This window comes from Hirundo rustica, chromosome 6 (assembly GCF_015227805.2).
Source record: "Hirundo rustica isolate bHirRus1 chromosome 6, bHirRus1.pri.v3, whole genome shotgun sequence".
NCBI classification, from domain to species: domain Eukaryota; kingdom Metazoa; phylum Chordata; class Aves; order Passeriformes; family Hirundinidae; genus Hirundo; species Hirundo rustica.
The window spans coordinates 56959092-57463386 of NC_053455.1; the positions used below are offsets into that span (position 1 = coordinate 56959092).

At 41.2% G+C, this 504295-nt stretch overlaps 3 protein-coding genes and 1 long non-coding RNA gene across 15 annotated transcripts; 2 read left to right on the plus strand and 2 right to left on the minus strand.

Moving 5' to 3' along the window:
- Positions 1-92601: 92601 nt before the first annotated feature.
- GALNT18 (polypeptide N-acetylgalactosaminyltransferase 18) lies at positions 92602-326130 on the minus strand. Of its 7 annotated transcripts, XM_058421081.1 has the most exons (13): positions 325944-326041; positions 254074-254170; positions 207894-207957; positions 207421-207613; positions 196555-196721; positions 166377-166560; positions 165244-165441; positions 162330-162444; positions 147031-147216; positions 142741-142878; positions 138494-138589; positions 110654-110818; positions 92602-93079 (listed from the first exon to the last, which is right to left on the minus strand). In XM_058421081.1, the coding sequence occupies exons 2-13, from the start codon at positions 254074-254076 to the stop codon at positions 92933-92935; spliced, it is 1656 nt and encodes a 551-aa protein (XP_058277064.1). In that variant the 5' UTR covers positions 254077-254170; positions 325944-326041; the 3' UTR covers positions 92602-92932. The 7 variants fall into 7 exon arrangements, with proteins under 7 accessions (XP_058277064.1, XP_058277062.1, XP_039923666.1 ...); XM_058421079.1 differs by lacking the exon at positions 254074-254170 and having other exon boundaries at positions 325944-326130; XM_040067732.1 differs by lacking the exons at positions 207894-207957; positions 254074-254170 and adding an exon at positions 298653-298920 and having other exon boundaries at positions 325944-326130.
- A 62082-nt stretch (positions 326131-388212) lies between these two features.
- On the plus strand, positions 388213-438516 carry USP47 (ubiquitin specific peptidase 47). Of its 5 annotated transcripts, none has more exons than XM_040066114.2 (29): positions 388304-388472; positions 402923-402982; positions 406068-406271; positions 407134-407250; positions 408398-408536; positions 410053-410149; positions 410654-410799; positions 411590-411669; positions 412432-412581; positions 418620-418715; positions 418806-418958; positions 420307-420474; positions 422181-422312; positions 423019-423095; positions 423407-423462; positions 423977-424089; positions 424971-425075; positions 426093-426300; positions 426696-426811; positions 427718-427837; positions 429046-429829; positions 431474-431649; positions 431810-431890; positions 432918-433033; positions 433747-433865; positions 434438-434568; positions 435878-435925; positions 436017-436147; positions 437096-438516. In XM_040066114.2, the coding sequence occupies exons 1-29, from the start codon at positions 388434-388436 to the stop codon at positions 437268-437270; spliced, it is 4137 nt and encodes a 1378-aa protein (XP_039922048.1). In that variant the 5' UTR covers positions 388304-388433; the 3' UTR covers positions 437271-438516. The 5 variants fall into 5 exon arrangements, with proteins under 5 accessions (XP_039922047.1, XP_039922051.1, XP_039922048.1 ...); XM_040066116.2 differs by having other exon boundaries at positions 420310-420474; XM_040066115.2 differs by having other exon boundaries at positions 407137-407250.
- A 1486-nt stretch (positions 438517-440002) lies between these two features.
- Positions 440003-466695, minus strand: DKK3 (dickkopf WNT signaling pathway inhibitor 3). Its single transcript, XM_040067277.2, has 7 exons — positions 466471-466695; positions 464864-465001; positions 464275-464358; positions 445970-446062; positions 444487-444631; positions 441707-441863; positions 440003-440570 (listed from the first exon to the last, which is right to left on the minus strand). Exons 1-7 carry the CDS (start codon positions 466618-466620, stop codon positions 440327-440329), a joined length of 1011 nt encoding a protein of 336 aa, XP_039923211.1. The 5' UTR covers positions 466621-466695; the 3' UTR covers positions 440003-440326.
- Positions 466696-475933: 9238 nt separating this feature from the next.
- Positions 475934-483481, plus strand: LOC120754268 (uncharacterized). Of its 2 annotated transcripts, XR_005701362.1 has the most exons (4): positions 475934-476024; positions 477663-477774; positions 480431-483188; positions 483309-483481. It is a non-coding gene; the product is annotated as an uncharacterized LOC120754268 (long non-coding RNA). The 2 variants fall into 2 exon arrangements; XR_005701361.1 differs by having other exon boundaries at positions 480431-483481.
- The last annotated feature ends 20814 nt before the right edge of the window (positions 483482-504295 follow it).

The following is a 504295-nucleotide window of genomic DNA, read 5'->3' on the forward strand; positions in this document are numbered from 1 at the left end:
TGAGCTCTCATAAGGCAGCCTTTCTTCATGATTTTCTTTATGAAACAGATTGTTTCAGCATGTGTTTATTCTTCAGGTATGGAAAAAGAGAAGTGTCTTGTATTGAAGCAGAATCAGGTAACAGCATCAGTTAATGTCTGATCAGCAAAGGACTTGTTGGACTTTTCCTTTTTTTACAATGCAGACCCAAGCCTGTCCATAGAGTTGCAAAACTTTTACAGACCACACACCCATCCATGGTTGCTTGTCAAGTTTCTCCTCACCTTTGTTCTGTCTTCTGAGCTAAGAGACATCCCTGAGTTTGGTGTATCTTCAAGATTGCAGTCATGCTGCCTTACTGAATAGGCAAAATTCTAAGAAGGTGTTACCAGGGTTAACAATTAACTAAGTAGTTATTTAAAGTCATGTAAAACCACCCATTTATCCCGTTCATCCCTTTTGCAGAGGAACTGCAATGCTGATTTTTTGCTGCTTGTTGCGAGTGCTGTGGAGGCCTTTTATTTTAAGGGGTTTTTTTGTGTTTATTTCATCCCTGCATTAACAAAGTGAAGCAGGTGGTTGTCTATCATCTTCCTTTTTAATATAATTTTTGCACACATCTATGCCAGCTTCAGAGAGATAATTGTGAAAAAGCTTTGTCTTGCAAAGCAAGTCTTTTCCAGTATAAATTGATTTTGAATATACTCAGGTGACACAGTCGCAGATGGCACTTTCTTGAAGGGATCAAGGCAGCTTTTAACCATCAATGAGGGAAATGGAGTTTTTAAGTGAATCTTGAGTAGTGAAAGCTAGCGTATCTTTTGAAAACTAAGTGACTGAAATAGATTTTGCTTCTGTGATGTGATTTATGATTTTTCAGGGCTTCTATATTAAGAACAAAACAAACAAACAAACGCCCGCCAAAAAAACCAACCAGAAAGCCCAAAAGAGCAAAGACTGTCAAATCCCTGCTGCCAAGAATAACTAAGGCCCAAACTCCCACCTTTTCTCTAATGCTCCTTAATTATTGGTATTCCACTAAAGAAACATTGCCTGAATGAAATTTAAATAAGCTCTTGCCCCCAAATAAATGTTCTGTGAATGTTAATTACTAAACTTCATCCTCCTTTAATCTACAGTGTTTTTATTTACTTATTATTAAATTGATTTTTTACTTAATGTGAAGGATATGTGAGCCTAAAATATTTTTTTCCAGCTGCATTAGTTGGCTTAATGAAAGACAGTCTGTTTTTCTGCATCCATCACTCCTCATTAAAGTTACTTGTTTTGTTCAGTTAGCTGAGAGGTGCCTAGAGAGAATAATCAGTCCTAGCCAAAGAGAAATCTGAATCTGTGACCCTGAATTTGGGAGACGGGGATCTCCCCGAAGTGTTACGTAAATCAAGCCTCTCTATAGAGTGGTCATTTTGGAGGCAGAACAAATTTGAAACATTTTTGACTTTCCCCCCCCACCCCAGAAATGACTGGTTTTTCTAGTGTGTGATTGTTTATGTTAAAAAGGAAAAAAAAAAAAAAAAAAAAAAAAAAAAGGGACAGTGATTGCTCTTAGAAACCATTGAGCATCTACTTTGTTCCCCTTTATTTCCTTTTGGAAGGAGAGGTGAGAAGGAAATCAAAGGCTCTAAAAGGTATTTCAGATTAGACATCCAAAATCAAGAATTGTTGCAGAAAAGGATATGTTCTGTTGCCATGTTTTGCTTCAGTTATTCGCATTTACACGTTGAATCCCAGATATCCCCATGTCCCCATGTACCTAGGGACTGCTCCTACTAGTTTCTATTTCCACATAGTAGTAGAAAGAGAGGGCAGAGTTTCTCTTTCAACTGGAAATACCCTAAAGTAACAGAAATAAAGATAGTGTTGAGAATACTAGATGGGAGAATTTAATGAAGTCTAGATTTTTAGAGCAGACATTCATTTATTTGCCGCATAGTTGTAAGAGCTTCTGAGTTATCAGCAAGTTAAATTGTGGCACATTTCTTTTGGTATCATATCACTGTCTACACATGCTAAAGCATTTCAGACTTTGGCTTGGTGTTCCTAAATACAGAATTGTATTAAACTACAGTGTTTGAAGTACAGCGGACATCAAATTAATCAAGAGTTCTCTCTCCCACTTGTTATCAAATTTCAGTGATCACATATAAGTATTTAAATAGGTTAAATTATGCAAGGCCTGAATCAAATTAGAATGTTGATTAATACATCATATTTCCTAATCTCTAGGTATTCTGTAAATCAATATGACTATTGATTTACAGAACACCTAGAGATATTTAATATCTGAGAAGCACCTTAGCTCATAGGGTCATATCTCTACAGAGACAGTCTTACTTTTCGTAATTCAGAGTAATCTCAGTGGAATATGATGTCAAATAGAATCTCATTCTTTATTTAAAGTATCTAAACTTTTAAATACATCCATGAGCAAAGCAAAAGCAATGTACACCACATGAAAGATTTCTTCAGACAGTTCTGTGCCAGCATTATACAAAACTCTCTTAACATATTCATGAAGTCTGAATACCACAGTATTCTTACCTCGTGTTACTGGTTTAATAACAGTATTCACTTTAAAAGTTAATTTTACTTTAACCTTTCTTTTTTATTATTCAATAGAGTGTTTCCAGCCAGCCTGTGAAAATAATAGTGTATGTGTATTTCTGGCATATCTTATTTGCATAGTAATAAAAGATTAGACAGAACTAACTATTAGTTGCATATCTTGAGTGTGGTGGTTGGTGCTACAGCAGAGGAAATTGCCATCCCATTGTATGGCAAGGTGCTTTGTGCCTTTCAGATGTTAGTCTTCTGTCTTGAAATCTATCTAAACAAATGGGAAATAAAACAAGATGGGTGAAACCCTGAATATAGTTACACAGAAGGTCAGGGAAGGATAGACAGCTCTTTACAAGAGAGAACATTTTTCACAAGTACCAAATCTCAGACCTCCTTAAATCTAACCCTTAGTCTTCAAGGGAGATCTACGAAATGCTTTTAAAGTCCAGGATGTAAAATCTGTAACTGCTCCTTAGTAAAAAACTAGGGGAGCAACAGAAGCATCACTAAAACCAACTGATCCTTCTCTGTTGCAAAGGTGTGGTTAATTCTGTCCTTTAGTTCCTGTCCTATCTTCTCTTGCTGACGCAAAGGGCTGCTCTGAGCACTACCTGTGCTTGCCTGGTCTTTCTGAGTAACCTCAGATATCAGAGTAATTCCTCCTGTTAGTCGTACCAGTTCCACTAACAGCTTGTTCTTCACATGAAGAGGGAAGGGCTTTTTCATCCATGGTCTATTTCCCCCCTTAATACCCCCATTTCTCATTTCATGCTCCTAGCATTTACCTTCTGTTGGTTCTGGAGTTCAGGGACCCACTTAGGGTAGATGTAACTCACAAAGGGATTCTGTTGTATTTGCTGGACATGCTTTTAAAAAACAAACTGGATGTGACTCTTCAAATTGTCTTTTGATATTTGCACTGCCTGATGTTTTGTGTTATGTGGGATGGTATTTCTTAATACAGATTATTTTGGCTGTATGAGCTTTATTGCTTTATAGAAGAACATTAACTTCTTTCTAATGTTTAACATTTTGTATTAAGAATCTCTTTCAAAGCAAAGTTCATATTTAATCACCAGCAGATTGTAAAGATAATTTCCTGTCAAATCCTCTTCCCACATAACATGGTTTAGCTCTTCCTATGTTTTTAACATTCAGAGGTCCACTTCGTTTTGAAAAGAGGTTAGACTTTGATTATTAGTGCACACTTACGAGGCTGAAATTAATACCAGAGCATTTCTACCAGCCTGAACAATATGAGTGGAAGCAAACAATCAAATCCACTGTGGATATTTTAGTTACGTGTGCATAAGGAAAAGCAATTTCACACTGGGCTGTGCATATCACCCTCCTTTATGGAATCCACCCCGTATCCAGCTCAGGAACTCAGTCACCATTTAGAGAACATCCTGCAGGTTGTCTTGTGCATCTTCCATTGCTGGTGTTCAGCTCTTGAATCTTGTATTGCATTTGCATGAGCCCGATTTCTTTTCCCTTGTTCGAACTTAAAAATAAAACGTCTGAACTTTTGAAATGCTGCCTCTGCTTTCTCAGTTGCCATTTATATGCAGAAGGTATGTATGTGGTTAATACGCAGAGTATTTCTAGAGTACCAAGCAAATTAGGAGCTGGTTCTACTGAGGAAAAGATGAAGAGGTTTGATACAAAATCATCAGCAGAGTAGAGCATTTATTGTGAGCATGTTTTTAAAGAGTTTATTTCCCTGGATGCATGTCTATAACTGTGGAGGTGAATTTTGGTTTGAATACAAGATAAATTTTGGGTTAAAATAATCATATTTCCCAATGTTAATTGCTAAGCATTCATTAATTTCTCAGCTATCAACCAAAATAATTTTCTGATTTGCAGCAGTCTTTCACCTACATATGAACAGACTGCAGAGCATGCCAGAAAGAGGTAGCAAGGTTTCAGAGGAATAAGGAATGAAATTTATCCCAGATATAAGAAAATAGACAAAAATACAACTAAAACATTTTCTGTTCCACTCTGAGAATTTTTATATCTTTTCTATTCACATGTCTATTTTTAAAGTGTATTAATGCTCAGGGAGAAAAGACAGTTCTTCACCAAAGCTATATAGGATACATTCCAACACTTTTGATTACTACTGCTTTTATCCCCACATAAAAGCAACAACGAAGAAAAAACCCTGAGCAAATAAGTAGAGATTTCAAATGTTAGTAAAAAACCCAAAACTACAGGGAAATCTGTGGAATTTGGTGGCCTATGAAGCTGCAGTCATGTTTTGTTTCTGATTCCTATCCTGCCTCTCAAAAAAAACCCAACCAAAAAATCCCCCACCCCAAACCAAAAACCCAGCCTCAAAACCCTCCCTCCCACCCACCCTCCCGAAAAAACCCACACCAAAACCACAGCTCTACACACAAGAACATACCAAACTGGGACAGGAAAGAGCAGAACCTTATGGAGGAGTGCAAGGCTAGAAGTTCTGTGCCCTAGAAGTCCCAATATTCAAACTTTTAAAAAAAGAGTGGAGCTCAAACCACAGCTGAAGAGCCTCAAATCGAATTCTTGGCAAGTTCAGTTCCACATTTGAGTTTGTATCTGTCAGATGTGTTCATCTCTATAAAAAGACCAAAATGAAACCTGGAATTGAATGTCCAGGATGTCTGTAAGGCTTCATCCAGATCAAGTTCTGAGGGTTTTTTCTCCTCTTATGATTTTCAAGCTTCCTTAACCATTTACTGTACCTAGAATTTCCCCAAGAGAAAGGGAAATTTTTATTTCTAGTGGGCCAATCATTTTCTGCTTTAAAAGATTTATTGAGTGGAATGTAAGCAAAGTTTAACATTAAGTTTTAAGCCCTAAAAATGAAGTCTGCACTTACGTCCTTTAATGAGTAAAAATGCTTTTCTAATGAAGAAATAAACACATAATTAAGGCACAAGAAGTGATCTGGGATTGACTGAAGAACATTGCTATTACTGTGAATAGAAGTAATAACACTAGTAATTATTGAATAATGTATAGTGCTCCGCATGGCATAAATGCTCTAATTCGACTATGTAGATTTTTCTAGGGAGATGTAATAATTTTTTTTGTTGTTATTATTTTTCCTTTAGTCTCTCCATGTCTCAAGGACATTTCTTCCTCTCCTTTCCATCCCCTCCCTGCCCAGCCCCTGGTTTATTGATATTGTATGTGGCAGTACTTTTCCTTTTCTGCAAATGACATCCTTTTTTCTAATAAATCACTGCAGGAAATATGTAGCTCCTATTAGAGGTTTTATTTTCCTGGTATTTCGGTTAGGTGCAGAATACAGAGCAGAACTTCAGCTATTCATACAGACTTGAAGAAGCTTTCCAATGCTCCTGCAATTGTTTTAGCACTTTAAATGTTTAGTATTCTACAGTATTTTATCAGAATATGAAGACTATATGAAATTCAAGAGAAAAGCAAGATTCACAGTGAAAGACAATATGCTTTAAAAGATAATTCTGAAGCAGGAAAATGAGTTTCCATTTCAGATTCTGTGAGGTTTGGTTGCTATGACCCGGTTATTTAATGCCTCAAAGGAAATCTGTGTGGATCGTTCTTGCTCGGAATTGAAGGAGAAGTCGGCTGTCTAAGCTCTAACCCACAGAAACTCCTACACGTTGTTGGAAAGCCCCAGGGAGGGGATTTTTGTGTGGGATCAATGCAGTTTGTCTTCACAAATACCATACAGACTGTGACAGAAATTGAATCTTTGACTGCAGTATGACACTGCCAAGCTGTTTGGTCTGTATTTGTATCTTTTTGTACAGTTTTGCTGACCATGAGAATCCTCCAAAATACCACAGAAATGCATTTTGTTAAGTTTGTAACTACAGCAGCTTTTGATTAGAGACCAATGTGATTATTACATCAAGTTATTATTATTGCCATATAAAAACAGGTAAATTGGGGTAGTTATGCAAATTATGTTATTTCCTATTTGTAAGCCAGCTACTGGCAGTTTTAAATTGTTACAATTTATATGTGATAGGCCAGTGAAATATTGTGCTATGGTAAGAAAGATACACATAGGGCTCTGAAAGCAGTTTCTCGATAACTGTATTTTCAATCTGAGAGTTCAATAATGGGACTTAGAGGTTTTGTGAAGATATTCTTGCATGGTAAATGTGTTCCGGTATTACATACAGCAGGTACAAGAGGACCTTTCACTGTGTTCCAAGTTAGGTTTTACCATCTGTTTCCTTTTGCTACCTCATTATCTGTTATTATATTTAATTCTGCGGTGGTAGAAATCTTTATATCCGGCTTTATTGTATTTTATTGTATTACATAAAATACTATTTTATACTTTAAAGATTTCTAGCTACTTTCTTTAGCATCAGAATAAAATATAGTGTTGGAAAGATCTGTGGTGTTGTTAGAAGACATTTTCTTTGAATCATTATTAAAATTAATTTTAAGAGCTCTTCCTTGAGACTAGGTTATGAGAACAGAAGATATTCTGGAAAGAAAGTCATGCTAGCATGAAGGCTTTAGTTACGTGAACCTAAAACCACTGGAAGTATCATTAGGAGTTTACTTTTTCAACAATCAAGAACTGTTTTCTTCAGATTATTTCACCTGAAAGGTGAAAAAACCACAAATGCCTACAAATCCATTCAGGTTAATTTTGAACCATTCCCAAAATGGCCTTTTAATTACAGTTTTCAGTAGAAATGAGAGCCAGCTGGAGATATCCTTGGAAATAGAATGCATTGGAGAGGTAAAGGTCCTGATTCTGTTTGCCACCACCCAGAATGGCAGGGTATTTAACTTCGCTGGTATTGCCAACTCAGCAGTGAGTTCCAACAAATGCTCAGACTTCTCCTTTGCTGGGTGACTGGTGCTGCTTAGTCTGAGTAGAATTCATTTTGGAACTCCTTGTATCAAAGAGTTTTGGCTTCCTTAAGCTGTATGTCAGGACAGAGTGTTTTGACCATAAGTATCTTGCCTAGAATTTAAAAGTAAATTTCCAGTAGTTTTTGAGACTAAAAGCAACGTGCTTTTCAGCAACCTAAGTTTTTGAGGTCCTTATTCCCTCAGATGGTTCTGGGTGTCTCACTGCCTGGATACAAGGTTTGGCTTGTCTTTGCCCTTATATTTTTGCACTGGCAGCCATTGCTTCTGTTGGAGAAGTTGGCAGTTGAAGTGTTGATTAATTTACTTCAAGTGGAGTAGAGAGATAAAGAGGATGAACGTGAGGCTTAGTTTAGACCCTGGAGAACACACATAAAATCCCGGAAGGCTAAAATGTCATGGTATTTAGCCAATTAACAGCATGTCAAATTAAACACTTTACTATTAAATCTACAGCAAGTTCTTTCATTGGAAGAATTCAAGACCAGGCATTTAATGTAACTGAAACTATCTTTCTGCAAGAGCTGGGAACAAATGTCTGGAATCTTTAAAGGTTGTTCATTATTTTTGGATTATAAAAATGGTAGTTCCCTTTTTAATAATTATTTTCTTTACTTATGCTAGAAAAGAGTAGGATCAAAACCAATCTGTGTCAGTGGCTGCACACACAGTCTTTACCCAGAAGAGGTTATCAGTAAATGTACAAGACAAACTGAAGCTGAGAAAAGGGAGAAACAGTATTTTTGTTTTAAGGTAAAAAAAAAAAAAAAAAAAAAAAAAAAAAAAAAAAAAAAAAAAAAAAAAAAACCACCCACAAATGGGAAATAATCTGCACTTTAGATTATTAGGGCTCAGTAATGGCAGTGAGGTGATTTGCTTGTGATGAATATCAAGGGTTAACTGCCTTGTCCAGTAGACTTTTCAGAGTCACTGACCACCTGGAGAGCTTGGGGTATAACTGAGATCTGTTACCTACCCCAGTGCTTCCCTAAGCTGTGAAACCACCCAGCTGTGAGACGTGCTTTCTGTCCATAAAGCAGAGCACAGCATGGAGCTGTTCAGGGCTCCAGCACCACGAAAACTCAGCAAAGAATTGCTGGCGGGAGGGGGGGTGGGGGGGGGGGTGGTGCTGAGCATCTTCAGCAGGGAAATAATCCAGCTTCTGTGACTTTACAATCAAGTGTTCATAGCAAGGTCAAGAAGAAGTCAAGGTCTGTTGTTGGCAGAAAGAGAAAAGAAACCTCTGACCATGTGAATTCTTTCCCAGGGGTATGTTCAAATTTGGGGTTTAAATTGGAGAAAATGAAAGGCAGAATGTACTGAAGGATGTACTTTTGTACTTCAGAGCTTTTTTGGAGAAATTCTTGCATTTGATATTTTAAATCAGTTTTCCAAGGAGCAATAAACTGAACTAAACTAAAAGCTAAGTGAAACAGAATTTTTAATTTGATTAACTATTGTTCCTTCTCTCATGCTCACCATCAACCTCCCTCAGGTACTCTCTGTGCTGCACAGTACATTCTGTACTACTGCAAAATATGTTGTCCTAAACAACATATATTGAAAAGCATCTTAAATATGTGGGTACATTATCTTGAACTTGTTGCCAATGCAGTAGGAATACTAATATTTCCAATGATCTATCATTTGAGCTTCTCATTATTGCTCCACATTTAAGTTACAAGCTCACATGTGAATGCTAAAAAACCATTCAGAGCTTTTTTCCACCTAAATCACAAGTATTTGCAAACCTTTCAAGGAATTGCAGTGACAAAAAACCTGAAGTGCAGGTTGCAGGATCCAGTGCTAATAAATGGCTGTTTCCTCAAAGCTACACACAAAATGAATATTTGCAATCTGCATTGCAGGCTTTTGAGAAGATTATTGCAGCCTGACAGCAATAGTCACACACTGTGATTTGCAATTTGCATTTTAATAAATGAGTAATTGATTTTAAATATCTGTAAAAAATCTTCTCTTCTAAAAATTTGACCATTGCTTATCTAGTGATAAGCAACAGTAGCATTTTAACTAGTTTGCACTCACCAGCTCTGAGGCCTGCTGATTTCTGTGGGTTCCACTGATGGAGGGTTTGTCTCCAGGATGTAGCACATATTCAAAATCACTTCCACAGGAAGTCATCAGCAGAGGAATAATAGAGTATGGCTGGGTGGTTGGTCCAAAAGGGAATGAAGCTTATGTTCTGCAAGGCAAGACATTTTCAGGGCTTGCACCACATCTGTTCTTCCTGGCGTTTTTGTCAAGTAGATAATGTAGTATTGATGTTTTCTCGATTAAGCAGCTTGTTTTCTGGTAGAAAACAAGGAGAAAGGAAACTTGTGTCCCTTTCTTTGTAATTTCATTCTATTGAACCAAGGGAGTTTAAGGGGAAAAAGTCATGAGCTGTGCCTCATAATCTAAAATCACTGATGGCCAGCAGTTTACAAATCATTGCTCTGATTGTGGTTTAGTTAAATATGTAGGTTATTTGACTTCATGTGTAGAGAAGCATTGCATGGCAAGGTAGCAAGCGAAGAAATTAGAATTATTATCTCCAGCTCCTTTCTGCATTTTGTTGTTATAATTAAATCACTAGAGCACATTATTTGGAGTGTATTTCTAATAGACTGTAGTGTCTGTTTCTGTTTCTCTCACTGCATACCTGTCTTGTAAAGCATTCTGAGGGCTGCTCATGTGTTACTGTTACTTATTATTATCTCTAAATTGTTCCCAGTGAATTATACCTGGATGTTTTCAGTCAGTTTTCCACAGAGTTTGGCCAGTGCACAGTGCCAGTGGGAATGTACTGGAGGATTTTCCTTCTATTCACACAGTCCTGATAACAGATGGTTCAGTGCTCTTGGTGCAACCAGATATCCATTGCCTTTCCTCAGGAATGGACTGTGGGATCTTGGATCGAAAATGGTTGTTAGTATTGTGATGCATGCAGGCCTTAAGCTGTTATAGCGCAACAAGTCCACTGGATTATTATCTGTGTTGTATTCGTATAACAGCGCCTAAAGTCCTACCCTTTGCTGAAATATCAACCCTGACATAAGTTTCTGTTGTAAAGATTCACAGATGTTCATTTGTTTACCTGTTCTAAATAATGTAATTTTTTTCTGTTCTAAGCTGGGAATAAAACAGTAAGTCTCGAAGAACAGTTACTGAACATGTTTTTAATTATTATTATTTAGGCCCAGGTTATCCTTCAAAAAGGGCTTAAGCTGAATTAACCTTCTCTACCAACAGTAACTCAAGCAATTTGAATAATTGCATAGATGCTTTTCACAGTCATCCACTCCAAGGTGAAAGGGTTTAGCCTTCTCCGTATGAGGTCTGTATCAGCCATCTGATACAGAAATGAGTCTCTCTGAACCACACAGTTTCAATCTGAGTGTGCTGTCCTTGGAGAAAATGGGAGCTTTGGATCAGAATGGCCACACTCTGCAAAAGTGAGAAAAACCCCCAAACTCTGTGTGTGCTGAACGTGCTGGGTAGAAAAGGTGGATGTGCAGTGGTAGCTGCTGCTGAAGCAAAGGTTCTCTTCATTGCTACTGCTGACCTCTTGTATGGCAACCTCCCCCTACAAAAAAACCCCTGTGTCCATTAGCCCATTTTACAATCTGAATGGCAGCCTTGGAACTCGAAATCTGTCTCTGTTTAAATACTCCTGCCAGGCAGAAGAAAAGAAACCCACGTTTGGTCACACTTCCCTTTGTAATTTGGTGTCCTAAAATGTCTTTTGTGTGATCTTAGGATGGTATAGGCTATCCTGCTAATGATAATGTGCAGAGAGAATAGAAGACAGTATTAAAAAACAAATAGAAGATAATATTAAAAAACAGCAGCAACAAAACCCAAACAAACAAAACATAACTTTCTCCCTTCCCTTTAAAAAAGCCTGCATAGTTGAAAGGAGAAAATTTTTTGGCTGACTGTAATGGAATCAAATGGTGATGAGTATTGACTGAGCAACCAAGCTCTGTACCTCACTGCAGATTTGTCTTTGGCAGGCAGTAGGCTGGCAAACTAACCCTGTCATGTTATTATCCTGAGAGGTACATGACTTCTTGCTTCAGTAAGCTCTGATAAAGTAAAAGGATCCAGAATATCATTGGAGAAGGCCTGTATGTTATATTTGACCACACGTAAAATGTACATGGATTTCATATGGAAATAAAATTTCCTAAATGGGCCTCTTTCTAAAGGGTTTAACGCAGAAAATTTTAAGTAAAATGTAACTGTATAGTTATTTTGCAAATTTTCTGGAGTTCTACTCTTTTGTTTCTTCCCTCCTACCCTTTTGACCATGCTTATCCCACAGAAATCCTATGCTGTGAAAAACAGCTTTTCATGATCTTGTTGTGTGGAAGTTGTTTCATGGAAATGGATGGAGCATAAGTGCTGCTATTGAATTTCCTCTCATCTGAGTGGAAAGCTTGGGTCAAAAACTAAAGGGAAGGTTGCTGGATGCATAATAAAGGAAAGAATTGGTTTGATGTGAGAAACATCTCACACTGGACTTGAGAAGTGACAAGCAGTTGACTGCAAATATCCAGAGAATCAAGTGGAGAACATTCTCAGGAAGGTGATGGCCCAGCATCCTCTCCACATCAAAGACGAGTGCAGGCCCCAGGCTTCCATGACTCCAGGAGTGCACCAGCCTAGAACTCTTAAGATTCCATGGCTCTGTGACACCAGGGATGGGCTGGAGGACTGTCTCCAGGCCAACGAGGGAACGTTGGTGCCAGCGGGAGGGGCTGCAGTGCAGTTGCACCGACAGCTGAGAGCCTGCTGCTGCTGCTCTTGTGGTGGTGCTGCTGGCGCTGGCGGTGTTCTGCTGTGGCTGAGCGTTGGCATCTGCACCTGGCAGCTCCTGGCAGCTCAGGGCAGAGCCCACGGACCCAGTTTGGCACTGCACTTGAGGAGAGACACAGAGAGCTGAGAGTGTGCCCACGGGGGGATTCAGAGCAGGTCTGTGGCAAGGAGGGAGGGAGGGAGGGCAGATGAATCCCCTGCCCAAGGCTGCCAAGGGAAGGCCTCTGGGAGGGCAAGGAAGCCTCGAGCTGACACTAAGCCCTTCAAGGGTCCAGCTGCCCATGCTGAGCAGGATTTCATCAGGCTTTGTCTCAAGACAGTGGCAGGGTCAGAAGTGGTGGGAGCACCTGGAATGCAGGGCTGTGCGTTCCCTCTCCCCAGCCCATCTGGCAACATCTGGGCAAGGTCTCCATTGTCTGTCTGCAGCCAGCTTGGGGGGCCCTTCCTCTCCTCTCCTCTCCCTGTTTGGGGGACTGGGCTTGGTTTCTTTGTCCTCCTCTATGCTGAACGTCTCTCTCCTCAAACCTCTCTTTTCAGGCTCTGTGTCCACTTTGTCTCACACCTTCCTCCCCTTCCTCCCTCCCACCTGCTCACGGAGCATCTTTGGGCAGCTGGCTTTGGAACTTGCAGCAGCAGCTGTGCCCTGAGCAGCCCCTCTGGCCTCCAGCCTTTCTGCAGGGCTAGCAAGGGCACCAGAGCTTTTCTTGCAGTGTCCATCCTCTTTCCTTTCCCTTCCTGAGACAATGCCCTCTGAATCTTGGCTCTTCCCTCCTTTCTTCCTCTTGCAAGGAAGGATCAGCCATGGTTGGAGTCATCTTCCATGTGTACCTGCTCCTGATGGCCGCTCTCAGCATCAACCAGCCCGCTGGAAAGAACAGAGTCTCTCCCGAGGACGACCAAGAAATTGTCCGGCGGATGAAGGAGAGGGAGGTGTTCCTTGAGCAGCACCAGAGGCGCTTGGAGCAGGAAATTGCAGAGCTGCAAGCCAGACAGGAGCCTGTGGCATGGTCTCTGTGGGAACTGGAGAGAAAGATGGACTGGCAGACATGCATAGGGCTTGCCTTGCTTGTCCCTGTGGTGTTGGTGGTCTGGATGCAGCACAGGAATGAACGCAGATGGGAGCACAGAGACCAAGAGAATGAGCCAGGCTTCCTGGGAGAAAGTCTGCAAAGGAGTGGCCTTCCTGACCAAGCCCTTGGTGCTGCTCAGGGCCATTTGCACCTCCACGGGCAGAACCGTAGGATGTCTCCCATTCCTCGCAGAGGCAGTTGTTGAATTACCTCTTCAGTTCCTTCATGGTGTTAAGAAATCCGTAGTGCTTGAAGTTCCTTAAGTTTCTTAGGTTAAGATTTTCTTCCTTTGTCTATATAGATTGTTAGAAATAAACTTTATTCACTGATATACTGCCTGGATTGATTGCTAGAAATACTCTGTATTGATTCTCAAAAGTACTCTGTGTTGTTCTGTATTGATAGCTCTAATCTCTATATTGATTGTTAGAATTCTCTGTATTGTTAGAAGTACTTTTCTTGGGTGTTACAGAAAGTGTCTACTGATTGTCAGAAATACTCTCTGTTGATTGTTTGAATTACTGTTTGTATTTATTGTTAGAAATACTCTATATTCCTTGTTACACAGACTATCTGTATGATAGAAATACTCTGTATTGATTGTTTTACTGTGTATTTATTGTTAGAAATACTCTCTTGATTTTTATGTTGTCTGTATTGATCATTTGAAATACACTGTATTGATTAAAAAACTCTATTGACTGCTATATTCTTTCTATTGATTTGTAAAAATACTCTATATTCTTAGAAATACTTCATTGATTGTTAGAAATACTGAATGTATTGATTGTTAGAAGTAGTCTGTATTGATCCTTAGAGTGTATATTGATTGTTAGAAATACTATCTATATTGATTGTTTGGAATGCTCTCTGTATTGACTGTATTTATTGTTAGAAATAGTTTCTCTGTTGATGATTAGTAATAGCCTCTGTAGTCAGACATAAATACTAGGCTTCCATTAAGAAGATAGATTGAAGCAAAGTAATAAACTCATCAGCATTTACTTGCAACTACATGACTTCCTCTTGTCTTTGGCCTCTGACATAGTTCTTGCCCCATGCCTTGCTCTCCTGGGCCCAAATACAAACAGCAGACAAGCAGAGACCCCGTGTGCAAAGCACAGCTGGGGCTGTGTGCTCCTCTCCATGGGCAGAAATTGAGGGGAGGTGTCACTGAGACACACAGCGCAATCACACAGACAAGAGATTTTCGCAGAGGTTCTTTTGATCCAGCTCCTTGCTGAAAGAGCCAAGAGAAGAAGAGAGCCCTTTTGTTTATTTTTTTAATTTTATACATTTTTAGGTCTAGCAGAAGATTGGCTTTTTGGGGTTTCCACCCCTCAGCCTCAGTGGCCAGACCAATTGTCAGTTACAATTGTTTTCAGGTTAGAAATATGCAAACAAAAGACAAAGAATGAAAAACAAAGGATTTGTTTATGTTACATCTGTGGGAAAGGTAGAAAACTGCTCTTAATATGGTACAATGACTAAAAAGAACTGACTCCATTTAAGAAAATCAAAAGGCTCAGAAAAACCAGGGTAACAGGGAGGGTCTTTTGGGAAGAGGCTGTGCACATTGTGACTGCAAAGCAGGGAGGGAAGGGTGCAGCGCAAGGTTTCCTTCAGCAGGAGGGGAAGCACACGGAGGAGTTTGTTTCACCTGAACTCTCATCCAGTGCTGGCAATAAAGGTAGAGCAGGGAAGCCGAGAAAAGGGCCTCAGGATGTTTAGTGGTGATGGCTGGACTTGAGTGATGAGGGCAAAACCTTCCTCAACTGAACGTTCCGTCTCAAAGCCCTCAGATTTTGGGAAGGAATGCTCCTTTCTTCACTGGTACCAATCTAGTTTCCCACCCTTTTCAGGTAAGAACGGATTTCGCTCCTTGGCTGCTTTCATGGATGCTGGAAAGAACAGTGCTCCCTGGGAACTTGCAGGGATTGGAGGGTGCACTGCAGGCTGCCAGGAAACACGGGTTCCCAGGCACAGCAGAGGCTGTACATCTGTTCAAACTCACGGGAACTGCGGAGCATCCTTCCCAAGTCCCACTCCATCCCATTCCACAGGCACTGCTCCTGCCAGCATTCAGAGGTCAGCAACAGGTGCAGTGCCTGTGACAGGGGAGCTGGGCAAGCAGAGAGGGCTGTAGCAGCACGGCCAGAATGGTGCAAGAGGCAGCGCCACGGCCTTGGGGGTTTAGTATTTCTTATCTATTCACAGACCCGTGAGCTGTGAGCTCTAACTGGCAAGCCAGAGAAAGGAGGTGAAATGGAGCGCCTCTCTAGCTCTAGAAAGTCTTGTCAAGGAAACTCTAGCCATTTATGAAATGCCACCTGAATTTTTTTTAACTGTGAACGCAGTAACTCCCTACTTGAAGTCCACAATGCAGACTCCATTAAGCAGTTACAGAAAACCATCTAAACCCATGGAAAAGAAGGAGGAAGAAGGACCTAGACAACACCTCAAATCCTCCATATTGCTTCACACACATTACTCTATACTAAAATCTTAAAATCTAAGTTTCCAGAATTCCAACAGCTTCTGCATATCTCTGGGTTACGACTGTCACCTTCCTGCTTTCTGTCACAGCAGAAATGGAAATTTTTGTCTCCTTTTGCCCACTGATCTATGCAGATGTGATGGGAGGCCATCTCTCCATTTGTGTAGGTGTGTAACCTGAGCAAGACAGTCTGTAGTATCAGTTGGATACCTGAGGGTTGGAAGATAAGCAAGAAGTGTGAACCGTCCATGTCAATAATGATCAAGAATGCAGTATTTTCCAATCCTTCTTCAAATTACAAGACCGCACCACCCGTGTCTCCACTTTCTCTAGCAACTACTCTTTTGTTTCTTCCCTCCTACCCTTTTGACCATGCTTATCCCACAGAAATACTATGCTGTGAAAAATAACTTTTCATGATCTTGTTGTGTGGAAGTTGTTTCTTGGAAATGGATGGAGCATAAGTGCTGCTATTGAATTTCCTCTCATCTGAGTGGAAAACTTGGGTCAAAAAGTAAAGGGAAGGTTGCTGGATGCATAATAAAGGAAAGAATTGGTTTGATGAGAGAAACATCTCACAGCAGACTTGAGAGGAGACAAGCAGTTGACTGCAAATATCCAGAGAATCAAGTGGAGAACATTCTCAGGAAGGTGATGGCCCAGCATCCTCTCCACATCAAAGATGAGTGCAGCTCCCAGGCTTCCATGACTCTAGGAGTGCACCACCCTAGAACTCTTAGGATTCCGTGGCTCTGTGACACCAGGGATGGGCTGGAGGACTGTCTCCAGGCCAACGAGGGAACGTTGGTGCCAGCGGGAGGGGCTGCAGTGCAGTTGCACCGACAGCTGAGAGCCTGCTGCTGCTGCTCTTGTGGTGGTGCTGCTGGCGCTGGCGGTGTCGTGCTGTGGCTGAGCGTTGGCATCTGCACCTGGCAGCTCCTGGCAGCTCAGGGCAGAGCCCACTGACCCAGTTTGGCACTGCACTTGAGGAGAGACAAAGAGAGCTGAGAGTGTGCCCACGGGGTGACTCAGAGCAGGTCTGTGGCAAGGAGGGAGGGAGGGAGGGAGGGAGGGAGGGCAGATGAATCCCCTGCCCAAGGCTGCCAAGGGAAGGCCTCTGGGACGCCAAGGAAGCCTCGAGCTGACACTAAGCCCTTCAAGGTCCCAGCTGCCCATGCTGAGCAGGATTTCATCAGGCTTTGTCTCAAGACAGTGGCAGGGTCAGAAGTGGTGGGAGCACCTGGAATGCAGGGCTGTGCGTTCCCTCTCCCCAGCCCATCTGGCAACATCTGGGAGAGGTCTCCATTGTCTGTCTGCAGCCAGCTTGGGGGGCCCTTCCTTTGCTCTCTTCTCCCTGTTTGGGGGACTGGGCTTGGTTTCTTTGTCCTCCTCTATGCTGAACGTCTCTCTCCTCAAACCTCACTTTTCAGGCTCTGTGTCCACTTTGTCTCACACCTTCCTCCCCTTCCTCCCTCCCACCTGCTCACGGAGCATCTTTGGGCAGCTGCCTTTGGAACTTGCAGCAGCAGCTGTGCCCTGAGCAGCCCCTCTGGCCTCCAGCCTTTCTGCAGGGCTAGCAAGGACACCAGAGCTTTCCTTGCAGTGTCCATCCTCTTTCCTTTCCCTTCCTGAGACAATGCCCTCTGAATCTTGGCTCTTCCCTCCTTTCTTCCTCTTGCAAGGAAGGATCAGCCATGGTTGGCGTCATCTTCCATGTGTACCTGCTCCTGATGGCCGCTCTCACCATCAACCAGCCCGCTGAAAAGAACGGAGTCTCTCCCGAGGACGACCAAGAAATTGTCCAGCGGATGAAGGAGAGGGAGGTGTTCCTTGAGCAGCACCAGAGGCGCTTGGAGCAGGAAATTGCAGATCTGCAAGCCAGACAGGAGCCTGTGGCATGGTCTCTGTGGGAACTGGAAAGACAGATGGACTGGCAGACATGCATAGGGCTTGCCTTGCTTGTCCCTGTGGTGTTGGTGGTCTGGATGCAGCACAGGAATGAACGCAGATGGGAGCACAGAGACCAAGAGAATGAGCCAGGCTTCCTGGGGGAAAGTCAGCAAAGGAGTGGCCTTCCTGACCAAGCCCTTGGTGCTGCTCAGGGCCATTTGCACCTCCATGGGGAGAACCGTAGGATGTCTCCCATTCCTCGCAGAGGCAGTTGTTGAATTACCTCTTCAGTTCCTTCATAGCGTTAAGAAATCCGTAGTGCTTGAAGTTCCTTAAGTTTCTTAGGTTAAGATTTTCCTCCTTTGTCTATATAGATTGTTAGAAATAAACTTTATTCACTGATATACTGCCTGGATTGATTGCTAGAAATACTCTATATTGATTCTCAAAAGTACTCTGTGTTGTACTGCATTGATAGCTCTAATCTCTATATTGATTGTTAGAATTCTCTGTATTGTTAGAAGTACTTTTCTTGGGTGTTACAGAAAGTGTCTACTGATTGTCAGAAATCCTCTCTGTTGATTGTTTGAATTACTGTTTGTATTTATTTTTAGAAATACTCTATATTCCTTGTTACACAGACTATCTGTATGATAGAAATACTCTGTATTGATTGTTTTACTGTGTATTTATTGTTAGAAATACTCTCTTGATTTTTATGTTGTCTGTATTGATCATTTGAAATACACTGTATTGATTTAAAAACTCTATTGACTGCTATATTCTTTCTATTGATTTGTAAAAATACTCTATATTCTTAGAAATACTTCATTGATTGTTAGAAATACTGAATGTATTGATTGTTAGAAGTAGTCTCTATTGATCCTTAGAGTGTATATTGATTGTTAGAAATACTGTCTATATTGATTGTTTGGAATGCTCTCTGTATTGACTGTATTGATTGTTAGAAATAGTTTCTCTATTGATGATTAGTAATAGCCTCTGTACTCAGACATAAATACTAGGTTTCCATTAATAAGATAGATTGAAGCAAAGTAATAAACTCATCAGCGTTTACTTGCAACCACACGACTTCCTCTTCTCTGTGGCCTCTGACATAGTTCTTGCCCCACGCCTTGCTCTCCTGGGCCCAAATACAAAGAGCAGACAAGCAGAGACCCCGTGTGCAAAGCACAGCTGGGGCAGTGTGCTCCTGTCCATGGACAGAAATTGAGGGGAGGGTCTTTCGGGAAGAGGCTGTGCACATTGTGACTGCAAAGCAGGGAGGGAAGGGTGCAGCGCAAGGTTTCCTTCAGCAGGAGGGGAAGCACACGGAGGAGTTTGTTTCACGTGAACTCTCATCCAGTGCTGGCAATAAAGGCAGAGCAGGGAAGCCGAGAAAAGGGCCTCAGGATGTTTACTGGTGATGGATGGCTGGACTTGAGTGATGAGGACAAAACCGTCCTCAACTGAACGTTCAGTCTCAAAGCCCTCAGATTTTGGGAAGGAGTGCTACTTTCTTCACTGGTACCAATCTAGTTTCCCACCCTTTTCAGGTAAGAACGGATTTCGCTCCTTGGCTGCTTTCATGGATGCTGGAAAGAACAGTGCTCCCTGGGAAGTTGCAGGGATTGGAGGGTGCACTGCAGGCTGCCAGGAAACACGGGTTCCCAGGCACGGCAGAGGTTGTACATCTGTTCAAACTCACGGGAACTGCGGAGCATCCTTCCCAAGTCCCACTCCATCCCATTCCACAGGCACTGCTCCTGCCAGCATTCAGAGGTCAGCAACAGGTGCAGTGCCTGCGACAGGGGAGCTGGGCAAGCAGAGAGGGCTGTAGCAGCACGGCCAGAATGGTGCAAGAGGCAGCGCCACGGCCTTGGGGGTTTAGTATTTCTTATCTATTCACAGACCAGTGAGCTGTGAGCTCTAACTGGCAAGCCAGAGAAAGGAGGTGAAATGGAGCACCTCTCCAGCTCTAGAAAGTCTTGTCAAGGACACTCTAACCATTTATGAAATGCCACCTGAATTATTTTTACTTTTAAGCGCAATAACTCACTACTTGAAGTCCGCAATGCAGACTCCATTAAGCAGTTACAGAAAACCATCTAAACCCATGGAGAAGAAGGAGGAAGAAGGACCTAGACAACACCTCAAATCCTCCATATTGCTTCACACACATTACTCAATACTAAAATCATAAAGTTTCCAGAATTCCAACAGCTTCTGCATATCTCTGGGTTACGACTGGCACCTTCCTGCTTTCTGTCACAGCAGGAATGGAAATTTTTCTCTCCTTTTGCCCACTGATCTATGCAGATGTGATGGGAGGCCATCTCTCCATTTGTGTAGGTGTTGAACCCTGAGCAAGACAGTCTGTAGTATCAGCTGGATACCTGAGGGTTGGAAGATAAGCAAGAAGTGTGAACTGTCCATGGAAATAATGATCAAGAATGCAGTATGTTCCAATCCTCCTTCCAAATTACAAGTGAGCGCCACCTGTGTCTCCATTTTCTCTAGAGACTACTCTTTTGTTTCTTCCCTCCTACCCTTTTGACCATGCTTATCCCACAGAAATCCTATGCTGTGAAAAACAGCTTTTCATGATCTGGTTGTGTGGAAGTTGTTCCTTGGAAATGGATGGGGCATAAGTGCTGCTATTGAATTTCCTCTCATCTGAGTGGAAAACTTGGGTCAAAAACTAAAGCGGAGGTTGCTGGATGCATAATATAGGAAAGAATTGGTTTGATGTGAGAAACATCTCACACTGGACTTGAGAAGTGACAAGCAGTTGACTGCAAATATCCAGAGAATCAAGTGGAGAACATTCTCAGGAAGGCGATGGCCCAGCATCCTCTCCACATCAAAGACGAGTGCAGCTCCCAGGCTTCCATGACTCCAGGAGTGCACCAGCCTAGAACTCTTAAGATTCCATGGCTCTGTGACACCAGGGATGGGCTGGAGGACTGTCTCCAGGCCAACGAGGGAACGTTGGTGCCAGCGGGAGGGGCTGCAGTGCAGTTGCACCGACAGCTGAGAGCCTGCTGCTGCTGCTCTTGTGGTGGTGCTGCTGGCGCTGGCGGTGTTCTGCTGTGGCTGAGCGTTGGCATCTGCACCTGGCAGCTCCTGGCAGCTCAGGGCAGAGCCCACTGACCCAGTTTGGCACTGCTCTTGAGGAGAGACACAGAGAGCTGAGAGTGTGCCCACGGGGTGACTCAGAGCAGGTCTGTGGCAAGGAGGGAGGGAGGGAGGGAGGGAGGGCAGATGAATCCCCTGCCCAAGGCTGCCAAGGGAAGGCCTCTGGGAGGGCAAGGAAGCCTCGAGCTGACACTAAGCCCTTCAAGGTCCCAGCTGCCCATGCTGAGCAGGATTTCATCAGGCTTTGTCTCAAGACAGTGGCAGGGTCAGAAGTGGTGGGAGCACCTGGAATGCAGGGCTGTGCGTTCCCTCTCCCCAGCCCATCTGGCAACATCTGGGCAAGGTCTCCATTGTCTGTCTGCAGCCAGCTTGGGGGGCCCTTCCTCTCCTCTCCTCTCCCTGTTTGGGGGACTGGGCTTGGTTTCTTTGTCCTCCTCTATGCTGAACGTCTCTCTCCTCAAACCTCTCTTTTCAGGCTCTGTGTCCACTTTGTCTCACACATTCCTCCCCTTCCTCCCTCCCACCTGCTCACGGAGCATCTTTGGGCAGCTGGCTTTGGAACTTGCAGCAGCAGCTGTGCCCTGAGCAGCCCCTCTGGCCTCCAGCCTTTCTGCAGGGCTAGCAAGGGCACCAGAGCTTTTCTTGCAGTGTCCATCCTCTTTCCTTTCCCTTCCTGAGACAATGCCCTCTGAATCTTGGCTCTTCCCTCCTTTCTTCCTCTTGCAAGGAAGGATCAGCCATGGTTGGAGTCATCTTCCATGTGTACCTGCTCCTGATGGCCGCTCTCACCATCAACCAGCCCGCTGGAAAGAACGGAGTCTCTCCTGAGGAAGACCAAGAAATTGTCCAGCGGATGAAGGAGAGGGAGGTGTTCCTTGAGCAGCACCAGAGGCGCTTGGAGCAGGAAATTGCAGAGCTGCAAGCCAGACAGGAGCCTGTGGCATGGTCTCTGTGGGAACTGGAAAGACAGATGGACTGGCAGACATGCATAGGGCTTGCCTTGCTTGTCCCTGTGGTGTTGGTGGTCTGGATGCAGCGCAGGAATGAATGCAGATGGGAGCACAGAGACCAAGAGAATGAGCCAGGCTTCCTGGGAGAAAGTCAGCAAAGGAGTGGCCTTCCTGACCAAGCCCTTGGTGCTGCTCAGGGCCATTTGCATCTCCACGGGCAGAACTCTAGGATATCTGCGGCCAATTGCAAGTAGACTGCTCCGATTGCTCTTGAAATTTCTTCGTTCCATCACCAAAGTCTTTGTGCTTTATGAGGTTAAGAATTTCCTTTTTGTATTGATAGTTAGAAATAGCCTCTGTATTGATAGTTAGAAATACACTGTATCAATTGCTAGAAATAGTCTATGTATTGGTTAAGTAGTGTCTGTAGTGAATCTTAGAAGTAATCGGTATAATTTTTATACTCTGTGTTGATGGTTAGAAATACTCTATATTGGATATTAGGAGTACTCTGTATTACTTGCTAGAAATAGTTTATGTATCAGTTAAAAAGTCTCTGTAATGAATCTTACAAATAATCTGTATAATTTTTATGCTCTCTCTTGATCATTAGAAATACTCTGTATTGATTGTTGTACTATGTATTGATTGTTAGAAGTAGTCTCTATTGATTCTTACAGTGTATATTGTTAGAAATACTGTCTCTATTGATTGTTGGGAATGCTCTCTGTATTAACTGTTAAGAAAAAGTTTCTGTATTGATTATTAGAAATAGTTTCTCTCTTGATTATTAGACATAGGTTCTGTAGTCAGACATAAATTCTAGGCTTCCATTATTAAGATAGATTGAAGCAAAGTAATAAATTTATCAATGTTTACTTGCAACCACACGACTTCCTCTTCTCTGTGGCCTCTGACATGGTTCTTGCCCCATGCCTTCCTCTCCTGGGCCCAAATACAAACAGCAGACAAGCAGAGACCCCGTGTGCAAAGCACAGCTGGGGCTGTGTGCTCCTCTCCATGGACAGAAACTGAGGGGAGGTGTCACTGAGACACACAAAGCAATCACACACAGAGAAGAGATTTTTGCAGAGGTTCTTTTGATCCAGCTCCTTGCTGAAAGAGCCAAGAGAAGAAGAGAGCCCTTTTGTTGTTTTTTTTTTTTTTTACTTTTTTATACATTTTTAGGTCTAGCAGAAGATTGGCTTTTTGGGGTTTCCACCCCTCAGCCTCAGTGGCCAGACCAGTTGTCAGTTACAATTGTTTTCAGGTTAGAAATATGCAAACAAAAGACAAAGAATGAAAAACAAAGGATTTGTTTATGTTACATCTGTGGGAAAGGTAGAAAACTGCTCTTAACATTGTACAATTACTAAAAAGATCTGACTCCATTTAAGAAAATCAAAAGGCTCAGAAAAACCAGGGTAACAGGGAGGGTCTTTCGGGAAGAGGCTGTGCACATTGTGACTGCAAAGCAGGGAGGGAAGGGTGCAGCGCAAGGTTTCCTTCAGCAGGAGGGGAAGCACACGGAGGAGTTTGTTTCATGCGAACCCTCATCCAGTGCTGGCAATAAAGGTAGAGCAGGGAAGCCGAGAAAAGGGCCTCAGGATGTTTAGTGGTGATGGCTGGACTTGAGTGATGAGGACAAAACCTTCCTCAACTGAACGTTCAGTCTCAGAGCCCTCAGATTTTGGGAAGGAATGCTCCTTTCTTCACTGGTACCAATCTAGTTTCCCACCCTTTTCAGGTAAGAACGGATTTCGCTCCTTGGCTGCTTTCATGGATGCTGGAAAGAACAGTGCTCCCTGGGAACTTGCAGGGATTGGAGGGTGCACTGCAGGCTGCCAGGAAACACGGGTTCCCAGGCACGGCAGAGGTTGTACATCTGTTCAAACTCACGGGAACTGCGGAGCATCCTTCCCAAGTCCCACTCCATCCCATTCCACAGGCACTGCTCCTGCCAGCATTCAGAGGTCAGCAACAGGTGCAGTGCCTGTGACAGGGGAGCTGGGCAAGCAGAGAGGGCTGTAGCAGCACGGCCAGAATGGTGCAAGAGGCAGCGCCACGGCCTTGGGGGTTTAGTATTTCTTATCTATTCACAGACCCGTGAGCTGTGAGCTCTAACTGGCAAGCCAGAGAAAGGAGGTGAAATGGAGCGCCTCTCTAGCTCTAGAAAGTCTTGTCAAGGACACTCTAACCATTTATGAAATGCCACCTGAATTATTTTTACTTTTAAGCGCAATAACTCACTACTTGAAGTCCGCAACGCAGACTCCATTAAGCAATTACAGAAAACCATCTGAACCCATGAAGAAGGAGGAGGAAGAAGGACCTAGACAACGCCTCAAATCCTCCATATTGCTTCACAGACATTACTCTATACTAAAATCTTAAAATCTAAGTTTCCAGAATTCCAACAGCCCCTGCATAACTCTGGGTTACGACGGGCACCTTCCTGCTTTCTGTCACAGCAGAAATGGAAATTTTTGTCTCCTTTTGCCCACTGATGTATGCAGATGTGATGGGAGGCCATCTCTCCATTTGTGTAGGTGTGTAACATGAGCAAGACAGTCTGTAGTATCAGTTGGATACCTGAGGGTTGGAAGATAAGCAAGAAGTGTGAACCGTCCATGTCAATAATGATCAAGAATGCAGTATTTTCCAATCCTCCTTCAAATTACAAGACCGCACCACCCGTGTCTCCACTTTCTCTAGCAACTACTCTTTTGTTTCTTCCCTCCTACCCTTTTGACCATGCTTATCCCACAGAAATCCTATGCTGTGAAAAATAGCTTTTCATGATCTTGTTGTGTGGAAGTTGTTTCTTGGAAATGGATGGAGCATAAGTGCTGCTATTGAATTTCCTCTCATCTGAGTGGAAAACTTGGGTCAAAAACTAAAGGGAAGGTTGCTGGATGCATAATAAAGGAAAGGAAAGAATTGGTTTGATGAGAGAAACATCTCACAGCAGACTTGAGAGGAGACAAGCAGTTGACTGCAAATATCCAGAGAATCAAGTGGAGAACATTCTCAGGAAGGTGATGGCCCAGCATCCTCTCCACATCAAAGACGAGTGCAGCTCCCAGGCTTCCATGACTCCAGGAGTGCACCAGCCTAGAACTCTTAGGATTCCATGGCTCTGTGACACCAGGGATGGGCTGGAGGACTGTCTCCAGGCCAACGAGGGAACGTTGGTGCCAGCGGGAGGGGCTGCAGTGCAGTTGCACCGACAGCTGAGAGCCTGCTGCTGCTGCTCTTGTGGTGGTGCTGCTGGCGCTGGCGGTGTTCTGCTGTGGCTGAGCGTTGGCATCTGCACCTGGCAGCTCCTGGCAGCTCAGGGCAGAGCCCACGGACCCAGTTTGGCACTGCACTTGAGGAGAGACACAGAGAGCTGAGAGTGTGCCCACGGGGTGACTCAGAGCAGGTCTGTGGCAAGGAGGGAGGGAGGGAGGGAGGGCAGATGAATCCCCTGCCCAAGGCTGCCAAGGGAAGGCCTCTGGGAGGGCAAGGAAGCCTCGAGCTGACACTAAGCCCTTCAAGGTCCCAGCTGCCCATGCTGAGCAGGATTTCATCAGGCTTTGTCTCAAGACAGTGGCAGGGTCAGAAGTGGTGGGAGCACCTGGAATGCAGGGCTGTGCGTTCCCTCTCCCCAGCCCATCTGGCAACATCTGGGCAAGGTCTCCATTGTCTGTCTGCAGCCAGCTTGGGGGGCCCTTCCTCTCCTCTCCTCTCCCTGTTTGGGGGACTGGGCTTGGTTTCTTTGTCCTCCTCTATGCTGAACGTCTCTCTCCTCAAACCTCTCTTTTCAGGCTCTGTGTCCACTTTGTCTCACACCTTCCTCCCCTTCCTCCCTCCCACCTGCTCACGGAGCATCTTTGGGCAGCTGGCTTTGGAACTTGCAGCAGCAGCTGTGCCCTGAGCAGCCCCTCTGGCCTCCAGCCTTTCTGCAGGGCTAGCAAGGACACCAGAGCTTTTCTTGCAGTGTCCATCCTCTTTCCTTTCTCTTCCTGAGACAATGCCCTCTGAATCTTGGCTCTTCCCTCCTTTCTTCCTCTTGCAAGGAAGGATCAGCCATGGTTGGAGTCATCTTCCATGTGTACCTGCTCCTGATGGCCGCTCTCACCATCAACCAGCCCGCTGGAAAGAACGGAGTCTCTCCCGAGGAAGACCAAGAAATTGTCCGGCGGATGAAGGAGAGGGAGGTGTTCCTTGAGCAGCACCAGAGGCGCTTGGAGCAGGAAATTGCAGATCTGCAAGCCAGACAGGAGCCTGTGGCATGGTCTCTGTGGGAACTGGAAAGACAGATGGACTGGCAGACATGCATAGGGCTTGCCTTGCTTGTCCCTGTGGTGTTGGTGGTCTGGATGCAGCACAGGAATGAACGCAGATGGGAGCACAGAGACCAAGAGAATGAGCCAGGCTTCCTGGGGGAAAGTCAGCAAAGGAGTGGCCTTCCTGACCAAGCCCTTGGTGCTGCTCAGGGCCATTTGCACCTCCACGGGGAGAACCGTAGGATGTCTCCCATTCCTCGCAGAGGCAGTTGTTGAATTACCTCTTCAGTTCCTTCATAGCGTTAAGAAATCCGTAGTGCTTGAAGTTCCTTAAGTTCCTTAGGTTAAGATTTTCCTTCTTTGTCTCTATAGATTGTTAGAAATAAACTTTATTCACTGATATACTGCCTGGATTGATTGCTAGAAATACTCTGTATTGATTCTCAAAAGTACTCTGTGTTGTACTGCATTGATAGCTCTAATCTCTATATTGATTGTTAGAATTCTCAGTATTGTTAGAAGTACTTTTCTTGGGTGTTACAGAAAGTGTCTACTGATTGTCAGAAATACTCTCTGTTGATTGTTTGAATTACTGTTTGTATTTATTGTTAGAAATACTCTATATTCCTTGTTACACAGACTGTCTCTATGATAGAAATACTCTGTATTGATTGTTTTACTGTGTATTTATTGTTAGAAATACTCTCTTGATTTTTATGTTGTCTGTATTGATCATTTGAAATACTCTGTATTGATTAAAAAACTCTATTGACTGCTATATTCTTTCTATTGATTTGTAAAAATACTCTATATTCTTAGAAATACTTCATTGATTGTTAGAAATACTGAATGTATTGATTGTTAGAAGTAGTCTGTATTGATCCTTAGAGTGTATATTGATTGTTAGAAATACTGTCTATATTGATTGTTTGGAATGCTCTCTGTATTGACTGTATTGATTGTTAGAAATAGTTTCTCTATTGATGATTAGTAATAGCCTCTGTAGTCAGACATAAATACTAGGTTTCCATTAAGAAGATAGATTGAAGCAAAGTAATAAGCTCATCAGCGTTTACTTGCAACCACACGACTTCCTCTTCTCTGTGGCCTCTGACATGGTTCTTGCCCCATGCCTTCCTCTCCTGGGCCCAAATACAAACAGCAGACAAGCAGAGACCCCGTGTGCAAAGCGCAGCTGGGGCAGTGTGCTCCTCTCTGTGGACAGAAATTGAGGGGAGGTGTCACTGAGACACACAAAGCAATCACACACAGAGAAGAGATTTTCGCAGAGGTTCTTTTGATCCAGCTCCTTGCTGAAAGAGCCAAGAGAAGAAGAGAGCCCTTTTGTTTATTTTTTTACTTCTTATACATTTCTAGGTCTAGCAGAAGGTTGGCTTTTTGGGGTTTCCACCCCTCAGCCTCAGTGGCCAGACCAATTGTCAGTTACAATTGTTTTCAGGTTAGAAAGGGAGGGTCTTTCAGGAAGAGGCTGTGCACATTGTGACTGCAAAGCAGGGAGGGAAGGGTGCAGCGCAAGGTTTCCTTCAGCAGGAGGGGAAGCACACAGAGGAGTTTGTTTCACGTGAGCTCTCATCCAGTGCTGGCAATAAAGGTAGAGCAGGGAAGCCGAGAAAAGGGCCTCAGGATGTTTAGTGGTGATGGCTGGACTTGAGTGATGAGGACAAAACCTTCCTCAACTGAACATTCAGTCTCAAAGCCCTCAGATTTTGGGAAGGAATGCTCCTTTCTTCACTGGTACCAATCTAGTTTCCCACCCTTTTCAGGTAAGAACGGATTTCGCTCCTTGGCTGCTTTCATGGATGCTGGAAAGAACAGTGCTCCCTGGGAACTTGCAGGGATTGGAGGGTGCACTGCAGGCTGCCAGGAAACACGGGTTCCCAGGCACGGCAGAGGCTGTACATCTGTTCAAACTCACGGGAACTGCGGAGCATCCTTCCCAAGTCCCACTCCATCCCATTCCACAGGCACTGCTCCTGCCAGCATTCAGAGGTCAGCAACAGGTGCAGTGCCTGTGACAGGGGAGCTGGGCAAGCAGAGAGGGCTGTAGCAGCACGGCCAGAATGGTGCAAGAGGCAGCGCCACGGCCTTGGGGGTTTAGTATTTCTTATCTATTCACAGACCCGTGAGCTGTGAGCTCTAACTGGCAAGCCAGAGAAAGGAGGTGAAATGGAGCGCCTCTCCAGCTCTAGAAAGTCTTGTCAAGGACACTCTAACCATTTATGAAATGCCACCTGAATTATTTTTACTTTTAAGCGCAATAACTCACTACTTGAAGTCCACAACGCAGACTCCATTAAGCAGTTACAGAAAACCATCTAAACCCATGAAGAAGAAGGAGGAAGAAGGACCTAGACAACGCCTCAAATCCTCCATATTGCTTCACACACATTACTCTATACTAAAATCTTAAAATCTAAGTTTCCAGAATTCCAACAGCTTCTGCATATCTCTGGGTTACGACTGGCACCTTCCTGCTTTCTGTCACAGCAGAAATGGAAATTTTTCTCTCCTTTTGCCCACTGATCTATGCAGATGTGATGGGAGGCCATCTCTCCATTTGTGTAGGTGTGTAACCTGAGCAAGACAGTCTGTAGTATCAGCTGGATACCTGAGGGTTGGAAGATAAGCAAGAAGTGTGAACCGTCCATGGAAATAATGATCAAGAATGCAGTATGTTCCAGTCCTCCTTCAAATTACAAGTCAGCGCCACCTGTGTCCCCATTTTCTCTAGAGACTACTCTTTTGTTTCTTCCCTCCTACCCTTTTGACCATGCTTATCCCACAGAAATCCTATGCTGTGAAAAACAGCTTTTCATGATCTTGTTGTGTGGAAGTTGTTTCTTGGAAATGGATGGAGCATAAGTGCTGCTATTGAATTTCCTCTCATCTGAGTGGAAAACTTGGGTCAAAAACTAAAGGGAAGGTTGCTGGATGCATAATAAAGGAAAGGAAAGAATTGGTTTGATGTGAGAAACATCTCACACTGGACTTGAGAGGAGACAAGCAGTTGACTGCAAATATCCAGAGAATCAAGTGGAGAACATTCTCAGGAAGGTGATGGCCCAGCATCCTCTCCACATCAAAGACGAGTGCAGCTCCCAGGCTTCCATGACTCTAGGAGTGCACCAGCCTAGAACTCTTAAGATTCCATGGCTCTGTGACACCAGGGATGGGCTGGAGGACTGTCTCCAGGCCAACGAGGGAACGTTGGTGCCAGCGGGAGGGGCTGCAGTGCAGTTGCACCGACAGCTGAGAGCCTGCTGCTGCTGCTCTTGTGGTGGTGCTGCTGGCGCTGGCGGTGTCGTGCTGTGGCTGAGCGTTGGCATCTGCACCTGGCAGCTCCTGGCAGCTCAGGGCAGAGCCCACTGACCCAGTTTGGCACTGCACTTGAGAACAGACACAGAGAGCTGAGAGTGTGCCCACGGGGTGACTCAGAGCAGGTCTGTGGCAAGGAGGGAGGGAGGGAGGGAGGGAGGGCAGATGAATCCCCTGCCCAAGGCTGCCAAGGGAAGGCCTCTGGGAGGCCAAGGAAGCCTCGAGCTGACACTAAGCCCTTCAAGGTCCCAGCTGCCCATGCTGAGCAGGATTTCATCAGGCTTTGTCTCAAGACAGTGGCAGGGTCAGAAGTGGTGGGAGCACCTGGAATGCAGGGCTGTGCGTTCCCTCTCCCCAGCCCATCTGGCAACATCTGGGCAAGGTCTCCATTGTCTGTCTGCAGCCAGCTTGGGGGGCCCTTCCTCTCCTCTCCTCTCCTCTCCCTGTTTGGGGGACTGGGCTTGGTTTCTTTGTCCTCCTCTATGCTGAACGTCTCTCTCCTCAAACCTCTCTTTTCAGGCTCTGTGTCCACTTTGTCTCACACCTTCCTCCCCTTCCTCCCTCCCACCTGCTCACGGAGCATCTTTGGGCAGCTGGCTTTGGAACTTGCAGCAGCAGCTGTGCCCTGAGCAGCCCCTCTGGCCTCCAGCCTTTCTGCAGGGCTAGCAAGGACACCAGAGCTTTTCTTGCAGTGTCCATCCTCTTTCCTTTCTCTTCCTGAGACAATGCCCTCTGAATCTTGGCTCTTCCCTCCTTTCTTCCTCTTGCAAGGAAGGATCAGCCATGGTTGGAGTCATCTTCCATGTGTACCTGCTCCTGATGGCCGCTCTCACCATCAACCAGCCCGCTGAAAAGAACGGAGTCTCTCCCGAGGAAGACCAAGAAATTGTCCGGCGGATGAAGGAGAGGGAGGTGTTCCTTGAGCAGCACCAGAGGCGCTTGGAGCAGGAAATTGCAGATCTGCAAGCCAGACAGGAGCCTGTGGCATGGTCTCTGTGGGAACTGGAGAGAAAGATGGACTGGCAGACATGCATAGGGCTTGCCTTGCTTGTCCCTGTGGTGTTGGTGGTCTGGATGCAGCACAGGAATGAACGCAGATGGGAGCACAGAGACCAAGAGAATGAGCCAGGCTTCCTGGGGGAAAGTCAGCAAAGGAGTGGCCTTCCTGACCAAGCCCTTGGTGCTGCTCAGGGCCATTTGCACCTCCATGGGGAGAACCGTAGGATGTCTCCCATTCCTCGCAGAGGCAGTTGTTGAATTACCTCTTCAGTTCCTTCATAGTGTTAAGAAATCCATAGTGCTTGAAGTTCCTTAAGTTCCTTAGGTTAAGATTTTCCTTCTTTGTCTATATAGATTGTTAGAAATAAACTTTATTCACTGATATACTGCCTGGATTGATTGCTAGAAATACTCTATATTGATTCTCAAAAGTACTCTGTGTTGTACTGCATTGATAGCTCTAATCTCTATATTGATTGTTAGAATTCTCAGTATTGTTAGAAGTACTTTTCTTGGGTGTTACAGAAAGTGTCTACTGATTGTCAGAAATACTCTCTGTTGATTGTTTGAATTACTGTTTGTATTTATTGTTAGAAATACTCTATATTCCTTGTTACACAGACTATCTGTATGATAGAAATACTCTGTATTGATTGTTTTACTGTGTATTTATTGTTAGAAATACTCTCTTGATTTTTATGTTGTCTGTATTGATCATTTGAAATACTCTGTATTGATTAAAAAACTCTATTGACTGCTATATTCTTTCTATTGATTTGTAAAAATACTCTATATTCTTAGAAATACTTCATTGATTGTTAGAAATACTGAATGTATTGATTGTTAGAAGTAGTCTGTATTGATCCTTAGAGTGTATATTGATTGTTAGAAATACTGTCTATATTGATTGTTTGGAATGCTCTCTGTATTGACTGTATTGATTGTTAGAAATAGTTTCTCTATTGATGATTAGTAATAGCCTCTGTAGTCAGACATAAATACTAGGTTTCCATTAAGAAGATAGATTGAAGCAAAGTAATAAACTCATCAGCATTTACTTGCAACCACACGACTTCCTCTTCTCTTTGGCCTCTGACATGGTTCTTGCCCCATGCCTTGCTCTCCTGGGCCCAAATACAAACAGCAGACAAGCAGAGACCCCGTGTGCAAAGCACAGCTGGGGCTGTGTGCTCCTCTCCATGGACAGAAATTGAGGGGAGGGTCTTTCAGGAAGAGGCTGTGCACATTGTGACTGCAAAGCAGGGAGGGAAGGGTGCAGCGCAAGGTTTCCTTCAGCAGGAGGGGAAGCACACAGAGGAGTTTGTTTCACGTGAGCTCTCATCCAGTGCTGGCAATAAAGGTAGAGCAGGGAAGCCGAGAAAAGGGGCCTCAGGATGTTTAGTGGTGATGGCTGGACTTGAGTGATGAGGACAAAACCGTCCTCAACTGAATGTTCAGTCTCAAAGCCCTCAGATTTTGGGAAGGAATGCTCCTTTCTTCACTGGTACCAATCTAGTTTCCCACCCTTTTCAGGTAAGAACGGATTTCGCTCCTTGGCTGCTTTCATGGATGCTGGAAAGAACAGTGCTCCCTGGGAACTTGCAGGGATTGGAGGGTGCACTGCAGGCTGCCAGGAAACACGGGTTCCCAGGCACGGCAGAGGCTGTACATCTGTTCAAACTCACGGGAACTGCGGAGCATCCTTCCCAAGTCCCACTCCATCCCATTCCACAGGCACTGCTCCTGCCAGCATTCAGAGGTCAGCAACAGGTGCAGTGCCTGTGACAGGGGAGCTGGGCAAGCAGAGAGGGCTGTAGCAGCACGGCCAGAATGGTGCAAGAGGCAGCGCCACGGCCTTGGGGGTTTAGTATTTCTTATCTATTCACAGACCCGTGAGCTGTGAGCTCTAACTGGCAAGCCAGAGAAAGGAGGTGAAATGGAGCGCCTCTCTAGCTCTAGAAAGTCTTGTCAAGGACACTCTAACCATTTATGAAATGCCACCTGAATTATTTTTACTTTTAAGCACAATAACTCACTACTTGAAGTCCGCAATGCAGACTCCATTAAGAAATTACAGAAAACCATCTAAACCCATGAAGAAGAAGGAGGAAGAAGGACCTAGACAACACCTCAAATCCTCCATATTGCTTCACACACATTACTCTATACTAAAATCATAAAGTTTCCAGAATTCCAACAGCTTCTGCATATCTCTGGGTTACGACTGGCACCTTCCTGCTTTCTGTCACAGCAGAAATGGAAATTTTTCTCTCCTTTTGCCCACTGATCTATGCAGATGTGATGGGAGGCCATCTCTCCATTTGTGTAGGTGTGTAACCTGAGCAAGACAGTCTGTAGTATCAGCTGGATACCTGAGGGTTGGAAGATAAGCAAGAAGTGTGAACTGTCCATGGAAATAATGATCAAGAATGCAGTATGTTCCAGTCCTCCTTCAAATTACAACTCAGCGCCACCTGTGTCTCCATTTTCTCTAGAGACTACTCTTTTGTTTCTTCCCTCCTACCCTTTTGACCATGCTTATCCCACAGAAATCCTATGCTGTGAAAAACAGCTTTTCATGATCTTGTTGTGTGGAAGTTGTTTCTTGGAAAGGGATGGAGCATAAGTGCTGCTATTGAATTTCCTCTCATCTGAGTGGAAAATTTAGGTGAGAAACTAAAGGGAAGGTTGCTGGATGCATAAAAAAGGAAAGGAAAGAATTGGTTTGATGTGAGAAACATCTCACACTGGACTTGAGAAGAGACAAGCAGTTGACTGCAAATATCCAGAGAATCAAGTGGAGAACATTCTCAGGAAGGTGATGGCCCAGCATCCTCTCCACATCAAAGACGAGTGCAGCTCCCAGGCTTCCATGACTCCAGGAGTGCACCAGCCTAGAACTCTTAGGATTCCATGGCTCTGTGACACCAGGGATGGGCTGGAGGACTGTCTCCAGGCCAACGAGGGAACGTTGGTGCCAGCGGGAGGGGCTGCAGTGCAGTTGCACCGACAGCTGAGAGCCTGCTGCTGCTGCTCTTGTGGTGGTGCTGCTGGCGCTGGCGGTGTCGTGCTGTGGCTGAGCGTTGGCATCTGCACCTGGCAGCTCCTGGCAGCTCAGGGCAGAGCCCACTGACCCAGTTTGGCACTGCACTTGAGGAGAGACAAAGAGAGCTGAGAGTGTGCCCACGGGGTGACTCAGAGCAGGTCTGTGGCAAGGAGGGAGGGAGGGAGGGCAGATGAATCCCCTGCCCAAGGCTGCCAAGGGAAGGCCTCTGGGAGGGCAAGGAAGCCTCGAGCTGACACTAAGCCCTTCAAGGTCCCAGCTGCCCATGCTGAGCAGGATTTCATCAGGCTTTGTCTCAAGACAGTGGCAGGGTCAGAAGTGGTGGGAGCACCTGGAATGCAGGGCTGTGCGTTCCCTCTCCCCAGCCCATCTGGCAACATCTGGGCAAGGTCTCCATTGTCTGTCTGCAGCCAGCTTGGGGGGCCCTTCCTCTCCTCTCCTCTCCCTGTTTGGGGGACTGGGCTTGGTTTCTTTGTCCTCCTCTATGCTGAACGTCTCTCTCCTCAAACCTCTCTTTTCAGGCTCTGTGTCCACTTTGTCTCACACCTTCCTCCCCTTCCTCCCTCCCACCTGCTCACGGAGCATCTTTGGGCAGCTGGCTTTGGAACTTGCAGCAGCAGCTGTGCCCTGAGCAGCCCCTCTGGCCTCCAGCCTTTCTGCAGGGCTAGCAAGGACACCAGAGCTTTCCTTGCAGTGTCCATCCTCTTTCCTTTCTCTTCCTGAGACAATGCCCTCTGAATCTTGGCTCTTCCCTCCTTTCTTCCTCTTGCAAGGAAGGATCAGCCATGGTTGGAGTCATCTTCCATGTGTACCTGCTCCTGATGGCCGCTCTCACCATCAACCAGCCCGCTGAAAAGAACGGAGTCTCTCCTGAGGAAGACCAAGAAATTGTCCAGCGGATGAAGGAGAGGGAGGTGTTCCTTGAGCAGCACCAGAGGCGCTTGGAGCAGGAAATTGCAGATCTGCAAGCCAGACAGGAGCCTGTGGCATGGTCTCTGTGGGAACTGGAGAGACAGATGGACTGGCAGACATGCATAGGGCTTGCCTTGCTTGTCCCTGTGGTGTTGGTGGTCTGGATGCAGCACAGGAATGAACGCAGATGGGAGCACAGAGACCAAGAGAATGAGCCAGGCTTCCTGGGGGAAAGTCTGCAAAGGAGTGGCCTTCCTGACCAAGGCCTTGGTGCTGCTCAGGGCCATTTGCATCTCCACGGGCAGAACCGTAGGATGTCTTCCATTCCTCGCAGAGGCAGTTGTTGAATTACCTCTTCAGTTCTTTCATAGTGTTAAGAAATCCGTAGTGCTTGAAGTTCCTTAAGTTCCTTAGGTTAAGATTTTCCTTCTTTGTCTCTCTAGATTGTTAGAAATAAACTTTATTCACTGATATACTGCCTGGATTGATTGCTAGAAATACTCTATATTGATTCTCAAAAGTACTCTGTGTTGTACTGCATTGATAGCTCTAATCTCTGTATTGATTGTTAGAATTCTCAGTATTGTTAGAAGTACTTTTCTAGGGTGTTACAGAAAGTGTCTACTGATTGTCAGAAATACTCTCTGTTGATTGTTTGAATTACTGTTTGTATTTATTGTTAGAAATAGTCTATATTCCTTGTTACACAGACTATCTGTATGATAGAAATACTCTGTATTGATTGTTTTACTGTGTATTTATTGTTAGAAATACTCTATTGATTTTTATGTTGTCTGTATTGATCATTTGAAATACACTGTATTGATTAAAAAACTCTATTGACTGCTATATTCTTTCTATTGATTTGTAAAAATACTCTATATTCTTAGAAATACTTCATTGATTGTTAGAAATACTGAATGTATTGATTGTTAGAAGTAGTCTGTATTGATCCTTAGAGTGTATATTGATTGTTAGAAATACTGTCTATATTGATTGTTCGGAATGCTCTCTGTATTGACTGTATTGATTGTTAGAAATAGTTCCTCTATTGATGATTAGTAATAGCCTCTGTAGTCAGACATAAATACTAGGTTTCCATTAAGAAGATAGATTGAAGCAAAGTAATAAACTCATCAGCATTTACTTGCAACCACACGACTTCCTCTTGTCTTTAGCCTCTGACATAGTTCTTGCCCCATGCCTTGATCTCCTGGGCCCAAATACAAAGAGCAGACAAGCAGAGACCCCGTGTGCAAAGCACAGCTGGGGCTGTGTGCTCCTCTCCATGGACAGAAATTGAGGGGAGGGTCTTTTGGGAAGAGGCTGTGCACATTGTGACTGCAAAGCAGGGAGGGAAGGGTGCAGCGCAAGGTTTCCTTCAGCAGGAGGGGAAGCACACAGAGGAGTTTGTTTCACGTGAACTCTCATCCAGTGCTGGCAATAAAGGTAGAGCAGGGAAGCCGAGAAAAGGGCCTCAGGATGTTTAGTGGTGATGGCTGGACTTGAGTGATGAGGACAAAACCTTCCTCAACTGAACGTTCAGTCTCAAAGCCCTCAGATTTTGGGAAGGAATGCTCCTTTCTTCACTGGTACCAATCTAGTTTCCCACCCTTTTCAGGTAAGAACGGATTTCGCTCCTTGGCTGCTTTCATGGAGGCTGGAAAGAACAGTGCTCCCTGGGAACTTGCAGGGATTGGAGGGTGCACTGCAGGCTGCCAGGAAACACGGGTTCCCAGGCAGGGCAGAGGCTGTACATCTGTTCAAACTCACGGGAACTGCGGAGCATCCTTCCCAAGTCCCACTCCATCCCATTCCACGGGCACTGCTCCTGCCAGCATTCAGAGGTCAGCAACAGGTGCAGTGCCTGTGACAGGGGAGCTGGGCAAGCAGAGAGGGCTGTAGCAGCACGGCCAGAATGGTGCAAGAGGCAGCGCCATGGCCTTGGGGGTTTAGTATTTCTTATGTATTCACAGACCCGTGAGCTGTGAGCTCTAACTGGCAAGCCAGAGAAAGGAGGTGAAATGGAGCGCCTCTCTAGCTCTAGAAAGTCTTGTCAAGGACACTCTAACCATTTATGAAATGCCACCTGAATTATTTTTACTTTTAAGGGTAATAACTCATTACTTGAAGTCCGCAGTGCAGACTCCATTAATCAATTACAGAAAACCATCTAAACCCATGAAGACGGAGGAGGAAGAAGGACCTGGACAATGCCTCAAATCCTCCATATTGCTTCACACACATTACTCTATACTAAAATCTTAAAATCTAAGTTTCCAGTATTTCAACAGCTTCTGCATATCTCTGGGTTACGACTGTCGCCTTCCTGCTTTCTGTCACAGCAGAAATGGAAATTTTTCTCTCCTTTTGCCCACTGATCTATGCAGATGTGATGGGAAGCCATCTCTCCATTTGTGTAGGTGTTGAACCTGAGCAAGACAATCTGCAGTATCAGCTGGATACCTGAGGGTTGGAAGATAAGCAAGAAGTGTGAACTGTCCATGGAAATAATGATCAAGAACGCAGTATGTTCCAGTCCTCCTTCAAATTACAAGCCAACCCCACCTGTGGCTCCAGCAGGCTGGGATTTTTTCATGTGTCTTTACCTACATTTTGCTTATTATAGTACTTTTCACTTGGGATTGGGTCCTAAAGCAGGAGGATCTCGGTGGTATATTCTTATTCATTCTCATCATTACAACTAATTAATGAGTTTTATTGAATAAACACACATGTACAAATGTGCCAGCAGTTAGTGTCATTGGTTACAAATTCAGTTTTTCCAAGCAGAGTCTGTTTGGCCTGATGGTAACTGGTGTGTGATGTGTCCCTGTCCTTACTTCAGCTCATGAATCTTTCATTATATTCTCCCTCCCCTGTCCGGTTGTGGAGGAGAGTGATGGAACACCTTTACTGGGTGTCTGGAATCCCGCCAGGGTCAACGCATCACAGAAAACTACTTGACCTTAAAGATTCATTTTATGCCAGGGCCATATATTTCTGTTATGCATAACTTAATAAATGCATTAACATAGAGATCAAAGTTTAGATCAATAAAAATTAAGGGGTTTGGGGCAGAATTGCCCCTGAACATAAAATGATAGCCTTTCTTGAAAAATCTTAAGTGACCTAGTGGATTTACAGTCCAATGTCTCAGTATTTCACACCCTGTTTGTTCAGAAACATTTTGGTGCTTGTGCTGCCCAAGATATTCCCAACTTTCATTCTCAGTGCTGATATTTTACACATGTGAACAGAATATAGCTGGTCTCTTCAGTGCATTACTTCTAGGTTTAGTAGAGGAAAACCGGCTCTCAGTGTAGTGCTGCAGCTCTCCTTTACTGTGGTGAAAAATGTAAATATGAATCCCCCTCGACTGCTTTCTGTCAGTGTTGCTACACAGAAGGCAAACTTGGCAGCTGTATGACCCAGATACCATGCTCTGGAATACTTTCCACTTGTAGATCTGCTTGTTGGTTGCTCATTTAAGCAATGATATTTTCTGTTGCCTGAATTTTAATTGAACAGTTCTCTGCGAGCTTGTAATTACAATCATCCAATGCTTTTCTTTAGCAATGGGTGCAGCCATAAATTAGTATTCTGAGGGAGGAATTTCCTAATGACTCACAAACCTTCTCAGTAAACAGGTAATACTATAGACTGATATTATGCAAGAATTCTTGCAGAATGTTCTTTCAGTTTCAGTCAAAATACATAAAGGGTTATGAGGTAGCCTCACTATCTTTTTTAAATGGTATCTTGAATGGTTTTTGGCATCCATGATGAAGGCCCTACTGTGCAGTGCTCTGGGACTGAGTAGAGTAATCGGATGATCTGCAGTATTCATAAACCAGACCTGATGGCACTCTTAAATCTCTAAGTTTTAAAATATGCATGGATAGTGAACTGAGTCTTGTTTCTTGTTTAAACCCATACCTTATGTGGAGCACTTTTCTTGCTGTCTACTTTCATGCCAGGAAGAATTTCCCTCTCAGTACATATATAAACGAGTTATGGGAAGGTCACTCCTTTCATTAATTATTTGCTGTGGCAAACAAAGTGGTTTAAAGTCTGTGTAATGTTTTTTCCTAGCAGGTTTCTTGCGTTGTTAAGCAGAAAAGAAGAGGGAGGATAAAAAGTGAGTCAATAGGTGTAAATTGGTGGCTCACAGATACATTCTGCTGGCAGTTCTGATGGTAAAAGGCAGTAAGCATGATACACTTCATGTAGATAAAGCAGGCTATAACTGAGTGAAATCTTTATCCATATCTTTTAGTTAATGTACTTTGTTGAAGATACAGTGTTTTATCTTAGAGTGCCTAACTTTTTCTAAAAATGGTCAAATGTTGCCTAATCTTTACTGGCAGGAAATGTGAGATTGAACCATTCGTAAGCTCAGGGCAATTCTTATTCAGTACAAATTGCTCTCCGTATTTGAGCAAACAACACGTGACCATCTCATTAAGATCACACTTCTGTTCTGCTTCCACAGCTTTACTTAGATGCTTTGTGTTTCCTTTCATGTAAAAGATCCCTTATTTATTAATAATTCTGTCGATGTAACAGTTCTTGTGGTTCAGGTGAATCCCATGAGATGACAGGAGAGTGCAGTTTATGAAAAGCAGAGTAAACCTTGCTGTGAAGTAGGTCAGGCTATAGCAAGGTGAAATTGGGACAAAGTAAAAGGAGATTGGAGAACAATGTCTGTTTCAAAATAAAGCAAGGTTTCATATTAGAGACCTCTTTGACATGCCTAGACCTAGAGTTTAATTTAGATTTAAATATGGTAATAAAATGAAAAAAAAATTGGTTATGGATACATTGTGGCCAATGTCTTTTTCAGAACTTGTTTTAGTAAAAAAAAGTTCTTTATTCTTAGAATATAAGTGAGGTGTTCTAGGTCAGGTCTGTAATTTAAAATGGGCAGGGACAGCAGACATTATTCATTTGGACTTCATTAGTAAATGACAACAGCAGTGTCTGATCTGTAACAGCGGTGAAATAAATCAGTGCATTGGGACCAGCACTGAGCACTGGAAAAATGGAGTGTAGGTTTCTCTCTATGAGAACTGTTATCCTGATAATGGATAGTGGTGGACAGAGAAAGGTTGAGAGAATCCCTTCCACCAAGAAGCTTTGGCATTGTCTGAACTTAAAACAGGTGAGAGTAAGGATGAATGCGTGTGGCACAGGACCACCTTTGACAGAAAATCTCTGAGCCTGATAATGAACTTAAAACAGTTTTGGCAGTGCTGAGACAGGTCAAAATTGTTGTACCAGCAGTGAGTGGAGAAAATGCCAGAGGTAACCACATTTAAAAAATATTGCGTATAAAATATTCTACATATCAGAACCCAATGGCTCCTCTGCCTCTAGCCACATTACCTTTGTCCCTGCAAGTCAGGTCAGACATTTCAGACATTTAGTGATGTAAAACCATTCTGACTCTGCAGCTGAACTTGCCAGCACAAGATCTGCCAGTAGAACACTCAATGCAAAGCAGCTGGAAAGAGTTCACATTGTTTCTGGGGATCCCACTTGCAAGAGGCCCACTGCAGTATAATTTCAAAAACCAGTGGTAATGCAGGTTGCTGAAGTGTTCAGAGAAGCTGAAGGCAGCTCTGAACCATTCTTTCTCTAGAGATGTTTATCTTCTGTAGATTGGCATGTTCTCTAGACTGAAAGACTCATTCAGATATGGATAACCAGTAAGCCTTTATCACCTTTTGCTGGCAATAATAATGAACTAAAAGAAAATAACCAAAGCATCTAAGTTTTGAGACTAAATTGTATTAAAGGGTTTTGATTTGTGTTTCTAGGACGAATCTGGTGTTTAGCTCCATCTTTCTCATCCATTCTCCTTTTTCATTCTTCCTCTCTTCCCATCCCCAGGAAGGAAAAGAAACAACAGAACTGTGCTACCAAGCCAACTAATTTTCAACCATCCAAGAACCAGGCTGCACTACCCTGTAATAGTCACATACCATTATAAAGTGGCTGCACTGATGCAAGCGTAATTTTACTTTGCTAACTCACTCGTTTATCCTTTGAGTGTTAATTTTTATAGCACTCTGAAATGTGCAGGATACTTCACAGATATGTATATGAATAAATGGCAGTGTAGATAACCTGACGCACTTAGGTATAAACAACTATGCTATGTACACACAAAATTCAAAGGAGCAGGTCCTGTGATTAACAGAAAAGGAGAAAAACAAATTATTTTACCTTGTAGTGTTTCATTTTTGCCAATTAGTAAAGTTCAGATTATTCCTTCTGGGGAAAACAACCTAAATTAATGATTTTTTTTTTTTTGGCTACTAAACTGTGACATTTCATATTTTCTGTTTATTAGTCCTTAAAGTAACAAATTTACTTGAATTTAATAAAAATTAATGACGTTATGCTATTAAACACAGGAATATTACAAACCCTACCACTAGCAGAGCCCTGCTGCTAACCACACCAAAGAACAAGGTCCTGTGATGCCTCTTTTCTCCTCTGAAGCCACCTGTGTAACCTTAAATTCTAACTTCTGTAGTCAGAATGTTCAAATGCTCCTGTGAAGCTGTGTGTGGACAGCTTGGGAAGTGGCTCATTCATCAACACTGACAAATGGAGGTGTCCTAAGCAGCATCAAGGACTTTTCATATGCTTGATGTTTCTTTGTCCCCCACAGGAACGAAGCTAGGAATGCTCGTTTCCCATTGAGCTGACAAGCAACACAACACTTCGGCTCGGTCAGCAGTTTTTTTGTTTATTCCATTTGAATTTAAGTGTCAGGCAAGGGTTTGTCTCTGTTATTCTGTGTAGGCTTGGAGTTGCTTACACCCAACATGGCAGCATCACTTTGCCCTCAGTGCACTCTTTGTTGCTATTTTAGAGACATCTAATTTTGTCTCTGGGAACATCGGTGTGCCTTTTGCTATTAAGAAGGTCACAGTGTTTGGCGTCATTAATTCAGCTGCATCACTGCTAGTAACAGGGTATCGTTCACACACATCTGGGATAATACATTATTAGTAGGACCCATTAATTAAGCATGCCAATTTGTTTATAATTAACTGAAGAAAGTTATGGCATTAGAAAAATTATTAACGTAGCTGACATGAACATATTTGGTAATGATAACAATGCCAAATGTAAAAGCTTCCAAGAGGAATTAGTGATATTAATACAATAATCACTATTCATGTTTGACAGCGCTGTGTAGATGTGGCAGTGATTGGCTTTAAGTTCTTTTAAGTCCCCTTTAAATATCAACTTGCAAGCTATTAGTATCTTTTTAGAAGTGTTGCAGAAAGCCCTTCCAAGGCTCTCAAACTTTTTAGCACAAAATATGCATTCTGCATAATAAAGAAAATCTCTGAAATCTCAATACACTCAAATCAAAGAAAAACACTTGGATTTATCTTGCCTGTGCCCTTTCTGACATCATTGTGCACTTAAAGATAAGGTGGGGAATTGTGCTTGAGAAATAACTCATCCTATTAAATGCTGAAAATGAGAAAAAAAAATCTCGGTTAGAAAGTGTGAAAAATTGCTCTTGCGTTTGAAGGTCGTATAGACTGGATTTTTTTTTTATAAGTTGCCCATTAGCCAAGTATTTCTGTTTTATCTCTATGCTGGCAAGAAAGTGATCTTTCATTTTGTGGCTGCAAAAAAGCAGACATTTCAGAAAAGAAAATTACTGCTTTGTCTTAGCTATACTAGAAATTTGATGATAAAATTGTCCTTAATTCTAGGAATACTGTGACTGAGGTGGGGAAAATCAGAATATAAAGTAGCAAGATGTCTGCTCCATTGGTCTTAGATGGGAGAAGTCCATAATTTTGGTCTGAATTTCTCAGAGATCTATGTGCTCCTAATCCCACTGCTATTGAAGGAATCACTTAATAATCCACAGTTTTAATGTCAGATCATTTGAATCTAAAAAGAAGCACAGTCAACACCACCTACAGGAAAAGCTGAGGGGTTTTTTTGGTGATTAGGCACTGTGGATTTTCTAGTGTTACGAGCCAAACACTGTTAGACACCGTTTTTAAACAAAATACTTTTAGGGAAAAAAATCCTTCCAGCAAATCAGTACTAAATGGAGAGCATACATCTAAACTTTCAGAATATATTTTGGCTTTTATGATTGCATGGATAAGACTAATTATGCCTGGTATACAGAGACAAAAATACTATCTGTCTATATGCAACTTCAGTGTTTCAGTTTGGAATTCTGTTTACAAAAAAAAAGTGAAAAGTAAATCCCTAAAAATATGACAATAATTAAACCTCAAGGTTAAGCAATAATTGCTTTCTCCTATGTGCAGAGGCAGTGAGGAAAAAGAGAAACCTCCTGGTATTTCTAATACAGAATAATTTGGCTGTGACTTTTTTTTTTATTATTATTATAAAATGAAGCCCATGTTCACTGCCTGGAAAAGTGATTCTTGGATGCAGTAGTGACTGCACTCAAAAGCAAAAAAAAACCAAAAAACAAGCAGAATCACTCCCTGTTTTTTCTGGTTTTCCACTACCTAAGAGTAATAGTAGCCATTTCTTAGAGGGACACATTAAAGAGTATAGCAAAATGTACAGAAAAGAGTACAGAAAAATGGTAAAAGGGAAAAAAAAAAAAAGTATGCATGAGAGAAACTCAAGTAAAAATGCATTGAGGTGTTGTGAAATGGAGAAATAAATTATGGAAATTACAAACTTAGAATTAAATTATTTTTATTTCCTCATGTGTTCCATAGTTACAGGAGATTGTTACTGGTTGTCCAGTTGAAAAAGTCAAAATCAGTCTTTCAGATGACCTCAGAAGGAAGCATTTGTTGTTTTTTTCAATGATGCATTTGGGGCGTTTTTAGCTCTTGCTCAGCTGCATGAAAAGAAAGCTTTTGAAGCCAAAATAAAAGAAAATTTTTACATCTCAAGATATTTCTCATCTGCTTTGCCAATGTGACTGTGCAACTTGAACCTAGGATCTAGGGACTCAGCTGAGGAATCAGAGTTCACTTCACCAAAGAGGTTTCTGGAAAATGTCATTAAATTACAGTGAATCCCAGAGGTGAAGGCATCTCTGTTCCTAGACCTGGGAATATCTGGACTCTAAAACCTCATAGACCGGTGGCAAGAAATCAAAACTGTGCTGTACCTCACTGAGACCAAGTAAATCTTCAATTCAGATGGTTCACAGGCTTTTAGGTATTATTACAGGTCCTCTGTTTTCTTACTCAGAACCGTTAAGGACTGTCACTGCTGTTGGATGTCCCCAGATGAAGTTTTAGACCATCAAGGCATTCAGAAGCTGGATGAACTCAATTTCTCTTGGATTACAGTCACACACTTTGTAGTCTCATGCTTATGATGAAGAAGAGGGCAGGTTTTAGTCAGTAGTTCCCACCTTTTTCTCCATCTTCCTTCAGTGCTTCCCTTTCCCTGAGGGGATATGCTGATGTAATTTTCCAGCCTCTTTGCAGTGATTCAACAGCTCACAACCTGAAGAAAATCTAAGGACACATCATCTCCCAGGGATGTCCCCGAAGTAACAACTTGAGGGCACACTGCCTTTATGGCCACATCTTCGTGTGACCACATGCTGATGGAGAGGCTCCTTAACAACTCTCCCTCTGTTAAGATTTTTGCTGTGTGCCAAAGGCTAAAGGCAGAAAGAGAGAGCATTTTTATTCTCTAGAGTGCCATTAGGGAATAGACTGTGATCAAAGACCTTCCAGAGCTGCACAAAAGGCTTCAGAAGAAATTTCATTTTGTGTCCTCAATGTGGTAACAGAGGACATTTTCAATATTGTGCTGTGGACAAGTGTCACACCTTCTTGCTGTCTCCCTCAACATCTTCAAACTAAATCTGGTGGACTCAAATTTCTGTGCCACTTCTGAAAATCAGTGAAGAGGGAAGATTTATTTCCATAGGAATACGCATTCTGGAACTGCTGTGCAGCTGTCTGCAAACCAGTGTGAGATCTGACTTTGTCTCTTCTCCAGATGTCTGACAGAAAGATTTTGTTTGCTTTAGTTTCTGAAGCAAGAAGTTTCACCAGATGTTTAGAATTTCTACTCTCTTATTCTGGTATCCTATTGTCATTCTAGGGATTGACTGTTGATGTAGCAAGCTGTCCTCTAATTCTTAAGGGAAAAGATCAATCATCTACAATTAAGAACACAAAGCATTATGATAGATAAAGTATTTCATTTAGTTTAGTATATAAATTCTGAGATATAATGCAATTTAGTATTTATTTACAAGTAGTGCATAACACCACACAGAGATAAGTGGCTAAGCAGGTTTTTTCAAGGTCTGGAAGCTCAAGTCAATTCTCATCTTTGAAGCTGATTGTCATTGCTGCTATCTTTAAGCAAGGCCTAATATCTGACATCACTTATCCTACCTAAATAAACAAATCACAAAGGAATTTCAAGGGGGAACATCAATATTACAGTCATAGAGAAGCTGAATACGTACTGGAGCAGTAGTGGGGGATTCTTATTTACACCACCCTGCCAGTGGAGATAAACACATTGTGAATAAAGCTGTTTATGTTTAGCAGCTACAGATATTTTATTGCTGCAATCGCTGGATGTTGTTACACAACCACCGAGAAAGCTTCTGTCGGTGGAAATCAAATGAATCAACCAGTTAGCATCAACTTCACTTTGCCAAACTGGTACTGGATTAACTTTATAGGGAAGTTCTGTGTGAAAGGCTATAGAATCATAGAGCCACGGAGTCATTTATATTGAAAAAGATCTCCCAAGATGATTGAGTCCAGCTGTTAGCCCAGCACTGCCAACTCCACCATTACACCATGTCCCTAAGTGCCACATCTACACAGCTTTTAAATGCCTCCAGGAGCGGTGACTCAAACACGTCCCTGGGCAGTCTGATCCACTGCTCGACAACCCCTTCAGCGAATATCGTTGTCCTGATATCCAGACTTCCCTTGGTGTAACCCACTGCCATTTCTTCTCATCCCATCACTTGATACTTGGGGAACCAACCCCACCAGGCTACAATCTCCTCTCATGTTCAGTTGTAAAGAGTCATTAAACTCCTTGTCCACTTTGTTTCCTCAGCCAAATGCTTCTAATTTAAAATCCTAAGCCCACAGCCTTGGAAACATATCCATGGCACCAACTGCTCTAGAAAAACCTCTGTGCATGTTAGTGGGATATCCTTGTGAGGAAATAAGTCATCTTGTTTACTTAGCTCTTTACCACTCACACTTAAAATTGCATGCTGTTGAGATACAAGGTTAAATCTGAGTTAAATCCCTTGTAAAGAGACATTATTTTCACAGTAAACAAAATCCCACACCAGTTTGGGTTCATAGGTTAAGGTGATAACAAACAATACATACATTATCTACCATTTCCTATGTTTCATGTGGAAGTACAATCATTTCCTTTTAAGGATGCAGTCAGAGCAATATGATCATCATTGTTATTACATAAACCAGCAAAATGGCAATTTGGATGTAGTATCCATAGCAGTACTTTTTGCAAAGTGAAAGAAACACATTAACCAGCGTTACAATTTCCAGAGAAAAACAGGATTGTGAATGTATAAAAGTAGGCATCTTAATTGCTGGGAAAACATCTTGATTTTTCTTTGAAACTGGATAAAATACTTTTAAAAACTCACCAAGGAAAAAAAAGAAAGGAAAAAAAAAAAGAAAAAAAAGAAGCCTGTGGGTACTACTCTACAAATAATACAATTCTGAGGAGTCCAATAATTTGAGAGTAAAATTAACTACAAAGGCAGCAACCATTTACATTCAGGTTTGAAGTAATACCATTTTTAGTACTGGGCCACAAATTGCTTGTGCATATATTGTTTTTCATAACATAGAACAGCCTTAAAGTTCCTTGCAATTTCATAGGTTTTTAATGGCTTTATACACTTCCCAAACTTACTGAAAGGGGAAAGAAGTTAAAGTGCTGATACACTGTCAGCTCTATATTGTCCATGTAATGGAATATAATGGAATATTTAAAAAAAATAACCTTAATTATGAAAGCCAGGGACAAATACATTGGTATTTGCAACATGTCCAGTTAGGCTGTGCTTCCAGTCCCTGTGTCTGATTCCCAATGAACCCAACCAGCAGCGGGTCCCATGTGTGCCTGAATATAATCCAGCAGCTATGCTCAATTTTTGGTATTGTTGTTGTTTTGTTTTGTTTGCTTCAGTCCCCTGGAAGTCTGCTGCAGTGCAAGTCTCAGAACAGAATCCAGCATCAGGCTCTTCACAGGCTGCTGTGGTTTTTGCTTGGTTTTATTTCAAAAGGAGTTTTCAAAAGGGACGAGCACCTAAATTGTTAGAATCTTTGCCCAGGATGCCTGATATCTTAAGCTAGGTCCCAGTGAATGTGCTTTCTTACATACTAATATTGACTGTGCTCTTTGTAAGTAAGAAGTGAGGGGAAAAAAACCCCAACAATCCAAATTAAAGTTGTTCCACACCTGAGGAAGAATAGTGCTCTTACAGTCTACATAGATTTTAGATGGAATGTGTTTTCTATACTTTAGTTCATTTATACGAAGCATTTAAGCTCTGAATGACACTCAGCTTGAAAACCCATATAAATATTGCCAAGGATTTAATTTGTCGGAGCATGCAATAAAAAGACATCATGGCAACAGAACGTCAAAATGCCATGAAACATGAAGATTTTTGAGTCTTTACTGTAGCCTCAAAATGATAGCAATACTGAATTCACTGCCAAAATTGTCATCATTTTCCCCACCCATAGTTCTTTATGCTTCCGTGATTCCATGTGGTGCACTCAGTCTTGAAAGGAAAAAAATTAAACAGTACAGGCTTGATGATTTTCTATCAGAGCAAAGCTTATCTAAGCTAGCAGTTCTATAGTCAGAGGCAGTGGTGTGATGCTTTCTTGCTTGTGGACAACTTTATCTCATGGGAAAATAGCCTGAGGAAGAAAATGCTTCATTGTAAACATCTTATTACCAGATGAAAGGAAGAACATAAGGATCTAAATGTAATATCTAAACAACTGCCCCAAAGCCAGCGGCGGTGTCTAACAGGTCTGTCTTGTCTATCATCTCACATGATCGTTCTGAGACATTTTAAAAGCATGATAAACTGAAAAGAAATGAAAAGCACCTGCAGTCAGCATTCTTAGAAAGCAATGTGCTTTTCTGCCCACCAGGATGGTAAAGAATATTGGGTAACAAGCTTAGCGCTTGGGTAATTTCCCTGACATGACCAGAATTTTATTTGCTTATAATTGGGTTGATTTTGGTCCTCTGGTATAAACACAGATTAACTGCAAATGGAGAACTTACTGCTGCATTGCACACGAAAAAGGTGGTTCAGGACCTTACATTCAGCAAAAGAATTCACAGTGAATGGTGAATCTTTTCAGCTTCTACAATGAATAAATTGTGCTATATCAACATGTTCAGCATGCTCTTAATTCTTCCCGAACAGGTTAGTCACAAAGAAGTACTGAAATGGATGGTTCAGGTTTATTTTTTTCCCCCCTACATTTACAAAAAAAGTTAGGTCAATTAGAAGCAGTGTAGCAGGGGGGCTGATACTGGATTCTTCCTGCAAAACGTATTTCACACAGATGAAATGAACACTTCTGTTCATACAAACAACAGACAGAAACATTTTCCCAAAATACTGGAAGATCACAAAGATATAACAGTAAAAAACCACAATAAACTGGGTTTTAGTTTTTGCTCTTCAGCACTATCCATCCCTCTTTCTCAGGGAACCTTACAGTTTAATAATGATGTTTGACCCATTACCTACCCTGTCAGTGAACATTTGTATTCTATTAACATTGGTTTTCCAGGTGATTTTTTTTTTTGCACCCTAGAATGCACATTCCCTCCTTGCCTTGTTTTTCATGCACCCTTTGAGCTCAGAAATATATGCACATAAAGTTAGGCCCAACACAACTGAGGGGGTCGTACAGAAGCTTTAGCCCCCCACATTAATTTATTGTCATGTCAACAGAATGAACAGGGAGAAAATATATATTCACTCAGGAAGTAAGTCATTAATGCTGAATGTATCTCCTCTTATTTACTGTATTAAAAGATTTAAGAGTTAATCTTTGTATTCCCTTATTTTTCTTTACTTTTCAAGTTTCTCTTCAACCAAGATTAAAAAATTCATCCTATGAATTTCTAATAAAAACCAGATGACAGATATATAATGTTTTCATCTGGAAAATCACGGCTCAGACTTAGAGTGACAAACAGCAAATGTCTCTCTAAATGCTGTTACACATCAATCTTGCCTCAATCTTACATCTCACCGATTTTTTGTGGACCTGCACACTCCATTCACGCCAAGAGACCATAATCTGGTCATTTTGTCAGCTGAACAGGGCTTTGTCCCTTCCTCCCTGGTCGGCCTGAGAGTTAATCACACAACTGTAGCATCCTGCTACATTTTTTGGGGGTTCGAGTCTTGGAAAAACTCAGAGGCAAAAGCAGAGCAGCAGTTTCCATTTAGGAAAAAAAAAAAAAAAAACCACCCACACTTCACAGATTTAACCACACTGAAGGAATTTCATTCTTGGCAGTCCTGACATGACTAACACTTGTAACCAGGGCAGGTGCTTGAACAAGAAAGGCAGGGGAGTGCCCACCAAAGCCGCTCTGTCACTTCCCCTCTTCCGCCAGACTCGACACTCACTCCACCCCTCCCTTTTTCTGGATTCAGCTTCACCCCCAATTTCTCTCCCTCCCTCCCCACACAGGGCAAAGAATATGGAATGTGTGTTGTAGACAGTTCATCACAGTTACTTTTTTAACTGTGGGTATCAGAAAATACTAATAACCTTGAAAAACTATTTTTTCCGTGAAAAATCATCAGAGGAGAGGCTCCATTTGGTTGTGTTCATAGACAATTTTGCCATTATCTTTGGACTACAGACCTAAATTAAATTCTTTGCAAAAAATCCCTGGAGTTTTCAGCATCATATGATTTTTAAAAGGGTTTCAGGAAAAGCTGTAGTTAATTACTTTAAGAGTCCAAACGATTCTATCTTTACATCTTGCTTTACATCTCCCTGTAGCTTTAGACTCTAATGAATCTGTCCCTCATACTTAAAGTTTTTCTCCTCTGTAGAGTCTAGGAGAAGTGAACATAAATCACCAGTGGTTTGCTTGTACTGACCTACCCACTTAAATCCAGAAATTGTCAGATCCTTAAAAAACAGTGAGCTCTTTGTTAGAGCAAACATAAAAAAACCCCACCAGATCAGTCTTACATCCCTCCAAAGCTTTGTGAGACCTCGCACTACGGTGTCTGCAAACAGGAGAAGAGCCCTGTGCACCAGTGCTGCTGCAGGGGAACAATTTGGGTGGACAGCACAGATTGCAGCCTGCTGAGAGCTGCAGAGGGAACGTCTGGGGCAGAGAGCTGGGAGTGCCCAGGTGCAGGCAGTCAGATGGGATGGCACACACCTGCAGCCCTTAACTGCACCAGATTCCCACCCCCAACCCTCACTCCTGCAAGCCGAGATGTTGCAGAGCTCCTGAGAAGGTTTTGTTTTCTGAGGGAATTGGAGAGAGAATGATAAGGTTAGTGACTTTGATTAATATCTCTTTTTGTGCCCATGGTTGAGTGTGTTCTTCAGGTATTGCTTTTATAATCCTGGGAGTTTCAGAGTGCACAACGACTGGAGTTTGTTTTGTGAGTAATGTCATAACAGATATTACCTAAAAACATGATGGAGTAACACAGAAAACTTTAGAAACTTAGAAACCTTTGAAAACCAGTGGATAAAGTAGCCGCTGTATAAAACTTTATAAAGCTTGTCTATAACGTGTACAAGAAAAATCCAAATAACACAGGTCTCCATGTCTTTTTTTTTTTAATTTCTAAATTTGTATTCATTTACATCAAAATGAACTTGTAAGTAAACTTCTGAAACTCTAATTTACTGAATTACTGCCCTATACAGGAAGCTGTACAGAGGTGTGCTGCTAGTTTTAACAGGGTGATGACCCCCTTATTTGTGCTTCTAATTGTCCCATCCTAGGAAAGTAAAATAGGAGATGTTGGCCCAGACTTTCTTTAGACTTTTCTTCTGAGTTTCTGATGAAGACAGACGTACAAGATTAATTTAAGTCTTTAAGTACTTGAAGATAAGTATGTACATCCAATTTTCTATCCTATTGTGAGAGAGAGCCTTATCTTTTCCTGTGGTTTTTTTCTCCCCCAAGGGCTTTCTTTTTCTCTTTTTCTTTTTAAGCTCTCTGGAGTCATTGTATTTGTCTTCAAAGTCTGTGAATATTGCTTCTTCCAGGGAAAAGGCTCAAGGAAGGTTCAGATTCTTTAATCTTTGCAGATGCACAGCTGCTTGTCATTAGTGGGCTTGAAGTGGTGAAACTGTTACTTTGTACTACTGATGAAACCTTAGTTTAGGATCTATGACTTCCTGGTTGGACAGTTAATTTGGAAGTAATGAAATACTGCTGCAGTACAACATAGAGTTCTAAGCTGTGTAAACTTTTAATACATGTATAAAACTATATCACAGTTCTCTACTGCTGCTTTTATGATATAATAAATTGTGAAATCAGAGCCACTATTCTAGTGAAATGAGTAAGATAGGAACAGGGTTGTTTTGAGATAGTGACTTAATACTGGTGCTGCATTTAAAACTAGCCATTTATTAGCTCGCCCTGGGATACCTGCTTCAGGTTTTCCTGTGCCAAAAGACTGTCTCAATATGTGAGGTCTTTTTATGGACATGTACATGACTCAATCAGCTGAATCAAAATGTAGAAGAGAGAAGTTAAAGTTGTCACTAGCCTGTGCTGTAATTAAGCCTTTGTTGCTCTGGTGTGGTCCAAAGGGTCGGATACAGAGGTGATAACAGGTGTGGACTGGACAAACATCTCATGCTTTGGTCTCCTGTTGTCACAGCTTATGAAGCTGTTCCTTGGCTTCCCATTGACTGGTCACAGATGAAGGTGCAGCTTTCAATAATCGTTTTTGTCTGATCAGGCAGTCATTGCTTTCTGGAGACAGAGGCTGTGAACTCGGCAGCCTCTCTCTCTGGGGGTTTTATGAGGTGTGTGATTCACTGTTCACTGGTGGTCTCAGTGTGTCCCTTCTACCTCCTTCCTTCTCTCTTTTCAAAGGCTTCCCTTGTCTTTTCTACACTGGAACATCCATGTTTTCTGTGCAGTATAAAGTATGCAGCTCTGTAATGAAATGAGTAATACTGAAGTGTATGAGAATTTTAATTTCATTCTTGAGTACCTATTCCACATGACCCTAAAAGGTTACTTGCTGCAATTACTAGAAGATGAAGTTACAGTAAAACACTGTGAATGCTGAGTCAGGGTTTCTAATTATTTTCTGTATCAGAGTTAAAGAATGTAAAAACATTTCTCTAGACATCTAGGCTTCCTCATGAGACAAGAGCTGTATTCCGCACTACGTAGTATTTAAATGCCGTAAGAGATGTCCTTGTGTTATTTAAGGCATAAATCCATTTTCGGATAATTTCTTATAATGCTGGTCAGCTGTGAGGCACAGTTCTTTGTCTGCCAGTTCCTGGGGAGCCATTTGGCCTGACCAAGTAATGCAGGACGTGGCCCAGAACCTCTGCCAAATTAGTGTGTAGAATGCAAAGAACAGATGTAAAATTCCAAGCTCAGCAGACTTACACTATCTTCTCAGATTTTGTAAACCTCAAGGGCAAAATTATTAATAAGTGTATTGGATTTTTCTATTGCATCTTGTTTCAGTTACAGATTTTTGCATGTGTAATTCTTAAATCTAGCTGTTGTCATTCTAAAAGCTGGGCAAGAAGGAAATGATCATGTGCTCCAATTCGGAAAGCTACTCAGTCTCCTCATGTGTTTTTTTTCCTCAATCAGGGATCACGTTATGTTCTGACAGTGAATGTGTTTGGGGTTTTTTTGTTTGTTTTGTTTTGTTTGCTTGTTTTTGTTTGTTTTTAATAGATATAAACATTAATTGATACTAAATGGTAACACTTTAAAACAAACTCTGAGCAAATCATTAAACAAATCAACATAAAATGCATGAGCATTATTCCAGATTCACAAATAATTTAATTTAAATTTTAAAAAATCCCCTCTCTTCCAGTATAGGATGATACCGATTTCCTTTTTTAAATTCACTGTTATCTCAGTAAAGTCTTTCAAAGGCTGCCTGAGACAGACACTGTATGGAATCTCACTCCAAGTTTAAAAAAATTAGATTAATTTTTGGGCTGAAAACTCAATAATTTTACTTGTGAACTCAAAACATTTCTACTAAACCTGGAATGTATTTTCTAAAACAATAACAAAAGAAGTCTTATTGCTGGGATGGCTCCCACTGCTGGAAATACTGTTGTTTATGCAGTACTTAGAAGTGTTTGCAAAGCTCATTTTACTTAGTATAAGTTACAGTTACATATGTAATTGTGAGAAAGCTTCAATAATTGCATCTCATGTGACTTCAGTTCTCTTTCCCTGGACAATTCTGTCTGTGATTTTTCTCTGGGATGTCCATGAGGGACATGCTTTGGGGGATACCTCATCATCCTTGTATCTGAAAGCAAGAAGTTATATAAGCCTGCAGAGCAGAGTTCAAGCAGGCTGCTGGGAAATAGTGACTGTCTCAGTTTCTTTTAAATTCTTGATTTATCTCTTTAAGTGCCTGGAAAAATAATTCAGATACAAATTCTGCTTCCCTTGAGAGATGTGGAGTTTTTGATGGGTTTTCAAGTGAATTAGGAAGGCAGAAAATGGCTCATGCAAGTCAGTAACTCATTGCAGACTGGCATTGCGTTTTTTTCTTAAGATTACAAAAATGCAGTTTTCTGGACGACAAGCTTTTGTTTGCCTAAAAGTTATGGATTGGATACGAGAATCATTTGAAGAAACTCTACATCCTGCTTAGCAGAACAGCTACTTAAACCCTTTTTTGGCATCAAAGTCTGAATTTGTGTTGCTGTGAAGAGGATTAAATCTTTCAAAGGGGAAAGCAAAATCTCTAAAGAAGAAATACTGATATATCAACTTAAAATAACTTCCAGATATTTCTTCAGCAGTTCTATATAGCAGAGCATAAAGAATGTCATTAGCAATGGTATGTAACTGCAAATGGAAATACTTTTGCAGTAGCACGGTAATGGGGAAGTAATAGGAATTAATGTGGGAGAAGAAATAAGATTAGTCCTCCTAGAAAAATAAGGAAAAACAAATTGATCCATTCAAAGCTGTGACGAGACTATGGGAAAAGTACTGTGATTCACCTGGGGTGCTACTCCTGGAGGAAAAGCTTCCCAAAAGAAGTGTAATTTCAGCATAACTTCTGAGCCCTCTGAGTCACGTGTTTGACACCCCCCCCCCCCCCCCCCCCCCCCATGCTCGTACAGCTCTGGAAATCTCTTTGTATATGCAAGTCTGAGGCCATGAAATAGCTGCATAAAATGTACCTGTTTAGTATCAGTAAGTGGCAATGAAGGAATAACACAAGAAGAAGGTGTATCTCTCAGCTGAATTAAGCTCTGGATCTAAATTTGGAGGGTGGCTTGCTTGTTTCAATGGAGAAATGGGCATTCCGTGCCAAATTGTCTTTGAACTCCAGGGAAATGTAGATATTCCTCTCCTTTTAGTCATACAGTTGTAAAATTTTATGAGTAATAATAGAAGAAGAATGAATAGTATAAGAATATGGAGCTTACAAGAACTATATAAGATGATATCCTTGCCTCTAAAAGTTGACAATCCAAATTAAACAGACACAACTCATGGATAAATGTCTTCAGTTGAGATTTAAGCACAGAAGTGGTTGATGGAGGGGTGTGTGTGTGTTTGTTGCATTGGGGTTTATTTAATTTTGCTTTGTATGTTTGTTTTGTGCGTTTTGTTTTTACATAGCTGGGGAAAAAGTGAAGGTAAAAAAAGATGGTGGGAAAAACACTCTGGACTAATCAATTTAGTAAGTGATTGAGAAGAAGCCCAGCTTTTTTTCTTTCTCTGATTGTGGATTTTTGTGGGGTTTTGGGTTTTATTGTTGTTGTTGGGGTAGAAGATGAGCTGTGATCCTTCGGTGAAGGAAAAAAAGTGAAGAGCAGAAGTATCAGAAAAAAATAAGGTTGCTGGATAACCGAAAGAAACACTATAAATGCTATAGAAAGAGTTAAAACTATAACATCTCTACTTCAGCTCATCAGAAGAATGGACCTCTTTACAAAAAAGAGATGAAAGAAATTAATCAGATTGCTGTGCATTTTTGTTGTTCATCTCTGTCTAGCATTGATTTTGATTCAGATTGTTTCTGCTGTTTGGAGAGAACATTATAAGATAAAGCTTAAATCTTGGGTGGAATATTTTCAGTGCTGAATTCAGTGGATGACCATTTGCTGTTCTCTCATTCTGTTCAGAGCTGTAGCAGGTTACTAAGGTGATTCTCTATTAAAAGTGTGTAAAATGTCTGAGAATAAGAGTAGTTGTTAATGGGCAATGCAGGCAGATGTAAGACTGGCAAAGCTGGAGTCAGGAAGAGCAGGCTGATTGCTCTCTTCATTTTTTTCCCTATTTTGACCCAAAATCGATTATACCCACAAAGTAGCTTGCATTTCCCTAGAATCCTTAATAACTCAATTGAGTATCAGCAGTGACATTGTTACAGTAATGATGAAAAGAATTATAGCTCTGTACAGGCTGCCAAATAAATGAAACATCGTGAAAAGTAGCAGGAACAGTGGTTGATCTATGCTTAAAAACTTCAGTTGTCCAGTAGAAGTACCTGGGGAGCACTCTATTCCTATATATTTCCTGCTTCCAAAATCTGGCATCTGTATAACTTTTTTCCTTGTGTGTGTCCTTGTGGTTTTTATTGCACGGAGATCTGTGTAAAAGGAAGACTTGCATTTTTGAATTAATGTCTTCCCTTTTCCTTCAAAATTCTTGCTATTTTGAGTGTCTTGAAGTGATTAAAAAATTGTTTTAGATAGAAACATAACTACCCAGTGACTCAGCTACCATGACTCAGTGGTATCTCTTAATTCAGTGAGTCAGACTCTTCATCCTGCAGAGCAGCATTTCAGGTGATTTCTGAAAGGACATTTGCAAAGGCAACTGTTCAGAACGTAGCTTAAAATGTTTTAGTTAATGTGTGCAGATACTACACAAAGCCTTATTCAAACAAGACTTACTGCTTTAATTTTGTACTCATATTCTTGTTTTAAAGAGTACCGAGGAGATTTTATTTTCCCCTTGGTACAATTTTATATTAGAAGCTTTTAGAGCTGAAATGGTGGCAAGAGTCTGAGTTTCTCTTTGCTGCTTTTCAAATAAGAACTTTCAGGATTTGAATGGTCAAATAGGCTTTTCTCAGGTAAATGGAGTTGTCAAATTGACTCAGGGCTGTTGAAGAGTCTGTTGACAGTCTGATAGATTCTTCAGTAGTCCACAGAAATTCTTGTGCTTATTTGCAAACATATTGAAGCTGAAATGATCCTGGAAGCAGTTACAATATATATTTTTTATCCGGTGATTTTGTTGTTTAGATTAATTTATGCTTTAGATTAATTTGTTTCAGTTTTAAGTTTTTCACTGCTTTTAGTAACAGGAAATACCTCATATCTGAGTTTTCTTTAGCATCAGACTGGACAAATATTTTGTGATGAGTTCCCCAGTCAGCAGGAAAATGCATTGGTTTATTTTTTAGGGTTTTTTTTTCTTTCTCCTCCACATGAATGATTCAACAGAGAGAAAGCACAACTTTGCACCTCTCCATCTGATGGGTATCAAGTAGTACCACTGACTCATGTTATCACTTACAAGTGTCTTGTTAAGGTCTAGAGAATACTGTGCTCCGTGCTTCCCATTCACAGAAAACAAGCAACACATTCTTGGTCCCAAAAGCATCCTTTGGAGTAAGAGATACAAATAGGAAATGAAATAGGGAATAGTACATTCAGGTTGCACAAGAGAAGCTGGTGACTGCTACTCACTCTGGCAGGAATCTGGAAATAAACTCTTCAGCTGGCAAGCCCTATTGCTGGTAAAAGGATGATCTTGTAATCCTCTAAGATTATGGCTCAGAGAATATGCTTAGAATTCTATACATCACAGACTTCTCTAAACAGATCAAAATTCTTTAAAAGTTGTTTGGGTGTTTTTAGATGCCTCTGTCTAAAGGTTAGTTTTGCACAAGACATGCAGTTTAAAACAACATTCTCCTGTTATTCCTAAAGGTAAAGCTTGGCTTAATTAGGCAAGAACATGCACTCAGTCTCTTCAGCTTTCCATCTTTCATTGAGGACTGGGATTTAAGGAGCAGAGCATCTTTTTCAATCTTCATTTTTAAAAAGCTTTTCTGAGCTTTGGTAGACCTGTCTTTAAAATTCTGTCAAAGACCTGAGGCTTGTGAGGTTTTCAGTGTAAACCAGCCTAGTTTAACCCCTTGTGAGACTGTGCAAGGAGTAATTAAACGTAAAGAAAAAGATGCTGAGGGAATCATCTTTCTTTTCAGATTGATTGACAGTGTAGGTACTGGGACCTGACTTTGCTCAGTTTCCCATTGAGAGATCATAAGAGAAGCCTTAAAAAACAAACAAACAAACAAAAACCCAAACCAACCAAAAAACAACCACAGTATGAGAATTTTTGCTCCAAGCAGCTAGGAGATGGGTTTTGTCAGACATGAGAACATAAAAAGGAATCTTCTTTTTCAGTATTTCCAGGTAGTGCCTATAGTAGAGTTTCTGAGTTACTTAAAGGTACAGCCTGAATTACACTGAAAGTGAATTGGTCCAAGGCTCCAACTTACTAGTTTCTCCATTTCCTCTAGATGTGACTGACTCAGTCCTTAAATTTTAGTGCTGCCACAGGGGTTTTATTTTTATGTTGGCTATAGCCAGCTCTTCTGTCTTTTGCTGTTCTGAACTTGGCAGTTTATTCAGTGGAGCAAATGATGCTCCCACTGTCATCAGAAACAGGTTCTTTCAGGTCAGTAGAAACAAAAACTGCTCAAGGTAGTGTTAAACTTGAGTTTTTCTCCTTGTAGCCTAGGAGTTCCAGCAGTGCTCTAAGCCTTCCTAGCAGATCTAAATTGCTAAGCAAGGCCCAGGAGAGGCAGGTGTTTTCTTTTAGTCAGAGCTTCTAGAAACATTAAGCTTCTCCTGAAGCAACTGGGGTTTTTTTTGGTTTTTTTGGTTTTTTTTTGTTTTGTTTTGGGTTTTTTTGTTTTGTTTTGTTTTGGGTTTTTTTTTGTTTTGTTTTGTTTTTGTTGGTTTTTTTTGTTGTTGTTTTTTTTTTTTTTTTTTTTTTTTTTTTTTTTTTTGAGCATGTCATTTTGGGAGGTGGAGACTTGAGAAAATGTTCTGGGGTGCCTTTGAGCAGCAATAAACTACTTATCCCTGAGTCCTGGTGGCCTGACTAGAAAGAGTTGGTCTGTCTAATCTGCAGCTCTCCTGACAGACAGAAAGAAGAGGAAATATATTACAGGAATCACTGTTTTACAAGAAAAAAACCAGTAATTGTGACTACAGCATAGCACTTCTAAAATGCACATCTTTTAAAATCTAGGTATCTGTTTTCTTGGTAATTTCTGAGTTTAGTTGAGTGTGTGTTGGTATTTGCAAAGACAGCACAAATTCTTCTCACTTCATCTCTTCCCTTTGCGGTGTCATGCATTTAAATAAAATCCATTTCAGTCATGATCTCTCAGGGATGCCAGCAAGAGATCATCAAACACTGCTGCTTATATGGCTGGTGCTTTGGATCCCATTTGAGGAGTTAGAAGAAGGGGGAAGGAAGTGGATTTTTGAGAGCAAGAACTCTTAACTCCTGCTTTTCTGCTAGAAATGAACCCTTTTTAGCCAGAGGTTTTCTGTTTACTGTTTAACTTGAAGGAGTTAAATTTTCATGCACTTCTAAACTCTGCGTGCAGTCCCACTGACTTGCTGACACATGTAGTTGTGGCTACGAATGAAAAAGCTTAAAGATACGAACCTGCAACAGACTAAAAGCTTTTTAACAACATAAGGCCTGTCCTGATAAGGGGAAAAGTAATTTGTAGTTTCTTTACACTCAGTCTGAATTAATATTTTTACGGCTGGAGAATTAATTATTTTTTTTAATTATCTGGAATTTATTTTTTTTTTTATTTTTTAATTCCCTGGAATATTATTTAGGCTTTAATAGTGTTAAGGTGATAATTTTTGTCATTTGGTTAATTATTAGATAGAATGGTTTTGATCCAATTGTAGTTAAAGATGGTAGAAGCCAATGTGGAATGCGCTCTGAGAAGACATGCTCAGACTGTGGGTTAAAGAAAAAAAAAAAAAGAAGGGTTGATTTGTTAGTTGTTTTGTTTGTTTCTCTGTTAACTTCCTTTTTCTAAACACAAGAGAGGGTGTGTGAGAAGTGCAACTAAGAGCAACTCCCTCTGGCTTGAGAAAATCTTTACATTTCCAGAGCTCAGCAGGCTTCAGGAAGGAACACGCTGCAAGGATTGCTAGGGAGAGCAAACTGGAAAGCAGTGCAAATGAAGTACCAGCTCCACTTAAAAGAATGTCAGGGTTGTATCACATCTTACTAAAGGTAGCACCTGTTGTCAAAATAGCAGGGTAGTAGGTCAGAAAGAGGAAATGAAATGTATAAAGATGTGGGGCAGAACCACATGGGTGAAATAGTCTTTTCCCTCCCTTCCAGATTGTGGCATGAAGATTTTTCTGATCCATCTGTCATAGGATCAGTAGTGGAATGTAACTGGGTGTTAATTATTGATTGTTGCTATTTGCATTCCAAAAGCACAGCTGGGATCTACCTCTTCTTTCTCAACTTCGTGTTTTGGAAGTCTAGCAGGAAAACATAATTAAATATGCATTATAATAGGAATCAGAGTACTGTGGGAAGAGTTGGGGGGGGTTGTTTGTTTTAAAAGAAAAAATTGAACCATGGAGGTGATGTAGTCCAGTAAGCTGTAAAAGTTGGAATGAGAAGACAGTAGTTAGAGGCAAGAAAGAATATGTGCTCACTAATTTGATAGTCAGTGTGACAGGAATTTGTTCTAGTACCCAGAGGGTAGGCTGGCACTTCCCAAGTTCATCAGTGACTTTTCTCTGAACTGCCTTGCACGGCATTTCTTAACAGATTACTATTCTGCATATTTAGCCCCAGCCAAAAATACTACAATGACTTTACTGCTCTTAAATAGACGGAAATAAACTGCTGATGTATAGCCCTTGTAACATTCTATAGGAGCATTTGCTATCCATAGTGAGAAACTGCATTTGAAGTAATATGTGCTTAAAATCAAATATAGTAGGAATTCAAATGAATGAAGGCAACAGCTGAGAATGATATGTAGCTCAGCATGAGCATGTTCTCTAATTTGAAAATGTTTTATTAGAAATAGTGGGAGAGTAAAACCCTGTGTGGGATGTGGCATATGTCTTTTTTGAGATTCAGTCCTGTTAAATTAAGTTGTCAGGACTGTGAAATAACATAGTTCCCCTAGATAGGTGTAAGTGGATGTGTGTCTAGAATTTAAGCTCAGCTGGTGATTTGCTCAGTGGGGACCTTCACCCTCTGCACAGTGCAGTGAGAGCACCTTTTTGTGGAGGCTGCCTTTATCTCCAGAGGGAGGTAGCTGGCTGCACAGAGGAGGTTGAGGAGAAAGGTCCTTGCATTTAGGTCATCGTACCCTGGGGTGCAGAGCTGCAGTTCAGGGAAGGGAAGCAGGGTCAGCTGGACAGAATCCTGAGGGGTCTAAGGAAATGCTGATGCTGTGTAGACAGCCGATCATTTTTAAGTGCCCTGAGTTTGGAGGATCTCAGCATTTTTGTACTTAACGAATGGAATTAAAATGAAAAAGAAAAACATAACAAAAAACCCCAACAAAAACACTCCTAAAATGTCACGTTAGTTCAAATATGGTTTTGGGCTGAGGCAGCTCAGAACTGTAGGCTAACTCTAGTGCTATCTGCATTAAGAATTGAGTCATCTTTTCTCTGGGCTGGCACGTGACTGGAATGAGACTCCCTTTCCTTCTACAGTGGTGTCTTTTGCCCCAGAGTCCCCCTGCCCAGAACTGCAGAGTTAGGCCCAGCTATCAGCGTGATTGATCAAAATGTGGAACTGATTTCTCAGAACCCCTCATCTCCTCAGTTTACCTGAGAAATTGGTTTAACTAATGGTACGTCAGCAGTGCAGAACCGAGGGCTGGTCTAAGGCACTGCCAAGAGGCATCTGTGCATGTGCTCAGCATGTCCTGGGAACAAACTCAGTTTGGGAAATCTCAGTTTATGTAATGGAGATCACTATTATGATTTTGGGGTGATGTTACTCATTTGGGACTCATCAAACCTACACTGATCAGAACAGCTCTGTTTCATGTGATTGAGACTAATTTTGTTTTGGTTTATATTGTCAAAATGACGGCAAGTGCGCTCGGTGGGTCAAAAAGCTGCCCCCGATGTGATGTGAGAGGTTGAAATTATAATTTCCTCAAAGTGGAAGAGAGGAAAATTAAACTGTCAGTGGAACTGAGATCCACTGCTTGTTTATGTTTTAGACTGAAACTCCTGACAGATTATAATGCTGTCTTTTATATGTGGTCTTTTCTTGTGCTGTGCAGAATTAGTAAAGGAAAAGCTGTGTTTTAGAAATGGTCTACCACAGTGGTAGCAATGAGTGGTGTTCCTTTGGTTCACACATAGGCACTTAACTCGTTTGCTTTGCTCCCTTGCTTACATCTACTTTTCTTTATTGACTGCAAAGTACAATTCATTTCACTCTAAGGTGTGCTTATAAAATACAGCAGATGGGTTCCCCTCTAGAAGTGCATGCAGAAAGCTAAATTAAATTATTAATGTCCTGTTTATAAATTGTTAAAATACGCATCATTTTCACCTTGGCCAGGGTACATTTGCTTTTTGTTAGACTGGCTTGTTTTTTCGTTCTTCAGTGGAAGCACAATCAGGTCAACAAAAACAAGTCTCTAGATCTCAACTGCTTTTAGTGAATTTTGGTTCCAATTTGGTTCTCCCTGAGAAGCAAGCTTTTTAGGTTCCTTAAAGACATGCAGCAACATCCAGTGAGAGAGTTTGGTCTTATGTTGATGCTGTTATACAGTGTTGCAGCAGTTTGATTTATTAACTTCATTGGTTACTGAGTTGAGATCCGGATTTTATTTCATTCTTGCAGTGAGCTGTGAGTAACAATTCCTGAAGCATTAAAAAAAAAAAAAAAAAACACCCCAACCAAAACAACACATTTTTGTTTGGAGATATTAGCGTTCCAAGCTACTTCAGAAGGAAGTGGCAGGTTTCCTTCTGTGGTGCTGATGGTGTGAGGCACATCCAGCAGCAGAAGCAGCTCAGGTCCCTCCTGAAATGCCCAGCTGCGTGATACAGGGTTCTGTTGGTGATGGTGAAGATTAAACAAGCAGTGTGAGTTGTCACGTTCTGGTAGAACACAGCTCCTGCCAAGCTGGCTTTCAGTTACAGCTTGGGAAAACAGCTTGGTGCCTGTTCTGTTTTTACAGCTCTGAAACTCTGCCTTGGTTTGTGTGGCAGTGTACAATTAAGGGGTTTCTTTGCTATGTAATTTTATTTTAAAATAATAACAACAAAAGTTACAGTGTGACCTAAGAAAATATTCTGGAGATGCTTTTGATTCCCCATACTAATGTAGCCTCTAGTTTTAGTATGACAGAGCACTGTTTAAATATCCTGTGATGGTATCACAGAACTGTGGCATTGTCTAGAAACTTCAGAAATGAAGAAGACAGAGAAAGCTGTGGTGGAAACCATCAGGGGAGAAATAGTGCCTAAATATATGGCAAAGGGCTGGTTTTTTTCCTGAAGCATAGGATCAATTTCAACAAATACACTAAAATAGGTTTTACACCTTGATGTAGCAATAGTGATTTCATTTTTCTTCATAACTTAATAGAATATGAGAAGTTAGTTTTATAAAACATGAGCAATATATGTTGGGTTTTTTGGAACCAGATATTCTTCTACATTCCCATATCCATACTGATGGTGACTACTTAAACATCTTGGAAAAGGCTGGGATTTCAAGCACTGAGTTTTCTAAGCCACTTTAGAGTTTGACTACTGAGATTTGTAATCAAGGGAACAGTTTGTTTTATATTTTTTTTAAAAAATATTCTTTTTAATGGAGCAATAGATATCATATCCAACAGGATGAAAAATTAGGTCAAACAACAAAAAACTTGAGCTAGGTGTAACCTTGGCACAGGAATATTCAGATTAGTCTGTGGATTCTTCAGTCTGACTTCAAATAGTATAGAAACTTTGGCATTGCCAATGTTCTTCATTTTTCTTGTAACACCATACTCTATAAGCCAAAATTCCTGCCTTCATCTATGTACTGGATCTCCATTAGTACACGTGGTGAGCCTAAGGGCCGCATTCCTGTGCAATGTGTGTCCTTCCATCCCAATGTAGTGTGTATTTCTTTGGATGTGACAGAGGAAAGCTCACTTTCTGTGGAGCATCTCTAATGAGGAAATGAGGTGCTGAAGTGGATGGAAGTATTGACTGACTTACTCTGCTGTAGCACATGAGCAATGAATTTCAATTTTTAGAGCTGGAACAGCTCCAGCAGCTAAGGCTTGTAGAACTGTAACAACTGAGCCTTGACCGAAGATTTTGACAGGCCCATCATCCAGAGGAAGAAAATGGACACTTGCTGGCTTTGGCTGGGATAGAATTACTTCTCTTCACAGCAGCGGGCACTGGGCTGCATTTTGGATTTGCAGTGAAAACAGAGTTGGTAGCACAGGGGTATTTTGGTTGCTGCCGAGCAGTACCAAGGCTTTTTGTGCCTCTCACCCCACCCACACCATGTGAGGTCATACTCAGTGTGTAAAGCTGAGGGTGATGCCTTAAGTTTTAGCTTTCATGTCTTTCAGCTCCCGTGCTGCCCAGGGGTGCAGTTCTGAGCCTCATATTGACTGTAAGTAAGCTCTCTTCACAGAGTAGGTAGACAAAACAAATCCTTTTCCTGCTGAAGACCAGGGACAACTTTCGGGGCCAAAAGCACAAAGAACGGTGGGCTGAAGGGAGGAACAAGAAGGATGGGACCTCACAACCTGAAGATGTAATTGGGCAATTAAACCCCAATATGGAAATGGACTAAAAGTTATAAAAGTGTAAGACCTTGTGATCGGTCATCCATTTTTGTGATCATTTTGGGTCCACCTTGGGTGTAGCCCGGGCCAGGCTCTTGTTGTGCCCAAGGTGTATCCTAGAGGCCTTTCAATAAATACCTACTTTATTCTCTAGCTGTGTTCAGTCTCTGTTCCAGGTCAGCCTTCCCAAGGCATCGGGGAAGAGGGAGGAGGGCGGGCAGGGGACGCTCAGAGTGATGGTGTTTGATTTACCAAGTCACTGCTGTGTGATGGAGCCCTGCTTTCCTGGAGATGGCTGCCCATGAGAGGCCAGGAATGAATTCCTTGTTTTGCTTTGCTCAAGTGCGCTGCTTTTTCCTTCCTTATTAAATCATCTTTGCCTCAACCCATGAGTTCACCCACTTTTGATTCTCTCTCCTGTCCCAGCATGGTGGAGTGACTGAGTGGCTGTGTGGGGCTTGGTTTCCAGCTGGAATTAAACCATGGAAACACACTTTAAATTCTGACACTGCAATAAAACTGCCAACTTAAGTAATGACTTAAGTCATGCCTTGTCAATATTGTAGTAACATTCACTCTGGTAGACAAATCGGTGGCTATGGTAGGTTGGATACAGTTTTCTTATGGAGTTTTGGGGTTTTGTTGTTCAATTTTATGACACTTAAAAGGGAAATGAGGACAATAAGAAGGTCATTCAGTATGTAAGAAAGGGAAACGGGCTTATCTTGATTTTCTTGGGCCAGTGCCAGCTCTCCCAGAAACTACATTCAGGTAAAGAGCACAAAACATCTCTAACCTATTTATCCCCTCACACATATAGCTGGGAAAGAAATGGCCTTCCCACTTCAGGAGGCAAGATTGAAACTTCTTTTCTTTCACCTTTTGTCCTTCCCCCCTCCTAAAAACACTGACCGTGCTGGAAGCTTAAAAATTCACAGCTGAGATCCACAGTATTTCTTTTCAAATTTGAAAGGCTTTTCAGTTAATAATTTCTGTCAGGCACTAAGAGCCGTACAGAGCTCAGCAGCGACAGACAGAAGTAACTATAGTTCATGTTTCTTTTGTACTTCCTTATCTCTGAATATGAGTAGAATAGAGGAGCAGTTTCTTGGGGAGTTAAAACTGGACTTTTTGTGCTACTGTTATTCAGAAATGGGCAACCACAAAAACCTGTCCATTTTTGGTCTCCGAGACAAGGGTGTCCACAGTTGCTGCCTCTGACGGGGGTAGGTTTTAGGACAAGAGAAATTCTTCTCAGCCCCTTGTCTCTGAAATATATTTAACCCCACAGTTTCTCATTTTCTCTATCTAAGGAACATGCAGTATTATAAAATGATTTAAAAATCCCTGTACCTCCATGTGTGATGCAGAGGGTTTTGCAGTGACTGCACTTGTCTGTACACTTCATACTCTTTCTGTGTTCTGTATATTCTCTTTTTGATTGCAGTATTGATTGCCACCTGATCAAAGCCTCAGTCACGCTGTTAGTTAACCCCATCACCTGTGAAACACTAAATTAAATAGAAAATCTGCCAACTGCTTACAAAAGCCTTTACTACTCTTCTCAAGAAAAGTACCTGAATGTGCAGGTCCATTTGTCAGCTTATCGTATGCACTGAATTTGCTTATGCCATTTCCTACATACTCTTAGTCTCTTGAAAGATGAGGAATACTTTCTCCCAGTTGGTGTGAGGATGTGTTATTTAGCTTAAATCTTTATAGAGTGTGGTCGTGCCTTTCTGCAAAAAGAGAGGGACTGTCAGGAAAATTCAGTGATGGGGTATATTTGATTTTTATCTGTTTCTGAAATTAACGTAGAAAATAATCCTCAGTGAATTGCTGCAATCATAACATCCCTCTGTAGACCTGTCTGAAACAAAATTTTATTGAGAGTTTGGTGAAAGATGAAAATAGAGAGGAGGAAAGTCTGACTGGCTGGGCAGATCAAAGTGTATCTGTTCATAAATAAGGAATGTAACAGGTTTTGAAGATCTGAGCTCGTAGCTCAAGCCCCTGGGAAGACTGGGCTGCCGTGACTGGCACATCTCAGATAATAAAGCTGGCATGGCAAGGGCCCTGTTTTACAACAAATTAAATACTTGCAGCAGAATAAAGTTCTCTATTTTGGGACTTAATTTTGAAAGATACATTAGCTGTCACGTGTCTTTGCCTATCAGCCTTCTGGCATATACATTCAGTCTCTGAGTGTTTTCTCCTTTTCTAATACAGAAAGGAAGATACGGAACAAAATTCTGTACTGCCTCAGTGATTATGTATTTTTTGTTCTTGTTAATACAAGAGCAGTGATGTTATGTCAGACTCTTAAGTCTGTTGTGCAGGTGCTAATATTTTTCTTTTCATGCAGCTCAGAATCAATCACCATACCCTTTTGTCCTACCTCTTTCTTAAGCCACATTCTGTGTTAAAATTCTATCCTTGTCACCAGAATGTGTTCATAGGCTTTCCATCTGTCATTGAGCATGAAAATTCAGAACTGGGAGGTTTGATTTGCGTTAAATTTTTGGGTTTTGTTGGGGTTTTTTTTGTTTGGTTTTTGTTTTCTTGGTACTGTTGACTTGCGTTCTGCTCTTCCAAATAAAGCACAAGCAGTGTTATTAGAGACTTAATGGCTGAGAACAAAATGGTTGCTCTTTCTGAGTACTGGAAGAGAGCTAAAATGTGGAGATACTGCACAGAGAAATAAGAGATTTAAAATAATATTTGTTCAGCTAGTGCATTTCAAGGAGTTCAGGAGGTGAGAGAGAAGGGTGAAGAAAAGGGCTACATCTATTATCATTTTAGCAAACTGTAATTGAGTGCCCTAAAGGGGTCATCTATTTATTTAAAGCTGTGGTTAAAATTTTCAGCAATTGCTAATGACTTCAGATTTTCCTTTGAAAATTTGGTCACTTCGATTTCCATGTTTGAGGTAGGTGATAAATGCTGGTGTTTTATGGAAGGTTTGAGAATGAAGAAATGCTTAAAAGGTGTTCTGTGACAGCCTGGTGCAGACTGTCCTGAGTTTTTCTCAAATCCAGGATAGTTTTCAATATTGGTAGTGACATAGAGAGTTACTAGTATTTTTCTTATTTTTGTTGTTTTCAAAATGAAGCAATTTTAGAGCCTTAACTTCATTTACATCAAGGAAGAAGTACTGAAGAGTTTTCCTCAATTTGTACTTAATCTGTCTGACTTCTGGAGCTTTTTGGAATGTTGATAACCCCGCTCAGCAGCACACTGTAAATATCAATTAGTGCTTGCTGAAAATGGCACAGGTTTCCCCAGAACTCTTCAAAAGTTTGCATTAGTTTAGAGCACAGAATCATACTGAAAAGTAGCTTTCCATTAAGATGAGTTTTCTTCTTATTTCTATATGGAGTTCCAAAGTTCAAACTATTCTTTTCTAATTTCCTAAAGGACTATGCATGACTGACTTCAGCTATAGGATTTTGCAGTTCATCAGAAAGAATAGTTGAATTGCTTTCAGTTAAAGATCAAAAAAAAAAAAAAAAAAAAAATCCAAAAAACCAAAAAAAATCTGCTTCAAAGATGATGAGGATTTTCCTTTAGATTTTAATATTCTGTAGCAAGTTATTTTCTTCCAGCACTGGAGATATTTGAGTTCCTTGGTACTGCTTTTATCTGTGTGTGTGCTTTTTAGAATCTTTATTGTTTTCACTATAAAATACTTCTGCTTCTCAAGCTTTCGGGAGGAAGTATGACTGTTTATACACTGAAAAATGTAAACATTAATAAGGCAGGCTGGCCTGTAGCATGTAGAGGATCTTGATTATTAATTGACAAAAAAAAAGCTGTTAATCAACAGAATTCCCTGAATACCACTATAAAGCTTTGCTTTGGGATTACATAGCCACTGGTATGACATCAATGTCTGAGGACAGTGGACTCTCATAAAGTTCTAAGAATAAAAATGTACGCACCAAACCTAAGTTCAATATTTTAAAATATTCATATGAATTCAGGGAATGAATTAGACCGAAAATCCAACATAAAAAAATGAGTTGTATGTCTAGCAGAAATATTCCTGTAAGATGCAGGTTTTCTAAAACATGATCAGCAACTTTGTAGGCTGATGCACAATCCAAATGCAGTTATCAACCAAAAGCCTTAAAACTCTAAATACTTTCTAGAATCTGTGTTTATTCAGAGCAGGAAGAGATTGACTGCTGGACCAAGCATTTGTAGCCTCACCTAGGTGGGTATGGGATTGATTTAGGGCTCACAGAAAGGTGTTGAGTGTTTTAATTCACTGTTCAAACAATCTGCAGCACTGAACAGGGAAAAAAATACTTGTTGCATTCTGAAACAGATGGGGAAAGTGATATCTTTGAATATCTGAACTCTGAAGTTTATGCCCTGTGTGGTTTCAAGTTTATCCACTGTGTTGAGGGACCTGGGATTGTTCAGTGTGTTGGTCTCCCATCTGTGACACGGTGCAAAGAGCAGCAGTGGCTTCTCAAACCAATTAATGGATCCTCTGAACTAAATGCATGAGGAAAGGAACTTTTGTGTCTGTCTGGAGTTCAGGTTGAGTCTGACTCTGTTACTATCTCTGACAAACTTGATGAGTGACCTTGGGCAAGGTGTTTTCATAATCATCCTTTTGGGGGGTTTTGGTGGGTTGTTTTTGTTTTTGTTTTTTTTTTTTTTAATTTGTTTTGTTTTTGTTTTTTTTAGTTAGTTGAATTTTTGGGTTTGTGGGTTTTTTGGATATTTGTCAAGCTGATCCTTGTCAATTATATTGATGATTAGGTCATAGAGGAAAAGAAAATCTTCTAGGCGAAGGCACCACAGGAGCACAGAACTAGATCCTCACATGTAATGCTGCAGGGCAGGGTTATCATCATCGTTATTTGTGGGTGTTTTGCTGAGGGCCTGGTACTCAGAGCAGTACACAGAGTAAAATAGGTATTCTTTTTGCACTGGGTGTTGCAAACTGTTATCTCCGCTTCCTCGAAGGTGCCTCTCTCTCCTGCCTTTCGAAAGCTGTCAAAAAAGAAAATGAAACTCCTCGCCTGAAGAAAGAGAAATGCTGAAGGAAAGCAAAGTGTTTATTCTGCATATCAAATTGTGTCTTATCACAGGTAGGCCCAGAGCTGTCTGCAGCCATCAGCAGTGAGGTTCTTTTGCAGCAAGCTCTGGCAGACACCAAACTGCCAAAGGCTCCAGAGCTGAACTGATATTTTACAGCTCTTCAGGGAGGCAGGAGATTCTCAGGACCTTTAGTTTAGAAGTCACAGCCCTCGTACAGTTTCCATTGTTGGTATTAAATTGTCCCTTGAGTATAATATAATGAATTTCCCTTTAACTGTGCTGCGCCTTGGATGGAGAAAGGTTTTCCCACAGGGTTGTTGGGTTTTGGCTGTTTTTTTTTTCTTCTTTCCCTTATTTTCTTCCTCTTATTAATGTACAGTCCACCCACATGGCTTAGAATTTATTCACAAAAAAAAGAGTTCTCATATTCTTTTGTTGCAACTGTACCTGTCTTATATACTTCAGGGACATTTTTTGGAATAAATGGTGAAAATGTGCCTCAGGAAGACAAGGGAAGCAAGCTGACACCTTCACTTAGTGTTGTAGGGAGTGTGACTGTTTTCAAATGCAGTCCTGTTGGCCTCCCTTGGAGCATTTCTCACTTCAAATCAGAAAAGTTGTACTTACATCTGGCTTTAATAGCAAAGGTAATTAAACCCCTACATTTCTAGCCTGTCCTGTTCATATCCCATTAATTTAGGGAATGAGTTGCATAGAAAATCCATCATAAACTTTCAGTGGTTAAAAAAAGGAGGCGGGGGCACTGTTTATTAAAAAAGTAAATTGGAGGGGAATAGGCTATTTGTTTTGATCCATATGTTAGATGAAAATAATTGCCTCATTAATCATAATATCAGCTTGGTCATTTTAGGAAGGTCAGGCTAAAGTATGAACAGAAACAAAGCAAATGATTTTAAAATTTAAGAAACAAACATTAAGAATGCCAGTGAAGGAAACTTCAGTAAATAAACCCTTGACATCTTGTCACTTTATATAAGCAAACATTTTGGACTAAATGTATTTCACGTGTCTTTGTCCCCCAGTTATTTTAGAATTCCACACTGAAAACATGTATGTATTTATATATGCACACATATATTCACACAGTAGCATGAAAGTTGAGGTTGATTTATTTCATTCAGATTTTCCTGGATAAGAGCTCTTTTGGCTTTGCTAGCTTTCCATGTATCCTCCGTTTCTTTCCCAAACTGCCCTCCACTACCTTTGAACGCCATTAGGTAGTTACTGCTAAAGCATGGAGAAGACCCAACAGAAACCCTGGGATCCTTCCACTCTGCAGGGTCCCTCGATGCTTCAGATGTCATAATTCCCTGTGGTAAGAAGGGTTTTATTTTAGTCTCAGCTTTGAAATGGCAAATTTTCATTTTGTTGTCTCGTTATTTTTTAATTTATTATTAAATAACAAATACTTGGGGAAATCTCATCTGAATATATAGAAGCCAGAGAAGTTATACCAATGAATAGCTTTCCATATCATGTTTAAAAATAATGTTTTAAATTTAGAAGGCTGGGGATTGCAGTGTCATCTGTCTCTTTGTTGCTGGATCTCATCTTTCTGTATTTTCTCCCCTGAATATCCACCACAGTATTATCTTCTGATATGGTCTCCAGAGCAACATAAACCCCAGGACTGCAGTGCCACAGATCCCTAACTACAGCATATCTCACGATGGCTCACTTTTGCTTGCTGCTTTTTTGGGGGGAAGCTCAGTACCTTTCTATCCAGTGGCATTTATTTTCAAAGGATGGCTGCAGACATGCACACTGTGTTAACATGCACTAAGCCAGGATGATATCCTAGTTCTGCTTAAAACTGTAGGATTTTTGGTAGACGGATTTTTCCAGTACAGAGTGGAAGCGGTTTTTACCTTTTGTACTAACTTAGGTGTTCTGTAAACCCTCATGCCACAACACAACCAAACATTGCATTGAGGTGTAAACAAAAAAGGGTGTTTCTCACTTGACACTCCTTTCCTCGGGGAGGATGGGAAATGCCAGAAGTAGGGCATGTGGCACGAATTACTCCCTACAGGTGCACACACTGAGGAGTTTTTCCTGGAAAAGGGCAAGAACTGGGTTGATCCTCTGTCAGCTGCAGGAAGCAACTCCAGGAAAGAGCTGACTTCTCTGTTGTGTGTCTCTTTTCTCTCTTCTTCCACTAGATTCCAGAAGTTTATTTCTGATGTGGGAAATGCTCTTCACTAGTTGGAATGTCAGGCTTCAGTTCTTTGTTCTTTCAGTTCTCTTCAGTTCTCCTGAATGAACCAGACTTTAATGTGTGATAGGGCAAATCAGCTACCAAGGGATTCTTTTTACATCTGGAAGGACAATAATTTGTTTGCCGTACTCCTCTCTTCCTTTCATCTTTGTTCTCATGTTTTCCACTTTCCTATTATCTTTTCTCTCAAACACACCTGGTGAGGGCCTTGCATGTCTTAAAGTTCATCTGCTCTTGCCTATGGCATGTTTTAGTCAAGGAAACATTGCTTCTTCCTTTACTAATCTTGCTTGAAATAAAACTCAGAGACAGAACTGGGTCTAGTGTACCATTTACTCAGAAAAAAATCCAAACCAAAAAGGAGACAGGAGATGAGAGCCAAGAAATCAGGACAATTTACCCTTCACTTGAGAAAGGCAAATTAGAAGCCTGTTTTTGGAATTGCTTGGTACCTATTGCCTCCTGTCTAGCGATTGCTAGGACTCTAAATGTCCTACTATGAAGGAAGATTTTTTTTTTTTTTTTTTTTTTTTTTTTTTTTTTTTTTTTTTTAATATAAGTGTGAATTTCACTTATAGTGAAATCTTCAAAGTTTGCTGACTGTTTTGGAAGTCATTGCAGTGGATTTCCAGTCTTGTGGAGAGGAGGAATATGCAGCCTCCTCAAGTAAAATACATGTGAAATCAACATAAACTCTGCTCAAGTTGAGCTTGTAAGAGGATTTTCCAGTTCAGCTATGACAAGGCTGGCAAAATTGGGTCAGGCCAAAGCTTATATTATATTGTTAATTATCCATGGTGTTTCTTTTTTGGTTTTTTTAATGCTTCCATCTCTGTTACTTAGAACACTGAATTCTGCTCTTCAAATTAGAATCTAAATAAGGATAAAATTCTGCATGGTAGAAAAGTACTGGTTTTGTTTTCCTCCTCTCTTCTCTTTTCTAAAAACAACTTGAAGGTCAGGTAATTTGAGATATTCAGAGCACATGGATGAAGGCCAGGGAGTTTTGATTATTCCCTTTGCAGGTCCCCTACCAGCACATTGTGTTTGACAAATGACTCTAAGATGGGAGAGCCTGCTTTTTATTTTATGCTTAAGGTTCACCACTGTACTAAAATCTAAATTTACTAAATGTAAATCTGACCTGAAGAACTCTGGTTTTGAGAATTAGCTCTTAGACACGTAAGTAATAAATTGCTAGATTTAATTGAAAACCTTCCCTATCACATTCCATTTGCCTGGATGGAACACAAGCCAACTGAAAAGATTGGAAAAAAAAAAAAAAAAAGCCACATATATCATGTATGTCATATATATATATATATATATATAGTGGGAACAAGCTCACTACAGTAAAGACTCTGGAAGTACCTTTCAATTCTTTATTAGTAATGGCTGTTACTTCTGCTGAAGGAAATCCTGTCTGATGACAAGAGGCTTCATATTAACCCAACCATTTTCTACTTTCTTATTTTCATTGAAGAAGACTGTGGAGGACAAGCCTGTATTTAGCAGGAGATATTTATGTGCACAAATCATTCTGACAAACATCTGAATGTTTTAAGATCAAAGCATTCCAGCAATTATTTAGCTAGTTTCCATGTAAACATGATAATGGTGCATTTTGCCGTGGGTTTTTACAATGGAAAGAAGAGGAAGTTATTAGAAAAATATTTAAATTTTAGTATTAATTCTGAATTGTGTTTATACTTAATTGTTTTATATTAATTCTGAATTGCATTTGTCTCTTCCACTGGTTAACTAATCAAAGCTGGGTCCTCAAGACCAATTTCCAGGTTGTTTTCCTGAGCCTCCAATCTGACAAATGAAATCTGATCCTTTCTTTGGTGACACCCATGAGAATACACAGCTGATTCTGATTGTCACCTTAGGCACAAAAGCCTGTTTGTACTTAAAAATTTGGTGACAAATAGCTCATCTGCATCAGTGTGTGTCATGTTGCCAGCAATTTCCCTAACACAAGGCAACTAGGAATGTTTTCTCTCCAAATTGCTATTGGTTTTTAATGAGGTTCGCTTTTCATTTAGTAGGTATTTGTGTTGATTAGGTTTGTATTGTTCCACTTTTTATGATTTTTCTTGTTAGTAAAATTACCCAAATAGTACATATTAACATGAAAGCTATTTCTGAAGTGGAATTGGGAAGTTCAGTCTTTCATGTGGCAGCGCTGTATTGCCGTCAGTGCATCTCAAAGGGAAAAGAAGTTTGATTATTTCTCTCTGTAGAAGTAATAGCTTTCAAAGAACTGTTAATGCTGATGAGTTCATCAAGCATTTATCATGCCCAAATCATTCCTTTCTGAAACTTCACTTAGAGGGGGGGAAGAAAAAAAAAAAATCAGTCACTGGTATTTGTGTTTAAAAAGAAGATGAAAGTGCTACTGGAGATAATACTCCAAGTGCACAGCTATAAATGGAGAAAGTATCTTTGAAGAATGATGCTCTGTACTTCAAATACAAGTGTTTTATGAGCTTCATTACAATGGAATGCCCAGAACTGGCACTTAGCTTTCATCCCATCCTTCAGTTTGCTCATCCCTAGAATATTCAAATGGCTTCTTGTGAACTCTGAAATCACAGATGGAGTTCTACAGCGCTTCCAGTCCATGGCATCATTTAAATGTGTTGTGTGAAGAAAGAGGCTTTCTCAAGAGGGGGTAAATAGGATGAATCCTAGAGGGAAAAGGTAACGAAACCCTGAGCTTTTGAAGATCTTTCTCTCTAGCTGGTAGTGTCAGCAAGGCTAGCAGGAGCCAACAAAAAGAACAAGTTCATCCCGAGCTTCTGTGGGCAGATGAATAATCCTGTAGACACCAGTCGGATGCATCCAGCTCCCCTTCTGTCCTGACTACGTCTGAGATTCCAGAGATGTTTCTTGGCTGCAGTGTGCCAGATTTCCCTGTCTATAGTAAATTCTCAGGGAAAATACCTTGCTAGAACACTTGGCAGGCCATTTCAGTGAACTGAAGTAAGACACAAAGTTCATTAACGTGCCATTAGTCGAAAGCAGAATATGTCCGCATATTTCAGTGGGTTTCACTGGTACCAAAAAAAGGAGAACAAATTTTAAGATCTGTTTTCCTTTAGAGGAGTGATACAAACCACAAATTCTGTTTTAACAGCAGTATTTGTCCTCTTACCCCTCGGGCATGTGTTTTAGATTTTATCAGAAGCATAGCTACTCCTTGGCAGTAAAAGGGCCATGGTAAAATGTGCGGGTAAAAAACCTTCAGTGTGCTGGGAAATCTAACTCAGGACACTTGGATGAGTTTTGGGATGCTTTATCCATGCCTCATCAAAATATGACAGCTGGTACCTTACAGTAAGCACCAGATTTTCCTAAAGAGTTTTCAACATTTAGTTTGTGTTCTGTGTTCCATATCCGTATTTGAACATCAAGTTTTTAAGGGAGGCAACTGTAAAATCTTTATTTACATGAGTATTCTCTGCCTGGGATTAAATAAGGTAAATAAAGTCTACCTGTGCCAAAATCTGACTCAACTCTTTCCTCAAAATGTGTAAATCTCTCTGTACTGTGCCACAGCTGATGTATCCAGCGGGCATTTTAAGACTTGTAAATTTCTGGGGTTTAATTGCTCCATTTCTGAACCTTTGTTCTGCCTTTTTTTTTTTTTTTTTTTTTTTTTTTTTTTCCCCCCCTTGAAACATTAAATGGAGGGGCCTTGGTAAAGGTCTGACTACAAATATAAAACTACTTCTATCATTGCAGTAGATAATGTTTGCTTTTAAGATGTCTGTTTGTATGCATGATCTGGTGTTTTGTTTTGGAAAAAACTGTGATTTGTCAGATATAGGCAAGCTTTATGGTATCCAGAGCCACGTGCATTGCCTGTATAATACACTGTAGTTCTGAGAGGTTTGTCTTTGGCCCCTTTCAGTCAGGGAGTTTGATGGCTAGTATAATCTCTAACTAGTAGATAGACAGGAGATAATATCCAAGTAAAACTTGCATTCCATTTTCAAGTTTGGGTTTGCCTAAATAGTAAATGCAGTATTATAGTTTCACTATCTGCCTTTTGATTCTGCCCTGTCTCCCTTCATCCCTGCAATTACCTTTTCTAAGTAAAACAAGAGCTGTCTGATGCCAAATTATTCACTATACAAAAACTGGGAGGCGAAAGTTGCTCTTCCACCTTGGTTTTCTGGAGCTGGAATTCCTGTTGGGCATGCTGTGTTAGAGACAATCCTGGAAAGTGGGCACAGTCCAACAAACACACTGAGCTGGCTGAGTGAGCTTCTGTCCTGGCACCACCCCTGGATCCCTGCTAGAGAACTCCAGGGAGTTGTCTATGGACAGTCACGGATTAAAACAGGGCAATTCCCACGTGTCACACCTGTAAGTCACACATGCTGCTTTCCTGGAGCTTTGTAATGCTTTACAGGTTTGTGTTGTTGATGCTTGTCCTAGTTAGGATTGCACTGAGTGACAGAAGTTGAGCTCTTCTGGGGCAGGAGGAAGCATTTGGCTTATCTTCTGAGTCCAGGGAGCTGTGAAAAGCTGCAGTTCAAAGATCAGTACCTCTAATTATGAATGAGAATCCCATTTCCCTTAACAGCTGAGGGAAGCAAGAGTAAATATTTGCTTCTTGTTCCTTGTAAATCCAGACAGACCAAGTCAGGTTTGAATGGACTGAGTCAGACTGACAAGTGCTGATAACGATGACTCTTTGAAGACTTTAGATTTTTCAGATAGAGAGGAATGGGTATTTCTACACACGAAAAAGAACACTTTGAAGTAGCCAGTACCAGTGGTAACTGGAAGATCACACTGCTCCGGAGATGGCAAACACAGCAGAAGACGGAATTCATTCCACAGGCAGAGTGTCATCATCCCATAACAATGAATAAAAAACAATCAGATGGTGCATACTGACTACCAGGTTTTCTGTCCTTGCCTTGCTTATGTTCCTCTGCAGTTACTAGCCAGAATAAAGCACAAGAGGTGCACTTTGCAATGATACATGGACCCATAATGGGTCATGGATTATGGATCAACTGATGACTCTAGTAATAGAAGCTATTCCTGAGTTCAGGTGGTAAATCTGCAGTCCGCCCTGAAGGTTGCCAGTTTAATCCCTGGAGGCGTTTCAAAACGTGGCGATCAGTCGTCCACCAGCCCTATGGGAATTGTAATGGATTAATTTTTGAAGCAGTGAGAGAGGTCTTTTAAATCTCACTTTCGAGACATGGGAGCTGAGGGTAAGATCAGGCTTGCACCATGTTTGAGGTTACATACAGTATTGGGTAAAAACTGTGGCTGTGTATTTGCTCCTGTTCCTGACGTTAGATGGCACCTGTACCACCACTGCAGTTTGGAGGGGTTGTGGTGGAGTGTGAGCAATACAGTAATTTTGGCAAAAGTCTGGAAAATTACTGAGTTTTCTGTTTAATCTCCGCACTCTCCCATCCGTCTTCTAATGGTACCATTTTGATCCCAGAGGAAAACCTTTCCAAAATGAAAGAAAAAGGCCATTTACTGACAGTACAATTTGAATGTGGAATTCCTGTCTTGTAGCTGTTTCATGGCTGTGTAGAAGAGCATAACAAATGAGAATGTGTGGTACTTGTAAACTCTGCTTCTCTGGCTTCCTGGGGCAGGCAGCAACAGAAAACATGAAAAAGAATATTTAAACCCATTTTAGCTTTGTATTTTCTAATTATTAGTGCTGGGATTCAGCATTCTCCTTATGGGAATTAAACTGCGTGAAACTAGTTTTTATAACAGAGTTCAGATTGTGTACCCCAGTCACTGTTTATTGTATCACCCCAGGGGGAAAAAAATCCATCAGGAAAAAAAAAAAATCAGTGTGTTTGTACTAATTCTCATTGGACTCCCATTGATATTGTATGATTTGGGAATCTGCAGTTGTATATTTTTATGTCAGCAGACATTTGATGGCGCCTGGGACATTGTATTGTGCCATGCTACATTTATGTGTCAGAATGTACTGTTGCTTAGTTGTACCTGCATTTATTACTATTCAGGATAATTGCTTTCAAGACATAGTAAAGCACAACATTTAAGCTTGTAGGTGAATAGGTTTTCAAATTCTGTGTGCTTGCTTTTTGTCATAGTGACTTAATAAGATCTGTGCATATGGGAAAATGAGGGATGAGTGGGACCACTGTGGTTATGCTCTTATTTTTTGTGGTTTATTTTTTTCCCCCTTCAGTCCTATCATATCTTTGCATGTTAGTAATTGTTTATAGGGGGAAAAAAAAGATATTTCATTTTGTTTGGGAAGCACAAAGTTATCTCTTAGAAAGTTCTCTCTTAGGACTGTGCAAAGTGATACACAGCAGATTTTGAACGACATTTATTTGTAACTTATTTTCTTTTGAACATTTAAAAATCTTGTTTATAATGTTTCCTTTAGCCTGGACATCTTGAAACAATAGGGGGACATTCTCTCTCTCTCAGAACCTTGCTCTTTTCTCATAGGTGAAGACCACCAGATCTCACAGACTTCTGTGCCCAATCCCTCACCTTGAGCTCCTGCCTCACTTGTCCTTTGGGACAAACAGCTCATGTGTTCCTGTAGTTGCTCCATGCTTTACTTCCCCTTTACTCACCTCCAGCTCCATTTCATTTTATTTCCATTTTTTTCCCATCAGTTTTGTGCATTCTTGGCCAGCGTCCTTCACATTGCTGTTCCACTCTTCAGCTGGTTATTGAGCCCGGTACAAACGCAAGTACATGAACTGGGGCCAGAAGCCCAGAATTGGGGTACTCTTGGGGCAGGTTTGGAATTTTTAAACATAAAGGAACTTGAAGGCAGGCTTTAAACAGAGGGGAAAAGAAAGCTTTTATTTTAAGAACCAGTGGCATCTTGTCAGTTTTAAATCTTTTTAAAAACCTAACCCCAAAAAACCTATAACAAACAACAACAAAAGCAGCCTTGGAACTAAGGAATTATCTCCCTCTGATTTTCAGCTTTTTATTCTCCTGTCTTTTTCCTGTACCCCTAGAAACCAGAGAACTTTAATCTAAGCTCTCTTTCACTTCATCCTCTGGCCTGTCACCCCATTGCAGCAGACACAAATAACCTTCTCTTCCAAAGTCCTGCTCTGAGAAAAATAATTTCCTTTTGATCATGCCAGCACCTGAATTGTTCTTCCTGGTTTAATGCTGTTGGTGTCTTTGTATTCCAGCCTGACTTTCTGAGGATAAAGACTTGTTAATGCACAAGTGCCTCTAGACTCTGTCAGGCTGGTGCTGTCAGATTTATCTCTGCTAGTCCTCCTTGCATTCAGTAGAACCACTTCTGTTTTCTTGGCAGGCTGCTGCAATCATAATTTGCTTTCTTTTTGGACCTGAAACGTCTTCCCAAAGGTTCATTTTTTTTGTTACTGTCTTGGCTGGATATATTCTTCTGGTTTTATTCCATTTCCCAGGTGATAAAAGTTATTTAGAAGTGTAAGTGCAGGGATGATTTTTGCCTGTGCATGTGTTTGCCTTCCTGCGTGCAGAGAACTCCTGAGACCAGCCAGTGCCCTTCATTCTTTGTGCCTGTGCTATTCTTTCCCTCTGCTTTTTTATGTGCCTTACAAATTCTGAATTCCTCAGAGCAAGGATGATGACTCCTTATGTGTTTGCACAAGAGTGGGTGTTCTGTGAGTCGTATTGCAACAATATTTATTAGAAGTGTTTCTCCTCGGGCTGAATGCCCTGAAAAGACCAAATTCAAGGAATAACACACCGCTGTCACTTCTGGAAAGTACCAGAACTCCCCAGATGTGTGTTTCTCGCGTAAATCCCACTGTCCCAGCAGGGCTCCTCTCTCAGTTCTACACAGTCTCCCTGTGACAAAGCAGTGCTGGCTCACAGTGCCAGGAGGGCATGGGATGAGTGGGAGCTGCCCAGAACTCGAGTTGTCTGCAGTGCAAATCCAGCTGTCATGAGCTTCTTATATAATTTAAAAGCTTTTATCCGTTGTGTTAGCTCTAGGAGAGAAAAAAAATGAAAAGGCTATATTAAAAAATAATAATTAAAAAAAAAAAAATCCCCCAAAACATATAAGCATGCAGCTTTGTTTCTTTATTCTTTCTGCTGCCTTATTCCCAGGCCTGCCACACCCCCATCTCCCCCAAAAAGCAAAAAACCTGTTTGGGGTACATATTCCTATATTCTCCAGGAGAAACTTGTTAAATTTTAGTGCTCTGATTCTAATTCCCGTTAACAGCAAAGTATAAAATCATTCTGTACTGCTTCACTTTTTCCCAGTGCTATGGATTTTGATGAATCTCTCTTTCTCTTCTCCTAGCAAAGTATAATTTCATTAATGTTTCTAAGTCCATAATACAGTATGCATGCATTTTAGTAGTCAGATGGATTACCCTGATGACTTTTTTTTTCCTTAAAATCCTGTTTCACTGCTTATAGCTGTAACTCAGCACCTGTATGTTTGGAGAGTATTAAAATGGTAGGGTAGGGTGTTCATGGTGATTTAAAATGAACATACAGTTCAAAAATCATTGTCTAGTCATTTCTTATACTGGACTAGTTCATAGATTGCTGGACTTCTGTATGCCTCGTTTTAACTTGTTGTACAATAGAAATAAATTAGTTACTTATTTCATGGGAATGTTATGAAGGCTAATAAATTATTTAGGCAGGTTTTTAAAGTAGTGGTGTAAGTAGGTGGCGAGTACTACTGGGGAGGATACTCAGATGCAGAAATGGTATTTGGACACAGCAGCCATTTCGGCCTCTGAAAATGTTCCACTGGCTGCTGGTGGTAGAGATTTGCTGTTGCATGTGACCTGGGGGAAGCTGCTTAATTCTTCTGCCAAAATGCAAAACTAATGATGTACCTCAAAGGCATTTAATCTGCAAAGATCTCTGAAATCCTCTGACAAGAGGGGCCCTAAGTGTGCTTATTCAAGCTGTAGGTCAACCACCAGTTGTAGTTGATGGTTTTTGAAGGTGTTTCTGCCTGTGCTTCTTCTCATGTGATAAGGATGCAGGATGCTTTCTATTTCGAATATCAATTTTGCTCATTAATTATTATATCCTTTGCTATACTTAAGTTGCTTTACAGGGAATTGGATGTGTGCTGAGGATACGATCCACACTTGCCTTAGGAGTGATATTGATTTATTCTGTGTTATTTATTTTTATGTGACAACTACCCACTGCACTGTAAAGAAACAGCAAAGTCTGCAATTTCAGTGCTGTTGTTTCAAGATGTTCAGCTAGAAATCCAAGCCAAACACCTAACTGGAACGGGAGGGGAAAAGAATTCATCAAAAGCTCACTCAAAAGGCATTGTATGCACAGCATAGTAGCCACTCCAGTCATGACTGAGGTTAAATACGATGACTGACAAGCACTGTGAGGTCAGTTGTTCAAAGAAGATGTCCAGGTGGTCAGAGCTGAGAATACCCAGAGTCAATAGAAAGGGAGCAGATCAGACATAGTGTAAGTGAGAGGGAAATCTCCCTCAGCACAGATTTTTGTTTCTCTGCCTTTGTAAAAAGACCATCTGAGAAGTTTCCTCATCTCTAGCACAGCACTCCACCTGCCAACGCCACAGGATCTGTCATCTAGCTGGTGTTGCTTGCAGGATATCAGCAACTTTGATGAACAGATGTTTTGGCATGGTAACAACAGGAACATGCTGCTGGTGTGTTTAAAGTGAGTCCCCTGAAACCTGGGACTCGTGATAAAGTGCTGCACCAAGCTCCTGTGGGTTAGCAGGGGTGGTGGCAGCAGTAGCTCCAATTTTTCTTCATGAAGTATGGTTCCACTGCAATAACTCAGAAACACTGTGACAAAGTACACTGAAGAGAGGAAAACCCTTGCCAGAATACTTTAAAAAGGTGTTGTTTAGGAGAGTCACTCCCCTGAAAGTTGGGGGGGAAAAATGGGCTTTTATTCCTGGGGAAAAAAGGTTATTTAATGTAACTGCCACTTTAGTGTGAGTGGAGTTAACTGCTGACAAAAGGGAAAACCTTCTCATCCTGCTAGTTTTGAGTAGTGACTGAACTCACATGAAGGTTCAGAGAACACAACCAATCAGATCTTCAGGAATTACATCCTATTCTCCTGTACCTAATAATATTTTGGTGAAGTTGAAGCTTATAAAAGGAGCCAGTTGCAGCAGAGACTTAGAAGTGTTAATAAGACTTTATTCTTTCTACGAAGATGAGCATGTCCTAAGCAAAATCTGGGTTTTAATCCACTAATCACTGAAATTAAACATTTCAAAATGTCCAAAAATTTGGACAGTCCAAATTTTTCTTTTCCTAAAAAGTGTACTATCATAACTTTTACTGAGTTTTTCACTACAATTTCCCTGAAACTCCTCGTAGACTAACAATTTCCATATACCAACATCTGCAAGTGTCAGCAGTTTGTTTCACTGAAAGCCTGCAAAGCAATGTTGGCCAGTAGAAAAGAGTGTCTAAAAAATCAGGGAGAAAATATTTCCCTCAGGCTTGAGCACCTGTCAAGGTCTGAGAAGGAATTTAACACAATGAGCTTGATACTGTATTGTACATTTATTTATTTCTTTTTAAACAGTGAGACCTAATTAGTGCTTCTCCAGAAATACTTCAAACCATTAAAAAATGATTTTTTTGCCTTTTGTTGTTGTTGTTGTTTTCTTTCCCCTGCCTAATTATATCCAGTCTCTTGATTCCAAGGTTGAAATGTTGACATGTGCCCCTTTTGTTTACTAAGTGGTGATTTATTTTTTATTTTTATGGCAAATGTAAATACTTCATTATAATAGTATAAAATTAAGTCCAGTGTTTTGGTGAAATTGCTGCTGTGACAAGATGATCAGTAATTACAAGGTATTGGTTCTGAAAAAGGTAAATGATTGCCAAGTTCAAATTGTTATTATGCTTCATCTTATAATTTTATAACATCATTAGAGATATAATTATGTAATATCATTAGAGGTGGAATCCTCGTGTCCAGCCTGGGTTCTTGCCCAGTTTTGTCTTTAGGAAAACCCAGAACAACAGTTTGTGTCTTGCTCTTTCGTACGAGTGTGATGAGAGAGCTGGAAATAGCTATGTTGGCTTCGCTGGTCTGAATGCATTGCTACAGAGCAGTCTTCAGAAGCAGATAATTTTGGATGCTCAGTGGCTAGAGCTCACAGAAATGCATTTATGCAGTGCTCTTGCTGTAGCAGGCAGTGGCACAAGCCACCTGGCCTGTGAATGCACCTTGGGCAGCAGCCAGACAAAATCCAGACAAGCTGAGGAACCTTTTACCAGTTCTGGGTGTCCATCAGATTGGCTGCTGGGAACAGGGGTTTGTAGGAAATGATGGCTCACACAGGCTGCAGTGCTGTCTCTTCACACACATTTGCAAATGATTCCCTGGATACAGCTTTATGTAAATATATACAGTGATAAGTTATAGTATATCCCATAAAACAATTCCTTGGGGTGAACTGTTGGGCAATTTCTCCTGCAGGAAGTTATACTTGAAAGCATAGGCTGTGGAAAAATCACCAGTTATCAGAAAATATTATAAAATGAAAACGGTGTTCCACTGTGTGAGGAATGGCAGCACTGGTGCAAAGTTATCTGAGCATCTGTGGGAGTGGGGGAGCAGGGCTGGCCCCAAATTACTGAGCTGTCAGAATGGATATTTGCAGAACTGTGACATTTGCTATTTCCAGTAACAGCTGGAAAAACCAGCTGGATCCCCGCTGTGCATAGCCAGTGGCTGTGGTGCTTGCAGTTTCTAGGGGACATGGAATTACTCGTTTCCTAAGATGCTATGAATAGACAGAGTGCAGAGCTAAAAATATCTGCCAGATAATTACAGAAAATTGCATTTGGGACTTAAAACAACCTAATAAATTTACCAGAACGCTGTGCTAGCTTGATTTCTCTGTGACCAGCTATTAAACGTATGACGTCCTTCCAAGGCTTTGCAAACATCTGCGTGCAGTTCTTCTCTCCACCACCATATACTGGAAGTTTTTCAGTCACCTTAAAGTGGACTTCCTGTCTTATGCTGTCTGTACCCTCCTTGCTAGTCAGGAGGTAAGGCTGAACAACTGGAGAATCCCTCCTACCTTAAGAATTGTAAATTATTTTCCGACCTATGAGTCTGTCATGGAGATGTACCTCACGCAAGGTGCTGCACTTTGAAGCACAGATTTGTCACCCCTGTGAGTCTTGCACCCTTTGCCAACAACCCTTTTTCTCTTCTCTGTTCTCTCCCTGGCCCTTTACGAGCTTCTGCAGCCACAGCTGTACGTGGTGCTCCCTTCCCGGTCTCCAGCAGGAGTTTCAGGCCAAACCAGCTGCTGTGGTAGCTTTCCCTGTTTGTGGAGAGTGGATTGGAAACAAGTGAATCTCTGAAAAGTGCAGTCTTCAATAATGACAACTTACATAGAACTCGGCCCCTCTCCCCTTTTCATAGACTGGGACCTGTTTTATAATGAGACAAAAATCTCTGCGGTCACTGTTGCCTTGTCCTGTTACTCATCCTAACTAGAACTTATCTTTAAGAGAGACATGGACTCAAACTACCAGTGAAGTACAGGTGATGTTTTCTACAAACAAGCTGATGTTATCTCTGTTTCAGTAATTTTGTTGAAAAAAAAAATCTTGGGCTTTATATGTGGGCAGGAAGTTGGAGAAGCATATACCAGACCCTAAGGTATTAATTAGAATTATTATTCTGATGGGTAAAAGGCAAATCTAAAATACGCCCTCAAGGGTAACAACTTTAAAAGAATTCAGCTCTTTACAAGGGTCTGCTTAGAAATAATGAACACATTGCTAGCTTGTGGACAAAAAGAAATTGTATTCCTTACTCCTATTCCAGTTAAAAGCAGTTGTTATGGCAACTATTGCAGCATCTTTAGTGGTATTTCTATTGTACTGCTTGGGAGAGGCATAAATCTCTTTTGCTCAGCTGCATGTTGCTGAAGGAATGGGAGACTGAGATGTCCCATTGCCAAGGAGTAGGATGAGGATTTGTGGTAATGTGTTTTAGGTCAACCTCACCCTTTCCTAGGGAGGAGGGAAGCAAGGGCTGCCCACAAATGTGGACAGATTGCACAGGCAGACAGAGCACCAGGACAATTTTCCAAAGCTGTGGGTACCAGGGAGGCCTGGCTGCAAGCACTACCAGCTGCTTTACACGTCACTCCTGGTAGCCAAATCTGTGTGCTGCTCCCAGGGAAGGGTGATGGCTGTCATCTGTTGAGTGTCTGGCCGTCCTACCCCAATACCTGACAGGAGGCACGCAGAAGCTGCTGCCTCTGTGCTCAACGAGTAACATAAGAATACTCTGCAGCAAGGTTTGGTTTATCTCTTTGAGTAGTCCCTCAAGTCCCAGACCTTCCCATCTTCCAGTTGTGAAATCAGGGTTTCGTTTGGATGCTTGTCTGCAGCTTGCCTGCAAACTTGTGTGTGTTTGGCCTCAAGCCAAACTTCGACTTGAACTCATTTTTGCTCAATGTGTTTGTACCAGTTCATTGTTTCCTTCTGTAGTTGTCAACTTCGTTTTAAACTGGTTTTGTGGCAGTTATTTCTCCAACCGTGGAGCACCAGGAGGAGTCAGAAAGGTGTTGTATAAACCATTGTCATCTCACAGGAGGCTGTTGGTAGTATCACTCATGCCACAGGGATTTCTGCTCAGTTTTTTAAAAAGCAAGAGTAATACAGGTGCTATTTCTGGCTAAAACACTGGCCACAGCAATATCTGGTGGAAAACTCAATTTTTCTGTACCTCTGACTCATGTAGTAATCTTTAACAATCTCTTGATTCTACTGTGCCCTAAATAGTGCAAAGCATTATGCTGGGGTAAAAGAGCAGCATGGATCAGTGGGCCACAGTGGGATTAAAAAACATGGGGGAGGTTTTTATAACCATGTTCCTCCTGGAAAGTGTGTCACTGAAATTAATACACAAGAGGAGATGATGGCTCTCATGCTGATTTGACTCAGGTAATATTCATCTTCCACAAACGTTTTCCATAAAGTAGATGACCACTTTTGCAGAAAATCTAAAGTCTAAGTGAACAGACAGGCTTCTGAAACTGCAGTAAACTTTGACTTGTGGGAGATTATATAAGATACACAGTATTCTTTTCAGATCTTTCTAGATGATGAAAGCTCTATGGGAGTCAATCTCTCAAAGGAAAATTCGGCCAAGGATTTAATACCTGAAAGCTTTACTTTCAAGAATTATTATTTAAGTTGGCCATCCTTGACAGGAGTTATTGATTGTGAGGCCCAGTAGAGGAAGTCATGCTATGGAACAATAAAATGGTTTAAATATGAACTGGTTCAAGTCTGAACAGACACTTTGAATACTTCTCTCTCTTGGTTAAAAAACTGGGTGTAAGAGTGGCCTTTTCTTTGACTTTGTTGACTGCTAAGTACACAGAAATCTAACATTTAAGTCCCTAAGCATAATACACACAGGTTAGAAAAACAGAGGTGGCACACACTGCATTCCGGATTAGGTATCCCACACATAGTCAGCCAGCGTGGCTTCCAAGTAATTCAAGTGAAGTTTGGACCCTGTTTTCTGAGAATAGGAAAGTAAGGCAGATTACAAAAGCAATACTTGCCAGAAATTTACAGTTATCTTTGAAACAAGTTTTGTGTTTTGGTGGTATTTTTTTTTTCCCTTGTGTATTGCGTACCCAGGTAAAAAGTGCTCAGTAGCAAAGCATGTGAGGAACAGTAAAAATCAAGGTTATTCACTTCTCTAGTGTGATGATCTTTCTTCATCTCTTAATAAAAGAAGCTCTCCCTGAATGGCTGCCAGATCTGATGAGATACGGTCAGCAAAGATGCCTAAGGTACAAGACCTGTTTTGAAAAGTACTGTCCATACGATAACTTTTAATTCTTGTCTTTGCAGTGCTTGTGTTGTACTTTTTCTACTGTTTAGAAAGGTCTCAGCATCCAATTTTGCTGGCAAGATCCTTTTTTGTGCACAGGGTCCTTTTTGTGGTTGTCACTGCTTGTTCAAGGTGACCTGTCGACATGTTTGAGACATATTTTTAGAATCTCCTCTTTAATTGTGAGCATTTCCAGAGCATTTAACTCAAGTGATACTTCTTGTTACATAGCTGAACAATGTCTAGGAGAATATAGAAAACTATAAAATAACAGTAAATCACAAAAATGTGATGCACAGAAAACCCTTACTAACAGATGCTGAAAATAAGAATGTAGCCTTTGGTGGTTTGTTTTGAATTGGAATGAGTGCACTTGTCATCTGCAGCAAAATATTCACAACTGGTACGAGAATAATTGGCACTTAAATATAGGTATTTCCTATCTGCGTTTGCAGAAAATGGGCAGATCTTCCTGAGGTTAGCTGTTGGTATGCCAGTTCTAGAGCAGGTGTTACAGATGGGGAAATAAAACACTGAAATACAAGTGATTTTAGTAATGACAGAAGGCAAGGGAATACCAGTCCAAATGACAAGCTGAGGCTCGTAACATTCTTTGTGTGTGCTGACAGGAGCTTTGGCTATCTAGGAGTAAAAAAGGGTCAGTATTTTGAAACTTTTGCCTGTTATTGTTTATTAACAAAAAAGAAACAAAAAAAACCTACCACCCACACAGACTTCTGATCAAGAATGTCAGCAGTTTAAAGGCTGAACTTAACTCTTAATAGTTTTAGATCTGAGCAGTCACCACCTTCTAAATTGTGGTTGAATTTACTTAGAATACTCAGTCTCCTTCATTTTAAAAGCTGAATTAAAATTTCATGCACCTTTGGCCTTTTGCAAATAATATATATTTGTTGTTTTCATATATAAGATGATATTCTTGTAACTGAAAAATTCTTTCCTATCATATATGCACCTCAAATGAGGCTGCTTCACTGGAATAATATATTATCATGAAAGGTGTGTTCTTGTAGTGCTGAAAAAAGGTTTCAGATGGTTTATCACAAAAATCTCCTCAGATTATCCAAAACAAGACAGAATTCGGGTAAAATAATCACTTCCACCTGACAGTGCAAATCTAATGTTAGTCAGTAAATAGAAATACATTGCTTTGCTGTTTTAGAATACAGCAATGAATGACATAGAAGTGAGACAATTTCTGCACTTTTAAGTATTTTTAAAGCAAGGTATGTAGCGGGGGGGAATTTAGAAAAACAGTAGAGAACACACTGTTAGATAAAATCATTGATAATTGGCTCCTGAGCCTCTGTGTTAGCACAGCTGTTTTGTATTCTGCTTGGAGAAGATATTGGGGAAAACGTAACATTCACTTGAACAAATGTTGCAATAAGATGATGTGTTCTGCTTTTTAATCAGCTTTAAAAACAGATGTAGTGCTGAGGGTGTTCTGTGTAGCAGTGATGTAATTGTGAACCAAACCTGACAGTTTGGTGTCTCATCTGCATGTCTTGAAGACTGTAGTTGGATAAAGTGCACTTTAATGTGATTTTCCTTCTGTTGTGGTTGGCCAGTAAACAGTCTGTGTACACGCATGCTTATGTTTTTTATATAAATTTACATGTATTTGATGATGTAGACATATATACACACAAATACACATAATTTAAGTCTGCAAGCAAAACTGTGGTACAATCTATTTAAGTATGACCTTATGAAATCTGTTTCCTTTTTTATCTCCAGCTAAGTAAGTACTCAGTGCTACCCACTATAAAATTACATATGACAGCTAATCAGCATTTTTGCAACTACCTCTTGATTAACATACATAAAAAGGCTCAGTGATTAGTTTTGACTGGATAACTTCTGTTTATAAAAGGCACAGGAGGCATGATGTTGGAGGGTGAAATTTTGGTCTTTCAGAATGACAAAACCAAAAAAAAACCCTGCCTCTTCCACAGCAAAAGAGGACAATCCTAAACCCTACCCTGCACAGTCACTCCCAGCAGATGTTGGTAAGCCTGGAAAGATCAGGCAGGCAAGGATAACCTTGAATCCTCCTGTCAGAGTTCCAGTTGGGAATGAACAGGTATGGTGCTGGTAATCCATGTGCCTGAATACCTGTAGCTTTGTTAAAATAAATATATAAACATATAAATGAATAAATTCCTAGAACCTGGATCTCTTCTGAAGACTGTACAGCCCATCTCCACAAATACTGCTGTTATAGTTTTAATTTCAAACTGGGCAGAAACACTAATTAATGTAGTGGTTTCACGTTTACTAAATTTTGGTCTTGGTACTTACTCTTTTTGTGAGAGAGAGACTAGGAGAAAAACAAAGCAGGCTCAACTTTAAAATTAACAAATAGTTTATTAACATGCACTACAAGAATAGAAAAACAGAAAGTTGGAAAAAAAACTAAAATGGAATGAAACTTTAAAAACACTTTTCCCTCCCCTTACTTTACTTTCTTACAAAACAACATAAAGAGACAAAACTTGTAATTTTTAGTCAGTTTTACTATCTGACAATAGTCTTTTATTAATTTGTTAGGGGAAGAGTATCTTTTTGAGTCATGGATTTCACTGACAACTTAGAACAGTTTTCTTGTGGGTTTTAAACTGTCACAAAAACAACCGCCCGGAGAAACCTGCCTTTGTGACCCTCCCAGGTGCAGTTTCCCAAGCTGCTTATGGGTCATTGGTCCTAGACTTTTGCATACTGGGGTATCACCTTTTAAAGATGAATAATTCTAAAGCAAAGTTTCTTCACTTTAAGGTACAGAAATATCTTCTCACTTCTTCACTGGCACAGGGGCCTTCTCATCTTTATTTCTGTTCAAGCATCTTATAGGATATTACTTAGTTTATCACAAACACTTTTGCTTAAATCTACACACAATTTAAAACAATTATCTCCCCAAATGCATATCTTTCCCATGATTTAAAGGAATGACCTAAATATAGAGTTCATTTCCATGGCTTAACTAAGAATAGAACAACCAACTCTTCAACCCTCTGTCTTAATAGTCTTTTCACTCTTGCTCTACTGACTTCATCCTGTTGTTCTTTATGTTCACTCTGTCCTTCCTTACTCTCTCAGAGAAGGGCCAAGCTCTGGAAGCTTCATGTTGCTAAGAAAGAGTTAAATCTGCCCAGAGTCTTTGTGTCTCTCTCTGTGGCTCCTGGTGTTAAATGTTCAAGGCCGAGCTGATGAGGGAGGAAGAACTCCCGCAGAAACATCAGAGATCGGAGCACCCTGGCAGTCCAGAATCACAAAAGAACCCCAGTCAGGATCATAAATGCCTTCTCAGCCCACCCCTCGGTGTAAATCGGGGTGGCCTCAGCCTAAATGGTGCCCATAGCTCTTATCAGGGCCCAGCAGAGATCTCCCTGCTCCAGGGAAGTCTGAAGAAAGCCGTTGTTGTAAAGCAGCAACTTCTCCTTCCCCCCTTCACCCGGGAGCCGATGGAATCCGGCCAGGCCTCAGGCCAGATCCCATTCCCCAAAAGGGAGGAGCAGCAGGCCCAACTCGGTGTTACCCATCTCTCTCTGGCCAAAGGAAAGAAGGAAAAGGCCCCACCTACAGGAAATCAAGGGTTTTATATGGTACTTCCCAAAGTCTCAGCTAACAATTTCAGTGGTCAGAATAGATGTCAATATTCCAACTAACCCTCTGATAGGTCCCTGTCTCTTCTAAAGCAATTCCCAGGTCCTGACCTGGAGAATTATTTTACATTTTTCTGTAACTAAAAAACCAAACTGTACTAACCCATGACAATTGCCTAGGGACCTCTGGTGCAAGCCAAACCCAAGCCATGCCTAAGGATGTGGAACTGCTCTTTTCTGCATGTTGTCCTCATGTCACCAGCACAGCTTCTTCCCTCCTTTGTGCTAGTACCTTGCCCCATGTGCTGATGTGGGGAGAGAGCACACATTGGGAAAACTTACAGCCTTGGGAAACCCCTGTAGGTGATACCCTGGTATGAGTGATACCTGGGAAGATATTTTCTGTCCATAAATATTTAAGCAAGGAGGGAGGAAGGCTTAGGGTTTCTTGAAATGTGATGTTTCCTTTAATTGTCAGTCTGTCCTTATCAGTTGGTAGATGTTGTACTGTTGTTATTTTTCAAGAAAAACTGATCAGAATATATGGGAATAGTTGTCAAGCAGTAGGAGGAGGAAGAGGGAGGTGACTGGATCTTTCTGGTCATCTTCATCTCTGACCAGACTCAGTTTGAGGAGTTATATGACTTCTGGAATGGTATTCTTTGCTAGCTTTTCTTCTTTAAAACAATCACACACACACCCCCACACACACCCCAAATACAAACAACCGTTGTTAGGGAATATCTTTTACCTTTTGAGGCTACTGATGGTTGAATAAGATTCTGTAGTTTCCCAGAAAATGAAGATGAGTTTTGTTTTCCACCTGGTACTTTTGATTATTTGTCTTTTACAGTGTGAGGCAGTGCTCCATTTATCTGTGTAATTTCTGTGCAGCTGCAAAAGACAGTAGTGATGAGGCAGTTCATGACTAAGAGTGCCCAACGAAATGTGGCCACGTCCTTCAGTTCTGCTTGTGCTGTCGTGTTTTTCTGAGAGGCTTGTCAAAGAGAGTCTGTTCAGAGAGACCTGAGGCCTCAGAGCACAACAATATAAATGCTTATGTACATTTATTTTTTTACTGTACCCATTTTTGTAGGCTTACCCACAGATTTAAACCCCTTTTCCCTTTATGTTTGTTCCATGAGAAAAAACCAAAGGGAAAAGTGTATTCTAAAACATGCATTTTACCTATAGCCAAATTGCTGCAGTACGAAGTGATGTTTCAAGTCGAGATTTATGGGGTTTCCCACCACGAATTTTTACTCTGGTAATTCTTCTGCAGTAAATAGAATTACAGTGTGCTCAGATTTAAACCCAGTCACCACAGAGGGATTCCCTGTAGGGTTGTTGAAGGAAAGTGTTCCTGAGTGCAGACCCCATGGGAATCAAGGGAGGCAGCAGCCCTGGAGCTGGTGTGTAGCAAGGAAGCTCGGCTGGATAGCACAGAACACGGGTGCTAGGACAGGGAGTAATGGGTTCAGACTGAAAGAGGGGAAACTTAGGTTGGATAAACGGAGGAATTTTCTTACTGTGAGGGTGCTGAGGCACAGGCTGTCCAGAGAACGTGGAATGCCTGGGAGCGTTCAAGGCCAGGCTGGATGGGGCTTCAGCGATCTGGGTGAGTGGAAGGAAGCCAGGGGTGTTCTAGAGATCTTTAAGGCCTCTTCCAACCCAAACCACTCTATGACTCTCTGGTTTGGCACCGTGATGTGGTTCGCTTAAGTGGGGTGTGGCTTTTTGTTGGGTTTGTTTGTTTGTTTTTCCACTTGGCAGCGGGCATCAGCATGCTACTGCAATGTGATCAGGAGTAACTCCAGTCTTCTCTGGGTAGATTCTAGACACAGGATACTCATTTTGGTATGAAAAATAGCAGTACAGAGCTCAGCACCTTTCTTTCAAGTCTTTGCCCTCTAGTGCTCATAAATAAAAACATCCCCAGAACAAAAAGTAAAGCCCTACAGCAGCAAGCCTGGAGAAATCAAGAGGAGACTGATTTGAACCACAGCATTTATTTTTTCCTTATGGCTGCATCTCCATGCACCGAAGCCTCAGTATCTTTGCTGGAAGGAAGCTCAGTTTGTCTCCTGCTCCTCTGCATGTGTTCTATGCTTTTTCCATCTGAACATGTGGGTTCTTCCCCATTCATCTGGGATGGCTGGATTAGGGACTGCTCAAAATGCCTCTGCATTCTAATTCCAATTTTAATGTGTGAAGCCAGTCAAAGGTCAGGTGCTCAGCCCAAAACCACCTCTACGACTTTCCTCCTGTTGTTGGCTCAGGGTTTTCCTCTTTGAGAAGCAGATGTATGGTAACGACACATCTGTGTGTATGACAAATACACACAGCAGAAATTACAACACCTATAATTAATTAGTGTCCCAAGGCTTATTGAACAGGCCCAGGAAGCAATGCTGCAAGCTGATGCTGAACGTGAAGCCGGTCTGTAAAAGACAGTCTGGAACATAACCAGCTCCAAAACAGGTCAGGACTGTTGCTTAAGGTAGCAAACAGAATAGAAAGAACACATAGAGTAATAAAAGAGAAAGGAATTTACATACAAATAAAAGCAGCTGGAAATAGACTCTAGTAATCCCAGTGTTCTGGTTTACCTCATCAAATTTTCTCTCCTCCCAGTCTTAGATTAAGTGATATGGAATTGCATTCACACCTCCTTCAATGCAGGGAGAAAGGCAGAGTGAATTCATACCTTCTTCTCTTGGATGGAGCCATTTTTACCCGAGTTTGCAGTACCCAGGGAACCAAGTGCATTTAAAAAAAGGAGTTGTAAGAACAATGAAGAATTGGAAGGAAAGTTCAGTCACTGAAATGGAAGCCAACCCACTGTGAAATGTCAGGGTTTATATTTTAGCTTTCTTCCAGTAGCTGCTGCTTTTCTCTCGTAGCTTTTTTCCCCTTCTTTCTTAACAAATTCTCTTCCCTGCCTCAATTGAGCCCTGGGGTTCTCTCTGGGGTTTTATTAAGTGATACTGGAGAGGAAAAATACTTGGGGGCACATTGTACCCCTCCAGACACCATACCTTCCCCCTGTATTTGTACACCAGTGGCTACAGTGGCCTAGACAGATCTCTGGAGAGGGAGAATGGAGAAAATCCTCCCTCACTGTAGCTACTGGTGTGCAGGTAGAGCTTTTTATCACAATTCTGGAGAATTCTGATGCTCTGCAGCAACATGCTGAGATCAGGCTCGGGTTAACGAAAGCAATGAAACCAGCACTTAACTTCCAAATGGATTTCCACCAAGACAGCTAGGCAGTAATAGTGTTTGTACTTTTTTATTCAATAAAAGTTTGAGTTATAAATATTCTCCATTTGCCTTCTATTTACAGTTGTAAAATATTTTAGGATAGCCTACCCGTCACCTGTCATTCAGCATCTCTATAAATGTCGTGAAAACATCATTGTGAAATAAAAACGTCTTATTTCCAGCCCACAAACCCTATTTCCACACACTCACAAAATCAAACCAGAGACGAAAAAGGGTTGAGAAGGAACTGGGGGGACGGGAAGCGGGAGGAATACAGTACAGCAGGCGACAATGCAGTACTTGCTACACGGTAGCAAAAGAAATGGGTACAAAATTTAATCTGCTATGATGACAAGCTCCTCAGGACATTTGTTATGGACCAGCGCTGTCCAGTGCACTTCTGAAGGACCAGTTGAAATCCAAATTCGTTTTCGTTGTTTTCCTGCAATTCCAGGCAGCGCTTGGATTTTCGGTTCTGGATAGGACCTCCCTGTAAAAAGATGGGGGGGTGGGGGGGGAGGAAAAGAAAAAGAAGTGTTTGTGTTAAACACTGACCTTGTTGCATTGTTGCTGTGGGGTAATGTAAGTTATAGAACATTGCAGTGTCTGTCTACTGTGAAAAACTTTCCCGCTATAGACAAGATAAGCCTTGGATTTGGAATGAAGGTTCCTTTGTCACAGGCTTGGTTTAATCTCTGACGCAGTTTGCAATAGTCTCAATTGCCTGGTTTCCACTTCAGCAAATGGGATTTCTGGAATTGAGCTGTGTTTCTAGCCATGCATTTTAACCACAAGCGGAAGCTTTCCTGTTTGCTTCAGTTCCCTGATTTTGTGGCTCTGCTGCATTTCTGAACACCAAAATAAGGCGAAAGACAGCCAGGGTATGCTATATAAAGGATAAAATGCAAAAAATTTGTTTATTCCTTGAATAGTGAAATGTCTTTTATAATCTTTTGTTGCTAATCTTCAGTATTGATTCTGTTCAATTCCCAGCTTAATGTTGCCTTATTAAAGCTCTGCTTTCACTTTTGAGTTATGTCAAGCTTTAAATCACTGCTATCACACAGATAGCTGTAGACCTCAGTTACAACTAAACTGTCATGCAGGTGACATGAATTACATTTTCCCCCCTTTAAATCTGTTTTCAGTTGGTTCTTTCCTCCTCTCTCCTGTCTAAGGAAAGCAATGGATAACTTGTACACATCAGTGTCCAGGAGGTTTCTTCCAAGACACACAGAGTAGACTAATGGCACAGAGGTCTGAAAGTGGCTTTCTCTAAAGTGTCTTGGACTTGTGTGGAGAATTACTGGCTTAATATGCAAATCAAAGAATTAGAGTAGTACATCTGAACTATGGAAAGAGCAAAAGCATTTAAATCACTTATATATACCAGGGGAAAATATAGTTGCTATAAAAAACCCAAAGATCCAATTCCATACAAAAACCCCACCACTTTATAGTTTTGTTCAATTCTGTGCAATACCTTGCATTACAGAGTCGTAACTGGGAAGGATTTCTGTTATAATCACGGGATATTGGCATAAACCCCAGAGAAAGGCCGTGTGCTGTTTCAGAGCAGGCTGCTGCCCAGACAGGGGCAGCTGGTGCCTTTCAGCCCAGGCTCTGCTTCATTCAGAAGAGCTTCTTCGTTCATTACAGCTGGCTGCGGGTCCTCTCCTATCCCACCAGTCATGCTCAGCAAGAACCTTCTCTAAGATGTGACTTCTAAAATAATACCTTGGGCCTGGCTAATGAAATACAGAATTAGGTTTGAAAGCTGCACATTTTAAATACAGCTTTGCGTTAGAGGGACTATTTCTAGAATAATCCACAGTACTCCAAAACTGTGGCTCCCATGAATCCTCCTGGTAGGTCTATGTGCAGCCTTGACACAATTTCCACTGATTACTTTACTAGACAGATAGGCTTGCAGAGGCATTTTACTATGCCTCCATAATGAAATGCTGAGTGAACTGTATTTTCCCGCTGCTGTAAAACTGTTATTGACATTTCTATTAATAACAGTAGTTAAATTTGGCTGTCTGGTGGGAGCAAAAACTCCAAACTATCCAAAAGCAATAACACTCCATGACATACAAGAAATTTGAAGAAACTAGGATGAAAAATTTGCCAAAGCTTTATTATATGCCATTTCTTCTCTTATCCTAGACACTCACCCTACACCCCCACCCCACAATTCTCATTTTCCCCACTCCCTTGGTTACTTTGGCTTTCTGGAGATCATTGTAATGAGGTTGATTTTTCTTTTCTTTTTCTTTTTCTTTTTTTTTTTTTTTTCTCCAAGTTAATTTAATGAGCTCTGAGCTAGGTTATTCACTTGTAAAACTCTGAGGTAAATGGGTATTTTCTCATTGTGAAAGGAACAGTTGCCTTGTTTTCTTCTAGAATAACATGACATTCTTATTCTTGATGAAGGCTGTGCAGTGTGGTTTTCTACTGCACAGACTCAGTGTTTCGTGGCACACAGGGTCAGCTCTCTTGGCTTAAACTGGGAATTGGGAATTACACCTTACAAGTGTTTCTGCCTAAACCCAAAATTGAGATTAATTTCCTTGTTTTTTCAACTGATGCTGGAGGTGCTGTGTGTTGCTGTTAGTTATGTAAACTAGTTTTGTATCTTTCATTTCCTGGATGTCAGCTCGGATCCTGCACTGGAAGCTGAGGAAAGCTGTACCACTTTGTCTTGTTAGAAAACTAACTTGGTTGGGTCCATTACTTGCCCGATTTCTGGACATGGGGTATGACTGTGCATGGTACTCTCAGGCTTCTCCTGTTGTTTCTAACTTACTGGCATACGGAAAGGAACAGAATTCCCTCTCTCTATTTCTCTGTGAAGTATGGCACTTGGAACTCTGTCAGGTAGAGGAAGGGACAGCGTTTAAAACTCAGAGACTGCCATGTGGAGTTGGAATTTTTCTGCTTAATTCCCACTTGTTTCAGTGGTCAAGGGTTTCTGTCACTTGAATGGATCCAAAATGCCCTGTGGATCTGGGGGTAGAAGAAGGAGGATGCTCACAGTGGAGACATTTTTTCCTTTTTTTCTAAATTTTCTAGAGCAGACCTAGGAGTTACAGTAAATGTATTCATGAGAAACACTTTAATACAGGCAGCTACACAAACAAAGTGTACTCCTAAGGAAAAACAAAACAAGCAAGCAACCCAAAAAGCATATATAGAGCCCCCTCACACTCCTTCACTCTTTCTGATGTGCCCTCATGTGAAATCTGGCTTTTACTCGCCAGAAACAAGTGAATTGGGAGATAAAAAGCCAAGGAAGCTCTTTTTGATGTGTGGGAAGTGCTCTGCATTGGGTACTGAAAACCACCCTGCCGAGTACATTGGAGCTGCTGTATGGAATAGAAAAAGAGACACCAAAGTTAAGTAGTAGCTAATATGCGTGAATTCAGTGTTGTAGAGAGCACAGATGCTTCTAGCAAGACGTGCTCTTTTTAACCACAAGAGAGGAACGGGAAGGCTCAAGCCCTTTTAAGAGCTAAGCTGTTCTGTTTCTAAGAGATGCGAGGCCTGTGCAGAGCCACTGCTTCAGCCCTCAGAGAGGACGCAGCGTACACAGCTTTAGATCCTTTCAGCAGCCATATAAATGAAAGAACTGAAGTACAGGGAGGAAGGTTTGTATGGCACTTACTTAAAATCTCCTGTTATTTTTTGACTTAACTGCATTGTTTTCACCCCTTCATATGCCCAACACAAGCCTGGGACAGTGGGATTGTCCCGTCAGTTCTGGGTTGCTGACAGGGCACCTAATGCAGGTTGCAAGGCCTGAACTAGTGAGCTGTGTAAGCATTAAAGCACACGAAGTGAGTAACTCCAGTGAAAGAACTGAGCAAGCAGGACTGAGGCACCAAAAGCTGACACTATATTTTGCTCCTCCGAATTACAGCATTCCTGAATGGTTTTGGCAGTCTGTCGTTATCATTAGCATTTGGAACCCTAAAGCCAAATGCAGGCAAAGGTGTCCTTTGAGTTAATTATCTTTTGCCCTTTTTTTTTTTTTTTTTTTTAGTAAGCAGTTACCCAAACTTGTATAAAACTCTCATAATTGGGTTTACTGCATGCTTGGCAAAATGGTTTATTGTGTTACTACACTTCAGGCTCAGTGAAAGGCGAATTGTCCATCTGGGTTCCTTTCCCCATTCTAGGCAAAATCTCTGCTTTCCGATTTAAAAGCAAAAATTGATAGCCTAGGGCAATCTCTTTAATCATGAGACACTAAACACAATTCTGTAGGCTGAAACAAGTTTCAAGAAGAATTCTGCGCAATTGAACAGAATTAGGATTAAGATCACTGACGGTGAGAGGCAGCTCAATGGGAGAAGTCTCAAGAGGATAAATAAGCATCCAGGTCAACTATTCTGTAAAAAGCAGACTGAACATGTCAGCACTAACAAGTCTGTCTGAGAACCGCATGGGTTTTGCGACGCAAATTGAAGCAATTCCTGTGAGAAGCACAAATGTTCTCAGCTCCTGCTGGTGCTCAGACACACAGAAAACCAACTGAGTGCTCTGTAAGTGTACTTTTAATGTTAACACTGTCTCGAGTCAACATTCTGGTATGCAGTGGCAAGCAATGCTCCTGACTTCCTTTCCTTCCCAGTCTTCCAGTAAGGCAGAATTTATCCAATAATATGGCACTCGAGAACACCGTTTGATGTGCCTGCAAACCCTTGCAGTACCAAGCTGTGCAAAGTAATCAGTTTTTGGTGAACTCTTCTGTGGGATTTGTTTTGGTTTACTGGGGGTGGTGGATGCACAGTTACCAGACCCGATCACTTTAAAATACCTGATCAGTTGTAGAGAGGAGGGATGGTAAATGAGTGCTGCAGGTTTTCAGCATTACCTAAAGTCAGACTGATGGTTATTTTTAAGGAGTTGCTCCAAAGTGAACACTTTTCCTTTTCGGAGTTTAAACCTGTTTTTTGCTCATCACATTAAAGCTCATGTTATTCTGCCTGAAAGACATGCTCTTACCTGCTTGCCTAAACACGGCTATTTCAGAAAAAGTTCTTGAAAGGTTAATAAGTATATCCAGCCTCCTATCACATACGCTGGAGAGATCATTGCATTCTCTAGTCTATTAATTTTCTATTTGGACCTCAATCAGTGACCTCAAATATTTACATGTTCGCTCTGCCTTTGAGGCAGAAACTCTAATCTTTGCTGTTGCTTTGATACATTTGAATCAAAGAATTATGGTGAGGTGTATGAGGCAGAGATATTCTCCACTCCAGACAGAACACTTGATCTCCTTGTGCATTTCCCCAGAATACTGGGGTACATTTTCAGTGACTGTTAGTACACCAAATTTAATCCTAAAGAAAATTACTCAAATTTTAAAAGGCATTTTTTTCCTCTGTGTGATTCACTTTTGTTATGGATGTTGAAGCAGTAAGAAAATGTTCACAGGAAGAAGGGAATAATTTATCCCATCCAGTAATTAATGCATTTTCAGTATTGCCCGCTTCTTGGAAATACTGCATTATATTATTCAGTTTAGATTTACTGCTTTTTAGCTTATAAAGGATATAGATATATGTAATATAGAGGTAACTGAATAACTCCTTGAATCCAAAGAAGTATGACCAATTTTCCAACTCTTTGTCTAACAGGTGTGCTTTAAGTAAAGCAGGCTCTACAACATATCATTTGCTGTTCAAATTTTTCATCAATTAATTTGAACTATTTTAATTGAAATATTTCTCACTGAAGTATATTGTTACCTGCTTTTACTCAAAGACATGCTTCCTGATATATTTTATTTAAGTAATGTGATAATAAGGTGCATTCAAATGCTTTTATGTATATGAAGTATCATATACAGCAGGTTCATATATTAAAAATGTATTGTTATCTGTTCAGCTATTTATATCTTTACTTACAGAGTAGATAAGCAAATGAGATTTTTTTTACAAGACACACTTAAAATGCAAATTTATTTGTCCAATAATAAACAAAACTAATTACTATGTACAATGTAATTTTTAGTAGTTATAAGAGGGATCAGCCAAACCATTTCTTAAGGAAAAAGTAAATTTCTTCCCTCTGTTGTCAGGTACCCACCCAAGCACTTAAATCCACTTGCTGGTACTCAGTGTGTAAATACTGTGAAACATCCTCTGACAGTGGCATTAGACACATCATCCAACAGTTACACCCTTTTAAGGTCTACATCACAATTTTGTCTCATTCCTCTCCAAGACATCTGAGTGTTCAGGTTGTACGTGATCATAAATGCTGAATTTTCATAATGCTGCACCAAATTTTTAATACTGCAGCTGTGACAAATCAAATGAAGCAGCCTCATCTGTATGTCCAGAGCAGGTTTTAGTAACTAGTAGTCTGTGCAATCACTTTCTGTTTTGTTTACTCTAGATTGGATTGTCTGGTTTGCTTATTCTCTCCAGGATGTAGAAACACAAGATACTGTTAATTAAGGTATTAAAATAAAAGCAATTAAACCTGGTACAAGGAAATGCAGATTCATACAGAGAATGTAACTGTATGGAATAGAAAACAAATTACAGTGATACAGCAAAAAAAAAAAAAAATCAGAAACGGAGCATGTGGATATATAGCTATCACTAACATTTCTCCACACAGATTAAAAAAAATAGTTTTATAACAGGTTGCAGTCCTGTTAATAGCAAGATTAAGAAAATAATTACTTGAAAATAATTAAATTCAAGCCTTCACTGAAATACCAATAAGCTCTTTAGGATATGATAGCTGGAAATGTGTTTTACTACAGAAAATTGGGACAAGACTAAGAAAATGGAAGTTTTGGAGTACAATACATTAGCCAGACTAAGGTATTTTTTAGAAAGTAAACATGAATTATTACTTTATCAGCAGTAGCCAGGAAATTTACCCCACATGCTAGAAGAACATCTGCAGAAACAAGCATTGTTTATGATAATAAAATTATAATATGATGTGATTTTTGGAATTAATATTGAACACTGTCTTGGGGTGGGGGGTGGCTGTGGTAGAGTGGAAGGCAGATTGAAAAGGGAATCCTTTATCCAGACACAGCCCTGATAACTATGGCTAAATGCAGAATTTACAGCTGAAGGCATTGTTTGGGTTTTATTTGGCGGCAGATGCAGATGATGGTGTGTTATGATGAGAGCCAGGCTTACCCAGCAAGTCCTTTGTGGAAAAGGAAAAACTGCTTTTGACCCTTGGCAGAGGATGATGTGCTTAGTTTTTTCTGGTCACAGCTGTCCTGAGTAACCAGTATCAGGACAGGTCACTCAGAAACAAACTGCCTTTTTGGGAACTTAAAGGAGTAAGCTGCAGAGATGCACGTTGGTGTAGGATGATCCACAGACTGATATTTCTGATTTTATTTTCCTCAGCACTAAAAGGGATGATGTTCCCACTTGTCTCCCATGTCTTCCTTTGCCCTAATCTGCCTGCTGTCCTACTTGGTAGCATTCAGAGAACTGCATGTGCAGAACCCACCACATGTCGTGCTCACAGGCTACTCCGTGCTCCAACTTTGATACCCAAGTTCTAAATTAGAACTTAAGACGTGTTTATAAACTCCGTCAGTTCACAGCAACAACTACAACTGCTGCATTTTATACTCCCTCTAGTAGGAGAAGAGTTGGATATAGGTAAATCCTGTGTTAGAAACGCCTCTGGAGTCTTGTGAGGCTTGACCTATAGAAAATATCCAAAGTTAATGCTTTGCCCAGTGTTTTCTGCAAAGTACTTTTTCTCTAACTAAAATCCAGAATTTTTTACAATCTTTCTTTTCACTGATTGTGCCATGCAGCAGCTGTCTGTGTAGTGTGACAGTATCTCAATACAAGCAAGAAAAAGACAGGAGTGCTGGAGACATTCGCTTTATTTGCATGTTTTAATAATGCATTTTGTGAAAAAACTCAAAAAAGTTACCTTTTTGTCTTTCATTCTGAGATTACATATAAATGATTTCTGCAAACGGCTCAAGCGTGATTCATCTCCTGTGATCTAGGCTTGCTTCAATATGTTTAAAGTGTAAGTCAGAAAAAAGCAACAAAGATGTTTTGAAGTGTGATAGAAATATTCAGGACGGTGGGGAAATTACAAAATATAGTAACATGAAATAAAAACAGGACTTTGTTCAGCAGGGGGATGAAAATTAGTTCCTTTACTGTTCAAAAGTATGAATACCTGTGAATAGCAGTGAGGAACTGGTAAACAAAGTTTCTAAGGAAAAAAGGAGTTATAGGAAAGAGTATAGGAAACCTGTTGAATTAGTTGAACATCAATGTTCAGATGTAGATGTTTTTGATGGGCCGAGCTAATTTTAAGAGTAATAGCTTCTAAAATTAGCTGATAACTCTTTTTAGACAGGCTGAGATGATCATTCAGACAAATCCAGCCTCAATCTTCTCAAAGAGAGCACATCAGGGGTCAAGAAGGGAACCCTCCTCCTGGACTTAGCGTGAACTGCTGGCTCACAACAGAGCTCATTTCTGTGAAACAGTAAGCACTGACCATTGCCTGGGGCAGTCTTCTGGATGAGGTAATTAATCTAGTTAATTAATTTTGTGCTCTGTGATGCAGCCAATTGTGTACTCCTAGATTTTGCCTTCCCATTGAAGTAATATCATTGTGGTATACGGAATTACGGGAAGTGTTTTGGTGGTGAAAGACCTTTTAGATCATTGAATTCAACCATTAATTGAACACTACTTGTTCTGTAACCAAACCAAACTGTGTCCCCAGGTGCCACTTCTACGTGTCCTTTAAATATCTCTAGGAATAAGGACTCCACCACTTCCCTGGACAGCCTATTCCCCTGCTTGACAACCCTCCCAGTGAAGAAATTTTTCCTGATATCCAATCTACCCCTCCCCTGGCACAGCTCCAGGCCATGTCCTCTCATCCATCCTCTCACAGGGAAAAGAGACCAACCCTCACCTGGTCACAACCTCCTTTCCCACAGAGCAGTAAGGCACCCAGGAGCCTCCTTTTCTCCCAGCTAAACACCTCCTTCTCCTCAGCCTTGTGCTCCACACCCATCACCAGCTCTGTTGCCCTTCTCTGGACACACTCCAGCATCTCAATGTCTTGCTGATAGTGACGGGTCCAAACCCATCCACCTCTCAAAGCTGTAGCTCGTGCCCAGGAGCACCTCACTGCCTTATTCTTCCTCTTTTTCTCCCTACGGATGAAAATACTGTTCTAACGTTGCTCAGATGGACATGATGTGAAGAACACAACTTCACACTGCTATTTACCAGCCTTAGCACAGGCTATACCGAGTTACTCTTCTCCAGCCAGCCAAAGGAGAAACTCCTTTCAGCACAACTAGGAAACGGAAGATTTTTTATATTTTTCCCAAGCATGTTAACAGATTTCCAAAGGTTTATGGGGTTTAGATGAGATTATATGTGAGAAATAACTCCCTTGGAAAACAAAAATACTGTATGATGACTTTATTTCTTTTGTGTGTTGCATTTAATTAATCTAAGTTTTCTAATCTGAATGCTCCATAAGAAGGAGGCTTAATGCATTTTAACCCAGAACCTGAACTACTTGCATTATCATTATATGCTTATGATTAAACCAGTCTCTAGAGCCTAAGAAATAAATTGAGTGCCAAGTGAAGAAAATTAGGAAATGAATTTGCACCACTATTTCAATTGATCTGCATATTCTAACATGGGAATTTAGGCTGGGCTCTTTGGGATTCTGATCATAGTGTCTAGTTATTGAAAATGACTTTTTCCCCACTAACCACACAAATCTGATTATAACTGATATTGGGAAAGGAATGTCCTTGCTGCTGCAGCACAAACCTTGTGCAGTTTTAGTCAGAGAGTAATGAAAATAATCTATTTTTTTTTGTCTGATATACTGAGTGTCACCACTCTTGGCTTCACGATATTGTGCTTGATGGCCTGATCATTTCACTGAATAACAAACACTCTTTTCTTGTCAATTTTTTCATCCTGACATATTTGACTTCCAAGGGAACATTTTTCTCATCTTCTTCTCTCAGGCTGTAGACGATTATTTGGTAGCCAAATCTTGCTAACATACATACTGCTTTTAACTCCATTGGGATTAAAGTGCAGGTTTTACTCACTTGATAGGGACAGCATTTTGTTTTCAAATGGGAATTCAGAAATAATAACAGCAAAACTCCTTCCATCCCTCCCACAGGTGGGGAATGCAGAACCCAAGCAGAGACTGGTGCAGTAAGGCAAAGGAGGAACCAAAAGCAGAGCTGGGATCTCCTGAAACTCAGGCCCTTCACTTGGTAAGTGCTGGTTATCACTCAGGTTGTAGGAAACATTCTGGATTTGGTTTTGCCTGCCTGACATGACAATGCCATGCAGCGCCTTGGCAGCAGCTGCCATCTGCCATTGCTGGGTGCAGCCTACCCGGGCAGATGAAAGGAGGAAAGATCATCTGCAACTCCAACAAATAATTTCTTTGTAAATAAATGTGACATTTAAAATTAGATGCTAAAATATGCAAATAGGGTATCTGTTTTGAAGGAAAAACATGGGTATGTGTTAACTTACTTCTGAATTAATTCAGCACAAGTGTCTTTGGAGCTTAAATGTAGTTCTCAGGAGAGTAAATACTGCATAATGTGATATGCTAGAAAAGATTTGAAATGCACCCACTAAAAGCTCGTTTTACTGCTGTATTTCACACAGACTTTCTAGCTGGCAAGTTCTCCATCAATTTGCAAAGATTAAGACTTGCTACTAGAAAATTACTCCAAACAGAAAACTAAACCGATACAATGAAATTTTGGTTACCACTAGCTACAGCAATAATTAACAAGTAAATTTAACAAAAGTTAGCGATAATTGCCAAACAAATCTAATATGAGTTGTTAAAACACAATATTTTATAGTAACATTTCTATTCCATATTTTTATGCATTTTTTTGCATATACATTTTCATATTTAAGTTGCAGTCAAGTATTCAAAATGGAGAAAGCCTGTCAGCATTCAGATTTTTGTACTTATCAATTCCATTCTGCATAAATGGTACTAAAATGTTTATGGGCTTATAAGATGCAGCTCATGGTGAATAAAAAAGCAATATTTTAATACACCTTTTTTAAAATTAATATTGTCACATTAAATATGACAAGAATATTAAGTTATACATGTCTTAGGGACAAATTTACTAGAGCAAAATGAAAATTGAAACATTAACTATCGTTTCCTCATGTCTGAGCAGAACAATGGTTCAGCTTCCTCATCCTCCAGCTGTAACACTTTGTGCTGTTATCCAGTTAGCTCAAATATTAAGTACAGGCAAGCTGGGGTAATCTTTGATAAAAAATGGGCAAAAAAGTAACTAAATATAGAAATACTGCTAATGTATTGGACCCCTACACCAAAAAACTGGGCCTTTGGGGTTTGTGGAAGTGCTCTTTTGTGTCTGAGGTTCAAAATTCCACACTTGGCAACACTGACTACTTAAAAATCAGATTGCCTCACTAAAAATACAGGGCTTAACCTAATCTATTTGCTCATTTAACTGAGTAATTAGGTTCTGTTTTTCTTTCTATTCCTCCTGCAGGATCAAAGACTGTATCTGTTTTAACAGGATCACCATCCCTTTCTGTTCTGAGTTGCCAGGCAAACAGCACTGCCTAATTACACAGTTTTAAAGCAGTACAGCACGTCTTGAACTACAGAGACTTATTGAGTATTTGCATCCTTTGTGGTTAGAAATAACACATAAATCCAAACTCTTGATAAATCCACGACGCTGCTTTGCCAGCCTGTGGCTCCCCTAATGGGGGAATCTGATGAAGAGGAGGGAGGTCACTGTTCCCTTAGGCACGCACAGCTCTACTGAGATGAATCCTTCTTGTAGGCCGATGTCCTTGGCTAACGGGTGGGATGAAATCAGGAGTGGACACTGGAATTAGGCTGCTGTGTAATGGTGTTGGGCTCTGCTTCTGCACTCTGTGTGCTCAGCAAGGGGGCATCTGAAATCGGTACGGAGATTCTCTGCTTGTTTCCCAGCCCAGCAGTTTAATCCTGCCATGCAGCTGCGTTCCTGTGCTTCTCTGGGATGTAGTGGTGAGTAACCTAGTACTGCATAACCTTTATTTTCATGAGATAAAGGTGGGTAAGAGTAATTGAAAGGCCAAAGTCTGCAGGAGAAACATAATGTAAATTCTTGTAATTTTAAGGTCTATTTTTTCTTTATACAGGTAAACAGAAGAGCTCCTTATCTATTACATAATACCTATTTAAATAAGACCTCTAAATCATCATATATATCTGAGGAGTACCTGTAACAACTCAGTAATTAATATGCTTGTCTGTCTTCCCTTTTCCCTCTCAAGCAATTCCTACTAGGACATTTAGGAAATACATACTGTAACTACAGCTGTCAGCAACAAATTTTATTTACAAATTTTATTTCTGGCCATAGCATAAACCATTCCCTCCAAACATTTATGAATGGGAAGACATCCTGTGGAAACCTCCAGCAGCAACTAGAATCACAATTCCCCACACCATGCACAAGGAATGTTATCAGAAGATATGGGAACAGCACAGTGCTGAGAGCAGGCCCTGCACATCTTCTCCCTCCAACAAAGGATGTGGTGAGTGTCCATCCCTATACATGCAGATTCTTCCTATCTTTCTAGGGCAATCACACTGGAAGCTGAGTAACTTAATTTAACTGAGTATGAAACAGCTGTAAATGATTAATCCCAAGTTTTTAGCTCAGCCTGGCGTCATTTCTTTTGCCTCTTTTTACACAGAGCTCTCCCTTGTTGCATTTTTCCCAACAGCAGAAAGTGAGAGCGTGGCTCATCTGGTTAGAATGGAATAATCACATCCCTGTCCAACTGAACAGAAGCAGGAAGATCGTTCACAATAAAGAGTAATTACAGAAAAACTTCCTCCTTTTGCCTTTGCTGTGCCTCTGCAGGAGCCCTAACGAGGTAAGTGAACTTTTTAACTGCTCTGCTGCCACCCAGGTGAGGGACGTAGAGAGAAATTTCACTTGTAGGGCAGGCACCTGGCTCTGCATCAGCAATAAACCTGAGAAATCAGACTTGCTACACGTTCTAACTTTGTTCTGATTAAATGAAAAAGCGGTGAGACAGACTGAACTGGGTGAGCTGTCAAACATCTAGAAACCATTCCAGTACAACAGTATTTCCAAAACAAACATTTCCCTAAGAGAAGACATGACAGCCTGAACAATAAAATTCTTGAACACCACCCAGTTGATGGGAGTCTTTTCTGGGCTAATTTACATAATTTGACATAATTACTGTAATAAACACTTGAAGAAGTTTTGGAAGCAAGAATGCCACCAAAGCCTGCATTTTATCGGGTCTCATTGCATTTGGCAGCTGTCCAAAACTGTGGAGCATGGAAATGTGCTCAGATAGATCCTGATTATACAAACACATACTACAGGCTTTGAATGCTCAAGGCAAGTCTCTGTACAGGACAAAGATACCAGAGGTAGTGATTCCATCCAAGTGCCTGTCCCTCAAACCACAATTTTGTCCACAAGGTAGCAGTGGACAGCTGGGTGCCTGTCTCCAGTTGCCTGCAACTGAAGAGACCCAGGGAATTTAAAATTTTAAGACCATAGTAAAAGATAAATGAAAATTTTAAAAAAAATCAAGTTTGATATATGTGCACAAATGCATGTAAGTGCTTCTGATCTAAAATATGTGACTTAATAATTAATAATTAATTAATAATGAAATCATTCTTTAACAGATCTACAGAAGCAAGGAGTCCCCCTAACTAACATGACCTTACTTTGGTCATGTGGAATTCACTCATCATTACACAATACAAAGGAGGAGGAAAATGCTACCTGAGTACTTTTTTTTTTTTTTTTTTTTAAAGCCATTCAGTTTTTGTTGTGACAGGTAGAAAAATTATAAAATAAAGGCCTCATAAAATCGGGCTTGCTCTATTAAATTAATACTTAGCCTGTCATCTAAGTGTAGAGAAGCAATTTGCAAGCTCCCATACAAACATAATCTTGGTAAGAAAGGTTCCTTAACTCAACAACCTAGTCTTGGGTTGAAAAATAAATATATCTGTGGGAACAATAAGATCTGGTCCATGAGAACCCAGAAAGGAAAAATGTAAACGACCTGAATCTTAGCAACAACGTGAGAGCAGATGTACAAAATGCTCTTTCTGTCGAAAGGCGGGACGAGTTGGGGCAGTTTTTGCGGGCAGCGGCTATAGGGGAAGATACGGTAGCCACAGAATCGCTACCTACATGGTATTTTATTAGAAATTCGTTAAAAAAAATTACAATCAGCTGCTGCGGAACCGCCCCTCGCCCTCGGGCTCCAAAGACCTCTCGGTCAGCACGTCCTGTGTCTGCAGCTCCCTTTCTCTTGCCTCTACCTACGAACTTTGGAAAAGCTACCTTTCAATTCCGTTTTTCACTTTGAAAAGACTATGAAAAAAAAAAATGTTATGGCCACTTTGAAACTGCTCTCAGCCTCAGCCGTGCGAAGACGCCGGCCGCAGCCGGAACCTGTGTGCGGACGCCTGTCTAAGATGGTTCCGGCGGGACAGAGCCTCCTCAGGCGGCGCGGGGTGGATCCCGCTTCCCGGGAAGCCGCGGTGGCCGCAGCAGCTCCCCACGGCTGAGTTTTATCCTCCAGAAAAGCCCCGAGCCCCGGTCAGCTCGCAGCTCCACACGGAAGGGGCGAGCTCTGCGGACGGCAGGAACCGGAGCACATTTCCTGCTCCCAGCTCTGCCCCAGAGCTGAGGGCTCCAATGCCGTTCCCTCACGGTCTCTGCGCGGGGTTTTCAACAGCCTCGGGCCGAACGCTCTGTGCCTTTTTTAACCCTTTCTCTATTTCTTTTCTGCGTTTTCCCCCTTTTGCTACATGCGGCCTTTAGAGGTGTGTTTTTTTTTTTTTTTTTGTGTTGCTTTTCCCCCGCGGGGGGAAGACAGGGGCAGACAGGGATGCGGCGGCGCCGGGAGGGCTGCGGCCATCGCTGCCCGGGCCTTCCAAAGCTAAGATTCCAACCCCTACGGGTGTTTTTCCCTTTCCCCCGCAGCAGCTGCGAGGTGGCAGCGCCCGGAGTTTTCTTTCTCCTTCCCCTCCCTCTCCTTTTTTTTCCCTGTTCTGACTGCCTCTGTTCAATGGAACTTCACGTACTGTGTTTGTACGCCGTCCAAACGCCTCAAAGCTTTTTGAAGTTACATCTGTTTAAATTAATAGCTAGCCTGTCATCTCTTCTAAGTGTAGTTAAGCCATTTGCAAGTCCCCATGGGAAAACAATCTTGGTATGAAAGGTTCCTTAACAACCTATTTTTGGGTTGAAAAAATAAGTGCATCTGTGGAAACAGTAAGATCTGTTCCATGAGAACCCAGAAAGGAAAAATGTAAACAACCTGAATCTTAGCACCTCCACACAACTCACCTTTTGACCAAAAAAGTGAAATAGTAAGAAAACTACCAGCCACCAGTGTTGCACACGAGGTCTGTGAAAACTGTATAAAAGAAGTGATGTGAATAAAGAATTAGCTTTTCCTGCATTAAGAAAATGGAGTCTCAGCTAACTTATTACAATAAGTTTTCTATCAACCAGACTGCTGTCCGTGTCCCACCACAGACAACTGTGAGGCCTCTCTGATTATCGTATTCCCTCATCCAAACTAATTTAACATTAATGTCTGTAAAGAAGGGAAAATAGAGATTTTTTTCTGCTGGTCAGGGAAATCTAGTTCAATTGGTTTATCCTACTTTGGGTGGTCATTCTGTTTCCTGTTCCCTTTCTGAGACAATTCTCCACTTGCACTGCTGTATTTTTACTTACCTGTACCATCAGACATTCTCATGGAATGGCTCAAGAACACAGAGAAGTCAAAGAGTACCTGCAGCTAAAGGAAAGTGCTACAACCAGCATCTACATTTTAATTAATAGTTCACAAATTTCAAGACTATATAAGCATCAATGCTTACACTCCTGATACAGTAGTCCTGCTCACTGCACAATATGGAAAAGAAATACCAGAGCTTTAAAAAAGTAGTAAAAAAAGAGAGAGAAAGTTTCTAGGCACACAAACACATCTTTTCACCACCCTAAAAGGGAGCACTTCAAACAGAGTTCCATCAGTTGATCTTGGCAAGCCTTGATTGCATTAATTAACTTTCTTCTAACTTACAAAACGTACCCAGGCCTGGGTACCAGGCAGTATGTTGAGCAATAATGACATTTTAATTGTACTGGGTATCAGCAAAATCCTTTCTGAACAGAAAACTTTTAATTATTTCATCTGCCTCTTAATTTATCATGAAGAAACAACTAATTAGCTTTCACTCTCTCAGGGAGAAGTTCCTTTGCAGAAGGACTGCACCTTACCAGGACTTACCAGCACTGCACCTTCATTGAGAGACTGTAGCTGGAACATGGAATTGCAACAAACCTAATACTGCTAAATCCCATTTCTAAAGATTTTAATAGCTATATTATCAAGGCCCTCTACTGCTGTCCCCTCCCCCCCCCCCCCCCCCAAAATATAATCTAACATAATCAGTATTATGAAATAGTGCCAGTATCCTGGAGTAGAAACCATTAATTGTCACCAAAACTTCGGAGTATACAGTGCAATCACCAGATAGGTGGACCATGGTAAAATGTTACTGAAATACTCTTTAATGTTAATCATACTTTTTAGAAATGGTATTAAAAAATCAAGAACAGAGATGGATACAGTGAGGCTCACCTCATGAGAAGACTAGTGTTAACATTTGTGAAAAGATAAAATTAAAACTTTGCCCTTGAGGGGCCAATTTAGGGATTTAAGAGCTGTTGCTCAGGAAATACCTCTTAAAGACCTAGATGATTTCCAAGTATAAATACAAAATAAACTAGTATTATGCTTTACTGATTAATGTCCAGATTCTGTCTGCACCAAGATTGATACCAACTGTATTGACAAGGTCCTAAAGTATATGGATAATGGATGTTACAGAAATTATTGAGTTGACAGAAAAGGTATTTGCAAACCCAGATGGATGTTACAGAAAAATTAAATGCAGGAAAAAAAAAATTTGTTTTTAATGGTGATTCTCAGCCTGTGGGCTGGAGTACCCAACTAGATTTGTTGACTCAACTGCAGAGGAGCAGCTGTGACACCAGGAAAACTCACACTAGACAGAATCTAAATCATGCACTTGTTTTAGAAAGTAATGTAGTTTCATTTCATTGATACACCAGCACGCCAGTACCCGACGTGGCAAAGTTCCATTGTGTTGAACTTACCTTAGGAAAAACTCATCTTTCTTTGAGAAACAGAATTTGACTGTCTTTAGCTTCCCAACGACTGGAACCTGTTTTGTCTTCAGGATAACCTGTATCCCTCTGTGGAAACACTGAGATGCCTTGAGTGACTCTGCCATTTCCTCTTGGCTAAACCAGAGTGATCTCCAGAACTGTTATGTGGCAGAGCAGCTTTTCTAGCCCCAGAACTTCTGTGGCTTCTTTACTCTCCCTTACGTTTCTAAATCAGTTATGAATGAGAACACCAGGCCTGGCCTTGGTGTCCCATCAGCATTCCCATCACTATGAAAGCACCTCTCAGCCTTTCCTTGAGCCTCTTTCTGCCTCTCTCACACTCATGTGCAAAAGCAAGAGCCTTTTTAAGAAAGAACATTATGAGACTGTTAAAACCAATGATCCACTACCCCCATTTCTGAGTTGCTACTTCTAAAAAAAACCAAAAAAATATTTCTTTTCCTCATTCCTAAAGAGGTTACTTTGCATTTGACTCCACTGAAATAACCATTTTCCCCCCTTAACAGTACTCTTCCTTAGAAACAAGTTATTCATGATGAACTCAGAAAATACAATACAAATTTTGTACCCTACTGAGGTAGCTGACATTAGGATCAAAACTAAACACCGTTTTCCTGGCTCTGTGCAAAGAGAGCAAGGATAAATGAGGTTCTGTTCTGTTAATAAACGGATTATTCACACTCCAACACAGAAACAGAGCTTTAAAACTTTCTGAAATGGCTGCTGGGTAAGAATTACCTGAGTAAATTGCCAGTAAAGCTTCATTCTCTTGGCTTTGGCATAATTGCATTCAATGAGCCTGGGCCTGCTGTTCACATCCACCAGGCATCTGTTGTCATCATCGTCGATCGTGGGGCTCAGAACACCCACGTGGAGCTGCTGACTGCTTGTGTAATAAACATTCTGCAACAGGAAGCACAAACAAGATTTGTGGCCTCTACACAGAAGCAGCACTTTTACCCAAAAGCTAATGGCAAAGATAAATATGCTGAATGGCGGTAGGCTGACCCCATGGTGGCTTTTAAATTATTTCCCTTCATGCAGGAAGCAACACGACATTTTAAAAGTTGGTCTAAATTGACAATTAATTGCTTAAATGCTGGTTAAGTATTTAAGAGGAAATATGCAAATACAACTGATTATTGTCTCATCATGTGCCTTTTTACTTCTGTTTTCTATGGTCATACTGAGGGTCTTCAAAGAGGAAGACTGCCACCCTGGGATTGTCTTGAACATGGCCATCAGCTCTGATTAGACTGTTTCATCTGAGGTAACACCTCACTGGAGAGGTAAAAACAGAGAACAGCAGCACAGGAGTTCAGAGCATCTCAATCTTTTAAAAGACAGATAAAATAAAGGAAGGTTTTCTACAAATAAATGCTAAAATTCACATGTGAAGCAGCTATTATATACAAAAAAAAAAGTTATTAGCAACTGGTGACAGATATATGCAGGAGAGAGAACAAAATGGCCACGTTTCAGGGCATTTGTTCTGATTTTACTTTTTATATGTCAATACACACAGACACAAGAGACTGGAAAAGGGACAGACACTGGCTGCTCTGTATTTCTAGCAAAGAAGGGCCTTCAAAGGCCTCAGGGATTACACCTGGGACCAAAGACATTAATTTATTATGTTACACAAATTCCTTCTACTCTGTTTGACTGCAAAGATATGTGGAGGTTTCTCTAGAAGAAATAAAAAGAAGGGGAAGGATGGAGCAGATGTGTCCTCTTTCAGACTGACAGGTTACATGTAAGCCCAGGAAGGTAACAGAGCTATGCCAGGATTGCCTATTTGCTAACCACAAATGGAATTTGTTTTGCTAAAATCAGACCTTTTTCTTGGAAGGACCGTGAGAAAGATGAAATGGAAACGTCATGCTGTAGGTGTCAAGTCTTTGATAATTCAGGGGTGGCAGAGTCACAACAGAAAAGAGTGGACAGAAGCACTAAATTAATCCCCCTGTCATTCACTGTAGTTATTCTATTTGTCTGGAACAAAAGGGAAACTGGAAATTATGCTGGGTGTTATTCTGGGAATCTTTGGTGCTCAGAATTTCCCGGTACTTGTTCGTTGTTGATGTTGTAAATTGTTTTATGTGTGAGCGTTCTCATTTGTGAAAACACTGGTAAAATATGAGAGAAAGCAGAAAGGCAGAACAAACCAGGTCTGCCAAAAGATTTAGGAGCTTCATGTAATAAACAAATAAACAAACAAGTAAATAAAAGGAATGCTGGAAGCAGTCAATGCAGGGGTTGAATACAATCACAACAAACGGTGGTGATTTGGACAAGACTGTGTCCCCTGTCCACCCTCCTGTAACACTGCCAGGGCAGCTGTAACCTGACAGAGCTGCACTAACGTTAATTAAGTTACATTAAAGTACATTTATGGTTTAGACTAATCCAAGGTTTTGTCCCCCTTAATGATGTTTCATTGTCTTCACCCCACAGAAATGATAACAAGCCTGAGCTGGCTGAGGTGAAATGAGTGAAAGTTTTAAGAGGTTGAACAGAGAAAAGTTGAATAGTTCAGTCATGCCCTACAGGAGAGAGCAGGGTAATAAAAGGTCCTGGCAGAGCACATCTCCAGAATGGATGGTTATGATTGAAGAAAGGATTGAAGTAGACCGCAAGAACTACGGGCACGCTAACAAGATCACGCTGCATCCACAACTCGGGTTATTAACATTCCTGCAAACAAAACTGATGCCTTAGAAAACAAATAAACATTTAGAATGTACTTTCTGGACAGACAAGAACAGCTATTTTAGACATCTTTATGATCTATTTAAATGTTTGGGGGTTTTTTGAGAGAGAGAGACTGAGGTAGTGACAGAGCAAGGCTATAAGATCAAGATGATCTTAAAAGGGGATTCTTAGGACACCCTACAGATGAACTTTTTTGCTGCAGCTTGTTTACCTCTTACCTGATATTACTGCTAGAAAACATAAAGGGAAATTGTCAGTTATTTAAATTTTTAGCTAACAGGAAGGGACATTTCACTTCAGCACATTGTCACTACAGAAAACATGATACAAGAAAATAAAGGGGAGTTAGTTGTTTTTTTTTTTTCCCTTAATGATATGTGTCAGTCACTGGAAACAAACGAGCAGGCTTAGCTGTAACTGCGAGAAGTGCATTTTATGGGTCAAGGTCTGCACAAAGAAAGCAGGGTGCCTGCAAACCCTCGGGGCTGAGCTGTTTTTATTAGCTCAGGCACCTCAGCCTTTTGCAGCATGGCCCAAAAGCTGCAGGTAATTGTTTCAGCTTCTGGATGGACAGAGCAAACCCAGTTCACGCTCCAGCTCCACCAGCTTTCTCTGGTGTCAAAGCAGCAATGGTTCAGTCTGAGCCTCTTCCTGGGCAGCAGCAGAACCGTGGCTCTGCTCGTTGGCAAAATTGTACAGAAGCAGAACAATCAAATACAGTTATGCTTAACAGATTTAATTAGCAGGCTGCTAATTAAGAAAGCCCACCTGCTAATATCACTTCATTTTTTCATTGTGGGCCAGTTAGAAAAAGAGGTGAGAAATCTTAAATTCTCACCTAGTGTTGAGAAAGGCATCTTTCAGCTCAGTCAGTGGCATGTAAAAATAGGCTCAAACTAAAACAGAACGTGGTAGGGTGGCAGCCTGTCCAGCAAGGCTCTTTCAAGATGTCACTTTGCTTATCCAGTAATGTGGACAACATTTAACTGTTCTTTATATCATTGCAAACATTTTAGTCTCTTATACAATAAACCCATTTCTTATTTCACTTCAGAATTGAAAACACTGCACAACCTTGCAGCTTGACTGGTGTGTTTTTCTACTGGAGGAACCACATCAAAAGCACACAACCTCTAAAAATTCGATTTGAGCCGTGGTACCAGGGAGCTACTGGTCTGTGCTGCACTTGGCCAGAAAACTTTTCTTAAAACCTGCTGACAGTCCCTGGTTCCTCTCTCCCACCCTGAGAAAGAAACAGTCCCTGAGACTGAGAGAACAGTAATAACTCTGTTGGGATGAAGGGAGGAGACCCATTTGGTAAAAGAGAATTAACTACTGACACTACTGATTACTGTTCTAGCCTGAAACCTAAAGCTACTAAACATGAAACCATGGTAAAGCCTCCCTTTAAATAATTTAATATATTAAAAAAACTTTAACTGCTTTCATATCAGACCTTCCTGTTTCTGTTTGCTTACTTGCATTTTCCAAAACACTTTTAAGTTTTTCTTTTTGTTTGTTTTACCTTTGGGGTTTGGTTATTTTTGTGGCTTATAGTTTGGGGCTTTTTGTTTAAGGATGGTACACAAATTAGTTTTCTGGAGCAGGCTGTAGGAGATTACCTGAGTTACATGAACTGAATTACCCTCTCAAAATGTACATGTTTAGCTATGCACATCTATGCCTTTTTATTGAACGTATTTTAAACTGACCTTCATGCAAAGTATGGCCTTGCAGATTAAAACCGTGCTCATGCTGTAACATCCTGTAGCCCTGTAAACACACAGCTTGCACTTGTGATTTAAACAAGCTGTTGAATAGATAAATGGTCACAGCAGTCCTTCTTGAGGAGGATGCTTTTAACAAGCATCAACAAGCACACGAGCTGTTTTGCAGTCCACTTCAGCACAAAATGAGCGATTGAGGCACTTTTGTTTAAAACACTTAAAAAGATACGGGAGAAATGCATTTTACCAGCACATTTTTTCTACAATATTGCAAACATCACCATCAACTAACACAACAGGACAGAAATTCTGCAGTAATTCAGGGCAGTGATTTGTTGAACAATCACTCCAGTACTGTCCTGGAAGTCCGAATGACTGAACACTAAATATGAATTGCTAACTTGTTGGGGTAACTTTGAAAATTTTACTTAGAACCTCAACTTTCATTTGAGCTACCACAGCAAAGGTCACAGCGGTGTTTGTTCAAGGGATTAGACCTTGGACAAAAAATTGTTTAGTTCCACTGAAATCAAGACACATGCTCTGTGCTGAATTACAGCATTCATTCCAAGTTCCTTAGCAAAACAAGCACATGTTTTCACATCACCATCACACACATACTCCTGGAGGAGCTATTTAATTTCCACAGGAAGAATCTTGCTTGGATATTGGTACCAAAGCACCAGGTAACAACTCCCTTCATTTGCAACAAAATAAGCCTCCTTACGTTTCATTAGTCTGCTCTAGCCCACAGCATTTTACCGTCTCATTTTTTTCACTACAGCAGCACGGGTGTACAACTATGTCTCCTGGGCACGTGGCAGGGAGTACCTTTGTTCAGGAAATCAGTTAGGTTTGACAAAAAGCACTTAGCTCCTCAAAAAGTGACTCTGCAAGGATTCAGCATTACTGTCAGTGAGAAACTCTGTAAAAACCTGGGCAGGATTTGTGATCCGCAAAGTCTCAGAGTCAATCCGCGCCCTGAGCCTTTGGCACTGCCACCTCTCCTTCAAGCACTCTCCCACCAGGTGGGACAGGCTGCCTGCTTTCCCTGCAGGTCCAGCTGCGTTCAGGAAATTTCCCCTGGAAGCCTGGGGCTCACAGCAAATTAAAGTGATGGGAAAGAAATTCTTCAAAACAAAACCCAGTGTTATCAATATCATGGTTTGCAGCAAGCAAATGATTAAGGAACACAGGTCTCTTACCTGGGTCTGAAGAGAAGCACATTGGTTGCCTTCAAAGCATGACAGAGGTGTCTGCCACAAGGCTTCTCTGCCAGTCTCTTTTGTGGTCTCAAAGACCAGCCTCATAACTGAACTCTTCACAGCTAATCTTCCCCCAGACTGTAAAATGTGGGGATTTCTTGCAAACAGTTTTTAGTATTTTTAATATCTGCTGAGAAACTTGGCCTGCAAATACCCTTATGCCTGAAACTGGCACCTTCTAACTAAAGGACCAATTATTTTGTAGCTTTCTTGAATTTATTTTCCTGGAAGGGTCCTATCTAAAGCCATCGCTTCATTTCCGTTTGCTCTACCCAATAATCTGTCTATTCACACTGAGACAAGAAAACTGAGATGGATATCACATAATTAAAGCTAATAAAATTTGGTTCCCCAAATCCTCGTATGACGTGAAGGTGTGAGGTTTGGTCAAGGCATACTTATTTTTGTTAAAAAATTTATCTTTTATTCTTAAGAAAAACACTTATTTGTCCTGAAAAAAGGTATCTAAAAGATGAGAACATGAATGAGTAGTAGTTGAGTGCTGCATAGGATTCTCAGGAAATCATAATAATAACTAGGAACTATTAGAGACAATTAGGTGTTTGAAATGTTCTCTTGCACACCTGCATTTCAGGTGAACTAGTTTGCTCAATGGGGTTTTTTTCCTATTTAATATTCTAAGCTTAACATTTTCTAAAAATTTGCTTGACTATCAAGAAAACTTACAATATTGCAATGCAAACAAAAGCTGTATTCAGTACTGCTACTCAGACCCACTCCAGAAATCAGGAGAAGCAGCTTCACCCTTTATTTGTCATTGGATCAAGCAATTCCCTTGCTCATTTTTGGGGAATGCCAGGACCCTCCCTCTCTCCTGATGCAATCTCATGTGGCAAATCAGCAGGGAAGAGAAAACGGAGAGCTTATGCTTGGAGTCACAATCTCCCCCAGGTTTCAGTTGTTACATTCAGAAAAAAGAGTCTTTTGGCCCTTCTATTCCACCCATCTCCTCCAAGACAAATTCTGCTTTAAGCTGTAATCTTGAACTATCACTTTCACAGCCCTCTGATGGCCAAAGAATTCATCCTCTGATCAGGTAGTGCTCCCTGAAAAGCCTTGCACAGCACACAGCCGTGCCAGGGGCATGGAGGGAGCACAGCACAAAGCAGAGCTGACCAAGAATGATCAAAATTGGAAAACAAGAGTTTGTGATTTTATAAAGGGGTTAGAGCTGAGATGATGTATGTGGAATCTAGCACATGCATGTAGAATACGTCTTTGCTGATGTTAAAGATCCTCTGACAAGCTTTGGCTGCTTCTGTTTTACAGAGGGGGATGATGCTAAGCATGGTCCACAGAATCCCCTTTTGTACTTCAGCTCTCCCCGAGCCTGGCCAGACAGAGCCAGACCAAAAGGCTGGAACAGACCTCCCTGGAATAGATCAGCCACTCAGTCAGCGCCTGGCAAACTGAAAGATGCTGCTGCTCTTTCTGAAAATCACCAACTTGAATGCCACGGCAGGTTTCCTGGCGGGCTGAAAGGATAATTTTGGTGCAGCACTCACATCTCCTGTGCTGTGTTGCAGCGGTGCAGTGCAGAACACACCTATCTGCCATGGGAGAAATGAAAGCCACGTAATTCAACCAACATTTTTTTGCCCCATGAAAATATTACACCTACAAAAGATAAAATCTGCACAGCCCCCGCATGACACTGTAGAGTACAGGGGAAGGTAAATGAGCTCTGCTTTCTAGGACACAAATGCACAGCTTTGGCTTTTCAACGATGTCCTGCAGAGCTTCTGTTCTGGAGAAGTTTGCCCTAAAAGGTCAAATTGTGATTCCCATTTGCAATTAACACTGAAGTTCCACTGACTTTGAGTGCAATCGGATTTTAGGCTCCAAGTTTGTTACAAAACTTTGAAAAGCCACCAGACTTTATAAAAACTTCAGAGCTGAAGTAGGTCGCCAGTTGCAGTAAACTATTCATAGGAGCTGGTTTATCATGTAGCAAAAAGTTACGCTGAGATGTTCAACTTAACAGAAGATGATTATCTGAAGGATAAATTGCTAACACCCCACTGGAAGTCTGGAGCAGCACATACCAATTTTCAGGCTGAAAGCCATTTGTAATTCTTATGGCGGAGTTCCCAGATGAAATCACACTGGAGACTGGTACAGGACTCTGCATTTATAATGAGCAAACTTAATGCTCACCACCAGCACTATTTATTTGCTATCCTGCCTTTGGCATAATAACTATGAGGGATAAGAAGCCTGATTCACCACCACTTTATTCCATCTTTGAAGCATATTTTTCTCCAGATGAATCCATGAAGTCATTTACTGTCAGGAGTAATCTATTACCATACTAGGTCCAAAATCTCATAGATTCATGCTCGACTGTAACTCCAGCTAAAGAGCAGTCTGGTGGATTCCAGTAAATCCAGACTTAGCTCCCGTTACCTTTACTTGTCTATTTGTATTGTTCCTGATTCCTGTTCTGGCATTTCTTGTTACATAAGCACACCTGAAAGAAAGAGCTTTCCAACCCAGATAAAAGAATGCCCAACACGATCCAAGTTCATTCTGAGCAACACAAACATATACATCACTAAGATAAAAATCAAGTGTTTTCTCATTTACTATTCATGTAGCAAGTGGCAGAGGAGAGAGGCTGTGCTGTCCTGTACAACAGCATCTCTGTGTCTTGTGCTGCCCTGAAACACTGCTGAGGAAGGAAATACATGAGAACATGGGCTGAGAATTACAGAAAGTTACCCCTAAGCCACAGGTCACCCCTCAGAAGATTCATGCTAATTTTGGAGGGAGGTTTTCAGCCTGATGATTCAACTTTAAAATCACTATGATGATTATCCATGTTGGGAATCTATTAACTATGAATCTCGCCTTAGTGAAGAGCTGACAAACAGCTCTGGTACACCAAGTGCAGCAACACCTTAACTTATATTTTAATTGTATTAAAGTGTGTAAGAAAGACCCACGATTTCACTTCAGTGTTCAGATTTGCATCTGCTGAATTAAGGCACCGGCATACTGATTATCTGACCTACTTGCTCTCCACCATGTCCATGCACTAATTAAGACCTGAACTCTGAGCAACAATGTTTGATAATAATAAAACCAAGGTGCTCAGAAACTTTAAATAATACAGTGTGGTGCTATAAATGCATGCTTAAAGACACAGAAATGTTAACGTTTTAATAGAAAATAGACAGGTACTAAATGCCAGACCTTTTCTTTTTAATTTAAATTCATCAACTTATATTGCAGTGGAATACCTAATTCTGGTGTTGCCCACTTTGGTATTCTGCTTTGGTTTTATTTAAAACAAGCAAACAAAAATCCTATTACTTAAGCTCCACTTTTTAAATTGAATAAAACTGTCAATCATGCTCTCAGTATTTACCGCCATAGTTCTCCTAATTCTGGTAAGTACATAATTAACAGGTCCTGGATAAATTAAAATTTTACTTGATTTGCTTCCTAATGCTTCTCCAGGTTTTGCTCTTTTCTCTGCACAAGTTCTCTACATCTCTTCCACAAGAAAAAAAAATTTTAAAAGGCAGTAAAAAAATCTGGAATCATTCTGGCATCTGCGTCCTGGTTTGTTTTTTTTTTAAAAAAAAACACATTGTCTTAGGGCTCCTGTGACTTGGATCTATGTGCAGTTTCCTTCATCCTTTCCCACCAATCTCTCTTTAACCTTCACAGATTTCCTTGTGGATTCCTAAAGAATCCCATGTCTTTCTTACCCTGTTTTCTTTTCCTTCAATACATATTCACCGGGAAACAAACAGCCTTCATTTCCATATGCTGATGCACTGGTCCATCCCTTACAGCAGAGCTGACTTCTAGGTAAATTAAAATCTGAGCTAGTTTACTGCCATCTGTGTAAAAGCATTTGGTAGCTCAGCATCAATAACTTTAAAAGCAGATTTTTTTTTTACCTTTTCATAGCTAGGTCTCCAGATTACTATGGGCACAGTCACATTCAGATAACTGTGTGTTTACAAAATGCACATCTATACCTTGAACCTCTTCCAAGACATCAAGTCTTGCCAAGCAGCCTATTTTTCCTGCAATAAAATACAACTTTTCCACTTAAAATTGACCCTTGCTGCTTTCCTCATTGATGTCAAGACTCATGCCCACTTCAAATCCCTCCCAAATGCTTCTGGAAACTCATTTTTCAGGCTGCCTTTCAGGAAGACAACATCCTGCTTCTTGTTCTGTTTTCCACACTGCTTAAACTGCTTGTCTTCGTTTTCAAAGCCCTTCTGAACCCTTCTTTTGTTACTTATCAGCCAAGCAAGTATCACTAGCTTATCCTCCAGCTCCTAATTGCCAGCCTTCACTGTTCTCTCTGCCCATTCCACAGAATTCCCCAAATATCCGGAAAGAAAAAAAAAATAAATCGGTAACTTTAATTCTGCTGATGAATCCAAAGCATTACTCAAGAATGCTCTGTCACCTCCTCCTAGCATTCCCTTCTCCTCCCTCCCAGAATCTCCTGTTTCTAACACTCTATTTGTAGGCTTCAGCTCTTCAAGTTTTATTCTGGGGTTGTAGAGCACTTGATACAAAAAACATCTGGGTCATTATTGGAATGCCCAGAACTGCAATAATAAGCATAACAATTAAAAAGATGCAGTGCCAGGGATGAATCAGGTAGCTCACCACACCTCAGGAAGTGGTTCTTCTAGTGGCATAACCTTCTGAGAGTTTTCTAAAATAAATGGTGTTATTTCTACCACTATTATGTTTTCTAAACGAAATCTGATGACATTTTTTGTCTACAAGGGGTAAGTTAAGGCAAATTACAACCAAGTGCCACACCCTCTTAAGATGCTCTACAGTAAACACCTTGATCTCAAGGGTTTTGAGGTTCTTGATTGTTTGTTTGATGTTTTCAGTTTGTAGATTCATTTAGTTTTGCTTTGTAATCCAACCCTGTCATGTTTAATTTTGTATGGCAGTGAGCAATGACTGTGAATACAGAGGTCCTTTAACTACTCTTGTGTTCCACAAGTGCTGTAATTTTTCATCATTTTGTGAACAGGAACAAAGTTAAGGCAGTTCCTCTACAGCTCTGGAAGAATCCCCAGCTCCCTACAGGTATTTCTTAACACCTAAGCCTACTCTTTCTCCTGGCTTCACTGAAAGGAATCAAAATCTCTTTCTAAGATCAGATGAGCCAGTCTCACCCACTCTTAGAATCATGTGGGCATTTGATGTCAGTTTTCCACAGACACCATACTGACACCAACACATGCGAATTCAAGAAAAAAATTACCTAAAATGTAGTTACTTTTTGTGCTAAAGACAATAAAACTTCTACATGGAAGCAAGGCAACACATTTTAACCTAAGCTGGTTAGTGACATTCTTTCTTTTGTTTTTTTTTAACTACTAACAAGGACATATTTATTTCCACCCCCCCAGAGAAAACCCCAAAGAACAATACACCCACAAGAGTTCATCAGCCAGAGTTAAGTTTCTAAAGTCACTTTCATGCAAGCACCTTTGGAAGGACAAACTGAAATGGCAAACCACCTGCAGCCAAAGAATCTGCTTAGAGACTTCAGTTATAATGGAAATCCCAAAAAATAATATGCAAATTAAAACTAAAATAATAACTTAGAGCACACCAGAGTGTCGGAGCACTTTGACAAAAGGGAAGCTCCGAAGTTTTCACCTACTCCTATTAGCAGTGTTTCCTTCAGCAGCAGTTTTAACCTCCCACTTGATCTCCTAACCTCTCTGAAATAATAATACCCTGAAAGTCTTATTCTGGATATTATGAAAGTTGGGAATTAGTTAGGAACACAACCCATCTGGAGACGCACAGGATGAGCAGCACCGGTGGTCTGGAGCACTACCAGTGTTCCAACACGGTGAGGAGGGACAAAACCTTCTGCAGTGCAGCAGAGGGCCTCAAACACCAAAACAAGAAGAACTTCACTTTGTTCAAACACAGGAATGCGAGAGAAACTCAGCACAGATGCACAGCATTCACACAGACAATTTGCTTCAGTGTTTTGTCTCTCACACAGCTTCAGGAATTGTCTTACAGCTGAGATATTGCTATCTGGGAACACCATCTTAAAAGCTTATTACTTGCAGGAACATTGGCATTTCCATGCACAGAACATTCAGTGCTGCAGTTTCAGTGACAAACAGCAGTTCTTGTATCAAGCTCCACCACTTGAGCTGCTCAGTGGGTACTTCTGCAGTCTTTTCCCAGGTTAGAATTAGTCACTTTTGAGAGTAAAACCTGACACTATTTCCCTCAGATTACCATGTCATAGATGCCTACACTGACAGAAAAGACAAATACTATAGGTAGCCTAGTTTCATGCTCAGTAACATTATTTTTAATAAACTATATGAAAAGAAATCTCTGTCAGGTTTAGCTGCCTGCTTTGTCATAATATGAATAAAATGTCTGTGCTGTGATGTCCTTTTCTTTAAATGACTTACATGACTTCACAGCCAACTTCACCACAGAGTATTAATGGATGAGACTGCTTGAATTCTGATGTTGCAGACATGACTGATAACCACCAAAGCAAATAGTACATTTACCTTCTTTTGTTGACTATCTCTGTCATCATCAGCTAAACTTTTTTTTATAAAAGAGCAAAGGCCATCTGCACTTCCCTTTGGGTTTGTGCTGATGGGGGCCTGTGGTGTGGCTGTTCAGAGGGGGCAGGGGTGAGAGCTGCAGCTTGGTGCAGCCTCCCTTCCATGAAAACAAAGGAAAATTACTCTGCTCCCACCTGGGCACACTCAGGAGTATTTTTTCCTCTTAAAACAAGTTAAGCCCATTAAACTGAACAAAATAATTTCTCATCTTTAAATCGACAGTATCAAAATCTGAGCTAATCCTTAGTCACAGTAGCCTACAAAAAGTAAAAATATTATGCCTTAGCTCTAGATAATGTATTTCAAGTAATAAAGCCTATCACTTCAACTGATTTGTTTCAATCTTTACTGTTGGTCTCTCTCTGTAGAGACTGACAGGAGCTCCTAAGTTTTATCCATCCCAACTGTATCCTAAAAGAAAATACCTTCCATGAAATACTTCTAAGCTCTCCAAGGAAAGTGGAGAAATATATCTGCCTGAATAGAATAGGCTCTTTCCCTGCCTGCCAAGTGTCTTGAAGGAGTGGATCCTGTTTTCAGGGTGACAGCAAATGACACTCAGTGAGAGAAGTCACATCTAGCATTTAAATGAAGATCCTGCACACGATGACCTCATGCAGAAGCTGGAGCTTCGATCCTGCTTGTGTTCAGGAATAAATTGCAAAGTTCACGAAGCTCTGCAAGTAAGACTGAGATGTGATTCTCAGGCTGCAATACTCATGTGCTCATATCCCAGAGATTCCACTTGTCTTCTGCTCCTCTGGCCCCCAAAAGAAGGGCAAAGAAAAACATCACCTCATACATTTCTATCCCTAAATGTACTTTTAGTGCTAATAGCATTTTTTAACGGAAAGATGGGAAAAGAGGAACGCCATTAGAAGCAACCATACACCAAGATTTCTTACAGTGAGTATTTAAGCCTTAAAAGATTTTCTAAACTAGGAACAAATAAACAAATAAAGCAGTTCAAAAAGCAGAAAACTGCTTTGATGTCAAGGAGGACATTAATTCAACTGCCCTAGCTGTGAGGAAGCCTTACTGTGCTTGGCTGAGCGAGCTTCACTTCTCCTATGACTACCAACGCTGCCAACCCTGTGTTGTGCCCCTCGCACGAATCAGGCTGTAAACCTTGGCAAGAAACGAAACTGCAAATACTGTGGCGTGCAAAGGCATGTTGCTTAATCATGCACATGGTATGAGATCTCCCTCTCTCACACCACCCCCATTTTCATTCATTTATTTAATTTCATTTCTAGGCCATACAATCATACAGTGAAGGTTCAATATAAACTCAGGCCCTTCACAGGCCAAGCAGAAGAAGATCAGATTTCTGAGTAGCAGCTTATCAGATGGATGAGGCAGCAAAATAAAACCAACAACTCTAAACCCAAGCTGTTTAAATGACCTTCAAGTACAACACTGAATAGCTAAAATAGCTCTGCTAAGCTCCAGGCTGCTGAGGTACCACTGGGCTGTGACGCTGAGCTGCCTTCAGCACCAAAGACAGATTATGTCAGATTTTTCCCTGCATTTTCTGCCTATCTTAGGAGGCTTTATTTTAATATCTGAAGTAGATTATCCCATAACAGTATCTGCAGGACACATACTTAAAGAATAGAAAAATCCTGCCGTCTTGCTGTTTAGAATTAATACAAAAACCAGGCACATCAGTCACTCATAATTAAAAGTCACTAAATATTCACAATATAAACAACAGTTCTTTCAGGACTCTTTTAAGTAAATTAATTTTACAATATCCTTTTGATTGTTCTAAACCAACAACAATGACTACTGTTAGCTTCTTAATTTGCATATGAATAGAAACACTAGTAAGGATTATTACAATTGTCTATTGCACAATAAACTATTTAGTGATTTGCATTGTTTTGTGCAGATTATCCCTAAAGCACAAATCCGTGGCCCTACACAGGCCCCCTAGGGCTAGATGCTCCCTCACAGGGCAGGGGCGGCAGAGCCATGCACTGGAGAAATCGTGGTTTGGGAATTAATTAATAATTAGTGGAATGGAATTCTCCCCTCCTTCCAAGGGCACATGGACCCATGTCCACGACAGAGGGAATGCTGTGCTAGGGCATGGCCAAGGGGAGACACCACTGCAGTCCTGACCCCTGGATCCACCCCAAACTGTCTCGAGGGAGGGCAGTGACCTTCTCAATCGCTAGAGACAGCTCCAAGGCCCAGACAGCCCATGCAGGAGCTCAGGAAAGAGGCAGCTCACAGCCTGTCCTGGTCCCAGCTGCGCTGTCGTGAGCTGCGACATGAATCAAGCGTGGCAAAACCCCAGAAGAGCAGAGATAAGTTTGACCCACATTAATTGTACTTAGCTTTCCCCCCAACTAAACCAAACTGAAGTAAAGCATCAGATTTTCAGTCAACAAAGTGCTGGTCCAGATCTTCCCCTGGTACACACCTGGAGGACACAACTACAGCCAGCTACAAGTTATTCCTTCAGCATGTTCCTTTCCAAACCCACTCTTGTCAGCCTCTTTAAGCAGAATCTCAGGACAGCAATTTGTCAGTCTCCAGTACAACTCACTCTGTGACTTGCACCTGTCAGATTCACTGCAGGAAGACAGTGGAACAGTTAAAATCACACTACCCACAGTAGTTTCATAATTCCATATGAAATCTCTTGGTGTGCTTCAAGCCAACAGAGCCCTTTCCTTGCGAACTGAAATGCATCAGCCTGAAAAGGAGGTGCCAGAAAACTTTGTTCCTGCAACAGTCATGGAACAATTTGGGAGCTGAATGGGAAGCTGAGGTGACAGGCTACATCCTCATGAGATGCTGAATCACACTGACGTACCTGATGCTGCTATGATGTTGAGCACTCTCTAAATAAAACTAACTTTACATTCTCTGTGGCACACGGGGCACCAGATTTACTCTCCTGTTGCACAGAGTATCTCTCTGACTTGTTCAAAGCTGCTCTGCATTTAAAGCCTGATATAATCATTATTTAATTAAAGCCATTTCCTGGCTGTTACCCAGAAGGCATTTCTTTAGGCACTGACTGAAATCCTTGGGCCAGCCTAGTTGAATTTAGAGCTTTAGCCACTGCCCTGTTCTCCCAAAGAACCCAGAATTTATCCTTCACAATCAGCTGGCTCCATCCTCACCGTTATTTACACTATTGACTCCCAGCTGCCACTGTTTCATACTGAACATGAAACATTTTCATGGGTTACTCTATTTGGTTATAGTTACCTTATATCTTTAATGCTTGGTTTGATCCTTTAAAGAAGAGGTCTCAGAAATATTAGAGTTTCTTTTGTATCTATCTCAAGTATTGGAGAGCTTTTTGCGTTTTGGGGAAGCAATGGTCCAGACAACATATTTGTCTAGGAGCTGGCAGATTTGGGAAGAGATGGAATTATTTCAATGCCATTTATTTTCCCACACAGAGGCCTCTTCTCTTTCCCAAGATGAACGGGGCTTCATCTGCTTTTATGGACAGAATAGGAAAATAAAGTATCATGAGATATTTTCCTTGCTCTAGCTGGTCCTGCTTAAGCAGTGGGGTTGGACTAGATGATCTCCAGTGGTGTCTCCAACATTCTGTGACTGTGGGGAACAGTTTCCCATAAGAACAAGGCTGAAAACTGCTGGAGAGCAACAAAGTTGGAGGGGCAGGAAGAATCCTAAGAGGTAAATGTTTAATTAATAAAAAAGTTAATCAGTATTGATGCTTAGAAGTCTAAACAGTGCCGAAGAAGCTGAAGTAAACACCAAACCTGACACGGTATTTGGAGGTGGTGTTATTTCTTCTCAGTGCCCTTACCTACAGTGCTATCTCAGGGAATATTGATCATATTACAGAATTCCTTCAAATTTATGCGCAGCAAGTAGAGTCTGCCCAGAAATGGGCGCTCTGCAGCATACACTTAATCCATAATCATTCAGCGTGGCTCCTGCTGGAAGTGGGGAAATGAGGTACCTCAGAGTGCTAACCATGCATGTCACACATCTGGCAGAATGACATGCAGCTCACTTGACAGCTCATATTTAAATGTGCCTTGAGTGCTCAAGAAGGTCCCAAGACTCTCAGTCTACCTTTATGCAAACACTCACAGTCACTTATCATACTGAATTCAAAAATGCCATCTGGGGAAAAAAAACCACCTGCTCTAGAAATGCTTACACCCCTCCCAAAATTCATAGCTGCTAACAATAAAGAGCTTAAACTTGATGTTTAAATCAATCCAGTAGGTGAAAGGACTCAGTGTTGTGACTGCACCGGACACAAATAAATTGAATTATGATTAGTCAGTCATTGCCATAATTTGACCCAGCTGTGCTGACAGCTCACAACCCTGAGGCCAGCTGGTACCCAAAATATGCCCCATCTAATGAAACCCTGTGCAGGCACAATTTAACAAAGGAAATCTTTTTAGCACACTGAATCCCACTAATGCAGTGGTATTTGATGATAATTTCTGTTCGAACAATTGAAGATTTCCTCATGTAAACACATTTAAGGACAAGTAAAAAAATGTAAGGATTTGGTTCTGCGTTAATATAAAATAGAAGATCAAATTAAAACCCCAAACCAACATGAAATTTACAGCTCTGATTTACCGTGATCTACTTCTGCCACACTGAGATCTGTCCCCACCCTTTTGGTCAGAGACCTCCATCCCAAAGGCAAAGCAGGATGATCTAAAAAATTCCAGATTTAATGTAAAAATGTAGTAACTTCAGGTTTATCCTTTTTTTTTTTTTTTTAATTTTTATTTAAACCTCGTGTTGTTTTAGCAAAACCATGAGCTGTGTTGCTATTTTTAACTTCCCAAGCTGCCATTTGTGACTCAGTCAATGCAGACATCACAGTTCTAAGCCTAATTTGAGAGCTTGAAAGCACCAAAAATAACCGCTGAAATGGAATATGCACGCTGAACAAATCACTACATCTTTAACACAGCAAGAGCACAAAGCTCCAATGTCCACAATCCGTGCAGTTCCCTGCCAAAAAAACCCCGAAGTTAATTCTGTAGTAACATCAGACTGACTTAAATGCATTCCTCAGCTTTTCCCCTCGATTGCTCTGAGCCTTTATGGACAGCCAGCTGAGCAGACAGGCGTGGCACAACACAGCTATCACTGTATAATTTGTGCAATCACACTTCGGGAGATACAAAAGAAAAACCAAACCAAAAAACAACAACAACAAAAAGGAAAATTAATTCAAGAAATTTAACAACTAATTTTACAGCTATACATGAACACATTAACCTTCCCCCCCAAAAAAAATTTCTTTAAAGTCATACCATTATTCATTCACTGTTTACAATCAAGTGTTATTTCTGAGCCCTCTCAACTGAACTGAAATTCCAAGAAGTCCTAGCTGTGACTGTCACTTGGCTCACATGTGAGTAGATCCTTGAGCCAAAAAGGATCACCAGTTTTTCACTCTGCTCCCCTGTATGCCATGGCCCCCATATTTCCTGCTTACCTCTAAGTGCAGTGATTTGTACTGCATTAAATTATAGTTTCCAGAGTCGTGTCAGCTTTGATAACCTCAGCAATTACTTACTGTGATGGCCACTGATCTGCTCTGATAGGAATATGCACCTTATTCCTCATGGGCATCCAACTGGCTTCATTTCTAGCCACTGGCTCTTGAAACCACCCTAGATTAAAATCTCTAGAATCCCATATTTTCTTTGGGAAAAATACATCCACTTTGTAAATATATTCAGGTTGAGACTGAATTCAACTCTTGCTAAGAGCTAGTTTGATTGCTGATTTTAAATAAATTATCTGACAAACATAGCTCTTTCCTTGGCTTCCAAATCAATGCAGGTTGGGGTTTTTTTTTCAGTTACTCATAACTATTCAATCAACATTTTATGCGAACAAATCATTTCTGGCATTCTCTGTGCTTCCCAATTGGACAAACGATGGTTAATGAGCAGGACAAAAAAAAAAAAATCCCCTGTTCACAGAAACACACTGTGGATACAATCATTCCATAAACATTTCTGCAAGTGCTGAACAATACCAGAGAAAAAACTAAGCTGAGGCTGAATTGCTGATCAGAATCTGAATGAAGACTGTGGAAGTAACACGGCTCATGTAATTACAGAGGGAGTTAAATATGCTTTCATGGGGATTGAATTTGGTCCATGAATTCTAAATGAGCCAGTGGATGACTTCAATTAATGGGATGACATAATAAAATTATCAATAAAACTAAAGTAACTATAAAGTGAGTTTTCCATCTACCATATTAACTGCCTTCTCTAATAGGTAATAACATACTGTTAAGAATTTGAGAAACAAAAATCTGACCTTCAGAACTTCTGTGTCTGATGAAGTAACGAGAGACAGTGTAGTATTAATCAAAAGAATGTTTAAATTGACAACCATTCCACAATTACTACATCATCCATCTCCAAGTGCTCTGCATGTGCTCCAATAACTGTTAGTTTTATGCTGAATTTAGATTGTAAGTGACAATTGGTTTTAAAAACTGCTGATTGAACTGCCAATTTGCAATGATAAGAGACACCTTTAAAATACGGATAACTCTAGTAAGAGCTACATAACATCCAACTCTGATCTATTTCAAATTAATGCACTTAAAAGTGTGAAATGCTCCCACAGCATTAGACTGTGAGACCAGACTGCAGGTACCCAACACAGCTGCTCTGTTTCTCCAAGGGTGTGAACTAAACCCACTCTCAAACCAGCAGAGGAAAGCCCTGCCCTTCTTCAGTGGTTGTACTACGTCATCTCACACAAGTGCTCGTTTGCAGAGTGAGAGCTCGGAGGGGGCAGCTTTGGGCCCCAAGATCAGGGCAATAAAAGAGGCAGCAGCAGCCCAAAACCATCACACCCTGAGTAATCTGGGGGTGTCGGCTCCAAAGCCCTTCAGCACCAGCCCACAGCTCTCGATCCAAATCAAAAACCTAGCGTCAGGTTTATCGTCTAGAAGCCCAGCAATGTTTCACCTCCACATTTTTAAATGTTTTGGTATTTTAACCTGCGGAAATCGATTTCACCAAAACTAGCCTTACCAAAAGAAAAAAAAAAGAAAGAAAAAAAAAATCACTTATTATAGCATAGCACAAGGGAAAAAAAGAAGAAAAAGCCTGGAAATGTATGTGCATTTTGATTTCTTAGATGAGAACAGTTCTGAACTGTTGTATAATATTCAGGATAACAACTCTAATCTTTTCTGAATTAAAAAAGTACATGAGAGCTTGGAATGCTCTGCTAATTTTAAATTCTTAGGCACTGCAGTTGCTCTCAACAGTTTCAATTACATTTTCAATGCAGGGTTTTTTTATTACAGATATCCTGGGCAAATTGCCTTAAAAATGTAAACTAGGGAAGAAAGCTCTCACAGTGACCATGAGAATCTCAGTAATAATTATTTGAATCTTATAAAATTTACAAAAAGAAATAAAATCAAAAGATGATATTACAAAGCCTGGAAATCAATTAGTTTAATATTCCACTTGCCTTCTTTCTGCATCAGCCCCACTTATTTAACAAAATGCTGCATAAATTGTTTTTGGTCAAGCTATAAAGACAGGAGATATGTGCTCCTCTCCCTCCATATCAATAGCAGACATATCAACTGTGGACAAGATAACCAGAAAAAATTATTAAAGATGGATTTAGTGATGCAGAAAGGCAATAGAATTCAGGATGAAGAGAATAACCCAAAGGCTGAGAGGCAAATGCAACACCTAAAGCAATACAGAAAACAGGCAAGGTAATGATAACATGACGCAAAAGAACACAAAGTGAAAATACCTCATAAATTATTAAAACAAAATCTGTGAGGAACCTTCTGTGATGTACAGCATCGTCAACTAACCAGTTTTTCTTAAAAGCAGCAAATAAAAACCCTCCCAAAGAAATCACAAAGTGAGAAAGCCCTCAGTCTAAACTGTGCGGTCCAATAGAGGGGAACAGAGGTGTTAATTGATTAATTAATTAATCCCACTGTCTCTCCACAGGAGCATCCTCTGTGGCCTGAGGGTGCTGCTCTGAGCCCTCCACAGGCTCCCCCACTTCTATTTTTCGCTGATACAATGCATTATTCTTTTCTGCAGTAATATGATGAAAGCTGAGTTTATCAAGTCTAGGTGAATTACATCAGATTTTTTGCCAGTTGAAGTTTCTATAATCTCTATGGAAATCCTGCTTTGCTAGGCAAAAGCTGAGGAACGGAATGTCTTTGATAGCATTTTCTGAGTACCCTTCTGACATTGCTTCTGATCAGCATTTGCAATCTTTCCTCCCATTAAAGGTTGACTTATGCTTGTCTATCTTTTCAGCACATCTTCTAATATATGGAAAATTGCACCGGCACCTCTACTGTAAAATATTAAATAGTTCTGCTATCATAAAAGAGCTCTTATCCATTCTCTGAGATGAGCATTTCCCTCTTATTTAGAAGAATGGATGAGTGAACAGATACAGCATATTACAGACAACTGCTTTTATTCCTGTTAACGTTTTGTGGTTAGGGGTTTTATTTGCTTTTTCAAACACGTGTCTTCTGTGGCACTGGTCTATTTATATTTGACTGTCCTGCTGCATCTACTTGCTTGAAGGAGCAGTCATTTCTCTATCAGAAAAATGCTTGGCTATTTTTTTTCTTTGAGCCTTCTTGGCTCTAAGTTTTGAAGTAATTCAAGTTATTAATAGTCTTCCTCGCAGCACTTAAAAGAATAGAATTACTGTTTGAATTCTTGCTTTTTAACTTCAGTTCAGGTCCTGAAACCTGGATGCCAATATTAGGGCTTCAGCCAGATCACTAATTTCAGCTTACAGTAGTAACTTCCTTTTTCATTCATGCTCACCCTTCAGCAGTGATCCTGTACACTAGGGAAGAATACAGATTTCAGAAGACATTTTAAAGTTCTTTTTCATTCTAGACCATTCTATTGAAACAAGGATAAAATTTCTTCAAAACAAAACCATTTCTCCAAGAATACAAAAATCCTATGCGCTTCCAAATGAGAAAATCAATGTTACTCTTCGGGAAAAAAAAGATTATTTTTCAACTCTCTCATTTCGCCATGGCTGGAGTTTCAATTCCAAGTGATCAGTTCTCTCAATTCTCACAGGCACACGCAATGTTTTCACACTACACGGTTTCAAACACAAAAACAAATAAGCAGAAATATCCATTCCATTATTTCCAAATTGAGGGAAGTAAAAGATATTCCCTCTGATCCAGAATAATAAAGTTCTACAGCTTTTTTCCTCTGCTTTTGTTTTCAGCCAGTGAAGTGTAACATACAAAAGACCTATCCCAAGTCTGAAACCTGAAGAAGGACCTCTTGTGCTGATTCTTTTAAATTCCAGTGCCTTTTACCCTCTGAACAGAGAATGAGATTCATTCTGTCTGATACTTTCGTAAAATGAAGAGACAGGTTGGTCTCTGTCCTATTATTATAAAGACCTCGTAGTCAGTTGCAAAAATAGATGTGCAAATCCCTCAGACCCATCAGATCCACACTCAGAAGCTAAAAAATCAACACCATGGATCCTCACCTGCAATGAAAAACTCTCTTATTCAGGTTGGAAAAGACTTTTAAGATTGAGTCCAACTGCAAACTTAATGCTGCCACAGCAAGTACAGAAATAATTCACTCATGGCAAATGGCTCAGTATGAAACTGCTCCAAACCCAGGAATCAGATTAGCAGATTCTCCCTCTGAAACTTTGCACTGAAGGAAATAATGAGAATTTATTATATATGGCCAGAATCAAACTTAAGGAAAAAGATTAAGAAAATGAAAATACTGTACAATGTGAAATGTCTTCATCCACAACACATCCCCAAGAAGAAAGCATTGCACTGTCTGTGCTAGGCCAAGAAGGACTGGTTGGTTTTGGAAGCCTTTGAAACATCTCTGTAGCTCCCAGATGTACCTGTCATGTATTCTAAAGAGGCTGCAGCTTTGAATTCATCTGCTCAGGTATACACAGAAAAACTCGACTTTGAAAAGGATTGCAAAAAACTAACACCAGGTTTTGCTTCCCTTGCAAACAAGATCACAATTCCTATTAACTTCACTGTGATCAAAATCAGGATTTATGCACTGAAAGAAATCAGCAGAAATATAAATAGCCTTAATAAACTACTCAGCAGGAATGTCTTATGTAAGACATTAATTGCCACAGCAATTTACAGAATATGTTTAAAGTAAAAAATATAACTTATTAATGCTGATTAACCATGCTTGCCAGACAGTTTCACTGAGTCTCTACTTTATCTTCTATTGCTGAGCAGCTTAGACTGGGGGGAAGAAAAAAAAAAAAAAAAAAAAAAAAGAAAAAAAAAAGGCTATTTATTGTGGAAAAATATCCTTGCTCACAGAAATCAAGCAAGTAAATAAAAATTTAAGTTAGGCCCAGTGGTTAGACCATTCCACAAGAGTTCATGAAGATGGCAAAGGACAACAATGAGCTGGCAGGGCTGTCAGATGCAGCCCCTGGAAGAAGAGGAGCACATACCCTGGGGTCAGACTGCCCAGCCTGGCTGCCTCTCTGCATGGGAATAGTGACAGACTCACTTGGGCTGGGCAAAGAGAGGAGATCCACACTCACAAGCTAAAAGCTCAACCCCACTGATCTTCAGCTGCCATGAAGAACTCTCTAACTCAGGCTGGGAAAGAGTGTTACGACCATCCAGTCCAGCTGCAAACCTGAGGGAGCCGCACCTAAGCGAGCGCCGGCTCCGTTCACGATGTGACTGCTCACGGCCAAGTACCTGCACCAGGACAGAACTGGGCGTTTTGTGCAGCCCTCTGTGTGTCTGCACACATGAAAGGATCATCCTCAAGCAGGTGATTGCCCAGTTCAGCCCACGTTATAAAGAACTGGTGCTGCCAGATCAGGCTGCCCTGTACACAGCTGCTGAACGTGTCTAACATTTGCCTCCAAGACAAACGCGAACACCGACGCTGAGCTTTCATGTAACTGAGAGCTGCTAAACAGCTGCTCTGCTCCCTTTCACTGCCTAAAAAAAGGCTCCCTGAAATGTTTTTATTGCAGACACTTCATCTTCAGGGCAGTGATTTTTCAACTCTGAGGGGCCAGTCATTGATCCATCTGCAGGTTTTGTTTTCTTCCTTATTCCCTGACAGTCAGCATCTGCTGCACGTGGGGCCTTCTGTCGAACTATTTTCTTGCACAGCGTCTCAGTTTGCAATTCTTATGTGTTTTACGCACACACTTAAACTTCTAAATAACAGAAGACATTTTCTGAAAAGCATGAAAAATATCTGTGTATGAACAATCACCATGCTAAGAGATTTGATCAAGAAAACACAGCTTTTATAAAAACACATATGATAAACACTTGAAAAGAAGCATTCATGAGCCATACAAAGGGTTCTTAGAAGTGTAGAAGTTTCTGGGAGTTTTTGCAACTGCTCCAAGTACTTCGGGCACTGTGCTTAGAATATACATTATGCTTTCAGGTCAGAGTCCTGTGCAGTGTGAAGTGGCACAACTTTATGTGTTGGCAGGACTCCCACTGCCTTCAGTGGAGATGCAATAATTCATAGCAGGCAGGGCTGTAGTCACTGGTGTCAGTTCTGCAACCTCTGGCAAGAATGTGAAAATTATATAAATGGGTGTCCCTTCTCACATGGATTTCTTTTCTAGTGATTCTCCCCATTTAGTCTTCCGACCCTCGTCCTCAACTTGAATTCCTCAAAATCTAACTGGTTTCCTCTGACTTTCACATCACTGGATGAGCTTTGGGGCTTAACTGCTTATAAATTGAGAATTATATGAGCCAGAAACTATTGAACAAAGGAACAGAACTGCTCATTATTCCCTCAGTCACAAGCAATTTTCAAGGTAAATCTGCACTTAAAATACCACTTCATTGATTGATGCTACTTATTTATTATATAATAACATCTCTAATAACGTGGTATTTCATTCTCATAAAAGAATCTTCTATACTATTGCTCAGGAGCAGTTTTAATGCAAATGATATGCTGTCATCAGCCTGCCTTCAAGATTACAGGCCTGGTTAAACAGCAGCCTTAAACAACAACAAAGATCCCAGAATTAGGAAGGGAACGCAGTCAAGCCTGGGCCATGTACTTACTGCAACTACAACAACCATCTTTTCCACGCAGAACAGGGGCACAGCAGGAAATAGACCTTCTAAGGCCTATATGTATGACTGAATTGTTGCTTTATTTTAACAAGTCCAGGAATTAGAACAGTACCTTTATCCTTTTCTACATGAACCACTTTTAAAAAAAACCCAGCAATACCCCCAGAGCCTCACATAAACTTTAAGTTTTAGGTACTGTTTTGCCAGAACTGTTCCTCTGCCTCCACATTTATCTTCTCTCACAGCAAAGCCACCTCATCTCCCAGTTTTCCTGACTCCTTGTATCATCTCTCTGATGGGGAGCTGTTGTGTTTTGCATCTGAACTGATCTTATGTGGTGATTAAAGCAACACAATTTCTACCACCACTAAACAGTGCAGTAGGAGCCTGGTTTAACTCCTGTAGTTAACTGTTAATATGCTGCATTTACTTTTTTGGCTGTTTCAGCAGTTGCTGAAGCCAGGTTTTGTCCAGCTGTGCTAAGCAGCTGCACAGCAGGAGAGGCTTGATGTGACAGGCAAACACAGACACTGGAAGTCCCTTACAAACAGAGGTACCAAAGCCACCTGATGGCCCTGGTCTGTGCACATCTAACAGCTGCCTGCTACCACGGTGGCTGGAGAAGCAGCAGCAGATGCTCGGGTGTGATGGGGATATTCCTGCAGATGAGTCTGGGGAATTAAGCCAAAACTCTGCATGTGGCTGCACAGGTGGAGCAGAAATGACAGTGCTGGTTTGGGCAGAGAGAGTCTAAAGGCAGGAATGGAAAGATTTGATGCAACAGGATCAGGGGAGGGTGAGCTATGTAGGCAGCCATGCCGTTCAGATGCCGCCACTTAGACAAGGAAGCTCTCGACAGAAACTCTAATTATCTGGGCAGCATTTTGTAATGAATTCATTCTTACTAAAGGTAAAGAAAGGATTAGCAATTCTTCCCTTAAGTTCATGGAGGTGCATTGTAGGATCATCACCCTTTTTGGTTTTTCCCCACTCGTCGAACATTCAAGGTGCTCTACTCAGTGAATGATAACTCCTGAAATTTCCAGGCTCCTGGGGACCAGGACAAAATACAGCTGCCCTGGAAGGCACCCTCTGAAGATGGAGGGTAGGAAACACATCTAATCACAGATTGTAGTTTTTCAAGAGCCTTTTTAGGCCAAGCCAAATACCCTGCTGTGAGGAATTCTTTCACATTAGCAGTATCAGAGGACTACGGAAATGGGCAGATTAGTATTTTGATTTTCCACTCCATCTTAGTATTTAACCACACACAAGATTTGCATCAGTTTCTCTATCTGAAACACAGTTATAAAGCACTCCAAGATACTTGTAGGAACGAACTGTGAATATGCCAATGTTTGTTACAGCAGACACAGAGTGGATTGCAGAAATGTTGGGAAATCTGAATCACAGAAGTCTTACCATCACTAATCCTGATTCTATTTAAAATGAAACACCATGGGAAAATATATTGCTGATCATTTCATTGCAATATGTTAGGATATTTTCTTGCCATTTTCTACTGCTTTTAATTATGAAGCTACATATGATATTTTGGATACTGTCTAAAAAAAAAAAAAACAACAGAGCATGGAATTTTAATGCCAGGTATGCAGTTCCCTTTCTGTTGACTTTGATGATTTGTTTCCTATATGAAGCACATTAAAAGGAAACAGCAGCTGTACATCAGCTATGATTGTAAAACAATTCCTTGATGTCAAACACCTTATCTAAGCCTCTTCTCATGCAAAAAAATGAAAATTCAAAAACATCTGAAAGCAGTTAGTGGGGGAAAAAAAAGAAGTTATCCAGTTTAGAAGAGGGGCTGTAGTAGTAACTAATAATAAGAACTTAACTGCATATGAGGGAGTGGTTTCTAGCAGTCAGATATATTACTGCACATCTAGATGCAAGCGTGCCAAGTGGTGGCAGCAATAAAACTATAAATGGATTAGCTACAACAGAAAAACTTTGCATCCAAGCTAAGAATGGCATCACCCACCTGAATCAGGGCACTAATCTGTTTTGGTAAGGACTGCCAAGTGGGAAAAACATCCCCTCTCACCACTACTAGAATAAAATTAACATCTTGCTAGTATCTTTTGTGGCTACTGGCAAGACCACTAAGACTAAAAGGAATATTTATTCAAATATTTCCAACATGCAAGAGAAGAAGTACTTGGGTAAGCTGCAGCTCTGCTTAAGCAAGAGATGCAACACTGCAATGGAAATATCAGAGAAGTACGCTGAGTGATATTTCTTAGTTCTTTCCCTCTTAATACCATAAATCCCTAACACAGAAAAAGTCTAATTCTCTTTTGAAAAAGTTCTCAGTCATTACTGGGATCTTACCCAAATTTGGATGTTGTTTTTAACATTAGTTACAAAATTAAATACACAGTTAATGGGGAGGAGACACAACATTTTAATTATGAAGGAGCAGAGACTTCTCAAGAAAAGTTTCCCTTGCCTCTGTCCCCTCTGTCCTTTGTTTGCTGCTATCTCATTTGTACAGAACTTGAGCTGACATTCAAAGGTAGTTCTTTATCTGGTGAACACCGAACTGCGCTAATTGAAGTGACTTTTGCTATTGCTGTTTGCCTCTCAACTATAATTAAAGTCCCTAATTGGAATTTACAGGCACGCCTGCAGTGTGCTGCTCTCACAGATGATGTGCCAGGAGAGTTATGGTGCCCTCCCAGGCGCTGGCTCAGGGCTGAATTGAACAGTTCCTCTGCAAACACTGAGGACTGCCTTGCAAACCTCCTGCGGGCAAACAGCGGTTCCCACATCATTATGTGACAAACAAGGCACAGCCCATGCAGTGAGTGAGTCTGATGGATGGGATTTTCAGATGTTTCTGGCTTCATCATTCATAATGTACTCAAGCACGATGCCACTAGTGATCAATGGAAAGGTTCTCGGCGGAGGAAGCCAGTGCAGAGCAGAGCTGCAGCCCGTGCAGCCTGGCAGGGAAGTAGAGAATCGTATCTGCAGCTCACCAAACTCCTGCTTCCACATCACTATGAGGTCCAGGCACAGGGGACAAGACCAGCCTGCTGCTCTGTGGTTACTGCTGAGATACTCTGAGGATTCATCTGCTCTACAGTCAAATCAGGTAACTGACAACTCCCGGCTAAAACCACATTCCATAACTCCATAGGGTGGAGTGTTACAGGGTCCTTTTGAGAAAGCAAGTATCAAACTTGGGTAAAAATAATCATTCAAACTGGAGGGATTTTTCAGTTTCTGCAGTCACTCCCACAAGTATATCCATTTCCTTTATGTCATTTTTGCATCTGTTCTTTTTAAGGTTAAATAATCTGCACATCTGTCTTCTGCAGATTTTTGCACATGTTCTTTTTAAGGTTAAATAATCTGCACAAGCGTCTTCTAGGCCATGCAACATTATTTTTCCTGTCAAGAGTTGCCTCAAAACCCTTTCACTTAAGCCCATGTTCTTAGCTGGGGAGACACAAGTCCTAAGCCTCTTGTCTGCCAACTTAGTAAATCCAGCAGTTATGTAGGAAAACGGAAAGGTTTTGGTAATTTGGGTCCTTGGCACATACTAGAGTAACAGGACAACAGCAGAGAAAGAGGAAAAAAAGGAGATTTAGAGGAGGGGTTTTCACAAGAACAGGGTCTGGAATTTGACACAGCTGTATGGTGTGAAGAAGGTGGCTGTAGATTTCAGATTTGTGGAAATGACACAGTAAGTATATAAAGTAAAAAACCACGCTGCTTTCAGATAATGCATAAGTAAGCTGTGAGTATACCTATATGTGTATGCAAAATGTTTCAGAATGCATTGCTTCATTCATATGACATGCACAGTTAAGGATCAGAAATGAAAGCTTCTATCAGCAAATCTGGGTCAGTGCTGACTCTCATATTCCTTAAATTCTCTCCAGATGAATAAATCAAACTTTCTTGTCAAAGCATTATTATACCAGTGCTTCTCAATTTACAGCAGAAATAACCTCGTCTCTCTATAAAAGAGCTACTAAGCATCTTACCAAGGGGACTGTTGCAGGAAAACAATGACAGGTACAAGATGGTTCCTCCCACACAATCTGCCAACAGCAGCAGCAAAATCAGAGATCATTAGACAAACTAACCTGTGGTGTCATTCCGTGGCAGATATACATGATTGGGATATTCTCTGTGTCTGGCCCTTGATCAAGGCACAAATCGCTTTTCAGGGAATTCTGCAGCTAAAATAAACAGAGAGAAAAAGAAATCAAGCAAGTTTTACATGAGAAAAAGATGGTGCGATTACTTTCTTTTCTTTGAAAAAATAAATCATACTTAGTTGAGGAAAGAAATACACAAAATTAAAATATGTTGCTGCAAAGATCTTGAAGAGAAAGCATCTGGACCAAATTCTTCCTTGCAGATAATCTACCACCATATTGATTTCAATAACGTTGCACAAAGTTTCAGGCAGGGTATATTTCAAAAAGCCTTCAGAGATAGCAATAGTTTTTTGATATATGTTTTAAAAGTATTTAGTCTCTGGTACACACTGTATACAGAACCTGAACGTATCCTGCTGAGCAAGATAGATGAGGTATTAAACAGCTTTTAAGAATCACTCTGGAGAGTCTTCTGATTTCCAGAAATAACTCAAAAAACTGCTTTCAGCTGACACCTGGAGACTTCAGGGCAATTGTTATACACCAGCTCCCCTGATTATTCTGGGCTAGCCCACACACAGCAATGAACAGACTGCAAAGTACTTGGCCCTGGTCAGCACAAAGCCCTGTGAAAAACCTGAGCAACGCTGAGACAGAGTTTCCTGAAAGTGCAGTGCTAAATTAATGAGCACAGATAGCTGGGAGGTCTGTTCCGAGTGGGAGGACAAAGATGTGGACTGCATACCCAGGGACGTGCATAAAGGTGTTCAGTGGTGTAAGACTGGCTCAGGCAAGAGGAGGCAACTGCCTGATGGAAGGGAGATGTTGTTTGCAGCCACCTGTGATTAACTGGGTAGTTCTGTCAGCTGTGCACTGGGGCCTCCTGTGAGGAAACAAACTCCTATCTTCAGAAAGGAAGCCTAGAACTGCACTAGCACGTAAGAAGAGTGGACAAGCCAGAGGGTGAAGCCTGGCAGTGAATGAAATTGAAACCATCAACTCATCTCTACAAGACTTCCAACTCCAAACCTATCTAAATCCAATAATGGACAGGATGCATCTCAACATTAAAGAGAAAACAGCCATTAGGTATCAACACTGGCATTACTCTCAAGAATTAAAGCCTTGAGAATAACATAAAATCTTCTCTCTCAAAGCTTTCTATTTCTTATCCATAACGTAACCATAGCCATGGCTCTAATCACAAACAGATGTCAAAGCACCCCTCTCTATCCAAACCAATGATAAATATCAGCCTTATTAATTCATGCCTGGTTCTATCACCACCTTTGTGTTTTCCAAACTTCTTCCATAAACTCCAATCCCAATGCTTGTCCTAGTGCTAATATTATAAACTTTTCCACAAGAATCTTCACTTATAAAGGAAGCAAAAAAAAAAAAAACAGAAAAAAACCCAGTCTCTGACCTGTTACCTAATAATGCTGTTTCAAAATCTGAGGCCCAGATTCTCAGGAACAATCACTTTACAAAATCTAGTGGCTTTCTGGCAACCAGCAATTAACCTGAGTAATGCAATTTTAGCCTACCAAGACTTAATCTCAAGAAAATCCAAAATATAGCAGACAATCCCTGTGCTCAAACCCAGAAATAATTATCATTACACCGAATACAACAGCTTTTGGCCCAGTGACATTGCTTTCTTCTAAATAGGAGGGTACTGCACAATTCAGAAAGAAATTTTCTTCTCAAATATTTACTCTGTCACCAGCCCCAACCCTAGCTATATGCCACAGCAGAAGCCAAACCTGAATGATGCAACTATTTCCCTAACTCTCACAGAACAGGAGGAAATGTAGGATTCAGGAAATAAATATGTGGGTTGTCTCTGTAGCTGCCTATATCCTAATCTGTGCCCCCATTCAGACAGCTTTTTCAATTACTCAGGATTTTTTTTTTTTATTTATGATAATGCTATAGCAGCAGTATCTCTATTTTCTACAAAAAATAAAATGAAGCCAGCTGATGAATGGAAGCATTTAGAGAATCAGAAAGCAGCTGACTTGCTTTGAAATATCACACCTTTCTCTGCCTTAAGATGTGCAAGCAAACAGCAAAGCAGACACTAGAGAAGATTACACATCCAGGTGATTCTTTTACTAAAAGGAGAGGGGCACTTCATCTCGTGTCACCCAACAGTATTTCATAAAACAGTGAGCTGTGTATTTCACAAAACACTCCCTCTTTATCTGTTGTCATAGTTGTCCACTACTTTGTGAAGGTACAAACAGAGCTTGCTCCTCACATCTCTCTCAGCTGATGATAATCATGTGCAGCACCTAAATCACAGGATCACAGACAGAATGGCTTGGGTTGGAAGTCACATTAAAGATTATCTCATTCCAACCCCCCTGCCAGGGCTAGGACACTTTCCACTACATCAGGTTACTCAAGGACCCATCCAGCCTGGTCTCGAACACCTCCAGGTGGACAAAGAGACCAAGATCTCTCTGGGCAACTTCTTCCAGTGCCTCACCACCCTTAAAGAATTTCTTCCAAATATCTAACTCAATCCTGCCTTTCTTCAGTTTAAAGCCATTCTCTCTTGTTCTATCACTATACATGCTCACGAAAAGCCCCTCTCCAGGTCTCTTTAGCCCTCTTTAGGTACTAGGAGGTTATTCTAAGGTCTCCCTGAAGCCTTCTCTTCCCCAGGCTGACCACTGTGTTCAGTTTTTCTGTAAAAAACTCTTCTTACTCTTTTTGGTGGATGAAAATCTCTCAGCAGAGTATAAAATCACTGTTGCTGATTTTCATTTGGACTTGCACAATGTGGAGTTGATCCCCAGACGAGTACTTTAGCTCTTCCACTGCCCTCCCTTTGTTTATATAGTTATCGCTTCTACCTGAAAAGACTTCTTTATCCAGGGCCACCTACAAGCAGAACCGTGCACTAGTGAGCTGCTCTGCCTCCTTCTCCTCAGGGAACCCCACACTTTTTGAGATCACAGCATCACTGAGGGCAAGTCCATGGTGTGCGGCAGAGGTTCCTCGCACACAGGTGTGATTTTGGCATTGCTCTGAACTAGTTTGGAAGGTAACCATTATCTCATGCCTAAACCTTTGCTGGAAGAGCTTTTCTTGTATAATTGCATGAAAAGCCAGCACGGTTGTTTTAACTCGCCATCACAGGGGCCACAGAACTTTGCAGGATGTACGATCCCTGCATTTGCCAAAACACAGCAGCTGCTCTGTGGCACCCTCAGGGCTCTTCTAGAGCCATACTGGCTGACTGCACAGCTCGGTTTTCTCTCTGAGGAGGAATGTCTGAAGACAAATCTTTCATCTGTATGACCTGCTCTTGCATTTTCTAATTAGGATTGTCATGCAGAAAGAAAAATTTAATTCACAGGAATCAATTTTTTTTGTGAAAATGATGGTGGAAGGACATCCTAGGTCTACTAGCTTATTGTGGGCCTGTGTTAATTTACTCTGCTCATCTTCCATGCCATGCACACCTGCTCTCTCTGACTGGGGCCCTGCCAGTTTCTGAGGGGCAAGAATTGCTTCTGCCTTAATTAGCACCGTGCAACTCAAGCGTGATTGCAACACAGACAAGGGCACTACTGTCCCACAAGTAATGATGAGCCCAAAATGCACGGATTTAGCTGCCCTCTCTGTTGGATGCAATGTAATCCTTGAACCTCTCTAGTGGTGTTTCACGCGTGGGTTAGCTGTGTGAGATTTGGTTAGCTTGGAATGTTAGTCTTTGACTGTGATACCTGTTCTAGGGTGGGTCAGGATTTCCCCCAAATGGCTACAAGTTTAATAGGGGAAAGCATCAGCCTTTAACAGTTGGATTTGATGATATTAAAGGTCTTGCCATCCTAAATGACTCCATGATTCTAAATTAAGACCTGGCTACAGTCTTAAGAAGGTTGCAGTTGAAATACTGAGTCTATTTTGTAAATTCCCCTGCTGCCACAACCCTGTCAGCTCCAACGTGCCTGCAAAGTCACACCTTGAGTAATTCTGTGAAGCCATGAAGCAAACTACAAATAATCAGGGAGGAAGTTAACATTCAGGATACCTCCGCACAAAAGACAGCAGAGCAGCTGTCTCTGTCAACTAACCAGTCTAACATATCACTTAACTAGTGACTCCAAAGTGATCTGATTCTTTGAGTCAGGCATTGTCTTCATGAATTAATTCCACTGTTCTACCTTTCTCCCCCAGGTTTGTGCAATGGGAAATATAAACGAGATCCTTACCACCCCGTAGGCGACGGTATCTGAGTACATTCTCATTTCTGGATACACGCTGACAAGATACCACCTGAAGGTCTTGCACTGGAGCTTTTTCCTTAGAGCCTTCCTCTCTGAAATATCACCAATATCAATTCCGGAGTCCTGCACATGAAACAAAGGGCAGAAAAAGCCGGAGAGACATCAGTGATACACTTCTGTATAAACTGAACACCCAGAATCTCCATCCTTGCAGAATCGCAGGATAAACTGAGTTGGCAGGGACCTGTCAGGATCACCAAGCCCAACTCCTGGCCCTGCACAGCACCATCCCCAAGAGTCAGAAATGGTTTTGGCCTATGACAATAACGAGGTTTTGGCTGTGAAGTGAGTCTGCTACCCACACACACCCCAGAAGTGCCCCAGTTAAATACGATACAGGTCACCATGGCAGAGTCTCTTCCACAGTCTGCTCTGGTGAATGGGACTACTCCTGTTGACTCCAGTGGGGTTTAGAATATCATTGCTGATCTCTCATTTCCTGGCACTTCCCAAATCCAAAAGGAACTGGCAGGAAGCAGCAAGTTGTCCTAGAAAAATGGGCATTGCTGGTGTCCCACTGTGGCCTAATCATTAGTGTATGGCACTTCCTGGCCATTTCTGAAGTCTGGGTTACTGCTTGACTGTAAAGAGCAGAAGCTCTGCTCACCTCTCTGAAGCAGCACTTATTAAAGTTCTTTTGTAATGTAAAAAGAGAAGCTTGTTATTTTTTGTTAAAAGCAATTGCTGAATATTCTCTCCCATAATTTCTATTCTCCTTTACGTTTCTGGCTAACCTAGTTTCTACTTTCCATAAGAGCAGATCACAAAGTATGACTTTCATAAAGGGCCTGTATATAAAAATCAATAATTTATCACATCAAAATCACACAGCAGAAATTTTAGAGAGGGATCTAAGTGCAAATATGTGGCTGCTCTTGACAGGAAGTAAAATGAGACATTTTGCTCCACACGGTGCTCCACGACTTCTGCCTCAGAGAAAAATACAGGATAAATACATTTTCATAGGGAAATCTTATAATCTATCTCCTTAAACAGCAGCCTTTGCAGGGCCAAAAACACCCCAAAGATTTTGTCAGCCAGGAGACAAGATTTAAAAAAAAACATTGAAAGCACTGAGTTTTCTTAGTTGCACTACAAAAAGCTATCTGTAGAAGTATCTACATTTCTGAGCTGCTGAAGCAACCACTGCATCCCAAGGCACTGAACTAATGCTAATCTGGACCAAGTATATTTTATTATGGAAGCGTTTTCTAACAAAAGCAAAATTGACTTCCACATTGGCAAAGTACGCTAAAAAGCAGGAAACTGTGATCTGGCACGCACAGATCAGACATAACAATTTTAAAATTGGTGACTTCCCTTCTCAAGTCCTACATCATTCGTAGAACTTTATGTGGAACTACTCCTTAATTGGCATTTTTTTTCCTGAATTTTGCAGCGAGCGACTAAATAAAGAGGCTGTAGGGAGCTGAAAGACAAAGAATGGATCTCGTGAGCAGATCCTGCTCGTGCACCACGCTGGTTGCACTTGCCAGTGTTATCTGCCACTTGTGTGAAGGAAAAGGAGGGTGCCAGCACACAGGCATTCCACTCCAAGCAATAACAAGGGATCAGGTGCTAAATTGGTCCACTGCCTCCCAAATCCTTTCTCATGCAATCCTGAAGGCACCAGCGCCTGTTCTCTCACAGCATAAGAAAGAGCTTCAATAATCACATCCTCCTGTGTAGCTGGAGAAGGAAAATTGCTCACATGTAGCACACCAGCTTTATCACCACCAATATGAGTGTGTGTTCCTCAAAGCTGAGAATATGATAGGAAAAAAGAAAAAGCCCAACAAATAAAACCAGAGGAATGGGCAGAACATACGGAAAGGACAGTTCTTGACTCTGGGATTTGAAGAGATCTTCCCCCTGAATTTCAGGTGCTTTTCTGAATTGATTTATGATACAGAAGTCACCATGGCAGCAGAGGTCTCCATTTGAAGCCCTAAATCTTCAGAGAAGTCCACAGAGATGCCACAAGGGCAGTCACAGCACACTGCAAAATGAGTGTGATTCCTTTTTATTATCCTTATTAGCTCCCAAACACTCAGAGCTTTGGCAACATCTGACTTCTCAGAGATCTGGGAATTCTTCCATGGAAAAAGTCAGGTCCCGTGTTTAACATTTTGGAACCACATATTTCCTGCAAAGTCCTGACTGTTATAACTAAATACATTTCTTTTACCTACACAGTCAATTACCAATATTCATCAGCTTCCAGAGAGAGAATTACTCCTTTAGCTGTCCAGTTGCAATTTATCTTTGCATTCTCTATGAATTTGATCTCAAATTGCATTCAGATCTCAAATTTCCACAAGATTAAGCAACACTACACCATCATATCTGGATGAACATGATGCAAATCAGTGTACAGCACTGCACATCTTTGTTAGCAAAAGGAATTTCTAAGTTTTGTGTGAACGTTATGTTTGCAAGTCAAAAAACTAAAACTTGGCTCAAAGAAGACCAACCAATCTTCAAAAAAATAATTAACAATATGAAAAAGAAACTGAAATTTAAATCTATCAGGGTAATGGCAAATAAAATTCATTTGGAATTGCTTTGACATAAAATAAGTAACCCTATCCAGGGCAGAAATGTCTTTATTCTTGTATGGACTGCTGTGCAACTACTCAAAACAGGGACACGTAGAGGGCAGCTTGGATTCTATGAACATGGGACTTTCAGAAAAGTCTTCTCCTATATCAGGTTAAAAAGGATTTTTTTCATGGTCCTAGCAAATTATGTGGCTAATGCTGCAAACTAAAAATAGGACAATGACTTCACCACTTTGCCAAAATTATCTAGTTTTCATTTAGGTATTATTACCTAACCTACTATTCCAGTTTATCTAATCACTAAATTTATCTAATCACTCAAAATCCATCCATAAGAACATACAACAATTTTGAAAAGTGTGTCAAAAATTAAAGTTATTAATAAAACCTAGTTAAATAACGTATTTAACGAATAAAATTTAACATCATGAACAAAAAAAAAAAGAACTTTAAAAAGTAAGTTTTTACATTTTAATCATCATAACAGTTATACTAATAGTTGTACCTTATTTGCTCCAATACATTCAACAAATAATCAATAAAGCAATCAAAGAAGTCCATATAACTCAAAGAGCGGGGGGGGGGGGGATATTAAAATCACAAGAGATGCAAGAAACTACTGAGAGCAGCTGAACCAACATCAGCATTCATGCATTTAGCTGATTTCTTTTTTCTAATGTTTTCTTCAAATTAAACTAAAGGAGAAGGTACAGCATTTTATTTCTTAACACAGAAATTGTAGCAAAACCAGAGTCTCTGAACTGTTGTCAAATCAGAGAGATTTTATTAAAGAAAAACTAATCTGCCCTTTAATTTAAGTCATGACTGTTTGCTCTTGCTGTAATGATGAGAGCTGTACTCTGAGTTAAACTCCAAATTCAACAGAGCCACTCTCCCCAGCTTCTAGGTGGAAACAATCTATTCACACAGATCCTCTCTAAGTACAGTGCCCTTGCTTTGGCTCTGAGCCCTTTAGCTCACAGATTAAATACCATTGACTACAGAAATGAAGAACAGCTAAAATCAAACTCTGCTCTGACGTTGGCCACCTGACATTACCTGTTATACAATACAATGGACAAAGCAGTGTTCATCCATGGAAATCAGGACAAGAAGTCCAGTGGGGAGTTGCAGCAAGATTCTGCAACGTGTCATGACACCCACCAGCCACCCCCACTCTGACGGGAAATACTTATCAGACACCCCACACTTTCATCAATAGATGTCAACACCCCCTGGCAGATGTCTCCTCACAAACCTGGTGGAATTATTGCTCTCTGTGATGGTAAATAGGAGACTCAGATTCAGATGTGCAGTGTAAATTCCATGGTTTTTTCCCCATATTTCTGCAGCTACTAGTTTAAAATATCGATGAAGAGTCATCAGTGAAGAAAATAACAAGACAAGAAATTAAATTTTTAAGGAACCTAAAGACAAAAGAAAGAGATATTCTAGAATAAGACACAACTACATATGTATGTTTATATGCAATTGTGTATGTATATACATATACCTTATGTGAGACATAAATACATTCAAATAAAATCCTACCAGAAAAATCAAAATTCAGGGTAGGAACCAAAACCCAAGGTGAGTTTTGGTAGGAACCAAAACCAAAAGCCAAAGCTTGGAAGCGCTGGTCTCCGTGACTCACCTCCTGGGGTATGTTCCAGGCCATGTAGACGTGGCTCTTGAACTCATCCATCCAGACCTCGGCCACCCTCAGAGCGTTTCTCCGGACGTGAGCGGTCAGATCCTCCGTGTACGGTTTGTGCGCCCGTTCGATGTGGGCGATCCGGGAGCAAGGCAGCACCTCAACGCTTCCTCCGCACTGCCACACCTAGCAGGGGAAGATAAAAGGACAGGCTGCTGGTGGCAGCTCCCCACACCACTGCTGGCCTCCAGCAAGCACACTGGAATTGTCACAAAGGACTCAAGACTTGTTGGACTATACAGAAGTTGTGGGTGGAGAGCTATCCTGCCTTAGCATTAATCATTATTGCTACTTAAGGTTATATCATGGGTTAACACAGTTTGGTTCTTAGTTAAAGAAGAATACTGCTCTGTAAGGACCTGCTAAATTTTTGTAGAAGAGACAAGCACATATTAGAGGCTAATTTTTAGATACTGGCATATTGTTTAACCACTGAGGAAGCTGAATGTGACTTTGGGAATACTTTATATAAAGTCCTGATAGTGTCCAAGCTGAAAGGTCTTCTGTAAACAATAGTAATAGACTGTAATATACTAAAATATCCCTTTAAATCATAGAAATAAAACTTGGGGAGACAATTCAGATTTTTAAATTTAAGCAAAGCTATCTGTAACTAAGTAAATATTAAATTAGGAGCTGTGATCCTGTGATCCCGTAAGATGTTTAAACAGAACGACATAAAATAAGATGCTCCCTACACCAATAAAGAAGTGAAAAGACACCTCTCTTCCTTAAGATGAAAAATCCTTTGCCTTTAAAGTTGTTTATCTTTAAAATAACACCCCAGTATGCATAAATCCATAGCCCCTATGCAGCCACGTGGGAAAGGCTACGTAATATAACAAGTCCACAACTACAAAAATTCCCAAGCAGATGCTTTTATAAAAGTTAAAAGTCACAAGTAGACCGTTCTTTCTTATAAAAAGTTACCACAAGAAATCAGGAGAAACTTCTCTCTCTAAAAAGACTAAATGAAAAACTATTTTATAAGTAGTGATAGCCTAAAGTTCTAAGTTTTGTCTCTTTACTTTGTTTGTAAGAAAGTAAACACTTGGGGAGAGGAGGCGGACTGTTTTAGAAGTTTAATTTTAATTCGCATTTTCTTCTTTTAGTGTGTGTTAATAAATCTATCTTTATAACCTTTAAGCTCAGGCCTGCTTTGCTTCTCTCCTGATCCTATCTCACAGCAAAAAAAAAAAGAAAAAACAAAAAACAAACAAAAAAAAACCCTACTCAAACCACTGCACTAAATTTAGCAAATAAAATTAAGCAAACATGAAACCATTACACCTTACTACGGAGTTTTTACATTACCAGTAGTCTCTCATCACAGTCTTCCTGGATCAATTCAGTTGTTCTCAAGATTATTAATAAAATTATTTATAGGACATTCAAAACAGTAACACCTGGTTCAAGCTTTAAGCCTTGCAAGACTTTTTCTCTGAGGTTCTGCACCGTCCATGGCAGACCATACATGCACTACCTGGAATCTCAAACTAGGCAGCTTGTCATAACAGGGAAACTAAGCCAGCCAGCTTTTTCAGGTTCTATGAGGATGAGGAATATAAATGCATCTTACACTTCACTTTGAACACAGTTGAGAAAGGACCATGAAAGGACTTCCTTTTGAGGAGTGAAGACCGAGACTGCCTAATGAAAATTGCTGTGTGAACAATTTCACCAGAAACTACTCTTATAATAAGGGGGTTTTTTATGTCGGTTACTCTACACCTGCTTAAATAGATTTTAGTTTTGCTCACTACAACAACTGAGCTAGAGTACACAACATTAGTCATAATTATTGCTTTCATTTCTCATTTCCTCTTTCTGCTGTCAACGAAAGAGAAAACCACTTTGGCAATCTTAAGAGTCAGTGAACTACGGGAGTTATTTTACACAGCAGCTCTTTTTCTGTGTATCTTGTATTATGTAAGCTTGCTAACAAGATCAAGGCAGCCCATTCATAATGGTTGAGTGGATGGTGCTCAGGTGAAAGCCCAGATGTACCCAAACTGTTTGATCCTGCTGAACAAGTACCTGGGTGTCCCAGAGGCAGGTGTACTCACTGAGCAGTGACAGAGTTTGCCTTGTGATACTGCCAGCACAGACTCCAGAGGCTTGGTACCTCATACTAAGAGAGAAAAAAATGAGAGCGAGGGTGCTCCTTCCCTGGTACACTCATCCAGGGGATCATATTCTGGTCTCCCTCCTGGTGGCCAGGGATGTGGGCTGGCAGAACATCCTGTTCTGGATCTGATCTCAGGCCCCTCAGATCTGTCCACCCTATAGGCATATGCTCTACTAAGGAAGCACTTTGTTCAGTCATTCATTTTATATATTTAGACATCTGGCTTGAATACAGCATTTAGGCATTTGGCAGCTCCTGAGACCAGAAAATGTGGCATGAATTCAGAGTGTTTACAAAGCTTTTTCTGAACTGGCGCCTAATTGCATTCAGCATATGCTGGGAGAAGAGACAGAGCCCTGGTTTGCAGAGCTCTGTGGAAAGGGAGCTAGCCCGTGAACCTGCTGTACAGTCAAAAAGGGAGCTGAAAGGACTTCAGCACATCTCTGTGTCCAGAACTTGAAAGACCATTAGAGTAAATAAACATAACCATTATCAAAATCAGGGCAAAACTGAGATGGTCATAAATATTAAAAAATAAATATGCAATTGATCTGGCACAAGAATAAATAATCTGGAAACAACACTTGTGTCCTTTCTTTCTAAATAACATATTAAGTGGGCAATCCAGTTTAATGATCTAACAAAAATAACAGTTTGTCAAAGTTTTAATTATAAATGGTCCAGCTACATCTCCTAAGAAAGATTAAACGCGAAGCACCACAAGGCTGTGCTCACAGAACGCCTGCTTTCAGTCCAAGCCATTTCTCAGTACAGCATGGACATCCAGCTATAAATTGTTTCAGAGTTACTCACTGTACACTGCCTAAATTAGTATCATAAAAGACAAGGAAGACGTAGAGATGGCCATAACTTAGCCCAGGATAGGGCAATTCCCAATACACATGCACTGTGTGCTCTGCTCAGCCTCTGCTCATTCCAGCCAGGGATGGCCTTGAGCCAAGGCCAGCAAGTGAACGCCACATCTTTTGTGGAATTTTCAGAGCTAGGTCTCAATGCCATCTTGACAAGAAATTCAGCCAAAAAATTCACAGTCCACAATAAGCTCAATTTCCGAGCGAATTTCTAGGAACTGAAATTCGGAAGAGCAGAGTCATCTATAATTTTAGCATTGATTCAGTTTATCAGGAAACTCTGATTTGACTTTATAATGAAGTAAGATGTTTTCAAAAAACGACCTGAGATGACCAAGTCTTTAACAAAGTTTGCAAATAAGAATTACCCATTACCTGACTAAGCACCAATTAATCAATTCCAGTGGCCATTCCTTTCCCCCAGACACTGTCAGCCTTTGTTCTATTTTCAAAGACTAATTAATTTCTATCAATTAATTAGCTATCAATACAGAACTAATAAGTTGCATTAAACGGTGTCAAAACCATATTATTTCCAAGCAGAAAACTCCTAAAATCCACAAAAATTAGCTGCAGCACTCAACAAGGAGCATGACCTTAGATACAGGCTATGAAACCTTGACGTGTGTAAGCAGAGGCAATGCTTTTAAGAGGCAGAAAGTACAATCCTGACGTGCTCAGCTAGTCACATCTGGGACAAGCCAATGCCCCTTCTCCCTCCCAGTGGTCTTTGCCAGTGGGATTACAGTCTGGCATGAAATCTCTTCTATCCAAACATTTCATTGCATTTAGGAAGCGGTAAATCGCTAAAACAAACAAACAAACATAAATTTAGATAGCAGGCATTAAAGTGGGACTGTTAAATTATATGAAGGACTTCTGGAATCTCATGGAAGTCTGGATTCCCAGCTCCCTAAAATATGCAAAATCTCCAGCCGAGGAATGAAGGGCTTTGCTATTCATACACTAAACACTACCCTGAACCACATGCATGAATGCTAAATAATAAACATAATCAACTCCTACAAAAAGCATCAGGGCTTTTTTTTAATTCTTCCATGATTACATTTTAAATGATGGGATTTCTTGCAGTTTCTTTCCCTTCTAGACCAACTGTCCACTTGAACCTGACCAGTGTCACCTCCCCCCATCTCTTTTGCTCACGTACACTAATCCCTGGTGCTCTAACCATTGTGTTGGAGCTATTGTGGATAGCTGGATGGTTTTTCAAGAGAAAAAACTTGAGATGGTGTAAATCTCACATCTGAAGTGCACAGGAAAGACTAATTAATTACTCTGAACAAATACCTTTCAGTCAGATAAACTTTTAGGGTTTTTTTTTAAATTAATATTTTAATACTAAGCAATATACTTTCTCAAATACTCTACTCAGAGGGAAGTTGAGAAGCCTTTTAGAGTGGCCTGTTCTTCATCTAATAAAATTCCTGTAGACAAGAAGGAATAGCAATTGAGGGGTTAGTTCCTCGCAGCTTCACACATTTCCCCTGTGGATTTTGCAGCTATTTTTTGCTGTCATTAGCAATCTTTATTCAGGCTTTAACCACACTGAATAGCACCCTTCTAGTTTTCCAGCACTGCTATTCTATGTGACGGCTATAAATACATACAAGAGTTAAAAATCAGTAGAGCTTTTTCAAATTATCACCCGTGGCTTTAGCAAGAAGTCTAAAGATAAAAGAGCTTCAAAGACTTCTTTCAACCGCATGGAATGGTTTGAAGTAAAATGTTATATCTCTGAGCATACTGTGGCTGCAATCAGTAATACTTAATGATTAACCTGCTTGTACAAATTGCAAGGAAAAAACCTGATTAATTTCCTAAACCATGCTTAAAATTCAGCAACTTTTCCTGTCGTCCGTGAAGATAATCTACCTATGATAGGCAAGTGCTGGAAATTACCAGCAATTATCTCAATTTCCAGCCAAATCTCAAAATATACGTATGCGGTTGTAAAAAATAACATACGCTTCCATCACTGTGACAGAATAAATAGCAATTCGCAGGTCACTCTGCAAAAGCATCAATTGCCAAACTGTACCAACTGGTCTCAGACTTTGCCTTAGGAAGTTCTGAAGTGTGAGGGTCTACATATCTTCGGGAGCACTTTCCACGATTGCTGGAGTCTCAACAAGGCAAAAGGTTTGCTTTGCTCTGGAGGAATTTCTTGAGGTTCTGGTCCTGCTGGTTGACTTTGCAAAAACAGTCTTTCAGGAAAATAACACAGTAACTGGAGTTTCCCTTCCAAAGAGCTCTGAACCCACGTCAGTATGTTTTCAATGCTCCCTTCCAAGACAGCCTGAGAAAGAGCTCTTTATTCTTGAATTTCCCGAGGAGGTTCATGGGCTTGGTACAGCCCCAAGAAGAGCTTAGAGGGATTCCTCTTCCTGAAAGGGTTCCTTGTTCCTTCACCACTACCAAAAGTAGTAGAATTCCATAAAAAAATTCAAGGTCCAAAGGGACAGTAGCAGTGCCAAGGCGAACACTTACAGAGCAGAAAGACTAAAATCAGCACACCCCATGACCTCAACTAAACAAATCAAAGGAGAGATGACAGGAACATTAAATGAATGCAGAGAATCTACTGGGGGAGTGAGGGGGAAAGGAGGGAAAACTCCCTTTTAAATCTTCAGTTGTTGTGGCTTACGTGGAAAATGTGTCTGAGCTCTCAGCACTTCACACGGTTAATTTACTGAATGTTTATTTGCACATTGTTATAATTGTGGCCCTAAATCTGTGAGAATTTATGTCCACCAAGGTTGAAGGGGTGCCACAGAGCGAACAGAAAACAGGCTCACCAAGCTGGGAGAGCAACTTAAAACCACGGAGAGGACACAGGTGGTGGCACAACAGCTCAGCTGTGACTCCCCCTGTGGAAGGGGTACAGGACCTGAGCACGGGGCAGTCCAGGGGGATGGCACAGGTGAGGCAGCTACAGGAGCAGGAACACACCAAGTGGCTTCTTAGAGCAATCTGCCAAGTCCTGAAACCCCTGTCACCCCTCGCTCAGCGCCACCAGGCATGCCACAGCGCTCATGGAGCCGTGTGCCACTCACACCTCCTTAGAAATACCCAAACCAATCTGGTTACAAGTTTGTTTTAAAGCAAATTCCATTCACACCTGGAAAATCTCTTTCACAACATTATTTAATAAATCCTCCCCAATTTCACTTAAATTCATTTGAATTTGCATATTTAATCAAAACAATCACAACTCTAAAGCTGATCCCCCTCTCGAATATTTAATTTATACTTCATTATAAAATGATATAACACTTCTTCATTAGAAGTTTCTTTTTATCTCTTTAATCACTGAGTGCTCTTCTTATGTTATAGAACCTAAATCTAATAAAAAAATAAACCCTACAAGTCACTGAGCGGTTTATTAGCATGTACTGCATTCATTAAATTTACACAGTTCATGCAGTTTCTCCAAGAGCTGATGTGACCTTGTGTGATACCATCACTTCATTTGGACTGCAAACAAAAACCTTTTAATAATTAAGTGATTTCTCAAAAAGCTGAAGTAATTTCTAGCTTCTGTGAAGGTTGCAAATTACAAAATTAGAAGTACTCATTAAGGATGCTGTGAAGTTAACAAAACACAGTCAGTGTAAATTAATTACTACTGTGGATACAAACTAATGAGTTACCAGTATCTTTGAAATATGTTTTTGAGAACAATTTATTGTAAAAAGTACTTGTGAATCGTGTCAGCCTTTGTCATTACCATTAATTGTTTACTGATAACTGCTAATGAGCTTGATGTTTTACAGACAAGTATGAATAAGATATTTTCATTCAATACCATAATCATTTTGAATCTGCATTTGTATTCTGGTAACTTGACAGGTGACTGCAGAAAGCACAGAGAGAGTTGTCAGACACAAAGGTGACTGAAATCAGTGCCCATGTTTCTAGTTGCTATCAGTGGGTTTTCAAAGACTCCCTGGAAGTTTTTGGATTGTTGTGCTCATTTGTGGGGTATCTGTCTCTGTAGAGCTAGAAACTATACCCACTGGATGAAATATGCTAATATTTATTTAGGTCATATCTCCACTGAATTCAGATAACCTTCACTAAATATTTCTGATCATCACACAATCCTGTCATACTTTCAGGTAAACTTATTTATTTGTATGTAAGAACAGCCTTTTTTTAGTAAACAATCTGATATTTTAATGTGAAACTTTCAGTAACCTACAAAAACATACCCCTCACAGTCTAAAAGGCTGTGGAAAATAAAAACTTTAAAATAACTAGAGCCCACTTCATTTTTAGAATGTAAATTATCCCTTAAATCTAACTTTTGATGTCGTCATTAATTCTCTCACAGGCCTCATTTTACATTAATTGTGCCTTCATAAAAAACACTCTCATTGAAAACCTAATACATGTAAAGATTCTTCCCAAATTAAATTGTCATTACTTTTCTTCCTCTTCCAGCTAATTGCTTCATTATGTACTTTTAAAATTGTTTTGTTCTGCAGGGATTAATTTTACAAGTATCTTCATGAGCTGTGAAACGTTTACAGTGTACCATTAAACTCCACATGGTGCGCTGCTGGTTTAAACTGCAGGAACCATTCTCCACCTGTGTCACTTGCAGATAACACATGTCACTGAAGGGTCACTGAAGGTTTATGGCTCTGTTCTCTTCCAAATGTGTCCATGTCGTTTCCAGGCACATTAAATAACCCACACATCAATGACTGCATTGCCAGGTTTAAGTTATGAATAGAAAATAAAAGAAACCACTTTTTGCCTTAAAAAGAACAAAAGCAGGAGACTGAAGAACAGGATCACCACTGGTTTAGTATTCATGGAGCAATGTCCTGTGCTGGCCATCTCTTATGGTTTTACCTTTCTCTCCCTTACCACAGCTACACTCAGCTTGAGCAGTCTTGTTAGTCTTGCACTGTGCCTGAAGACTTGGCCATAGAATACAACATGCTGAGCTGGGAGGGACCCACAAGGATCATCAAAGTCCAACTCCTGGCCCTGCACAGACACCACAAGAGTCACACCATGTGTCTGAGAGCATTGTCCAAACAATTCCTGAACTCTGTCAGGCTTGGTGCTGTGACCATTTCCCCGGGGAGCCTGTTCCATCATCCAGCCACCCTCTGGGTGAAGAACCTTCTCCCGATATCCAACCTAAACCTCCCCTGACACAACTTCAGGCCATTCCGTTGGGTCCTGTCACTGTCACCAGAGAGCAGAGATCAGTGCCTGCCCCTCCTCTTCCCCTCACAAGGAATTTGTAACTGCAGTGAGGTCTGACCTCAGTCCCCTCCAGGCTGAAAAGACCCAGTGCCCTCAGTCCCTTCATCATCTTCACTGCCCTCCTTTGGATGCTCTCTAACAGTTTAATGTCTCTTTTATACTGTGGCACCCAAAACTGTCCCAGCACTCGAGGTGAGGCTGCCCCAACCCAGAGCAGAGCAGGACAATCCCTCCCTTGCCTGGCTGGTGATGCTCTGCCTGATGCCCCCAGGACAGAAATGTCCCTCCTGGCTCCAGGGCACTGCTGGCTCATATTCAGCTTGCCATCAACCAGCACCCCCAGGTCCCTTTCCACAGGGCTGTAGCCCAAATTCTCTCAGTATTATTAAAGACTGAGGCAAGAACTCCTGAAGAATTCCTTGTGCAGCCAGGCTGGTCTTTGCCTCGATCACTTGACTTACATCACAAGGCGCTGTCACACACCTAAAGGTATCTGCTCTTCACACCTGTGACCTGAACATGCTGGATTCATCCTGGTGAACCCATCTCAGTCATCTACTCACTTCTGTACTACCACAACAACCCCTTCCCCTCCCACACTGGTCTTCCTCTAATCTTTGCTATGTTACTAAATCAGTCTTGCAATATTAAAATCACTCAATGAAATTAAATTCTAGAGATAAGCCACAAATATGGAATCTTCCCAGCTTAGGCATGAAGACTTGGAACACAAGAAGGTACAATGGCAACTACACTATGCCATGACTTGAAAGTGCAGGAAGGCATTAAACATGAGGCTAACAATGCACTAATTAATTTGCATCTCACCTGAGTCCATTGATTTGTAAGCATATATTGAGTTAAACTGTTTTACTTCTTCCCATACCACTATAAATAACAACTTCCTTTCATAAAACATCAAGATATCTATGTTCTATACTTCCCAGTTGGTAATGTGCAACCACACATGCACAACTGGTGAAAAAACATTTGTGAGAAATTTCCAAGTGCTTCCTCATCCTCCCTTGTAGGTTATAGAGATGCCTCGTGTTAGCTGCTGCTGTAATACTTTCCTTTCCTGTGGGAGCAGCTAATAAAATGTTCTCTCCCCAGAAATAGCAAAACCACAAAACTGATTCCTTGGTAGTGTATAATTACACGTGCTGTAGCTGCAGGTTACCTGCTGAGGTATTCATGGGCAGAACAGGGGGAAAAAACAATTATTCCAATGTAGGAGTGACTGAAACCAGAATAAGCCAAAAATAGCCAGTTCCTGGTAATGTCATGACTGTCAGAATTTGGAGGGATGACAATTCCTTATTTTATTCTCAACAGAGCCTTTCTTTTTTTAACCTGTTGGAATTACAACCCTGTAAATAGAGAATTTTGGTCTGTGCCATCTTGGGATTCAGATTGCTAACACAGTGAGTACTTTGCAAAACAAAACTAACCTCAGGAATAATCCTGTGCACATTGATAAGCCACTGCTGGTTACACAGGGTGCTAGGCAAGTGCTTATGCCATACCTGCACTGCTCAGGAATTATTTTTGTCCTGGTGAAAGCATGGGCTATGAAAAGTGGTGGCTACATCTTGTAAGAAGCACCATTCAGTCAATCTTTACAATTTTTTCTTTCAGGCTTCAATCTAGAAATAGTGTCCTCTTAAATCACAAAACAGATAAAAGCAAAAGAAACTTCTCTTTATTGAAAGCTTTAATGCGAAGTTAAAGAGAAATCATTATCTGAAAAAGCAGTATTTAAAAGTTATCTCCGAGTAACAACTAAGGATATTCCTATTTTCAGACTTCTCAGCCCTTTACCTTTACGCATCACCAAGCTCGTATTGTTGAGCAGCACTTGTGATCACGTACTAAGGATGTTTTCTGTACACCAAATCATTCCCTAGTGGCAAAGGATATTGGCCTTCTTACTGAAAACAAGCTAAAAACATGCCTTTAAGACTACAACAAGTGATGATAGCTGCAAGTGCAAGAGTGGCAAACGTCTTGATTCATTTTCCTGAGGCGTATTCAGGGAAGATCTACATTGTTCAGTGGAGTGCCATGAAGGGAGGCCCAGCAGCAAGGACAGAAAGGGACACCAGACACACATGACACACCCCACTGCTCTCTCTCCACGCAGACACTTCCACAACACAGCAGCTTGGTGAAAAACCCCGTCGCCTTCTTTGTTTGTTCCCAGACATCTCTACCTCTTGGCACACCAGCCTGTCAATCTGCCTAGCAAAACAGTTTGTGAGGCAGCACGACGTCAATCACAAAGTGCTTAACATTAAAATAACCCTGCATTCAAAAGAAAATAGAAGTTTACTGAAGCAGAGGCATTCAGAGGCAGCAGGTGTGGGGCAGACCACGGTGCTGGCAGTGCCAAAGCACTGCAGGAATGAGAACAAGAGCAGGGAAAGGAGAAGGAGAAAATGTAACCCAGTGTAGCCTATGTGCTCTGGAACGACACTCGAGCTAGAAACACTGCTGGTGTGGTTTAACATTATTCTGATCCTAAACCCAAAACACAGCACTGCACCAGCTGCTAGGAACAAAATTATCTCCACCCCAGCCATGCCCAGGACAACTCTGCAAAGGCTTTCCTTGAAAAAAATCAGACGTCTATTTACATGCAATATAATCACAGTTTCACGTAACTTATGGCCTGTGTTAGGAATACTGACAGGTAAAATTGCTGGAAACTCCCAGGGAAAAAGGAAAAAGAGCAAAATGTTTCCAGACAAATATGGAGATTTGGGGGCAAGTGTTAATATCTTCATTTGCTCGTGATCTACAAAAAGAACACTACCCCAAGGGCAACATTATAAGAAAGATCTCAGGTGAGAAACAATCAGCATACACAGACACTGTGGATTGGAAATGGCTGGAACATGTAAGCAGCCATCAGTATCTATGCACCAAATGGGAGAGACTCTCTCAACCAACAGGCAATGAAAAATCATGATCCCAGAAGTACATGGGGGGGAGGTTAAAATAAAACAAGGTCGGTAAGACCCAAAAATACATTAAAAAAACCCAAACAGACAGCAAAACAAGACTCACACCAAAACAAACAAACAAATAAATAATGGAAGTAACTTCTGGAATTTAAAAAGCAATAGATCAGAGAGAGAGGCATGACAGACTTCACATCTGCTTGCTTTGTCACAGAGGGACCCTAATGTATGGAAAATACCCTTCTGAACACTGGGACTGTTTTCTGCTCAAATAACTCATTTCTCCATCCCTATTCATTAACCACATTCCTCGAGTTCTCCACCAACAGCAAGAACATCAGCTTCACAAAAGGTCTGCAGACAAACCACCAGACTAGCAAGAAATGAAGCAATAATTACACTAGAGCAATACACAGTACAAAAGTAGCATGCCATACTCAGTCTAACTATAAATGCAATTTTCATCCTGGGTCAGCTGATGTAAAGTCCTGATATACCATTCACTGGGAACAAGACCCAATCCTTTTGCCTTAAAGAGCTCTTACTTTCTAATAAAATTTCCTCTTACCCACTTAATAGGGCCATTATATCCTTGTGAACATGAATTCATCTGCAAGCACTAAGTCTTTGTGACAGACAGAATTACTCTAAGTCAAAGCCTGGGCTTGAATTTCCTTGATTCTAATGATGACTTAGTCTGGAACCCGGGGCAAATCACTGAGTATTTGTTAAGGCCTCCCTAAAAGTGGCAGAAATAACTTCTTGTAACAGATATTTGGAAGCCTTATCAAGCAAGCAGGCTGCTTTAAAAGACAAAAGGATTGCTACAGGGTTGCTTTTGATAGAAAAATCTTCTTCTGACTTCAGTAGGAATTGGAAGAGGACTTTAAGAAGCCTACTGCAAACTAGACTTGAACCATCCAAAGCAGAAACTGACTGCATCCAGTTGATTGCAGAGGATGTGTAGGGTCTTCCATGGCCATAAGAACTGCTTGTGCAGGCACAGCCCACAAGCTGAGCCCAAAAGACACCGAGAAACACCAGCCTCATAGTCTTTTTCCGCTTTTAAGGCAGTTACCAACACAGTTCCTGCTTGGTCACATGGATAAGAATGTGATTCCAATTTGCCCTCCAACTGTAATCCGGCAATTTAAAAGCACACTTAAGTCCATTCAACTGGAAATGACTGAACATAAGCCAAAAAGAAGCACCAGTCATCCTCAGTTGAATTTACAAATATGATGCTGCTTCACAGTAAATGAATCTTTAAAAAATCCCAGTTAAAGTGATTGAACTGCTGAAAGAGGATTCTATCAAGTCTTGCATCAACCAGCCTGCCTTTTTTGTCTTACAGGGCAAATAAATAGCTTTACAAGAAAATGTTTGCTCGAGGAGTAAATAAAGTGTTTCTCCTAAGAATCAAATGCATTCGTGCTTTGAACTCATCTGTCAGCTTCTAGCTCAAGGCAAAAGATCTCTATTAATATTTATTTAATAATATATGTTTAGTATTTTACAAATGCTGTTACAAAGCCACAGACAAGGGTAAAAATCTTAGAAGTTAAAATAGTATTCCAAATCAGAGACCAACAGAGCTGAGCAAAACAAATTCTTCGAAATCAAGAGAATAATCCTCCAAAGTCTTATTTTCTGTGGCTTGTTATGGTTCACCAACAATGGATACTGCAAATAGAGTTTCCAACAGCTGGGGATTTTCTTGCACTCATATAATACAAATAACCAGATATTTATGCAGATGATGAGGTGACAAAAATAACTGCTGGGTGAGGATAGTGGGAAAAATCTCCATTTTATCAGGGTCTAAATCCTCACAGTAGTTTTACATCCTCTGGAACAAACCCAGTAATATAAGGACACAGGACCATGTTCTATTTACCATGTTAGATAAACAGGTAGCTCAAATGATCCTGACACCTGCTGCTATTTCTGCAGTCAAAAATAAACTCTCCAGCTCCTCTAGATGTTTGCTCTAACCAGCTTATGGAAAAAAATTTCCCCAGCAGGCCATTTTGGACAGACAGTGTCTGCTTGTCTGTTATCCTGAATGGTAATGCTCATCACACAGCAGAATACTAGGAAAATCTAGATACTACTTAAAAAAAAAAAAAAAAAAAGGAAAAACAGCAATGAAAGATGAGGTACAGTGAGTAATTCATAGTCATAGACTGGAGAGCAGCATTTTAAAATGGAAACATCATTTATTGCACTCGTATTGTAATTACAATGTAGTTTTTTGTAGAACAACTATTTTGATTAAGTGATTAGTCATTGGCCCTGCAGTTGGAAGCAACACAAGTAATCTAGAGATGTTCCAGTGCCCAAGCACCCTCTGGGTGAAAAACTTTTTCCTGATCTCCAACCTAAAGCTCCTGTGACACAACTTCAGGCCATTCCCTCGGGTCCTGTCACTGGTCACCAAAGAGATCAGTGCCTGCACCTCTACCTCCCCTCGTGAGGATGCTGAAGAACACAATGAGGTCTCCCCTCATGGAGTCTCGTCCTTGTATGATCCTGGACACCCTGAGGATTGTGAGAAGAGCTGCTAATAAACTGCATATAATAAAAAAAAGTTTGTTTATTACAGCTCTGTAATTTGTTTTCATATAGCCAGGAACACAGATCCAAGCCAGCATAAACTCAGCATACACTATACTATCTTGTGCACTAAAATCTGTTACAGATGAAAGTATCTTATGTAGGTCAGGCACTGCTTCCCTGGAGACAGACAAAAAGCCATAAGGAAATCGGTGTCAGGCCTTATTCCAGTGATCCAGCCTGCTCCAAAACGCCAATTATGCAGAGATTGTGTCTCTCTGGTCTTGTCTATCAACATACCAACAGTCAGCTCCTCCAAGGCTAAGTATTGCAGATCAGACAGGGTACATCTCGTGAGGCAAACCAAGAGAAAACTCCTCACGAGGAAACAATAGTTTTTTGTCAGTTGTAAAAAGAACAGAAAAATCAAAGGGACGTTCATTTTCAGCTCATCGCAACACTGAGCTGCAAAATAAGTTTTTGGGAACAGAAGGCAGCTCTCTGGCCCTCATAGTGAGAAGAATGGTGTTATTAAAAGAAGCAGTCTTGCATTTCTCTCTCCCTTTCCTTAAAAAAGGAAAGGGAGAGAGAGCTCTAGTGTAGCTGGAAGGAGGTCTGTGCTTGAATGGAGCTGAAATAGCTCTCTCGCTGACAGGCGGAAGAAAAAGAATTTCAAGAAACCAGAAGTAAAACTGAGAATTTTTTGTTATATCTTGCTGTCTCAGGAGATAATTCTATATTCTCACACTTTTTTTTGCTGTTGTACAACAGTATGCTTTTATTCTGACAACTAAAAGGCTCCAAACACAACGTTAATTTCCCCTTATATTTCATAGCAGAGTTCAGACTTCAGTTTTATAACACACCACACCATTTTTCATTACCATTATCTACCTAAGAATTCCGCTCTTGTCAAAAACCTGAGAGAGTCTCAAAGAGAACAGAAAGGTATTTAGCTGGGAAGAGATACAGAAAGAGGTTCACAAATCACACACAATACTGCATTATAGCAAACAGGTGAAGAGTGTACAATGGGAAAAGAAAATATATGCACTTTATGAATATCTTAATTCCCTTCCCCATCAATGCCTCTATATTCCACTTTGCTCCACAGTGATTTTCCTAATTTAAATAAACCACACAATTGAGAAAGGTTTTTCCTATCACATCTGTGAGAAACTATTCTCCTTACTGAGTCTGGGATCACAGGTAAGCAGGGAGTTTTAGGTACCAACTCTGCAAAACTCTGTCACTGTTGAAAGAACAGTCCTAAATTCTGTACTTTTACCCTTGTCCCAGATTAAGTTCTGTATAGAGAGCTTTTGCTCTTTTTGCTCCTCTCTCTCCTCAAATGAATTTACATGTCTGAGAGCTGTGGACCTCCTTTTCATGCCATCATCCATGTTCTGGACTGCAATAAGAAGCAAGCTGTATTTTAAATGTAAGCCATCAGCATGGGCTAATTATTTTCCTTACCCTGATTCCGAGTTCCACATTCTCTCCTCCATATACTTCCATGCCTTCATCCAGTAATCCAATCTCTTGGAAGTATTCTCTATCTACTATGAAGCATCCAATCAATGCAGGACTTCTGGAAGAATAAACCAGCAGCAAACAAAATTAGCAGATAAATTATGAAGAACTTTGTTATTCAGACACAGATTGTATTTATCATTGCTAGGTAAAATGATGCAGCAAAACAGATTCTTAAGAAAGTATTTCTCAAAGAGTTTTACTGAGCCTTGCCTTCTAATATTCTTAGTTCCAAAGTGAAATGAACACCACTGAAGGAAATTAGAGTCAAATTATCGGACATAAATATTCACCAGAGCAGTTAGGATTTCAGTGCTAACAGAGCAAGGCCCAGGAGCCCCAATTTTGTTTCTGAGGCACCAGCCAGTGCAGTCGCTGTCCTTGCCAAGTCCTCAAGTCTCTTGTTTGTGCCAGTTGCAAATGATACCCCACTGATGCACAGTTCTGTGTGTTTAGTCAGAAGCCAGGTTCAGCCACAAAAAACTTGTGTCTGTAAGCTTACGTAAAAAAAAAGAGGTCATTTCTTGAATAGGACCATCCAGATAAGGCTTTTTAATGCAGAATCAAGAAAAGTCTGCCTTCACCAGCATAGTGCAACATTAGTCCATTGTCCTGAGCAAATTTAAATACACCACACAGCTTTAGGGGATCAGTAAGCTCTATCTTTGTCATGGTCTGAACCAACCGATTTTTACTACACAGAACAAATTTTAATCAGATAAGAGCTCAGCCACAGAGGTACAATTTTACCTTTATGAGATGCAGTGGAAAAGGATACAGAGTCATTTAGCCTTTTCATTTTTCTCCTACCTTATAATCCACAACTCCAATAAATAAATACGTCTTTTCAGATTATTATGCTCGTATTAGGCACTCTGGTAATGACAGGTTATTAATAAGCAGTACAGGGGAAATCACTGCTTTTATTGAGAACACTCAAGCTACAGGTATTGGACACATGTTGCCTCCACAGACACATCTGCTTTCAAACAGATCACAGGCTGTCTTAATCACAAATTGTACAGTTCTACAGAAATCTATATGTTAGTGCCTCTAAGTGCTATAGTACCCGCTTTATAACAATGGAAGACTGTTTCTGATGTATTTATTAACGAAAAAAATAGCAGTTAACGTCAATACAAAAGCTATGCTTCTTTTATGATAAGGTACTTTTGCTTTTGTTGTTGTTTTTAAGTATATCTCAGAGTACCTGCTTCCCTTTGCTGCAATTCTAAAAGCATAATGGATAGAAACCACCCATCAATACACATGGCTTTCTTTGTTGGTGTGTTTCTTTTCATTATCCAACACACACATGCAGCATATTGCACTGAATTAAAAAAAATGTGCCAGGGAAAGGGTTAGTGAACAAACCTGAAATTCATAAAGAACATTCACTCCCCAGTCCTCATATAGAACAGAGTTTGGGGGTAAAATGGAAAAGTACATTTGCTCATTACTCTGTGTTTCAACATTTTCAATTTTAACAATCATAATAATTATTCTATATAATTAATCACTGGATCATAGAATGGCTTGGGCTCATTTCAAACCCTGGCCATGAGCAGGGACATCTTCATATTGATCAGGTTCCTCAGGGCCCCATTCAGCCTGGCCTTGAACACTTCCATGGATGGGGCATCCACAACTTCCCTGGGTAACCTGTTCCAATGTCTCGCCATCCTCACAGTAAAGAATTTCGTCCTAATATCTAACATAACCCAGCCCTCTGCCAGTTTAAGGCCATTCCCTCTTGTCCTGTCGCTACTTACTTTTATCCCTTACCAGCTTTCTTGGAACCACCCTTTAGGTACTGCAAGGTGCTGTAAATCTCCCTGGAGTCTTTTTTTCTCCAGGCTGAACAACCCCAACTCTCTAAACCTATTTTCAGAGGTTTTTACAGCATTAACAGAATTCATTAAGAGCAATAACCATTTCTAATGATGTGGAAATTATCACCCTTTTTTACATTTATCTGTGGCAAACCTTTCAATTTTTATCTCCTGCTTTCCAATTCTAGGTCCTGTTCACGGGTCAGTGAAGTTAAGAGTGTTAAACTGACAGAACCTGAGAAAAGTGCCTGCCTGTAAAGGCAGAGCTACTGGATGAAAAAGAGCTGCCAGTGCTATTTGAGGTTCTGCTCTTTAGGTGGTGAGAACAGTGTTGACTCTTTCTGCAGGGAGCTAGAGCACAGGTACCACTGGCCTCCTTGGAATGAATGTGTATCTACAAGAAAGCCCTGCAATCTCAGCAGAGCTGCACAGTGGGTTCAGAGGCTACTACTCTCCCTCCTTGAGACAAAGGTTTTGCTCTGTACCAGCCTAACAACACTCTGGACATGAGAAGAAAGTAGAGCCCTAGTCTGTCCCAAAGCAAGGACCCAATACAGCCTTTCTCCACAGTGTCAGTGACCAACCATGAGCTGCTAGGACACAGCACAGCTGTACATCTATGTGACAGCATTATAAAGAATACAGTTGTCAGATCAGCTCTGCTTAGACTGGAAAGAAAACTCCATTTCTGGCCCATGAGCACTAATTTAGCAGGCAAGACATTTGGAGAAAGCAGTGCTGCTGAGCAGCCCTGCCCACCATTCCACTTTGGCAGGAAACCTATTTAAAAAGATCTACTGAAAACAAGAGTTTCCTTTAAAAACCTTTAAAAAGATCTACTGAAAACAAAGAGTTTTCTTGATCACTGTGCATGCATCAAGGACAAAGCTGAAGAGGACAACTCGGGGACATTTAAGTATTTGAGCTTTACAGCCAGTAAAACCTATTACATGGCTGAGCCCCCTTGCCCTGTGCCATACCTAGGAGAGCATTGCCAGTGACACTGTAATTTAGGGCACTGTTACCTTATTGGAGCAGTTGTGTTCTCCAGTTTCCACCAGGACTTAGGAGGGTTCAGATACCGGCACCACAGCTCCCAGTCAAACCCCTGTGCTGAGAGGGGATACTCCTCTATTTCAAAATTATCATACTTAATGTTATCGAATGATGGAGAAATTACTCTCTTTCTGTTTTCTTTTATCCTGGTGAGCACTGGTTCAGCCCTTAAAAAAAAAAAAAAAAAAAAAAAGTTAAATACAGTGTTAAGATTACACCCATACAGCACTGATGGAAATCATAGAATAGTTTGGTTTGGAAGGAGACTTTAAAGATTATTTAGTCCACTACCAAATAAACAATACAGCAGCTTATGCCTTATTTTTCAGAAAGAGCAAAGTCTAAAGCTGTTACCCATTCAGAGCCCTCTCTGCTTTGAGATGGAGTTTTGACAGTGCAGGATTTGCCCCAAAATAACACACTACAAACACTTTCTCTAGGATGCCCTGTTGTTAACCTTGATTTGAGCTTGTGGATGGAAGAAATGAGTATCTGCATATCATAGAGCATTTATACCCTTGCTACCAAGTAACAGTAACTTCAGGCTCTCAACTTTTTTTTTTTTTAATCAAGGACATCAGGATCAGAGTTAATAATAGATCTATCCTAGGGACAGAAGCTCCTGCCTTTCTACCATAATTTTTACTTAAGGAGCAAGGGAGATATTAAATCCAGACTGAAGAAGTTAAAGTACATTATTTTAGCTATGTTTACTTTTGCAGAGTGGCCAAAATAATGCCTCTTTGTTTACACTGCAGAACATAAAGGAAACAAAACGTTTTTAATGAAAAGAAGATACATTCACCCTCGTGGGCAAAGGGCTACATTACTGAAGGAGATTTTTGATGTGCAGTTTTCCAAGATGATTTAAATACACTGTAATTAGATCAGCAGATAACTCAAACCATAAAAAATGGATCTAGACCGTATTACACAGCACAAACACATTTTTCCTGCTTGCGCCCATGATTACGTCTGAATCTCCACTAAAAAGCTAGGAATTCTAACTCGCCCTCTAAATGCAAGAGGAATGCCAGTCAGTAATTTAACAGCAGTGCTTGGAAAAGGCCCCTGGGTCAGAGAAACTGAAGGAGACACATACCAACCCACGTTGAACTCCACGTGGGCATCGAAGAGAGCGACGACGGGCGCTGTGGCTGCCCTCCAGCCGCTGACCCGGGAGCGGATCAGCCCCTCCTGCTTGCTGTGCCGGACAACCTTGATGAAACCAGGCTTGTGGGCATTCACTTCATCCACATACTTCTGCAGCTTCTCCTTGAGCTCCTCTGCAGGAGGGAAGGAGCCAGGTGTTAGCCTGACAAGATGTAAGAACGTCTTCTTTCGGCAAAACAGGAGTAGCCTCCACACAGTACGCAAAATGCTCAGTCAGTCCCAAAGGAGTTAAACAAAAAGGAGAAGGACTGTGAATTATATAGCCATAAAAAAAATCAGATGTAACTATTTAGCCTACATGACTGCCATCAGAATCCTGGCACTCCTTAACAATAACATGCCACAAAATGAAGTGTCATAGGTACATAAGATAACAATAAACAAGGCACCTGTCCTGTATTTTCCACAGGAAAAAGAAAAAAAAAAAAAAAAAAAAAGCCCAAGTGTTTTCCATGAATTTTCTCTACTAATATTTCAAAAAAAAAAAAAAAGAGAAGTAAGAATAAAATGCATTCTTTTTTCCATTTTTCTTCCCCGACTTTGACAACTGGTTTCTGTCTCGACTAAAAAGTTCAACAACTTTTGCTCTTAGAACAAAGACCAGTAAAAGCTTTAGAGGAGAATCATTCCTAATTAAAATATAATAACTCTTAGACCAACAGTTATTATATCTCTGGTTTAAAAACCAGTGTATGAGAAAATACAGTATGTGGAGTATGAATATAGTGTTCACAGTTATTATTAACTGAAAGCACTGTTCACTTTATTCTTTATTGGCACTCCTATGTTCTATTTACATTATGGTATCACTCAGAATTCCCTTTGGGACAATAAATTCCTTTTATCCTGAATCTCTCCACAAATCCAGGAAAGTCTTTGCTGTGATGCAGAATAATGCTATAACGCTGTACTGGGCATTATCAAATCTGTGTGAAAGCTCAATGCTGACCAATCCTTTCTGTGAAAACTTGAGCAAGCCACCGAACTTCTCCTGAGGAACAGGCTCCCCAGGGAAGCAGCCACAGCACCAAACATGCCTGAGTTCAGGGAGTGTTTGGACAACCCTCTCAGGCACACTCTCATGTGAATTTGGGGTGTCCTGCATCCAGCCCAGGCAGCCTCTCAAACCATCAGCCCTCCACTCCCGGACCTGGTCACCTCAAACAGATCTGGACAACAGGCACACTAGAATGGTTAATGGCACAGAAAATTAAAGGCAAGCACGCTTTATGAGCCACATTAAATGTTCATCCTTGGAGAGGAGGTGGGTGTGACCTCTCTTGAGCTGACAGAGGGACAGAGCTCATCAAGTACAAATACTCCTTAAATTCATCCCTGTTTGTAAAGACTCTTGGACAGCCACCAGGTGTGACGCAGCTGGTTCCTCAGGCCTTGCAGGACTGTGCATGCCACGTCCCTCTGTGTCAATGAACTCTGCATGAAATGAGAGGATACCACAGGAAAGTCCTGATACTTCCAGGTTTTCATAAAAACAAGAATTAAAAAGAAATAGTCTGCTGATCATGTCCACCAGAACATTTAAACTGCAGCAGTATTTCAGGAATTGATTGGATATATTCCCAGAATTTTCGACATTACATTGCCAATATCTATTCAATTTTTCTGTCTGTGACTGCATCACCTGGAATAAAAAATATGAGCCACTTACATAGCATAGAGCACTCTTCTATTTTGTATTAGGCTTGCTGCTTATTGATCAGTACGCTTTTCCTCCTTTATGAAGTAAAAAAAACCCAACCCACATTAATTTCTATCATGCTTGTTGCCAAACCACTTGTTCCTACTGCTCACCCCCTAACACACAGAGATTTGTAGCAAGCCCAGAATCATCAATCCAACCACCAGCTAACAGCACCTTACACGGAAAAGAAGACATTTATGTTACTGTAATTCTGTGCACCTAAAAATAGTGCAAACCCATTCTCTATTCCCAAAATGCAACGCTGCGGAGGGTGAACATCAAAAAAGGAGATCAAAGCTTTGTTCCTGGTGTAAGCGGCTGCTCCCAGCTTTGCAATAGCAGGGAGCTTTGCCACAACAATGCACCATCACCCCTGAGGGTAAAACGTGTGAAAGGAAAGCAGGCTCTAATTGGGGACTGGAAAATCAGTAGCCTTGACAGAATCACTGTTCCCTCAGTCACACCATTTCAGTAAGTGGGCTATTCTTACTCCTGCCTTATACTTGTCCTAGTGTGGACTGACTCTAAAAGCTTGAGTAAACTCAAAATCTATTTCATAGCTTGGTGTAGAATGGAAAAGGATGGAAGCGGAACAGATCCCAAACCTTGGCTTGCCACCAGCAACACTTCAGCTGCACGCTGGAGCCGTGACATCTCCTCGGCAGCGCACGCTTCTGATCTCCTGGTTACACTGCGGCTCTTTGCAAATGGCCTGAGAGCACCGCAGGGGAGCCTTGGAGACTCAGCCAGGGTCAGTCAGCATGGAGCAACCATCCCCTGGGCTTCAGGATCACCTCAGGTGGTTGAGGAGACTGCTGCTTTTTCCTTAATTTTCAACAGAGGCCCACAACCAGTGACTTACTCTGTGGCATGTGCACAGGAGACAGAGCAATATTTTGTAGTCAGGCACTTTCTTGCCTATGTTATTTAAAACAGATCAGCTTTGCCCTGAAAAGGCCGAGTGTTGAGCAGAGCATTATGTGCACCCTCTGTCTTACAAGACCTATTGGGCAGATTCTCCCAGAAGAAAAGATAAAGCTGTGAAAAAACCGGATCATTTTCACTCAGCCACGAGACAGGGAAGACATATTAATGAAGTTTAGGAAGTCACAATTTTGGAAAACCTTTAAAGATGCTCTAGCAAAAGAGTTGACTCAGTTTTTCCCCCATGCATTCCATTCTTTCTGAGTTTTACATGAGAAATCTGAGTTTGATTGTATTTGACAGTTTTAGAGCACCCAGCCCAACTGGCCTGAATGATGGGACTCTCCCACCAGACCTATTCATACACTTTGCTATGGCACTGATGGTCTTCAGCAGTACCATTTTAACCCATCTCCTCTTTTTTTTTTTTTCCCCCACTTCAAGATATATTGCCTGAATAACAGGTTTTTTTCTCATTAATTATTGTGCTTCACAGCTTTATGCCACCACAGGGAGAAGACAGAGGATAAGCAAATGTGTCATCTTCAATACACTGTTGATTCAGTGTCTAATTATGGAAACAAACAGGCTTATAAAGATGGATGCATTTGCCTTTCAGCACAGACTCTCTCAAATAAGGCCTCAATTTGACTAAGCTGAATGAGGCTCTGCAGTTGGAATGAAAGAGCAGCCATATATGGAGTGGGAAAATGGCACTTGGAAATGTTGCACTCTACCACCTGTCTCTATATGGTACAGATGTCTGGAGAGTACAGCACAACTCTCTTCACAAATGTAGAAAACATAATTAGCATGCCATAATTATGTTTAATATTAACATAATTAAGTTCAAACTCTTCTAAGAGGTTGTTTGTTTATTTTTAACAAATTGACAAAGATTTTGTTTGTCAAGTTCCCCTACTCAGTAAGACAAAGCACTGCTAAAGGATTCACACAACTTCGCCTTCTTAGGAAACATCAGAAGCTGGACAGGGTGTAGCAAGGAAAATGAGGAGTCAAGAAGGCATCCGCCACCCCATTTTCTCAAAAGGAAAACCATCTACAGACCATGCTTTTCATCCAGCTGCATGAAGTGGGCTACCTTTTGTAAGCCTCTGTCCCTCTAAATTGAGAAGTGAGCAGGTTCAATGCTGTCAGGTCCTACAGCAGCCATGGGTCTGCCCCCAGGCTGCAAATGTCAAGGTAATTGATACAAACAACCTTGCCATAAATAACAAATCACTGCCTCACAGCCCCATGGAGAAGGAGCTTAAAGAACAGCCAATCAAGGCTGACTGTAAGTAACTTTCTTTAACATACTCCCACTCTGAGTGCTTGAATGAGCCTGCATCTCTCAGAACCACATTTATGAAGCCCCACACGATGCTTGGCTGAGACATGCATTTTACTCACCTTTTTTCTCAGCTTTAAGTTTGCCAACAGAGCTAAAATAACAAATATATAAATAAAATAACACTCATAACACTCTGCATTTTCTAAAGCCTAGGAGTCCTGCTGACTTTGGCCCAGCAATGAATGCTGCATGTTACTGCATCTCTGCAAACCTCGTGCTTTTCCTTTAGGGAAATATTTACTTCCATGTCAAAGGCCTGGGAATTACCATGCCCGTCTTTACCAAAGGAGCCTTGCCACAAACATGGCTCCTCTTATCGGGAAGGGAAAGAATCACTTTTCAGTACAGAACTAGGTTTAAATTAACAATTGGCCTCCTTGTGCCAAAAACGGTGGATTGACACATTATATGAAAGGGGTAACAACCTGCCAATTCATATTTTATCTCTGTGTGTTCACTGAACTGCCTAGAAGGCAAACTCTGGTCCTCCAGCTAAAAAAAAGTGTTGGATATTTCCTTGGATCATAAAGGACACTTTTAAAGGCAAATCATTACGGCACCTGCAAGAATACAGCCGGAGCTTATGCCTGCATTTGGAGCCAAGAGACCACTGGTCAGCTTGCTTCTGGCAAGGATCCCAGAGCCTTCCTGAATTCCCTGTGCAGCAGGTCAGAACAGGACCCACTGCCCTGCAGGAAGGGAAAACAGCCACCTGGCACAGCCCAAGAAGTCATTTCACCACAAGGGAGGGCTGCTGCCACACTGGGAACATCTGTCTCATCAAGTACATCTTACTGCTGCATGAAAGACCAGCAAATCGGCAAAAACACAGAATCCGCACAAGCCAATTAATTCTAAACCAAGACTTTTCCATCTTCTTTACCCAATTATTTTCGGCTCCAGGTCCTAGGAACAGGAAGAGCTGCTTTTCCAACTTCAATGTGTATTAACATAGCTAACTTTCTGGAAAATAAAGAAAGTCTATTATAACAGGTTTGCTGCAAAACCCCTCCTCTCTTCCCCCTAAGTTCCTCTGTAGGCAACCAACCTGAATTCATGTAATAACTTGAATTCATGTAATAACTTGAATTCATGGCAGCAGCTAGGCATATAAGAGAACCCGTTTTGCTGCACTTTATCTAATAGGGTATGTGGATTATGTCACTTATTTCGTATGCAGCTCAGTGCTTCATCACTATTATTTTTCTCAACCTTTGGTCCCTTATCTTTCATGCTCAAGTGATCAACTCTCATCTCTGTAGCAGAAGCAGATAATTCCAAATGGAAAATATTTATAACCAGACAGAGGCATGTCATTTGTAATGCACATGTGTACAGAGAATGTCTGCAGCAGAGGGTAACAATGCTCAAGCAGATAAGGAGGGCCTGCTGTGCACACGTATTTAATAACCCGGTGTTATCTGGTAATAGATAAACCACCCAGGGGAAATTACCAACGTGATGCAAGGCATTGATCTGGACAGACATCAGAAACAAAAAAGCAGTGGAATCCTTCTCCTCCACTCCCATACCTAACTAGTACTCTTGACAGAGATGCATAGTCTAATCTCAGAAGTTCAGGCGATCCACATGTAAAGATAGAGAGCATAATGAACTTTCACAACCTTTGCATTCAGCAAGCCAAAGTCCCAGCTGCTGTGAGACCCCCTCAGGTCTAGTAAGATAAATTGCCTACAACAATCTATTCCAGCTCACATCTTGGATTACAAGCCAGGGGTTTCTTTAGCACAGGAACAGCACCCGTCTCCCACACTAAGGGCAGGGCAAAGAAATGCATTTCCCCTCTTACTCCTTCACACACACACACACATTCTTTTGATTGCCCAGGAGAATCTATACAGAGGAATGGGGAGTTTTGCAAGGGGTCTAACAGGGGCTGCTTTGATCCATTCTCAGCTCCTTCACGAACGTGTTCTCTCTGCAGGGAAGGAGCTCAGGTGGGCATTTCACTAAATCCTTGTGTAAGGTCCTGGGAATCCTACAGCAAAAGGACAACATACAGCAAATAAATCCACTTCAAAACAGCAACTAAACAGCTTCCAGCAAAAAACAGAAGACATCTGTGCCAGCAGCTCTTCCTTAGCCATCTAGCAGACACGTTCACTACTTAGGTTCATTTTGGGTTTTTTTCCTAAATGATGTACATTTCCAATCCCAGCCATGAAAATGGGATTCCACACTTCAGATCATTAAGTCCTACACAGAAATATTGCCGTGTCTTAATAAATCCCAAAAGTATGGAAAGAACTACAAAAATCATCTTTTGGAAATACTGACAGGTCAACACTGTGTTATGGAGGAGGGGGATACAGAAGAAATAAATATTACAGCTGTTATTTTTTCTTACTACTAATCTTCTGGGGTAGTGTCTTTATTACAAGGGCTGTAAGTCCCTTTTACTTCCCTTCTATTATTTTTTGAGTATTGTTTGGAGACAGCACTTGAGTCATGTAAGGTGCATCCCATCTTAAGGATCACCGAGCCCACATTCTAGCAGCAGTCACCCAACACTGAGATAAATAAACTGAGATGCCAGGTGAATCTCCAAGGCGACACAAGAAGTTGCAAAAGGGGAGGAATAGAACCTGGATCTCCCAAATCCCAGGGCTGCACATTATCACCACACACTTTCCCTAAGGCTGCGATCTGGCATTTTGAGCCACGGTCCAAATGGAGCCCTGAGAACTCCAAATCAGAGCAGATTCAAGGGCTCTTCCACATCCCTGTGCAAGGATTAAGAGGCAGCTGATATCTGGGACCTTGCTAATATCAACAGAAATGCACTGCACCAAAGGAACTGAACACTGCCCTTCTAATCCCACCAACAACAGGAGACTCACATGCTTATCTCTGGTTACAGAGCAGAGCTTACTAAAGGGAAGTGTTAGCATTCAGAGAGGAAAAGAAAACAAATTTCCTCTCAAGTGAACATTCCAGCTCTTTAAGAGGCAAGGCAGCACAAATAAAAAAGCCCAAAATGTCTTTTCTTAGACTGCCAGTCAGGTGTGCACGTGTGGAACATGCAAACACAGCTGAACACAGAACGGGGGCTTGCCAAGTGCTGCCACCAGCCACACAGACACCAGAGGCTGCCATGTGTCTCTTCAGGGCCACACCTAGATTGGGGCTTAAATTTCAAAGTTACCTTTAAATACAGAGCTAATTATATAAACTTAATGGTTCCATTCGATGTACAGCATGCCGGCTGCTGGAATTAATCTCAGCAGAACACTGTCCTGCTCCAGCTTTCAGTGCATGACTGCTCCTGTACAGCGGCTGTCCCTGGATGGATCACGGCTACAATAACGTGATCACAGCGCGGAGGGCAGGAATAAGCACTACTGCTGAAATCAGATACTCATATCCCCTCTGATGCAAGAATCACTTCTGCTGTTTATTTGGATACAATGGTGTTAGAAAGGGGCTGCAGAGTGAGAGGCATAACAAGCACCAGGAGCGTGCCTTAGAGCTGACACATTGATATAATACTCTGCTGGAATAACCTCAGCCAAAATTCTGACTTCATCATTTCATTCCTTGGTGTTCCTAGATTCATCTGTAAAATGACCTTTAAATGCTAAAAGAAGTGCTTGAGAAATGTGTTCTAGTTCCAGCTGTTTCCAGTAATCCAAATAGCACCTTGGGTTTTTTTTTTTCTTTTTTCCCCAAAATATATACAGCATTTAATTCTAATCTATTTCTTGGACATGTGTGGAAAACCACTATTCAGGAAAGGAACTAAATGCCTGAACAGAGCCAGATCAGACTGTATAAATCAAGAAAAATACAATCTAAAGAGCACATTAGAAACCTCCGTACTTTCATAACCATAAGATGCAGCAAGCTGCTCACTCTACTGTAAACTTGATAAATAATTATGACTCAAAGACACAGTGTGGCACTTCATGTTGTGATAACAGATTCATAAGGAAAAAACACCCTACCAATTAAAACACACTAGTCCAAGTGTAACTACTTTATTTCTGGAGCGGACTCTGAGGAAAGTAGTCACATAAGTTGCATTGAAAATGGAATATGCAAATACTCAGAACTGGATGAAACAGAGTTGCTAATATTCCTCACTGATCAAATCTCTTCTACAATCCTCTGAGAACAGGACTATAAAAGGGAAGAGGAATCAGAAAGCAATCTCCTGTTTGTTGGACCTGTGCAATCTAATCCTTTACTCAAAATAGGTCCAAGTAAAGAACATGAAGTAATATTTTCTGTTAAATAGTTATTTAAAAGAATGACACAAAGCATTAAAAGGTTCTGATTTGAATAAATAGGACTGTTGATTTTTAAAATGCTGATTTTTATTAAAATCGTACTTGATATCAGAAATTATAATCTAACTTTATATTTGTTGCATAGAATCCCTTCCCTGGGAGCAAGCCAACATGCACAAAACCTGATGACACTACAAAAGCATCCTTGAGGGTCAGGACAGCAATAACACTATTTCACAGTGCCTTTTTCTCTTTCTTTAACCTTGCCCAAACGCAGAGTTACATTTGGTAACATTTTATTTTGACTGAATGACTCCTACTGTACCAGACAATTCCTGCACATCAGATGCAAACATCTGTCCATATTCCAAGCCAGAAAGGTTGATTTCTTGGCTGCCTATGACCTGCTATTACCTTCTCCTTTCAAAGGCTGCTTGCAGAAGGATGCAATTCACACAGCAACGGCAATACAGCACCCAACCCATCAGGGAGAAATACAGGAGAGCTCTTTTCAGCAGATGGGATTAGTCCACTGAAAGGACCTGGTTTCATATGAGCAGAGCTGCAGTCACACAAGATGTTTCTCGGAACAAAAATAAAGCCAAATTTTCCCAACATGAGCAAATTTGGTTGATATTCTAATGTATCTCTGGCAATACAGACAGGGTAGGTCAGGTAATACCCCTTGCAGGTTAAAATTTTACATGGGAATCACTGGAGCCACTGAAGTCAATGAGAACTTCTCAGGAAACACTGTTATATGCCCAGGGCCCAAATGCAACATCACACATGATGTCACTGGAAGTGCAAGTTAAAAACACACCTCTTAAGAGTCAGCTCTCACATATCCTCTTATTTTATCACACAGTCTGGAAACATTCTGCCATGCACAATTTATTACCTGCAAAGCCATCAAATCCTGCTCACCTGGCATAAAGGGAAGAAGCAGGACCTAGCCCATCACCGTCCAGGAAAGCAAAGAGCTGCCTTCAGAGTGCTCCCACTACAGCCCTTCCAGGAACGTCACCTCAGCAACACTGCCAAGTTCATTTGGGACAACCTGGGAGGCAGCCACCGTGCTATGTAAGTCATGGCTTTTCATTCATGGCATTCTGAAGAACTTGGAAGTTACAACTGCTCATTTTTGAAACTTCCTAAAGCGTGGATAAAGTCCAAGTAGTTCTTGTGCCTGTAAATCCCCCATTCAAATCAGAAATTATTTGGTTTGAATACCTTAAGAACCACAGGTTTTGTTTCCATCTAAAGATAGAAACTGGTTTTTTGGAAGAATCATCTATGAACACTTTCAAATTAAAGCAACAAATTCTGGCTTGCTTCTTTCCTAGCATATTTGCTTATTCCTTAGGAGTAACACAGTGCTGGGATGGTGCCATTTGGTAGCCGTGGAAAATCTCTAAATCCAGCACATATGATCTCCAAGAAAACGGCTTATTACACTACTGTATCATCCACTGCTTCCTAAAAATCCTGAACTCCAAGTCTTAAAAGAACACAATACCACAGAATTTGTATCTTTAAATATATCACCATGTAGCAAATTATTCCAAGCCTTTCATCAGCTATTAGAGAAAACTTCTCTGTAGGCACCTAATGATAATCAATCCATTATGTCTAAAGACATGTTTGGGAGTTAATTGTTGTATTACAACTGCTGGTTTTGCATCAGAAACACGGGAGGGACAGCAGCAGAAACCCTTATTTTTCAGGGGAAAAAAAAAAAAAAAAAAAAAAAAAAAAAAAAAAAAAAAGAAAGCTAAAAATTAAAAATATTAAAAATACTAAAAATATTTAAAATAACCCAGGTAGTAACTTGAACTAAAATTCTACATACTTTTTTCAATTCACAACACTGGAACAGAACTGATGTTAGCATCTTATTGCAGTCTGGGAAAGATTTGGTTAAATCCTGCTTAATTGGGAGTATGTTATTTTAAAACTAAATATGTTAATCTGGCTGTTAGTATGCCTCCCAGCACGATGGAAACCTTGCCTGCATAAAAGATGCATACACAAGAGCACACACCAGCTTTGCCTTTCCTGCTCCCGAGGAGCAATTGGCAGTACTCTCTTTTTTTTTTTTTTTTTTTTTTTTTTTTTTTTTTTTTTTTTGGCATTTAATTTTAGCCCTTTACTTCAAAATTTACCTTCTGAAGCAAGGCTTGAACACCTGTGGTCAAAGCAGAGACACTCTTGGGACCCACCAGTCACTGCCCATTAAGGACAACTCAGGATGTGTGAAACTGATTATTCATGTGGAAAACTACGCACGTGGCCACTTCTATCCAGGCCCTCCCCTACCACATTTTTCAAATAGCTTAATTTTCTAATAAATGCAGCAAATTCCATAAGAGCTCCCAGCTTAATTTTTACCAACATTATTATTTTTAAACACATTAAATTCTGAATCCTGACATTTACATAAAATACCGCTCGGGAATTTTAAGTTGTTTTTTTCCAGGACATCTTCCTAGTAAGAACTGCTAGCATTAAGTACTGCTTGAATCCCATTTAGCCAGCCGTGCTATAGTCTGTAGATTTGCAGAAAACCCATTTATTATAGATATCCAAAGGCTTAAAGCTACCTCCAATCCAATTCTTCCAGTATCCTGTTTGACCTTTCACTGTGAATAATGATTTTGCACCAATAAAGGCTAATTTCCTTGGACTGGATTTTTATTTGCTATGATTTGCAATCTGATTTGCAGTATATCCACATTTTTCAGAATAGTTACTGCCTGACTTCTCAGATTTAAACCCTTCAGCATCTTCAAAAGAATGCTTCCTGAACAGTTAAATTTGTAATGAAATTCCACGATTAAATTCTCTCCATCTCTGTGCATTAAATTTCTATCTTGTCTGCATACTGCAATATGTTGGGTTGAAGACAACTTTGGACTGGGTAATGATCTCATTTTCCTACACAGCATTCATCAGAGGGTCCTCACAGCTATATTTTTATGTCACAGGAGGAGGTTGCTTCCATGGGTACTAAACTGAGAGTTACAATTAATATCCAAACCTTAAAAGTCCTGAGCAGCATTTATTCCACAGAGCAACAGCAAGAAGCTTCTTGAGGTGTGTGGCTCTTCCAGCTCCAAGGCTCTCACATCCTCCCCACTTCCTAAACCTTCCCTATGTTAAGCTAAAAATGTGTAAATTGTACCCTACACAACAAACACAGAGATCCTACACACACTGGAAGTGTTAAGTGGCCTATACAAAGGGTAATTAATTTCTTCCTTATATATTCTATATATAATATGCAGTACGCTTAAAGCAAGGTTCTGCTCATGGAAACAAAACAAATTAATGTTATTTTAATAAATTATGTTAAGCGTTAACTTTTTTGGTTTCATAGCAATACCACATGGATAATCCAGCATTTTCCACAGAGGAGTCTGACATAAACAAAAAAAATCAAATGCAGCCACTTGCATCCTGCGCAGTATTTCTACCTGAGAGGTTTATAGATTCCTGAGAAGAGCTGCTTGCAAAGCTGTTGTCAAAGGAACTGGCAGGCTTTGCTACCTGAGCAACAGCAGCTGGTGTGAAGAACCCAAACCACATGCTGCAATTCCAATTAGGGAACTCAAATCAGGAAAGTAACTCCAGTAAATGCCATAAACATAAAGAAGACAAAAGGCCTGAAGTGGCAAACAAAAAGTGGTCACATTTCAAATACTACAAATTGGAGACTAGTCAATGTTCCTGTCATTCACCACAGACAAGTCAGGGCGATTGAAACACGGAGAACCAGAAGGTTTCCTAACATCTGTTTGAAAAACATGGCAAGTGAATTTTTTTTTCTTTTTTTTCTGGTTTTTCTATTACCATCCAGAAGAACATAAAGCTCAAACCTACAGCAAAAGCAAATAACTTTCTGAAAAGCAAAAAGACTACCAGCTCCTAACAAGGAGTTATTCTCAGTCTCTTCTCTAAGCTGCACATGAAAGCTTATGTCAAGATTCCATTTTTTATTTGCTATGTGAGCGAATCTTCTCGGTAGCTAAAAAGCAAACACTGTATGTGTTAATTGGAAGCATTTGTGAAAACTAATTAAAATTGCTGTGCTGCAAACGTGCTTCGCAAAAGGTTTTTTGTATCAAATCCTAATAAAGATTTGTTCTTCTTGTACATGCCTTGTTTAATCCCTTCAGGGGGATAAACAGAATGTATCAGTCGTATCTTAGTAAACGGAGTCTAGCTAAAGACATTAATTAGGGAGCATGGTACTAGTTATCCCTGGATAAAACTCAACGGGATGCATGTCCCTTCAATACTAAACCATGCCACCACTGTTTCCATGTGTCCATTCCCTAATGAATTTGTCTCCCCCATCCTTTTACTCTCATCAAGACTGTCCTTCCCTAATGATGTGAAATGGACCTGACACTTGATATGCACTAGCACTCACAAATCCCTCTGAAAGCAGGTGGGATCAAACGCGTGTAAAATTCATGAGGAGCTGGATGAGCTACATCTCCATTTCCTCTTGGCTGTATCCACACATAACACCTATCCTTATCAAGCAACACCTTCTTTTTCTCCACCCATCTGCTACTTCGATTTTGGAACCCATTGGATCCCACTGGATTGACTTGCACTGTAATGAACAAAACCAGCAGGAGAAAGAGGGCACCTCTTGAAGGTTTTCCACTGAAATCCCGCCATTCTCCTTGCTGAAATCCAGTCACTTCATCCTCTTCACAAACCCTTTGTGTTTCGCTAGCGCATGACCCACCGCCATTAAACCTCTCTGAAAGCCTGAAATATCCAGGATCTCAGTGTTACCAGGCATACATGACTGGGATTTGCCACTCAGCAAGTAAAGACTCTCCTGTGAGGACAGGCCACCACAGCCTCCCAGGGCAGAGCCACGGCAGCTCCCAGCACGTGGAGCACTGCGGAGATGTGTCACCTCCAGCTCTGGGAGAGCAGCCTGGCTGAGCTCCCTGGAGCATGGTACCCAGCCCCCTGAGCTGGTTCATGCACCTCTGGTCTGCTGTCTTGCAAGTGCAGTTCAATGCCAATATTGCATTCTTAAAATACTAATGCTAACCGTTCTCTTTGAATCTGCATTTCGATAACCACGGTCTTTGAGTCATACGAGAGGTTGCTCTGAAGCTCAATCCTTTTAATTGTTGAAGAGAAGGCACTTTTACAACTCCTTAGCATCTGGCCATCAGAAATAATTCTGCGAATTAAGATGACAAGAGCAGCTTTGGTGAGAACTATTCAGCATCTGAATTTAACAAATACAGTAAGTGAGGCTCAGCTGGGCTCATAAATCAAAAGTGATTATGTTCACATGCCAAAGCACAGTCAACTCTTTTTTTTTTAAGTTTTAAACTTATATTTCTGGCTTAAATTTCCAGTCACCTTAAACCTAGTTTAACTAGTGTAACAAAGATATGACTGAGGTTGGAGATTTTGAAACCTAGCTGGATGTGCTCTTGGGCAACTTGTTCTGGCTGGCCCGGCTTTGAGCAGGTGGGTGGGACTTGAAGGACTCCAGGGGTCACTCCTCACCTCAGCCACGCTGTGACTCTGTGACAGAGTTCACATCCGCCTTGGAGAGGATGCATTTGCTTCTTTTGATGCGCACCCATCTTCGGAGAAAATAAACAGGCAGACACAGAACAAATCACAACACGGAGTAGATGCTTTGAGAGCAATACAGGAACTGGGATGTGAGTGATTCGGCCCTTCTGTGAGCTTGCAACATCCAGTCATAATTTTACAGAATCCGATTTGAACAACAATATTTTTTTTTTTTCAATTTCACAGATAAAATAAAACCCTGCCAAGAAACTAAGCACATGTTTCTGGCACTGTAAAGTCAAGGTTTTTTAAACAGATGTCTGAAGCTTGATTCCTTAGCCCTTGCTTAGGTCACTGAGTAGAAGTTTCCTGATTTTCACAGACCCGCAGAGACTAAACACTACAGCATCCAGCTGAACAAATGGGCTCACCAGTAGTGAAATAAGGGGACCGAGCCTGCGCTTCATTGTTTATGAAGCTCTGCCTATCAGTGACTAAGTTACAAAACACTTCCACTTCAAATCTATGTAACACCAGTTAATAAACACCAACCGAACTGTATCTGCTCTGTGTCACAAGTCTTCCAATAGCAACAGTAGGCTAAAGAAATTGAGCCTTGCAATGACTCGCTTGCAGATGGTAAATGAGAAAGCACTAATGCAAAGGAATCTGGTGATCTTACGCACCACAGGCTGTTATGCAAAGAACAAGCTGTGAGCCTTTTCATGCGTATTCTCCATACATAATTCAAACAGATTGCAGAGCCTGAAGGGGTTTTTCCTCATATACAGGGATCTCTGTTTAAGAGTACATCTCAAAAACATTTTTTCCAGTGAATGGTGACCAACTACTTTGAATATTACAACATGAGAGATACTAAAGGTAACTCTAGCTCTGCCTGTTGGCAAAAGAGCATTCACAGAACTGTTAAGGGCTTTCAGAGAACCTAATCTTTTGCTATTTGTCCAGGCGCCACAAAACGTTGAGGTCAGAAATTACTTACAGTTGAATGAAAATAAATCAACCAGATACAGAGAGAACTTTCTGGTTGCAACTCTGCCACCTTCCCTTCAACAGGAAAACAGCTTCTGAAATATTTGTTATGGCAGGTCAGAAACTGTAAGAGGTTTCTTTGAATATTAATTCCCTGCCTGAAAATCCACATGCTGAGTAATCAATGAATGCTTATGAACTTCACCTTAGTGCTCTTCTGCTAAAAGAACAAAAATAGTTTTATAAATATACCATCAAACTGCGGCTCTAAATGGACTTTGAGAGATCATCTGGGCCTTCTGCTTGCCCCAACACAGATAGACACTTGTTCCAATTAATCCTGACTGAAGTTTCTCTCATCTCCTTCTAACTTTACTCAGCAAATATTGTCCCATGCTCTTTATAGATGGATAAAATGAAACACACTGTAAAGACAAACACATTAACAGCATACCTAACTCTGTTGTCTGACACAGTTAAAAAGCACAGACCCCAAACCTGCAGTGATTAAGTCTAGACATTTGCATTTGAAATCATAAAAATAACTTTCTTCAGGCTAACCACCTACAAAAGCCATGAGCCATAAAACAAAACAAAAACAAAACAAAACAAAACAAAACAAAACAAAAACAAACAACAAAAAAAAAGACTGGCATAAAAGACCTGAAACTCTTTCTGCAACTCTCCACTGACAAGAACACCTTCTCCTCATAAATCTGAAGACCAAGAGCTACTCTTGACTAACAAGCCCCTTTGAAGATTCATAAATATTAACGTATTTCTGATGGCAAATTCATTGTAGCAACTTTACTTTTCAGGCTGGTATTTCAGGATGCCCCTGGGAAAGGGGAAATGGAATGACAGCACTATCTCCCATCGCCAAGCTGCAAGAGAATCCTCCCACAAGCAATGCTGGATAGTCACACCAGCAGCCTGTGGGGGGACGATAGCTTTTACAACTTGGCAAGACACATAGCTGGCACTAACCCCTACACAGTCATCAGTAACATTTGAAAACCAGCTCTTATACAGAACACGGAAAAACCATCCAAAGTTGCTCTCTGCCAAATCACTTGAACACAATCAAAAAAAAAGAGCAAAGAACTAATTTGAGAAAAAACACCTCAAGTACGAAATTGCAGGAGGAATACAGGGAAGGTGTTAGGATATAAAGCTGTCAATTTCAGTAAAACAAGGAAAAATAAGTAATTTAAGTCTTAAAAGCTAAACCAGGAAAACATCAAATATATCAAATCCCACCAAGGACATAACCAATTCAAGGAAAAGTATTTTACAGCACTTTAAAAAATTTAGAAAAAAAAATTAAAATTTACTCAAGCCAGCTGATTAAGAATGAAACTCATCTATCATTCAGACAAAAAGTCTACAACTGTCTTGTGATTTGCACTGAACTCCCTTCAGGAAGAAATTAATTTGGTTATGTAGCGTATTCTCGATGTTAAAAGGAATAATAAGATGACAGGAATTTGTAAATTGTCTAATAAATATTCCAGACAGTTGTCGCAGTACATACAGTTCCCTCAATTTCAATTTTTTCTTTTTTTTCCATGCGTGTATCAAATCTGTGATGAATTATCACTCTGTTAATGGAAGCCAAGAGACTGAAAGCATTGTTCATGAGTTCTGGTACCATATGATACAAATAATTTCACTGAATGTAATGGCATCAAGGAGGATGGGATCCATTATGCATCTAATTGCTGAACAGCACCTAAACCAAGGAATACCTCTCTGTTTCCACATGGGACCTTACAAAAATAAGTCACACAAGTAATCAGGCTTTCAATATACACAACTGGCTGCATGGTTAGGTGTTCAGTCCATAATGCACAAAACAGGAGAGTTACAAGGGTTAGATACTTTTCAAAAGGGGACTAAATTTTAAGTGAGATTTTCTTGAGCAGACTTGTTCCCATTTTAGGATCTGTGCCAGAAACAGCACATTAGCAAAGGAGTCTGCTGAAAGAAATGCCAAGGAAACATGTTGAGAAGCCTGGAATCTGATGCCAGGGACAGACCTGAGCAAGCAGTGTAATTCCTCAAGTCTTCCCCAGTGGAGCCTTGACTTGGCACACATTGGAGAGGCGTTTATTTCCTACAGAGAGAGGCAGAAACATCCTGCACGGCCACACCACCAACCTGCTGTCACTCCTGCCTGTCCTGGGAAGACTCAAGCAGATCCAGCCCTAGCACTCCTGGGTCCTGCTCTGCAGGCGCCTCTGTGCACTTCACTCACAGAAACCAAGTTTTGTCTCCTGGGGGAGATGAAACTGTTGGAATCAGAATTGTGTTAAAGTATGTCTTGCAGGATATTTACAGAGAAATCTGGCTAATTTTTTCCAGAAGAATGCCAGACGGGGCATTGGTGGTGCTTCACCCTACCAAAGAGACGGGGAACTATCAAGCAGCTATGCAGGTTGTCTCAGAATTACTGCACAGTACCTACAGTGACAGGGCAAAGGTCTGTTCACTACTCCCTTCAAAACTGGCTATTTATTCTCTATAATTTGTGTATTTCTCAGCTGTCACTAGTCAAGCCCCTTTTGGGATGTTACTGAGCCCCTGGGCTGAAGCTTAGTCAGTATGGGTTCTGCTGGTAATAGGATAATGCAGGCAGTTTACTCCTCAACTTCAGAAGTATCTTTAATCAAATTATCCAAAACTCACAGAGAATGACCTTCCATTTTTAAAAGGACCCATTAAAAAATAGAAAGATATTTATTTTATATTTACTGGTGCTTTTATAGGTCTTTCTCAGTCAGGAAACCACTGAATGAGTAACTGATTACACAGGTAACTGCAAGTGGCATCTCATTTTAAAAATACAGTACAAAGGCAGAGAAAATGCTTTTCCCCTGCCACAGCCAGTTATATAAATCACAGGAATTCCTGCTGTAATGGGTATGTATGGCACAGACAGAAATGCAGTTTCACACTGATAGGAACTTTTAAAAATGACCAGAATCAGAAATCCCCCTTAGTCCAGCTGGAGATGGATAGGTAGGGGAAGTTAAGCCTGCAGAAAGCCTGGATCTGATAACCAGAGGAACCTGCTGCGATTAAAAGTTTCTGAGTGTGAAAACTTAATTGAAACAAAATCCATCTCCAGCACACAGATTTGCTAACTCAGGTTGCATCTGGTCTAAGCTAAGTGATCATTGTTCTGTATTAAATCCATCACCCCACTGCTGCTCTATTAGGATGGGGAAAGACAGCCAGAGTAGCAGTGGAGCAGAATCCAACCAAAGAGTTCAGCATTTTCTAGAAAATACTCTACATGAACCTGAAACCACAGTGTGCACACAACACTGTGCAACACCATAAAAAATGCATGCAATTTTTTGAAATATGTTTTGTCACACATCAGAGCCAAGTCTTGATGCATAAGATCCTGAGGGAGATAAATCACCCACTACAGTTTTTCATGTTACTTTGATAACTTTGACAATCCAAACCCAGGAAGTCAAGCAAACTATTCAACGTGCACCTTCTTTTATAGTTTTACTAATAAAATTCCTCTACTTTCTTTCTTGCTGACCTGAAGTTGATTGAGCTGTTATGCAGTAATCCACAGTTGATTAAACTCAGTTTGATATACTCTGAAGCACCAGGCACACTATTCTAGGGTACTGTCCTGTATAAGGAAAGTGATCAGACCCCTTTGTTTTTCCATTTTACTGCATCTAAGTAATATTTCTCTCAGTGTTTCAAGTTCAGGGCCATAAAGTGATGGTTAGCTTAACAGACCATTTTATTAATTCACCTTCTCTAAGGCTTTTCTTTTTAGATATTTTAAAAGACCCGTAGACTTCCTAATTTGCGTGTCATCGAAAGAGTGGTAAAAAGAACAAATATTGGACATGGCTAGCCTGTGCAGAGGTTCCAGTATGAATTACAGGTCTCTGAAAGTGACTCAGGCTCAGTTTTGCAATCCTCTTTCTGGTAAGACTCTGTTGACTCTCAGACTCAAAGGAGCTGAAACTCCTGGTGAGAGCTGACAGGATCACAGAGGCTCCACCTCCACATCCATTTGGGAAGACAACACTCTATTTCAGCGATGAACCACACCTAATTTGAGGAGATGGGCTATGTGAGCTGACCTAACACCACTGAAGGACTAGATTTTCTTCATTTGGTGGTAACTGTCTCTGGACCAATCATCCAGCTTTATGGATGATATTTTTCTATGTCACAAAAACGAACTACGCCACACTGTAGAACACAGCCTGCTAATGAAAAGTTAAATCCTAGGAGTCAGCACCTTTCAAGACTGGTCCACAAATTAGAAACAAATCCTACAGGTTTTAAACATTTTGTAAAGATGGAGTACTGACATAAGGATACAACAAGCTATAGAAAAATAAAACAAACCCTAAAACTTTAAGTAGCTGAATAACCCCCTTTCCCCCCTTTTGTTTTTAAAAACAATTTTCAACTGAGAGCTTTCATGTATCTAATCTTCTTTAGATTTAGTATATCATGCTTAGTCTAATCTCAGCATCATTTTGAGAAAGGCAGCACACCAGCACCAAGAGCTGCCTGTGATGGAAACTTGAACACTAGAATTACTGTACCATTCTCACCTCAGGGACTTTGACTGCACATCTGCAAAACCAACAGAAAATCCCATTCTACAGCATGCAGTAAAACAGTAATTTTGACTGCTTTAAACTGGATTTACTGATCTGTCTCCTGCAGAAGTGCTCCTGCCCACATGACGTCTGAAGCTTTGCAGAGTATTCCGGGCTGCGGAATTTCCATCTGAGAGAGAAACACCGAGCAGCTCCCATGCTCAATGTGTTCTCAAGGATATGAACTACCAACATTCCCTGCCATCAAACTCTTCCCAGAGCTCCTACTAGGGCATACAGCTATAGAGGCACTTACTCAGATTTTAGGAGAAGAGTACATCAGTGAAAGTTTAGTTGGAGTTACATAAAATACTGCTCAGGATCAACTGAATATCAGGCAACCTGTAAAGTATTTCTGTATCACTGCGTAACAACTGATCTTTCCAGGCTTGTAGGGTAAAATTAGAGTACAAATTCTCTTATTTCATCTGAAATGTCTCTTCCTGTGATCTGTGTGATCATTCTGTGTCCACATGTGATGATGTTCCTTTTAAAAAGGTACTGAGGTTTCCTGTAACTTCATTATTTTGTGATGTTCTTCTCCTCTGGGTGGCATAATTGCTGAAGCAAGGAGACAGACTAAATGAAAATTTCCAAAGTCAGACTCTGCTTACCTCAGATACCTCTAGCAGTGTGCAGATCTAGGAAAAGAAAAAAAAAAAAAAAAGGCAAAATAACCTTGACTGTTACTCTTGACCTTAGTCAGTCTTTGACCTCCCCAGGAGAAGGGAATTCTGGACAAAGTCTTTGCTTCTCAGTCAAAAAAAATCTCCCTTTCTTTTAACCAACCTAACTTTCTTTTATTTTTTTTCCCTTGGCTGCGCTATAGCTGAATTCTTCTGGTGAAGAAGCTTCCCTAAAGTCTCTTTTCTCACATTGGACTAATGCTCCAAGCTCAGATGCCGTAAGATTTATTTCTAGAAGAACAGGAACCTTCAGTCTCGCAGGTCCTGCTCCTGCACACAAGGCATTCCAGAGGTTGTCATGGCACAGCTTCATTCAGTTCTTGCCCTTTCATAGAACACTGTGCAGCACAAATAGCATTAATAAAATTTGAAGCTAATTGTGGAATACATTTTGTCTTTGCCCCTGAGAGATTAACCAGACAGTCACACAGCTTTTGCCTCAGTATTCCTTGAATTTTAACAATTTGGGAGGGGGAACTGGTAAAGAGAAAAACCATTTATTTGGGAACAGAGATACCTGATGAGAGAACACAGAAAACCAGAGCCCAGTGCTACCCAGTTTCACTTGCATGTTCCAAACTGGTTGTCAAAGCCTATGAATTATCAACAAAGAAGTTCCAAGGGCACAAATACCACTGAAATGTAATCCTAGACATTTCATATAAGAAGCAGACCAGGGGGAGATGTTTCAAACTTGTTGCCCATACAGTAATAATAACACTACAAGGCAGGGAATCACAGTCACTTATTTGACACGGGAATGTAAATACATTTTTCAAGTACTGACACTGCAGTCATTCATGGTAATAAAAAACAGAAATCATTGTTTATTTGCTGGCAGAGAAGTTGTCAACTTGTTTATTTGCTGGCAAATGAGTTGCAACTTGTTTCTCATTTTAGAAGACCTTGTTGTTCTCTTTCCATTTCGTGTACGTGAGCAAAGCTTGAGATTAGGAGCAATAGGTCAGGAGGAATAATTATTTCATAGCCTGTAAGACTGACAGACCATCTATTTAGCCACAGAAATATCTCTAGGCTTCCTTAAATTTCACCATCATTTGATTAGCTATGCAGAATTTTTTTTTCCACCTTCATAAAATATTAATGCTGTTAACATCTCTTTTTTTTTAAAACTTTATTTTTCCAATTATTTCTATTTCTACTGTATGCAAATCTGCTGGTATTTGTACTGCTTGAAAAGACTGCTTCAAATAGAAGGTGGCAGCTTTTGAAACATTAAACAATGATTAGACAGGCACTGGGCCAAAGGAGTGTGTCAGTGAGGAGCAGAGGAACAATGCAGCAGCCGACACTGAGCTATCTGGAGAGAACTGAAAGCACTTAGCAATTCCATCAAGGTTTTCCCTGCTGCCAAACGAAAACAACAATGATTCATGCTGCCATCTTATTCAGCATTCATCATGATTCTGAATTACCCAGTGGAAAGTTCACACTGCAGTGCAGACAAACCCCTTTAAATTTAATGAAAGGCAAATCATCCTTTGAGTTGGTACCAAAAAGCATCTACCATTGATCTCAGATTCTGCTTGAAAGGAAACTAATACAAAAAAATAAAAATAAAATCATCAGTTTGTTCACAAACTTCATTGCAAAATGCCACAGGGATATGGCAGGAGAATTCAGCTCCATGCAGGTCCCCAGTCAGAAGATGTCCCCCATCAGACTGCCAGGAGAGCAGGATTTGCCCAGTCCTGTAGGAAACTGGCTGGAGAGCTTACCCAAAACCTAACAGACTCCCAGACACTTGTGAAAAATCAAAAAGAACATGAAGGATATTTATATTTTCAGCACATAACCTGTATCTCCATCCATACGGACTGACGAGCCCTCAGAGACTCTCACAACAGGAGCTCTACAACACTAAGTGGTGTTAACAACTCTTGTCATGGAGGCCCAGTGAAAACAAAACTTTCTTTTTCCAAATACACCAGGTGAGGAAAAACAAGTGGGAATTCTCACTCTCTCACAGCCTAACCCCAAGTCCTCATTTTCCCCTTGTTAATTGCATCACCGTAAATGAAAATGTTAGCTTTTAGTCACCTTCATCACATTTTCCAAAGATTTAAATTGAGCTTCCCCAAAGTTTTCCCAGGCTGCTAGTTGAAGCACACTGCCTTAAACAGTTTGCTTTTCCAGGTTGAAAGGAAGGAACACCGTTTTAATAACATCCCCAGAAATCACTAGCAGTGAACAAGCGAAGTCGAGCAATTTAAAATATGGCCACTGAAAATATTTTGAGAACACTTTCAAAGAACTCAATGCCAAGCATATCTACATAAAAGCAGGCCAAAAGAAAAGCCAACATGAATTATTATTTTTAGAATTCACGTGTCCTTTGTTAAAATGTTCTGCACTTGAACTTTAGACTCACAGTCTAGGTTCCACAATGCCTTTAAAATACCTAGCAATGCCTGTAAATGTGCCTTTGTGTGGCGACCAAAGACTAATCTCTAATTTATTCATATATTTTGCTAACTGATTGTTATCATTTAGTGACATGCTTGAACATTCTCAAATACTTTCTTAGGCAAATCTCTTATCACGCCTTGGACCCTTCAGCACATCAAGAATTTTGAGGTTCTACCACAAAGAAATTAAAGAGTTTGAAATTATCATCTCTGGCAGGAAGTTTTGCCACTACTTAAAGTTAAGAACTCAGTATTCATTTTATGAAAGGTATCTTTTTAGTAATTTTTCTTTTTAAGAAAAGTAAGCTGGGGCTGAGAAGAAAAGGTAAATTTTAATGAAGTTCATTTAAAAGACAATTTTCATTTCTTAACTTTCTGTAGGACAAAATCCTTTAACTCCTTTGTCTGACATTACAGAGTATTTTCCCACACCCCGTCAAACTCTTTCAATTATAAGTACCATACTTTTGATAAGGAAAGAGAAAGAAATCCTTTAAGAATTCATTCAGGCTCATAGGAGCTTACATTACTAGAATATTTCAAATACAATTTCTGCCAAAGACTTCATGGGAAAAGACGTCAAAAGGAAATAATCTGATCAAAGCACAGTATCTTACTGACATCAACAGATATTGGCACTTTTCTCATGAGCCCTACATGAATGTTTGTCACTGCACCAAATCTAAACCAGTGGCTGCTACTTGAATTTAGTGACACATGCTTGAAAACATTATCAACAGAAACCACTCAAGAACTTTTCAAGTAAAAATAATCTGACAAATGTGAGAGGGGAAAAAATGGGGAGAGAAAAGGGTTTTTTCAACCAAGCAATTTCTCAGAGCTCCCTAGAGATTAATTTTGATGCTAAAATCACAGTGACGGTACTGAGAAGTGCACCAAGGCAGTATTTACGTGCTGGCATCCCCAGAGCCAGGATGCCAGCAGCCTAGAGCACCTCCAAAGCACACAGGGTGAATCCCTCATTGCTACCAGAAGAGCTTAAACCAAGCCTGTTCTCAGTGAACGTGACTGCAGCCTTTAAGTGTGGCCACATTTGGCCTCTGAATCACACCTGACACAGGTGATGCTATTTTCTGTAAGCTGACCCAAATCATTCCTCCAGAACACCCCAAAAGTGCCAGTGTGCAGCTATTTATCGTCACCTAAACCTGTAATTTCTTCATCCATTTCAGGCTTTGCTGTGGCCAGGCACGTGAGGGCACACATGACTGTGCTCACACTAAGAGCTGTGTCACAAGAGGGTGGCAGGACAGGTGTGGGGAGGAAGGGCAAGAACACCCTGACTGTGCACTGCGCCCCTTCTCATTCAGGGGACACGGCAGATGTGGAACAGAAGCACAGCATCAACTGGCACACTGGGATCCAAGGTAAAACAGAGCCACCAGGAAACAAGGCCAGGCCTCTGAGACTTGGTGTGCTGAATCTGACACAGGAAAAGGCATTTATCAGACTGCAACACTGCAAGTGGGTCAGGACTGAACGAGCTAAATTACCTGAGGGATGGAATAAAAGATAAGATGGCCATACATTAACTTTTGGGCACTGCTGGCTAGGGAAGATTCAATTCATAGCATTATCTGAATGCCTGAGTCATAAAGTCTGATGTCAGGAGACTGCAATAAAAGCTCTGCCCTGCCCAGCTGGCCCCTGATGTGGACAGAGGTTCTGCTATCAGCTGGCACACACACTGAAATGTCGCTTTTCCAGCCGTACCGACAGACTGAACCACGGTGTATTGCAGGTGATTAAAGTAACTGCTCTGCTGAAAGGCCGCTTTGTCACTGCCCACACCTCTGGAGCACACAGAGCTTCCACAGAGGCAAATGGTCCCGCAGCACTGGAACTCTCCTGCTTGCCCAGAAAAGCACGGCTAAGGACCTTCCACCGGAATTACAAAGAAAGGAGACTGTGACAGCTCCCAATACAAAACTCCACATTGGTTATGGAACAGCTTTCACATAACTATAATTATGAGGCCACAAAAACCAGAGCCTTGCCTCCAGCAAGGGATGCTATCCCTGCCCCCTTGTGTGATGGAATTCGAGTCCTGGAGTCTGGTGGACTATGGAGTTCAGGCACGGGGGAGTTGGAAAGCTGGATGAAAAGGATACTTCATAACTATCCTTAAACGAAAGCAAAAAAGGATGGAAAAACACGCACAAAAAGGAGGCAACGGAGAGAAAAAGGAAGAAAGGAAATGATAAAAATATGCCCAAAAAAAGGAAGGAACAGACTGTTACTGGGAGGTGGAGGAAGGCAGGAAGGGATGATTCAGGCAGGAGTTTCATTACTGAGACTAAAAGCAAGGGAAAGCTGAACAGTGAGATGGGGGAGATGGAGGAATGCAGTTTGTGAGAAAGTGCAGCAAATAGTGGGATGGAGGAGATAAGAGGAACAGGTGCCCTGGAATTTGAGAACGTGCGAAATGGAGACCCCAGCTGAAGGACTAAGCTCACAAAGAAGGATGAGTTGCAGGGAATGGGGGTGAGGGAGTGAGCATTCACAAAGGGCAGACTGCCAGGGCAGAAGGAAGCCAAGTCAAGTGGACTGAGACAATAAAGGGGCTAGGCCACCCCTGATGAAAAGAAGGAATGAACAAAGGAGGAAAAAAAAGTGTGAAGAGTGCTAAACAAAAAACAACAACAAAAAAACTGGAAGAAATGGCCTTGTTCATCAGGAGCGTGCTCCTCTTTGCTCTGCTCCTCACTTCATTTTGATATCCCACTCCACAACCTCTCCCCTTCAAAGCAGGAATCAAATTCATTCACAAGGACTGACAAGTAAGGAGAGACAACAGTCTACAGCCAGTCTAGGACATCATTTTCAGGACTCAGTGCCCTCACAAAAATCTCACAGTCTATTTTCATTAGTAGTCCATATCTTTTTTTTTTCCACCGGAGTTCTGCACTGCATGGCCAGGACAGTCTCTCACAGCCCTCAATAAGAAGAACATTATGCTCTCACTTTTGGTGGTGGCTGGAACAGATGGCCAGAGGACAAGGGCTTGCCTCTGGTTATTTCCTTCTTCTGCCTTTTCAGATGCATCCACAGTAGCTGGCACACCTCGCTGCAGTCCCAGCAGAGGCACACAACATGTAGCAGCAGACATATGTTCAAAGAATTGCCTTCACTAATTCAAGCTGCAGCGCTAAACGTTACTAAAGTAAAATGCAGTTTGTAACAACAGCCAGCATTGTTCTCAAATCCACAATGGGAAGAGATTTCCTACTCTATACATAAATATTTGCTTTTTAGCACCTGATTCCTAACCAGCACTGTACAGCCTTCTTTTCATGTCAATCCCTGTCAACTCTTCTAAGAGCTTGCTTGTGTAAAGACTCTGCAAGAATTACTTCAGCATCAAGACCTTTAATGCAGAGAATCAATCTAGGCAGATAAAGTAAAGCCTCCCCTATGCATAAACCACAGCCCAAAAATGAATGCAGGCTCAGATAAAATTGGCCTATTTCCTTGCTTTCAGATGTTTCTGTTTGTCTTGGAACTTTCCTGACATTCAGGTGAGGGAAGAACAAGCATCCAAACAGAAAGAATGCAAGACAAAAGGTTTTCCCCAGAAGATTGCTATCAATAGGTTTTTCATAGTTGTATGATCTACAGGTAAGCCATTACGCTGTGCTATGAAATCTAGCATTCATTTGAACAGCAGTCTTGAGGTTTATTCATCATTGCTCTTGTAAAGAAAAAAAAAAAAAAAATCCAACAATCTTCTATTCCCAACTATGTCCTAAGAATTACCAAAGAAATAAACCTTTTTAATGAAAAGCTCTGGAGGCTTTTTGAAAAGTTTCTTTTCTGTCACTGTTTCGAGGACAACCTCTCACAGGTGAAATGACTGCACCTGACCCACTTTTTTTACTAATTCTCAAGACATAAAAGTCACGTCCTGTGACACCCAGCATTATTACTGCAGCTCAGCAGCTGTACTCCTGTAAATCTCAGGAGAAAATGAGAATCATTACACTGAACATGTAGGAATACTTCATTCATAAGTAATGCTTCAAGGAAAAGGAAGGAACCTTGCAAAATCTGAGCCTCTACTACAATATTATTAACTGTAATGTGAAATAAAAATGTCCTGGAGGATGATAATTACTGCAACAGCACTCAATTTTGCAAGGCATACTCTGGACACGCTAATGCCCACTGCCTCCCCATGAAGCTGGCTCACAAGAAGCTTTTTTAGAGAGATTTCAAGTCATCTGAAAACACCTTCGAGAGGTAATGCAGTGGTGGTCAATGCCAGCAAAAAGACTCAAAAGCCAAGCCAGGGCTCCAGGGGCAAATGAACCACAATGCCAGTAATCTCCAGCTCAGGCAATGCTTCTAAATATGTTTCTGAGGTCTAATTAACCACCAGCAGTCATGGGTGTGGTCACTTAAAATTTTTTAAGCTTCTTCTCTGAAAATAAAGATAAAATTCTGCTGCTTTTGAAGGAAAAAATAAATTAATAATTATATTGCCAAATTGTAAAATTATACATACATTATCTCTGCAAAATAAGGCGAAGGGGAAAGATTCTGACCCGACACTTAAAAAATACAGTAAAAAATCTGAAATCTGTGCAGCTGCTTTGTCACCAACGTGACTAAGACCCAAATGAGACACAAATAAACAACACTGATACTTGGCTTGTTTTAATAAAACTTTTGCTCTCATTACACAGTACACAGGTAGTCACTGAAATGCGCCTTTTTTTAATGCTTCAATTAAATTAAATTCTACTACTAATGTACCTATCAGCATATATGAAACAATTCAGAGCAATCTTCATCAAAATTCCACCAGAAAAGATGGAATGGTGAAATACACACATTAAGCCAGGCAAATGGCTTTATTAACTAAAGGATCAAAATTTCAGGACCTGCAAAAATCTGTTGTCTGCTTTTACATGGCACACACAGGCATTTTCACAGTTTTCTAACTCCAAATATTTATTTTAAAAATAGGGAAATTTCACAAAGAGAGCAATTTGGATCTCCCGAAACATAATTAGGAACTTGAAAAACTGCACCGAGATTATGGGGAAGTCAGAGATAATTTGCTTGACATACCTTGAAGTACATGAAATGAAATACCACAGCACATATTGTTCAAGACAAATGTACCAACTTTGGCCCTTTACTTGAATTAATGGTTTCTGAAATCAGCCTTCTGGAATTTTTTTTAAAAAAACATCTAGTTCTTGCGCTGCTCTTTTCCAATATACAGGTCTACAGAAATTTGGGATGCATTAAAACATGCCCATTTAGACTCTGCCAGATCTCTGGTGTCACTTTTTCTTTCTAGTCACTTCCCACAGCGTGATGTTTCCTGCCCGTGAAGCCCATGGCTGCGGCACCACAGAAAGAAATCTTGCATCAAGTTAAGAGAAGCTGCCATCCCTGGAAAAAGCCTGAGAGTAAAAATACCACTTATAATTAGGATTCTGACAGGTCCCTGTGAGAAGCAGAGCTGGAGCCCACTGCAAGCACAAACCAAGTGTTTGCCCCCTCAGGTAACATTACAGGGAAACCCGGAGTAACCCGCTGATCTAACTAGCAGCAACACTTGCAGGCTAAAGAGCGAATAAGAAAAACACAGAATGACACTAAATATAAAGGATTCTTCTCAGCAATGCTAGAAGGGAGAAAAAACTGAAAATAGAATATTGTAAAAGGAAAAGTAAGTCGCAAAATAAATATTTCAAGATTTAAACTAATAGTAGGAAAGGCCATAAATCATCTTTACAATCGCTCCCGTTCCAAACATCCATCTGCTCCGAATATATGCCTATTACCAGGTCTTCAGCATACATTATGGGATAAAGAGGACTGTAGAAATCTAATTTACTACTGCAGGAAAGAGATGCCAGAGAAAGGGTTAGAGGAGTAGCATAAAACCCTGTAGAGGGCTGAATTTTTCTGCGAGACTAACTATAGCCCTGCACAGTGTGATTTCGTATAAAATGACATGTAACACCAAGCCAAGGCAGCCAAACCAAAGGTTACCTTCCTCTCAATTTCTGTCTCCCTGCTTGGGGCCAGGAACCCAAGGATTTAAGGCACTGAAGGGTAAGAAAGGCGAGCCTGAATAAAAGGCACAGCAAATCATAAAAATATTACAGAGTACAGTACCGATACCGGTACTAACAAAAAACGTGGCTGGACAGGTTTTCCTGAAAGATAAAGTAGTTCCTGTGATTGCTGATCTATTTCAGGTATGAAATAATAAAAAAGAATAATTTTGACAAGTCTGTAGAGCACAGCGCAAAGAGCTCATGGCAGTGATGACAGGCTCTCAGAAGCACTGGTATTTCTGACATTGCTCTGCAATGTGCACACTGCAATAACTGCCTGTAAACTACACAGTATCAGAAACTCTAGAAAACACTTTTTTTTTTTTTTCACCAGGCCATTTCTCTCCTTTTATGTCTGCTTTGTGGCCAGTTTATCAATGTCCAGAGACCTCAAGCAAGCAATCGCAGCCAAGTCCACCAGCCAAAGCTGTATTTCAATGTTGTTTTCCTTCCTACCAAATTGCCAGGTGTTGCATTAAGAAAGAGGACAAAACTTAAGGCATAGGCCTACTCCAAGTTGTTGAGTTTTGTACTCTAAAGAGTCAGGATTGCAGTTTTTCCTTCATTTATAGTCAGAAGAAGAGGATATGATGACATGAATAGCCTGGGGTAGGGAACATATTTACTTGCTTCCCAGTAAGTTTCTTTTCTATAAAAATCTGAGACACGTCAGCAGCAGGATTTAGTTACAGTGATATAGCCAGGTAACAGCAGTTGTGATGGCAAGGATAAGAGAAGCCCTTTGTTCAGCTTTTTCCTTCAACAGGATAAATTCAGATTCCCCTTGTATTTCAGCAGTTCAGAATTAACGCCCCCAGCACAGCAGAATTTTTCTTTAAGTTCAGCATTCTGTGGTTATTAAAATGTCATTACTGAAGTTGCTAGAAAATAAGACTTGTAAACAGTGTCCAGCACAGCCTCACTGACAAACACCCTGGCAAGCACCGAACCATCAGAGACGGGCAGCGCAATCCTTCAGATCACGGAGAGCAACATCTGAGCGCAGACAGCAGAGAGGCAGCAAGGTAAGTGCTGCTAATGAGGAGAGGAGAACAGGAAATCTAAAGGAGAAGTCTAAGAAACACAGAAAGGCACTTCATACAAAACAAAGAGTACACATGCGGAATCATACAGTGGAAACAGGAGAAGCGCAGAAACCATACAAGCTTGAAAACACTCAGAAGCACTAAGAGTAAAACTTGCTAGATCTAACCTATTGCTACATTCAAAATTCTGCCTGCCAGACACCTCAAACATTCCACCTTTTGTACACACTTTTAAACATGCCCCACTTGTGCAGAGTTCAAGGCAGCCCAGCAGGAGTGTGGGATGAAGAAGGGCAAAAGTACACCAGTAACATCTGAAAGGTCTAAAGGATGAGCAAGAGCCAGAATTCAAAGTTTCTCTTGTATGATACAGCCTCAGGGAAGGGAGGGGGAAGAACCAAAATGTCTTACCATTGTTACTGTTATCATCAACCAGGATGATCTCCTTGAGCAGGTGAGCTGGAGTGCGGTCGATGGCGGAGTGGATGGAGCGCAGGATCACCGAGAGCGCCTCGTTCACAAATATGAACACAACGCTGACCTCGGGAAGACTCTCAGGAAACGTCAGGTTTCTGCACCTGAAGGGAAAGGTTGAGGAAAAGATGTAAACTGTTGGCAGTCACAACGCAAACAAGAAAACATTTCAGAGAAATCTACCCCCAGCTGTAAGAACGCATTAAAAGACAGCTCCAAAGAACATCCTGCTACTAAAGCTAAGACAGATGGTGCAGCCAGAAAAAACATACATACTACAGTGGAAAACTTACCTGTATGCACAGTCAAGGGGCTTAGTCAGAAAGAGGAATACTCTCATAACCTGGTGCATTTTTCTTCCCTTTTTCAAAAACACGTTTCAGCCACATTCCAACTCGCTTATGGAAACAGCAGAATGGAAGTACTGCCCACAGCTTTAAAGCTCCTTAGTGTTTTATTGTGGGGTTTTGGGCTTTTTTTCACCTCCTGTTTCCCAAAGAGGATTCACAACTTTCAATCATATGAGTAGAAAGCTCTTTTACCACTTTACTTTTTTTTTTAAACTGTCAGCAAAATATTTGCTTTTTTAATAAAGCCACAACTTAATTGAGTAAAAGGAATTAACTATTTTTCTGTGAAACTTTTAGTATTTTAATGCAATGTTTCTGAACAACAATTAATTCTACCTTTTTCTCTGATCTGAAACTGTTTACTAGGATGAAATTAGGCACAGGCTGACTCAGGCATCATTTCTAGATAGACTTTGTAGATGGAAATGATTGATGTTAATGGTTTTCTCTAACTCCTTACAACACTGAGTGGCTATCCCCTCAGGATGCCAGCGATCACTACATCCAGGAACCCCTGGAAACTGTGGAAAGAATAACTAACAGCCAATGTATTGCATACAGAAGCATGGATGGATCCACTGTTTCTACATCGTGCTTGAATACAACTCCTTAGCTAAATCTGTTCTTCAGTTCAAAGAGAAAAATCCTTTTAGGATTTTTTATTTTAATTTGTGCAGCAAATAAATACAGAGAAGTACCACAAAAGCATTCCCCTTCATGTGCTGGATGCTGTACAAAAATTACATTCAATCAAGGTGATTAATTTATTTCTATGCTTTTACGGGTTCTGAAAAAAGTCTAGGACACACAACACCAAACTGAGATAGCATAATAATCAGAATTCAGCTGGTCAACCACTTTTATAAATTCAGGCATTGGTTTGAAATTGATGGAAATCACATTAAAGAAGCTATTTAATATTTTAGGTTACTTTTGCCTCACTCACCATGCGAAAATATTATAAGGACATAGAAAACAGTCTGGAAAAAGTAGTAACAGTTCAAGTCTTAAAAAGTGTACAGTCTATTTTTTAATAACCTGGTTCATACAACTTTTAGAAACAAATATGAAATATTTCACGGAGATGCACAACTTTTTGTTCCATGGCATCAATACCAGAGGGAAATAATCGGATTTACTGATTCCCACTTGTGGCTTGATCTTCTGCAACGTAACAAACTAAAACTTTATTTCCCAAATCAGTTTGTATTTCTACTGGTGCGTTAATCCTCTATTCACTGGTAAGACAGCTTGCAGCATCAGAATGAGAAGTTTTCTTTAAAGCATCCAGAAGCTGATTTTATGCAAAATAAAGCATTACAATAAGAGGCAAGGGGAACTGCCTTTTCTTCCAGAATGGAATTAGTGCAAGACAGCACTGTTTTCCCCTTTTACCCAGTACTGCAAGAGTTAAACCTTCAGCCAGGACAGAGGGAGCATGAGTTCAATTTTCCCTGACCTCCCCAGAGAGCCAACTACTAGGCAGCTTGGTGTGATTATTTTCAGTCCCCCTTTTCAGGGTCATTCCACCTTCTGTGGAGCAATTAAACTAAGTTGGAATGATACCAGCTCTCTCTCTAATCTCATGTTTAGGGTAAATCCTCTGGAGGAAGAACCTGCAGCACACGTTCAGATGGAATTTCGTGCATTTTAAACCCTCAACTCTGCTCTTCGTGGCTACATCCAGCCTTCTAGATTATAATACCACAAAAATTCTTGTGATCACTTTTTTCTTTCTTTTACAAGCTGGTATTTATTATTTCCTTTTTACTAGTGACAATTTGGCTGAAGAAACAAAGGCATTTCCACAGAGCCTGCAAGTCAGGTGTCAGGGCTCTTTACTGGGATGCCATACAGTCACAGGATGGATGAGGTTGGAATGGGCCTTGAGAAGTCATCCTGTCCAGCCCCTTCCTCAAGCAGAGTCCCCTAGAGCCAGCTGCCCAGGAACAGCATTTTCCCTATCCAGACAGGGTTGGGATGCCTCCAATAGTGGAGACTCTACAACCTGTGTTCAGTTTGTGCTCACTGCCTCTGGTCCTGCCACTGGGCAGCACTGAGAAGAGCCTGGCTCTGCCCTCTTTGCAGCCTCCCTTCAGATATTTACCTTGATGATATTCCCTCTAAGCTTCCCCTTCTCTGGGAAAAACAATCCCAACCCTAGAGACACACACTGGTTTCACATCTTAAGGAGAAAAGGTAGTTCCCACACCTGCCTCCTGTACCCTAGAGTGAGTATTTTAACCTCTGAAATAATTCCTTAAAAAAAAGATCACCTTTGGTGGTGAACAATCTCTAAAAGTCCTGCCCAGATGATGGAGTAGTTGAAGCAGGCATAAATTTACTTGGGCTGAGCACTGTCAAAGCTGAGGCGAATCTTTGACAAATATGAGTTTTAGGGACCATCAGGTTTAAGTGACATCTTGACAGAAGGATTTCCAATGTGCATATTTCAGGCTCAAAAGTGGCTGGGAGGCCTCTGTACTTATAATCACATCAGAGTTCTTAAATACTAACACCCAAATTTTTCTAAAAGGTGCTAAAACCATTACAGTTCCAGGTCCTTGAAGAACAGACATGCTCATGCCAAACGGCGTGTATGCATCCAAGTCTTGAAAATTTGTCCCCAAATAGACTACGAAGTAGTTAACAGGTAACAGGCTTAAACCTACTAAAACAATCTTCAGTATTACCCTTTAAAGAATTTACAGTGCTCGTTATTTTAGTGATGTGCTTGCAGCCAAAATGAACAGATATCTCCAGCAAACAAATCTACAGCAAACCTGTATTTTAGCTGTCTACCTTAGGCACGGTAACATTTGTTATCTTCAGCTGTAACAATGTACAAAGAAGATAAAATGAAACTATCTGGTAAGATATGGTGCCTATTAAATTAAGAAAAATGGAGGGATTTTTGAAAATGCTTTGAATGGCAATAAAAATATACTGAAAATAGTTCAAAGAAGTTGCTTCCTTAAATACTGGTGGATTTTTTTCTCCTCTGTCAAATAAGCTAAGCTTGAGATAAATGTAAAGTATACTGTTGCAAGGAACTAGTGGCAAATTATATTCCAAAAAGGTTCTAGATGACAAAACAGCCCCCAATACACTGCTGGCCTGCCATAAATCCATGCATAAATTGAAATGCTCAAACAAAATTTCTGCTTCTGATGAGTCTTCCATCCATTTAAAAGAAACTCTTGGTACTGGTTTTCCCATCTGCATTCATTTACATCTTACTTATTTGCAATTTTTATCACTCTGGACAAATTTTTTCGTGGTGGGCAACTTGTACAGACAAGAGCAAAGCACTTAATCCTGTCAATATAATTTGATTCCCTTTTCGCACCACCATGCAAAACTACAGATGACACGAGAGAATTGAATTAGACTTTTCAAGAAGACTAATTTTCAATGAGGGTACATTCCTGAACTAAGTTCAAGTTTTCTTTTTTTTTTTTTTTTTCCATTCAGACTCATTCATTATCCTTAATTCCAGCTCAAATTCAGTGTTTTCAGTGTTAGTCTACAGTTTTGAAAAAACACTTTTTCCTCTCTACATTGCTTCTCATATCAGCTGATGACAACAGAAATGACCTACTTTTTTTTTTAATTTAAACATTGACCCAGCCCCAGATCCTGCACAGAATGCAGAGCACTTGTGCGTTTTCACGCGTATGTCTGTTATCATTTTTATGCCAAGTTTTACGCGGAACAAAATTCCACAATGAACAAAAAATAGCTACAGAGAGAGAGGGGGCGTGTGTCTAAGTGTCTAAAACATGCGAAGGAGGGGGAAGATGAGAGGAAACGGTATGGATGGAAATCTCAGCTCCATGGAGCTGGGAGAAGGGAGCGGTTGCGTGGCAACCACAAGGCGCAAGTGTCAGTGGCAGCCCCGCCAAGGGCTCATCCTGGCTGGGAGCGGCTCCAGACCCGCCCCTCGCACCCCTGTGGGATGCTCCCCCCAAACAAACGTCCCACGAGGCACACAGCGCGCTCCAGGGTGACACTCAGTCTCGGATACGGATCCCAAACGGCATTTGGAGCAGCGATGGCGAGCATCACTCCAACAAAGCTAAAAATTACCGCGAGCAACCCACTCGGCTCAATTACATTGGGCTAATAGCACTAAAGTAGCAGTTGTCATGGTTACCAGAAATTTAGAGAAACTCCTGGTGTTCTAATTCAAGCACAGCTCTGGTAAATGGAGGGCAGCATACATGATGAGGCTTCTTTCAAATACTTGTCCACAAGACAACTCTATTCCTCTACGCATTGTGATAATTCAATTTAGCCAGTCATTAGCCATTAAAATTAGTTTAGCGCAACTATGCATTAAAGCAGCAAACCAAAAATTATTTCCTGTATTAATAACTTATCTCTGAGACCTTCTACAAATATGTACATAAATTACGAACACAAATTATTTTCTGCAAGCTTTAAAAAACTTCCACCAAGAGCATCACATCAAGCAGTAGCAAACCCCCATGTTTTTGTTTAGAAAAAAATGATAACATATATTTCACTTTTTTGTTTGTTTTGTTTAACATGAGATGCAATAAGGATTCATAAAAACTTTTGGGATTCATGTGTTGTTTTAGGAACATACATGGGAGCAAGTTTTAGTTCCAACAGGATAAGAATTTCTGAGAAGCACAAGCAGAAACAGGAGTGTACTGTCTTTAAAAACTGGTAACATTTTGTCCCATCCAACATGTCAAACAGGAGTTTGAAATATATGGGGGAAAAAGTAAACAGATTCTGGTGTAAATTAAATAAGTAATACTAAAACTCTGGCAAAAGAGCTGAGTATTGCAAGAATTCCTGCACAACTATTTATGTATTTATGTTTATAATTTCTTTATGTGACCATACATCATTTTTCCTTTTGCTATTATCAGTATTTTAAGTGCTTAGACATGTTAACCAGGTTGGCGTTGAATAGCATATAAAAAGATCTTTTTTTTTTCCCTGTACAAGTGTACATCATCATTAACTTGGGCTATTAGAGCAGCCAGAAATAAGAAGAATCAGAGCTAGAGAGATAAGTAAAGGAGAGAATGAAATATGACAGAATTAAACACTAACAAGAATGCTGAATACTTTGGTAATTTTAGGACTTCTGTCCAAAACAACACATTACAGGCTTTTGTGCTCTTCTCAAATTACTCCTTTGAAACATCAAAACCAACAAGCAGTATCAATGCTCTCTTTTACCAGTGGCAACAAAAGAACTTGGTCAGAAATTAACAAGGGGCCATATCCATCACTAACATAAATCCTGCAGAACAGAACTCTTTCACAGGGACATGTGGGGGCAAAGATTTATGAAATGCAAGTCTGGAGGGGCTGGCTTTGGGGATAAGCTGGGAAATGCCCAGCCTGAATCTCACTAGTTGAAATCATATGTTTTTCTTATAACAGTTTTAATAAAGGAAAAAAAAATTATACATGTCTGATGCGTGCTACATCCAGGATTGTGTTTACCGCCATAAGACTGATGGACATTTTGGACAGGTGTACACACATAAACAACTTTTGTCCCAAACCACATCACTCTCCTCAACCAGCCAAGGCTTGATTTTTCTTCCTTGTAGTCCCATCTGCATTCAGGGGACCTCTTGCCTGCTCTGTTTGTGCCCACTTTATCACAAACCTAATTTTGCTGTCTTCAAGGTTTCTACCATTGTCCTTTGCCAAACTGAGCCTCTAAATAATCAGTTTGGGAGTGGTGAATTGTTTGAAAGAAGAAGTGCTTACAAAAGAGCCAAAGCCCTTCTCTGCACAGGAAACAGGACCTCTCCTATGCACTTTTCTTAGATGCCAAACTTTCAGCCAGGAAAAGGGCGAACCTGCTGCAAGCCACATGCTACACCATGCTATTTGACAGTCTCCAAAGAATTAAAACATCAGAGCTTTAAATGCTTCTTTTGCCTTCCACCTTTCCGGCCTTTGCTCCTTTATTTCGCTTCTTTGCTTTCTTACACTCAGTTTCACTGAGAAGGTTGGTTTGCATTTACTGGCCAAGTTTCTTTGTATCAGTCTGAGCAGGAGCCAAACCCTTTGAAAAGCTCCTTTGCTGGGATCCTGCTGCAAACCTCCTTTCCTGCTACGCCTCCCTCACTCATCACATAATCAAAGAAGAGTATTACCTCCCTCTCCCACGTGTGCTTCAGCACAGTGGATCAGGCAACAAAAATTTACAAGCCAACAAAGTAGAATCTTAAGTGCATCCATTCAAAAGGAGTTTGGGAGACAGCTTCAGGACCCCTAAACAACTGTTATAATGAATTTCTGCATGAGCTTGTTTCATTCACATTTCACTCATAACAAGCTTTGTGGGTACTGCCTGTCCTACTAAAAGTAATGAGCACAACGGAATTACAACACAGAACTATTATCCTCTGTTCCTTCATGCAGCAAGGGCAACACTGCCTTCCTCAGTGCTTCCAAGCTCATTAGAGCCAGAAGCTATTTGTCAGTCTGTGCTGCAGATAGGTTATGGGCTAACAGATGCTCAGAAGGGTGGGGAACGGCACAGCACCCAGCTTCAGCAGCACAAAATCACAAAAATCAGGCCCTGACAGAGCAACAGTACTCCATAATAAACCCTGCACCCTCTACCGAATACTGCAAAAAGTGAGCCCACTTCAGGGTGTGATGATTACTTCAGGAGGCTAAAGCATCCAGGGCACTTAATCTCTTATTGACTTATGAGAGATCATTTTGGACTGTGTTGGGGACTCTCTGTGCTAGCACAAGTGAAAAGGAACCAAATTCAGAATGCAACAGGAGCCTCATGGCTGTACAGGGGGTAAGAAACCACTCTGCAGTACCTAAATCATGAAAAGGTCCTTCTGAAAGGTGGGACAACTGCCACAGCTTGACCCAACTGTGATCTTTTTCTAGAGAGGCCAGAGTTCAGATGCTTGGGCAGAGTGCACTGCCCTAGTTGCTAAATGTGTTCTACTGCCTCTTCATGCCACCCACGCTGAAGGGCTGGGCAAGGCTGGATTTTTGCCCTCTCCTCCAGCTGTGGCTCAGCAATCTCTGATTGTCCTCTGTTTCTCTCATGGAATTTAATGTCGACAATCTACTAAATGCTGCATGTTTTAATTTGGTGTTACTACACATGTGGAATGGCATTTCTCTCTGCAGAACCTTGTAAAGACACGCTGAGCTCCCCTGCTAAGACAGGCTGATGTGAATTCTCAGAGCACTGCAGGCAGAAAGGTCAAAGCTGAGTCATACCAGTATGATATAAAAGGGGTAATATCACAATTTTGGCAGATCGCTTAATTTTCCTGCTCTCAGCTGGGGCTAACAGTGTCTGAATTTCCTTAGGTTTCAGTTGCAAATATTGTTGTCTTCCCAAATTCCTGTACTTCATTCGATAGGTTCTGAATAGAGATGACAGACTACCACTGGGCCCAGACAAAACCATGTGAGCTCTATCTACTCCTTTATCTAACTGTCAAAAGCCTTTGCTGGGATTCCACTGTCATGCTGATTCTTGCAGCATCACTGCTAAATCCAGGCTAATGAGCTTGGGTAACTCTCCAGAGTTACTGTGGTACCTCCTCTATCTGTGCTCTCACGCATTTCTAGTCAGGACAGAAGCACCACAACTGACTCGGGTCCAGCAAAGTTGACCAACTTGGTCTCCATATCACTTGCTGCATGCTCTCTTCACACCACACTGTCCCTGGCTTTCAGGCTGTGCTGCTTGAGCCCAGGAGCTGCCCAATGATAATTTAAATACAGCTATACACACTCAGGAAAGTGACTTCTGCACTTGGCTCAAAAACCAGGTGCTAGAAATCCCCAAATCGATTATTACGGTAGAAACACACTCTCACAGGGTAGACTTATTTCCCCCCACAACATTCATGCATGTGCTCTCACACAAATGAGAGTTTGCCTGTCAGGAGCAGGAATTCTTTTTCCAACAACAGGACTTTCAGAAGAGCTGTAGCTCTGCACTCCAGGCGCTGTAGATACAGCAAACAGTTTGCATACTGCAAGATAGCTCATTCCCCTCAGGGTCAGAACTTAGTACAGCCCAGTGTCAGAGCCCCTGCCTGCTCCCCAGCCTAAGGGAGGTGTGGGGAGCCTGCCTGAGCTACCATTACTAAGCCATTATTTTGTATGTATGTGCCCCTAAACATACTGTGATGTCTGTCATGTTTCCAGCAGACAGTCAGCAAAGGATCAAAACTTTCACAGGAATTAGGATCATGATTCATTTCTAACTAGAGTTTCTTTTAAAGTCCTAACCTTAATTTGTTTTCAGCTACAGTAACACTAGTTTTCTCCATGTTTTTAATCTTTAAAACACAAAGTTATGAAAAATTTATACTGAAATCATTCAGGAGAGTAATTTCAAAAGAGCTATAAGAACAGAAACATTTCTATCACTGAAGTCTAGTTAAAAAGATTTCTTTTTCCTCTGGATTAGTTTACAATAAAAAAACAAAAAAGAGACTGTCCCTGCAGGCACTGCTAAACTGATTTAATTAAAACACAAATACAAGTGCATGGACTTTGATTCCCTTAATGTCAGTATTTCAGCAAATCTGCAACAAAAATATTTCTACAATGCAATATATAGCAATATATAGCATAGATACTGCTAAAGTTCTGCCTGGGATGGTGTTCATGTATTTTTGCCATCATCAACTTAATGTGCAGCATCAACCATGTGCAGCAAAACGCACTACTGCTTTAGTTATTAAAATATTTGTTTAGAATAATAAGATCACGTTTGATTCACTAAGTACCCAGCACACTTATTTTAATGATTTCTTTTTCTAATGAGCGGCAACAAAAGCAGCTTTCCCTCCACCCGTTTCTCCACCTCCAGAGCTGCTGTTTGTTCAAAGCATCAGATGTATCACCAAGGCCTCAAAAAAGCTGAGCATTAACTCTCTCTGTGAACGGTCCTGCCCAAAGAGGCCTCAGATGCACTGAAGGGGAGGTTGCTCCCTCCCTTGATCCCATCCACCTCCCCAAGCCATTGTGGAATAACCCGGGATGCGCTCACCCTGCCTTGCATGCGCGATCCCGAGCCTGGGGAAGGAGGATCCCTGGGCTCTCAGTGCTTGGCTAAAAGGTGCCTTTCACCACTAAAACTCACCAGCTTCACCTGCCGACTGACCTTCATCAGGCAGTTCTGTGCTTTCAATGAAAGCAGCTCTTGTTTAGCCAGATTATCTGATAAAACCAAAAATTAGCATTGAAAGGTTCTTCTTTTAGCAGAAAAGAACACACCTGCTATCTGATGTAAATTGTAGGTGAGATGAAGCTTCCTGAAGAAATTTTAAAATGAATACTTAGTGGGACTTTATCAGGACTGACCTCGGGCACAGCAGTGCTTCAGAGGACAACTGAAACTTACAGACTCCATCTATTTGGTGGAATTTGTTCATTCTGGCTGCCCTCTGTGTTACACTGCACACCCACAAACGAGTGGATGTTTCCATAATAGGAAAACAGTTTCAGTTACACCCCAGGACTTTTAAGGGAGAAGAACCAGAAATTTCTGTGCTTCGCTCATTGTAATTGGCCCGGTGCCAGCAAAAAGGCACCCACTGGATCTCTGTAATGTACCTCAAAACCCGTTTCTATTGGGCAGCTTGCAAAAAAAAAAAAAAAAAAAAAAACCCTCCTACACCGTTTAGTACAAAAAAAAAGAGCACAAAGCTTCTCAACACATTTTCAATGTGTCTTAGCAGGTGCTAGGGGCTTCCCTGCACTGTGCTCGGCTTTTGCTTTTTGTTTTGCGCTGTTTGATATTTTCTCTTTAATTAAAACCTTTTTGCTTCTTCAAAACACATCCAATCCTGCTGTCTCACTCATTACTTTAAGCCATTTCTGGGAGGTCGCTGGACACCCTCGGAGTGCACTGAACCCTTGTGGGGCTCACAACACGCTGGCCCCACGAAGAATTTCAACGCATCTGTACCCGACCTAGGAGACCAGCCTTGCAGGTGGAGAGGAGCTGCAGGCTGCCCAGAGGGTGCCCCAGCACTTCTTGGAACCTTGGTCACAGACAATTTTAGACTTTCTGTGCTGACCCCTAAGAAAGCACTGCATTTGACCTGAGGCCGTGGAGAAGACTTCCAAAATTGAATGACAGCACTGAGATTATAGGTGTGTAAATAGAAGTGTGTAATATCACATGGTAGAAAACCTAAGAGTTAAAATTTTAGAATACAGTAATATATATAAAGCAAGACAAATGTCTTAGGGCGTAGGCTAGTCCTTCTTTTTCACCTTCTTCTTCACGGGTTTAAGTAGTATCTTGTAATTAGATAGAAAAGTCCACGTGGCAGGTCACGGGTGGCTAGTTATTAGGTTAAAAGTAAAAATAATTTAAGCATCATTTCCTAATCAGACAGCTTATCCTTAAAAGGCCCCGTAAAGAAAAGAGAAGGCAGCGAGCGCTCACCCGCTGGGCCGCAGGTCGGGCAGCGCCCTGTCCAGGGGCAGGCGGTCGCTCAGGTAGGCGTTGTAGCCGTAGTACTGGAACTGCTTCAGGGCGATGCGCCGGTGCTCGGGGCTCAGCTCCTGCCCCCAGTGAGCAAACAGGGACGAGTCCGTGAACGCTTCCGCAGGGCTGTCCTCCAGTTTTGGTGGGGCTTCTACGAGAGGCGAAGGTAAAAGGAAACAATTAGGTCCTGCTGTTTTAAAAAGCGTTAACTTCAGCTCTGCTTGCTGCCTGTAAGTTCTTACCATGACACAAACTCTCATACTCTCATGTGAGTATACATGAGTCAAAGGCTCAAAATTTAATACTCAAAGTTAGGTAGAAACAGTTCTTTTTTATCACAATCTGACTAAATAAACCAGGACTGATAAACCCAAATGAATTAAATTTCAGAAGGAGCCTCATCACAAAAGAATGTTATTTTGCTTTTATACTTTGCAAACAGGGATGAGTCCATGAACGCTTCCGCAGGACTGTCTTCCAGTTTTGGTGGAACTCCTAAGAGAGGCAAAGGCAAAAGGAAACAATAAGGTCCTGCTGTTTTAAAAAGCATTAACTTTAGCTCTGCTTGCTACCTGTAAGTCTTCCCATGACACGCCCTCACATACCCTTGTGTCGGTGTAACTATTAGCACGTAAGGCTCAAAATTTAATACTCAAAGTTAGGTAGAAACAATTTTTTTTTTTTTTAATCACAATCTGACTAAAGGCCAGGACTGATAAACTCAAATGAATTAAATTTCAGAAGGAGCCTTATCAGAAAAGAATGCTATTTTGCTTTTATATACTAAGATGAAATATTTAATTTCAGCCTGGATTATCTGGCTAGGAAGAGACTGAAGTTCTGAAGGGGGGAAACAAAGCATCTGTACATAACACACAAAATGGCTGCAAAAGTCCATGTGTAAAATAAATTCTTTAAAACTACATATTCAACACAGAGAAAATTCACTGTACTAGGCATCCATGTTTAAATAGCAAATCATTTCAGGCATGCAATAACTTTATAATCCAGTTTACCAATCCAGCCTATTTGAAATTTTATTCCATATTGAGGTGCATGTGATGATGCTACTGGGATCATCACTTTTGAGTATTCGTGTGTTGGAAAAGGTTTTCATTTCACAAGGCCACATCTCCGGCTGCTACGCCAAACTGAGAGGAGGGGGAAAGATACACCTAGAAGTCAATTTAAGAGGAGCTCCAGTACAATGAAATCACAGCATTCATTCTCAATGTTTAATTGCACAGAAAGTCTGCTCAAGGTGACTTGCGAGTTCTATGTGACTGACACATCACGTTTGACCACTTAGTCAAACAGAGAGAACCCCTTGTTTCTCTAAACACTTTACAACCCACAGCACACCAGTAAAGCAAGATCAAATACCTTACTTGACTCCAATTTGCCAACATAAATGAGAGCCACACAAATAAAAAATATCTTCTTTTTCTGGAAGCTATTATTATTTATCAACAGTCACATTAACAGTGACCCAACCAAATGAAGAACTCTCCTTTCTAAAGGGCTGTACTTACAAACACATGACTTACGAAAATTGAAGTGAATCTTTGGAAAATCTGTCAATTGTCCCCAAAGTCCTCCTCAGCACCCAGAGTCACCTGCAGGCCTGAGAGCTGACTTAACCTTCATGGAGGCACGTAAAGACAACACATACTAGCAGAACAGTAGTTTATGTACTAGCAGAATATTCCATCAGAATCCTGGCTCCCAAAGAATGCCAGGAAGCATCCTTTGATCTCCCACTAAAAAGAACCCAAATTGCAAAAACATAAATTGAGAAGACTAGGTTATTTGATTTGTTCAAGATGTTTTCCTTTTTTTCCCTGACAACACTGACAGGAAACTAATGGTGCTTGCTTCCTACACTATGTTCCAACCTCTGTAAATATGAAATGTTTCTTTACTCGTCAAAGAACTGTCTCCCAGCCTGATTTCAGGAATCAGCTCTAACTCTTCAAAGATGAAAGACAAACTAAACCCTCAGTCAAAGGAGGAAACTGCTCTGACAGGCTCTGCTACCACACAAATAAATGTCTGAGAGAGGAGCTTGGCAACTCTGCGAGCTGGATAAACTCAGGCCATTTCAGAGGGTCCTAACTTGAAAAATGCAGAAAAGCATTTGAATACCAGTTCAAAAATCACAGCAGCATGGAAGGTCATAGATGTCTCTGTCTTTCCATGAATGAAGAGCCATCCCAGAAACAACTGCCTTCACAGACTCACACAGGTATACACTGAATTTTATCTAATGATTTTGTGGGCAAGAGCACTTCCTGAAGTGATCTGTGAATCTTTTGCTGTTTTCTGATTGAAAAAGTGCTCAGCAATACAAGCTGTATCTCAGTTTAAGATTTTCCAGTAATGGATTTCTGTGAATCTAGTTCACAAGCTCTACTAAACCACTTACCAAATGCAGTAATTTTTTTGTATGCTAAGCAAACATGTTATTTCAATACATTGCTCTACAGGAGGAAAAAAAAAAAAAAACAACAAAACAAAAACACCACATTAGCAGGAACTTTCAATAACTGTTCCAATCACTGGAATTAAACATGTATCTCTGATGACAAAGCCTTCCTTCCTTTTTTTGGCTGGAAATCTTTGGGGGAAGAAACTTTCTTCAGCCAGTCTCTCACAAGAAATAATGATTATGGACCATAATCAGCTGCCTTTTGACTAGTCAACAAGTCCATTTGATGCCTTGGTCATGGCCTGAGGTCCCACAGCCAGGCCTCCTTCCCCCTTGCTCCTGCAGTCACAGAAGGATGCTGGGGAGCAAACGCTCAAAGGTGAGCAGTACTGCCTGAAGCAATACAAAGGCAGGCACGTTCATCTGCTCAGCAGCACATCACTGCAAATGTTACCAGGAGTTCCTCCCGACATTAACTTCACACACCATGCAAAGCTGTACCCAGACACGAGCCTGGTATTAACTCCTGGCAGACTGGCACCTTGCAGTTAAATCAATTTAGTAGCAGAGCTTTATCACGCAGGTGTCAGCTGGCTGCACATCTGGGCCAAAGAAGTCTGCTTCCAGAAGACTGGCTGGTCATGGCATCAGCCTGGACTAGTCACACACCGCTAACCCCAGCCAAAAAACTCCACAGTTTGTTTTCTAAAGTTATCTCTGTCTCTTTAGCACATACCCACATTTCCTAGTTATGCAATTAATGTTTATATAAATCTATTGCTTCAGCTGATCTCACTGACCAGCCTCCAGGACAGAAATTCACTCTCCTCTTCCTACTGCTCACTGTATAAAATAAGTCAAAGACACCAAATCAAAAGACATCACTGAGATAATAAGGGATACACATTTTGTTGTCTGCTGCTTTGTTCTATGACCTCTGAAGAAAGCAAATATTTTATTTATTACCAATTAACACAATCATTTAATTCATAACTTTGAGTTAATCTCCATGAAAGCCTTTGAAGCTCATTAAGAGAGACTCATTTTTTTCAGCCCCATTCAGGTTTTAACATTTACTTCCTAAGAAAAGTTACCATGAACAAGTTCACAATTAAGAGAAAGGATCAAGTCAGAAAAGGGCTGCAAAAGTAGCTGCAGAGACAGATTCAGACACGCTGTTTGTTCTCACAAGTACCTAAGTTTCATTTCGGTTCTACCCCTTATTTGACTGCAGGTCTATTCACAAAAGCAGCAGCGTTTCACACCAAAGCTTTGCCATCGTGAAAATGCCTTCCATGGAAACAGAACTGCTCTACAAAGCCTGCAGTGTAACCTTATCTGCTGGTTTAATCAAGTGCCAGTAACGACAAGGCAGATGCAGTAAGTCAGCAAAAACACCCCTGTGTCAGCTAAAGACATGCAGAAGGCATCAATGCCTGCACTGAGTGGGACACGCCCAGGTGGAACAGGCGGCTCACAAAAAGAAGAACGAGTTGGAGATGATGCCAGAGAGTAGAAGGCTTTGATCACGTGCTCCCCCAAGTTCTCCAGTTTGATTTCCCAGCCCAGAGAGGAAGGAACAGGCCACGATTGCAGAGGTGATGCCACAGCTGTGCCTTGCCTCAGCGTCCAAGGAGGACTCACGATGTGCATCTAAGCAGACTACCATTAAAGGCAAAACAAAGCTCAGCTCTCTCATGAGGCTAATATCCTCAAACTCTGGCTCCCAGCACTCAAAAAAATCTATATTCTATTTCCTGCAGGCAGTAGCCTTTCAGCTTTCTATGGAAGGGAGGATCTTTTCATCCTTTTCCTCTACAGTTACCCTTCATCTGCTAGGCAATCCATACCCTCTCCACCCTCTTGCCAGAGGCTATTCGGTGTGACAGGTAAAAATCCCAGACTGGCATTGGGTCACAGAGCCATGATACACTGCTTAGAAGTGTGAAAACTTCACCTAAACTTTGTCACACAGAGGGAAATCCCTCTCCCAAAATCTATTGTAATTCATGAAAACACCTTATCAGCATTCTCAAAAATTGCAGTTTGACAATTCCTGCCTTGCAAGGCTGCTCCCATGCAGGAGCCTGCTATAAATCCTGTATCAGATGAGTGAACCTCTAAATTAAAACATCCTTGTTGGCATGGCGTGGTGAAACAACTACAAGCAATAGCAGAAGCAGCTCGCCAAGATGCACCACTGCCTCAGCCATGGAGAAAAGGATACTCAGAAGACAAAAACTGAAAGTTACAGTAACAGGTCTTCCCTCAAAAAAGTTGTTTTACTTATTCTCTCGCCTCCCCCCAAAAAATCACAATACTGCTGGCAAGGTGTCAACATTAATACAGCTTTGTGCTGAAAAGTGAACTTCACTGTTTTGAATACCCAAGTTAAGTTAATTCCTCTTGGCATTCTGGTCTTGTTCCCAAAGAAATTACTTCAGCAGAAGTGCTCCTAAGAAAAAAAGCAGTATCCAAGTGGGTTAAATTCTGCTACCACTGCTTACTTATAGCTTAATAAGTCATACTGAAGTTGCCAGGGATCCTCAGAGAGACTGACAGAGCCCGTCAGACCCTGTCTGCACAGACGACAGAGCAGCAGAGCCCTAATCTTAAGAAAAGATAAACCTGATCTGAACTACATGCAAAACACACAACCATCCTGAGAGGATTCAGCTCCACATCCAGTCTGCACACTCTGTCGTTAGTGTCAATACCAGACAGATCAAACAGACAGGGAATGGAAAAAAAAGCCCAAAAAAGAAAGGTGATCCTCTCCTCAAGAGCTGTCAAGAAGTCATGGTAACACTATGAACAGTACACAGTCACACAAAACTTTAAAGATTGCACTGCGTATGACAGCACATATAGAAGGAAATGTTAAAACTCTCTCAATTTTTAGATTTTTTGGAACTTGAAACACAATTTATATGCTATAAATTTAGATGTTACCTTTACTGCATTTAAGCAGCCAATGCACATACATAACGGTATAAGCTATTAGCATGCTACAAACATGTATTTTCATTTGTTTCTGTCTGGAGTTTTTGCTGATAAATAATCCTACGCTTACTGTGCATATTAGGGTGGAAATTCATCCTAGCACCCAACAAGGACAGACCTTCATGTAGAGAAGGTGGATGTTCCCTGCCCTGGCAGAGCCTGATAACCCAACAGCTCCTAAAAAGTCGTGGCACAGAAAATCCTTTACGCCGAAGATGTCTGGAGACGACTCCCAAAAGGCGCTCAGCGCTAGAGGGCAGTGTAAGAAACAGGAAAATTAACAGGGTCTTAAGAGAAATCTGAGGGTTCTGAGACTTCTTCACAACTTGTTAAAGAGCTCTCAGAACCACAAGCACCAAATCTATCAACTGCTAATTAACCCAGCAAATTCCGTGATAGCGGCTATTTCCTATGGGTAAGAAAATGCATAGGAGTAAAATGAAATGTTTATTATGTTATGAAGTTATGTTATCAAGTCAATGACTAAATGTATGGTGTGGTGCACACAAACAACATTTTTATAGAAACAAGACGTTGGTAAGGGCTCTGTATTTCTGTATGCACTCCATCTGGCTTGTTCTGATCTGAAAACACTATAAATCCTGGCCACTGTTGCTCCTACTAGATATGTTCCCACTACCAGCCTATTAAATTCCCCTTCAGCCATAACTGTGCCACCGATATGAATCAAGCCAGACAGGTCCATGCATCATTCTGGCAAAGTTAACATAAAGTTACAACAAGCCTGGGCAACTTGAAAACAGGGTGAAAGCTTCTAATTTACTGGAATGGGGCTATCTAAGGAAACATAAATTTGCAAGTATGACACATTTCCCCTCAGATGAAGACACAGAACTCTCTGACAGGTACCAACACTGCACTTTTAAGGCTTTCTGTATCCATTGATATCAGTATTTTGTCAGGGACCAATTTTGTTTTCTCCAATGTGTAAAAGGCGTATTTTCAAAAAACACACTATGAGGCTATTAAGGACTAAGGAGTACCAAGTTCCAAGTCTTCAGACTTTCTAAAACAGAATTTTTAGCTTGTCCTAAGCAATGTCTCTCTACATTACTTCTACCTGGAGACCAGATTTTAAGACAGCATCAATTCATTTAAAGCAACTCATAATTTTGTAACTAGACCTCCAAGATAAAGGGTGGTCAGAATAATTATTTATTGACTATAATTTAAAGGATTAATAGTTTGATTAAAATAAGTACGATTTTACTGGCAAAGCTATTTTTCTCATTTCAAATAATTCTGTACTTAAGGCATTATCTCAAACCTAATCAGTAGGCAAACATACCACAATTTTTGGAGTAACAGGCTAAAAATGCAATAATAATCTGCCAGAAACTGCCTGAAAATTGAACTTATTCAGTAGTGATACACAAATCTCAGTATCACAAACTGCAGTGTGAGTGCCCTGAACCAGCAGTGGTACCCATAATGGAAAGAAAAGTATGAGATGGGTACAATTACCTCCCCAATTTTTCAGACAAGCAGACAGCCTAGTTTCAAGGCTTGGTTCTGGTCAGGAGGAATAAACCCCCCTGCCATGCAGATTAGATCAGACTGTCAAGGAAAATACTAGACCATAATACCTGTTTCATGCAATTTTGTGAGAATTATTGCACTGGCCTAACCATGTTTCCTGTCTCGGATGAAAAAGACATCATGTTATCATCACACGTACCTGCCATTCTTTAAATTATTTGTGATAATATTTTCAAGATGCCCAGGAAATTTTATGGTAGTGAGCCCTGCACAAATGAAAAGAAGGTACAAATTAAACCCCAATTTTGCCAAACCAACAGTTTTTTCATTAGGTTAGTTGGTTACACTGGTTATTTTTTACAGGTAAGAGCAGAAGACAACAGAAATTCACAGATGAGAGACCAGTTTGCATCCTGGAAAAAGAGCTGTGCCATAAACTGAGATTGCTTATACATGATGCTCAGGCACAAAGCTGAATTTCTAATGACAACTTTCCTTGCTTCCTTATCACCATGAAAGAAGTAAGAGGAAACAAAGGAGATTTATATATATAAAGGCAACAGAATAAACCAGGCTCCACATTAGGGGTTGGAGTCTGAGACCTCCCAAAGACACAGCACAGCAAGTTTCTGTGCAAGAAAGAAGATTAAAAGGTTCAGAATATTCCACTGATTGTAACTGCATGTGCTCCTAAATTTAGGCATCTGCTAATGGGCTTACTAAAAAAGGAAACTCATCTGCATTTAATGAATAGCAGACCACATTTTTCTTTGGGATTAGTGGAGTTTGCATCTGTGCAGCTGAGAGGCTTTAAAAGCTCAGTGTGTTTTATATCATAAACCCAAATCTATGTCACCTGGAGTAAACATGAAAGGCACTTAACTATTCTGAAAACTATTTTGCCAGGAGCTGTCAGGCTGTGACACAGCTAATTAGTTATATACATACAGCTTTCCCTTTTACACAGAGCTGAGTAGTCACACCAAAAGTAAAGCCGACACAAGGAAACAGAACTAACTCCCTTCTACAGTCACCCAACTCAAAGCACCCAAAATAGGCTTCCTCTTTCAGTAATCACACAAAATGAGATTTTTCTCAGTTTGCCAGGCTGTAATGAGCTCCTTCGGATTAGTTCTACTTCGACAACTTCCATTCAGTTCTTTCAGTGCTCTCAGGAATTTCGTTTTGGCCACTTCTTTGCAAACACAAGTTTTAGAGAGCAACAGCTCCCTCACTCAAGACATCCTCTTCTCTTTTCCAAAGTGCTTCCAACATTGGACACTGTGAGCTGCTCCACCCCTTCCACCACCAGCAGGTCTCACCAGCACCTCAGCACACAAACACTTGGCTAAGTGGTCCTCTGCGTGACTTTTTAAGTAGGGCTCTTACTTAAAAAGCACTTCCCAAACACCTGCAGGCATTACTGCACAGTGGAGCCACTCCACACTTCCAGGAACTTTCCTAAGCTACCCCAAGAGACAGAGATGAGTCTCAGTTTTAAAAGGAACCTGAAGAATGATGAAGAACTTTGCTTTGAAGAGCAGCGTGCTCCTCTGTGAGAGCATCTCCTATTCTCAGCTGCCACTGTCCTTGTCACGCTTACAGCACTGCATGGGGACAAACGCAGCAGCAAGGAGCAGGTAACGTTTTAAAGGTTTCCAAAGAACACTTCAATATTAAAAAAAAAAAAAAAAAAAAAAAAAAAAAAAAAAAATCTAAGCATAACAGCTTCTCCTCTTGGCACAAAAACATGAATGACAAATTAAAAGCACTCCCCCACCTTTGATACCAAGTAGCTGATTTGTGCAAATGTTAACATCAGTAATGCACTGAGACCATCACGATGCCAGGAACTCTCCTTGAAACATTGAAGGAAAAATTCAGGAAAATGCAATCAAATTAAGTTCTCTGGTTTCACAGGTATTTGGGTAAATGATGTGAAATGGTATTTTAGCTTAATTTTGGAAATAGGACAGTAAGTCAAAAACATGCTGAGAGGAGACAACAAATCATGTGGACAAGCAGCAGTCTGCATCAACAGAAGGCAAAGAGGAATTTCTAGACTGCACCCAGCAAAGACCTTGGTTTGCTACTATTCTCAGCTCCCTCTCTATTCTACAACTAGGAACTTGGAGAAATATCTATTACCTGAGAATTTTCCTGTCTTATTCCTGTATTCCTGTATTATATTTCCTGTATTAATTTAAGAACTGCAGAAAAAATAGCTTCAAACTCAGATAATTTTGCATTTCCTTTGCAATTTTAAAAAACAGACTAACTTTAAAAATTCATTTTGAAATTGCATTAAGTTGACTGTTCCCCTGCTTCGGTTGTGTGAGGAATGGGAACATCTGGCTAGCTGGTTGTTTCTGCTTTGGTTTGGGGTGGGGGGGCTGTCTGTTGTTGTGGGGTTTTCTGGGTTTTTTTTAGTTGTTTGCTTGTTTTTGTTTTTTTTTTTAAGTCATCGCAGACCTGTCAGATCTTAATAAAAACAAAGAAACAAGAAAACCCCCCCAAAAACAAGACAAACCCCAAAACACAGTTAGATTAGAGAATAAAATAAACTTATAGCTAAAAATAGAGTTTCAAACAGAAATAAGAAGCAAGAGGAAAAATGAGGAAGCCAAGAAAAACTGGCATTACTGCCAAAATAGGAAACTAAATTAAAATATTGGAAAATTCAATCTATTATGCTAGATAAAATAGGCAATTTAGTTGGTAGTTTCTCATCATAACACTACAGATTTCCCTGTAGATCTCTGTGGTTTCAGAGTGAGAAGCATCATTGAAAAGGTCCGAGATTAACAAATCAACCTCTTGCAAATGTGCTAAATCAACACAGAAGAAGAAAAGTAGAAACATCTATGTTTTTTAATTTATTACCTTTCCTGCAATATAAACCAAAGTTATACTTTGGTAAAATTCAGACATCTTTTTTCTTCCTGTCCTTACCCCACACCTGATAATGAGCTTCTGGTAAGCTCACAAAGCAAAAAAAAAAGGATGAGGGGGAAAAAAGCTCCATCCCTTACTGGCACATATTTTAGAATAGTGCAAAAATTTTCTTCTATTTCTCTTTTTAAATAACCCTGCGTATCACACATCCCAAAGAGAAAATCAACTTGTTCATTTTGTCTTAAGATAAAAATCAAGACTCTTGGTTAAGAATGGTTCCAGCCCTCAGCAGCACAGCACCCCAATTTAATCCAGGTCAAAGGAGCACTGTGCCTCCTGCACTGCACCCACAGAAACATCCACATCTCACTGAGTTCCCACAGAGTCACGGTGTGCAGCGCTAACAGGTCCATCGAGGATGCACTGGCGAAGCTGCTTAACTGAGTGGGAACAAAGGAGCTCCTACCGATTTCTACCAGGTGAAGATGTAGAAGAGCATTTAAAATATTCTACTATCAGTAAAATTCTCATGTAAGCGATACTAAAATGGGCAGGAGTAGAGGTTGCTTTTTGTTTTTAAAAGCTGCTTTTAAAGGATACCACAATTACATTTCATGTGCATTAAATAGAGGAGAGCACTTAGGAGATATCTCATGTACGCATAATCCCAGAGAGGCGCTTACTAATCCTAGCTGCTCTAAACTGAAACAGAATTTTCCAGGAGCATTAGCAAACATCAGCAAAACGCCTAAAAAATACAGGTAATTAAAACAGACTTTCATCGGTTTTGCAGAGTTATATTTAGTACTAAACAATCAGAGACTTTATTATTTATTGTCATTATTTGCAGTAGACACTTTTTAGGATAGAAGAATATATTCTGATAAATCAGCTGAGAGCTGAATAGCTGAGCTATTCAATTTTGAATGTATAGAATGCTTTTAGGGACTGTTAAGCATGACAACAGATTTCATTAATCCCGAAGTTATGTCCAAAATGAGCAGCGTTTTTTTCATTTGCTCCACCTGCCCTGCAGGTGTTTGAAATCCGCAGGGCTTGAGAATTAATTACTGATCAGTCACTGAGGTGGGATGGGCCAATTAAAGCCTATTTGAAAAAGAAAAGAATGAAAAAATCACTTTACCATAAGAGTCAGGATATTAACTGCACAGTACTAGTGAAGGAAGAAGTTCTAGAAGCAGCCATCTCTGAACAGAAGACTAGGGAGAAGCTGATGTCCCTATGGAATAACTGTTCATCAATAAAATCGATGTTTTTCTATATTCAAATGCAAATGATTTTCTCTAACAGCAAATGAAGTTTCTTAACAGTTTGTTTCCAATTAATCTTCACTCCTGGAGAAAAGCTGCCCTTTAATACTTTGACACTTAAACACAGTTGGCAGTCAAGTAAAGGTAACAGCATTAAAGGCTCCAGGAATTTTGTAAACAAATCCTAGCTTGAGGCAATGCCAAAGAATTAAATGTTTTACCTGAAAAATGGATTATGGAGTATTTTCATCCCGTAAAAAGAAATAATTATGAGATTAATTGAAGCAAGTTAGGAAGCAGGAAGACTAAGGCTCATTGCCTTAGTCCTACAACTCCAAACCCTTGCCAGAAAAATTTTCCCAACCCTCCCCCAGTGTTTCTTCGTGTCCCTGGTGAGGAGGATTTGGTAAACCTGCTGAGGGGGCACAGCTTTTTCCATGAGCAGAGCCACAGTCTGGCTGGACCACCTGACTAAAATGCACCCATGCAATCTCTCTCCATGTTTAGCCAGTGCTCCTTGTGTGAAAGAGGCCAGCAGGCGCACAGGAGTTGGAGATTTAACTTTGATTGCTTTGCATGTTAAGTTCACCCACCAGAAAAATATATAATTTGCATTTTAAGAGCTTAATGCTCCCAGATACAAAGTTTTGGGTGGGCTACCCAAGGCCAGAAAACTTGTCAATGCTTATCCAAACGCTCCTGAAAGAAACAGACAGTGATACCAAGGGAACTCCTACACTAGTTTGGCTCCATCCTAGCTTTGGAAGAGTGGCCTGCTAAAAGGTTCAGCAGAGCAATGTTTCTGACTGTTATTAGCATCTCTCTGCAGCTGCATCTCTGCCAATGCAGGAGTCTAAAAAAACCATGCAAGGAAATACTGATGAGATCTTGCTCATCCCGTATGATTTACATAAGAGTAGGATGATCAGAAGCAGAATCTTGTATGGTTTCTTCTACAAAAAATGTTGTTACAGAAGGTTCTGTCCCTTCAGGCATTTGCACTGATAACACTTCTTTATTTATGCACTTTCCTGCCAAAGAGCTAGCAAGCTGCGAAGGAAGGGGTGTCTGTTTTCCCCATCACCATTTTTTATTTTTGCTTCATTTACCACCAGGTTCTCCAACACTCCAAGAAGTGGAACCACAGATACCAGACTTCCACTTATTTAGGTCCTCAGCACTACCTAGAGTGCTGAGGAAGATTTGTCATTGATATTCTCCCATATACTCTCCATTCTAATTTTACACCATCTTCATAAGCCAAACTGTCCACAGCCAGCAGCACACCCTTCGGCCTCCTGTCGAGGACGATGCTTGAATTGGGAACTCAGACTAAGACTTAGACAACTTTTCTCCACTTGCTGCTCACAGCACCCTTCGACAGTGGTAAAGGAAAGAGAGGATTTAGTTTTCTTCCTAAAATAATTCCTTGATTATCTCTGTACAGCTGAGCTCTCGCAGAAAAGCCAGAATGTTTTCCCCGTGGATCTCATTCTGCCATTGTAAAACAGGAACAGCAGCGCATCCCCTGCCTCGCAGGAGTATTAAAACAAAGCTACACTTCAGAGCTGCTCAGTACCAGCCATCACTGAAATGCTTACAAAACCAATAAAATTCTTCTTTCTTCTCATTAGCAGAGACGTTAAGATCAGCCACTTTTCACCAATTCCTCTGCATCAGCAGACAGGCTGCACCACCCCTGATCTTCAATCGCTCGCTGTCCCCGTCCCACAAGAACTTAATCCTGACAACGTTGGTTTGGCTGTTTCCAAGCCACCAGGCTCCAACACTCTCTGCATTACAAGGAGCAGATGTTTATGTTACAATTCCATTTCCTTAACTAGTATCAGAGGATTTGTTTTGTGTGTAAGGAGATTTACTAGATTTTTCCAGCCTCTTTAGAGCGTGGCTTGTGAGGAATATTAGATATTTCAGTAGCACCATTTTCCCTGCAAAGAGCCACGTGGACTCAGATATCCGTTGCCTTACAGCCTGGTAAAAATTTGGTTCTGTGAACAACAATTGTTACCAAGAGGGTTTCCATTCCCAACTGACCTAATCGTACAGCAGGTTAGAATGTACTGCAGGCAAATAATTTTGTTCAGGCAAAACCCCTTCTTTAAACTGTATCTTTCAGCCCTAACAACATGTGCACTTGCTTAATTACACTGCCTGCTTTACCCCTCTCTCTTCCCAGTCCCATTTTTGTTTTTTCTTGCTCAGAGGTATGCAAACCATCTGTGCAGTTAACGTGGTCTAATAACTGTCTGCAAATCTGTTCCCTGAAAGTGACACTACCGAAGCTGGGAGGCCAAACAGTGCCAGCTACTAAGTGTTATGATTTATTCTTATGATTCTAGAGCATTCAAAACTTATCTGAAGCCTTCCTGAAAAGATACTTAAATTTTATTCTCATAACACTTGCACAGTGTAGAAGCATATGCTTATTTTATCACCTTTTTTTTTTTTTTTTTTTAAATAAAATTTAAGTGTTTGGGATAATTAAAGAAACTCCAGGGAATTTACATGCTCCATTTACATGTAGAGGAAGATTCCAGAGTCAAAAGATACATCCTTGGCCCACAAAACAGCAAAGCATGCCTACAGAGTCTCTGAAAGTGTCTGCCTTCAAATTCTCACACTATTTTCTGTCAGACTGTATTTTGGGAATCTGGTTTAGAGATTTACATGAAATTCTTCATGTTATTTTTTAAAATTACATTAGTAAATGTACAAGGGTATACCTACACAGTCATACCACCAGTCAGAACTTTAGTAAACAGCACTGTGATGCTATAGGAGAAACACTGACATAATCTGACTTGGAATACTACTGATGTAAAGAACACGTGCAGCTTTTCAAACACAAACTAGTGTTGCAACTGGAGCAAAGACAGACTTTTGACCAAAACTAAAACCTGTCTCACAAAAAGAGACCCCTTTTCCATGTTTTGTGGGAAAACCCCTAATTTAAATACACTCAACAGACTCATAGGAGTTTCTCATTAATGGTATTTTCTTCTGGTAGCTCTCACACACAGATGCTCACAGCTTCCAGCATCTAAAAAAAGCCATGCTCTATAAATCTTTAAACTTCTTTAAAACTTCTATTTCCGATTATTAACATTAATCTCAGCATAGCTCTAAGTATTAGGGTATCTCTTAATGTATTTCCTACAATATACTTCTTGCCATTGTAGGGAACGGTAGAAGAAGAGGATGGGTAAGAGCAAGAAGAGGAAGCACTTTCATTACATTCCCTCCAACCAGCAGTGCAGAGCTGCTGTGTGGAAAGCAGTAAATTATGCAGGGGGAAGAAAGTCAATGTAAATCTCTTTTCTCTTGGAGTGAAGGGACACTTTACATACCACAGTGTTACTTCTTGTGTTTTCTGCAATGATTACTCAGATCTTCCTACTGGGGACCAACTCAGCCCTTGCTAATGCTTAATTTACATACTAATTCCTAAACCACACTTTTGAAGCAAAAGGTCCTTAATGGAGAAGATAAAGCATAAAGGGACATTGAAACAGTAATTCCAATATTATTTTAACATTTAAGGAAATAGTGTTATTCTTTCATGAGTATCAGTTAAATGAAAAGCTTCACATAAAGTATATTCAAACTATAGCACTTACAAAATTATAACGTAGCTTTCCAAGAGATAACAAGACATACTGACAGAAGAATACAGCACTGCAAACTAAGGAGGGATAACCCAAAACTTTGTTTCACCTGTGACTGGCTGATGGATGATCGTGTCTCTCCAATGCTTAACAGGACTTCTAAGTCTACCTTTTAACACCATCATCTGTTCATCTCTTAGCCATATTTGACAAATAAAATTAATTTGTTTGGATTTATGCAAGCTTCTTCACAGAATTTCAACGTATAAACATAGAATTCTATTTTTTAATTTGATATTTCCCATTAGAAAAGAACAGAAGAGTGAGGAATGAGATTTTGTTGTATTTGTCACATAATTCCATTTGATGTCATTCCTCTTTCAGTGATTTCCATCTGCATAATTTAATAGTTCATTAACATATTACAACCACTGAATCTCAAACAGCCGGTAACGATCATATTTCAGAATCTCTTAACATCCACTTGCTATGATCTTGTTCTTCCCATCTTCCACCTGAACCACTTCCAGCATATCAGTGGGGGGGAAAAGTGTGATTAAAATTAAAACAGCAGGGCAGAAGACTTGCACTGTGAAAAGCAACACCCCAAATTTTCAGGAGGATGTTGCCAACCAACATAAACAGGTTTCTGTGCAGCTTTTAGTAATATTTTACACGCGCATTATTTAAAAACAACCATACAGGTTAAGTTGTTGGGGCTTTTTGCTTCTCAGCTTTTCAAATATTTAAATGAATGCCTTCTCCTGTAAGGGACTTAGCTCTGCCTTTGCATCTAAAATCATCTCAGATGCTGCTCAGATCATACTCTAAATATTAAATAAAAACAGTCTTTATGTTAGAGTCAAGAGTATAAGCACAGTTAACCAAACAGGAAAACACATATGGATACCTCAGCCAGGAAACCAAGCTGCATTTTCTGCCCTCCCCGTATCATTTTTCCCCTCTTCTTCCTCAGAGCAGCTTCCAAACAAGTCAGTGTAAGAAGCTGAAATATTTATCGTGTAAGACTGTGAAAAACTAGCTCTGGAGGACTGAAGCCCCCACGAGGACGTCTGCAATCTCTTTGTAATTGCTGTTGACTCTCCATAATAAATCCAGGCAAAGTCAGGACTCTTTCCAAGGTCACGGAGGCCACTGTACATTATTATTAAGATTAATGCCTATTTACACAAAATCGTATCTGATAACTTATTCCCTCAGATCAAGAAAGCAAATGACTCTGTAGCTGATAAAACCCCTCCAAAACTGTCTGCAATTTCTGTTTTCACAAAGAACAGTCTGACACCCAGTCTTCATCTTAGCAACAAAAAACAAAATCACAAGGGCTTCGTGAATCTCCAGTTTCCATTTAAATAAAAAGTCTTTGATACCCAAACTTACAGTTTTCACTGCTTATTTTTTATTCAGTGCTAAATGAAAAATTGACTCAGATACATTTTCCCATAGCAGTCGTAGCATATTTGGGGTTTTTTTTGGTTAAAAACTGTTTCTCAGAATCATAGAACATTTCATCTCGCATCAGAAGAGACCCCTAAGGATCACCAAGTCCAACTCCCTGCTCCTGGCAGGACTATTTAAACCAAACCCTATGACTGAGAGCATTGTCCAGCTGCTCCCTGAGCTGTGGCAGGCTTGGTGCCGTGACCACTTCCCTGGGATGCCTGTCCCAGTGCCCAGCCAGATCTGTCCTGAGCTTACAGAAGGTGACACTGCAAACGTGCAGCTTGTCATTCTTCGTATGTCTGAGTCTGTGATGTGCAGAGAAATGCGGCTATCAGGCTGCTTTTCCTACGTCCTGCCATGACCTACTGAATGTCAGCTTCTGGGTGATTCATGTTTCCATCAACACTGAGCATCAGCTAGCTCTGAATGCGTAAAAAAAGGAACATCCAGTAGGAAGGTATCAGGGAGCTTGCTCTGAGCAAAGAAACTATTGCAACAAAGATACTGAAGAAAAAAGATGAGACATGCAAGAAATACTGAGTTTTTTATGGGGGAAAAGAAGAAAAATCTCCATTTTTAAGGATACAGGTCTATTATGCACCAATTTAAACACATATTAATTTATGCTTTACTGATTAGGTATATCATGATCTGTCATGATATTCTAACACGTCAGAAAATTTTGCTAGCTGCACTTTAAAAACACTATTTGGAATAGTAGAAGGTAGATACAGCAGAGCATTCCCACAATTTCTACAATGAAAACATTTTTCTAATCAGTTAAAATTCATTGAAGCAAATATATTCATGCAAGCTTTTAGCTTATACGTAGATGAGATTAATTACTTGGATGAAAATTCAAAAACTTCTAGAAAGACCATTACTCTTTCTGTGGAATTAAATACCAAACCGTTCTCTTAATAAATGAAAGTCTTCACGAAAAGCCAATGAGCAACTATTGAATGAGAATTTAGATTAGCCTTGAGAATTCTATCTTCAAGTTAGGGAAGCCGTTTGCATTCCTAACAGCCAGCAGCACTATCAAGCTCATTACTTAACGAGGGCAATCCAGCCTGGAAAACCAACTGGCAACTCAGAAGAAACAGCTTTTAAGTCAAGAATGCTCTCTGGTGACACACTGCTGACAATGGTTTTTATGTCAATGGCTACAAGAGATGCAAAACATGCAAAAGCCACAGATTGTTTATCTGCAAGGTCAGACTATCAGATGTGCACGGTACTCCCCAGAACACAAAGGGAAACATCATTTCATTTTAGTAGCCACCGAGTGCAATTATCTATCCTCTACCTTGCAAAAATTAAAGTGATCTATTAAAAAAAAAAAAAAAAAAAAAAAAAAAAAAGTATTAAAAGCATTTTCCATGGGTTTGACTATTCTATTTATGCTTCTTTTTAACAGCCCATAAAGCAACTTGTGAAACTATGGTCCCTCATACTGAGCAACTTGGTGATGGTGCTGACACAACAGCTTACTAATTAGCACATACACTCCAATTGCAGCTATGCTTTGCCTCTTTTTAAAAGCCTTTGTCAATAGAAACCTCTCTATAGCTCTATGATGTTCTTAATGTGCAGTTAAACCCTTCACCATATTTATTACCTATCCTGAAGGCAATTCATGACAACTGCTTTCCAAAGTGAATGAATGTTAATTTATATTGCTCAAGCCCAACTCCGACCAGAAAATTGATGGACATTAAAAAAGAAAGTTTCATACTATTTTAAAGCTTTGACATGGTAATAAGTAAGCTAAGCTCCACCACAAAAATGTATGTTGTTACTTTCCTGTAGAGTTTCAAATAAATATGTTTCCTTTTCAAAAGCAGAATAGCCGCTTTTGTTCTCCAGACATTTCAGCAAAAAGTTCCCCCTTTTTCTCCCCAGCTCTGATTATGTTAGTAGGAAGCCTATTCTCCCAGATGTGCTACAAAAACCTCACCCCACTGATCCCCCAGCTACTCTTCAGTTTGCAGATATGCTTTACAGTCACAATGTTTGTGTTTAAACTTTCTTCTCTTCCCATCTGAACTTCTGTCCTCCACCTGAAGCTCTGCTCTTTACAAACCCTGCTCTGCAACAGTCCTCTCTGGGGCACACATCACTATTTAGACTGGCTTTTTCATGGTTCTTTTCCTGTCAGGTTTCCAGCCTTCCTTGGAATGATGCCTGCTCTCCCCTGAAGAGATCAGGATCTCATTTTGGTACCTGTATTTACTTTGTGCATCACTCAAAACCAGCAGATGTAATTTATCTCAAAAGAATCAGAGGAGATTTCACAAAAACAATACAGGAAGATCATAAATCCTTTGTTCCCAGGACAAAGGGATTCTGAGACTAATCCAGCTTAAAGAGATCATTTTAGGTCAAAGAGAAGCCAAGACTCAGTGTGTAAATTAAGGCAAAGAGACACATTGGATTCTCTTCCCCTCCGGGCCGTCTCCTTGCAAGTGCCGTATCCCGCAAAGGAACCACCAGAGAAAACAGCTCTGCTGGGGGGGTTCAGTTCTTGTGCACATTCCTGCCATCTGCAGCTCCTCCTTCCACGAACAAGAGTGCCTTAATTTTCACTGTACCATGAGGACAAGGACAGGTGTGCCAATGTGATGCCAGGGTACCAGTTCTGCCCAGCTTACCCCAGAACACTGCACTTTCACACGTGGACACAGTTTCCAGGGAACCATTCTGAAAACAGCGCAGCTTGTAAAAATTCTCTGCCAAATCCCACAGGACACGCTGAACAAGACCCAGTATTGAATAAAAAGCAGTGTTAAGAACACTTGGTTGCATTTTATGGGACCGGCTATCGATTGTGCTTACTTGCAAAAAGTTTTAAAATTTACTTCTTTTACTGATTCAGAAAATGGGAAATGATCCATATTTTATTATCTGCTTACAATTTTGCATAGCCATCACTCTGGCTAGCAAACAAAAGCTTTCAAGAAGATACTATCCAACTAAAAAAAGACCAAGAAGCTGAGAAAAAGCGACAGCAGAATGAAGTTATTTTCCATGAGACACACCTGGCTCATGAAGCTGATCACATCAGTTTGGCAGATGGGTGGAAAAAGCAGCCAATGCAGACAGATAACCTATTACCTCTTCCAGAGAATCCTGAAGGTGAACCAAATATTCACAGTGATTTTGAGGTGTTGTGATAGCTGGGTAATCCTCCTCCAGGGAGCCACAGCAGTGAGCACAGCAGCAGGAGGTCCTGACACAAGTGTTTATTTACAACAAGCAGCCTTGTCTTCAGAGATCACTAATTGACATGAGCATGACCTGTGTAAGTCAGATTTGCTGGGTTGCATTCAGTTTGTAATCCTTTCAAGCATTATTATTATGGATTATCATTAAAGTTCAGTGCTTTACCAAAACGTTTCCACTTCCACACACAAAGCTGAAAGCACTCATTACCTGCAGCATTATTAAATCCTCGCCGTTCGGCGACTTGGTCAGGAATGCACCTTGGCAAGTGCTTTAAGGAACAACAGATTCCACTGCTCTCATATAGTCTCAAGTATCAGGACAGATGTTCTTAGTTTCTCTTTATCAGATGTACACGCCTGCTACCTCTGTACAGCTGAGCTGTACTTGTGCTCCTAATGACACCCACTGGGAGCTGGGAACACACAGCCTCAGCCAGTATTCCCCACAGCAAAACAAAGACATTGATTTTCCAGCTGCAATAGCAGCAGGTTGCCTCAGCTTTTTGCCCTGTTTCATCTCCAGCAAGATATTTGCATCTTTACAGATATTAACCTCATCACTCCACGGTATAAAATACCATTTTATTTTTCATTTGTAATACAAAGGTCTCTCTTTGTGTCTAATACTTAACTTGTGGTTCTTTAGTGGTTAAAGCATCATCTACCAGGTGCTCAGATAAAGAAAAAGAGCTCTTTATTCTGTTCAAGATTTATTGTTCAAAACTACAGGTACGTTTGGCACATGCATCTCACACTCCAAGTGATCAAAACACAGAAGTGTCATCAGCCTCAAGCAGTAGACAAAGTCCTCCAAAAAAATGAAGTCTGCAGTTGCTGCTGAACTGACTCATAACTAGCATGTGGCATTGGCATTACAGCAATAAATTTAATGCCTTTAAATAAATAATGCCTTTAATATGGTCTAGAAGAGGGAATTTTTGGAATTAATTTCTTTCTTGCTCCCAGTATTTATGATGAAACACTAGCCTGGGACCAGAAATAGAGAAAAAATGCTGAAAGAGTGAAGGAGATACAGCCACTGAAATGAAAGAGCCTCAAGCATAATGTACCTATCCAAAAGCTCTCTTCTCAACCTGTTGCACTCTGCAAGGCTGTCAAAGCAAAATTTAACACCTTTAAGAAAAATCCAGGAGAACCCACCATACTCGATAATCAGGTTTTTTCAGTTGAGACAATGTGCATTTTTACATTTTTTGTAAATGCTGGATTTGTTTAAAGCATTGTGAGCTGCAGTTTTCAGAAAATCAGATGGAAAAATTTAAAAAATAACAAGCCTCAAGAAATACTACCATCATCACAGAGAGTTTGCAAAATGGAAAGAGGGCAGTGAGTAGAGGAGGTTATAAATTTTACAGTGCTTTTTTGATTTTACACACCGAAGAACAACCTCAATCAGATTCCTTGCCTGTGAGGAACAGAAACTCTGGCTCTGCCTCTTGACAGCCACAGATGGTAACAGGCAGCCTCAGCTCAGCAAGCCTTCCCACAAACAGATTCCTGCAATATTGACCCAGCCATGGCACCTATGAGCTGCATCCTGTCCCAGATTCCCTGGCCTTGAGCAGCAAATGCTGAGCTTGGTCTGAGACCGCTGAAAATCCATATGCAGTCAGCCTCAGAGACAGCAGGGTGCTGTTCGTCACACTGAGTGGGATTCCAGTCCCACTCACGGCATAGCTCAGCACTCCCCACGCTCACTCCTCAAAATACCTTCCTAGCTATGACATACACACCTTTTTAAACTTCTCAGGATCCAAAGCATAACACTTAGATAACTTTCCACCACCCCCAGGAGAACCCGTGGTATTTTTTGCCGTGATTTTTTTAGACTGTACCACAGGAACAGTGCTTCGAGCACACCTCAATCTGTGCCTAATAAGGAGCACATTATACACATAACCTTGCATTCTGCTCCGGCTGTGCTTCACCCAGGACTCTCCGGTCAGGGAAAGGAACACCTGTGAAGCATGACAGATTTAAGATATGCCCCTTCCCCAAGCAGTTCATTATCAAAACAGATCAACATTCCGAAATAAGAAATGCAGGACTAAGCTTGCAGAAATGCCTCTGAAAGCTGAGCAGCTCAGAAGGTGCTTCCATTCTCTCCACCTGTCTTTTTTTTGATTTTCTCTTTTTGGTTTTTAATAACAATTCACAACTCCAGACAGGTTGACAACTTATTGAAAAGGATTTTTCTTCAGAAAAGTTCTCATCACTGACTGTGTACCATCTTTATTACATTGGTACTGACATTTAATGCTCAATAAATCTGCAGCCCTTCAGTGGAGCTCTGCCTCACTGTTAAACTCAGACTTCTCCTTTTCCTTTGATACTTGAGGTTTTCCAGCGACCAGGAGTTAGTTCCAGATCTGGCACTGAATTATCATGCATGCCACTTGCTTATGCTCCATCCCACTGGCAAAATGAACCAAGAAAAAAGGGCAGGATAAAAGATTCCTAAGGGCCTTTCACAAAATTTCACAGCTGTTTTTCTCTCGACACACAAAATCAAACTGTGTCATTCCACTGAGCTGCAGTTTGTAACTTCCCCAAGAATAATCACAGTAGAGTGAGTGAGTAGTGACAGCTCTCGCAGCTGTATCTTCTGGCACAAGTTCATCATGAGACTCGATGGGGAAGGGTCAGGGGATGCTGCTGATTGACACTGTCTGTCTCAAAATGGGCTGATGTCAGAACTCCTCAGTTAAAAATTCCTGCACAGAAGCAACCCAGTGAGGTGGGAAAGGCAAAGCACCGGTGCACAATGGCTAGGAGGGTTCTGAGAGAAAGGACTTCTACACTCCAGCTCAGAAACCTTTTACCCCAGGGGAGCTGTTCAGATGATTTTCAACTGGCAGCAGAACTCCCTCAAGTAGAGCACTTCACAGGGGTTTGCAGCAGGGCTCAAGTGCCAGGCACTTTGAATTCACTGAGCTATGACAAAAAAAGAGAATTTGGTTGACTTACCTGAACTGGGAGCACACAACTGATTCCAGAATACTTTTTTTATTCATGTTATTGGTACCAGCTGACAGAATTAAGCCCCAGAAGCTATTCCGTTCAACTGTTTTTATTTTCTAAGTGTCAAAAATTAACTACAACCAAGTAATTTGATCTACAGCAGATTTCCAGGAAAAGCCAAAGAGCACAGATGCCTGAAACAAGGATCTGACCCCTTCAGAGGGCTGTCAAAGCGCCCCATCTCTACAGGCAACCCTTTGTTAACACAGGCATACAAAAGGACTGGAAAACCACACCCGTGGCTTCTCATCTGCTGGAAGCTGCTGCTTCTCCAGCACCAGAGACAGCCTAGTTTCCAATCATTCTACAGATAATGTGACCCCTTCACATCACAGATGACAGTGAATGAAGAGTGCAATGTGACAGCCCACGTATTCCTTGGGGTTAGCTTCCACTCCAAGCTGGAAGTGGAGCATATGGAATGCTTCACACACGTGCAATGTAGGATACATGGCAAAACCCATTCTTTGCTGGTTTTAGCTTCCTGTTTCTTACCACTGTTTCTTTTAGCCACCAACACTTATATTGACAACTCCAGCTTTCCTTAAGAAAATAAAATTTCAACCAATCTGACTGTGGAACAAGTCTGCAGGTCCTGAAATGAGGTTTAAAAAACTGAAATGCATCATGGAAACTGAATGTTTTTACATCATAATTTTCTTGGTCAATTTTGTGATTCAGGTATTTGAGTTTAAAATGCAAAGACTTGATAATGCTGTATTTCTTAATTACAGTATTTAGTTTTTGCATACAACGTGCTTACACCTCAATATCAAATTTTACTCTAGGCTGTAAAGAAATTAAATTGAACAATACTCCTTCCAGAAGCCACTTTTAGCATAGTACTCAGCATCAATGTGCCATTACTGGGATGTGAAGCAGTCCCTTTCCTCCTTGCAGAGACTGCAATTCATTTTCTGAAACAAGAGCATGAATGTAACAAACAAGCTTTACATACGGCATACGTTACATGTTGTCATTTTCACTATTTACTCATCCGTCCATGACGGGTCAGCTTCAAAGAAATGTTCCCAAATTTCACTATGCCTCCATAATTGCCTCATTCTCCCCTGCCCCTCCACAGCAGTGCCAGCCCTCTCTTTAGCCACATCTCCTACCTCAGAGGACATTCTGTGGCATGATCAAGACTGCAATAACCTTTTTCTTCTCTCTGCCAGTCCCCATTTCATTTTAGTCAATACCTCTGTGCTCACAAAGCGTTTGACAAGAACACGGCGATTTTCCACCCGGTTCTTTGTCATTTGTGGTGCAGTAGGACAAACAGTTCTAGACAGACAGGACAGACTGTCTTTGAGGAGATAACATTCTATTAGTGACTCATACACCATCCTGGCAAGTAAACAAAAGGTATCTCACTGGATTTTAGTTTTGTACCAGATTCTCCACAGCTTTCTGGTTTAAAGAGTTCTTGCACTTGCGTACCGTGGTGTGATACAGAGTCACCAGAGGCCAGGACTGACGAGAGCAAATGGTCTCAAGTTGGGCTACAGGAGATTCAGGCTGGATATGAGGAAAAACTACTTCACTCAAAGAATGGCTGAGCATTGGAGCAAGCTCCCCAGGAAAGTGGGGGAGGCACCATCCCTGGAAGTGTTCGACAAATGAGCGGACTTGGCCCTTCACGATGTGGTTTAGTGGGCACAGTGCTGCACTGTCCAAGGTTGGACATGATACTTACTCTTGGATGCCTTTTCCAACCTCAATGATTCTCCGACTCCCAAATTCAAACAGCCCCAAGAAAAGAACAGGATGTTTCACAGCGTTCCAATCTGAGCAATGGGAGCAAATAACACCTGGCCCAAAATGCAGAGAGCGGCACTAGAGGCTACCCAAGCCTTTAGGAATGTCTTTTTGATAGCAGCAATGCAAGTGGTCCACCAGAGACACCGGGCCTGGAAACAAGGCAGCATTTCACCTGGCACTTCTTCTGATTCATATCCATAAGCTTGCTCAACAGCTTCAGAGTTTTCTCTGGGGGTCTGCACAATATGCTTTTTTTTTTTTTTTTTTTCCTTCTGGACTAGATACACTGGGAAAAAAAGGTGGCCATTCATCCAGATTCACCCACCATTACACAACTTAGCTCAAGATACGATAAAATGCTTCACTTTGTTCATTTTCAGAGACAGAACTCACCCTAAAACACAAGAGAAGATACCAAAGCACTGTGATGGCATACTGCCAATAAAGTGTTCATTTTAATTACTTTTTGTTTTCCCTTATAAATGACCAGCAGATATATCTTTTGACAAAATAATTCTTCATTAAAAAAGTCTTCCATGGATTGTTTTCCAGCATATATAACAAGGCATTGTTGTAGATTTATATTTGAAGCATGATAATCATAGAGATGAGGAGTACAAATAGATATTTATTGACATTCCTCAGGGGTAATAACATTACTTATTTTACTGATTTGTCTTGCTATCATGCAAGGGGATTTCTTAATGCTAAAATTCAACGTTTTATCAAAAGACGAAGATACTTGCTATAGTCAAGTAATCAAAAAGTTTCCCTATAAAAGCCTAGAATTTTAACTAGATACCTGGCAGTTTAGATTTAATTTTAACTCTGTTTTGATGCTCACCACAGAATCATAGCCAAGTGCAAAACTTCATATTGCACACCCAGTTTTGGGAGGCAGACTTCATAGGGAAATCCAGGTTTCCTCCATTTTTTAATTTTATAAATTGTTACGGACTATGCAGCTTGGATTGGTTTTCCTGATTTCACTATCCTCCCCAAGGACTACATAACTGAAACAAACCTCCAGGCTACATTTATGTTGCCTCCGTTTTCCTTTTCTAAATGCCAAGTGCCTGATTAATTTGATCCTATCCAAAATGTGAACATGAAACACAAAGACTGTTTAATCCACCACACACACACACAAAAAGTTTAAATAAAAAAAAAAAAAAAAAAAAAGAAATGTAAGCCATTAATATTCCTGAAGTGAAAGGCACATCTGTGGAGTTTCTTTTGTCATGCAATATTTAAAGCAGTGTAACAAATAAATAAGCTCCTATTCTACCTATAACTCCGGCCTATTCAGAAAATTTTAAATTATTGTAAGACAACGAGTCCCCAAAAAGAACTAAACCTCTTGCTGAAATACATTCAGTCATGTCACTCTGTCAATGGTGAATCCTGAGCTCTAGAAGTTACATTTTCAACTGTGCCAAAAAGATATTTCAACTGAAAGAATTGAAAAAGAAAGATCAGAGATTCAAAGTCTCATCCCCCATGAGCACCTTGACTACTGATTGGTTACCCCTGGAAGAATAACCTATTCTCAAGTCCCTTTTTAATGATAAATGGCAAAAACGCTTTGGAAGTCGTTAAATTAAAAACTTTAAAAAACCTGAAAGTGTCTGATAATGACAAAATTGACTTCTTGAGAGCTCTGCTCATACAATTAACAATATTCAGAGGGAGGTGTGTTAGCAGATGACTCTATATCCAGTTTAAAATAATGTTTAGCTCAGTAAAATAAATCTCTTTTTAATCAGCAATGCTTTAAAAGCTAAATTACAGCTAGAGTATGTAATGAAGAGATAAAACTCTCTGAATAAGAATCAAAATTAATATAAAGAAATTAAGTTATAATTGCTCGAGGAGAGGGAACTAACTATCTAACTTTATGAGATAGTTACAAAAGGCAAATCACAGTAGTTACACAGAACTCTTGCTCAGAGCCTGCTTTTCTTCTAATCTCAAATTTTCTGAGGACCCAAAGCAGAATTTCTGTAAATTTTAGGGCAACACATAAAACCTGATCCCCCCCGGTCAGATTTGATAGAATTACTTAATTTTGAAATTATTACCTACCTTCCAAAGCATTGAAAACACTGCTACAGGGTGCTCATGAGTAGCATAAATCAATTTAGGGAGTCTGTTAAACACCAACACCTTTCCAACTACCCAGGAGAAGCAGCAAGGCTCTCCACTTTTATGGATGGTATTTTAGAGGTCCAGCTTAACCTATTTTACAGAATTTTCAAGGTAATGAAGCTCAAAGAAAATTATCCTTTTTATTAACTCAACACTTCTGCTCCTCATAAATGCAGCCAACTGCTAAAGAGATAAACAGAGCAAGCTCTGCAAAAGATTCTTGAGATTTGGATGCTACATAGTTCTCCATTACTGACAGAGCACTAATGCCACATCCTCCAGTTCAAATTCAATCAGGAACCTTTAGACAAGAGCCGTAAGGGAAAAGCAATTTGCAAATTTTCAGCTTACTGAATGCCAGCACCTGCCAGTTGGCGTTAACATCAGACCATGAGCACAATACAGGATGTATTAATTGTATAATTTAGGACATGCTCCTCCTTGAAAGGTACACAAATATTCATCTAAGCATACCACAACAGGTTAATTCTTTATAATACGGCTCTAATGTAGATCTATGGATGGCTGCTTACAATTTGTACTGGATATGTACTGTCTTAGTCCTTTGTCTTACCAAGAGTTTGTAGAGATCAAAAAGTCCCTGAGCTAAACATCATAGTGTGTTAAATCACAGAGGAAGACTGGATCCAAATGCCACTGACTGCATCAGGAAATTTCTCAGTAAGTTCTGGAACCCTGGTCACTGAGAATTTTCGACTTTCTGTGCTGACGACCACTGACCCCCGAGAAAACTCTGCGTTTGACCTGAGGCCATGGAGAAGGCTTCCAAAACTGAATGACAGAACTGGGATGATGGGTGTGTGGGTTGAATAGAAGTGTGCCATATCACACGGTGGAAAACTTAAGAGTTTCAGGTTTTAGTATATAGTAATATATATGTGGCAAGATGCAGGTTTTAGGACAGAGACTAGTCCCTCTTTTTCACCTTCTTCATAGGTCTAGGTGGTATTTTATAATTGGATAGAAAAGTCCGCATTGCAGGACACAGGTGGTTGGTTATTGGGTTAGAAGTAAAAATAATTTAGGTGCCATTTCATTATGGGACAGTTTATCCTTAAAAGTCTTTGTAGAGAGAGAGACAGGGGTCATTTTTTTAGTTTGTTAGCTAGAAGTGCTGTGGAACTCACGGTTTGTGAGACTGTAATGTAGATAAGAACTAATAAACATCTGAGTCCGAACAAGAAATACCGCCGTGCACATTTAATCCCGACCCTGGCAAAAAGAAGATCAAACACAAGAAGGTGTTGAGTCCTGAGAGCAATGCAAGGTGTGTATGCATGAGCTCTCTGCAGATACAAACCCAGCAGATACCACCTCTGGATGCTCTGAATCACCGGCTGACACCTTGTTGACACTTCAAGGCAGGATTTGTCACCACAGTCAGGCCCTACAAAGCTCGGCTCCTCAGGCAAATTCTGAGTTGCACATTCCAGCCCAGCTGTGAACCAGCACCCTGAACTTAAGATTCCATTCAATGCAGGCTTTACTTCCATTTGAGAAGACAAATTTCCATTCAGGCAGCCTGGCTGCTGCTTTTGCAGCTTAATACTACAGCTCTCCTTCTGCTTTCTGAACGCAGAGTCTTGTTCTACCAGCAGCTTCACAGTTGCATGATCAAAGAAATCCATCCAGACCACACTGTCATTTTTCAGAGCCACAACTCCCACAGCCTTCTTACCAGCAGGGCAACATTTCAGCCTCACAGCTCTGACCACGATCACAAGCCAGCCCCTCTCAGCTGATTTGCCAAAGCAATTCCCAATTGCACTGGGTTAGACACCAAACCCATTGCCAGCAGTCTGTGAACATCCCCACACAGAGCCAAAATTAAATTCTGGAGAACAGCAGCTGGGAGAGAACAAATGGGATTTCACTGTCATTGCAAAAACTTAAGACTGTGCTATACCCCAGGAACGAGCTGGACCTTAAATCCCAGCTAGAAAGATGGGAGGAAGAAAGACACCTACAGTGAATGTTTACGTGAATCAAGTGTCTGCATTCAGTTTTTCTAAAATTTGACTATTTTACTTCAAAAGAAATCTGTAATCCAAAGAAATCAGAATAGAAAGTGTTCTCAAAATATTTCAGATTAAAAAAAAAACCTCATTTTCAGTCAGCATGAGGAGTACAGATAGATTCATGTGGATTAACCTTGAAGTATCTACAGAATGAGAAAAGGGGAACAGATTTTCAAAAAACTGCTTCTGTGATAAAGTAGATATTTATAAATTTATACCTGCAGAGACAGGTACTTTCACAAATTAATTTCTTTTCTATAGCTTTTGTTTCTCTGTATAACCACATATTTCTTTCATTAGTGTTTGTTCCTTTTCTCAATTTGAATCTTTTTTCTTTCTTCCTCCTCTTTCCCAAATGTCTAAACAAAAAGGGGGATTTCTCTATCATTTGAGAAAGAGACAACACTGGAATAAACTCCTGACAACATGAATTAAACTCATAGGTTTTCTTTGACATATTTTAGATAAAATATTAAAATGGACAAGAAGAGTATCTGTGAGCTGAAAACACTAGAACTAAAATAAAGCGAAAACATGAGTCCCTCATTTTCTTTTCACATAACCTCAGCAGATAATTGATATCACCAATTTAAAAGCTTAAAATTGTACATTTTCCTCTGTTTAAAACTGCAGTAATCCATTTGAAGGAGTCTGCCTAATTCCAAACAAAACGTACACAGTCTTGCCTTGTTTTCTGCTTGGAATTGGAGATATCTATTAAAGTAGCCTGAGGATTCTGTAACTTTCACTCAAATATATTTCTGCCCAAAATCTAAATCCATGTGAGGAAGACCCTAAGGGACCCTAACAATGGGCAGCATGCCTGCCACATGAAATACACTTCTCACTACTTGGTACAGTATGACAGTCTACTGGAAAGGTTATTTATTTCAATTTCAAAACTGCAACTCAAAACTTGACGAGAAAACTTCCAAAGCTGCTTGCTTGCTTTCTTCCTCTATAATTTTGAAGAAGTTTATTTGCACGAGTTCAAGATTCTTGACAATGCTGACCAAAATACTCCATGTGATACAAAGCACGTGCTGAAAGTGTGCCATGATAACACTGTCCTGTGGGATCATTCAGGAAAGGAACGAGTGCCTCTGCTTCACCTATCTATTGCTATTTTCCTGCCCAGTGCCAGGGAAGTGTAACCTGTGTCCCACAGCTCATTTCACAGGCTGTTTTAGACACACAGTAGACATGGATTCACCAGCAGCAGAGACTTCCAGGTTACTGAAGGATTATTTTCACTACGGAGTGGTAACCACCTCCACAATTCCCTGAAGTACTAATTGCTGAAAGCCAGGAGAATATTTCAGGGAAGCTGATGTGCAACACATTTTTTTTGTGTTGAACATATGCTTTCCTCCATATGCACTGGCTGCTGGCAGGGACAGGACAACATAGCAGAAAAACCTTCCTATGAGTAGCTCCACACTCATTATATAATACACAAGTTACACCATGCATTAAGCACTATAGGGTGCAGCGCTCATTGCACAACATGGGTATTATGTAACACACTGACAGCATCTGAAGCAGGTAATTGTGCAGTGTAAATTATTAACCCAAATCCATGCAGCAAACCCTGATCCGGTGAAATACGTGCGAACAGGCATTTTTAACGTGAGAATAAGAAGAGAAATTTGATCTGCTTCTCCAAGGTAATTGAGATTTCTTTGACTCCAAGGGTCAGATAGGCAAAAGCCGTAGCTCAAGTCCCAGAACAATATTTCCATCAAGAGCAGGTTTGGATAGAGAAACACAAGCACCTTTGTTTCTCATGTCACGCTGGTCATGCAGAAACTAAACACATCAGTTGTAGGTATTTGCAGGACTTAATTCAGAAAAGCAACCTTCTAGTTTTGTGCAGTGACCTGAAAGAGGCTAAATAAAAATGCACGTGCTTTCACCACTTTATCTGAAATGGGAGAGCTATTGCTGTGGAATTTTGGAGAAATGAGTTACTACGTTGAATTAAATGCAGTAGTACCGCTGTTATTCTGAATTTTATTGAGAGGGAAAAGATTAACTACTCATAAGAGTAAGATACTATTGATGGGAGCCTTAGTAACAAAGCCAAACAAGCAGATCTCTTTCCACATGATCTCTTTCCAGTTTTACACAAGACACCCTTTCGGATCTCTCTCATGGTGAGCCTCTGCCAAAAGGGGAAAGCATGACAGGCATTAAAGAGTGTAATTAATACAACACTTGCTTGTACCTCACATTCTTTGTAAGGTGAAGTGTAAGGGCATGTCAGAAAAAGAGGTCAGCTGCAATCAGGGAGTGAGGAACTAATCTGCAGTATGAGCTGCGGTGTTTGAGATCAACACAGATTACATTAATCTGAGTGACCCGCCTGCAGCGACTCCGGCCACGTCAGAACAGTCCTGGTGGGGCTCCTGCGGATTCATGCTTCCACAGGAGGCAGGGGAGGGGCACTCAGCACCGCTCATCACCTCACAAGGAGTGCCACTGGCAGCATCAATAAGACACATTTCCAAGCCAAGTACATCTCACTGAACTTCTGTGTCCCTTTGGTGTGCTGGCATTCAGCACCAGCCAGCAGCGACTCGCTTCTATGCCACACAGCGCTCCGTGGTTCCAAAGATAACTTTAGTAACAACCTCTCAAGGATGCAAATGTGGGATACCTCTTGTTGTCCGAGGGAACTCTCACCTCCTACTTGAATGCTGAGGACTCTCATGAATAAATCTCATTGTGGAAATCCCAAGGCCGATGCTGAATGAACAGCAGCACCTTTCAGAGGTGGCGTGTCAGTGAACCCTTCCTTGCCTCCGTGAGCTAAGAAACACAGCCAAAAACTGCAAGGAAGGGCAGTCACACACACAAAAGTGCTGCTTGAGTTGTATAAATAGCTTTCCATTAAGTGCCATTAAAAACAGTCATAAAACCCAGTTTATATTCCTGCAATATGCTTCACTTCCCAGTTCAGGCTTGGTTTATACATTAAAGGTTAGTTTTCTCTTAGGCAAACAGAGAAGGGACTCCACATGCCAAACTCTTTATAGCCCAGGGACTTTATTACACACATCTTCCTGCCAGAATGTGAAATTACTGATCTGAGCTTTCTTCTTTTTTTTCTGCACTAACAAACCTCCATCTGAAAGAAATCCAACTACATAGTGCTTTTCTATATTCAGTTCTCTCTAGGATCCAAGTTCCTTGGATCTCATATTCCAGCTGGGGTTTGTTTTTAGTCCAGATGACGTTTGTTGTAAGAGTCACAATTTGCAAAGAGACCTGGATCTAGTGTTTTCTGTGGTCGGCATTCATTTCTCAGTGCAGCTGACAGTCCAGAATTTTGAGTGGTACAACACCACTCCTGAGGACAATGGAGGATTGTATTAATTGATGAGAACAGACACCTGATGAAGCACTGGGGTTAAAAGGGCTGAAATTCATTCATATTCTGTTCAGGTTCAAACCTTCCACTTCCACACTTCCCAGCAAAACAGCATAGTGGAATCTTCCCTGCTAGCCTAGTTTCCCATTATTGCATTTTTCAAAACTTGCTCTTTACCTCTCACTGCAGAGACAACCAGAAAGGTTTGGGGGTTTTTTTTCTGTGAAAGATGAGCATGAATTTTTCTCTTCAAAACAGAAGATGTAAATTGATAGAACTGTCAGCTTCAAAGGACAGATGAATCCTATACTGCCCCCAGACAGACTACCTGGGGCCAAGACTCAGGTGATTTCCCTTTAAAATACCTTTATATCTGAATGCGATTTTGAAAACACTTTGATAAGCAGAGGAGAGTGAGGATACAACGCAAATTTCCTCTCCTGGGTTTTGAGGACTCATCTTGCCCGCTAATATCTCAAAGAAAGCAACTTTTCAGACCTAATTTTAACCATTACAGAGCAAAGAAGCTCAGGTGAACACAAGGCCAGCTTGCTTGACTGCCTCTGAGGCACAGAAGAACTCGTATTCCTTTTGAAACTCATAAAATCAGCTTTGCCCTGGTGTTGCCAAGCGGGCTGCAAAACAATTATAAGACATACCCACGATTCAGAAGAAGCCATCAAGGTCTGGAAAGCCCCAAGAACGTACTCAATAAACTGGATTACTCAACAGCTTCTTATATTCCCATGCAACACTTCTCCACAAGCATAATGGGAGATAAGGTCAGCTTCCACCAGTGCTCTCAGAGGCCTGGATTCCTGGGGAACAACCCTTCTCTCTGAACTGTGTGGCTGCTGTGAGTGCAGATCCTTAGCTGGCACAGAGCAGAACCCAATTCTGGAAAACTACACAGAGCATGGTGAGAATCCATCCTAAGTGAGCAGCAAATAACTGTGTAGTGAAAGGCTTTTAATGTATTTACCCGAACTGAGCCTGTAACTGACTCTTGCTACATAAATCCACCAAGTGAGCAGCACGTCAAAAATTCATCAAAAACATGACCCTGTTAACTTTTTTAAGAAATATTTATCTTGTACACAAAAATCTATGTGACAGTAGTAAAATACACTGGTTGAAATTAATTAAAAACAATACCTGTTGATTAGATTATTTTATCTATGCCAGTTAAGGATTTTTATATTATCCATTTTACTACAGACATGTGGATTTAACAAAGCCATTGTCAGAGGTGTTAAAATACCTTTCACAAAAACATGCTTTAATAATAAATCAGACTCAAGAATACAAAGAGTACACATGGAATAAAGCCTTTTGCTTCCATGGAACTGTCCTGTGACCACCTGTTCAAAACACTGATGTTGCTCTGGAAAAAAAAAAAACCCAACCAATAAAGCTCATATCTTTTTCAGTCTACACCTATTTTAACTCTTTTTACAGAGCACAAAAAAACAGGGTGAACATTTTGTGTCTGAACTGATAGGTCAGAGCAGTGGTTGGTATCCAACTAAATGGCAAAGGAAATGATGCATAAAGAAGAAAATTGTAATACAGCCATGGATCACTTCTGACACTTTCAATTAAGGCTTTGTTTAGTTAAGCACTTCCCAGTTTTAATGAGCATTTTTGCAAAAAATTAATTACAAGATTTCCGCTTTTCTTAAGTTGCCTGACTTCGCAAAAAAAACCCCCAACCCCTAAAACATTGTATTTGTATTTGATTGTTTTCATACATTTTACTTTCAGATAACTGCACTCCAGAGCAATACTAAACTCTGATGCTGAATTCTTTGCAAACTAAGCACTCTGTACACAGAGTTTGCTCTTCTTTTTATTAGGAACATTTGCATATCAAGATTCTTAAATTTGCATTATTAACACAGTCTTTTTTTTAATAATTCTAATTCATGAAGGAAGGATTATTCCATCCACAGAAACACATCTAAGTAAGAATTGAAAATCAACTTCAAAACTGAAAATCTCTCCATAATAAAAGCATAATGTAAGTAATCCCCTAGGGAGAACTTTAGCATGGTAGTTTTGTCTGGTAATGCTCTCCTTCCTCATATTTACTGAGAATGTGTATTGCTAAGAGAGGAAAAAAAAAAAAAAAATCAAGGTATTTGTTCGTACTCATTTTACAGCAGTGCTCATAAAAACACTGCACCTCTGAACCCACTACTGTGAAAACTTTTGTCATTCCTTCCAAAATAATTTTAATTCCTGCTACTCTTGAATTTATCCATTACCTTCCAGTGACACTCCAGCTGGTGGAGGGAGTGGAAAGGTAAAACATATTTTTATTTATTCTTGGATGCATCAGACAGGTAGAATCCTTTCAAAATCAAAGACTAGTTTGATGAGAGCCACCAGGAATGAGAATCAGCACAAATTACAGAGCTTGAGATAACTTTGCTTCAGAAAAGAAAAACAAATCAATCCAAAACCCCCTACAAACAGTAGGTCTGACAATCCAATATTATAGTGCATACCCCAATTCATTTCCACGCTTTGGAACCCACAAGTATTTGCAGTATTAGCCAAAACACCGGGGAAAACGCTATAATTCAAAACGTGCAATTGCTGTACTTCAATGGCAGTTTTTACATGAAAGAAAACACAAGTTGCAGACAACCACTCCTAGGCATTTCACAATTTCAGTGTTTACAAACATCATTTCTTTCAACAAAGTTTAATGTCCCTTTGAAATTTGCCCAAGTTTCACTCCCCTCAGCACACAGGAGAGTTGAGTCATAACAAGAACATTCCAATAGGAAGTTTTGCACTTCCTATTAAGCAGCAATACATTTCTACATCATCCAAAACAAAAGTAATGGAGTATCTATTCTCACAAAAAATGAAGTATGCTTTAAAAAACAATGACTTTGCTTTTATCCATTACAATAAAAACTTCAAAATAGTTTAGAGACCTACATTGTCATGCTTTCAGATTTAACTTAATATTTCTCAAACACAGACTGGAGAATGTGCTTGTTGAAAAAGCAGGGGTGTGCAGTTTATGAGTTACATCCCATTGATAAATCTCAGTCAGAGAAATTTGCAAAATCATAGATGTTAATATCAACTGGGCAATAAATCTGGTTTCTCAAGAAGCCTGTGCCCTGACTAAATTCATGTGCATGCATTTATGGCGTGTTGGGCATTACTTCAGTCTATCCTCTAAATCAGAATTAAAAACAGGAGTTAAGAGCCAAGGAGAAAAGGAGAAAAGGAGAAAAGGAGAAAAGGAGAAAAGGCCCTCTCTCCCCCTGTTTAAAAGCTTGATGCTAGTGGCATCAAATAGCATGATTCATATTCCAGAGACTTGGATTATTTTGGGGGAAAAGAGAGAACAGTATCAGGAATAAAAAAATAAATAAAAATTTAAAAAAGAAAAAAAAGCCTCAAAAGGTTTGCAGCTTTCACTTTGGAAAACAAAAGGTTTTCACAGGAGATAGAGCCACTTTCTCTGTTCCTATTTTTTTTTCTTAGGAACCAATATTACAGAATTAATTCCTCCCCTAACTTTCGGCCTCCTGCTTCCAGCAAGGTTGATTCTGACAAGACATCCATGCTTGCTTGGAAAGTAGTCAGACGCAGTGGAAATCGTCTTTTAAGTCTACAAAATTTTTACAACCATGTCCAAGAACTTCCAACCGTTTGATGCTCTCTCTCTTGAAAACAGCCTTCCAAATCTGCCACCACTGTTACTACCTTTGTGCTGCTAGAGAATGATTTCATCTCTGTAACAGTGCCTTCACTCAGCTTTGAAAGGTCATTAATGAAGGCAGCTATTACAACATCAACCTCAGAAATGCCATTAAAACATACTAAGCATTTATTCATGCATAAAGGTTGACATTGCAACTCTCACTACCACAGTGTGCTGTCTTGCTAGTCAATTGTTCTTAGAAATATTTAAAATCTTACTTGCTTAACAGCTGTCTATGGAGAGAGTTCACAATCACTTTCTATTCACTTCCCAATACAGTCCAAAATTCCAACTATACGGTATCGTTTTTGTGTCCTTTTTTCCTCCATTTAAGATAGGTTCCCAGACTGAAATATCACAGAATATTTCCTGTTTCTGGGACGTGCATTTAAAAGAGCTTATTCACCATCAGTGCCAACATGCTGACATGCCACAATATTTTTTGCATGCAAAACACTGCTTTGTCCCTTGCGTTTATGCAACTAAGCAAGTTTAGGGTTTTTTTTTTTTCCTAAAAGCAGAATTTTTCTTCCTTCCTATTTCTCACAGAAATCTATTCTAGAGCTTACCCAGCACAGCAATTCTATTTTAGTTGATGCTACTCAGAGATCACCAGGCTAAGCAATGCCAAGCTTCAGGCAAGTGAAGAACAGCTAACAGCAGCAGTACGGGCTGGAGCCCTTGAAGACTGCTTTCTGATAAGCCCCGTGTGCACAAATACAGCCACACCTTAATTATCTCCACTTTTTTTAATAGAGGAGCTTAAACAGAACTCCATCTATCATCATAGCTGCTTCTTATACCCGTTTCTACTTGCTGAAATCCCCACGGCGACATCGAGCTCTGCTCTAAGCTGGGCTGCTGCTCATGTTTGAAGAGGGCTCCCGGGTGGCCACGTGGGAACGGTCTCCTTTTGGAAAGATCACTGGGGTGAGGCAGCAGCCACAGCTTCAAAGCCAGCTGTGTCCATCTCCCGGTTATCCCAGGCTGCTGTGTGTCAGGGTTTCTGGCAGGGATTCAGCCACGCTTTTGTCTGTAATCCTGAGCCACCACAACCACATTAGCGAGGTGGCAGCGCCTCATCGGTTCTGGAAGTGGCACAGAGCTCCAGGAAGAGCAGCCTGGCTGCTGACACCCCGGACAGAGTCCATCCAAAATAGGTATGCAGCTCACTGAACTAAGGGAATCAAAACTTTCTATGGAAATCAGAGGTCTGACACCTCTGAGCTGTTTTCAGATTCACAACAGCCGTTCCACAACAGCTGAATTGCCATTCTGGAGTCACTCAGCGGCAAGCAACCCCGGCAGTCCCCAGCCCACACAAATTTAATGGGAATTTGCATCTTGTCCTGTCAAAGAGGACAGCAAGACTCTGCAACTGACTGGAAACAGGAGTCTCACTTGTCCCCTTCCTCACCCTCCTGAAGAACCACAGCCCTTTGCTTTGGAAAATGAACAGTCCCCACAGAAGCCCTTAACATCGCTCACATGCTCAGCCTCTACCTTTGTTGTAGGGCTTTTTTTCCCACAAAAGAACCACATCTGGAGAAAAAAAGAATCATAAAACTAAAGTGGAACAGAGAGTTGCTTGCTATTGCAAAAATATTAAGAGAAAGTTAATCCACTCAACCAACACTAAGTTGCATATGGATTCTGGGCTGATATAAGGGACAGACAGCAAACAGCTGCCATTTGTTAATGACTTAAATTGTCACTGTAAACTGACACAACTCTCACACAAGTGTTAATATTATTGTTCAATATTACAAACAAAGTCTGAAGGAGTTGCCATGCTCAGATGAGCTCCAGCCACAGCAAAGACACTTAGGAAGAAAATTCGTGTTCATCTGAATGCACCTAGCTGGCCTCCACAGACCCTCATTCCAGTGGGAAAACTCTCCAGTTGCAGTGATTTGGAGAAGGTCTACGGGGCAATGTACAATCATTCCTCACACCAGGGACTGTGGTCCTTCTGCATGCTGGGTATAGGGTGCCCTAAGTCTGAAAGAAAAGGAAAGTGGGCTACGTTATTGCTAAGAGGCTAAAATGCATTCATGTAAACAGCACCTGGAACAAAGCTCATCAACCAGCCCTTCTCAGAGAAAACTTTCATACCTAGTTCAATTCTACTCAGCAAATACTGGCTGACACAAAAAGCCAGGAAAGCATTGCCAAATTATGAGGAAAACTCCCAGTACCCCAAGTGTGGCAAAGGAGATATAACTTTCTTAAAATAACTATTTCCTTTTTAAATAAGGAATACATTAAAGCAATACTTGGCACAGTTTTATTAAAAACATTCATTAGCTTTCTCTGAAACACAGACTTGGGCAAAGCTCATTTTTCCATTTATTAGACCAGCCAAGTTTTCACTTGTTTCATACATTAGATTGTCTAAACACCTCCCTTGATTCGTATAGCTCAAGAGGTCTTTGACATCTGCCCTCTGGACCATAATCCCCTATTCTGCTGCAAAATAAGCAGGTAACAACCCGCAGCTTCACTCTGTGCTGATGTGATGTGTGATTCTGACCAGCACTGCCCTCTGCTTCTAGTAAGATTTTCACTCCCCAGTGCACAGGGCAGCATAAACCAAGTGGCTGATCCAAGTAAGTGCTTTCACTTTGTCAGCTTCAACTGGCCCAGAAAAAGGCAAATTCCTCTACAGCTTTGGCCACAGTGAGCTCCTGAGCTCCTCTGACACAGGCCCCTGGCAGCAGTGCCTCCATTTAAGGGAGCTGGAATGCCTCACTTGACACAGGCAACACAGCAGACACCAGGAGAGATCTAGGACACAGACACATCCACAAAAATATTTGGCTCCAGTAGCTTTTTGATTAAGCAATAATGCAAAAATACACCCATGGAATGTGAATTAAGGCCCGCTGCAATTAAGGGGATGATCTCTTTAGATGGCAACTCGCAATTTCGCTCCTCTGGCTATGCCCTGACGGACGCGGCTGGCTGCACCTTACCGAGCTGAATTAGGCAGCTCATCTGAAAGGAGAGAAAATGAACACTGGCCAGCAGGGATGCTTCTGATGAAAATCACCTCAGTTCTGACGAAAACACACCCCAATTAGACACAAGTATTTCAGATCCTAGCACCAGTGTCTGAAGACGCAGATCTCAGCTAATAAGCGACTCCTGGCAGCTGCGCGGTTTCCTTTGCTCCCACGTCCGAGCACGGGTGCCTGGGTGTCCTCAGGAAAGTTTCTCTTGGAATGTGCAGCCTGCAGGAAGCTGGCTCCCACCCATGGATGGCAGATGGCACCATCAAAGCAGCACAGCTGTACTGTAAGTAACTCCTGCACTAAATGAATTACCGCCTCAGCAATGAAAACACAGCCCAAAGGAGTGGGGGAGGCAGCAGTGGTGGGGACTGCACTGCCTGTTTTCTCTCTGTTGCACATTCCTGGTAAATCCACCAAGTGGTGGCTGTGCTTGGACTGAGAGGACTCACACAACCTGCCTTTCATGCTTTCAATACCTCACGGAGAACCTTCTGCACGCCAGCCCCAAAATCCAGCCCGTGCATTCCACAGGTACAACTGCAATGCCCCATCCTACCCATTCTGTAGGAACCAGCCAAGAAGCCCATTTGCACGGAGGAGAACATTCCTCCAATCACACATGGGGAATTTTCACATACTTTTGCCTGTAAAACAGTGATGCTGTTCAGCATTTGAGCTACACCTGGATAAAACCAGTAAAATACAGCTATCAACAAACAGGCTAAAACCAATTTACTAATATAATAGAAAGTAATCCAAGCTTTTATTTCATGCCACAGAAATGTATGTCAGTATGTAAGAGAAGCAAGGTTGTATCAGTATATTTTCAGAAATCATTAGGTCTGCTCTTTTCAGGGTAACTAAGTATTATTTAATAATGGTTAAACTACAGTGCAAATATCAGTGTTTCAAAATTAAAATAAGCAAAACACAGGGAAAAAAAGAAAAACCCAACCCTGCTTAAGAGACATCTTGTGCTAGATCAAGGCTGAATGAGGCACACAATGCATTATTTCCAAAGAGTATCAGCCTTGAAGCCAGAAGGCAATTTTTATTCTGTCCACCAAGAGGATAGCTGGAGTACGGAAAAAACAGAACCACTAAACTCTGAGTTTGTGCTCAGCTGAAGAAGCCTGTCCACAGAAGAGTTTGGAGGGGGGGAAAATGAGCTGCTGCAGCATTAGTGATAACGGGGGGAATAATTTTGCAGAGGGTTCTGATTGACTTACACTGCTTTTCCAAAGAAGTCAGTCATAGTGAGAGGCCAGGGGCAGGTACACAGGCAAGTCCAACCACACATCCTCACTACATTGCAAAAAGCCAACCAAAACTCAGACCAGCAAAGCACAAGAGAGAAAAGCAAGAGCTTTCCATTCGTTGTCTGCTGCACCTTCTACTGGAATAATAATTTAAAAAGCTATAGAAAGATTCCATGTATTGCAATGGAGGTGGTCCTGCATCTCTATTTACTTCAAATTGCCTAAACATGTCTTACTGTGGGTTTTCAATCCCAAAAAAGCTTTAAAATCTACAAACAGATCACAGAATTCCTTATCCACAGCACAAATTAATTATTCCACTATTTTGCTGGAGTTAAAAACACTTAAGAAATGCATCTTTCCTTCCAAAAATTCCATCATGTCTCTGTATTGTCTGCACACCAAATAAATAAACATTTGTTTTGTTAACATACATATCAGGAAAAAAGACTGTCCTAAGTTTTTGAGTAGTGTGGTTTTAAACGCGACTCTTCACTGGACAGCAAATACATTAAGCGGTTCACAGGCTTTATGAATATAGATTTTTATTTGTTTACACAAAATCTGTTTCTTGCATGGAAAAGAAGAAGTTGTCCTCTTACTGTAAAAGTAGGACTTCAAATCTGAGGTCTGTACACAACTCTGAATGACTTCTGAAAACTGGCTGCAGTGATAATTAATGACCTTATATAACATTGCGACCTACCAAAGTGATGAAAACAGACTGCCCATGCTATGATTTTTTTTTTAATATTTTCATTCATCCAACTCATTATATGGAAACATTGCAAGTTATTCAAGGAAATACTGTCAGTTTGTTCAGTATGAAAAACATGAGAGAACTGTGACTTGTGCATCTACAAAAACAGAATTAATCTCTTGGATTGTCAGAGGCAAGAAAAAAAATTACAATTTCACCAAAGTCACAATAATTTTAAATGTTTACTTGGCCAAAATCTTGCAAAGGCATTCTTGTTGGCATGCCTGGGGGTTACTGGATGCTAAAACACCTCCAGTTATGAACTTACAAAGATTTCAACTTGATGTATTCTCTCATTCAAAGATTAATTACCCTCTCAACTCTAGGAATAACACGCTTTCTCTAAAGTTAAACTCTAGTGCATGTATTCTTCCTAAGTGTGATATTATGTGCCTCACAGAAATGAAATGCTGAATGCTTTTAAATCGTCTTTTCAAGAAAATAAGGGGTCTGGTGGAGGTCACAGCTTAGAGGAATCATGATGTGCTCTAAGAAACACAATCATGAACTGACAGAACTCCATCAAGGTGCTAAAGAAATTTGCTTTTGTTTCCCAACACCAGTGGCCCAAGCAAGAAGCCCCACTGAAAGCCAGTTACTATCCTGAAAAACGGAACAGGTCTAGAAATACAGATTTTGCTGAAGAGCTTTAGCTGCTGGGTGAGCATTTGAGCGTCCCTGTGCCTCTCACAGGGAGCTGCTGTCTCAACAAGGCACTCCTATGGCTGTCCTGTGTCAACATTATTTCAACAGGGGATTTACATACATCTTCCCACATTTAACTTTCCAGCTTCACAGAGAGCGGAAATGGCTTAAAATCAAAAGTTTAAAATTATCAGGTAGGCGGTTAACAATCCTTACACTCCAATAAACTAATTAATACATTTTCCTTGGATTTCACCTCCAAGTTTGAAGACTTCTTTCCCATGTGGACTCAAGAGTGGATTGTAGGGAGATGCATATACATAAAAATGCTCGTATACATTCATCTAGCTCCTTCACATAAATATTACAACAGTCAGCACATAAATGGGTGGGTGATTTGTGGAGTGAGGCCAATTCTCCACACTAATTTCTGCAGCCTATTACCCACCCCTGTTTGTGATTAAAATATCCATGGCTCCCCATAGCAAGCTGAATTTTCTGTTACAAGGAATATAAAGCATGTGCTAATGGCACACAGTGAAAGGTAAGAGGCAGGTCGTGAGAAGGTCACAAGAAAGTAAAAACTGGGCAAAAGATCAGAATGTGCAAGTCCTTTTTGGTCTCAGGTTCCATAATCAGCCTTTTTTGAGAGCACAGGGCTATGTTGCTGTCTACATCATCCAATACCCCTGGAGTATCACATACCACAGCAGGGAATAATCAAACACTAAGAACTGCAGCCTAAAAGTCCTCTAAGAGCAACACGTCTATTTGCTTGGAGACACTTAAGCACATCTAATTGATTTGCCTTTCCCCACTGCCCCTTTCAGCTTCTTAGATTAAATAGCAGCTGTGTGAAAAATCAAGGGTAGCTCTGACTTTGGACATCATGAGCTGTTTAAGACTGCCAGGTGAGTGCAGAAGCAATACCCAGACACGTCTGGCTCAGAGGAATTAGGATCCAGGATCACACAAGGTTTTCAGTGTCACCTGAGGTGATATGACTGGCTAACTTCGGAGTACCACAGCTGGTGAATGTTCTGGGCACCCCATCTTCCAGAGACACTTCACATGTCAGTTGTCTGGACAGTCTTCTCCCAGAAAGAGAGGAAACGCACAATTTAAACTCAGCAAGTGAGATTCAGCGTGTAAGAAAAAGGCAGCAAGAGCCCAGAACCCGGGAAAACACAAGGAGATGGTTAGGAGAATGAGACATAAGCCACACTGCAAAAAGGAAAAGTGAGGGCACACAGGGAAGAAAAAAAAAAAAGCTCATGGAGACCTCAGGCACTGACCTGAGGTGCATCTTTTGCAGCTACAGCTCACTGCACCCAGCTCTGTGAAACAGGATGTGATACCTTTGTACAAAGCCAGTAACAATTTAATGCCTCCCAAAGTGACAAAAGTGGGGGCCCTTCAGCCATAGCAACTGCAAGTAGAGAATGACTTTTATTTAAAATTCTTTTTTTTTTTTTTCCTTCTTTAAATTCTTATATTAAAAAAAGAAGAGGAAAAGAAAAAAAGTCTTTGAGGACATCGTCCCCCCCCCTCTAACAAACATTCTGGCAGTCAAGACCCCTGCTGCTCTGACTGGACACTCATTAATGATTTGCTGGGTTGCAGTAGACAAATTTAAAAAAAAAAAAAAAAAAAAAAAAATTGCAGAAATAACTAACAGACCAATTTAATTCTGTTGGATTAAAAAAAAGTATATATGGATGCAAAGGCATGCCTCCCAAAAAGCTATTATGCCTTCTGTAATTTCCTTCAAGGTTTTTTCTTTCTTTTTTATTTACTTTTCAAGACTATTATGATCTACAAAAGTAATTGTGCTGGAGCCATTCTAATGGCTAGCCAGACATTAAGTTCACCACAAGTGAATTTACTCATTCAGCTTCTTCATAGAAGGACAACAAAGCAGTAACTTTAATTTATTATATTATTCTAACATTTAACTTACTTGGTACACTATAAATGATAACCTTACACTGACCCAAAACCCCCCTATACCTACTATACATTATACTTCAATTTCATGCTCAAGGGAATTTTTTAGGAGTTCTTTGTATTTACAAAGGCTAAGGGCAGAAAGCCCCATTGCTCCTGAGATTGCACCTCCCACACAGGAGCTCTCTAACATCACCCAGTTTTACTCCAGTAACTTGCAGCTAACACCAGTCTTCCCAAAATTTAATCCAGATCAGGTCTGTTAATGCTGTAAATTCTGCATCAAACTCAATGATTCAGCTATGGCAGTCTCTGTTAGAACAGAAAGCACTAAGGACTAAATTTGAACGAAAAAAAACCACTACTGTCATTTACCTTGGTCTTTAAAAATTAGCCATCAATCTGAATTCACTTACTCTAAGGTTCAAACCCTTGCACCTTGTATGCCTTGAACATACAATTACTCCTCACTCATTCAAACACATACAAAGGACAATAAGATCAGCTTTTAACTTGTTGTTTTTTGGTTTTGTTTTTGTTTTTTAAATTTGAAAATGGACTTCAAGTCTTTGACTTCAAGAGACATCGCTAAAAAATCGTTTGACAAAAATCCACCTTGATATCATAGGTTCACCCTGCAGAAAAAAAGCTTCACAAACAATACCTTGCATAGCAAGTACGTGGCTGTTCACGTGCCACTGGCCTGGCAGCAGGGATTAGGAGAAAACAAGATCAGATGAAAAGCTTGACTTGGATTTATTTTTCCCTGCTAGCATTCCAAAGCCAACGCCAGTGTTGCAAAGAGAAAACAAACTGAATTCTCTGCTGAGCAATGTTTCTTCAGTAAAACTGCTAACTAGATTTTGATCACTGAGTGCTTACACTAGGGGGGGACACACAAGCCAGAAATAAAGAACCACCTCACCTGAAACAAATCACACTGGTGGCCTTTGCCAAGAGCCACTCATTAATTTCAATCAAGGAAATCAGCGTTAACAGCTGATGACTTCTCTTCCTAAGAGGAACAACTGAAAACACCTGCAAAGGTATTAACCCAGTACCTGTTTTAATGTCACAGATGTAATGATGCAGAACTAGCCTGACCAAAATTAAAATAAAAAGTAACCCAGTAGCACTAGGTTGCTCTTCAGCTTGCAGGAATGTGGGCATTCCTACTGCACAGTCACCACTGGCAATGAAGCCCACCAAAATCTCTTCCTAATAATTCAAAAATATCCCACTTTGCTTGTAGCATCCTCTCATTCTACGTGTGAGAAAATTAAAGTCAAAACCTAAGGAAAGAGATTAAAAGAATGTTCATTTGCTGTCATTGTTGGTTTTAAGCTGACCTGGGAAACAAACAATCTGTTTCTGCTCCTTAGGTATGACATTAGATATCTCTTAATCTTGCATGGTTTCATTACTAACAATTTTTCATTCTATTTAGTAAGCAACCAAGTAGTGACAAGGTTTTGTACAGCATCTGAGGTTTCCTAAATGCCATGTTTATAAATATAACCGCAGATATAAATTATTCTTGCCACCTGTCCCTTAAAATGCTAGGCTGCCCTTTAAATGTTTATTTTACCTGAAGTTCATCCATGTTGTGGAAGTTAATGAGCCTCCTGAAACTGCATCATAAATATTTCCCTCTCTGCAGCATTTCTTTTCTATAGGAAGTGTCTGGGGAACCTCTATAAAGATCAGCCAAATGTGGTAAGAGCCCCAACCTTTTGCCAATTTGTGCATCCTAAAAACAGAGTGAGATTCTTTGTAGCAGCTGTATACAAGCGCAGCTAGCACACAGAACTAACTGAGAAGAGACACTTCTTTCCCATGTTCAAAATACAAACAATAGTAAGAAAGTAGAAGGGCATTTCAATTCCAGACCATCTGCCTGTGGGCAGGAACCCGGGCTTGTACAGGGAGCTCTGATGAGCACACCTTTAGAATTCCTGCCTGCCCATTACCTGTGGCTGCAAATGAACCAAGGTTTCAGGACTGTTCTGCAGCAGACATCAAAAACCACATTAGGACTGCGTGTAAACCCCCTCTAGGTCAAGTAATTGCCCTCACTTTCCCCAGTTCTGGAACAAAACCAAAGAGATAGATTTTGCTTTCAGGTTTTATCTCTGCAGTCATATTCCTTTCAGTGCTACCACATGGGAATAATTACACTGGGATTTGGTTCAGTGGATAGGAATCTTGAGGGGGTTTTTTGTTAGTTTTTTTTTCTGTGAAGAGCCATCAAGGGAAGCTAATTGTAAAGAACTGTTTCGATAACTTGCTCTTAATGGGAATAATGATTACAATTTTAGACTTTTTTGGGGTTTTCTTGCATTCCAGCTTTGCCAGACATCTTTCCTGTAGGCTGCTTGAGAAAATGGACATAATGCCCACATCATGTGAGCAATCCCCCTGGCATCAGAAACCTCCAAGAGGAGCACAGGACTAAGCTGCTTGAAGGGAGCACTCATTAGCAACACTCCTTTTGGAAAGCAAGAGGAAAAGAGGGATAAAAATTAAAGAAAAGCACAGATATTTTGACATAACTTGTGAAATAAATATGAGCATAACTTCAAGGGTCATTACACCTGTTAGGCTGCATATCACAAAACCAGTGGTTACATTCTCAGCTGCCTTTAACCAAGGGGGGGTTCTGTTGCAGCTCCTTAAACCATAAAGTTCCTCACTCCCACAGGACTGGGAGTCCCACACCTACCAAAGTGCACAGCTCAGCCACTGAGCTGACAAGAGTGTGCTGAGAACACAAAACAAAGTAATAAAATCAGAAAGTCAGTTTCTTCCCCTCCATGAAGCATAAAACAAAGTAAATAGATTTGGAAAAGTGCAAATAGAGAAGGGAAACAGGAGAGTTGCATAGCCACCAGTGACAGGAGTCTCTATCAATTTAAAAAGGCCATTTGACAATAGTCCAAAGCTTCCACTGCAGCCCCTGCATAAATTAATTCTGTAATACACAGAAAATAAAAGAGCAGGTGTGCATTTATGTGAGACTGTGTGAAATAGGGGGAATAAATGCAGATAGTTTGACCCATGAGACGTGATCACTATTTTTAAGAGCATTTACAGAAGGACAATTGAGGATTCAATATTAAATAAGTCTAGATATGCACACTAAATTTGACAGCCCTGCTCGTACAGTGGTAACTCCTGTACCTACTCAGCCCAACCTAAACCAAAGACTGTTTACAATTTATTAGGAAACGTAATAAGTTACAAGTAGTCCGACTTGCCATGCCACTGCTAGATCATCAATTCACTCTGGATTTGAACCATTTACCACAGACCACCATGAAATACCATTACTGTGATTTAGGTCCAACCAGTTTTGGTATGAAAGAAATCCCCACACAGGGGCACATCCCGCTAATCACAGCTCACCCCCACCCCACCTGCAATATATCCAGGGAACTGCAAGGGAATTCCAACGAGGAAAATTACTGGGTACTTACCATTGGAAGTTTTCCTTCTTAAACCCACACAGTGCTGCTAGGTGAAGAAGAGGTCCTACACTGCTCTGCTCCCTTTCCCTTCGCTGGGGTCACCTCCCTGCAATCAGTGAGGCTGGATTGGATACAGGTGGCTACAATCTGCTCCCCAGCGTTTAAATTACCTCTAATTGCTCACCTGAGGTTACTTGAGTTCCATCTTTAGTAAGAAATGCAGTTTCTACACTTAGGCTGAAAGCATAGACAATTCAGAACAAGTAAGAAACGGGCATAAGCTACAAAAAATTCACTCTTCCTCATAACACTTTGGCTAAATGTTTCTTGGTCCTTGATATTAGTGTAATCCTTCTCTTGATCTAGGTCTGGTTAGAAACAGTTAACAACAGAGAAATTTTATTTTTGATAAATGCACTCTGCTCTTTTGCAAACTAAAACCAAGTTTTACTGCGAGTGGCTCCACAAATAAATCCTGAAGACCAGTCTCTCTTAAACCCCCTCTCAAGCACATTTTGTAGGACCTGAGTTAAGTGCACAATGCAGAAACAATCTGGTCTACCAGCCTCTGCTGTGAATAACAACACTTGAGTACTTCATCTTCTGCAGTTCTTGAGCATTTCCCAGAGGTCATCGTCCCCGGGGTGTCCCTCTCACAGAGCTCACATCACTTGCTAGGGATCTGCCCACACTGTTTCTCATGTTTGCATTCCGTGTAACACGTTAATCCAGAAAAGCAACAAAAAATGTGGAATGCATTAAAAAAAGACTATTAAAAAGATGTATTTTGAGTAGGCACTTCACATTACAAGCTGCTTTTTCTTAGTGACAGTTACTGTTAGCTGATTTTTTCCACTTCTAACACTGCTGCCAAATCACTGACAAGGACTTGTAGGAAAGGATAACTAAACAGAGAGAGAAAAAATAAGGCACATGTTGAAATCATAGCAGATCTTATGTTGTTTCTTGTGATTTCCCAGACTGAGGAAAAAATTTCAGTAACACATTAATTGTTCTAATAATTGCTCTACATGATTGAAAGAAGCCAGTTTTAAAGTGACAGGTGGTATATACAGAGAATCACAGAAAGGGGCAGGCTGGAAGGGACCACAGGCGAGGATAATCTGGTCCAACCTCCCTGCTCAAGCAGGGCCATCCCAGAGCACAGGGCGCAGGACGGTGTCCAGAAGGTTCTGGAGTATCTCCAGTGAGGGAACCTCCACACCCTCTCTGGGCAGCCTGTTCCAGTGCATCATCAGTGCACAGTGACAAAGCTCTTCCTCACGTTCACGTGGAACTTCCTGGGCATCAATTTCTGCCCTTGCCTCTTGTCCCATTGCTCAGCACCACCAAACAGAGCCTGGGCCATGCTCTGACACCCCCCTGCAGACCCCGACAGATGTGGATTGAGCGCTGTGCATACTGCTGCAATCAGCATTGATCAGAAAATTTGTTCCTAACCTCTTTAAAATGGGGGGGGGGGGGAAGACACAAAGCAAACCACATATAGCATAAGGGTAATTAGCAAGACCAGAGAGTAGCAGTGACACAGATGAATGCTTATTTATTCGTTGTCTTCTAGGGCTGTCCAAAAAGCTCTTCAATGGCAGCCTCATTTCATAAGCCACTCACACAGTTAAAGCCAGCAAAAGCCCTCAGCTCTATCTCAAAATGAAAATACTTAAATATTTTACTAGATCAAGGCAGGCCTAAATCAAAGCTAATTATTCAAGCATCTTTATTTCAATCATCTATAACAAGTTACTTTCTGCAGTGCTGCTACCAGAGGTTACCCAGACTGTCCTGGGAGAAGAGCCACAGGTTTTGTTGAGAGGTTTGTCTGAAGGTGTTCCAGTACACGTGTTTAAAGGTTTTCTAACGTTTTCAAACATCTCACTTATCTCACCTGGCACATCAGATGACAGTCACTGGAGTGCCACAATAACATTTGGAGTTCTTTTCAAAGAACTGTGACATCCTTTCCTCTCAGGCTGACAAATCTACAGACCAAGAGCCAGCAGTGCCTCCCTTCACAGGTCCCCATACTTAATGAAAACATATTCCCAATATAATCCTCATAATCCCAATGTGCAGGAGGAGAGCAAAGCTGGCATTGCCACAGGAACAGAGAGGAACATCTCTGAATGCAAAGCCTGCACCTGTAACCCCCAGAATCACACATCCAGTGCTTCCAGGCTCCCACCTTTTTCCCAGGAATGAAGGGCAACACATTATTAATATCAGCCTAAGGAAAATGGAATGACATCACCAGCATTCTCCAGCAGACCTGACTTCTAAATCACCCTACCTGCTACTTGTTTTGCTGTTTTTTGTAAAATTTAATGTACATTTAGATGAAATATGTATGAGGGCATCACACAGCAAAATCTCAAGCAGGCTTTGCCTCCTGCACGGGCATTCATCTTCCCTACAGGAAACCTTTTAGGTGCACAGAGCTTCATCTTCCCCTCTGCAGTGAAATCTCACCAAAAAAGAAAAACAAAACAAAAAAAGTTTTACTAGTTTTCTGGCTGATCCTTTTAGCAAATATATTTTCAACTTTTGTGTCAGAATGCAGGTTATATGAAAACACTATGTGAAGAAATGCAATTTTGAGAAACAAAGAATACTAAAAAACAAAGCCATAAAAAAGTCATTTTAAATAACAGTCTAACAACACCTAGGAGAGACTGCATCTTAACTTCATTTACTCTTCACTCCTAAGCTTTAAAGACATTTGAGACACAGTTCCGACAGAGAAATTCAGAGTACCAGTGTGTATTCAAGACTCACTGAAACAAGAATATAATTTTTATGTAAAATAAAGCATCATCAAAAAAAGTCACACTGACGAGTGAGTCACCCTCTTTTGCATGCCAGCTTTAGCTATCAATGCTACCATTGGTTATACAAATAAAGGCATGATGTTGAGAAATCCATTTCAATTAGTGTCTCTGAGCAATATGTAGAGAGGTCCAGGTCACATGCCCATGACACAGGGATGGAACAGCGACTAGAAAAGCCTAGATAAAATTGTTTCTACCTTAGCTGCTTTCACAATTTAACGTGAATTAGATCAGCGATGTGCATTTTTACTCTATGTTAGCCAGGCTATCAGATTTGTATAATATATTGCTGATTCCAAGAAAAAGACCTGGCAGAAGGAACGCTTAGCTTTGGAAGTGTTTGTTCAGCTTGGTAAGGAGCAGATCATGCTGATGGAAGCGGGGATGGAGGGAATGGACATGGAAAGCCACAGTTAGCATTAAACACTGAGACCACACCTATCTCAGCAAATCCATGGGGTGGAAATGGTTGAAGTTGCAGAAGGGAAATGAAAAACATTATCATGCATGCTTGCCCTGCTCTTGTTTATGGCTGCTGCTCAAGACAGGACATCTTTCATTTGATCCAGTACTGATTGGTAATAAAAAGTGGTGTAACAGGAAGACAGACTGGAGAGATGCTACAAAGAGCACCATACCACTGCCTACCAAAGGTACAATCCACACGGGAAACAACATTTGACTCAAACTCACTTTCACATCTAATGAAGCTTGGTGGCGACATGACAAACCTCAGCTGGCCTCAGCCTGTCACCATCTGAAGTGACAGATAAGACAGCGTTGTGTGGGCTAAAGGGGTTGTTGAAAGGAATTGTGCACATAGTCAGACCAATAATAAAGAAGCTTCTAATTTTGTCTACGTTCTTTCACGTCCTCCTGCCCATCCACTTGCTTGTTTCATCTGCATACCATGACTGCCTGTTGCAGCACAAATCATTCAGGACAAGAGCCCTGACTGATGTGTGCACAGGGCTCCACACAGAGCATTTGGTGCAAGCCTCCGGTCTCTACCAAAACAGAAATGGTGGGAAGTCAGACAGGAGAGCAGCTGAGGGTACTGGCATGTTCGTAATGTTAATTCTCTGAGAGGAGCACTAGACCTACAGGGAGCGGCAGAAGGACCAGAAACGCAGGAGGCATTTTACCTCTGACACTTGGCTACATGACTCACCTTTTAGTCCCTTATTAAAACTCACTTTCTCCTAAAGACCACTTGTCCATGCTCTACAGCTTCACTTATTCCATATTAACAAATATCAGCTGCATAGTAACAGCCAAGTTTAGCTTTTATTTTTAACTGATTGCTCATCATCTCCAGCAACATCCCTCCTGTTTGTGTCTCTCTTCCACATCTCTATAGTTGATCCACTTTGGCTCCAGCCTATGAATGCAGTAGATCCATCCAAAGGGCTTTCCTATTTCTGTCTGTAAAGGAAACTGAAGACCTGAGCCACTGCTAATTCATTTTAATTCATGTTAATGTACAGAAGGCAATGAAACTGGCACAGTAATAGGGCATCACACTGACACATGGGGAGCTTTGCTGCCACTGGCTTCAAACGAGGATTCTTTTCCTTTTGGTACCCTTGTGTTCACAGCACTTCTAACTTCAATATTCCACAATTTGCTTTACTGCTCACAGGAAAGTCCAGGTTTAGTGTTCCCTCAGATCTCACTCTGGTTTAGCATTTTTACATCCCAAGAAACAGGTACAAATATTACCTAGGGAACAACATTGTTTTGCCTCTGATCAGAATGTTAAAAGACAATTTGCAGTAGAAACACTATGGTGGTCTCCCTTAAAGCACATCACAGGAAAGCTGTGTTTTCAGTGGCTAAGGAAAAAGAAAATCTTGCAGCGTGTCTTGGTTTCCGGCATCATATACTAAAGATTCAAAGTAACACTGTTCAAAATTTAGCTACTTTGACAATACTGTTGATGCCGCATCTGTACTTCCTGTGGTGATATTCTTAGAAAGTTAGAGTTGTTGCCAATTTGCCTAAATTCTTATATACCAGAGCAAAAATTAAGGACTATTTTAACTTCATCTGTCTTTGTGAAGCTACATCAATTCACACTGACTAAACTTGACTTACAACTTGGTACTGCTGTCTCATATAGCTAGCTCTCAGATTTCTGAACAGATTTTCTTATGAATATTTTCAAAATTTCATTAAGTTTCTGGGCCTTCACATCTCATCTGTGCTGTATCGCTTGGATATTATCAAGCAGAATTAGATTTCAACAGCTGTACATTAATGTAACGCCACAAAATGCTCCTGGAATTGGTGTTACTAACCCTATTCTCCAGGTAAAATCAAACAAGAGTCGCATAGCAGAGGGGAGTTAGGCTCTCAATCTCAGTGCAACAACAAAAAAGCATCATATTCCCTTCGTCTTTCTAACTCTGATATGTGTGTACCAGTAATCTTTTGCAGCAGATCCCTCAGAAAACCATTCTCCAATCCTCCAGCACACAAAGTCTGAAAAATAACATGGCTAAAGAGAACCTGTCTGATTTGCCTCCCAAACACAATGTGCTTTTGTTTTTCTTCACTCCCACTGTAATTTCACACAAAACTTTTTCTTTCTAGCAGCATAAAATGTCATACATGGAATTTTTAGCATACTTTTAAATAATTAAGTGAGCAGAAAGGGGAATATTACATGGCCTGTTCATTATTGCCAGTTTTTAACTTGCTCCTCCTGTTCTGAAGGCCCTCCATACACCTGCCTGAAGTGCAAGAAACCACAGAAGGAAAAAATTTGTTCCTTTTCAGATCGCAAGTCTATCCTTTGCTATACGGTCATTTTGCAACACTTTAAAAAATGTATTTTAAAAGTAAAAGATGTTGCCGGCCATTGGAAAGCAAAAAGCACCCCCATGGTCAAACTAAGCAATATTTGTTTATGAAAAGCTGGCTAATACAATGAGAAGACTTGTTTGCCACGTGATGGAAATGACAGACACAGAGCTTTCAAACAATCTTATTAAAGCCCCAGAATGCCTCATACATTCAGAGGGAAAAGGACAGCAAGAGGCTTAAAACCAGAAAAAGGCGAGTGAATTACAGATAACACTGACAATTTAAAGGTTATCAGTATTTCCAAAAGAAAATTCCTCATCTCACTTCATTTAGTGCCACCCATGACCAAAAGCAGTAAGAAATAAACCAAACTCTGCACTAAGCTTTCATCCTCCCGCCCTCAACTTTCCTTTTCACAAAGGCAGAGCTCAGGGGAGCCGAAGCAGTAACTGGACTGACTCCTGAGGCAGGAGGGCTTTGTTCCTCGGGAAGGATGCCCTGGGTGAGTAGAGTGCCAGCCCAAGGACAGCCCTGGCACTGGCACCTCTGTGGTGCCCAGCAGATGCTGAGCTGCCAGTGCAGCTGGGGTAGGAGCTGTGGGACCCATCTGTTCCTTCTGGTGGGCACTGCAGTGTGCTGGAGGTTTGCAGGAACGGGATAGGACCGCTGGGAGATATTCCTCAAACTTTTATTGCGGATTCAGTCTCCAACCAGGACTTCCTTCTCTCTCCCTGATCCCAAGAGATTGGCCTCTTATCATCACAGACTTAAAAGACTGTTTTTTCAATGTTCCCCTTCATCCCGAAGATGCTCTGCTATTTGCATTTTCAATTCCAAGTATCATCAGACAAGAGCCTGAAGAGATACCACTGGGTTGTTTTATCCCATGGCATGAAAAACTCACCAACTATCTGCCAGTAGGGTTTGAGACAACTGAAAGATGGCAACAGCTCACGTCTTGCCCGCAGCAGCCGAAGATTTCTTTGTTAAAGGGCTTTTTAAAACTTTCTAGCCAATAGCATATTGCTAAAGCTCACAGACAATCGTTCTAGCCGATCACTAAAAGCACACATACACCTGCTTCAAACAACGCTTGCTTTATGCTATTAACGATACACAATACTCTTACCAAGCTTAAAACCTTCTACTATCTTGCTAAGCATATTTTTCTGCAGTCTTAAGGTCTACCCTAGCCAAACCTAAAAACTCAAACTATTGTTCCATGTCCTTGCTTGCTGTACTATTGTAACTTCTCCTACTTTCAAGCTTTGCAGCTGCGGCTAATTCTAAGTTCTTCTGCTCTTTCTGTTTCTGGGGCCTGCTTTCACAGCTTTCCAAAAGTCTTCTTACCTTTAGTATTTCCCACGCTGCAGGACCCAGCATCAGCCTGAGCAGGAAGCTGGAGCCAGCAGCATCCCTCGCTCAGGCACTGACACTGAGTCTCTGTCTCAGCCCTGTTCCTGCTGTCCCCACCTGGCAGGGGGCTTTGCACAAGGGAGGCACAGTGACAAATCTCAGACTTGCCTGGCAAACCCTGTGGCTGCTCTGCCACCAGTCCCAGTGGCCAAAGGCCACACTCAAATACATACAGAGGGATAAAAAAAAAGCCTCTGGGCATTTACACATCACTTAAGCACTTTTACAAACAGGAATTGCGCCTGTGCTACGGGGTTGTGAATTTACAAACAGAATCCCTTTGCCCTGTGTATGGATACACTGGGAGAAGAGTGAGTTCTACATAATTCTTATGAGAATACAGAAGTTAAGAATGAATTTGGGGCATAATGAAACCACAAAAAAAATTCCAAGATCACAGTAATTGCATTTACTTGAAACAGCTGCTGTCAAGCTCCTCAGCCTGAAATTAAAAACTGATAATAAGAAAGGATTATGAAACTCAGAATTATCAGAAAGGAAAATTCTCATGGCTTAGGGTAATTTTGTTATTAGGGTAATTTTAAGACTCATTTGTTGCCTGGAACATATTCTTGAGCAGTATTCCACATATTTTGTAATCTGAAAATACTGGCAGATAGCAACTTTCCTTAGCCTCCCATTTCATCAACAGCATCTCCTTCTGTAGTTCAGATGTCTGTGCAAAGCAAAACAGCGCACATGACCAAAGGACGTAGATCTAACCATGCCTCAGCTCCCCACGTTTCTGTCTCCAGCTTACTGCTGCGAGGGAATGAAACATCAGACCTTAGAAGCAGAACCCCAAAGCTGTTTTCAAACTCAGGGCTGCCTCTGCAGGGTTTTTTTTTTTTCATCCTCACAGCTAGTGTTTCATTCTGTCTGCATGTGGGCATTCAGTGCCTTTACGGGCATGAAGCAATTAGGACATATTTACACAACCAACGGGAGGTAATCTGCTTTAATTTTTTGACAGGGAAGGACAGGGATAACAGGTAAGGAAAGGAATGAATACTGACCTTCTCAAAACTTCCCCCCCCCAAGCAATGAAAATAACATTTTTTCAGAAAAATAAAGGGTTGAGCCAACAAATATAGCATTTGCATAATAAGTCCCAGCAGGCTACAGACTACAGAGTAAATTATTATTGGGAGATACTCCATATAGATGATAATTTTTCTGGATACTCTCTACAGAACAACTCAAGAGCAGAGATGCATAAAAGTTGTAATTATTCACAGAAATTATGTATACATCTCCACATATGAAAAGAAGCACAAAGAAATACATGACAAAAATGTGCATATTGTTGAAAAAAATGTTTCTATGAATATAATCTAATATCTGTATATTACAACAATCATGCAATATAAGTATTAAAATTACGTGTAAATATTTAGAGATACACAATATATAGGTGTATTATATATTAAATATAAATCTGTGTGTTTAATGAGGAAAACTGATGCGAAATTGCAGTGCAACAAAGAGCTGTTTTCTAGGCAAAAGCACAGCAAGTAAAAGGTACCAAGCCCCAAGAAGTCTTAAAAAAAGAAGCAGTACATTTTTTCACACCATCACATTAGATTAGCAATGTGAAAAACTGCAAATAGAGAAATGGTAGAATATGGAAATCAAAAATCTTTGTCAAAACAATAAGGAGAGACTGTCAGGTTTATGGAATAGAGCTGCAGCTCCACGTATGAACTCAGACATTCTGCTGTCAGTGTCCAGCAACACTCTAAACAAGGACTGACTTGTTTTCCTCAGCCCTGTCCAAAATTGGCTGTATTTTACCTAACCCTGCTGTAAACCTTTGGGTAACATGCTTACAGCACCTCTTTTAGCAACTCAAAATCTGAGACAGTCAGCTTTTCAGCACAGTCAAAAGGATTACAGAGTAATTCATCAGAATATCAAATAAATAATAATAATAATAATAAAAACCCACATCCCTTCTTTAAGCCTCCAATGTGAATTTACAAATATTTTCCCTAATATGTATCACAAAACATCATCAAAGTTCACGCTCAAAGTATAGATTCAGTCACCACATGATAAAACTGTTCAGGAGTCTAGACAGAGTTTTCTATTCCATTTTCCCCCGAGCAGTATCTTGACAGTAGGTGCTGCCTGGCATGGCCAGTTTAATTCTCATGACAATCCCATTCAACTCCAAAGACTTCTTAATGACTTCTGAAAAAATCTTTTATGCATGCAAATCTCAAGGATCAGTTTGAACACAGCTCCAAATTTACACTCATCACATCTGGGAAGACTCTCATCTCTGAAACTGTGGAAGGAAGTCAAAAAGGCCCTGTCACCCTTTGCACTGTTGCCTCAAAAAATCCAACAAACACAACCTGACATTTTCAATTAATCCCCTCTTTCCTCAGAAGCTGAAAAACCATCAGTCATAATCCAATAGGGAGTTTACTACTAGTCTTCAAATGCAGACTGTGGAAGCTTTTGGGAGCTGTCTAATCTTTAGTTGAGAGTCAAATATTATTTGAGTGAAAAAATAAGCTGATTTTCATCTTACTAATTACTTATCAGAAATTTTGTCCAAAACCTAATGCCACTGGATGTGTGCTAAAAATTTTATAAAAGCTGAATAGGTTGGTTTTTTTTCAAATATAGTAAGAAGAATCCAACATCCTGACTACTACCCCTTTATGGATGCTGAAAACTAAATAATGGCCTCATCATTTAAAATTATTTTTTAAAAAAAATTACACATATCAAAGTCTATAAAATGCAAAGGAGCACAGATGTCGGGATTGTCTTTTTTCCTCCTCTTATTAAATATCTTTATCTAGCACAAAACTGAAATAATTTGTATATTACGTGCTACTGGTTTTCACTCCCATTGAGATTCTGGTGCCATCAACCAATTCCTCTTTTCTAATATCCAGTGAGGTCTTGGAGGACTTTTTTTTTTGATCCTAGTTTTATATTGAAACACAGTGTAATTATGGCTTCCAATGAACTTGGGTATGCCTTCACTCCATAACACACCATAAATAAAGTTACAGAAGAACACAGAATTTCCAGTTCTTTACCTATGCCACTGCTCTGTTGCTTTTCACCACTTTCCAACCAACACAACGGTGAAAGAATGCAGCAGTGGGGAGGTAAAGGAAGCGAAGGACAGGAGACCTTCCCTCACTGCTAAGTCTGTAAAAGACCCTGTGACAGGTGAGACCCCTCCAGCCACCCTGTGCTCACAGGAAATGCTTTCAGCATATTGGAGGGGACTGTGCTTTCCTTCCCAGGCCAGCTCGGTCCTATCCACATGGAGCTCCTGGAAAACAGCAACAACCAAGTTGCTCCAACAGCCAACCCCATTCCTTTGGCTTCCTCCCCTCATCCCAACCTGTTCCACTGGGAGACGACTGCACCTCTGCCTACAGCTGAGCCTTTGCTCCTTCTTTCCCAGGTGACGCTGCCACAGGGAAATGACCGTAAAGCAGGGCAGACCCAAGCTGAAAAAGCAGCCTGAACAACTGCAGCCTTCGTGTGTAAGGCACACATTTCAGACTGCAGCAAAACCCACGAGCTGTCAGGGCTCACTGTTCTGGATCGAGCTGCAAGGCTTAGCCGGGAATTGGGTTAGAGTTACATAAACCCTAATTCAGAAAGGATTTCAGCTCATCGTCTGCTTCAGCTAACACAATTACAGAAGCAGCTTTGTCAATACACTGAAAAGATTTATTCTTTGCAAATGTCCCTGTTGCATTTACAGTCAGAAGGGAATTAGGACAGAGATAAACGACGCCCACTGCGTAGGCAAAGTTTCCAAAGGAGACAAGCAATGGGGAGGCGTTTGAGTTCACGTTGACACACCATGGATGGTGAGGAAGTGAACCCTCCCAAACCCACAATGAGGAAAAGAAAAAACACGTGCTGCTTCCCCAAGAGATATCAGCAATTGCTCTGTTTACTGAAATGAAGGGGTTATGAAATATAACATTGTTAAGTTTTTAAAGCTGCTATAAAATTCTACAGTAACTGGCCAGTCACCTTAAACCACAGAAGCGTTTCAAGCAATGGATTGATTAAAAAAGCATGAAGAACAAAGAATCGCTCGGATATCCTCAGCTTGCATTGGTTTGCATGTCTCAGGAGCATGCAACTAAGCAAAAAGCACCAGAGGAAAAGCTCTGGACTCTGACAGCATGATCTGCTGGCCAGCTCACCTTCTTTAACATCCATATACCTACTGCCCCACAGAGAAGCTGTCTCATCACCACTGAGTGGGAGAAAGATCAATCTCAACTTCAGCATGTGTGACTGGACTTTGTACAACAAAACTCAACATGTCGAGTTCTCCATCTCTCGGTTGTTCAAGGTGCTGTTCATTCCAGAAGCTGGACTCTGCCTGTCCTGAGTTACACAGCACAGACAAGAAAACAGGCAGGAGCTTTGGATAAACCTTTCAGAATTAGGTGAGATGTAGTATCAAGCCAAGTAACTTTGATACTCAATATATATAAATATTCCAAACTGTAATTCTCTTCTCTCTCACACAAGTTATTTAAAAGCTATTTTGAGTAGAAGAGGAGTACTTGTACTGTTTTATGGAAACATACAACTGACTCATACACACAGGGTTTGCTTCACAGAAGGGACACCTGGAGCTTAATTTTATAAGTAGGTTCTGTTAAAAGTAAAAAAATTATACCTGAAAATATCATTTATATCAATTCAAACTACAGGGGCTGAACCAGGATTCAAGTATCTCCAACCTTTGGCACATCTGAAACACACAGCATTACTTTTTCTAGATACTTCTATGTGCTGTTGGTGCTCTACACATTTTCCCACACCTGTGGAAGCCACAGGTATTATTAAATAACACAGAGTGCTGGTCAGGACAGGAGCTGCTCCCAGCAGTTTGCCTTCGAGTTTCACATCTGTTACATTCCAAAAACTGACAGGCATGAAAAACAACCCGGCATGCCTCTCATTTGGGGGTGGGATGTGCTGCAGGAACACACTCACTCTTACAAAAGGCATTAACACATTCATGATGGGGGTCTTGAGGATTCTTTCTCAAAATGTAAAAGTTGCCTTTATTTCTTTTTTAACTGTAGGTGAATCAATATTCACATAGGAGACTGTGAAACTGTAAATAAACTCACTTTCCAGTACTGGTGATAACAGAGCTCCTGATGACCACAAAGATCTGCCTGTAGCATGCAGCAAAATCCTGTTTAGCCATTACATCTTTCCTGCTCATTTCCAACCAGAACCAGATTTAACAGACCTCTGAGCAGCCAGAAGATTTGAAGGGTCTGAGTGGCAGCGTGAAAACACAGAACTAAAAGAAGAGGCAGCAGCTAGCCAGAGGAATGGCAAAGCAGTGAGTCCCTTCAGCACATCACGTAAGAATTTAGCATTTTCTCACGAAACAAGCCAAAATTATACAGGTGGGGATTTCAGGCAGAGGGATCAAGGACTTTGAAATCTATGGCAGACTTTAAGAGTCTGTGGCAGAACACACAGGCAAACCTGAACGCAGTCTTTCTGTCATCTCTTGAACCAATCTTTGGGGTTCTGTTTTTGGATCTTTGAAATTCTTCAGAAGAAGGGGGAAGAAAACGGGAATTGCCTGGATACCTCTGAGAAAAACAGAATGACAAGTAAGGCAGCTGTGGGAGTATTAGCAAATCCTGAGAGTAAAGATCAAACAGGAAAAAGTACACATTACTTTGAGCCTTAGAAGAGTCTGGATTTAACTCAGAAGAAAGAAGGCAGAGGGTTCCTAGTCACTGTAATGAAATGCTGCACTAACTGAACTGCAGTGAAAATTGGTTTCTGTTCACACCAAATCACACTAAACATGCATTTCACCACGGGATGAAATTCAGGTGCTTAATCTACAGAGCAATGCCATTTTTTGACACTATGTCTGTACATCGTCTACTCCATTTTAACACATGTTCACTGCCTTGAAAGGTAGCGCAAAAGGAGAGTAGCCCCTTGAAAAACTAATGTGCTCAAAACATAGGAGTAAAATATCTTCAGAGAGGAACAAAGCTTTGACTGCATCTTAATTTCAATATTCCTCTATGACCTGTGGTTTCAGCCACAGAGACACATTCCAGCTATAAGATGCAGCTTATTAGTAGCAAACAACTCCAGTGTTAAAAAAGGATGATAAAAGAAATCTGTTAGTAATAAATAACCATGAGAGAAGAGCTGGAAAGAAAAAACACAAATCTTCAGATTAAAAAGATGAGAAAGTAAACTCTCCTTTCAGAAATAAGAAAAGATGTTTCTCAGAATGCCACAATATTAATGGAAGTTTTAGGATACCGGGATTTCTGATGGAAGAAGCCTTACAAATAAGTGGGAGATGATCACTCTGTATGATGGAGTTCTGGGGCATGGCTGCCATTTAGTAAGCTACCAGAAGTCAGGTTCTCCCTCAATGTAGCGCAGTCTTTAGGATCAAGCCATCTGAATTTGCTCTCAGAAATGTTAGCCTCAGTGCTTACTGGTGTCACAGCTATTTTGAAATAGGGATCAGCAGTGCCCAGAGATAACACCACTGCAGAATAAACACCTGCCAGCTAAACTGACAGCACTTCAAAGAGGCCTCTGGACACCAATCCCACAAGAGCCAACAGCAGCTGAGTTAAGCTGCAGGTTCACAAATTGACCAAGTGAAGAGCTACCTCTCTCAGCCTGAAGGCTCACTGTCAACAAGGTTCAGGAAAGCAAATGATATACAACCAAATTCCTGCAGTTTGCAAGCAGTTTTTCACATAAACTCAGTAAGAATCTTCAAATCACGTCCTAAATTTAATTATTGCATGCATCTTGTCGGTCATACCAGTATACAAACATCAGTCAGGATACAGGCACCACAATATTATTGCTGCATCAGCAGCCTCCGGAATCACCACGGTTTTTCCTAAGCCAAACACAAATGTGAAGTGTTGTCACTTGGTTGATCCCAGTGCTGTGACACTACAGCCAAGCTAAGCAGTGACAAGTATGGATTTTCTGCATCAATCTCAAAATATACCAGCCTGTGAATCTACAGAGAAGTGCAAAACCCAAATTAATAACCTTTTAGTGGTACTGAGTAAATTGGTGCAAAACAGTCACATTCCCATGCAGTGAATCCAGCTGTTCTGAACTCCTCCTTAGCATTTTTAATTAAATAAATAGTGATATCAAATTTTAAAAAGAAGAAAAAAATCAGTTTGAACTAAACGAGTAAGTCTTCCATTTAATCATCACATGGAAGTGACAGGATGAGGGGAAGCACTCCCTACCATCTAATCCTCTTTGTTAATCAGTTCCTTCACCATAGGTAAAATGAGGCCCCACTTTTTCAATCAACTCTTTTCTGAGACACCAAAATATTTATTCAAATATTTTAAGCTATTAAGTTTTACAATGGTAAAAGGGTTAGAGGGCAGCAGAGAAGTCAACTGCAAGGTACTGGGACAAAACTCAAGTATTCCAGAAATTACAACCAAAGTAAGATGAATGCACAAAAATAATTTCTTTAAGCCAAATAAATGCCATTTGGTGTATCTTTTGAAACAAATCAAGCTTTTAAATTACATACTGCCTCTTCTGCTTCTTCGTTATTCCCTTATATCATTTAGATTGTAAAAAAACATTAGATTGAGCCCAGCCTAACACTGCCAAGTCCACTACTAAACTATGCCTCTATGGATCCAAAGAGATGTAAATCCAGTCAGTGCAACAATACTGGGCCTGGGACACTGTAAAGGGGTGCAAGACAGGAAACAGGATTTCCTAATATTGAAACAAGCAAAATTCGATGCAGAGCAGATATGGAATTTCTCAGGAAAGATGTTTAAAAAACCCAATTTAGTTTTCTTGGGTTCTTCTATGACACAGATATTTAAACACAAAATAATAATAATAATAATAACAACAACCAAAAAGAAAGATGGAGCAGCCTGAAACCCTCCCTCCCTCCCAGCCTTCAGCCCACCAGGTGGCAAAAGAAGTTCCTCATCATGCATTAGGAATCCCCACCAACATGGTGGTGAAACAAGGAGCTACTGAGAGGCAGCAGGATTTTGTCACTCTGCTTATGAAGCCAAGTGCGATCTTGTTGCTGACTTTATTTACTCTGGCAACATAAAAAAAAACCATGACTGGAAAAGTCCAGAGCCTTGTTTTTACTGCCCACCCATCAGGACTGGAAATGACCTGGAACACCACCCAAAAAGGACTAAACAGGGCTGCCCTGGGAGGGAATGTGAAACTTCCTTACGTAACCAGGGCAGAAGCTGAATATTTATGCACAGTCCACTATCTTGAGGCACTCTAGCAAAGGTACCGTGGTGCACATCTACCCCTGGGTGAAAATAAATGCCAAAGCATGGTTCTTTGGGGAGATAGAGAGTAGCTCATCCAGCTGTTTAAACACACCCATGGTACGTGATGGTTAACTTCCTTTTGTTCTTCCATCCTCTGCTCTCCAGGTTTGTTGATTCTGGTGCATCAGGGTTCAAAAGAAATGCTGGGTAATTGTGGGCAAAATATGTAGCTGTTTTAGACACTTGAGGTAATTTCACAAATAACAGCTTACATTTATTTATAAAAGTATATAAGCAGAACAAAGTCCTAAATAGAAAAGCAAATGTTGCTGTGCTATTACTGGCTACTTTTTATGGCTCGGTTACAAGCAGTCAAAAATCTCCGCTGCAAGGGTGTAACAACATCAATAACAAAAACCTCACACAGCAAAAACATTCTGTGCTTCTAATAGGTTGCTATGGAAATATTTTTCCTTTTTTAATATTGAAGCAGCTTCACACACCCAAGCAGAAGATTGGTTGCTCAGACATTAGTTTAAGAAGCTTCTTCCATTTACAGGATGGTAATAGGCTAAAACCCTCATTAAAAAAATTCCCCCAAAACCCCCTGTAAGTTAGTATTAACAAATACAAGTCTGAACTGATGACTGGGAAAATAAGGCAGGTGAAGACACAAGTTACATCCCAGAGGAAACAAAATTTCATCAGTCAGAGAAGTCCTGCAGTTTGGTAGGAATCTATGAAGTCTGCAAAAAATAATTTCTCAGCTCAGAGTAAAATGTTCATTTCAAGGTTAGGTTCTGAACTAAAAAATGGAAAAATCAGATAACTCACCTTGGCATGAATCATTTCTTTGACTTAAGAGTACTTCAGCAATGCTCAGGTACATGCAGACGATTTAGAAAGCAATAGCAAAACAAGCCCACTTCAGCACAATTATTGTTTTACAACACAGGATAGCTCAAAGGTGGAGGGATGTGACAGCAATTAAATGCATCAACCCCAGAGTTCAGAGACTCAGATTCAGTTTGCAGCACTCTTACAGACACCGTGAGGCATACATCTGCCCCCATCCATCCCTGCTCCCCGTCAGAAAAACTGCAGCCAACAGCACGTTCCCATTCCAGGGGGAAGGCTGTGAGGATAAACACACTGCAAACACATGAGGCATCCAGACATGGTAACAGGGGGACCAAACACATCCCTGATGCTGGTACAAGAGTCAGTGTTGTGCCTTTGCACACACAGCTCCTTTCCTTCCCACACCTCCAACAGCTGAGCAACAGCGTGGCTCAAAAAAGAGGGCACAATTCCACGCTGTCCGAGTTTCCAGCGTCCCCTGAATTCATCTGGGCAGTTTCACTGCAGAGGAACATAACCCAAACTCACAGACAATTAATTACTCCTGAGAGAACCACGCTCCCCTCCTTCAAAACTCCTGTTTGCCACGTTCCTCTGCCAGCACGCGGCACCCCCACAGAGCCAGGGATTCTCAGCACTGGAGACAGCTTCTGCTCCCCATCCCTACTGAAGGCAGAGTGACTCCCACAGCAGTCAGGGACCATTACTGCTTCAGCTATTGCCTCCTAATGTGCCCTTCCAGAACACATCCCTGTCTCCCTTCAGCTAACCTGAACAGAGCAAGCACAGCTGCACCTGCTGCTGACAGATGCTGAGAAAGCCTGTCACCCAGAAGTGACACAATCTTCCTGTATTGTCCCTTCAGTCAGCCTGCAAGCCTGTGGCAGTGCATATTTAATACCTGTTAAAGGCTTTTAGGAGTTACCCAACAGGAACAAGGTCAAAATCCTTTTCAAGGATCCTGCCTTACCTACAAGTGAAAGACATTTTTCTTTGATGATACCGCCCTACCCTAAATTTACTTTCATTGGTGGTGTGGAATGATTACATCATGGAAAAAATACCAAGATTTAAATGGGAAACAAAAAACCAACCCAGAAAAACACCCCACTCCTATACTTATGGACATTTTCAAAGCCACTCACAGATATCTGATGATACAGCTAGTATGAAGCCTGCTACGTTTAAATACTTTTTTTCCACCTACTTCTTCTCATTAGAAATTGACAACCTGCACAAAGAGAAAAACTTCACCAAATTTCAACAAAGATTCAGAAAAGGAAGTAATACTTCTGGAAGAGTCAAATATCGACTTTCTTTTTCAAATCACTGCAGAGAAGCGCGAGATTTAAATTCGTATGCGAAAAGGTATCAGAGGCAACATGTTCATGATTCCCTAAGAACTGGTACATTTCAAAACACTAGGAAAATATGTATGAATGTCATTCCATCAGTATGAACGCCACCGCTCCAATCAAACATCTCCAAAAGTCAGAACTCAAAACTCACCTCAAAGAACTGCACAACTAAACCACGACCTGAAACATCTACTTCACCACAGGAACGACTGCAAAAGGTGCTGCAGATCTGATTTATAAACAGTACTGTTCCACACCTTTTTTTTTTTTTTTTTCTAATCACTTTCCTACAAGGTACTTAAAAGTTTTCTTGCTAATAACTAGCAAACCCAGAAGTCAGTGGCAGAATTGGCATATCTAAGGTCTGATCCAGCACTTGTTGAACGACACAGAAGATTTTTTTTCATTCCTGAATAAAAATTCTTGATGACCGAAATTCAACCTAAGTTAGAAACTTTCAAAAGGTAATTTAAGCAGAGTACAGAGATCATGCAGCAGAAATACCCATGTATGAGACTATTAAGCAGTTTCAAAGAGCAGTTCTCTTTTTAAAGCTCCAGTGTGTTCACTTGTAAGGAGCAGAAGTATTGGTGATTTAACAGGCATTATGCCCTCCAAAGGCTACATCTCTACCAGAGCTGGCTGAAAAAATGAAAAGCCTTAAATAAACTCCAATTACATGAAATGAACCACTAGGTCTTCTCAACTTTATCATTTTCCCTCAAGATGTTGCCTAATATCTCAGTAAATTCAAAGACAGGCCTGAGGAAAAAAAAAAAAAAAAAAAAAAAAAAAAAAAAAAAAAAAAAAAACACAACTGTACAGTACACATTTTTGACAAATAACACTGAATTAACATGTCCTTTAGCCATCTGTATCTTGAAATTGATTGCTGGTTGAATAGAAACTAAATACATCTTCCTAGCATTCACAAACTCCAATACACGCTTTCTTGTAGCAAACCAAGACCAGACAAAGGGATCACTTTTAATGGGAGACATCACTGCTTTAAAACTTTGCTCCAAGGCCTCTCTGTTAATTCCTACAGAAGATTTTTTTCATAAACTTTCCGTATCTCTCACAGGCAAACCCTGCTGTTTGTTTTATGACCAACAGAAAGAAATCGAACCCCAATCTCAGAGTCTTGCAAGTTAAATTCCTTTCAGATACTGAGCAGCTTTCTCATCAAAGCCGTCTCCTTCTACCCTTCATATAATGGGGTTGGTGCTAATAACTATACACGGTCCATAGAGTAATTGTTTATTCTGTAAACACTGTTCATACTCACAAATATAATTTGTTTTCACCCCAGGCTGTCTGTTAGGCTGAAACAGTATTTTTCCCTGAATTAAAAAAAAAAAAAATCTAATAAATTCGAATGAAGAACGACTGAAATGTTTGACACTACAGCTGTCAGCAGCTCCTGGATGAAGTACAAACATTTGTCTAGTCCTATTCTTTAACTGTCTTTATTTTAAAAAGATTATTCTGACCGAATGAAGGGAAATTTTAAAACAAAATAATGTTTCATGTAAAAATTCTGGAGAGCAGATGCAGCAAGAGTGATGTGTTATGCTTCTGTTCCCTGTAGCTCTTTTACAGACTGCCACTGCAGATCTGACCCCTAAGATCAGGAGGATGCTCCACTTTCCAGCCCCTTTTGCTGAGACTCAGAGTTTACTTTTGATGCAGTGAGATTTGAAGCTGGATTGCAGCTGAGGAAGACCTCCCACTGAGAGGTCCTGGAGGTTTAAATCATGACCACCCAAAGCAGGAAGCTTCATTCCCTCCTTCCAGAGCTGCACCAGGGACAGACTCGCACATCCCAGATCCATTTCCCCACCAGGCTGAGCTGCTTCCAGAAAGGTCCCACCTGATGCCATCACAATGGAAAATATATCTGTACACCTATAGGTTAACACATTTTGAATAACAAGTTTCAGCACTCACAGTAAAATTTAGAATGATTCCATGGACTAATGTTAGACAATATAGACAACTTAATTTGTTAATTTCCCCCTTCAATTAAGTCCACGGTTCCCAACTGAAACAAAATTATTTGCTAAGCATTTAAATATAACAGAATTTCACTCTATTGCCTGTAGAGTAGGGTTAAATGAAAATACAAATTTTATGTGGTGGTGACCAGATGTAAGGAGATTGAGAGGAAGTGGAACATTCAATGGTATATTCAGAAGTAGATATTTAAATTTAGGGAATTCCAAATAGAAGATCTACTGCACAATTCTCTTTTTCCCTCTGTTTATTATTCTATTATTCAGAGATGCTAGACAGGACAGTATAATGTTGGCCATAATTTACATGTGACTTAACACAAACTTACGCTCCTAAATTCAATGTTTGCACGTGACAGGAAGGGATCCTCAACTCAAACTTTATACTACCCTTAATTTCTTTCTTCTACTTTACAATTCAAATCACTTCACTTACATTCAACCTGCAATTATTTAATTCTTCACTGCTTAACAAATTCAAGATCATTCTGTTTTGAATGCTCATAAATAAAATATTCATGCATCCTATACAACAGGAAGTATTTGTTAGGTTTAGTGCTTTACAATGTCCTAGTTACACAAAAAGGTACTCATATTTATATGCAATTTCCTTTCACTTCATGAAAAGAGACTGCTTTAAAACTACAAATTAAAAGATTGGTCTTTGGGGACACTTTAATTACAAGACCAGACTCTAGGAAGAACACGCACAAAGACAGGAAAATGCAGGGCTCAAAGAAAACTGTCTTTGCTGAGTCCTGGTTGTTATTAAAGTAAGAGCCTTGCATATAATCTAGATATTGCAGCATGCAGAGATTTAACTGATTTGCACTCTAGCAATACCAAATATTGGCAGACACTAACGGGGGACATTTGTTTTATTACAAGCAAGATTAGGACCCAGGTTTTATTTTTGTGCAGACAGTCTTAGCCACCAAAAGAAGAGTGCCAATTCAGTTAGTAAGAACTAAGTGGTGACATTTTGCAATCAAATTTCCTTTTAAAAAAAAAAAAAAAGTAGTCATACCTTTCTTCCCCTTGGCTTCATTAATAATCAATACCATAAAAATATTCACATCCCTCAGGCTTTGAATTATTTCCTTAGAGAAGCCACATCCTTCCCAAGCCCTTTCTCCAAATGGGAAGGATTTGATTGTACAGTTTGCCAAAACCGTAGCACCAAAATAAATTTGATTTACTCAGTTTACACCTTCTTGCAGGTCCAAGCACTTGTTTAATTAAGTGAGGGGTTTTGAGCTAGCACTGCTTTTACTTTGTCCATAGGGGCATTCATTATATTTGAACATCAGTTGGAAACTCAGAATTTGTGCTTGTTTTTCAGCTGTTGCTGGGATAAAAATTTCAAGGGCTTATCATCCGTGAATATCTCCAGGCATTGACAGGTAGCCAGCAGGAATTACCGGAAGGGCGAAGAACAAAAGCAGGAGGAAGAGGGCAGAAGACATTAATCTACAGAAAATCCCATGAGACAAGGTCAGTACATCGGTCACTGTCTGTCTGAGGTGAGAAATTCAATAAAGTCAGAGCCCTGTAAATCTCCTGATGAATCTTGGTAACATCTTTCATTTCAATAACAACTTCTATGGCTGGCAGAAGGTAAAACATTTTGTGATAAGCGGCTCTTGGAAAGTCACAGACAACTGCAGTTGCCCACCTCAAAACAACCAGAAATAGCTGTTGCCTTGAAGTGTCTACCAAAATTTGGCAATTCAACAAGCTTTTCTAGAAAAGCCCCAACTGTGCAGATTAACTTTTTAACACAAACTGTTTACTTGTATCACAATACTTGCAGGAGTCCCTGTCACATTTTGGGACAATTTTATTCTGTCATGTATGGCCACATAGGTAAAGAGTAGCTATTCTTCCTTAATGCCATATGCACAGGGCATAATAAATTTCTGGACAAAAACCTTTTGCTATCACTTTCTTCCACCCAGAGCTCAGAAAGAGCCTGTGCTGCTCCAGCCCCACCAAACCAAGAAATTCAACAAATGCTCCTTATCAGAAGTAGACTTTGAACAACATAGTTCACTCCTAACCATCGTGACTGATCTAATGGTGCTCAGAATTTGGAACACCAGGAGCTAATTCTGTACTGAAGAAAAAAAAAAAAAAGTCAAAGGCTGCAAACTCACAAAAATTTTACACTGAACCTCTGATGGCAACCATTGGACAATCACCTGGCCACATATCAAAAGCGCACAGAAGAACCTTAAAATTAATTTGAATTAATTCATGCTGTCATGTCCATAAATTAAATATTCTTATTAAATAATGAATAAATCCTATGACCAGAAAAAACTCCTTTAGAGACAATATATGTTGCTTCAGACACAGCTTAAGAACCCAGATGAGCAGTGACTTTTTAACTCTTTGTATACAACCACAGTTAATTGGATGGAACCAGCCAGCTTTAATTTGCCTGATGCCTCAAATTACATATCCATTTAACTTCAAGGTGCACAACTTGGAAGAATCTGCTGCTTGCTTTTTTTTTTTTTTTTTCCTTTGCCTTGAATCTTCCCTTTTTAGGCTGAGCCATTCTAGAAGTAAATAAATAAACTGAATAAAATTAATTTGATGCAGGAAAAAAAAAAACTTTTAAAAATATCCTCCGGGAAAGAAGAAGAAAAATATGAAAGGAACTATTTAATAAAAAAAAGCACTGAGGTGAGACCTGCACAACCTTCAGACTCTCTCCTGTCATAAACACATCACAACCTGTGATGTGACACTGCAAAGGCAGGTAACAAGTTGTGACATAACATTATGCTATTCTAAAGCACATGGCTATTTATATTCATCTTTTCATTACCCAGTCCACCTCATTCGGTTGTTCTGTCTGCAGATGAAGAACATATATATATATATACACATATAAACCCAAGGAATTGCTTTAAACCCAGGCTTCCTAAATGGCAGCCTAGCACTGGAACAACCAGAACTGCCCTGCCAGAATTGCACTGACTTTAATGAGTATTTAAAGGCAGCAGAGAGAAGCCCCAGGTGGCTGTGAAGGGGCTGGTACAGCACAGGGCAAGGCTGGATGGGCAGGGCAGGGATGGCCCTGGCAGCCTGGCCAGGCTGGGTCTGCTTAGTCCAGGCACACAGCAGCACAGCCTCTGGTACCAAACACACTGAGCACAGCGTGTCCTCAGCTCTGGACACTCACATTTATTTTTCACTTGATCTCAAGAGAGGTGGAGACTATTTAAAGAATCCTAAACTATGCTATCACAGCTGCTTCTAGTTCATCTTTGCTTTGTGGAGGTTTATCCTCCCTAAAAATCAACATGCACATTGAAATGCTGGCATGTGGCACTGGCTTGAAGAACAGATGCCCTTTTGGATCTCCAGTAGGTAAGGAATGACACACAAAATATTAAAACAACCTTAAGACAGTCTCAGGTTACCTGCGAAACAGTTCATACTTAAATGTTTGGGTCTTTTTTGCCAGTCTTGGACTTCAGATAAAGCTTTTAAAAATAAACACATTCAATCATCTTTACATTACAAACTCTTTTTAACTGGCAGCATTTGAAAGTATTGTTTGTGCTCCCATTTTTATTACTTTCTCTGCTTTCACTTCTTAATGAAATGAAGAAATCCTTTAGTGTTTGCAAAAGCCACCAGCTCAGTAGCCCTGGAGAACCAAGTCTAATTAAATTGTTTTCAGAGTGTGTGGCTCCCTTTTCCCTACTTATAAACAGAGGCTGGCAACCACCCCAATGACAACCAACATCCACTTCCCACTGAAGCTAAGGGTCTCAAAATCCCTTGTGCTTTCCATTTTCACATTTCCCACACTACCAGAGAAGGTAATTTCCTCACCAGGAGAAATTATCCCCTCGGCTTGGGAAGTGCCCTTCAGCTCCAAGCCACAAAGTGCAGCAGGTCCTGCTGCACCACAGGCAAAACCCTTCCTGTTCCTGTAACTTCCACAATAAAGAGCAAAACACAACAAATCCTTCCTGTCCGTGACTGTTTCTTTATAATACTGGGATTTTTTTTTTAAGATAAGCTGTAACCCAACTGCAGGCTTGTAACAGAGTATGCTGAGCTGACCCTGGCACTACTGTAATACTTCAAAGGATGAAGAGGAAAAAAGAAAAAAGTCAGAACTCGTGCCTTATAAATGATGTGTTATCTCTGTGATGCTGCACTGAAATCTGCACAAAACAAAAGAACCCAGTTTCATATTCCCAGTCCCCAGTGGAAGCAGCAGCCTAGAGGAAAAGCTAGAACTGAAGCTCTGCTATAAATTGGTTTTTAGCACTCATAATGGCTTGTCGCTCAAAATTCCCAAACGGCAGCAGAAATAATTTCCTGAGTTTGTATATATAAATTAATATCTCCAGTCTGCACAGGAATACCTTGTTTGCTTACTAGCCTCCTGCCTTATCTATTAGTTTCTGACTGAGATTCTGCAGCATTCCTACAACTGTGCACAATACATTCTAAGTCAACTGCCTTATTTAAATGAGCATAAGTATCCCAAGTAAAAGGCTCAGTACAATGAAGATTTAACTACTAGTGAAACAGGGGATTATTATAGACGCAACCAGAACAAAGAGCCAGTATGTCAGTGTATTTATGTACATATTCACTAACACAACAGTGATATTCGTGCTAAAACACTGAGATAAACGCCTTGGGGCTGAATTAATTTCAGCAGTGTATTTTAACCTCATATATGGCTGATACAGCCAACCTAAAAGGGCTACAGCACCTCTTAAGAGGAGCTAATGTCTAACATGACACAACAAAATATTAGTTTGGCAGAGAAGAAAAAACACGGGTTTTTGCTTGCTCAAAGACATAGCTTAAAACTGGCCAACCTCACGTAATTAACTCTATTGATTTCAATTGATTTAGACTGACAAACCTTTACAGTGGGGTTGATCTCATCTGACTGTAAGCACTTACGGGGTGGATATCTGCACGTGGGCGAGTCAGATTACGCTCCTTTTTCAGCAGGGATCTGCATGTGGGTTATTATCTCTACTGCTGGAGGAGAGAAGCAGGTTCCTCCATGGAGAAATGAAATGTTCTAGGCTGGGCTGAGTTGAGCCTCTTCCGTTACAGGGAGCCTTGACACAAACTTTCCATCAGCTAAATGCCTTCCCACTCTCTGTAATGGTCACAACAGGGAAAGGAAGTGAAAACCAGAGTGCCTCTCGAGGTTTAAGGCAAAACAATTAAATAGAGTGCAGAGTCCTTTTTCATTATGAACAAGGGCATCTCTGAGCAGGAAGAAAGATAAGCAGAGCTCACACCAGATCTATGAACATCTTTATTGAAAGTATCCACTTTGCGCATGCTCCTGCTCTTTGTCCTTCTGCAGAAGAAAGACTGTTGCTGCTTCAGTTCCTGTAAAGAACTGATTTAAAATGAGCAATTCTTAAATTATCATGCAAGATAGCTACCCAAGTGAAGCAAAATATTCAAATGTTAGTGAGGCACAAAGTCACCCAAACTGCCAATCAAAATGATACCAGAATTAATTTGAAACAGTTAAGAATACACTTCCTTTAAAAATTAAGTTTTGTTCCTTTGAAAACAATAAATGATTTTTTTATCATTTCTATGACTTTTTCCCATCTTCTATGCTTTCACGCAAAATCGAACCATTTCGGATAGCATTCAGCAGACTTGCACGAGGAATTAGCAAGAGACCCACGTGCATTTAATTGTCACTAGAGTATTATTACAAAACCCGGCCCTAAGGGAGGTTTCAGTCTCACAGAAACTTCCAGGAAGAAATGTAAGAGACTAGAGAGGAACAGGAGACCCACTGCAACACTGAAACTTCCTTGCCTTCCCTCTTTCTGGACAACACAGGAAGACAGAAAAATGGAGGTAATTACTCAGTTTAATTACTGATGATCTTACTTCTACACTTGCCTCCAACAGCAAATCCTCGTGAAGCCCATGCACACAAGTAATCAAGGGGAAAATGTTAAATTCGTGTCACGCCCAGAACACCTCCCTATGCACCGTTCCCCAGCTACAAACAACAACCCTGCCACATGCATTCGAGGCAGAAGAAGTTCAGTTTAGAAGTCAACTCCAGGCTAAGCCTACCTTTTAAAATAAATCCTGCCCCTTGTCATGTCAAAGAGAGCATACTCTTGGCAAAGTTTATGGATTTGGTGTGGGTTTTGGTTTTGTTTTTTCCCTTAAGTTGCGATCAACTGAAAAACCTCAGGCAAAATTCTAAAAGTTATCACAGTAAAACTATTGACTCAGTAAATGTACTAGGAAGAAAGCAAGCTTCTAGTATACGTTTTTCTCTGTTTTGTTGTACAAATACACTTGTGTGGGGGTTTTCTTCCCCCCTTCTTCCTCTCAGCTGCACAAGTAAATAAAGATATAGAAAAGCTGCACTGAAATTCTCTCTCAAGATGGTTATTTCAAAAAATGTTTTTCAACGTTTACCCTGGACTTTTTTTTTGTAAGGGAATAAATGCATTTTTCCCAAGGTGAATAACTAACATTTGCCCTCTCCATCTTAACTGGCACACAGGGATAAACTCAACTCATCAATTTGAGTGCCATAATAAATTTTAATGTTCTGCACACACATTTTCTTACTCTTATATGACTGAGCAAAACAAACAAACAAACAAAAACTTGTAAGAAGAAAATACTACACGTTCATAACCATCTGGAATATACAGAATAAACCACTTGGGTTTTTCTGGACTTGTGAAAATTCAACAAGTAACTGCTCCAGCCATAGTTTTCAAAAATTGGTCAAGAAACAGATTGGTCTGGAAAAGCATCTGGGTCAGGGAGGAATTAATTTCTATCAAAATGCATAGTAAAGCAGATTATCCCAGTGTCACTCATGCTGACTGTGGCTTTACTGACCAAGCCAGCAGCATTGCAGGAGACATTAGGATTAAGAAAAGAGTAAAGTACTGGTGCAATCCAGAAAATATAATATTTTGTCTGGAAGACTTCCTGCTCCAAGACAAGGAAAAAAATATAATTAAGTTACTTTTTGAAGGCAATTGGGAGGTTAATCTAAAGCAGCATATATTCTCAAAATCAGAAAAATCAAACATGCAAATCTGGGATGCTTCTATTCTAAGGAGTCATTATGGGAAAATCTATGTGTGGAAGAGGAAATGGATGCACAGAATGTGCGTTTCCATTAATCAAACTCCTGTCTCAGTAAAGCCTCTTTATGAAAACTGCTGAGCACCTATAACTCAGTGAAACTTAGGGGCAGGCAACTTGCCTTGGAATCCTTTTTCTGACCTGCCCAGAAGCACTTCTGGAGTGAACCTGCAGAACAAAGAGCTGCCCTGCCCCGACTTTGTTCGTACCTTAAGGCATGCAATAAAGTCAGCCGAAGAATCAATAGCTCAAAACATTCCACCAGAAGGAGAGTGTTCATGGCACTGAGGCCATTAGCACAAGCTTAATGAAATTAAGGTATTAACAGAGTAAATGGCAACTCAGCTCTTTGATAGGTCGTACTGCAGCTTAGCCAGGCAAAGGCACCAGGGTTTCAGGGCTTTCAGAGGCAGGGCGAGGAAGGGAAGAGGTTTTGCTTTTAAACACACATTGGAAACTGGAGGTTCCTGGAGAGAGATGTATTAATAATTAAACAGAGCTTCTGGGTTGAAAAACCAATCAATAGCATACATTAAGATCAGATACTCCTTATATTGTCAAATGTGGGGTTTCACAGGTTTTGTATTCACACATAAGAACTTCTATTTATGACCCTCTTATCTGTCATTACTCTACCAAATTAATGCTAAACTCAAGAATTTTTAAACTGTAGCTCCTCACAGTGTTGTGTCTAAAGCTTGTAATAATTCACAAAGTATTCCTAGTTACCTAGCAGAATTGTCTTTATTGTTCTTCTACAGAAAGATTTAAGTGATTACATTGGTTTGAGGGTTGTGGTTTGGCTTTGTTGTTTGAGGGGTTTTTGTAATCTATACGTAAAGAATTTAATGAAAATGAAATTTTAAAAGAAAAAAACCATGGCCTTCTGTCAGTAAGTTGCTTGGCAGTTCTTACTAAGGCATGAATTAAAATGGGTTTTACTGTGCAAGTATCAGCTCACCATAATGGACAGCAATTCCTGTTCATGTACAGTACTACCACAGCTCTTAATGGCTTTGCTGCCTCTGCAGTAGATTTTCAGACTTCATTTGTGGAATGAAGGAATTCTCCTAACAAGCAACGAAACATTCGCTACAGCACTAAATTACATTACAGAAAACCACAGAAAATATATGCTTTACAAAGCAAATATGCTGTAGTCATCAAATGAAATAAGATTTGTTTCAGAGACAAGTTTCAGTCATTGTCAGGACAATCTCTAATGCTACAAAAGCCTGCTAGCTGAAATCTTGCCAAGGTAATACAAAGTACAGATCTGACAGCATCAAAAACTGATGGACTATCAGAGTTTTCCTTAATAGGCCAAACTACGCTTTTTTTTTTTTTTTTCTTTTTCCTGAACTGGACATGGTAACCTTGCAAATATGCCTCTCTGCCACCTTGAAATAGCCGACAGTTTCCAAAAGGGGAATTGAAACTACATCTGCACCATAAAAATCTGTTCCCAAAAACAAACATAGCACCTTCCTTGCACATCTTTATTTTTCCTTATGAATTTAAAAGCATAAGGTAGTATTCCCCGTGCAGTGCAAAGCAAGAAAAGGAATTGCATCCAAACTAGTGACAGAAACAAGCACCACAAGGGCCCCAGTTCCACTGTGTACAAAATTGTCACAAGGTCAGCTGGCATTTTACCAAAGCAGTTAGCATATAAATTGAGCCTAAACAAGAGGAGATAAGTATGTCCTCTGACAAACAAGATTCCCAACAAAAACAGCAGAAGAATTTCCATTACGGAAGAAAAAAATGCACTTACTAAAAATGTAACATTTATCTTCTTTTAGCCATTCTGTTCATTGCAGAGGGTCCCAAACAGTGTCAAGTTTCTGCGCTTTGCTTCAAAAAAATATTCATACACAGGCTGATTACAATAGACCCCAAAAGCAATTTGCCATGTAAATGCAATGACTGATTGGATTTGACAAGCCTCCTTCTAGAACAGTAAACACTGAAGCTTTTGTTTAGGGATATTAATCAGCTCAGCAAGCTCCACATGTCACCTGTGCCAGAACAGAAGAAAAATCATCCCCACCTGCTGGTAGAACAGCCACCAGTAATATCCAAAGGAGGCAGGACCATTCACTTAAAGAATTACTCTGGATCCCAGCTATTCCAATGGGCAGGTTTCCACCAGACACTCATCTTTCCTGTAACTGATCATCCCATTAGCAATAATGACCCTGCTCCAACGGCTGTGGAGGTCCAAATGGAAATCTGGGAGAGCTTTCTGCAAACTGGGAACTGCAAATCCAGATAAATGTTATAATTCCCTACAGACTGGCTCAGGGGCCAGCGTCTTCACACCCAACGGAGTGTTTTCCCACTCAACAGAATGTGAAAACAGTGCTTACCACTCTGAGAATATTTTATGTCTCAGAAAGCTGACTTTAATTTAAGAATAATTGTAAAACAGGTATCAGGGAAGAATACACCAAAATTCTTAACCGCAGCTTGGCCATCAGCAGGATCTTACTGGCATTCTTACCTCCTGCTGCACAATGGGAAAGAACTTTACTGACAATTTGTTTTCCAGTTCCTTCCCCCCTGTAGAAGGGCAAATGATTATGTAGAAATCAACTTGCTAACTGAAGTGATGAAGTCAGTGCTCTGAGAAATGCCAAAATGCCACCTGCAGCTGTAAAAAGCTAATTTCTTATAGGAAGATACCACACGCGCTGAGCAAACAGGAAAAACCTTCAGACAGTGACAGAAATTACCCTCCATGAATTCAGACACTGAAAACTTTATCTGTCCCATTGGGATGGTGTATGCTTTGACACTGCCACGCTTGTAATAAATAGGCTTGAACCGTGTCAAAAGCTCAGCCCTTCCCACTGACTGAGGCTCCCAAGCTCTGCAAGTGTGCACGTGCAGCCTGGCAATTTCCCATCTAGTTTTCACTTATTTTTACATTCTCTGATCCTGGCAAATGGGACAGTCAGCTCCTGAAATTAAGACCAGAGTGGTGCACACCCATTTTTCTGTTTCACTGTCCCATTCCCAGAGATGCTGAATTCCACCAGCCGCTCGATTTCCTACTCGCAGCCTCCGAAAGCCCACGTGATCCCATCAAGCTGAGCAAAGGACACACAGCTCAGATGATCTTCTGCACCGTATCTGGAAACAGCAAAGCACACTTTCTGTCTCATTTACTAATATTGCTGCTAATTTTGCTGTGGCCCAGTTTCTCGTCCATCTGCAATCAGGATTCAGTTTAGCTGATGGGAAAAGGAAACGCGCTGCAGCACAGACCAGAATCAAGGCAGTCCTCTCAGCAGAATGAACAGTCCCACTTCTGCTCAGAAATTCTTCCCAAAAGCTTAGGAAGGACCTAGGACATGATTAAATAAATCATGTCACTGAGCACAAGAGCAGATAATGCCAGTTTTCCTTTGGACTTAGTTCTGGGGTTAATGCAAGTGCTTTTGAAAATTTTGCAGTGTTCAGGAAATTACTGGGAGCAGGTGAGTGTTCTTTCCCATGCACACTGTCTGACAGTGAATATTAATACATGCAGCTTTTCAACTGGCACAAGAGAGTACCTACAGTGTCTCCCTCTATTAGTTGGAGGAGACGTATATGGATATAGTTATTTCCAAGACTTTTAACCTCTAATTACATCAATTTGACTGCTACATTCCAAAGTTGATAGAAAGATAGATGGATTGCTTTCTTAATAATTCAGATTCAGAAATAAAAAATAGAAAGCCTATGAGATAACCCAGTAGGTATCTGATTCTTCCTTTTATTGTCAACATCACTGGTGATAATTTTAAGCAATTGCATAATAACAAAAATCTATTGTGTGAATTCCTCAGAATTTCTATTAGCTGGTATTTTACCTCCAGCTCCCTGTGGGAAAATGCTGAGGTATGCCTCAAGGAATTTAATTTCCTTCTTTTGCAAGGTAACACACACTAAAAGAGATTAAGCAGTGGAGGCTCCAAACTAACTCACAGAAAAAAAAAAATTCAAAACATATCTAAGAGACCTACAGAAATAGGACTTACAAGTTCTTAAAAAACATTTTACTGAAATTCTGCTCCTCTGACAGCTGCGTGTTTTGTCATCATTTCTAATTTGAAGTTTTTTACACACACTCATTATTTGACTGCACTTTTTGTTTCAGGTAAGAGGCGGTGCCTAAAACATGCCAGGGCAATCAAGATCCAATTTAAAGTATATATATATATCAATAAAGTCAGTCAAGAAGTCGCCCACACTGAACAACTGGAAACAACTTGCATTCAGACCCTGGAGCCTTTCTTACAATTCTATATGGGGCTCCAAAGCTGAGGCTTTCAAAGTATGGCATTCTTGAGGAAGTAAAAAGGAAACATGTTGGCCAACTGGCTGCTTCCACATTTCTGGAAAAGAAATTATAACAAGAACATGAGGAGACTAACCTCTCTGCTCATGTTTTTTTCAGTAAAGTGGATCAAGATGCTACAGAAAAATTAATTTTCGTTCCCCCTTATGTTATTTTGCATTATAAGTGCTCACTGAAATTTGGTTGCTTACGGAGTTTAGCACAGATCTTTTTAGCAGCCACCTAGTTTTCAAAAATCTCTTTGAAAGAGATAGGCAGCACAGGAACTCCTGCACATTCCTAACAGACATCCCATAGCCTAACTTATCTTTTCCTAACCACTTTTATCTGCAAGTTCCCAAAGTCCACCAATTGAAAACTCCTAACTTATTACAACACAGGTGCACAAGGTTTAAATAATAAGGGTAATGGGGGAGGGGGAACACTCCTAGAAAACAGCATTATTAATATTATTAGTAATATTAATAAACTAACAGGGGGAATAAAAAAGGGAGGCAGAAAGTAGTAAAGGGGAAAAGGTCATCATGCTCTTCACTGAGCCTCAAAGCACATTCTGCCACATGGCATTGTTGCTGTGGTTTAAACTATTTGAATTTTCAACCAAATTCTATTTGCTTGACTGCAACCTCCTTTGTATCTCTTGTCAATCCATTTTAGTTCACATTTTGGGTTTGGAGCTGCAAAGGCAAGCTAAAGCAAAAACATTGCTAGACATGGGCTGACTTGGAAACACATCCTGCTGAGCGCTGGGAAAAGGAATGTGGCCAAAACACCACGCTCAGGCCTCAAGTATCAACACCAACAGTTACCCACAGGAAAATTATGTTTGTCCACTTCAGGGGAAAGCAAGGCTTCCCCTTAAAATGCTGGAACTGAAAGCTGGGAAATGTAAATGTATAAATTCCTTCAGCTGGGGCCTTCTATTCCCAGTATTATTCCTGATGTCTAAGGTGATGTCATAAAATTACCTTTTTCTTTTAATCCAAAAGACAGAGCTACCCATTCCTATGAAATAAACAGGACTTAATGAGTTTATTTTAATAGCAGTGAAAAGGGTATCTTGTTTTGAATTGACCCTTCTAGGTAAATTGCTTGAATAAATCCGTCTTGTTGGATGGTAATTGAATAAGCAGGGGGAATTTTGACAGTTCCAGGTGTCAAGAAGTTGGGAGAAATAACATCTGTTCTCATCAAATAGGAGAAAAGCAAATTCAAAGTCACTCTTAATAAATATTTGGCATAAACATTGAACAGAGAGCAAAAGAGATACATTAAAAATATTTTTTTGAAGCAAAACTGTGCTTTTTTCTTAGCTGAATATAGCCAAGCTGACCTGCTACATCCTGCACTGTTTTATCTTTTTTTTTTTTCCCTGTCATGCCTCTCACTATCACAAGTTGCCATTATGGCCAAACCCTTCCCATTCTCTGTGCAAACAGCCAGACAATGCCACTGCCACACAAGAACAGCCTGGCTGCTAGCTCAAAAATAGACAGGCAGCAGGGAACACATAAGAATTGCCACTGCCTGGAATCTGACACACTCTTTTATATCATCGTTCCTACAATAATTACTCTCTCTTCGATGCTAGTGAACACTTTGATTTTTCTTTCCCTTGCCCACCTTCATGCCTCGGACCCAGTGCTCACACGGTGACAAGGAAAGAGCAGCTGCCCAGATGTGGTGCAAGGAAGAGCCCTGGTGCATGATGCCAGCGTGGCCCAGGGTAATCCAGGGCACAGTCCTGGGGCAGCAGAGGGGACAGAGAGAGCGAGGCTCTGCTTTTCACACTGCCCTGCACAGATCATCCCGCTCCCTCCCCAGCCCCAGGATGCCTCAGATCTATGAACTACTGCAGCACGGCCACGACAGCAATTTATGTGAGTCCAACAGAGGTAAGATCTTAGAGCAAGGACTTTGAGTGCCAGCACACTGACTGAGGACTCAATCCAGGGGCTCTCTGTTACATTCTTCCTGGGGGAAGAATGCAGTCTAAAAAAAAAAAAAAAAAAAAATTAATATCTATCAGTATCTTAAGGTTTTTAAGGTAAGGAAAAAATCTTAAGACAGAACACCCACCCCCGGGACTTTCTTGTTCTCACCTTCAAATAAAAACCTTTTATCTTCTTTTTTTAGTAACAGGAAGGGTGTAAATGCACACTGCCTTCAGAGATGACTTTACTACTTAAAAGTTGGTCTTAACTGGACAGTCAGAAATGATAATCCAATTGCTGGAGAAGCAAATATCCAGAATTATCTTCCACTGAACCTGTGCCGACACACAGAGCATTGAGTAACTCTTCCTCTCTGCTCCTTCTTTCCCTAAGACAGATGAACAAAATTTTTAAGGAAGTTACATGGCATTCTTACTTGACAAAACCAGCCACAAAAGCCAGGTTAAATGCACAAGGTTTTTGTCTTAACCTGCCAAGAAACATTCCCTGTGGCTGACCCGACACTTCAAACATTCTGAGAGCTCTTGTTCCTGTAAGCATCCTGTTCCCAACTTCGGGACAGCCACTCAAAGCCCAAAGGCTGCTCACACAAAGGTCTTTGTGAAGAACAGTAATCAGAAAGCCACTGGGGAGTAGAACTCGGCATAACCCAAAAAAGTATCACTCTCCATGATCACCCCAGTTTTGTATCTACCAGCTCATTATTTCAGCAGAACCTGGGGATTGGGGATTACTCTGTAACCTACACTTAACCCATGGAGTTAGTGACTGCAGTCAGGGTATTTATCTCCCTGCTGACAGGGACACAGTGGCTGCTTATCCATCAATCCCTGCAGAAGGGATACAGGTGGTGAACACAGCCAGTGGGACGTTTGTAATTGCACTTTTGCACCACACCTCCTTCTGCCTCTCTGCTTTTTGGCCACAGACAACATCTCTCTCCCCACAGTGTGAAGACAGTCCTGGTAGTTCACAAGTCATTGCAACCTTTTGCCAGATCATAACAGAAGCTTTTGTTTTCCACCTCATCTCAGAACACAAAGAGAAACTGTCTTTGAAATATATTTAGGTGAAACTTTTTTGTTCAGTGTTAATTTTCAGGAATGTTGCCAATCCACTTTTAGCAGATGGTTTGCTATTTAATGTCTCTAGGCAGGCAGAAAAGCTTTAATCAATAGAATCAAAAGAAATGCTGAGAAATTACATGCAATTTTACAAAATCAAAGGCATTTCCTACATATTGTCAAGCAGACAAAAATATATTGACATGTTGTTACTGCAAGGAGCTGAGGAATGTTTCCCACATTACAACACTGAATTTCCTTTTACGTGTTTTCAAGTCTCCAGGTTTCCTCACAACAAGGAATTTTACCCTGTCATAAATTTAGAAATTCTCCAAGAGCAGCTTAATTAAGTAAAAAAGAATCCAGGGCTGAGCAATTAAAAACCTACCCTCAAGAGCTGGCAGTGCCCACACAAAAAGCATTACCTCTGCTTACTTCTCTGAACAAGGAATCAGGGCTGTGGCTCCCTGTTCACTCTGGGGCTCAGTATTCCACCTGCATCTGCAGGCATCCAGGAAAAGAGACAAAACGGGCAGGAATCAGCCTAGCCACCAGCCAGCACTCACTCTCTGCAGAGAGCACTGACAACTGTCTGAAAACACGATTCCAACGCTCTCCAGGCAACACTTCCACCCTCTGCACTCCCAGGCTGCAGGAGCGTGCTCCTGCTGCTGCCACACTGAGATATTTTGCAAACGCACCCCCGTGTGCTCTAACCAAGCTCTTGCCTTGGCGCTTGCACTGCCATTTACAAACCCTTCCATGTAAGCCCCTGCCAGGCAATGGCGAAGCCCCTTCCCACCTTCCAGACAAGACATATGGATCCTTAGCTTAACCATATTTTTTAGAGAGAGGTGTCACACGGAAAATATTTTCGATATATTTAATATTTCCGTATTCATTCGCATGCAGAATTTCGTCTCGGTACTTCAATGAGAGAAGCAGAATCAGCACTGTGAAGGTGCTTTTAATAAATATTATGTCTTTTTATGTAAGAAAGACATAAGCTGCGCTGAAAACTCGTGTGTTGATAGAGCTGCACTTACAGGAAATATAACAATGAACCAATGATATTTAAATGTTTCTATACCAAAAGCATTCCTGTTACAGTGGCAGCAAGTGGGAATGATGTATCCAAACATAAGTCTTCTGTTGTCATTTTGTTGTAGCTTTTTCTGGTCTTGCTGTTTTTAGTGCCTAAATTCACCAGTTTTCTCAGCATAGCATACAAGTTTACACATCCCTTTGGAACTTGTGTTTGGGTTTTTCTGCTGCTGGTTTGTTTGGTTTATGTCTAACAGTTTTAAATTAGTTTTAAACTTGTACAGCTTTACAGCCACATGAAAACATTAGCTAAACAGAAGCTTGAAATACCTCATTCTGTTACATCTAAGTTTAATGATGTCATAATCCTTTATGGCTGACATCATGTTGTAAAAGTCACAGAGTTCTACCTCTGAAAAAGCAGGATCAAAACAACAACGCACAATTATAATACTGGAGACCAATAGCATCACAGTTTTGGTTCCAGGACCAGTATTTTTCTTATGATAGTCTGGCTACAGTATGCAAAAAAATATTTCTTACTTCTACACATATTTTATAAGATCCATATGAATGGAATCAGATTTAAGTCTTCAATTTTTGAATGCTAGATTTGGGATTAAATAACAAGCAAATATTTGTATCAATCTTCTAGATGTGAAATTGGTTTTGAGACTGACAGGAAAGCAAAAGTCTTTCAGAAGAGAACCAAAACTGGAGCATCGCTTCTTTCCACTCCATGGAAACTCACTAGCACCAGTTGCAATAAAACCAGCAGAGAATCCAGAGTTTCCACTCAGTAACTGCAATTTCATGTCAACGAGAAAAGGATAAAACATTCAGGTATTCTTGTGCAGCCTGCAGCTTTTGCTGTACTTTTCTCCTCCCTGACCCTCCTTGTCCTCCAAACTGTTAAATGTGAACACATCTTCTAATCAGAAATTCCACAGAAATTACAGCATACTACTCCCACACCCTTCACTTGAGCAACTTAAAATATTCCTGTTAGCACAAGTAGAAGAGGGAAAGGCTGGCATAATATGATCATTCCATAGACAGCTGGTAAAATTATAAATACTTCAGAGAACGACAAATACACAGAACAAAGTTATTTTAAAAATTATTCTGTGCTCAGTTCTGCAAGCCCTTTTTATTCTGTGCACAGAGAAATCCCAGAAGACTTTTTCTCCAACCATAATTTCAATGCAGTGAAATGATAATCCTGTAATGGATGAGTACAGACTTACTGAGTCTGCAGTGCTTGAAAAGTTTAACTGACAGTTTTTAAGGTAAAAATTACCTCCAGCATGCTAAATCTTCTTGCAAAGCCTCTGGCAAGTCATGACTTAATGCAGAAAGAAAAGCTTCAAAGCAATTTGAATCCACCACGAAAGCAGGGACAGGTAATTCTCTGCATTAGTTGGATGATTCATGAAAGAGATCTTTAGCTAGATTCATATTACATATGAGCAAGTAACAGTCTAAAAATCTGTATTATCTCCCTAAAATGGAGACTAGAATGATAATTTATCTATGAAGAAAAAAACCCAGAAACACTATCTTTTTCTTACACTCTTTAGAAAGCTGCTTGTAGAAATCCTGTTTTCTCAGAGATCACCTATGACAGCTCTAATAAAAGGAACATTCAAACATTCACATTTAAAATATGGGGCTTGATTTAGGAGATAGGAAATGTCAACACCAAAACTACAACAGGATTTCCACACCCCTCCTGACATTACTAGCACAAGGTCACTGAGCTCCTGAATTTTCAGCATACAAGCAGAGACTTAGGCAGCTGTGTGGTATTAAAGATGTGCTAATTAAAACGTGCACGTCGGGAGAGCTATCTAATCTCATACTTCAGGGCTCACATCAGCCTCAAGTTTGTGTCACTGGACAACAGATGTGGCTACTGCAGCACACCTCAACATCTGGCTACTGCAGGACACACATCCCTGGGCTCCTCCTGGGAGGAGGAGGGACCTTGTGTCTAATTCTTCTGAGACTCCAGCAGTCAAACCTGTCACCAACACTGAGTTAAAGCGAGGCCACAGCAGTTCTCTCCATCCCCGTCCTTCTGCCCTGCTCCTGCAGATCTTATCCACAGGGATGAAGGCTCCAAGTCAGGGCTTCCACTACACATTCACATGGCACTGATCACAGGACAGCTGAGATTCCTGCCAGCTGCCACAGCGTTGTTGCCATAGAAATAACACATTTTAAAAATCTCATGTGTTTAAAACACACTTGAAGTAATGACTACAGCAAGAATCCCTCGCAGACTTGAGAAGACACATTGGCATTTTAAAGGCAGAGCACTTCAGGGTAGCAGCTTGGACCTTCCACCTTCATATTCTAAAACAGAATTCAGAACACTCTCATTTGTTAATTTTCGAAGTCAAGCAAAGGAGATGCCGGAGAACTGTAATGATGACCATCATGGTTTCAGCTCCTAAAACATCTCTGCCTTTCCCTCAGAAAACTGAGGCTATCATGTTAAAAACAGCACCTCAGTTACAAAACACCAGTTGAGCAGAGAAAAGCTGTGGAGAAAACAGAAATAAAACGTTTCACACAGACCACATCTGCATTGCACAACTGTAGGACAGATTTAGGTACAGGTAACAGCCGCATGAAGTCAAAGCATTAAGCTTCTTGTACCTGAGAATTCCAGTGTCTATGCAGAGTATCTGTCCACACTAATCCAACAGCCTGGTACTGGGCTGTTCACCAGGCTGCTAAAAGGAAAGAGCCCAGAGCTTCTAAAGAGGCTGCAAGGCCAAGGGCAGCACAGAAAGATACCTCCAGAGATGATTAAAAGGGAAGTAATACAGCAGAGGAATGAAGTTAGTTTTCACAATATGAGCGTAGTTTTCACTCTTGCACTAGACATAAATTAAACTTCATTGATTTTGTTAACTGCGGACCAGTAAATCACCTCACTGCTCTGGACTCGGGGACAACCCAAAGACACCGCAGAGCCCAGCCTCCAATCTCCAGGCCAATTGTGGCTGACAACATAATCTTATGGCTGCAAGAAACAAGGACAGCCATTAACCAGCTACAGAGGATTCATGTCCCATTGTGTCCCCTTCCACATTCTATATATTAATAGCTGATAATCAAGTTCCTGGGCTGTTCCAAAGACACACAAAGGATCCTCCATCACCCTCACGAGGCAGCTAAGCCATCTTCACAACTGCTCCCGCTGTCTCAAGATTCGAGCCCGATATTTGCTTTTTTAAATCACCATAGATTTTGTTTACACATCACGTCTCTAACACTCAGATGGATAATGCCGGCTTATCCCACCACTCCACAGCTTACACACACTTTCACAATGTAACATTGATGACAAGACCCCTCTCCTGAAGGCAGAATTAAACTAAAGTGCTTCTGTGACTTGTCATAGGCAAGGGAGCAGTGTTAGGTGGAGAGAGGCAAAAACTGCCTCAATGTGATGCCATGAGAGAGCGAGAGTCCAGGACCAAGCTGATCTCATACATTACACACAACTCCCAGCAGCCGTGTGTAGCTCTTGCTTTATGCTCCTTTTCAGATGTACTTACCTCTGTTCTGCTCATACAGATAAAAATCACTCATTAGTACTGAAGTGGGCATACTAAGCTGGCAGGAGAGACCTCAGCTGGAACCCCTGCACAGCTGCAGGCTGCTTGTGCCAACCTGAGCAACACAGCCCAAAGTGACACCAGAGTGGCACAAATGAAGCGCAGAGTGCAGAACCTGAAGCAGAACAGCTCCCTCCGACGCTGCTCAGCCCATCCATCCTCTGCTCAAACACTGCACTAAAAACCTCCCTCCTTCCACTGAGGCATTCCCATCACGCAGAGATAACAAATGACAACAAAAAATGAACTTTATCAGAGAAAAAAGGCAAACTTTTCTAGCTTAGCAATGAAGGAATTTGTGGAGGGAATGGAAGTCACAGCTCTGCTCCTGATCATTTTTTTTAACCTTCCGTTGAAGACTTCTTTCATGTGAACTGCAGAAATTGTCATGATTGAAGTAAACAGAATCCAGGTCAATTCCCTTCCCAACTACAAAGCTATCATTCACTCTCACTCTGCAGCCAAATAAAACTTTTCTTGTTTCCATCAAAAGAAACAATCTCAAATAAATCTGCCATGCCATTCCCACTGTATAAACGTGAAAAAACAGAGCAATCTAGATGACAATCAGGAAAATGGAAAACAAAAAAACAAAACAAAACAAAACCAAAAAAAAAAAAAAAAAAAAAAAAAAAAAAAAAAAAGAAAAAGGAGAAACCTTGTTCTGAAGAAAACAACTTTAATCATGAAAGAAACCATTCAATACCCAGCAAGGAAATCCTTAATAAGGCCAAACTACCACTCCTACCACTCCTCAGTTTTGCCCACTGCTTCCTAACCCCAGTGACATAAATCCCCAGTGGAAGAACCAGCAAGGATATAAGTAGAAGGGAGCTAAAGATATTAAAAGCACCAAAAAGTTAATTTTAGTAACAGTAAGAATATACTATCAAGGTGTAGTCAACATAATCAGCAACGTTAAGTCTTCAGCAGATAGTCCTTGAAATACCTACACCTCCAGTGCTGCTTGGAAATTTACAGCAAATTAAGTCTTCCAGTTGAAATAACTATATTAAGGGTTTTTTAGTGTGCTCATCCCTAAGCATGGAAGAACATGAAAGTTAAATTCCAATTAATCTGCACTGACATGCAGCCATCTAGAATGACTTGAGAAGTCACAGTCTAAAAAGGAAAAATAACGGGATTAATCCTGCCTGTCTTACATACGCAAGTAGTTGCTTCCATTGCAATTAGCTGCATTGGGACAGCAGATCTCTGCGCTTGTACAGAGACAGGGAATTCAGAGCCCTCTGCAGTGGAGCAAGAGCTGAGTGCTCCCAGGGCTGCTGCCTGGTGCTCACTGGTATCTCAGCAGAACAAATACGCCGCAGCGAGTGATAAACATGCCTAATTGCTTTTGAGCTTGAGGGAAATAAGCTGGGGGGATTTGGCCATTAGTTATTCCCAAAAGGAAAGCTCCTCAGGAGTAATAGACATGATGGAGTGGCCATTGGAATCCTGGTGAGCTGACTTTATGGAACCCAGGTAGGGTTACTTAGCCAGGCTGCAAAAGACAGAAGACCTTCTTCTTTGTGTTTGAGATCAAGAAATAAAGGGTAGATAAGCAGCATAACTTTTACTTATTCAAACCTTTCCCAGGCTAAAATTAAGAGTGTGAGTTGACCGAGATCCCAAGCTCAAAATATGCAGTTTCTGACAACAAATCATTGCACCCTCACACCTGACACGGGGACTGAGTGAATCACACACTGAGACCTCTCCCTCGCTCAGCCGACCACAGAGGGTGATCAGATATCCAACTGTGGGATAGCTAATATTAGCTCAAGTAAATCCACACAGCAAATCATTCTAAGCAGCAGAATGAAAGATAATGTAAACAACTCTTCTATCACAAATTTTCCAAGTCCACACAGTGCCTGATATTCCACAGATAAGAATAGATGCAGCAGCTTACAAGGATGGAAAACCAAAGTCTTAGTAGGACACAGATTTCTTAGTAACCACCCATCAACCTTAACTAAAAATTCAGCTAATTCACAGAAATGAACTGTGTGTTGCCACTTCAATTTAGATCTAGCCTATGTCTTAACTCTTTAGTAATTCTGTTTAGGTCCAAGTGGTTGGGAGGAACAATGGGGCAGGGGCAAGGAAGTAACTTCATGTCATAGACTTCACAGTCTACAATCTTTTAAGATAATTCCGCAACAAAAACATCATCTGATTAAAACTAGGAAGGCTGAAAACTACTAAAATGACATTGCATAATAAGACAGGATGATGTGCAGCAGTGTTTGGAGTGATATGGGTTTAATTATAGCTCAGCTTTTCAAGGAAAATTAAACTGTGAACTATGATGGCCTAAAGTGAGGCTGCAGAAAACAGCACATTTCTCCCTTTTGGCTGGTGTTTTTCACTTTGTCACTGACACAAACTAAGTAGCAGATTAAGAGCAGCCTGCACAATCCCTTCATCTAACAACTGCAGGTATGACTTAGGGCAAGTTTTTGGTGTCAGTGCCAATGCATGATGCATTATTAAGATGAAGGATATGTTGTGATCTGTCTGAAGCACTCTCACATTGATTTTTATAACGTGAGAGCGTTTGGGATTTTTTGAGCCAGTTTGGTGTTTGTGAACTCAACAGAACACAGGTTTTTTTAATCCCATTTAACACTTGTTAACCTCAGCCCTCTAAAGCATACTTTCTGGGAACAAAGCTCAGTGCTACTACGCAGTCCATGTGCCACACACCTCTGTCGGGAATGAAAAAGGGCTGCATTTTGCATCAAGCTACCCACCTGGTCTTTAACTCAGTGTCTCTCATACACATAAACACATACACACAATTAATCTTGAAAAAGACACCACCCTGTTTGCAAACTCCAAAGGAGGTGGGAACTAAAAGTTTCCCTCAGTGGGCTGCCTGCTAGCATGGAGCATATGCCTCCTGCTGAAGATTTGGGCTGGGGGGGGAGGAGAATCTCCTTGCTGCTGGCTGGGGAGCATTCCGATGTAATTAACACCAAAATCCCATAACATGCTGCCACAGAAAATCCTGCAGGTCGCCAAACACTGCCAAAAGGTAAAGTCACTTGACCAAAACCATCCTGTGAGCTGTGTCTGGCCACACGCCAGGAACTCTGGATTAAGCCAGCTCAAGTTTCAGCATGGAGCTTGAGCTCCACAGGATTCTCCTTTCCGTGGCCCGGGATTTCCCTGTCCATACCGTTCATTCCAAACACAGGGCATGCCAGCTTTGACTCCCTCTGAACCTCTCTGAGCTGGAAATCTCTTTTCAGTCTGATGCTTTTCCTGCCGTGAAAATGTCTTTTTAAAAATACATACTTTTAAAAGGGTTTTATATGAAGGCACGTCTTATTTCTTCTCATTTCCAGGGCACTTAATATAATATTACAAGATTGCAATTTATATGCTAAAGGAATTCCCAGATGGCATCTAATCAAACAATTCAATCAGAAAGCAAATTAAATGAAATATTAGTGCAATCCCACATGTAAAATGCAGCAGCTAAAGCTCTCTGGCGTTTGCAGGATATCCTATGGAATGTAATTCTATTACCCGTGCTAATTTCATGCCTGTTCAGCATTGCAGAACATCTGAGCTACTGAGACCTCTTTCCAACACAAAAAAAGAAGCGGTCCAAGGAAAAGTTTAATAGCGAACTACAGACAATCCCTATAACTATGTCTAGAACCACTACAGCAGCTGATTTACTCATTTTCTGGCAACAGCGCCCTAAAATATAATTTCTTAAAGCTAACCTTCAAGTTTAAATCAAACCCAGTCAAATCTGGGATATTTCTTCCAATAACTTCAGTGAGTTTTGCACCATGTCCCAGAACTCACAGCATCTCAGAGTTCTAAGCAAAATCTAATTGAAGTAACGCCCTATTCTGCAGTATCTGCCACAGGAACTCCTGTGAGAACCCCAGTTATAATTATTTGGCAAATAAAAGTACAGAAAATCCACTTTGAGCTAAGGATCTGCAATTTTTATTTTATTCATTTATTTATCTTAAAGACTAAGTAGTTTCAAAAAGGCATGAGAAGCTTGTAAAGCTTTTTTTTTTTTTCCTAACCCCCTAACATTTTAGTACTTATTACCAAACTGTTCACTTCATTAATTTTGAAAAACCCACTTCAACTTTAAAAGAAGCATTATTTGGGAAAAAAAAAAAAAAAGCTTATGCTCTAATCCATGCTATACTCTTCCCCTGATTTAAGTGCACCTTTTCTCTGTTACTCAAAGAACTAATGATGGAAGGCACCAATATGGTCAGTTTCCTTGAAAACAGTTGTCAGTTTCCTGGAAAACAATTGTTAGTTTCCTTGAAAACAAACAAGGCTGCTTGAGTTTCACACCAACAGACCTGAAGGAAGGAGTTATGCTCCAGACTCATATGGGAAGTCAATCAACTTTGTGTATCTCGCTCTTAGCCAGAGCCTTTTGGAAAATCCTTGCCTTCATATGTGCTTCCACAGTGCACTCCACTGGCACACAGACAAGAATACATTTCCTTTTTAAAATCCATTTCAGGAATCAAGGAAAACTTAAGGACTGCATGATAGAACTTCTGAACTGCTATAACCCATTCTCCAGGGCAGAAAGAGAGAAAAAGAAAAAATAAAAAGCAGCATTTTACTCCTTTGAGCAAGATGACAAGACTAGCTGAGAAATCAGTGCATATACAAAGTGAATGATGATATGCCATATTTAGAATGATATTAACACAAGTTAAAGCAAAGTAGCTGGGCTTCAATAGCACTAGAAAGTTTTCTGTCTTGGCAAGGAAGGAAACCCAACTCGTACAGGATTACCCACCCTGTACACTCCATTTGATTCATATTCCCAGAAGACCAGTTGGTCAAAGCTGCCTGGAAGCAAGCAAGATTTTTTGCACTGGTGACAGGTATCCTTCACCACGTGGTCCACTTTTCTTTTTCAGATTTAGGAGAGACTAGAACTGGGGTTTGACCGTTCCGTAGAGGTTATGCAGATGTAGAGGAAGATGGTTCCCCTAGATTTTGTACAGGTTCCTACCTACTCCTAAGCCTCCTGACCATCCAATTCACTTGGCAGGCGGAGAGAGTGACGATATGAAGCCATGCAAATGATGAAAATATAAAGGAAGACACTAAAGATCCCCCAGGAAAGCAAAAGTCACGTAAAATCTCCAACTCACAGGAAATAATCATATTCTCCCCCAGTGCCTCCCCACTTCAACCCTTCTCCCAGGGCACCCATTAAACGGCGATCAAATTAAAAGGCATTACACAGAAAGAGATTGTCCCAGTTATAATCCCCGAGAGGCTCGCGGTACTACGGGAAAACCTTCATCATCCCAAACAACACAGAGCCTCAACCCGGATTAGCGGAGTCAGGTTTAAAACGGGGCGGAGAACAAGGATTCCACTAGCAGAAAACCATTTCGAAAAATAACAAATAGGAAAAAAAATAAAATAAAATAAAGAGAGAGACGAAAACAGCCGGATAGAAAGCGGGTCTCGGCTCCAAGCCCTCCCCGCGGACCCCTACTCGGGGAAGGCGCAGGGAGCTGAGGTTCGCTCCGGCCCCGGGCCGAGCCCCGCGGGCGGGGGCGGCTCCCGCAGGGTCTCCCCGGGGCTCCGGGAGGGTTCCCCGGCCATCCCGCAGCCCCGGCTCTTTCCGGGCTGGCCACGGCTCCGCCGATCGCGACAGACACACGCACACGCAGCCGACACGCAGCGGGAGGGGATGGAGCGGCACACGGCGGGCGGAGAGGGGAGAGGAGGGCGAGCAAGCCGGGGTGAGGTGGTACCTTGGATGTGCTGCTTGATGACATTTTCCAAATGGTCCAGCCTTTCTATAATCCTTAAAGTGTCCCCTTTGTCTTCCTCTAACTTTTTTTCCGAGATCGGCTCCTGCACTTTCACATAAACACTGGCAATGTAGTTGGTGACCCAGCCCACGTACAGCAGGCAGACGATGTTAGTCATTCCGCTCAAAATCACGCAAGTGGACACTAAAGTTTTGGTTTTCCTGGTGCACACCATCCTGAGATCCCTCCATATAGCTCCAAAAAAATCCTGTGATCCAGAAAACAAAAATAAGCTGCGATGAAAAGAAATCCTCTCCCCCCTCTCCCCGAAACGGAGACCGCTCCGAAAGTCAGTAAATTTCCATGCAAAAAGTTCTCTAATCCACAGAATAAAACGTAACTCGTCGCCTACCTAGGAGGAGAGGTGGGGGCGGGGAGGGCTGACAATTAGAATCCCGGCTCAGAGCACACGCGAATAGCCGAAAGTTTGCGACGGCAGCGCCGACAGCAGACAGCGAGGCGTGCCAGCCGCCCGCCGCCTTCAGGCGCCGCCCCCCGCCCCGGGCATCACGCACGCCGCCAGCCCAGCGCCCGAGCGTGGCAAACTTTGTTCCCTCCGCCGCCGCCGCCGCTTCCCATCGCGGCCGAGCCGCAGCGCCGGGAGCAGCCTGCCGGGGAGCGGGGCCGGGCCGCGACTGACAGCGCCCGGCTCCAATGGCAGCGGCGCGGGGCGGGGATGCGGCCGGACCCACCTGCTCCTCGCCGCCCTGCCTGCCTCTCTGCCTTCCCTGCCGTGCTCGGGGCTGGCTGCGAAGGATCCCCGGGCCGGAGAGCGGAGGCGACGGCCGCCGGTGGTTTTGGCCGCGCTGCGGGGCTGCGAGAGCAGCGGTGCCGCCGCTGGCACCCAGAGGCGTCCATCTGCCGGAGGGGTGAAAGCGGAGACGTGCCTTGGGCTCGGCGGAGCTCTCGGCTCCCTGCGACCACCCACCGCTGCGATGATGTGCTTGGCTTTGAGCCTCTCGGCGTGCCCGCTCCACGCCGAGGCTGGGCTGGGAATGCCGAGTGGTTGCTCGCATCCACACCGGCGAGCGCCGTATCCATCCGTTCATCGCCTCCTCCAGCTCCCTGGGGATACGCTCTATCCGAGAACGTCCAGAATTAGCTTCAGGATCAGTAACTCACAATTTAGTTCAGCACACCCGTGCTGCTTTCCTCTCTTCACCTCATATTTTGCATTATTTTTGAAAACGCGCTAAAAAGGCAAATTCCTCTCGGTATGAAATCTCACTGATTTGAGAGAAGGCACATGATGAATCTTTTCCATTCCTTTTAAACAGGGACTTCTGTACTATATGAGATCATTTTCTTTTGATAGTCTCAAGACAGAAATGTAACCAGCGTATCCAGTATTAGAAACAATGAGGCACGTGTTAATTAACATTCTAAAATTATGTTAAATACTCATCCAATGAAAGGAAGAATATCAAATGCTGTGGGCTGACTGCACTCTGTAGTCACGCTCCCGAACTGATCGTGCCACCAGGGTTTGCCGGTGTGCAGAAAGCCCAGCAAGGTACCAGGACTCACTACTCAGATGCACAAACATGAGTGTTCAAACCCTTCAACAGCTCGAATATACATGACAAAAAGAGATGATTTATCTCAGATATTTGGGTTGTTGTTTTTAAATTAATTGCAAGCAAGACCCGGTATTCAAGAGAGAAGGCAGGCAACTGCCCTGCCAAAAGGCAGAATGACTTCTTCCTTTCCATCAGCTAGTACTCCATAGAAACAGTAAAAATGATGAGTACTCAGACACATACAAACCAGCACCAACAGAAGCTGCAGTCAACTCTGCCAACAAAGCTGAAAAAAACAAACTGCTCCCTCAGTCTTCTGAGCCTCTCTGAAAACTAACTGAAATTTTGGCCAGTTTAAAAGTACTTCCCCTGTGGTAACACTAGAAGAGGCGAGTCCGAGAGAACGCCCTTGGAAATTAGAATATATAGCACAAGATATTTGAATGAGAAAACAATATTTACATTTTAAGAAAAGATATTTTCAATAACACAAGGAAGTTCGCTGGACAAAGCAGTCAATGAGCAAGTTCAAGCTTTGTAAAAGACAAAACACTGACAGGATATATTAGAACAATTCCACCCTGTAAGTCACTTAATGCACTTGGTCTGCAATGAACGTCTATCCACACCATCATTTATTTCCTTATTTCCTATCCTTGTGTAACACTTCAGTGTTACAGCTTTGCTTCTGTAGCAACCGAGAGCAGGGAAGTGCTATGGCAGAAGCCTTTAATAATAGTGTTACCTGGACTTCATTTAATCTTTGTAAACCCTGCCTGCAGTCACAAAATACGAATTCTTCAGCAATTTAGGCAGAATCCAGGACTTAGGCTAGGACTTCTCAATTTAAAACATAACTTATCTGAAATCAGTCCAGGTAAGGGATGAGTAACAAGCATTAATAAGTCATAATTTCCATGGAAAAGTATAAAATACTAAGCACTAAATGCTTTTATAAACAAATATGCACAGTACTTGTTACTAATGACTGTAAGCACATCCATAAGTGACACAAGCATTTGGAAAAAGATGGATAATGTGTCTCACAGCCTTAATAGGCTGCTTACAACATTGCATAATTGATTAACCTACAGAAACTATTAATAGTTCTTTAGCCTTTTGTTCCCATCATCTCTGTGACCATGTTTAAAATATATTTTCATTTAAATATATTTTCATTTATAACACATTTCCTACTGCCAAAGCTGCACTCCTGTCTCCTAACTTGAGCCTTGATTTTACTTGAAGCTACTCTTAAAACTGACTTCTTAGCAAAGCCTCCAGATGCTTTTTTACACAAAAAAAAAAAAAAAAAAAAAAAAAAAAAAAAAAAAAAAAAAAAAAAAAAGTGCTTGCTTTCATGCCTCTGGCAATCTGGCAATAATATTCTAGACAAGTCTCTTTAAAAGTCTTCTTTTATGGGTTTATACAAAGTTGGAGGTATCCAAGTGTATGCCATTTAGAGATTGGTTGTTTTTGTCATTTTGATATATTGTTTACTATTACAATCCAGATGAGACCCCTTCATGCAATGCATTACATAAATACATAAGCAGTCCACTTTAATAATTTAATGTGAACAAAAAGAGGAAAAAGGAACAATAGGAGAATAGAAATGCTGAGAGCCTCACATTATAGTCAGGGAGAAAATTAGGTGGTAAAACCCTTAAATGTTTCTTTTTTGAACATTTAAATTATAGAGGAGCACAAGGTCTATGAAATATTTTCTCTTAAATCAAAGTGGTATTTTCTGCTTCTGGTGTTTAAGCTTGAGGCAGTACAAGCTACGGTGCAGGTTATTAAAATATGTGTCTTGATTTTATCCTTGTCCTGATGTGCTATGTCATGCCATGCAAATTATTTCACGTAATTATTTCACATTTCTTAAAACACGTATGTATTACAAGTTTTAATGTAGATTTCCTCCAACTGCACTGCTGTAAAAGGGCACCATTTCAAATGGTGCTGAAGAAATATTAACCTCACAATCTAGTAGATAATGCAAGATAAGTGGCAGCTGTAAACTGACCTATAAGAAATTCAGTTATTATTTCTTACTTATCATTACAGTTCATGGAAGGGAAATGTTTAAGAACTGTATTTTTATTGCCACATTTTGACGCAGGTTAAGACATTTTTGCGTGTAAGATGATGCTTGAAATATCAGAACCCAAAATACTTACCCCATTTTATAAGAACAAATTTTTTACACCTCATTAGAAATCGGTGGAAAAGCTTAACTTTTAAACTTTATTTTTGTCACATTCTATTCAGATTCTTAGCTGAAATCCTATTAATTTGTGGAGATATAATCTTCATTATTATCTAGTCTGAGGAGATTTTCTTCTATTATTTCTTCCCTCTCACCCATGATTATCACATCTCTTTTTTGGAAAGGTGATAAAAAATTCCAAAGGCACTCACTAAGCAACACAGCATTTTACACTGTGGAGAGAGGTGACTAAATAAATTTAGGAAAGTCTGAACCACTCTGAGAAGGTAGTTTTTTTGGAAGCTCTGATGTCTCTCAAGCAGAGATGTACAGAGCACCTGTACATCTCATCTGCAGATGAGATCTTCCCAACAATTCAAAATATAAAACTGGGGGTTTAGCTCCTTGAAAGAGGCAGCTTTCTCTATTTTGAAGATGAAGGTCGGGTGTTCAGTCCCTAGGGAAGTGATCTGATGATCTTTGGTATCTATTGTCCCAAGTCATCACTGGCACAAATTTTAAACCCATCTTAAACTTCTATTAAACCATAAAAAGATGTATGCAGGAATTGCAGAGATGCTCCTGCATTTTCTGGAGCTGGGTTTTGGAGTAAGGGATTTGGTAAGTGGATGTTGTATGATAATGAATAGGAACTGAATGCAAAACAAAAAGAAATGAAGGAAAATTGGAAAAAAGCTGAATGAATGATAAGTAGGATGGAGGAAGACAAGAAAAATAAAAACTACTTTTCCTTGTTACGCTGGGACACATTCTCATCATCCTTATTCCTCTGGCATTTTCTCTTTGTCTCTCTCCTGCCTTCTTTGGGTCCATATCTGCTCTGTCCCTTTACTATTATTCCCTGTCATCTTTTCCATTCCTCATTTAAAAATCACCACGTTTAAGTTTGCACTAGTTCTGTTACACATCACCCTTCGTGACATTTTTAGCAATCACCAGTTCATTTAGGTCACGTGGGACTCCTCATTTTCCACCTCTTTGCAAAGACTGCCCAGCAAAGCATGAACTACAGAGAAACTCAGCTCAGCCACAGCAGCCTCCCAAGGAGCAGAGTGAATTAGTGTCGAACACACCGACAGCCAACGGCGTTCACATAACTAACATCCATGAATCCCAGAAGCACTGAGGTTGGAAAAGGCCTCCGAGATCACCCAGTTCAGTTCCCAACTGAACAGCACCATGCCAACTAGGCCATGGCACCAAGTGCCACGTCCAGTTCTTTCTTGAACACCTGCAGGGGTAGGGATTCCATCCCCTCCCTGGGCAGCCCTTTCCAATGCTTAACAATCCTTTCTGTGAAGAAATTCCTCCTGATGTCCAACCTGAACCACCCCCCCCGATGCAGCTTGATGCCGTGTGCTCTCATCCTGTCACTGTTCCCTGTGAGAAGAGGCCGATCCCCACCTGGCTCCCCTCTCCTGTCAGGCAGTTCTAGAGAGTGATGAGATCTCCCCTGAGCCTCCTTTTCTCCAGGCTGAACACCCCCAGCTCCCTCAGCCACTCCTCAAAGGACTCTCCAGACCCTCCCAGCTCCATTTCCCTTCTCTGGACTCACTCCAGCCCCTCAATGTCCTTCCTGAACCGAGGGGCCCAGAACTGGACACAGCACTCGGGCTGTGGCCTCACCAGTGCCCAGGACAGGACAGAAGGGATAGCCACTGCCCTGGTCCTGCTGGTCACACGATTGCTGATCCAGGCCAGGGTGTCATGGGCCTCCTTGGCCACTTTCAGCTGCTGTCAAACAGCACCCCCAGGTCTTTTTCCACCAGGCCCTTCCCAGCCCTCTTCCCCCAGCCTGTAGCAATGCATGGGGTTGTGGTGACCCAAGGAAAGGACCTGGTGCTTGGTCTCATTGAACTTGTTCACCATTGTGAACATCCCTCCAGCCTGTCCAGATCCCTCCGCAGTGCCTTCCTCCCTCCAGCAGATCAACACTCCCGCCCAAAGTAGTGTCATCCACAAAATTACTGAGGAAGCCCTCAATGCTCATGACCAGTTCATCAATAAAGATATTAAACAGGACCGGCTCCAACACTGAGCCCTGGGGAACCCCACTGGTGACCACCCCCAGTGGGATATGGCACCATGCACCAGCACTCTCTGGACCTGGCTATCCAGAAAGTTCTTAACCCAGCCAAGAGTTCACCTGTCCAAGCCATGGGCTCCACCATTTCAAAACCATTCACTGAGCACTGAAAGGAAGAAATTTAACATAACAGAAGATACAGAAACAAGAAAGTGCTGACACTGTTCCAAGGGGAAAACTGAACTGTATCCTGTCTTCTGTGCTCTCACCGCACATGAAGCAATGAGAAAACACCTCATGCAAAGGAGCAGAGCAGAAAGAACATTGAAACATTTATTAGACACTTAGATTAAAAAGCAACCTGCAAGAGCTAGGGGCACATGGTGTGTGTTGTCTTCTCCATCACTAGATTCATGGCAGAGAAGGCATTTGCCATCTCCCTGATAAAGTTGCTATAAAATTTGTCTGTATTTTCTGTTTCCAGATAGCATTTTCCATTTGCAGGGTTTGCCAGGCTTATCTTGTCCATTTGTCTTTCCAGAATGTTTTCCTATCAAAACCATCAAAAATCACTTGATACTGTAATTGATCTCTGCTGTGCTGCTGTATTAGTTACTTTTATGCACTGATGTGATTTATTTTTTCTGGCAGCATTGCACTGCACCTTTTTTTTTTTTGCCACAAAACTCTCAGTTAATCCATCTCGAGTGACTCATGTGTGACCAGCAATTCACCAGCAGGAGTAAAAGATGCAACATATGGTCCTTTGTGAGGGGCATGTCTACAGCTTCTCAGAGAAGCATTATGTTCCGTTCTCCTCAAAGCTGTCATATGTCTACACCCTACACCTCCAATGACAACCTTGTCCCTAAGCAGCTTCAAGTCTCTTCATTTCAGGGTGTTAAACTTTGGAAACATTTGAAAGAGATTTCCAGAGATTGCAGCCCGCTCAATCTCTGAATCTTTTTATATTCAGTTTATTTAAAAAAAAAAAAAAAAAAAAAAAAAAAAAAAAAAAAAAAAAAACCAACTAAATGGAAAACAATTTTTGACATCTAGAAATTTTGGCGTTCTCAAATAATTCCTCAATACTGTTTTTTTCTATCTTTAACTATAGTAATATAAATCATTGTACTATGTCAAACAGGAACTGAGGCAGCCAAATATCCTATTTCCAAATACTGTCTAGCTCTGAATATTGAGGGACGAGAATAGACCTCTTGCCAGGCTTTGCCTGGAAAAGCTTCAACAAACTTAATGGCTTAAAGGCTGTCTGTGTCAGTGGTTGCTTGCTGTGCAAGCAATCACAAATTCACAAAGTTTTGAACCAGTACTTTCTCATATTCCAAAGAAACATGAACATATTGTGCAGGCCTACACAGACCCCCTTCTTAGACAGCTCTTCACCAAGGTGATTCTCACGTATGCAGTCCCTTCTCACGTGACAGGAGCTCCATACTTCAATTAATTTTTGTCATTTTACTGTTTCATCAACTTGTCATTCAGGGTCATGGCTTCTCCCACCTTTTGCAGCTGGCTTTAGAAGTTACTAAGGCTATGGTACCCCCACTAATTACATGCTTGTCTGATCACATCTACGTATGCTGAACAACACAGATCCCAACCTCCCCTGCTCATGACTGTCTTCTCTTTGGAAACTGATGATTTCTTCCTGTTCTTTGTCCTTTCTGTCTTAATCGGTTTTTAATGCATGAATGGAGCTTCTCCTTAAGCATAATGGAGAACAAACTCCTAGGAGGGCTTTGCAGCCCAAGTACCATTTAAATCCAGTATCAACCATCATCATTATCTGTGTCCTCTGATATCTAAAAAAAAAAAAAAAAAAAAAAAATCTGTAAATAGGGGGAAAATGACTTTCTTCAATTGCTCGTTAGAGAATTACATTTCTAGACAGAAATTCCTTAAAAGAAGCCTAAAAATCTGCACTACTCCTTTTCTTCTCATTCCTGCAAGACAGGGGGTGATTATTTCTTCCAAATTCTTTATTTTCTCAAGGCTTGGATCTTCATACTGCTTCAGAGGAATTGACACTGAAGCATTCAAAAGCATTATGCCAGAGTAAAGAGAGTTAATGATACCACTACTGAGGATTAGGAAGAGTAGAACCTCAGAAGTGTCTATAAATTCAAAAAAGATATCAGAGAAAATGGAACATAAAAATTATTGTCCTTTTAAATTCAAATTGAAGGTTAGAAAGAATTAAATTACCTTCTGTAGGTTCAGTTTATTGTTCAACCAGAAATTATTTAAAAATTGTATGATTCTGCTTTACTGGTTTAAGGTAGGACAGACACCATTGAAAGACAGTTCTGGTGAATTCAATTGGTTTAACTCTTCCATTTCCTAATCAACACTATCCAAACCATATTAAAGATGAGATTTAGCCAGCTGTCCTTCAGCCAGTGGTTAAAGCAAATGTACAAAAGCCTCTGTTGATGCTCTTTTGCCAAATTTACATCCAAATAAGTAATTTAGCTAAAACATGAGTTTCTACAATTTTAGACTGCTGGAACAATTTTCCATATGACACCTTCTTTCATCAGATACTGCAGCCACAGCTTATGCAAACGAACTATTCGCCTTAAAATACCTAGAGTATGTTAGATTAAAAGGTCTTCTGCTTCAGATGAGTTTTTGTTTGGCTGGTTTTTAAAGGATTTGGTGACATCCAGAAGTTATCTTTTCTCTGATCTGTTCGCTGCAGAAAAACCACCACCACCACCCTGAAACACACACACACAAAAAAAAAAAAGCCCTTGTGCCACTTTTAAACAAAACCAACTCCACAGCAAGAAAGCTTTCAGTCCAGCTTGGTATTATAATAGCTCTCACAATATGAGAGGAGATTGAAGGTTTTATTTGGTTAGGCCTGGAATACATCACACAGCTCCAAGAATGTCTAACAAAAAAACACCTGCGCCCTGCTTCAGAGTTGCTCTGATGAACTGCAGAGGAAATGGTCTTGTAGTGCTGACAGTTCAGGTTTGTATAGCCCCTTGTCCTGGGTGTGACTGAGGCAAAGTTCACAGCCCTCACAGTGCTGTACTGTGTATTAAGAGCTGGATGGATGTTGATAACAGGCCAGTGATTCGAGCAGCACTGATTCAAATTAGCCAAAGGGATATTCCATACCGTATGACTTCAGCTCAGGCATATAAGCTATAGGAGAGAGAAGGAAGGGGAGGCATTTGTGATTCTTCAACGTTTGTCTCCCGCAGAAACCATTATGCATGCTGGGGCCCTGCTTCCCGGGAAGGGTCTGAACATCGCTGCCACTGGGAAGTAGAGATTGACCTTTGTTTCCTTAGCTTATGCACGCACAGATTCTTGTTTATTGCTTTCCTTCTCTAATAAAACTGCCTTATCTCAGCCTGCTGGCTGTCCTTCATCTCATTCTCTCCCCTGTCCCTTTGAGAAAGGGAGTGATAGAGTGACTTAGTGGGCACTTGGCATCCAGCCAAGGTCAACCCACTACACCTCTTCTCCTCACTGTTTTGTGGATTAGTTTGGCCTTAAGTTGCTATAGATTTTAAGAAAAACTTAAACATACAATGAGGTCTTCCCTCAGTCTCCTCTCCTCCAGCTGAACAGACCAAGTGCCCTCAGCCTCTCTTCCTACAGCTTCCCAGGGCTCCATATCCTGCTCCATTCCTGGCTCAGGACCTCAAACACAGCATGTTCTCCATACAGCCCCAGCCGTGGGCAGCTCCATCCCTCCCACTGGGCTCTGTGTCCAGCTCACGGTCCCTCCTGTGCCAGCAACACATGCTCCAGCAGTTGCTGCCACAAGCACTGGGCACATCCCTGCCATTGCTGGGCAGTCTCAAGCAGGGCAACACTTCATTGAGCACCATTCTTAGACCTTGGCCCAAAACTACTGGGTTCCAAATCCCAATTCCAGATACCAGTATCACTGTGACCTGTTGTACTCCTCTGTTTGTTACACTCCTGTGTCAGTGATTTCTCTCAAGAGGACACAGAGTGTGGAGCTATATCCAAGTGTGGGTTGCTTGCCTAAAAAATGTCTTCAGAAGTGTCTCAGCTGACTGCCTGTGCTCATTCTCTCTCTGCAATTGTTCTCTACACATGTCTCAGATCATAGCATTCATACACAATTGCTGTTACTTTGGACTGCCATTCTCCTCTGCTTTGAGGGCTCTAGGACTCGAGGGGGCCTTGAGATTATCCTGCTACCATCTCAGCTCCACCCTAGAAGTGCTTTGCATATGCTGCTCCAAGTGCATCTTCAAAGGGCAGGCTCTGCTTCCAGAAAAGCGCTTCCAGAAAAGCTCTTCCAGAAAAAATCATCATCTACTCTCCAGCCTCAGTCTTTTTCCCACTCCATTTCTTGACCTTTCCTGTTGTACCAACTGTCTGTGACATGAACCAGCAGGGCTTCCCTGAGCTGCTGCTTTCTTCTTTAATGGACAGATAGAAAAAAATCAGGAGAGGGGGCCCTCATTTTTATCCCAGGTTTTTAAGGAATGTTTTTATTCTGTAGTTTAGTTTTTCAAGTTTAAGAAAGTTGATGGCTTTTTAGGCAAGGGGGGGTCCTAGTAGTGTTGGGATGCAAATCCCTCTGGGTCCCATTCACACATGCTCAGAAGTACTCAGAAATGTGAGGGCTGAATTAAAACCTTCAGAGAAACTAAGACACATAAATCCACACAGACATGAGGTAGAAATGTAAATTTAGTTTTAAATAAGTAGAAAATATTTTAAGTTCCTTAAGTAAATAAGAGACTGTATTAGTCAGTAAGAAAAGCCCTAAAGCCTAGTTTAAAGTTCAGTAGCATTGCCTTTTACAAAGTTAACTAAGCCTTAGACATAACGAAAACACAATGTAGCATTGCTAGCATTCCTAGATAGAAAAGATAGAACTATGTACGTAGAATTTGTGTAAGAAATTACAACCACTTCTGTACATCAATGTTAGGCCTGGATAGGTCCAGGAAGACACTAGTAGAATCACGTGTGTAGCTGATCGGGTAAAAAAAGAATGAAAATGCACTGCTTTGAGAACACTGGATATCACGGATGGATGATGCAGCTGCTGCTGCTTGGGACATGAGGAATTTATGCCAAACATCTTTGTAAAACAACACCATTATCCTTTGAACTCCTCACCTTCGAGACTGATCTTCAACCATGCAATAAATAACTTTTACAACAACCCTGCCCTCTAGTCTTCTACGAAGGCCCTAGCAGCTCAACATAGTAGTTTTTCCCCCCATTAGTTGTAGCTTTTCAGAGTCATGAAGTTCAACAAAGTTCAGGTTTTCCATACACTCCTCTGGTCTTTCATTGCTCCATACCAGACAGGGTGCAGCAATTGATGGGTTTGCACAGGAGCTCCACACCAGCGTGCATGCAGCAACATGTTACTATTTCCAAAAGACTTTCCTTTTGTTTAAGAAATACAGACAAATTCTTACAGAAGTCACCGCAGGAAAAGAAAAGGAAGCCCTCAGAGGAAGCCCTGGCTGAGAGGCAAGATGTATTCCAAGAACCAGCACCGTACCAGCAAGTGGTGATCACACCATTCGGAATTCACAAATTTCTAGGAATGTCTTAAGTTCTGGTAGAACTGCAAATTTTAGAACTCCTGGGGACAATATTTCAAACCACAACCTGCAGACAACCTATAAAATTTATTTTTAAATAAATGCTTGTTAATTGTTTTTAAAATCTCCCAAGAAATTCCAACCAGGCTCTTTCCTTACTAAAGAACAATATTCCCTCTGGTGTACATTGGAGTCACATGCACATACTCTTCTGCTGTGCAACTCCCATAGTCCTTCATTTTTTTTTTTCCATGGGATGCACTGGCTTTATGGTCTTCAGCAGAACCAATCAAGCACTAAAGCAGTAGAAACAAGACACTGTTACATAATTTGGAAAATTTCCAGTGTAGAAGCTGGCTTCACATACAGCCAGGTCTAGGCTCCAGCTGTAACATTATTTGCAGCTTAATTTACAGCTTGAATTTTTATTAGCCCAACTCAAACACACAAAATCCACACCTTCTTTAGGCCAAAGAAAAGCTGCAAAATGCATTTTGTAACAGGCACCCAGCAGTCCACTAACCCACAGCTTCCACTTTAATGATCACATTACAAGATTACAAAAATGCCAAAGCTTTTTTTGACAGGAGGACTGCAAGGGAGAACTTTTTTCCAAATGTGCTCCAGTGGTTTCACCCTTCCTTGTATTGTTTTTCCTAGTCAAGTCCAAGAATAAACAGGATTCACATTGTCATTATTGCAAATGGTTTGTTCATTGCCAATTTCAATATCCGATGCCAGAAAAATACCAAATTATTTCTTTTTTGCTCTTAAGTAGCCTGCACACTAAGAAAAATACCTTTTTTTTTTATATAAAGTCACCTACTTCTATAACAGCTCAAGACAGGAAGGGGCATGAAATTTCTATTTGCCTAAGTTTAACACACAGCATGCTCACTCACAGAATAATAACCACCAGGCAGCAATACTTCAAGATCATCTGAAGAAACAAGCAGCTGAATTGCCCTATTTAGATATTCCAGCTTATCTTCCTGTTCTTTATGCTATTTGCTTTACAAGTGCTGGAACAGTCTCTACTGCCCCACAAAAAACTTCATTAAGTACATGACTGAGTCCTGGAGTCTAGAACAGAATGTGTGAGCTCAAGGAAACTTTTGGAATTCTTGCTCTTATTGAAATACTAAAAAACACATGTTTAAATGATAAAGTTGACTGCAGGGTGGCTTTACTATGGAAATCTTATGAACAAAAGATATTCAGAAGCTCTCGTTTATCCCACACAGTTATCGTTTAACCTACACAGTTCAAAAAAGTTACAAGACCACACGGGTTTAAGAGTAAGGCGCAATCTGTTTAAATTGTACCACAGCTCTTTCTCCTTAGAACATCTCAGTTGTACATTTTCACCTACCCAGTTTTATGGACTTGGCTTTGTTAGATAATTTCCTCTACAGGATTACATTCCACTGGCCTCTTGCCAAAAACATTCCGACTAAAAGAGATGAAATCTTCAGCCAGCAATGGAATAGTTTAGCTGACATACATCTTCAGGCAACTGCAGTCTGACCTCTATGAACACCGCTGTGCTAAACACAAATTTCACTAAACATCACTCAGATGGTGTTTCTACCTAGTTGTTGATAAGAACATGCAGTATAGACTGTAAAGTGTGGAAATCACAGCAGACACTGTTCCTCTGTAGATTGTAAATAATACAGTTATTTTAGCAACAGAAATTCTGCCCAAGGCTCATGTTATTTACAGCAACCTCACAGTTTCCTCTGAAGGGCCTGCCTCAACAAGCTTCTGTTTCTTTCACCAGCGTGTAAGAAAGGTTCTGCTGCAAATGTTTCAGAAACAAAGTTTTTAGCTCTGAGAATTGGTGTCTGGTTTTGGCAGGTCCTCCTCCTGCACATGGACTTCTCAGGTGGAGTCTCTCAGGAAAAAAATGATACAGAACCAGGATTCACATACTGATTTGTAGAGTAAGCAACCCATAAAAACAACATTGTAACCTTTTGCAGTGAAATTGAAAGAGCAAAGGGTAGACTGAAGGTGGAGGTTTTCAGCAAAAGATAGGAAAACAATCTGTAAGCAAAGGGGAAAAAACAAGGTACAATAAAAATTATACATTTAGTATTAAGTGTTCACCTGGGGCACAAGATACAACTCTATGCTAAGGGGAAGGAAGGACCACTGATAGGACTAAGAGAAACACCTAATCTGATGCTTATTTCCTGGTGATATTCACTTATTTTGCTTCTTGCTGTGAAAGACTTGGAGGAAAAAAAAAAAAAAAAAAAAAAAAAAAAAACCCACACAAAAAACCCGAACAGGTTTCAATTTAGTTCTTCTCCCAGCTCAAGCAATTTTCCCCAGTTTTAACTTAGATTTATCTATCACATGCCAAGCATTATTTCATTACAATGCTGTGTTCTGAGGATGATTCATCAGTCAAATAATATTTCTGTGAATATATTCAGAAGTCAGTGATGCCAGGCCACAGAACACACTGCTAGCTGTTAAGAGCAGTACTAATTCCAGCTGCAATTTTTGATTATAGGAAAAACAGGCAGGCATCATTTTGGAGTTATTGCCATTGGGATTTTCATTAAACAGGACCTCCTGTTTGCTGTGCAAATTCTGAACGAGCCCATCATTTACCATTTATCAGCAGAAGTTTTCATGCTTGTAAGTGCACTCTGACACATTCTGATAATCAAATGGCATTAGAAATGCTCAGCATAAAGCCAGAAGGTGAGTTTCATGTTTTGAAATAGGACATCTGTTTGGGAACATGTTTTACGGCCAGTTTGTGGCAAAGAGAAGAACTTGTGAAATAGGCGATGATTCTACTACCGTCCTAGCAACTTAAATTTCTTCTTTTTTTCAGAAAAGTCAAACTGATACCCTGTACCATCTTGAAAGTTCCATTTCAAGGTGCTTTTTACAAGGCTTAACAGAAAAGTTCAATGCCCTCAAATCTTCAAGGGCAAAATAAATGCCAAGCCCCTAAGAAAATTGTTTTTAAAAGTGAACCAGTCCTCCTGGACTCATTTTTATACTTTTTTTTTTCTTTGTTTGTTATTTTTTGTTATTAAGAGTTAGAGAAATTAACTTTCCTTGATTTGGGGGGGGGAGGAGGTGTTCTTTGTTTTTATTATTTTTTTAAACCAAACTAACTTAATGGCTGTGGCAAACACAAAAGAAGGAGTAAAAGTAAAGCGTTGTCAGCTTCCTTCATTAAAGTGTGTTTTCCACTTCACTGTGTCTGGTAAAAGAGCCCAAGAATATCTCTGCAATCCAGCAACACTTCATTATTTTGTTTTGTTTAAATGAGGCAACACATGCCAATCCAGCAGCAAGAAAGAAGATTCTTTCTTTTCTGCAGTGAGGGTATGTGCAACAAATAGCCTCCATTGGTTCACAGATCCAAATTTCATCTCCAACGCTGTCACAGAGAAACAAAACATCAATTGTTGGTCAAAGGCTAGAGAATATTTGTACAATAGGGTGCAGAACAATATTTCAAACTAATTCATGTCTACCATAAAGAAGATACCAATTCATACAAATCATGTTTTTTTAAAAAAATGTAGAGACACAAATATGACTAAAATAATTACATTATTTCCTTAAAAACCATTACCTTTGGGCAACATCAGCACAGATAGAATTAATAACTCTTTGAGAAATATTAATTTCTTTCCTTTCAACAAAAATGAAAAGCATTAGTCTCTAATCTGACTTTAAAGCCTTTGCCTAAAAACTAAATATGTTTCCCCTCCCCTCCAAGCTGTTTCACAGAAAGGCTTTTTTTTTTTTTTTTTTAAAATCAGTATATTAATTGATTATTTGATTGTAACTTAGAGTTCATTCTAATGATGTGGTACTTCTAATGCTGTGTTACTTCTAAATTCTTGGCATTCTTAGAATGGAATAAAAAGAAACCAGTCAAAAATCATACTTGCTTCCAGTAAATCTGTGGACTAATTTAGAAAAAAAAATAATCCAAGAGTCTGTTCACAACCCTTTAGGATACTAACAAGACTTTTTGAAACAGTGGTAAATCTGTCATGCTTTCACAAAAACAAAACAAAGCAACATGGTCAGAAAGGACCAAACTCCCACACTTTCCTATTGCTCAGAGCCTAAGCTTTTAGAAAAGAACTGAAACATTTACTTTCAGCCTTTAAGCCAGATTTAATAAATACCCTAAATGAAGACATAAGACATCACATAATTCATATCTATCTTCATGAACTAAAAAGAGAAAATCTTTCATACCAGATCAGATAAAAAGTTCTTGCCCTCTTGGAGAACATTACCAAATTGAACATGTCTTGTACTTTCTTGCTTTGTTTATTGGAAAAGGAGCTAGATTATGGATTCCTTTATAGCAATACAGCCACTCCAATCCACACATGGGGTCACCTGAGACAGCAGGTGTTCCTCCATAAGGTAACGAAAGGTCAAAGCTGCCCCAGGTTTTAGACTAGAATTCAGGAAACACTGAAGCTTGACGGTGCAGTGGGAAAATACACAAAACCCATCAATGCCACTAGGCACGTAGCTTTCAAAACAATGTGGAACGCCAGGCAGAGAGGGTAGGACGACAGCTCCTGAGGTGGACACAGGATGTACTTCAGGCAGTGGCTGTGTCCCCCCTCTGTGAGCTTTCCTGGAGGGGTGGGAAGAGCAGCAGCTGACACATCCCGGATAGCAGAGCTCACAGGGAGTCATTCACGCCAATTGCACCACCAAGCATTGTGACACACTCACAAAGAACAGGGGTGGGTTACCCACCCGTGGTCCAGCCTCAGCCACCACCTGCACAGAAACCGTGTCACCAAAAGGGGCTCATCACTGGGGAAGGGAGGGGGAGCTGGTGTCACAATTTATTTTATGCCTTTTTTTTCAGTTCTCATATTAACAGTGAAGGCTTTTATCACCTTTTCTAGAAGACTTTGTAGCCTCATGCACATGAGAGACCACGAACTTGACTATTTCCTACGTAAATAAATCTTTGTATTCCACTCAGTATAGGAATGACACCCCAGATTAATATATGCTACAGTAGTATTACCAAATGTTAGGTAACTTTCTACAGAAAAGAAAGTTCTGACACCAACAATCTAAAGTTTTAGAATTGGGGGGGAAAAAAAGTGCTTAGAGATTCTGTTTTTAGTAGTCTTTCAAAAAAGGGAGGATTTCCTCTTAAAGTCCTCCTCTCTCTAATTCCCATTGTCCACTTTCCCCATCATCACCATTAAGAATTCCTACAATGTTTTACAAGTTTACAAGTTTTAACAATTTCATTGGGCAGACAAATCAGATTAAGCCTAGCAGTAATTAAATACCAGGCCAAGTGAAGACAAATAATAAAACCACAGAGAACCTCTCAAACTCTGCAACTACAATTATCTATTTTAATTCGTAAGGTGGAAGAACCACTGAGTTTTCCATAAATGTCACATTGTAACCTCTATCATAGGCAGGAGCAATCTAGAACCCTGACTGAAATCTTGCTAGATGCCATAGCCAAAAGCTGATTTTTTTTCTTCCTTCCTGCTAAATAAATATCTAGCAGAGGTGAAAGAACACAGATGGAGGCTAAAGGAGGCTTAACACCACTAATTCATGCATCACTGCTGCTGGGCTTTGCCTTTGCATTTCACTACACTGCTTTCTTTGAATGAATCAGCACCAGAGACCAACAATTTCATTAACTGGTCAAAGTTGGCTGGGTTGGAACATGAAATACTTGGCAAAACTGTAAATTAGGGGGTGTATATTTACACATTTTTCTTTGAGAGAAGCAGAGCTCATTCATAAAGAAACTTAATGAACAGTAAATTTTATTGCATCAGTTAAAGAAAAAAAATTCAGACATAGTTAGCTGACAGATCAAGTATGAAGAAATGAGTTCTGCAATCACTAAGCTGGAAGAGTACTATTCAGGACATGTTTTTCCTCCACTGGTTACGAGATAGTGCAAAAAGGTAAAGACTTATCTTTCCCAGAGGGCAGTTCCCACTAACCACATGTAAACGTGAAATCCACGAGCACTGGCTGGAAACACTGCTACTTTTCTCTCCCAGCTACAGCTGGAACTGGAAAGTTTTCTTATTGCAGATTAATACAATTGTCTGATAGCTAGAGAACTGCAATATTGTTAAACCTGAGGTTGCTCAGAAACACCAAGAACCTATTTTAGTGAAATGCCCTTTCAGAGCGAGACTTTTACGTCATAGATAGTACATAAAAAGGCAAGAGTCACAATTTCCATCTTTCTTTTGTGACACGAATGTACACCTTCTTCTGCGGCTAGCTACTCCCCCTCAAGCACAAAAATGAGAACTTACCAAACTTTAGAAGTTTAACATTTAAGTTGCAAAATGAAAAGGCGCTTCTCTTGTCTTTTATTGCATTTGGTAGTCTACACATTCAGGCAACATTTTTACTTTTGTCTGTCCCAAAGAATACTTGTGCTTTGAGCACCCACGCTGCAGAGCAGGGCCAAAGGATCCACAATATCCAGCTCTTCATTCCTTGAACCAGTTTCAGACACACAGCAAGGACTGACACTGGCTGATAAACCAGCATAGCTTAACTCAGTTTTCTTCATTTGCAAGAGAACCTTTACCCTCCTTATTTAAAAGAAATAGGAAGACGAACATGTCACTCAGATGAGATTTTACTCAAGTTAGATTTCTCTCAGTATTCAAGACTCCCCCCCGCCACCCCTTACCTTTACAGTTCATTTTCAACAGGCATCACAGGCCAAAAGAGACAGTTAAGACTGTCAGCTTCACAGGACAAGAAAAATAAAGACTGTCTTTTTTTCAGTACTGTGAAGTCATTGTGATATGGAGATGATCTGTAACACAAGCAAATACTGTAAAGAGACTTTTCTCTAGGAGAAAATTTCCATTGTGCAATGGAACACTTCATTGGCTCCAGTTAACATTAGTGTGCTCAAGCACAGGCTTCTGTGACTGGCACTCCGCTAGTCTTGGTGAGTGATTTATAAATGCACTGATCACCACGTGGAACATTTGTCCGTGGGCTCATTAGAATAATTTCATTATTTGGCTGGTTAGCGTTGTCATCTTAATAAGATTTTAGGAAAAATAAAAAATATCTTCTGTAATTGTTAATACAAAAAGTCTTTGAGACACCTTCCTTGCAGACAATAATGGAATAAAACAGCACAACTTCCCTGCCCTCTAGAATGCAATTTTGTGTTTCTGTATCTAAGGGGGTCTGATACCAGCCATCAAGATTCAGTTTCATCTCTGAACCTGCCAAAGAAAAACTAGCTTACAGAAAATATTTGGAATTTATCCTCTGAAATAAAATGGAAAAAAAAAAAACTCAAAACCAAAAAGCAAACCAACCACTCAGTTAAGCATAGGATGGCACCATCACATATCCAATGTCAATGCCTTTCTTAATTACTGACCAGCATTCAGAGTCCAGAGCAATGTATACATCTTTTGTCATACTGAGGATGTCACCACACCAATCTTTAGAAAGGCAAGAGAGAGGACACGGCCCTGCTTTGCCAAGAGACAGGACAAGCCTCTGCTTTCCCAAAGGCTTCCATCCACAAGAACCATCTCTGTGCTGTGCTACTGCTTCACAAGGAAGTTTTCAGACAAGTTGAACTCTTGGCAAGACAGCCATAGCTGGCAAACAAAATCACCACAGGCTGCTCCCTCACCCTTCCCTCACACTGCAAATTCTTCAGGGTTTGGCATTATGATATGGTAGTGACCGAGGTCTTTGCATGCACCTTCACTCATCATCAGGCAACACACAATTAATTCACTGTGGAGAACTTAAACAAAAGCCACCTGTGCATGGGATGGAGATGATGGGATAGGAGAGGTTCGCCTAGGCATAGGATGCATCTAAGCTACGTCTACAATTAAAGACAGTGAAACACTTTCACCTCCTCCAGGCTGGAGGATCAAAGGCTATCAAAAGATTTTGCCTTTGAAACCAGTAAATGGAAAAAAATTACTACTCAACAGCCAACCATTAAAAGACAATTACACATTGACAAGCAAGATGGTAGCATTTCATTGCCACTTTTATATGAAAATGAAGACAGAAACACAAAGAAATTCTCCATTATTATTTTAGCACACCCTTTTATTAACAGACATTTTCTTCAGTAGGTATTAAATGTGATAAGTGTCATATTCTCAAGTTACTGAGGGCTGCTTTTCCATCAATTTCAGACTAAGTTCAACTGATTGTTGGGCAGATGGTGCGAAAGAACACATAATGTGTTCTCAATCTGACTGACACAGATTATAGTTTTAAAGCAGTGATTGAAGCACTTTGATATACCATTTCCTCATCCTCCACCATTAGACAGTAAAGTTTCCTTAGTTACACTGATGCTGTCTCCACGGTAAATAGGGTTCCAATTATTATGCAAGCCACTGAAGTCTATTTTAAGAGTCTTTGCTTTTATTACAGCGCATATGGAGGAGGTTTTCTCCTGACACTTGAATAATCTGTCTTCACCTAGCAGGTGTGTTTTCCTTTCAGATTTTTTTTTAATAACCTCCTGAAAAACAATCAGGAGGATTGAAAGGGAACAAACTAGAATTCTGCTGACAAGCATATGTGCTGTGTTTAACAGTGCCCAAGAATGGGGCCATGCTAAAAAAAGCACTAAAGCCACACTTACGGCAGAGCAAGCGAATCAAGTGAGAACATCCATGAATTTCCTTTTCAGGTCAGCACATAGCTCCTATCCTCCACTCCTCCTTGTGCTAATGGTAATAGTGTAAGAGTTAAAGCAACCTTGGCATCACTGACCACCCCAGCCAGAGCCAGCTCCTGGCTGCAGAGATCTTCTGAAGCCAGAGCAATGCAGGTGCAAGACTTCACTGCCTGGAGGAACACAGATGTTCCTCCTTCAGGTATGCAGTGAAACAAATCCTGTCACAGGCAGTTCATGTGCATTCTTCAGGATCTTAGAAGCACCTGGCAGGGGTTTTTTTTCTGGCAAGCATCTTGGAAGCAAACAGGTTGCAGCTGAAGAAATGTTTCAAGAAGCAAGTAACAGATGTAGCCAACATCCTGAGAGAGCATCCTTGACCACTACCAAGTTTGGAGGCTTCTTGTTCAAAATACAACCCACTGAGTGGTAATTTTGCAAGTCCTCTGCAACTGGACAGTTTAGACATGACACAAATTTGAGAGCAAAAAGGTGAGCTGAGAAAGCCCTGTAAAACGATGAGCTTAGCTGAGGTAAATGACTATACCTCAGTCTTATATGAATCTAAGCCAACTCAATGAGATTCATTTAAAATAATCTCACATTCAGTTTTATGACAACCTGTGACCTCCAGGCCTTGCATCAGTAGGTGGTTCAAGCAGGCTGAATAAGGAGAAAAATCCATAAATGATTTGATTTTTCTAGCTCAGAGCTTTGGCCATGTGCCCAGTGAGCTCTCAATTATTTTAAGTCATTCAGCCACGGCAATGAAAATATCTCTTCATTAATAAGAACTAGGTGTTTAAGTGCCTGTTTAGAGTGTTAGGAAGGACAGAATATCTCCAGTTTGCTGACAGAAGAAAAACCTGGGATCTGGCCTTTGCTCCTCCTCTGAGCACAGTCAAGATGATCTCATCAATACCCAGAACTCTATGAGGCTGAGACTTCTTTCAATACCTGGTGACCATCACTGTCAGCAGAACTGACACAGATGGGGAGCAGCTCACCAGGAACTCGGACAAGAGCACAAACCTCTCACAAAGAATTACAGAATTTTGTTCATACTCAGTATTTTGCACCAGTGTTGGGTGGTTAAAAATCTGTGGATATCTTGCATATTGCAGACCTTCCTGCTTCTTTCAACCCAGCCTCTGTTTTGTGCCAGATTTCAAGTGACCAAATGCCAGTGGCAACGTGGGATTCCTTCTCCTCAAGTTTGGGCACAATTTACTTGGCAAGTGACTGTGCAGCATCATAGAACAGTTAAGGTTGAAAAAGACCTCAGAGATGATCAGGTCCATCTGCTAATCCAGCACTGCCATGTTCCGCACGTACACATCCACACATCAAAGTTTTTTGAGAACTTCCAGGGATAGTGATTCCACCACTTCCCTGGGCAGCCTGTTACAATGTCTGAAAACTCTTGTGTTGAAGAACTTTTCCCTAATATCCAACCTGAACTTTCCCTGACACAACTTGAGGCCATTTCCTCTCATCCTGTCACTTGTTACCTGGGAGAAGAGACCAACCCACCCGGCTCCATCCTCCTGTAGCGGGTGATAAAGTCTCCCCTGAGCCTCCTTTTCTCCAGACTAAACAAGCCCAGCTCTCTTAGCTGCTCCTCTGAATTGTAAAGGAGTGGTATACAAAATTAGCCACCTTCCAGAGAGGCTCTTGGGCGATTCCTAGGTGCAGTGTTTGCACCTTGTGCCTCGTGACCTAATCTGGTGACTCAAAGCCTATTGTCCTTTATTTCACAGGAGTGTACAATAATAACAACATCCCCATCTTCCAAGAGGATGAAGCCAGCAAGGAATGAACAGGCCACAACTTGCAGATTTCTGTGCTCAAGGAAAGCCATAGCCAGGCAAGTATTTAAGCAAAGAATACAGTAACTCCAGGTTCTGCAGATTCAAGGAGTTTTACAGTATGACTTAGCTAAACTAAGAACCTTAACATTCACAGCATTTTCATTGCTGAAATCATTATCATGAAATCATTCATCATTAGCTGAAATACATGACAGAAACAGTGGGTGCATTCTCCAGGAGGACTCATTAGCTGACACAAAGGTAAAACACAACTGCAGCTGAAACTGCCACTTGAAGAAACAGCACTGGTTATATAAAACACCCAGGCACCTGTAAGGGGGTCCACTTTAAGAATGCTTGCTCCAATACTGAAGATTTCTATCCATGATGCTTTCAGACAACTGCCATTTCCCTTAATGAAGAAAAGCTTCCCTTCACCTCCTGCTAAAAAGATCCCCAAAGATATGCTAATTTTTCTTTAATGTATTATCTTTTCCATCACCACAGCTGTCTTGTCTGCCTTCTTCTAGAGGACTGATGCAATTGCAAATACTTTCCTGCATCCCATGATAGATTTTATTAATGACATCAAACTGTGCCATGCTTTGCCTCATTATTAAGTTCTGTGCTGGTAGCGGATATTGCATTCCTTTGTGTAAGTTCTGTAATTTTTCTGAGTTTTGATAAGGCCATTAATCACAACACAACTATGCTGATCCAGACCATGCTGGTGTCCAAGACAACACTACAATAACCACTCTTTAATAACCATTCTCCCTTGCTTAACACCTGTAGAGGTTTTCTCAGCTTAGGTAGTAGTCTTTTTAATAAATATGGGAGAAAATAAGGACTAAACCAACATGATTGTGTTTCAGTAAAATTTCCTCAAATAATTGGCTGACCTTATGAGCTCATCTTATGTGGGATTTGACCTCACATCCTTGTGACTTCACTGATAGTTGGAAACATTCAACATCTATCAATATTTGAACTTAAATGATGCAAAGTACTTGAAAATTCATTGAAAAGGAACATAAATAACACTGAAATCTTTCCTCCTCAGTAGCCTGACACTGGAAACCTTCTGCTGACTGCAAGCATTAGGTCTCCATGCATTTGCTAACCAAAATCCTGTCTTTTTTCAAAATAGCTGTTCACAGGTCAACATCTAAAGAAATCATCCTGACAAAGAGCACAATTGAGCAGCATTTGGCAGGCTGCTATCCTCATTTTCTCTTAATTTTTTTTTTTAAATTTTGCACCCTTCCATTTGGGTACTGAGTATTACTGAGATGTACACTTCAAAATTATGTTTTCTGTGACCCCACAGAGGTCACATACATGCACATCTATATATAAAGCACAGGCACTGTGTTATGTATGAACCTCAAAAAAAAAAAAAAAAAAAGTAGTACTGGGGAGGGGGAAAGGCACATACTGAATCCATTTCCTTCTTGTAACCAAGGTTTGCTCCCTTCGCAGCACCTACGGCCATCTGCTTTATTTGGGATGCCTGAAGTCCAGAGGCTACCTATCCCAGGATAAAACGCACTCAGCATTTCAGAGGATTAAAGCCCAGCAGGTGTTAGCTGCAGCAGGGTGAAAAAGGAGCCCCTTCCATTACCCCTGCACACAGCCAGCCTGCTGCAGGAGACTGTCTGAGCAGGGCAGTGGAGCTCCTGCAATTCTGACTCCTTCCCTGAGCTCTCACAAAGTGTTTAACATGCTGGATCTCAGCAAGTCTTTGTTTGACTTAGGACCTGTCCCCTGCAGCAGCCAACAGCAAATAACCCAGAAAGAGCATGTATGGAGCACACCACAAAGGTTTTCTTTCTCCAAAATATTCTTCCAGCCTACAGAGATTTAGGGTCATGTGAGCTCCCGAGTCAAAGGCAGTGCTCTGGTGTACTATAGCCTTGACTGAAGTCTCCCAGAAATACAGGGAATTACTAAAGCAACCTGGAAGGTGGACATGCCCCAAACCTTGACAAATGAGCCAAGGAACATGCACAGAGTGGTTTCTCTCCTTAGTTGTGTTTCTTTCTCCCAACCTCCCAACATTTGATGCCTCTGAAGACAGAAGGCATCTCTGCCTGACCACCTCAGTCACCTCTCCTCCATTTTAGTCTGATTGTCTCTTGTTCAGAGGACAAGGTCTAGGGCAGACACGGGAGAGGGTGAGACTGTTACACTGAGCAGCATCAAAGGCCACAGCAGAGAAAAGCTCAGCTTCTGTGGAACAGTGCAGACAGGAATGCTCTGGAACCTGGAGGCTTACCATGAGGAAAACAACTGCACCCCATCCATGGGTGGGTATAAATCACAGGTGCTGCCTTACAAATAAGGCTAATGGTTGACCTTTTCAGGTGTGAAAGGGTCTGGGTGTTTGCAGGTATGGAGTCAGTTATGGCTTTGCAGCAAGACAAGAAGTGCACTCATCGTGTTCACCTATCACATAAGCCTGTAACAGTCAAGTGATTTTAGTGCTCTCTTATGGAATATTACAGCTTACTGTGCTTGGAAACAGGCAATATGATTTCCCGAGTTTCAATAAATTCTATTAGTTACCCCACATTTAATTTTTCTTCAAGAAACTTGCTAATACCATCTCATTTCAGAAGTCTCCAGACAGCCAGCTTGGGTTTTGTGAAGGGGAAGAAGAAAATAAGTTTGCTTTGTTGTACAACAAAGTTTACTCTCAAATTGCTTTTTAACTATTAATAGCATTCCCATATAATGCACCTTGTGTTTAATAGTACAACAGTAGAACTAGAGCTCCTTCCCTGTCTCTCTGATGGCTGTGATTCACTTCCCAGGCAGCCCAAAGTACATTAGCTATGTGACTGGAAACAGGATTAGGTGCTCTGCCCATAAACGGATAAAAGCGTGTCCTTCATGCAGCATTTCATGAAGTTCTCCTTGGTAAAGCACAGGTGACACCATGATAGAATTAAGTTACACTAAGAGTAGGGGATCCAAAAGACAGGGACAGGGGTCACCGGGAACTCTGTGCCAAAGGGGTGGATATAACACACCAGGGAAGAATTCGGATCCAAACATCTCTATTCTTTGTGTGAAACTTCAGTGAAACTATTAGAAAGCAAGCCTACATATAACCAGATACAGTAACTGGAAAACAAACTTAAAAGATGGTATGTGCAAATGTCCCAGAAATACAGGAAATTATTACAGTAGCCAGGAATGTAGAGTTGGCCCAGCCCTTGACAACTGCTAGGTTAACCAGAATCAAGACACGCTCTATATTGTTATTCCTCTGGAATGTTAACCTTGTTAAGCCCTAAAACATTTTGGAAATCTGCCCATCAGTTATGGAGTTCGTGCTTTCACAACAGCAACAACACCTAAAAAAAAAAGAGAGAGAAAGCAAACCCCGAGCACATCTTTTATTTACAGCAGTATGAGTGTTAGCAATAGCAGAGCACTCTTTCTGGACGGCAAACCACCAAAACCCACACCAAATCAAGCAGAGACTACAATGACTGATGCTCCTCTCACTTCCCTTTCAGAATAATAAACCTATGTGGTTTAGAACCATTTCTTAAATCTGAAAAAAGGGAAGGTTAAGAACAGACGTCAGAAATGTTTTCAGTTGTGAGACCCCCATCTCCAGGTACCCACGCAATCCATGAATAAACCCAAGAGGATCATGCAGTGCCAGAACATGCAAGTCCTAGAACATACTTTTGTGAAAATGAGCCAAATTTATCTGAGCATAAGCTAGAATTAGAAAAATAGCAGATGGCAAATTGCAGCACCACTGACATTCCAACAGCTTGTTTTGAAATGTTGAGTTAATTCTTAAAAAAAGGCTTTAGAGTTGAAATAAGATTCTCTAGAGATCCAGGAAATTTGATTCAGACACAGGAACTCAGATTACTTTCAAAAATTGACTGGACATTATTATCCCGCTGCAGTTTTCTACATTCTCCTCACATCAGAGGGCTGTTCTAGGTGTTCCTCTGCAGTCATAACCAAGAACTTTTTACCATTATTATTATTTTTAAGCTATTCTCACTTCAGACCAGTTATTCCTGCCAGGCTTGAAAGAACTCCTCACGCCCTCCTTCCCAGCCCTGAAGTTGGTTGCACCTCAGACGCAGTAACTTCATAACCTTGTTGCCACTCTGCTGTGGGTCCCTACACTGGGGTGAAAAATCCCTCATAGAGACCAAGGTACATTATTTTGCCTTTTAGGTCATAGCTACATTAATGAAAAGGACTAAAATCCTTGGGTTTAATGTCCTTGGCAGACTGAATGAAGCCAAATTCCCTGTAGGCTTCCTGCTTAGGCTTCACACTGTGCACCCAGTTTCTTCACTTTCCTTGGAGAAACAAACAAGTTTTGGGAGTGAGGGCAAGAACCTCCCCTTCCACACCTTTCTTCCCTCCTAAGCCTGTTTAAGAATTAAAAGTAAACAGGATAAACGTTCTTTTGTCCTCCAGGAAATGCTTTTTTCCCCCCTGCACTGCCACCAGCCAAATCCAGGATACTCCAAACGCCACCCTGAGCACGCTGCTACTCCCACGTCCTTGCGGGAGGACAAACAACGGAGGGAAAAGCCTCGCTTTGAAGCTGCGACCCAGGGCTTTTCATGGCCCGGGGGAAACGAAGCATTTGCGTCGTCAATCCCTCCCAAAGCAGCTTGCTCACAGCTCCAGGGGAAGAAAAACGCGGGGGAGGGAAGGCAGGAGGCGGAGCAGGAGCGCGGCCCGGCCCGGTTTGCCGGGAGCGCAGCGCCTCGGCCCGCTGCTCCTCGCCCGTGGAAAAGGCCTGGCCACCAAGGCAGGAACAACATTGAAAAGCAAAACACTCCCCTCTAGCGTTACGGTGCACCCCCAGGACCGAGTGGGTGTTTCCACTTTAGGAAAGGGGTTTCTGTTTCCCTGACTTTTAAGGAAGGGAAGCTTTCTCTTCCTCACTGTGGCCGGCCCGGTGGCACCTGATGGACCTTCCACCTGTTCCTCAGAGGTGTGGCTGGGGTCTACAGGACAGCAACCCAGAGGAGCCCTCCTGGATCATCCAGTACTTCAGAAAGAGCACAGAGGTGCTCAGGGCTTTTTGAGGTGCCTTAGCCTCTGCCAGAGGTTTTTCTGCACCATGCCTGGCTTCTGTTTTGTTTCTGCATCGTTTGTTATTTTCTGCTTTTATTAAAACCTTTGCGTTACAAAACACATTTGAAGAGCCGTCTTGCAAATATTATTAAGCCACTCTGGGAGGTTACAGGCCAACCCTCAGACTTGATACATCTTCACAAGGCTCATTATACTCTGGCCACGTGTAAGATTGTACCACTCTAGGGACCGATATCAGCATCATTTATCCTCATCACTTACCAGCAGCTTCCCCCGGTGGTGCAGGCGCTGTCCCTCCTGGGAAAACAGTGTAGGTCCATCGTTCTGGGTCAAAAAACATCCCTCGAAGCAGTACCTCCACCAGCTTTGCTTCATTTCATTTCATTTCATTTCATTTCATTTCATTTCATTTCATTTCATTTCATTTCATTTCATTTCATTTCACTTCCCTTCCACTCCCCTTTCCCAAGGCCACGTTTTGCCCCCTTTTGAAGCAAAACCAAGAAGCAGCTGAGCCCAGCCCTCCTTCCAGAAGGTTCTGGCCAGGTGGGCTCAGCCTGGCCCAGCTGCTCCCTGACACAGGTGCTGGCACTTAGCTGGATGGCTCCAATCAGGCGCAGCTTGCAATTTAACGAGCTACAAGGGAAGGCAAAGCAAATATAAAATTGTTTAATAAGGTGATTTTTTTAATTTATTTTTTTCTCTCTCATGGGCAGCTGCTGAGGCCAGAGCTGTGAGCACCCCACAACTGGTCCTGTAGAGACCACAGAGGCTGCCTGTATGGACAGTAACATGCTAACACTGAATTCCAGGAGTGGGCATGGGAGTTTTCAGGTTTTCCTCCTCAAGTTTCCTGCTGTTCTAGTCCCATACCAGACTCTGTAAATAATTATTTGTATGTGTATTTTCTTTTTTTTTTCTTTTTTTTTTTTTTTTTTTTTTTTTATGTTTCACTGCAGAGGTGGGTTTATCATAGTCAGTATTTCTTAAGGCACAGCTGTTTCAGCAGACAGTGATCAAGGCTAACATTAAAGTCAGGTCACAATTTACATTACAAACACTGATTCCCGGCAACTTACCACCCCTGAAAAAAAAATGCCCTGCAAGCAGAAATAAAGCTCTGTGGAAAAAATATTAGAAGAACTAAAAAACATTAAAGAACTAAAATGGTGACACAGTTTTGCACCTATTACCACTGGTTTTATAAACCTATTTCCACTTTTCACCAGTCAGCAATCTGACCCTTTAAAAATCATATTTTCTCAATGCAAAACAACGTAGACACATGCAGATGATGTCCAAGTGCCCATTAGAAGGGACTGGCAGCTGCAGCCAAAGCCTTGCGGCCACCAGGACAGGACAGTTTGTACTGCTTAAACAAACATGCTAATGAAGGTTTGCTTTAGAAAAAATGAGAAACATTTGAGCACCCTGAACATTAAATCCTCATTTAATGAAGGGGAATGTTGTGTTTCCTTCCAACACTCAGGCACAGTGCCACAACTTCAACAAGCTGCTTAATTTTCTCTCTAATGCCTAAATCTATGTGATGGATATATGGTGCCATATCACCGTCAGCTGGGAATTGCCTGAACTTTATTGTTTTCTGTCACAGTGTGTATGCTCTTCCAGTGTTGTAGTGATTGTAAAAGATCAGTTAAGAGGGACTACTCTGAAAGTCTTTGAAAACGAAAGAAATCCACGAGGGAAATTCAAGCAACAGTAAACCTGAGACCTGTTGTGCAGCACGAAACATTTAATGAGAAGCAGAAGCAGCCTTTCAGCTGTGACAAATAATGAGAGATGCCACTGCAGGACCACTGCTGGAAGACATTTAAGAGAGAGCATCAGAAGAGTGAGTGCTCAGCTTTCGGGAAGCATTTCGTTCCCAGGGTCCCATCCTTGTGGATCAAGAGAGTATTTATTGTTGGCAGTGATTATGAGTTACTGCTGATGCTGTTACATGGACACCTCAAAGGCATTTTCATCAGTCTTTCCTTCTAAATTAAAGTTGGTGTGCAAAGGCTGTGGTCCAAATTCAACGGGAACACAAACAGCACAGCGCTTTCAACACATGAATGATGAACAGGGATCTTTGGGACGGTTCCATCCCGTCCTTGAGGCCAGCGCAGGCCCAAGGGGCAGTGCCACTCTGTCTGCAAGACATTGCCACCCCTTCTCTGGTTCTAATAACAGCTTTTGTCAACTGACCTGGAAGAAACTTTTTATTTGGTCAAGTTTCGCCACAATGCAGTGTAAATGGTAGAAGTAGCTTACAGGAGATGAATGAGATAGTAAATGTTTCAACTGGAGAATGCAAACAATTTGAAACTGAATATTCTTGTCCCTACTTGCTAATGCACTCTCCTGAGAGACTCAGGTTCTGTCTTCAAATTGGACGGACAAGTGAATTAAGTGAAAAAAGCCTGTGCTCCTCAGTGTCTGTTTGGTTCTGCCCACCTCCCTTGTGTGTCTGGCAGGCTGTGCCGGTGGGAAAGACAGGAAATTATATAACTTGTAAATCTTTCATCAGCTTTGATTTGGTAAAAGTGCCCTGATGTTTAACTTAGAAGTAGTTTTTCACATGAACAATGGCTGAAGCTTCAGTGGATGCTGACTGTGACTGGGTTAGGTGGCAGCTACAGTCTCAGAGGAGAAAGCTCTCATGAAAAGCCTCTGAATGCATGAACCTGTTCTTGCAACTGCTGAATTTCTTCTGTTTTATCTTGTGCTGTCCTCAAGGTTATTCAGATCCTCTTTGTCATAGTGCAATTCTCTTGCGCAGTAACAATGTTTCCCAGCTGTGTTCCAACAGGGGGTTTCATCAGCAGACTCTTCATTATTTCAGAGAGGTCATTAATGAAAGCCTCACGTGTTTGGCCCAGGCAGGTTCCTTGAAGATCTCTAGCAGTCAAACCCTCTCTAGCCTCATAACTCCTCCTAAGGAGGTGCCAGCCTCACCTTACATCCTCAGATCCTGAAGCTTTCTCATCATACCCAGTGTGTGACTTATCTTAATCTGCTAAGAACTGAATTAATAATGCATGGTAACGTTATAATGAGCCAGACTTGCAGGAAGGTGTAGACTTCTTAAAATGCAGCATTTCTATCCTATTGATGCAAGCAGGGAAAATATGATGGCCTAGGAAAATAACAACTTACGAGAGGACTAAAAGGGAAAACATTTGTATTATATCAGAATCAGACAAAGCAATGTGAACTGACCTGAAATATAGTGGTCTCAGTGAAAGCCACATATAGACTGTGATCCCAGCAACATCAAAGAGGTAGCAAAATGCTCATTATTAATTTATCAGGAAGTAGTAAAGAAAGGAAATGGTCGGGGTTTTTTTCCAAGAAGAAGAAATCTTGATATATTCATGCACTTTTATTAAAATACAACAATGGATGAGCATTAATTAACTAGTAATCTGCATTAATCAAAGAGAATGTTTCATTATTGCCCAAAATAAAACAAAAGGCCTCTTTAGACCTGTGTGGCAAGCCAAGTAATTAGCACAGCCACCCATCAACTTGGCCAGCTGAAGAAAGGAATATTCACCAGCTAGAACAACCAGTGGAGGGAACATTTTTGGTCCAGTCACCACCCGGCTCTTGCAGCATGGAAAGGAGTTCTCACAGCAGGGTGAATCACTGACCTGGCTTACCTGGAGCCCCTGAAATGAGTAAGGCATCAGAACACTCAGAGAGTGACAATTATCAAAAGCATGGGAGGCACCAACATAATTGAACAGCTCCAGGAGTTGGCAGGGAGCCTGAGTTCTCGTGCTGCTTCGCAATGCTGTTAGATCAGGACGTTCTTTCCTCCACCTTCCCCTCCACTCTCTCACCATTGTTCACTCCCCCACGTTACAGTGCACAACCTGTTTCCTCTCTTCTGTCAAGCACTCTGTCACACCCACCTTGGCACCATGCCTTATTTCTTGCTCCTTGTGCCATATGATCTGTTCCCCCTCTCTGGTTTGTTTCATTTTTAAACTCCTGGCAGATTTGTAAACTCCTTTATTCTACACTATACTTAACATTAGTTTAGCTTGACAAAACACAGTCGACCTGTAGCCACAGGATTAGGTTTTCTTTCTAATCTGATGTCTAAAAGGTATCTGACAAGTTTATTTGATCCTGAAAAGCACTGTTTATGTTGGATAAATTAATAAGTAACCCAAGCCAAACATAGCTGTATGCAAAAACTACATTGGAAGCTTTCTTTGATCTGTTATTTCAAATACTAGAAAAACATATATGCACCCGAGTATAAGAAAAAACCATGCAAATTACTATGCAGAAAATTTTAAAAAGCTAAAACATTATGAAGAATACAGTACCATTGATGTAGGATTTCTTAAATATGTTTATATATTACTTGTAAGAGCAATTTACAAGGATATGAAAAGTACGGCCAAGAATTAATGAATTAGGAGATACCAGGATTAAAACTGCACAAATTCATTATGATCTACAACTTTACTGTGTGCACAGGTACTATTTCTTCTACATGAGCCGTGCTTTATTCAGATTTAAGACAGATTGATTGCTCTCTTATTGACCCGCTCTCCACTATTTGATTTTGTTCTTACTCATTCACTGGGCAAAAGCCAGCCCTCTACTCAGCACACACTGTTCCATCACTGCTTTAAAACAGCAATAGTGCATTTTGGTGGGTGAATCTTGCTCCATGTCCTCCCATATCCAGCTGATTTCCCAGCAGAGAAGGCACGTCTCTCCCCCGCAGTGGAGCAGGGTTAAAGCAGCTGCTCAGTACCTCAGCAAACACAGATCCTGCTGCCCACAGCAGAAGATGCTGCCGAGGGTACCAGAAGCAGGTTAGATGAGTACCACGGCCATGCTAAACCCCTTGGCTCCCAGGACAGCTAATCAGAGGTGACATCTGTGGTGCCTGCAGTGCCAGAGAGTCTGAGAAATGTCTGCTGGGCTGTTCTGACACGGGCACAGCCTCACAGAGCTCTGCTTATTATAAGGAGTATGAAATCTACAGAACAGTTTATCCCTAAAACTCTGTGACGGAGTTGATACTGTTGATGCCTACAGAGAAAAATCTTCCAGGGAGAAAAAAAAAAAAAAAAAAAAAGTGTGTTATTTAAGGAAGGTATCAAAATTAGTGTGCTTTAATTAAAATGGCTTAGTGCACAAACATTTCTGGTGGAAGTGATGCCACAGAGGTGATACTTTCCAAAAGAGCTCTAGAACTAGACTGTTTATTGATCTAAAACACATTAAAAATTAGTGGATAGACACTAGAGAGTAGCTAAGGCTCTTTGTCTGAATCAGGCCTTGAGTGACTGGCGCCAGATACCCTTGACCAGCAATTCCTCTTGATATTACAACCTATGGTAAAATATCAGACTGTTTTACTAGGAAATCTAAAAGGTCCTTTATTCATGCAGTTTCTTAAGCCAGGAATTTTTACTTCTAAATAAACAAACATGCTTAAATGTCTGAAAGCCAATAGAAAATTACCATCTTTGGTGACTTGTGAGGAATAAAATCAAATCAGGTTTTTTTCATCCTTGTCACATACTAGTGGTCACACCCCAGGATTTTTACCTCAGTAAGACATGGAAAATAACTCTGACGTTCATTGGCAATGTCTTTATTTCATGAAAGTGTACGTACCCATTTGTTAAAAATGCTTGAGCTGGATAATAATGATGATGATAATAATAATGATGATGATGATGATAATGGTAATAATAATAATAATGTTGTCGGGTGTGTTGTGTCCATGTTAAATACATTCATAAGGCCCTAAATAACAAACAGCGTGTTTGTAAGTGTTGCACACTCCATTGTCTTCAAAAATCTCTTTTTAATTTATAAGATATTGTTTGGAAGTGGGTTCTGCTTGCAGGGAAGGCTGTGCTCAGTAGATCTCTGTGTACACTCAGAACTGAGGGTCAGCCTGCAGCGTCCAGATGATCCTGTTTACTAATTCATGGAGTGTTTCACAGAGTGCCAGAAGGACACAACAGGAGTATTCTCACTTCTTGGTATTCTGCAGTGCTGGAGAGCTTATTGGATTTTCCTCAGTCGCCTGTCATGCCTTAAGTATTTCTAGATCATTAATGATCAATAGATCCGTTTAGCTAAGAATAATAATGCAGGCAATTGAAAAACATCCAGGCTTCCTGGAAGGCTCGTGGTCACAGTCACAAATGAATTCTCTGCTCAGCCCTCCCCTGAGGAATAACTGCTATTGGAAGAGCACATTTTGGAACACCAGAGTTGCTAGCTTTGATGATTCCCTAATAACTGCAGTGTAATATTTGGGCTGTTTGTTCAAACACTGCACAAATATGCTTCCTTTAAATTTATCATCTTTACTGAGATTCTGAGCTCTGTTTAGACCTTATGACCTCATTGTATATTTAGTTACCACAGCAGCCTCTACAGTTCCAAAAGTAAAAACGTTCTCTCAAACAGCTTCTTTTTCAGTTTTGGGAAACATTATTCCCAAGTCCAAAGCAGGAAATACCCAAGATCCAAGAACACGGAGCTCTTATTGTCCATATATGTGAAGTCACCTTCAATTTTTGCTTCATGTTCCCCATCCTCTGTGCTTCCTATATGTGTGCAGTAACAAAGATTTGGAGTTAGATGGGAAAGAAGCAGGCAAAGGGCTGCCCTTTAGTGTCCAGGGGGTCAGGTGGATAGCTGTGTGCAGGAAGGATGGTCCTGACAGCCCCAGAGAGGATTTGTTTTCTTCCTGTGTTACACGCACTCCCTGCTCCTGCTCGTGCCACAGCTCTGCCTCCCCACCAGAACAGAACTGGGGAAAGAACACCCCCAGTTCTGTCTCCAGCCACTCTTCCAGCTGCTTTGCTTCCTCCTGTGTAGGGCACATTCACTAAAATCCCTTTGCTGGCTGGCTGTGGCCACCCAGCCCTTTCCCCAGCACAGCAGCTGTGATTCCCTGGTGCAGCAGAAAACAGGCACCTCGGGTCAGTTCAGGTGACTGAAAGAGTGGCTGGCAAGCTCAGATTTCTCTTATTTCTCATGTTTCTCCAGTTCTAATGGAGGTCTTTTTCTCCAACACTTTATCTACATGTTCAGTGATCGTAATCTTCATTGCCAGGTTTATCATCTCTTGAAGGATGGCACTCAGACTCATGGTACATCATTTCCAGCATCCTGTCTAAAGCTCTTTTTGCAGACAGGACAGACTTCTGCAATATTCCTGCTTTTGTCATATTGAAATAATTTTTACCTTTTTTAATTATTTTTCTTCCCCTTCCTGTGCAAGGTGCTCCTCAAACTCTCTCTTAACCCTCCTAATATCCTGGTTACTTTTGATCTGCCATATGGAGTTTCCTGCTCCATTCTGAAGGACAAAATTTCCCTTACAAATGCCAGTCTTTCCTACATGAAAATCACCCTGATTTTCTATTTAGTCCTGTAGGGCTTTTGCTGGACCACTCTGATATCTTTTCAAGTTTCAGCAGGGTTTTTCTTGAATGCTGATACAGGATTTCTCAGGAGTGTCTAGGCTTCTTGCTTTTTAGCCTGCTCCCTCCTTAATCCTTTTTTTCTTCCTTTTAACCACTTGCCATATTAGTATGCACTCCCCTTTCTTTAAATTGAACACTTGTATTCTGAGTTTGTTTGTTTGGTCTCTCCTGCTGCAAGGTTAAACCTGATCATCCTGCAGATGCTATTAAATCAGCTCTCCCATGTGTTTCTCAAGCTGGTCCTGTGCACCACTCAGGACCAAAGTCAGGGCAGAGATTTTCTGGGATTGCAGACCAGTTGTTCAGGAAAGCAGCTCCAAAAATTGTATTTCCACTTCCTGTCATAGCTGATGAGGCATTTATTCTGCTGCTAGCTGATACATCCCCATATTAATACCTGCCCTGACTTTGCAGGTGCTCTAAACTCTATCCTCTGTCTATATCCTGGCTGAGAGTGGGGTAATTATACAGTCATTACATTTTTATTGTTACAGTGAGATAACTTCCAACCATAGAGATTTCAGACTGGGTTTTGTTTGTTTGTTTGGCTGGTTGGTTGTTGTTGTTGTTGTTGTTTTCCCAACAACAATTATTTAATTTGGTTACACTGTATTTTAGACTCCAAAACCCCTGCCAGCCCTCTGCACATCCTATTCTGTCAATTTGTATAAATCTGGTAGGCTGGGAACATCACATCCAGCAATTGTTTCCTTTCTGCAAGGTCTCTGAGCTGCCTCTCCCATCAGAAGAAGCCAAGCACCCTGGTTCTCCCATTTCATTTTCCATGCTTCCAGCACTGGCAAGCTTTGCCCTTGGTCTGTTGCCCCTGCACTGGACACTGTCAGCTGCCACAGGAAGGAGCCTGATTTGCCTTCCCTGCTCACTGACCTCGTGGTGCTTTCTTTGCAGCACTTTAGACATGCACTGAACATTATCCAGGGGCATTTTGGGGATCACAGCCCTCTGACAACTGTGCTCCTCTGCATCTGTCAGCTTCCTCACAGTTTATAGCACTTTTTTATATTTTCAGGGCCATCAGCCTGGCTGTGTTCTAGCCAAGGTTTTAACCCTCCCTTCCCTTTCCCTCTCTTCTGAAATATTCCCCATTTCCTAATATGCAAATCTCTCATGCCAGTATCTAAACTAAATAATTTCTAACTGAATATTATGTTAACTTCTGTTCATGAACAGCAACTGATCATCATCTTCTTAAGAACTCCCCCTTCTTTTATAGATCAGACTGCTACCAGAGCACAGAATTTCTGAAATGTTTTTATTTTATGAAAGGTTATTAACAGGCAACTGCCAGATTATTAGCAGGCAGCTCAAGTATCATATTTATCCAGACAATAATAGCATCGACACTGTAGTTCAAGCTTCTCCCATGCAGTCCTATTTATTTATTTCCATCAAGCCAAGGAGAAATTCCAGCAGGGAAAAGGGATTGTAATGAGTTTCATGAAGCCTCACTCATGCCAAGCTGTTACAGATAATGATTCAGAGAGGGAGAAAAGGATACGGGGCAGCATCCAGAAGCTGGGGAATAATAGGGTGTCAAACCACCAGTGTCTGTTTGCAAAGTTCAGATAAACACCGGGCAAAACCCATATTCCCTGGCACTTCAGCTTCATCCTGCAGGGTGCCAAACACACCCCAGCACACACAAACACCCAAACACACCCTGTGTGTGTACAGGGGGGAGTTCAGCTCGGCTCTGCACTGGGGTGGCCACACCTCGACTCCTGGGGGCAGTTTGGGGTGCCACGGTATAGAAAAGACAATAATGTTTTATAGAATGTCCAGAGAAGGCTGTGAGGATGGAGAAGGGTCTGGAGGAGAAGACTTGTGAGGAAAAGCTGAGATCTCTGGGTTTGTTCAACCTGGAGAAAAGGAGACTGAGGGAAAGGTCTCATGGTGCTCTTGAATATAGTCATGAGGGGAAGAGGAGGGGCAGGCACTGATCTCTTCACCAGTGACAGGACCCGAGGAAATGGCCTGAAGTGGAAGAAAAAGAGCATCCTATCCCAGAAATGGTCTGTTAAGAGCAGGGCAGATACATTTTAGCCTGCTGTACATCTGCATTCTCATTTGGACTCTGAATTCTGAACTCAGAGGCATGCTGAGCAGAAGGACGCCTGTTAAGGTATAGCACCTATACAAACACAGGCCACAAACGGTAAGGGCATGGAGTCAGCAGCAGTTTGACTTTAAAACAAAAATCCTATCCCTTCAGCTTTTGAAAGAATGACCCCTCCTCTGGCTAGAAAAGGCAAGTTATTTTGCCTCCCTTCATTTTGTTTTGTGGAGTTGTTCACCAAACCGTGTACAGTATCATATTTATGGTGTGAAAGGTATCTGGCAAAAATCACCTATTCAACATTCTCAAATGCCCAGGCACTTCCCAGAGCTTCTCAGTCACATGGTAACTGCCATGGGCTGGATGAACACTAGGAATGAATAAATTCATGATCCAGATCTGTACCATTTGTGGTTTCAAGTATGTGTTGCAGTATAAAAAGGATTTTCATAGCAGCCAGATACAATCAATGAAAACAGGTAAAGCAGAGCTGCAGAAAGTGTTCTGAAAGAGAGGTCAGAGTTAATGATCCCAGCTTTGTGTCAGAGAAATGTCATAAGGCCTCCATCACACCTGCAGCTGGCACTGCTATAAACCGAGATTCAGAATGGGGAAAGAGTAAACAAAGCATTGATTGTACTGCCTGGTGTGACAAGCACATTACTCCTCACAGGATTATGCTACAGATTCCATGACAACAATAAGATATTTATAACCTTGAAAACAAGCCTCTGTCTTAATGCCACCGTTCGCATTCACAGGCCAAGGACAATTTCAAAAAGTTTTGCACGGAGGTACCTCAGGTGTTTAAGAGTTTAGAAGTGCTTTGATTCATGCATAAGCTGCAAATGGGACAATGTCTGTGGAAATTGTGCCCTTCTCCAGGCTGGTGACTGCCAGCAGTGCTGGGTGCACTCAGCAGTGGTGGGCATGAAACCTGGAGCACAGGAGGAGTGATCCATTTGGAAGTGCTTGTTGTGCAGCAGGGAAACACATAGGGATCCAGAACATTAAAGCATTCATAGCCTGAGCCCCTTCCCTTCCAGCACCTCACATTTAATAGAAAAGGAGCTCAGTGAGTCTGTCATTTCTCAGTTCGGTATGCCCTGCACACAGCAGGTGTGCTTTGACTTTAGCATCACACCCATACATCAGAAAAGAAGGATTTCCTTGGATGTGCACATATTGATTTAAAGAATGAAATTAATGTCTTAAACTTTAATGAGCTGAAGGTTTCAGTGCAGTTTTCAGTCATTCTGCAATATCCATTTTATCCTCGATAAGCAACTCTCCCTTTCTCAAAATTAAGTCTGTCTATCCAGATTTAAGTCTCTTGCATATCCCTCAAAATCCAAGCAGGGTTTGCATGCTATCTGACCAGAAACAGTTAGTGGCATTAAGAACCACTGATACTAACTACCCTGGGCTTTTTCATGTCTTTCTTCCCATCATCTTTCTTTGCCCAGCCTAACACTGTAATTTTTTATCCACAGTGACATGATTTCCAGCAGCAGGATCCCATCACTTGCCCTTTGCCTCAGTCCCATCACCTTCTCTGTGCAGGCTCCAGCATTTCCACACCTGGGAGGTGAGCTCAAGGCAATTAAACATCCAGATATCTCAACTGATTTTTCAAAATTTTCGTTAATCTGCACAGCACATATAGCACGTAAGCGGAGGCCAGCACAAAGAAAGTAACAGAAACGAAATAGTTGAGGCTAAATTCTTTCAGCCCAGAGAAATTACGACAAAGAGGTGGGACACTGTGGCCTAAACATTTAATGACAGCAAATAATATAAAAATTGAGATCTTGTGGCTGGACAATGTTCTCACCTATGGAAATCGTATCTCTAGTAATGCTAGGAAAGTAAAAGATTTTTTTTTCATAGTAGAATAGATGGCAAAAGACATAGCTCTTCACACACCGTGGTCTTCTGACAGTTTCACTTGTGATGTGGTTGCAAAGGCACACAAGAACCTTTGCAGATTTTTAAAATATAGTAGAATAGGGCTTCTTATGTTTGATATTCAGTGAAAAGGAACAATTATATAATTCACACTCTACAAAGTCAGCTTAGGACAGAGCAGATGAGTGAAGAGGCAGAACAGAAGAGGGTTTAAAAACAACTCTCTCCAAAGATGCATTTTGATGTAGTGAAATGAGACACATTCAGAATTCATAACCATTGAACCATAGAATACTTTGTTTTGGAAGGGACCTTTAAAGCTCATTTGGTCTGCACCCTTGCAATGAGCAGGGACATCTTCAATTAGGTCAGGTTGCTCAGAGCCCCTTCCAACCTGGCCTTGAGTGTTTCCAGGGTTGGGGCATTCCCCACCTCTCTGTGCCAGCCACATCAGTGTTTCACCACCCTCCTTGAACAAAATTTCCCGTGTCCTGTTGCTACAGGCTCTAATTAAAAGTCTGTCCCCACTGTCCTTGTAAGCCCCTTGTAAGTACTGAAAGCTGCAATGAGGTCTCCCAAGGGCTTTCTCTTCCTTCAGGCTGAACAACCCCAACCCTCTCAGCCTTTCCTCACAGAAGAGGTGCTCCAGACTCCGATCATTTTTGTGGCCCTCTGGACCTACTCCAGCAGGTCCACATCTTTCCTATGCTGAGGAGCTTGTCCAGGTCCCTGTGGATGGCATCCTGTCCTCAGGCATTCCAGCTGCCCCACTCAACTTGCTGTCTTCAGACCTGCACAGGATCCCACTGGCTGTCTTTGGTGAAGGTATCAAACATACTGGTACAGATTGTTGTATGGTTCATAGGTGGCTGCTCTAGGTCGGGCAAAATTTTATTTTATGTTCCTGATTTTTAAAAGTGCTGGGAATTTTACTGCTATCCCCAGAAGAGTTTCTCTAAATAAGGACGACACTGAGCTGGATCTGAAAGCCAAGCAAGGCTTGTTAACAAGTATAGCAGTACGAAACATCACTTTATTCCACCCAGACTTGACTCTTCCTCCTCGAGGTGCTTTTCTTCTCTTCCATCTTCCTCATTCATCAGTGTATACAAACAGAAGGCATCTTGAAACACCTACATTTTTATCAGAATCTGCTTTCATCATACACAGAGCAAACAGGCACATTCCCAGCATCTTGAATAGCTGCCTGGACAAGGAAACTGCAGTTGAACAGCCCAACCTCCCTGGACACCAGGAGAGCCCTCTGCAATATCCCAGCTGCACTGCTGAAAACAGCACTCACCTGAAGATGCAGATTTGTCTAGAGCTGAACACCAGGGGAATGGCACAGGAAAATACTAGGGAAGAGAATTTTATGGCAAATGCAAATGAAAGACCAACAACTAAGTCTCTCACTGCAAAACCAGGGAAATAATTATGTTCACTTGTTCCCTTCAGTGGTACTGCAGAAGGTACACAAAAGTTCTTACTAATTTAATTTAAATCTTATGTAGGTATGAAAGGATTCATCCTGGCATTATGATAAATGATGAAACATAAAATTAGCATAAACTTATTTATATGAGGAACGCTGCTGACAGAGTACATGCTTCTTCATTTCATTTTTTTAACGTTCCCTCTTTCCAAGACAATCATCCAGTTCTCCCATCAATTACACCCATACAAAAGCAGAATAACTTCAATAAAGCTTGTATAAATTTATCATCCTAACAAAGAGGCAATGTGTATTAATAAGCTGATTTTGACAAAACCACTAGCTCAGAATAGTAAAATTTAACCCCAAATTTATCTATATTGCCTAAGGAGAAGGCTTCTAGTCTTAAAACAGATAGCACCACATGTATGATTCCTCCTACTTGTCTGTGCAAAATCACTTGTGATTGAAGACAACAAAAAGGGATCTTTGTTCTGCTGTATCTGGGCTATCCCCTCTTTGAAAAAAAGCTCCAACAAGAACTTTGCTTTCCCACCCCCTTTCTTACCCTGGCACTGTTCTGCAGTTCACAGCTAAAGGCTGGAACTCTCCTGCATGGTGCAGTGAGCTCTACCTACAGCAATCAGATAACCTCACCACTGTCTGGTTTAGGGAAAAAAAAGACCTCTCACTGCTTAAACCAATGGCCACATAATAGAGCAACTTATGTACCACACACAGAAGTCTCAAGACAATTCTGAAAAGAATTGCCATGATACTTTTGTTTCAGAAGTAAGCATGCACTCAAGGAAAGGCAAGCAAATCCCTGAGTACGGCTGTCAGACAATTTAAACACTGGGAAAAAACTGGGAGCTACACTGTGTGGCTCCCCAAAATATTTGTTTTCTGTTTTCTGTCCTTTTGGTAATTAAAACTTTAAAAGCCTAAAGGTGGTCATTTTAGAAGGAAAAAAAAAAAAAAAAGGCTTTTACATCTTGAACAGTACTGCAGCTATTTTGTTATACAGCAATGTTTAAAAAAAAAAAAAAACAAAACAAAACAACACCAAGTTAAATATTGGATTAGCAAGTGACAGCTCTTCAAAAATATTCTCATTGAAGTTGCTCAGAGCATCAGAATCAGGTTTCATGCTTTAAAAATTAAGTTACAGGGAAGGCTTCCTCCCTCTTACCATATCCTTGAGGACCTGTGAATGCTGTTGTGGGTGGCAGTGTGTTGGCAAAGCAAATGTCAGCAAACTGCCTCCCCTCGCACAAGTGATTGATTTATCAGTTTAATAGAGCTGTAAATCGAGAAAAATGTTCCTCAAGCCTAAACAGTGAACCACAAGGAAATAATAGGCAACAAGCTGTGATGCAGAATTGAAAATGTAAGTGCTTGTGAAATACAGAATATGTTACATTTTCCTGTCAGGAGCCCACAGAAAATCTGACCACTCTGATTTCCAGCTACAATGACTCTGCCCTTGAATTCTGGTGGCAGAGCCTTACAGCATTAATGTTGGATGCCCTTGCTTTCATCTGCAGGGAGCACCCACGTGGGTTTTATTACATTTTGGTCAATTTAAAACAGAAAGAAGACAGCACAAAGGAGCTAAAAACAGCACTACAATACACTGAACCTAGCAAGGAACCTCCAACCGTAAAGGAAAAACAACATTCTTTGCAATCACTTAGTGCTTATATATTTACAGAATCAAGAAAATTTCTAATGTCTGCAATTGTTTGTACAAGACATAAAGTGCTGCCAATGTGTATAATTCCCAAAAGATTCCTTAAGTAGTGTTCTCACTCTGTCTAAATACATCACTGTCATGCCACCTGCCTTTTTTTTCCCCTTTGCGAAAACACTGTTTCTGGCATATCCTGGCATTTCTGTCCAGACTTTCTCCTTCCTTCTTCTCATTTTTGCAAATTTCACAGGACGTTTGCGAGTTAACTCTTCTGTGCTGTGAGATGGAGCCAGGAGGCTGTGCTGGGAAAGGAGAGATGTTATCCAGCAGCCTGCAGCAGGAGAGCTGCCAGCTGCACTCAGCCCCGAGGCTGGAAACATCTGGGAGGGAGGAAAGGTCTCCTCGTCAGAAATGCGGTTTTCACTCATGATTAATCTTACGTTTGTCATGCAAAAAATGGTTTATAAGAAAAACCTCAAAACCTCAGCCATGGCCTAAATATCTCAGATTCTGTTTTTAAGAGGTGTTAAAATTGGATAATTCAAGCATTTTAAAGATAGAAGCTGAGGTGGGAAGAGTTCAGTGTTAGACAAGTATTCTGTTCCAATTACCTGAAAACATGGGGTTTGGTGTATTTTTTTTCCTCCAGGTTCACTTCAACACTGAGACAAATATGGGGTTTTTATTGCAAATAACAGTAGGTTTTCATTCAAGAAGGTAGGGGGTGGATTTCAATACAAAGACTGTTAAAAATGTCTTCTTTTTTTTTGGTGGTTGAAACTAATTCTGTTGTGTAAAAAGCTTAGACTTTATTTGAAAAGGAAAATAATTTCTTTTCAAAAGAAAAATCTCCAGTTGTTCTAAGTCTGGCACAACTGGAACAGCAGACCTCTATCCCATCTTTCACTAAACACTGGCAAATGCAGCCAGCAAAAGACCAAATACTCTCGGAGGTTCAGCAACCTCTCTGGAGGCCCTCAGATCCTTCCCAGGGATGTGCCTTTGCAAACAAGTCAGGCACATCTTCTGCAACCTCGTCTGGAGCCCAGGAGAAATAAAAAGACACCCATCACATGGGACTGGCCTCATAACATCGGTCTTTTTGTTCCCTTGGATGCTTTTATTTTAAAAGCAGTGGTTGTCCTCCCTGTCCCCATTGGATGAGCTCTGCAGGGCAGCCTGTGCCCCATCTCCCACTGCAAGGCAGGAGCAAGGAGACAAAAACCCCAGTGAGGGAAAAGTGGCTTCCCCCTGCCAGCACATCACATCCAACAGCCTGTTTGAATCCCGCAGAGCCTTTTCCAGAGTCAGAACACGACCTGACACCCTGTTGGTCAGGGTGTTGGTAGCAGTCCAATTCAGTCTTCCTGAAGTGACAGATGTGGTTCTGTTGGCACAGAGACAATCCTGTAGAAGGGTGTAGTCTCCTTCTGAAGGATCCAGTGGTGATGAGATAGGTCCAGTCTCCCTCTGGGAAATCCAGTGGAAACAGACTGTCCTGGTGTTCTGACTCTCAAGTTTTATCCAGGTAGGAATGCTTGGCTCCTCCCACTGGGTGGAGCACCTCCCGATGGGATGATGTAATTGTATCCGTCATGCAGTGAGCCTTACTGGCCCATTAACAGCAGATATCCCCTGGAGGGAGGATGGGTGTGGAAGAGATAAAGAAACATGCTCCACCGGGTTTTAACAGCTGTCCCATTAACAGATGATCCCCCCCTGACCCCAGAATTATGAGGGGTGGGTCATGGAAGAGGTAAAGAAAACATCTCCCCAACAGGTTTCAACAGATGGTAACAGAATACATACTTTTGGTTACGTCTTGCATTTCAACCCAAGACACCTGCCTTAGTGTTGGCATCTGTCTTGGTTTAGGGTAAATTTGTGAGAAAACCCTTGAATGGAGTCCTTCCGGGGAGCAAACTTAAACAGCTCCTTTTCTTAACTGGTCCGGGAAAGAACTTCCTCAGAGAAAAATGGAAAAAACTATTTTACTTAACAAACAAGGTGCGCACAAGTACAATGAATGAATAATATGAAACAATAAAACCTCTTGTTCTGGAGTGTGATGGTAAATTGAGAAAGTTCTTGCCGTGAGTGTAGCTCAGCTCTCTCTCAGTCTCTCATCAGTCCCTGTCCCTCCAGTGCTGTTGGAAAATGCCAAGGTCCAGGCCCTGGTGGGCTGCAGGTCCAAGCCCTTGTGCTCCCCTGGTTTTTTTTTCAGTCTAGAGCAGGTTTAAACAGTCCCAAGGAAAAAAAAAAAAAAATAGTCTAGGGAACTTCTCTGCCCTAGCTAGCTAAAACTAACTAAAAGCAAAAAGATCTTTGTCCTGCGGTCTCTCCAAGACTCCGCCGAACACCCAGTCTGGAGAAGAATGTGGAGGTGTCGGGCAGTTTTCTCAAAACAAACTCCATGCTTCTCCTTGCTCTTAGAACCAGTCTTAAAGGCACACAACTCTATATACAGCACAAACAGAACAGACAATTGGGGATACAAGCATCATAAAGTCACCCTAGAACAGCATCTCCCCTGAACTTCTTGGAGGGCTTTGATATGCTCAGCTGTGGCCACTGCAGCCTTTTCACTGTGGTTCCAACCCCCTGTCCCTCCTACCACAATCTGCAGATATTTTTAGAAGATATTTAATTAGAAGTCTGAGCTCTGTGCTCATCAGAAACACAAGTCAAATAATACTGATCTGCCTCACAGGAACTTCTTTTCACTTCAGAACAAACAAATGCAAGAGCTTCCCAAGTCCCTATTATACCTATGGAAGTCAGCAGCTTTCTGTATTTAAAAGCAATCCAACGTATTTTGGGAGTGCTTTTTTCCTTTTTCTTTTTCTTTTTCTTTCCTTCTTTTTCTGAGGGTCTAGGAACTTAGCTATATCTGTCTATTGGATTAAGTCTTTAACATGCATTAAATATTACTGAAGGAGCAAACACTGCGCCCTGGCACTTGCTGACTTTGCCTCAATGTTTTTCTTGCCTTGCATTTCTTCGTTAGAATTCAATCAGTAGGATGTACCCCCAGCCATTCTTTGTTAGAAAATAATTGGCCAAAAATTAGTTTTTACACAGGAGAGATAAATAGGATTAACTCCAGTGAGAAGACTACATCCCATGAAATTAAACTTATTTACTTGATTCAGTCTTTTTAAGTATTGTAGCAGCAAATTTTGAAGTGGTGGTACATCAAATGATCTGCCAAGCAGGGAGCTGATGACTCACAGGGCCACTTGGAATCAGCATCCCAGTGTAACTTGTATTAAATTCCCTAGTTTCTCAGACTTTTGTCTCAGGAGCACATTTAAAAGTAATTAGTTAATAAACTCGAAAGGAAAGAGAAACCCAGGTAATTCTAGAATCATATTTACCATTAAATTTAGCACTTTTTCAGATAAATATAATTTTCCTGAATCGACTTGCACCCTGTTTAGCTCATCACGAACTTAAAATCTCATTTTAGCTTGAAACATCAAACTTACTGAGCCAAGCCAATAAATAATGCTGTTCAGTGTGGGCAATAAATAACCAATTTAGCTGCCTTCCAAATCCATTTACAAGTAATCATGCAGACATTAAGCAGTTTTATAACTGATACCTAACGGCCACATAATAATATATTTATTAGCACTAATAATTCCTGTTATGCTGGTAAATGGACGAGCATGGTTCATCACCACCCCTAATGGCCTCTTTATGAAGTAAGAGGGAGGCTGTCAGGGAGTGACTGGTACACCCCACGAACACGGCTTCTTTAATGCACTCTCGTTTTCCTGGAGAGCACTGCTCAGACACAGATGCCAGGGGCTTGTCACGTCACGTTATGACAGATCCATTCTCCCAAGTTCTGTCTGGAGAGCGCAGTGACTGCAGCAGGCTGGAACACGGAGGAAGCTGGAAACCTTTGAAACAGAGCACAAGAAATAACAGGTTTATCCATCCGTGTTATCCATCTTGAAAACTCTTTGTGCCGCTAGGAATGTGCAAAATTAGCTTTCAGCTGTCAATTAAAGCAGCTCAGTTTGCAGATACAGTTGAGTAAGAAATTGTTTGTATCCCAGCACCGACACCAAGCAGGAGAAGAGAGATTCTGAAACTCCCTTTGTGCTCCTCAGGCTGTGCTTCCCTCCAGATTCTGGCAGAGGCTTAGTTAGCCCCAGTTTGTACTTTTCTTTCCAGCACCCCTTTCCAGGCCCTAGGAAACAGCTGTAGAGCAGAGCATTCCAGCCACAGCCCCCTCTCACCCCTATTTTCCAACACTGCCATATGTTCCTCATGTCATGGCTAGAATTAGGGCTGGTGTGAGCCATTGCATGAGTTATCCTCTTCAGTCTTTGAAAAACAGCTGTGGGCAAGGATATATCTTGAGCTATTTCCTCTCTCCAAGGTCCCTTTCATACTGCTAGAGCTGGGGATTTTGCACACAAGCCCCTTCTGTTTAATTTCTGGAGAATGTTCCTTGGTATTGATTGTGTCAAAATCTCATTTTCCCCCTACTGCTCACTGAAACTTCTTAAAAAATGCTCAAAAATCCTCCCCTCTTAAGCTCCTCTTCATTTATCACAAAGAGGAATAAAGAGCACTTTAACAACAAAATTCACAGGCATGTGTGCCTTTGGCTGATACATGGAGTGTAAAGAATACAGATGGGAAGATGGATTTTTACCTGCTATCCTCTGCTGTTTCAGCCGCGTGCACCCCAGGCAGAGCCTGTGACAGCCCTCCATGGCACCAGAGCAGGACATGAGTGATATCCTGGTCCCTGAGAGCAGGAAAAGTGACTCAGCGTCCTCTGATGCCTTCAGAGGTGGAACCGCCTCTGGAGACTGTGAAGGGAATTACCACAGCTTTTACTGACAAGGCACAGAGAAGATATGAGGAAGAAACAATACTGCATCAGTGCCAACAGCAACAGAGATAGCTCGCCTAATCTGCCAGTAGCCTGAGGTAGGGAATGTCACTGAAAGCTCACCTTAATGATATTGCATTTGGAGGCGAAGCCCTGTCAGCCGGCAGTCTCATTTATGGTTTCACAGCTCCAATCTAGCGCTGAAGAAAAGCTTTATTAAAAGTAACTGACAGTATCATTCCCATCCTTGTCACCACCTGAGCCTGAATGCGTGTCTGTTACAAACGCTCCGACACCGTCTCACGTGGGACAGCGTTTCCCAAGGAGGAGAACTGCACCAGTGCTGCCCACACCTCCCTTCCTCCTGCTTCCCCTCACTGCCTCCGGGCAACCACTCCCAGGAGCAACAGCATCAAGCCAAAATGTGGAGTTTAAGGCCTGTTTATCCCTTGCTGAAATAACCCCAGTGAGGGGCCATAGCCCAGGTATTGGCTCGGGCTGGCACCCTCCCTTCTCCGACAGGGAATGAATGCTCCTCTCGCTCAGCAGGGCCAGGCTGGTGGCAGCACTCAGCCTGGGCTCCCTGGCAGCTGCCAGATGGATTTTGGTATGGACCTGAGCTGTCTCCTCCTGTCCTCATTGGTCACAAATCTAAGATATTCCACGGAGAAAGATGTCCTCGATGTTCCTTCCTGTCTTGGGAAGGCAAGTAGGAGGAAAGGTTCCCTGCCCCTTCTTTTTTCCCAGCTAAAAGACAAATAGGATTCTGGTTTCTCAGTCTTTGCCGGTCAATGTCGTTATGGAGCAGGAAAGTAGCTTTCCTAGGGTAGGGCATGGGTTTGCCCTCACTGCTCAAGCTAACCTGATTTTGAGCTGAGCAGGGTACAACAGAGCTGATTTTGGTGGGAGATCTGCCCAAGGGAAGAACCTGTCTAGGCTAAAGTAGAATGAAGCCTTGGTTTACACATTTAATTTATTTGAAGCTACTTGTTAATTAACAGCGATTAAAAAATAACAGTGATTGAAATATCAGAAGCTTTTAAATAAAAATACAATTATATTAGCACTCATAAATATAGTTGACAGATGACCAAGGAAGAATATGAACAAAATGGCAGACAAGGACCTCTCCAAGTCCAAAATTTCTATGCTGTGATAGTAAGATGGTGGTTTGTGGCTAGCTTGTATTTTAACTAAAATACTCCCATTTTGTTTTAAAGAACAATGCTTCTTTAAAGGTGATTCCAGAGCCTCTCACCAGAAATGTGTTTCTTATGAGCTGAATTAATTTTTGCTGACCTTAACAGATAGTCATCAGTCACCCAAAACATCTCCCCCAGAGAATCAAACAGCCAGCAAAGCTTCACACAGCTCCAGAATTTATGTGTTTGAAGGATGCATTAAGTATTTCAAACAATTTCTAGGATGTTTTAGACCATAAACTCTGCTTTCAACTATCATAGATCATTGGCTCTGCTTTACAGGAAACATTGTTTTACAGGTTTATAACTTGCCTGTAAAAATGTGCTCCAGGCTAAAGCTCAGTATAAAAAGGTCTTGGCTAAAGGGTAATTTTTTTCATTACAACTTTTTCATACTTTGTTTAGCTTTTAAGATTAGAGCTGCCTCCAAAAATCCCCTTTCACTGTAGGATTATCACCAATACTGGGGGATGATTTATGCTCTAAACTGCAGGGAAAGGAAAGGTAATCCAGATTTGGAGAAAAACAACACAAAACCATCAGCAAATGAACATCCCAAAAATGCTGGAACTATGGCATTTTACATGGTCAGGGTTTTAGATTTCTAAGGTGATGTGCTGGAACACGTTCTTAAAAGAGCCGTGACTTAGTGCGCACTTCAGACCATACAAAAGGATGTAAAATAATGAATGTATGACCATTTCGGACTGGGGCATCTGTAACAGAGTGCTCCATCAACACACCTCTGCACTGTCAAAAGTGTTCTTGGCGTTCCTCAAGACCTGGAAAAGAACCAGCTAAAGCTATTTGGTCCGTTCATTTCATCCCATGCAAAGTCTCAGGCTCATCCCAGTGAGTGTCGCTTGGGCAAGTTCAGAAATAATTTAACATTCTCAGAAGCAGAAAATGTTCAGCCCAATGATAGTCAGTGAAGTGTGGTCCAGGACAAGCAAAGTTCAGCAACTTGAGCTCAGTTTTATGTTCAATTATTTGGCTCATAAAAGCCAAATACGTGTTAATGCCTAGGGAACAGTAGGAATTATTAATATAAAGTTATATGAAACTACCATAAAGAGACAGCATTGGGATTTGTTGTTTTTTTTCCCCTAACAACTGCAGAAGGGATGTTGCTGGGAAAAGCAGCCATATGCTTTTTCCCCAGTCTTCAACAGAGTGAGCGAAATTTCTGTATTTTTGCTAAGTTTCTGGCCAAGCTGAAGCAGTACTGTTGGCAGCAGGGTAAGAAGACTCAGTGGAGAACTTTTGTGTCAGAGATCCTGGGTAGCCCCAGTTCTGCTCTGCTTGTAACACCCATACCATATCCATATCCATTCACATGAGAGCCATTGGGACCCTCTGTTCTTTCACTGCCTCGCTGTTCTTGGGCACACAGGGTTGAGTTGCCCTTCCTAGAAACATCAGAGATGTTGCTTCTGCATTTAAGACACCCAGAGAAAACTGTCCTATTTCCAATGGTTATATAAATACTTCAAATCTTGATCGGCTTTCCACCCTAAAAGCCTTACAAGGGCATTTTATGCTTCTTTCAGAATTCTGTGGTCATAGGTGCTACATGTACAAGCTGCATTTTATATCCCCTACAGCAGTTATTTCCCTGATCACTACTGGCCCTGAGAGACCAGGCAGCCCATCCCACACCATCGCCAGGAGCTGGGGGTGTTCCCTGGACAAGAAAACCCTCCAGGGAAACCTTGCAACACCTTCCAGTACTTAAAGGGGCTGGAGAGGGACTTTTCAAAAGGGCAGGTGGTGGTAGAACTAGGAGGGATGGCTTCAAACTGGAAGAGGGCAGGGTTGGATTGGATATTAGGAAGAAATTCTTCCTGTGAGGGTGGTGAGACCCTAGCACAGGTTGTCCAGAGAAGTTGTGGATGCCCCACCCCTAGAAGTGTTCATGGCCAGGTTGGATGGGGCTGGTGGAAGGTGGCAGTGTGTTGGAGCTAGATGACCCTTTAAAGTCCCTTCCAACCCAAACCATTCTATGAAACAATTCTGTGACCATTTAAGTATCAACTAAAAATGCAGAACAGCAATGTGTTTCCATGCATCAGTGACAGAGTGCTTATGTCTCACCAGATCAACAATACAATCCTGTGGGTGGTGTGCAAAGGAAATAGCTTTTTTAAAGCTTTCTGTAGAACCATGTTCTGTTAACCTGTAAAACAGCACTGGTGATGCTCCTTTCACTTTTTATATAATCACCAAGCTTTAAGTTGATAATTATTAGAGTGAACATGCATTTGTTATCCACGAGTTGCTATCCACGCACAGGAATGACAACAGTGATGCTTTCACAAGTGGTCTGTGCCACACCAGGCAGCGCCTCGGGATTTACATAAGGACAACTTTGTCTTTAGGTGTTCAAGAATTACAGAAACAAAGGTTGAAGGCTACTGAAGTATAGAAGAAGTTAGGATCTTCAGTGGCAACCCAACTTCATCCAGAAGAGTGGAAGTTACTGGTGATTAAGCCTTTTTCTGCTGAGTGAGGAGGACGTAGTTCTAATCTCTGGGATGAAGTTACAGCTAAACCAAAACAGCTCAGCCCCACCATGGGTGAGAAGCACGTGTTTGATGGTCTGTCAGAGGGAGTTCTGCTCCCCCAACAACAGGGCTGAGGGGATGAAGGTGCCCAGACCGGAGAGATGCCCTTTGTGCCCAATTCCATTTCTAAATCTCATCAGGAAGGGGATACAAGCACAGGCTCTGCTTGTACTAACGCGAACCGCGACGCACACTAAAGAAATGACTCATTGGAGAGTCAGGGACCTGGGAGAGGTTGTAATACTGCGTCTAATTTTGGAAACACTTCATGGTTTGTATCCTCTTTCAATGACGATGGAAACAATGAAAGTTAATACCAGGTGCACCAGCGAGCCCTGGCAGTTGTGACCTTTAGGAGAGGGAACTGGGATTTACAGATGACAAGATTCATTGCAAGCACATCACACCACACTGAGCTGCTGATTTCCAGGCTCGCTAAGATTTACTGGAATTCCCCAGCCTATGCGCCGATATTCCAGCACCCACAAGAAGAGAAATTGTACCAACAAATATCCCAGCCTGCAATTTTCACCAGTAATTCCCAAGACCTACCATGTTAACCAGTATGAGGTAAACTTGTAATATTTTTCCTCATGGGACTCATTAGCATTGCACATTGCAAATCCAATACTAAGGCTTTTTTCTTGCACACAAACATAGTAGAAATATGAACATGAGGCAGAAGTGGATCACCTGATACTAAAGTCCAGAGCAATTAGAAACTTCTGGAAAGCAAAATTAATTGAAGCCCTAATCCAAGGAATTGCTTTTTTGCTGCTTCCTTTTGAAGGCACTTACCTAACTCACATGTCCACATCTCTTGTAATTCTCCTTTCCTGATAAAATCTAAAAATAAATCCTGGAAGCATCCCATTTGTGAGTTGAGACATCAGCTTTCACCATACACATAAAGTATATTTGTGCACCTGCAGGTGTGCATTGAAAAGCAAGCCTTCATTTAGGAATTAGTTATTACCTGCACATAGACATACAGGATGCTGATTGACTTCTGCAATCAATATGAACAATAAATTAGGGCTGGGCTGGATAAGCAATACAGCGCATTGAACCAGACTCCTCTGAGGCAGTTTGAGAACTTTATCAGCCCCCATTTCACTTTGAAAGCTGTTGTTTTGGCTCTCCTAGCTTCATCTCTGGTCTTTCTGGGACCTGGAGATGGGGACATGCTTCAATTTTGGGGATTTTTTTTTTTTTTTTCTTTTTTTGTCCCATAAAATACTGTGTTTTTCTTGATGTGTGTGGACATGATAGAAAGAAGATAGATCACAAAAGAGAAATTTCCCCTTTCTGCCTGCCCTCAAATCCCCTTTCTGGTTCCTAAACACAAAGCAGTTGGACAACTACACCTGAGCCAATCCATTGTGCTGCTGTTCCTCTGTGTTCACCATGTATTTGATGCAGTAAATTCTGGACACTGGCTCCTGACACCCACAGAGGTTAACAGAGAAGCCTTCCTTGCTTGCCTGTACACAGAATGTTTTTCCAGCGCTTGATACCTCAGAGAATCCTTCACTGACCCTGATCTGTGATCCAATGGGAAGTTCTTCACACATTTCCTGAGTAGAGAGAAAACCCATTTCAGTAAAAAAAAAAAGTTAAGTTTCAGTAGTGCAATGCCACAGCAAAAAGTTTTTCTGCCTTCATAATATATCACTCTAATGTTTTATTTACAACAGAATTTGTTCCAGAGACTAGTGACTGAAAAATGCTGTAGGCTAAGGTCATAAATTTTCAGATCTCATCCAATGAGTTTTAAGATGTTAAGTACATTAAATTTTTAATTGAAAAGTAACTCAACTGCAATGTCATAACTTGAAAAGTCCAGAAACCTTACCAAGTCCAGCTTGCATTCACTCATATTGAAAACAGAGCGCTACCTATTTCTGTGTATGTCTGAATTTGCCTCCAGTGACTCTCAGACTTCTCTTTTCTTCCAGTCAAGTAAATTCACTCTCACATTCAAACCTGAAAGAAGTCCCAGAGCAGCATGTAGCCTCTGAACTCCCAGGGCCACAGGCCTCCCACTGCCTTTAATACTTTTTGCATCAGATCCTGGAAGAGCCTGTGTTGACAGATAACTTCATTTGTCACGGGGTGGCCCACAGGCCTCCAGAACCAAAGCTCTATTAAACTAACAAAAGAACCCCCACTGTTTAATTTTCACATTCATAAGGGATATATTTTTTTCATATATCAAGGCCTTCTAAAGATAATTCGTGTGTGTTTTTTAAAATCCAATTTATATCACCTTGGATACTGAGTAAATATACATGTAACAATAACATACGCTGGCTTTGAATCAGCAAAATATTTAATAAGCTTGGTCCTAGCTTTGTCCAAGAAGCCTGAAGCTGCTTCAATGAATCAAATCTAGTGTTAATCTGAGCCAAACTTTATTCAAGGTTTTACAACAATGATAATCTTTCGGTATATAAGAAGCAGAAAAAGCTTTTGTTACCTTTAACTGATATTTGCCCGTTTTTGCTCTCTTCTCACAATGCCGTGGCCCCTCAGCTCTAGAATAGTGAGGAAACATTCCTGTAACAGTGCTTCCAGAATGGAATGAATAATGCTCAGCATTTAATAATTCCCACCATTTAATAAACAATGGGTAACGTTTCATCCTGGTCTGAATGCGTGACAGAGAAACCTCATGGGAGCCCCAGTCTGATCCTACTCATTAAGGAGCAGAATCTGCTCCCCTTAGAGATGGGTTTGTTCCTTGATGTCTCTCTCTGACTACAGGTGGCCAGGCATAGTCTCTGCACCAACTGTGCTCTGCTGTTTGCAGTCAGACACAAAAATAACACCGCTCAGTCCAAGCCAGCAGACAGCTCATTTATATTTTACCTCAAATCAGCCCCGTGAAAACAAAAGAAAGATGCCCTCCCAACCTACTTCACCTCCCTTTCTCTTGTTCCAGGAGATCAATTGGCAAGTAGGGGTCGCTACAAATATAGACCACAGCACAACCTGATTTTCTCCCCTTCACAGTAACTCAGAAAAACAAAAAGCTATGGCCCACAAAGGCCTTATTAATTTCCTTTATTGATTGAAACCTAAGACACGAGGCGCCTCACAGCCCGAGCCACACAACAAAATAAGCGCAATGAAAACCACTAAGCAATGAAACAAAAGAAATTATGAAAAGTAAAGCTAAAGATCAATATGCTGCTTTTCTGAAAGACTGTGCTTGGCTTTAAAAAACAGAGTTGTTTGTGCTGAATATTTGATTAGCTATAGATCTCTAAAGAAGGATTCCAGGCCATCTGGAGTCTATTCTGTGAGTTGATCTGGAAACCTCTAGCTCAAAAATAGTCCCTGTGCGAAGGCACAAACATACATACCACAACCTCATCAGTAAGTTTCTGGAATATATTTTAGATAAAAAGATGCCATCTTTATCTCCTGGGAAACCTGAGATAAAAAATAAAAGAACCCAAATACCAAAGTACTGGAAACAGTTGGAGAAGCAAAGCATCATTTCTTAAAGGAGCAACGAGAGGAAGGGTAATAACAAAAAGCCTGATGAGGAGCTTTAGCTTCTTAACATTAAAAAAAATGCAATTATTCAACAATGCCAGATAATTACCCATAAATATATATATAAATATATATTTTATATATTTGAGCTTTTACAGGGAGCTTAGAACAAATTTTACAATGTAGCAGATGAACAGAAGCCCCCCGTTGCACTGGGAGGATAGGGAAATCGGAGCATCACACAAACACTGAACAAAAGCTGTCTTAAAATAGAACTTGGAGTGATGCCACAGTTGATAGCTATAAATACAGAATGTGCTGGTGTGTTAAACATGGTTTTTAAATACAGCTTTAACTGAACGGAAAAGAAAGGCAAGTCTTGAGAAAGACTTTGGTCACCATCAGCAGTGCAAAGAAAACTGAAGTAATTCTTGACAGCGACTAGTGAAAGACTTTTATTTTCGTGTTTAAATCAGGTTGGACCAGACTAAAAGGCTTCCTCCCCATTCCTATACCAGGAATAGAAAAATTAGCAGTGTGTCTTAGAATGACAAACCTGTCTATGTACAACACTTGAATTACAGTCAAGTGATGCAGCATCTCCAAGGGCAAACACAAATAATGTTCTGGAGGTGGTAGAAGAGGTCCTTACTAAACAGCCTGAATAAGAGATCTTTGCTCCTAAGAATCAGGGCAAACCTTTCCAGAGTGTATTCCCTGGTTTTAATAAAGATGGCATCCTGGGAAGCTAAAGAATCGGATTGGAAGTAGATTGTGGTTCATTTTGACATCGGGAAGGGTTTCCAGAAAGAGTTAATGAAAAAAAAAAAAAAAAAAGCTATTAAATATGGACTGCTTGAGTATTTAAAAAAGCAAGATGCAGTATGGAAGTCATAAGTGTGTCTACAACCCAGCCATGACTGAGAAATAGAATCTCACCAAAAGGACTTCCAAGCAAACTTTCCACCCTCTCCTTCCCATCAAGGACAGCCTGTGCTCACAGCAGAGGATCAAGACGTGGGGATGTATTTTCCCATTCAGACCGAGACTCCAGCTGGCTCTGCACGTATGTGACAAAGAGTACATCAAGCATTAAACATACTTCCCTTATAACCCAGGTATGTTGTGGTATTTGTGGCATTTGGAGCTCTTCAAGAACTGGGAGATGTGCTTCTAGTGAAACCTCAAACAAAAATGTCAGGAAAACCTATGGATAAAAAGGGAGACTTAGGTCATTGCCTTCTTGACTCACTTTTGAATCTTGGGAGAAATGGTTTGATGATTTTAGAATTTATGCATCTATCTATACATATTACTATTTTAGCAAGCTAAATTGATATAATCATATGGCTTAAAGTGACACTAGCAAAACCTGCTACGACAGTGAAATAGAAAACTCCTGAACATTTATCTGAGTGATCCCAGACATTTTCTCCCGCCGTATCACCTTTTTTCGGTAAACATTTTTTATAGATTTATAGCATTGTGTGCTTACAATGGATCCGCTTTTGAAAAACCTCAACCACTGCAAATACATGTTCTACTCCAAAAGAAAGGAAAATGGAGACCAAAGCTCATCACCCAAGTAACAGAAATGCGAAATGTAGATGCAAAAGTGTGTGAGATAAACAATACTCTTTCACTTGTTTGCCCTCCTCTGTCTAGTTTGTTCTCTCATTATACAAATCACAAACAAGCAATGACACTGTGACAAAACCAGCAACTGGGAACAATTTCCAAATACTCCATGCTCAGAAACAGCCAATCACTTGAAAGAGACCAGGCATAGAATATTTACTTTTTATTCCTACCAGATGAAACTGAGTTTCTACTTAAAACTGTGTCTGTGTTTAGGAAGCTGGAGTGAAACGTTCCCTGCTTTGAAATGGTGAATGAAATTTACTGATGCCACTTGTGAATTCAAAGAGTTAAAAATCATCAGTTAAAGTATATTTGAGCCCACAAAAATGTCCACAGCCTTCATTAGGCTCTAATAAATCTTATGTATTTGCAAATGCATCCCTGTGGCTCCTGCAGCCCTGACGTGCACTGGAAAGGGCAGCAGAACACTCCCATGATCTAAGCTCAAACTCCCTTTTTCTGTAACAAAAATAATGGACAGGCGGCCAGAAAGCACAGGCATTATCCTGCCATATCTTCCAGTGATGTAAACCACAAGAACAAAGCTCTGGGGACATCCTCACAGCTCAGAGTACCTCGGCACCTGTGTGACAAACTCTGAGGTACATGAGCCATGCAACACTGCAAGGGGTTCCAGCTTCCTCTGCAGGACAGGCGGGATGGGACTTCTCACACACAATGGGAGAGGCTCAAAGAAACCAGATTGCTTGAATGGGAGCACTAATAAAGAACACAGAGCTTTTTCAAGAGCACGGGCGTAGGAGGGAGAAGCTGCTCCTTTGGAGGGAGTGAGAAGCTGCTCCCTTAAACACCCTGCAAACTAAGGTGCTTTTACAAAAAATGAAATGACAGTTGTTCCGTGCAGTCGTGTCCACACATATCCTCAGCAGATGGTCAAGGCACCTGTACTGGTTTAAGCCTGCTTCAAGATTCTAACAGGCTCCCTTGATGGATGTGCAGCCTTCCCTCTCCTTTGGCACGCTAATTTCAACGCTCCCAGCAAAGGTTTCGCTCAGCACTTACGGACCTGCCACGACTTGACAGCCGTACAGTTTGCTCTCCCTAACAGCAAAACAAAAAGCATTTATGTCCCATTATCCTCACCAAAGCCCGGCCTGGCCTAAGATTGTAGGAGCATTGGAATTTCTATTTTGCTGCAGAAGGGCAAACTCAAAAGTGACTATTTTTCCTTCTTCTGAAAGGATCTTGGTGCTTGACTAAAGGACCACTTCTCTTCTGTAAGGCAGCTGATGCAGAGCAGCACTAATGACTGCTACAGTGCCTTTCCTCACAGCCATCTCACCACTGGTTCTCTATGACAAACAGCCCAAGTGCTGAGTGGGACCTTCACAACTCAACAGCAGCAGCAGAGAAAACCAGACCAAGCTCTCTGCACAGCGTCGTGATGTGGCTCCAAGTGCCAGGGGAGCAGCTCTCATTTCCATCGGCAGAAAACGCAGTCCTGTGCTTTTAGCCAGAGGATAGCTGCAGGATTGTGTGTGTTCAATGGACTAAATAATTCCAACAGCGCTCCTGGTTCATTCTGTACTGAAAAGGACTCGATCATTTTAGACTATTTCTTTGCTGTGCAGCACTCTAGGCTGTATACCCTCAATCTGGTTCCTAGGGCTGCACCAGGAATAGAATCAAACTGTTTAAATTCTTATTTCTCAGTGAAGGATCTAGAGTTTCCGGGGGGGGAGGGAAGAAAAAAAAAAGAAAAGAAAAAGAAAAAGAAAAGAAAAAGGGAAAAAAAAAAAAAAAAAAAAAAAAAAAGAAAAAAAAAAAGGAGGATCTGTGATCTTAGAACCATTGCCCAAAAGGTGTTGAAAATTTTAATAATTTAATAACTTAATATTTAATAAAGGACTTTAATAATTTAATCATTCTAAATTTAATAATTTAATAATTCTAAGTCATTCTGGCAGGAGACATCTTCCCAAATCACCTGGATCCCTGAGGCAAAGGTGCATCTCCGTTTACTGTATAATAGCAGGTAATGGATAATCTCCCTCTTCACTCATTAGGCTCACTGTATTTTGAAGTAAATTAAAATGGAGCTGTGAGAAGCTATCGGTCTTATAAACAGCTTTTTTTCCTGCTTCAATGATAGGTAGATGAAAAGTGCATTTATCTTGGGAAAATTTTTACCACTCTCATTTAATCTTAGCACTCTCTCAATACACTTTTTTTTCCCTTAAGATATGATCCAAACCCTACTAAACTCAATAGAAGAGGTTTTCATTGACCTCAGCAAGCTTTGAATCAGACCTGTAAATTACAGTATGACCCCTTTCACAGAATTTAAGATATTTACAGCCCATCCCTGCAAAATTAGGGCATTGTGGACTCTGTGCTTTATGCATCTTAAAATAACTGCCAACAGATAGTGCAAATGATGCTGTTCATTTCAGCATATCCTTGAAGCCTGGTTATTTGTCTAATTTTACTCCAGCTGACCCCTGACCCTGATCAAGCTTCCTTCATCACAATAGTTCCAGGCCACCTGTCTTGCTGTCAGGTTAGGAAGCTCAGGCATGAGAGAAAAGGAGGAACTGCTTGGCCATCTAATCTCATATTAATAATTTAAAACAGAGTTTTAGCAAGTTTTTCTTATAGCCTATGAAAGGAGCTGTCATCTTTGACTATTATAATATGGAGCATGTAGTTAATATTTAAAAAATATACATATCCATATGAAGAGACAAAAAAAAAAGGTTGAAGTGGAACTGATGCCCCCCAGGACAGGGTGCCCTCACATGACGGTGACAGCCCTTTAGGGGAAACAAGCCACCAAAAGCAGATGAACCCCCCTGTGAATCACCCAGCTCCACTTTGCAGCTTCCTCTGGCAATAAGCAAATTCCTCTTCCCCCTGCCCTTCCCAGCTACAGTGTTCAGTGCCAAGAGAAAAGGTGTGTGACTGAAGAAACGTCACACCTGTCCTGTTTACAGGCAGTCAGGGCCAGATGTCTGACTCCAGACAAGAAGAGAGGATGTTAAAACCACGTTCCAGTAACTCGCAGGCAGTTCTACAACGGAACATCCTTACTGAATAAAAGGATTACAGCCCACTGTCACACCTGTAAAGACACTCAGAAAGAGGTGTTCTGATTTAGCAGCACTTTAAACACTCTGTTTGAATCCACAAACAGCAAAGCAGTGAGAAGTCAGGGGCAGCAATCTCCTGTAAGCGTTTCTGCACTTACAGAGGCTGGAACAGCAGCAGGAAGCCTTGATGGCACCCATATGTCCGCAGACACTCTCATTCAACCAAGCCTTTTACCATTAATATCATGTCATTCTTGGGGGGAAATGTAGACAGAACCAAAACACCTCTCAGAAGTCACAGCTACTGGAAGAGACAAAGAATAGTTAAGTATTTCTTATTTGAGAAGCTCTGTGACTGGTATATTTAATCAATCATGCCATAGGACAAACTTCTATCTGGAAAAAAAAATGCTTCACTGGACCCCAGTTGACACAATTAGAGAATCCAGGGGCTTTTTCACCTACTTGCAAATTACTGAGCAGTCAGGGTGACTTTGTTGTTCTTTGGTACTCTACTTTTCCACAGCTGCAGAGATTTTCACTGTTTTGAGCTTTGATGCTCCCAGAAGGTTGCAGTGAGTTTCTCTGCTGGAGGCTCCCTTTTGGTGCCTCGAGGTTTTCCACAATGTTTCCTAATAGATAGATCTGATTTTAATTATGGCAGGTAAAGAAACAGCCCAGATGCTCTGTAGCCCTGATGCTCTGTGGGTCCGTGATCAAATCTTGTGTCAGGGGAAACCCAGTTGCAACAAAACCTGTGAGCATTTGAGCTCCTGTTGAGCAGCACAAAACCAGAGTTATCCAGGGGGAGCGAAACACTCTGGGTTCACAAGGATTTGTGCTGCAGTTTGATTCTCTTGCAGCTCCTTCAGGTAAAAATACACATTTACTGAAAAACTCCAGAGATACCCTGGATGAATCTTCTTTCAAACATGATCTATTATGGCTGCTCTTTTGTAAGGCTCTAGTTAAGACAGTCAAAAGTGACCTAGAAGATGATGCACCTCTTTAGCACCTGAATAGCTTGTGGTTAATTACAAATGCATATGACTAACACAAGCACTGTGATAAACTGATGTACTGTTGGAATTCACACAAAAGTAATTACTAAGAGCTTTCCTAGAAGCAGAACAAGAGCAAGAGAATGATCACATTGAACATAAATGTAGCCAAGTTTCCTAGGCAGTCTTGACAGCTGTCTACTAGTGGGGATTTACTGCAATGTATGCAAGGAATTAATCCATAATTTAACATTTATGCTAGTTTACATCTGTTTACAAGTCCTACTTCCTATTTGATTGAGTAGCACGACCCTTTCCTCACATCAGCCAGGGATATCATTATTAACTGATAACAACCTCAATTTGCAAATTACTTAAATCTAATGGGGCTTTATTTCATTACCATACCAGCTGTAATTCCAAGTCAACATTCATTACTGACATAGTTCCATTTTAATGCAGACAGCTATGCATTGCTGAGAAGTAATTTACCATGTCCTAAATATTTTACTATGAAAGAAATGTGCCCTTTTGCCTAGGAAAAAGGTGAGAAAAAACCCAGCACCATTCTGTATTATGTAAAGAAATGAAAAGCTGAATTCAGGACTTCCTTGCCTACAATCATGTAGAACACGCAATTAAAGAGCTATGTGTCCACACAAAGTTCTGTACAGCAAGGAGGCATTATTTCACTTACATATCTGCTTCCTCACCATATCAAGAGCACACTTAGCCAAAACCTGTTCTTCTCTTCCCACTTTCAAGCCCTAAAAAGCCAGTTACTGCAGCATGTTGCTAGTTCATTTCCAACCTGTGCCATTTCTGAGCCAGAATTCCTTTTTCCCACAGTGCCATGGGATGACCAGGCAGCAGGAGCGCAGCACATCCTCCCACTGATCTGTCATAAATTCAGTGCTTCTCCAAGTCCAAGTGACACAATATCCTGTGTAAGGAGCAGAAGGACATATGAATTGTTCCTGCGTCTGTAAGGACAGCAGAAAATCCGCCCACAATAAACCCAAACTGAACAGCTCTATGAAGTTCACTATTCTTTGCAACTCCACTGCATTTACAGGCTGGATGTCCAGCCAGTCTGGACAGCTGCCTTCAGGACTAACTTCCACATTTCTCTCAGGGATTAAAGTTTGTGCCTTAACCCAGACTCTTAGATGTGTCCAGCTGCTTTCCAAATTGGATTTTTGTCTGTCAGCCTGATTCCAGTCCTAGAACAGATCAACATTATAGTTCATTTCTCCCTTTTTTTTTTCCTTCCCTTGCATGAACAGCTCCTGTTTTCTACCTTTAATTGCATCTTTGTGGATTAATGCTCTCCAGCTCAGATCCTGGTTCCTCTCTCCAATAACAGAAGATCAAACCTTATCTGGTTCCTCTGTCCCAACTAAAAGAGTTATCTGATAGCAAGAAGGCAGCAAATATAAATACAATGTGCACAATATAGCAGGCCCTTTTCCAAAAATTCTTTTAGCTGAGTAAAGCGAGTGAAGTTGCAGAAGTTTTTCTTACGTGGGTCACTGCCCATGAACTATTAGGAAGTAACACTTGCAATTTCCTTTGCATGAGCCTTGGCAGTCAGGAGCACTCAAAAATCTCATGGAATGCCAGAGGCTTTTTTCCATTTCCTGTATTTGGTACATTTCACACCTTCCAGAGGATGATTATTTGAGCATAAGATGTCACCTCAAACTGCTTTATCAGGAGCCAGCCATTCAGAGACTGAGACTTTAGTCCCAGAATTCTGCTAGCAGCAAAGCACAAGCCGGGAATTCTGAACTCAATAATTCACTCAGTAGCAGTGTTAACTTCAGCAAATGCACAAACCCACCAGAATCCAGAGGGGAATTGTTTGCAACTCACCATGGTAACAGTGCACCAAGGCCAGCTATCAAAATTCACCCCTCTCCACTAAATGATTTCTCCTGCAGGAATAAACAGAGTTTCATCAGCCCCTTCCCCAGCCCCCTTTTGGTTCTAACACCAATGTCATTATCATGCTTTGGAAATGATGTGTAGGTAATTTGTGGTATTTCATTGTTGGGTTTTTCTTTTGTTGTTTTGGGGGGGTTTTTTTGGGGGGAGGCGTGGATTTTTGTTTTGTTGATTTTGTTTTTGTGGGAGTTTTTTGTTTGTTGGTTTGGGGGGTTATTTGTTGTTTCGGTTTGGGTTTTTTTTTTTTTTTTTCAATTTTTAATTTTTTATTTCTGTACCTAACCAAAACACTGAAGAGCTCTTTGTGCAGCCCCATACAGATCACGAACAGGCCAAGCCTGCTCCCATTAATGCCAACAGAAGCCTCAGAATTGACTTCCAGGGGGAAGAGCAGTTTATTGTTAAGTACAGTAATATTTGTTTCACCTTCACCCATCTTAACCTCCTAAGAGGTTTGTATTTATTGGGCAGCCGTGTCTGCTCCTCTCACAGGGGTTTTGCAAATGCATAGCATTAACCTCTCATTTGATTTTCCACTTGAGCTGGTGTACACAGAGGCAAAGAGCAGCACTAAGGTGTGTTGGTAATGACTCCCCTGGATAAATACATACATATTTTTCATTGCAGGGTGACCCTTACAGGTTAGGCTCTTATTTTCCCACCTAAGATGATTTGCATCTAGTTGGCTTTCCTTCCAGATGGTGACTGGGAAGTGCCCAGGGAGGCTCACACAGGACACCCTCAGCATCCCAGAGGCCTCAGTGTGACTTTTGGGTTTATGGCCAAAGCCTCCCATTAGCACACAGCTCTTTTGTAATACAACTGTAAGTGTAATTATGTGAGACAAAGGCCATCCTTCAGCAAGGACAGCTGCACAGCATTAGCACTTTATTCTTACCTGCTTCAGAGTATGATTTTTTAGTTCATTTAGTTTGAAATAGAAAGCAAGGAAAACATCTGTGTTCCATCACAGTATGCACTACGCATCTGCTGTGCATCTTTCTGAGTCTTCCTGCTCTGAATGCTCATGTTATCTCCCAGCTTTCCCTTATACTTTTGATGTATTCATTTTTTACAAAAGCATTTCTACGCTATCCCATTTCTTTCTAATGTATCACAGATAAAAGCAATAAACAGGCTCGAGAATTGAATCCTTTTCTGCACCTATACAGAGATTGCTGGAAGCTGCACGTTCAAAATGACTTGCAGTGATGCAGTTCAAACATGTTTAAATAACAATCTATTCATTCTCCTGCATGGGGGTTTGGTAGGTAAGTCAAATAAAACAACTTCTCTGTTTTGCCGAGGAAATGGCTGAGAAACATTTGATTCTTTCCTGCCTATAATCCAGGCTTTCTGATGGCACTGAGGGAAGCAACCTCTGTCTCCCTATGCTCTCTCTCAGGTGGGCTGTGGTGCTGCTTTACCCTTCCACGACTTCAACAGGTATTCCACGCTGATTTCTGCTGTCTGTGCCCTCACAGCCCGCACCTGTGCACTCCCACAGGACCCAGGAATTTGATCCCAAACTTCTGACAGCGCGGGTTTTAGTTTATGCCACTGCTTCACGTATGAATGGGCTCTTCCCTTGTGGCTGTTCATCAGTTCCTCGGGTCCTGGGTATCCCTAGTTCCTTTATTCCCTGCTGGTGCCCACCAATGGATCTGACTCACCTAATAGATTTTGTGATTTAATAGTTTTCTCTTGCCAATGCCTCACTGCTCTGAAGTACCCTGTGTACATATATTTCACATTAAGATGGCCCCTCTGGGCCACTTCCCTGCTCGCCAGTGACAGCAGTTATCTCCTCACTCTGCCATCAGTCACATTTTGAGTTCCCTCCCTACATCTGACAGCCCTTTAAGAGAGGAGCTTGCTAATCCTCACATTCCAGGCACCCCTTCCAATGGCAATTACTGGGACTTAATTACACAGAAATCAATTATACCTGGTCTGCAACATAGCTTCTTCCTACACATTTTGTCCTGTGTCCTCAGCCTGGAAACCTATCACTGTTTATTGGTTTTGGAGAGCAAGTCACTAAAGCCCCCAACACCTCACACCTCCAAAATTAACTCTGTACGGGCACAGACCATTAACAAATTAATGGGACTTTAACAGTCACACAAACTCTATTTTAACTGGCGAGACATTCTTATCAATTATGTAACATTCACTGTTCTTAATGTTCAGACATCACAACAGAAGCAGATTTTAAAAGTAAATAATATTCAAGTAGCTCAAAGCCTTCACATTTGCATAACAATCTTTGCTTTCTAAGTCACATGAAAAGGTATTTGAAAGGGTAGGAGTGCTCTGATTTTGTGATTTTGTTGAAAAATTAAAGTGTTAGGATTACTAAATTTTTCAACATCTTTTGGGCAATGGTTCTAAGATCACAGATCCTCGTGGGTGGGGTGGGTTTTTTTGGTGTGGTTTTTTTTTTTTGTTTGTTTTTGTTTTTGTTTTTGTTTTTGTTTTTGTGGGGTTTTTTGTTTTGTTTGTTTTTTGGTTTTTTTTCCCTGAAAACTCTAGATCCTTCACTGAGAAATAGGAATTTAAACAGTTTGATTCTATTTCTTGTGCAGTCCTAGGAACCAGATTGAGGGTGTACAGCCTAGAGTGCTGCACAGCGAAGAAACAGTCTAAAATGATCGAGCTTTCAAAGCAAGATTTTAAATGCATTCAGGGTCAAAGCACAGTATTGATTTTGCTGCTTGTGTGACTGTAGCAGAGACATTTCCTAGCAGAATAGGAGTGTAAATGATGGGAGGGGACTGCCTTGGTCACCCTGGAGTCCTAAACTATGTAGTATTTGTTAAATTAAAATAGAGAACAACACCCATTCTATCCATCCATGCACACACAGCAGCTGAAATACACTCGTAGCCTGTAATGTACATCTTTAGTGTAAGAGATAAAATCCCCTTCAGACATCCCACAGAAATAAAGAACAAATGCATTTAGCAGCACCATAGGTCTCACACTGCCAGGGAGCCAATTGAACTAAGCCCAGGAAGTGAACTTTACTCCATAAAACACAAGAGCATGGAAAAATAAAGATCCCAACAGCCTCTGCCAGTGTAAACAAGGATGAGAGGGTGGGAGAGAAGAGAATTCCTTGCTCCCCTCAAATCTGGCAACAGCACACCAGATGGCATTGCCAAGCATGGCTGGAAAACAAACAGGATCATTAAGATTTCCCATAGGAATAACAGTATGGCATGTTCAGACTCTCATCCTTCGTTCCTAAGCAAAGAAACAAACAAACAAACCCAACAAATGTAATGATGGGGAAAAAAATGCATAATGGAAGGATGGGGGGGGGAAATTATTATTCAATCCTTCAGCTAATTAGTGACAATCCTCAAATAAGATAATTGATTAAAACCAAAAGTCTAACAACTCTTCCTAATCCATTTAAATATTCAAGAACCTCCTAGGGAGTCATATAACTCCTTCCTTGAATTTGTCAAGATCTATTCCCTTAATCCTTTAGCCTTTTGCTCTACTTCAAAGTTAATTTCCTGACTTCAGTTGTCCTGTTTACAAATTCAGTTGCAGTGGTGACCTAGCCATGAAAACATTGGACAGAGCACAAAATCCCAGCTCTGTCATCCTTACTAATGGCTTAGTTTAAGAACATTTAATAGCAGAGAATAGTGGAAACCTATAAACTTTATTATCATAGTTTTCAAGTTAACAAGAGGCATTTCTTTACTATCAGGAATTCACACATGGCTTCCAAACACAAGGTGACAGGACTAAAATAGTTATCTAGAAAAATACTCTAAAAAGGCACCTCAGAAAGCACAGAATCTTATGTAGGAGTTAAACAAAATGCCCCCCTTCAAGAACCCCACTGGTTGCCTTTTTCAGACATCAGTCCAACCCAAATAACCCCAAACTTTCCCATCATGTCTTCTCTCCCAGGCCAGCCAGACACAGCTATCAGCCTGACTTCTTCCCCTGAAGAGGTCAGTTTTATCTTAGTTTTCATCCCCATTGTTTTATGCTAGCTTTACCCGCAGCTGTAGTGTTGCTTCTCATTTCCTGTTCCCTAAATAAAGAGAAAATTAGGTTCTCAGTGCACATCCCAAGTCCTATCTTCTTTCTTTCCTGCCAAAAATAACTCATTTCAGCGAGCTCGCTGGAATCATCACACTGCTCAGATTTAGCAAGGCTGTTTTTATAGCCTGTTTAAACAATATATTTGATGGTGTCCCATCTGCAGCTGGTCTGAACCAAACCAGAAATACTCACACAATCTTTGTTAAGCTACTGTCTCCACAGTTAGAAACATAAACTCTGTAATACACATGGCATTTCCTTCAAAGCCCCTTCCTTGCTCATTTCAAATGCTTAACACATCCTGTCTCACTCAGCTGAAGTTGGACAAGATTTACAAAAGGCAAGATTTGCTAATGAAGGCAGAATGAAGTCCACAAAGTATTTGAAACAAATTTAAAAGAACTAAGTTGAGTTTTTCATTCTGCCACAGCATTTCTGGTTAGTTTGAAGGTGTATTTCCTCTGCAAAGGAACAAATCAGAACATAATTCAATGCCACTGAGCAGCACATTTCAGAACTGAATTAACATGGAAAACATCTTCAGAAGCATTGAATGGTTAAAAACCACCACTTTGTATTCCACATAAATATCAGGTGCCTTTTGTCAGGACCCTTCTGGTAAATCTTAACTCAGTATGTTAGCATTAAGACAGAATTTCAGGTTATTATAGTGCAAAAGGTATTGGGGTTTCGCTTGAGCAATCTCTGATCCAATGCCATCCACACCTTTCACCCCTGCACATTAGTCAGTCACAAGAAATCATAAATGTGCTGCAGTTTTCTTACACCCACTCATTTTTTAGCAAGGGATCAGCATGTCACAAATATTGTTACGAGCCCCCATTGTGCCACGCACCTAAAGCTATGCAGCAATGCCTCTCAAAACTGTGAGGGCAATTTGGAAGTGAGAGATGTCTGCTCACCCTGGGCAGTTACCTTGGAAGGTATTTCAGATACTGGATGGTTTGGGGAGTTTTCAGTCTTTCAGAAATTCACAGTTAAAGGCTTTAGGCTCACAGCAGATGTTAGTGCTTGTTCTTAAAACACAGTCAAGGTTTTTGTTCCTCAGTTGATTGTTCCAATCTTACCTCAAATATTCTCCACAAAACCTGCTGCCTGCTAACTTTTGCTGCTGGCAGTGCCATCAATACACATCACTTGTACACATCTCTCTTTCTTCCCCTCTGAGACTGGAATTACAAAAGCTCTTCCTGCATGTGTAGCACAGCTCTGTGTCTTGCAGAGAAGTTTGCAGAGCCCACACCTCGTTTTGGTTTCAGTAACTTTCAATAACCTCTGACCACGTAAGCTTGCTGTTGATAACGATGGAAGTAACACAGCCTTCCACACTCAGTGCAGGACACAAACACCCTTTCCTCTTCTGGCTTTCCTTCTGCTGCAAACACTCCAAGCCTGTCTTGGTTTAGAAAGACAAGTGTCTGCCAGGGAAAAACCGGAGCTTCCGTTGGAATGGAGAATGCAAACCCCCTCCCTCTCAATTATTATAATTTTGAAATTAAGGGGCTTTCAGTCAAAGATATGGGAATAGGAATGACAGTTCCTTACTAGGAATATTAAAAATACAAATGTAGTAGTACACCCACACATTAAAACAAAACAAAACAAACAAAACAAAACAAAAACACAAAACAAAACAAAACAAACAAACAAAAAAACACCACCAAACCCCCCCCTCCTCAAAAAATCCTAGAAACCCTGACAGAGTCAGAACGCAACCTCACACCCTGTTGATCAGGGTGTTGGGAACAGTCCAGTAAAGTCCCCCTGGAGTGACAGATGTGGTTCTGCTGGAGATCACAGAGATCATCCTGTAGAAGGATCCAGTGGTGGTGTAGATGGGTCTGGTCTCCCTCTGGGAACGCAGTGAAAACAAGATGTCCTGGTGTTCTGAATCTCAGGTTTTATCCAGATAGGAGTGCTTGGCTCCTCCTGCTGTGTGGAGCATCTCACAATCGGATGATGTATCAGTCATGCAGTGAGCCTCGATGGCCCATTAACAGCAGATATCCCCTGGAGGGAGGATGGGTCATGGAAGAGAATAAGAACACTGCCCACCTGGTGTTAGCAGCTGGCCCAGTAACACCTCCCCAGCCGGTTTCAGCAGATGATAATAGAATACACACCCTTGGTTACATCCTGCATTGCAATCCTGCATTGCAACCCACGACACAGTCAGTTCTGCTTTTCAGCTTTTACTCTTGCACAAAGAAACAACTGCCCCCAGGACACTGAAATGCACATTCTTTGTGCAGCCCACTTACATGAAGTGTTAGGCTGCAGTCAGGTGTTTTATCTCCATTTTGTTATCTATGAGAAAATTCATTGCAAGTATCTTTCCCTGACAGGTATATTTATAACCCTGGATTTTTGTAACAGCCCAGCTATAGACAACGAAACCATTGCATCCAAACATGCAGTTCCTGTTCCTGCTCCAAGCCTGCTGAGAATGCTCCTGCAGCTCCTCACTGCAGAGCTTCCACAGAGACCTGCACACACCAATGGAACAAAAGAATCTGCTCTTCCCCAGGGCTGTATGGAGTCCTAAACAACCTGAATGGACTAGGGGACATTAACACTTCTCCCAGTTAAGTTTATATTTTAAAGGCTGAAAGCTTCCTAAATTTCCAGTCCCATATTCTCATATATTCTGTCCACTCTTTCCATTACCTGGAATTCCTGCAGACACTCCTGTCTTCACTCAGCCTTTCTCCTGGCTTCATTTTGATCTGCAAACTCCTTTACAACTTTTAATTTACCTTCCTTTTTATTCTAAGATCCTTCAGCTTCTTCTCCAATATCTCCAAACTCACTATAGTTCATAATCTGTTTTTTATTTTCTCTCTCCTGCATCTTCTCCAACTATGCAGTGGAATGCATGCACTTACAATCTTTCACCTGTCAGGCGTGATGAACTCTAAATAAATACTTAATATATAATTTTATATAAAATATATCACTTGTAAACCTAAATGATGTCTGTTTTTACAGCTCTGATACAGCAAGGCATGTGCCATAAAGAAGTTGGTCTGTTAGCAAGGCTTGGAGCTGCTGTATCAAGTAACAGTTCATATTTCCTGAAAAGCTCTTCCATAGCCCACAAACCTCTGTTTTGCTTAATTTGTTACAAATTATTCCTGAATAAGCATCCCAAAGATCTGAGGACTTACAAAGAGAATTAACTTACTTATTCTTCTACATTAACAGCTGAGCATTTTACCTTAATACCACTGCTTCTGGACCTCATTTAACTCACCCTCATCTACAAATGGCAGAATATTACCTAATTTCTTCTTAGCAATACTGTGTAATGTATAACATTTATTAATTTATTGTGCTACTTTCCCAGCAAGCCAATATAATAGACGATGCTTGGGACTAAGCAATATGTATTGCCGTCACCACATGTACTACCACTTAAAAATTCATATACAGCAAACAGAACAGACTCTAATCTCAAACATGCCAATATAAAATCTGTGCAAACAATAGCTTGTCTTTTTCCGGTATTTTTCAGCTTTAAGTTTGTTCCACATCTGTTATAGCAGAAAGAGAAAGTGGAATCTGGCCCAAGGACTACTTCTAATAAATCCTTTCCTTTATTAGTAGAAACAATGTTATTCACCATACAACATATGTTCCTCTAATTATGTTTTTGAGCAAGAGGATTAATGGCATTTTGGCCATATGTCTAGTTATCAGAGTAAGTCTGGGGAACTTTGACACATTTCCGTTATATAATGGTCAGAAACTTTAATTTAAAGTTTGGGATTTCAGTATCTCTTATTTGCAGTAAAATGGAAGCCAAATGCAGACCCATCCTGTGATTTTGAGCAGTACTCAGCTACTCAAAATCATTATTATGATTTTCCAACATTACATATGCTTGTGAAGAATCTATTTTTCAATTATGTACCTTTATCGGGATATGAACGAATGGAAGTTAAAACGTTCACCTCTGTCTATCCTTGTAATTCCGACAGAAGTCCTTAGAGATTGGAGAAGTAAAATGGGATGGGAATTTGAAACAGAAAATTTTAGTGTTTTTGAGGGAGAAGTAAATGTTGTAATTTGTTCATAGTCAACAGTGTCATTACAAATTCTCACATGAGTGAAACAAGGTCATTGAAAAAGGAAATGCACCTAATTATTTCTATGTCTCTTCTGGAAATTTCTGTGCAATCAACATGGCTTTCAAGAATCAAGCAATTACCAAGATATTCTATGAAAATTGCACACATGGATCATAATATAAACTTGGATTAGTATTATTCTTGCAATGAAAATAAATAGGCCATTCTAAAAACAAGTATAAAGCAAAAATTCAGCATTTCCTTAAACCATCTGAGAGCTATATTGTCCCTGTTACCTGCTTTTCTATTACATCCTCTGAATAACCAGAGGGAATAATGTTGCCTCCCTTCTTTCTTTTAGTGCTTTGCATTTAGCATGTGTGAAAAGCACCGACTTTCAAGTCCTTAACAATGAAATCTATTTGTTTGTGGGTCCGGTAGACAAAAACGTTTCTGGAATAAACACGTTGATAAAAGCTGCATCACGGAAGTTTTGCGTTTGTCTTACAGGCGCCACTGTAAAGGTTAGAAGCACCTCACTCCCCTGCGTCTTTCAAGCGTGCTTCCAACTAGCCCTGAAAAAGACAGGTAAAAGCCAAACCCTTTTAAAATGCTTTCTGGAGAAATAAATTGACTTAAACACGAGCGTTAACACTTCCAGATTAAGCGATAATGACCCACAAATAGGATCACTGCTGATTAAACCTGTGAGACCCACTTACAACCAGAATTCTCATCCACTAGGAAGAGGAGAAATTAATTTCATACAGCCTAGTAAAAAGAATAGCTTCTGACTTTTAACAGTGTGGGTGGTATTTGAATGTGATCAATAGCACATTTCATCACCAATAACCTCAACCATTTCACTCCCTTAAACAATCTCTCAATTTTCTGCTACAGGCCAGCCCTTGAATTATCTTCCTCTTTAAAGCAGGATACCTTTCAATTTTCTTTGAAAGCCGAAGTTGTCCTGCTGCCAGGATGAGTGAGGGAGGAGGCTCCTGGAGAATATCACAGGCTTGTGTGACCAGGATAGATCCATGCTCTCTCTCTTTTTTTAACCAAAGAGAGGGGGAATGATGGAGGTGTGCTGACCTGCAGCAGCCAAAACAACCCCCAGTGTTTGAAGCTGCCTTTCTGAAGCTGTCCCACACTGCTGCCCCTGTGCTGCAGTTCAGTCCTCGCATCTCAGAATGTATGTTAGAATGGAGACACCAGGCTCTACAAATGAAGGTATCAGGTGCTTTTCTCTTCTTTCTTTACAATCTGTGCTGGGCAGGGAGGAGAGCAGAAATCAGCAATCGTTATCACCTGACTTCATTCTCCCAAAAACATTTATATCCACAGCTTTCTTCCTTCAGCAACTTTAGAAAATGTGTTCAAAGCCACAAAAGTAAACAATATTAATGGTAAGTTCATGTTTGGGAGGCTGTACCGTGAATTTCTGCAGATGAGGAGAATGCACCAATAAAAATCCCTAGGTACATTAAAGAACAAATTAAATACTCGGGTCGTGCATTCCAGTTTGGTAAGGTTTAAACATATGAATTTTGATATCTCTGAACATTAAGTCCAACACCTTGAGCTGTTAGAAAGTTATACTTGCAGACTAAACCTGCCTTAATCCTAGAAGTGCAAACAAATTGACCACCTGTCAGTAAAACTGTATCTTGAGCATGGTGGATTTTGAGAAATTGAAATAAGAGGTAAGAAATTTTTTTGTGTGCTCAGCTGTAAAACTTTCAAGAAAATGAAAATACAAGACTTTAAATATTTTCTTGTTAAAGTATTATTGCACACCAGCCAATATTTCCATGAAATAAAAGCAGTTGCTGCCCAGCATAGCAAAGTACATCTTCATTACTGTAAGTATAAAAGAGGCATTTCTCCAGGCAGTCATGAAAAATGCTTTTCTGATTTAAAAATGAAAATGGTCTTGTTGGTGGAATATGTGAAGAAAGTTATAAAACAACCCTATGAATTAGAAAGTATTATTCTTCAGCTCATAACTCATGCTGTAAAATCAAAATGGCAATTAAACAAACAAACAAACAAGTATCTATATACTCAGGAAGCTCAACTTCATCCAAAAAACACAGTGAGGATTCCTGTGTTTCCAAGCTTTTTTATTCCTAATGGGTAAGGCCAAATTGGTAGACCTGTTTTTAGAATCAGAAACAAACTTGACCTAGTTCCTTTAGAAGTCGATCAGCGCTGCCCTGAAATAAAATAAAGGTGTTGCCCAGAGTTAACTGAAGATCAATGCTTCTAATGGTTCCAACAGCAGCTCTTTCATCATTCCTGATTATTTATACAGAGAGGGAAAAATATTAAAAACCCCATTAAAACCCCCACTTTAATGACCTTTCTTTTCCACTGTTTTTATGTCCTTACCCTAAAATTCCGACTCAGCCATTGACCTCAGGGAGAGTAGGATCAAGCCTTGAATGCATAAAAACACTCTGTGGACATGGAGGGAAATGTGTGTGAATCTGAAACTGAATTTCTGTAAGATACTTCTGCTTAATGCATTCGAAACAATCAAATGTTGCTGCTGAAATCTCAGGGATGCAACTACAGTATTAACTAGAGTCACAATAATAAGGGCGTAATTTCAACACAATTCATAATTTTCATCGTAAACATAGCAGCAAGTGAATGAAACCCATCCAGTCCTGTGCCTGATGCTGATCTCCAAGTTCAGGTAAATGAGCACAGCAATCAGAGTTTCTTTCACATACTGGATAAAACTGAAATATTCAAATGTCCAGGGCCTCCTGACTGGTGCAGGTGATGTTATTCCCTGAAGTGATGCTGCCATCTTGTGAGGGAAAGGCTTAAATCCACTTTTATTTCCATTCCTGAAATGTATCTACAGTGACTGGAGATCTGGGACACACAGGTCAGGAATGGCCAGGGATGGGAGCTGGACATTTGCTCTCCATCCCCATACCCAGCTCTTTGGACACAGTGTAGGGGACAAGCAACACTGCCCAGGAATTAAGAGTTCTTCAAAGCAACCTCACCCTCGGTGCAGCAGAACATTCACATTGCAGTGGGACATTCAAAACTAAGAAAACTTGCATTTCAGGTGGAAATGAAAGCAAAGGAACCACAGGCAGTTCATGCTAAAAGCTGGTGAACTCCACTTCCTTTCTTCTAAATCCCACTATGCAGCTTGTACCTTGTGCTGCTAGATTGGAAAATCCAAGCAGTTAAAAAAAAAAAATGCATTTTGCATGGGCAGATATTGCATCCATCCATCAGTCCTTGACATAAGGGATCAAGGGACAGAGTACAGCTAAAGGGAACAAAGTGATTTCTTGAGTTTTTCACCAAGTAAGACCGTTGTTATCCTAATTCTAATACCTTACATTTTTCTAAATCTCTATATTCTAATTCTCCATACTCTCATCCTAATGTGCACACACCAGATTTCAAGGTAAGAACTAGGACCACCTACAGTTGGATTGAATTTAATATTGTGGGCTAAAGAAGCACTTACTGCTATTAAATCCAGAGTGAAATTTTCCAACAATGCTTTCACAGCTGAAAATGCCACTTCAAGTGTTGCATGTGCTCAGCACGAATCTATTTTGAAAAAGAAATAAAGTAGCTTTAATATGATCAAAATATTCTGACTTTGTATTTGTGAATGGGCTATTTAAATCTTCTATTTCCATGTTTATAATATGCAGAAATAATGCAGAAAATACAATTTTATAATGTTTCATTTCTTGAAAGCAACTAGCAAATGTATGGTATTCTGGAGACCACACACCATAGGGTCAGTTCAGTTTTCACATGGGAGTACTAGGAAATGTCCGAAAATTAATTTTATTAGCACGCCTAAAGGTCTCCTGTTGCTAGGGAAAAAAAAAAAAAAAAAAAAAAAAAAAAAAAAAAAACAACAAAAACACCTGCTCTTCCTGGCTGCAAAATCCATGTCTTCCTGCAAGCCCCTCACATCAGAAACAGCTTCCTGCTGTTTGGGTTTAGAGTTGTAGCTATGAGCAGTGAATCTCTCTGCTCTCCCAATATGCAAATTCGTTATGTTACAAGGAGTTATTTTAATAATCCCTCACAGGTGTTACTGAAACGAATCTGTTCCTTTGCAGCTGGCGCAGCTGGTGAGGAGACAGTGCCCACCATTGCTGTTAGATTTTATTCTTGCTCTGTCACAGTCTGCTACAGCTCTGGCTCTTCATTTATTCCTTTGGAAAAGGAGTATAAAACACCGTCGTGCCGTGTCTTCGAACGACACAGCCATTCACACAAAAGTAAAATGTTTTGGTGTCTCTGAAAGAAAGGACTACAGCCTCAATTATCAGACAATTTGGCACTTACCAGTTGCAAACTATGTGTAACGTATTTATTAACTTGCATCACCGCCCTGCATGCATCGTGTGAGCCAAGAGCACCTTTTTCTCTTTCCCTGCTCCTTCAGAAGGGCTGGCAGAAGAGGGGAAATTCTACCCTAGGCTTTCCAAAGAACAGTTCTTCACTGGGAAACTGTAACCCAGGCAATCTGCCCTATATAATTATAAAAATGTTTTTGTCGCTTGAATTACCAGCAAGATCTGCTCTTTGTAATCACTTGGAAGTGCACTGAATCAAGAGATGTATTCTACTCCCTCCTCTGCCAAACACGTTGCCTTTTATTCGCTACAACAACAACCCTGAATTTAATTTTTAATTCAATATACTTAGAGAGTCTGGAGTCTCTAAACCCTATATTCAGTTATTTAATCTGAAATCACAGCCTAAAATAAACTACGTTTAGGCAGAGATTAGAATATGTTGTACTTCTCCATCTGCAAAGCTGTTGTGGACTTGTGGGCAACAGCCTCTGAATCCTTTGATGCTCCACATGCCCATGTTAATTCCTGTAAATCTGTAAATGTGTCTCCGGCCTGAGCGAGGAGCAGGGAAGGGGAAAGGATGATGTGACCCTCATTTACAAGCAAAACCCACTCATTGTATCTCCTGTATTTGTTACCCAGCTGACAAACTGAGCTTTTTAATTTGCTGGAGTGTGAGAACTCTTTGAAAAACGTACTCAGGAGACGTACCCATTTCACTTGGGAAGCAACTTTACACTGCCAGATTCAAGTGTCCCTTCAGAGCTAAGGGGCTTTGGTTTTCATGTGATTTATCTCTGTATCTCACCTCAGAATGTTAGTCCGCCCCTCCTACACACGTGAACTTACTTTGCTGTCTTGAACCTATTCAAAAAACCCCAAAAGACTCGTTAGAACTGTGGAATACAGAGGACGCATTTGCAAGGATGGTGTGTACACACTGTTCTTCCCCCAAAACATGAAAAGCCATAAAACCCATCCATCTGACCAAGCAAGGACATCTCCCAAGTCAGCAAATGCCCCGTGGGGACTCAGTGACAGAGCCTGGGGGTCACTGTCCCCAAACCCCTTCTGCAGCCCTGGGTACCCAGTCAGCCACACCCAACAGCCTCCTACACGGGCCAGGAACAGTTCTGATGACCTGGACAACCCAAACTCCGCTCCAAACAATTCCAGAAGTTTGGGCACCGGAACAAGAACTAAGAGGTCTGAATCCCTGAGCTCCCCTGAGCCGATTTGAGCTTCCTACAAGAATTCTCACGTCAGAAAAGCTTTTCCTTGGCAAGCAGTGAACATTAACAACTCTATTTGAAGTGCAAAGGGGTTGAAAAGACCAAGGTACTTCCAGAGTTACAAAATTCTACATTCAATTTTTTTTTTCTTCAAAGCCTTTTATTCCTTTCTTCTTTTGAAGGAGCGTCAGTCACTGGCTAAATGTTCATGGGGAAGATCTACAAAAGTATCTCCACCTGAGCTGAGCCAAGTATCCAACATACCTGCAGGGAGATGATCATTATCAGTATCTGCAACAGTCATGAATATTCAGGTTTGAACTGCCTGGGTCTTATTCTAACTGGACTTCTTTATGCAAAAATTCTGTCAGCAAAATGAAAGATCACCTTCTCAAACTGGAGGAGTTCTTACAAAAATAAATAAATAAATAGATAGATAGATAAATAGATAAATAAATAAATAAATAAATTAGAATGAGAATGTGTCTAAGCATTTTTCAGTAACGTTCAGCAACTTAAAATATCCATATAAATTGAGATATAGCTCCCTGCTCAGCCAAACCATGACTAAATAGGAGACATCTTGTTCCATCTGATTCACAGAGTGCATCTGGAGAACACTGTGGAGAAAACTTTCTGTGCATTTATTATCTGATGTATTATACACGATGAAACTGTTTTTAGCTGTTTATATGAGTATGGTAAGGGCTGCAGAACTCTAAGAATTTCCAGGACAGTTTCTGGAAAAAAGATTATTTCCTGAATCAACAGCTAAGGATTTGGACCCATTCAGGGCACACTTGGCCCTCCCTCAAAAAGTTAAACCAAAATACTAAGTGCTTCACCTTGCAGGTATAGCTTAATGTATTGTAAACATCAATGAAAGAATGACTACTTACCTAAACTGAGGTTTTAAAAGAGATATTTTCCTTTATAATGTCCACAATTGTCAATGTTACACAGAACAAATGTCACTCCTTAAAAGAACATTATTGTCAAAAAGGAGATTTAAGAAAAGCAACAGACATTAAAGGAAACAAAATACAAAGAAAAGTTACCAAAAAAGGACCATTTTTTTTAACCACGAGGCTGCTAAAAACCATTAAGTTCTAGAATAAATTACCTGAATTATTCATCATACTTAGGCTTGTACTGGATATTAAACTACTTTCTCTTTATTAATTTCTTCTTTGGTTACCATTCCTGGCTGCAATAATTTCTGCGCAGCAAATAAACACACAACGAATACACAAGGTGAAATAATCACAGAGGAGCAAAAAGTTAACGAAACCTTTCACCAGAGAAGTAAAGAAAAAGGAATCCCAAATTACTTGGAATTTTGGGGAATGCAGGATATCTCTTGCAGAACTTCTCTATAAATAGCAGGAAACCTTCAAAAGGTGCAACCCATCCAGCAGAAGGTCTGGAGACCAAAGCAGTGGTGCCGAGGTCTGCTCGTGTTTTCTAGAATATCTGAATAACAAGGTCTTCAGTGAAAAGTAAAGCACTTTGAGTATTTCACTAAGACCTAGAAAGAGGAGGGCAAAGTTCAGAGAAGAGCAGCCTACCACTGCTCTGTTGGAGCTATGCCTTAAATATTTAAGGAGGTTACATCTGAAGGTTTAAAAAAGAATATATGGGTGGTGCAGATTGCTAGATGAAGGAGAAGGATCGTGTTCCCTGCATACAAATGCAATGCTGAATTTTAAATTGATACAGGGCTTTCTAGAAAATATAAAAGCGGCACTAAAGAACTTTATTTAAATAACTGCATTCTTTAAATCAAAACTGAGTAGGAATTCTTTTGATGAAAAAAAAGCTAATTTGCCATAAAAGACTAACAAAACAAGTAAAATATTTTCATAATGCTTCAATTATTTTTGGACTAGTGTTATTTTTTTTTAAGCCAGAACACATAGCATTTCTTTGACATACTCCGAACTCCTTTCAATTTGATAGACCCAAATGCAACATTCAGTTCAATCTTCTCACTCTTTCTTCTCCTTTCCCAACACAACCAACTGCACAGGGATTTGCTAGGTCCTCCTTGAAAACAAATACCTTTTTAAAACAGTCTAAATATAACCTACAGTAAGTTATTGTAGGAGTTCACAGATGCCCAGGATGGACACAAGTCACGGTACCAAGGACAATTCCTACAGTATCAGAAAAGAACAGCACAAAGGTTTTTCTGTAATGTTGACAAAATCCTTCCCTGCTTAGCCGACCTTTCTTTCCAACTACAGAACCTAACATTAACATTGGGACACGGTTGTTGAGCTTGAGTTATTCGGCTGGAACCTAATTAAACTATTCCCAGCTCAGAAATCAGGAAAAAAGTATATTCTTATAAGACATCCTACCTGGCTGATGCTGTGCAATGGAACACAGAGGTCTCTGGATGTTATTGTGCAGAAGGCTTGGGGAGAACACAGCCCTCAGTAAGATAAATCAAGGATTCTTTATCTCTGCTAGAGGTCTAATAATTTCAATACAAGGACACACTCCTTTACAATCCACACACCGCATTCTACTATACTGAAATAAATCAGCCTTAATAACTGCCAGTGAATCCATGGAAATACGTTCCTTGTAGTTTGCTCAGCAGGGGAACACAAAGATGTTTTAGTCTTATTAAATTCCCAGTGGTTTTGGTTTCTTTTCACCCTGTTTTCTGGCACTGGATTCACGTCCGGCGTTCTGGAAAGCTCAGCATCTGAATCACCTTCGACTGTAAAGAAACAAGATTAACGTAGCAGTATCTGATCATAGTATTACTCGGTGAAATCACAATTTTCCCTTTCCTGTGAAAATACTACACCTGCAGGAAGATGTTTAGTTGATCCAAATGTTTATATGCTTAGAAAATACGTGAAAATGCCACCAGTAGCTTCCAGTGAGGAAAGCAGTCATTATCATCACTTCTAATTGGGGAAGGCAAACTGAGTCAGCCTGCAGGTATTTCCCCATTAATGGGGAGGTGGCTGAGGCTGAGGAGCTCTGAATCGTCTCTGTTTGCACTGCTGACTCTTGCTGAGGAATTTCTCTTCCCCATCTCACTGTCAGGCTGCAGTGGGAGACCGCCTTCAGCGCACATCTCTCTGTTCAAAGAACCTTAAGAAAACTGTAAAATACCTCTACATCATAGGGGAAGGGAGAGGTGAGGGCAGCGGGTGGGGCTTTCAACTTCTATGCGCGTCTGTTAAAGTTTGCTTTCCTGAGCAACACTGGCCAAAACAGCTTCTGGGTTTAAAAAGCTCCGGTCTCTGATGAAAACCACCGCACATCACCCGGTTTCCAAAGGTCTGTGACAAGCTCCCTTATCCCACAGGCTTCCCTGGCTGAATGCAGGGCCTGAGCTCCAAGTTTCCATTGCCAGTCCTGCGGGGCTGGGTGACAAAGGAGACACTGTGCCGCTGCACAGCTGTTTATTCCAGTGCCCTGGAAACAAGCCGCAGAGCTGTCCTTACGCCGTTTCCTCTCCTCACACCTCGCTCGGGTTCCACCCCCAGAACAGCTCCTGGCTGCAAGGTGTCTCGCACCCAGAGATGCCTCTGGCATCCCAGACATTAGGCTCAGCTTGCTCAGCAACAAGACTATTGTGGAACAGAAAGGACATGGAGATTGATTTTTTTTTTTTTTTCCTCCCTCCACTTAATATTTTAGTGTTTTTATAATAGATTTTTTTTTTTTCATCAAGCTTTCTCATTATCACTGTCTAGTGCAGTACCAGGAATAAGGAAGTAGCCTTATTGGTTTTGCCTTCTTGTCCTGTAACAGCACTTGGAGAGATGTTTTGGTTCTTCCTCAAATGTTTTTGGGTACAAAAAAACAAAACAAAAAAGCAGCTGGAGAGTTTCCTGCTTCTTCTTTTGAAGATGCTTATTCCCTCTATGATCAGCATCGTGGCTATCCATGCATTTTCCCAGGCACAGAAATTTTGTTTGCAGAGGTCACATTTCATTTTCTCTTTTCCTCACTTTATCTCTCATTATTTTCCAAACCTTTTGGATTTGCCTTTCACCTTGCCATGTCCCTTTCTGGGAAGTTTTTTATCATCATGCTAACCTTCAAATTTACATAACTTAAGCAAGTTTAGTTCCTTCTTCCAGGTTAAACTGGGAGACCTTAGGAAAAAAGTCTTGAAATTATTGTGGGAAAAAAAATCTAGTATATATAGTAATTTGCAAAATTGGAAGTGTCACAAATTGCATCACGCACGGTAAAGATTAATGTTCACATGCATCTATGTCATGCTGTTCCCACCCATCCCACACTTGAAATTTCCATATTCTTTTCACGTGTTTTCTGACTATATGATAACTGAGCACAAGGAAACATAACTAACATGCTGTTAGAGCGTATTATTAAAATAAAAATGGCCTCCCTGCAGAGAGACCCTAAGAGATGTGGATCTGTTCACATCAGCCCTCTTAGCATAGTGATAAGAGGAAGGTCTAATTGTGCTCTCAAGAAAACTTTAGGTTGCTGGTTTTTAAATTAAATTAAGGCATGTTATAAATTCAAAGCAGGAAGAACATCAAGCGGCAGTTAACATCTCACAAAAGGATTCTAATATCCAACTCCTTCCAACGTTAGAAGCATTAACATCCAGTTTACAGCAGAAGAGACTGACTGGATTACTCTCTGTTTTGAAAATTAGAATTTTCCTTCTCTGGGTTCAAAATAGCAGCAGCCATCACTACTGCAATTATCTCAGGATCTGTATACTTGATACAAAACTCTAAGCTCAACTATTTCAGCTGTGACAATGTGGACTTAAACGTCTGCTAAGTAGGCATAAATTCAAATAAGTAAAGGCACTTCCCTTTTAGAAATGTAAGAAAATGCGATATTTTTAATGAAATGTAAGTGGATAGTTCCAAATCACAGACCTCAGCTATTTCCAAGATTCAAAGCTGCAGCAATACTCAGATACACTGAACATCTCATGTACCTAAACAATAAATTACAGACTGCTGCGATGTGCTGAAGCAAATAGTCAAGGGAACAACAGAACCAAACCTAACCACGAATTCAAAATCAAACTTCTCACTCCTTAAGGCTCTAGACAGATGAGGTGAGTACTGCAGAAGAAAGTGCCTTGGGTTTGTATCTCTTATCTGTCTCTTTAGTTCTGCCTGTGAATGTCCCCAGGTATTACAGTTTCAGCCAGATCTCTTCACATGGCATGTTAGTACCAAACTAACTCTGGTTGAAGCAACACCTTGCCTAACTACTGTTTTACAACACAACAGTGCCCAGGAAAAAAAGGTATTAAGCAATCCAAGTGCACTGAGTGGCACCATTCTCAGTCATATGATGGATTTTAAATAGCCAGTGCAGCACTTGTAACTGCTCTGAAATCTCCAAAAATAATCACTTTGACTGGAGATTTTTAAAAAGTGCAAGTCCACTTTAATTCTTAGTGCTTTCAGTTTTCCCCCTTCCTCAATTAAAAAGAAAAAAAAGAGCTAAACACTTCATCCTGAGGTAGTGCCATGATTTAAGCAGCCAAAGGACCAGAATCAGACTAGCATGAATCACTTCTTACTCCACGAATTTATTTCCAAAAACAAAATCACAAAGGCATCTTCAAAACACCTTTGCATGAACATTATTTTTATTCACTTCAACAAGGGAATTCTTGGTTTCATTACCTGTTCATGAAAAGCCACCCTTTCAGTTTTCAAGAGGCACTATGAAAGTGCTGTTACAACCAAGGATGGTACAAAAGGACTCCCCTAAAGATCCTGTTAATTCTGCTTTGGCTGTACAGAAATGTGGCCGTGAAGAGGATAAAAGTCCTTGTATGTGGCTGCAGGCAAGAACAGACATCCCGAAGCTGCCACGAACATGGATGTTATCACCAGGCACTCAGTCCAAGCTTCATTAACCTCTTCATGCCCGAAACGTGTACTACATTCGTGCCCTCCTGGGTAAATTCAAATGCATGAAAATAAATAGCACGGGGATACAAAAAGCAGATTAACAAAAGACAAACTACAGTTTCAGCCTGTCTCTGAAGGAAGAGGCTGAGGGAATAGAAATAAAATAAGGAAGAACAGACTGAAGAATGGTCAGGGTATTAGCAGAAAAATTGCAGTTAGAATAGCATGTTATCATCATGCTTCCTTTTTTTCTTAGAATTCAGAGGTCAGAAGAGATAAAAACCCTAAAAGACAAATACAACTGCTCTGATTATCTTTGTTTATAACTTCTTAGGCAGTAGGGACAATAAGCCTCTGACAGTCTGAGGCTTGCATTTTCTCCATTTGAGAAATCCTCCTAAAGTTAAAAAAGGGGAATCTGCCATACAGCCCAGATCTGGGATGCAGAGCAGGATGGGAACTCTATTGTGTAATGCAAGTTTTCTTGTAGGTAGAAACAAACCTAGAACATCAAAAAGTTTATGGATGACTCTTATCCTAGTAAAGAACATTTCCATCAGCTAGTCTGGGATTTGGTTTCCTGTAACTATTTGCATTGCTGGTGGTATCAAAAGCACAGCTCTGTGTGCCTGTAAGAATTTAAAATTGGTCTGGACTGCTTAACATAAATCTTTTGTGCCCATAAGGAACACAAAGCCAGCATCTATGCAAAGGCACAAGGAAGGGCACAGATTAATTCCATATGCAAAACACTGTGGTAAATACTACAGTAGCCAGCCTATGATTATATCCTGAGCCTGGCATTGAGAAACCCTGCTGATTCATGCAGCCCTGCATTCCATGGATGCACCAGGCATTAGTAACCAGCCAACCCCAGAACCCCAAGGAGCCCTCTTCCTTTAACAACTTCGTACAAAAGAATGCTCTGCTGAAGACTTAAGTGTCAGGGAAGGATTTGGATTCAGTCCAGATGATCTGGAACTTGTCCTTACCTATGTGGACACCTCTGGAAGGGGTGCTTACATCCAACAGGCCCCCTTAAGAAGCCTGATTTAAATCACAGGTGAGAGGTAAATGGGTATGCAAGCTTAAAAGAGCCAGCACAATTCATTGCGAAGAAGTAACAATATTGAAAGAAATCTGCTTCCCATACTAACAGCAAATACAAGATTCAAAATCTGCAGCCAAGCCTTCTAATCCAAATGCTGAAGAAACAACTGCTCTCCAGGCACATCTATTCACAAAGGCAATGACGACAAGCAAGGACAGTAGTTACAATTTTTTTTTTATTATTTATCCCATGTTAATTCAGTTCAACCAACAGATAAATTACAAACATTTGAAAGAAAAAGTCCATTAAAAAGAATTCAAACTGAGATATACGTGACCAAAATTATTGTTTTTAGAAACTTCATTCTCTCAACACTCTTACCACCCGTGCTTTGCCCTACCCAGAGGAGACTCCCAGCACCACAGGTTTATTTTATTGTAAAGTAAATTCGTAAAAATCATAAAATAATTGTAAAATCCTTACTTTACTGTAAAGTAAAGGATTACACTTTTGTACAAAGTGTACACCCCACACTCTGACAACTACTTACAGTCAGGGCTGAATACAAACCACAACAGCCAGGAGCCAGCAGCATTTCCTTATATATGACCCAAGCAACACAGGTGCCAACTTGCTGGGAGATTTCAAAGGGCATTTCACCAACGTCAGGATACTCTGTACACAAGTCCCTGCCCTGTCTGACTCACGCTGTGTCCACACTGACATTCCCTGCATTTGTCCTGTGACAACATTCCCCCTGCCAGAGCTGCAGCGCTGGCAGCTGCTCTGGACTGGCAGCTGACATTTTAAATGCTACGTAAGACCTCTGGCAGCTCCCTTTGCTGCTGCCAAAGGTGAAGCTAGACTAATTAATGCAAGAAACAGCCCAGCAACCCCCACAGCAGAGTGGCCCTTAAAGCCCCAGAAGGCTGCAGACCTTCAGGACACTGCACATTGCAAAACAAGGACAAGGTTGAGCTCGGAGACCCGCGGCGCCAGCAGCTGCTTTTAGACCAAGCCTCCCACCGGCTCTGCACAGACTGCCTGCCTAAAAGCTGCTTTAGAAAGGTCTCAGCACAACCTGCTCCAAACCCTGGCAGGCGGAATCACAGCAGATGAAGAGCACCTCCCCTGCCCTCAGAGGTCCCAAACCAGCTATAAAATAACCAGGTCCAGCCCAGGACTCCTCAAAACACAAAGTTCCTCCCATCACCGGTGGAAGAAAATTATCCGAGTGCACAGGGCAAAGCAGAGAGCGGTGACAAACGCTGAGGGTAAGCACCAGGCAGGTAGAAATGGGGAGAAGGTGCCAGTCCCCTCCTGCTTTCCAGCCCTGCCAGGAGAGAGGCTGGCAGGTCTGCACTGCCGGGCGCTGCCCAGGCCAAAGGCAGACCACATCAGGATCCTGCTGCAGCTCCTGCCCTGGTACTCCACGCCACGTGACTTGAGACACTCAAAAGATGCCTTTCTTCCCTCCTCTCAGTGAGGGGATGGGCTGGAGCCCAGGCACCTGCCGGCGCCTTTCCACTGATTATCGTGACACCTTACAAAGAAAAGGTGAAGAAAACACGTTTCATCCAGGGGGAGGCCACCTAGGAACCGAACTCTGGGAGGATGGAATGTTCTCTATGTGCTAGGGCATGCTGAGGATGGGAAACCACTTCCTGCGTGCCCAAAGGGCTGCAAGCAGCATAATGAGCGCTCCCTCGGAATATCAAACGTCACCAGACGTAATCTGAAGGGTTCCTGGGAACCCCCAGTGCAAACCCGAACTGTTAAACTCCCCAGGAGCCAAGGGCAGCTCTAAATACCCTGGCTGTCCATACTGAGAGCTCCTGAGTACTGAGGGCATACCGAATCCAGGCTGCTCTGTTATTTTTGCACAAGACAGCCTCTTGTTTACTGCAGCCTCTGTGCTCCCAGGCTGCCCCGCCTGATTGCGACAGCAATTCCTCACGTGCAGGAAGCGGTAATTCCGTGTTTTTAAATGCACTGGCTATGTCACTGCGAGCTCTTTTTGAGCCCCTAAAGTAACTGAGCCATGTTGGTGACTCCATTACTGTCACGGTATGAATTCAAGGCAAGTCTCCTTCCTTCTTGCTTTCCCACAGGCAAGCCTTCCTTGTGCTGGAGTGCACAGAGATTCCTCGCCCCCCCTGCCGCCTCCCAGCCTCGGAGGGCTGGATGACATGGGAGCCCACATTCCAGACAGGATGCAGGCACCCACCCCAGGCTGCACTTTTAAAAAAAGACAGCAGACTTCCAAGCTGCTGCACGTGTTTTAGACCCAGCAGCGCCAGCCAACAAACTCCACGTGAGATCCACTTGGAACTCACAAACTCCACCTGATACCAGCCCACGTCTCTTTCCAAGCTCTCACCACACAAAGTGGAAGTTGGCCTGCTACCGCACACATTTTACTCCAAGTGACACCACGAAGGTTTTGACAAGTGCATCAAGAGGTCAAACACCCTGGAACTGTGTTTTGTTTCGGCTACTAATGCCAGAAACTGCTCTGTAGACACAAGCACACAACGCTGAAAATTTTAAGCCAAGCTGGTAAAAGAATTCAGTGTTAATAAAGGAATACACGGTCCTGCAAAACTCTCTGCAGTACTTCTACTTCTCTTTACAACTGTAATTTGAGCACCAAACCCTTTTGGGAATTCATATATAAGATTAATGCTATCGTGGAAAAGAAAACTAATTTCCTAAGCTAGTATCTGAACACTCGGTGTCTCGAAACCAGAGTAGTAAGATAATCTTTAACAAAAATGTTAATGAACCTTGGCTGCTGATTTATAATTAATTAAAATAATCCCCTACTGGTTTTGATCAAAAAGATCTTGGCATGAAATACCCAGTCAGAGGAGAGAAAAGCACTTGCTTGTTCGTAAAGATTATGGCAGAAAACACTGCTTAGGAACTGCAGAACACAATGTTTAGCACTGAACATAATTTTTTTCTCCTTAATCTCACGACGTTTAACTTCAAAGGGCTGCTTACCTACTTATTACAACCACAAGCCCTGCAACGCTGGTCCCTCTAAAGCAAAAGAAAATTTTTTCCATAGTATATCTCCCATTTCATATTTTAATTTTCCATGCCTTTCTCAACCCTGTGAAATTAATTCTTTGTTTTCTAAAATTCAGCTTCAAAATATACATCTTCAGACACAAAAGTCTATATGGTGGTTTTAAAATGCACATCATAGAAAATAATTTTAATTTTTTTTTATATTGATTCCAGTGCTTAACACATTCAAGAAACAGTCTAAAATACTAAAATATAAAAGCCTCTTAACAGATACAGAAGAATTATTTTTAATTAAAAGCGCTGTTTTTTCAAAGACTCAATTTGCTCTTTAGCCTTTTATTGATCTGTTTCATATTTAAGGGGCTAAGATCAAAGAGATTATTATCTAGTAAAAAGGGCATTTAAAGATGCAGAATTATATAATTTTTTTTTTTTTTTACTTCTACTAATTCTGTTCTTCCTGTTAGTTCTCCTCTCCATCCATATAAGGGTTGAATTTACTGATTTTTTTTTTTTTTTTTTTTTTTTAATTAACTCTCCTTATTGAAAGGACTGGATGGTGCAGGCAGATTTTCAGAGAAATGCTCCAAAATTTGCCGCGAATTGGGGAAAAGTGACTGGAGGCTCAAACAGCAAAGTAAGCAGCAGTGCAATGACCTGCTGGACTGCGATATCCTGAACTTTCACACATCTCCCCTTCTATCAGCAGATGTGCAATTGCCAGAGATTGAAAAGGGAAGAGGCCTTGAGCTGTGTTTTCTGGGAGTGCTGACAGTGCAGATGAACACTGCAGCAGCACTGGCTCCATTGCCACTGCTGGCAAACACACAATGGCTGGGACAGTTTGGTCATTTGTCAGCAAAGTACTGCAAACTTCAGGTTTAGGGGGTTTTGAGGGTTTGGGGATTTGGGGGTTTTTTAGTTGGTTGGTGGAAGGTTTGTTTTTTGTGGTTTTGTTTGGTTGGGTGTTTTTAACAGGACAACACAGAAAAAAACCCCAAGCACTGCAATGTTGGCTCTGCCTCTGAAACAGGACATGGATCTCCCACCAACAGCCTGTTTGAAAAATCAGAACCAGTGTTTCAGAGAAGACATCCCAAACCCACAGCATTAATCTACACAATCTTCTTTCTGTAGGCTTTCCATTTCAAAGAGGGTAACATTTCTTTGGGAAAGACATCAGTTTTCAGCATCTAACTGCACACATGAAAGAGCTAGATGGCAGCACTCCATTTTGTTCTTAGAACGTTTTTCAAAACTTTATTAATTATTTGTCAAATCTTGGGACAAGATTCAGTGACTCCTTACAGGAGGAATGATTGAAGCACAATCTTTAATGTGCTGTCCCATTACTACAGACGAATTTACAAGTTCAGCATCCTTTAAAATAGAGGTTTGCTATTTACTTTAGCACACTGACAGTGCATAACTGTATTTCCATTAATCCAGTGCATACATTAACATGACAAGCAATGTACGGACTGAAAACTGACACACTGCAGCGCTTGTGACTCTCATTAATACATCTCTGAGCAAGTCTGACAACCAACAGCCCAACAAATTCATGTGTGCCTGCAAATCCAGCATCAACTGTTTTTCTCCTTCACACTTAATAACAAGTTAAACCTACGCTATATTAAGTCAGCCTCTATGTAAGGCCAGGATTCCCTTCACGAAACTCAAATACTGAATATTCCTCTTTAAGAAGTCTCATATAAAGAGATTAAATACTGTAGCATCCACAAATTAAAAAGCTCCTGGAGTTTTAATTATTAACTAGAGATTATTACTCCATTAAAGATGTTTTATGCACACACGCTACACTGGATGTTTGCACAGTTTTAAAGGTTGGCAGGAGGATGTAACAAAGTATTTTTTGAAAAAACAAACTCCTGATTCTTATCTAGTCAGCACATATTTGTGGTAGCTACCTCTTTATTCCAACAGAAGAATATATTTCAAATAAAGTCATTGAGTTCTGTAGCTTTTTCCCTTGTTATGCACAAACGGCAGCAAAAAATCACCTGTAAGGACATAGCATTTTAGAGAGTCAAAAGAACTTTCCAAAGTAACATCTCTGAAAGCTTCTTGTCCCTGAATTCTGCATTCCTTACAACCCAGAGGAAGAATTCTCCAGGTCTGAGAGGTTCTGTGGGGTGTGTCCCCAAAGTGGGGGGAGTGGAGAAGTTACAGCAGAGCAGTCATTCACACACAACTTTGTTTCGATGGTTGGATCCCTCGTACTGGAAGCTTGGCTCTGCTCTGGCTCTTCAACTCAAGCAGCTGCTCGCTAATCTCGTGGATGTTTGGACACCACTGGACAACTGGAGATCACCAGGCAGCTGTGCTCCTTCAAATATGTACAAATGTTGACTTAATTCTTCACTTCTTCTGCAGTTAAACCTTTTCTCACACCTAGATGCTTACAAAAGTCCCCCCCCCAAAAACAAACAAACAAACAAAAAACCCAAAACCAAACAAACAAAAACCCACAAAAAAACAACCAAACAAAAACTAAATCCCAAACCTTTTAATGTACAACACAGCCGACCAGCATGAATAAAACACGTCTTTTCAGAAAGACACGAGTTTATTAATTTCATACTGCCTTTCCTATTAAAAACCCCACTATTTTAGATCTTTTTCTTGTTCTTCTAGAGGGGTGGCTCGACAAAACCCCGTGCTTAACATAAAGGAACATTAACGGCAAGGGACTCACAGGTTCCTGTCTCAGTACTTGATTTTATCATATTAGGGCTCAAATATCTAAGATGAGGGGCTTTCAGATGCAACATATTTCAGACCCATGGGGCAAGAGCTCTCATGCCAAAGAACCCTCTGACCTTTACAAGATAAATAACTTGAACCCATTCAGCTATGTAATGTAAAACAGGTCAGAAATATACTTAAAAAGTGCTTTAGGCTTTTCGACAAGAGGATTTCTTTGCTTAATTCAAAGAGCAAAAAATTAAAAAAAAAACAAAAACATCAACAACAACAACAAAAAAACCCAAAAAGCCACAACAAAGCCAGAAACATAGCATTTTCACAGCATACTTGAAAGATAAAAATAAAACCACAGATGTTATTTATAGAAATGTCCATATTGAAGCCTTTTTAAAAAGCATTAATACACTATACTAATAGAAACACTAATAACATCCCCTGATTCCAAAAGCTGCCATCTATCTCTGAAAAAGCAGAGAGGAACCTGAGAAGTGACATACTTTGAACACCAAAAGGAAGAAGAGATCATTCAATTTTATCAAATCTTCAGCAACCTCCAGTACAATGGGTCTCAAAAATTACCTGAAAACTTCACGCACACAAAACCAAAAACTGTCCTCAGTACTGCATTTTTCCACAAGAGGACACTAAAATAGTATGGAAAACAGTTGTGCAGAAATGTACAGCTAACTTACAGCATCGTTCATTAGGCGGGTAGGATGCTTTTCACTTACAATTCTGCAGTGAAGTAGACACTTTTCTCTTAGTGTGCGTTTTAGTTATTCTAATAATCTGGCTTTTAATGTGTTTCAGGTAGCACAGAAACCAGATATAGTTCAGCTTGTTATGGACGAAAATCAACAGCTAGCCAATGCCACAGAAATAGCCTTGCACTCCGTTTGAAAACGAGCTATTAGCCTCGGATTTACAGCGAGCACACGCTGAACTTCATCGCACGACTTTAAGGAACAACTTCTGCGCACCAGAAAGGGCTCACATGGCAGCGGGACCAGCCTGGCACCCGCACTGCAGGGGAGTGAGTGAATCACACTGAGACAGATTCCCGTGTCCCTGCAGCCCGGGGCTCCGGGAAGGGCAGCTGGGGGAGCGCTGCGAGGGATGGAGCCCGTGTGGCGGAGCCCCGCTGCTCCGAGCCCCGCTCCGAGCGCACCCACGGCCGGGCCGGCTCCGAGCAGCACCCGGGGCAGCGACCCGGCTGCGCTCCCTCCTCGCTCGGCTCCTGCTGCTCCATTTGCACGGACTCAATTAGCTTAGAAAACACCTCTGAGCTCATCCAGTCCAACCCATGACCGAACACCACCGCGGCACGTCCAGCCTTTCCCTGAACACGTCCGCAGACGGTGCCCGTTCCATTTATTGACTCCCTGCTCCCCCGCAGGCCCGGGCGCTCCACGCCGTTTTCCAGGGCGGGATAACGGGACGGGGGAGCGGCGGCGGCCCGGCGCCACGGGCATCCCGTGCGCGGGGCGGCTCCGGCCCGGCCGCCCGCGGAGGTTCCGCGCTGCGGCTCCGACACCGCCCCTCATGCTCGGTGAACACCGCGCTGCTCGGCCGGGCCGGGCTGCAGCAGCAGCAGCAGCGGGCCCGGGCCCTGCCGCGGCCGGGCCGAGGGCGATGAGCGCGGCGGGACGCGGCCAGCCCGGGGTGGGGCGGCTCTCGCGAGAACCGCGCCGGCGGCCATTTTCCCATGGATTGGCGGCGGGGCGGAGCCGCGGCGCTGCCCGCGGGAGCGGAGGAGGTGGAAGAGGAGGAAGAGGAAGAGGAGGAAGAAGAAGAAGAAGAGGAGGAGGAGAAGGAGGAGGAGAAGAAGGGGGAGGATGAGCCGCGGGCGTCCCCCCGCCTCCCGCTGCTGCTGACGACGGCGTTCGGTTCAGCCTGCTGCGGGCTCCGCGCCGCGCCACCGGCCATGGTGCCCAGCGAGGAGAACCAGCTCGTCCCCAAAGAGGTGAGGCGGGAGGCAGAGGCCGTGGCCGCCGCGGCGGACAGCAGGCCCGGGGCGCCGACCCCGACCGAGGGCGGAGTGGAGGAGGCCCGGCCCGGCCTGGCTCCGCTCGGATCTCTCTCTGCGCCGCCCGGCGGGCTCGGGCCCGTCTTTGTGCTGATGGTGGGGCGCTGAAGGGGCTGGCCAGGGGAGGAGGCCGGGGCTGAGCCCGGGCTGCGCAGGGCCCCGGGCGGCCCGAGGGCTGCACCTGTCCGTGCCGCGGCATGCGGGGAGCCCGGCCTGCGCGGCGGCGGGGCCAGGCTGGGCCGCTCCGCTCCGGGGTCACGGGGCTGGAGGCAGCGCGGCCCCTCCTGCGGTGCTGCGGCCGAGAGGCAGAGCCGGGAGCAGGGCCCGGCTGGTCTCGGCCGAGGGGCAGGGACCGGGTGCGGGGCAGCTCCGCGCCTCCTGGAGCGCCGCAGAACGGGCGGCAGTGCCCGCGGTGCGTGCCGGAGGGAATGGGTTGAGCAGCGGCTTCTTTCCTTTATTCTGGGCCCCTCGTCCCTCCCCTGCTGTAGGGAGAAGGGGAAAGGCTTGGTTTTGGCTATAGGCTAGAGATAAGAGCCCGAGTGAAAGAGGAAGGCGAAGCCTCTGTCCTGCAGCGATAGGCGAATGACACGTGTCAAGTTGGAGGGATACTGTGCAGGGGAAGGAGTTCGAGCGATGGCGTGAAATGTTTGGAAACAGCTCCTGGTAGAGTAGTATCAGCAGAAACTTTGTTTCCTGAGCAGGTACACTTATATTAATTTTGCCAACTTTTCTGACAGTTTTGCGGTTCTGATAAATTACCCAAACCCTTCCCGTTGTTTTTCCTCAAATGTCAGTGTTTGTTACGTTTACCTGTTCTGTCATGTGTTCTTACAGGAAGCTTTGTAAGGCAAGGGCTTCGTTTTTGTGGAGCTTAGCAAAATGAGGTGCTGATCCTTAAATGGTATTCTTGAGTGGATCTGGGAAGCAAGGAACAGCACTGAATATTCGAAACAATTTTTTGTGCAGGCGGTTGTGCGTGTAAACACAGGATATAGGTAGGGAAAAGGTAACTTCACCTCGTTTCCATCCTTAAAATGCTAAGGCTTAAAGGACTATATTTTGTCTTTTTACAGGAAAGTAAGATCTCCAGAAACTTTAGAAAAGAAAAGGAGTGTAGTAGCTAATATGCTTAAATATTGTCTTTTAACAAAAATCTTCAAAAATATAAAACCAGGGACAGAAGATCAGAGTAGCTGATATACCAGAAGATCTCATTTTAAAACCAAAGAAACATACAGATGAGGGATAGTGGCAGGAGAAACGTTGTGGCAGTAGCTGTAGTTAAGTGAAATAGACAAGGTATTAATAAAAGCAGCTAGCCAAGGCTGTGTCTTTAGTTATATGTATTAATAGTATCCCCCTTGGCTTTAGAGTTGTATTCAGAATATACGTATGATTCAGATGTGTATTTTTAACCGACTCGTTGGACGAGGCTTTTGAATGTACTTTTATCTGTGGGGGGGGGGGAGTTAGGGGAAAGGAAGATGAATGCATGTGATGATAGATGTCGGTATCTTAAACAAACAGTGTGAAATCTATAAACTTTGTACATTGATAATGCTAGCGGAAGTTGCTTTTTCTCAGCGAGTTTTTCAAGTTCTTTATTGTGTCTTACGTGTTTTTAAAGTAAATGAAACTAGACAGAATATTAATGAAATCAAATTGAGAAAGAAAATAGATGAACTATTTCCGTTAAGCCCATCTGGTTTTATCTATATATGTGTTGTAACAGAAGTTTGTCTTCAACTTTCCGGTGTTTTTAAGCGTATCCTAATTTTTTTTTAGAGATACGGAGTTTTAACGACTGTTACACTGCAGCGTTCCCATTAAGTCCTTCTGAGATTCATTAATAGTCCCATTGCAGAGAACACTGAGTTACGGGTAAACAGAATTCTCCAAGTCTCTGAGTTCTCAACAGCCTGCTCCTGAATATTCCTATTATGCCCCTAAGAGCAGTTGGAAGCAAAGCAGATCGTTTGGAGTTTCAGCCGTGCCCTTCAGGGATGGGTAAAGGATCACAGTTCATGTTTTTTGTCCCTTCCTGGTGGGCTGGGTGGTATCACTTGCACATCTCACCGTCTAGTGCTGCTTCAAAGATTTCAGCTGGGCTCTGAACCAGCGTCTGCTGAAGATGAGCACACAACCAGATTTTCCTTGGCATTCCAGTGTGAAAGAACAAGAAGAAATGTAATGATGTTTGCTTTAGGCTGGTTTAGGGAATGACTAATCATCCAAAGGAGGGGATGGGAAAAGGGTTTTGGTTCTTGTCTACAAGTTACGTGATGCCTTGGTAGATAAGTGGTAGGAAGTGTCTCTAACACTACCAGCCTGCGTGTGGTGGAGTGGATGGATAAGTATTAAGCTGATTATGAGTCTTCAGTTTGTATTTGTATCCATATTTTTGTAAATGTTTACAGGAGTTCAGATTGCTGTTTGCAAAGTAGAATTGCTTGGATTTTTTTTCATTTGCTTTTGTAAGGAGCAATACTGTGTTTTCATGGAAACAAAGTAGATACAAAGTTTCACCACTGCACTTCAATTATCTTTTATTAGTCTCTTATGAGAAGTTTTCTTTTGGACATTGCACAGCTTCAGCTGCATCTCTGAAGTCCAGGTAATCAGTGCCTTGGTATTTTATACTCTTGCTCATAACTTTGGGACAAAGTTCTGTTTCCTTTGTAAGAGGTGTGTTAAAGCAGTTTCTAATAAACCGGTGTTGGGATTTCTTTCTGCATAAAGGTTTTTGCCTGGGCTTGGCAGGTGCTTTGTAAGTTCATTCTTGCATCCCTACTGCTGCCTAATGCTTTCCCAGCTGTTCCTGTAATGGTGTGACCAGTAATTCCTTATGGTGGGGGCAGTGAGAATCCCTGTTCACTGCATCTGGGATTCAAACTGATCCCTGTTCCTTTTCCTTCCAGTCCTCAATTACTTCACTTTCTTCATCTAAAAGATGAAAAGATTCAAATCATTTTTCTCTTATATCCAATAAACAGAAGGCACTGAGTAAAATACAGTTCACTGCTGCACCCTGGTAGAAAACTTTGAGCATATTCTATAAAAATTGCTGTGTTAATAGGTGTGGATTTTCACCCAGTAGCCCTGGGAAGAGAGGGTAAATAGTGTGAGTAAGATAATTATGGAAATAAGAGAATGATACTATCAGAAGGGAAAACATTTCTGTGGCTTTCAGTGTTTCTTACAGAAAGAGTTGACTTGAAACTTATTTTGGGATAATCTGCCTCAAGTAGAAAATAATAAAATACTCTTATCAACACAGTTGGTGAGAACGATGCCTATGTGTGTTTACTGGTAATATAAGTGAACTTCACAAAGATTTATCTCAAAAATCAAGATGTATGAGAACTTAATGAGTATTGGTCAGAATATGAGGAGTGTGTTCTGCTATGAGGTTTTTGAAGTGTTTGTGCTACTGATTAAATAAATGCTGTGCAGATGCTTTTTCAACATGTTCCAGCATGAACTATCCGAAGTACACCTGTCAGAATAAATATAAATATATACTTGCTACCATTAAATCAAGCAAGGTGGTGTGAGTTCTCTCTCAGCCCACTAATGTGAGTCTTTTCATCCCCACACTAATGAATCCGTTTTAATCTTCTGCACTGAACAAATCTAGTGTGTCTCTCGATGGATATCATTCTGACTTCCTCATTAGAAGAGTGGGAATCTGATTAAGGTATTTTGCAATTCTCTTAAGTAAAGGGATGCTGCTGTTCTTTTCAATGCTGATGACATCCTCGTTTTTTCATTCCCATGTATTAAAAGATTCTACAAGTGGTGTAACAGCTTGCATAATTTATCCGTTTTTCCTGCTTTCCTTCTCGTGTGCTCCATTAGGAATACGTAAAGGTATGATAGTGACAACTAGAGAAACTGACTAATTCATTGACTGAGAAAGTATTTTGGAAATCAGATTTCCAAAAAACAAACAGAAAATCCACATGGAATTCCACCAAATCATTTGTTCCTTGCAAACATCCTTTCTGAATGATGGTCATGTAGTTACTGAGTTTGGTGACTAAAGCTTAGGAGTAGGATTCAAGAGTTTTCCCTTGCTGTCATCTGGATATTGAATCTGCAGAATAGAAAGATGATCAGTAAATGAAGTATCAGCACCTCTGGATCATCTGATGAAATGTTTTTGCCTAGGAGGCACCAGCTGCCTGATGGGCAGTGCTTGGTCCTGGAGCCTCAGACTGTAAATGATGCTGGCAGAAGTTACTACTCAGGAGAATAATCAGACAACTAAATACTTCTCTTTTTTTTCCTGCAGTGGTACATTTTGAACACCACCACAAGCAATAAATGCCATTTTCTCGACTGTTTCGTGCATCCCTGGTGATCAAAATTTTGGAATCAAAAGCATCAGCAGTAAAAGTATAAACCTTAATTTTTTTTTTTTTTTTTTTGTGCAGCTATACGCTTTTTCTCAGACTAGTAATGAACTTTTTCCTAAACAGAGAATACTTCAGGGATTTGTCAGTGTTACATTCTGCTCTCTTTTGAGCTTTGACTATCAGTATGCAACAAAAAAGTTTCCACTGCTTTTTTTGTTGCCATTATGAAATAAAGTCCCCAAATGCCATTTTCTGTTCTTTTTAAAACCTTTGGAGATAATCAGTGCAGCCTTGCATCATAGTTTTAAAATGTTAGTTGTACAAACACACACATACTGATGAAAATTATTATTGTGCTGCCTCTTTTTCTGATAGAATGTATTGATATCAATAGAACATTAAAACTGTGGTGATTTACTGGAATAAACCAGTACCTTGAATTTGTGCTACCTTTGAATGACGTGTTTTCATCTTGTCAGAATTAAATGAGAGTGGGGCAGAGTTTCATTCTAAACCTTCCCCCCCCCAATACACTACAGTTGGTACTGTAATGCACTATATTATGTACAAATGTTCATATATCCAGTCACAGCTTCGCTCCTTTTGTTTTGTTTGAAAATATGTTGGGTTTTATCTAAGAAGATAAAGATGAAAGTTATGTCTGCAGAAAATGGAGTGATTGAGTTACATGTTCAGGCTTTTTATTCAGTTTGAAAAAGTTCTTAATTCCTTTGTGAACATTAAAAGCTGTTCTTTTACACTTTACCCTTTAAGATTTAATGTGGCATATCTTTGGGTGAGCTGCCATTCAGCATTTTGTTATTTTTCTTGTCTTGAATGAAATATTACCAAAACAATGCCACTAGTTACTAAAGAACGGATAATTTTGAATACTCGTAAGTTACAGAGTTATTTTGTGGAGTCCTGATAAAATAACAATGAACTTGACCACAGTTTCAGATGCTGTGAAATGCCAGGCTTTTTATTTTCTTTGGGTTTTGCAATGCTTGGCATGTAGTCAGCTTGCACCGGGCAAATGCTCTTGCACAGCATTGGCAGATGAAATAATTTCTAAAAAGGATGTTGTGCATGTTCTAAAAATACTAAGGGGTGAAATTGGTACAGATCACTTGATTCAATATAATTGTTGAGATTGTGATCACAAGGATGCTTTAGGTGCTTCTGAAAAACGGCAACAGATTATTTTTAGATTGGCATTTCTTTGAATAGCTTAGAGCTGGTTATCATGCTGCAGTTCAGGTGTAGCTTCTCAATAAGCACGTGACAAAAGCTGCCTCAGTAACATGAGAAGGTGTACCTGAATTCCTGAGGATTGGTGAATGCTCTACTTTTGGAGCTTTATGAGAAATAGATTTGATGTAGTATGAAAGTTTACCCAGTAAATACTGTCTGAACACGTAAATAGCATTTTCTGAACAAGTTTGGCAGCGTACTACAGGAGCTAAAGGAATGGAAGGAAGCCATGCTCAGTGTAGGTATTGGGTTGAGATCAGTAACAGTGAGGGAAAAGAAAAAATAGCAGATACAAGAACTCTTACATAGTACCTGTTTTTTGTAAATAAAATGGCTTTCATCAGTTTATATATGGAAAAATTGTCTAGGTCCTTTCTCACATACGCATTGTCACCCCTGTTCCTTCTTGGGGGACGTTGCTCCAGAGGTCTGTGTTCTCCCTGGAGCCCTTCGTGGCAGTTGCAGCAGGCAGAGTTTATGCCCAGGTGTTTCCATTCTGAGCTGGACCCTTTGTTCCGTGCAGAATTCCCAGAGAGCTGCACAAAGAATCCCTGCTCACACACCTCGCTGTTCAGCTTCTCTTTTTCCTTCCCCAGCAGCAGCCGCACAGCTTAAAGTTTGAGAGTTGTTAAAGACTTAAAAGCTATGCCTGTAGTCAGATTTTAATGTCCTGAACTGTGCAGGATTTTAATTTTTTAGCATACATGTCTCTCGATGATTTTTTAGGGAGGTAAACCTTCATTTCAAAATTGTTCATGAAGAGAAAGCTCTTCTGGTTTTGCTCAGACTATTAATTTGTTTTTATGCTAATGTTGCATTTGTAATTCAATCCAGCAGAAAGTTCTTCAGAATAGGAGCAGCAAAGAAAAATGTTTCCATAAAATTCATACTTGAAAAAATGAAGGGCAAATGCATCCACTACTCCCTTGACTTTCCGCAGGAGACAAACGTTGCAAGTATCAAGTAATATATAAAAGTGTAGTAAGTGTCTTGTGGTGTTCTCCTATCCCCGTTTTTAGCTTTTATGTTTCAGGGGTTTTTTTATTTGAGGAAAACCAAGGAGCATGCTGATTGTGGAGAGAAGTTACAAGCAGAAGAAGCTGTATAAAGATGAGGCTGTTTCAGATCTGAATGTAAAGGTTATGCTGTAATGAGTGTAGGGAGTCTGGCAGATAGTTTGTGAATGTAGAGAACTTAATTTAATTCTCACAGTTATTTTAGTGTGGTTACAAAACCCTTTGCAAGTTCAACAGCTTTGGGTCAGAGGAGGAAAGAAAATCGGATCAGCTGAAATTAAAACATTTAAGAGTAAGAGAGTGAAATACTCACAATGTCCAGTGGTTGAGAGATAAGTACAGATATTTTAACTATTCTTTGTTACCCCTGAAGGAACCTTTGTTAGTTCTTGTGTGATCTGGAGGCATGACCAGGAAATATTTGCACTCTTTTGTTATTGACAGCTGCTTTGTTGGACTTTTTAAAGGGAAGTAGTTAATTTTAAATCACCTTAATTTACCGTATTTAAAAGGCCATAAGGAGATAAGTGTAAGAAGACTGGTTCTTCAGGACGTCCTTAGTAAGACATATTTAAAGTCTTCTAAAATACAAAAAATACCTTCTGTAAAACTGAAAAGTGGGTATTTTGGTCTCTAGTTCAGCTCTCCCCAGACATGTGTCCCCTCACACTATATCTTTTTCTGTAGTCTTTGGAACAACCTCCAGGCTTGTACTTATTTCTGGCCCCATCCCAACTTTTTTTGCCATTCCTATTCTTTTGTTAGTGTTTTTTACAAATGACCCGGTAATACACAGCGGTAGGAACAAACTCTCTAAGGGAAACACTAGCCTCATAACACACTCTTTATTTCTGAGGCATAGGGTTATTTTTGGACATGTTTGGAAAGTTGGAAGTAGTAGACTTTGAAGTGTATATGTATTATAAAAATAATTTGTCTCTGTTCATTTTCCAGGAGTGACAGTTGACAGCTGGCTACAGCTGGTTCAGTGAAGTGGCACTTCCAATAAAATAACTTTTTAACTAAAACTTTGTTAACTAAGGAAGCATTTCTGAGAAGATGCCTTTGAAAACAATAATAATCTACATAAGGCAGAGAAGAGAGTAAAACACACACCCCATTTTCCAAAGGGAACAAGCTCACAGAAGGCTCTGCTACAGAGCTGATATTGTACCTCCTCCCTAAATCGGGTCATCCCCCGTAGGAGAGGATTTGTAGGGTTCACATCGCATGAGTGTCAGTGTGGCCCGTGTGCCCTCTGGGATCTGCCACAGTTACCCTGTACCCACAGCAGCTGCAAACACTGCAAGTGTGGCACGCAGATGGGAGCAATGGCATTGCCACAACAGTGAGACTTTTGCTCTTCTAGGCCTTTCCAAAGAGAAGGGGGAGTTACTCGTCCTGTCCTGTGAGCAGTGCTGCCACTTACAGACTCATACCCTACCTAAGGATGGAAGGGTCTTGTTTCAGTCTCTTAGGATTCCACAGAAAGTTGCAGTTATGTCCAAGTGGTGTTGGTATTTAGTGATGTAAGCACTGCTGCATATAATATGTGCATTTAAAATACTGCTACTACTCCTCTGCTGGTACTGTTAACTCCCCTGGAGACTCCCCAGCAAACCAGGGAGGGGGTAAAAGTTCAATAATTAGGAAAATGGTCAGAGTCAGGATATATATTCTTGATTTTTGATGGTGTTTTAGGCTTGTTGTGAAGCAATTTTTTTTCCTTACTTGTAAAGGGACAGAAGACCTCTGTTCAGGTTCACTTAACTTCAAAACACTGTTGTTGGATTTTGTCTGAAGTCTCCCCAGGTTTAATGAAGAATTCGAAGGTGAGGATAAAGTATGTTACTGAGGTACTCAGAAACCTAAAACTTTAAAGTCAGTCAGATTCAAAATTACTGTGTTTAAAGGTTGTTCAGAATTTTTTTTTTTTGCTTCAGGAAATGTTCCAACACAAGATATAGCAAGCTAACAGCTCAAAATTACTCTGTTTAAGACCTCCTGGGATCTGTGTTTTAAAAAGTGTAATTGGTTTGCCACAAGTGTGCTAAAAAATACAACTTTGTAAGTGTTCTGGTTCAGGCATTTGTAACAGGATTCGAAGTGCACTGTTCTCTCATTAACTCACACTGGGCTGCAGCAAAGCACCTGTGCTGAGTAACACCTCAGTGCTCTGACAGGATTAGTTTAGTAACCTGTATGTCAAAAAGAAGGTGCTTCTTTCCTCTAAAATAATGCCAGATGTGAGTCTGAGAACACCTGCTCAATGCTTCCTTCATTCCGAGGAGCTTTACCACCCTGTGTTCACCTCGCAGGGCAGGAACCCTGCTCACCTGGCTGTACCAGGGAAATTGGCCTCTAAAGAGAGCTCCCTTGGGCTTGGGAAAAAACATAGGGCATGAGTAGCTCTGCTGGGCATAAAATGGGATCATGGGTTGTAAGGACTCTCTGGAGTCCATGGTTCAAAAGCACAGGCTAGAAAGAGGGGGAATGGGTGGAAATGGCACCCCAGTGCTCACTGGCTGTTCTCCCCTTATTTGCTGTCTATTGGACAGACCTCTGATCTTCACATTTTCTGCAGAAAGCAGCGCTGTCAGCATGTATCCAGTGTGGCGTTTAATGGATTGGACTTCTTGAAATAGGTGAAAAAATTCCTAAATTATGGTTGTGGGTTCTCAAGGAGCTGATGTGATAGTGGTGTGTCACTGCTGAGAGAAACATTCAGACACTAATGATGGTTCAACTGAACAGAAGCTTGTTTCAACTGTGTGATTATACTTCAGAACTAAAAGGTCCAGATGCAGCCTACTTGTGTGTCATTGAAGCTCCCAGATTTCACTTTTGCTTGTAATTGCTGGAAACGTGCAGCCAGTCACTGACGCAGACCTGGGATGTGCACCCCCGAGTTTGCCCAGCAGTGACGTGACAGGCGGCGTGCGTTTGTGTGCGCTTCAGCTGGGAGTCTGAAGTTGCTGAAGCTACATTAGGTTTGGGAATTGCTGTCTTAGGCTTAATCGTCCGAGTAATTGTGTGAATATAAGCTTGGTGTCTGCTGCTTGCTACTGATCTCTTTGTCTTTCCTCTGTACTGCAGTGATTTGTGAGAATTATTTACAGGGTGTGGACATGTAGAATCTTCTCTAGTGGAGATCCTTTTAAGTCTCAATAGGCCATTAACTTTACTTGGCAGTAAAACTTCTGTTGGTTTGACTCTTGACCTGGTATTAGGAAATACTGGGTAGAATCTGTATGAAGTTGGGCCTTAGTTTTAGGTTTTGCTTTCAATCTCTGAAAATAATTCTATAAAAATGACACAGGAGTTAAAATCGTGAAATGCTGCTAGAGAATTTTAATTAACTCAGTGATTCAAGGCTGAAAAGTAGCAAGCCACATCTAAATGCAGTGTTAAAACCACTGCAGTTCTATATTTGAATATTGTTGTGACAGATCTAGTAACACTTTATTTTGATTGTTCCTTTATTTTCAACAAATACAGAACCTATATGGTCAAAGCAAATCTCTCTCTTGCAGATGGCACTAATAACAATGGTGCCTTTGTATATACAGAAATACAGCTTGAATTGCTTCAGTGCAACAACATGCTTTATGCTCTGCAATTTGCAGGAGCAGATCTTTCATAGAAGAAAGATGAAATATTTTTCAGAAAGGTATGTAGGGTGTAAATTCTTGTGTAGCATGGTCCTCTAGGATGTCCACCCAGGTCAGACCTGTGTGTTGATTGCATGTTTGTATTGTAAAGAGTCTTTTGTAAGTGTGTCTGATGGTCAGAAATCTACATGCAGGTTTATCATCACCACCTTTCTAGAAATGGAACAACGTAAAGGGCCATAGAATGGTTTGGGTTGGAAGGAACCTTTAGTATCATCTAGTTCCACCCCCCTGCCATGGGCAGGGACACCTTCCACTAGACCTGGTTGCTCAGAGCCCCATCCAGCGTGCCTATGAACTCTTCCAGGGAGGGGTCATTCCACAACTTCCCTGGGTAACCTGTGCCAGTGCCTTGTCACCCTCCTGTACCTCTGTATCAAGTCTAAATTTCCCCTTTCAATGTGAGCTCATTACCCATTGTCCTGCCACTACAGCTCCTGATGAGCAGTTGCTCTCTGGCCTCCTTGTAGGCCCTTCAGATACTGCTAGGAGGTCTCTGTGCAGCTTTGCCTTCTCCAGGCTGAACAGCCCCAGCTCCGTCAGCCTGTCTTTGTAGGGGAGGTACCCAGTCCCCTTAGCAGCTTCATGTCCCTGCTCTGGACTTGCTCCAGCAGTTCCATGTCCTCCTTATGCTGTGGGCACCAGAAATGTACCCAGCACTTGGGGTGAGGGCTCACGAGGGCAGAGTGGAGGAGCAGAATCCCCTCCCTCAGCTGACCTGCTGGTCACACTTCATCTGGTGCAGCCCAGGATACATTTGGCTTTCTGGGCTGCCGGCTCACACTGCTGGCTCATGGTAAGTCTTTCATCAGCCATTACCTCCAAGTCCTTCTCCTCAAGGCTGCTCTCAAGTCACTTCTCTGCACAGCCTGTAGGTGTGTTTGGCATTGTCCTAACTCAGGTGTAGGACCTTGCACTTTGCTTTATTGAACTTTGTCAGGGTCACACAGCCCCACCCCTCAATCTGTCAGTGTCCCTCCGGATGGCATCTCTTCTGTCCAGCATGTTAACAGCACCACACACCTTACTGTCATCAGCAAGAGGGAGTGACTTGGGATGAAAATATCAGTGTTGCAGTATTTTTTTTAAATTACAGTTAACAGTTGAAATTACAATTTCAAATATCTGTTGAGCAAAATATTAGCCTGAGTAGACTTCTGTGCTAAAATAATTGTGGGATAATTTCGTGAATTGTAGCCTTAATTAGCAGTATGCATTTGCCTTTTAGGTGCTTATGGAGTTGAGTGGCTGCAGCTTGTTTTCCTAAGCCCCTGGTGTAATATGTCACACTTGGGCAAAGTAGCAGCATGGAGCTTTGAGGACTTCTCCCAAGTACCAGATAGATGTGCTTGCTACCTGAGTAGTTGCTCTCATTTCTTTTGAGGAAAAGGCAGTAAGGTGTTTCTGCACTTGTCTAGTGTGTACGTTAATTTGAAAGCCTTGAACTGTATAGTTAATATGCCTATTGATTTTGTGAACTGTAATTAATAATTAGCATGGTGCATTCCACAGTAATTTTTATCAAGGTAAAATTAAACAACTTTATAGAAGACCTTTGGTCTTTTAATTGTACCTTAAATATGTTTCCATGCTGAGAGGAACTTTTTTGTAAATTGTAGAATTGCACTAGTGGTTATTATTATTTGCAGTGTTTGAGTGAATGCTTTAATTGAAAAGGAGAGAATGCTGCATTTGAGAGATGGACACATCCTTGCGATTTCAACAAGGCCAGATGCTGTGTCCTGCACTTGGGTCACAACAACCCCATGCTTTGCTACAGGCTGTGGGGAGAGTGGCTGGAATGGGGCACAGTGGAAGAGGACCTGGGGGTGCTGGTCAAGAGCTGCTGAAAATGTGCCAGGGTGTGCCCAGGTGGGCAGTGACACCCTGGTCTGTGCCAGCAGGACCAGGGCAGTGGCTGTCCCCCTGTCCTGGGCACTGGTGAGGCCACAGCCCGAGTGCTGTGTCCAGTTCTGGGCCCCTTGGTTCAGGAAGGACATTGAGGGGCTGGAGTGAGTCCAGAGAAGGGAAATGGAGCTGGGAGGGTCTGGAGAGTCCTTTGAGGAGTGGCTGAGGGAGCTGGGGTTGTTCAGCCTGGAGAAAAGGAGGCTCGGGGAGATCTCATCACTCTCTAGAACTGCCTGACAGGAGAGGGGAGCCACGTGGGGATCGGCCTCTTCTCACAGGGAACGGTGACAGGATGAGAGCACATGGCCTCAAGCTGCATTGTGGGGGGGGGTGGTTCAGGTTGGACATCAGGAGGAATTTCTTCATAGAAAGGATTGTTAAGCGTTGGAAAGGGCTGCCCAGGGGGATGGTAGAGTCACCATCCCTGCAGGTGCTCACAAAACAACTGGACGTGGCACTTGGTGCCATGGTCTAGTTGGCATGGTAACGGTCCCTAAAGGTTGGACTCAGTGATCTTGGAAGTCTTTTCCAACCTAAATGGTTTTGTGACTCTGTGACTTGTGATTTGTCTTGTCAGAGAAGCTCTCAGTTATTTCTAAAATTTCTGAACTTCATATAAACAGTATAATTTGTAAATCTGATTTGTTTGATCTGTTACACAGAATTATTTAGTGAAGTAGCGCTTGAAAATCTTCCAGCAGACCTTAACTGAAAAAACAAGAGCTGAGAAGCCAGCACAGGAAGATTTTTATAAAAGAAGCAACCTGTATATCATTCTGTGCAGGTGATACCTGTAACCTGTCCTCCCATTCCACCCCCTACTGTGTGCACCAAGTCAAATAGCACACTACAAAATTGCACATGCCCCTGTGTGTACCAGATTTGGCTTGCCTGTCTCTGGAGAGCAGGAACTCAGGCTAAAATCAGGGTTCTTTCGAGTCCCTGATTAGGAGGAAAATTGGAAGTCTTAATTAAGTCTTTGACACAGGGCAATGTATTTGATAGCAGTGATAATATTACAAGTCAGCAGTTTCAGATTTGTGGTTCTGGGACTCCATTAACCTTTGGGTCATTTTAAAAAAATGTACATGACTTTTGATTAAGAGCAGGTAAGACCAGTAAGCAGCAAAACATTCAAATTGCGTGGTTTAAATCTGAAATCCCTCAAATCTGAAATTACAGACTGGTGTGTAAAGGAAACTGCTAGACACAGTCTTGTCATATTAAAACTTTCAAACTGGATCTTCAGTTCTTGGTACATGAAGAAAAAAAAGTCTTGCCTTATGTGTCATCCTGCTGAGCAATTAAATGCAGTAGTCTAATTTGGGCTATTTTTGTCAGTCATTTGGTGGGGCAAATAGGGCACGTCAGTAAAGATCGTGTCAGTGGTTTTTGTTTTAACAATCTTTACTGAGGGCACAGTTGAAGGAATTTGGAGAAGAGCAGTGACGTTATGAGCATCTTCATTCTCGCTTTGTGTTTTTCCTTTCTGCAAAAATGCGAAGTGCATCACTTGAGATCCAGAGACTGGTTAATTTGATGTTTAGTCAGAAAACAGTTTTGTGCAGTTAGTGTTTGTTGTTGAATTTTTGATGATACTTCAGAGATACCAAGGCAGGCTTTCTTTAAGAGTAGTTGGAATAGTCAGTAACTTCATCTCTTTACTACCTTCATCTGCTTACTTCAAAATGAGCTTATATTAATAAAACTTCCCTACAGGAAATAATTCAGGCATGTAAGAACAGTTTCATATGAAACTGGACAGCTTCATAATTTATAAATACAATAATAAACTGAATTACAGGGTTATAAGCTAATCCTACCCTTGAACCATTTGATGTAAAATAATTACCTATGTCTGTGGCATGTTATAAAGATAATGAAGAAAAGTGTTAGTAGGAATTTATATCTTGAATTGTTACTTACATTTTCTTATCCATTCCCTTCTTTAAGAAATGTAGTCCATGTATTACAACTTAACTGACATTGTCTGTAACACTGCTCCTATGATAATTTAAATATTAAAATAGGCTATTCCGTCATGAATTGTTCTGTGAATGGTATTTCCAAACTCAGTAATGATTTTTTTAAATACTATTTAACTGACTTTGTATAAAATAAAAGTCAATTTACAACTTTCAATTATTATGACTTGTTAATTTTGTTTTCATATACTATAGGATGTGTTTTGGAGTTGCAGACAGAGTATCTTTGCTGAAATGAAGAAGAAATTTTCACAGGTAGACAGATGAAATCAGCTTTATAAAATGATAACCAAGAAACATAATAGCAGCATGATGCTGTAGCTTCTGTTTAACATGAGCATGAGCTATTGACATTAAAGTCTGTGTGCATGTTCTTGAATCCAAAGATGATGTACGTATTAAATTCAGTCTTAATGGTAGCTTGCAACTGAGTATGTGTTTATATGCTTTTACACTGGTGTGTGAGGCTTTGGCTCTCTGTATTAAAAAAACCCCAATTGTTTTACTCTCATAATACATTAGATTATATAGTGGTTAAAATTAATTTCTGTGTTTCTGTTGTGGGCTAGGTTTGGTAACAGCCTGTCAGAATAGCTGAGGGATCTATCACTGGCCAGTCTTGCTTTTCACACTATTTCTGTAGTAAAGTAGCCCCAGAGGAGGTGTTGTGTTGTTGTCTCCTAGTTCAGCTGGTGTGTGTGAATGCTCTCCATGAGTAGAGTGGGACTGAGGTTGTTTTTGCTTTATCTATTGACTGCTAACTACTTTAAGCGGTGGCAGTGTGAATGAATGATGGCTTAACACCCTTTGCTGTACTGACCCTGAGTTAAACCAGTTCAGTCTGTCAGAATTACATCTGTGAGCAAGGAAGAGAGGATTTGTGTGATGTGCAACATCCAGCAACTCCACCAGCAAATCTGTAATCGTCTGTCATTTGTTCCCTTAATGTTATTGCCATCCCTCAGATACCGTGTGCCTAATTATTTTCAGAGCAACTCTAATGCAAGGCACAACTGCTTCACCGTGCAGGGTAGCAGGGTGAGCGTGAGTGGGAGGAGTTGCTTTGGCAGGGAACTCCTGCAGGGAGGAGGGGAGTCAGTGTTGGTTATGTAAAGGCAGTAGCACAAGGAATTGAGTCTCCAGTGGAAAATTGCTCATGACGTGATCATACACAGTAGCTCGTCAAGTTGCAGCATCAATGCAAATTCAGTGTGGGGATGATTAAATCCAAATTAACTTTCTGTTTTCCAAGGTGAGCCTGTATGAATAGTAGCAAATGCCTCTTAACCTCCCTGCAGTGTTCTGTTGAGGAGGATGGGCTCCTACCCAGAGCAAGTCTTTACCATTGCTAAGGGACCTGCATGTAAATATAGGTAGATCTTACGAGTTTGTTGGGTCTTAGATGCTGTTTGCCTTCTCAAAAAACAAACAAAAAAAAAATCAAGAAAGACCACTGAACAAGTTCTACTTTCTCTTTCCTAACCACACTTGCACACAAGTGAAAGAGAAAACTTGCTTCTTCAGCAACAAAAACAAAAAACAAAACAAACAAAAGATGCTGTGCTGGGAAATTTTAAGGGAAGAGTCAGGAGAAGCAATCACTGGTGAAATTTAATTTCAGTCTGATTAAGTACAGCCCTGTTTGTCTCTGTGGGTGCTGCAGATGAAAGTGAGGATATAATATGTAAAAATTACTTTTGACTTCCAAATTGTGTTTTCTTCTTTATGTGTGGTTAATGTTTCAGGAATAGTTTTGTGTGTCTTCTTGGAAAGTAGTTCATAAATGTAAAATTCTCCTGTAAAGATGAAATGTATGAAATGTTACAGATTTGCTGCAAATGGTGCTTTGAATCGTTTTGAGCATGCAGTTAATGAAGGCTTCATTTGATAAACCTACAGAAAATGGACTTCAAAGTCTTAAAAAAAATGCCAGTCAAAAGCAAACTAACATCATACAGATTGGGTCGAGGGTGGTTGTATTTTCCTTCCTCTAACAACTTTTTTGTGATGCAGATAGGAATAGATGCTGCAGTCCGCTAACATTTTATTCTATCCTTGTGTGAACACTGCCAGCAGATCTTGCAATCCCCTGTAATGAAGGCATGCAGCATCAGCTGGAATGTCCGTGTTCCTTTTCCAAGGGTTTGGTGATGTAAGAGCTCCCATAAGGGGCTGTAGCATTTTAGTGGTGCTCATCTGTGTTGTGAAGCTGGTTGTTTAGAAAGACAGGGAATTCTAAAGGTGTTCAGATCTTCTTTGTAATTCTGTATTCTCTAGAAGCTGCTTGTGATGTGGCTGAGAGTTTGAGCATGAACATAATTGCCATTTGTTGTTCTTATCCACTGAGAATCATGATAGCGCTGCATGTGTTTTTTTGCCTTTTTGGGTGCTGTGGCCTTTAGCCATGGACTGAGATTTGGGCACTCTGACAATGCATTACTAATGCTTCTGTGTGTTACAGCTTGAAAAGACTGAGTCCCTGAAGGACTAATTCCTTTTACTTACATGATCCTTTCCTATGAGATGTGTATTTAAATGTCAGTTATTCCTTCTTGTTCTACAGTTTTGGATAATTAAGAGAATTAATTGATTGTGATTAGATCTTTGGCTTCCTGGATTTTCAGTGTTGGAAGAATGCCATTTTTCTTGACTTATTGGGTCCAGAAACTTTTATTATTATTCCATTGCCACTTTCATTCGAGATCATTGTTCTGATTTCAGACACATTGAAGTTTCTATTTAAAATCTCTTTACTTTGTCCAGTAGCCATTTGTCAATGCTAATTTTCTTACTTTGTTCAGGCAGAAGAATATATCCTGCAACTCAGACAGCAATGGAGTTTGTAGGAAGTTGGTGGCTTGATTATGAAACTTTTTGTTTAGTGGTCAGCTTCCAAGGTTACTTGGAAGCTTACAGTATTTTCTGGGTTGCATTCCTGAAAGTCACAAAAGGTATATTCTGCCCCAGCAGGATTTATGATTGTGTCAAAGCAAAATATGAGCTGTAAGTGATGGCTTGGAAGTCTGTTCCAGATTTTGAAGCAGACTTCTATCTGCTTCCTGGCTGAAATTCTGTGTGGAACCTGAGCGATTTCTCTGTCCCCACACCCGTACAAATTCCTTCTCGTTCTATAAAAATGGAGCTTGTTTTTATAGATTTTCCAAAACTGGAAGGTTCTTAATTTTCTCATGCTTACTTTGGAAAATAAAGTCCAGTTTTAAGAACCTTAGGTTTTAAAAATATTCTACATTCTACTGGTGAAGTCTTGTTTTGATTTTTTCAGTTCAACTCCTCAATGTTCTTACTTTTGCTCCTGCATTGTCGTGTGCTGTCATTCCAGGCAGAATGTGCTGCAGAGGAGCCCCGGGTTCTGTGTATAATACAGGACACCACGAATTCCAAGACGGTGAATGAGCGTGTCACGCTGAACCTGCCGGCTTCCACCCCCCTCAAACGGCTCTTTGAAGACGTGGCTGCCAAAGTGGGCTACGTCAATGGCTCTTTTGATTTGATGTGGGGCAATGGAGACAGCGTCACTGACACGGTATGGCAGCAGTGCCTTCTGCTTCCTCTGCACAGCAAACACTGCACAGTATAGAAAACCTCCTTCTGAGCTGCACGGTGCTCATTTAACTCATGTAACATCGGGTGGTGGGTGCGCCACGGCAGGCTGATGCCACCCTGTTGATTTGGCTGGATTTTAGTCTCAAAGTGTGCTCTTTAATGATATGGCTGTTTAATCATTAAACAAAAACTAATAGGATCGTTCAGATGCAATATTAGTTTTTGGTATCAGTATGTATGTTTAATAATAACACCCCTGATAAATAGTCTCAGTTTCCTGTGGTCTTGTTTGAGAAATGTTTTCTTCTCAGCAGCATGTTGTGTAGTGAGTCCTGATGTTTATTAGACCTATTTGAATATATTATATTTTTAAAAAATTATTAATATCACTCCTATGCATTATTGTAAATCAGTGTTGATTTTAGTTAATATTATTTCTGTAGGTGCACCTAGAAAACTTTCTAAGATCTGCTAAGAAATAGACATTAGTTTCTTTCAGGTCATGTTTATGCCTGCTGAAAGTAAGGGTTTTTTTTCTTCTAAAGAAAAAAGTGTCTGTATGCTGTAGAGGACACTGAATAATGTGATGTTTACTTGAAACTTACAGACCAGTGTCAGACTCCTGAATAGATTAACCAACTGCATTAGACTGTAATGTTCCTTAAACTGTTCCCCAGTTATTTCAGTACTGATGATGTGTGGTTTGTTTACTGGATAATTATTTATTTTCATGTGGTCTTACCGTGTCAGCAACCACAGCAAGCAATGTACTTGGATGGAATCTGTTAATTGCATATAGATCTGTTTCTAAAAGGTCTTTCTGTTGTTTTACTCTTTTTTAGCAGACTCCAATAGATCAGAACAGTGACAAAACCATTCTCGATGCTGGTTTTGAGCCAGGGAAGAAGAACTTTCTGCATTTGACAGACAAGGATGGTGAGCAGCCTCATGTAATGCAGGTGAGTAAAATCTTCACTCAGCTACATGGGCCAGTGTTGAGGGAGAGGTGTGTGTTCTTTGTAGTGCTTGTGTAAGATCAGGACATAAAATAAAACTGGGCTGAGAGTTTCATCCTAAGCTTCTTTGGGAACCTTCTCAACAGACTTTGACTATATTTACATCTATATTCATATTTCTCCAGAGTGGGGCCAATTCCATTAGTAATGATTTGCTGTCATTCTGTTCATGCTCGTCAAATATTTATGTGATGTTTGCTGCAAGGAATTTTCTAAGGTTATATAACTAATTAATCTTTGACACATTCAGAGATAAGTCTTAACAATACATGTTTAATCATATATCCAGTCCTTTTCCTCTGGGTGTTGGAAAGCAATATTAGGTCTTTTTGGCAGAATTCTCAGAAATGGCAGCCCTGGGTCAACAGCAGTCATCTGCTTCCACATTTACCTGTATGGAAAAATAAATAAACAAATACATACATACATACATACATATATATATATGTGTATATAAAAGAAGAGTTGGCAGTGTTCCTAGAAGCCACTGGTTGCCATAACAAATATTTTGAAATTTTCTGTTTCTCAAATACACGATACACACAGCTGCACTATATTCAAATCAAGCATTGGATAGACTAGTGATATATTAAGATTTATTACTTAGCTCTTGTATCAGCATAATGCTGGCTTACTTAGCCTTTGTTGTGGAGTTTAATTACCTGAAAAAGGGAAGAAGCCCCCCACATGTAAATATTTGGGCTCAAGATCAGAGTTTAAGAATGATTCTTAATGAGTAATGGAGTGAAATTTATATGTCTGGAAAAAATCTTACTCTGTATTTCAGTGCAGAAACTTGAGGCACAGGAGATACTAAATTGCCAGCTTGCTTGTTGTGTGCATTGTAGTTCTGTATTTGGTTGTGCAGTATTCCAAAGGACCTTTCCTTCTGCCAGTGCTCAGAGCAATATGTCAAGGGCTTGAGAGTTTGGAGGGCAGAGCTAAAGTTACATTGCAATTTGGAAGAAATTGTGTGATGTGCGTAGCAAAAGTGGTTACTTAGCCATGAGAGAAAAGTAAATGTCACAGGTAGTTCAATAAAGATGTGCTGTCTAATATGTACATGTGATGGCTGTGTTTGTGTTCCCAGGAGGAGTCAGGTACAGCAGAGGACAGTGCGCAAGAGAGATTTATAGGCCCTCTTCCAAGAGAAGGCTCCATTGGATGTACCAATGACTATGTCAGTCAAAGCTATTCCTATTCTTCAGTCCTGAGCAAATCAGAGACAGGTATTGTGTTCACTCTTGTAAAGGCAATGCTAGTTTGTAATTATTTTAGCACATTTTCAAATAGCGGCACTTCAGGATTTTTTTTAAATAAATTGCAGTTTATTTTAAAAATATCCACATCACTACTACATTTTTTTATTCATGTTTTTTATGGTATTTCCCATCACTTTAGAAACGGAAGAACTGTATTCCATCCTTTCCTTACTTGGGACAGGTATTTCGGACTCTGTCAGTGTCCTCCCTTGCAGGGTTTGTGTGCTGCTCATCCCTAGTTCATGGTCAGGGTTGGACCAGCAGAGTGCCCAGCTCAAGCTGTGTTCACTCCCAGCTGAAGGAGGACTTGATACCCTGTGCAGGCAGGCTCCTGCCACATCTCTGCTTGCCCTGGGAATTCCTGAATTCCTCTCTGTGCCTCCAGAAGGATTCCCCAAGAGGCTGCTCCTGCATCCCCCAGCCAGCAGGGCCTCGCTGGGAAGGGAGTGCTGGCTTCAGGGAGGCTGCTCAGAGGGCAGGAGGAGACAGCAAATTACAGCTGCCAGGAGAGAAACTCCTCAGAGTAAAGTTATTGAGCAGCCACAAACCTGACACCCATTTTGCACCACTTCCCACCTGCTTAAAGCCTTATTTGACAAATAAGAAAGTTTATCGGCCTTTTTTTTTTTTCATTTAACAAAACTGAAAAGATGATTTATATAGTGTAGAGTAATAAAGTACAAATGTTGTGACTCAGTCTCTTCACAGAAAATGCCCGTGTGTGGAGTAGCTGCCTTTTCATTACTAGTATGGTACTGAGATTATTTTTTTTCAATAATTTTCAGAGTATAAAAAGGCATTTTAATTTCTCTATTATACTGTGCTTCAGTATATGCTCCTTGCTTATCAGTTGTTGCCAATATTGCATATTTTGGAGAAAATCTTTAAATTACAGCTTAGATTTATATAAGTGAATAATTTAATTTTCAGCTAGTAAAAATGACAGCAGTGTTTTAGTAGTTCAGTTAGTTTTTTAATTAGTTATTTAAGAGGGAAGCATTTAGAATAGAAGTGTTTTGTGGGCACTTGAGATTTATTTTTTATCTTCAATTTGAAGACAATTAATAAAACCAGTTCAGATATGAATTATATTAACGTCAAGCAGTAAGTAAGCTGATACATAATGGTTTCTTAGAAAATTCTAGTTTATTCCGTAAAATATTTAAATCTGCTATTAAAGTATATATAGCTACCTACATCCCCATTGGTGTAGTATTCAGCATTAAATACTACTTTTTATTGTGATCAAAAAACCAGCTTCACGTCATTCAGGAGAATTATTTTTGTTATATAAACTGTTACTCTGTTGCTTTCAGAAATTATAACATTCCCTCCATTTATAGTGTAAATAACGATAAATAATAACAGACGAATGCGGTTCTTAAACACTGTCACAGAATTGTTTTCTTGTCAAGTGTTTTAACTCTTGAAGTTATTTGCCATCTTTTGCATTATTTCCATCTCATTATTCTCATATTTTTAGGTTATGTGGGGCTGGTAAATCAAGCAATGACTTGCTACTTGAACAGCCTTCTGCAAACACTTTTCATGACTCCTGAATTTAGAAATGCATTGTATAAGTGAGTATATAGAATCAAAAACTTCTTGAATTTGTGCTGGTTCATATTGGTAGGACACCTTTTGGAATTTCATTTGTCAAAATTTCCTTGTTTGGATACTGGAAATCATAATGGAAGTCAAGCTGGATAGACTTCTAGATCGTATCTGCTCAAAAGCTTCAGCTCATCAGTAAAATATTAGTTACTGGTTGTGGCATGCACGAGCTTTTTAAAGAATCTTGAAAACATCAAAATTACAATTAAATTTGATGCTAAGTGCAGTTCATGTCTGTACAGTGAATGGCTTCAAAATTTTCATTTGCTTTTATGTTTATACATTTGAAGAGTATCACTGCCATTTACTGCAGAAATGGAAAGCAACTGCATTTGGGTTCTTCCAAGAAACAGAGCTGCAGTTAACCTGTGATGTGGCAGACCTGAAATGTAGTAAATACTGATTTAATGCCTTTTCGAGTAACGTTTTCAAAGCCATTTTATTTGTGAAATATCTTGTATTACAAATAGGTGGGAATTTGAGGAGTCTGAAGAGGATCCTGAGAGGAGTATCCCCTACCAGCTTCAAAGACTGTTTGTTTTACTGCAGACCAGCAAAAAAAGGGCAATTGAAACAACAGATGTTACACGGAGTTTTGGATGGGACAGTAGTGAAGGTAATGTGCAGCTGTTGAACCGCTGTGGTTTGCTTCAGCTGCTGCCTGCTGGGGGCTACACTCCTGCCTATGGGGGAAAATACAAGAATAATTAAGAGTAATTAATAGAATCAACTTTTTCAATGGGAACAAAATAGCTTACATGGATAACTTTGTTGTGGGGCATGTCTGACTGTTAAAGAAATGGCCTCTGTTAAAGTAAAAAACATTTAATTTTTGTAATTAAACTGTCATTACGCATGTTAATTGTTTCTAAGAAAGTAATTCTTTATAGGAAACTTGATTCTGTTTTTAATCACAGATGTCAAATGCTCATGCTGCTTTTATGGAGTTACCCATTTTAATTTCTACTTCAAATCAAGCACATTGTGTGCCATTTTTACACTTGCGTGGTGTAATTTTGCTCCATAACCTGTTGATTTTTCCATTATCACATATTGATAAGGAGTTGGAAGTTGGGTTTTGGAGAATCAACACGAAGTGGGACAGAAATCAGAAGCAGTTTGTTTTATCCCAGTATACATTGGCAGTTGTGTATTTTTCACATAATCTTGCTTGTGTACACAATTCCTGTTTATACATAAGCATTGTGAGCAAGCTGTCTGCTTATTTTTCTGAATTACATTGAGAGGCAGCTGCCTGTGGAATTGAACACTGGCCCAGTAGTGAATAATGTAGGTACACATTTAAACTAATGATTAGTTTTTTAGGAGGCATTCTCAGGGTACAGCCAGTTTTGGGACTAATAACATCTCCTGTTTTAACTAATAATAGTTTCAATTTCTAACAGCATGGCAGCAGCATGATGTGCAGGAGCTTTGTAGAGTCATGTTTGATGCTTTGGAGCAGAAATGGAAGCAAACGGAGCAGGTAAGCCTGGAAAAACTGTCCTCCTTCAGCGGTGTAGTATTGTGGGGGTTTGATGGGTTTTCTAATGATTGTAAAAATAATTTACAGATTTTAAATACCAGCTTATTGAAAATCTGCGGTGGTTTTCTTGTTTGACGCAATAGTTAAGCTAGTGCGACTTTCAAGAGTGCGTTGCATCTGTTTTCCTCCCCCACTTAAAAGTGGAATATTCTGCACTCTGGATACTCAGTCTTTGTTTGAAACACAGAAAGTGATTGTGTAACTCCCACAATAACTTCCTTGCTGTCAGTATTTATTAGTCTTTGTTGTGGCCTCTTGAAGTTCAAGTTCTCCCTTAATGCAGGAGAAAGTTAGGAATGTATTCATGGCACAGGATACATTCTGATAAGTGCCCACCTTCTTGCAGGCCAGTTTTGGTAAATAGGGGTAATTGGTAAATTCTCTGGAGACACAGGACAGGACTGCAGGGTCACTCTGTTAACGATGTCTGCCAGCTCAGGCTTGTTTTAGAACTTCAGTTTGGTGCTTTTGTAGTCGCTTAAGACATGACTATAAAGGACACTGAAGCTTATGTAAGGTGATTTGAGAAGCTCGTTTGATACATGTTTTGGGCAGGGGAAAATAAGAAATCAGGAGATCTGGGGAATGGTATTTTAAATGTGTAGCCATGCAATTAAGACTTAGTTGACAAAAAGATACTTTCTTGTAAAACTAAAGAAATACGGTATTGGTCATTTTTTAAAATGACCTGTTTTGTTTCAGGCTGATCTTATAAATCAACTGTACCAAGGCAAACTGAAGGACTATGTGAGGTGCCTAGAGTGTGGCTATGAAGGCTGGAGAATCGACACGTACCTGGATATCCCTCTGGTCATCCGGCCCTATGGCTCCAGCCAGGCGTTTGCTAGCGTGGTGTGTACTATTATGGTCCTAATAGTGCATCCATACACACATAGAATACATAATGCCCCAGTGGTAGAATTGGTTCCCTGGTAAGTATCATCCTAGATACTCCATCTTGGGGTGTTCGTCTTTGTGCAGTGAACCAGCTAGCAAGTTCTAGAAGATTTTTCTTTTTTTTTTGGCTTTTTGGTTTATTTTTTGTTTTGGTTTTTTTTTTCTTTTGCCCTTCAATGAGTCCTACTGGTGCATGTATAAGGGGAGGGGAAATGCAACTTTAATGCCTTAGGGCTGCAGTAATCAATTATTTTCTTCCTGATAAAATCTTCAGCATTTACTTGAGAGATTTTTATGAGATCACAAAGTTTTATTTGGGTCGGTCTTTTTATTGGCGCATCTGCTAAATTTTCATAGTGTTATCAAAAGTCTTAGTGAAAGAACAGAGCATTGACATAAAATTTTTACTTTCATTGCCATGTTGTTGCTGTGCCTTTTAAAGATCACTTCTTAAATACCATATCCTTTTAATAAGCAATTTGATCACGATTCAAAAATCCTGTTCTGCATCAATGTTCATGGTCTCTTTTGCTCCAGCTTTACGGATGCTGGCGAGCATAACTATTGCTTAGTAAATCTGTGGAAGTTCTTTTGTTTGAGTTCTTCCACCCCCTGAAAAAAAAATATTACAAAATGTGAAATTCCATAGTATACTACGGATGGAGTTGTGAGAAAGAATAAATCAAACAAGTCTTTCAGTAAAGGTTGTTTTAAACAAAGACTTGTGTAATTAGCTTGTTTATTATATATTAAGTATTTTTCCTTTTGTATTTAGTGTGCTGGCAATATTTTTAAAGAACTAATAGTCCATAATTCTTAACAGTAATTCTGTTAAGAATTGTTAGAATTAATTTAAACTGCAGTATAGCTTCAAAGTACTTCATATTTTGAAACTTTAAACACCAGTCTTGAGAGGTAGTAAAAGGTGAGGGACATTGATCTTGGGAAAAGGATTCAAGTTAGTAACATCCTTTGAATTCTTTTTAAGATCGCATTAAAATTTCCTGAAACTGTCCAGCTCATTGAAGCTGTCTTAATACAGATTGATATTTTATACGGATGGCTTCCCTTTTCACCTTTTAACCTTGATTTCTAGCAGTATTCCCTGAACCAAATTTTATTTGTTGTAATTTTTATTCAATAATTAGATTTTTATGATCTGTTAAAAGTAATGAAAACTATTCAGTTCATGTAGTTTAATTCTGCATTTAACAGTGCATTGCTCATGTGTCTCAAACGGAAATTTTTTTTCTTTAGTGGATAAGTCTATAAAGCAATGCTAAAAAAAGACTTTATTCATAAAAACAGAAAACTTGAATGAATAATGACTTAAATATCAGATTACTTTTAATAGTATTTGATATTTTTCTTTTCAGTCAGCATTTACTGGGTTACTACATTGAGGAAAATAGTTTTAAGATTTTTGTTACACAAACTTACGTGGTTGAAACTTGTACTGGTGCTTCAATTTTTGAGCTTTTTCAATCCCTACTCTGATTACATTCAGTTGATTCTCCTCCCTGCATATATATGATCAATAGCAGATGTAATTTTTACTTCTGTAGTCTTCAGCAGTGGGGAGATATGGAGGATACTTGCTTTTGGAGAAGGGAAAAATCGCCTGTTTCTAAATGGAATTCTCTGAAGGTAGTATCCTCCATTGATCCATAGATGGTGTGATTTCGTAGGCATAGGTAAAAGGGTCTGAGAGCTCAAAAACTTCACACATGCGCTAATAGGGCTTATGGAAGGGAATGTAAAACTTTTTAGACCTTGCTAGTCAGCTCCTGAGGGAACTTGCAGCAGGCGACACAACCCAAGATAGGGGATCTAAGGAGGATACTACCTTCAAAGAACTCTAGTTAGAGGTAAGTGATTTTCCATTTCTTTCCAATAAGAGAGAATGGATGGATGAGCCTTAAGTAAGGTTAATCTGTAGAATGCCATTTAAAGAGCATTATCCCACTGTTTGACATTGTGTACTACCAAAGAAATGCAGATGCTTGAAATGTTGCGTTAATTGGTGTGTGTATTACTTCTCAATACTTGGGGATGTTGAGGAACCAGGAAGGATAGTGTTATGCTTGCTTTATTTCCTACTGTGTGAACGAATTCTGAAATTCTTCAGTGTGGTCTTAAGGTTTGCATTTGGAGTTTTTCTGATTCCCCACCCAATCCCCCAACTCCATGTAGCATAGCTGCAAACTCACTAGGGTAGCTCTGGGGCACTGAGATGTTGTCGTTGTACTGATAAGTTCATAAGTACTTGTTCAGAAACTCAAGATGGTTTCTGAACAAGTATTTATGTAATCTGCATTGTTCAAGGGTATGGTATGAAAAACCCCCTGTATCAGGCTTTTCTTGAAGTCAGTAGAAATCCAGGCACAAAAACATTTGGCTTACTTCAGGGAGGTAAACAGGAGCAACAATTCGCATTCTGATTTTTGTTGGTACTAGTGTCTTTTGTATATATGCCTGAATTTAACAGCACTAGGCATAAGCTGAAATGTTTTGCAGTAAAAAAAAAAAAAAATTTGCTGGATGAATAGCAGAGAGAAAGGAAGATGCAACTAGGAACTAGCAGTGATGCTGATTATATTACTAGAATACAGTGAGAGTTGATTTGTAACACCAGAAAACTAATAATGATCCAAGTATTCTGGAGGCGTGGCAAATACAGTTGTGTTTTGTTAAATGTTGTTAGTTTTCAACACCTTTTGTACCATAGCTTTTCTTTCGACAGTGTAAATATGTGTACAAGTAGTCCTTCTTAGGGCAGAAATTAATTTGAACTTTATGTGAACTTACTTTGTGGTGTCCTTGCCAAATTGTTGAAGGCAGAATATAGATGATGTGGTAATTCCATTTTGTTTTTAAAGCTAGATCACTAACAAGGTCTTGTATTTTTCACTGAGCTCTTTGAACACAGGAAAACTGATGAGCTCTGAAAACCTGAGACAGCAGTTAGTTTCTAGCTTTTTCCAAGAGCTGTTTTGCCTAAATGCCATTTAATGGATAAGTTTTCATAAAGGCCCTACTGCTCCTATTCAGAGGTTTTACAAATTTACACATTTACGAATGCTTGCAGTATAAACTGCAAACCTGTCAAATTACTGACTAGATCATAATGTGTTTTTGTGGAGGGAAGGTTCTCTGCAGTGCCTCTCTTGAGCCAGACAATAATTAGGTTGAATTGTTACAGCATTTTAGAAATCTCAGAATATTAAAAAAACTGGATACGCTCAGAGCTTGGCTGGACAAGGCTCTGAGCAGTATGCTTGAAGTTGAACCTGATTTGAGCAAGGGATTAAGGATCAGATGATCTCCAGAAAGTGTTTTCAGCCTGCATTGTTCTTTTGATTCTTGGAACTAGAGAGAAATTTAAATAGCTTTTGTCATCCTGATATGTCCCTTGATCGCTTACGCTTTATTTTGAAGTGTGTGTAGGGGATTTTGGAAATGCTCAGTAACTCCAAGGGTAGGTCACAGCTGCCCCTTTGAAGGTAACTCCTGACGTACCGCTGGCTTCTGATGGTGCTGCAGGGCAGGGGCTGTGTGCTGTGGTAGGCTGTGCAGCTTGGCAGCTTTGTCCCTGCTTTTGCTGAGCAAACTGTCAGAGCAGAGAGCAGCGAACTGCGCTAGAATAGGAATTGTAGTAAGAAACCTCCTCATCAGCAGAACTAACCTTGGTGTAAAGATTGTGTAGGAGGCAAAAGAGTCAGCCAGGGGAACGGCAATGGTCATTATCAAAGGGTTGAAAAATACATGGCTTGTAAATGGAGGTCCCAGGAGCTTCGATCAGGCCTTTCAAAGCACAGCTCACTGTGTGTGGTAAGCAGTGAAACCTCAAGAGTGATGTCATAATGCTTCATTGCCTTCTCAGGGGTCTAAAGCATCATCACTTCTTGCCTTACATAAAAATTTGTAGGGTGTTTCCATGTTAAATTGCACATCACATGAGTCTACATAAGCATTGCACAATCATTTATGTCCCATCCCTCATGTATTCCCATTTATATTCATGTTGATACATAAGCTGCAACTTTTTTCTTACACTTGAAATACATGTTTCTTGCCTTAACTGGCATTTGGCTCACAAGAGAGGGTTCTGTCACTGTGATTATGATGTCATTATGTGATGTTTTCTGATTCATGTTTTCTGTGTTGGCTATTAACATTTTTGCTTTCACTGAAATAGTTCTGAATAATAGTCAAAATACAGCAATGCATTTTTTCTGTTTTCCTTTTAAGCAGGTTCTAACTTGTTTAGTCTTTTTTCTTACATTTTAGAACGAGTTTCCTCACATTTCAGTACATAATCTTGCTAAACATTGGCTGTCTGTGGCCCTGGAGTAAAAAGCAACTCAGCCTCTGTAGCACTTAGGAAGAAAAGACATAGACAGCAGTTCAGTTCAGACTCTAAAAGGTTTTCACCTGTCTGGAGAGTCTCTGCCCAAGAGCTGTGATTTCAGGGCTGTTCGAAGGCCTTTTGGGCTGGCTCAAAAAAATGGGAAATTGAGATGACTGCCTTCACTGTACAGTTGTTCTCTGGAGTTTTGCAGGTCTTTCATTTGTGAGTAATTGTCACCTGGAATAGAGTCCTTTTTTAAAAAAAGTCCTTTCTCCTAGAACAGCAACAGAGCTTTTGTAAAATAATTGCTCTGTTCCTGCTGCTTGCCTCCGTTCTTGGAAAGAAAGAAGGGAGAAGGGAGTAATGGGGGGTTTTTGTGAAGAACTTGGCATATCCTTGATTTGTTCCCAAAGCGGGATTTGCCAAACAACACAATTTAGATAGCAGTCTTAAGTTCTTTGCCAGCCATGTTATGACTGCTGAATTCACTTTGCCCAGTTAAGCCTCTTCTTACTTACTCAGATTTCAGGGGAACAGCCACAGCTCACAGATGATGATTTGAAAAACCTTGTTGCAGGTTGTATTTGTTTTTGCCTCCATGGGTGGACAGAGAACTTCTTGCTTCCACTTGAAGTCATAAACCCGGAGCCTGTTGGCTTGCAAGCTAACTGGGTTATAGGTTTTAACTCTGAAAATCTCTGGGTAAAATTTGTCAGTAAACCTGTCTCAATATTCGTAGTGAATTCTGTTTGAACAAGTTTGTTCTCAAATATTGCTGGAAATTGTGTTAGGGAGAGGAATAATGATCAATTTGGTTGTATTTTGAATATTGTTGGCTGTAGTGAGGAGCAGAGTAGAAATTATTGAAGTCCTGGGTGTAAGCATTAGTTACAGAAGTTTTGGGGTTTTTTGAACTACCCCGAATGAGGCAGCTGTCAGAAGACAAAATTCCAGTTATTGCTTAGTTGCCTCATAAGTTTTATATAGGAAACTACTTCTGTCTTTACAGGAGATGGCCATCTCTGATTCTCACTCCTTTAGGAGCAAAACTCAAATACTCTTCCTTCTGTCCTTTCCCCAGCTTTCATTTAAAAATAGGATCAACAAATGTAGTTTCCTAAGACCCTGGATAGAACAGGATTAAGGCTATCTTCATGCAGAGCTTTGAGAAACTGAATTACATTTTTTTTTCTGCCACTTCCTCTTTCCCCCTCTAAATATCAGATTGGCTCTCTTGAGAAAAACTCCTTTAGAAACACAGAAAAACCTTCTCAAAATTCTGTGAGAACAAGGACAAGGCAGGGTTTAAAAATAAGCTCATTTTCACAGCAGATGACTCCAGAGACATGACTAAATGTGATGTGCAAGGTAACAGGAGTAAACGTAACTATTAAACCAAAGACAACTGGGATTCATCAAGTACTGAATGAGATACAATTAATTGTGATTTTACTGTTTACCTCGGGCTGAGTAGAAAGGTTGATTTCTGGTCATGTTTACCTCAATATTGTGCAAAGTTTGTCAGTCAAATTTTGGTGGTAGATTGAAATGAAGTATTTGTATGTGTTTGCAATCTCATTGTAAATTTAGACCTGCATCGTAAACACTCTTTAAAAATGGGGTAACATGTTTTTATTCTTAGGAAGAAGCACTGCATGCTTTCATTCAGCCTGAGATCCTTGATGGCCCAAATCAGTACTTTTGTGAGCGATGTAAGAAGAAATGCGATGCAAGGAAGGTAAAGACTGGTCCAATGATTTGCAAAAATGACTTCTAATAAATACCAATCCTGCTAACTGGGGCATAATCTTGTCCTTGTTTCATTTAGGGTCTGCGGTTCTTGCACTTTCCATACCTGCTGACATTACAGCTGAAGAGATTTGACTTTGATTACACCACAATGCACAGAATTAAACTCAATGATCGCATGACTTTTCCAGAGGAGTTGGACATGAGTGTCTTTATTGATGTTGAAGATGAGGTAAAGCGTTTAGGTTTCAGAGAAAAGCATTTAACTTCCGTCAAGTTTCTCATTAAGAAAATCAAAATTCCAGTCTTACTAACCCATTTTAACAACATTATTTGTGTACACAAAATGTTCTTTAGCCATGCTAGTGCTGTAACTTGAAGATTTTAAATCTGTCCATATGGATATATATATTTTTTTAATATTGCAAACAAAACATCTTCTCTGTAGTTGGGGTTCCTACTTCCAATAAAGAAGCTGTTTCAGATTTCTTACATCTTCACTCGGCAGATTTAAAGACATGAGTCTCAGGGCTTCTACATATATACTGCAATTCCAGAATGGAAGATTTGTCTGAATCATGTTGGTATTAAGAGGTGATGTAAAGTTTCAAAACTCTGAATACTGAAGTTAGCCCAGAAATCGTTAGTAATGAATTCCTTCCCTCTGATTCACCATGTAGTGTATACTCTAGAAATAAGATTTTCAATTTTTTTTTTTTTCCCATCAATCTTCAGGCTTTTTACTTTTTGGGTTTTGACCAAAATTCGTGTTGTGCAGTTACATCCACCAAGAAGTATTTACTGTGCATTTTGCATTGAAGACCAGAGTAACTCCTCTAATTTCATTCCTGAAAACATTTGTTGGCTTGCACTGGTATAAGAGAAATACTGCCTGGATGTGCATATGGAGAGGCTTTTCTGGCTCTACAAACCCTTGTCTTAGGAAGGATGCTATGCAGGCACTTCGATACCTCTCAAAGTGTCACTGGGCAGGGGGCATAAATGACAATGAAAATTGATCTGGGAGAATAGAATTCAGATAAAAATAACAACTGTCACAAAATCAAAACAATTATCCAGAGGCAAGAGGATCAGGTAAGAGTTGACTACGCTGAGTGAGCTGCATTCACAGTGTTGGTGACGCCATGCTGTTAAGCTAACAGAACACTAAACAGTCTTACAGTAATTGAAATGGCAAAAAAAGTCTTTGTGATTGAAAATATCTTCAGTCAGTTCTGATTAACAGGGCCATGGTACAACAGATTTGTTGTTTGGTATCAGACTTGCAGGTACTGAACTGAGGTAGCTAGTGCATGGAATAGGCTAATAACAAATGTAATCTTTCCAAGTCTGAAAGGTGCTAATTCCCCTTCAGTTGCGCACAGAGCCCAGGAATGCTGAAGAAGTGGACTGAAGACACCAACAGAAACAAGTCTGTTCTTAGTGCTGAATTACAGAGTTTTTTTGAGGAATTTAATTGTTTCATAGAGTGGATTTTTTAATTTCACAGACACTATTATTTCTTGTCCCATGTAACTTTTAATGTTGTATAATGTTAGTGCGTGTGTCTTATTTTTAAGAAGTCTCCTCAGACTGAGAGTTGCACTGATAGTGGAGCTGAAAATGAAGGCAGTTGTCACAGTGATCAGATGAGCAATGATTTTTCGAATGATGATGGAGTTGATGAAGGAATCTGCCTTGAAAGCAATAGTGCAGCAGAGAGGATCTCTAAAGCTGGCAGTGAAAAGGTATGAGAACACTGGGGTGTTAGAAGGGTGGGCAGGAGGCTGGAAGGAGGGGCACAGCTGGCAAGGCTGACCTGGATTCACCACCAGGATATTCCATGCCAGATTCCCTGCTGTGCACCATCATGCTCAGCAGGAAAAACTGGGGACTTTCCAAACTTGCTGGTGCTCAGAGACTGGCTGGGCATTGGTCTGCTTGTGGGGATGCTGAGTTATGCCTTTGCATCTCTGCACTATTAATTTTTTTGTGTGTTTCCTTTATTTATCAAACTGTCTTTGTCACTTTTGCTCTTCTGATTTTCTTCACCATCCCACTTGAGGGGAGTAGGTGACTGACTGGCTGGAGGAGTGCTTTGCTCTTAGCCAGGGTCAACCCACCACAAATGTAAATGATAAAAATATGATTAATTCTGACATTGGAGGTGAGACGAGAGGTCGGGAATGTGTGAGTTTATTTAAATTTTCAAAAATTGACATTACAACAAAGGAAAGAATCCAACTGATTTGGAGGTCACCTGAGAATAAAAGTATTCCCAGCTTGTCAGACTGAGAATTTCCAGTAACTTGTTTTGGCAGCAGACCCTCAAGCTGAAGACCTGTTTTGCCTTGTGAGCAGTGTTTTTACTTGTGGCCAGCTGTCAAAGGCCTACCAGATTTAGCTGCAAAAGCATTTTGCAGGTCAGTAGGAGAAGACTGGGAAGTTTTGATCAGTGGTATAGATGAAGCCAGTTGTCTAAATGTTAAATATTCCTTCAGTCATCTAATACAAAGCAATTAAATAGGAGGTCAGTCAAGGATAGCAGCCATCTGTGGGCATCAGGGTTGGTAGAGATCACTGATAAACTTGGGTGAGTTTTCATCAAAAATCTTGAACTTTATAGTAATGTCTACAATGTGTACTTCATGTACAGTGAACTCAGCTGAAATTAGTCCAGTAGCTTTCATTCAGCCTTATTAGGAAGCTGTTTGGCTTCAGCTGGTATTTTCATAAAGTAACACTTTCAAAGGCTTACTTGCATGTTAATCTCCACATCTGGCCCTGTTTGTATTTACCTTGAACCCTTTGAGAGGGGTTTTTGGTATATGTTATGAATACTGTCAGTCTTAGTTGGACATGATAAAAAAATTAATTCCAGTCACTTGACTGGAGCAGGACCAGAATATTTTAATGTGTCTGTAATGCAAGTGGGATGTCCAAGTATTGACAGTAGCTTTGCCCAGTTATTTCATACTACTTGTTCTCAAGGAAAACAAGCTGTCAAGCCAAGCTTTTTGATTTGGATATCTTAATAATGGATGTGGGATACGCTGAGAACATACATTGTTTCTTCTACATAATCTAGAGATATCCTTGTGGCACTTGTGAGTCAGTATGGTTCAGTTTTATTTTTTGATTTATACGCAGCACTGAAGGCAGTGCCCTGTGTTTGCATCCATTTATTCACGAAAAAAAGTGTATTACAGCAAGTGTGGAGAAGGGTGATAGCAAATAGACCCAAGCTTTGTAGCTACAAACTCCTTTGTAAAGTTAAGCATAGCAGAGCTCTGGTTTTGTTCATAGCCTATTGCATTAATTAATATCTATTACACAAATCCACTCTTTGCATCCAACTACTTACATACCTGGGTTTGTGTCCTTGTTTTAAAAATTAACATTGTTTAGCTTTTCTCCACTGGGTACATATAACACCTTTTTCTTCTCTCCACAGAGTTCTTTACTTTATGAGCTCTTTTCTGTCATGGTTCATTCTGGAAGTGCTGCTGGTGGCCATTATTATGCCTGTATAAAATCTTTTAGTGATGATCAGTGGTACAGCTTTAATGATCAGCATGTTAGCAAGGTAAAAATAGTATTTTTAGTTATGTTTTCTACTCGTAAACGGACCAATAAGTTTTTGTTTTGTGGTTTTCCACTTAACTGCCTATAAAACCAGCTTCATTTTATGTATTTCAAGTATTTCCTTGATTTCAACCTCTCATCCGTATGTCCTGCCATATACATATGTTTCACTCATTAGTTTAACTCATGTCTAGGGCTTTGGAGTTTATTTATTTATCTATGTATTTTTGTGTGTTGGGGAAAGCAATGTTTCTCCTTGGCAGTGATGGTGGGATGGTTCCTAAAGAAGCCTTTATTCATGTACAGACCAGGCTGGATTTAGAATTTTGCCTTCTGTACATTGTGAAGAACATTTCTCGCTTAGGGAAGTGTTTGTAGATCTGTTACAGCGCAGACTGTGCTGTTAAACCTGTCCAGCTGATGGAGGTGTTCCAGCTATCATCCATAGGTACTATGGCAATCAGGAATCTCTTCTTCTCTAAGAAGTTCCTACTTGAAAAACCAAAAACATATGTTTGCATTCATAGTAAAATGGAGAAGCAAATCACTTTGAAATTGTTTTTGGAAGTCAGCAAATAAGCAGAAATATTTTTAAAATTGGAATTATTAATATAGTGTGTTGTGTAATGCCATGTTTCCTAGTAAGAATAAATGCATCTCGATTAGTGCAAGTTTCTCAAATAATCATTACATTGATTTTCTGTTAGATAACTCAGGAAGATATTAAGAAAACGTATGGAGGATCTTCTGGAAGCAGAGGCTATTATTCCAGTGCTTTTGCTAGGTTAGTAGTACTGTAATGTTACTTTTCTTTCTGGTAGTGTTTTAGTGTAATCAAGTGAATGGCCAAGGTGCACGTGCCTAACGTGTTACCTTAAAATTAATAGCAGACGCTTCATGTAGTTGTGAGAACTACCCTGACTGCTGTTTCAGATCATTAAAATAATGTGATACTTATTTTGGAAAATATTTCTTGGTTAGTGTATTACTTAGATATGACATAGCTCCTTACTGAAACATAAAGAAACCAGAGCAGCTTCTGAAGCCAGTATTGTCTCCTGAGTGGTAAATTCAGCTGTCGCTCTCTTCCCCCAGTTCCACAAATGCTTACATGCTGATATACAGACTGAAAGATCCAACAAGAAATGCAAGTAAGTTAGACGGTTGTATTTGCAAAAGTTGGGGCTTTTTTAAAACTTAAGTGTTGTATGTTGAGGTTTTGTTTCTTGTTATGAAACAATGTCAAAGTACACTGATTTGCATGAAGTGCAATGTTTATTTTATCACAGTATTGATGATAGCTTGTGACTTTTACTGTCAACTGATTCACTTTCTAGAAGAGTTTTTGCATTTATTGTAAAAACAGGATCAAGTGCAGCCATCAGCTTTAGTGTATTTCTTCACTACACAAAGCTTTGTGTACTGGTACTGGAATCTTTTGCTACTATCACTTTCTTTTGTTGTTGATAGCATAAGTAAGGGGAATAAGAGGCTGACTTTCAGTTTAATTTAAATAATGAAAAAGAGAACAGGGCATGGTATAGTGGGAAATTTGAAAAAACAAAAGGCAAGAAAGATAACTCAATTATACCTGTAATGCCTAAAGGGTTGCCTGCTGTGGAAAAACTGTATTTTTTTAAACTATTGCTTTGTTTTTACTGGCAGAGTTTCTTGAAGCACATGAATATCCAGAGCACATTAAACAATTGGTTCAGAAAGAGAGAGAATTAGAAGAACAAGAAAAGAGGCAACGTGAAATTGAACGCAACACGTGCAAGGTTAGGATTTCTGCTGGACTGAGTAACAGTACATTGCTAGTGGGAAATGTTTCTACAGTAAACAGTGGTTTTTACTACAATACAAGGACTCCTTTGTGATAAATGTTTGCACTAACAATTCTTTTAAATTAATTGCACACCTGTCAGAAACCTTTACATAGTGCAGGCATTTGTTAGAGGTATTCACCAGACATTTTTGTTGAATTCATGTATTGCATGTGGGTTTGAATTGGTATTAAAACCAAACCAAAACTAGTTGATCGGGCATCACTTATTTTCAGCAAAATTACTTCTAAAGAATGTGTAATGCTGCACATTGTGTTTTGTACTGTTAAATCTTTCCCTATTGTAACCCTTGACTTTGTGCAATGGTGTTTCTTAAACCAGCTCTAAATAGTTTGGCAGAAAGAGCAGAATTTTTTCCAACCCTAGATTCAATAGTAACAAACAAAAATAGGACCTCAGTGCCTTACGAGCATGGAAGTCAGCTGCTCTATCTATGAATCAAGTGATTGTTTTATGAGGAAGTTCTCTCATTGCAAAATGTGTAACTCTCTGTGTGAAAAAGGAATTTCACATTCGTTGTTCACTTGTGCATTTTGCTTTGGAGCCTTCGCTCACTGCCTGTGGCTACAAGATGTTCTGGTTATAGAAGCTGTACCCTAGCTGGGAGAAAGAATCAGATACAGACTTATGCATTGTGTGCCTTGACATTTTCTGTCTGCAGTTGTGTAACCAGCTGAAAGGAAACCATCCCACATCTGAAGCAGAGCTAAAGGTGTATTTCATATTAGTTTGCGTGAATATAGGGTTTTCAACTTAAACTGAAAGATGTTTGAAAATTACTTCATGATCATTTTTCTTCCTTTTGTGTTTCATAGATTAAATTATTCTGCATGCATCCTACAAAACAAATAATGATGGAGAACAAATTGGAAGTTCATAAGGACAGAACACTGAAGGAAGCTGTGGAAATAGCTTACAAGGTATGCCATGCATAATAGGAAAGTTAAATTGTTTGATGTAGTGTTTTCTGCTGTGTGTCTTCAGATTTTAAATTTATAATACCCTGGGGGAGTGTTTGAGAGGGGCTTGGCTGTGAGGTTTCTGGGGCTGGTTCTTGGCAAGTTCTGTATGATGGTGTATTTTTGTTCTGGGGTTTTTTTTAAAGGTGTTCTAATTTGCTGTTATTGACTAAGTTTTCTGCCAGTAGCCATCAGCTGATTGCTTGTTGGGGTGATGGAGCCTGCCCTTGAAAAAGGCAGTATGATCTGGCATGCCCTTATTTTAAAAACAGACAGTGAGAGCTGCTCTCAGACTCACCATGGCCTCAGCAAATTGAAAGAATTCTGAACATTTTTATTTGTGTGGCAGTAAAAACCTTGTAGTAGCTGTGTAATAACAGAGTTCTTGAGAATCTTCCTGGGTAGCTAATTCAGTAACAGGAGTGAATACCAAGGCATCTTTTGATCTCTGCCTTCCACAAGCAGGTGGGAGCTGAAGACATCAATTCTTGCTCACCTACTTGTACTCTTTGGTTCTTGCTATATATGTTTTACGCTGGGAGAGAACCATCAAGGCTCTTCCAGGTTTGGGATGTTCTAACATCTCCTTGAGATGTACAGAGAGTAATTAGTGGATGCGACTCCCTCAGGCCTCTAAGATGCCACCTGGTATAAGTGACAGGCAATGTATTCCTCTGAAAATACTTCTGGGACCTGTCTTCAAGTGCCTGTGTACCTACTTTTCAAAATACATACTTTTCAAAATTCCTTCTTTTCTGCATTTTCATGCAGGCTCCTATTTGAATTTGGAAACATGTATATATACTGCTTGTGGAAAAAATATCTATGATGTGTTTTCTAAAACCACATTGACTGTTGTGAATTCCAGGGATTCCTGGATGTACACACAGTGAGGTATTTCTAGCTGGCAAGTTAAGAACTAAGCTCAGAACTAAGCTGTTGCTAATGTTTGGGGGGTTTTGTGTGTGCACATTGCAGCTTATGGATTTAGAAGAGGCTGTTCCCTTGGACTGCTGTCGCCTTGTCAAATATGATGAGTTCCATGACTACTTGGAGCGCTCGTACGAAGGAGAGGAGGATACCCCCATGGGTTTGTTACTCGGAGGGGTCAAGTCAACCTACATGTTTGACTTACTGTTGGAAACAAGAAGGCCTGACCAAATTTTCCAATGCTATAAGCCTGGTGGTAAGATATATATGCTTTTAGTTTATCCTTGTCTGTGTTGTATGATGGCACAAGCACAGAGCAGCCTCAGTATGAGGTGTTGAAAGAAGAAAACCTAAATTTTACAGTCAATATTCAGAACTACGTAATGTGCTGTGCTACTGACTTGCTTCTAGTTGAAGCAGGTCTAAGGTCTACTAAAATTTGTCAGACTGGTAGCTTTTTTCTTTTTGGCATTAAATTTGATTGGAAAATGTAATTCTGGAATTGGACTGCTTTTCGAGTTCTTACTGTTTGTATTTAATGCAACCCCTTAATTATTACATCAGACAAGCATACGTGTGGGTTTTTTGCTTGTTGAATTTTCTCATTGTATGTATGTGTCTTTGTTTTCTTTTTTTTTATTCTCCATGCAGAGGTCATGGTAAAAGTTCATGTAGTTGACCTGAAGACTGAATCTGTTGCTCCTCCAATAAGTGTGAGAGCTTATTTGAATCAAACAGTTTCAGAGTTTAAACAGCTGATTTCAAAGGTAATGTGCAGTCCTTAAGGTCTTGTATTAAGGAGTTTTCATTCATTGTGACTGTGAAATGTGTCATAATTTACATACCTAAAATGAGAGCCTGCACTTTTTGCAGATCATGCTGTGAATCCTGTCCAGGAGGGTTCACTTAGACTCTGCAGTTGAGTTTGTCCACCTGCTCACTCCTGCTGAAAGCAGCAGGGTGCTGCTTGCTTCCATCCAGATTTAGCATCTGGATCTGAGAGTCCAGTTGGTGACAGAACTAGTGAACTGTTACCATACAGCTGAACCAAAGTGTAACTTCCCCCCCCAGCTTTAGGATTTGAAACCTAACATCCAAAGCTGTCCATCTCTCCTTTTTGTCCCAGCAGCCACTTGTTACTAAGATGCAAATTGATTTTTACATGGTTTTAAACCAAGGGGCGTTACTGCTTCCACTGCATTGGAAGATGGAGATTGCGTTTGCTCATTTCTATGTAAAATAATTCAGTGGTTGGTGTAACTTCATGATATTTGTTATAAAATATGATTCCAGCAATTTGAGTTCAATCTAACTCATAATTGAGTGAACACTGTGCAAAACCTGTTGTTCGAGAATATTTTTAATTTTCACTTGGTTCATACATTAAAGATCATTGTCATTAATGATTTTCCAGTTCTCTGCAAAGCCAGGCCATTTTATGCATTTGACTTTTTGGAAAAACTGACATTTGCTGCGTATTAAAGGCTGGAGGAAAGGGCACTGGGACTGAACAGGTTTGGGTGGTTTCCACCCGTGTTCTCTTTGGCAGTTTGGAAGTTGATAGGCAAACCTGCTCCTTTCCCTGTGAATAATCCCAGAAATGAAACACTTTTTTTCAGTGTTGAAGGTATGTGTGATGCACATGTTGTCTTCCTGTCCATGTCCTGTTTTAGGCCACGCACCTGCCTGCTGAAACCATGCGGGTGGTGTTGGAGCGGTGCTACAACGACCTGCGTCTGCTGAACGTGTCCAGCAAAACACTGAAAGCTGAAGGCTTTTTTAGGAGCAACAAGGTACATTCTCTGGTTTTTAAATTGTTCATTCCTTGTGTTTGTCTTCATCTGTTGTGTTGTAGAAGGCTTGGAAGTATGTATGGAATTGATAATGGGTAGCCATCACATATTTTGCTCTGCAGTGTGTGGGGTTTCTGTGCTCAGCACAGTGGTGCTGGTGAATACTCTAGGCTATGTATGAAACCAAGTGTACATGGGAGGGAGTGTACTGAGAGTCAGACACCTGGTGTCACTCTGGGTCAGATGATGCTGAGCTAAACAGCCTTATGATGAATGGGTACAATTCAAGCATTCTTAGGGAGCAAAGATTGATATATTTCTATGAACCCTGCTGGATGTGTTTGCTAAGCCAGCTGAGCTGTACCTGCTCTCAGTATTAAACTTACTAAAAAACATATATCAAAACTAAAAGCAAGTTTTTGGTGGGCTTCCATCTTAAATTCAGTAGTTTTCACTATGAAGATTCCCCCTGGACAATTTACATTATTTTTTCAAAAAGGACTTCTACTAAGTATTTCCAATAATAATTGTGTAATGCATTCAGAAAAAGAATAACTTAATACTCAATTAACTTCGACGTTTTAAATGCATACATTGCCCATTTTTACTACAGTAGAAATAGCACATCTTTTAGCACATTTTGCACATCCTCTGCCTCTGACTTAAAGCTCAATGTTAAATCTTGCTGGAGAAAGATTAAGGAAGGCTTTGGCTCACAGTTGAGCAGAACAATGGCACCGAGTTGTTATTCGGTTACTTAGAGGCCTTTCACAATCACTGTCGCTACAACAGGGAGCCCTTTGAGAAAGGGAAGAGAGACACTTAATTTGCACTACTGCTTGCACATGTATACATTTAAAACTTCAACGCTGTACTAGAAAATAAAGACAGTCTGCTGCAGTGGTGGGGTCATTGCTACCACAACAGTGCTATGCACAGGTGAAGGGTGCACACGGAGTGATTTATGAATCCACTTCTGAATGTGTTTACTGCAGATGGTCAGTCTGCTTACATTTCACTCCAGCCTTAACAGGGAAAACCAGGAAAAGGGAAATCATTATTATACTGCAGACTCCTCAGTCTGTCTTTTTTCTAAGCATTTTGATAAACATTTTGATAAAAGGTGTTTCTTGATGGCATTATTTCTAATGTGTGCTCCACCCTGTGTTTGCCATCAAATTTATTTAAAACAACACTTTTCTGTTCAGGTGTTTGTTGAAAGCTCAGAGTCCTTGGACCGTCATGTGACCTACACAGACTCTCAGCTGTGGAAGCTTCTGGATCGCCACGCAAACACCATCAGACTGTACGTTTCATTGCCAGAGCAAGCTCCTGGATCCCAGCTCAGAAGGGCACTTTATCAGAAGTCTAGTGGGGCTGCAGGCAACTTGGATGAGCCTTGTGAAAGAGTAAAAGGACCTGTAGGTAATATGAAATCTGTAGAGGCTATTTTGGAAGAAAGCACGGAAAAACTTAAAAGCTTGTCCCTGCAGCAACAGCAGCAGCAGGAGGGAGATAACGGAGACAGCAGCAAAAGCACAGAAGCCAGTGATTTTGAAAACATTGAGTCACCTTTAAATGAAATAGACTCTTCAGCATCAGCAGAAAACAGAGAACTTGACAACCAAATTCAGATTTCTGATCCAGAGAATCTGCAGTCCGAGGAGCGGTCGGACTCGGATGTCAATAACGACAGGAGTACGAGCTCAGTGGACAGCGACATCCTCAGCTCCAGCCACAGCAGTGACACTTTGTGCAACGTGGACAATGCCCCCCTGCCCCTGGCTAACGGACTGGATTCGCACAGCATCACCAGTAGCAGGCGATCAAAAGCCAATCAGGGCAAGAAGGAGACCTGGGACACGGCAGAAGAGGATTCAGGAACAGACAGTGAATACGATGAAAGTGGCAAGAGCAGAGGAGAAGCACAGTATATGTACTTTAAATCAGAACCCTACGCTGCAGAGGAGGGTTCAGGAGAAGGGCAGAAATGTATGTATTCTTTTCTAAGCGCCTTAAAATAATTCTGTGGGGTTTACTGTTTAATTCATATGCTGTGTTAAAAAAGTCTAATGGCAGTATTGAAGAAGTTGATTATAATGTCAAAGCTAATGGAAGTGCAGACAGGATGTGATGTTCAGCAAAAATCTAGCCTAATTTTGATCTTGTAATAAGTGATTACATATTTGAAAAGTGTCTTGCTCTTCTAAGAAAATTAACATCTGCTTACATGTATTGATAGTGTTTCCTGGAGAACAAGCTGAGTTGTCTTCCAGTGAAAGGATCATAGTTGCATCTCCTGCTGCTGATTCACCTGTTTCAGGATGCATTTACTTAATGTGGTTAAAACAGCATATTTCTGTTACCATTCAGACTAACAAACCTGAAAAGTCGTAGTCATTTGACTATAACGAAAAGTCAAATATACTTAAATATTGACTATTTAATTCACTAACTGCAATACAGTGGTACCATGAGGCATATGGCTGACGTGAAAGTGTCCAAACAAGTTCAGTGTAAGAGCCTAAGTGATATATAGTTGTCATAAAAATAATTTCAGTAATGCTCTGTACCTGCATGTGCTTTATAACTAACAGAATAATAATTAAAAAATAGTAGGATGTAAGATAAATATTTTAAAAGGCAAAGGCTTTCACGTCAATCTAGAAACTCTAATTGTAATAAGTAATAGATAAAGAAGAATTTTGCACGGAGAAATTGATTTGCATCTACTAAGGCTTTGATAAACTTACTCCTTTAGTTTGGAATGGTCTTTGGGACTAATTCTGAACTGCTTTCATTTTTCCTTGTTTTATTTTGGTAGGTCTAGCTGGATTCAGGAATTATTTGTTTGCAGTAATTTAGATGTTAATAATCCACTGTGTAAATGGTTATTGTGAGGGGAAAGCTTCTATTTCTTTTTAGTATAATTCAAGTAATTTATTTGTTCACTTCAGTATTCTGAATAGTTTATTCTAGAGTGTCACGACATTGTATAATCACAACATTGTTTGTAGTGTTAGTACAAATTGCATGTATTAAGAAGCACAATTTCTAAAGATAAACTATTCCCTTTACTTTCCAGAATTTCATGTTACTACAGTTTTTCCTTAATTACGACATTATTCCATGAAAAAGTCCCTTAATCTGGATTTGAGCTTGTCTTGTGATACTCTGTGGCTTTCCAGAACATGGAATTAACTTTTGTAATGCTGAAAGCCAGGAAGGAAAAGAGAAGGGGTTGGATGGCCTGTGTCTGGCCAGCTCCAGCACCAAATCACTTACCTCTCCCTTGAGGCAGGGAAAGCTGTAGGAGCATTATCTGCAATTGCTCCATGGAGTTCTGTTTGTTTTCTTTCTAAACAGACAAGGTACTGAATGCAAACCAGGGCAGTTTGGAACTGCTGTGTCCCCCAGAAATACCTGCCCATAAACACTTAAATACAGCAAAGCTTTTAAAGGTTATGATAACATCATTAGATAAAATGTAAATGTAGCCATTAACCACAATTCAGGCTTTTCAGTACTGTTCTGCTGCAAGTGCTAACTCTGAACATATGGAAATTGTATGTGAGAGTGCTTTTCAATTTTGGTAGCAAGGTGTTTCATACCGTTTTTATCTTTATTTTTGCTTAGGGCTGATGGTGCACGTTGATAAAAGAATTACGCTGTCTGCCTTCAAGCAACACTTGGAGCCTTTTGTTGGAGTTCCGTCTTCTCACTTCAAAGTCTTTAGAGTCTATGCCAGCAATCAAGAGTTTGAGAGTGTTCGGCTGAATGAGACCCTTTCGTCATTCTCTGATGACAATAAGGTTATTTAGAAGTTCTTTTGAATCATTGAAAGTATATTGGTGCAGTGTAGATAAAGTTAATTTTCAACAGGTGAAAAAATTATTTTGGTCTTGGTAGCGCGTTAAAAATACAGTTCTGATTTTGATACCAGTTCTAACAGGTATTCCTTTTGCATTCTAGATAACTATTAGACTTGGAAGAGCCCTTAAGAAGGGTGAATACAGAGTTAAAGTCTATCAGCTCTTGATAAATGAGCCTGAGGTAAGGCATTGAATGTTTCAATACTGATTCATGAAAATATTAAAATGTACCTTGACCAAGGTTTTGCTTTAAAATCTTGGGAAAAAATGAAACTCCTTCTTTTCTTCACATTTCCCTGCAAGTTTTTCTGGATTTAGAAAGGGAGTTTGAGATGATTTCTGATCCAAGTATGCAATTGGAATGCAATTTACACTATCTCTCAAGTGTCTTTATTTCTGTAGCTAAATGGAGGACTAGTGAATTGTTTCTTTGTTTCCCTTAAATGCATGACAGTCACCTCTCATTCTCTCCAGAGAAGAAACTGTGTTTGCTCGCCGCTGTGGTTTTCAGTGATGCTGACCTGATGTCATTCATCCCATTCATGTGCTGCAGATAATGCTTGTCAGGGGAGTTATCTGGGTAATGGTCCTCTCTGCATAAGGCAAGCCTGAAACAAAAGTGCCTCTCTTGCAGTAAAGCAGCTCCTAAGCTTCTTACATCTTCTGGGACATGAAAGATACAGAAGTGGTCATATAGTCTGTAGGCTGGATACATTGCAGTCTTTAGAAGTTGACTTTGTTTGCACTTTATTTTTTGGACAAAACTGCAGAACATGTATTAATAATAGATGAGGGACTAAGCTGAACTGCTAAAGCAGGGAATAAGATAAATTTAAAGGCAACTTCTTTGGAGTCATGGAGTTGTGTCTGATCCACGAAAGGCAAGAGTTTTTATGATGGTGTGTCTTACTTAATTTGAAAGCTCCTTTGCCATTGTGTGCAATGTAAATATAATGGTAGCAGTTAGCAGCACAGCACAGGCAGTATTTCTGCCCAGGCAGTCAGAGGGTTGGAGTGCCCTGCCAAAGGGCTGCTGCTACACAAATTAGTTACTCCCCATTTTAATGAATTCACTGCCTGCCTTGTTAATGAGAAACCTTCTAGTGATCTTTTTGCCAGGTGGATGGGACTGGTCACAAAGCATAAACAGAGGTAGTTTTGCGTTCAAAAGATTTCTGTCTTTAGTCTCTTTCTATTTCTGTTCACAGCCATGCAAGTTTCTTCTAGATGCAGTTTTTGCTAAAGGAATGACTGTCCGACAGTCCAAAGAGGAGCTGCTTCCTCAGCTTCGAGAACAATGTGGCCTAGACTTGACAATTGACAGGTAAACCTGATTAAATACCATTTTAAAATGTGTTTGGGGATTTCTTTCCTCCTGTGGAGAAAGAAAGTAGTGAAAGAAGCAGAAATAAATTGCTGTGGTCTTTGAATCAGTTTGTGAATACAAACACTAATTCAGCAGTTCTTGGCTTTCATCTCCCAAAGAAAGAATTCTGTAGGGGATAATATTTACATAGAATTGCCTGTGTGCAACATGTCTGCAGCTTTAGATCTCTCTAATGATGATTTCCTTCAGAAAGGGGAACATTAAGTAAATCAATTCTTAAAAAAGCCACCTGCTCTCGACATGCAAGCCCAGCATAGATCACTGCAGCAAACTGCTTGTGCAGGATCAGCATGTGTGTGTGTACAGCACTGATCTGGGCTGTGTGCCCTTTACCATAATTGGGTATTCCCTAATTAGGAAATGGTTTTCTTCCTTTAAATCCCTACATGTTTCCTGCACTGAACAAGTGGAATACAGGCTTGTTTCCCTCATGTTTATGAATGATTCAGCGCTAAGCCAGCAGTGACACTCTGCTGTCAGGACTGTTTCAGAACATGGAACTTGTTCCTGTTAAACTTCACCAAACCTTGAATCAATGAATTGTTGTATTTCAGTTTTTTGTCAGAAAATACTCAGTTTTGATCTCTGGCAGTGCTAAGTGTTCATGAGCAGGTAGAAGCTCACTGGGGTTTTTTGTGATGTATTTATAGGTTTCGCCTACGAAAGAAAACCTGGAAGAATCCAGGCACTGTGTTTCTGGATTATCATATCTATGAAGAAGATATCAATATTTCCAGCAACTGGGAGGTCTTCTTAGAAATACTTGATGGTAATGACTTATTTTTGAATTAGTATTGGTGATGACTAGGTAGCCATGTGCATGCAGATACGTAATACATTTGTATAATTTTAAGTTGGCACAGCAGTTCAGTCATTTAGTAGTTTTCTGACAGGATTGAAAAAAACACTTCTGTCATGAAGGCATTTGGAACAGAAACTTGTCCATCAAAACAATTTTGGAATCAAATACTAGAGAGCAGAATGTTTCTGAAATTCTGCTTAAGTATCATTCAAATTATGCCATTTCTTAAGCATCTTTGCATACACACTTAAAATCTTGATTCTGAATTCAAAAGCAAAGGATAAGAAAAGTAGGCGTCAAGGACATTCTGCCCATAAAAATTTTCTTCAAAGGAGCTGATAACAGAATACTTCAACTAAATCATAGTCCTTTCCTCTTCCCCTTTTGTACAAGTCAACTGCTTGCAGCACACTGGTTTACTTGTGTGTGTATCTCTAGGGCAGTCTTCCATATTAGAGTATCTTTAAGCTGTGGACAAACCCTAATTTAAAAGAAGATATTCCGTGATGTTAACATAAAAATTACTCTTTCTTTGCTAGGAGCAGAAAAGATGAAATCCATGTCACAGCTTGCTGTTTTATCGAGACGATGGAGGCCATCAGAGATGAAATTAGATTCTTTCCAGGAAGTAGTACTAGAAAGCAGCAGTGTCGAAGAATTAAAAGAGAAGGTAAAATGTGTAACATGATGCAAGTTTTTTGTGATGACCAAGAGCCTTATGGATGTTCTCTGGTGGGAAGCACAAGGATGTCATAACTCAAAAAATCTTGTTGCATGGTGATTTTTTTTTTCCCCAAGAACTGATAACCTATCCTATCCTATTTCCAAACCTCATGAACTATCCACTTTACTTCTTAGTTTCACATCATGGTCTGGTCTGAAAGTGTTCAGGTGAATGCATGCAAAGAAAAGGTCACATCTTGAAGTTTAAGCAGCTTAATAGTACCTGTGTCCCTTATCCTGAAAAAACACACATGAAAGAAAAGCTAAGGTATTGTTTCTTGGTGTTTTTTCAAGCTAATGTTTTGTTCTTCCAAAATACCAAACCTCATATTTGAACTTGAGAGCTGTTGTTGTATCAAGTAGGTTGAACTATGTTTTAGTTGGAGAGAAGTATGGCTGTAGTGTGGTTTGTTTTCTTAAGGCCAGGATGCTCTAACAGGTAAGCAGGGCTGTGTCATCCCAGCAGAAATCTGGAGCAGGAGTGTCTCCTGTTGAGACTTTTGTTAATTCAGTGTATCACAGGGTCCACTCTTGGAGAAATGTTTATTTATACTTGCCAATACCAGTTGGTAGGAGGCCACCTTGGATGTTGAGGCCAGTAAAAATGCTGGTGTCAGTGACCCTGAGAATTGATAAATTAGGGGTGTTAGTTCACAAGCTGTTTTACACAGGTTTAGCTATGGGCTGTTTTCTTGCATTCCTCAGGTAGAAATGAAGTTATGACTACAGGTTCTTGCATGCAGTCAAGAATTCCTCCTCACTTCTATCTGAAGAAAGAGTTGGCTGTCCTTGTTTTCCTGCCTTAAGAACTGATGTGCAGGGAGCAATTTTATTTTTTTAAGTTCTGGTAGGAAGTGCAGGTGTATGGAGGTGGGTCTTAGTCATGCGTATTTTCCAGCTGTGCCCTCCTCTGTGGTGACTGGATAACACCTTCCATGTCACACAGGCTTTAACACGAGGCACTTGGTCTCTTTGTATCTTGGAGCTTGAATGTTATTAATTAATTGTTTCTGTGACCTTTTTTTGTCTCCCCTTCAGTATTAAGAGAAGTGTGATGAAATGCTGTCACAGCAGGCTCACTTGTGACACACACTGGTAACTTCAGAAATGTTAAGAATATGTTCTTGTCACTGTAATTTTGTGCATTGGAGGACTTGGAGATAATTCAGCTTCTAGATTTGGCAACTGTTGACTTCATGTAGACGATGTGTAGTGTTGCTTTGGAATAGTATTAAATCCACCATTTCTCTTCACAGCTAAGTGAAATAAGTGGAATACCCTTAGAAAACATCGAATTTGCAAAGGTAAGTAAGAATTTGTGTGTTTTTACCTTTTAACGGCACAGATACGTGATTATGAGTTTTATTGTATTCACTAAATAATTGCTTTTTTCAGGGTAGAGGAACCTTTCCATGCGACATTTCCATACTAGAGATTCATCAAGACTTGGACTGGAATCCAAAAGTATCTGCATTGAATGTCTGGCCCCTGTACATTTGTGATGATGGTGCAGTAATATTTTATAGGTATGTATTTCATTACAGTGTAATGAACCACACAAAAAAAAAGTGGTTAAGATTTGTGGGGTAATGTAATGGACAGGAACATAAAGTACTCTTTGTTACCTTAAAGAAAAGGTTTAAAACATTCAGCTGAAATATTTGTGCTCCTCAGCTTCCTAAAAGCCTGAATATTAATTAAGTTTAATAAAATGAGCAGTGCACCTTTTTACTCAATCCGCCCCCCTAAACCACTGAAATTAAAGCTATTTCCTGTGCTTGAGTGTGTATCTGGATTCAATTTCTTAAAATAGAACCATATCCCACGTGGAGTTAGTGAGAGTCTTGCTGTAGGTTTTGGAGAGCAAGGATTTTATTGTCTGAATATATGAGAAATTAGAGTGGATTCTTTCTAAAAAGCCTGTTACGCTAAAAATTCTGTTAATGTGAAAAATGTTGATTAGCTGATGGCAGTAGCCAGGGGCAGGAGTTGAGGACTGAGAGCTTGAATATTGTCATTTCTCCTAAACTTGGTGGGTGGGGCAACCTCACGGACACATTGCTGTGGTATTTTGCATAATTTCGTGTGGGCTGGGGAAAAACAGCTGGTTAATAATGTGCTGGTCCTGATGAAGATGACTTGGGAGAACATCTGGTGAGGACTGGCTGACACACTGCTTCCAGCTGTTGGCACTGAGGCCAAAAGCAGAGCAGATCTGTGGTTGTCTGTAAAGAACAGGAGTAAGAGAGATGGAGGAGTGTGGGCTTGTTCCTTGCCCTGTAGTCAGGCAGAACACTGAACGTTTCTGCTGGAAAAGCAGATTTAGACACATTGCCTGTTCCGGCAGAATAAAGCTATCCCTGAGAAGTATTATGCTTAGTTCTGGTTTTTACTAAGATGCTCCAAGAAAAAAAAAAAAAAAAAAGGCACAAATCTACTTGTGGTATCGATCTGAACATATGTTTATATTTTAGGGATAAAACTGAAGAATTAATGGAATTAACAGATGAGCAAAGAAATGAACTGATGAAAAAAGAAAGCAGCAGACTCCAGAAAACTGGACACCGGGTAACCTACTCTCCCCGCAAAGAAAAAGCACTAAAAATTTATCTGGATGGAGCACCAAATAAAGATTTGACTCAAGACTGATACTTGCTATAGCATTTTCCCTGGGGAATTTTTTTTGTTTCCAATCAAAAGGTTCACTACTACTGTGTAGTGCCATTACGGCAGGACATTCATTAGGTGTAAAGCGCTGACACCAGCAGAGCCGGGCGTGCCGGCCGCAGGCAGGGCCCCGCTGGGCACTGTGGGACTTGGAATCATGTTGTGCACTATAGTCAAATGTACTGTAAAGCTAAAAGGGATGTGCAAATAAAAGATTAGAACTCAAAAGCGGGCGGGGAGGGAAACGAGTGGAAGTTGTTGAGGACAGTGTGCACATAGTAGCTAGTGAAACTAGCCTCCAACAGGATACTCATAGCTTAATAATAAAAGCTGTGCAAAGGCCATGAAAGAATCCTTTTCTCTGTTTGTTTCACTGATACACGCATTACCTCATCAGAGAGTCTGGAGTAAATGTTAACACGTTGGTTCTAGGAAAGCAGCGGGGAAGGGCCGGGCGTGGGAGTGCTGCAAGTGTCAGGTTTTAGAATATTCTTCCATAAAACAGGGGCTCTGAGAGGTGTCTGCAGGAAGCTGCCGGCAGGCGTTGTTTGTTTGCAGAAGTGCTGTTGTAAGGTAAAGTGGTTTTTAATAGGTTACCAATGAGCAGCTCTAGTGTATTGCGTTCGATGTGTAAATAAAATCTGCCCTATCCATTTACCAGAACTGCAGTTCAGCTATTTACCATGCTGTTTCTTTACACATATCAACATTCATTGTGTACATTTGGAAGTATAGTTGCCTATTTAAATTTGTATTCATTTTATGTTTGACGATGCTGGGTACTTTGGGGTTGTACTTCCCCTCGTTAATGAAGTTTTTGTTCTGTTCCGCTGCTTTTTGTACATTTTGTTTTTAAGGCTATTACAAGTTTGCATCTTCTCCACCTGCTGAAAGTCGGTTTATTTTTCCCAGAGCTGATTCCATAGCTATATGTAGTCAACTATTGGGGCAACCTCTTAACACCTCAACGTACCAACTCGGTAGTTCAGGCTGTGGTGCAAAGACTGATGCAGTCAACATGATTTCATTGCAAAGCCTAGGAACAGCAATTTTTTGCTTTGGTCCATAAAGATCAATAGAGAACAATTCTCCATAGTTTTTGGAAATACCACCTAATTTATAACAATCAAAAGATTTTGGTAAACTTTTTCATGCCAGATGCTGTTTACAACAATGAACATGCCAATAAAACATTTGTTCATTCTGTTGTGTTATTTTAATCATTAAATGCTGTGTTTCTTATTTAAGGAGTTACGGAACCGTTTCGTGGAAATACAGACGTCCCCTGGAATTGTAAGGCTGTATGTTTGTGTGTATGTGCACACCCCCTCCAGGTACACAGTGTTACAGGAGCTGGTTTAGAGCCTGCCTGCTGCTGCTCCTCTTTACATTCATACCACAGTTTTCTTCAGCTGTCAGTTTCCTTTTCCAGAACTGAATTTCTCACCAGTGAAACCTCCAAGTTCCAAGTACAATTGGCAGCTAAGTTCCACTCCAGAGGGAAAGGGGTGTTCAATTACAGAACCTTCAGTTCTTCCTTGCGTGCTGTGCCCACAGCAACCTAAAAATGCTGAGGAATCTGGCAGCTTGAGGAGCAGGTATTGCACAGAGGCATTTCCTCAGCATTCCTCTTCTGACTGTCCTGTGCTGCCTCTTGGCCAACATATGTGAGGTTGGAGGTGGCAAAGGATCAGAGAGGGAAATACCATCCCCTAGGTAGGGTACTTCATTAAATTACCATTTGCCATAGATACAGACTGCTAAAGCATCCTTAGAGCTTTTGGAAGAGACAAAAAATTACCTATCAAATGGATTGTGAATTTTCTTCAAACTTGGACAGTTAGAAAGGCAAAAATGTAGAGATTAAATCTGGGGATTGCGGCACCAAGAACTTGAAAGAAGCATACTGTCCTTAAGAGGGCAGTATTCACAGACAGGTACTGCTCTCATGGCTGTGTTTTTAAACAGGAGAATTGCAGCGGCACTTAATTGCTTCTCCTTGCACAGAGGGAGCTGTGTCTAAAGCACAATAATTTTATTAGGGATAGAAAGAGAGGGTAGACTCGATAAACTCTCAGAGGCTGTGTCTGTGTGTGTGTTGGTGTGACAATGGTTGTAGAATCCTAAAACCAAAACTCAGTTACAATGAAATATCCTCCCTGTTTATAATGATAATGGCTATTAATTATTCATTCTGGTACCCAAGGAATTTATTGAAAAGCCTTCATACACCAGAAGTGGAGAAAGATGTGGAAATTGGTAGCGCAGTCTCATTGGTGCTCTGCTGTTCCAAACCAGACATGAGCAATAGGGATTATTTGGGAAGAAGCACCATGAAAAGTAACTTGGCTGGAACCTCACCTCTTGTTTTACCACGTACAACAGCAGATGGTGAAATCTATACACCAGGAAACCTTTAATAGTGGAGGAGCCATGGTAGCAAACTGGTGAGACAGCTGGGAGCTGGGGAGTTTGGGGGTCAGATTTTACTCTTAGCTCGCTACTGATTTTTTTAAATCAGTGACCTTTTAGGATGGTAAAAATAATCACGTCTTGCAACATGCACAGATTTATGCCTATGAAGTGTATTAAAAGCACAAACCAATTCTAAAGAAAAAAACACGTAAAATTCCTTTAAAATTCCTTAAAATCTATGACTGCAACAGTGTCAGAGTAGATGGTTCTTACCCTAGAGAAATAAACAACTCTGAACAGCCGTACTCAAAGGTCACTATTTATGCTTGTGTGTATTTTTTAATGAGTACAAGTACTAAGAAGTTTATTTCCAACATACAAGGGGAAAGTACAAATCCAGAAGAGTGCTCCTATGGTTCCCATTTGGCAGAAGGTTTGGTCCAGGGACTGCAAGAATTCCACAGTAGCTGGGACATGCAGGTTTGGTGCACAGAGAAGGATGCTCCTTGAACACCTTGTTTATTGCACTTCTATCCAGCAGTGTGTGTTCAGGGTTCATACAAGCAAGACACTAAACAAACAAAAAAAATCTAGAAATAACTAACTAAATTGGTGCTTGGGCTTTAGATTTCATCTCCAAAAACCAGCTCCTGAGCTGAGTCAGGCTCAGGCTTCAAGCCTGCTTGGTCCTCCAGGCTTTCTAATTCTCTACGCACTTCCTGAATGACACTGCTTTCCTCATAATCAGAGAGGAGATCTTGGGGCATCAAGCTGAGAAAGGGCATCTCATCCACGATTAAGGGATCTTCTTTCTCAGTGTGCTGGGTTTCATTGGCAGACAGCTGACACACAGATGTAGTGCTGTGGCTGTTGGGAAAAGGCACATCTGGTCATACACTGCATCATTTTGTGTTCTTTTGCTAGTCTATGAAATTCTCCATTCCCTCCCCACATGAAAACGTGTCAAAGGCACAGTGACCAAGCTGACTCTCACATGCTTGGTAGCTGGAGAGATAGAAATGTGCTTTCCACATACAGAGATCCTAACAGTACAGAATGTTCGATCCTGATATACAAGAGAGCAGCGGCCCTCCAAAAAACAGGTAACAAAAAATGTTATTTGAATCTTCAGATAGAAAATTCTGGACAGTTCAGCTACATTCACACCCTAATTAATTTCTGTGCTTCTGTATCCTCATCTGAAACATGGTTCTTACTAGACCTGACATTTGCTGACAGACCTCCCCTGAGGTTAATAGCGGATTAACAACAATTTTGGTGCTGAAAGGACGGGATCAGCTCTGCTTGCTTCCTTAGATGACATTTATGAAAAAAAAAAGTTACCCAATTCCTTTTCAAGCACAAAAAAAATGTAGGAGTTGGACACAGAAGAGAGAAATATTAATCTGCATTTCTATCCCAGCTGGATGACGTCTTGCTGGAAGTTAATATAATGCTGGTAGTGTAGAAGCAAACCTGGAGAATTTATTTATTAGAAAATACATGTTTTCTAAAAATGCTTTGAGCAAAACTGGAATCATCTCACTTTCTGCCAATGAAACTGCTGATGATGCAAATAACTCCTTTTAAAGAAATACTGAAAGCACGACCTATGAAAAGCTTGTATTAAAATTCCTTTAACGTATCTTACATTCTAAAGCAAGCAAAAACCTGACAGAAGCCCAGTCTCACGTAGAGAGTTGGTGGACAGGGACTGTATGCAGAGAATGGCATTGGAATGATGCACCTCAACAGCTGGTAGCACTGACTGATTAAAAAGCAGAGTACCAGACTCATTAATTCACACACTTAATTCCCACTGGATTAATGCGTTGCCAAACTCAGGCACATCTCTGTGGGACAAAGCGGACGGTTTCGGTGCTACTGATGAGAAAAGCTGTCAAAACCTTTTCTAGTGAGGCAGAATGTTGTGAGTTCTGCAGCTATTTATCACAGAGACAGACCCCTCAAAAAATTCCAAGCAGCCCAGCTTCGGTCCTCACCTCTGCGGCTGGCAGCTCAAGCCGCTTGCACAGGGGCACTGCTCCAGCACTCCATCGGGCTCCAGGTCCCAGGTGATCAGGTTGAGAAGTCTGTTGGAAGGATCATGGCAGGGCTCACCTTCCTCAGGTAAGGGTGTGCACACAGGAAACAGCAGCTCTGCAGGCCAGAGGAAAGGCATTTTAGGAGAAGTCCTTAGCTGTCAACTGAAGTGGGGTGAGCCCATGTTTAATTGTGTGTGCAAGGTATAAAAAGACAGGCTCGATCTGGTTTTACGTCCCCTTACGTGATATAGGGAGCCATAACCACGTTTTTTCCACTAGGTGGGAGTAAGACATTTGAAGTTCATCCCTAATGAGCACGATCAGCTTGACTCAGAGACTGCCGTCAAGGCAGTACAGCGCAATTCCATCCCTCGGAGATGCCAAACTCTTCTGATCCCAAGAAAACTAACATTATAGGCAATCCTTTGCAATGAGTAGCATTAAAGGTTTGAAATCTGAATAGAGACAGACCCCTCTATCTTAAACTCTGTTATTTTTCCTATTTCTTTGCAGAGGCTGCAAATACAGAGCAATTGTTCAGAAACTAATGAGGTTACAAGAACTACAGCTCAGACATTAAATTTATTTTATCAGTTCTGCTGCGGGCAAAGTTGGGGTTTGGCACCCTTGTTTCCACACAGGGCTGAATTTCAGCCTGTGTAAGAAATTATTTAAGAAGGCTGTGTCCTTTGGGTTTCCTCATGTCAGGAACTCCCAGTCTCAGTCTGGAATTCAGCTCTTCCAGATGTTCCCATAAAAACTGCCTTCCTCCTCTTGTCTTCAGTCACCTCGTATGGCAGGATAAAATATGAGAAGAATTCAAAATCTAGGTTTTTAAACCAAATTTGGTGAAAAGACACATCTATGTATCTGCATGCTTTAATGTACATGACCTATCAGTTCCCACTTTCAAAACATTATATACTGAGCAGCAAATACTCCACGGTTTACTACAGTTTTATATGAAAATACACATCTTTATTAGGACAATCATTTGCAATACTTTAGTGATGGAGAGAGGCCCTGAGGTTAGGCCTAACATGCAAAACCCTAAAGCCCCTGCTAAAGCAGACTGCCACAGAGAATAAAAATTCATTGCTATTAATCAGTGGCACTATTTTATGTTCTAAGAGTATTCTATCGATATTCATCAATGTTCTTACCTACTGAGATATATATATATATATATATATAATTTTCCCAATAACTCAGTATCTTGTTCCTTCCTAACTAAACTTACTTAGCATTGAAGGTCCACTATGTAATGCTCAACATCAACATGGGGAAGCTGAGCAGATCCTCTTCACTTTTCAATGGTGCTGGAGCTTTCTCCTTCGTTTTCCTGGAATGCCCTGGCAGCCTGACTGCACCACCAGGCTGAGAGTGGGACAGGCCCAGCCATCAGCACAAGGTCTGCTCTGGCTCACAGCAAGGAAAAAAGCCAGGGGAGGATGTACCTGGTATAGGGAGCTGTCTGGAATTGTGTCCTGTCACTACTGAAATAAATGATAAATGCAGCGAGGAACTGGTGGGTATAGAACAGTGGAAGAAACTGGACCCCAACCAGACAGGACTGGGGATTGATTTCAGGCCCGAGACCTTCCCCTATGTGCTCCCTTCTGCAAATCAAGTTTCACATTCCCATATGAACGGACAACATAATCTGGGACATCATTCCTCTGTGCCTCTTGGCTGCCTGCTCACCACTGCGTGGTGTGATGCCCTGGAAGGCTCACTCCAGTGAAACCTGGAGCATGAAATGTGTCTGCAGTCTGGTTCTGATGAGCTGCTTGCCGAGAGGAAGGAGAAGCCACTTTCAGCCAGCTCTTTAATTTCTTCTGCACATTTTTAATTCTCTCATTTTTGCTCTGCTGTGTGTAAACTTGACATAGAGCTCAGCTGTTTTTAAATGCCTAAGACTCCCCTTTAGAAATGCACATTTTTGTGCTTCTGCTGCTGGTCTCATCTCTAGCATGCAACAGGCTTTGCTTTCACCAGCGTGCACCCCACCAGGCTGTTTCTCACTCCTAATTCTATCCTTCTTTTCTGATGGACTTAACCCAGTGCCAAGGGAGAGCAACCTGCTGGTTCTGTAGAGATTTAACCACTTCCCTCTGGGTGGGGTTTTTATCTTCTTTTCTTGTGCCAGAGCTGGGACTAAATGCTCGGGAGACGCAGTTTTCGTGTTCGGGCTCAGATGTTTGTTAATTCTCATGTACAGTACAGTCTCACAAGCTGTGAGTTCTAGCTAACAAGGTGAAAAACGGCTCTGTCTCTAACTCTTTCCAAGGCCTTTTAAGCACTAACTGTCCAATTACGAGATGACACCTAAATTATTTTTACTTTTAACCCCATAACCATCCACCCGTGGAATGCAATGCGGATTTTTTCACCCAGTTACAATACACCACCCAAACCCATGAAGAAGAAGGTGAAGAAGAAGGACATAACCAGTTCCTCCATCTTGCTCTATATACATTACTGCACACTAAAGCCTTAAACTCTTAAGCTTTCCACCCTGTGACATTACACAGTTCTATTCAAATCACACACCCATAATCCCCGGTGCTCAATCACTCAACCTTGGAAGCCTGTTCCACGGCCTCAGGTCAAATGCGGCGCTTTCTCGAGAAAGCCTGAAATTCTCAGCTTCCAGGGTTCCAACAGCCCATGGCTAAAAGGATCCCCGTGCCAAGGCTCCTGCAGGCTGCCACGGACGGGACGAGGGCCCCGTGTACCTTTGTGGAAAGCACAGCACGTCCCGGGGCTGCAGTCGTGCTGGTTCTCACAGATGGTGCCGTTCTCCCCTCTGGAAGTGGATCTCCTGCACTGGCCCCACACGCAGAGCTGCTCCCCACAGCACTCCACGTCCCGAGAGCAGGGCTGCCAAGGGCAAAGGCTGGTCAGGGAGCTGGCGCTGCGGCGCTCAGCGCGGGTTAGCACACGCACAGCCACGCTCACAGCTGCGCCTGAAGACAACGCGTGCCTTCAATCCACGTCACGCTCCCGCTGTTCAAGCAGAACCGCCTAACTTCTCAACCGAAGCACGCGTGGAACGATGGCCAGACGGGAACCTCCACTGCTCCTCCATCCAACCCCGCCTTGGACACTCCAGGGGCAGCCACAGCTTCTCTGGGCACCCTGCGCCCACCCTCCCGGGGAACAATTCCTTCCCGATATCCAACCTAACCCCACCCTCTTTCAATTTAAAGCCATTCCCCCCTTATCCTGTCATTTCCTGACACTTGCTAAATGTCCCTCTCCAGCTCTCTTGCAGCCCCTTTAGGTACTGAAATGCTGCTCCCTCCTCTGCAATCAAGGGAAACAAAAATTAATAAAGGAAACGTCATCAACAGTGAACGCTACTGATTTTTTCCATTGTCAAATGCAGTCGGGAATTCATCATTTGTTCAGAAGAATTGTTTTCAAAGAGCAAAGGAACACAAAAAAAAAAAAAAAAAGTCTTACTAAAATCCATCTTTTAGTTGTAATAAGAACCAGACCTCACTGGTGACCAAGAATCTTTGAAAAAAATCTCTCTGGAAAAAAAATCTCTTTGCAAATCAGAAATGCAAATCTCTAGCTAAAGGTTGCTTTGTATGACAACTGCCCCAGTGTTTCAACTACACACGTCTAAGTAATCAACCTAATAAAAGCCATGTGTGTCACTTTGTTTCCTTTTTGAGGTAGTTTGAAAAATAATCCTAAAGAGTCGTGGCAGGTCAGCCTTTCAGCAGCTTTTTCCTGCCTGGGTAAAGCCCTGTCTGGGCAGCCACACAAAATCTCTGTTTCTTTTCCAGTAGATCCCAAAGGCAGTGTTTAAGAGAGGGCAAGGAATAGGACTACACTGGCACTACTAAGAGCTGCCAATTAAGGAGAAAAATGCTCTGTAACTGTCGAGGTTCTGCGTCAGGGAATTGATCCCACCTCCTTCAGCCTGAGCTCCCTCTACAACACAAGAGTGGCTAGGATCCAGTTTTTACTTTCTTTATCCTGCAACTGCCCTGCTGAGAACTGCAAAGAAAAGGTGTGGAGAAGGTAGGTGTTGGGCCATCCCCACCTTGGTTTTTAATTACTCCACATTAACATGAAATTTTTTTTTATCCTCACGCAGAAAGCTCTGCAGCTTCTCTTCTGTCAATTTTGACTTGCTGACATCAGCAGCGATAACTTGCTGTGTTTCTAAAGATCCCATGAAATCCCATCTCAGCCAGGACTTACTGTGTGCTGGGGCTTGCAGAGCTGACATTTGTATTCGAAGGTGGAGAACTGGCAATATTTCCCTGCTTCACAGTCTTCGTCAATGATGCACTCCTGGAGGAAAGGATAAAAGTGTGATTTGCAAAAATTCATGCCCCTCCTTGAAATACCAGAAGCTCCTCATTGATTGTATTTCTTGTTTGGGAACCAAGACAAAAAGCTTGCTCATGTCTAGTTCACAGGGAAGGGGTGTTTTCCCACCTCTCAAAAATTGTGTGATTAACCCTCTTCTCTAAAATGTCATTTATTTATTTTTTTTCCCCCCCCTCCAGGCTGGAAACAACGTAGTCAACAGAAGAATAAACCATAGCACAGTTCTGAGCCACCTGTACTCCAGCACCGGTTTGTACCATTGTTAGTGGAAAGGAAAAAGGAAAAAAAGGAAAAGGAAAAAGGAAAAAAAGGAAAAGGAAAAAAAGGATTACACAAAAATCCCCAGATTCTCTGAAGTAAACACTTGGCTGCTCTTTGGCAGACACTAATCTCACGGGCTGGAGCAGATCATCTGCGCAAACCCCTACTGAAAGTTCCCACTGAGCGTCTCGCTTTCTTCGGATCTTGTCCAGACTCAGCCTTTTGGGGGGTTCTTGCCCTGAGTGAGGCAAGGCTGCTTTGCAGGAATCTGCCTTGGCTGAGTTACCCATTCTGGCCACTTGGGATGTTTTCAAACAGTTTGATTACCCAGAACACAAACACAGAACAGAAGCTAAGTGCGGGCTGGGGCCTGACTCCTTTCAAGTCCACGACTCGACATTCAGGTTATGTGTTTATAATTCAGAAGAAATCATTTTAGCTGCTTTAAGGAATTAGTATTACCAGGCCTAGGCTGCTATAAATTATCACAATGTTTTCCAGCTTACTTATTCCAGTACTGTGTGTGTTCTGCTTTTTTTTTTTTTTTCTTTTCCCCTTTGTTTTCCCTTTTCTTTTTTTTCCTTTTTTTTTTTTTTCTTTTTTCTGTTACTACCCAATCAGGTGGATCAAAATCCAAATATCCAAATGTTATGCAGCATGTTGGAGGTTTTGTGGCTCCAAGTGAGCAGCCAGCCACTTCAGCAGCTATGCTCTTCTGGGCCAACTTTCTGTTTGTAGCTTTGTCAGCTGCTTTTTATGGATCCCCTGTATAAGCCATACCCAGAACAGACTATACTGTTTCATTCCTGTTCCATCCCCTTTCAGGCAAACAGCCAGGTCTTGCTGTAGTCAGGTTTTCCAAATGTCCTTCTCCACAAAGGAGAAATCTTCCCATGACTGTTTTTAAGCCCATGGAATAACTCACTCTCCTGCTCTAAAACCACCTAACACCAACGTTGCAATTCTCCAGTTGCTGCTTTCTCCTGAATTAATGAGTCCCACACCAAAAAACGTTTTTTCCTTTTACTGAATTGTGTCCTACCAGTTCAGACATTCAGTTTTATGAGGATTTCCAGTCAGGAAAAAAAAAAATCCATTTGTGGTTTTCTTTCCTGGCATGGCACAGGCTTCCTTCCATATGTGCTCTGTGAAATTGTGCCACCCTCCACACCAATTTACCTCACCCAGATACCCACAGTTAATGCAGAACTCAGAAATGCTTACATGCAGATGTGTAACCATATTTTTTATTATTATTTATTTTTCCTTAATCAGGCAACAGACCTTTTCTAATTCAGCTACCTTTAGGCAGAATAGTTGCTACTGGACAAGGAGCAAATTTGAACACCTTCATCAGCTGGAACAGATTCTGAGCAATCCAATTTTTTCCCCCGGAACTGTGCAAACTAAATTATTTCTCAGAATATTTTGTCATTGCAGGAGTAACTGGGTAAACTGGGGAGAAGGAGTGCTGGCTCCTGATGTGCAGCAGAGCATACAAGTTGAGCTGGTGACTTACAGACAGAATTGGCCACACTGATGATGATGCACACCTCTCTGCAATCCATTTTGATGTTCTACCAGTTAATGCTGTGGCAAAGGAATAGGCTGTTTGGAAGAGCTAAAGAGTAACACAGAGTGAAAGCAGCACTGCCTGTTCATTAATGGGTGTACTGGGACCCATCAGCAGCAGAGGCCAGGATGGAGAATCCCATGCCATCTACTGTCAGGACACACTCAGCATCCTGTGGACTCTTATCATAATACTGTGCCCTACAGTGAACATCCTGCAGCCCCTGGAAGAATGGCAAAGAATGGTTAGTGTCCATTTTATTTGCAAATAAACCAGTGAGCGATGTTGGTGATAGCTGAACGTGGCAGCTCCCAGACACTGAAACAGCTGGGGCAGGGCTGTGCAGGTCACAGCTGGTGGGACAAGCTTTGACACCTGCACTTTCCCTCAGGCCTTTGCACACATGTGGAAAAGCACAAAGGAAAAGAGTTTTCTTCCAGTGTGACGTGCCGGCCTGCAGCCCACAGCACGCCCTGGGGCTGGCAGGTGCTGCAGGCAGCTCTGCAGCCTGTGCTGGCTGCTGGGGTGCACCCATCCCACCCTGCTGGAGTGCACCCATCCCACCCTGCTGGGGTGCACCCATCCCACCCTGCTGGAGTGCACCTATCCCACCCTGCTAGAATGCATCCATCCCACCCTGCTGGGGTGCACCCATCCCACCCTGCTGGAGTGCACCCATCCCACCCTGCTGGAGTCCATCCATCCCACCCTGCTGGAGTACACCCATCCCACCCTGCTAGAATGCATCCATCCCACCCTGCTGGAGTGCACCCATCCCACCCTGCTGGAGTGCATCCATCCCACCCTGCTGGAGTGCACCCATCCCACCCTGCTGGAGTGCATCCATCCCACCCTGCTGGAGTGCACCCATCCCACCCTGCTGGAGTGCATCCATCCCACCCTGCTGGAGTGCATCCCTGCTGGAGTGCTCCCATCCCACTGTGAAAAACAAGGTTTATTTTTTTTGGTAAAATTTAAAAGGTTTAATAAAAAGACAATAGGAGACAGAGGTAAAGCAAAGGGTTAAACGGTTGGGTGCCTGGCATTCAGCTAAGAGCACACTTAACATCTTCAGAGCTACCCCTTAAATACTTTTTCATTATGTTGCATGTTCACAGATTACGCATATTTGTATTTTTTACAAACTAGTTTACATATTCCAGGAGCTATTTTGCATGGCTCTTGTTCGGGTCTGCCTTTTTAGAGCGTGCATGTTTCTTGGCTGTGGGTTTGGTCCTGCTTTATTATTGCCTCCAGTCTGGGCTTTGCTCTGTGCTTTTACAGATGGCAGGTGCTGATAGTTCACGTGTCAGTAGCAGGGTCCTCATCATATGTCCACTGGATGTTATCTCAGCCAAGCACACAGTTCAATTATAAGCAAAACTATATATACCAGCTATCCTACTATTATTTCTAAGTTTTGTCAATAGCGGAAATAAAAACTGTATTCATACAGCAAAGTTTTTCTAGCATTACACATGTAGAATTCATCTCAGTATTTGTGAAAAGCCAACAATATAATATGTATTTATAACACATAGAGTGTTTCTGTGCCTCACTATGGCAGTACTTTTACTACTCTGTTTTCCTGGAGATACAATGCAGATTACGCACTGAAATAACACTCATTTTGCTCTAAACTTTTTCCCCTTAAGCCTTAATTAAAACCCTAATTGTAGACAAAAAAATACACTGATGATGTCTAACCTTCAAAATGTACTCACTGATTTTAAATTCACAACTGGCATTTGATTTATCCATTCCTGCTCCCCTCTCACACTCACCCTTCCTTCCACATTCTCAGAAAGTTCTTCAAAGATAACTTTAAACAAAAATTTAAACTCTTCACTACTCATATCTTCAGCCAGTATTTGTCAGGGACTGTCTTGAGTGAGACTTTCTCTCCTGCTATTTTTACTCTTCAGTTTAGAGCCCAAGAAAGCAGAGGAAGGCACTGCCATGACTTCATATACAAAATATACAACTTTTCCGTGGTTCTCTGGCATGAAAACAGTGAGATTTGAGCAGGAGAACCCCCTTTCCCTTCCCTGTGTAATCTACATGGCCCAGTTTGCTGTCTTATTGTGATCCAGGTCAAGTTTGCACCTACAAACTTCCGAAGGAGCTGAAGGGAGAGGCAGGATTGTATTCTGCACAGCCAAAACAGCCCTTCCAAAGCACTCATTCCTACCCTTTGTGCATTTCAGGTTCCCAAGCCAGGAAGTACAGAGGCAAAAATCAGTGATTTTGGAGAGCTGAGGAAAATCCGCCAGCCGAAACACAGCACAGGAAACAACGCCACTAAAGCAATTGGTGTGACAATTAGCAAATGAGTTTTAGTGAGAGCCTTGGAAACGCATGGGAGCACCTCCCACTGTATTTTGGGACAACTGTGCTCCAAAAGCTTCTCTGAACAAAAGCCCCTTTACATGTTTACAATGAGTCCTTCTAAGAGTTAAATCCCCTTCCAGGTTTTGTTTCAGCTTCTGCAAGTTGTTTCACGCAGGGCTGCTCTCCATTTCTGCAGCAGATGGCAAAAACTGCTGAGTAGTAAGGAAAATAAAAAGGAGCATAAAACCTGTTTTAGGTCCTACATGTACTTAAAAAAAAAAAAAAAAAGGGGCAGAATTACGTAGAATGGAATATTGTTTTATGGAAACTACTACCTTAATTTGAAATGCAGTAGCATTCCAGCTCCTAATCTCTCAGTTGTCTAGACAGGGCACATAATGCATTTGTCTTTAATGAGATATGAATTAACTTGCCCTGAAATACCTCAAAACCTCTGTAATACTTTCCAGCAGCACAAACCTCTCACTGCTGTCCTGCCAAGCACACAGCGCTCGTAAAATTAGGAACTTCTGTTAAAAAAAAATGACGTCTAAAAGGAGCAGACATGAGCTGCAAGCTGTGTTGGGGGTCACATCCCAGTGCTGTAGGGAAAGCCAGCTCCTTGGGTGGCTGTCCAGCAGGAATGTGACTGCTGAGCTCAAAACGAATAAACACAAGTCCCTTGGCTTTGTCTTGAACTTCTCCATAGAGCTAATCTCATCCGATTCCTTTTCCCCCGCTTCCCAGAAGCATTTTATTTGGAAAAACTTCATTTCTGGTTCTCCACATGACACTCAATATAAATGGAGGCAAAATATGTCTACATGGCATAACTGAAGGCGGCCTGAAGGCACTTGAGCTTGGCTTTAGGTACCCAAAGCAACACAGCTATGTTGGCCGTAACATGCCGTCAAAAAGGGAATTCTTGAGGCAGGCTGTGACCCCCAATAAACTGCTCAGCACCAGTGCAAGACCTGCATCCCTTTCTACACCACCTGCTCATTCCCACCACACAAACAGCGATCCTGCCACTGATCAGACGGTGTTCAGTTAATGCTCAGTGTCAAAAGAGGAAATAAACAAAATATCATCCACGGCACCAAGGAGCTGACTCCAATGATAGAAGAAACTACACCCAAACAGCCCCAAAGAAACAAAACCAAGAAAATTCCCGGCAAATGCCTCAGAATAATGAGAAAAAATGGTGCCTAGGTGCTCTCTCAGGTCATGCTCTTTTCACTCTTGGTCAAAATCTCTCTGTATGCCTTGCAATAATTTAATAGCAGGTCACTCTGCAGAGGCAGCCACTTCATTTTCTTCCCTCACCCTTTTTTGTAACTCAGTAATAATAATAACCTGATCCTGGCAGGACTACAGCTTCTGCAAATGCTCCCATGTAGGAAACACAGTGCCAAGTACTGATTTCAATCTATTTTGCAATGGTGTTGAAGTGGGCACATGAGAAGAACTGTTTTAATTTAGTAGAAAACCCCCATAAATTATACATCTGACAGGTAATTAACTCAGCCTGGAAACTATGAGCTCTCTAAGTAGGAAAGGAGAAAAGGACTGTGTCTATGCATAAATACGTATATGTGAGGTCAAAATACGATGTATGTTTATAAACAAAGTTTTCCTAATGAGTTTGCAATTAATGGTCCTAACAGAGAAATGCATCCATCTATGGATCTGTTGATGGGAGAACAACAACTCCTGGTCTTTGCATCTGAACACTCGTGGTCTGAGAGACCCTGGGTTTTACTCCAAATGTCCTGAGCTCCAGCAGCAGTTGTGGAGCCACTGCAGGGCTGTGCCACAAAGCTCTGAAGTGCCAGGATTCGTGAGCAGCAGCGATCACACAAAGACACAGCGTTGAGGTCGTGATGTTCCCCAGGAGCTGAGCTTTGCTGCAGGCTGCTCTTGTCAATTGGCAGCCACAAAGTTTCTGTGATTCACTACTGAACTATGTCAGTTTTGCAAATTTGTAAAAGCAAAACAAGGCAGAGCAAGGATGTGAAACAGCTGGCTGAAAAGAAAAGCCTTTGAAAACGAGATTTCTGTACTTAATAGCTGCTGGCTAATCTTCACCACTAAATTAGGAGTAGCACACTGAGAGTAGGATGTTGACCTGTGCTCCATCCCTCACTGAACTGATTTCAAACCTGAACCATCAGAGCTTTGTTCTGATTTTTTTTTTTTTTTTTTTTTTGTAGTCTACAGTTTCAACAGAGTTATTAAATCTGTTAAAGGTGCCAGCCAAAGATAATAATACTGGAACAGAAGTACATTGGTAAGGATCCACACTCAATGGATTTTGCCCATGGCAGAGTTGAGAGTGTAAGATTGCTTTCACCATTGAAGAAATTGAACAGTCTATTTTCCATGAGCTGTAGATGGAAGAAGAAGGGGCTTGAATTACAGCAACAGTATTGGAATAAATCATCTCCAGCCCTCGAGGATTTGGGGAACAGAAGATCCATGTCTGCCTAAGGATGGAATAGGCATTTGGATCATAGGTGTTGACTCTTTGAAGCTCCGTCAAGACCTCCTCTTTGAGGCATTTGTTGGGATTACAAAAGAGCCTCTTTTATTTTATTATTCCCTTAATTTAATTTTCCATCTGAAATCACGTGCCTAGAGGATATGAGCAACATGAGATGATGATTATTCATGAATACCCATCCCATTTCCTAAACAAACACAAGTGAGGAAGAAATGAAAAAGGGTCTCTGCCCTTCCAAAAGGGACATAAGAATACAAATGTATTGGAGATTTCCACCGTGTATGAAGCCCAAGACAAACACCTCCCATGGGACCACTGCTGACAGCTGTGAGATATCTTGGACCCAGGAAAAAAACACTAAGTTTCCCCCTTGCCTGACAGCATGATGTCAAACTCTCCTACATGCCCTAAGATACTGCTGCTCCCCCTGGACTTTCTAAGGGAAGAAGTTTGAGGGATTCCTCATGTGATACAAATTCACGAGCAGGCTCTGAGTCATTTCCAGACAGAATAATGAGTAAACAGACCCAGAACTCCCACCCCACCCCACGTACCTTTAGCACAGTCATGCTGTATCACAATATATTACTGGCTGGAAGGGAGAAGGGGACTTGTTGTGAAGGTGAGGATCAGGACAGGTAGGACAGGTGAGGGGGGCTCTCTGTGTAAGCTGCAGAGGGGAGGAATCACGAGCAGCCACCAGCATGGTGTCCCTCGGTGCTGTCAGTGACTCAGCCCCTCACAGGCCAGGCAGAAACTCACTCCACAGAAGGAGCCAAAATGCTCTTTGTGAATCACACGGGAGGAAGGACAAAGTTGAGACTCACTCAGCTGACACAGAACTGCATTTCTCGAGGCATTGCATTTCAAACCACCATTCTACAGAGCTTTTCTTTCTTTCTTTCTAACATTTGCCAAACCTTTGATGAAACAGAGCTAAAGAGAAACAACTACAATTCACCGCTTCCCTTCGATTTCCATGGTTTAGCTGAATCATAGTGCAAACCACCATCAAGCTGGACTGGTAGCATCTCACACCTCTTCCTGACTGCCTTGGATTATGTAACCTAAAAATGTGTATTCTAGTTCATCTCTTGAAACCTGCTTTTGGGGAGAGGTGTTATCCTTCTTACTCCAGGGCGGAGGGGGGTGGATGCCTCCTGATAATGGCCCAGCCATTAAAACCAGGTGGGGCAGTGCTTCTTATCTCTTTCACCACCCCTCCATCTTCCAGGGGACATCTTCTGATAATGGGCCATCAGGGCCCACCAGTGACATGACACATTCCATCATCCCGTTGGGAGATGCTCCACCCAGTGGGGGAGGAGCCAACTGTTCCCAGCTAGATAAAAACTGGGACTGAAGGACACAAGGGATCCTGGTTTTCCACTGGATTCCTGGAGGAAGACCGGACCCATCTCGTCATCACTGGACTTCCTGCAGGACCATCTCTACTCCACAGAACCACATCTGTAACTCCAGGAGGATTCATCTGGACTGCTTCCAACACCCTGACCACCAGGGTGCCAGGTCGTATCCCTGACTCTGCCAGGGTTTTTCCCTGATCTTTGTTTGCTCCCTTGGTCGTTTGTTTGGGGGTCTTTTTGTTTGTTTTTGTTTTTGTTTTTTAAATATTACTAGTAAATAACTGTTACTCCTATTTCCCATATCTTTGCCTGAGAACCCCTAATTGCAAAATTATAATAATTTGGAGGGAAGGGGGTTTACACTCTCCATTCCAAGGGAGGCTAGCTTTCCCTGGCAGACAACTGTCTTTCAAAACCAAGACACTGACTCTGCACAAATGCACAGAAGGCTGAGCCATCACCGATCACATTCCTTCTCTCTGCTCCTACTCACTGGTATAAATCCAGTATCATTCCACAGATTCTGTAAAATCTACCCCTCCTCAAGCCCAGGCAAAGGCTAGATGAGACTTGGGCTCATCATCTATGGAGCGATGTGTTATTGGGCTGGCCTCCCACCCACAGCAAATTCTGCCACCTTACCTGTGACCACACAGATGTAACCTGCTTTAACCCGTTTATCTGCATCCTCTGTATCTATCTCAACCATTCCCAGATTATAACAGAGTCAAATAAAAGACAAAATGACAGAATACCTCTGCTATTCATCCAGTGCTATAGCCTGTTATTTCCTAAAGCCTTAGCTACTGTTGTTACCCTTCCAGCTAAGGCTTGCTGCTTAATTAGATAACATGGTTTCAGCTAAAACCACAAATAAATGGCTGCTGGAGCCAACGAATTAGGTCATGTAATCAAAACCAGTGGAAAAGAATCCTCATTTGCCTTAAAGCTTTTCCTCTCATGATTAATTTGCTCCACGCATATGGCTAGAGGAAATACATACTGCTGATGAACCATCAATAAAGAAAGTCCACACTCTGATCTCTTAACAGATGGCACCAGATCACGAAATTGCCACCAGCCCACATAAAAGATTCACTCTCCTAAACTGATGTAACCTTAAAGCGAAGATGAGAAAACCCCAAACATTTCTCTTAGACTGATCTAGGAGAGGCAGAAAGTAAAATCATTCATGGTGATTTGTTTTTATATCTTCCTACTACTTGGACATGATCTATAAAATACAACTGCACAGCCTTGGCTACCCAAACTCGGCATGTTATGAGTGGGAAAACTGAACCGAACCCAGGGAAGAGGCAAACCCCCTCCCTCTGAGCGGCACTGCTCCCTTCCCACGGCCTGCTGGCACAGGAGTTGTGGCAACCAGCGTGCAAACAAGGGAGAAGCAGGAAGCTCCACTCCTCCCTGCACATGGAGAGCTCCAGGCAAGGCAGGATTTATTCCCACAGTGAACAAGAATGCTGAGGGCTTTAGAAGTGGTGCAAGGACACTGGGGAGCACTGGCTGCAGGAGAGAGTTTTGTATCCTTCAGGAGAACTCCCTGCTTTACCAATCTGCTCTCGCTGATGCCTTAAGTTTTAGCCTTCATGTTTTTCAGATTCTGGGCTGCTCAAGGGTGCAGTTCTGAGCATCATATTGAGTGTCAGTCAGTTCTCTTCACAGAGCAGGGAGACAAAACAAATCTTTTTCCCCTGCTGAAGACCAAGAACAGTGAGTACAACTTTCAGGCCCAGAAGCACAAACAACTGTGGCTGAAGGGAGGAACAAGAAGGATGGGACCTCACAACCTGAAGCTGTAATTGGGCAATTAAACCCCAATATGCAAATGGACCAAAACTTAGAAAAATATAAGATGTCGTGACTATTTTTGTGATCATTTTGGTTCCACCTTGGGTGTAGCCCCAGCCAGGCTCTTGTCCTGCCCAAGGTGTGTCCTAGAGGCCTTTCAATAAATATGTACTTTATTTGCTGGCTCTGTCCAGTCTCCATTCCAGGTCAGCCTTCCCAAAGGCTCATCCATGCCCAGAACACTGAAATCAGTTCTAGGCACTGTCACTGTATCACAGTGATAGTTCGGTTTTGGTGTGGAGAAATTTGTCACAAGAAAAGTTTTCTGTCACCCTGGTTTTTCTGAGTTTTTTAAAGCCTTTTGATTGTTCATAAAAATGGAGTCAGACCTTTTAGGTACTGTACAATATTAGGAGCAGTTTCTACCTTTTTCCCACACATGTAACATAAACAAATCCTTTGTTTTTCATTCTCTGTCCTTTGTTTGCATATTTCTAACCTGAAAACAATTGTAACTGACGGCTGGTGTGGCCAGTTGGCTGAGAGGTGAAAATTCCAAAAGCCAATCTTCAGCCAGACCCACAAATGTATAAAAAGTAAGAAATAAACAGGCAGAGGGGCTCTCCGCCTTGGGCTTTTGGCCTTGGCTCTCTTGGAGGAACCTTCTGCTCTGCGAGAATCTTCTTGACTCCGTGTGATTGATTTGTGTATCCCAGTCACAGTTCTCTCTCGTCAGAACTTAGCTACTCAAAGGGTAATAGTCTAGAGAGAGAAAAGCAGCGAGGTGGCTCTTCAGCCAACTTGGTAAAAATATTCTTTTTCTTTGGGGTTTAGCTGGAATAGAAATACCACATTACACACATGAGGATCTGGCAAATTTCTTAACAATTCTAAGTACAGGCATTGGCTGGAATTGCTAATGAAGAATTTTGGAATATCTGTTAGTACCACATAGTTTTGTTTCCCCAACTTGACAGGAAAAAACAAATAAACAAACAAAAATAAGCAAAAAACCCCTTAAACTAAACTAGACTAACAGGAAACATGAGAGGAATCCTAGCCAGTCTTTAAGTGCTTTTTTCCATTACTAACCAAGTAAATTTACTAAGGTTAGGTGAACTTCATGGTGTTTATGAAGTGCTCATGTTCATGGTGTTCTATGCTTCATACTCCCACTGATACAAACGAGAACAGGATTTGATGCCTTTAATTAGGAGTAATCCTTCTGCTTTTGCATCAGTTTACTTGCCTGGAAATCTAAGCCACCATTTAAGAAGAGGAGAGAAAAAAAAAAAAAAAAAAAAGTGATACTGATCTGTGTTCTCTGACGTGGCTGGTTGTGTTTTCAGCCAGAACACCTGCCTCACCTCTCAGCAAAAGGCACCTTGTTTCTCCTGCCCCTGATAAGGCCTGGCAGCTGCTCCCACTGATTGTTTGCTCAGGGTCACAGCGGAGTGTGTGGCCACTGCAGCCCTGCAGGGTTACGCAAGCACCTGGCGCCGGTGCTCACTGCGCACTCCTGCTGCTCTGTGCGCACCCACAACCGCCCACACAGCTTTCTCAGAGAGAAAACCAGCTCAGGATGGACTGAGCTTAGCAAAGAAAGAGGTGCACACTGAGGAGTGTGTCAGGCAATTGCAGGGATTTCCCACCTTCCTCCTCAGAGGAGTTCCTTCGTACAGGATCAGACTTGACACTTGTATTTCAAACTCCTTCTGGCAGGTTTTTCCATTCTCTGGGGCTAACATCCAGGTTTTTTTGGCTGTAGCCCAGTGAACATTAGTCAAAACCACTGTGACTGACAATATGGCCATCCATGACCTAAATTAAATCTCTTAATAGTTTTTGCATCACTAAGGAGAATTTGCTGCTTATGGAGTTACCTATGAAGTCTCAGAGGCATGCACACAGTCCATCACACCTTTCATACAAGTCCCTCTCTACAACAAGATTCACAGCCTGAAAACACTCCAGGTTAGTAAAAGCAGCTCAGAATGCTAATTGAACAATTCTCATCTTTAGCTAAAGCCTCTTCCCTTTGCAACCTTCTCCACATCATTTTCTACTCTAACAAACACAGGCTCCTTTCCTCATCAGCTATTCACACTTGCCCCAAAGCTTCATATTCTACACTGCCAAGACCAAAACTAAAAAGGGAACCAAAAAAAGGGGCTCAGTAAAACATCAATAATTGGTTGTGGATGTCTAACCATGCCTGCCTGAGGAGCCATGACTCTGTAAAACAAGCACAATTTGCCTTATCTGCTCCTCCACCGAGGATTACCTAAAGGGTGGGTGTTGTGCAGAAAAGAACTGCACTGCTCCAGTGATTAATGGAGCAGAGCAGGCTGGACAGCCAACAGAAAAGCAAACTCAGACTACCAGGGAATTAAATTATTAAATATACAAACCCTACCGGATTTAGATATTACATGATTTTTGGCTAGACAGAGACCTGGATTTCAACCCAGGAATGCACTTACTGTGTCTATTGATAGTTTGAGGTTGGTGAGTGCAAGTCACCAGGGAATAAAAGTTCTGTGAAAAAAGCAGCAAAGGAATTGGACCCAGACACAAGACTGCCCAAAACAAGTGTCCTCCCTGAGACATAAGGCAGCAGAAGTCAACACCAAGATGCTGCATTTTCGAATTTCTGGCATTGACTCCTTTTCCTGCAGCGCTGCTGATGGAAAAAATTGCAATTTCCATTCCATTGATTCTTCCTTCTCAATTTCCAAAGCCTCCTTTCCAGAGAGCACTGGTAGGAACTCCTCTCACCGGAGAAGTATGAGCCTCAAAGAAAGCAGCTCCAGCACATGTGGCTGAGAACATGTTTGGTGAAACAATACAAGGTGCCCAAACAGGAACCAAGTGGTTACTCTGGCACTTCTGGATATCAGTGGAGAAGTGGGAGCTTGAAGAGCTGTAGCTGAACCATTTAAAGCACTGTTTTTCTCTGGAAAAGGGGGAAATTGAACTGTTTCCCTTCTTTTCACCACTTTACTGCTAGAGTAAAGAGAAAGGCTGAGAAAATGAGGCTGTTATAAAAGGGATGCCATCCGTTCTGTCTGTACAGAGAAAGCAGAACCTGCCAGGTCAGCCTGTAAAAAGGCTGTTTCACAGTGATACCTCCCTGCCCAGAGCTCCAGGGGTGCAAACAGCAGCCTGCACTACGGAAATGAAGGCCTGGGCATGCCAGGGTCTCCCCCTAAGGACGCGCTGGTGTTTGGAATCCCTCAGAGAGCAGCTGCTGTGTTAGCAGAAGGTGTGTCCCACCCTGCTGGAGCAGCAGCCAGCACCCTGCACAGAGCCAAACCAAGGGAGCTCTCCTCACCCTCCCACAGAGACACTTTGACCTGTGCTGTGTGAGCAAAGGGGAGGCACAGCCGTGCCCTCGACAGCCTCTGCCACCACGGGCAAACAAAAGAGAGGAACCTGCTCCACAGTGCCAAAGCGAAATGAGAAATGCATTATATTCTCCCAGTTCCCTGGTTCACTCTCCCTAGACACCAGCGTCATTAAAAATCTCTTTCAGAAATGAGAATTGAAAGCTAACAGGTACGCTTCTATTAAAATTTGAAAAAAAAACCACAAAAAAACAAAAAGCAAACCACCACAAAAACAACCTAGCTAAAAAGAGGTATTGCTTTTTTTATTATTATTTATCATATTACTAGAGACAAAGGAAAAAAAGCTGAGGTACACTAGCTTTGAATTAGAAGAGAGAGCTTGTAATAGAAGAAAGAGTAAAATACTGCTGTGAATGGAAGTGAGAAGAAATGCAACTAATCTTTTTGTAGCAAACCTTACCAGTACCAATTTTGCCTCCTTATATTTTTCATCCTTGCTTTCCCTTGGTTAGGCTAATGCATCACAACTAAAAACGGTCTAGCCAACAAGCTAGAAAAGATTTTGATTTTCCTAGGATAATGAGGAATGCCGTTGTTTTTGCTGTGCTCTGTGCTTGAACTTTTGACTGAAAATACTCTGTTAATTTGCAAACTACCCAATGCTCCCTGGAGAAGTAAATTACAGAGTATTTGAGCCTTAAATCCAGGAACAAATGGATGTCAAGCCCTCCACAGACTTTATGCCCATCCAGCTACCTCTTGCCTGTGTTTGGCCTCTGTAAAGACACAAGACTGCTGGATTGAGGCCTGACATCTACAGGGGCGACTGCCAGCCCTCAGTGACATCTGAGAAAGTGAATGTGAGTCTGGGAATGCACATGGAGCCTCCCAGTAATGCAGCACCTCTGAGGAACTGGGCTGCACTGCCAGAAATGGCAACGAGCCCAACTCCCCTTCTGGGGACTCCAAACACCCACAGCCACAAATGCACTGTCACAGGAGCCACTGATGCCTTAAGTTTCAGTTTTCATGTTTTTCAGATTCTGGGCTGCTCAAGGGTGCAGTTCTGAGCATCATATTGAGTGTCAGTCAGCTCCCTTCACAGAGCAGGGAGACAAAACAAATCTTTTTCCCCTGCTGAAGACCAAGAACAATGAGTACAACTTTCAGGCCCAAAAGCACAAACAACGGTGGGCTGAAGGGAGGAACAAGAAGGATGGGACCTCACAGCCTGAAGCTGTAATTGGACAATTAAACACCAATATCAAATGGACCAAAACTTAGAAAAATATAAGATGTCGTGACCATTTTTGTGACCATTTTGGGTCCACCTTGGGTGTAGCCCTGGCCAGGCTCTTGTCCTGCCCAAGGTGTATCCTAGAGGCCTTTCAATAAATATCTACTTTATTCTCTAGCTCTGTCCAGTCTCTGTTCCAGGTCAGCCTTCCCAAGGCATCACCATCAGTAACAGAGAGCAGTCTGAGGAGAATGCTGCTGGGATGCAGAGCCAGGAGGAAATAGCCTGAAAGGAAACCTCTGTGGAGGATTTTTCCTCGTGTTTCTGTAATATCTGCACTTTATGTACGTGTACATGCTTATATAAGTTTATTTATGTGCACTGCTTGTGTGTGTATTGGTACCTGCCTCAGAAGGACAAGCACTGTGATGTAAATGCAGGCACAACCTGTTTTCCATGAAGCTGCTTCTCCAGTGCTGGATTTCTCATTCCAGCCAAAAAGTGGATTTATTATTGCAATGCTGACACATCTTTGCCTTCTTGTGAGGCTCTTGTGTCATCTCTCAAAGCCCAACAATGTCACATGAAAAACTTCCACTGATTTCAGGGGCTTATAACTCAGCACAGAAAATAACTGTAAACTGAGGAGGTGTAGGGTTCCAGTTATGACAAATTACTGCAGTAATAAATTACACTGAGTTTAAATATCAGAGCAGGTGGTTTGTGAAGGTGCTTGGAAAATCCTTCTTTTTACTACCCAAACTTGTACCTAAAGTACAGGAGCTGTGGGAATCCCTAACTTTTATAAGGTAAGCCTATAAACTGAGCCTATGAAGCCAGTGGAATCACTCTTCCACCACCGGTTGGTCTGGGAAGCCTGTGGCCTGGAGAGTGACAGGGACACGTCACAGGGTCACACAAAACTTCAGGTATGAAAATTTGTGTACATGAAAATGACCCAAGGGCCCAGTGAAAAGTTTTAGGCAACTCATTTCCCAGTACTTTTACCTTAAGTTTGCGGATCAAAGCAACAGCGCCTTTCAATTCGGACAGAATTTTTCTTCTACTTCACAGATCTCCCCCCAGCACCACCTTTTTCCTTGCTGTAACCCAAATCTTCCAACTCTTATTTGCATTACTCCCACAACATTTCCTCGCCCTTGTAATAGCAGAAGTGATTCATGATCCTCCTTAATGTTTAAAGTTTGCAAGCATTCTCAGATGCACTCCTGTTAGGCATCTCTCAGTCACATCAATTTCATGCCCTCCTAAAACAAGGACCAAGTGCATCTCTGGGCTGCTTTTCCTCTAAGCTGGCAACCTCTAAATAAGGTGTTTGCATCTTGGAACCCTGGAAGCTGAGAATTTCAGACTTTCTGTGCTGACAGGCACTGTCCCTCAAGAAAACACTGTGTTTGACCCGAGGCCGTGGAAGAGGCTTCCAAAATTGAGCGACAGCACTGAGATCATGGGTGTGTAGTTTGAATGGAAGTGTGTAATATCACATGGTGGAAAACTTAAGAGTTTAAGGTTTTAGAATACAGTAATATATATGAAGCAATATGGAGGATTTAGGGTGGAGTCTAAGTCTTTCTTTTTCACCTTCTTCATGGGTTTGGGTGGTTTCTTGTAATTGAGTGGAAAAATCCACATTGCGGACCACGGGTGGTTGGTTATCGGGTTAAAAGTAAAAATAATTTAGGTATCATTTCATAATTGGACAGTTTGTGCTTAAAAGGCCTTGGAAAGAGATAAGAGACAGAGCCATTTTCTACTTTGTTAGCTGGAGCTCACAACTTGTGAGACTGTACTATAGATGAGAGTTAATAAACTTCTCAGTCCAAACATGAAAATCTGTCTCTCCAGCATTTAATCCTGGCTCTGACAGAAGAAAAGAAGATAAAACCCCCACAACTGTACTGTGGGCATGCTGAAGGTTCACAATGAGTGTGAGGGGGGAAATAAGCCCTAACAAGTGCAGCTCTGTTCCAGCAGCTGCTGCTGCAGGGAGGTGCTGGTGAACAACGGGTGCGGGGTTTAAGTGATGAGGAGCTGGCGGGACCAGCTCTGGCTGTTCCTCAGAGCTGCACAAAAGCTGTCACCACAAAACCTGACAAAAATCTCTCTTCAGCCCTCAAATCCTTCAGCTGGAGCACTGGGAGCAGCGTGAGCGCTCTGGATGCAGCACTGGCTTGGTCAGAGAGGCAAACCTTCCCATATGGAAAATGCAGCTGTACCTTGATATATGAAGCTTATAAGGAACTTTGTATGAACCCTGGAGAAAGTTAATTTAGAAATAATTTTTACAGCTGTGAAAATGATTAGACACCACAGGCAAGCCAAATATACATTATGAAACACCACTAGCGTTGTGTTGCAGAGCTAAGAAGGTTATAAAGTTTGCCTTTGTACACTGGGTTTGAAGATGATGATCACGTTTGGAAAAAAAAACCATTTGGATTGCCTTCATTACACAGAATCTCATTATTAAAAAGCACTGTGTAGGATGTTAACACTTTGTATAGAATCAGCTGTAGTTTAGAGTTGTTACAATTTATTTTATACCTTGGGTTTTCACTTAAGCTACAAGCTTTGCCAAATAGTTTAAAAAAAAAAAAAAAAAAAAAAGAGTAAAGTTTCTTGTGTGTGCTATATTTTGCTACCTGCCATTTCCAAACTTAAATAGCAGTATGAAAACATGAGCTGCAAGAGGGAAAACTTTAGAAAAGAGGCACTAATTTCGGGTTCTGTGTCCATTAAAAATCGGAACTACTGACATAATTTTTCCGTAATTATATTTATAAAATAATTTCCATAATTTTAGTTATAGAAGAGTTACAGAGCTGCTTCTGTGAAAGAACTGGAGGTAAGTTACTCTAAAAAAAGCCAGGGCATGTTGAAGTAAATCCAACCACAAACTACTAGTCAGATGAAGCCAGCTATCACAGGAAACCTGGCAAGCCCAGTCTAAGTGAGAGCACAGGAAAAAATCCACTTTGGTAAGACTAAAACCAAAGAAAATCCAGTTTTTTAAAGGAGTGGTATGTGCTGAATTTCCCATGTGACTTCTGATGTTCAGCAAATGTACCTGTGCTTGCAAGACTCGGGTAAAGAATATTCTTGATCTTTTAAATTCCTTTGAGAGTCCTTAAACAATCATATTTTGAGGGGAGGGGGATTTATTTATTTATTGATGGGACAATAAATTCCCCTCCCTTCAAAATATGGTTGTTATGGTTGTTCATGTTTTATGGTTGTCTCTCCCTTCCCCTGAAAGTGACGTTTCATAACCAGTTGTCCATCACTGTGTTAGGCTGAAAAGCAAATAGAGCCATATGTTTTTCCAAAGATCCCTCATAAATATATGATTTGGGGTTATTTTCAACTGTTAAAATCTGTAAAACTTTTTTTTTTCATGGAAGACAAGGTCAGTGTTATACTAAGGATTTATCCACATTCACTGGAGAGGGCTGTCTAACTATTATTGGTACTTAATATTGACATTTGACAACAAATTGAATATTCAAACATATCAATTAACCACGGCACTGAAACTCTTTTTCCAAGTCATGATATCCCAAGCTGAACTACTGAAAAAACACAAACATTTTTGACTGCTTACCCCAACGGTTCTGTGTGTTTCAAAACACTGCAAAATTTTGTTGGGTGAACTCTGTCACAAACTTCTGAACAAGGAACCCAAAGTATCTGTTTGATTTTCAAAAGAAATGTGCCCACTTACATGATTCCTTTTGTTTTCTCCATCTCTTACAGATGTAATAACTGTCTCGGAAAAAACTGTTGATCCAGTTTTGTTATCTGTAACCTGATACAGGAAAAAAAAACAAATATCGAACTACAGTTTTTATTAGTCCTTTGTTACTCTCAGTCCTACATCCTGCAATAATTAACCCGCTCCCACCCCCTTCTTTTTTCCCCATTTAGCTGTCACTCTTAATAAACCTGAGGGAGAAAGCAGATGACAGAGCTACCTCCTTGTCTATTTAAAATGACACTGTAAAGAAGCCAGCTGAGCGGGATATGGTTGGGTTTTCATTCCCCATGTAATAGCTGTAGCTGTGTCCTATTTTTAGCAGGCCCTTTTTTTTCAAAATAAATTGCTATTTCACACTAACCTTTTGTGGCAGGTGTCCTTGACACCGTGACTAGTCAAGCACCAGAAGACACAATCAAACCCCAAAGCAATTATCAACAGGAGAATTTACGCTCCAAATTATTTTGTGAATAAACACGTGAAACTGGGGGGTTTTATTTCTGAAGAAAAGGTGTGTAAGAATGGAGAGCTCACCAAATACGAGTTTTTCTCATACCTTATCAATTTCTTGATGAGTCTGAACGGTTCTGTTGCCCACTCTGGTTTCCGTGTTGGACTCGTTATGGTAGTTGGGAGGTAAGTCTTCAAAGCTGACTTCTGACAGCTTTCTTGCCCCTTCCTCTTCAGCTTCCATCTGCCAAATTTAAAATAAATGAATAAATAAATGAAACCAAACAACTGAAAATCAGCAAAAATGTCACAAAAGAGACCAAGCTATGCTTCTTGTGCGGGCCCCCAGTGGCAGACACTGCCTGCTCCAGCTCTTCCCATGGGCCAGAAAAACAGGGCTGAGCTAAAACATCGAGCTCTGGGCTGGCGAAGCCAAAGCCAGTCCCTGTGAGGGGAAAAAAGCGTGGAGGACACTGGCAATTTGGCATCTGCACAGGCTGGTGTCAGTCGAGAGCCCAGCTTTCTGTTCTGCACAGGAAAACGCTGAGAACTTCAGCCAGGCTTTCCATTCTGACAAAGAAGAGAAAGTATCCTGGCAAGAGAGAGAAACAAAAGGCCTTTGAAGTCAACACGAGGCACCCTCTAGAGATGAGGGTGCCGATATCCAGAATTTAATTCTCTTGTTTCAGCTCCTACTGTCTTTGAGGGATGAAGAAGGGTGTGGATCTTGTAAACACGCAAGAATAAATCATGTTTCTTCTATTTGCAACCACTGTAACAGAGCTAGGAGGCCACAAGTTCAACCAGGATGAACAACAGGATTTTTCCCAAGACAAAATCTCTCCTTTTGGCGTGTCTGTTTATTTTAAATAACAGCTGCAAATCTTTCTAAACACAAACCATTTATCTCCTAAGACTCTGCTCAAACGGTTCACACTTTGTGCTGCACACAGACCATTCCTCAACCCAGAACGGACTATAGAGTAAAACAGGCAGAAATTCTGATTACATCCTTCAGCACCTTGGCAGAATTGTAAAGAATGGTTTGTCTTAATGTGTTTGCAGTCAAAATGAAGCGGGTAACAGAGGCAGATGTCAGAAACCGTCCAGATGACAGCAAAACTTCAGAAATTATCTAATCATAGTAAGCCTAGGTCTGTTTCTACAGCAGATGGTCAGTTAAAGGTTCGTATAGACAAGGTACTTTTGAATGAGAGACAAAGGGAACTTGAAAGGAAGATTCTTAACACGAATGGGAATAAAAAGCACACAGGACAGGGGAGCGCAGGGACGAGGTGTTTTGACGGCCATATGAGACAACGGCTTTGGGTCTGGTCTCAGCTCCTGGCTTTGAAACGTGCCCCGTGCGACTCTGGGCCAGCAATTTGCGATCAAGGCACGCAATTACATCACAAGCAAGCTGCTCCTCCACGCATTCCCGGGACGCTTGCGGCCCCGAATCCTGCTTCGGGATACCCTCGCGGCGCCTTTAGCTCCTGCCGCACGAAGACAACCCCCGTAACTCTCCCCTCCCCTCCTCCCCCGGCCGCTCCCCGTGCCTTTCTCCCTCCGCGCTCCAGCGGGGCCGCGGCCCGCCCCTCTGCCCATCCCGGGGATGCTCCGAGCCGGGGGCTCCGCGCCGCTCAGCCGGAGCGCGGCTCCCGGGGCTGGGACACGGGAGCAGAGAGCCGCCCTGCCGCCGCTCCCCCTCACCTCCTGCACGGCGTTGCGCAGCTTGTGCTGCGTGTCCTCCATCAGCGCCTCCACCTCCCGCAGCATCTCGCCCAGGCTGGCCGCCCGCCGCCGCCCGCCGCCCGCCGCGGGCGCGCACAGCAGCGCGGCCAGCAGCGCCCAGCGCAGCATCCCGCTCGCCCTGCCCGAGCTCCCCGCTGTCCCCGCGGTCCCCGAGGTCCCCGAGGTCCCCGCCGTGCCTCCGCGCCGCGGTCCGTCCGCGCTCAGCGCCGGCGGGCGGGGCCTGGCCCGGGCGGAGCCGCGGCCCCGGCGGAGCCCCCGCCCTGCGAGCGGGGAGGATGCTGAGAGGAGGGCGAGGTGCTGGGGGAAAGGAGCAGGGCGAGCTTCCCCTTCGCGCCCCAGACCTTCGTTCTCCCGGTGATTTGGGCAGGGGAGGTGGGAGGTGGGAGCTGCGTGGCACCTCCATGGTGTGCTTTGCGGTCCAGCCAAGGCTCTCAAAAGATGCTCTCGGTCAGAGGGGTGACACGACCTGCAGCCGGCTGGCCAGCACCCCGCTCTGACTGATCCCTTTCTAATGTTTTCTAAAAAAATATTCAGGCAACATCATCATTTTATCCGTGTGTGGCTACCCCAACTTCCACATCGTTTTTCCTCCTTGTGCTGCACCCCAAGAATTTCACGGGCATTTTTTGCTGCAGTCAGGTCACAGCTCCGGGACAACACTGCTGTGCCAGGATAGAACTGTCCTGTAAGTCTCACTTTATTTTGGAGCCTGGGTGAGAGGTGACGGTGAATAAACTATTAAAGTCCTGAAATGTTCCTGCGAGTGCATTATTACAATAATCACCAATATAAACCCAGTGCTCCTGGCAGGCTGAGGCAGCTTCAGGCAGAAGTGCAGCAGAGCTGGGGATGTCCCTGTGTCCCCAGAGGGAAACCCTTCCCACAGACTCCCATCGTGCTTCTGTTCAGTGCCACAGAAGGTTTTGCTCTACACACACCGTGAATCTCAGCTCATTGGTACAACAGCCTGACTTTTCTCTTTTTTAGATGCAGAGCTCTTGGATTGCACAATGTAAGGAATAAAGAATGCTAGCAGCTATCGGGAATCAGTTAAGGGTTCAACTGTGTTCCATCACACTGCAGGAAGTATGGCTTATGACACTGTATTGGCAGAGAAATATTTGGACAAGATGTTCCTCTTCTCCACCTCTGCCTCTGTGGTGAGGTTTCCAGTCCATCCACTGCACAAATCAGCTTAATGGTATTGACAGGTGACACTTAGGTAACATCCAGATTTTTAACTCAGCTTTGAGCAGCAACTGAATGTTAGATCAGGTACAATGAGGACATTAAAAGGAAAAAAATAAAGAATGCCTGAGGCCCAAACTCCCAAAGGTCATCAGACTCCAAAGAAATTAACTAGAAGCTAGATACTTTGTAGTATCTTTGTGAATTTGGCCCTCAAACCAAATTCCCATAAATTCCAGAGGGGCTTGCACTCTTACCGCAATAACTGAGGATCAGAAGGAGTTTGTACTATTGGTCACCTCTCCTGATCATTTGTGCTACTGCTTTTATCTTGCATGATTAAAGCAAGAGTGACAACCTCTCCAATTTAAAAAAAAAAAAAAAAAAAAAAAGAAGCCAAACCCATCTGTATGAAAAAGAAAGGAATCCTTGTAATCAGGCTCTCTCTGCTGTTTATTTACAGCAGGAAAAAAGTCATGTCTATTGAAGATAGTGCTTCTGTATAAAAGTAAACAATGAATAGTGGTTTCTTATGTTGGACTGGAGCGAAGCCTTGTCCAAAACGATGATAGGTAAAGGATGCCAGAGAATACGTTTTGGGCTATAACAAATTTTTAGAGGTAAGGTGCAGCCCAGAGAGATGAATTTTTCTGAGGCAAACTACCACATCTAAAAAAGCATCTCATATATAGCACGAAAAACATACATCACACAAAACCACATATGATCTTTTTGCTAAGGTATAATTTATTCTTAGGCCTTAATTAATTAATTTAGAAAGAACAGAGTGAGTCAGAATAATCTTAGAATGAATACACACATAGTTAGAAAAAGCACATTTCAGAGCTATTACATAAAAGGAATTTGTATGACTTAGATCAGTGTCAATACAAGCCCCCCGAGGTGGATTTGAGGCAAAACCAGCCCCCTGTCACGGGGAATGCACTCTTGTCAAAGGCATCATCTGAATCAGTGATTCTGGAGAATAGAAATCACCTTCTGCTTGGCTGAGCTTGGAGACAAAAGACCACGTTCCTGAAAGCAGCCGGGCAGGGAGTCGTACATCTTTGATTTATGTTTTTCCCACACGTTGTTTCTTCATTTAGACAGAGTATACTGTATTCTGCTATTTGTGTTTCAAACATCTGGTTTCTTGCATGCCCATTGACCAATTTAATTAATAGTTCTCTTCCCTCTCCGACAATTGCACTGTGGACAGTCAATCAATTGGTCAGCTGCAGGAAAAAAGAATAGCAAGATGAGGTAAGAGTGATTTTCTTCTCACATGAGGTTTTGCAGTATGGAATCTTGTAAACATTGGGACAACAATTGAAGGTACTGGATTATTGTAAAATTTTCTAGTAGTTATTATATGTCAGGGAGTCATTAAACACTGACCTGCCAGCACACAGTATGTCTTTGACAGTTTCCTCAAACACAGCCCTCATGCGGCAGCTGTACTTTACTCAGGAAAAAACAGAATTATGCAAATACAAATATTGTTCCCTTTTAATGGCCCATTATTTAGCAAGGTAGCAGCTATGCATCTGAAACATGGACACACTTTGACCGCATTTTTATTGCTTTATAGACTGTATTTTCTTTTTAAGGTGCTCCAGGTTTTAACTGGTGAAGACCTAACTAATCCCCAGTGTTTTTCCTTAGTGTGCTTTGCATTGTGGCAGTCCCTCATGGCCAGAGCAGTGAGTCACCCACCTGACCTTATCAGAGCTGTGACAACGAGAGGCCAGATGAAACCTCCAACCTGGATCTGCTCCCCAGCCCACAGAAACACAGCACATGGAATTTGCTCCGACTCACAGGGACTGCACAGCCTGGGCAGGACCCTCTTCACTGTCACAAGTGCAAACCTTGTACACAGGCAAGCAGCTGTACTCCAGTCCCTGCCCCAGACACTTGAAATGCCTCTCCAAGACTTTGCCTCCATTTAAAAATAACGTCGTGTGGCAATTAGGCTCTGAAAGTTATAAGAAAGTGTTTATTTTTTTTTTACTTGTAACCCATAAGTCCGTGGCAATGGATGGGAATCTTTCTGCCCCTCCAGCATATTGTCCATGTGCATTGAGATGTGTAGATGTGGCACTTAGGGATGTGATTTAGTGGTGGGCTTGGCAGTGTTAGGTTAACCGTTGTTAAGGTGTCTAAATGACTTTAAAGATCTTTTCCCTCGCCAATGATCCTATACAATCAGTTCACACTTTAAAACTCCCGCATGCCATTTTTTTTCCCAACTTCCCAGGAAGTACAGTATTGTCTGATGAATGGAAATGTTAATACTTTTTACACGAGTGTGCACAGGTTTTTTCTGGAGAGGGGGGAGGGTGTCAACTGACAATCCACAGCTACAAACACCCTTGTGAGGACTGTGGTAATATTTCATGCTTTTGTGGTTAAGAAAACTGGCAGTGAAATACAGAAGCTCTACCTCCTGGTGTTTAGCAATATCATAAACATTTATGAAGCTAGGAGGAATACAAAATCATATATTCAATCATCAAAAAATGTAAGTTATAATTCATTAAGACCAAAAGAATAGATCTAATTAATACACTGTGAGTGTAATTATTCAAATTTCCTTGTTTATTACATAGTCAAAACTTAGTCTAATATCATTGTCATTTCAAAACAAAGAAAAATGCAAAGTTATAAAACCTTGTAAAAAAGTCATCTGTATACTCTGATTTCCGATTTGCTATTTTAAATGTTTTGAATGTATTTTACCTGTGTGCATCTAACATCACATTGTTAATTTCACAGAAGTCAGAACAGAATCCAAGCAAAAATTAGGCATTGTACTTTCACAGATTTTAGAAGATTTGCCAATTTTTATACCCACATAAGGGGAACAGCTCCAACATTTCCAGTTTAAAATTGCCTGCCATTCTGAATTCTGGTATTTTGCACATCTTTCCATTCTGGAATTGAAGCTGGCTTGAATTAATATTCCTTCAAGGATGGGTATTGCTGCATTTTTTATTTTTTTTTTAAAATTACTTTTACTGTTTCATGCCACACAGTTTTTAGTGTTTGTTATGGTGAATAAGTTTGTGTCTTACATGCAAGAGAACAGAAATCCCACAATAAAGGTTAGCCATTCACAGCTGGCTGCTTCCCTGAGGCTACAAAAACACACGAATCCTTCATTTGGAAAGATCTGACTTTTAAAATCCATAAATCAAAGATGCTCTAATCCCTCTGCTCAAGCCAGGACCAGCCAGTGTTCTCAGCTGACTGTGTATCTTCAGAGCTGCAAGAGCCAGTACAAAGTCACCGCCACACTGATATTTAACTTGCACATGGTCTTTGTCAAAGTACACAAGAAAAATCCACTGACTGGTTCAGAAAAAAGAAATGCATTTCATTAAGGAAATCTAGGTGCCTCCTCCATCTCGACTTTCTTGAGTTTGTGACTCATTATACAATTTTTTTTTTTTAGTGTTTTTTTTTTACTTTAGCACTTTGCTGTATATTTGGCTGCCTTTTTCCAGTTTCATTTTTTTCCCCCCAATATTTTCCTGGCAAGATGCTTACATAAGTTCCTTTTGAAATATGGAGGGCAAAGTTCATAAACCATATGGAAAATCATCTGCAATTAAAAAAAAACAACCCTGAAGTACATCCCCCTGTAAGTTCACATTATCTGCAAACTACTGGAACTATTATTCTTTAACTTTAACACAAGTTTAGTATGCACAAAAAATAACTTTAAGCAATTTTCTTTTAAATTCAGGATTATTTTTTTTTTAATTGGAAGTAATGGACTGTGGTATCCTTTGTAATTTTTGACATGAATTTTTTGTTGTTTATATTAAAAAACCCATATATCTACTAAAAGAACAGAATTGAGATTGAGTCATCTACGGATAAAGGTTTCCATAAGCATCCTGATTTTTTAAAAAAATCAAATGCTTCTGTGTTCTTCAATACAAGGGAGGGTTCTCCTTTTGATGGAGGCCCGGATCCTGTGTTTAAGAATCAGAAAAGATCTGAGGCAGAGACAAGGACAAAACTATGAAAATTAAAATGAGTTATTTGGAACTGCTGGATACAAGTGGGCCAAAGTGCTACTGTGGAGTGAATTTTTGTGGTCACAGTAAAGGAACAGGGGCTGCCAACCCCACGCAGAACAAAACCTGACACTGACATCACAACTGGCACAAAGGAGAGATAAAATGTGCTGGATAAAATGTGCTAGAGGAGCGGCCTGTGGGTAGCAACGGCAACAAGAATCGCTGCAAGAACTGTGAAAATAAACAAGCGATACCATGAAACAATCCGGCCAAACCTCCTGGAACGCGGAGGTTTGTCATCCACCCTAAAGTGAGTGCTGTTAGAAATGATCATCAGAAGCTGCAAATAAGCACGAAGAGGAGAGGGTTCAGCAGCAGCAGATGGTGGAAGGAGCGGCGGCAGTGACACGGAGGCAGCTCGGGCAGGGCAGGAGGGATTTGCCGTAAATGCGATCAGAACGTGTGTGGCTGCTCGGCAACAGCTGAGGAGCATCATGGGCTGCCACACAGCCACAAAGACAGGGCTGCCCAGGGAGCTGCAAGCCCTGGAGATGGACTCCTGGTGCTGATCCCGTACTTGTGCAAACGCAGGGGAAGGAGGGATAGCTGGAAGGAGTTTGCATGGTGACACCAGATTTGTCGTTCGAAAGGGGCTGTCAGAAAGCACGGAAGAAAGGCCGGTGATGTGACTGAGCTTTAAACAAAGAAAAAGCAAAAGAACCACAATGCTTGCTGAAAAGCAGAATGTCCATTAGCTGTAGGGAATAACTGTGAGGAAAAGTACAAGTTTGGGGGAGAAGGCAATTAACCAGAGAAGAAAATTCATCAAGAACGTCTCAAAAGCATTAACAATGGCCACTTTATTATGGGCTTATTCAAGAGAAGAAGTGTCATGGTTTTGAAAGACAGTTGTCTGCCAGGGAAAGCTAGGGACTCCCTTGGAATGGAGAACGTAAACCCCCTTCCCTCTAAATTATTATAATTTTGCCATTAGGGGCTCTCAGGCAAAAATATGGGAATAGGAGTAACAGTTCTTTACAAGGAATATTAAAAATAAAACACAACAACAACAACAAAAAATCCAAATATAGTAGTACCAAAAAAAAAACCCAACCAACCAACCAACCAAACAAAACCAACAAACAAAGATCCAGGAAAAAACCCTGACAGTGTCAGTGATGTGACCTGGCACCCTGGTGGTCAGGGTGTTGGAAGCAGTCCAAATGAATCGTCCCGGAGTAACAGATGTGGTTCTGTGGAGTAGAGATGGTCCTGCAGGAAGTCCAGTGGTGATGAGATGGGTCCAGTCTTCCTCCAGGAATCCAGTGGAAAATCTGGATCCCTTGTGTTCTTCAGTCCCAGTTTTTATCTAGCTGGGAACAGCTGGCTCCTCCCCCACTGTGTGGAGCATCTCCCAATGGGATGATGGAATGTGTCCTGTCATTGCTGGGCCCTAATGGCCCATTATCAGAAGATGGCCCCCTGGAAGATGGAGGGGTGGTGAAAGAGATAAGAAACACTGCCCACCTGGTTTTAATGGCATTATCAGAAGGCATCCACCCCCCTCCCTCCTGGAGTTAGAAAAACAGCTTTCAACAGATGAAATAGAATACACATTTTTAGGTTACGTAATCCAAGACAAGAAGAAACACCAAGGGTTTGCCCAAAACAAATATAGGAGTAAAAGAAATCATCATTTTTTTCAAAAGAGAGAGAATCTGGGGAAACTGAGGGAACAGGATGTGTCTGACACAGCCAGGTAAACAGTGACTTATTCAAACACAGTCATACTTCAAAATAAACCAATGAATCAACACGGCTGTCAGCCTGCAGCAACATCAGTCATGGCAACTTTCTGGAGATGAGATCAAGGGTGCAGAGCAGGTGTGAGACTGCTACTCAGGGACAGTGCAAGGAAGGACTCATGGCACTGAGGCCTTGCCCGGGATGACTGAGTTGTTTGCTGGGCCAGAGACACAAAGCACATTCTCCTCACCTATGAAGCCTTTCCATTTTTGAGTGTGACTTCCCTGGCCTTTGGAGGTGTGTTAGTCTTCCAAGAGCCTACTTTTTATTTCAGCGTCTTTGAGCATCTTTCTGGGCTGCTGAACATCAGCAGGTTACAGGTTGTACCCTTGATTCTTGTGGAGCGTTTCAGCTTCGTGTGCTGATGGGAGAGTTCCTTACACTTGTGTGAAACCTCTGCATTCACCACAAGGTTTTGTGCTTGCTGCAGTGAATGCTTCAGGTTTTAGTTGCCCCTCCAGTTGCAGCATGGAACACTGACTGTGCAGAGCCTGCCCTGACCCAACAAGGAGTTTGGCACCAGCAAAGGCAGCTGACAGCACCACAGACCCCTAAGAGCTGGCTGACCCCTAAGGTGGTGGTGGCAGGAAATTATTCCTGCAGTGCAGTAATAACAAAGGCAAAACATTGTAGAAACTTAATTCAATTTTGCGTTGACTTCTTTTTTTTTGTTTTTTTTTTTTTTTTCTTTTTTTTTTTTTCTTTTTTTTTTTTTTTTTTTTTTTTTTTCCTTTTGCTATCACCTCTACTCTGGAACAAAATCTGGGAAGGAAATAAAAAGAGATTCCATTTATCTGGGTTTTGGTAGTCTTTAAGCTGGGCTGTATCACCTGACAATTCTGTTGCATTTGTGCCGTGAAAACACAACTTGCTGCAGAAATAAACGAGTAATAAAGTAAATGCTGCGGCCAGATTTTTCTGTTTTCTCCTTATCAGAACAAAAAGTACTCTGGGCACGCAAGGAATCTTTGATTTTTTACACCCTTCCATATTTCAAGGCTCATGATTTGTAAGGTGAGTCCTCACTTTTTTCCTAGGCTGACACAGCCTCAGGCAGGCAGCCCTGTGGCCAGGAGCTGACTGGGGTCATGGCACTGTCACCAAGCTGGAATAAAACCTTCAATGCTTCAGCTTCTCCATTTCACAAGGCTGCAGCCTTGCTTACATCTCTTGACTGACTGCTCCCAAGCCTCCAGTCAGAAAAACACTTTCACCGTCACTGACCTGCCAAGACCTGCAAAGCCCCATTTCCGATCCTGCTACAGCCTTCATCCCTGTGGGATGTGTATGTGGGACAGAAATAGCAAGGGACAGACACACGTGTGTCTCATTTCCCAGAAGGCTACACTATTGCCATCATTTGTGGGGAAAAGATAGCTTAATAAGTCATCTAACTCAAGCCATCTATCTTAATAAGCCATCTGTTTTATTAGCAAAATAATATGCTATTCAAAGGATAGGTCATCCTATGGATTTTTAAGATACACACGTTTCTTTCCAGCATAATTCACAGAAGTGGGTGGATTTGTATGCATTTGCTGCATGCGCTGGGTCAGTCGTGGAAGAAAAAGGGTTTCACCCTGTTATCTACTTTTGCAGCACTGTAATATTTAATCCATTCTGAGAGATATATATATATATTTTTTTTTTTCTTTTTTTTTTTCTTTTTTCCATTTCAGTCACAGCCTCCCTCTGGTTTCTTTTGGGATGATTGAAATTAGGGTGGGAGGGTTAACCTGAAGGCTGATCTGTGCCACACATCAAACTCACTGCTGGGCCTAAGCCTGGTCAGAACTGGGTTTGCTTGGTCTGAAATCATTGGTATGTCTGCAGCTATTCAGCTGGTGAGAATGGCTTTTAAATGACATTCAAAACTGTTGTAGGCTCTGAGGAATTTGATTAAAAGAAAGATTCCCTCTCTCCCATGGTGGGAGTGATGTGGAAGGAAAAAGATGTGCTTGTGTGATAAGTAGCTGTGAGAATGAGACTTGCTGTTGAACAACACAAACCAGGATACTGGTAGCATTTCCATAAAAAGATAAGAGAAGGTCATACTTGCAGTGTGGAACACAACAAAGCTGTAACAAAAGCTTTTTCTAGTGAGTACTTTTTTTTTTTTTTTTTTTTTTTTTTTTTTTTTTTTTTTTTTTTTTTTTTTTTTTTTTGTAAATGCCAGTGTTAAAAATGACTCATTATAAGTTAAAGTTATTGTCTTTACTCTTGTCTATAATTCACAAGCTGCTTTGGGCTAATTCTCAGCTGCTGTGCAGGGTAAGAGAATGGAATACAGGCGGCCTCATCCCTGATAAGTAACAGCTGTGTTAATTACCCAATGCAGCCTTGCCCCTGATGAGTGACAGCTGTATCCAATATGGATGAGTGAGATAAAAGAGGGGCTTAGGTGGAAAGGGGAGGATTATAAAAGAGGAGGAATCTTGAGGATTCTGAAGAAGGAGGTCCCTGGGGAGAGAGAATCACTGCTGTGAGGTCAGTCTGGGGCTGCAGTTAGAGCCTGTTGTTGGAACCTGCAGTCACAGTCTAGCTGGGTAAAAGCCTGCAGTCAGAGTTCAGCAGGAAATAACCAGCAGTCAGAGGCTGCAAGGGAAACCTACAGCAGGAGCTTGCTGCAGCCAGAGTCAGTGAATGGTTGGAGTCAGGATGGCTGAGCTGTAAGGAGGAATGAACCAGGGCCCTTTTCATGCTGTGGTAAACAAAGAGTCTGTGTCTTGGCTCATTTCTACCCTCTAACAAGAGGGCTGCTGCAACAGTGCAGCACTCCCTTTTCTGCTCTGCAGGGCTGGAAAACAGTGGTTTTTAATCTAGGGGGTTCTGTAAACTCTGCAGAGCTGAGCTCCCTGATGCTTAAGTGTGTCCTGTAGGGCATCTGCACCATCACAAACTCATCCCTGCCTTTAATGCAAAGGCTGCTGAGCTGTGTCCCTGGTGCTGCCATCCTGCCTCTCCCCCTGTGCTGACCTTTTTTCCCTTTGGTCACAGCTGCTGGACTGTGATTGTGGTGTTCCCTTTTGTAGTTTGTACCTCATACTCTCTGCAGGCTTTCACCTGTGGTATTTTGGTCTCTGGGATGCTTTCATTCTACATACTGGAGAAGTGACCTCAGCATTGTACATACATGAACTTAAATTAGTGGGTTTTTTGTTTGTTTGTTAAAACAACAGCAACAAAAAACAACACTGTGTAAGTATCAAGAAAAGCCTTTAAAACAGAGCTTCTGATTATTTTCTTCCAATGGTGGGTAGTCAAACTAAGACATAAGATGCTCCCCATAGCACTTGCTATTTTAAGTCAATGGGATGTTACAGTTTGAAGAAATAGCAATTTGCTGATATAAAAAAAAAGAGACTGGGCGAATGCTTCTCTAAACACTTCTCTGAAAATGTGATGTTACAGAGACCACCTTGTTTTATAATAAAAAATTTATTTTGCTTGTCTTGGACAATGATTTCTGGCAGTTCTGCTGGGTTGTATCACTGGTGATGGAAAGCTGTCTAGAATTAAACTTGCATTGATTACTGACTGGTGGTTTATTTCAGAAAAACTGCAGCCTGTGGATATATTGTCAGGTTTTTTATTCATGCTGTGCACAAGCAAGGAGATGAGGTTGTAGCTTGAGGGGTTTTATACACGTTCTCTCTTAAAGTGTGCCTCCAGTTTGCCATTTGAAATACTTCTGAATAAACAAATTAAGAGGGGGACAAAAGAAAGTGCCTCAGAGCATCTGAATTGCACCTGATACTAAAAGAAAAGCTAGTAGCGTCACAGAAACACAGCAGAGACCAAGGAGTTAATTTGTCCTGATGGGTCATCCCTACATACTTTTCCCAGTCATCAGCTGAGTTCTCAAATGCCAGCCAAGAACCACTTGCAGCTGGCAAAAATCCACAGTTATCAGTGTGATGGAAAAGAGGTGAGACCAAAAAAAAAAAAAAAAGCCAAAAACTGAGCAGTGTGTCCCTGTTGATAGTGAGATGTGAGTTCCTGTGCTCTTATCCAGTTTGTAGGTGTGAGGGAATGGTAAACAGATAACATTCAGGGAATAAATAGTTAACAAAAAGAACGTTTCTGCAGTGATTCAGCTCAGTGGTATTTGTGATGACTTCCTAGGTCTCTGGAACGTGTTTTGTGCTGTGGAGTGTGTGAAGTTCATGCAGGACTTGTGGAGCTCCTGGATGACCTGGCTTCCCTGAGGCTCACAGAAAGAAAGACCGTTTTAATTGTAAGTGATCTCAAGAAATACCAAACCATTCGTTCTTCAGTTATTTTGGGTACGACACATTAGGAACCAGATGAAAGGCTGGTAAAAGAAGACAGAAATATTTTAAAATCATGACTGTGTGTGTTCAGCCTGGAGAAACAGGGGCTGAGGGGAGACCTCATCACTCTCTAGAACTGCCTGAAAGGAGGCTGTGGCCAGGTGGGAATCGGCCTCTTCTCCCAGGCAAGGAGTGATGGAGGGAGAGGAAATGGCCTGAAGCTGCCTCAGGAGAGGTTTAGATGGGATATTAGGAAACAATTCTTCACTGGAAGGGTGATCAGGCTGCACAGGGAAGTGGTGGAATCCCCATCCCTGAAGGATTTAGAGGATGTGTAGATGTGGCACTTTGAGACGTGGCTTAGTGGGATTTGCCAGTGCTGGGTTAACAGATGGACGATCTTAGGGGTCTTTTCCAACCGCAATGGCTCTATGAATCTCGCAAACAGAAAGTGAGCAGCTCTAGCAGATCCCCAAATCTGTGCAACACAGGGTGAAAATAAAGGAATATCTCCATGTTCTGATGATAGCACCTGTAAAGGAAAAAGGGCCTCATAAAACTCAATATTTCTGTAGTTTCTTATTATTAGAGTAAGTGACTACCCCATGTAAGCCTTGTTCCCATTGCACAGAGACTAGATTCTTACAGACTGAAAAATACAGGGCTGCAGAAAAGGATTTTACACACACACAAAATGAAAGTTTCTGATTTCTAAGCAAACCTTTTAGAAATATTCTGCAAATACTTGTGAAGTGTATAACTGAGTTTAAATCTTTTTTAACAAAAAGCAGAAGGCCATTGTAAAACTAGTCTGTGCCCCAAGTCTTGCATGTCTGAGTTGCCTAACTTTCAAAAGGTGTAGAACTTACTCCAACTAAGGAGCAGTGGGATTTTCACTCCATTTAGGCCCTTGAACACATCTAGGTGTGTGAGTATGTGTGTGTATGTGCACAGGCACGCACTCATCCGGTCTCACGTAACAAAAAATTATTTGGATTGGCTGCTCTTTAAACAGAAAGCCTGCCCCAAACCGCCTGTTACTGCCCTGAATTAATATTTATAACAACTTAAAATTGATCCCGTTCCAAGTGGAGAATCTGAGAGGTGAATGAGCCGGCGTTGGTGCAGGCGTGGCGCACGGGAGCGTCCTTTGGAAATATCCCCATCTAGTGGGTGTCCCTGGGCTGAGGACACCCCAGGACACTGCCCGCCCACTGTTTCAACAGCAGTTGCACGTCTATTATTTCCCTCAAGAGAAACGAAATTAGGAACCTCCTACGCTCTGTAAAATTATTTCCGATTTTACACGGGGATTCCGAAACCACGTACAATAGTTAATATGGACTTTCCATTACCGACTGCTCTGCTTTTTTCACTGCAGAGTCCATTATCCCTAAAACCCACAAAAGTATCGCTGATGTCCAGAAATTTTCTTAATCGGTTTTAAAAGAAACGCAAAACACTGAGAATTTTTCAGGCTTGGCATACCCTCCCCCCAATTAATGCTTCTCCCAGAATGTGTTTTGCATAAGAAGGAGTTAATTAGGGTTTGAGAGCTGCTATGTTTGTACTTACTCGTTACTGTCTTCAAGACAAATTAATGTGAAAAGAAAATACTGCATTATCCTAATATAAAGCATGGCTACAGAGTCCTGTATCCACTCTTTTCCATATCTTTTGAGGGAGTTGTTTTTAGCTGATGGGGGCTTGGGGGGGAAGGTTTTTTTCCTAGACCCGCTAAAATTAGTAGGAGTTTGGACATTAATAGAGTTAGGGCTTAGTAAGGAATATTTCCGGAAGGAGTCGAGCACGGCAAAAACTGCAGTACATTCAGTCCCAAAGAAAGGCCAGTCCTCATGCAATAGTCACCCAATTAATGCTTTCTTACTTGTCTTTCTCAGAAAGGATTAGTGGCTGCGATGGTGTAATTGTTATTTAAGGACGGTTGAATAATAGCATTTAACAAATCAGATGCCTGTTGCTGATATTTGTCAGCAAGGCTTCAGGTCCTCCATCATCCCGTCCAGGCTAGGAATTTCTGCCATGAACCCAGCGGCAGGCTCCAGGTAGAAACTGAGAAGCTTTTCTGGAACGAACCGTGCAGCACCTCAGGGGGCTGGGATTGTAAAAAGTCCTTATCGCTCTTGTCATATATTTTAGTGCTTATCTATTATCAACACACAGAACATACCTAGTTTTATATGCACATATGTATTCCTAAGAGGGTAAGATCCTTCCCCAACAAACAGCTTTATGAATACGTATTGCTTTCTTACTCAGCTGGCTTGTCCCAGGTATGCATGCTTTTCCTTTTCAGCAAAATATCCCTCAGAACAGTTTCCCATCCCCAAGGTGTTGCTCTAAACTGCAAGTTTGAAGGCTGTGGCTGTCAAAACAGGGGATTGCTGTCCCTAGCTCCAGGCAGGCACCGTGGGGACGGGTGCCACGCATGCTTCTCTGGGTAGCTCTGCCAGTGCACATTAATCTTGATCTGCAGCATTCCTGCTATTCCAGTCCTGGGTCCTTCTTGTGCCAAATTTTATAGGTTGTTTGTTTACAGCTACAGCAGTGTTTACAGTGAGGCAGAAGTTATTGTGAATACCTTTTGTGCATTTTCAGCTTTCACGTTTTCCTCTGCTGGCTGGATCTGCCTCCTCCTTGGTGCCTGCTGCGAAGGGAAGGGCCCAGACACGAGGCCGGCTGCCTGGCACTGCACTAATCCCATGATTCTACATGATCTGAATGCCAAAAGCAGAGAACCCCGAAGTTAATCATTGCTCATGATGACTGACTCAGCCTCTCTAATCCTTTTCCATCCCCAGTCCTTGTCACCGTGCCGCTTGACCTGCTTCCTCAGGGCTGTGCTGTGTTGTGTGCCTGCCACGCATTGCAGCGCAGTCCCAGGAGGGGAAATCGTTCTGAATGCTTCAAGTTCACACCAAAAGAATCTGGGAAGAGGGATGGTGGCTTTGAGCTCCCTGGACTTAAAACTTGGCATCTCATGCGGTTGCTCACCACTCCCTCACTGCACTTGCAGCAGAACCACTTCACCTTTCAAGCAGGGAGGAGGACCCAGATCCAGACAAAATTTTTGTGCTCAGGAGTTTTGCCTACAGCACCAGGAGTAGAGCTGCACTCTCCTGCCACCACCACACCCGTTCTGAATCTGCAGGAGGTCTGTTTTATTTCCTTTCATGGCCTTGGTCGGGCAGAGCGATAAGGGCAGCAGAACACTGCTGGGTGACTGACGTTTGTACTGCTCTTCACTGAGGATGGAGGCTGTGCATCCCTCAGCTCACCCACCTCTAGTACATCCTGTTACAGAAAGAAATTGAATTATGTGTTTTGCTCCTGCTTTGGTCACCTTGTATATTACACGGAAGAAATTAAACGTGCCAATACTTGAAAGAGTAAATGAAACACAAATTTGGCCTTTGTAAAAAAATCCTGTGAGCTGATATGCTGATTTCTAACAGTTTTCCTCTGCTCTTGCAGGGTCCCCCTCTTGTGCAGAAGGGACCAGGTATTTATAAATTACCAGCAAGGCAAAATAAAGTACAGAACTATAAACCACAGGATCATGCTGCTGGCATTTCCAGTTTAGAGTAGTAAAAAAAAAAAAATCTCGATTTTAGTTCCTTAGAGCATCCAGCTGGTGGTGCCAAATAGTAACTGCAAAGGACTTTTCTTCTGTATTTTGAATGCTCGGAATACAAACTGTTTGGATAAAGGCTTAGACTCGTTTTAGCAACTGTCCCTCTCACTCGCAGTGAACTTAGCAGGTCAGCTTCTAAAAGTCAACTGTTGTGTGTTTATGCCTCACACCAAGGGAGATGACCCCTTCTGCTCTGATTTATTTGAAAGCTCACTCCGTGCACGTGCTGCAGAAGATGTATAGACATGTGCATGATCATAAGCAGCGGAAGATCAGGCCCAGGACATTTTGGCCTGGCATGATATGTTTATTACTTCATAAATCACAGGAAAGCTTAAGAACACATACACCTGTTTCCCTGGGTGCTGAGAAGTATCTCTGTACCTGGCATTTATGACTTACGTGCCCTGATGTCCTGTCAGGGCCCTTTGAGTCCAGCCTGCTGATGAGTCAGCTTGTGACCTTCTTTTTCTGCGAAGTTCAGTAGTTAAAAGTATTTAGCTTGGAAGAAGATACCTGTTTTCAAATTTAAAAAGCGGGGAGGGCAAGGGGGAAGCGGCAAAGGAACACCGTGTTACGTTTCATTGGCCGAACAGTGACCTATAAAATGTGCTGGTGAGAACAGAAAATGTGATGCACCATTGGCTGCAGCCACAGTTTGTTTTCATTCTTTTTGCTATTTGATTATAAGGGTTAGAGCAGGGGGAAGGGAGTGCTAGCCTGAAGTGCTACCTTTCCCGTGGCTCCCTGCCACCTGAGTCGGTGCCCATTTGAAAGGGTCGAGTTCCTTGCTGCCAGGCACGAGGCAATGAGGAATAAACCCCAGGAGGGCTGGTTTTCACAGCAGGTCCTACTGGCAGGTATTTCAGGGAGTGTTTTGCCCTGTTCTGCAGGGTGCCACTGCTCCCAGGGGCCTCCTGCTCCCCGCTGAGAGGTTGCACCAGCCTGCTGCTTGCACAAGGCACGTTCTGCTGAGGGAGCCCGAGCAGGAGGCAGAGCGTGAGTGTCACCAGGCAGGGCAGGGAAGGTGTCAGAAGGGTGAGTCAGGCCGAGAGGGACGTGGAGAGTGACACAACCCAGTCATGCAGCCTTCACCTGGACTCCAGAACTGCTGCACTCGTGGCCGATGCAGTTCATGCGGGCACTGTGACAGTCATTTCCCAGAGAGCAGTTTCCACACCTTTGGCCACTGAGAGAGAGCAAGAAAATGGTATTTGCTGAGCAAACACTGAGAAGGACCTGACTCCAAAGGCATAAGATTCCCACTTTCCCCTTTTCCAAAGTCATTCCTTACTTGATTCCAGGTATGAAGGCACTTCAGTTCGGGTGTTTACGGTAAAATCATGACACGAAAAGCAGTATCGATTATATTGTAAAGAAAAGGGTTGTGTATAATTTCTGGTGCAGTAAAATCATTCAGTGCCATTGGTTTGCTCAGTGTTTTAAAAACGCACTGTGCAGCAGAGATATCAGAAGAACAGCTCGCTCTGTTCTGAGATCACGTGTCCAACAAGTGTGACTTCGTGTTGTGCTGAGGCATACGTCACAAAATCTCCCAAAGTGTTCCCTGTGCCGCTCTGGAAGCAGATGATTTTACTCAGACTCTTCAAGAAAATGAAATCCTCCTCAAAGAATTAAGCCCGAACATTCTGCAAGGGTTTCGAAAGCCGGCAGCTGCACTCTGCCCCAGCGGCTCTTGTGAAATCCAGCTGTGGTGAACGTGTGAGGACGGGGCTGGAGCACAGCTGGATGAGCACTCACAGCTCACCTTTACAGCAGCTCTTTGGGGACTGGGGGAGATCATTTAAATCCCCACAGAATCACTTGTTCTTCTCTCCACAGAGCCTTGAATATGTCTGACAGCAACGGGCTGGGATGCAGCAAGGAGGAAACGGAGGATAAACACTGCTGGCTCTCATATCCACAAGAACAGGGAATGTGTTTTGTTGGGTTTTTATCTTCTTTTCTGTTAGAGTTGGGATTAAATGCTCAAGAGACGATTTTTCATATTTGGACTCAGATGTTTATTAATTCTTGTCTTATGTTACAGTCTCACAAGTTGTGGGTTCTAGCTAACAAAGTAGAAAATGACCTTCACTCTATCTCTCTACAAGGTCTTTTAAGGATGAATTGTCCAATAATGAAATGACACCTAAATTATTTTTACTTTTAACCCAGTAGCCAATCACCTGTGGCCCGCAATGTGGACTTTTCTACCCAATTACAAAATACCACCTAGACCCATGAAGAAGGTGGGGAAAATGAAGGTGAAAAAGAAGGATTAGCCTACGCCCTAAATCCTCCATCTTGCTTTTTATAAATATTACTATATACTAAAACCTTAAACTCTAAGTTTTCCACCATGTGATATGACACACTTCTATTTAAACTCCACACTCACAATCCCAGTTCTGTCATTCAGTTTTGGAAGCCTTCTCCGTGGCCTCAGGTCAAACACAGAGTTTTCTTGGGGGTCATTGCCTGTCAGCACAGAAATCCTAAAATTCTCAGTGACCGGGGTTCCAGCAGGAGAGATAATTTAAATCCCCAGAGAATCACTTGTTCTTCACAGAGCCTTGAATATGTCTGACAGCAACGGGCTGGGATGCAGCAAGGAGGAAACAGAGGACAAACACTGCTGGCTCCCACACCCACAAGAGCAGGGAATGTTTTTGGGCGCAGGGAGGTGAAACAGCGGTGCCTGGTCCCGCTCTCGTTCTGCTTGGGCTGCTCAGCCTGGGCTGTGTGAGTGCAGCAGGGCACAGAGGGTGGCCGCCTGTCCTCGTGTGCGTGTCCACTCAGGCACCACTCCATGAAACCAAGAGGATAAATTGGACCGCGGATGGAACTTCTCAAGCTCCTTACGCGCTGCCTTTTCTCACGGGCGTTTAGTTAAATGAGGTTTTCCTTTTCCTGCAGGCCAGCAAATAGTTTCCTTTTTCCTTTTGATGTCTCAGGACTCTGTTTTTTAGCCTGCCTGCCTTACCTTAATTCCTTTTGATAAAAGAGCCTTTTATCATGCCTCCTAAAATTGTTGGATAGGTCTATTTGCCATGCCAGGATGAAACTAAGGGGCTTTTTTACACCCCTGAAAAATGAATCAGTTCATTTTTCCATATGTCTCATCAATGGATTTTCACAATATCATGGGAGTGTCATGATTTTTGATGTTTTTTTTTCTTTTTGTTGAGCTCCAGCTTCTGGATTTTTTTTACCTTAAAATAAATACGAAAACACCTTACTCATTTAGCTGTTGTGGTTGCTGAAAAGCATTTAATAACCTGTTCAGTTTTATGCAAAAAAAAAACATACAGGCATATTTATTGTGAGAAAGCTTCATACTAGGGCCATGATTATAAAATGCTTGGGATCAATGATATTTCATGCAGAGTAGCTTGTTGTTTGTCAGCAGGCAAGCAAAAAGACAGGATTACTGAAACATCTTGGATTAGGAATTTAATGACTATTTAGACATACTTACTGACTGTGCTGTCTTGGGCACATGGTGGTTTTCAACATATCTAGAAATGTGACTAATAATTTAGCCAATTACTATAAAAATTAAATGTATTTATGGGCTGGTCAGATGATCTCCTGCTTATGAGTTTTTCTAAACCAGGAATATCAGAGCTACTTAATGAGTGTGGCCTTTAGTTACTGGGAAACACCTGCCATGAACACTGTATTTTAAAGAATGACTTGAAAAAATAGGGTCTGTATAGCTTTTTGAAAATAAAATTTTTAATTAGATATAGAATTGTGAAAAAAAAAACTTCAACATTCAACGTTTTGCTTGGATGGGGCTTTTTATTTTTTTCTTCCAAGCCGTTGTGCGGCTCTTAAACAGCAACCTGGTTTTATAGCCCGTCACCTTTATTTTAAACAACTAACTTTGCACTCAGGTTTTCAGTTCTAACCTAATTAACACAGGAATTCTGTGCAGTAAATAATGGTAACATCTCCTTCCCTTCAGACAGAAAGTACAGAGAGATACTTCAATTAGTGCCTTGATTTTTCATTTGTCTAAAACTTTAGAAGCTTTTTGACGCACTGGGAAAACATTACTACAGACCTTCAGTCTGGAAGGAATTAAGTACATATGGGATCCTGATGAACTCTAACAATGTAATTTAGCAAGGTCTGTTCTATTATATTACGGCATTTTTGCTTTTAGCCACTGCTCCTGTATTTCTGACTTGTGCAGCTTCTCAAGACCTTAGGACTGAAGCCTTTAACAAACTATTTTCATCTGAAGGTTTGTTAAAAGCCTGAATTTTGCACCAAGCCTCCTGTAATGAGAGAGGGGGAATTTTATTTGTTTATTCGGGACTGAAATCAACGCACAACCAAGCACATTTAGTTGCGAACCTGCTGCGGGAGCAGGGACACGTTGTTGTAAAAGAGTTTTCATTTCATCAGCTCAGTTTTACAAGCCCTGTATCTCTGCAGCCTGTAAAAAAAAAAAAAAAAAAAAAAAAAAAAAAAAAAAAAAAAAAAGAGTCGACTCATTACACAAGGGTTGGAAATGAGCTAAGAAGGACAACAGGAAGTGATGACTTCTAAAGAAACATCCGCGCCAAATGTTTCCCTCGCCAGGGCGAGTATGGCTGACTTGTGATTTATAAAATAGATGCAGCAGTTTTATAAATAAAGGGCAGATTCTGAACAAAGTTCGGAATTCTTAATTACACATAATTAGATCCTTAATTGCATGCTAAAGCTTGTTCCTTTATACTGCGTTGTTCAGCATTTGTACAATTATACATAGTTTTCAGACAGGCAGGAATTTATGAACTTATTATTCATATTCTGGCCTTGCCCAGTTTTTCTTCCTCTAGTATCTGAATCCTAATTGCACACTGATTTACAAAACCAGCATTAATTGCTGCTGTTTTTTTTTTTCCTGGTCTCATTTTTTATTACAGTGAAAAAGTAAAAAAACATATTTCTAATGACTGACATTCATCCTTCACGCATAAATTGAATAAACCAGATTCCAGGTCCAAGCAGTTGTTTTCTTCTTTCTTTATTTTTGGAATACTCTTAATTTTTCTGTGAGTGTTTATTCTCCCTGTGAGAGAAGACGTGTGAGCGACATTGTGTTTTAATGCCAAACACCAGCCTAAACACAGCAGGGCTGCAGCAGATCCCCAGGCAGAAATACTCATGGAAAATTAGATAACTTTCTTAATTATCCAATATCAAACCTAGCAGTGACCAAAAAAAAAAAAACCAAAAAACTTCTCACCTGACACATCTACAGTCTTCCTGATTTTTTAGAATATATTTTGTTTGGACACCTCTTTCTGCTCAGTTTCCTCTCCCCACCCACCCCCCCGCATAACCACACAAAACTTGTTCAAGAAATGCGACTGTTTTCCCTTAAATTAAATTTCCAGGGCTTTACACAGAAGGTAAGAGGCCAAATCCACAGCCGGAATTTTTCAGGTGGCAAGGGCAGGGTAGCCTAGCTCAGCTGTGGGATGCAAACACTCGTTGCTCAGCTTTTAAATTAAAGAGCAGCTTCTCTCTTTCAGCTCTCCTGTTTCTGGAGTTATCTTGATGGTTGTTACAGGTAAAAGCATCACAGCATTTGCATGCTGAGGTGTCCAGTTTGGAGGATGAAGGCTAAAAAAAAGGAAGCTTAGAAACAAAAGAGGTGAAACACTAAAGTAGGCGTTGGGTCAGGGCAGAGTACAGAATATTTGTGTCAGAAGAAAGGCTGCTATAGCCCAGTCCCTATCTTTTGCAGATTTACTTAGCTTTGCGTGCTGATTAAAATCCTTTGAGGCTGATAGGAGTGAATAGTTGTGGGTCAATTTAAGCTGATATCTAAGTCCTGAAATGCTGCATGTTTCTAAGAGTCAGGTTCCCTCAGCAACCACCCTGACTTTTTCCTTGTTTCCACTCCATCCTCGACAGATATAACCAAAGTTAGAATTTGTTGAACGTTCCAGTTCTGACCCAGGTCCTCCAGCATCCCATTTAACCGCTCACATGATAAAGTTATTTGCAAATGTTAAATCTTTGCAGGATTATGATCTAAAGGAGTATTAGAGCCTGACCCAGCTACTTCAGTGGCCTGCCCTAGATTTTGGCGATCAGTGTATCAGAGCCATACTAAGGGGATTAAGACGCTGCCAGTGCTTACTGAAAACATGGTTTGCCTAAAAGCACACTCCAGGGTCTGACACATCCAGGGCACTGCCACATTTCACGGAGCAGCTCACCCTGCTGGGGCTGGCACCCCTCTGATGCGTTACAGAGGCTCCAGTAGCCTTCCCTCTGTTTATGCCTTCGTAATCCAAATGCTCAGCAGTGTAAATATTTCCTCTGTGTGGCTGCACACAGAGACGGATTTCCTCGTACAGCATGAGGCCGTGCCTTGGAGCAGGATCAGGGGTCTGCCAGAGCCCGTGTGGCACGAGTGGCTCACCTGCTGCAGTGACAGGAGTGACCACCTCCAGCCACCTGTGTCCTTCCACTCTACCTCCCTGCTCTCCCTGTGTCAGGAGAAGTTCCCCTTTGTCCCACAGGTGTGGCAAGCACAACTGGGGAAGTGATCCAGGGAGAGATTTAACTCTTTTCTTCTTTCACCTGCTGACAGGAGATACAGGATGACCTGGAGTGGGAGAGGGATGTCCTGAGTGTCCAAGAAAAGGTGACTGAAGACTAGGCAAAAAAAAAAAAAACCAACCAAATCTCTTTTTCTTGTGGTGAGTCCTTTTATTTTTCCTGTGTGTTGTAAATCTGCTACTGCACCAGAAAGGCTGGAGGCCCAGAAAAGGAAAGCAACACGCTAGATTGAAAGATTTTATGTGCAGGGGGGAAAAAAACCACAACAACAAAAAATTTCTTTTCCCCCACGTGGTTTGCCACTTATTTCAAACCTACAGAAATGATGTTGTCTTGCCTGACATGATGCTAGTCCTGTTATGATGTGTTACGTGGTGTGCATGTGTATCCAAGCGCTCTCACACCCATCACAAACACACATTAGTTCTGCTAAGAACACCAAGGGGAAAAAAAAAAAACCTTTTATCGCTTCTCTCTAGTGGCCAAGGTCTGTGATGGAGCTGTGTAGCATACGGGCATGAGGACTTTGTGGCAGCCAGAATCCAAGTTCCTTTGCCAGGCCTCAGTGTCTAGTTTAAGAATACTTCCTTTCTGGTTCTGTTACGTCATCAGGAACAAATTATATTAGCTGGTGTAAAACAATCATCCTTGCATAATACCTTTACCTTTCATCTTGGATTTCAAAGCACTTTACAAGTATTAATCTTTACCTCTTAACCCACTAATCACATGAGTAAAGTCTTCCTCAGAGAGAAGAAACATTTCTAAATACTTTTACGTCCTGTTGAAGATGAGAAGCCAAGTTTACCCAGACAGGAACTGGGATTAAAACTCGGTGCATCTGCCGTCCTTGAGCATTCTTCTTCCCTTCAGAAGTATCTACAGATCCGAAAGACCAAATAAATATTGACATGTAGGTGGTTTTGGTGCATATCTGAAACCTGACGCTTCTGGGTTTAAATTTAGGATCTCCAGCTGACACAGTGCTGTTGCTGTGACGTGGTGCTGCCGTGTCACGTGTGTCACCACAGCTGTCTTGTTCTCTTGTTCCACAAACAGCTTTCCTCACAACCTGGGGTTTGTTCAACATGCATTACCAGTCCTGGCAAATGGGTCCAGCAGTGTTTGGAACAAGAGTAAGTCTTAACCAGATGAAGAGTCTTCTCTCATGTGGATAACCAGCGGCTCTTAATCCGCTCCATCATTTTGTACAAAGTATGCAAACTAAATCTATCAATGGGACAAGAACAGAGCTTAACTCAGAAAAGGTTTCAGAATATTAACTGCAAGTTACTGGAAGATTTAAATTCTCCATAAAACATAAAATACTGCTTTGACTTTTCAAAGTCAAACATTATTTGTCATGTTCTTTGTGCCGATTTTGCCCCGATTATCAGTGTCATACTTGTTTTTGTCCGAGGGTGAATGGGCTTAGGGCCAGTGTAAATGTGGACTTACCGTGTGAGAGCCAAGAGTGTCAACCCTGTGAACGAAATTATTTCTTCTGATAGATGTAACTCTGCCACAGAAATCCAGAATATCAGGTTTTGATCCCTGCATAGCTACTGTGCATGATCCAGGGCAGCCTTTCACTATCAGCTTCTGCAAAGCCTTGACCACCCTTGTGTTTGTTTCTGGTGACCAAAAGCTGCCTCCTTGATATCATTTATCTTTAGAAGGAATAAGCCTGGCAACAATTCATTGCCAGAAAACCATCTGGCACTGAGGCCTTCTAAATATAACCACTTACTGAATTTACTGATTTTATGTTTTTTTTCTTTATATGGAATTATTTTTCAGCTACTGTGCCCTTTTGGGCTCAGGCTGTTGTGCTGGTTTTTTATTCTTCCCATCGAAGAACAACATTTCAAGCATCTGACCATTTTCTTTTCACCACCTGTAGGAAAGCCCTAGGCTTTGACCCTGTCAGCACCCAAGATGTTTTGAAACTTGCCCACACCTTTATTTACTTCAGGCTGGATTACTGTGAGCCCTGCCAGACTTCCTGCTCAGACGCTGCTGTTAGAAGCTTCTACCACAGGCAGCACAGTGAGAGCAGAAGTTTATAGTACTTTTTTTAATTTTCGAGTCACTTTTAAAATTGATTCTTTGCATTGTGTGATGACATGTGTCCCTCTTGTCATTCATTTTATACACAAAAGCATATTTTCAGCTTTGATTGTAGTCCAGCAATTCAGGGATATAGCTGAGATGATTAAAGGATTTTTTGACCAAGTAGCATTTTCACCAAATTGAAGGATAAAATGGACTAAAAATAGATGACATACCAGTATTTAAACTGGGAAAAGGTGTGGATCAGGAACTTCAGAATAGTTACTTTGCCACAGGCAAAATCAGACAAAATTCAAGATGGTTTGCAAAAGGAAAATCAATAATTGATGGTAACATAAACGGTATCAGTTGACAATGTTTTATGGGTGACAGAGCTTGACAAAAGGACATGTAACATGTATTTGTAAGTGTGGCTTATGAACACACCCGTGTTGATTGAATATATGATTAAATTTTCCTAAGAACATTGGACATTCTGATTAAAAAAAAAAAAAAAAAAAAAGCAATGTTAAATACCTGGTTAAATGATGGCAAAGGAAAGGTGCCTGTCAGCTCTGTAAACAAGCAGAAGAAACACCCTAAATTTGGAAGTAGAAACTAGATATGTTCAGGCTACAAATAACCTGCAGCAGCGGGAGTTTTTTTATTCTGAGGCAAGCTAGCTCTTGGTGCAATTTTCTTTGGTGTTCAGAAGCTTCTTTACTATTTCAGGCTTTTTAATTAAGGCTAAAATACTTCCAAAAGAGGTACTATAATGCTATATATGGAAAGCACATAGTTAAAAATTAACAACTGGTGTTGGATAGGAAATCAAATTAAATTAAGATAAAGTTCTCAGGTATTCATCTGTGTATGTATCTTCCTCTGAGTCCTATTGTCCTTCTGATTATCTCTAATCTCTGCTGTCAGGGGTGTATTCAACCTGTATTGAACTGGTAGAAGGCATGGCTCCATTCCTGTTATTGGCTATTTCACGCACACATGAAACAATTCACACGGAACTTTATCAGGACCGGTAAAGTAGTGAATTGTTTTAAAGTAATTCCATACTTTGAGTGTTTTAAGGTCCAGTTCCAGTAAAGAGCATGACTTAAGATGATCCATTTTCTTAGCACGGCAATTGCATTACTGTTGGATGTGGCGTGCTGCATCTGGGGCAGCAGCAAGCCCCAGCCAACAGGACATAACTGAGCTCAGAAATCATTTAGCCTGTCCCAGCTACGGCCTCACCTTTTTTTTATTGTCCTATGTGACCAGCTCCCCAAAGAGCACTGAGGAATATAAATTGTTGTAGGAAAAGGAGTGATTTTCTCCTCACCCGGATGCAGAGCTGCTCCTGCAGCAGTGGAGTTTGTGGAAGCAGGGCGAGGCTGAGCGGGTGCTCATCAGTCTGGTGAACTTCTGGCGTGTGCAGAAACGTGCTCAGGCTGCATCCCTGCAGGGCTGGGGACACAGTTCCCCCTGGGGACAGTGAGGACACTGGGGAACCTTCAGGGCAAGTTAGGCACAAAGCTCTGATCTGACTTGTGCTACCTCAGTAAAGGTCTCTTCTCCTGTGGTGTTTGTGCTTCTTTTGGAACTATTTCTGGCCTAATTGACAGATTCTTGCTCCTTAAGCATTTCTTAACCAAAGGCCAGCTACAGATACATTGCTCCTTGGGGAGGGGTTTAATTGCTCTGTCTGACAGGAAATATTTACACCGACAGCAGCTTGTTGTGTATCTTAATTTGCCTTGTCCTGATGAAGTTTGCTTCTGTGATCTCCCAGGAAAGGTGCACAGAACTACCTGCGGAGGGGATGTGACCAAGCTGAACTCAAGCAGGTTTGCTCTTTGCATCCACGTCCAAACTCACCATATCAGGGCATGGGGAAAGTGCAAAGGAGAAACTAGACAAGTTACCCTGCACATAAGAGAGTGAAGGACTTTTTAAGAGCACAAGAGAAACAGGAGCCTTGGAAAGTAACACTGGTGCCCAGTGTTACTTTTTGTTCTGCACACAACTTATTTTGCTCCATCTAATCTAAAAAAATGCAGCTGTATAATGACTTTTTTGTTAAATAAAAGGCACACTGTTGAACTGTTTAATTATACTTTGGCTGACTTGCTTGTATTTCCAAATCCTTATTTCCTAAGAACTTTAGAATAAATGGAGTTTTCCAAGGTCTCTCTTTAATTACTACACCTATGTTTACTTGGGGAGTTTTGTTTTAATCCAATTTCCTCCCTCTTTCCTTCTTTCCCTCTTTCCTCTCTGCTGCAGAATTCAGCACTGGCATTCGGACTTAGGCAGTTGTCCAAATCTATTTTAAAACAAAATTTTAAATCAAAACTTCTTGCAGCAATAGGGGGAGGGTCACGTGTGCTTGCCCTGGGTCAGCAGCAGAGCTTGTGATGACATTGCAGACCCATCTCTCCGTCCACTCCCAGTAAGTATGTGCAAAATGTCAAGCTATAAAAATGTTGGTTTTGAGAAGTCAAGGTCACCTCGTCCCATACAGGACCAGTTGAAAGAACTTTGGCTTGAAAAAAAAAAGAGGGACGGTAGGTATGTCTTACCTAAGAAACAAAATTTCTCCTGATTAAGAGAAGAGACTTAGCAAAGCACATCTAGAGTTAATGAGCGGTTTCATTATTACTGTTTTAACATCACTGAGTATCTGAGGCAGAAATGCCAAGAAGAGACGGGAGAAACCACAGCACTCTGAAGATGCTGAGATACACAGAGCTTTCAGAGCAGGTCATCGCTCACACCCGTCAGCTTGGGACAAAGCCTGGAGCAGAGGTAGGGGTTAACACATCAGAAACCGCACTTGCAGCTGAAAACATGCCGGTATTTTGATTTTCCCCCTGACGTTTCCATAGTAGTTATCCCTGCACGCTTCCCATCTGCTCTGGGGCTGGCCGTGGCAGCGAGAGCAGCTCCTGCAGATGAAAGAGCAGCAGCGATAGCGCTGGAATGTGCCCTCGGCCGTTTATCACAGTGACATTGTCAGGCAGGCGACACCGCATCCTCGTTTTTCCGACCGCTTCTGGCACCGGATCAGGGCGGCGCAGGATGGGGGCATCCGCTGCCACGCCAGGCATATGCCCAAAAATGGCCTGTGAACAGCCTGGATACGAATGTAGCTCGGTTAATGTGGAAAAGGGTTGATTTCAAAAGCCCTCTCTCGTCTGTAGATATTTACCACGTTCCTCTGCCGCTTCCGACCTGCTTTAAGGATCTGCTTCAGAAAAAGATAGCGGGATCAGAGACAGGCTGCTTAGTCTCTCTGGGAAAAAAAAAAATCGAAATAAACAGAAGTAGATATCAAATGGAGGTAATTTTCTAGCTGTGGATCATGTGTGTTCCTCTGCTTGATAGACCATGGTCACATAAACTCCAAGACATCATCCAGGTTCCAAAGGGTCAGGAGTATTCTGGGGTGTTTTAGTGCACACGGATTAGGACAAGAGGTGAGGCTCTCTTTAAGCTAAATGGCTGAAATGGCAGAAGTTCGGTGCTTTTACATCTAGACAAAAGGAAATACTTCTCCTTTTCAGCTGCCGAATGTGGAAGAGTTTCTGTGGTTGTAGCCGCGATGAATCACGCAGATCGCAGCTATGCATCACTTCTCGTTTTAGGATGGAACTCCATCCTTAGTTTTCGATAATACTTCTGCTCTTGAAAGGAGAATTGAGAATACTTCTGGTCTGTGTTCCAGTTCCAGCTCCAAATATTTCGCAGATAAATGTGCTGGAGGAAGCTTACGGATGATTATTTAAATACTGCGCATTTTTGTGCATAGAAAATGTAGCAACATCTCTCATATTCTGGAGCTGAAAAATTAGCAGTGGGTTGGTAAATAAGCTGAAAATTACAATTTTAACCAGTTGGCTGTAATTCCAAGATAGTTTCCTCTGCAAGCTGAAAGTATCAAGTACTTCTTCATAATTATTCTCACCCCAGACCAAAGAAGAGCAGCGGAAGGCTTGTCCATGTTACAATTTTTGACTATTTCTTTTGAAATATAATATTGTGGTGGAGTAATTACAGAGATAGAAAGCATTTCACAGTGAGTGAATGAACAAAATATTCTCATTCTTTGGGAACAAGTACCTAAATGCTCCCAATGACAGGGTGAACAATTTCTAACATTTGTACCTTTAGAGCCAAAAAAAAAAAAAAAAATCCGTTTAAACAGTATTTTGACTCATCAGTCAAGTTTTGAGCATGCTCGTGATTTTCTCCCTAGTTTTGAATCCCATGTTTGGGAAGTGACTGGACTGATTGGCTGAGTCATTTTCTGCTGTCTGAACAGGAAACATACTGCAAAAGGCTTAGGGGGGTTATAAATAGAACATGTTCTGAGGGAAAATTGTTACACAGAGAGCAAAGGCTGTTGATACATGACTGCACACACGTTATCTGCTGTGCACCACCAGCATTTTTAATGAAAACTTTCCTTTTTTTTTTTTAATTTTTTTTTAATATGAATGTGTAGGGAGAGTAATCACTTTATAACTTCATAAACTGCCTTTTGTTTTCAGGGCCTGTGCTTTTGATTCCAAGAACACATATTTCTTTAAACTTGTTAAACTGACAAAATCCTGATTTCCTGTGCACCTCCCATGGGCTTTCTTCTGTGACACAGTCTGGAAATGTCACATGAACAGAGAGAGCAAAAATGGGACACGAGCTAGGGATTCCTGTGTTGATGTAACTTCTGCCATTGACCAGCTAGGGAGTCAGAAGAGACCAATTTTCCTATAATTTCCCTATAATTTCCTAGAGCTGTGCTTGACCTTCACTCTGTTCTTCTGGAAAGGTAGGATAACAAACTATTCCTCCATTTCAGAATGATGAAGACAGAGAATAATAGGATACTGGATGATTCCCCTGAAGCCAACGACTGCCCACAAACCCAGAAAGAAGCTCTTTTCACCCTTTTCCATCTAGCAGCAATCTTAGGATGCCTCTCTGGTCATATTGCAGTGTAATTTACTGACAAATGGATCACTTGACTGGAAAGAGCAGTTCTGTCATTGTTTAAAAAAGGAGCTATGTCGTTAACACAGGCAAAAAAATATTGTGGACAAGTAATGGAAATAAAATGAAACTCCCATAATTTACAGCTGGATCCGAAGCTAACCCAAAGCCAGTCGGAGTCTTTCCACTGACTTCATGAAACTTTGCATATTTGTGCTCAGAAGTGCTGGTAATAGAGCCCAGCCAGGCCCCGGGAGATGCTCCAAGCCCTTGTGCTCAGCTGACCCCCTTTGGCCACAGCTGTTAGGGTGAAAGTGGAGCTACACGCAGCATCAGGGGCAGGCAAAATGAAAATTTAGAACAAAGAAATACTGCAGAAACCCTAAACCAGGAAAGGCTCCATAGAAATAACAGTAGCAGTATCGTGGGCTCTTCTGCCTCCAGGCAAGCACCTACACATTTATAAATAATGACATGCAGGCATTAGTTTAGTTTAAGATGCTTATTGGTGCTTTGTAGGCTAATGTTTTAAGCAAAACAGAAGGCAAGCCCTGGCAGGTTTCCAAAGCTGGATATATTGTGAAATAAAACATAAAAAAATATAAACTTTCTCTCCCTGAGCACCCGGCAAAATGTACGTGCTCGCTAAAAATCCTGACGCTGTGCAGTGGGGAAAAAAATGTCCTGCCCTGTCACTGCCTGGAGTAAAGGACAAGAGAAGTGGCGTGAAGGAAACCAGCTCTTTAACTCAATTCATTCAAATGGGAGGAAATGAAGAACTTTTTTTTTTTTTTTTTTTAAATAAGGAAGTTTCATCTGTGAAGTTTCACAATAAGCCATTCTCTGAAAGAGTCTTGGACAGCACTCGTATTGAAGTTGAACATGAATTATCCACGTACAGCTGAACTTTTGTTTACCGTCTCATAACAAGTATTTGTCTCCGTGAGTGAAAGTAAAAGGCCAGCGATCTCTTGATCACCAGGGAGTAAATAAACCATTCGATTCCCCTGGAGATATTTCAAACTGCCTTTTTTTAAAATTTTATTTTAATGCTGCAAATGCCTTTTAGTCTTTATCTCATACATTGCTAAACTGTGTGCTGGTGACTGGGTGATGGCAGATGCGTATCTTGAAAGAGATGCACAATTGCTGCTCATTAAGGAATCTCAAGGATGCAATAGAAGGGGCTAAAAGGAGCGCTTCACATGCAGAAGGCAGCGCTTGCAAATCAGGGAGGCTGAGCGGCCAAAGAAGGCTTTTTTTTTGAGCCGCGCTGAGTTTCACGGGTCCGTCCCACGTGTGAATTGCAAATATCGCCGGATGAAGGGCACTTGAAAGAAATGCCAGCTCCGTGAGCAACGCGGAACAATCCTGCAGCGAGCTGCTCGGAGCGAGTTTCTGCCGAGCAGGATTTCCCCTGGGAACGTGGCGTTGTCAGTCTTCTTTGCAGCTGCCGGGGAAACGCGCTTGTGCCCCGGCTTTGTTCTCTCCCCAGGTGCTGCTGCTGCCATTCCAGGCACTTCCAAGTGCTTTTGCTCTCAGTGCTCAGGCTCTTCCCTCTCTAGCTGAGAGCTGCAATTTCCAAACTCTGGGTGTCGAGGAGCAGGAAGGGGTGCCATCTGCCCTGCTGACAAATTTGCAGATGCGCGGGACCTTTTTGTTTTTGAATTAGAGAATACTTTTTTTTCTTTTTTTCTTTTTTTTTTTTAATGCTGGCGCTGACACAGGAAAGCTACTGGCAGACGGTGCGAGCCTGAAAAGGTCTCCCCTGCAAGCTACGCTTGTTTGTTTGAGGTTGCTAACATGACACGTTTAAACACTAAGCGGCGAAGTTCATAAAAATATTTTGCAGGTTGTCAGGAACAATGTTGCTCGTGCCGTGATCCGCTGAGGACAGCCAGGGAAGGGAAAGGAGGCTGTTCCACAAGCCCTGGTGTCACCCTGGGAGCTGGGCACAATTCGTGGGGCGGCACCTCTTGGCCAAGCACTGAGCCAAGAGGAGACAGGAGATGTGATCCTGCAGAGCCGGGCGTCCCTGGAGGGGCAGCTGCAACATCCTCCACATCCCCAAAACGCCAGCAGCGAGGACAGCGACCACGGCCTCATTCCCCACACGGTCTCAGCGTTGTCAAACGCTTGCTAAAACCCTTGTTGGGCTGTGTTAGAAGCCTAGAAGCTGAGAATTTCAGGCTTCCTGTGCTAAAAAACGCTAACCCTCGAACAAGCACTTACATTCGACCTAAAACCGTAGAACAAGCTTCCAGAATTGAGTGATAGCACTGAGATTATAGGTGTGTGGTTTGAATAGGAGTGTGTAATATCACAGGGTAGAAGAGTTAGAATTTAAGGTTTTAGCATCTAGTAATATATATATAAGGCAAAATGAAAGATTTAGGGCGTAGGCTAAGTTCTTCTTCTTCATAAGTTTGAGAAGTGTTTTGTAATTAGGTAAAAAAACCCCACATTGCGGACCACAGGTGTTTAGTTGTTAAATTGGGAGTGAAAATAATGTAGGTATCATCTCGTTGTTAGACAGCTTGTGCTTAAGAAACCTTAAGAAGGGTTAAAAACAAAGCCATTTTCTACCTGGTTAGCTAAAACTCACAGCTTGCGAAACGGTGCTATAAATAAGAATTAATAAATGTCTGAGTCCGAACACAAAAACTTATGTCTCTTGAGTATTCATCCCAGCTCTAACAAAAAAAAACAACCCAAAACAACAACAACAACAAAACACCAAACAAACAAACAAACAGAAACAAAAACCAAGCAAAAAATCCAAACAAAAACCACAAACAAACAACCCCAAAAAAATAATAATAAAAAAGGCTTTCCCTCTCTAAGCAGTGCTGAGGAGGATTGTACCCTCCCGAGCCCCTCTGAATGTGTGTGCACATCACCAGGGCAGCACCGAGCTTCCCTGGGAGCAGAGATGTTATGTAAACCTTCCCCAAAGGTTTATGGAAAACTGACAATGCTGGCAGGGGGCCAGTTTAACCGGGAAAACTGAAGTTTGACTAAGCTTGAACGACTTAATTATCCCACAAGGTTAAACAGGTAAATGGCTTTAGGCCCCATTTAACAAACCAGGGATGAAAGGGTGGAAGCAGGAAAAAGCTGCCTTTTTTTTTTTTTTTCTCCCTGAGATCAGATAAAAAAGAGAACTCTTCAGTGCTGCTGTAGCTGAATACGAAATTAAAAAAGAAAAAAGCCCCGAGTTGCAGTGAGTAGTTAAAAAGCAATTAAACTTTGAAGAGAATATCCCTGAGCAGCAGGTTGAGAACATGGTCTTATTTTTACCCAGCAAGAAGTGCAATCTTTTGAGGATAATTTTCCTAAGTTTAAGGTAGTGATTAGAGACCTATAGCTCTCAACTTCGTAACTTTTTTTGGGGAAAAGTCTCCTCTGTGTCTGTAGTGTGGGGACAGCCTGGCAGGAATACCTTCAGGTTTAGCAGTTGTGTCGTTGTGCTGCCATTTGTTGTTCTTTTTCCTTTTTTCTCCTTTTTTTTTTTCCCCTTTGTTTTTTTTCTCTTTTTTTTTTTGGCAGCTGAGCAAGTTCAGAAGAGTAGCTGGTTGAAATGCGCATAGCACTGACTCCAGGGAAATGTAGGAGGCTGGATGAATTCTCTCTCTTAACAATAAGAATAGTAGCGAAAAATACCAATATGCACATTTCACCTGGGCATACCCACTTACCTCCTGGACCACGACAACTGAACAGTTTTGAACAAAGTTTACATATACAATTATTTGTGACATATTTAAATGATACTGAAATGCAAACCACACTTTTATCATTGTCAACACTTCCTGCTGAAGTATGTTCAACAATAATGAACAAAACTTATGTGGAACCTATAGGTCCTCAGTTATTCCCCTCCTATTGACAGGATCCTCTGACCATAAATGGCATTAAACGTGCATAACTCTTGTTTCTTAGCAACCTTATTTTTTAAACAAAGGGGATTTGAATGCATATAAATTATTAATTTTATGCTGTCAAGACAGACAATAATATATAACAGACAAAACTCATGCCCAGAAGTTGCTGGTTGTTTTCTGCCATCTCCATAGAGCAAGTCAGAAACATTTGTGTTAGATAATTTTAACAAAAGACCCTATCTTCTTCCCGGCCATTCCTTCCTGGCTGAGCGTGAGAAGTGAGGTCACCTCCCCTCTAACACAGTGTAATGCAGCACAGTAAATGACCAGCCACCAGAATCTCCCAAAGTAAACCCTGGCGTTGCCAAAGAAAGCACCTCCTTCCCCGAGATGTAGCACTGACCTCCTAACACGGCTTCGCTCGCGTGTACAGAATCACCGCAATCAAAGAAACGATTGCAGCAGCACGGACCCACTGCAAGTGTTTAACTTGAAAACGAAGAGTCTGCGAGGCCTGAAGGATGGCACCAAGAAGTGTTGTGGTTAGGCAAGCATGTTCGAGCGTTCAGCTGTCTGAGAAACGGCGATTTCCCTAAAATATCTCTGCACTCAGATTGATCCTGATGGTCCTCCGCGGTTCAAACCCTCTGTCATTCTTCCATTAATGACACTCAGGGAAGTCTTTGTTCAGTAACACCCACAAAACATAAATAACATTTAATTAAATAAAGTCTCTGCTAAGATTTAATATGCTAAGATCAAAGCATGTGGAAAGTGATCTTTGTCTCTGGCAGAAGGTTTCCCACAGACAAGAAATAATCGAGGTTCTTGCTGACAACACATACAGAAAAGTTCATTTGTATTAAGAATGTGTTTACAGAATGTTCCCCTTACTCACTGACAGTCACATTCTAGGAACTGTTTCCATGCAGGTGTGTGAGTTGATTCCATTGTTTGTGTGTTTGGATTTTTTTTTTTTCTTTTCTCACAAAATTTCCCCGCCGTGTCTCTCACAGAGCACTGAGATTTTTTTCCTGATACCATCAGAACCCTCTCTGCCTGTTTTGCAATGTGACAATCCCTCAAGCAGCTGGCAGTTACTGGCTCAAGCAGATGTTTTAGCACCCCAGCAAAGCAGAATCTATTTCCCAGCTGCACAGAGCCTGGAATCACTTGGCTCGGAAGAGTCTACATGAATTTAAATTCCTTTATCACTTTATCACATTGAAGTTTCGTTTTTCTCTGCAAAGCCTTAATCTGAAGTCAAGTACGGCCAAAGCCAGAGCACATTTTCAGGGAAGGTGTTAGCGCAGCAGTGCAGGAAGGAAATCTTATCAGCTTTGCTGAGCTCGGTGGGTTAGTTTTACAGAGAGTCGTTTGTCAGCACAATCCAAAGCAGCAACGCTGCAAACACTGGCTGGGGAAAGGAGGCCTGATCCAAAGCCTATTGGAATCCATGCAAAACAACACTTAATTACTTGATCCTTTTCTCTCTGAAGTCGGTGAGATGTTGACATTTATTTCAACAGAAGCAGCTCCATGGCTTTGATATCTGTCATGTATTTCTCAGAGTACTGACTTCTGCAAATCAAAGCAGAATCAAAAAGATTTTTTTTTTTTTTATTCTTTTGACCACACAAACCCAAGCGTCAGTAATGAAAACATAAAAGAACTCTGATGACTTAACATTGATAAAATGAAGGCTTTTAGAGGTATTCCTAAGGGAAATAATAAAAACATATCCTTATGGAAGACTAAACCTTTTAATAGCTGACTAAAGGACTGGCTACAAGAAGGAAAAAAAAAAAAAAAGATGCAACTCTTTGTAATAATGGTTTATTCCACCCTTCATAATATCCACCTTATTTGATTATCTGTCAAATCTCAAAATTCAAATACACCTTAGAAGGTGATATGTGCCCTGTGAGGGGTTTCAAACTTCTTAGGGTGATGACTGCTGCTTTTCAGAACTCAGAAAATGTTTCCAGGATTTGTAATTACAACATCACCAGAGCTGACATTATCCCTTAACAAAGTAAAATGACACTGAGACGTGACTCCGTTATAGGAATAAATACGGGACCATAATTTCATGCCTTACTAAAATTATTCTAGAGATTATGATTCATTTCTTCTGCTTTCAAAGAAGGATTTTTTTTTGATTCATAAGCAGAAGATTTTGAAGAAGCTGGTGCTGGCTAGCTGGTATGTCTCTCTATGAAATTGCATTTAGCAAAGTGTCTTAGGAAGTGAATCAATTAAGGTTGAATGATACAGGAGCAAGAGATCATCCTGTGCCCGTACTTGGTGTATTATTAAAAATTTCACAGCAGTGAAATCCTTTTCAACCTCAGGGAGATTTAGCCAGAAAAGACACGTGGCCCAAAGAGTGAAATTTCCTAGATTTATGTCAGTAACACGCATCGAACAAGCCCTAACTCCTGTTTGTTAAAAAAAGCAGAGAAAATACACGTGGAAAACTAAAACCACCCCCACACGTGGCCAAAACCCAAACTAGAATATTTGCAGGGAGGGAAGAAGGACTAAAGCTGCCAGCCTGGGCGTGTGTCACTGACCAGGTGTGCTGAGGCATGGTTTGTCAGAGTCTCAAAGGACAGAGGCAACACAGGGCAAATGCAAACCCTGAGAGCTGGAAGAGCCCCGCTCCTGTTTCTGCAGCAGCAGCACCGAGTGTGTGAGAAACTGCTCACAGGAGGAAGGCAGGATGATGAAGAACCCATCCCCAAACCTCCCTAACAAGTGAACCCGGAGCCTCCCGTGGGAAAAAGGCTAGAAAATTAGCTGGGTATGCTTCACAGGTACTTCTGTCTGCTTTTTTCTAATGAATCAAAGTGTTTGGAACTCCGCCTCAATAGACCTGTATAAATCTGTTAATGTGCTTGGAAACTTGTACAGAAATGTTATTTAGAAGGCGTCTCACACTGGAATAGTTCCTTTATATGCTAAGGGTATTATCTGATACACCCAGGAATGGGTAGGAAGGGCTATTTCCTGCACATGTGGTAAGAAAATCCAGCTATTCCAGGCCCCAGGAAAATTACATGCTCCCACGTAGAGAATCCAGCTTCCTTTCCTTAGATCTGTTTTCTTTTCCTCACTCTCTAAAGCAAAATTCCTTCAAAAGAACCACCCTAATGGCTTTCCATGTTGCTATAAACCAAGAAGCATTAATCAAGGAAGAGAACACGAACACTTGTATCAACCAGTGATTCTCACCAGAGCTGAGTATGATGAGCAACTTCAAGAGCAGGAAAATACCCATGGTACACGATGCAGCAGAATGGCAAGGTTTCAGCCTCATAACGAGGGTTTCATCCTCATAACCCCCATAAAGGGAGGGAAGTCCTATTACCTGCACCCTACAGATCCCAAACTGAGACATGATGAATTCTCCAAGTCATAAAGAAATTAAATGACCGAAGAGAGAGCTCAGCATGGTCTCCTGAGAGCCAGGCCACAACCAGGCCATCCCTCTTGTACGAAAAATTCAGTTAACTTTGAAGACATCCACAGTTCATCAGAAAGGATCAGACAAGCTGTTTGAATACCACAAGAAGGGCTTTTATTGTGCTGGATATGTAGATAGGAATCCATTTACAAGAATTTGAATAGATAGGCTTGCACATGTCAGGAAAGGGAGCGCTGCACATCACCAGCCACACAGAGAGATCAACATCCTACAGCAGAGTTAGCAGGCACAGCTTCATACCAGTTAATAAAGCTGGACTGTCTTTTGTAAGGACCATTCTTTTTCCTATCCTTTCAACGGAGGAGAACAGGCTAGGCTGGAACAAAAAAATTACCAAGCAGCCACAGTTAAAAAAGGGGTTAGGAACTTGGTCTCAGGGGAAGGGGAGGCTGTTGCAGCACCCGGGGAAGTTGCTATTTCCCTTTATGCTTGTGTGTCCCACACCTCAAAGAAAGGAGGGTGGGCTAGGATATCCCACAGAGCCCTAGATTGGTGGTTTAATTAATGCTCATTAATCTAATCTTTAACTGATGCGTGTTCGTCTTAGCCCAGAGTGACTAGACGGTATCTCAGTTATGTTTTCCTTTGGAGAGAGGTAGGTGTGACTGTGAATAAAGAATTTCTTAATTCTGGTTAAGTAACATCTAATGAAACATAATTTTTAAAGATGGTTGTGATAATAGTTTAGTGTGAATTATACAGTCATCTTTCAGCTACTTTCAAAGATAAAGCAGTTAAGGACAATGAGTAAATACACTAATTATAGTTACTAAACAGCAAAGTTCCTGCTGGTCTTTATGCAGCCCCTGATGATGCAGAAAAGTTTTGGAAGAACTTGGCAAGTAAGAGTTATCTTTTTATGGACTTATTAACTTTTTCTGAGAGGCACGGAGGGAAGAGGACAGTTGTGAAGGTGACCAGGCATGTGGGAGTGCTGCAAACATCTTTCCTAACCAAAAAGGAACATCTGTCCTAAAGAAAGAAGTTTTGGAATATTTCCCAGTAGGGACTAAATTCTTTCAGACTTTATATTTTCTGGATTCTCTGGCTCTCAGTGGTGGACTGAAACTAGCAAGACTTTGTAAAAATCATATAAATATGATTTCTTTCACACACACATCCCCCTTTGCTAACTACAGATCACTTCTTTTCCTGGAAGTTTGCCAGGAGGGTTTTCTCATTCCTGTTCTTGCCTTCTCCAAGGCTGCTAAAGATGATAGTCTTTTAGATAACGGGGAAATGGTATGCACCATTACTTCTATATTCTTGCTTTTATCATTGTGAGGAAAAAGTACATTTAACCTCCTGAATTTAAATCAGCAAACATACTGCAATTCAAAGCTAATCACTGAGTAAAACTTGGGTTCAGCCAAGCACGACGCAAAAAAACTAGAAGACACATTTCAACTCAAATGAGAGGTATTTTCTACAACAAAATTTGCGCCTTAAAATCAACAAATTATTTTAATAGAGAGTTGGCTAAACCACTTGGGCCCCTGGAGATTACGTTAAGGATGAAAAAGGGCCACATTCACACTTCCTTTCTCTCCACATTATCCAAAAGCCGCTTCAAATGTGGCTCAGGTGCCAAAAGGGTCAGAGCTCATGTCACGGCAGACCAGGGTCCGCTCCCTTGCTCTGCCACAGCCTTCTGCAGCGTCACTTAGGCGAGGTGACTGTGTGGCACGTATTTCTTCAAAATATTTATGACCGGCTGAGGTCACCTATAAAGTGGGACTGCTGGGCCTTTTGTCAAGTCTTTAGGTTAGCAGTCTTTAGGTCATTTGGCCTTTCTGTTGCAGCACTTCAAGTGATTCCTGCCCGTTTTGTCCTTCGTT

What these genes read in the sequence shown, in the direction of transcription:
- GALNT18 (XM_040067732.1), bottom strand. Translation starts at nt 326,057, where the DNA reads ATGAAGCAAAGCTGGTGGAGGTACTGCTTCGAGGGATGTTTTTTGACC. An exon ending in CCCGACCTGCGGCCCAGCGG is followed by an intron (nt 196,722 to 207,420) that starts GTGAGCGCTCGC and finishes CTTTCCCTTCAG; the next exon opens with GTGCAGAAACCTGACGTTTC. An exon ending in GTGGAGTTCAACGTGGGTTG is followed by an intron (nt 165,442 to 166,376) that starts GTATGTGTCTCC and finishes TTTTTTTTTAAG; the next exon opens with GGCTGAACCAGTGCTCACCA.
- USP47 (XM_040066113.1), top strand. Translation starts at nt 388,215, where the DNA reads ATGGATTGGCGGCGGGGCGGAGCCGCGGCGCTGCCCGCGGGAGCGGAG. An exon ending in CCAATGCTATAAGCCTGGTG is followed by an intron (nt 426,301 to 426,695) that starts GTAAGATATATA and finishes TTCTCCATGCAG; the next exon opens with AGGTCATGGTAAAAGTTCAT. An exon ending in TCGAAGAATTAAAAGAGAAG is followed by an intron (nt 434,569 to 435,877) that starts GTAAAATGTGTA and finishes TTCTCTTCACAG; the next exon opens with CTAAGTGAAATAAGTGGAAT.
- DKK3 (XM_040067277.2), bottom strand. Translation starts at nt 466,620, where the DNA reads ATGCTGCGCTGGGCGCTGCTGGCCGCGCTGCTGTGCGCGCCCGCGGCG. An exon ending in GAGAAAACAAAAGGAATCAT is followed by an intron (nt 446,063 to 464,274) that starts GTAAGTGGGCAC and finishes CCTTTCCTCCAG; the next exon opens with GAGTGCATCATTGACGAAGA. An exon ending in TTGAGCTGCCAGCCGCAGAG is followed by an intron (nt 440,571 to 441,706) that starts GTGAGGACCGAA and finishes TTTTCCCAACAG; the next exon opens with CCACAGCACTACATCTGTGT.